Source organism: Caretta caretta, chromosome 7 (genome assembly GCF_965140235.1).
Source record: "Caretta caretta isolate rCarCar2 chromosome 7, rCarCar1.hap1, whole genome shotgun sequence".
Lineage (NCBI taxonomy): Eukaryota > Metazoa > Chordata > Testudines > Cheloniidae > Caretta > Caretta caretta.
In genome coordinates this window covers 32,785,284-33,273,276 of record NC_134212.1, presented here as the reverse complement: position 1 = coordinate 33,273,276, position 487,993 = coordinate 32,785,284, and the positions used below count along the sequence as shown (strand labels likewise).

Below are 487,993 nucleotides of genomic sequence, written 5' to 3'. Positions count from 1 at the left end.
GCTCCCCCAATACAAACAACCCTGCAGTGGGAGAGGAGATTCCTAGTGGCAGGAGGGGAATGGGGTCCTAGTGGGTTAGAGGACTGGGTACCAGGACTCCTGGGTTTTATCCCCAGTTCTCAGGAGGGGGCTTGGTGCCAGGACTCCTGGGTTTCTAGGTTTGTGACATTTTTATGAACCATGAATGTAAAGGATTGTTTTTTTTTTTTTTTTTTAATCACAACTCCAGTAGCATCCTCCCCAGCACTATCCCCTCTTTCCTCTCCCCCCCCCCCCCACGCAGGGGTGAGCAAGCTGCCAGGCACCGACACCCCCCCCCCCTTCAGGCAGCAGGCGCTGCACTTACCATAATTGGTTCCAAGGCTGCTGGGAGCTGCAGTGATTAATTGGCATCTCAGCAGGGCAGTGAGCCCATAGAGATACACCCAGCCAGCCAGCATGTGCACACACACAGAGCTCCTGCACACTCTTGTACTCATGCTTTGCCGGCTCTCACACTCAGCTGGTTCTTGTGCATGTGCACACTCACACCCACTGAGCCAGCGCACACAGAAAAACACACTTGTACACATGCTCTGCCAGCTCAAGCAGCATACTCCAGCAATTCCTGATGCGCACATAAGGGGATGCCAAAGAGCAAGGGAATAACTGTAGCAGCACCCCCCACATGCCCTCTCGCTGCGAGGCTGGGACCCAAAGGGGTTTGGCCCCATTTGCAATGGGGAAACTCAGTGGTCAGCTTGCCCAATGTCTCACTGACATCAGAAAGTAGAACCCAGGAGTCCTGGCTCCCAGCCCCTGCCCCACTCTAACCACTAGACCCCACTCTCTTGCCAGAGCTGGGGATGGAACCCATTGTACGTAGTCCATCTTATCACCCTCCAGTCTCCTCTCCTGTACCGGAGCAAAGCCTGGGTCCCAACAAATGCCCCACTGCACAAATGGGGCTACAACCCCTTAGCAAGCACTGTGGTACTGCTCCCACCCCTTCCAGGGGGGGTGGGGCTCAGGATCTTAGGACAGCCCTGCACACCCAGCAACGCACTGCAGTTGCACCTGCTCTTCTAGGTCAGTGAGCGAGCAAGTTTTGACTCTTGGGGAGACATGTACTCAATCCAGAGGGGGGATGGGAAAGGGGTGGGGGAGGGTGTTCCCTGCCCTAGAGTTTAGGACTGTTTGCCAGCCACAGAAACGTGCATGGCGTTTCTGTTCAACCACAGACCACTTCCCCCCCCACTCAGGCTGCTCCACCCTGTCCGGCATGGTGCCCCAGCGAAGGGGCGGAGACTGTTCTCCATGGTTACTGATGGGCAGCTGGGTGCTAAAATGGGGTTCAGGGGCTGACAATCTGGGCCTGAAGGGGGGAGGGGTGGACGATGCTGCAGCTGGCTGGGCCGGAGGGGGAGAGGGTGACACTGACGCTCCTTGGGCTGGGGGTGGCGTGTGAGGCTGAGACCAGCTCGCCCCATCCCCCACCTGCTCAGCCCAGCACCCACAGCCACTGCCAGGGTCCCCATTCCCCGTCCTGTGGGGCTGGTTGCTATGATAACAGGCTATTGCTGGAGCTGGTTGCAGCGTCGGGCTCCCCCCACCCCATGAGTGGGCGTCAGGGTCTGGACTAACCCAGTGGCCCCTGCCCCCTCCCGGAACTGCCCAGCCTATGGCTGAGTAACATAGGGCCTAGCAACTCCCCCCCCCCCGCTGTTTGCCCGCAGTGCGGGGGATGGGAGAGTTCCAGTCACCCCACCTCCTTTGCTCTATTACCCCCCAATCGCCCCCCATATTAGCTCATGCACGAGAAGCTAGGGGCCCCCAGAGATGCCCCTTCCCAGAGTAACTGGTGCACACGGAACAGGCGGGGGCTGCTCCCCGCTTTGCTCTGAGCCCCCTCCCCAGTGGCGCTGGGTGAGGGCAGCGCCCCCGGCACAGGAGGGGTTAAGAATTCCGCAGTGGCACCTGGGGCTCCCGGGGGGGGGCGCGGGGTAGGACGGGGGGGGGCGAGGGCGAGTGGGGAAGAGGGCCGGGCGAGCAACCGTCGGTGTGAACGAAGGGTGCGTACGCCCCCCCCCTCCCGCGCCCCCTGCCCAGCCCAGCACCCCCCATCGCCTGCTGCGTCCCCCCCCCGGCCCGGGGCGCCCCCCAGCTGCGGGGCAGGCGGCCCGGCCGGGGCGCTCCCTGCGCCGGGCGGAGCAGGCGGCGTTTGGACCCGCACGACCCTCCCGGAGCCGGCAGCAGGAGGAAGTCGGGGCGGGGGGGTGATAAGGAGACACAAGCCGCATTGTGCAGCCCGGCCGCGTTTGAATATCGCCCAGCGCAGGAGCAGAGCGGAGCCGGGTGAGCCGCGCGGGGGGGAGCCGGGGCAGCCCCTCTAGGGGGCGCCGGCCCCGGGGCGGGGGGCTGGCTGTTCGGGGGCCGGGGAGCGGGACAGGGCCTGCCCCTCTAGGGCCCCAGGGAGCGAAAGTCACTCCCACCTGTGAGACGAGTGTACCGGGGCTCAAGCCCCTGTGTCTCTAGCCGGACGGCCCTGGTCACATCGATTCCCCCCCCCATCCCCCTGCCCCATCACACCAACCCTCCTGCCCCCTTCATGCCACCCTTCCTGCCCGCTTCACCCATCACGCTGCCCCCCTCACACCAGCCTTGTCACCCTGCTCCCCCTGCCCCGTCACACCCCCGCCCACTCCCCCAACACACCACCCCCTCTCCTGCCCCTGGTGCCCTGGCTGGTGGGGGAAGGGACTGCACTTCCCTCCCCCCTCACACACGCAAGGGAGGCCCATGGGGGTTCTCTGTGTATGTGTGTGGGGGGCTCTCCCTGCTGCCACACCCACTTTGGGGATGGCTGAGCTGGCAGTGCCCTGGGTTATAACCCCCACTTAACTGGGAGGCTGAATGGGGTTGGAAGGGTGGCGGGTGCACTTGGGGGCATAATGGATGGCTAATGGGGGGGCTCTAAAGGCAGTGATGGGGCAGGGAGCAGGTGCCTCAGAGCCATAGCTTAGTGGTCCTCACCTAAGAGCGGGGCCCGCATCACTGGGGTGGGGTGACCCCCCGCTGTATTGTGGCTAATAAAAGCTCAGAGGCCTGGCTGAGATACGGGAAGACGATAAAAAGGGTCCTTGTCTCCCAGGCAGCTGGGACATGTGTGTGGGTGCCAACAGGCTGTGCAATGATAGGGTTTCATTCTGGGTTCAGCATGGTTGTGTCTGTGCACGCACAGTACACTATAGGCTAGGTGTGTGCACTGCGGTATAGTGCATGCAACATGGCCGTGTGTGTGTCTGTGCACACGCTGCACTATGGTCGAGGTGTGCAGCAGAGCTGTGTCTTGGCAAAGCTTTCTGCCACACACCGTGTGCTACTGTCTGTGCGTGCAGTGCGACTGTGTGTTTATGCTGCATACAGTGCGTGTGGTGGTGCGTGTTCACCCCAGAGGGTGACTGTGAGGCAACTGACATTTGGCAACACTATTTTGATTGATGTTTTGCAACATGGCTGGTGTGTATGTGAGAGACCTGCAGTTAGTAGAAGGTGCTGGGCAAACAAACAGCCAGATGGAAAAGAGGGACCGTCCCCCCAAATGGCTTCCGTTCAGTCCTCCCCACTCAGCTCGCTCACTGGTTGCTTCTATTCGTCTTCTAACTAACCATGAACAAAAAGCCGCCTAAAAATAACACCGCAAGAAATCCCAACCCTCAATTTACAGCGTGGTAAGTTGCACATACAAAAGCTTGTCTTAAAAGATTAATAATAATCTTGTCTTACTACAGAGCAATTACACAAAGGGATCCCTTGCCTGGTGCTGAAATGCAGCCACTTCTGGGGAGGTGCTGTTTATGCAGGGATTTACAACACAGATCTAAACCCATTCCCACTGGATCCCAGATACGGATGCCACCACAGCACCTTGCACACCAGACCCCTGATCCCCCCCCCCACCCCCGATTGCTAATCCATCAGGAGCCATTCCCTAGATTCCAGCTCCGCACACAGTGTGGCTCGAATTCCCGAGATGTGATCCCTTGTCTAAATTAATCTCTCAGCCTGAGTCATTGTGGCCGGATTCCTGGGTCCTTCATCTCTCTCCAAACATTCCTTTGCTCTGGATCTAACCCAATCCCCTGTTGTCATGTTTAACCCTCAGATACCTTTAACAGGGGGGATAGAGCCTGGGAACTTGCTTTCCACCTAGGATCACCCCCTCTTTACAGCCCCCCAACCAAAGAGCAGACAGCCCCGTGCCTCTCCTTACCCTCCAGGCGATGTTACTATGCAAAAGGCCACTTATAAATTCCATCCCGGTCCTTTAACAGCCAAAGGGCTCAGAATAGCTCAGCGGGCCTCAGCTGCGGGGGCTACTCCTTCGGGCTTTGTGCAAGGTCAGAAGGACTTGGGGCTGGGTTCCAGGACACCTGGGTTTTGTCCCCAGCTCTGGGTGGAGAGAAGGGTCCAGTGGGGTAGAGCAGGGGGGGCTGGGGAGCCAGGACTCCTGCTTTCTATTTCCCCACTCTGTGATCATGGGCTAATCTCTCTGCTGCAGGTTTTCCTGCTGGGATGTTGTGAGGTTGCACATGCTGTGTGTTTGTAGCGTCCAAGTGGGAGGCTGTAACTTAGAGGGGGAAGCCCCATGTCTCATTCCCCCCATCTCTGAGCCAGCCAGTCTCCCCACCCCAGAGCCAAATCGTAGTCTGTGCTCCCTAGAGGGGAAAGGCCCCGTGTCCCATACTTCTACACTCCCAGGGGCAAAGCAGGGCCCGTCTCTGACCTGAGCCAAAGGAGGAAGCCAGGATGGAGGAAACATTTTGCAACTTTACCCAAAATTCTCTAGCTGTTTTATTTTGCAACAAACTCTCCCTCCCCCAGCGTTCACAGCGTTAGGGCGAAGGCAACAGAGACACCCTACCCTGGACGGCCTCCCTTGGCTGATCTCTGCAACTACCCCTCTGTGGCAGCGCTGATCCCAGTGAGCCTCAGGCAAGTGATCGCTGTAGAAACAGCTGCCCTGCCCCAGAAGCGGCTGCATCTTGGTAAGAGTTTATAACTCTAGCCCCATCTCCTCTTTCAGTGGCAGGTTCTCAGAAGGGATCCCTGATCTTAGGGGGCCGCTGATACATTGCCCCTGAGCCGGGCAGCACCTGTCTGCGGTGGGACCCCAGGCTGGCAGAGGGGGAGTTGGCCGGCACGGGGGGAGCAGAGATGAGCGAGACGCTGGACCTGGACAAGGGCTGTACGGTTGAGGAGCTGCTACAGGGCTGCATTGAGGCCTTTGGTAATGCAGTGGGGGAAGCTGTTATTTTGGAGCATGTGTGGGGAGAAGGGATTGTTGGTGCAGGTGACTGGTAAGAGGTGAGATGGGGTGTGAACCTGAGGAGGTGGCATATGGAGGGCTGGGGTTGCCCAAGGGGCTGGGGTCAGGCTGTGGCTTTGGGGTTTTCTTCAACCTATACGGTCACTTGTCCTGACCCCTAGAGGGCGCTCTGCTGCAGGGAGTGGGGCAGGGGCTCAGCAGGGGGTGCTCTCCCCTTGTCATCAGTGCTGACCCCAGTGCCCCAGTGAGGGACTAGAGGATGCTGTGCTGCAGGGAGCAGGGTCCGTAGGGGTTGCTGAGCGGGGGGGGGGGGGGGTGTCTCTGTGGCTACGTCCCCATGGTGAGCGCCAGCCATGCAGCAAGTCTTGGAGCCTGGGCAACAGATGCAGAATAGCTGTGTAGACACTATGACCTGGGCTGGAGATCCCCGCCCCCAGGCTTCACAGCCCCAGCCGCGATATCCACACAGTGATGTCTGCCCAGCAAGGTCTGCAAGTCTGCAACCCGGGCTCTGAGCCTCACTGCCAAAGGTTGTGCAGATGTACCCTGAGTGCTTTGCAGGGGTTAACAGGGGGTGCCGAGTGAGCGAGGGAATCACTGGGGTCTCTGGGTTGGGGAGTCAGTAGGGGTCTCTGAGCGAGTTGGGTTGTAGGGGGTCTCTGTGTGGGTGGGGTGAAGGGTTGTGGGGGATCTCTGACTGGGGTGGAAGATCTCTGAGCAGAGTGGGGGATTGTGGGGGTTTCTGAGCAGGGCAGGGTCTCTGAGTGGGGTGGGGAGTCTCTGAGCGGGGGGGTTTGTGGAGGGAGCTTCTGAGCAAGGTAGGGGGTGTCTGAGCAGGCTGAGAGTCTGTAGGGGTCTCTGAACAGGGTGGGGAGCTGTAGGGGGGTGTCTGAGTAGTGTGGGGGGTTCTGAGCGGGGTGGGGGGTTGTGGGAGGTCTCTGAGCGGGATGGGGGGTTGCGGGATCTCTGAGTAGGGTGGGGAGTTGTGGGGGGGTGTCTGAGTAATGGGGTGGGTCTGAGTGGGGTGGGGGGTTGTGTGGGGTCTCTGAGTAGTGGGGGGGTCTGATCAGGGTGGGGGGTTGTGGGAGGTCTCTGAGTGGGGTGGGAAGTTGTGGGGGTATCTGAGGGGATGGGGGGTTGTGGGATCTCTGAGCAGCGTGGGGGTTTGCGGGGGGGTCTGAGTAATGGGGTGGGTCTGAGCGGTGTTGCAGGGGGGTGTCTCTGAGTAGTGGGGGGTCTGAGCAGGGTGGGGCTTTGCAGAATCACTGAGCGGGGTGGGAGGTTATGGGGGGAGGTCTCGGGGGGGGTTGTGGGATCTCTGAGCAGGGCCTACTCTCTCTTGCAGATGATGAGGGGAAGGTGCGGGACCCCCAACTGGTGCGAATGTTCCTGATGATGCATCCTTGGTACATCCCCTCCTCCCACCTGGCCGCCAAGCTGCTGCGCATATATCCTTGTGAGCCCTCTGCCCCCCTTCCTGCAGCTCCTTCCCTCCTGCCCTCATTCACCCCACCAACCTGCCTTGGGGCACCCTACTGCCCCCCTTTCCCTCCTGGGCACCCCCTCCCTTCACAATGCACATATCCCTGGACAGAGCTGGCTTATTCTGCTAGCTGGCTGTCTCCCTGGGCTGGGGCTCACCATGGGACCCCTGCAGCACCAGGGCAGTCCACATACATCTCAGACCAACAGGGCAGAATTGGTTGTGCATGGGAAAGCGGAAGGCAATCTGGGTGAAAGTAACCCTGAAATGACACCATTTCATGACTCTAAGGAAAGGAAGGAGTGGGGGCAGCAGAATCAGGACAATGGGCTTCCGAAAAAACCAGACTTCAACAGATCAGAGAACTGGGAGCTAAGGTCCCGGGGGAAGCAAATCGAAGGAAAAAAGAACTGGAAGTTTCTCAGCTAAACAGTGTTAAAGGCACAACAGCAAACTAGCCAGGTGCGAAGGGAAGACAGGAAAAGGCCGAGGTGGCTCCCTCTGGAGCTCTTTAACAATCTTAAAAGTAAGGAAGAATCCCTTAATAAGTGGAAATGTGGACAGGTTGTCAAGGAGGAGCACAGAAGAATTGCACCAGCAGGTAGGGGCAAAATCCGAGAGGCTAAGGCGCAAAATGAGTTACAGAAAGGCAGTCGGAAGAGGTTCTTTAAATACCTTGGGAGCAAGAGAAAGATGAAGGAAAGTGCAGGTCCGCTACTTCCTGAGGAAGGCAAGCTAATTGATGGCATCAAGAAAGCTGGGGGGATTAATGCCTATTTTGCTTCAGTCTTCACTAAAACGGTTAATGGTGACAGCTACTCAGCACAATGAATATTAACAACAAGGGGGAGGAACACAGGCCAGAGAAGTTAAAGAGTATTTAGAGGAGTTTGACCTATTCAGGTTGGCAGGGACTGGTGCAATTCACCCGCGGATACTTAAGGAAGGAGCTGAAGCAATCTGGGAGCCGTTAGCGATTGTCTTTGAGAAATGGAAGACGGGTGTGGTCCCCGGGGACTGGAAAAGGGCAGCACCTGTCTCTAAACAGGGGAAACTAAGAGGACCCCAGGGATTATAGACCAGGCAGCCTAACTTCCATACCTGCAAGATACAGGAACAAATTATTGAACAATCAGTTTGTAAGTCCCTGGAGGATAATAGGGTTATAAGGAATAACCAGCATGGGTTTGTCAATAGCAAATCCTGCCAAACCAGCCTAATATCCTTCTTTGACAGGGTCACTGGCCTAATGTCTGGGGGGAAGCAGGAGACAGATAGATCTTGATTTTAGTAAAAAGAACTGGAGGACTTGTGGCACCTTAGAGACTAACAAATTTATTTGAGCATAAGCTTTCGTGAGCTACAAACCCGGTCCCCCATTCTCATAAGCAGACTAGGGAAATATTATCAAGATGAAATTGCTATAAGATGGGTGCAGAACTGGTTGAAAGCTGCTCTTTGAGGACAGTCTATCAATGGTTCTCCATCAAAATGGGAGGATGTATCGAGTGGGGTCCCAGAGGGGTTAGTCCTGGGTCTGGGGCTAGTCAATATTTTCATTAATGACTTGGATGATGCAGTGCGCAGAGTAGGCTTATAAAAATGGCGGATGACACTAAGCTGTGGGTGTTGTGAGCACTTTGGAGGACAGGATTAGAATTCAGAATGACCTTGAGAAATTGGAGAATTGGTCTGCACACAACAAGATAAAATTCAGTAAAGACTAGTGCAAAGGACTGCACTGAGGAAGGAGAAATCACAAAACTGGGAAAGACTGGCTAGGTGACAGTCCTCTTGAAAAGGATCTAGGGGTTGGCTCATCAAGGGAATCCGAGCCAACAGTGTGATGATGTTGTGGAAAAGCCTGTTATTGTCTGGGCTGTGTTAACGGGAGAGGCGTATGTAAGACACGGGAGATGTTACTCGGCACTGGGGAAGCCTCATCTGGAGTACAGCATCCAGGTTTGGGTGCCAGGCTTTAGGAGAGCTGTGGAGAAACTGGAGAGCGTCAAGAGGAGAGCAACAAAAATGATAAATGGTCTAAAAACCTGCCCTGGGAGGAAAGGCTAAAAAGCTGGGCATCTTTAGGCTTGAGAAAAGAGGGGGACACCTGCTAAGAGTCTTCCAATATCTTCAGGGCTGTTCTGAAGAGGATGGTGGTCAGCTGTTCTCCGCGTCCACTGGAGGTAGGACCAGATGTCATGGGCTTAATCTGCAGCAAGGGAGAAGTAGGTTAGATTTTAGGAAATGCTTTCTCAGGCTACAGAGTAACGGCTGTGTTAGTCTGTATTCGCAAAAAGAAAAGGAGTACTTGTGGCACCTTAGAGACTAACCAATTTATATGAGCATAAGCTTTCGTGAGCCACAGCTCACTTCATCGGATGCATGCGGTATGCATCCGATGAAGTGAGCTGTGGCTCACGAAAGCTTATGCTCAAATAAATTGGTTAGTCTCTAAGGTGCCACAAGTACTCCTTTTCTTTTTTCTCAGGCTAGTTAAGCTCTGGTTGCGGACTCCCCATCACTGGAGGTGGTAAGAACAGGTGGGACAAACAGCTGTCAGGGATGGTCTGGGTTTGCTTGGTTCTGCCTCTGCGCGGGGGGCTGGACTCAGTGACCTCCAGAGGTCCCTTCCATCCCCGTATTGCTGTGATTCTAGAACGCTGACTCCTCCCAGCCTGGTCCAAGGGCCCCAAATCCATGGCCCAGCTCCTCCCCCTTTCTCCCCACTCCCCCAGTCTCCAGTGCCTGCAATGTGGAATTCGCCTTAACTCTGCCCTTGCACCTACCAAGAGTCTCGTAGCTCAGAAAGCAGCTCCCTGCAGGTGAAAACCTGCCACCTGGTGAGGTGAGTCCGGAGGAGCCCCACATTTCAGGGCAGCATCCTCAAACCTCGGGGCAGAGCTGGCCCCAGTGCAGCATTCAGGGGCACAGTGCTGCAGGGGGCTCAACATAGGACATCCTTCCAGTGGGTGAGGGATCCCTGAGTAAACTGCCTCTGTTCCCCACCCCAGAGGTGGCTGTGTTCCGGGTGTTGGCTGTCGTTACCCCTTCCCCCTCCCCAGGTACTGGATCTCGGCATTCCCGGCAGAGTTTGATTTGAACCCGGAGCTAGCAGAGCAGATCAAGGAGCTAAAGGAGGTTCTGGGCCGTGAGGGGAACCGGCGCCACAGCAACCTCATCGACATTGAGAATGTGTATGTGGTGGGGGCGGAAGCATGGGGGGTGGGGGAGGTGTCCCAGAGCAGCTGTGTGAGAGCAGGGGGCCTGCATGGGCTGAGGAGGACTGAGGAGCGGGTCTGAGCGAGGGCACAAGCGTGAGCACAGGGGTGTCCCAGTGCATGCTTGTGAATGTGTCTGTGAGTGTGCATGGTGCAGGTGTGTGTGGGAGTGCATGGGGTATGTTTGTGTGGGCATGAGCGGGACATGCACATGGGAGTGCCCAGGACGTGTGTGTACACGTGGAGTGTGTGGGAGTGCATGAGGCGCGTGGGGGGGGGGAGTGTACGAGGCATGTGTTTGCACATGGCCTGTGTGTGCGCGCATGGGACGTGTGTGCGTGTGCACGGGGCGTGGGAGCACACAGGAGTCTCTGGGCTGTGCATGTGGGGGCAGGAAGAGTGTGTGCCAGCGGTTTGGTTGCAAAGACTGGCTTGGCTCTGACATCCCCCCCTTGACTGTGCCCCCCCCCCCAGCCCTACTTACAAGTGGAAGCGCCAAGTGACCCAGCGCAACCCGGTGGCCCCGAAGAAACGCAAGATGTCGCTGCTCTTTGACCACCTGGAGTCCTCCGAGTTGGCAGAGCATCTCACCTACCTGGAGTACCGCTCCTTCTGCAAGATCCTGGTGCGGGGCGGAGACCCTGCGGCTGCCATGGGGCTGGGGAGGCTGCTTGGGGGTGGAGGGCTGCTTTGGGAATGACCTTTCCTCCCCCATGGGGCAGGCGCTTCCCCACCCTCTACGTCCATGGGGCAGGCCCTGAACCTCCCATTCCCTCTGTGGGGCAGGCCCTGTCCCACCCCCTATGTCCCCCCTCCCATGGGGCAGGCCCTGACGCTCTGTTTCCATTCCAGTTCCAGGACTATCACAGCTTCGTCATGCACGGCTGCACTGTGGACAACCCCATCCTGGAGCGGTTCATCACCCTTTTCAACAGCGTCTCACAGTGGGTGCAGCTCATGGTGCTGAGCAAGCCGACCGCCCAGCAGCGGGCGCAGGTCATCACCCGCTTCATCCTGGTGGCACAGGTGAGGGGCCCCTCAATCCCGGCCCGCAGCCCCCCTGCTGGCCCATTGTAGTCTGAGCCCCAGCTGGGCTCCAGGTGTGAATGCCCCCCCCCCCCCGGGCCCCACTCCTCCATCCTTGGAACTAATCCGACCTCTCTCTCCCCCATGGATCTCCACTGTCTCTCGGCTGGATCCCCCCTCCGGCCGGACATCCCTGCAGAGGCTCCTGCAGCTGCAGAATTTCAACACGCTGATGGCCGTGGTGGGGGGGCTGAGTCACAGCTCCATCTCCCGCCTCAAAGAGACCCACAGCCACGTCAGCTCCGAGACCACCAAGGTACAGGGCGCAGGGCCGGGGGGAAGTGGGATACTCAAGGGGCTGGGGCAATGCTGGAGGGTGGGATGACAGTCCGGTGGTTGGGGTGGGATTGGGGTCTCGAGGGGCCTGGGGCAGTGGTGGGGGGTTAGGGTGGGCTTGAGGGGTTGAGGTCTGGGGAAGTGTTGAGGGGTTGGGGGAGCTCTGGGGCGAGGTCGGGGTCTGGGGCGGTGTTGGGGGAGCTCTGGGGCGAGGCTGGGGTCTGGGGCGGTGTTGGGAGGTTGGGAGAGCACTGGGGCGAGGCTGGGGGCTTGCTCTGGGCCCAGCCCCTGACCCCTCCCCCCCATCCCTCCCAGCTGTGGGAGTCCATGACGGAGCTGGTGACCTCGTTGGGGAACTACAGCCGCTACCGGCGCCGCCTGGCCGAGTGCGTCGGCTTCCGCTTCCCCATCCTGGGCGTGCACCTCAAGGATCTGGTGGCCGTGCACGTGGCGCTGCCCGACTGGCTGGACCGGGCCCGCACCCGCGTCAACGGCACCAAGATGCAGCAGCTCTTCGGGATCCTCAACGAGCTGGTGCTGGTGCAGAGCATCAAACCACCCTTCGAGGCCAACATGGACCTCATCAACCTGCTCACGGTGAGACCCCGCCCCTGGACCTCTCACTGCACCTCCTTGTACTCCCCCAGCACCCCACCCCTGAACCTCACTGCACCCTGTGGCATCCCAACTCCTGGAGCCCCCCCTGCACCCCTCATTACATCCCAACCCCCACTGCACTCCCACCCCCCCCCCCGTATCTCCCTGCACCCTAGACCATCAAACTGCTCTCTGAGGCCAACGCCAACCTTGTCAGCCAGCTCCTGGTGAACCCCCCACCCCTGCTGTCTGATGGGCTGTGCCCCCCCAGGTGTCGCTGGATCAGTACCAGACGGAGGAGGAGATCTACCAGCTGTCGCTGCAGAGAGAGCCCCGTGGCAAGTCGGCCGTGAGTGCGTGTGTGAGTGCACGATGCTGTGTGACCTGTGCCCCGTCCCCTGCCCCCGGGCCATGACCCCTCTGTTGCCCCCTGTGGGGAATGGGGGGGGGAGCAGCAGGCCATGGCGTCTCTGTCCCATCTGGTCCCAGGAGCTGGTTCTCAGGCGCATTCGCAGCTGCCTTCCGCTCTGCTCCCTGGGGGCTGAGCTTCCTGTCCAGAGAGAGGGGGCTGCTGGGTCCCACACGTTCACTAACACCCCTCCAGCTCCAGCCCCTGAAGCCGCAGCATTGGGCGAGGGATTCTGGTTTGAACAGCCCCTGCACTCCACCCCAGAGGTGGTTGCATCTCAGCGCTGGCCAAGGGATCACTCAGAGGATGTCTCTGTCCATCCAGCCGTCCAGCCCCACCTCCTGTTCCCCCCCAAGCCGACCGGCTGACATAGACGAGTGGGCCTTGGCTGTGAAACCCAAACCGGACCAGACGCTGGTGCGGACACACATTGAGAAGATGGTGGAGGTGAGAGTGGGGGCCTTGGACACCATGGTCTGCGTTTCTGTTGGCGCTCTGAGACTGTGTGTTAGGCCAGGGTACCTTGAGCTGACGCCCTCCTCCAGTCTCTGCTCCCCCCTGCGGTCCACGTGGTTGGAGGGGCCTCTGGGGCTGCATAGGGGGTGGCGTACCCCCAGGGATGACCCTCCCTCCGCTCTCTGCTGCCCCCTGCAGGCCACGTGGGGAAGTGGGGGGGGTTCTGGGGCCAGTGGCACTGGAACATTGTTAACAGTGGGGGCTGGAAGCCAGCCCCCTTACCCCTGTCCACCCGCCCCCGAGCTGAGGCCCGGAGCAAAGCCCCGGGGGCGGAGCAGACAGCCGGGAGACCGGGGGGTGCTAGTAGCCCCCCGTCCCGCCCCCAGTTCCTGTGCCGAGGGCGGCGTATCGCCGAGCTGACGCTCCCGCCGCTCTCTGCTGCCCCCTGCAGTCCGTGTTCCGGAATTTCGACGTGGACGGAGACGGCCACATCTCCCAGGAGGAGTTCAAAATCATCCGCAACAACTTCCCCTACCTGTGCAAATTTGGGGACCTGGATGAGAACCAGTGAGTGCCCAGGAAGGGGGGACCCCGCGGGCCCCGCACACCAGAAGGAGGGGTGAGGTACTGGGGCCAGGCCTCCGCCTAGAAGCCTCATCCCCTGTAATGCTTTCTTCTTTGTTGGAACTTGGGAGTCCTGACTCCCAGCCCCCCAACTCTACCCCCCTGGTCCCCACTCCCCACCCACAGCCTGGCACAGACCCGGGTGCCCTGACTCCCAGCCCTCCAGCTCTACCCCTCTGGCCCCCACTCCCTGCCCACAGCCTAGCACAGACCTGGGTGCCCTGACTCCCAGCCCCCCAGCTCTACCCCTCTGGCCCCCACTCCCCACCCACAGCCTGGCACAGCCCCGGGTGCCCTGACTCCCAACCCCCCAGCTCTACTCCCCTGGCTTCCACTCCCTGCCCAGAGCCTGGCACAGACCCCAGGTGCCCTGAATCCCAGTCCCCAGCTCTACCTCGCTGGCCCCCACTCGCCACCCACAGCCTGGCACAGATCCGGGTGCCCTGACTCCCAACCCCCCGCTTCTACCCCTCTGGCCCCCACTCCCCACCCACAGCCTGGCACAGACCCGGGTGCCCTGACTCCCAACCCCCCGCTTCTACCCCTCTGGCCCCCACTCCCCACCCACAGCCTGGCACAGACCCGGGTGCCCTGACTCCCAACCCCCTACTGTACCCCCCTGGCCCCCACTCCCTGCCCAGAGCCTAGCACAGACCCGGGCGTCCTGACTCCTAACCCCCCACCTCTACCCTTCTGGCCCCCACTCCCTGCCCACAGCCTAGCACAGACCCAGGTGCCCTGACTCCCAACCCCCCAGCTCTACTCCCCTGGCTCTCACTCCCTGCCCAGAGCCTGGCACAGACCCCAGATGCCCTGACTCCCAGTCCCCAGCTCTACCCCGCTGGCCCCCATTCCCCGCCCAGAGCCTAGCACAGACCTGGATGACCTGACACCCAGTCCCCCTGCTCTAACGCCTTGGTCCCCACTCCCCGCCCAGAGCCGGGCGGAGACCTGGGCGCCCTGTCTCCCAGCCTGATACTTTGTGCCCCTAGGGATGGCTGCATCAGCAGAGAGGAGATGATCTCGTACTTCATGAAGTCCAGCGCTGTGGTGGACGGGAAGATGGGCTTCATCCACAGCTTCCAGGAGACCACCTTCCTGCACCCCGTGTCCTGCCGTCACTGCAAGAGCCTGGTGAGCCATTGCTGGCCCCTGGGAGGGTGCAGGAGGCTGGTTGCTCTGGGGGCTGCCCTCTGTGGGCCCCCCTGTGAGAACACAGGACCCACAAACGGCCACCCTCCATAGACTAGGGGGCTTGTTCCACAGGGGTGCCCCCTTTTCCCTTTCCCCCATAATGACTGGGGGTCGATTCCACGAGGGAAAGTCATGCCTCACTTGTGCGGCCACAGAGAGGGCCAAGGGGGGTTAGATCCCTGGGGCAGGGGCAGGGGAGATGACTGAAGAGACGCAGAAGCACACAACAGCTAGCCTAGGCCTAGTTATCCCAGGACAACCCCTTCACCCAGAGAGGGCCCAGTGAGACTGGGGTAAAGGGGCTTCACTCTTCTCAGAGGATGAGTTCTATGGGAGGGAAGGCACCTTTATCCTGGGAAAACTATGCAAGGGATCCTTGTGTAAGCAGTCCCCGTTCCCCCACAGAGGCAGCTGCAACTTAGTGCTGGGTGAGGGGTAGCAGTATAAACTGTCCCCACCCCAGGCCGGCTGCATCTCAGTGCTCATTGAGGGATCCCTGTATAAACAGCCCACACACCCCACCCCAGGACTAGCTGCATCTCAGCACCTGGTGAGGGAATCCCTGTAGACACAGCCGCTGTGTCCCACCCCAAAGGCAGCTGCGACTTAGTGCTGGGTGAGGGATAGCGGTATAAACGGCCCCCACCTCCTACCCCAGAGTCAGCTGCATCACAGCAGGGATAAGTGTCCCAGTGTCAGCTTGTCCCCCTCACCAGCACTGGTCGATTCTCGGATTGTCCGTTCTGTGGGAGATCCTGAGATCCACTTGGAACTGGGACAGAAAGTTGAAATGAAATGTTGTGAAATTAGCTCATTTCAACTGTTGCGATTCGACTGCTGTAGTAAAAAGAAAAGGAGTACTTGTGGCACCTTAGAGACTAACCAATTTATTTGAGCATGAGCTTTCGTGGGCTACAGCTCACTTCATCGGATGCATAAAGTGGAACTGAGCATGCGCCCCCATCCTCCTCTCATCACCTCGCTGACCCCATCCCCTTGCATCTTTTCCCCCAGATACTGGGAATCTACAAACAGGGGTTCAAGTGCCGCTGTGAGTATGTGGGGGGGAGGGGGTTGCCTGGGGAAATGATGAGTGGTTGGGGGGAAGCTGGTGCTGCACTGGGGGAGAGAGGCTGTGGGTGGCTGTATTCTGGAGATAGGGGTGCATTGGAGGTATATAGGGAAGCGTGGGGCCATGGGGGTTGAGCTGTGGGGGAGCTGGGCGTGCTTTGCAGAAGATGGAGGGGTGCATTGGGGTCACTGGGTCATGAACTGGGGAGCTGGGCTGTGGGGGTGCACCAGGGAGCTGGGGGATGAATTGAGAGCTGGGCGTGCACCAGGGGAGCTGGGGGATGAATTGAGAGCTGGGGTGCACCTGGGGAGCTGGGAGTGCAGGGAAAATTGGGGAGCTGGAACCATAGAGGTGTGTGAGGGACCTGGGCTGCATTAGGGGAGGTGTGGGGCCACGGGGGGTTGCACGAAGGGGAGCTGCAGGGCCCACCTCCCCCAACCTCCCTTGTTGCCCCCCAGGCTGCGGCGTGAACTGCCACAGGCAGTGCCGGGAACATCTCTCCCTGGAGTGCCGCAAACGGACCAAGAGTTTCAGCCTGGCCAGCCCTGCCCACATCCCCACCCGCTCCTTCAGCTTCTCACTGCCCCGCTCAGCCTGCAGATCCCCACGCCACACAGGTATGGCCACCGGGGGCAGCCCCACCCCACCTAGCTCAGAGCCGAGGGCCCACCCCAACCCCTCCAGCACTCCCCGACCAGAGCTGGGAGAGAACCCAGGAGACCTGACGCTAGCCCCTCCCCCACTCTCCCCATGGCCCCAGTGTTGTGCCGGAAGCCAGCTTGCAAGCCCGATAACAACACCTCCATGCGATTTCCTGACCCCGCCGAGGAGGCCTCTGTGCTGGCCCATAATACTGCACCATGCTGTTTCCTGTTTGTGTCGCTGCAGATGGTGCGGGATGGTGCTCTGAGCCCTGGCAGCTATTCTGAGACACCCCCATCCTGGGCCCCCGGTAACCAACACATTGTGTTATCCCAGCCTGCTTCCGCACAGGCTTCCTGTCTACACAGCCCCCGCATCCCACCCCAGAGGCAGCTGCATCTCAGCGCTGGGTGAGGGACAGCAGTATAAACAGACCTCACCCCAGGGCCAGCCGCATCTCAGTGCCAGGTCAGGGATCCCTGTATAAACAGCCTCTGTGCCCCACCTCAGAGGCAGCTGCATCTTAATGCTGGATGAGGGACGGCAGTATAAACAGCTCCCGTGCCCCACCCCCACCCCCCAGGGCTGGCCACATCTCAGCGCCAGGGGAGGGATCCCTGTACAAGCAGCCCCCCACCCCCCAGAGGAGGCTGCATCTCAGTGGAGAGGAGGGGTCTGTGCTTGTCAAAGTGCATTGTGAGTACTGGCCATGATGAATCCTAGCTGAGTGGCTCCCCCGTGGGGTGGCAGTGTGGGCTGCTCCGTTGGGGTTTGCAGCTACAAGGAGCTATGTGTGTCTCTGCAGAGATCCGGGAGGAGGAGGTCCAGGATGTGGAGGATGGGGTTTTCGACATCCATTTATAAAGACAAACATGTAAGAGCTGTGGGGAAGGGAAGGGGGCCGAGTGGGTAGAGCAGGGGTGGGGGCAGGGCTTGAGGGTTTTGTTTTGGGCTGTGAGAGGGGAGTGGGCTGTAGTAGTTAGAGCTAGTCTGACCCCTCTACTCTGTGTGTTTTAGGGTCTGCTCTTCCTCACCAGCTGTGGCTCTTCCTCCCACTCCTCCCAAGCTGGGATCTCTGGTCCCCACAAATCTGCCAGCTGACTTCCCGGCTCCCCCACTGTGGGGTGACACAGAGAAGAGGCAAAGGGAGAAAGCATGGGCCAAGGGGGAGAGACAGCCCTTCCAGTGGGTGCAGAAGCTGCTTTGGGGGCAGTTGGATAGATCCTTTACTGGTTGAGGGGACGGGGAGGTGGCTGCATGTCAGGGCTCCTGGGTTCTATTAATGGGGGATGAAGACATGAGTTAACGTGGGGATGGGTTGTGAAATTAGTAAGATCTCGCCTGACATCCCCCAAACACATCCTTATGCGCTCCAGCATCCGGTTCCAGTGTGGGGCCATGGGGAGCGGGCGGGGGGACTTCCCCTACTCTGGTAGGAGCTGCCTGGGGTATCCCGCCTGCCCTGCAGGAAGAGGAGGTTGCCTGGGGGCTGATGCATGTGGCCGATGATGGAGCGGGAGTGCAGGGGGTTGGTGTGGGAGCAGGAGGGTGGGGCGTGGGTCCCAGTCAGGACACCCCCCTTCCCCTGTGATCCCGGCTGTACAGATTCCTTGCTGTGTATATTTGTACCTAACAACAGGATCAGAGATGTAATAAATATAATAAAACCAATGGTCCCAGTTCCTATCTGTCCCCCACTTGGGTCCATCTGTCCATCTCACAGCCCCTCCCCCAGCTCATGCTGGGAGCCCCCTGCTGACCCCAGCCCCATCTTTGCGTCTTTCCCGCCCCCTGCATATCCTGGCCTTCTGGAGCTGAGGGATGGCTAGGAGGGGAATGGGGTCTAGTGGTTAGAGGGTGGGGCTGGGGGTCAGGACTCCTAGGTTCTATTCCCAGTAGCGGGAGGGGAGTGGGGTCTAATGACTAGAGGGTGGGGAGGGCTGGGGTTCAGGACTCCTGGGTTCTATTTCCAGATGTGGGAAGGAGGAACAAGACTGTTTTCCTGTCACTCCCTGCTGGAGGGAAGGAGGCCTGGTCAGTGGAGCTGTGTGTCCCCGCTGCCCCCTGCCAGCGGGGTGAGCCCTGCTGTGTGTAAGTGCGAGAGCGGGAGCATTCTCCCCTCCAGCTCCTGTTCCCAGACGCCTGCCCCTCTACCATGCCTGGTTATTTGTGTCGCAGTGACACGGGAAGAGGAAATCGCTCTGATAAATACGTCAATAACAGCCCGATCATCCTGGCTGAATCCGCCCCGGAGTCAGCCCATTCCACGCCAGCCAGCTAGTGCTTCACCCAAGAGACAGACCTTTCTGTCATGCCCCAGCCCAGCCTCAGAGAAACGGCTAGTGGGGTGCTGAACAAAGGAGATACAGCTGCCTCGGGGGCGGGGGGCTGTTTATATAGGGATTCCCCTCTTGGTGCTGAGATGCAGCTGCCTCTGGGGTGGAGCCCAGGGGCTGTTTATGCAGGGATCCCTCTCCTGGTGCTGAGATGCAGCTGCCTCTGTGGTGGGGCATCTCTTTATACCGAGCCCAGACACCAGAATACAGGTGGGGGGAAGCAAATCTGTTGCATGATTATATATTTTTTTTCCTTAATGTTGCTTGTCAAATCATACGTGAGACAGAATAAATAAATAAACAAACCACTATTGATTTTGCCCAGGTGACAGATTATATTTATCATTCTGTATTGCACATGTCACAGCTGCTGTCATACTGGCCTCAAATTAGGAGCTGGGCTTTAATATGCTGCCACAACCCCCTGCCCCACCCCCCACAACCCAGACATGTTAGACACATTTCCCCCCTCCCTCCTGTCTGACACAGACAAGGTTAATGGAACAATCTGGTCTCTGCAAATAGATTTTTTTTCCCCTTTATCTATATATTTATTTCCAGGGGCGTGTGCCTGGCTTGGGAGCAAATCAGACTGGCATCCCTGGCCCTGACACCTGCCCAGGACTTGAGGGTTCAAACCGCAGCTTTGCAGGGAGCTGGGTGGTTGCCCCAGGAATTGTAATGCCTAGGGCAGGTTAGACCATCAGTTTTAGTTCTCTGCAAAAGCCAGCACCCATTGCCGCACTGCGCCCTCCAGCACCGCGCTGAGGCCCTGGGGTCAGCACGGGCTGCGAGGGGAGAGTGCCCCCAACAGGGGGTCAGCATGGGCTGTGAGGGGAGAGTGCCCTATCAGGGCCCCCACTCTGCTCCCTGCCGCACAGTCCTTGCTGGCACGGCAGGGCATGTCTTTCTGCTGCAGGACTCCTGGGTCCCCAACCTCACTGGGGAGGGGCGTTATGGAAAGCGTTTAATATCCCTGCTATGGCCGAGCTGGGAGGGTGGCAGCTCCCGGTTGGCCAATAGGATCCATTCTCAGGTAGGCCAGATCCATTTAGCAGCAAAGCCATTGGAGTCAGTGGGAGCCCCCTCTGCAAGAGCCACAGGATGCGGGGGAGGCCTGGGTGGGGATAAAAATCACTTTACATCCATAATTGAGATGCTCCAGGGAGCCCTGGCTGTGGGGGGAGCTCCCGGCTACTCCAGCCCCGGCCTCTCCCAGCAGGGGTTGCTTTGGGCAGCAGTGTGTGTGTTAGCTCTGTCTCCTTGTGCTGTTCTTTTCTGGCCCCAGTGGCGTGGGTCCATGCAGGGGTGTGTGTCTTTCCCCGCACTTGCAATGGCAGGGGTGGTGTCCACCACACTCCCCAGCATCTGACATGGTGTCAATTTTTGAACTGTCATGTGAGCTGCCAGTTTGCTGCTTCCCCGCCCCCCCCATGCCTCTTCAAGCCTGGCTCCCATTACAGTCTCCTCACTTGGTACACAGGGGGCACTTCACCTTTGCCACAGGTGTGGGGGGGGCCGAGGTGGCCTCCTGCAGCAAATCATCTGACTGCTAAGCTGACCCTGTGGCAGCTGCCTGTAGAGCTCATCCTCTGCTCGCGGGGGAGAGGCTGCTCCCCAGATGCACTCGCAGCCTCTGCATTGAAACAGGCAAACAGATGCAGGGTGTTGCAGTACCAGACTGCACCACTAGGGGATGCTGCAGTACCTGCCAGAAAGGTACACCAGATGCTGCAGACCCATCCTAGGACACCAGGAGATGCTGCGGTACCTTCCCGTATATACCCAGGGATGGTAGAGTACCAGCCCCCAAATGTAAGGGGACACTGTAATACCAGCTACAAAAATACTGCAGGTCACCAGAGTATCAGCCACAAAAAACCAGGACCTGCTACAGTAGCAGTCAAAGCCACTCAATCCCAAAGCAGAGCCAGCCTAAAAATACTAGTGGCTGATGCTACAGTATCATGTAACTATACTATAGTGTTAGAGGCCCAAGCAAAATGCTAGGTGAGCCAGCAGTACCACCCAGGAATACTAATGAGCGCTTGAGGACCCGCCTAGGAGTTGTGGTGCTGCTACGTTAGCGGGTGCTGTTGCAAGGCCACCAGACATAGGGATGCGAGCGCAGTGCTGGAAAACACGGGGTGGTGCTAGTAAGTAACCCAGAAAAATACTCGAGTACCAGCCTCCATTATTAGGGGATACCGCAGTGCCATTCAAAAATACCAGGCGGTACTAGTGCAGCAACCAAAATACTACCAGCTGAGGGAATACAACGCTCAAGCTGCACCAGCGTCAGCTGAGAAATATGAGGCTACGTTAACGTAGCAACGTAGCGGCCAAGACTCAGTAATGCAATAGCAGGAACTAACAATTCTAGGGGCTGCTACAGTATAATTTGAGATACCAGGGAATGCCAGCATACCAGCCTAAAAATGGGGGGAGGGCCTGCAGTATCAACTAAAAATACTGAGGGAGCCCACGCTTCCCCAGCTGTAAAATGAAAGTAATTCTGCCATTCTCCTGGTCTTTATCTGTGGAGCTGTTGAGCTCTTGGGGACAGCGACTGTCTCTCACTGTGCGTCTGTGCAGCAACAGGGGCCTCACGCTCCATCAGGGTCTGTGCAGAGCCCGGTACAATGCAGTCTTTTGGCACTACCATAATGGCCTCTCCCAGCAGGGGGCGCTGTGGGGAGCAGGGCAGGAGCACTGGCTGGGGGTGGGGGAGTGGGATGGCGGGAGTGCCAGGCTACTCCAGCCCTGGCCTCTCCCAGCAGGGGGCACTGTGGGGAGCAGGGCAGGAGCACTGGCTGTGGGGGCAGGACCTGGCTGCTCCATTTAAGGGTGTGGGGAGGTTAGGAAGGGAGGGGAGTGTTTCCCCAAATCTGGGGCAGCTGAGAAGTTGAATTATGAAAGGCATTGATTGGGAATATGGATCTCAGAGGCAGATAAGTGCTGTTTGGTATTAACCAGGCAGGTAAACACGAGCCACTGCCTCCCCTGTAAGCGGATTAGACACAGATGTGACCTTTAAACTGCACCCTGTCAATGCTGTCACTCAGCTCTGGGTAGGGAGTGGGAGCTGATGGCTGTGCATCAGGACTCCTGGGTTCTCTCCGCGGCCCTGGGCGGTGACGCTGCCCCCGGAAAGCCAAACAGTGCCAGTTGAGACTCCTGCCTCTTTGCTCCCTGATCTCAGTCCTAGACTTGTTTTACAGGGGATAGGACACTTAGTAGCATCACAGGGGAGCCAGATAGGAGTGGTGCCCTCCTTGTGAGGAAAAAGCCCCATATCCCATTCCCGCTCCTCCCCCAACCCAGGCAGCCAGCCCCCCACCCTGGGGCTAGATAAGAGCCAGTGTCCCCTAGAGGGGATAGGCCCCAAGACCCATTCCCTGCCCCCAGCCTCCCCAGTCCTCCTGCCTTGGGGATTGTAGCTGGCGCCCCCTACAGGGGTAAGGCTGAGTTTGTACTGGGAGTCTCAGTTGTGGGTAGATAAATAAAACCCTCTGAACTCTCTCTCTCTAACCCACCTGCTGCCCCCCTCATGCTCTCTTCCTGGGAGACGGACCAGTAGCGATGGAACGAGACAAAGAAATGGCAAGAATGAGCCCGCTCAGCCCTGTAGTGAATCCACCAGGCAATTAACTAGCGGTGGCTCCCATGGCATCGGCTTGGCTGAGCCTGCCACACCCAGGCTGGGGAAGGGCTATTATGGGGTGGCAGGGGTATTGTTATCCTTGTCCCTAGAGACGTGCACAATGGGATCCCCATTCCCCCCCTCTGATTGCTTCCTGCAGTGCCCGGTGGCCAGCTGGCTTGTGGAATGGCTTTGAGGCCCAAAAGGTGCAGGGTCCTGCCATGTTACCAGGATGGGCCTGAGAGAGACGACAGCTACTAGCTGGCCTCATAATTCAGTGTGAATACAAATTAGAAACCAATGAGCATTAATAGCGAACAATAATTCATCCTTAAGTACTGGCCCATATCCCATCCTCCGCCCCCTCAGCCAACCAGCCCCCCCACCCCCCGCATCCTGGGGCCAGATCGGAGCTGGCGCCCTCTAGAAGGAAAGGGTCTATGTCCCATTCCCCACCCCCCTGAGCCAGCCACTCTCACAGCCCTTGGGCCCTGTCCTTGAGTCACTCAATCTGGGTTTAGCACCAAACTCAAATATTATTGTAACCTTGGTAATGGCTGGTAAATTTGGTGCAGAGCCCAGAGTCCAAAGATGGGGGTGGGGGAGTGGTTCATAGACACAGAACTAAAGCCCAACAAGGAAGTATGATTGCAAGGCTGGATATGGGGTTCAGTGGTTTGGGGGTGGGGGGAATGGAAGTCAGGACTCCTGGGTCCTATTCTATGTCTGGGTGGAGAGTGGGTCTAGTGGAAAAGACTGAGGTGGGGAGTGGGAGTCAGGATGCCTAGGTTCTGCCCCCAGCTCTAGGAGGAGAGTAGGGTATAGTGGTTAGAGTAGGGTGGGGCTGGAAATCAGGACTCCTGGGTTCTAGCCCAGCTCTGGGAGGAGAGTGGGGAGGAGACTGGGCTCGGTTACTTTACATTCCTGGTTTGGACTCTTTTGGGATCACACTTTCCAGTTTTCTCTTCATCCCTGCAAGCTAGGACCTGGCTTCTTTGTTTTAAGCTGCACCTGAGACTCTCCTTATCACATGACTCCAGCAGCTGGGAGCTTCACCAGCTGACTCCAGCAGCTGGTAGACTTGGCACCTGTGGGAACCAGTTCCTAGTTCTGGGCCCCAGCTCTAGTGGGTTGGAGCAGGGGAGGGGGCACCTGGGCTCCTGAGCTTCACCCCCAGGGGAGTGCTTAGTGGGCGGAAGAAGCATGGGGAAATTATCAAAATTTGGGAGCCAAAGCTTTAGTAAAACAGCACTTAAAGGGCAACCCAACTTGATTTTTAAATCTTTTATTTTGGAGGGGAGGACAGGTCTGTGACCCTTCCTCCCCCATTAAGCATTGTTTAGTGGGTTACAATAGGGGAATCAGAACTCCTGGGTCCCATTCTCAGCTGGGGGAGGGGAGTTTAGGGGCTTAGAGTGGGGGGTTGGGGGGAGGGGAGAGAGCCAGGAAGGACTCCTAGGCCCTGTTCCTAGGGAGTGAGGTAGATTGGGGAAAGGCCGGACTCCTGGGTTCCATTACCCCTGGGCGGCGAGGTAGTGCGTCTTAGGCCAGGTGTCTGTAGGGAACCCTTCTGGGAATGTCGCTCTGTCTGCCTGGATGGGGTAGCTGGGACTTGCTGGGCACAAGCTCTGCCCAGGGCATTGGTGGCTGCAGATGCCCGGGCACCAGGGGCCTGCTTTGCCATGTTGGTTGTGGGGGTGCGTGGATGTGCTCGTAACCCCCAACTGAGAGCTTTGGACCTGCTGACACAACCCCTGGAGCGGCACCGCGAGGGTGAACCAGGCCAGCGCCAGCTACCACCAGGACTGGCCCAGCCGGGTGGAGTGGGGGCCAGCAAGGTGAGGTGGCGCGGTGCACTGTTGGCTCGTGGCTGGGGAGGCAGAAGGGGGCCATGTGGGTAAGGGATTGGTGGGGGACTCGGGACAATGGGGTTTGGTTTCTGGCTCTGCTGCAGATGCCCTGTGTGACCTGGGGGAAGTCACGTCATTGTTCTGTGCCTCAGTTTCCCTGTCAGTCAGACAGGAAGAAGAATCCTTCCTGCATCTGGCCTGCCAGCCGTTTGGGCAGGCCCTGGCTCTCGCTGTCTGTCGGTGCAGCGCCAGCACCGGGGGCAGCCCTGACCTTGGTCATGGGGGCTGTGCAGCATCTGGTACAGCAAGGCCCCAGATGTTGGCTGGCTGGGGGACTGTGCGCCACCTGGCATGGTGGTGAGCGGCCTGGTCTTAGCCAGGGGTGTGTGCAGTGGGCACAAGAGGGCACCCAAACATGGTTGGGAAGGTCCACAAGGCACCCGGAGTGATGAAGGGTCACAGCGTGGCACAATGAGCGGACTGTGGGGGGGTGTCATAGAGTCACCGGGTGATGCTCTGGAACTACTCCCTATGAAGCCAGTCAGGACTCTGGGGGAGCCTCCTCTCTCTGAGGTGTCTCCAGGGTAAGCAGCTTCCACCTTCCTGGGTCTGACCTTGGAGCATTCAGCATCCCCATCTACACCATGCGCTTCCCACAGCAAGTCCACACAGGCGGGGCTCCTGGGGAAGCCAGAGGGCCCTGCACCCCAATTCCGCAGTCAGACGTGACTCTCAGCCAGCCAGTAAAACAGAAGGTTTATTAGATGACAGAAACATGGTCTAACACAGAGTTTGTAGGTACAGGAAACAGGAACCCTCAGTCAGGTCCGTCTTGGGGGGCAGGGAGGCCAGAGCCCCATCTGGCCTCCCTCCATTTCCCCAGCCAGCTCCAAACTGAAACTCTCCAGCCCCTCCTCTCCTTTGTCTCTTTCCTGGGCCAGGAGGCCACCTGATCTCTTTGTTCTCCAACACCTTCAGTTGGCACCTTTGCAGAGGAGGGGCCCAGGCCATCAGTTGCCGGGAGACAGGGTGTCGGCCATTCTTTGTGCAGACACCATCACACTGGCCCCACAGGGCTCTGCCACAATCACACACCCTTATCCCACCACCTAGATACTTAAGAACTGCATAGGGGAAACTGAGGCACCCACACAGTATTCAGAGAAACATTAAGAACATTCCCACTTTGTCACATCTCTCCTCACTTCGAGACTGAACTGAGCGGGGTCACTTTAGCCGGTGACCTGGAGAAATTCGAACCCACCAACGTTCCCAGGGATGACCCAGCAGCTCTCCTGTTCCTTGGTGGGAGCTACACCAGGCCTTTCCAGTTTCACACCCTCCCTTTGGTCGGGTGTGCTTGATGGCACTCACAGGCCACATGTGGGAAGGTTTATGCAGCCTGTGCCCTTTTGCCACCCCAATACCCTTGGGGCTCAAACTGGGATTAGGATTTCTCCCAGCGCTTCAGTTTGGAGGGCTGTGATTCGGGCTCTTTTGGTTAAGAGCCCCCATCTTGACCTTGGCAAGCTCTGGGATTGGGCAGCTGCTCCCCACCTTGTGGCCCAGGTACGACACTTCTGCCATCCCCACCTTACGCTTTCCAGCTTTTACCTTCTGTCCTGCCTCCTTGAGGCAGCCCAGCACCCTCTTCACCTGTGACATGTGTTCCTCCCAGGCCTGGCTAAAGACACAGATATCCTTAATGTACGCCAGGGCCAAGTTCTCCATCCCCCTCAGTAGCCGATCCACCCGGCGCTGGGAGGTGGCCGACGCCCCCTTGAGGTCGAAAGGCAGGACCAAGAACTCAGAGAGCCCCAAAGAGGTGGTCAAGGCAGATTTCAACCTGGCATCTGGGTCCAAAGGCACCTTCCAGTCGCCCTTGGTGAGATCTATAGTAGAGAGGTAATGAGTCCCCCTCACCCCCCAGCTTGTCTTGAATCTTACCAGGCCTAGGCATGGGTAGGCATCAGACACAGTGATGGCATTAAACTTCCAATAGTCCTCACAGAACCAGATCAACCCATCTTCCTTGGGGACCCACCCCACAGGTGAGGCCCATGGGCTGTTGAGCAGCTGGATCACCTCTAAAGCCAGCATGTCCTTGACCTCTCTCTCCAGATTCTGGGCTGTTTTCCCAGCGACTCTGAACAGGGGACACCTGATGGAAGGATTGGCTCCCACCTCAGGGAAGAGATCCACCAGGGGGTCTTCCCCTTCTCTTCCCAATCCTCCCTTTCCAGGTTCAGGGGTGCCCTCACTCTCCTCCCATACAGCAGCTCGAAAGGGAAGACCCCGGTGGATTCCTGGGGCAGTTCCCTGTACCACAGGTGGGGCAGGTACTTGTCCCAGGCCTGTGAATGCTGATTCATAAAAGTCCTCAGCATCATCCCCAGGGTCCCATAAACTCTCTCCACCAGTCCGTTAGACTGAGGGTGATATGCAGAGGCCCAGGTGGGCCAGACCCCATATTTCTCCCACAAGCCCCGGAACAGGGCTGACATGACATTGGACCCCCGGTTTGTAAGGACCTCACTGGGGACCACCACTCTGCTGAAGATGATCAGCAGTACGTCTGCCTCAGTGGAGGACAGAGCCACTGCCTCTGGGTAGCGGGTGGCGAAATCCATCACCACCAGGACGTATTTCTTCCCCAACCGGGTCGTCTTGCTGAGGGGTCCCACCATGTCCATAGCCACCTTCTGGAAAGGTTCCTCTATTACGGTCAGGGGTCCAAAGGGAGCTTCACTCTTATCCCGGGACTTCCCCACCCTCTGGCAGGGGTCGCAGGACCTGCAGTATGGCCGGGCTGAATCGCAGACTCCGGGCCAGTCAAAGATCTGCCACAGCTGCTGCCTGGGGCACTGGATCCCCTGGTGCCCTGACAGAGGGACCTCATGGGCCAGGTACAACAGTGGCGATTCTTTTGGGGCACCACCAGCTGCCTCCTGATTCCCCACAGTTCTACTTCCCCTTGGGGAGCCCATTCCTGGTACAGAAATCCCTTCTCTCATAGGAATCTTTCCCTGCAGCCTTCCCCAAGAGGGTTTGCAGTACTGTGGCCAGCAAGTTCCCTTTGCTTCTCTAAGGAGGGATCCTTCTGCAGCTAGGTCTGGAATTCAGCGGCTGGGGAAGGGAGTGGGAGCTGTTCCCTCTCACTGGCTGGGTCTGGGGTCACAGCCCCGCTGAGCCTTGTCCCTGGTCGCTCCCTCCCTGCCTTGGGATCACTTGCTCAGCGCTGCCCTTGCTGTCCCAGTGCAGGTAAGCAGTGACCTTGCTGCTTTGCCCACAGCATCAGAGCCAGTGTGAGCCCCCTCTCCAGTGTGCAGGGGGCCGGGGAGCATCTCTCCATCCCACTCAGCCCCAAGGGTCTGGTTACAGGCAGGCAGGTATCCTGAGCCTAGCAGTTCCTCCCCCCTGCCAGCCAGGTCATTTGCATTTTCACTGACCATTTCCGTCTTAGCCAATTGGTTCCCTGGATTCAAATTCAAATCCTCTACATTACAGGAGCAGGGCCTGGATCCTGTCCCAAAGAGACACAGTCACCCCCCAACAGGACTTCACAGCCAGTATTCTGGAGAACCCCAACTACCAGCCCGCCCGATCCCTCCTGTGTCTGCACAGGGATCCGGGCCGTAGGCAGGGCAAGGGGCTTCATCCCTGGGACCATCACCCAGGTCACACAGCCCCTCCATCTGGTGAGGCTGCGCCTCCCGGGGCCTGACAACAGTTCTCTTTGTCCCAGGGTCTTGCCACCCTGGGAATGTCTCCCCATTGACCATCACCTTCCGCTCCCACTGGGGTCTGAGGGGCCTGAGCCCAGGGGACTCCACGCAGACATGTAGGCCAGGGCCAGGAGTGGGAGCTTGTCCACCACCTCATCCGTCTGGCTGACAGCATCTATGGCCTTGGGACCCAGCAAAGGAGCTAGATACCGGGGCTTTTCTGCAGGGTCCCCCTGGTTCAAATCGCCAGTCTGCTCAAAGGCAGTGAGGTGGGCATCCACATCCCCCAGCTCCTTAACCAGGGGCAGCAATTTAGTATCGAGGTTCCTTGCGGAGCTGGCACCCCGGGGTCTATCCCCACTCACCCCTGAGAAGTCCCCTATGCCTCTCTGCTCCACCACCTCCAGTTCATGCTGCTGCTGCTTCTCCTGCAGCTCTTTCTCAGGTTCTCACTGTCTCTCATGGTCCTCTTGCTCCTTGGCACTCAGCTCCAGTCCCATCTGTGTCTGACCCCCGATAGGGACCCCGATCGTGAAGACCCCTGTCTGGTCGGGGACAGGAGTCTTGGGGATGCCTGGCTGCCGCTCCAGCTGCTCCCAGATCCTCTTGTAGCCCCATCTGGGTCAGGAATCCGCTCCTTAGAGCGGTCTTTGTCCTCCAGCTGCACGATTAGCTGTGCTTTGGTGAACTTTCCAATGCGTAACCCTCTCTTTTTGCATAAGTTTACAATGTCCTTCTTAAGGAGATGGTGAAAGGCTGTCACTTTGCTGTTCCCAAGTTGTTGTGGACTCGCAGGCCTGTGTGCTCTCAACTCCCCACGGTTTCCAGGAAGAACCCTTACTGTGCCAGCCCTTCTCCAGGTCACCACCTCTCTCTCAGGGTCAAGCCGCAGACTCCTCCACCCCTGGAACTGCTCGCCACAGTCCCGAGGGGGACCCCGTTACTGAAACAGTCCTTCTCGCTGGTCACACACTCCCAGCGGTTAAGCGTAGCTCCTTCACCCCCTGAAACTGCCCCTCTCTAAACCTTCAGCACTCCTGGTCCTCGTTAATCCCCCTTCGTTTTACTGCTCCCCAGTCACTTACTGCAAGAAGCGCCATTCATGGGGTGCAGTACATCCCACCTTTGCCACCAGTTGTCACGGAGTCACCGGGCAATGCTCTGGAACTACTCCCTATGAAGCCAGTCAGGACTCTGGGGGAGCCTCCTCTCTCTGAGGTGTCTCCAGGGTAAGCAGCTTCCACCTTCCTGAGTCTGAGCTCGGAGCATTCAGCATCCCCATCCACACCATGTGCTTCCCACAGTGAGTCCGCACAGGCGGGGCTCTTGGGTAAGCCAGAGGGCCCTGCACCCCAATTCCGCAGTCAGACGTGACTCTCAGCCAGCCAGTAAAACAGAAGGTTTATTAGATGACAGAAACATGGTCTAAAACAGAGCATGTAGGTACAGGAAACAGGACACCTCAGTCAGGTCTATCTTGGGGGGCAGGGAGGCCAGAGCCCCATCTGGCCTCCCTCCATTTCCCCAGCCAGCTCCAAACTGAAACTCTCCAGCCCCTCCTCTCCTTTGTCTCTTTCCTGGGCCAGGAGGCCACCTGATCTCTTTGTTCTCCAACACCTTCAGTTGGCACCTTTGCAGAGGAGGGGCCCAGGCCATCAGTTGCCGGGAGACAGGGTGTCGGCCATTTTTTGTGCAGACATCATCACACTGGCCCCACAGGGCTCTGCCACAATCACACACCCTTATCCCACCACCTAGATACTTAAGAACTGCATAGGGGAAACTGAGGCACCCACACAGTATTCAGAGAAACATTAAGAACATTCCCACTTCATCACAGGGCATCTGTGTGATGAGAGGGCTAGGAGGGGAGGGGTCTCATCAGCACTCAGTGCAATGAGGGGGCTCTGGGGGTCTGTGCTGTGCCCAGTGTGATGTAGGAGCTGTGTGTGTGTGTGTGTGTGGGGGGGGTGTTAATGTGGCACCCAGTGTGATGTGGATGCTGGGTGTGTGTGCGTGGTGCGATGAGGACCCCACACCCAGAACCATCTGCTGGCACTAGGCTGATACCGACGTGTTCAGGGGACAGATAAAGGCCCCCAGGTTTTTTCTTTTCATTCTGTTGCCCAATGGTGACTGAGGACGCTGGATTTTCCTGTTTTTCCCTTGACTGCTGCCATGTTCCAGCAGTCTGCTGTCCTCGCAGGCCTGAGCAGGGGGCAGTGGTGGGGGATTGGCAGCCTGGCACCGTGTGCCGGCAGAGCCCCCTGCAGGGGGCGCTGATGGGGGCAATAGCCAAGCCCCCTCTGTGTGCCAGACAAGGCTGTTACCAGAGTGTCCCGGGAAGTGTGGGAGATGGGGTGTGGGCTGGAGCCTAGGGGAGGCTCAGATGGGGGTCAGTGCTAAGGGGGGACTATTCCAACTCCTTCTGTGCATGCAGTATTTGAGGGGGGAAATTCAGATTCCCCCCCCGGCCCCGTGTGTGGTAACAGTGCAGGGCTGGGGCTCCCTGCAGGGGGTGCTATGCTCCTGTTTAGGAGGTGGTGCAGAGTCAAGCAATGCCCAGGGGCAGCACGTCCAGGGCATTGGCAGGCGCAGCCCTGGGGCCCAAGGGTGAGGGTTGAGAGCTCTGTTAATATTTAACCAGCAGAGTGGGGGTGGGGAGTGGGGTGGCAGACAGGGAAATGAGGCATTGCAAGGTGAACAAACCAAAGCCTGCCAGCCAAGTCAGCAGCCCACCAACACCCCGAGGAAAGAGACAGGAAAGACCAGAGAACCCTGGGCTGTGGGGTCCGTGTGCCAGCCAGCGGCCGGAGCTGCGTGGGCAAGCGCGCTCGCGTGAGCAGGTGGGAGCGCTATTGGGATGCTGTGTTAGTAGGTGGTTGTGGCACACTACAAGTAAAGACTACTGCTTGCAGCAGTAGGGAGGGGTATTATGGGAGAGCAAGTAGCGTTAACAAGGCTGTTTCTGTCTAGGTGGGGCAATTTACCAGTATTATTGTACTGGTCTATTTATACCAGATTAACTCCTGTGTGGACGCTCTCATTTGGAATAAAATGGCCTGACTCCGGTTTAGCTTTAAGGCTTGTTTACGAATGCATTTATTGCTGATGAAACTCCATAGGTGGATCTCTGTCTCCAGACCTAAAGCATCCACATCAGGAGTGAATCGGGGATGGCCAATCTGCTTTAAATTCGTCACCTCCCTGGCGCCAGATTAATTATCTACCCTTGAAAAAGCACAACTCCGAATTCAAGCCACTTTTATTCCAAATGAGAGCGTCCACACAGGGCCTTAATCTGGGTGAGCTCATCCAATTTATAGTCACCCCTTCAGTTTTTCCAGATTATTTTTCCTTGGAGACAATGCATTGGTGACGTTTGTAGGAAGGGGTGTTAGTAATAGGTAGCGTTGTAAGGCGTATCCTAGTAGGCGGATTAGCAATGAATACTAGTAAATGGAGTAAGCCGTGGGCAGTGTTAGTAAGTGGTATTAGTAGTTAGTGGGTAGTAGTAATTGTAGTATTAGTGAGGAGCATTAGCAGGCGTAGATAGCATTAGTAAGTGATCCCTGTATAAACACCTGTCACATCCCACCCCAGAGGCAGTTGCATCTCAGCACCGGGGGAGGAAGTGCTGGATAAATGCAGGAGGCAGCGTTCACGCTTACAGGATGTGCCACATTCCTGGCGCCGGGCATCGGGTGGGAGAGACGCTGCGTGGAATGAAGCTGTGTGAAGACATCCCCTCTGCCGACTGCTCGGGCTGCCTCCCACGGCCTGGCTTGGCCCAGCTCTGCCTGGCTCTTGTGTCCTCTGGGCCGGTTTCTCCTGTTCTTGTTCATTCATTCTCCTCGTTGCTCTCCTGCATTTCCATCTATTCGCTTATTCATTCGTTCTTCAGCCTTCGCGTTCTGTCTGTCGTTTGCTCATTCTTCAGGCTGCTTTTCTTTTCCCACTCTCTAGCTTTCCAGCTGTCTCTGGCCGTGTTTCTAGCTATCTGTCTTCCATGGTCCTCCATGTGCTTTCATTCCATCCCCCTCATTCCAGCTCCACTCCTCTGTCTTGCTCCCTCCTTCCCCCAAGGCCCACGATAACCACACAGCTGCTTTTCCTCTCACCCTGTAGCCCTGTGCTCCCACCATTCTCGACCAGTAGCTGGCCACCCTCGGCCCTGCAGAAGGCACTAGGTGGCTCTTATCATGCATGCATTTCTCTGAATGTACCAGTCCAAGGAGCAAACCCCCCCCCCCCACACACACACATGGTATGACCTGGTGGGGGGTGAGGTCAGGGCAGGACCCGCTAGACGTGCTGTGGCTTGGATTCCTAACAAGGTCTTGTCTGTAACCCTCTGACCCGCTTGTCATACTGGATCTGAGATCTCAGCTCTGACAAACACACAGACTTTTCTGCTTTCTTTTTTTTTTTTTTTTGGTCTTTTTTTTTTTAATGTTTTCTGCAATTGTATTAATTTACAGGAATCAGCTCAATTTTCTGGACTTCCCGAGTAAATTAGTCATTATTTATACAGGAACCCCTTGTCCTGTACTGAAATGAGGCCGGCTCTGGGATGGGGCACAGGGGCTGTTTACACAAGGTTCCCTGCCTGGCACTAGATGCAGCCACCTCTGGGGTGGGACTCAGGGGCAGTCAATGCAGGGGTCCCTTACCCATGCTGAGATGCTGCTGCCCCTGGGGTGGGGCATAGCGTCTCTTAGGATGTGTAACAATGCCGCTCAGCAGTTTAAGACAGGAAGTATCTTGAAGAGCAGAGAATATTCAGACAGTCAGACTCGCATCCCTGGCACCTGCCCAGGACTCGAGGGTTCAAACCGCAGCTTTGCAGGGAGCTGGGTGGTTGCCCCAGGAATTGTAATGCCTAGGGCAGGTTAGACCATCAGTTTTACTTCTCATCCAAAAGCCAGCACACATTGCAGCACTGTGCCCTCCAGCACCGCGCTGAGGCCTTGGGGTCAGCACGGGCTCTGAGGGGAGAGCGCCCCCACCAGGGTCCCCACCCTGCTCCCTGCCACACAGTCCTTGCTTGCATGGCAGGGCATGTCTTTCTCTTGCAGGACGCCCGGGTCCCCAACCTGATTGCGAGGTAGGGGAGCTCTGCAGCATCCCCACACTTCTCAGTGGAGAGCGGGGGAGGTGGCAGCTCAGGATTGGCACATAGGACGTGTTTCCAGGAGGGACAGATCCATTTAGCAGCAAAGCCATTGGAGTCAGTGGGAGCCCCCTCCATGGGAGCCACAGGATGTGGGGGGGCCTGAGTGGGGATAATAATCACTTTTCACCCATAAGTGAGATGCTCCAGGGAGCGCTGGCTGTTGTGGGGAGAATCCCAGCTACTCCAGCCCCAGCCTTTCCCAGCAGGGGGCACTGTGGGGAGGGAGGCAGGAGATCTGGCTGTGGGGGGAGCTCCCGGCTACTCCAGCCCTGGCCTCTCCCAGCAGGGGGCACTGTGGGGAGCGGGGCAGAAGCGTCATGTAGGACCTGCTGTGCCCCACCCTAGGGGTGTCTGTGTCTCAGGCTGGCAGCAGCCGGGGAGGTGCTGCCCTGGGGCAGTTCATACCAGTCCGAAGAGGGATTCTGCCCAGGGATCACCCTCCACTCTCCCTCCGTCTTCTCTGTGCCTGTCTCATTCCCTCCCTCTGCCCTGGGGGAGGCTCCAAGCTGCAGCCCATGCTCTGTTGTCGAGACACCCGCCCTGGTTCTGCATTCACTGATTTAATTGCTTCTGCCATGCAAGGGCAGGAAAGGTCGCTCAGCGCCCCCCCACCCCCAGCCGTGTGTGCTCCAGGCCTGCTAAGCAACCAGTGGCTGCGCCATGCCCAGCCTAGGGAGGTGGGGGGGTGGGGGCTGGCACCACAAACCATGCTGGGGGGGCTGTAGTGGGGCAGAGGAGGCAGTAGTACAGTGCCCTGGCCTACCTTCTTGCTGGGGAGGATGCAGTGGGGCCTGGAGGGGGTGAGGCGGTGGCACAGCACACCCTGGGGGCTGCAACAGAGCCTGTGGGGGAGCAGCATGGCACCCCCATTCCATTGCTGGGGGGCTGCAACGGGGTCTGGGGGGGAGCAGCCTTCCTGCTCCGAGCCATTGGAGCTAATTGCACAGTTAGCTGGTCCTGGCCACGCAGCCCTAGGCACTACTGGGGATGAGCTACTGGGCATGAGTCAGTCTGGTGAGTAACTGGTTCTCTGGGTGCTCATCTCAAATCCTGCAGATGGGGGGTGGCTTGGGGGGCAGACAAGCCCCCAGCAGCTTGGGGGCTGCCCATCAGCTGCACAGTATCTGCATGCAAGGATTGGACTGTGTGTGCCCTTCCCGGGACTCCTTACTCCTGACCCGCAGCCCCTTGCTATCCCAGCCCTGGTCTCCTCTTCAGTCCTGATCTACAGTCCTGGGCTCCCCCCCAGCATTGCTGGTGTCCACCCAGTCCTGGGCTCCCACCCAGCATAGCTGGTGGCCCTCACTCCTGACCTGCAGTCCCCTGCTACCCAGCCCTGGGCTCCCACCCAGCATTGCTGGTGCCCCTCACTCCTGACCTGCAGTCCCCTGCTACCCAGCTCTGGTCTCCTACTCAGCAGACAGTCTGTTGTTGTGTGTGGTGTGTGATGGTTTTGCAAAGAAGCAGGCTGGAGGCAAAGGGAGGGCATTGGCTCGGGGCTGCCCACGCTCCTCTCCTGCTCTCCGATTCATTGGATTCCAGGCTGGTTACCCCAGGGCTCCCCACGGACCCCTTTTCCCAGCAGATCTGATAGCTAGAAGGTGTACCAGGACAAATGACCCCCATTTGCCCCCAGCCATTAGCTGTGGGGAGCTTCTGACCCCTTAGGCCAATGCTTCTTCTGTGGGGGTGGGGTGACTCCATTTCCAGCCCTTTGGGGTCCTGTGTGTGTAATGAGTATTTTAGGTCTCAGCCTGGCAGCTGGCACAACCCCGCATCATTCGGGCTAGGCGAGGGGTGAAAGGACCCCAGGGAGAGGCCCTTGTGGGCGGGGGGAGGAGCGATGCGGTGGGGGGGATGGGTCAGTGTTGGGGGGAGGGGGTGGGGGAGGTGGAAGCTGTGTTTGTGTGGTGGGGTGGAGGAGTGGGGAGGCTCTGTGGGAGTCTGGGGGGGTGAGGGGGCTGTGTGTGGGGCAGGGAGGTTGGAGGGACCTGTGGAGCCTGCTAAACTGGCACCGTCACCCCTCCCCCCCCCCACATTGAACTCATTGCACTGTACTAGAGGAATAAAGCCTAGAAGCTAACCGAGCAGATAGGGCTGGATTGGAGCCGGCTCTGGCTCATGTCTCCTTCCCTGCCCCAGCCGGATACCCGCCCTGGTGCCGGATCAGAGCCGGCGCCCCTTAGAGTGGAAAGGCCCCATCTGTGTCCCATTCCCTGCCCTTGCCCCCCTGCTCTTCTGTTCTCTCCCTGGCTCACAGGCCTTTCTTTGGTTGGGGGGTGGCTCGGCTGGGCCCAGGTGCTTGTGGTCTTGGGTTCTTATCGGCAAGTGGGGGGTGGCCTGGGCTCACTCTGACCTTCCTAGGTCTGCGGGGCTCCTCTTAGAGCCCTACAGTCAGTGCTTTCCTCACCCCACCGGCCCTGCGCTGCCCCTCAGTCCTGGCCCCAGAGAGCTGTGGGGAGCAGGGCAGGAGCTGGCTGTGGGGGGAGCTCCCGGCTATTCCAGCCCTGGCCTCGCCCAGCAGGGGGCGCTGTGGGGAGCGGGGCAGGTGGTGAAGCAGCGAGTGCAGCAGGGGAGATGATGGCAGGGAGCATCTGAAGTCTCCCAAGGCAGTGGCCAGTCCTGGGGGCCCGGCTGTGGATTCGATGCCTGTAGGGGTAGCGATGGAGTCCCTACTTGGAATCCATCTCCGCAGTGGCTGCTCCTTTAATTTAGTGTGGCTTAAAAGGAATTGCAAATAGAGGCGCAAGTGGTGGTGGGTCTCTTGGAGGCAGGGGAATCCCCTTCTCTCCCCCCCTCTCCCCCCACCTCTGCTTCAAACCAGAGCACCGGGTGGATGACCCTGAGCTTGCAGCTGGCTGCAGTTGTCCTCACTGGGTAGTGTGTGGCATGGGTCTACAGCCAGCAGGAGCTCCCACTTTTAGAGCTGGGCGGTTCCCTGGTTCAGTCCCGGTGCCTGGGCCAAGAGGCCAGCCAAGGCATGTGCAGCGGGGATGGGAGACCTACAGGAAGGTATGTGTGGGGCTTAATGAGGGGTGCTCTCCGCTGACAGTCAGTGCTGACCCCAGTGCTGTGGTGCTAGGGGGCGCTGTGCTGGGGGGAGTTGGGGGGTCAGTAGGGGGCGCTCTCCCCTCACAGTCAGTGCCGGCCCCAGTGTGGTGCCTAGGGGGCTGTGCAGCTGGGGGCTCACATGAGGCATAAAGCCAACTGCTGTAAACACTAGATCCTCATCCCTCCCACCCTTGGGATAGAACCCAGGAGTCCTGACTTCTAGACCTCCCCAAAACTCGATCCTATCCCCACCCCTCACAGAGCTGGGAACCCAGGAGTCTTGACTCCCAGCCCTGCTCTAGTTGCAAGATCCACTCCCCTTTCATGTTAGAGACATGCAAGAAGCCAGCGAGAGCTAGGAGCCAGGATTCCTGGGTACTCTCCTTGGCTCTGGGAGGGGTGTGGGGTCTAGTGGGTTAGAGAAGGGGGGAGGGGGGAGTCAGGACTCCTGGGTTCTATCCCAGATCTCATAGGGTGTCCAGGGGTCCCTAAGGGGGGACATGCAGCTCTCTTTGTGCGTGGAGCAGGGCAGAGGTTTATCTGACTGTACAGATCCTTCGGGGGCTTGTGGTCCCTGAATGGGCTGCGACCCTGCCCCCCCATCTTCCCCCCACTGCCTGCAGTGGGTGAGCGATGGTGTCAGCTCCTGGCCAGGTTCCCGGCCATCAGTAGCACATTAGTGCTGCCTGCTGCTGTAATGCAAGCGACAAGCAGGGGGGTCCATCTGTCTGGGCTGACAGCGGGGGTGCAGAAGGGGATTGAGCAGAGCCGTGTGGTCAAAGCAAGCTCATGCTGAGGGCTGCTGGTGAAGTAGCTGAGGGGTGGGAGAGTGGAACTAGGGGCGCTGTGCTGCGGGGGAGGGAGGGTGACGTGGGGGGCTCAGCACGGGGTGCTGTGCTGCAGGGAGGGATCAGTAGGGGGCACTGTATGCAGAGAGTGGGGACAGGGTCAGTAGGGGGCTCTGTGCTGAGGGGGGGCATGGACTCAGTAGAGGGCGCTATGCTGCAGGGAGTGGGGTGGGGGCTAAGCAGGGGGCGCTGTGGGGCAGGGAGCGGGCTGAGGGCTCAGTAGGGGCACTCTCCCCTCGAGTCCATGCCAGCCCTACCGTAACAGCACTTTATGTTACTCGGTACGTTTTCAAAGGATTGCAGCAGCATCTCACCTGTCGTTTACTGTATCTGTTTGTGCCCTTAAATCCTGTTCCCTCCTGGGGCCCCTGGCTGGTTGATGAACAGAATGGAAGGAAAGTCTGGTAGTTTACTGCCTCTCAGGACACCTGGGTTCTATGCCTGGTTTTGCCACTGACCTTGGGCAAGGCCCTCCCCTCTGGATGGGCCATCCAGCCCAATATCTCCCCCACCCCCTCCCTCCGTCCCTCCCTGTCCTACCTCAGACCAATGAGCCCATCTAGCACGAGTCCCTTCCTCCACTGGTGCCTCAGTTTCCTTTCCCACCCTCTGTCCATTCAACTGTAAGCTTGTTGGGGCAGGGCGGTCACCAATCTGACCTCCCAGAGAACCCAGGAGTCCTGACTCCCAGCCGCCCCCTTCTGTAAGCCCTTGACCCCACTCCCCTTCCCACTTGAGAGGGATGCAGGAAATCTAGATCCCTGTCCCCTAGAGTTTGCAAATGTATCATCCCCATTTTATCATGTGTGTGTTTTGGGGGCGAATTGTTCAAGTGGTGGACAGATGCAGCATTGCAAAACTGAGGTCCTGGCTCCCACCCACTAGGCCAGGCTGCCCTAGCATTACAATAATGGAGTCCTGGCTCCCAACCCCACGCTCCATCCACTAGGCCAGGCTGCCTAGCTCTTCACGTCTCTGTCCCTACCCTGGTGCATGGCGGCCGTGGGAGAAATCTGGCTCCCGGGGTGTGCTGGGAGGGGTTCCCCAGCCTCGGGCTGGATTAGCTCTGTGCATGCCCCCCACCGTGCCGAATTGGCTGCACAACCCCCACCCCACCCCCGCTGGGGAGGGAGGGGCAGCGGGGCGGCGCTGTAGCTGTGGTGCTGATGCTGCCATTCGAATTGGCAGGCGGATTGCGGGAGCAGCATCCAGCAGCATCTCTTGTTGCAAGGGAGCCAGGCAGGGAGGGGGGGCAGAAAGAAGAGGAGGAGGAGGAGGAGGGTCCACCACCTTTCTATTGTCTCCTGCCTTCCTCTGCAGCAGCTGGACGTACAAGGCCCCCCCCCCGGAGCAGGTACTGGGATGCTGCACCCATCACTGCCCTTGGGGGTGGGGGGCGATGGGAGGGGGTGGGGGTGGGGTACCGCTGCATCCATTTGCACTAGCCTCCCCCCCCCACCCTTTGCAGCCGTAGCAACCGTGGGGGTTTCCATAGCGTTGCAAAGCAGCAAGGTGGTGGGGATGGATTGTGGGGGGCATCGCTGCAAGGGGATGGGGTGTGGTGGAGCTACAGCCGATCCATGCACATTGCATGGGGGTGGGGGGCACCCCCTTCTCACCCCGACATCTATTTTAAGCATCTGTGTGTGGGGGCTGGGGGTTGCATCGCTGCTGACACGGAGCTGGCAGAGGTGGCATTGGGGTGTGTGGATTGGGCAGCAGGGGAGTCATTGCTGCATTGGGGTGGGGGTGAGGGGATATTGGGGGGTGTAACGAGGCAAGCTGAGGACATTTTAGCTTTTGCTGCGCTGTCCAGTGGGGGTAGGGACCTGGCGAAATATGTTTTCCCTGGGGCTGTCTTTTATATATTTATTTTACACGGTGTGTGTGTGTGTGTATATGCGTGCGTGTGAACCTTATCTATAAGGTTGAGGTTATCTCTCTGAAGCAAGCAACTGGCATTTGGAGTTGATATCTTTGCATTAGGAGGAACGCTGGCGGATAGATCATCTGAAATGCTGAGTTAAAAAAATACATATTGCCCAGACGGAGGCAGGGAAGGAAGCAGTGTGAATATTAGCCGTATGTTGTTATTATTCTTTAATTCCATCATGGTTTGAAGAACAGCACTACTGCTGTGATTAGACTAGGATTAACATATTCGTAAATAGCAATATTCTGCTTCCAGATGGGTCTGGCTGAAGATTGGTGATTGTTATTAAGGCTTCACGTTATTATTTAATATTAATGGGATGGTTTCATTCAGATTGGAGCAGATTGGGTCTTCCATGAAGTGTGCATCTTGTGTGTGTTTTGTAGCGTTGTTTCTCACACACATACACAACACCCCAAAGCTTATGAAATTACACAGTGTGGGGTGGGGGGGTTGGCAGGGGAGATGACAGCACAATCTGACAAAATGTTGCCGGCATTGGCTCAAAGCTCTGAACCCCTCTGACCAGAGTTAACTGTAGCGTCTGTATCTTGAAATATTTTGACGTGGGATGGGGAGCATTTCTCTTAGCAAAGTGGGGGTGGGAGGCTGTGTTGTGCCCTTTAAGGGGAGTTTGTCTGGAGAAAGAGAGAAGATTAATTATATTGGAAAGGAGCGGAGGGTTCCCAGCAGAAATGAAAGGCATCCTTGGAAACAAGTGGTGGTGTGTGAAGCCCTGTATAAAATAGGATTTTAAAGAAAATTAACCCCCCAACCATGGAAATAAGAGTCAGTTGCTAAGCTCCTGGCTTGCGTTTGCAGTAGGGTCTGTTAGTTAGCGCAGGCTAGCTGTTAGATATCTCCACTGGCATGTTGCAAATATTTATATTATTAATTTTGTGGGTTAGATTACTCCAGCCCAGCACCTTATCGCTTTTCCAACCCTCTGTCAGACACTATCGCAGCGTCAGGGGCAACGTACCGCTGCCTTTGGAAGAGGGAGGAATTTTTCCTAGATAAATCAAACAATAGCATCTTCGTTTCCGCGATTTTGTATGTGGCTGGCGCCCAAGGGCCTTTCTCCCACCAAAATAAATGAATGTTTGATTTCTACCCTGAAAATAAGCCCCTACCAAACAAGAGCACCCTATGGAGGGGGGTATCTACTCTACTCTAATGAATTTTATTAGGAAACCAACGGCAAATCTCCCAGTGTGAATGGCCCAATTCTGTTGTGTCTGCTCAGCCCAGAACTGGTCCGTCAGGGCGAGAGGGAATGATGAATACGGTTCTGAGGGAAATGCGTCTCAGTCTATCCGTCTCATGTAGCCATGTATTTACATCCCACACTTATTATGTCTCAGGTGTTTGGCTTTGATTTACAGACACCTGCCACGGTCTTTCGCCCCAGGGAACAGACTCCAGGATCGGATACAAATATGCAGCGAGTCTATTTTATAGCTGCCTTTTGATTCTGGCCTCAGCCACATGCCCAGCACTCACTTTGTGGGGGTGGAGGGGAATCCAAGCGGAATTTTAGCGTGGCCCTTTGCCCACGTGAGCATTTCTCTCTGTCTGGATGCACAAGCCAGGTGTTGCAGCGGGGTTGTAGGTCAGTAGGTTTGTGCGACCCCCTGCAGCACCCAGGCCCTTTCTCCAGCGTGTCTACTCGCTTGGGGGCTGGTTCTATCCTGCCAAATGATTTTTGGAGACAGGGCACTGGAAATATTAATCTGAAATCAAGTTGGGTGGATCCAGACCCACAGCCTCACCCCTTCTTGCCACACTGGGGTTGGACTGAGGCTCAACAGTCATGCAAAGAACAGGAGGGATGGAACCTGAGCCAGATGGAGCTTCCCCACACACCCCGTCCCACTGTTGGTGTTTTACACCCCAAATGTAGCCTGGGCTAGTGGCTGGAGCCCTGCTGTGGCACTCGGGATGCTAAGTCCTGCCCTGGGCCTGCTGGGTTACCTGGGGCAAGTCACTGCTCTCCCCGTGCCTCAGTTTCTCCACCTGTAGAAGGGAGATGATGACACAGGCCTGCTTTGGAGTGCGCTTGGAGATCTCTGGATGCAAAGAGCTGGGGGTGCTCTCAGTCTGGTGCCTATGGAGCCAAAGATTGGGTGGGCCAAGTGGGGTGGTTTCAATGTCACATGGGGCATATTGGCACTGGCTTAAAACTGGATGAAGCCGGCTGCTGCTGGTCTCGAACCAACGCAATCCTGCCCCCCAACACTGATTTCTCAGGGCCTACGGGAGATTTCCAACCTGGATTCATAGACTGAAAGGCCAGGAGGGACCGTTAGATCTTCTCGTCTGCCCTGCTGCGCAACAGGCCAGAGAACCTGACCCCTGCACTGAGCTCAAGCCCTTGTGTTTATCTAAAGCAGTGGTATTAGCCTTTCCAGACGACTGTTCCGCTTGCAGGAGTCTGATTTGTCTCACGTACCCCCAAGTTTCACCTCACTTAAAAATAACTTGCTCACCAAATCAGACATAAAAATAGAAAAGCGTCACAGCTCACTGTTACTGAGAAACTGCTTCCTTTCGCATTTTGTCTGTATGAAATTTTAGTTTGCACTGACTTCGCTAGTGTTTTTTGTGTAGCCTGTTGTAAAACTAGGCAGCTATCTAGATGAGTTGATGTACCCCTTGGAAGACCTCAGCGTACCCCCAAGGATACACGGACCCCTGGTTGAGAACCACTGGTCTAAAGCATCTTCCAGAAGGGCAGCCATCTAGCCTGGAGATGAGAACCTAACCCTGCCCTTGGGGGTTTGTTCAAGCGGTTAATCCCCCCTCCCTGTTAAAAACTGGAGCCTTGTTTTTAATTAGAACGTGTCTGGCTTTCTGCTTCCAGCCATTCTTGTGCTGCCTTCCTCGGCGTTACCGCCTTTACTTCAGCGTAGCCTAAGCCCATTCCCGACTAGCCTAAACGAAACGGAACTCCGCCTGGACTTCCAGGTGCGAACTGGTGTGCAATTGGGTGCAGACACCGTGCCTGTGAGACAGAGAAAAGAGCCTACTGAAGGGTTGATTTCCCCTCCTCCCCGTCTCACAGTGAATAGTTGAGAAGGGTTCTCCTCGGAATATTTCACTCGAGGAGTTTTATCACTTCAGATAAAACAGCCCCACAAAAGCCCTGGAGAGCATTCTCCTTCTGTTGCTTTTCCTTATCGGCTCGCTACAACGTTCCACCCAGGAGTTCAACTTTCTTTAATTCACTCCAAATTCTGGCGTGTGTGCCTGCATGTTTATAAACCTGCGCGCTTGGCTATTGCTTTTTCCCCTTTTAAATTTCCTTCTGCTGCCCCTTTCCTCCAATTATAAAACAAAAGCTGGGGCTGTGACTAATTGATACATTTGAATGTTGCAACAGAAGGGAAGAAAACCCCTCCTTCCCCCACATCTTGTGCAATCTCTCTCCTTGTAGTTAGGGGGTTTGTCATTTCTTTATAATAATTTTCCTTTCTTTAAAGTGGTGGACGAGATAAATGTGACGGATAATTTCTTTCCCTGCAGCCAAAAGAAAAAGGAGCAAAAAAATAAATCCCACAAACCCTTTCTGGCCTTAATTCAATAGCTCCCCCCACCCCCACCCCCAAAGCACCAGATTGATTTAGAGTAGTTTGTGCAAACATGGATTTGCACCTGATTTTGCAAACTGGCTTAAAAAGTGATCCTTTATTTGTAAAAAAAAAAACAAACCCCAAACCCTCCCAGTTGTATGCAGCCTTGTAATCCAGAGTGATTGCTTTTCTGTGTGTAAGGCTTACTGCCAAAAAAACCCGTGTTATTTATATGAGAGTGGCATGCAGATGCTTTGACCAAGATTGGGGCCCTGTCATGCCAGGTGCTGCACAGACCCATGGTGAGAGACTGTCCCTGTCCCCAGGACCTCACAGTCTATTTAGATAAAGAGCGGGAAGGGAAACAGAGGCATGGAGATGGACTTACCCAACGTCGGTGGCAGAGCCGCGAATAGAACCCAGGAGTCCTGACTCCCAACCTCCCCTGCCCTAACCCATCAGACTCCAATCCCCTCCCAGAGCCAGGGCTTGAACCCCATCTTTGGAGTCCCCTCAGACCACTGACTTCAGGGGGTTCTGCAGAGCTGGGACTGGAGTTAATTTAATGAATTCCAGCTGATGCCCCAGCGAGTGCCTGCCTCTGCCCTCATTCCCTGCAAAGGAGAGGGACCCAGCTCCTTTGATTCCCCAAGACTTTGGCAGAGTCACTTAAGGACCAATCTAGAGCTGTGCGACCATTTTTGCCCATGGGCATGGCACTGGCAGAGTGTGGGACCTGTCTGCTCCCATCCTGGTGGCTGAGGGGGCAGTAGGCATTGTGGGCAGGGCTGGGCAAATCATCCGAGGGTCCATCCTGTAGCTGCACCGATGGGAGAGTGGGGCTTGGGTATCTCGTGCCCTGGGTGTTCCAGACGGCATGGGGGGCTCTTGCAGAGCAGGCTGGCTGGATTGATGGGTGACTGCAGGGAGCTGCATTGGAGGTGCATGGGCTGCACTCTCAGCTCTGGCACCTCGTGGCAGGGATGCGGAGGACAACATGTAGGTAGAACCCGACCCAACACCCAGTGTGGGAAGGGAGAATTGGCAACTGGAAAGGTATGAGGGAGATTTTGTTCCTGGATTTGTCTGACACTGGTGGAGCAATGCAGTGAGGAGGAAGGGCACTGCAAGGGGTGGGGTTATGGCACTGGAATGGCAGCTGACACTGGAAGGGCATTGCAAGGGGCATCATGGTACTGGAATGACACTGCAAGAAGCCGGCTATTTCACTAGTGGAAACATTCATGAGGCTTTGGAACTGTCTCATCTGGAGGAGTATAATCTCCCTGGGATCTCTACTCTTACTGGAATATCACTACAGTGAAGATGCTACATCTGAAGGGGAGGTACCTGGAGTGCTGGAAAGGCATTGCAGTGTGTGTGTGTGTGTGTGTGGTATAATCCCCCATCATTGCAGTGGAACGGAGCTGCAGCGTGTGTGGGATTATAATCCCCTGGCATTGCAGTGGGCACTGGAATGGGGCTGCAGTGTGTGTGTGATTATAATCCCCTGGAGCATAGGAATTTTGTGTCACTTGAAGAGATAGGCCTGTCCCATGGGTGTATGCTGGGGGTGTGTGTGTGCAGTGGGGCAGAACAAAGCAGAAGGGGACTAGCAGAGACCCCAAGAATGGGTGAATACAAAGGATCACAGAGTATCTCCCTCCTCTGTCTGTCAGGGCTGAGCATGGAGAAGCCAACATGGCCCCCTCAGATTCGCCTTGCCCAGCTAATGGGGGCGCAAATGCAGTGGCTCCTGCCCAGACCTGGGGTTAAAAGCGGCTGGTTAACATGGGTTTAAATCCCACCTTTGATCCTCGTGGGGTGGGTCCCTGGAGCTGTGACCCAAGGGGGTCAGAAGTCAGGATTTATTTTAAGTAATTCCCGCAAAAGCAACTTTTTAAGTCCTAGTCTGACCTCTGTAGAACCCAGGACTCCTCTCAGCCCACTCGACCCCACTTCCCTTCCCGAGCTGGGGATAGAACCCAGGCATCCTGACTCCTAGGTCTTTCTGCAATAACCCACTAGACCCCATTTCCCTCCCTGGAAGGTTTGGTGAAAAGGCATTCCCCACCCCCACACACTTTAACTTACTATCCTAGTGCTCAGTTGCGCACCAGGGGGCTGCTGTGGCAAAGTAACGTTACCCTTCCTGGTAAGTGTTAGGGGTCAGGGCCTTAGACTGTGACCTCTTGGGGGCAGTGCATGTCTCTTTACTTCCTATAACATCTGTGTCAATTTACGGTGCTGTGTAAAGCCAGTGTGTTAAACAGCTCTCTGTAGAGGTGGCTGCATTTCAGCCCTGAGCAAGAGGTCCCTGTATAAACAGCCCCCATGCCCCACCACCCCAGACGTGGCTGCATCTCAGCGCTGGGTGGAGGACCCCTGAGTGGACAGGCGCCCTGCTGAACCCCAGAGGCAGCTGCATTTCAGCACCCAAATCCCAGTGTTGTTGGGAGCACGGAAGGCAACTGCAGCGGTGGTGAGACTGGATTGTGTTTGTGTGGAACAGAGGGGGAGGCCGAGTCGGGTGCTGTATCGGGGGCAGTTGTAGGGAGGAGTACAGGGGGGCCGTGTGCGTGTGCGGGGAATCCCCACTAATTCCATCTGCTGCCTGCAAGGGAGCAGTTGCTGGGCTCCGAGTGATTTCAAGGCGGTTAATTACACAAGCTGCGTGGATGGAAGAGCTCCTGCTTGCTGCTCAGACACAGCTGACGCGCTGGCGGTTCTCCAGTAATGATTGCACGGGGCAGCTTGGCGATGGGGTGGGGAGCGGAGACTGGGTACACTCAGTGCCTAGCACGGGCCCACCCTGGGGGGACTAGGCATGCTCAGTGCCCAGGCTCTGTGGCTCCGGTCCTGTCAGGGTCACAGAGGAGGCCCAGCTGGTAAGCGAGCAGTGGTAAAGCATGCCCCTTCGTGTCACCCGCGGGTGCCCTTGCTATGCCCTCTCCGCCTCCCCCCTCAACAAGGGAAATTCACCACTCAAAAACTTGGTGACAGCAGCGAATGCAGAGCACCGCTGGTGCTTTCTCTGCCATCTCCCTGTCCCCACTGGGACCCGAGGGCTGTGTGAAGGGGGCACCCGCACAGAGTGCCCTCGCCCTGACTCACATACTGGTCGGGGGCTGAGCCCGCAGCCTATGCTGCCTCTTTGCGGCTCCAGACCAGGCACTTGGTCTTAAGCTCCGTTCGCTCCTCCTTGCACTGGGACTTCCCTCTGCCCTAATGCCTGCCCCAGGGGCTGCCTTTTCGGGCCCGAAGGGCTCTATTCCCGGCTCAGCCACAGCCTGCTGGGTGACCTGGGACGAGTCACGGCCCCGCCATGTGCCTCAGTTTCCCCCCGGTACAATGGGGATAATGAGGCTGACCTCCTTTGTAAAAACACTTCAAGATCCAGGGATGAAAGGTGCAGAGCTCGGGCTGATGACACCATCGTGGGGCCAGCGCACTGCGGGTGATAACACAGCACTGGGCAATGATGGGCACTGGGGACCAGCCTGGCTGCATCTCCTGCTGACCACTGCTCCGGGTTGGTACAGTGACACGGCCCGAGCTCTAGTACTGTACAGAACTAACAGGCGGTCCCTGGCCCAAAGAGCCTGCAGTCTGAGGCCTGGCCTAGGCTACAAACGTCTGTGGCACAAGCAGGATCTCCGACCGTCAAGTCTGTGCCAGCAAAGGCCCCTAGTGCAGAGGCAGCTAGGCTGGCAGAGCCAGGCTTTTACTGCTCCAGCTTGTTCCATGCAGGGGCTGGGGTACGCCACTGTGTGTTGGGCTAAGCTGGGTCCACGCTGGGAGGACTTTGCTGGTACCATACCAGGGCGGCGCTCCCGGCACGGGGCTTCTGGGGTGGACTTGGCCTAAGTGTAAGCTCAGAGCCAACAGGTGGAGACAGTTGGACAGGGCAGTGTGATGCAAAAGGCCTGGCCAGCACCGACAGGCTGTGATCTCTGCACGCCAGCAGCCTCACTGTGGTCAAGTCTTGTGCAGCCACCGCGGCTCAAGGAGCGGCTTTGTGGATGCCATGGGGAGCTCGGCCCCGGTGGGTGGGGCGGTGTGGCTGGAAGGCCTAGCGCAGGGAGGGGGAGGAGGGCGCAAAGCTGTTTGGGGCTGTGTCTGTACAGCCCCGGTGCAATAGGATCCTGGGCAATATCGCCATCAGGACACACGGAATTGTGCTGGACGAGGGCAAGGTGTGTCCCAGTTTTGCAGGGGCAGAGTTAAGGCTGTTGTGCAGCTTGGGTGGCATAACTCCTAACCCTCCCATAACCCAGGAAGTGGGTCTAGCCGCCCTCCATGCCCAATGGGGACCCTGACCTCTGTCAGGTGTGTGTTTAGCTGTGCAGTGCCCAGAATGACAGGGGTCACAATCTCAGTTGAGGGGGTCTGTGCAGTCCCTGGCATGATGGGGGCCCCGATAGCAGTCACAGGAGCCTGTGTGGTGCCTGGTCTGACAGGGACCCCGATCTTGGTTGGGACTGTGCAGTGCCTGAATCTTGATCAGGGTCTGTGCAGCACCTGGCACAATGGAGGCCCGATCTCGGTTGGAGTCCACGCAGAACTTGGTGGGATGGGCCCCCCAATTCCTGCTGTGGCTTGTAGGCGCTACCATCAAGCGGGAAGCAGTTAAGCCATGCCTTCTTTTTCTCGCCCTGAGGGCTGATCTGGGCTGATCTCATTACCCTGAAGGCCTGCCTGTCTGACCTGCAATTGCTGCGGGAACTCAGGGCTGGATTTTAAGGCCTTTTGTTAAGAATGTTTGTACTCCACCCCGATACCCTCCACTCTGCTCCCATACGTCTGCGCTAACCAGTGATATTTTATTTATTCCTGATCCCAGCAGGACAAGCTAAGCCCTAATCTGAGCTGACTGCTGCTGAATTATTGAGAGAGCATCGTGTGTGTAAATATAAAAACAGGCATCTTGGGAAAGCGTAGGGGACAATTTCCTGGCGCAAGTGCTAGAGGAGCCAACTAGGGGGGGCGCTTTTCTTGACCTGCTGCTCACAAACCGGGTAGAATTAGTGGGGGAAGCAAAAGTGGATGGGAATCTGGGAGGCAGTGACCATGAGTTGGTTGAGTTCAGGATCCTGACGCAGGGAAGAAAGGTAAGCAGCAGGATACGGACCCTGGACTTCAGGAAAGCAGACTTCGACTCCCTCAGGGAACGGATGGCCAGGATCCCCTGGGGGACTAACTTGAAGGGGAAAGGAGTCCAGGAGAGCTGGCTGTATTTCAAGGAATCCCTGTTGAGTTTACAGGGACAAACCATCCCGATGAGTCGAAAGAATAGTAAATATGGCAGGCGACCAGCTTGGCTTAATGGTGAAATCCTAGCGGATCTTAAACATAAAAAAGAAGCTTACAAGAAGTGGAAGGTTGGACATATGACCAGGGAAGAGTATAAAAATATTGCTCGGGCATGTAGGAATGATATCAGGAGGGCCAAATCGCACCTGGAGCTGCAGCTAGCAAGAGATGTCAAGAGTAACAAGAAGGGTTTCTTCAGGTATGTTGGCAACAAGAAGAAAGCCAAGGAAAGTGTGGGCCCCTTAATGAATGAGGGAGGCAACCTAGTGACAGAGGATGTGGAAAAAGCTAATGTACTCAATGCTTTTTTTGCCTCTGTTTTCACTAACAAGGTCAGCTCCCAGACTGCTGCACTGGGCATCACGAAATGGGGAAGAGATGGCCAGCCCTCTGTGGAGATAGAGGTGGTTAGGGACTATTTAGAAAAGCTGGACGTGCACAAGTCCATGGGGCCGGACGAGTTGCATCCGAGAGTGCTGAAGGAATTGGCGGCTGTGATTGCAGAGCCATTGGCCATTATCTTTGAAAACTCGTGGCGAACGGGGGAAGTCCCGGATGACTGGAAAAAGGCTAATGTAGTGCCAATCTTTAAAAAAGGGAAGAAGGAGGATCCAGGGAACTACAGGCCAGTCAGGCTCACCTCAGTCCCTGGAAAAATCATGGAGCAGGTCCTCAAAGAATCAATCCTGAAGCACTTGCATGAGAGGAAAGTGATCAGGAACAGCCAGCATGGATTCACCAAGGGAAGGTCATGCCTGACTAATCTAATTGCCTTTTATGATGAGATTACTGGTTCTGTGGATGAAGGGAAAGCAGTGGATGTATTGTTTCTTGACTTTAGCAAAGCTTTTGACACGGTCTCCCACAATATTCTGGTCAGCAAGTTAAGGAAGTATTGGCTGGATGAATGCACTATAAGGTGGGTAGAAAGCTGGCTAGAGTGTCGGGCTCAACGGGTAGTGATCAATGGCTCCATGTCTAGTTGGCAGCCGGTATCAAGTGGAGTGCCCCAGGGGTCGGTCCTGGGCCCAGTTTTGTTCAATATCTTCATAAATGATCTGGAGGATGGTGTGGATTGCACTCTCAGCAAATTTGCGGATGATACTAAACTGGGAGGAGTGGTAGATACGCTGGAGGGGAGGGATAGGATACAGAAGGACCTAGACAAATTGGAGGATTGGGCCAAAAGAAATCTGATGAGGTTCAATAAGGATAAGTGCAGGGTCCTGCACTTAGGACGGAAGAATCCAATGCACCGCTACAGACTAGGGACCGAATGGCTAGGCTGCAGTTCTGCGGAAAAGGACCTAGGGGTGACAGTGGACGAGAAGCTGGATATGAGTCAGCAGTGTGCCCTTGTTGCCAAGAAGGCCAATGGCATTTTGGGATGTATAAGTAGGGGCATAGTGAGCAGATCGAGGGACGTGATCGTTCCCCTCTATTCGACATTGGTGAGGCCTCATCTGGAGTACTGTGTCCAGTTTTGGGCCCCACACTACAAGAAGGATGTGGATAAATTGGAGAGAGTCCAGCGAAGGGCAACAAAAATGATTAGGGGTCTAGAACACATGACTTATGAGGAGAGGCTGAGGGAGCTGGGATTGTTTAGCCTGCAGAAGAGAAGAATGAGGGGGGATTTGATAGCTGCTTTCAACTACCTGAAAGGGGGTTCCAAAGAGGATGGCTCTAGACTGTTCTCAATGGTAGCAGATGACAGAACGAGGAGTAATGGTCTCAAGTTGCAGTGGGGGAGGTTTAGATTGGATATTAGGAAAAACTTTTTCACTAAGAGGGTGGTGAAACACTGGAATACGTTACCTAGGGAGGTGGTAGAATCTCCTTCCTTAGAGGTTTTTAAGGTCAGGCTTGACAAAGCCCTGGCTGGGATGATTTAACTGGGAATTGGTCCTGCTTCGAGCAGGGGGTTGGACTAGATGACCTTCAGGGGTCCCTTCCAACCCTGATATTCTATGATTCTATGATCTTTCCCCTTCCATGCCCAGGAGCTGGCCGGACAGCGCGGGGTGTGTGTTGGGGGACGCCTTGCTTTGGGCCTTTTATAAGGGCATAAGAGAAGAAGAATTGTTTTAAAGGCAGCATGGCACAGCAGGGTAGGCAGGGGTGTAGGGTGCAGGACTCCTGGGTTCTATTCCTGGCTCAAGTCCTTTCTCCCCCTCCCCAGCTTTGTCCATTCAGACTGGGAGCTCTTGGGGCAGGGACTCTCTCTCACTGTGTGTCTGTGCTGTGCCTCGCATGGTGAAGGTCCCATCTCAGTCATTCGTGGTCCGTGTAGTGCCCAATGGGGGCCCTGATCCTGATTGGTGTGGAGGCCTGTACAGCGTGAGAGAGAGCCCCAGTTTCAGTTGGAGGGTCTGTGGGCACCTGCTTGTGTTACAATCTCAGTCGGGAGGGGTCAGTCTGTATAGTACAAGGGGGCCCCCAGTCTGAGGTAGAGGGGTCAGTATGGCACAAGGGGGATGATCTTGGTTGTGGGGGTCAGGGTCTGTGCGGAGAGGGGCCCGATCTGGGTTTGGGGGGAAAGGGTGTGTGCTGGGATTGGGGGGTGATCTCGGTTGGTAGGGGGAAGGGGTCTGTGCTGGGACTGGGGGGCGATCTAGGTTGGGGGGAAGGGGTCTGTGCTGGGATCGGGGTGGGGAGGCCGATCTCGGTCGGTGGGGGGAAGGAGTCTATGCTGGGGGAGGGCTGATCTTGGTTGGTGGGGCCCTGATCCCTGTCAGTGGGGGGAAGGGGTCTGTGCTGGGATGGCGGAGGGGGGCCCCCTTAGCTCAGTCAGGGGTGGGAAGGGGTCTGTGCTGGGGGAGGGCTGATCTTGGTCGGTCGGGGGAAGAGGTCTGTGCTGGGACCAGGAGGGCTCTGATCTTAGTTGGGGGTGTGTGGGAAGGGGTCTGTGGTGGTCTCAGTTGGTGGGGGGAAGGGGTCTGTGCTGGGGGAGTGTGGCCTTGGTCAGTGGAGGGGAGGAGTCTGTGCCGGGGGAGGGCCAGTCTCAGTCGGTGGGGGGAAGGGGTCTGTGGTGGGGGGGCGGTCTTGGTTCGTGGGGGAAAAGGGGTCTGTGCTGGGATGAGGGGGACGATCTCTCAGATTCTCTAGGTGCTCTTGTCACGCAGCTTGACTTCTGTGTGTGTCCCCGGGGCGGGGGACGACGACAATGGCAGGGAGAGGCCCCCCCGGACGGGGACACACACATGTGCACGCACACACAGCTCCCCCCACGCGGCTGAGTCAGTCCTAAAACCTGGGTCCCCCCAGGGAGGACTGGGAAGCGCCGTCTCTGTGGCTGACTCAGTCCTGCTGCTGAGATCCACAAATAGGAAGGTGGGAGGGCGGGAGGTGGAGTGGGGTGGGGGCGGTGTAACAGGGGGATGGGAGTGCAGGGAGCTGCTGTGATAGGGGACTGGCGGGCCCTGTCCTGCTAGGGACCGACCAGGCTGAGACCAAGCAAACTTGTCTCATGGATGGGGCGAGGGCAGGGAATGGGTCAGGGTCCGTTCTGAGGCCATGGGAGATTGGCTGGGCAAGTCTCTCTTGGTGAACGCAGGGCAGTTGGGAGCAGAGGGCAGAGAGTATGTGTGTGCGTGTGTGCTTGCACGGGAAGGTGGCCCAGCAACACCCCATGTTGGTTCTGGGCCCAGCATGGCCAGGCTGGTGGTAAAGTGATTTTGCAGGGTGGCACAGTTCCTCGTTCCCTGAAATGGGGTCTGGTGCCTCTCAGTTGCATCCAGACCTGACTGCTCCGTGCTTGCCCACCAAATAGGCTGTACCCTGGGGGGGACGGGAGTGTGACTCTCCCCACACCCGCATGCCAGGGCACAGGAATGAGATGGGAGGGTGAGCCAACCCCCCTTACTTCCCCTTTTTTCTTCTGTCTCCCCCCCACCTCACTCTCCCCACGTGGGGGCTGTGCCTGGGAGGGTCTAAAACCATGGATCAACTGGGGTGTGAGTGGAGGGCAGGTGTCAGGGAGGGAGGGAGGGAGCTGGGGGTGGGAGGGCCCATTGCCTGGTTATACATGGGTGCAGGAGGTTGTGAGTCCCAGGCTGGAGGGGCTAAAGTAGGGGGCTATTAATTGGGGGGAGCAGATTGGAAGGTGGGGGAGCACTAGGGAGCGGTGGGCGGTGGGAAATAGCTGAGACGGCGTATTTGATCTGGCAGGGAAATGCTGTATCCTAGGGACCCCGGGCAAGGATGGACTTTTCACAGCCAATCCTTTAATCTCCTGAATTATTGTGACACTTATCAGATTTCCTGGGGTGGAAGGGGAGAGGGCTCTAGTGAGTAAGAGTGGGGTTGGGGGAGGGACTGGGAGGCAGGACTCCTGGGTTCTATTCCAAGGTCTGCCATGTACTCGCAAGAGCCTCCATAAAAGGCAGCCATCTCTGGGGTGTGACTCAGCAGGTTTCTAACAGCCACGTTGTGTGGAGGAATTTTAAGGGCCTGTCAGGGGAGAGTGCCCTGTCCTGAGCCCCTGACACCACTCCCTGCAGCACAGCACCCCCTAATGCCACGCTGGGTCAGCACTGATTGCGAAGGGAGAGCGCTCCCTACTGATGTCCCCTACTCTGCAGCACAGTGCCCCCTAGTGCCGTGCTGGGGCATTGGGGCCAGCACTGACTGCTGGGGAGAACACTAGCTCTTCCCCCTTGCCCTTGGTGCGGTGGCCCGTGCATGCTGCGTAGGCTGGTGTCTTGGGCTGTGATGGGAGCGATGACAGCTGCTGATTGATCGGCCAGGGCTGCTCCCCCCCCCCCCCGCTGTGCCCGCTCCCCCAAGGGACTGCACTGATTAGTATTTATATTTTCTGCCTTTGCTGCAAGCTCTGTCTGTGAGAGTCAAAAGCAGTCACCTCCCTGTTTGGAGACCAGCTCTGGGAAGGGAGTGGGGTCTACTGGTTAGAGCATGGAGGGGTCAGGACTCCTGGATTCTACTCCTGGTGCAGGGCTCTGCCTGCTAGAAGTCACCCCAAGGTTGAAGAGCCGCTGGATCCCCCCTCCCCCAGGTGCCAGTCTGGCACCACATGCCCTGGCTGCGCTGCTAATTCTGGTGCTGCATGGCAGGATCAATTCAAGCTGCCGACCTCAAGCTCCCTGGCTTCCGTTCCCCACCCTGGCTGCGCCATGGGCCTAGGCTTTGCCCAGCACTCTGAGGAGTGGGGTGGGGTACCTCAGTGCCTACCCACACTTGAATAACCATACAGCCCCCCTCTGTGGGCACATACCAGCTCTCAGTTTTGACTCCCCCAAGGGGCAGTGGCTTTGAACCTAGGTGGCTGGGCTCATGGCCAGATGCAACCCACAGGGGTGCCAGACTGTTTAATGCCTTCTCTGCATAGATGGGGTGAAATTCACCCCAAGTACTGGGGCAGCCCAAGGCCCATGCACCCCACCAACATCCCCTAGGACACAGGAGTCCTGACTCTCCGCTCTGCCCCTGCTCTATCCCACTGGATCCCACTCCCCACCCAGAGCCAGCCAGGGATAGAACCTGGGAGTCCTGGCTCCAACCCCACCCCAACCCATCCCATCCCACTTGACCCCACCTGCATCCCAGAGCCAGGGATAGAACCCAGTAGTCCTAGGCCCTAAGTAAAGAACAGAAGTGGGAGCCAGGACTCCTGGGTTCTGTCCCCAGCTCTGGGTGGGAAGTGGGGTCTAGTGGGTTGGAGCCAGGGGGCTGGGAGCCAGGACTCCAGGTGATTATATTTTCATGCATCTCCAGTGTGGGGTGCTTGTGCTGCCAAGTTAAGGATTTGGATTTCGGAGTCACCCAGGCTCAGAGTCTAGTTGGGGGTGAGGCTGAGGGAGGCAATTCTGTTATTAACATAAACATAATTTGAGGTTAGTTAAAATTAACAGCACAAACTCAGTATCTGACGCTGCCCCCTCCACTGCCTCTTCCAGCCCCCCTAATGCTGCATCCTCCAAAGCTGTCTACCCCCCCCCACGCCTGCCCCCCTTTCACAGTGGTCAGTGTCTTTTTTGAGAGAGAAGGTGGTTAAACCCCTCAGCTGGAACTGCGAGGACATGGAATTGATGATGCCCTAGAGGGGAAAGACTCCCTATCTCCCACCCCCTGAGCCAGCCTATCTCCCTGGGGCCAGATCAGAGCTGGCTCCCCCTTGGAGGGAAAGGCCCCGTGTTCCACTCCCGCATTTCTTTCCCAGGCCGCAGGGATCCCCGTGTTGCCGTTAGGTGTCCCACTTGCCTCGTATTCACAGACAGTGGAGCCCGTGCTCCTCTGTTGAGTCAGGGCACGCGGGTGTGAAAGCAACAGCTTGGTGCTTAAATATGAAACAGGCAGCTGGGAACTCCGGCACCCTCGCCCGTTTCTCACCACGGGGCCTGTTACGCACAGAGCAGGCGGATTCAGAAATGCATGTTGTTGTATGGTTGTGCCAAGAGGCCCAGGGCACTGCACTGATTCCCCCCTCTGCCTGCAATGGAGATTAGAGCCCCTATTGGGCTGGGCATTGCCTGGACCCCAAGTGAGATCGTGGCCCTGTCAGGCTGGGTGCTGCACGGACTTTGACTGAGATCGGCCCGGGCGCTGCACAGGCCCTGACCCAGAGCCCGTGGGGCTGGGTGCTGCATGGACCCTGACTGAGATCGCCCTGGGCGCTGCATGGTCTGACATGGAGCAGGGGATACCGGGGCTAGATGGGGCCTTGGCAGAGGCCTCGGGGGTTCTGAGTTCTCCCTGGAGTCGATCTGTCCAACACTCCCCCCACGCGGGTCTCCTCCTCTGCTTGACCTTCAAGGTGCCCTGCAGTGGCAGCTCTGAGCACCGATCGATGCCTGCCCTGGCTGTGCTTGGGATTAGTGAGACACTGCTTGCTGGGGCCGTGGGGCTTTAGCACCCCTAGGTTACGATCCCTCCCTCTTTACTGCCCCCTTGCTCCCACCCAGCATTCCCCTCCCCTCTTCGCTCCCTTCCCACCCTGGGCTCTGGCCTTGTTAGCTGTAGAAAATAAATTAAGAATGTCAGCACTTCTGGAGGGCCCAGAAATTTCACCTTGTGCCGGGAGTCCTGGCTCCCTATCCCCCTTCTCTAAATGGGCTACTCGCTCCCTTCCCAGAGCTGGGGAAAGAACCCAGGAATCCTCTAGTAAAGTGGTCATCATGGGGTTAACTGGGTCATTCCCGACTGCCCTGGTTGGGAGCCAGGCTCCACTCCTCCTATGCTTCCTGTTTAGCTTGTGAGTGTTTCCACCCCATCCTGGTGTTTAGCTGAATAAAGCAACGCCATTATTCCCAGCCTGCAGTGCTGTAAGTCGAGTGCGGGTCTTGCGCACTGAACCATCTCTTCACAAGTCCTGATTCCCAGTCCCCCCAACCCTCTCCCCTCCAAGAGCCAGGAGAGAACCCAGGAGTCCTGACTCCCAGCCCCCTGCTCTAACTACTGTACCCCACTGCCCTCCTAACTGGATTACTTGAGAGCATCTGGACAAAGCAAGACCCAGCAGACCATGTTGTTTGCCCAGTTGTTGAACTAGGAGGGGGAGGCCCTGGAAGCTGGTGTTGGGGACTGACAGTTTGGGATTGAGGTTAGGGCTGGGGACTTGTGTGTGGGTGGGGGAAAGGCCCGAAGGGGGAACTGTGTGTGTGGGGAGGATGGGATGTGGAGGGGGGAGGCCAGACAGAGGACTGGGGTGTGTGATGAGGGGGATGCGGGGCGGGGGGGTTGGAGGGGAGGCCTAGCAGGGGATTGGAGTTGCCGGGGGGGGGATAGGCCCAGCAGTGGATCGGGGTGTCTGAGGGGGGAGACCTGGCAGGGGGTTGGGGTATATATAGAGCGATGGGATTACAGGGAGGCCTGGCAGGGTGCGTGACTGGGGGATGGGATTGGGGGGGAGGTCCGGCAGAGGATCGGGGTGTGTGAAAGGAGGGATGGGGGGAGGTCCAGTGGGGGTAAGAGTGTGTGGGCAAGTGGTGGTGGGAGGTCCGGCAGGGGATGGAGTGTGTATGGGGGAGGAGGAGGAGGTGGGGAGAGGTCCAGTGGGGGTCGGGGTGTGTGCACGAGCGTGTGTGTGTGTGAGAGAGAGAGAGTGGGGGATGGGGTGCTGGGCAGGGTCGGGGGGTTTGGAGGGGATGGGGTGGGAGGAGCCCTGGGTTCTGGCTGGGGGTGCAATGGAAGCAGAGGGATTTGGGGGGGCAGCATGTCCAGGCACGGTGCTCGCCTGGGTCGGGGCAGTGATAGCTCAGTGGTTTGAGCATTGGCCTGCTAAACCCACGGTTGTGAGTGTGTGGCTGGCAGCACTCGGCGATCTGGGGGGAGGGACGCCTCTTCACACTGTCTGAGCAGCCTGCCCGCCTGCCCTAATGCAAGGAGACACCCTTGGGCCAGAGGCAGTAGACTGAAGCGACTCTGTGTGTGTGCGGGGGACAGGGGATGCTGGACTCCTGGGTTCCTGTCTTTCTCCCCCATTGGAGGTGGCTCCCCCCAGGGCCAAGAGCTCCTCCAGAAGCAGGTTCTCTGGATACTGCTCCCTCACCTCTCCTCCCCTGATTGCAGCCCCGCAGGCCTCAGGTGTAGCTATTTTAAAATTATTTATATGCCCTGCACAGGACTCCTGGGTTCCATTCCGAGTTCTGGGAGGGGAGTGGGGGCCAGGGGGTTCGAGCAGAGAATGAGATGCTCTAGGCTAGGGATGGCCCTGTGCTCTGTGCCCCTCAGTGTAGGTTCTTGCCCCTGTTGTGGAAGCCAGTGGAGGTTATGGCATTGGGCTGGCATGACGGCAGCTTTTATTAAGAGCTGCCTGGTAAATGTGTAGTGTGAAGGCCACTCGCTGCGTTGCCTGTTCTCTGTTAACCCCCTTCCAGAAAAGCTAGGAGGGCAGAGTAAATAAATTGGCCCATGTACTAGTAGGCTGGATAGTCCCTGTGTTAGCTACCCCGAAGCACCTATACCATGTTGTTGGGGGTGGGGGGTGGGAGAAAGGGTAACTGAGGCACAGGGAAGGGAAAGGAAGTGGATGAGCCAGGGATAGAACCTAGGAGTCCTGACTCCCAGCCCCCTGCTCTAACCACTAGCCCGCGCCACCCTCCCAGAGCAGAGAATGGGTCCCAGGAGTCCTGATGCTGTTTCCTCCCCCTTCGCACTGGTGTTACCTGTGTGCGTGTGCCATGGATAGCATGGTACATGATGGAGTCTGCCGGTGTGTTCCCTGCTGTGAGGGATTTGTCCCGGTGAGGCACGCGTGTCCTTGGGGGGAGGGGTGTGTGCAACTGGATGTGATGGGGGGGCTGCTGTTTTTGTGCAGTCATGTGCTTGCACAAGGTCCTGGCTGTGTTGCATGTGTCCGTCCTTGCACAGGATGATGGGGCTGCAGGGGGAGGGAGGGGTGGGCTCACATGAGGCTCTGGCCATGTGCACATGCGTGTGAGTGTGTGTCCTTGCATAGGTGATGCGGCTGTGGGAGCATATCTGTGTGTGGAGTCTCAGCAGGCTCATGCGTGAGTGCACATAGCCAGTGTCCTTGCGGGAGGCGATGTGGCTGCATGTGCACGTACCTTTGCATGCTCCCATGGCACTTCTTGAGCCCATGCATGTGTGCTTGCACAAGACTGGCCCTGCTCACAGTTGCTTGTGCTCTGAAGCTGCGTGCCTCCTTGCACACCACGCTGAGTGGCTGGCAGCCCCTGTTGCAGGATGCTGCCCTGCAACCTGGCTGAGGAACAAGGATGGGGGGAGGGTGAGAGATCCCTGCCTATGGGATCCAAAGGACGTTGCGTCCCCTGAACTCCCCGTGCTGGCCTGGCTGCCCAGCACAAAGCCCGGCTGGCAGAGCCTGCAGGGCTGGCAGAGTAGAGCGCATGAGCATGGGGCCCATCGTACTTGTCTGCACATGCTTGGCAACACGCTTAATCTGAAGCGACAACCCAGGGCTGCCGTACCATGCTGGAACTGTGATACTGAGGACGGGAGGCGGGCAGGGACTCATGCCTCTCCGAGCAGATCCATGAGGATGGGAACTGGTGTGGCAGAGTGGCTCAGGGGCCCAATCTTGGACTCCTAGGATCCCTGCAAGGGACAGCACCCACCCCTCTACACTCACTACAGTGCTGCTCACCTGTGGAACTTCCTGCTACATGATTTTGTCACAACCATTCTCGGGATCTTGGCACCTCAAGGTCAAAGCACAGTACACCCAACCTGAAGGATGGATTGCAGGGGATAGTGTGCTGGACTAGGAGCTAGGACTCCTAGGTTCTACCCCTGGCTCTGCCGCTGAGCTTGGGCAAGTCCCTTTGCCTCTTGGAGCCACTGTTTCCCCTCCCCTCTTTTGTCTATTTAGACTGTGAGCTCTTTGGGGTGGGGACTGTTTCTCAATGTCTGTCTTCCCTGGTGCGGCGGGGCCCCAGTCTCAATCGGTGCACCACGTGGCATGTCTGGGCTCTGATCTCAGCTGACTCCAGAGCAAATAATAATATGTCAACTCTTCTTAGCATTTACCTGCCCCAGATTTAAGTGGTGGCTGTTCCTGGCTCAGTGGTGTAATTCTACTTTTTGTGCTGTGCTTAGACACCCAGGTTGCAATGTTCCAGAGAGGAAGAATGAGAATTGTTTGATCATTTTCTTGTAGCAGGGAGTTCCTCAGGTGAACAATGCAGCACTGAGAGCCTGTTAGACCAGGGCTGGTGCGGGTTTCACCCAAAGTTCATTGGATGTTGCTGCTGGCATCAATCTTGTTTTGCATCTGTGTGCATGGTGGGGTGTTTAGGGGAGAGCACCCTTGATTTGATGTGCTTTAAACTTAATCAAGACCAGACTGTTCTTGACCCTGATCTGGGGTCAGGAATATATTCCAATCCAAGCTTCATGGCATGAATCCTAGTTATCAGAGTAGCAGCCGTGTTAGTCTGTATTCGCAAAAAGAAAAGGAGTACTTGTGGCACCTTAGAGACTAACCAATTTATTTAAGCATAAGCTTTCATGAGCTACAGCTCACTTCATTGGATGCAGTCCTAGTTATGTTTCTCACAGTTCCGCAGAAGAGCTGCGTGAAAGGAGGCCTTTGTGGTTAGGGCACTGGGACTCAGGACTCCTGGGTTCAGTTCCCAGATCTGCCACAGATTCCTCCCTGAACCCAAGAGTCCTGACTCCCCCTCCCCAGTTCTAACCCACTGGACCCCACTCCACTCCCAGAGCTGGGAATAGAACCCAGGCATCCTGATTCCCAGCCCTCCTCGCTCTAACCCAGTAAACTCCACTCCCCTCCCAGAGGTGAAGATAGAACTGAGACCTCCTGTCCCTCCCTGCAATTCACAGTGTAAAACCAGCCCCCATGTTCATTCTTCCCCATCTCCTGTTTGTGACTGCATTGCTGCATGGTGAGCCCGCCACCCCCTTTGGCTTCATCCCCTTCCAGCTCCCTGTATCTCCCCCCGCCCCACAGAACATCACCTGTCTGGTGGGAATGTGACCCCATCAGGCAGCAGGAATCAATAGTTAATTAATTTCCTTCTCTAAAAAAGACAAGGGGGTGGGGATGGTAAGGGGGGGTTGGAGGGAGTTGGGAGTAGAGGTGGGTGGGGATAGTAAGGGGGAACAGAGGGCTGGTGGGGGGTGGGGGATTGTAGAGGAGGAGGGGGAGGGAAGGAGGTAAGATGGTAAGGGGGAGGGGGTGCAAGGGTGGGGAAAGATGGGAGTTGAGGGGATGAGTTGGGGGAGTGAGAAGCCCGGGGAGGAGGTTCAAGTCAATCCAACTCTCCGGTACAGTCTCATCCCTTGGTGCAGTCTGCTGGGATTTGGCGGGGGCAGGAAAAGCTACCCCCACACCCGAGCAACCCACAGGGGATGATGGTGCTGAGGAGGGAGAATCGTGGGGCTCAGAGCCCAGCCCCCCAGCACACTGCTCAGGCGTCAATCAGTGCCTCCCCTCGCACAGGTGCAGCATTTAATGTGATTGGCTAATTATGCAGCGCATGCTAATGGCCCCCATTACCCAATGAGGGGCACAGACGAGGCACAGTTATAAATAACCTGCCATACCTCATTTGCATGATGCCATATCCCCGGTGCCGTGTTACTGTGGAAACCGCCCCTTCCCCCACCCCATTTACATTTGTTCTTTTAATAGATTTTTGGGGTGACGGGGTGTTCATGAGGGTTGATTGCCATGGTCGCTGGTAGGGGTAACAGGTTCGACCAATGGGCTCACCCACCCCAGTATCTCCCCTCCCCCTGCCACCTTGCATCAGACCCATGGGCCCATCCAGCCTGGTATTCCCTGCCCCACTCTCAGATCAGACCCATGGGCCCATCCAGTCCCTGCTGCCCCCAATCAGACCTACTCTCTGTTCCCCTCTGCCCCACCCCCTCCTCTTTCTGCTCCCTTTCTGCATGCCCCCCTCTGCCTACAGTATGCCAGTGGTGGGTGGGTTGTAAATAATGCCTGAGTGGCAGTGCAGTGATGAGATGCAGATTGTCGGGGGGGGGGGGGGGGAAGGCCATAAATGGCATATGGCCCAGGGGGAGGGGTGGGGAGTGGTCTGTGCAAATAATGGGGCGGGCTAGGATTGTCCCTGTGCAAATAAGCCAGTGTGTCGGGGAGGGCTGGCGGGAGCCACCCTAGTCCCCTGGAGGTTGGCATTGAGGGCAGCTGCTCTGGTCACCTACCCCTAAAACGACCAGGGCTGGGGCCTTGTGCAAAGAACACAGGGTGTGTGGCTGAGAGAGCAGTCAGCACTGGGCCCTCAGCAGGGTTGCTTGGGGGGCAGATGTCAGGACAAGTCCAAAGGCTCTTTACCCCTCCCTGCTCTGGTGTTGGAGGGAGGGTGGAGGAGCAAGGAGTAGACTGAGGGGAGGAGGGAGCAGCATCTGTCCCTATGACAATGGTATGGCCTGCTCTGCCCCTCCCGCCATCCTCCCTGTGAGAATAATATGACCTGCTCCCTCCTCCTCCCCCCATCCTCATTGTGAGAATGGTACAGCTTGCTCCCGCCTCTCTCTCCCCCCCCCCCCCGTGAGAATGGTATGGCCTGCTCCCACCTTAACTGCTCCCTCCTTCCCACCCAGCCTTGCTGTGAGAATGGTGTGGCCTGCTCCCTGCTCTCCTCCCATTCTCACTGTGAGAATAGTGTGACCTGCTCCCTCCTCTCCCCCATCCTTGCTGTGAGAATGGTACGGGCTGCTCCCACCTCTCCCCTCCTTCACTGTGAGAATGGTATGGCTTGCTCCCTCCTCTCCTCCTCATCCTTGCTGTGAGAATGGTATGGTGTGCTCCTGCCTCTCTCACTCTCCATCCTCATTGTAAAACTGGTATGGCCTGCCCCCTTTTCTCCCCCACTCCTCACTGTAAGAATGGTATGGCCTGCTCCCACCTCTCCACCCTTCTCTCTGTGAGAATGGTACAGCCTGCTCCCACCTCTTCCCCCACCTTGCTGTGAGAATGGTATGGTCTGCTCCCGCCTCTCCCCTCCCTTCACAGAGAGAATGGTATAGCCTGCTCCCACCTTAACTGCTCCCTCCTTCCCACTCAGCCTTGCTGTGAGAATGGTGTGGCCTGCTCCCTGCTCTCCTCCCATTCTCACTGTGAGAATAGTGTGACCTGCTCCCTCCTCTCCCCCATCCTTGCTGTGAGAATGGTACGGGCTGCTCCCACCTCTCCCCTCCTTCACTGTGAGAATGGTATGGCTTGCTCCCTCCTCTCCTCCTCATCCTTGCTGTGAGAATGGTATGGTGTGCTCCTGCCTCTCTCACTCTCCATCCTCATTGTAAAACTGGTATGGCCTGCCCCCTTTTCTCCCCCACTCCTCACTGTAAGAATGGTATGGCCTGCTCCCACCTCTCCACCCTTCTCTCTGTGAGAATGGTACGGCCTGCTCCCACCTCTTCCCCCACCTTGCTGTGAGAATGGTATGGTCTGCTCCCGCCTCTCCCCTCCCTTCACAGTGAGAATGGTATAGCCTGCTCCCGCCTCTTCACCTTCCTCCTCACTGTGAGAAGGGTACAGCCTGCTCCTGTCTCTCTCCCTGCCCGTCCTTGCTGTGAGAACAGTATGACCTGCTCCCTCCTTCCCACCCATTCTTGCTGTGAGAATATGACCTGCTCCCTGCTTTCCCCCATCCTCGCTGTGAGACTGGTATGGCCTGCTTCTGCCTCTCCCCCCCATCCTTGCTGTGAAAATGGTATGGCCTGCTCCGCCTCTTCACCCCCCTCCTCGCTGTGAGAATGGTATGGACTGCTTCCACCTCTCTTTCTCTCCCCCCTCCCCGTCCTTGCTTTGAGAATGGTGTGGTCTGCTCCCGCCTCTCTCTCTCTGTGAGAATGGTAAGGCCTGGTCCCTCCTTTTCACCTGTCTTCCCTGTGAGAATAGTATGACCTGCTCCCCCTCCCTGTGAGAATGGTACAGCCTGCTCCCACGCCCCTCACTGTGAGAATGGTTTGGCCTGCTTCTTTTTCCTTCTCCCCTACCCAAAATCCTGTGGCCTGGGGGGGTGGGGTGCTACTTGGCCTCCTGTAACAGCTCTGATTGGCCACCCTCCCACAGGAGGTGGGGAAAGTGGGGAAGAGCAACCAATCAGAGGAGGTCCTGGGCTGGAACTACTATGAGAAGGGGAATTTCCTGGGAGAGTAGCCAGCCCTAGGGTTGGGGAGGGGTGTTCCCTGAACGCCGGGGTTCAGCCCTTGGCTCTGGGAGGGCAGGGTCTAGTGTGTTAGAACGGGCTGCATTGTATTAACCCTTTGGTGCACATGGCCCGGCCTCACACGTCTCCTCTCTCTCCTCGCAGCTCCGACCTCCTGCGACGCCGGAGCCGGGCCGAGCACCCCCTGTGGGCGCGGCTGGCTCTGCACCCCACTGGAGGAGGATGCTGTAACTTGCTGGAGCCGGACCTGGAGCCTGTGATTGGTGGAGGCTGGGTGGGGGGAGGGGGTTGACTTGGCTGGGGCCTGGATTTGTTCTCTCTGACTTCTGGATATTTGGATCCTGGCGTCCCATCTCCCCTTGTCACTGAGTGGCAGTGAAAGCCCCCCACCCTCCATCTGAGTGGAGTCCCCCTCTCATCTCCACCTGCTCCCCGGCCTCCGAGGAAGCCACCGCACCCCAACCCTGCCTGCCCCTCCCTCCCCCCATCCAGCTGCCCGCCCGCCCCCCCCATGAGGATCTGAGGCTGTGGCAGTGCGGGGGCAGTGCCCAGCATTTGCCTTGGGGGGGGGCAGGGACAGATGAGACTGGGTGCCATGGCCAGACTGCTGCCCTTGGTGCTGCTGATGGGTGCCCTGCTGGGCCCTGGGGCGGGCGGGGCGGCGCTGGAGTTCGGTGGCGCCACAGGGCAGTGGGCCCGCTATGCCCGCTGGGATGCCAGCTCCTTGGGGGAGCTGAGCTTTAGCTTGAAGACAAACGTCTCACGGGCGCTGGTGCTTTACCTGGACGACGGGGGGAACTGTGACTTCCTGGAGCTCATGATTGCCGAGGGGCACCTGCGCCTGCGTTTCACCATCTCCTGTGCCGAGCCTGCCACGCTGCACCTGGAGACGCCCGTGGATGACGACCGCTGGCACATGGTGCTCCTGACCCGCAACTACCGGGAGACCATGCTGGTGGTGGATGGCGAGGCCAAGGTGGCAGAGGTCAAGTCCAAGCGGAGGGACATGGCCGTGGAGAGCGACCTCTTTGTGGGGGGGATCCCGCCTGACGTGCGCCTCTCGGCCCTCACCCTGAGCACCGTCAAGTATGAGGTGCCCTTCAAGGGGCTGGTGGCCAACCTCAAGGTGGGTGACACACCGCCGGCCCTGCTGGGCAGCCAGGGCATCCGCAGCGACACTGAGTACCTGTGCACCAAGCAAAACCCCTGCGCACATGGTGGGCTCTGCAGCGTGCTGAACGGGGAGGTGCAGTGCGACTGCAGTATGACCGGCTTCCAGGGCAAGTTCTGCAGCGAAGGTGAGACCCTAGGGGGCAGGAGGGGAGGGCGAGGGGCTGGAGCAGGAGTGTGTCCCAGATGGCTCACTGTCTCTCCCCAGAGTGAGGGCATTGCCCTAGGGACAGGCTGGGCAGCAGCAGAGAGAGCTCACCCCCCCCCCCATACCCTCACAGCGTGCTCTCCCCTTTCCCCAGAGTGGTGCCGGGAGAGAGGGGCTTGGACTTGTCAGTTCTGTCAGCCCTTGGCCTCTGCTTTGTGCCACCAGGAGCCTGGCTGAGCTGTCACAGCCGTGGTGCCTGACTGGCCAGGGTGGGCTCTCTGCAATCCGGGAGAGTGTTTGCGGTGTCAGCTATCCAGGTTTGAGGTGTTGGCCCCTTGCCCATGCTGTGGGATCTGGACCCAGATTTGGGCCTGGCCCCATCTCTTCTTTGGCAGCTTCTAGCCTGGGATTTGTAGGAGGGGACAGGGATAGACAGGCTGCAGGCTGGAGCCTTTGGGGCTGTCGCTTTGTGGGGATCTTATTTCTTTTATTATTGGGGTGTGTTTGTGGGTGTTGCTGTTGTAAGGCTCGACAGCCAGCACACAAGGTTAGAGCACAGGGCTGGGAGCCAGGACTCCTGGGTTCTATATCAGCTCTGGGAGGGTAGTGGGGTCCAGTGGTTATAGAGGCTGGGTTGCTGGAGTGGGGGAGTCTCTAGCTTAGGCTGGTGGTCGGGAACTGGGTTATACTGGCTTGAGGAGGACGCTTTACCAGCTTAGCCCAATGAAGTTTGGTCCGTGGCCTACTGGGTGTCCTGGGGCAAGTCACTTCCCCCTCTGTGCCGCAGTTCCCTTATCTGTAAAATGCAGGAAATAATCTGACCCTGAGTGTCTGGGCAGTGCCCGGCCTGACGGGGGCCCTGAGCTCAGTTGGGGGAAGGGGATCAGTGCAGTGCCTGATCCGATGTGGCCCCTGAGCTCAGTTGGGGGAGGGGGCGGGGGTCAGTGCAGCGCCTGACCCGACGGGGCCCCTGAGCTCGGTTCGGGGGGTGGGTCAGTGCAGTGCCTGACCCGAAGGGGCCCCTGAGCTCGGTTAGGAGACTTTTAGTGCTATTGTGAGCTCTGGCAGTTTCACGGGTACCAGGCTGGTCTGTGTGTTGTCCATCTTCCTCGAAAGCTGAGTGAGTCAAACAGATCAGGACAAAAAAAATTCATATTTTTGGGGGGGAAATTTTGAAAAAATCCTTTTATTGGCCATGCAATTTCCTGTGACTTCTTGTTAATGAAAACCCACCCATCTTCCCCCCCAAAATCAGTTTTCAAATAAACGTTTTGGTCCCCAACTGATTTTTTCCCACATTATTTTCAGGTTTTCAACCAGAAATCAGAAAATTTTAAAGAGAAGAACATTTTTCCGAGAGGATTTCCCATTCCTTCAGTAAAATGTGTTATTTCAAAAATAAAGTGTCAGTGAACACTTCCTGCCTGAGCCCTAAACTCAAGTCACGGTCGTGCTACCTGGCCAGTGAGTTTGAGTGGGTGGCTACTGTGTTTTTAAGTGGTCCAGCAGGACCCGCCTTGGGACTAGCTTTGTGTCTCCTAGCACCTTGGCCAGCCATTGTCACCAGGGCTCAGTGACTGTGATATGCTCAGCGGTTTTGCACAGGTGTACGGAGGGTGCTCATGCTCAGTGCTGCTCTGCCCTGGACAGTTTGTTTTCTCAGTATATGAAGGAAGGATGATTATCCCCTGTTTTACGGGTGGGGAAACTGAGGCACAGGGTGATGACCGGTAGGAATTGAACCCAGATGTCCCAAGTCCATCCTCCTTCCCTAAGCCCACGTGCCTCTGGAGGTCGCTGTGAATGTGTGAAATGGACCAGCATTCCCAAAGTCAGAATCTGCTTTGGGAATGCAGTGGCCAGTCGCTGTATAGAGAGGGGTGAACCGGTGGTCAACTGGCCCAGCCGGCAGCGCCTTTGGGGCGGGTGCATTCTAGTGGGGGAGCAAACAGGTGACCAAGGTCAAATGGCTGTGTTTGATGGGGACAGCAAATTGTGGCATCAGTGTTAATAGGCTGCTTGGGAACAAACTACCCAACAAGGCTCTGCGCTGTGCTGGTGTGACGAAGTGGGACTGTTCTTAATGTTTCCTCTGAGTACTGTAGGGGTGCCTCAGTTTCCCCTATGCATTTCTTAAGTCTCTAGGTGGTGGGATCAGGGGGTGTAATTGTTGCAGAGCAAAGGGCCAGCGTACATGAATGGCCAACACTCTGCCTCCTGGCAACTGATGGCCTGGGTCCTTCCCCCCTGCAAGGTGATAGATAAAGGGTTGGAGAACAAAGGAATCAGGTGACCTCCAGGCCCAGGGAATGGGACAAAGCCCAGAGGAGGAGGGGCTGGAGGGTGAGTCAATTTGGGGCTGGCTGGGGACATGGAATGAAGTGCAGACATGGTTGTCTGGCTCACTGCCCCCCCAAAATGGACCCTGCTGAGGGGTCCTGTTCTCTGTACCTACAACCTCTGTTTTAGACCATGTTCCTGTTGTCTAATAAACCTCTGTTTTACTGGCTGGCTGAGAGTCACATCTGACTGCAAAGTTGGGGTGCAGGGCCCTCTGGCTTCCCCAAGAGCCCCGCCTGGGCGGACTCGCTGTGGGAAGCGCACGGAGGGGCACAGGATGCTGAATGCTCCGAGGTCAGACCCAGGAAGGTGGAAGCTGTGTGAGCTTCTTGCCCTAAGACAGTCTGCTCACAGAAAGGAGACTTCACCAGAGTCCTGACTGGCTTCGTAGGGAGCAATTTCAGAGCATCGCCCGGGGACTCCGTGACAGCTGGGCATGTTTGTACACGCCTTCTCCCCACGCATGTGTGCTCTCCTTGTACCAGTTGGTAGAGACCCCTTCTCTCTGACCGAGAGTGGGGTCCCTGTCACGCTGTGCAGGCATGCACTGACAGACCACACCCCAAAGAGCTCACAGACGAAATAGACAAAAGGTGGTGATGGGGAAACTGAGGCACCGAGAGGGAAAATACTTGTCCCAGGTCAGGGCAGAGCTGGGGATAGAATCCAGGAGTCCTGACTCCCAGTCCAGTGCCCAGCCACTGCAATCTGCTGTCTCCCCAAAAATGGCAAAATAGGGTTTACGCTGGTGAGAGCAGAGATCATGGAGCTGGGGAGCATTTGGCTGGGGTGGAGTGCTGGAGGGATACAGAGTGAGGATGGGTCAGAGAAGGCAGACAGGAGCTTAGGAACAACCAGATTGGATAAGATCCATAGGCCCACCCAACATCGTCTTCCCCCACCCTCCCTGCCACCCCAAATCAGATCTAGGGCCCGCCCAGCCTGGTATCCCCCCACAACCACCTTCAATCAGACCTCGGGCCTGCCCAGCTTGGTATCACCCCACCTGTCAAGGCTGATTCCCCACTCTAGCACACGGAGGGCAGAAGATGGGGGCCAGCAAGGATTCTAAAAATTAATACTGGCCACTCCAGGCTGGTATTAAACTCCCAAGGTCACAGCTTCTCTCTGACCTGGGATGGGTAGATGCTGCCACCATCCAAGTGCAAAAAACCCCTTTGGACCCAGGAAGGCACACTTGGGAATTCCTCCCCAGGGGTTACCCTCAAGCCCTTTCACCCCTCCTCGGGGAAGAGCAGAGAAAGAAAAACAAAGGAAATCAGCTGTTGCCACCAGCTAATTAAACAACATGCACAAACCCCTTAGGACATGCACAACCCCAATCCTGTTCTTAAAAAAGGTAAATTTTATTAAAAACAAAAAGAAAGAAAATACATCTGGAACTTAGGTTATTGCCAGATTTAAAAAGAGCCAATATAATAATTAACCATCAAGAATGGTTTTCTTGAGGTCCAACTTAATGGTTACAAGCAAAATAAAAGCATTTGGGGTTAGCACAGAGGAGTCCACACGCCAATAAGGAAAAAAAAAAAAAGATAAACCTAATCGTGTCTTCCTAGACATTCCCTGAGCTACTTACATATCTGGGGGTTTCAAATCAATAGTCTGTAGGTATGATCTGATGGTTTTTCAGACCTGGCTTAAAGCTTCCTACAGCATAATTCAGCTCTGTTCCTGCTCTGCATCTCCTCTCCCCGGAGAACGACAGACAGACAGACAAAGGGAAAGTTTTTTCCCAATTTTAAAAAGTTCTAGCCCTCCCATTGACTCTTCTGGTTAGGTGTCCACTCCCTTCCTTTTACCTATGGGCTTTTTTAACCCTTTACAGGTAAAGCGAGTAGAGAACAGCTACTAACAGGGATTTTATAGCTAACTGGCTGGTTGGGTGTCCATAAAAGGGAGCTACCCTACTCTCATTTATCACACCACCCTCCCTGCCATCCCAGATCAGACCTAGGGGCCCGTCCAGCGTGATATTCCCTTTCTCCCCCACTGCCACCCAGGGCCCATCCAACCTGGTCTCTGTCTGCAACAGTGACCAGTCCCAGTTGCTTCAGAGGAAGGAGCCAGAAGCCCCCACCGACAGGATAACCTGTCCCCCAGGAAGGTCTCCCGGCCTCTCACGAGATCAGTTTAAAGCCTGAGGCAGTGCTAGGGTTTGCCCAGGATAACTGTTAGTTATCTGTTTGTTAGTTAGTTAGACCAGGACCAGCTCAGCATGTGCGTATGTATGGATGAGAGTTCCATCAGGAATCCTGGGTTGGAATGGGGCCCCAGTGCCCCTGACACGGTCCAGCAGGACCTGCCTTGGGCCTGGCTTTGTGTCTCCCAGCACCTTGGCCAATGGTTGTCACCAGTGCTCCTGGCGGGGGGGCACAGAGCCCCGGCACGGAGGGAGAATTGGGTACCTGGCATGGGGGGGAATGGGAGACCTGGGATGGGGGGCAGAGAGCCCCTGGCATGGGGGAGAGGGGTAGAGGTACATACAGCCCATGGCATGCGGGGGAGAATGGGGAGCCTGGTACTGGGGGGAAGTAGGGTTACAGAGCCTCTGGCATGGGAGGAGAATGGGGTACCTGGCATGGGGGACACGGAGTACCTGGCTTGAAGGAGGGGGAGTTGCAGGGAGTCCCTGTGATGGAGGGGCTGGGAGGGTGGCCCCAGGGAGCTGTGGTGGGGCTGGGAGGGTGGCCCCAGGGAGCTGTGGTGGGGCTGGAGGGAGGCAAGGAGCTGGGGTGGGCAATGTGCTGGGCCTACAGTCACTGTGAAGCCTGTGCCCCCTAGTGCTCTCTGGCTCCATAGGGTTTCCCTGTTGCCACCCACCAGGCGAGGGAGTTTCCGTGCTGTGTGTCTGAGTATGAGTGGGGGTGGGGAGGGGGGAGGCAGGGCAAAGGTGCAAGGAATCACAGCTCCCTAGGGGGCATCTGGGGATGTTAAACACCTAAAATCCTACAAGTGCCTCTTCATCTGCACAGTGATTCCAACAGTGCCAGAGTGACACTGCGCAGAGAGACACGGGGGCCCAGTGGTTAGAGTAGGGCAGGGAGGCTGGGATTCAGGACTTGTGGGGTCTGTCCCAGCTCGGAGAGGGGAGTGGGGCCTACTGGGTTAGAGAGTCAGGACTTCTGGGTTCCTTCTGTGACTGACCGACTGTGTGACCTTGGCCAAGTTCCTTTTCCCGCTAGGTTAACTGGGGACTTGTGTGGGGTGAGATCAGGCTCTTTTTGGGGAAGCAATCCCATCCCAGCCATGCGGTGTTTGTTTAGCCAAAATGTGTGTGTTCATGGCCATGTCTGCTTGGCTGTGATCCTGGGCTGGGTAAGCTGTGTCTGTGAGTTGCCCCAGCTGGCAGAGGGGGAGCGCTCCCTGGCCAGTCACTAGCGGTCTGTGGTCGGGAGAGAGTGTGTATGTGTATGTATGCAAACACACACATTTACTCATGACACATCACCCCCCCATACACTCTCTCAAAAACACACACAGATAGACAATACCCAGGCAAACTCTCACAGCAAGCGTGTGCACACACAATGACACACTCTCAGTACACACAGGCAGACATGCATGTGAGTGCTATCTGGGTGGGCGTACTGCACAACACATAAAAACAGTCACACAAAACATACATGTGTACAGACACATGGAGAATGACGCAGTCCCACACAGTTCACACAGGCAGGCACCCAGTAACACAAAAACAGTCACGCAGCACAGACACATGCTCACATGCGACACTCATAGATTCTTATATACACACAGAGACACTTTCTTAAACACACAGATAGAAACAGGCACTCTCAAAACACTATATATACACACACACAGACAGTACTTATAGATGCAAAACAAATGTACCAACAAACACACAAGAAACACACCCGCTCACAACATACTCACACACACACCCCCAGACATACAAACACACCTGTACAGACACCATCCCATCTGTCACACAACACACACAAACATGGCAGATGCACACAAGACAGCCAGCCACTTGCTCGCCCACCCACGTATGCACAATGCACTCAACCACACACAGACACACATCTCCCTCACCTTCAGTGCACAGTCCACCCACACACTCTGAATCTTGGGTGACAGTTGTCTAGGATGGTTGCCATGGAGAGAACTGAGACAACTATTGACTGCTTGGTGATTGTGTTTCTTGCCCATTTGCTACGGAGACAACTGGGCCAACCAAATCTTCATTGGCTGTTGTCTATGGCTGCTTGCCAGGGATACGCTTTCACTGGCTAGCTTCTTGGTGGCTGTTGTCTAGGGCTGGTTGCTATGGAGACAGTTGGTTGGGCTGGCTGACTCTTGGCAACTATCCATCATTGTTGCAGAGATTGTGCTGACTGAATTCTTTGGCTGAGGCCAGTTGCTATGGTCAACAGTGTGGTGACGCCTCGGTGACTGTTGCCTAGGCTGGTTGCCCAGGGGACAGTTTTGCTAACTACTCTTCAGTGACTGAGGAGGTTTGGGTGGAAGTAATGGGGGTGTTGCTGGGTACAATGGGATAATGTTGGGGGAAGTCGCTGCGTGCTAGGGTGTGTGGGGTTGCTTGGCTATGTTGCATGTAGGAAGACGAGGTCATGGGGTGTTGTGTACTAGGGTGTTAGGTTGTCTGGGTGAAGGATTATGATGTGTGTGTCTCTGCACAAGGGACATAGGGTGTTGTGCACTAGGATGTATGGGTGAAGGGTAGACCTACTAGTAGTGTAGGGTGTCTGGTTGAAGGATTGTGGTGTTTGGCAGTGTGCAGAAGGTGTTGTATGGGTTAAGGATTATGCTGTGTGAGGGAATAAAAGTATGGATATTGTCTTGTGATGTGTTAGGACCTTGTTGTGTGGCTGTGTGCAGAAGGTATTATGTATGAGTGAAGGATTACACTGTCTGTGTGTGTGTGTTTGAATACAATACTCAGGCTTGACAAAGCCCTGGCTGGGATGATTTAGTCGGGGATCGGTCCTGCTTTGAGCAGGGGGTTGGACTAGATGACCTCCTGAGGTCCCTTCCAACCCTGAATATTCTATGATTCTATGAAGGGTATGGTGCTGGGGTGTTGTGTAGTGGGATGTTTATTGTACGGGTAAAGGATTGTGGTGTGCGGATGTGTGTTTTCAAATAGTTTAGGGTGTTGTGTACTTGGGTGTTAGATTAAATGGTTCTTCCTGTGTATGCTGTTTTTTGTGTGTGTAAATACTATGTGTACAGGAGTGGTGTGTACTAGGGTGTTAGGTTGTAGAGTTGAAGGATTATACTCTTGTATATATGTGTATGTACGCAAGTGGTAGACAGTGAGTTTTGGGATGTTAAGTTGTATGGGAGAATTGTGTGAATACAAGCATTATAGGGTGTAGGGATATGCTGGGGTGTGTATGTATATAAGGAGTATTGAGGTTGTTTGGGAGATTTATGCCATATGTGAATACAACGGACATAGGCTGTAGAGTGTTATGTACAAAGTTGTATGGGTGAAAGTTTACGCTGTATGTATACAAGTATATAGGGTGTTGGTGTGCAGGTGTAGGGTGGGATAGGGTGTCAGTATAAGTGGGATAGGATGTTGGGGTGTTAGGCTGTGGACTTGTAGAATTATGCTCTGTGTGTGTGTGTGTGTGTGTACTGATAGTGTAGGATGTCCGGGCAGCGTGAGGGTGCAGGCATATCAGTCGTGCTGTGTGTGGAGGTGTTGGATGAATGGCACGAGATGGGACTGGTGTGGTGGCAGGGGTTCCTGAATGCTGTGTGTTAGGCATGGGTTAGGGGTACAGCAAGTGCCCTGGTGGGTGTATGGATCAAGGGCCATGCTGTGGCAGGGTTGCTGGCTGGAGGGTGTGTGTGCATGTTTTATATAAGAGGAGCTGTCCCAGCTCAGCACCTGGACCCAGCCACATGGGGAGGTGCCAGCCTGCCTGTCCCTCCCAGCCCCTCCCACAGTGCAAGGTCAGGAGCCCCCAGGGTGACTGGTCTGGACAGGGTCTGGGGGTGTGTGTGAGAGGGGGTGGTGGTAGAGGGCGGATCAGATTCCGGATGGGGGTGGAACGTTTGTCGTCTCTCCCCCTCATTGATCACTGAGCCTGCTCAGGTGCCACTTTATGTCACAGCCAGGAAGGGACAGTGGAGGGGCTGCAGGGCTAGGACAGGGTGCCAAGTCCTTGAGGTATCCCCCTTTCCCTGTCCTCAGTTCATGTTCCTGACCTCCCTGCTCTACCCCACTTCCTCCTCCTGACCCCCCTGCCCAAACCCCTGTTGATTTTTCTTTTTTTTCACTTTACTGTTCATTCTTTTCTTCATTTCTTTCCCTTTCTTTCTCATGACTGAATTCCTTTATTCACTCTTTTCTTCGTTATTTTGTTTCCCTTTCCATCTTTATTTGTTCTTTTCCCCCCTTTTTTCCATTTATTTGTTTTTTATTCTTTCTCATTCTTTCATTCCTTGTTTCTCTCCTTTTTATCCTTTCATTCTTTTGCTCTTTTCCTTTTTCATTCATTCTGTCTTCTTTCCTTTCTTTTCCCATGTTTCTGTTTTCCATTCTTACTCGTTTTTACATCCTTTTATTCGCCTCCTTTTTGCCTTTTTTCTTGTTCTGTCTTTCATTCATTCACATTTTTCATCCTTTCTTTCTCCTCTTCCCCTTTCTGGTGTTTTCCCATTTTTTCATTCTTTTCTTTTGTCTCCCTTGTACTCTCCCCCCACCGGCCCTGATGTCCCCTCCCCGGTGCCCCCCACCTGCTCCTATTAGCCCTGTTCACATGAGGGGAGTGCTGACTGCAGCTGCCGCCTGGCCTGGATCCCCCCAGTGTGTGTGTCTCCGGAGGGTTGGGGGAGGCTCTCCGGGCCCAGCCATCCGCGCTCAGTCTCTGCCTCTGCAAGGACACCCCAAGGTCAGCTGGGGAAGAGCTGCCAGGAGACGGGATGTGGAGAGAGATTGCCCATCCCCGCCTGCATGCCCCCTGGGAGGATGGCTTTTCCGCATGGCTTGTGCTGCCTGAACCCTGTGCTGAACAGCTGGGCACCACCAGGTGGTGCTATGGAGTCCTCCCCCCCACCAGCTGTGCCACTGCCCGTAGCCGGCAGGGAGTGTGAAACTCTCCTAGTGGAGCCAGTGTGGAAAGCAAGGGGTGTCTGTGCAAGGGAGGGGAGCCGCTGGGAAAGCTGGGATCTGCCTTTGCATGTAATTGGGGGGAGGTGGGGGTGGGGTTCACTTGGAATCGAACCCTCCTCCCTCTTTGGGTTGGGTTCAGCACAAAATGCCCATATTTGCCTCCCTGAACAATACAGAATTCCTGAGTCCTCTTATTGCAATAGTGTCTGTCTGCCCCGGCTGAGATCAGGGCCCCTAGCAGGCCAGGTGCTACACTGACCTCCCCTCACCCCCCGCCAAGATCAGGGCCTCCAGAGGGCCAGGTGTTGCACAGACTCCCCACCTGGCTGAGATTGGGGCCCCTAACAGGCCAGGTGCTGCGAAGACCCTACCCCCCGCTGAGATCATGGCCTCCGGAGGGCCAGGTGCTGTACAGACACCCCCCCGGCTGAGATCAGTGCCCCCATCGGGCTGGGTGCCGCACAGAACTCCCCGCCCCAATGGCCAAGATGATGGCCCCCAGGTGGTCTGGGTGCTGCACAGACCCCCCCAACCCTGGCTGAGATCAGGGCCCCCAGCAGGCCGGGCACTGCACGGATCCCGCATGGCTGAAATTGGGGCCCCCGTTGGGCTTTGTACAGACATATAGTGAGAGATGGTCCCTGCCCTGAAGAGCCTACAGTCTGAAGAGACAAAGGGTGGGAGGTGAAACTGAGGCACTGGGGCGGGGGGGAAGGGACTCACCCAAGGTCAGTGGCGAGCTGGGATACAACCCAGCCCAGTGTCTGAACCACAAGCTCCCAACCCATGTTTGGGCTGCATCATCGCTCTAATCATTGGGAGAATTCCCACAGTGTGGGAACACGGGGTGGGGGTGGGGGTGCGGGTGAGGAGCTGTGGTTCATCATTTACTTGAAGCATGTGTAGCCTGGAGTCAGGGTCAGCCCTAAAATGGGTTCTCTTAGGATGGTCTAGATTCAGCCCTAGAGTGGGGGCTCTAGCACAGGTCTTGGACCCAGTGGCGCGGGGTGGATTCAGCCCTGGGGTGGCAGTTTAGAACAGAGCTTGAGCACTCTAGAGTGGGTTGGATTCGGCTCTGGTGTGGGGGCTCTAGAATAGGTCTCGAGCACACTGGATCTTGTGTTTGGCTCTGGTGTGGGGGCTCATGAACATATCTCAGGCGCACTGGAGGGGTTGGATTTGGCCCTCGTGTGGGGGCTCTAGAACAGGGGTGGACAAACTTTTTGGCCCGAGGGCCACATCGGGGTTGCAAAACTGTATGGAGGGCCGGGTAGGGAAGGCTGTGCCCCCCCCAAACAGCCTGGCCCTTACCCCCGACCCATCCAATCCCCCTGCTCCTTGTCCCGTGACTGCCCCCAACCCTAACCGCTCCCCCGGGACCCCACCCCCCATCCAACACCCCTGCTCCCTGACTGCCCCGACCCCTATCCATACCCCTGCCCCCTGACAGGCCCCCCTGGTACTCTCACGCCTAGCCAACCCCTCCACCCCCCCGCTCCCTGTCCTCTCACTGCCCTGACCCCTATCCACACCCCTGCCCCCGCCAGGCCACCTGGGACTCCCATGCTTATCCAACTCCCCGCATTCCCCATCCCCTGACCACCCTCCCCAAACCTCCACCCCATCCAACTGCCCCCGCTCCCTGTCCCCTGACTGCCCCCCAGGCTCCCTTGCCCCTTTTCCAACCCTCCAGCCCCCTTACCATGCTGCTCAGAGCAGCATGTCTGGCAGCTGTGCCACACGGCGGGAGCCAGACACGCTGCTTTGCTGCCCTGCAGGAGCGCGCAGCCCCCCACCCAGAGCACTGCCTGCGCGGCGGCTTGGCTGCGGGGGAGCCTCCCCGGTGAGGAGCTCAAGGGCTGGGAAAGACGGTCCCGCGGGCCGTAGTTTGCCCACCTCTGCCCTAGAACATGTTGAGAGAGCGTTGGGCCAATGTCCGTTGTTGCTCGGTTGGCTCCAGAGGGCTGCCCGGGGAGCAGTGTGCCTCGCTAGGGCACGAATGTTTGGACTGCATGTCTCCCTCTGTATGGGGCGGGCAGTGGGCACGGGCCAATGTGTGCCACTATTTTGCCTGTCTCACCCACTAGTGAACATGCTATGTGCTGTTGTCCTGATGCACCCCCGTGCAGTGCCATGCCATGCTGATGGGCTGCCTGGCAGCTGCTATGTGAGGCGTGTGCCAACCCCATGTTGGGGACATGTTGTCTGGGAGCCCAGAGCCTGGCTACTGCCCAAGCCAGCCGGGGGCTGCACGGCAGCCAGACAGACATGCACGCATTCTGCAGATCAACCAACAGACACACACACACCCCCTGCAGGCCCACAGACAGACCCACGTACATTCCACAGTGCCACCCACACCCGACAAACCGACTCACACACACACGGCATGCACACCCCGCAGACCTGCAGGCAGACAGACAGACCCACGTACATGCTACAAACCGACCCAGTGGCAGATTTAGAGGTAGTGGGGCCCTGTGTGCAGCTTCATTTTCAGGGTCCCCCCCTCAGGACCCAGCCAAAAAAAAGAACATTCTCGCTTACTCCCCCCCCCCCCCCGTTTTTCATTCTTTTTTTCTTCATCCTCCTCCTATATTATAAGTAATGGGAAGTAAATGAAAATAAAGAGAGGTACCTTGATCAGGGCAGGGGGTTGGAGTGCAGGGGGCAGGTTCTGGGAGGAAGTTTAGGTGCTGGGTGCAGGCTCTCGGCTGGGGCAGGGGGTTGGGGTGCCTCGGGGGGGGGCAGTGCTTACCTCGGGCAGCACGGCTCCCAAAGCCACTGGCGCAAACATACTCTTCCGGCAGTGGCTCCTAGGCGGGGTGGACACGGGATCTCCATGCACCGCTGCCCCCACAGCTCCCATTGGCCGCAGTTCCCTGCCAATGGGCACTGTGGAGTCGGTGCTCAGGGCAGGGGCAGCGTGTGGAGACACTACCCCCTCCCCTGCTCCCGGGGCCACAGGAACATGCTGGCCGCTTCCGGGAGCAAAGCAGCGCGGAGGGAGGGAGGCAGAGCGGGCAGGGAGCCACCTTAACCCTGCTGCTGGCACGTCTCTGTGCGCCCCTTGGGGGGAAGGGGGCAGAAGGTCTCCGTGCGCTGCCCGGGGTGGGGGTAGCGCAGGGAGCTGCCTCTCCCCCCCTCCCCCCCCACCAGGGGCGCGCAGAGAAGTGCCCACAGCCGGCCACTTCCAGGAGCGACGTGGGGCCACCGGCCATGGCATGCAGGCAGCCTGCCTGCCTGAGCCCTGCTGCGCCACCGGCCAGGACGCAGGGGCAGACTGTCAGATATTTGTCCTGCATTTTGGGGGCCACCCTGTCATTGGGGGCCCCGTGCCACTGCATGGTTTGTTTCATGGTAAATCTGCTCCTGAACTTACCCATTCACACGTGGCATGCACACCTGTGCAGACCCACAGACAGATATACATGGCCTGCAGACAGATACGTGTAGTTCACACCCCGCCCCCCAGCAGACCCTCAGACAGATACACATGGCCTGCAGACAGATACGTGTAGTTCACACCCCGCCCCCCAGCAGACCCTCAGACAGATACACATGGCCTGTAGACATACGTGTAGTTCACACCCCGCCCCCCAGCAGACCCTCAGACAGATACACATGGCCTGCAGACAGATACGTGTAGTTCACACCCCGCCCCCCAGCAGACCCTCAGACAGATACACATGGCCCGCAGAAAGTGTTGTTTTCACACACACACACCCCCAGCAGACCTACAGGCAGATACGCATAGGCCGCAGACCCACAGACAGATATGTGTCGTCCCCCGTAGCAGACCTACAGGCAGAGGCAGACCCACATGTGCATGCCTAGAGTTGCTGTCTCCTCCTTTCTCCCTTGCCCCAATGTGCCCCATTTCCCCACCCTGGCCTTCCACATTCAATGGCTGTTTCAAGCCCCCAGACTCACTGGCTCATGCCTGCTGCCCTCCCCAGAGATTTCCCCTTGCCCAGCAGGGCGTGGGGTGGGGCAGGGGACAGAGTCTGAGGCTGGCACAGAGCTTGATGTGCAGGGGCCGATCCATTGGAATAGCGAGGCTTCTGGGGCAGGGAGCACTGGTCTCCCAGCAAGGCCTGCTCCCCGCAGTGCTTGGCCCTCATGGCGGGAATGGTCCCTTCCCTCCCCCAGCACAGCCTGCACAACATGGAGAGGGGAAGGGTCTCATCCCAGGTCATGCTGGGACCCAAGTGTCCTAGCTCCCAGGCACCCACTAGACCCCATTCTCTGCCCAGGGCTGGGGATAGAACCCAGGAGTCCGGACTCCCCCCAGGATGACAGGAGAGGAGTAGGTTTGGTTGGGGGCGCCCCCTTTTTCCCAGCCTTCTCCTGCCATGTGTTAGAGCCCATGTCAGCCTGGCCAGCCTTTTGTTTGGGGTTGCCATGGAAACCAGCCCTTGCCACCTGCCCTGCTCATTTTGCTCAATTATCACTAAGGAGGATCCAGAGGGGCCTGGTGTCTTGGCACCCCTCCCCCACCCTGCCGTGCACAGAACTGGGGGTGTGGGGGTATCTGGGGTGCATTGGGGTGTCTGGTAGGGGGTAAATAGGGTGTCTGGTGGGGTATGTGGGGTGCATTGGGGTGTCTGTTGTAGGAGGTATCTGGGGTATGTGGGGTGCATTGGGAGACTCTAACCACTTACTCCACCCCAGCACCCCCTTCACAGTGGGGTCTGGAAGGAGAATGACCCCTCCTCCAATACACTGACCCAGTAGACTTCTTGTCACAACCCCAGCACCTGGCTGTGGGGGAAGAGAGCACAGACCAGTGCATGAGCCTCCCCCTACCTCCCCCGATCATTTGCATACAGTATTAATGATGTTACCTGGGGCAAGGGGTGATCAGTCCCTGGGAACAGCTGGTGGGAGTGCAGCCATTGTAGGGGGCAAAGGCAGGTGTGGGGAGACCTCGGCAGAGCATTCCTGACTGCACCCCATTCTATGGAGAGCTCTGTGTGTGTGTGTGTGTGTGTGTGTGTGTGTTGGGGGATCAGTGTGTTGTGGGTCAGGATTGAGGGGCACCAGCAAAGATATGGGGCGAAGCCCAGAGCTGGGATCACAGGGGGCTGCAGATCAGGATGAGGGGGCTGGCAGGGCTGTGGGGAGGGTGGAGCCTGGGCTTGGGATTGAGGGCTCTGGCGGATGAGTGCTGGGCTGGGATGGCAGGGGCTGTGGGTCGGGATTGAGGGCACCAGTGGAGCTGTGTCGCTTTCCCTTACCTGTTTTGGCTGCTGTCCCTGGTCCTGACAGCTGCGGGGGGGAGGGGGGAGGGGTTTCCATTGGTGTCAGCGAGGAAGGGGGGAGGACTCTGCGGTTAGCCTGTTGGCCCCAGTTATTAGCTGTGAGCTCCTTGCCTTGGTCCGTTGTTATGAATTGCTTCACTTGTTGGTTTGGCTCCATTCTGTGGGAGGGGAAGGGTTGTGCTGAGGGGTGGGAGCCTTGGGCCCTGCACCATGTGTTGTGTCTGCGGGGGACGTGGCTGGTCACACTCTGCTCAGACACAGCCCTCATTCAGCAGCCCCCTGAACTCTAGCCCTCGTGGTCACAAGGTGAGGCCTGCCTGAGTCTGCAGCCCCCTGCTGTCCCAGCCCTGGGCTCCACCCCCAGCCCTGCTGGTGCCCCCCCGTCCTGACCCGCAGACCCCTGCTAACTCAGCCCTGGGCTCCCCCCGTAGCCCTGCCAGTGCCCCCCAGTCCTGACGCACAGCCCCCTACTAATCCAGCCCTGGGCTTCCCCCCAGCCCTGCCAGTGCTCCTCTATGCACACCTGCAGCCCTCCACCGTCCCAGCCCTGGTGCCAGAAGGCTTCATGCTTCCTCACTCAGTGAGTCTGGGAATGGTAGTAAGGGACTAAAGAAATAATAAAGGTTGGTCATAAAACATTTAGTTACAACAGAAAGCGTCTGTCCTGCACTGAGCTCTGTGCAAACCCCCAGGGTCAAACCCAGGCATCCCACAGATCCTGCTTCCAGACCTGGCCCTCCACACTCACCCACTGGATCCTACTCCCTTCCCAAAGCTAGAGAGAGAACCCAGGAATCCTGGCTCAGCCCCACTCCTGCTCTAACCCACTAAACCCTGACTCTTTGCCCCTTGCTCTAACCTCTAGACCCCACTCCCCGAGCTGGGAATAGAACCCAGGAGTCCTGGCCCTTTCCCGTGGAGGGCACCCACGAAGATGAGTGAGCTCCTGGCTCCTGCCTACCATGTAGCCCCACCAAAACAGCTGAGCCACGTGTTTACATCATCAAAGGGCCCTTCTGCACAGGGCTCACATCCCAGCCAAGGAGAGGGGCTCCTCCCACAGATCAAAGGCAGCTTCTGAAACTAGCCCAATCAACCCAGGTCCTTCAAAATAACCCCCCACCCCCACTCCATGGGCTTCCAGGCTGCCATGTGGGGCTGGAGTGCGATCACCAGCAGGGGGTGGGGTTTGCAGCACTGGGAAGGGGAGGGGAGTTGGGATGGTCCATGTTGCAAGAGCTAGGGGTGAGGGGCACTGGCAGAGCTGGGTGTGGAGGCCAGGCTGAGGTGGCCAGGGCTGTGGGTGGGGTGAGGGGCATCGGCCGGGCTGAGGTGGCCAGGGCTGTGGGTGGGGTGAGGGGCATCGGCCGGGCTGAGATGGCCAGGGCTGTGGGTGGGGTGAGGGGCATCGGCCGGGCTGAGGTGGCCAGGGCTGTGGGTGGGGTGAGGGGCATCGGCCGGGCTGAGGTGGCCAGGGCTGTGGGTGGGGTGAGGGGCATCGGCCGGGCTGAGGTGGCCAGGGCTGTGGGTGGGGTGAGGGGCATCGGCCGGGCTGAGGTGGCCAGGGCTGTGGGTGGGGTGAGGGGCATCGGCCGGGCTGAGGTGGCCAGGGCTGTGGGTGGGGTGAGGGGCATCGGCCGGGCTGAGGTGGCCAGGGCTGTGGGTGGGGTGAGGGGCATCGGCCGGGCTGAGATGGCCATGAGGGGCATCGGCCAGGCTGAGATGGCCAGGGCTATGGGGCACCAGTGGGACTGGGTGTGGAGGCCAGGCTGGGATGGCCAGGGATGTGGGTGTGGTGAGGGGCACCTGGGGCATTGGCTTGCACAGATCTTGTCCTGTTATGATTGGTTTGGCCTGTCACCCCTCCCCACCACTAACCCCTCCTGCCAACGTCTCTGGCACTGTGGTGGGGGGAGAGGGATTTAGTGTCTGTAAACTGGGACCCCAGACCCTGCCGACCCCAGACCCTGCCAACCCCAGACTGGGGAGTCTGGGGGGCCAGAGTGAGGGCTCCGCATAGAGAGCCCCACCATGGTCCTTTGGCTCCCATCCTGCCCACTGCCCTGAGGAAGTCCATAGTGGGGAAATTGTGGGGCAGGACTCGGGGATTGGCGAACTCAGCACACTGTGCTCCTCCAGCCTATTTCCCCCTTCCCTAGGGGCAGCATGCCCCCTACCGTCTATCCTCACCCCCCGGGGGCAGCATGGCCCCTACAGTCTGTCCCGCTCAGGGGCAGCGTGGCCCCCTACCGTCTATCCCAGCCCCCCAAGGGCAGCTTGGCCCCTAACATCTATCCCCTCTGCCCTGGGGGCAGCGTGACTCCCTACGGTCTATCCCCCCCATGCGCCGGGGGCAGCGTGGCCCCCTATGGTCTATCCTCACCTCTGGAAGCAGTGTGGCTCCCTACGGTCTATTCCCCTGGGGGGCAGCATTGTCTCCTATGGTCTCTTTACCTAGTTATCTGTAAATGTGTGTCTGTGCTGGTGGCCTGGCCCCCCCCTCACTAACTCCCTCTCTTTCTTTCTCTGTGTGTCTGTCTGGCTGCGTCTGTGGGGGTGTCGGTGGCAGAAGAGCATACGATGGAAGGTGAGTGACCCCTTTGCATTCTCTGTGCTGGCTTTGGATGGTGTGGGTTGGGGCCATGCTACAAGAAGCAAATTCATGTCTTGCCGGGGTGGGGGAGCTGTTTCCTGCTCCCTTGCCCTGTGAGGGTCCATCGAGGAGTGCCTGGACTTGGGGGGCTCCTGGGTGACTGGGTTGGGGTTTCCCTGTGTTCCAGCAGCACCCCAGCTCTGTGCTCCCCCCACATGATGGTGAATTGGATCCCAAGGGGTCACTTCCTGCCAGGGTGTCTGTCTTGGGGTTGCCCCTACAGCCAGGCATCGCCAGTTGTCTTGGGGTCCCCCCAGTCTCCCAGGGTTTACCTTGTCTCGGTGTGGGGGATAAGAGCACAGTAATAGCAGTCTGTCTCTGTGGCTGTTTGCCCCACATGGGAAGGGTCATATACTGCTTTGTTGCTGGGGCGGGGGAAGGGGGGGCTAGTGTCAGATCCTATGCGTGATCCGACACGAGGGGGTTAGGGAAGGACTGGATCAGAACCGAGATATTGGAGTGGAGAGCTTCCCCACAAACACAGCCCATAGAGCCCTGCGCTGCTCTGCTAGATTGGAATAGTCCGTTGGGGGCGATCCTGCCCTGGGGGTGGAATAGACTGCACCCCACAAATTAGAAGGCACCCCCACTTCTGTGGCTTTCCCAGCCCCCATGCTCTCCTTCCTGCCCCCAAGCCCCTCCTCCCTGGGCTCTGGACCGTCCCCTTTCTCATTACTCCTTGAGGGGTTGTCTCGCTTGTGGATGTAGCCTTGGCATTTGTGGGCAGGGTTGTGGCCTCGATTTGATTGTGAGTTTTGTGGAGCTTGTCTAAGAGACCAGGGAGGGGGGTGGTATGGGGAGGGGGTATTGCCCTTGTCTATCCCCCATGCAGTAACGGGGGGATGGGTTGCACAGGGAGTTACAGGGGGCAGGGAATGTGATTTCTATGGAGGGATTGTTCGGTGCAGGTGCTTTGGTGTGTCAGTGTAGTGTGTGTCTGCTGTGTTGTGCGGGCAGTGCATGGAGGTGAGTCCATGGAGGTTGTGTTCAGATGTGAGTGCATGTGGGACGTGTGGGGTGGGTATGTGGGATATATGACTGCATTGTGAATGTGTGTTCAGTGAGCATGCACGAGCACTGTGTGTGTGGGCGCATGTGCACATTCAGAGTGCGTGAGTGGTGTGTGTGTGTGTACACGCTCACAGTGAGTGTGTGTGTGTTTCTGTGTGTGCGTGCGCTGAGTGAGTGAGTGGTATGTGCGTGCTCAGAGTGCAAGTGGCGTGTGTGTCTGTGCAGAGTGTGAGTGGTTGTGCTTGTGTGCAGAGTGTGTGAGTGGGGTGTGTGTGTGAGTGGTGTGTGTGTGTATATGGGGCATGTGTGTGTGTAAGTGCAGTGTGTGTTTGTGTACTCTGTTGAGTGTTGAATGTTGATGTGTGTTGTGGTGCTTGTAAATACAAGTTGTGTCTGTGAGGGGTGTGTGTGTTGTATATTTGATTTCTCAGTTGTGGTCCCATATGGGAAAGGGGCCCAATCCCCATGGGAGAACCTGGCCCCCCAACCCATCTCCCCATCCTGTTGCCCAGTTACCAGGGCCAAGAAGGCATCCCAGAGTATCCAGGGAGGGCAACTCCAAACCCTGCCCCCTCCCCCACAGGATCCCTATATGGACAACTCCTGTGCCAGGGGCTGCATCTCAGTGCTGGGCAAGGGATCCCAGCATAAAGGGCTCTGCAGCCCACCCCACAGGCATCTGCATCTCAGCACTGGGTGAGGGATGCCTGTATAAATATCCCCTGCAGCTCAACCCCACCCCCCCACTGCTCTCCAGCCCCACACACACACACTCTGCCCCTCACTTCTTTTTTCCCCCAGAGCTTGCCAACCAGTCCCTACACACACTAGGACTAGGTCGTAGCAGGTGCCCCCTGCCCAGCATTCCCCGCCCCCCTGAACCGGACAGACCCCGTTCTGTCCCTGGCTCTGCCTGCTGGGTAAATTCATTTTTTTCCATTCATGCTGAACCTCAGCTGGGAGCTCAGGGCAGCAGCCATTTCCCTCTCCAAATCCTATCTCATATTGCATTGGCAGGTGTGTTATTGTAGGGTCTCCTGGGTGTGCTGGGGCTGTGTGGGCTGGTGTTTTACTGTAGGGTCTCCTGAAGCATGGCGGCTGTCCTCCCAGGTCTGTTACTGTAGGGTCTTCCCAAAACACAGGGCAGTGCGGCATGCAGAATGGGTGCTGTGCTGGGCTGGGGTGTGTTTGTGTTTGGGAATGGGAGGGCTCTGGGCTTGGGAGGCTGCCCCCCAGCAGGCTGGTGTGCTCCACGGAGGAGAGTTTGGGGTTGGATGAGTAGGGGTGTAGATAGCACCCGTTTTGCAAGCAGACCCAGGAGTCCCCAAGCAAGGGGGGAATCCAGCCAGTTGCTCCCTGCTCCTTTCCCACAATCCCCCTGGCAGCTGGCTGGCTGAGTGCCGCAGTAAATGATGGGCAACAGAGAGGGGTTGGCAGTTGTGGGGTTCCCAGGGCCTGAGGGGAGCCGTGGGTGCGTGTGTGTGTGTGTGTCTGGGAGCTTTGGGGGTCTCAGGGGACCTGTGAGGGGAAGCCTCTTGCCTGCATTTTCCCTGCCCCCTCCCCCCAACTCGCTGGGTGAGGCTTGTCCCAGAGCAGCCATCTCAAGACACCAGCTCAGAGACTGTGCTCCCCTCTAACGTGCTCTCTATCGCCCCCATTGCAGAGCCCCTGCTCCAGCGCACCCCACATCCACTCACGGAGACCATGCTGCCTACCCCATCACAATCCACCCCCATGGAGACCATGCCTTCCACTCCATTGCAAGAGCAGGCCTAGAGCAGGGAGGGGGCTGGGAGCCAGAACTCCTGGGTTCTAGCCTCAGCTCTGGGAGGGGCGTGGCTGTTGCTAGTTGGTGGAGCAGGTTGTGTTTCAGGGTGGGGACTGGGCACTCTGGGGGCTGCTTCCCTGGAGTGTGATTGTGCCCGTGTCATGAGCAGGGGGATGTGTGGGAGGGGAATGGGGGCTCCACTGGGCCCCCCTCTAGTGGAGCCTGGATGCAGTGTGTGTGTGGGAGGGGAATGGGACTAACTCTTTGGGGGGGGACGGTGTGTGTGTGTCCCTGCTTGTATCTCCCCTTCCCCCGCTTGTATTCTGCTGCTGTGTCGTCACACAGCGCCAGTGTGGAATTTGTGTGTGTGGGCGTTTGTGTGTCAGTCTGCTCTTGTCTCTTGCCACCATTTTGTCCCTTGGTGGCCTAAAGGGGAGAGGGTGACTGGCCGTGTGTGTGTGTGACTGGCTGTCTCCCTGGAGTTGTGTAGGGGCGCAGCTGTGTGTGTGTGTCTTTTGGAGGGGTTACAGGTGGTGTGCGTGAGCTGACGTTGTGTGTTTGTGGGGGTACAGACTCTGTGTGTGTGTGTGTTTGTGTGTGTGTGTGTGTGTTTGTTTGTGAGTGTCCTGGCACCCCCTGATGCTGTGTGCTGCAGTGCGGGGGACGGACAGGCGTCTGTGCTGGGGAGATAAGATTTAGCAGCATGGTGACTTGATGTCATGTCTGCTTAGAACAGGAATCACCGAAGAGAGGGTGGGGACTTGGGTGCTGCAGCCTCCCCCTCCCACTGGGTGAAGAGGCAGGGGGCATCATGGAGGGGGTGAGATACGTTATATGGGAGGCACTTGGTTTCCACAGACAAGAGTATGGGCACAGCAGCCTGGGTATTGTGTGCGCGGTGGACATGGGGGGCTGCACACATATAGTCAGTGCACACAGACACTCGCCTCCCATGCGTTGTGTGGGTATAGAATAGGTGTGCAAATGTGCCATGTGGAATATAGCCCTCCTGCGTGTTTTCTGTGCATTTCCCCATGTTTGTGGGTGAATGTTTTGCATGGAACGTGCCTCTCCCATGTGTTTGGCTTGTGTGGCACATGTCTGCGTGTAAGAATGTTGGATGCATGATGTGCTTCCTGAGTATTGTGTGTGTGTGTATGTGTGAGCATACCATGTGGAACATGAACCTCTGGTGGTTTCTGTGTGTGCAGAGTATGGCTGTGGGTGAAAGTGTTGGAGCACCCCCCTTCCTGTGTTCCCCATGTGTGGGGTGAGAACATGCATACAGTTGTGTTCTGCTTAGCCATACATGGACCCATACAAAGCACATGCCACCTGTGGAGCCTGCATATGTCTGCAGGGGAAACGAGATGCCCATCTCCTCTGCATGTATTGTGTTTGGAGTAGGTGCTGCCCATGAGGGTGTGCATGTCTGTGTGTGTGTGCTTGTATGTTCATGTCTGTGTGAGTGCATGTATGTTGCCTGTCTTTTGAACCCACACCACCTGTGTGCAGAGTCTGTACGATAGGCCCCACCTTTCCCTTGCATGTGCAGAGAAAGCAGTCCTGTGCATCCTTTGGCCCGTACATCATTGGCGTGAAAGATGTGCACATGGTCACATGGGTGTGCAAACACACCTCTGCCTCCTCTGGCTTCTTGCACCTCCCATCCATGCCCCACAACCCCCCACCCCTCCCACACAATGAACTTTCCTTTCCTGGCTCTCCCCATTTGAAGGCTGGGGCAGACAGCTGCAGCCCCCACCCCATTAGTCCATGACTCCCAGTACCCCTGCCCTTATTCCCCCCAGCATCCAAACTCATGAGGGCCAATGGCCTTGTGTTATGCTAATAAAAGGGGCCATTGGAACCAATGGAGTATTGATATGCAAATGAGGGAGATTAGAACCAATGAGCTCATGATATGCAAATACCTGAATTGTGATTTGCATTATTTGGGGCCCTGCACTGTTATTAATCTCCAGGGCAGCAGCTCCATGCCGATTACGGGCCTGTCATTAACTGACATGATCCGAGACAAAGCAGGGCATGTTATCTGGGCGCCCGGGCCAGGCCAGTGGACAGGGCCATTAATCACCCCCCACCCCAGACTGCTCTGGGCAAGCACAGGCTCTCATGTGCATGAGTGAGTGGGCATGTGTAGCGTGCACACATGTGTGAGTGCATGATGTTGTGAAGGATCGGGTCAGGGTGTGAGGGGACCTACCCAAGTGTGTGCATGTGGCATACATATGTGTGTGAATGGGTGTGTAAGGGCACAAGGGAGGATGTAAGGGTGTGAGCGTCACAGGGTTTAAGGCCAGGAGGAACCACCTGATCTGTATAGTACAGGCCAGTACCCATATACCAAACCCAGCACCTGCAATGAAACCAAAGCCCACGGGAGACTAGACTGTGATGTGCCACAGGCAGAGAAGAGGAGGGACCAGAGGGCGCTATGGCCTGAGGCCAATGAAGTGAGAAATACCCAGGTGATCTTGGTGATCGATCAGCGCCCACACACTGCAGAGGAAGGCAACCCTTCTCCCCCCACCCCCAAGGTCCCTGCCAATCTAACTTGGGTAAAATTCCTTCCTGACCCCACATGGGCCACCAGCTAGAGCCTGAGCATGTGAGTATGTGAGCAAGAGCCAGCCAAAACTTGGGCAGAGAATGCTCAGTGCCACCTCAGACTCCTGGCCCTCCCCGCCCAATGTCCCGTCTCCAGCCACGTGCAAGGCTGTGCGGCATACTCAACAGTGCCTGTGTCACGCTGTGACTGCAACGGTAGGCGTGCATGCTACAGATGGTGAATGTCGGGGCAGGTGCAAGCCCATGTAGGAGCATGTTGTACATGTACCAGAATGTCCTGGTGTGCGTGTGTGTGTGTGAGAGAGATATCCCAGTATGTCACCATGTTCTGTTGTATGTGTGTTTGGCATGTGTTGGCATGTTGGAATGTGTGTGTGGCGTGTGCCCATATGTGATTGTGTGTTTGTGTCTATAGGCTAGGCAGGTGCACCTACATGAGAGGTGTGTAGTGTGTGTGTGTCTGCATGGGGCGTGAAGGTAGGAGTGTGCATGCAAGGGAGGGTCTGTGTAAAGTGACTGTGTGAGGGAGGGTCATGTGGCATGTGTGCAGGGGAGGCCTGTGTAAAGTGAGTGTGCATGTGAGGGCCTGTGCGGTGAGTGTCAGGAGGGCACAGGTGCTGGGGGGCTGGCAGCGTTGGCTGTCTGTGCTCACACAGCTGTGAGCAGTTGCCAGTAAGGAGGCTGGGGTGGGACCCCGGCGGACGCTGGGTATGATTTATAGCCTCCCAACTGCCAGAAGCTGCTGCATAATAGAGCTGGGGTCTCCTGGTTAGTGTGGGGGGAGGGTGGCTGGGAGAGCAGGGCTGCAGGTCGGGATTGTGGGGCACCAGCTTCATCCTTCCTTCCGTGGTGCCAGTGGACACTGTCCTCCCCCCATGGCTTTCTCTCCAGAGGGCCCCCATCCTGCCAGGGTATTGGGGGGAGGCTGTAGTGTTGGAACAATATGGCCACCACTGTCATGCCTGAGGGATCCTTGGAGCTGGTCTCCATGGTGACGGGAGGAGAGCAGACAGCATCCTAATGTGCCAGGCCTGGGCCTGTGGAGGGGGGTGTTTGGGCCTGGCCTCAGCCTCCATGCAGTTTCCACCCCCCTCCGTCCTTCCCGTCTCCAGTCCTCCCCCACACTGCAGCCCCTACATCTGCAGGGAAGCCTGCTGCAGCTCCCTGCCTACCTTCCCAAGCTCCCCGCACCTGTGACCATTAACTCTTCACCCACTGTAGCCCTCACAGCCCCAAGATCCTGCTCCACACAGACTTCCCACAGCAGTGTGTCCCCAGTGTGCAATCTCGGGGAGTCAAGACTCTGTGGTTGCTGTCGGCCCACAGTAGCCAGGTGGCCAGTTGGGATGTCACTGAGCAGCACGGCCTACTGGAAATCAGGCTGATACCCAGCAGACTCGTTTCACGTCACCCTGTGGAAGATGGCGAAGGGATAGTGGCTTCATATCACCCCCACTGCCACCCCCAAGCCTACCACCCCTGCCTTGGATTGGAGCTGGCGCTTTCCAGAGGGGCCAGGCCCCATGTCCCATTTCCCACCCCCCTGAGCCAGGGGTTAGGGCATGAGGATTCCTGGGTTCTGTCCCTGGCTCTGGGAGGGGAGCGGGGTGTAGTGGTTAGAGCAGGACTGCGTGAGATGGGAGCCAGGACTCCTGTCTTTGAAGGTCAAACTCTCCTGCCCCTGCAGGGTATAAGCCCTACAGGCTGCAAATGGTGCCTTTGGGCTGGGTAGAGGTGGTGAGGGATAAGGGGAAGCATGCGTCTTGGGGTGGGGCATCTGGGTGTGGGGCAGAGAGGGCTCCATGTCATTTGCATGAAATGGCCTGATGTCTTGGAAGCAGCTGCCTGGCGCGGGGAGAGGAGCGCACATGATGATTAATGACACGGGAGGCACTGGGGCGGGTGGGAGAGAAATATTAATGCCTCCTGCTCCTGCCTGCCCATCTTCATCCTCGCCCTCAGGGGAGGGGTGGGAGAAGAGCAGAAGGAGGGGCTGTTTCGGGAATTAGCTACCCTCTGCTCCTGGCTCCCCACACAGTGGCTCCGCACAGTTCCCTCCATGAGAGACAGAGGGTTGGGATGCTTGGCCTGATGGATCCCCTGTGATCTATCCCCCACACCTCAATCTATCAGGAGGCAGCATGGGGGCTGGTCAGAGTGGATCCCAGCACTTGATCCCAAGAGCTCTACCCCTCACACCCTGATCTCTCAGAAGGGAGCACGGAATCTAGTCTGGGTGAGTCCCAGTGGTTGATCCCAAGGGATCTATCCCCCCAGTCTGTCAGAAGGCAGTGCAGGTCCTAGGCTGGGTGAATCCCAGCAGTTGATCCCCAGAGATCTATCCCCCACACCCTGATCTCTCAGGAGGGAGTGTGGAGGAGGGGGTGGGTGGATCCCAACAGGGGATCCCAGGGGATCTTTATTCCCTCTTTGATCTATTGGAATGGAAGGTACCATAGGGGCTGGACCCAGGGGTCAATCCAAGGTGATCTATCCCCCCAATACAATGTATTGTTAGGTAGGGCAGAGGCTAGGCTTGTTGGATCCTAGCAGCTGATCCCAGGAGATCTGTTAATTGCCACATAATGATCTATCCGGAGGCAGCACATGATCTGGGCTGGGTGGATCCCAGCAGCTGGACCCCAGGGATCTACCCCCATGGTCTGTCAGGAGGTGGTATGAGAGCTGGGCTGGGTGGATCCAGCAGCTGATCCCCACATCCCAGTCTTCTGCACCACTGCAGACTGACATATACAGCATGCAAAGCTGAGTTGCAGTGATCAGGCAGGAACTGGGCTGTAAGCAGGGGAATCTGCCCAAATGCCATGAGCCGTCCCGTTTCCTTTCCAACCCCCAACCTCCATAAGTAGCCAAAATCAGATGGGAAACCAGAGCGGCCATAGCAACGGGCATCTAAACCCTTGTTAGAAGTTAGGGTATGGCCCCCAATTCTGTCATGCAAGAGGGAGGGGAGTGGGGTGTAGTGGGGTAGAGGAGGCAAGGCTTGGAGCCAGGACTCCTGGGTTCAGTTCCTGATTCTGGAGCTGAATAGGGTCTGGTGGTTAGAGGGGCGTGGTGGTTTGGGATTCAGGACTCCTGGGATTCACAGGGTCCCTGTCTACTCTAGCAGCCCCTGCTTCCCCAAGGAGGGACGGGCGATGGCCTGGGTTGGAGGAAACCCATGTGGGGTTGTACCTGGCCTTACCCCTTGTTTGGAGTCTCCCACCCTGCAGGGTAAGCGATGGTTCTGAGGTATTGTAACTGCCCCCCCATGAGGGTCGCATCTCTTCAATCAGTGTTTCCTTTCTCTCTGCGCTGGGGGGTGCCAGGCTGGGGTGGCAAAAATGCCCAGGAGCAGCAGGTGTCGGAGGTACAAGGGTGCTTGGCAGCGAAGCTGTTGGTGTTGGTCTCTGCTGGTGCTGAGACAGCCACCTGTGTTCCTGCGGGGTGAGGCTGATTTGCCCCGGGGTGAGTGCGAGGGGAGCCAGCCCCAGTGAGTGCCGTGGGGTTACTCCGGGTCTAGCCTGTTTGGGCAAGAGGGGAACCGGCACTGGTGGCTGCAGCGGAGTGACGCCTGATTTTCACTGTGTGTGTCGCTCCTCTGGCTTTGGCGGTGTTCCCGTGTCAGACTGGGGGAGGGGAAGAGCAATCAGCACTACTGCCTTCCCTGGAGTGACTCCTGGTTTACACCAAGGTGACCAAAAGGGTAATTCTCTCCACTGACTTCTGTGGAGTGACTCCATCCTGAATGACACCTGTACATAGCTCTTCTCATTGTGATGCAGTTAGCCCTGCTTCCAGCTGGACTGCGGTAGGGGAAAAGTCTCCCTACTGACTGCTGGGGTGTTCGTTCCTCCTGATTTACACCGGGGACAGCTCCTTTTGCCTGACTGGGATCACTCCTGAGTCACTTGGGCGGTGCGAGAGGCCAGCCAGTCCCCAGCTAACCCTGGTGACCTCCCACCACTAACCCCCCTTGCCTCCCAAAGCAGCAGTACGCTCCAGCTCTTCCTGCAGGACCCTCCGGCACCAAAGGCAACATCGTCCCCTACATGCCTTCTCAGGCCTTGGTTTGTGTCTCTTTCTCCATTGTTATTTTTTCTTAATTTTATTGTTTAACCGGAAAAAAAAAGAAGCATTTCCCCGTCTCTCTGCCACAGAGGGGCCCCGAATGCTTTTTTTTTTTAAGAGTCTAATAAAGACCCCTCACAGACTCTCTTCTGTCGTCCTCTTTCAATTTCAGTTCGATCTGTCCGGGCTTTTGAGTTCTCTCTCTCTTTTTCCTTCCCTTTCTTGTTTTTGTTCACTCTGTTTCGGCATCCGAACCCCTTTTCTCTCTCTCTCCCCCCACCCTTTTTCTCTCCCCCTGGGGCCTGGATGTCTGTCACAAGTTAAAAACAGCTTTTAAATTGTGGCAAAAAGATTAAACCCTCCTTTTTTCTGTGCGTTTATATGACTAGTCTTTTTTCTTTCTTTCTTTTTATCTTTTCCTCTCCCCTCAAGGTCCTGCTCATCTGACGTTAAACAGCCAAGGTATGACACTTTACCTTTGTTATTTTCACCCCAACGAACAGAAGTTTTAATTTCCACTCCTCCCTTCTGATCTTCCCACCATCCCTCCTTCATTTCTCTCTTCCGGTTATTTTTCTTCCCTCTCTCCCTCCCTCCCTCCCATCCGCTTGATTCATCTCTCGACTCGCGGTGGTTTCTGCCATGGTCCCAGATGTTTTGCTTGGCCAGCCGTGTTGTACAGCCGGGTGGTAGAGAGTCAAGCATGTGCCAAAGCCAAAAGGATAAAACTAGATTTCCTGCACTGTGAAGCTGGGGCAAACAGCATGTGGCTCAGGGCGATGCTCTGATTGTTAGCAGCCGTGTCTATGGTGATGGCTGTGGGGGGATTTTGAAGGCAGGGGGTAGACCCCTCAGCCAAGAGGAAATCAGCATAGCTGTGTTGAAACCAGCTGAAGTGTGCTGATTTGCACTAGCCTGGGATCTGGGCCTCTGCTTTTTAACTGGTGTTTGCTTAACATTGCTTGTGCGCAGTTAGTGATGATTCACAGGGGCGCCTGTGTGTGGCACATAAGAGAAAATCGACCTTTGCACTGAGACAAGAGGTGTGCGTGTGTGTGTCCCAGCAGTAAAGCCCTTTGCACTCAGACCCAGGGGTGTGCGTGTGTGTCCTGGAGCTATGGAGTCTTGCACTGATACACAAGGGTGTCTGTGAGTGTCCCGGCGGTATGGACCCTCACACTGAGACATGAGCGCATGTATGTGTTGACTGGTGCTATGGATCCTAGCAGTGAGACATGAGGGGATGTGTGCGTGTCCTGGCAGTACAGACTCTTGTAGGGAGGCATGTGTCCTGCGTGTATCCCTGTTGGTACAGACCCTCATGCTGAGACACACGGGGGTGTGTCTGAAGTGGTGGTACGGCCCGTGGCAGTGAAACACAGGGGCGTGCCTGTGTGTCCTGACTGTATAGAGCTTGAAATGACACATGAGGGTGTGTACGTGTTCTCGTGGTACAGACCCTCACACTGACACCCACGGACATGTGTGTGTCCCAGCGGAATGGACTCTTTCATTGAGACTCGAGGATGTGTGCATCTTGCCATGTTACGGACTCTCACATTCAGACAGGGGTGTACACGTGTGTGTCCTGGTGATATGGACCCTCGAGATGCAAGGGTATGAGTATGTGCATCTTGGCGGAACGGAAGCTCACACTGACACACGTAGGGGTGTGTGTGTTCCTGTGTTACAGACCCTTGCACTGAGAAATGAGAGCATGGATATGTACCAGACTGTGGTATGGACCCTCACACTGAGACAGGGAATTGTTTGTGTGTGTTCTGGTTGTATGGACCCTTGAAATAAGGCATTAGTGTGTGTGTGTGTACTGCGGGTATGAACCCTCACACTGAGACACGAGGGTGTGCGTGTGTATCCCAGTGCTTCAGAACCTTGCACTGAGATGCGAGGGTATGCACGTGTGTCCCAGGGCATGAATGCTCCCACTGAGACGGAGGATTTGCGTGTGTGTCTCAGGGGTATGCACCATCCCACTGAGACAGGAGAGTGTGTCTTGGTGGTATGAACTCTCCCACTGAGACAGGAGGGTGTGTGTGTGTGGGGGGGTAGGAACCCTGACACTGAGACAGGAGGTTGTGCACATGTGTCTCGGGGGTATTAACTCTGCCAGTGAAAGTGGAGGGTGTGCTAGGGGGTATGAACCCTCTCACTAAGACAGGAGGGTGTTTGTGTGTGTGTCTATGTGTGTCTCAGGGGTATGACCACTCATACTGAGACAGGAGGGTGTGTGTGTGGGGGGGGGGTATGAATGCTCAAACTGAGACAGGAGGTTGTGCACATGTGTCTTGGGAGTATTAACTCTGCCATTGAGACAGGAGGGTGTGCCTAGGGGGTATGAACCCTCTCAATGAGACAGGATGGTGTGTGTGTGTATGTGTGTGTGTATATATCCTGGGGGTATAAACCCTTACACTGAGACAGGAGGGTGTGTGTGTGTCTTGGGTGTATGAATGCTCACACTGAGACAGGGTGTGCATTTGTGTCTCTGGGGTATGAATTCTGACACTGAAACAGGAGGGTGTGCCTAGGGAGTCTGAACGTTCTCACTGAGACAGGAGGCGTATTGGTGTGTGTCCCAGGGTATGAACCCTGACACTGAGACAGGAGGGCGTGCGTGTGTATGCCTCGAGGGTATAAAAGCTCACACTGAGATAGGAGGGTGTGTGTGTGTCTTGGGGTATGAATTCTCCCACTGAGACAGGATGGTGTGAATGTGTATGTATCTCAGGTGTATGAACGCTCACACAGAGACAGGAGGGTCTGTGTGTGTGTCTTTGAGGTATGAATGCTCACACTGCAAGAGGAGGGTCTTGGGGATATGAACGTTCACATTGAAATAGGGGTGTGTGTGTGTGTCTGTCTTGGGTGTATGCACCCTCCCACTGACACAGGCGGGGGTGCTTATGTGTCTCGGTGATATGAACCCTCTCACTGAGACAGGAGGATTTGTGTGTGTGTCTCTGGGGTATGAACCCTCTGAATGAGACAGGAGGGTGAGGGGGTGTGTCCGTGTCCCCGTGTCCTGGGGTATGAACGCTGACACTGAGACAGGAGGGTGTGCCTAGGGGTTATAAACCTTCTCACTGAGAGAGGATGGCATATGTGTGTGTGTGTGTGTCTCCTGGGGGTATAAACCCTGACACGAGACAGGAGGGGGTGCTTGTGTGCCTTGGAGGTATGAACCCTCTCAATGAGACAGGAGTGTGTGTGTGTGTGTGTGTGTGTGTGTGTGTGTATCCTGGGGGATTAAACCCTGACACTGAGACAGGAGGGTGTGTGTGTGTCTTGGGTGTATGAACGCTCACACTGAGACAGGGTGTGCTTTTGTGTCGCTGGGGTATGAATTCTGATACTGAGACAGGAGTGTGTGCATGTGTGTCTCGGGGGTATGAACCCTCCCACTGAGACAGAAGGGTGTATGTTGGGGGTGTGTGTGTTGGATGTGTGTGTGCATGTGTCTCGGGTGTATGAATGCTCACACTGAGATAGGAGGGTGTGCCTAGGGGGTATGAACCGTCTCACTGAGACAGGAGGGTGTGTGTTGTGTGTCTCGGGGGTATGACCACTCACACTGAGACAGGAGGGTGTGTGCGCGTGTCTTGGGACAATACACCCTCCCACTGAGACAGGAGGGTGTGCCTTGGAGGCATAAGCGTTCTCACTAAGAGAGGATGGCATGTGTGTGTGTGTGTGTCTTGGGGGTATGACACTGAGACAGGAGGGTGTGTGTGTGGGGGGGGTTGTGTCTCGGGGGTATGAACCCTGACACTGAGACAGGAGGGGGTGCTCGTGTGACTTGCTGATATGAACCCTCTCACTGAGAGAGGAGGACATGTGTGTGTGTTTGTCTCGGGGGGAAGAACCCTCTCAATGAGACAGGAGGGTGTATGTGTGTGTGTGTCTGCTGACACTTAGACAGGAGGATGTGCGTTCATGTCGCGGGAGTATGAATTCTGATACTGAGACAGGAGTGTGTGCATGGGTGTCTCGGGGGTATTAACTCTCCCATTGAAAGGGGAGGGTGTGCCTCGGGGGTTTAAGCCTTCTCACTGAAAGAGGATGGCGTGTGTGTGTGTGTGTGTGTCTTGGTGATATGAACCCTCTCACTGAGACAGGAGGGTGTGTGTGTGTCTCTCAGGGGTATGAACACTGACAGTTAGACTGGAGGGTGTGCGTGTCTGTCTCAGGTGTATGAATGCTCACACTGAGACCCAAGGGTGTGCGTTTGTGTTGTGGGGGTATGAATTCTGATACTGAGACAGGAATGTGTGCGTTTGTGTCTCGGGGATATGAACCCTCCCACTGAGACAAGAGGTATGTATGAGTGCCTCAGGCATATTAAACCTCTCACTGAGCCAGGGGTGTGTGTGTGTGTGTTTCTTGGGTGTATGAATACTCCCACTGAGACAGAAGGTTGTGCACATGTTTCTTGGGGGTATTAACTCTGCCACTGAGAGAGGAGGGTGTGCCTAGGGGGTATGAACCCTCTCACTGAGACAGGAGGGGGTGTGTTTGTGTGTGTCTGTGTCTCCAGGGCTATGAACCCTTTCACTGAGACAGGAGGATGTGTGTTTGTCTCGGGGTTATGACTGCTCACACTGAGACAGGAGGGTGTGTCTATGGGTTACGAACCCTCTCAGTGAGACAGGAGGGTGTGTGTGTGTGTCCCGGGACGATGAACCCTCTAACTGAGACAGGAGGGTGTGCCCAGGGGGTATGAACCTTCTCACTGAGACAGGAGGGTGTGTGTGGGTGGGTGGGTGGGTGGGTGTGTGTGTCTCGGGAGCTATGAACCCTTTCACTGATACAGGAGGATGTGTGTTTGTTTTTGTGTCTCAGGGGTATGAACCCTCTCACTGAGACAGGAGGGGGTGTGTTTGTGTGTGTCTGTGTCTCCAGGGCTATGAACCCTTTCACTGAGACAGGAGGATGTGTGTTTGTCTCGGGGATATGACTGCTCACACTGAGACAGGAGGGTGTGTCTATGGGTTACGAACCCTCTCAGTGAGACAGGAGGGTGTGTGTGTGTGTCCCGGGACGATGAACCCTCTAACTGAGACAGGAGGGTGTGCCCAGGGGGTATGAACCTTCTCACTGAGACAGGAGGGTGTGTGTGTGTGTGTCTCGGGAGCTATGAACCCTTTCACTGATACAGGAGGATGTGTGTTTGTTTTTGTGTCTCAGGGGTATGAACCCTCTCACTGAAACAGGAGGTGGTGTGTGTGTGTGAGAGAGAGAGAGAGTGTTTTTCAGGGCTGTGAACCATCTCACTGATATAGGAGAGTGTGTGTTTGTGTCCCCAGGGGTATGAACCCTGACACTGAGACAGGAGGGTGCGTGTGTGTGTCTCGGGAGTATGAACCCGGCAACTGAGACAGAAGTGTGTGGCTAGGGAGTCTGAACTTTCTCACTGAGACAGGAGGGTGTGTGTGTCTCGGGGGTATAAACTCTGACATTGAGACAGGAGGGTGTGTCTGTATGTCTTGGGGTTATGAACACTCACACTGCAAGAGGAGGGTCTTGGGTGTATGAACGCTCACATTGGGACAGGAGGGTGTGTGTGTGTGTCTCTTGGGAGTATGAACCTTCCAACTGAGACAGGAGGGTGTGCCTAGGCGGTATGAACCCTCTCACTGAGATATAAGGGTGTGTGTGTGTGTGTGTCTCGGGGGCTTGGAACCTTGACACTGAGACAGGAAGTTGTGTGTGTGTCTCAGGGGTATGAACCCTCCCACTGAGACAGGAGGGTGTGGGTGTGTGTCTCGAGGGTATGAATGGTCACACAGAGACAGGAAGTTGTGTGTGTGTCTCAGGGGTATGAACCCTCCCACTGAGACAGGAGGGTGTGGGTGTGTGTCTCGAGGGTATGAATGGTCACACAGAGACAGGAATTTGTGTGTGTGTGTCTCGGGGGTATGAACCCCCTCCCCCGAGACAGGAAGGTGTGTCTAGGGGGTCTGAACCTTTTCAGTGAGACAGGAGTGTGTGTGTGTGTGTGTGTGTTGGGGCCATGAACCTTGACACTGAGACAGGAGGGTGTGTGTGTGTGTGTCTTGGGTGTATGAATGGTCACACTGAGACAGGTGTGTGTCTGTCTCGCGGGTATGAACTCTCTCCATGAGACAGGAGGATGTGTGTGTGTCTCTTGGGGGTATGAATGCTCACACTGAGACAGGAGGATGTGGGTTTGTGTCGCAGGGGTGTGAACTCTTACATTGAGACAGGAGGGTCTGTATGTGTGTCTTGGGGGTATGAAGGCTCACGCTGCGACAGAATGGTTTGAGTGTGTGTCTCTGGGGTATAAACCCTCACACTGAGACATCAGGGAATGTGTGCGTGTTCCGGGGGTATGCACCTTCTGTGACATTCCTCTGGTGTTATCTGGACTGGTGATCCGCTAGGTCACTCCAATCCTCGACTCTGGGAGCCAGTCTTACCCAACTCTGCTGTGAGAACACCCACTCCCGGTCATGTAAGCTGTTCCCAGCTATGTGAGTGAGCACTTTTGGCCAGCTCTCTGCTTGGATTGTGAAATTGAATGACACTAGCCAATATCTCTGGTCCCAGACCCAACTCTAGGAACCTCTGTCTTGCAGTGTCCAGTTAAGCCCGCTGAACGCTGCAAGCTTATATGAGTTTGTCAATTTAACAAAGAAATTGATATGTACTAGGCTTGTTATCCCAAGGGAAGTCTCACGCTCCAAACCAAACGCACTGCATCAGGTAGAATAAACAAACACATTTATTAACTGCAGAAGATAGACTTTAAGTGATCATAAGTCAAAAGCACAAGAAGTCAGATTTGGTCAAATGAAATAAATGCAAAATGCATTCTAAGCTGATCTTAACACGTTCAGTTCCCATACAAACTTATATGCTTCTCACCACAGGCTGGCTGGTTGAAACATAGAATATCAGGGTTGGAAGGGACCTCAGGAGGTCATCTAGCCAAGCCCCTGCTCAAAGCAGGACCAATCCCCGATCCCTAAATGGCCACCTCAAGGATTGAATTCACAACCCTGGGTTTAGCAGGCCAATGCTCAAACCACTGAGCTATCCCCTGCCCCCCCACCTTCAGCCAGGCTCTCCCCTTTGATCAGCGCTTCAGTCACTTGGTGGTGGTGTCAGTGAATGGAGGTGGAAGAGAGAGGAAGACCATGGCAAATGTCTCTCCTTTTTATCATGTTCTTTCTTCCCTCTTGGCTTTGCCCTCCCCTTCAGGGTCAGGTGAACATTACCTCATCGCAGTCCCAAACTGACCAAGGGAAGGGAGGTGACTCCTCAAGAGTCCAACCAATCTTTTTTTGCTGCTTAGGCCAGTGTCCTTTGTTCCTGTGAGGCTAGGCTGGGTTTGTCCCATACATGTCCTGATGAGGTGTGAACTGCCCCTCTGGTTCCTGGAGAGTTTAGCCTGGGCTTGTTTTAAGCCATGAGGATACATTTACAGCCTCATAACTATATACATGAAATTAAAACCTATAACATTACTAGAACATTATTGTACCAAGAATGTTCAGTGCATCATGTGCCTTCCGAAGATACCCGACATGACAAACTTTGCATTGGATACCACACAATCGTATTATAAGGATGAACATGGGGGCACAGGGTGTTCCCCCAAGATACAGAGTGTCACACCCTCCCACTGAGACAGGAAGGTGTGTGCATGTGTCTCGGGGGTATGAACGCTCACACTAAGACAGAAGGATGTGCATGTGTGTCTCAGGGTTATGCACCCTCACACTGAGACAGGAGGGTGGGGTGGATATGTCTCAGGGGTCTGAACCCTCACACTGTGGGAGCCTCTGTGCTGCAGTTGGTAGCGTTCTTCCTAGCTTAGATGGACAGATGTGCTAGCTCTGCTTGAGCCAGTGTGCTAAACGTAGCAGCCTTTCAGGCCACCTGCCAGACTACAAACCTGCCCTGGGCAGCTAGCCTGAGCTGCTGTCCCCAGATACACTGTTTTTAGCACGCTTGTTCTAGCAGAGCTACCATGTGTCTGACTACCCACCCTGGGAAGCACCCTCCCAGCTGCTGTGTACATGTACTGAGACGTACGTGTGTGTGTGTGTGTGTGTGAGACAGAGAGAGCAGTGTGAACCCTCATACTGACACACACAGGCATGCGTGTGTGTTCTGCTGGTACCAACCCTTGAAATGAGACACGAGGACATGTGTGAATGTCCCGGGGGCACGGACGCTTGCAGTGCGACACCAGGGCATGTTATGTGTCCCTGGCATAAAGACCTGGGAAATGAGAACTGAGCGGGGTATACATCTGTTCTGGCTGCATGGCTCCTACAGTGAGACAGGAGGGGCTGTATCTGGGAGGTATAGAGCCTCTTACAGAGAAATGAAGTGTGTGTGTGTGTGTGTGTGACATGCACCCTTGCCATGAGCACAAGGGTCTGTACGTTTCCCAGTGGCATGGACCATCGCACTGAGACAGGAAGGGTCCATACTGACGGGACACTCCGAGCATTAAGACCCAAGGGCATACACTTGACTGGATCAACAGGAAACACGCACACACTTCCTGTCTCAGTGAGAGGGTCGTACCACTGGAACACAGTCATAGGCCCTCATGTCTGACTGTGAGTATACACACCACCGGGAGGCACACACACATCCTCATGTATCACTACAATAGCCCATACAGCCAGGATACACACACATGCCCTCATGTCTCAGTGCAAGTGTCCATATCACAGGGACACACATGCGTGCCCTCCTGTCTGAGTGTGAGATTCTCTATCCCCAGGAACGACACGCACATCCTCATATCTCATTCTGAGGGTCTGTACTGCCAGGAGACACATGCACTCCCTTGAGTCTCACTGTGACTGTCCATACAGCCAGGGAGTGTGCAGTGTGCATACACCCTCACGTCAGTGAGATGATCCACATGGCCGGAAGACACATGCATGTCCATGTGTCTTAGTGCCAGGGTCCGTACCACCAGGACACATGTGCACACCCTCGCGTCTCCATGAGAGAGTCTCTGCTGCTGGCACACGTATGTCCTCATGCATCAATGCGATGATCTGGGCAATTAGGACACACATGCACACCGAGTCTGAGTTCAATGGTTCATACTGCCAAGAGGGCGCATGTGTGTTCTGTCAATCGAAACGCTCACCATGAGACTCGAGGGCCAGTGTGTGTGTTCTGAATATGGGGACTGTTGATGTGAGACTTGAGGGCAAGTGTGTGTGTGTTCTGGATATATGAGAGCAAGTGTGTGAGTGTGTTGTGACTATAAGGACTCTCGCTGCATGATACTATCACAAGTGTGTGTTCTGGCTATGGGAATCCTTGCCATGAGACAAGAAGGTGAGTGTGTGTGTGTGTGTGCGCGTGCACACGTGTGCTCAATATATGGACCCTTCATGTATGACAGGAGGGCGAGTGTGTGTGTCTTCTGGCCACAGGGACCTTTACCATGGGATTTGAAGGTGTGTGTGTGCGTGCTGTAAAACATGAGGGCGAATGTGTGTTCTCTATATATGGACCCTTTGTGTGAAACACGAGGGCAAGTGCACTTGTGTGTTCTAGCTATAGGGACCCTCGCCGCAAGAGAAGAGGGCGAGTGTGTGTGTGATTTGGCTATAGACGACTCTTGCCATGAGACATGTTTGTGTGTGTGTCTGTGTGTGTTCTAGCTATAGGGATCCTTGCCATGAGACACGAAGGTGAATGTGTTCTGGCTAGAGGAACCCTTTGTGTGCGACAGAAGGGCGAGTGTGCATGTGTGTTCTGGCTACAGGGACCCATGCTGGAAGAAATGAGGACTTGGGGGTGTGTGTGTGTGTGTGTGTGTGTGTGCATTCATATTCTAGCTATAGAGACCATCACCACAAGAGAGTAGAGCGCGTGTGTATGTGTTCTGGCTATAGGGACCCTTGCCATGAGACTTGAGGGTGCACATTTGTGTCTAAGTGGCATGGACCCTTGCACTGAGATCCGAGGTTGTGTTTGTTCTGGATGTACTGACTCTCTCAGTGAGACATGGGGGTGTTCCTGTGTAACCTGGTCGTACGGACCCTCAGAATGAGATGGAAGGCATGTGTGTGCGTCCTGGCGGTACAGACCCTCACACTCAGGAGGCTGTACATGAGTGACCTGGTGGTATAAGGCCATCATGCACAGGGACAGGGGGTATGTCTGCAGCCTGTGTATCCTGGCTGTATAGACTTTCACAGTGAGACATAAGAACGTATGTGTGTTTCCCAGTAGTATGTACACTCACGGACAGACACAAGGATGTGTGTGTGTGTTTGTGTGTGTCCTGGCAGTATGGCCCCGGCACTGAGACCTGAACACACATACCTGAGCTGTGTATGTTTCCTGTTAGTCCACCACTAACACGGTTGTGATGGCATGCATGTGAATGTCCTGGCAGCCACAAGCGTGTGTGTTTGTGTTCTGGTGGTATAGACCCCGGCACTCAGACTTAAGGACATGCATTTGTGTCCCGGCAATGTGGATCTTCTCACTGACATGAGGGTGTGTGCGTGCACCCTGGCTGTATAGACAGTCACAGTTAGACTCAAGGGAGTGCATGTGTGTCCTGGCAGTATGAGCCCTCAAAATGAGATGTGAGGGGGTGTGTGTCGTTCCTGGGGATAGAGAATCTCACACTCAGACAGGAGGGCACGCATGTGTGTCCATGTGATATGGACACTGACACTGAGACATGAGGGCATGTGTGTGTATCCTGGCTGTATGGGCTATTATAGTGATACATGAGGATGTCTGTGTGCCTCCTGGTGGTGTGTATACTCACAGTCAGACATAGAATCATAGGACTTGAAGGGACCTTGAGAGGTCATCTAGTCCAGTCCCCTGCACTCATGGTAGGACTAAGTATTACCTAGACCATTCCTGACAGGCGTTTGTCAAACCTGCTCTTAAAAATCTCCAATGATGGAGATTCCACAACCTCCCTAGGCAATTTATTCCAGTGCTTAATCACCCTGACAGTTAGGAATTTTTTTCTGATGTCCAACCTAAACCGCCCTTGCTGCAATTTATGCCCATTGCTCCTTGTCCTATCCTCACAGGTTAAGAAAAACAATTTTTCTCCCTCCTCCTTGTAACCTTTTACGTCCTTGAAAACTGTTTATCATGTCCCCTCTCAGTCTTCTCTTCTCCAGACTAGACAAACCCAATTTTTTCAATCTTCCCTCATAGATCATGTTTTTTAGACGTTTGATCATTTTTGTTGCTCTTCTCAGGACTTTCTCCAATTTGTCCACATCTTTCCTGAAATGTGGTGTCCAGAACTGGACACACTATTCCAGTTGAGGCCTAATCAGTGCGGAGTAGAGAGGAAGAATTACTTCTCGTGTCTTGCTTACAACACTCCTGCTAATACATCCCAGAATTATGTTTGCTTTTTTTGCAACAGCGTTATGCTGTTGACTCTTATTTAGCTTGTGGTCCACTATGACCCCCAGATCCTTTCCGCAGTACTCCTTTCTAGGCAGTCATTTCCCATTTTGTATGTGTGCAATGATTGTTCCTTCCTAAGTGGAGTACTTTGCATTTGTCCTTATTGAATTTCATCCTATTTACTTCAGACCATTTCTCCAGTTTGTCCAGATCATTTTGAATTATAATCCTATCCTCCAAAGCACTTGCAACCCCTCCCAGCTTGGAATCGTCCGCAAACTTGAGGGCCTATGCTTGTGTCCCAGTGGTATGAGCCTCTCACTGAGACAAGAGGGGTGTTTGTGTTTCCTGTTGATCCACTCACGTGTATGCCCTTGGGTCTTAAAGCTCAGAGTGTCCAATCAGTATGGACCCTCACGCTGAGATACAAGGATGTGCATATGTGTTCTGGTGGTGTGGTCTCTTGCAGTGAGTTACAAGAGTGTCCGTGAGGCCTGGTGGTATGGACCCTTGCACTCAGGATGGGGTGTGTGTGTGTGTCCTAGCGGTACAGACCTTTACAGCGAAATACGAGGGGATGCATGTGTCTCCTGCTGGTATGGACCCTCGCAATCAGACAGGAAGGTATGTGTGTATGTGTCTAAGCAGTATAGCCCCCCACAGTGAGACTGGAGAGCGTATGTGTATCCTGGCAGTATGTACCTTCATACTCAGACACAAAGGTGTGCATTTGCATCCCAGAAGAATGGACCGTCATGCTGATGCGTGAGGATGTGTGTGTCCCAGCAATATGGACCCTCCAAATGAGATGTGAGGGTGTCTGTGTGTATCCTAGTGTATGGACTCTAGCAGTGATACCCAAGGGTGTGTAAGTATGTCCTGCTGGTAAGGATCATCAGAGTGAGACACAAGGGGGTTTATGTGTGTGTCCGGATAAGATGGATCCTTGCAGTCAGATAACAGGCATGTGTGAGTGGTCAGGCTATTTGGACTTTCGCCCTTGAGGAATGAGGGTGTGTGTGTGTGTTCTGGTTATAGGGACCCTCGCTGCAAGACCACAGAGTGTGTGTGTGTGTGTGTGTGTTCTGGGTATAGAGATCCTCGATGCCAGACAGCAGTGTAAGTGTGTGTATATGTGTGTGTTCTGGCTATAGAGATCCTTGTCTCAAGGCATGTGTATGTGTGTGTTCTAGCTATAAGGATCCTTGCTGTTGGACACAAGGGCAAGTGTATGTGTGTGTTCTGGATATATGGACCCTCACTGACACACATGAGAGCTTGTATATGTTGTGACAGGGTTGGACCAGATGGCTATAGGAGAGTAATAGAAGCAGACATATTAGCCCCAGGCTAAGTAGGTCCCTTTTCCCTGGGTAAGGTAACAGGGAAGGTTCCAGAACAATCAGGAACCTTCTGGAGATAATTAAGACAGGCTGATTAGAACACCTGCAGCCAATCAAGAAGCTGCTAGAATCAATTAAGGCAGGCTAATCAGGGCACCTGGGTTTTAAAAAGGAGCTCAGTTTGTGGTGTGCGTGTGAGGAGCTGGGAGCAAGAGGCACTAGGAGCTGAGAGTGAGAACGCGGACTGTTGGAGGACTGAGGTGTACAAGCATAGTCAGACACCAGGAGGAAGGTCCTATGGTGAGGATAAAGAAGGTGTTGGGAGGAGGCCATGGGGAAGTAGCCCAGGGAGTTATAGCTGTCACACAGCTGTTCCAGGAGGCACTCTAGACAGCTGCATTCCACAGGGCCCTGAGCTGGAACCCGGAGTAGAGGTCAGGCCCGGGTTCCCCGCAAATCCTCCCAACTCCTGGTCAGACACAGGAGGAGTCGACCTGGACTGTGAATTCAGAAAAACGGCCAAGCTGAGGGCTGCCGTGAAGCTCCAAGGCGAGCAAATCCGCCAATAAGTGCAAGACCCACCAAGGTGTAGGAGGAACTTTGTCACAATGTGTATGTTCTGACTATAGGGACCCTCGCAGGATGATACTATGGCGAGTGTGTGTTTCAGCTATAGGACCCTCACTCTGAGACTCGAGGGCGAGTGTGTGTGTGCTCTGGATATATGGACCCCTCAGATAAGACAGGATGGCAAGTGTGCATTCTAGTTATAGGGACCCTCGCCACAAAAAACGAGGGTGACCGTGTGTGGGTTCCTCCTATGGGAATGCTGCTAGCAGACAAGATTGTGTGTTCTGTCTATGGGGACCCTTGCCATGAGGTTCGAAGATGAGTGATTGTGTGTGTGTGTGTGTGTGTGCATGCTGTAAAACATGAAGGCGAGTGTGTGTTCTTTATATATGGACCTTTTGTGTGAAACATCAGGGTGAGTGCATGTGTGTGTTCTAGTTATAGGGACCCTTGCTGCGAGAGAAGAGGGTGATGTGTGTGCGATTTGGCTATAGGCGACTCTTGCCATGAGATGTGTGTGTGTGTGTTCTGGATATATGAACCCTCACCGACACACATGAGAGCAAGTGTTTGTGTGTGTGTTGGCTATAGGGACCCTTGCCATAACACTTGAGGGCGAGCGTGTGTCTGTGTGTGTGCGCACTGTAAAACATGAGGGCAAATATGTGTGTGTGTTCTGTGTATATGGACCCTTCACATGAAACACAAGGGCAAGTACACATGTGTGTTCTGGCTATAGGGGCTCTTGCTGTGAGACTCAAGGGTGAGTGTGTGTGTTTTCCGGCTATAGGAATCCTTGCCATGAGGCACGAGTGAGTGTGAGTGTGTGTGTGTGCCGCGAGACATGAGGATGACTGAGTGTGTGTGTTCTGACTATACAGACTCTCACTGACACACATGAGGGTGAATGACTGTAGGGACCCTGGCCGCAAGATACTACGGCGAGCGTGTGTGTTCTGACTATAGGGACCCTTGCTGTGAGACAAGAGGGTGAGTGTGGGAGTGGGTGTGGTCTGGCTATATGGACCCTTGCCGTGATACACGAGGACTAATGTGTATGTATTTTGGCTTTAGGGACTGTTGCTGTGACAGAAGATGGAGTGTGTGTTTAGGCCATAGGGATCCTTGCTGTGAGACATAAGGGTGAGTGTGTGATTGTTCTGGCTCTAGGGACCCTTGTTGTGAGAGACGAGTGTGTGTGTGTATGTGTTCTGGATACATGGACTCTCGCTGAGAGACATGAAGGCCTGTGTGTGTGTGTATGTATGTTTTGGCTATAGGGACCCTCACCATGGGACATAAGGGTGAGTGAGTGTTCTAGCAATAGGGACCCTTGTCACAAGACATGAGGTTTAAGTGTGTTTGTGTTCTGTTCCGGATATATAGACTCTTACCGACACACACAAGGGCTAGTGTATGTGTATGTTCTGAGTATAGGGACCCTTGCCGTAAGATACTATGTTGAGTGTGTGTTCTGGCTATAAGGACTGTCACCACGATACACAAGGGTGTGCGTGTGTGTTCTGGCTAAATGGATCCTTGCTGCAAGACATGAGGTCGGGTGTGTATCTTCTCAGTATAGGGATCCTTGCTGTGGGACACAAGGGCAGGTGTGTGTGTGTTTTGGCTATTGGGACCCTCAGTGTGGGACACTAGTGTGTGTGTATGTGTGTTCTGGATAGTAGATCCTCACCAAGATACATGAGGGCAAGAGTATGTGTGTGTTATGACTATAGGGACCCTATCCTAGCCGCAAGATACTATGGCGAGTGTGTGTGTGTGTGTGCATGTGTGTATGTTCTGGCTATAGGGACCCTCGCCATGGGACATGAGAGTGTGTATGTTCTGGCTGTAGGAACCCTCATTTTGAGACATAAGGGTGAGTGTGTGTGTGTGTGTGTGTTCTGGCTATAGGGATCCTAATTGTGGGACGTGAGGGTGAGTGTGTGGCTGTTCTGGATATATGGATCCTCACTGGGAAATACGAGGGTCTGTGTGTGTATGTGTATGTATGTGTGTGCGGTCTGGCTTCCGGAACCCTCGCTGTGAGATACGAGGGTCAGTATATGTGTTTCCTGGCTATAGGGGCCCTTGCAGGGAGACATGAGTGTGGGGGAGGGGGGAGTCTGATATATGGACCCTCACCAACACACATGACGGGGGATGTATATGTGTGTTCTGATTGTATGGACCCTCCCTGTGAGACACGAGGGTGAATGTGTTTGTGTGTTCTGGCTGTATGGACCCTTGCTGTGAGAGAAGGCAGTGAGTGTGTGTGTGTTGTGGTTATAGGGATCCTCACCATGGGACAGAAGGACGATAGTGTGTGTCTTGGCTTTACATACTTGGGAGGAGGCAGGGGGGCTAACAGTGGGTCCCCTGCCAGGCAAACTTGGGGGAACTCTCCCTCCCAAAATATTCTCCTTTTGAGTGCTTGCTTATGTCCATTCCATGCTAGGTGTGTACCCGCCGCATGCGCTGTTGCTGGAGATTTTTCCCTTGTGGGTCCCAGCAGCCTACTGCCCCAGGGCAATTTCAAGGCCCACCAGGACCTTCTGAAGTGGATCACTTCAAACCTTGGTTTGGAAATTGAGGAGCTCAAAGATACATCGCCCAGCCTTATTGATATCTTGGCTGCAGCAGCTCCATCCAAGGTTGCCCTGCCCATCCATGAGGCTGTGACGGGGCCAGTCCAGGCCCTATGGCAGACTCCTTCTCTGGCCCCACTTCAAGAGAGCACAGAAGAAGTAGTATGTGCCAGCAAGCAGGTTCAATTACCTGTACTGGTGGGGTCTGTAGCGAACGAAAGGGAGAAGCAAGGCCAGTTGAGTGCTACCCTGCAACAAAAAGATGCTAAGAAACCGGACTCTTTGGAAGAAAGGTTTATTCCATGGGTAGCCTCCAACTGTGTGTTGCCAATCAGCAGGCTCTGCTGGGGAGATGTGATTTTATTCTCTGGGACTCCCTGAATAAATTGAAAGACTTCCTGCTCCAAGAGTCGAGACAGGAGTTCACCGTGCTCTTAGAAGAGGGTAAAAAGTCGGCCAGGATCTTGACAGTGCTGGACGTTGCTGACTTGGCGGCCTGGACAACGGCCTCCGTGGTCACCATGAGGCGCAGTTCCTGGCTCCAATCCTCTGGCCTTCCCCACAGGGTCCAAGAGTCCATCCAGGACCTCCCATTTGAAGGCTCCTCCCTATTCTCAGAGCAGACAGACATGAGACTTGAGGGACTCGAGGGCCACTCTATGACCTTTAGGCCTGTATGCGCCACCTGCCTCCAGAAAGCGCTTCAGGCTCCAGCAGCCTCCTTGGTTCTCGGCAGCTCCAAGAGAGGAGCCCTACAAAAGCAAAGGCAGAGGTTATAAACGATGCCAACCACACCCGTCCACCTCAGCCTACCAGTTGGGGGGTCAGAGATACTCCGGTGAGCCCAAGTAGGCTTTCTGAAGGAGTGCCCGAGGGCACTGTACCAGTCACCGTTTCAGATCCACCCCCCCTTCATTTTTGGACCATCTGTCGCTCTTCAGCCCAGCTTGGGCATCCATAACATCAGACCAATGGGTCCTGAGCACAGTGACAGTCAGATATACCCTTCAGTTTCTTTCCACCCCCCTCTTCCACCCCCATCCCTGTCCCTCTTCAGGGACCCTTCTCATGAGTAGCTCCTTGTCTAGGAGGCACAATCCCTCCTACCTATGGGGGAAGTTCCTCAAGACTTGAGAGGGAAGGGGTTTTATTCCCAGTATTTCCTAATCCAAAAGGGTGGCTCCGGCTCATCCTGGACCTGTCTCACCTCAACAGATATCTCAAGAAACTGAGGTTTCTCATGGTCTCCCTGGCCTCCATCATTCCCTTCCTGGACCCACGAGACTGGTATGCTGCCCTCAATTTAAAGGACACGTACTTTCACATTTCTATCATCTGTGGCCATGGAATATTTCTCAGGTTTGTAGTGGGTCAACGCCATTATCAATTCATTGCCCTCCCTTCGGTCTATCTGCAGCCCTGTGGGCTTTCACAAAGTGTATGGAGTTGTAGCAGCCTTCCTCAGGCGGTGAAGTGTCGAGGTCTACCTGTACCTCGACAACTGGCTGATCAAAGGTCCGTTGCAGGCTCAGGTACAGAACAGCATCAGCATGCTCCGAGCCACCTCCAGAGTGCTGGGTCTGCTGACCAATGAGCAGAAGTCAATTCTTGCCCCGGTTCAGAGAATAGAATTTATTGGAGCAGAGCTCGACTTGACTCAAGCTAGGGTCTTCCTGCCGGAGGCCCGCTTCCAGACCTGATACCAAGGTCATGGACCACCCAATCACAACAGCTCAGGTCTACCTCAAGCTATTGGATCACATGGTGGCTTGCACTTACGTGGTTCAATATGCAAGGCTGCGCCAGACCCCTCCAGATGTGGCTAGCACCAGTATACTCCCCGAGCAGACCCCACTTGGACTCAGTACTTACAGTCCCTTGCCTGGTCCTCACCTCCTGGGCTGGTGGAAGGAGTCAAGATCAGTAATGATGGGGATACCCTTTGTTACCACACAACCATTGGTGTCTTTAATCTCAGATGTGTCAGACCTAGGGTGTGGAGCCCACCTCAGCAACCTCAGGACTCAGGGCCTCTGGTCCCGGGAAAAACTCACCCTGCACATAAGCATCAGGGAGCTCAGGGCAGTACATCTGGCTTGCCATTATTCCTTCCCCATGTCTCAGGCAAGGTGGTTCAAGTCCTGACAGACAATACTGCAGCCATGTTCTATATCAACAAGCAAGGAGAGGCCTGATCCTCTGCCCAGTGTTAGGAGGCCATCGCTCTATGGGGATTTCTGTGCGAGACACTCCATTCATCTCGAGGCGTCTCATCTCCGTACATATTGGCGGGTCACCTCAGAAGATCCTTTTCCTCTCACAACAAGAAGTCTCTTCATCTGGAGGTCATCAGTGTCATCTTCCAAAAGTGGTGGCCTCCCCACATGAACCTATTCACCACCAGGCAGAACAGAAAATGGCATCAGTTCTGTTCACTGCACGGGCACAGTACAGGCTCCCTCTCTGACGCCTTCCTGCTCTTGTGGGCAGGACACCTACTGTACATCTTTACAATGATTGCCTTGGTTCACAAGGTTCTCCTAAAAATCACATGGGACAAGGCAAGAGTTATCCTGATAGCACTGTTGTGGCCGTGCAACATTGGTTCGGTACACTTTTGGACTTCTTGGTGATAGCTCCACCCTGCCCAGACTTGATTTCACAATTTCCACGGCCAATTGCTTCATGTGAACTGAACCTCCCTGCACCTAACTGCATGGATGCTGCATGACTGAACCCTGAAGAACAGGCCTGCTCGGAACAGGTTTGGCAGATCTTGGCTAGGTAGTAGAAAGTCTTCCATCAGGGCTACCTACTTGGCCAAGTGGAAGTGTTTCACTTGTTGGGCCTCCGAACAGGATCTCTCTCCCACCCAGTCTTCTCTTCAGTCTATCTTGGACAGTTTGCTCCACCTTAAGCAGCAAAGTCTGGCCCTCTCATCTATTAGCCATCTTGGCCTTCCATCCCCCCAGTGAATGGCAGAGCCGTGTTCTCCCACGGAATGACCATCCAGTTTCTCAAGAGTTTGGAAAGACTATCCTCAGATTCGTGAACTGGGCCTCCATGGGACTTAAACCTGGTCCTGTCGAGGCTTATGGGTCCCCCCCTTCAAGCCCTTAGCATTGTGCTCCCTGCTACTTCTCCCCTGGAAGGTCGCCTTTCTGCTGGCGATAACCTCAGCCAGAAGGGTCTCTGAGATCAGGGCCCTTACGTCAGAGCCACCTTACACGGTGTTCTTCAAGGACAAGATCCAATTGCGCCACCATCCGGCCTTCCTGCCAAAGCTGGTGTCACAATTCCACTCCAACTAGGTCATTTTTCTACTGTCTTCTTCCCAAAACCTCACAAGACCTCTGAGGAATGTCAGCTTCATATGTTGGATGTTAGGCAGGCCCTCGCCTTTTATGTTGAGAGGACTAAGCCCTTCTGCAAGTCCACATAACTCTTTGTAGCAATAGCAGAAAGAATGGGAGGGCTACCTGTGTCAACCCAGAGAATCTCGTCCTGGATAACTGCCTGTATTTGGGCTTGCTACGAACAGGCCAACATCCTACTGCCAGCCATTGTGACTGCTCATTTCACAAGAGCCCCGGCTTTGTCAGCAGCCTTCCTCACGCAGGTCCCAATCCAGGACATCTGCAGAGCTGTGACCTGGTCGTCGGCCCATACCTTTGCATCCCACTAGGTCATCACCCAACAGGCCTGTGACGATGCCCATTTCAGGAGAGCAGTGTTGCACTCAGCAAGTCCATGAACTCTGAGCCCACCTCATGAGGTACTGCTTGTGGGTCACCTAGCATGGAATGGACATGGGCAAGCACTCGAAGGCAAAACAGTTACCAATCTTTTCTTAACTGTTGTTCTTCGAGATGTGCTGCTCATGTCCATTCCATGACCTGCCCTCCTACCCCTCTGTCCGAGTTACTGGCAAGAAGGAACTGAGAGGCTGTGTGGAGCCAGCAGCACCCCTTATACCAGCGCATATGCACACGGCTCCAAAGGGCGCTAGAGCCAACCCAACAGATACTACTAAGGGAAAAATTTCCGGCCACAGTGCACACGGCATGCACACACCTAGCATGGAATGGACATGAGCAACACTTCTCAAAGAACAACAGTTACAAAAGGTTAGTAACCGTTTTTTCTTCCATGGACTCAGCTACCCCTGAGACTCCTACCTACCTCAAACCTTCAATATGCAGGCTAACTCGCCACTAGGATAACACCCCCTTATGAAGAGCTTGGGGTGGTGGCAGGGTTGCTAATGGCAATGAGGATATGGAGGTAGAAATTACCACATCCAAGGTGGAAGTCAGACTCAAACAGCTTATTGGGACTAAATCGGTGGGGTGGGACGGGAGAAGATAATCTCCATCCAAGAGTATTAAAGGAACTGGGACATGAAATTGCAAGCCCAATAACGAGGATTTTTAATGAATCTAAACTTGGGGTTCATACCCTATGGCTGGACAATTGCTAATATAGTTCCTATTTTTAAGAAAGGGGAAAAAAGTGATCCAGGAAACTACAGGCCTGTTAGTTTGATCGCAATTGTATGCAAGGTCTTGGAACAAATTTTGAAAGAGAAAGTAGTTAAGGACATAGAGATGAATGGTAATTTGAATAAAATACATGGTTTTACAAAAGGTAGAGCGTGCCAGACCATGAGAAGTTATATTGAGAAGATAACTGATTTTTTAGACAAAGGAAAGGCAGTAGATCTAATCTACCTGGATTTCAGTAAGGCATTTGATACAGTTCCACATAGGAAAGTATTAGTTAAATTGGAGAAGATGTGGATTAATGTGAAAATTGAAAGGTGTATAAGGAACTGGTTAAAGGGGAGACTACAATGGGTCATGCTGAAAGGTGAACTGTCAGGCTGGAGGGAGATTACTAGTGGAGTTCCTCAGGGATCGGTCCTGGGACCAATCTTATTTATCAGTTTTGCGGATGACACAAAATTGGGAGGTAATGCCAATTTGGAGGAGGACCAGAATATAGTACAAGAAGATCTGGATGACCTTGTAAACTGGAGTAATAGAAATGGGATGAAATTTACTAGTGCAAAATGCAAGGTCATGCATTTAGGGAATAACCACAAGAATTTTTGCTATAAGTTGGGGACGTATCGGTTGGAAGTGACAGAGGAGGAGAAAGACCTGTGTGTATTGGTTCATTACAGAATGACTATGAGCTGTCAATGTGATGGGGCCGTGAAAAGGGATGCAGTCCTAGGATGCATCAGGTGAGGTATTTCCAGTAGAGACAGGGAAGTGCTATACAAGGCACTAGTGAGACCTCATCTGGACTACTGTGTGCAGTTCTGGTCTCGCATGTTTAAGAAAGATGGATTCAAACTGGAACAGGTGCAGAGAAGGGCTACTAGGATGATCAGATGAATGGAAAACCTACCTTTTGAGAGGAGACTCAAAGAGCTTGGCTTGTTTGACCTAACCAAAAGAAGGCTGAGGGGAGATATGATTGCTCTGTATAAATACATCAGAGGGATAAATACCAGGGAGATAGAGGAGTTATTTAAGTTAAGCACCAATGTGAACACAAGAACAAATGGCTATAAACTGGCCATCGACAAGTTTAGGCTCGAAATCAGTTGAAGGTTTCTAGCCATCAGAAGAGGGAAGTTCTGGAACAGCCTTCCAAGGGGAGCAGTGGGGGCAAAAAAACCTAACTGGCTTCAAGACTGAGTTTGAAAAGTTTATGGAGGAGATGGAATGACAGGACTGCCTACAATGGCGTGTGGCCCATTGGTGACTGCCAGTAGCAAATATCCCCAATGGCCAGAGATGGGACGCTAGATGGGGAGGGCTCTGAGTTACTTCAGAGAATTCGTTCCCAGGTATCTGTTGGTTTGGTGGGTCTTGCCCGCATGCTCAGGGTCTAATTGGTCACCAGATTTGGGTCAGGAACGAATTTTCCTCGAGGTCAGATTGGCAGAGACCCTTGGGGGTTTTCGCCTTCCTCTAGAGCATGGGTCACGGGTCACTTGCAGGTGTAAACTAGTGTCAGTGGTGGATTCTCTGTAATGTGAAGTCCTTAAACCATGATTTGAGGACTCAGTAACTCAGTCAGAGGTTATGGGTCTATTACAGGAGTGGGTGGGAGAGGTTCTGTGACGTGCAATATGCATGAGGCCAGACTGGATGATCAAGATGGTCTATGAGTCTGAGAAAGAGACACCCCTACACCCATCCCCTCTTCTTGGGATAATCCCCCTGCCAGGCACAAACATCCTCTGTCTATCTTCCCGATATTTCCCCCTGCCTCCAGCCAGATGCCTCCCTACACCTATATCCCTGCATGGATGGTTCCTTCCCCCGAAAAAGAAAGCCATTCAGAGACCACTCCAGTAGCTATATCCCTCCTCCATCCACAGATGTGCCCCACAGCCATCTCTCTCCCCCCTGCCAGATAACCTCTCCCCACATCCAGAGAAACCCCCATGGCCATCTTCCCCTCCACTCCCTTTCTATAATACATGCCGCCGCCGCCCCTAACCCCCAACCAGAGAAATCCTCCATGGCCATTTGCCCTCCCCAGCGCAGAGACTGTCCTACCTCCATCCTTAGACACCCCCCACGGCCACCCTCTTTTACCCAGGCATACCCTATGGCCATCTTTCCGTGCCCCTCTGTGATGACCCCACCTTCCAGGGACACCCCCCATGGCCATCTCTCCCCTCCCAGATATCCCCACCCTCACAGCCAGACCCCCCCCCCCCCCGTTACGGATCCACAGGCTGCACCTCTGGCTTTGGAACAGTCTCTTGGATGAAGTGCCAGACCCCAGGGCTCTCACTGTTCCTCCAGGGCAGGCCTGTGGCCTCCCACCTGCTGAGACTGACCCTCTGGGGTCCAGCCCTCCTGCTTTCTCCCCTGAGCTCTGCCCAGCGAGTCCAGCTGAGACAGGCTCCTCGCAGAGCCTTGGCCACCCCTCAGGACTGATGCCCCTCAGCCGGCATTTCCAGTGACCCTCGAGCAGTGTCCCCAGGGCAGCCGGTTTATTAGTCACCTGGCACCAGCAGAGGCAGCCCGTGGCTTAGCACAGAGAGCTGAAGGTTAAAGCACAGTCCATTCGGTTCAGCCCTGAGCCCAGCCCTGGGGTCAGGCTCTGTCTGTCTGTCTGCCCGCCTCAGTCTGTTCCCAGGTGGGAGCTGCCAGCTTCCTCCAGCAGCCAGCGCTTCACCCCCAGCTTCCCCTCCCAGTCCTTTCTTCTCCAGCTGGGGTCTGGGCTCAGCTTCTCTGCTGGGAGTGTGGATCTTTGAGTCACTGGGGCTGGCCTGGTCTCTCTGGCCCCTTGTTGTTCTGGGTCGGTTACAGCTGGTTCCTGGAGGGCTCTGTTCATTCCACCCAGACAGGGAGGTGTCACTTGCCCCTGTGTCTCTTAGTCTTCCCTGAGACAAACTTAATCCCCTTTTCCCCCACTGGGTAACAATGCAACATATAAGGGAAACTGAAGCACACACAGGGGTCACAAAATATTACAGAAAATTCTCACTTTGTCACAACCCCCCATTGCCATCTCCCACTCCTGGATAGCCCATTACCCCGCACATCCAGAGATACCCCCCACAGCCATCTCCCTCCACAGATAACTACCTCCCACCATCATAAGAACAGCCATGCTGGGTTAGACCAATGGTCCATCTAGCCCAGTATCCTGTCTTCTGACAGTGGCTGGTGTCCGATGTTTCAGAGGGAATGAACAGAACAGGGAAATTACAGAGTGATCCACCCCCTGTCGTCCAGTCCGAGCTTCAGGCAGTTGGAGACTTGGGGACACCCCAAGCATGGAGTTGCATCCCTGCCCATCCTGGCTAATAATAGCCATTGATGGAACTATCCTCCATGAATTTATCAAATTATTTTTTGAACCCTGTTCAACTTTTGGCCTTCACAACATCCCCTGACCCCAACGGACTGTGTGTTGTGTGAAGTAGTACTAACTTGTGTTTGTTTTAAACCTGCTGCCCCCAGGTTCCTGTGCTAGGTAGGGGTAGGGTTATGAAAGGGGTAAATAACTTTCTCCACACCAGTCTCTTTAATCTCTCCTCGTACAGAAGCTGTTCCATCCCCCTAATAATTTTTGTTGCCTTTCTCTGTACTTTTCCCAGTTCTAATATCTCTTTTTTGAGATGGGGTGACCAGAAGTGCACACAGTATTCAAGTTGACGGTGTACCAATCCAGAGATAACCCCACTGGCATCTCCCTCACCCCTGGATAACCCCCTGCCCTCATTCAGAGACAGCCCCATGACCATCTGCCCCCTGATAATCTTCATCCAGTGATACCCCCATTGCCATCTCCCCCCATCAGATAGCCCCCTACTCCCCATCCAGAGACACCCCCCCATGGAAGCCCCCTACCTTCCATCCAGAACCAGAGACAACCCCCATGACCATCTTCCCCCTGATAATTCCCCATCAGTTGTCACGGAGTCCCTGGGCGATGCTCTGGAACTGCTCCCCATGAAGCCAGTCAGGACTCTGGGGCAGTCGCCTTTCTGTGAGCAGCCTGTCTGCAGGACACACAGCTCACACAGCTTCCACCTTCCTGGGTCTGACCTCGGAGCATTCAGCATCCTCTGCCCCTCCGTGCGCTTCCCCCAGCGAGTCCGCTCAGGCGGGGCTCCTGGGGAAGCCAGAGGGTCCTGCACCCCAACTCCGCAGTCAGACGTGACTCTCAGCCAGCCAGTAAAACAGAAGGTTTATTAGACGACAGGAACATGGTCTAAAACAGAGCTTGCAGGCGCAGAGAACGGGACCCCTCAGCTGGGTCCATTTTGGGGGGCAGTGAGCCAGACAACCACGTCTGCACTTCACTCCATGTCCCAGCCAGCCCCAAACTGAAAACCCCTCCAGCCCCTCCTCCTCTGGGCTTTGTTCCTTTCCCGGGCCAGGTGGTCACCTGATTCCTTTGTTCTCCAACCCTTCAGCTCTCACCTTGCAGGGGGGGAAGGGCCCAGGCCATCAGTTGCCAGGAAACAGGGTGTCGGCCATTCTCTGTGTCCAGATCCCTGCACACACCTGCCCTCTAGGGCTCTGCAATGATCATACACCCTTACCCCACCACCTAGATACTTAAGAACTGCATAGGGGAAACTGAGGCACCCCCACACTATTCAGAGGAAACATTAAGAACAGGCCCACTTCGTCACATCTCTCCCCCCTTCGAGATCGAACTGAGCGGGGTCACTTTACCCGGTGACCTGGGGAAGTTTGAAGCCACCAATGTTCCCATGGATGCCCCAGCATCTCTCCCGTTCCTTGGTAGGAGTTACACCAGGCCCTTCCAGTTTCACGCCCTCCCTTAGGTCGGGGGTGGTCGATAGCACTAGCAGGCTGCATGTGGGAAGGTTTCTGCAGCCCATGCCCTTTGGCCACCCCAAAACCCCAGGGGGTCAAACTGGGATTGGGTTTTCTCCCAGAGCTCCAGTCTGGAGGGCTGCAATTCGGGCTCTCTTGGTTAAGGGCCCCCATCTTGACCTGGGCCACATACTGTTCACTTACAGAACTAGCATGGAGACATCCCTTTCCCAACAACCTTGTCTCCCCAACAAGCTGGCCAAACACAGCCACTTGGTTATAGGACGGTATACCTTTCTTAATAGCTTTCACTCCATCTGAGACCTTCTCAAAGCTCTCCACACTGGATCTTTCAACAGGAAAGTCAGTGGATCCATTCACAACAGAAAATTTCTGGCTGTTAGGAACTGAAACTTTCTTGATTAAATCACTTTCACACCCTTCAGTGGCAGTAAACTGCTTGCAAAGACTCCATGAGGATTCCTTTCCCGAGGGCTTTTCTATGCAACAATTCACCCCCTCCCAGAAATTCTGCTCTTACCCTCTTTACCTAGGGCTTGCTCTAGGGGAACACTTTCCTGAGCAACTACAGACTCTTTCTGGGTCTCCCTTACATCCAGAATCACCTCTGGCCCATCAGGCGGATTCCTACACAATCCCCTTTCATGCAAACTTACAGACTTCCTAGATAAAAGGTTAGAAGCATTCTCCTTCCCTTTGCCACACACAAGTTCAGGAATCTTTTCCTTCTTGCTACAGGTTTCCACACCCTCAGTAGGTTCCACAATCACATCACCTTCCTGCTCTCCTTGTGCCCTGGCTAGGATCTCACCCTGATTAGACAGAGTTGCTACACCCTTTCCAACAACACACTAGCAACAGGCAAAATACAAGCACCAGAATTGTCTGGTCTCGGGGATTTTACATAGACCCTAACTGGATGCGACCTAGTTACAGGGCCATTCTCCCGAGCAGACAGAAACTTAGGACCCTTCCCTTCCTGGGCTTTAGCTGAATCCAGAACCAGCTCTGAGACAACTGCATGACCCTCAACCATCACAGGCTGAAAGGCCCCTTCTGTCTGCTCCACAGACCAAGAAGAGCCGGACACACTTTCTCCTTTACCAGACACACAGGTTGGGATCTCATTCCCTTTGTCCCAGCACACAAGGCTGGTCACAGACAACTGCTTGGAGATCAGGGTAGCTCCCTCCATAGGCAAGTCAATACCCCTGACAGACAGAGACCCATTTCCTTCACTGTCCCAATTCTCCACCCAGCTAACAGGTAAGGTCCAGGGACTCTCATCTTCCACTCTCCTCGCCTTCCCACCCTGCTGACTGGACACAGCCATCAGCTCACAAGGCTGCCTAGGCTCATCCAAACTTCCCTTACCAAGCACCTTGCCACTCCCCACAGATCCCCTGCCCTGCCTGTGTCTCCCCCCACTCAGCTGGGGTCTCAGCTCCCACTGTGCTCAGCACTGCCCTTGCTGTCCCAGTGGGGGCAGGCCACTGCTTTCCTCACTGCATCAGAGCCAGCGAGAGTCCCCAGTCTGGTGTGCAAGGGGGCAGGGAGCATCTCTCTGTCCCACCGAGTCCCAGGGGTCTGGTTACAGGCAGGCAGGTAGCCTGAGCCTAGCGGCTCCTCCCTGCTGCCAGCCAGGTCATCTGCATTTTCACTGACCATTTCCCTCTCCACCGATTGGTTCCCTGGATTCAAATTCAAACCCTCGGCAGTTACAGGAGCAGGGCCTGGATCCTGTCCCAAAGAGACACAGTCACCCCACAACAGGGTCTCGCAGCTGGTGTCCTGGGGCACCCCAACGGCCAGCCAGCCCCACCCCTCCTGGGTCTGCACAGGGATCTGGGCCATAGGCAGGGCGAGGGGCTTCGTCCCTGGGACCCTCACCCAGCTCACACAGGCCCTCAGCCTCTGAGGCTGCACCACCCAGGGTCTGACACCAGTTCTCTCTGTCCCAGGATCTCGCCACCCCAGGAATGTCTCCCCATTGACCATCCCCTTCCGCTCCCACTGGGGGTCCGAGGGGCCTGACCCCAGGGAACTCCACACAGACATATAGGTTGGGGTCAGGAGTGGGAGCCTGTCCACCTCCCCACCCATCTGGCTGATGGAGTCTGTGGCCTTGGGACCCAGCAAGGGAGCTAGACACCGGGGTTTTCCGCAGGGTCCCCCTGGTTCAGATCTCCAGCCTGCTCAAAGGCAGTGAGGTGGCATCCACACACCCCCCCCTTAACTAGGGGCAGCAATTTAGTCTCGAGGTTCCCTGCGGAACTGGCCCCCCGGGATCTATCCCCACTCACCCCGGGGAGGTCCCCTCGGCCTCTCCGCCCCACCACCGCCAGTTCATCCTGCTGCTGCTTCTGCAGCTCTTTCTCGGGCTCTCGCTGTCTCCCACGGTCCTCTTGCTCTCTCAGACTCCGCTCCAATCCCGTCCGTCTCGATCCCCCGATGGGGAACCCGATCGTGAAGACCCCCGTCTGGTCGGGGACAGGAGTCTTGGCGATGCCTGGCTCCCGCTCCAGCTGCTCCCAGATCCTGCTATAGCCCCAGTTGGGGTCAGGAATCTGTTCCTTAGAGCGATCATCCTCCTCCAGCTGCACGATTAACTCTGCTTTGGTGAACTTTCCAACGCTCAACCCTCTCTTTCTGCACAGGGTTACAATGTCCTTCTTAAGGAGACGGTGACAGGCCATCACTCCGCTCCTCCCAAGTTGTTGTGGACTCACAGGCCCGCTCCCCACGGTTTCCAGGGAGAACCCCTAGTGTGCCAGCCCTTCTCGAGGTCACCACCTCTTTGCCAGGGTCGAGCTGCAGACTCCTCCGCCCCTTGGACTGCTCGCTGCAGTCCCCAGGGGAACCCTGTTACTGCACAATCCTTCTCGCTGGTCACACACTCCCAGGGGTTAACCGCCCCCCGAAACCGCTCCTCTCTGAGCCTTCAGCAGGCCTGGTCCTCGGCAATCCCCCTTCGTGTTACTGCTCCCCAGTCACTTACTGCAGGAAGCACCATCCACGGGGTGCAGTACATCCCACCGCTGCCACCAGTTGTCACGGAGTCCCTGGGCGATGCTCTGGAACTGCTCCCCATGAAGCCAGTCAGGACTCTGGGGCAGTCGCCTTTCTGTGAGCAGCCTGTCTGCAGGACACACAGCTCACACAGCTTCCACCTTCCTGGGTCTGACCTCGGAGCATTCAGCATCCTCTGCCCCTCCGTGCGCTTCCCCCAGCGAGTCCGCTCAGGCGGGGCTCCTGGGGAAGCCAGAGGGTCCTGCACCCCAACTCCGCAGTCAGACGTGACTCTCAGCCAGCCAGTAAAACAGAAGGTTTATTAGACGACAGGAACATGGTCTAAAACAGAGCTTGCAGGCGCAGAGAACGGGACCCCTCAGCTGGGTCCATTTTGGGGGGCAGTGAGCCAGACAACCACGTCTGCACTTCACTCCATGTCCCAGCCAGCCCCAAACTGAAAACCCCTCCAGCCCCTCCTCCTCTGGGCTTTGTTCCTTTCCCGGGCCAGGTGGTCACCTGATTCCTTTGTTCTCCAACCCTTCAGCTCTCACCTTGCAGGGGGGGAAGGGCCCAGGCCATCAGTTGCCAGGAAACAGGGTGTCGGCCATTCTCTGTGTCCAGATCCCTGCACACACCTGCCCTCTAGGGCTCTGCAATGATCATACACCCTTACCCCACCACCTAGATACTTAAGAACTGCATAGGGGAAACTGAGGCACCCCCACACTATTCAGAGGAAACATTAAGAACAGGCCCACTTCGTCACAGAAGCCCCCTACCTTCCATCCAGAACCAGAGACAACCCCCATGACCATCTTCCCCCTGATAATTCCCCATCCAGAGATAGCTCCCATGGGATAGCCTCTTACCCCCATCTCTGCCCTGGACAACCCCCATCCAGACACACCCTCCCAATGCCATCTCCCCCGCTGCATAACTCCCTACCCCTATCTAGAGCACCCCCCCTTCGGCAGTCTCATCCCCAGATAATCTCACCATCCAGGGACATCCCCCCATTGATATTTCCCCACCCCCCAGATAGCTCTCTATCTCAGCATCCACAGGAACCCCTCCCCCCCCGCCATCTTCCCTCATAAAGAGACCCACCCCACGGCCACCTCCCCCCATAGCACCCTCCACTCCTCCAGAGACAATCTCCAAGCTCGTGGTGTGCCCCCTTGTGTTCACACCCAGGTCTGTGTGACCTGGGCCCCCAATGCCCTGAATGTCCCTGTCACCTGCTCCAGGGATCCTGTCTGGGAAGTGGGAGTGGGTGTGGAGCCACCGGGCGTTGCTAGGGGCATCAGGCTGGGTGTTATCGGGGTTGGGGTAGGGAAACACATCAGGTGTTAGAAGAGGAAGACAGTGGAGCCCTGTCGACAGAGAGATGGGGGAACCTTTGGGCGTTACTGCAGTAACAAGGACCCATGGGGGCATGTCCTGTGCTGGGGTATGATTGGGGGAGGGTTATCAGTAGAGGGCTGAGCAGGACCCAAGCAATGGGCCCCTCCCCCGACTCCCACATGATGAAGCAGCCTGAGAAGCACCAAGGATATGAGGGCATGTGCGTGTGTCCCGGTGGTACGGGCCCCTGCAGTGACACACAAAGGCAGTGTGTCCTGGCAGCACAAATTCTCACATTGGTGTGTTGCCTGGCAGGCGGGACATAAGCTCCCAGTCAAACACAAAAGTGTGTGTGTGTCCTGGCACTACAGACCCTTGCACACACACAGGAGGGCGTGTGTGCGTGCAAGCATAAGTGGTACAGACCCTTGCCCTGAGATCGTCTGCATGTGTGTCCTGGCTGTAGGGACATGACAGTGTACGTGTGTGACTTGGTGGTACAGACTGGCGCAGTGAAACATGAGGATTTGCATGTGTGTCCCAGCAAAAGGTACCTCACACTCATACACAAGTTCATGTGTCTGTGATCTGATGGATATGGACCCTTGTTGTTAGATATGAGGGCGTGTGTGTCTCCCAGTGGTCCTGACCCGCACATGCACACACAAAGGCTGGTGTGTCATGGAGCTGTGGACCCTTGATCTGAGACATGAGAGCATGCTTCTCCGTTCCAGCAGTACACTCATAAGAGCAGATGTATGTGTATCGCGGTGGTACACACCCTTGTGCTCCTACATGAGGGCCTACGTGTGTCAACGATATGGACCTTCCCATTCACATGGGGGCTGGCCTCTGCATCCTGGTGGCACGGACTCTGATTCTAACACACAGGGGTGGGGGTGCATTCTGGCTGTACGGACCCTCAGTCAGACATGAGGGCGTGTGTGTCCTGGTCCTGACAGTATGGACACTCAAATTCAGAAGTGATGGTGTCCATGTGTGTCTCAGCAGTACAGGGGGAGGGGGATAGAGTGGATTAGTGCAGTGGTTCTCAAACTTTTGTACTGGTGACCCCTTTCACATAGCAAGCCTCTGAGTGTGACCCCCCCTTATAAATTAAAAACACTTTTAAAATATATTTAACACCATTATAAATGCTGACGGCAAAGCGGGGTTTGAGTTGGAGGCTGACAGCTCAGACCCCTCATGTAATAACCTCGCGACCCCTTGAGGGGTCCCGACCCCCAGTTTGAGAACCCCTGGGTTAGAGCTGCAGTGGGAGCCTGGATCCAGGACTCCTGGGTTTTATCCTGGCTCTGGGACCCTGCCTAACTATGGATAAAACAATAGTCTTTTTTAACGCCTAGTAACCAGCCTGGACAGGGAGGGGGATTGGCTGTCAGATGGGCTAGGCCCAGCCACAGCTCATTAGTCACACAACGTGGTTGGGGCTCTTTGGGACCTGGTTCTAGGAGAGCTGCAGCTCAGAGTGCGGATGGGCTCTCCTGGGGCAGGTGCTTCCTGGTGGGGTCGACAGAGAGGTACCCCCCCCCTTCCCCATGCTGTCTGGGGCACTACGGCAGGACAGCACATTCCTCTGGGGATTCTTGAGATGCCCCATCACAGGAAAAGTGGGGGAAGGGGCCCATTGCTTGGATCCTGCTTAGCCCCCTACTGCTAACGCTCCCCCGATCATACATGTGGTATGGGACACCTCCCCATCACACCCAGTGTGAGCTCATGTTGCCCGCAGTAACGCCCAGGGGTTCCCCCATCCCACTTTCAACAGGGCCCCACCATCTCCCTGTTCTAATATCTGATGTGTGCCCCTACCCAACCCCTGATAACACCCAGCAACGCCCGGTGGCTCCACACCCTCCCCTGCATACTTCCCAGACAGGGTCCCTGGAGCAGGGTGATGAGGGCATTCAGGGCACTGGGTCCCAGGTCCACAGGCCCTCATGTGTCAACACACCTGGGGTGGGGGGACTCTATCGTGGATACGATTTTCCAGGGAGGGGGAGATGGCTGGGGCTGTCTCTGGCTGGGAAGAAATGGGTGTAGGGACAGAGAGGAAATGGCTGTAGGGACGTCTGGCTGTAGGGGCAGGGAGGTATCCTAGGGAGGGGGAGAGATGGCCATTTAGAGTATGTGTGTCTGGACGGGGGTGGTGGTGGAGTAATCCTGGGGGAAGGTGTGGGGGAGTGTCTGTGGCTGGGGCATGGTGTCATTCCTTGGGGAATGGGATCTCTGGTCAGGGGTGGGCATGGGGTGGGGGGGGTCTCCTGCTGGGGCATGGCGTAATCCTCGGGGGAATGGGATCTCTGGCCAGGGGGATGGTGTGGGGGGGACTCTGGCTGAGGGAAGGTGTATTAGGCAGCAGGTTTAAAACAAACACAAGGCAGTACTACTTCACACAATGCACAGTCAGCCTGTGGAACTCGGTGCCAGGGGAAGTTTTAAAGACCAAAACTATAACAGGTTCAAAAAAGAATTCGATACACTCATGGAGGATAGGTCCATCGGTGGCTATTAGCCAAGATGGTCTGGGGTGCAGCCTCATGCTCAGGTTGTCCCTAAGCCTCTGACGGCTAGAACCTGGAGCTGAACGATAGGGGATGGATGGATCACTTGATGATTGCCCAGTTCTGTTCATTCCCTCTGAAACACCTGGTATTAGCCACGGTCGGCAGACAGGACACCGGGGCTAGATGGACCATTGGCCTGACCCAGTTTGGCCGTTCTTATGGATGGTGTGGGGGGCTGTGTTTGGCCAGGGGGATGGGGTAATCCCAGCAGGATGCTGTGGGGGGGGGGTGTCTCTGGTCAAGGGATGGTGTAATCCCAGGGGGATGCTGTAGGGGGGGGTTCTCGCCGTGGGGGGATGGTGTAATCCCAGGTGGATGTTATAGGGGGGTTTCTGGCTGGGGGTGGATGGTGTAATCCTGGGGGATGCTGTACTGGGGTCTCTGGGTGGGAGGGATGGTGTAATCCCAGGCGGATCTTGTAGGGGGGTTTCTTGCTGTGTATGTGGGGGGAGGATGGTGTAATCCTAGGCGGATGCTGTAGGGGGGTCTCTGGGCGGGAGGGATGGTGTAATCCCTGGCGGATCTTATAGGGGGGGTTTCTGGCTGGGGGATGGAGCAATCCCAGGCGGAGGGGGTGGGGGGGGGTGTCTGGCTGAGGGATGGTATAAGGGGTGGTGGGGGGGTAGTTAGCCTGTATCATGAAGGTCTGAGGTATGTAGGAGTCTGTGGGGTGGCTGGGTCCATGGTGTGAATAGTTTTGGGGAAGGAGCATTCCCCCAGCATTTCCAGATGCATGTTCTGTGCTGGGGGGCTATATCCCACAGGGCTGCAACTCACCCAAGCGAGGGGACATCTCCCTGCCCCACTTTCCCCATCTACTCTCCCTCACTGCCCTCAGGATGGGGGGGAGGGGCAGTCAGAGCACCGTCCTGTTTCTTTACCTGTCTGTCTCTAGTCTTCCCTCTTCCTGGGTCTCTAACCCCCCTTCTTCCTGCCCCCCATGCCTGCTTCCCCACTCTGGGGGTTGGGATTGGGGAGTACCCAGGGCCCCAGTGCAGACCCCAGCCTCTCCCAGTCAGTCCTAAGGCCAGATCCCCCCTCACACTGGTTCTGAATTGGGATAACCCAACATGGCTATTCCTGAATTACACCAGGGAATCTGTCACCTCGACTAGGGGGTTAGAGCAGGGGGCTCGGTGTCAGGACTCCTGGGTTCTATCCCCACACCTGAGAGGGGCCTGGGCTCCAGTGTGCTGGAGCAGAGAGACGGGGACTGGGAGGCAGGATTCCTGGGTTCTTCTTCAGTTGTTGCCCTTGGTTGCTCTGGGCCAGTCCCTTCCCCCCTCTACTTCCCCGTTCAGGCCCTGCTGCCAATGGAGTGAGTTGGGCAGGTCTGAACAGATGAGTGAGGGTAAGGAGAGTCTCCTTGCTCCCCATGATCCCAGCAGGGTGAGGAGCCCCCCAAGTCACATTCAAGGGCAGGCAGCACATCATCCCCATTCTTCAGGACTGCGGGGGCAGTCCGACCCCTCGGAGCTACTCAGGTCAGCTTCACTGCCCCCCGATTTCCTCCCCCTACTGCTCTCCCCTTGCTGCATGTGCCTCTGCCATTTGCTCCTTCCTGCCCCAGGGCACCTGCCTGCCCACCCGTCCACAGGCATCTCTGACTTTGGCCTCCCTCTTCTTTCTGATTCATTCATTCTTTCATTCCTTTGTTTTCTTAGGTTCATTCTCACATTCCTTCTTTGTTCTTCGATGCACTCACTCGTTTACTCCTTTCTTCCTCCTTTCTACTGTATCCATTCGGTTTTTGGCTTAGTTCTTTCTTCCTTATTTCTTCATTCCTTCTGCCTTTCTTTCCAATCCTTGATTCATTCGTACATTCTCTCCGGTCTTTCTCATTTTTTCAGTCTTTTTTTTTTTCTGATACTTCCTTTCCTCCACCTCTTTCCTTCCTGCTCGAGCTCTCTGTCTCCCTTGTCCTCCTGAACCCCCCCCCCACACCCGCTGTCTCCTTCATCTCCCTGAACCCCCTACTCGTGACCTCTGTCTCCCATGTCTCCCTGAAACCCCCCCAGCTTGTGCCCTCTGTCTCGTTCCTCTCCCTGAAACCCCCGCCCCTCCGAGCCCTCTGTCTCCCTCGTCTTCCAGTAACTCCCCCCAGCTCGCACTGTCTGTCTCCTTCATCTCCCTGAGCCCCCCTCTCACATCCTCGTCTCCCGGAAACTCCCCCACATTCGCACCCTCTGTCTCCTTCATCTCCCTGAACCCCCACACTCGCACCCTCTGTCTCCTTCATCTCCCTGAACCCCCACACTCGCACCCTCTGTCTCCTTCATCTCCTAGAACACCCTCCCCACCCCCCAGCTTGCGCCCTCTGTCTCCATCATCTTCGTGACCCCTCCGCTTGCACAGTCACACTGACCTTCCCCTGCTTATTCTATCTCACACTGACTCCCTGCTGGCTTTCGCTCTCTCACACTGACCCCCCCTCAGGCTCGCTCTCTATGATACTGAACTCCTCGCTTGTGCTCTATCTCACTGATCCCCCCACTCAGCATTTTTGCCTCTGGCTGCTACTGCTCCCAGTGCCAGATGCCCCACATCCCGGCCTGAAGGGGCAGACACACCTGGGGAATTGGCCAACATGAGCCATGAGGGGGATAGGAAGCAGTGGAGATGCCTGTTCAACTCGGTTAGCCCTCCTCTGGTGCTGAGATGCAGCTGCCTCCGGGGTGGAGCGCGGGGACCATTTATACATGGGTCCCTCACCCAGTGCTGAGATGCAGCCACCTCTGGGGTCGGATATGGGGGCTGTTTATACAGGGATCTCCCACCAGGCATGTGCAGGAGCGTGTGTCCCAACCTTCCCTGAAGGATCAACACTCCCCCTTTTCTGTCTCTGAGCAGGGCTGATGGGGGATGGTTTCGGGATTACACAATATTCCAAAACGATCTGAAGTGTCACTGGGTGTAGCAGGGTGCCCCAAAGCTTGGGTGGGGAGTGGAGGTGAGGGGCCAGTGCCCCCTGGTTCCTGGGCATTGAGACTTGCTGTATCCTGCCCCCAGGGTTGCAGGGAGAGGCGGGGGTGGGACAGAGGTGCAGACTAATCTTCTCCTCCCTCTATTTGTCAAGTGCAGAGGGGCAACCTGAGAGGCCTTGCCCTGCAGTCCCTAGCCGCAGTCCCAGCTTCCCTTCAGCAACCTCCTCCCCCCTGCACTCAGGAAAAGCCCATCACAGGGTGGGTTGGCCCTTTTAGGGAGAGGGGCTTGGCTGATGAGCTGGAGGGAGGCGGCAGGCGGGTTAGCTAAGAGTGAGAGCTGGGGCTGGGAGAGCTGGGCCTGCTGTGGGTGCTGTTCTGCGGGGTCAAAGTGGGGCTGAAATCCTGAGGCTCTTGGGATTGTGGGTAGATACCTGAGCTGGTTTACCAGACTCTACAATAATAAACCAGGGTCCAGTGCTTAGGAGAGACTCTACAATAACAAACCTCCTGCCATTTCCCCAGCCCTGTGGCTGTGTGTGAGTATTCTGTGGTGGCTGGGGAGGGTGTCCCAGCAGCTGCAGTGTGATAATGGGAGTATCTGGTGGGAGGGTTGTTAGTGCCTGCTCCCTAATCCTGTGGTTCTGCTTTTCCAGTAGGGTCCATTCTGTACTCGGAAGGGGGGGAAGGGAGAGGAGCCGGTGAGGTGCAGCACACATCGAAAGGTCAGTGCAACCCACCGCCCACAGAGAGACAGCACCCCACGGGTCCGCCTCATGCTTCTCTGCAGTCAAGTGTTCCACTCTCCTGAGGCTGAGGTGCAGCCGTCTCTGGGGTGGGGTCTGGGCCCTATTTATACAGAGACCCCTCTCCAAATGTAGCTACCTCTGGGATGGGGCGTGGGGACAGTTTATACAGAGATCCCTCTGCCAGTGCTGAGATGCAGCTGCCTCTGGGGTGGGGCATGAGGGCTGTTTATACAGGGACCCCTCCCCAGCGCTGAGATGCAGTTGCCCCTGGGGTGGGGCACGCAGGCTAGTTAAAAACAGCGTTACAGGCTAGTTTAGCACAGGAACTGAATGGGGGAAACTTTGTATCTGATAGAAAGCGCAGGAGGGAATTTTAGGGAGCAGATTTCTCTGGGCTGGGATGTAGCCAGGAAGCTAGGGTTTGCAGCAGGACTCATGGGAAAAGTGCTAGAGGATATTTAATGACCCAGAACAGTCAGGTCCTTGGTTTAAATCTCATGTGAAAGAAAGACCCTTCCAGCAGCACAGTGCCCCCTAGTGCCATGCTGGGGTCAGCACTTACTGCTAGGGGAGAGCACCCCTATTCGGCTACCTTCCCCACTCCCAGCACTACTGCGTGTCCTAGGACTGCCTCCAAGAGCAGAATGCTCCCTAACAATTCTCCCCTTGATGTGAGGATGATAAACACCTGGTGTGCTTCACCCCAGAAGCAGCTGCATCTCAGCTCTGGGTGAGATAACCCTGTTTGCTTGTCTCCTAGCAAAACAATTTATATCTCAATTGTTTAAGAGAAGGTAGAATTATTTAATAGTTAGATTAGTGGTGACTGGGAGCCAGGATTCCTGGTTTCTATATCTGGCTCTGGGAGGGGAGTGGTGCCTAGTGGTTAGAGTGTGTGGGAGGGGGCGGGGGGAATTGGGTTGAGTGTCAGGGCTCCTGGGTTGTATCCCCAGCTCTTCCACTGACTTGATGTGCACTTCCCCCCTCCATGCCCTTGTGCTGTTAACCTCTGCCATATCCAGGCCAGGGGCCTCTACTCCAGGCACCCAGTGTAGTAGAGGCAGTTGTTCATACAGGGATCCCTCACTCAGAGCTAAGGTGCAGCTGGCTCTGGGTTGGGGCTTGGGAGCTGTTTATACAGGGATTTGTTGCCTGGCACTGAGATGCGGCTGGCTCTGGGGTGTGGTGTGAGGGCTGTTTATACAGGGATCCTCCAAGCAGCTGACTCACCCCAACCCCCTGGTGGCTACATGCCAGAGATGAGCATACTCTAGGTATTCTCTCCTTCCCGCTTCTTGCTTCCCTCTGCTCCGTTGCAGGGACATCATCTTAGTCTCGCTCTAGGGAGCATGGAGCACATGCTGATCCGGCTCTGTTCCATCTCCTTGGCCCTGCTGCCCACAGTTACATCTTTCTGGGCTGAGCATTGGAAGCTGTGTGATATAGCCAGAGCCAGGGATAAAATCCAGGAGTCCTGACTCCAAGCCCCTCTGCTCTCACCACTAGACCCCACTCCCCTCCTAGAGCTGGGAATAGAACCCAGGACTCCTGGCTCCCAACCCCACTCCCCTTAAGCCCCACTCCATTGGTTGGCAGGCTCTTTGTCCACCACCTATTTGGACTGGTTTTCAGGGTGGTGTCTCTGTGGTGTAGTGTCTGGGAGGGGGTGTAATTCAGGGGTCATGGTGACGCGGAGCCACAGGCTGAATCCTTCATTGTGGGGGGTAGTTGGGAAAGTTTGTGTGTGTGTGTGTGTATGTGTGTGAGAGAGGCACTGCATGCACATGTCACTGTGACTGTGTATGACTGTCACTATGTGAGTGTGATAGTGTGTGTCACTGAGTGAAACATACATGTGATTGTATCTCAAGTTTGATAAGGTGTGTGTATAAGCACGTGTGACTGTGCATGTGGGAGACTGTTTTCTTGTGTGTGAGAGCGTCATGTAATTGTCTCTAATGTGATAGCGTGTTTGTGTCGCTGCCTGTGGGTGTGATTGAGTGTATGCTTTTATCTCTAGTGTGACTGTATGTGTCTGTGGGTGTGACTGTGTGATTGTGGATATTTGTGGGTGTGACAGTCTGTGACTAGGACTATCTTGATACATGTCTGTGGGATTGTCTCTGTGGGAGATTGTGAGGTTTTGTGTTTGCATTGTTGTGTGATCGTGTGTGCTGTGTGATTGTGCATGTGATAATGTCTATATGACAGTGATTGTGTGTTTGTGGATTCCAGTTGTGTAGCTCTAGGTGGTTGTGATTGTGTGTGGGTTACTGTGATTGTGGTTGCATAGCGGTGGACATACTGCTCGGTGGCACCAGGTGCCAGTCCCTGCATTGCAATCAGTCTCCCCCAGCCTGTTTGGAGAGAGCCAATTCCCAGCCTCAATATTTAATTAGGACGTGAGCAATTAATATGTCCCACCCGGGTGAGGGGAGGGGGGCTCCCAGGGATCGTTAACATTAATGATGCATTCAATACAAACGAGAGGCCATTAATATACAAAAGGCTCTGATTGATTTTAATCAGGAGGTTCTGGAAGGAAAATGGCTATTGTGGGACAGGCAGGGCTGACAGATGACGCTGCCCTGCATGCAGCTGCCTCTGGGGTTGGGTTGGGGGGCTGTTTATATAGGGAACCATGGCCCTGTGCATAGATGCAGCTGCTTCTGGAGCGGGTTGTAGCAGCTCTGTATGCAGAAATTGCTTACCCAGTGTTGAAATTCAGCCACTAATGCAAGAGGGCGCTGCACAGACCCCAACCCAGATCGGGACTCCCATCACTGCTCAGACATACAGTGGGAGCCGGTCCCAGTCTGCTCTGACCGTGGATGTTTTATCCTCTCCCATTTCCAGATGGGAAAACTGAGGCCAGGAGAGGGACAGTGCCGTGTGGTTTCTCAGGTGCTTGCAGTCAGCCCCCCGATTCCCAGTATGGGGTGCACCTTGTGGTCGTTCAGTCCACGTAACACCCCGGTAGCCAGTAATGACGGAAGTAGCGGCTCCTTGGTGTGTTGGGGGAGGAGGTCTGTCTCCCCATCTCTTTCCATTTGTCCTGTTATGTATCATTCCCTGAGCTGTGAGCTGTGCCCCGGCCCTCCTCTGCTGCTGGCTCTCCCCTCTGGGAGGCAGGTTAGGGGTACCCCCAAGGGCGTCCTCCTGTCTGTGTAGATTTGGTGAGTGGCTGGAATCAAACGGCATGGGGGAAAGGGAGGGGGGCATCCTGTGGCAAAGTTATTGATAAGGCGGGTGGCTGGGCAAAATGTGTGGATCTCTGGGTAGGCTCAGAGTGTGTGTGTCTATGCACAGGGACGTGCATGGGGTGTGTCCAAAGAGACTGTGTGTGTGTGTCTATGCACAGGGAAACGTGTGGGGTGTAGCGTGTGTATGCACTGAGGTGAGTATCTGTTGATGGGCTCAGCCCTTCAGGGCTCCAGGGTCGCCATGTGGCCATGACTCCCTGGGCGTCTCAGGCTGGGGGAGGGATTAGTTATTTCCTGGCCATGGCAACAGCTGAGGGTTGGGGGGCATGCAGAGCCCTCCTAACCACACTGCCCAGTCACCCACGTGCCCCCAGGAAACTGCTGCTACAGTGGTGCATGCAAGTGATTGGGCTGTGCCCATACACCTGGAGACTGCCAAGAGCCAACAGCCGCAACCATGCAACCCTAGGTGCTGGAACTAGGCGGGTCCTGCTGCACCCCCTGGCTTGAAGCGGTTTCCATCATATACAGAGTTTACAGTTTGGTTCAATGGCTCTCAGCACCCCCGCTACACAGATTGCAACGGGCTCCTGGAGCTGCACTAACTCGCCCAGGGCATAGCTGGAGCTGCACACGCCTTTCGGATTGCACGACAGCATCCACTCAGGCCTGCGACGGCACAGCTGCACCAGCGCACGCAGCTGCACAACTGGGAGCTGCAACAGCACAGCCGCAGCCAGCCAGCCGTGCTGTTGCAACTGTGCACTGTGCTCACCCCATTGTGTCCTCATGCGGCTGCAGCAACACCCACCCACACGGCTGCAGAGGCAATCACATCTGCAACTGAACGGGCTGGTAGACACAACTATTCCCACACCAGTGTCAGGGCACATGCATGTGTTCAGACACACACATACACACAATGGAACATGCCCAGATGCACAGTGTCTCACTCTTACACACGCACACAGTTTGGGCATATGAAAATGCACAGTCGCTCACACAAACACAGCTCAGCTCACACAAAGGCACAATCCAAGTAATGTGCACCTACCGGAGGCACATAGCAGACGGCACAGCACACACAGGAGCCGGCTGGTCCCCGGGGGAGGGCTGTTGTGCGTGTGTGTAAGATATCTCCTGCAGACACTCACCTCATGGTTTATCTGAATTGCCGCACACTTGAAAACTCCCTCCCATCTGTCTCCTTCCGTGCTGGGGCTGGGGCGATATGGCTGGGAACTGGAGTGCTGGCAGGGAGACACACGGCTCTGGGATTACTAGCTGCTGTGATAGAAATTCTGCATTGCCAAGGAGGTGTGTAAAGAAGGAGCACAGAGCACGTAACTGTACAGCATCACACACAACACATCGCAAACACAACACACTCATACCCTCCACACTACCCTCTCCACCCTACACAAATACACTCATCACATTGCATGCACATACGCCCCCCCCACAACTCAATCCACGTACACGCTCAGCACATCTTGTACAAATACACACTCACTTGGGCTCCCAACAGTACGTACAAAGCACATGCCCCGGTGGTACACACGAACGGCACAGCCTAAAGCACAGGAAATGGTTGCATGCAGAAAACAAGCCCACAGCCCCTCAACCATGCCCACGCCCAGTGATGAACTGCCAGAAGCTGAAGAACTGGTTCCTTCAGTTGCTCCGGGTCTTCAGCGGCACTTCGGTGGCAGGTCCTTCAGTTGCTCCGGGTCTTCAGCGGCACTGAAGGACCCGCACCAAAGTGCTGCTGAAGGCCCAGAGCGAGTGAAGGACCCGCCGCCGAAGTGCTGCTGAAGGCCCGGAGCGAGTGAAGGACTCTCCCCAGCCGAGAGCTCAGGAGGGATGGACAGGATGGTCCTGCGGGCTGCATGTGGGCCGCAGACCGGAGTTTGCCCACAACCGGTTCTAAACCAGCTTCAAAATTTAACAACCAGTTCGCGCGAACTGGTGCGACCTGGCTCCAGCTCACCACTGCCCGCGCCCCACACGCTGTCTAGCCTTGGGATGTCCATATATGCACAGCTTCACCATCAGCCAAAACAGCCCTGCAAAACAGACTCGCTGTTGTGAGTGCAAATAGAACAATGGCACAAGAATACATGAAACCATAGCACGCACACAGCTGCAGTGCCGCTGTTTGCAGCTGTTTACCAACAGGGAGCAGGGCAGGAGCGCTGGCTGTGGGGGGAGCGCCCGGCTGCTCTAGCCCTGACTTCTCCTCATAGGGGGTGCTGTAGGGAGTAGGGCAGGAGCACTGGCTGTGGGGGGAAAGCCGATTTTGCTTGTGGAAGTGGGGTTATTTCCATCCTGTGCTGTTCGTTTTGGGGAGGTTAATGGAGGGTTATGGGCACGTGAGGCAGGAATCTCTGTGGCACGGGGGGAGGGGGACACATGGTGTTTAGAGGTACTGCCCCTCGGTATTTTTCTCTCATGGTGGTGGTCGCTAAGCGATGTTGAGGAGACGATAATATCCCTGGATCAGGCCGCGGGCTGGTTGCCATGCCGACTGGACTCCAGGATGCTGGCGTGCTGGGTCCCTGGGGAGATTTTGGGGGGTGGCGGGGATTAATTGTCCTGGTCTCTTGTATCAAGGAGGTAATGTCTTAAGCTGTCTGTGTGCCAAGGGGGGCAAGGATGGATGTGCCACAATGTGACTGGGGGTGTGAATCCTGCCGCTAGCGTCCTGGGGTGTGGGGTTTTGTGTCTCTAACCAGCTCATGGGTCCAGTGGGGAGGGGGTTGTGGTGAGTCTCATCTTTCTAGCTGGCTCTGGTGGCGCCCAGTGTGTGTGTGGGGAGTCATCTCTCTAGGTCTTTGGTGTGTCTGCTACAAAGTGGCCCTGAAGGCAAAGGTTAGCAGACTGAATTTAGTGCTTGGGGTTGTGGGGGCTTATCTCTGGCTCACGTGATCTGACTCCCTTCCAGTCTGGGGGGGGAGACACTGAGACCACCTGATTTTTAGGCCAGTGTGGCTAGAGGGGCAGATTTTGGAAGGGGGAGGTGCCACGAGGCTGTAGCCCAGCTGCAGGCAGCAGTCCGGGGAGGCTGATCACAGCCGCCATGATTCCTGCACTCTGCCTGTGGCTCTGAGGAGGAGTTGATGCCAGTGCGGGGTTAGCTGGGCACCATGCGGCTCCTGGCAGCGAGCGATTGCCGTGGGACCCGGAGTAGGGAACGGGAACGGCTGGGGTGGCAGTGAAGTGTGCTGCCCACTGGGCAGGGGGCAGTGTGGGCACAGCATTCACACCCACACGCCCTCTCCGTTGTACAGCCAGTGCATGCTGCACGCTAAAGACCCATCCAACTGCAGTTTCAGAGGGGACATCAGTGGGGGTGAGAATGCCAACTCTGTGCACATGTGTTTGAATGCACGCACCAATGAAAGGGCAGATGTGCATGAAGCATGTTTGAGTGTGCATGCACACATGAGGGAGAAAGTTGTGCACAAGTGTGTGAGTGTGCGCACAAGTGTGTGAGTGTGCACACAAATGAGCACACGATCAGGTGTGTGTGTGCATACAAGGGAGTTTGGGCAGGCATGTGTGCAGTGTGTGGATGAATGTGAATGTGCACGAGTGTGCATAGGGCATGTATGTGACACTGCAAAATGAAAAGGCATGTTCCTATAAGTGTGTGAAATCCAGCCCTGTCCCCAGTGCGGTCAGTGGGTGACTCTGGATTGACCCCGGGGAGCAGAGATCAGAATCCGGCCCTGGCCCCGTTGCGGGCAGGGGATGATGTTGATTTTTCTTTCTGTTGTTAAGGGGCTCTTGTTTTCTCTTAGGGTTTTCTCTCCTGGCAATAAGCCCCCTACCCCTAACGAGCGGTGGCAGCTTTGTCACCGGGAGCGCGGCTCCCAGAGATAAAGCGCTGTCTTTACTGGCACTTTTCAGCACTAAAACTTTGGTCGCTCAGGTCAGGTGTGGCCGGAAGACTATCGTGGCAGGGGGTGGGAGGAGAGCAGCGAGAGCTTTAGGGGATCTTTTAAAGCAATTAGACACTCAAATTAAGCCCTGGTGGGTGAACGGGGATGGGCGGTGCCAGCCGGCAGGGCCCTGAGGCATTGTGTAGGGCCCAGATGGCTGGCATGCCCATGGGCATGATACATAGTGTCTACCGCTCCAGATGGACCTGAGTATGTTTGTAGCAGCCCTGAGCATTGCTGGGATGGGGGGCATTCTAGAGGGTCACCCTCTCACCCCTCCTCCTCTCAATAGCTGTGCCAGGCTCCATCACCCTGTTATTGGGGTGACCTGCCAGTCCCAGAATGAGGTCACCCTCCTTTGTCCGTCCTCTGATCTGAATGCAGCAACTTATCCTATTACAGACACCCTGCAGTTTGAAGTGGGAGCAGAGCAGGATTGCAGGCCCCTGCACCCCACTTGAGAGGTGGTTACATGGCAGTGCTGGGCAAGGGATCCCTGTATAAACTGCCCCTTTGTCTCACCCCAGAGGTGGAGGGAAGCCCCAGCATCTCCCAGTGGGGGGCGTTGTAGGGAGCAGGGCAGGAGCACTGGCTGTGAGGGGAGCTCCTGTCTGCTCCAGCCTTGGCCTCTCCCAATGAGGAGTGCTACGTGGAACAGATCTGGAGTCCCAAGCTAGGGTGTTTGTTTGACCCAGATGCTGGGTTCACACCCTATTTCTGTCCCTAGTCGCTGGAGCCCCACTGGGGTAGAACTTGCAGGCACAGAATCAGGAGATGGATGGGAGAGGGGGCAGGGTGGTATCTTCCACTCTTCCAGATTGGGGTAAGAGCTCTGAACATGGGGAAGGTGCTCTGGGCTCTGAAGCCACGTTGGGAGCCAGGTGGGTCCATCCCAGCTCCCCTCCAGCTCTCAGATCCCACAGCCCCTCGTCAATTCCAGCAAGAGAAGACAGAGGGGGAAAAAAACCTGCCGGTGACCAGAGGGGATAAAGGAGGGAATTAATTTCATCCTTGTGCCTCCCCACAAACAGCTGCCACATCAGCTGGGGGAGATGGCGTCCCCCTCCTATGTATATGCCGCTTCCCCTCAAACCCTGGGCCCGGGAAGGAGTTGGGAATGATAGGCAAGAGAGAGAATCCCATCCTGGGTCGCTGGTTACATGCCAGCCCTGGTTGGAAGTATAGGTAATGGATTTCTTGCCCAGTCACAGAGATGCAGCCAGCTCTAAGGTGAGGTGCGGGGGCTGTTTATACAGGGTTCCCTCACTCAGCGCCATGGGCTTTATTAACCACACGACACCATGACTGGGAGCAGGGAGCGAAGGAGAATCCCAAAGTCGACTGCTGGGGCAGAGGTTGGTGGGGAATGGTCCTTGCTGGAATTTGTCTGGGACAGAGCGAGGATTGCAAGGTGCTCTGGCTATATGTGAGGGGTAGGGATGAGGGGAGTATGGGTGGATTCTGGGTGGTAGATGGGAACTGCAGTCGCTGTTGGGATGTTCCAGGGCTGGCCGGAGGAGGCAGGGATGTGGGGAGAGCATAATGGAGTGCGGGAGAGTGTTTGTTTTCCTGCTGCAGGCACTGGGAAAGGAAAGAAAATAGCAAATTTGTTCCATTTAAAATGTTCTGCTCTCCACGCCCGCCTCGAGGTGCGTACGTTTCCCCAGGACTGGAGTCGATTTTCATTCTCTCTGCACAGGCACAAACATATTTGTACGATAAAAATGTCAGGTCGGAGTGGGGGAAATATTCTGGGTTTACTGCAGTCTCGCCCGCCTGCGGGAAGGCCATTCCCAGCTCACTGCCAGCCATGGGGCAGATCTGGTCCCAGGAGAAATCAGGATGAATTGTCTCAATAGCTTGTGGGGCTCATTATTGTGATAGCAACTATAGGAGCCCATCACCGCGCAGGCCGTGCCTGAGATATCGTGGGCCCTGTGCCGACACACAGAGACAATCCCTGCCCTCAAGGGGAAACTGAGGCTTCAAGAGGGGAATGAACTGTCCCAAGGTCCCAGTCTCGTCTTCCCTAAACCACAAATCTCCATTGCCCTCCCAGAGCTGGGACGAGAGCCCAGGAGTCCTGGCTCCCAGTCCAGTTCTCTACCCACTGCACCGTGCTGCCTCTTAGCTTTAAGCTCAGAGCTACTGGCATGTTTTTGCTAAAGTTCCATGTTCACACTGCAATAAGTAGCTGTGTGTGTGTGTTGGAGGGTGGTGTTTGGCTTCTATGCAACATGCTGTGTGCCCCCTGGTGCGTGCTCCCTGCTGCACCCAAGCTCTGAGTGCTGTCAGGACCTGTCAGATGGGGCAGCACCCCTGCTTTGTCTGGGAAACCAAGAGCGGAGCTGTGGGAGAGGAGCCGGCAGGCTGTGCTGCAGAAATGCACACGCAGCCAGCTAGCACTGCACTGGACTGGGAGCTTGGGAGGGTTGAGTGTGTCTGAGTGTGTGTGTGTAGCATTTGCGTTCACATACGTGTGGTCTGTGTGTGCGCTCTGTGTGAGTCTGTGCTTAGTGTGTGTGCAGCGAGGGTATGTGTATGTGCTGTGGGTGTGTGTGCTTAGTGTGTGTAGCATGTACAGTGCACAAGTGTCTGAGTGTGAGTGTATGTGTGCAGCATGAGTGTATTGTTTGTGGTCAATACGTGTCCTGTGTTTGTGTGTCTGTGCTTAATGTGTGTGCAGTGTGTTCAGGTGCGAGTGCATGTGTCTGTAGTGAGTGTGTACATAGGGTGTGTTTCTGTGAGTGTGAGTGTCTCTCCACACCCATCTCTGTGTGTTTGGGGGGGGTACCTCTGGTGCTGAGTTTGACAGGATCGTAGGCCCTCCCAGGCGTGCTTCCAAAGGGGGTGAATGTGGGGCTGTGACAAAGTGGGACTGTTCTTAATGTTTCCTCTGAATAGTGTGGGGCTGCCTCAGTTTCCCCTAGGCAGTTCTTAAGTATCTAGGTGGTGGGGGGTAAGGGTGTATGATCACTGCAGAGCCCTAGAGGGCAGGTGTTTGCAGGAGTCTGGACACAGAGAATGGCCGACACCCTGTTTCCTGGCAACTGATGGCCTAGGCCCTTCCCCCCTGCAAGGTGAGAGCTAAAGGGTTGGAGAACAAAGGAATCAGGTGACCTCCTGGCCCGGGAAAGGGACAAAGCCCAGAGGAAGTGGGGCTGGAGGGAGTTTCAGTTTGGGGCTGGCTGGAGACATGGAGTGAAGGGCAGACGTGGTTGTCTGGCTCACTGCCCCCCAAAATGGACCCAGCTGAGGGGTCCTGTTCTCTGCACCTGCAAGCTTTGTGTTAGACCATGTTCCTGTCGTCTAATAAACCTCTGTTTTACTGGCTGGCTGAGAGTCACGTCTGACTGCGAAGTTGGGGTGCAGGGCCCTCTGGCTTCCCCAGGAGCCCCACCTGAGTGGACTCGCTGTGGGAAGCGCACGGAGGGGCAGAGGATGCTGAATGCTCCGAGGTCAGACCCAGGAAGGTGGAAGCTGTGTGAGCTGTGTGTCCTGAAGACAGGCTGCTCACAGGAAGGCGACTGCCCCAGAGTCCTGACTGGCTTCATGGGGAGCAGTTCCAGAGCATCGCTCAGGGACTCCATGACAGGGGCCCTGCCCATCTCCAAGCAGAGGTCCCAGTGCAGCAGGGTGGGCACCATATCCTCATTGCAGTGCTGAATGACAGCCCTTCCCCTTGCATCCATTCCCCACAGAGCTCTGCACCCCAGCCCATGTGCCTCTAGCGAGGGCTGGGAGCCAGGACTCCTGGGTTCTATCCCAGCTGTGGGAGGGGCATGGAGTCTAGCATGTGTCCCACAGTACCTCACACTCAGACAAGGAGAGCTCCCACATGACTTGCATCTCAAGAAGCCCATGACCCCTTGAACCCTGCTCCCCCTCCTGCCCCCATGTTCTATCCATCGTAGTCTGGCTATCGATCCTGCTGCCCCGAGGCTGGGAGCTCTCGCTGGAGAAAAATAGTCACAATTAAAATCTCTAACGATAATGCGGAGCCAGCACCCCCTCCATTTATCCCCATACAGAGCCTTCGTTGTCTTACAAAGAATAGACTGCAGGGGGCAACCCTGCTCCATGCGGGGGAATAGAATGTAGGAGCAACCCTGCCCCACTTTGGATTGTAGGGGGCGACCCTGGGAAGAGGCTGTAGGAGGTGACCCTGCCCCCTGGCGGGGGGAATAGGCTGGAGGAGGTGATCTGGCCACCCTCCAGGGAATAGACTGCAGTTCCACCCCAGTTAACAACATACAGAGTCTTTCTCCTGTAGGTCACCAGGTCAAATCCAGCCCCAGCTGGCCCTTTCCTCTCTGCCTGAGATGAGTTTGCTGGCTCTCCGGTGGGCTCAGCCCAAGCAAGGGAGACCAAGATGCCCTCTCCACCACTGTGGGGGCATACTGGGGGAAGTGTGTGCTGGGGGAGGGATCGCTCTCCGCTGCTGCCCCTGCTCTGGGAACATTGGGACAATTCTGGCTGCCACTAATTAAGATCCACCCCGCATCCCAGTGCCTGTGGACACCAGCTGCTCTGGGTGAGATGGGTGGACAAGGGTGTGCTAACTGGGGTGTGGGATCCTGGTAGGACAAGGTGCAGGGACAAGCTGGTGCTGGGGAAGGTGTGGAGGGGTTGTGACTGGAGGTTTTAACTGGGGCAGGCTCTCAGGGATGTGTATGTGGCTGGGGCAGGCTGTCTGGGGTACATGTGTGGCTGGGGCAGGCTGTCGGGGGGGAGCTGTGGCTGGGGCAAGCTGTCGGGGGTGTGTGTGGCTGGGGCAGGCTATCGGGGGGGGAGGGGAGTTGTGGGTGGGGCAGGCTGTCGGCGCAGGGTGGGTGCAGGTGTGGCTGGGGCAGGCTCTCGGGGGTGGGGGCAGTTGTGGCCAAGGCTGCTGGGAATGGGCTGAATGCTGACATGACCATGTGACTTGCTTGTGGTTTTGGATGGAGGGAGCTGCCCCAGGTCAGGCCAGACCAGACCAAAAGGATGGGGATGGGGAACTCAGCAGAGGGGGGCTGGGGCTCTCATAGCTCAGCCCCCCACCCCCAGCGCTTTTGCCAGGACATCGTCCAGTTGGGAAGTGGAGGCTGCAGATTCCTGTGGGGTGTTAGAACATGGGATGCAATCGGGGTGTGTGGAGGTGGTGAGAGAGAGAGAGCACAGGGGATGGGGGCTGAGCACAGGCAGGACAGCATCTCACCACCTTCAGGCCCTAGTGGGAATCGCTCTGGCTGCCTGGTTTGCCAGCTGGGTTTATGGGAAAGGAGCGATCGGACAGATAATCGGGGCTGGTGGAAGTCTGGGGCCAGAGCACGAGGCAGAGTAGGGAGTTATGGGAAAGGCTAAAGCAGTGGGGATCACTGAGCCAGGGGAAACACTGTGTGGAATAAAACCTAATAGTCCCTCTCAATACACTCCTGTCTGCCCTGCTCTGCCTCTACCCCATACGCACCCCCATCTAGCTATTTGAATGGGGAAACTGAGGCATGGAGCAGGGTAAGTGACTTCCTCAAGATCACATAGTGAGTGAATGGCCAACCTGGGGATAGGTGCAGGGAGTCCTGACTCCCAGTCCCCCTGCCCCGCTGTAACCCACTAGACCTCATTCCCCCACCAGAGCTGGGGTTAGAACCCAGGAGTCCTGACTCCCTGCTCCCCTGCTCTAACCCACTAGACCCCACTCACAACTTGATTCTTAGCAGAGGAGTGATTGTTTCAGACGTTGTATCAGCCTATTAGCTCAGAGTCTCTGCACATGCAAGCAGGTATTACTGTCTCCCTTGCACTTGGGCTGCTTTCCCCTCTCGCAGCAGTTGGCTCAGGCTCTCTGCACACTCAGGCAGGTGTTGCTGCATTGGTCGGTTACTCTTGTTTCTGTTGTTATTGCAGTGACGAGAAACATTCTGGCTCTGGGGCAGTGGATCTGGGGTCATGGAACTGGCAGGACAGGGGGGAGGAAGTGGCAGTGCTGAAAGAGGTGGGCAAGGGGGATGTTCTTAGCTTTGGCCGACTTCTTTGGAAAGCAGCCTTGCCAGCAGCTGCACGCTTCAGCTTGGAGCAGGGCATGGCCCTGGGCAGAGACCACGACCCCCGGGGTTCTTGATGCCAGTGGGTGGGTGCTGTGCTAGTGGGGAGGGTGCGTGGTGGGGATTGGCAGGCTCTGATGGCTGTTGTCAAATGCAGGCTCCTGTGACTGGTTGGGGGGTGCTCCAGCAGGAGGCGCTGTGCTGCCCAGGCTAATAGGGACTCTAGTCTCAGTGTAAGATCCCTGCTGAGGTTCCCCTGACGCATCCCCGCACAGAGTGTGGGAGCCTGCATGGCCACCTGCTGGGGGGGGGGGGGTAGGAGGGAGCATGTGAGCAGGACACAAGCCCTTGCTCTGCGCTCGGGGCCGCCTTGGCCTGTTCCCTGCCCCTCCCTTCCCCGCCCCATACCCCTGCTGCGGGCCCAGCCAGAACCCCCTCCCCCAGAACCCGCTCGTCTCCACATCACTTCCCCCCATATCCCTGCAGCCAGTGCCCTCCCCCACACATGCCTCTATCTACGAATGCATGCCTCTGCTCTCCCCATACACATTTATCTATTCATCCATCCCTTCAAGTCTGTCTCTTTCTTTCCCTTTCTGTTTCATTCCCCCTTTTCCCCCCTTCCAGGCTGTCCCTTGGGGTCACCCTTTCTGAGCTCCTCTCTCCCAATCACTCCTCTCCCTCGCACCCCAGGTCTGGATCGGAGCCCCCCATGGGCAGCTGCTCCATATGGGGTGCAAGCAGATGGGACTAAGAGGGATGGATCCAGTCCAAGGTCATGGAGCTTCACCAGAGAAAAGTACTTACAGAGGGGCTGAGAGGCGGGCAGGGGGATTGGGTGGGAGCCAGGTAGTGTGGCCCTGGGGTTAGCAAAGAATTAATTGCTCCCCCAGCTTGTCCCTGCTGAGGTGATTTATATCCTGCCAACACAGAGCCCTGAAGAAGCAATTTAGGAGCCTGGCTGCTGTGGGGGAGGCCAAGGGGTTGAATTGACTGGCTACTTAGCACTCCCTGTGCTGCGTGGGAGCAGGCTGGGACAGCAATGCCCCCTAGGGGGTGCTGTGCTGCAGGGAGCAGGCAGGAGCCCAGTAGGGGGCGCTTTCCCCTCTTGGACTATGCTGACCCCAGTGCCCCAGCATGATGCTAGGGGGCACTGTGCTGCGATAAATTCTGGTTTTCCAATGTGACATAGAGCCAACGTGAACCCCTGTGTTCATTAAATCCTCAGGCATTGAACCTGGTGTCTTGGCAAAATCCCAGGTGGGTGAGTCCATTCTGTCTTGCCGCAAAAACTGCTGTTTGAATTTGATACGGCGTTTTCCTTCACTACGTGTCCACAGAAGTCAGGCCATGTTGCTGTGTGGGAGTTAAATAATGCTGCATCCCACCCCAGAAGTGGCTGCATCTCACCGCCAGGCGAGAGATCCCTGTGTAAACAGCCCCCACTCCCCATCCAGAAATGTCCCCCATCCCAACCTTACTGCTCTTCTGAATACACATCTCTCACAGTCACCCTCCCCAGCTGTCAGATTGGCACATGAAAGGTCTAATCCTAGTTCCTGTGGACACAGGTACCAGCAGCCTGCTGGCAGGCTGAGGTGTGATCTGTGGCTGGCTATGGTTTTTAAACCCTTCTTGCAGTGAAAGAATAATTTGTTTCATTTAGATTTTATAACCTTTGCCATAAAGAGAGGGAGAAAACAGAAAAGCCAGGCCGACAGCACAGAGTTCAGGTGCTGTTAGGAACAGATTTATAGAGGTGCTGTGTGTGACGCAGGCCTAGTGGGTCAGGGGACTGTGAGTGCTTGGAGGACATGGTGATGTTAGACTGATCTGAGATGCACCTTCTTCTGGGGTGATGCAGTTGCAAGCAGAGGGAGAGTTTGCTTTGGGCCAAGGGCTGTGTCTGAAATGCAGAGGAGAGGGGTGGGGAGGCAGTATGGCCTAGTGGGCACTGCTCTGGGACTCCACTGACCTCTGCTGGGTTCCATTCCTAGTGCGGCCACTGGCTGATAGATGACCTTGGGCAAATCACATCCCTGCTCTGTGCCTCAGTTTACCCCTCTGTAAAGTGGGGTTAATGATGCTGACCTGCTCAGTAAAGTACTTTGAGATCTACTGATGAAAATCCCTAGATCAGAGCTACGTATTATTGTTGTTTTATACTGAGTTAGGTATATGATGTAAAATCCTAGGGGAGACAAGGCACTGGAGTTGTCTTCATGATATGCAGGGTCAATCCTGGTGTGCGGCAGTCTGTGGAGTGTGGGGCCTCTCTCCCCTTGCAGTCAGTGCTGACCCCAGTGCGGCACTAGGGGGCGCTGTGCTGCAGTCTGTGGAGTGTGGGGCCTCTCTCCCCTTACAGTCAGTGCTGACCCCAGTGCGGCACTAGGGGGCGCTGTGCTGCAGTCTGTGGAGTGGGAGGCTCACTGGGGGGGTGCTGTCCCTAGGTCAACCAGGTTTCAGAGGAACAGCCGTGTTAGTCTGTATTCGCAAAAAGAAAAGGAGTACTTGTGGCACCTTAGAGACTAACCAATTTATTTGTGATACTGGTATAAAAATGCGCCGTGTTTTTGCCCAAGACTCTCTAAGTGGAGTTGCTCCTAAGTGCGACATTACTCCTGGCGAGCCAGGTGTTGGTGCTTGGGCTGAGTGCCTGTCTGTGGGCAGATTTCCTGGGGCAAAAAGCTGGCTCTTTAGGAAATTGTGTTTTCCCGAGCGGGAGATTGTTAGGGAACCAGCCCCCCTAGCCTCCCCCAGCCCCCCCGTGTCCTGACGGGCTCTGATCGCTGCCGCGAACGACTGGCGCTGACACTAACAAGATGATTGCGGGGGCCGGGCACAGGCGAGACAGGCAAATTTGTTTCTTCAGCATCACCAGATGGCAAGATAATTGTCAGGTGCCAGCAGCAGAGGGGCACTCCCCTCACTGGCAGCACTGGGCCGGAGGGTAGGGGTGTCTCTGCTGCCAGGGCAATAGCTGCTCGGGCAACGGGAGATGAGGATTGAGAGCACACTCAGACAGACAGACAGACAGACATGCACACACGTACAGTGACACCACTGCTTGAATACAGACCCTGGGCCCCCTTATTACCTTTAGGAGCCACCTTGCTTCTGTCTGAGGGGCCTCGTACTTCTCACTACTGTTTAAATTCAAGCAGGCCCCTTGACAGGCAGGGCCCCCCTCTTTTCTTCCCCGTACTTTGAGCACTGAAAGAGACACAGACATACACAAAGTGCTTTAGCATAGAGCAGCCTAGGGGTTGGAAAGGGGGCAAGGCCTCCTGGATTCTGTACCTGGCTCTGGGATGGGAGTGGGGTCTAGCACAGGGGAGGGGGGCTGGGAGCCAGGACTCCTGGGTGCCATCCCCAGCTCTGGCAGGGGAGTGAGGGCTGCTGGATTACAGCAGGGGCAGGCTGGGAGTCTATTTTTAGCTATGCCACTGACTTGAGTGAGTCACTTTTCGTCGCTCATTGCCTCAGTTTTCACACCCACCCTTTTGTCTATTTAGACTGTGAGCTCTTTATGATAGGGATTGTGTCTCTCTGTAGGTCTGTGCAGTGCCCAGCAAAAAGGGGACCCCAATTTCAGTTGGGGGGTCTATGCGCCCCCTGGCACGACGGGGCCCCGATTACAGTTGAGTCCTCTGAGCTCTACAAATGAATAATAACATAGACGCAAAATGATATTTACACACCCTTTGTGTACATGCCCCTTTCTCGAATGCTCTCATTCTGCCTTGTGCACACACACTCCTCGTGCACCTGCCCTCTTCTCGCACACTCTCATCCCACCTCCTGCACACACACTCCTCATGCACCTGCCCCCTTCTTGCACGCTCTCATCCCACCTCGTGTACACACACTCCTCATGCACCTGCCGCCTTCTCGCACTCTCTCATCCTGCCTTGTGCACACAGAGTCTGTGTGCTCCTGCCCCCTTCTTACATGTTCTCTAAACCTTGAGTGCACAAACCCGGTGTGTACCTGCCCCCTCTCACTGTGCCACTTTCTCTCTGTGCAGGGAAGGAGGAATACGTGGCGACCTTCAAGGGCAACGAATTCTTCTGCTATGACCTGTCCCACAACCCGATCCAGAGCAGCACTGATGAGATCACGCTGTCCTTCCGTACCCTGCAGCGCAATGGCCTCATGCTGCACACGGGGAAGTCGGCCGACTACGTCAACCTGTCGCTCAAGAGCGGGGCTGTGTGGCTAGTCATCAACCTGGGGTCAGGCGCCTTCGAGGCGCTGGTGGAGCCCGTCAACGGCAAGTTCAATGACAACAACTGGCATGACATCCGGGTGACCCGGAACCTGCGCCAGGTATGCACCAGTGCCAGCTGGTTGGGACAGGGGGGCTTGCACTAGTGATCCTCCCTGGGAAGCATTGTCTGTGGTGCGCCACCACCCCAAGGTATTGCTGGGGGGATGTGCCCCAGTGATGTCCCCCTCCAGGACAGCATTGTCTGTGGTGTGTCCCTGCCCCATGGCATTTCTGGGGGGACATGCCCCAATGATGCCCTCTCTGGGCAGTGTTGCTGGGATGGGAATTTGCAGGGAGCCAGAACACCCTCCCCCAAATATTTCATGGTGCCAAGGGTGGGTGCGGGTGCATGGGCTGTGGTGCCAGTGGGCAGTGGGTAAATGGGCTGGAAGCTGGGCTTGGTTCTTCTTTACTCCCTTGGTCCCCAGCAGTCCAGATGCCAGCAAGAGGATGTGTCTGAAACAAATTCACCTAAGGTCCTCTCAGCCCCATAAATTTCCCCCATCCCTTCCCCAAAAGAGGAGCATTGCCTCCTAAAGTATATCCCCCCTCCCTCCTGGAGACGAGCTAGCCTGGAGCCACAATGAGCTAGTGACACATCCACAAGGTGCCTTAAATTCCATGCACTCAGCTAAGGGCATTGCCCCATTGCCCCCTGGGGGTCCTGGGCCTCCCACAATGAAGACAAGGGGCCGGGTGTTGCAGTTAGCCACCACAGCTAATAGGAAGGCTGTTCTGTGGCTGATTTGGGGAATGGGACATGGGGTCTTTCCCCTCTAGGGGGTGTTGGCTCCAATCCAGCCCCAGGGAGGATGGACTGGCTGGCTTCGGGGGGAGGGCAGGGAATGGTATATGGGCCTCCCCCAGAGCTGGGGAAAGAACCCAGGAGTCCTGATACCAAGTTACCCCCCTCTAAACCACTAGACATCATTCCCCTCCTGGAGCCAGGCAGAGAGCCCAGGAGTCCTGACTCCCAGCCCATGCACAGACGGATATGGGCTGTGCTCTACTGATGGATCCCTCTGTGTGAGGCTGGCCAGGTGTGTCCTGGGTATGGGTACTGTTCCCCCCACCCGTGGGTCAGTTCCCCATTCTGTGGCTGGCGCGGGTGAGAGGAATTGTTGCCTGTGGGCATTGTGGCCCATGCGCTCTGCACAAATCCACCCGTTGCACTGATCAGAGCTGGCAGTTCCCAGCATCTTTGGATATCTGGACCTGCATGATGCTGCAGCGCAGGAGCCAAGGAGAAATGGATGGGAGACCTCCAGTCCCCTGCCCCTCAGGGCTTGGCATGCCCCCCGCCCGAGCCACTCATACCACTGCTAAACACCCACTGATCTCCCAGCAGCCTCATGGAAGGGACTCCTGGGTTCCATCCCAGCTCTGGGATGATAGAGGAGGTTGGGTGGGAGTGAGGGGGAGGTGTGTGGGGTTCGTGTGTATTGTGGGTGGTGGGGGAGGTAGAGGAGGTTGGGTGGGGGTGAGGGGGAGGTGTGTGGGATTGGTGTGTACGGGGGAGGTGGGGAAGGTAGAGGAGGTTGGATGGGGGTGAGGGGGAGGCGGGTGTGGCTGGTGTGTTCTGGGGTAAGTGGGGGAGGTAGAGGAGGTTGGGTGGGGGTATAGCAGAGATGGGGAAGATGGTGGGGGTGTAGGAGAGGTTAGGTGGGTGTCCAGGGAGTGGATGCATGGGGTGCATCTTGCTCACCCCTCCCCCTCCCTGCCTGCAGACTGAGGCTCCCCCTCCATACTGGCTTCTCCTTCTAACCTGGTTTCTGATTCTTTCCCTTTTTTTGGACTAAAGTTAATCAAGAAAAATAATTAACAAAAAGCAGGACAAATTTTTAACAGTATCAGGAACTGGAGTGGGGGAGCTGGTTCCTCTCCCCTCACCAACTTGTCCCCAGCACTCCCCCAATAATACACTCCTCCCCACACAACATACAAGACAAAATCTGGACTCCCCTGGCTGGGGATACAGCTCACTCCCCGACTCTCTGCTGACCCCAGAGCCACTTAGGATCTACTAATCCTGCTAACACAGGCCTTGCTTTTCCTCCTTCCCGCTCCCCACCCTTCACCCCCCCCAACTCCCCACCTCGTTAGAAATTACGTTGACGACTTTTTTGTGTGTGTGTTACTAACACGCTTCTTGAAAGACTCCAGCTCTCAACCAGAGACGCCAGAACTAACCCTCCTTGTCTCATCCAATGGAATGTCGGTCATTTCTTTTCAAGTCTTTAATTTAAATAGTCTCTTTTCCTTTCTTTTATTCTTACTAACCAAGATCTCTCTCTCTATAATACTTTATGGTTGGGAGGGGGAGGAGTTTGTTCGGGGGAGTGGGATGTGCGAGGGGATGGTGGGTGGAGTCTTTTTTTTTTTTAAAAAAACCTGATCGCCCTTCTTGCGATGGGAAAATTGATTTTTTCCCTCTTTTATCTCCCTTGATTTTCACGGTTGGTCATTTTTTTCCTTTTCTTTTCTGTTTTTTTTATTATTCCCCCTTTCCCTCATTTATTTTATTTTTTAATACATATAGCACGCAGGAATTGGACACGCTATGGTAAACAAACTGCATTACCTGGTAGATATCACTCTAATTGTCTAATCGTTTGGTTTGCCGTGGGTTTTATCTTTTCCCCTCCCTCCTTTCTGTTTTTACTTAATTAATTGGGTTTTTAATTATCATTATTTTAATTTCTTAATTTTTTCTTTAAGTACTACACAAAGAAAGTGAAATGTAATTTTCAAAACTTAAAGGTTGCAATAAACTACGCAAACACACATAAAATTAACAAACTAAATAATCAAACTGTGTGATAAGTCTAAAATCAAGAACTGGAAATGAACTGGTCAGCCACCCTGGAGTCAGTGCAGAATCAACCCTGCTGCCAGAGCAGAGTTGGTACAAAATGAAAAGAATCTAATACTCACCGTACAATCAAACTTAGGTGGGTGTAGATTGAAAACCAACCAGTTGACCAAACCAAGGTTGGTATAAAATTGACATGAACCAAAAATCAATGTCAGTATAAAATTGACGATAACCAGTAACCCAGGTTGGTATAAGATTAAAACCAACCTATTAAATGTGGTATTAAAAAAAAACATTGTTTTTGAACTGCTCAAGTTTGTAATTAATATTTTTTAACCAAAAACATTTTTAAGAAGTCTTTTTTTTTCTTTTCCAAAAGCAACATTTTTAATTTATTTATATTTTTATTTATTTTTTGGGGAAAAAACTTTTTTTTTCTTTTCGAAAAGCAAAATTTTTTTAACTTTATTGGATTTTAAAAAAATAAAATAAAAATATAAAAAATATATTATTTCTTTATTATTTCTCTTTTGGTTTTACATTTTTTTTATTCCTTTTACCTCCCCCCCGAAAACAACAACAACAAAAAATCCATGGAAAACACCATCCCATGAAGCAACTTCTGTGCGCGTCACATCTGCTCCATGGCAGCGAACCCGCCAGGGATTGTGGGAAATGGGCTAATGGCAGCCAGTGGGATCAGGACCAGATGTTGATTGGGGGGTGGGAGTAATGGGGGCAATGAAAAAGGGAACATTAATTTAGGGGTGCAAACTGCATTTCCCCCTCACCCCACCCCTCTGCACTATGCATCTGGGGTAGTTCCATGGGGTTATCCGCTCACACCTTCTCCAAAGCTGAGTCTCTCCGTTGCCCTCAGTGGGCTTTGGACCAAGCCTATAGGGGATGTCCCCCCAGTCCCATTGGGAATCCCACCCGATGGGTGTGGCTGGCTTCAGGCTGACCCGTTAACCCCACTGGATGTCCTGGCTGTCATTCCCACTCCTGCCACGGGTGGCGCCACTGGCCCTCCATACCGCATGGCATGCTGGGACTGACTGGGGCATGCTGCTCTTGTGTCCGGTTTTTATTTTGAGAGCGACTCTCTGGGGCTGAACTAACACTGTGTCTGACACCATCCTTCCCACCCTCCTCCCTTCCCCTTCCCTGCTGTCCCCCACCCCACTCCTCCCACAGCTCTGACTGACTGCCAGTGCCTTTCTAACAGGAGCACCGTAGTCTGGGCCAGTTCAGGAAGGATGTGGGGCCAGGGCTTAGGGACCATAGCTCCAGCCTGTGTGCGATTTGGGAGTGTGCATGGGGGGTGGAAGGAAGTGAGCACATGGAGCATGTGCAGTGGGGGTGGTGTGGAGTGTGTAGGGCATGTGCACTGGGGGGCTGTGAGCCTGTAGGATATGTGCACTGGAGCAGGGAACAGTAAGCCATTGAATAAAACAGTAACATCTGTGTACAATGGAAGCCAGGTATTCTGTTGCCAAACGAGGAGGCATGCTGCATCCCCAGCACCCCTTGTTCCAGTGCCCTGCCTGAGGGGAGGGGGGTGCATTGGCAGGGTGAGCCTGTAGGGAATGTGGAAGGAGGCATATGAGTGTGAAGGGTGTGTGCATGGGAGTGCAAGTGTTCAATGATGTGAGCATCAGGGTGAAGGAGTGTAGGGCATGTGCATGGAGGCATATGAGTGCGTGGAGGTGTATGTGTTTCAGGGTTTGTAGGAAATGTGAAGCAAGGGTATGAATATGTGAATGTGTAGATCTGTGCAGCTCTGCCATGCTCTGCCCCAGAGGTGGCTGCATGCAATATCCCTGGGTTCACAGTGTTAAGGTCCCAGGGAACACCATGGAGTGTGTGTGGGGAGGTTCACAATTGACTCTGGTCTGTGACTATTACACATCCCTCCCCACTGGTCTGAGACAGCTACCAGGGTGCATGATTCCCTGGGATGGTGCCAGCCACCTATAACCAGCCCATTCCCCTCCATCAATGCAAGGGTAGCTCTCCCATCTGATCTCACCAGCCAGGAGAGTGTCCTAGGACTCAGTGTGTGAGCAGCAGCCTGCAACAGTCCTTGCCATATGAGTGTCTCGGGGTGGAGAGGGGTTCTGCGACCCCTCCCCATGCATAAGTGGGTGAGGGATGATGGCCATATACTAGTGTGAGAATCAAACACATCACATTGCTGTCAGTGCCCAGGGATGAGTGTGATTGTGCAGCGGACTTGTGGCCTCTCGTGCTTGTGCACACACAGAGGGACAGTTTCACATGGGTCCTCTGGGAGTGGGTGATGGTACAATGAATGTGCTTGTGCATGTGTGTGCAAGTTGATTGTGGACTTAGGTATGATTGTGTACTGACATTGCCCCATTGCCCCATAGCGTGCAACACCGATTGTGGAATATAACACACAGTTCCTTTAGTATGTATACATGTGTGTGCAACCAACACTCTTCTGCTCTGTGTGTCTGTGCAACTCACACATTGCTGCTGAGTGTATGTGTTTTTGTGCATAGGTGTGCAATTGTACAATGAAAACCTTGCTCCTTTCTGCTTTTGTGTGATTGTGCAACATACACACTCCCCCTGGGTGTGCAGGTGTGTAGCAGTGACATCTGACTCCCTTGAATAGGCATTTTGCCCATTACTGAAAAGGCAGCACCCAAAATCTATGCCCAGAGTTTTAGGATTCATATAGGCAATGTGACGGGAAGGGGGAAAGCGCCCTGGTGTGTATATGGGGGGTAATAGCTTTGGGGGGGGTGAAGGTAGAATAGCTCGGGTGTGTGTGGTAATAGCTCTGGTGCCTGTGTGTGTGTGTGTGTAGGTGGAATACCTCAAGTGTGTGTATGCGAGTGTGTGCGGTAATAGCCCTGGTGCCTCTGTGTGTGTGTGTGTGTGTGTGTGTGTGTAGGTGGAATAGCTCATGTGTGTATGTGCAGGTGGAATAGCTCTGGTGCATGTGTGTGCATCTGTGGGGTAATAGCTTTGGTGCATGTGTGTGTGTGGAGCGGGTACATGCTGGTGTGTGTGGGAATAGCTCTGGGGTGTGTGTGTGTGTGTGTATGTGTGGAGTAGATCTGGTGCATGTGGGGGGGCAGTAGCTCTACGTTGCACACATGCATGTATGTGGGACAAAAGCTCTAGACACGTAAACGTTGGGGGGCTATAACTCTTGGGGCAATAGCTCAGGTGTGTGTGTTGGGCAATAGCTGTGGTGCGTGTATGTGGAGAATAGCTCTGGGGTGTGTGTGTGTGTGTGGGGAATAGCTCTGGGTGTGGGGTGGGAATAGCTCTGTGACAGGGACTGGGAGCCAGAGTCAGAATCAGGGCTGGAGCAGACTGGAGCTGGACAGGAACTAGGCAGGAGTGGGTCTGGAGCAAGGGTGGAATGAGGCTGGAGCATGGCTGGAGTAAAGCTGGGAACAATTCATGCACAATCCAGTGACCTGCTGCTGCTGAGCTTAAATGCAGACCTCTTGGCGCTTTTCAGCCAATCAGGTGGGCCGGCCAGTGAGGCCCAGCTCGGCTCATTAACCTGCCTGGAAGCTTTGGCTTAGCCGAGGGAATGTAAGCCCACAGTTCCTGACAGTACCGACCCCTTTCGGGGTGCCTTCTAGGGGCCCTCAGCCCGTGCTACTTGGGATGGGCCTGATGAAAGTCCTGTAGTAACCGTGGTGCATGAACTTTCTCTGCCGGTTCCCATGACTGGTCATCAGGACCGTAGCCCTCCCATTTCACTAAGTAATGAAGCTTGCCCTATACTTGCTTGGGGTCAATAATCAGTTGGACAAGGTATTTTTCTTGCCCAGGGAAGACAATGGCTGGCGACGACAGATGGTATTGACCTGGGAAGGGGTCCACAAGAGGGAGCTATGGAACACAGGATGGGTCTTCATTGACTCTGGATTAGAAACGTGAATATCACTGGGTTGATCTGCTTGAGAATCTTGAATGGGCCTAGCTATTGATGATAGTTGGGTTGATCTGAGATTTCAAGTTGATAGCCAGACTTTGTCCCCAGTGCTAAAGTGAGGTGTTTGCATGGCAGTCCTGATCAGCATAACACTTGTAGGTTTCCTTGGAGGCTTCCAGATGTTCTGTAAGTTCTTGTTGTATGTGATTCAGATGGGTGACTGGTCTGTCGCTGCAGGAACTGGGAGTTTCTGGGCAATGCTGGGTGTAAGCAGAGATCAAAGCCATAATTTGTGTGGAATGAGCTCTATTGGGTTGAGGCATGGACTGAATTCTTGTAGGTGAACTTGGCTTATGACAGGAGGGAGACCCAGTTATCCTGATGATAATATAAGAACCACTGGAGGTATTGCTCTATGATCTGGTTTATCTATTCTGTCTGTCCATTGGCCTGAGGAAAAGAGCTCTCTATGCAGCAGTTTTAAAAGCCTGTGCCAGAAATGGGAAACAAATTGTGAGTCTCTGTCTGACACAATGCCAGTCGGCAGCCGGAAGACATGCTTCAGAAAGAGGCAGGCTGTTTGCAGGGTTGTAGGGAATGTGTGTGAAGGGACAAAGAAGGTCATCTTAGTTAAGAAGTCAACTGCGCCTAGCACCACTGAACAATCATGGGAGCAAGATAATTCTACAATGAAGGCCAGGGACACGGTGGGCAAGGCCTGGAGGAGACCAAGTTGTAGAAATTAACATATTTCATGGTAAACTAGTCCATGCCAGTGCATACCTGGCCACCATGAAGTTCCATAAAACTAAGTTTCTGGTTTTAGTTCCACCAAAGGGACCAGCGAGCAGTGAGTCATGACATGATTTCAGAACTTTGAGCCTAGGCTGACCACCTGGGACATAAATGCATAGTTCCATAGTTAGACCGTCAGGTGATATAATACACCTGACGAACTTGACTGTAATCAAATTCACATTTCTCCAATTTAACAATGAGATAATTCTGGCAAACCCTTTCCAAAACTCAAAATACATGTTGGTCATGAAGGGCTTGATCCTCAGAAAAAACAAGAATATTGTTGAGGTAGAGAGCGATGAATTGGTCCAACAGGTGTCTGAAAGTGTCATGGATAAAATGTTGGAACATTGCAGGAGCATTGCACAGCCTGAAGTCCATTAGTAAGTATTCCAAGTGCCCCTATCAGGTATGGAAGGCAGTCTTCCACTCATCCCCTTCCCAGATATGGACCAGGAGGGTTAATCCCTGTTTCAGATTCTTTTGTAGATACTGTTGGAGCATCCACAACTCAGGAACTGAGAGGGAGTAAATACGTCCAAAAGGGATGTCGGCCCCTGGCTGGAGGCCAATGGGACAGTCATAGTGACCATGAGGCAGGAGGATATCAGCCTTCCTCTTGTCAAAGAATTCTGCAAAGTCACAATATTTCACCAGTATTGTCGAGGCAGGTGATGACGGAGAGTCTACTGGATTCAGCCTTTCTGTTCCAGGGTAACCAAAAGATCAGGGTTTCCTTGGAGTTATACTACAAATTAGCCTCCAACTTAAGACCTGGTTCAGGATGACAAGACTATTGACAGTAGGACAAAAGGAAACGAATCATTCCTGCCCTCCAGAGGATGTGTGGATCATGAGTGTGATAACACCATGGATAGCCAGGAAGTGCAAGAATAAACCAGACCCAACTGAATGGTTTTGCGATGCCGCTGAAGGGTTCTGACTTTTAAGGACACAGTCTCAGAGGTGATGGGACCTGATGAAAGGAGTGATCAGTCAATGGATTCTGTTACACTGGGTAAGTCCTTGTGCTGTGCTGGGATCCTGTGTGCGCAAGTGAAGTCCAAGTCCATAACGCTTCTGGAGGAGCCGGAGTCAATCATTGCTTTCAAGATGACCTCCATCAGAATAGGATGCCGTAGACAGAGTGGAAGCAGAAGGTGCTTTGATGCTGATCGGATGCCACACTAGTGGGGAGGTCCGGGAGCTGTGGCCTGGTGTTTCCCAGTTAAGATACAGAACTAGCCTTTGCAGGACAGGTCAAAGCAAAGTGCCCATATTCCCCACAGTAGAGGCAGAGACCCAATACCTGGCATCAGGCCTTCTCTGCCATGACTACCTACACAAGTTCAGACTGTGTGGCGGGCACTGGATATTGGCTGACCAGTGCTGTTGAGATGGATGTGAATTAAGAAGCTACTCTCCTTTCTTGGCAATCTAAGGATTGTCAGTCTTGATGCATAGGTTGCTAAATGCATCCAGAGCAGTGGGGAGTTCTATCCATGCAAGCTCATCTTTGATTTCATCATTTGGATCAAGCCGGAAGCAATAGTGCTTAGAGGCCTTGTTGCATTCTGTGACCGTCACCCAGGTGTCAAAAATCTGCAGCGTAGTTAGCAACTGGCTGGCATCATTGCCTCAGGACCTGGAGCATGGCTTCTGCCCTGAGCATACAATTTGGGTGGTCAAAGATCACTGTTGTGCCTTGGACAAACTCCTTGAACTGACTCAAGAGGGGACTAGATTTCTCAAGCAGTTGAGAGGCCCATGCCAATGCTTCCCCAGTCAGCAGATTGTTGATGAGTCCCACCCTGGTTCGGTCTGTGGGAAACAACTGCAGGTCCAGCAGGAACAGGAGAAGGCACTGGTTCAAGAACCTGTGGAATTTTGTGTGATCACTGTCAAACTTTTCAGGTATTGAGATCTTTGGTTCTGGAGGGGCCTGAGTCACTGACTATGTGGCTTGCACCTGCAGTGCTACATTATGTGCCTGCAGGGCATCAACCTGGATTTGTAGGGGTCCATCCCTGCAGCCAAATCAGGTCTTCTCTGTTCTTTGGGCAGCTCAAACTATCAGGGGCTGGGATATGGGCCGTCTTACCTAGTGGTTAGAGCCAAGGGTCAGAGCTGAAGTCAGAAACCAGGAGACAAGCCAAGAGTCAGAAGCCAGGCAAGGGACCAGGGCTGGAGCGAGGCTGGAAACAAGGCAAGCACAAAGGAGATTGCAGTTGCACGCATAAGCATTGAGCAACCACGGCCTGCTGAGCTTAAATTCAGACCTGCTGAGTCCTTGCAGCCAATTGAGCGGGCTGGCCAATCAGGTGATTCTGCTGCTGCTCAGCTGGGCTCATTAACCTGCCAGAAGGCTGAATTGGCCAGCTGTAAGCTCAGTTGAAAGGATCTTAAACCCATAGTTCTTGACCTTTGGAGGAGGGAGGAATAGCCCTGCTGTGTATATGTATGAATGTGAGCAATAGCTCTGCTGTGTGTGTATCATGAACTGGGGCAGGAGTGGTAAGGTATAGTAGTCAGAGGCCAGGAACAGAGCCAAGGGTCAGAGCTAGAGTCAGGAACAAGGCAAGGGAGCAGGGCTGGAGCAGGACAAGAACAAGGCAGAAGTAGTTCTGGAGTAAGGCAGGGGACACAGAAGAAATTGCAGCTTCGGGCTTAAGTGTTGAGCGGCCACTAGCCTACTACTGCTGCTGGGCATAAAAACAGTCCTGGTGATGCCTCTCAGCCAATCAGGGAATCTGCAGGTCAGCTAGCTGGTCTCAGGTTCATGATTTCTGACAGTACCCCTCCTCATTGAGGAGCACCTCCTAATGGCTCTAGGGCCAGGCATCTTGGTATAGTTTGGTGGAAGTCCCATAGTTGGTCTGGGACATAGATGTTCTCTATTGGTTCCCAGGACTTGTCGTTTGGACCATAGCCCATTCAGTCCACCAGATACTGGAGTTTTTCCTAACTCATGGGGGGTGGGAGGGGTCAAGAAATCGTTGTACCAAGTATCCTTCCTGCCCTCTAATGGTTATGGGTGGTAGCAGTGTGTTAGACCGGTTCAGGAATGTGTTCTCAGTGTAAGGCTTTAGAAGGGAGACATGAAATATAGGATGGATCTTTAGGGACTTGGGTAGTTGTCACTTGAATGTTACTGGGTTCTCCTGGTCTGAGATTGTGAATGGGGCCAGGTACCACTGATCTAGCTTGGCTGATTGGTGAGCTGATTGAAGATTCTGTGTGGATAACCAAACCAAACCAAACACCATGGCAAGGTTGGGGTGATCTGGCAATCCTGGCCAGCATGGTGCTTGCAAGCTTCTTTAGCAGATCACTACTATTCCTTGAGTTACTGGTGCACTTGATGCAGGTGGGTGGTCAAATCCATGGCAGCAGGTACTAGAAACACATGGATGTGTCTGGATGGTAACGTGGATGAAAGCCGTAGTTACCAAAGAATGGGCTTTGTTGGGTGGAAGCATGGGTTGCATTCTATAGGCAAATTCTGCACAGGAAAGCAGGGAAAACCAGTTATCCTGGTGGTAATTAAAAAAACAGTGGAGATACTGTTCCAGAATCTGGTTGACTCGTTCCGTTTGCCCATAAGTTTGTGGGAGATAGGCAGATGAGGTGAGAGGCTCAATGCCAAGAAGTCTTAGAAACTCCCGCCAAAAATGGGAAATGAATGGGGGACGCCAGTCTGACATGGTGCCAGTTGGTAATCCGTAGTAACAGAAGATGTTCTCTAGGAATAGATCTGCCATTTTCAGGGTGGTAGGGTTGGCGTGGGATGGAACCAAGTGCGCCGTCGTAGTTAGGAGATTGGCCAAGACTAGGATCATTGTGTGCCCATGAGAGCGAAGCCTCTCCCCAATGAAGTCAATAGATACAGTCGACCAAGGCTGGGGTGGAATTGGCAAGGGCTGGAGGAAGCCAAGCTGTCTGGAGGATGGACTCTTGGTTCCAGAGTAGAGGTTTGCAGGACTTTATATGTTTCTTGATGTAAGCGCATAGACCCAGCCACCAGAAAGTTAGCCAAACTGGGCTCCTGGTCTTGGATTGACTAAAGTGACCAGCAAGCAGCATGTCATGTCATAATTTAAAGACCTGAAGTCTAGGCTGGCCCTCTGGAAGACAAATGAGATCCCTGTGATAGAGAACACCATCTTGTAGTCTGAACTCTGAGTCAGGCTGGGCATCTGCACCTCCCAGGGTCTGGCAGATCAGGGTTGCAAACACAGTGGTGGACAGCAGAGAATGAATGCAGGGCATCAGACTGCTGTCTACAGAGCCGTTGACAAAAATTTGGCACTTTAAGAACTATGAAAGGAGGTTCTCCACCAGGTTCAAGATACTCATCCTTGGAAGACAGAGCATTCACCTTTCAATATCCTGTCCCCGGACAATAGGTTACCATGAAGTCAAATCAGGCAACAAGGAAGGATCAGCGGATCTGGCGTTGATTGTGGTGTCTGGCCATTTGGAGAGATTCCAGGTTCTTGTGGTGCATGAGGACCTGGACTTGGAACTGGGCTCCATCTAAAGGATGACACCATTCCTCGAAGGCCACCTTGTCCCAGATATCATAATTTCTTTCCACTGGAGTTAGTTTACAGGAATGAAAGGCACAGGCTTGAAGTTGGCTATGGAGGCCCTCTTGTTTTGATAACACTGCACCTATGGCAAAGTTTGATGCGTCAGCTTCCACCATGAATGGCTTAGTGGGATCTGGATGGATAAGGATGGGTGCTGTGGTGAATGCCTTTTTTAGCGGATCTCAGGCAGGGTGGGCTTCTAAGGACCAGATGAACTTGGATCCTTTTCACAAAAGCATTGTCATTGGAGTGACAAGGCTAGAAAACCCCATTAGCTGTTGGTAAAAGTCGCCCAAGTCCTGAAATCACTGTACCTCTTGTATGTCCTTTGGAGAAACCCAATTGGATATGGCTGCCACTTGCACGGGTCCATAGTTAGTCCCTTTGGGGAAACAATATACCCAAGGAATTTGACTGTGCCTTGGTCAAATTCACACTTCTTAAGGTTGGCATATAGGTTCTGGCAGAGTGTCTTTAGGGGCTTGTCTACACTTACCAGGGGATTGAAGCGCAGCGATTGATGCATCAGCGGACCATAGATCGCTCACCCATTGACTCATGTACTCCACCTGAATGAGAAGCAAAAGGGGAGTCGATGGGAGAGCATCTCCCATCAACATAGCGTAGTGTGGACCCTGCGATAAGGAGATCTAAGTATGTTGACTTCAGCTACGTTATTCACATGTGTAACTTAGATCGATCTCCCCCCGTCGTGTAGATGCAGTGTATATGTTGGTTGTGGAGACCTGGATCTGCAGATGAAGGTCCTCAGAGGATGTCATCGAGGTAAATAATCACAAATTGGCCCAGCATTTCCCTAAAGATGTCATTAATTAAACGCTGGAAAGTCAACGGAGCATTGCACAAGTCAAATGGCATAACCAACTACTCCAAGTGTCCATACTCTGTGCAGAAGGCAGTCTTCTATTCATCTCCTTCTTGAATCTGAACCAAGTTATGAGTTCCACAAAGGTCCAATCTAGTGAAGTCCTTGGCAGAGCAAAGTCTTTCAGAGAGCTTGATGAGGGGGTAAGAGGTACGGTTCCAGATAGTAACGGATGAACCCCTTTTGCAGATTTTCTTGGTGATAGTTCTGGGGAACTTGTAACTCATGTTCTGAGGGAGAATAGATATGCCTGAAAGGTCCCCCTGCTCAACATGGAGGTCGATGGGGCAGCAAGATGTCAGCTTCCTTTTTGTTGAGCACATTGGCTAAGTCTTGATATTTGGTGGGTACTGAGGCTATTGGGAAGGCAGTGGGGATTGCCAAGTTTCCCTTTGGACTAACCCCCTCTGTCTTGGAATACTCCTGGAGGCAGGCAGAGCTGCAGAGGACTTCTGCTCTGTGGTTGGACTTTGGGAGGCAAGATTACCAGCAGTATGGTGAGCTAATATGCCTCATGCCTGTCATCCAGGGGATATGTGGGTCATAGGTGATGGGCCAGGGAATGCGGTGCATGGGTCAACCCGCACTGAAGGATTTCTCTATAACCTTGAAAGGTAGTGACTTCTAAGGGGGCAGGACTGGTGAGTGACTGGGTCCAAAGAAAGGAGTGAACCATCAACAGACTCTACCAAGTCAGGAGTATTTTGCACTGGGTGGGGACATTATGCACTCAGGCAAATTCTAAGACTCTGAAATTACATGAGGAACTGCAGTACACATGCGCTTCCAGGTAAATCTCCCACATTGTGGGTTCCATAGCTGGAGCAGAAGAAGGGGGTGTGTCAGGCACCAATTAGCCAACTGGAGTACTAGCAGAGAAATGTTTGTGCAAGGTACTAGAGTGAGAGGTAGAACCGCAACCTGAGTCTGCAGGTTCTGCAAGATGAGACAGGAAGATGGCCTTAGCAGGATCCACCCCACTAGTGGAAACTGTTCCTTCTCCATTTTTAGGTGGGCTACTCAAACTGGCATGAACGAGGGCATGAGCAGTCACATCTAGCGGTTGGAGCTATGGCGGACAGACCTAGTGATGGCAGTAGGGGTCAGAGCCAGTACCAGGCAAAGAAGCAGGACTGGAGCGGGACAGGAACAAAGCAGGAGTGGGCCTGAAGCAAGGCTGGAGACAAGGCTTAGAACAAGTCAGGCACAGGAGCAATCACAGGAGCAGATGTGTGTTGGTGGGGGTGACAGTTCTGGTGCTTCTGTGTGTGTGTGGGAATAGCTGTGTTATGTGTGTAGGGCGAGTAGCTCTTGTGTGGGAGAGTGTGGTGCGTGTGTGTGAGTGGGTAGAAATTGCTCTGGTGCTTGAGGGGGCAATAGCTCTGGAAGGGGGAGCAAATAACTGGTGTATGTGGGGGGAGAATATCTATGGGGTGTGTGTGTGTGCAGGCAGAATCTCTCTGCTGTGTGGATGTTTGGAGGGATAGCTCGTGTGTACATGTGAATGTGAGAAGTAACTCATTTAGTGGGAAAATGTCTGTGCGTTTGAGTTCTGGTCTGTGGAGGGGGAGAACTCTAGTGACTGTTTGATGGGAAAGCTCTGGTTTGTGTGTGTATGGAACTCTGTTGTGTGTAAGGGGAAGAGCTTTGTGGAGATACTGTGTTGTGACTGGGGGGAGAGCCCTGGTCCATGTGTATTGATGGGAGTTCTGGGGTATGTGCCTGGCAAAGGAGAGCTCTGGGGCGTGTGTGTGGAGGGATAGCTAATGTAGGTGTTGGGGGGGGAGACCTCTGCTGTGGAAGGGGGAGCTAGCTCTGGTGTGTGTGTGTGTGTGTGTGAGAGAGAGAGAGGGAGGGAGGGTTCTGTGGTGTGTGAAGAAGGAGCTCTTGGGGGGAGAGTGTGTGTGTATATGTGTGTTTTAATGGCTCTGGTGTGTGTGGGTGTAGGGAGGGTTTTGGAGTGTGTGCGGAAGGGGGATAGCTCTGGTGTGTGTGTGTGTGTGTGTGTGACAGAGAGAGAGAGGGTTCTGCAGTGTGTGGGGAAGAGGGATATCTCTGGTTTGTGTGGGGAAGGCCGTGTGTGTGTGTGTGTATGTATGTATGTATGTGTGAGCTGTAGGATGTATGTGAGGGAGGGCTTTGGTGTGTGTGGGAGGAGGGTTCTGGGGTTGTAGTACAACCCACACTCTTGTTTACCGATCACACAGGTGCTCCCGTTACAAACCACCTCCCAGCCAGCCCACTCCATCTCCATCATTTTAAGCCCCCCCCCTTCTCCCTCTCTCGTGCATGCCTCAGCTTGCATTTCTCTTTTTCTCTCTCTGCCCCCCATTGGTCCGTGACCCCGCATTGAAACCCCCAAACCTGTCTAACATGCACGGCTCTGGCTATTGCTCATTCTGCCTTTTTGCCCTGCATGGCTTTCCTCTCTCTCTCTGTCCATCCGAGTCTCTTTCTCTTCGCTGATCTCTCTCTCTCTCTCTCTCTCTTTGATGATTAATTAATTAATTAACCAAGAGCCATGATTAATGCCAGCTGATAATTAACTCCTGTGGTACTAATACTGTGCTAATGAAGATTGTCTTACTGTTCCTACTAACTGCCATTTTTCTGTCTGAACTTTTAAGTTTGTCTGAGGAAAACGGATCCCCAAATTCTTTTACTAATCCAAAACATCCCCACTCCCTTCCCCAAAGGAGCGCTCTGTCCTATGCTGGGCCTGTTTGAACTGGGATCCCTCCTTTTAGATTAGCTTTTTAGTGGGGGCAGTTTGTTCGCAGATGAGATTTTTGGTTTTTAACTAACAGATTTCTAGCCTGGCTCTGACAAGAGAATGGTGTCTAGTGGTTAGAGCAATGGGATGGGAGAAAGCTGGGAGGCAGAACTCCTGGGTTCTATGCCCAGCTCTTGCAGGGAAGTGGGGTTGAGTGGGTTAGAGTGTGCAACAGGTGGGGCTGGGAGCCAGGACTTCTGCCTTCTATCCCCAACTCTGGGTAGGGAGTGGGAACAGGGTAGGGTTGGGAGTCAGGACGTCTGGGTTCTATGCCCAGCTCTTGCAAGGAAGTGGGGCCCAGTGCGCTAGAGCTGGGGGGATGGACTAGGAATCGCAGCTCCTGAGTTCTATCATTGGCTCTGGATGGGGAGTGGGATCTGGTGGTTAGAGAAGGGAGGGCTGGGAATCAGGATTCCTGGGTTCTATCTCCAGCTCTGGGAGGAAACTGGGGGTCTAGTGATAAAAGCAGAGGGAGCTGGGAGCTCCTGTTTTATTCCCAGTTCTAGGTTGGGGGTGGGAGGCTGTTGTCTCTGGCAGAGTCTTCCCTGACTCACTCTGTCTGGGAGCTTCCTCTGCTCTTTTCACCCAGCCAGGTCAGGATCCAGGGATGACTTCAGCTGCTGCATATTCTGTTAGCTGGAATGTCATAGGGCATGTCTGAGTGTCGCTCCCATGTGGTGATGTGGGTCTTCATTGGCCTGGTGCTTAGTGGAGCCTCTTCCAACCACAGGTTCAGCCTGTCTAGCAGCTTAAGGGACAGTTCCACCCCAAGGCTGTAGCCTTTGACACAGCAGGACTTGAGGAGGGGCACTGTCTACAAGGAGGGACCCCAGCTTGGATTATACGCCTTCCTGCCCTTCCCTTCCCCTTCCTGTTCTAACTTCTTTTGCATGTCATTGTACTGACCAATACTAATGTGACCCCCCACAGCCTCCCCTCCCCCGCGTCCCCTGCTTTATGGGGAAAAGGAAATGGACCAATTGAAAGGAGTTTAACAAACCACAATTCCCCACCCCCAAATCCCTCACCATAACCTCTCACCCATGCACTCCCACTCGGTATCAAGAAACAGCCCCCCAACATACAGCTCCCCAACAAAGAAAAACGCAACTAGTCCTCCTGGCCCCCTTTCTAATCCCCCAATAAACATAATGGTTCCTCCAGGCCAGAGCCCTCATATGCACAAGATTTGATGGGTTGAAACAAGAATTGGGAGGATGGGGGTACAAAATACAGCCCCATTCTGTCTCCCACAAACCTCATGACAAGGGGTTAACAATTTGTTCTAGGGTTGTTGTGGTACCTATATACCAGGGGAAAATGCTTCCAGCAGAGCCTGACTTACCTCATCCCACTACTTCAGAGATCAAGCCTGGATCAGAACCAGCACGCAAAACAGTGGGGTGGACTTTGGATCTGAACTAGAGTCAACACTGTGATCCGGTTAGCGAGCATTGTGAGGCAAAGCCCCCATCTGTGCTGCAAGGGGTTGCTGTGGCATTGGGGTTCAGGTCCTCCCATTGCAAACATGATGGATGTACGGGGCATCAGGGAGGGCTGGTGTGGTAATAGAGGAGCTATCTGTGTACTGATACACCCTTGGTGTGTGTGTGTACTACCACTGGAATAGGATCAGAACAGCCTATACAGTGAGTGTGTGTGTACTGCCCCCTACTGGACAGGTTCAGAAATGCCTGTGTGTGGTTGTATATGCTGCTTCATAGTGAACAGAGGCAGTTCTGATTTTGTTTTGGTGTGTGTGTGTGAGAGAGAGAGAGGATCAGGGGTGTGTGTGTGTGTGAGTGAGAGAGAACACACTCTCTGTGTATGTACTACCACTACTGGACAGGATCAGAACTGCCTATGTTTACATGTGTACACTGCTCGATTCTAGGATAGAATGAGGACTGCCTCTAGGTTTGGTGGTGTACTGCCCCCTTCTAGACAGGAGCAGAATGGCCTCTGTGTGTGTGTATACTGCTCAATGTATTGTTCAGGACTGTCTGTATGTGTATTTGTGTCCTTCTCAATACTGCATAAACGGAGGACAACCTGTATGTGTGATGCTCCCTACTAGATAGGATCAGAAATGTGTGTGTGAGCATACATGCATATATACTGCTCCCTACTGGAGATGATCATAACTGTGTGTGCAACTGTACTGCACCCCACTGAACAGGATCAGAACTACCTGTGTGTGTGTGTGTATACTGTTCCATACTGTATAGAATCAGAACTCTGTGTGTGTGTGTATGCATGTGTGCGTGCACATATACTGCCCCCTATTGGACAAGATCAGAACTGCCTCTGTGTCTGCATGTGTGTGTACTCCTCCATACTGTATATAATCAGAACTGCCTATGTTTGGGCATGCTTGTAAGTACTGCCCCATACTAGACATGATCAGAACTGTGTGTGTGTGTGTGTGTGTGCGCACGCACATGATGCTCCCTATTAGATAGGATCAGAAGTCCAAGCATGTGTGCAAATGGATGTGTACTACCTCCTACTGGAGATGATCATAATTCTCTGTGTATGTACTGACCCCGCCGAACAGAATCAGAACTGCCTCTGTGTGTGTATGTGTGTGTGTGTGTGTAAAACTATAGAATCAGAACTGCCTATATGTGCGTGCTTATATGTACTGCCCCATCCTGGACATGATCAGAACTGCTGCAGTGTGTGTTTTTGTGCATTGCTCCCTACTAGACAGGTTTGGAACTGTGCGTGTGATCCTGTATGCCTATTGCCCCCTATGGCAGATATTTATCATAACTGCTTGGGTATGTGTATGTATTACCCACTGCTAGATAGGATCAGACCAACCTGTGAGTGTGTGTGTGAGAGAGAGAGAGAGAAAAAAAAAACAAGAACTGTCCCCTACAGGATAGAATGAGAATTTCCTGTGTGTGTGTATGGACTGCTCCTGGATAGCTAGGATCACAGCTCTGTGTGTATGCGTGCGTGCAAGCAAGCAGTGCCCTCTACTGGACAGGATGAGAAATACCTGTCTCTCCACGCGCTGCAGAGAGGCTCAGAACTGCCTTCTCTTACCTCAACCTACCCCAGTCTGAACAACCATTACCCTCAGACTATCTGATACCTTCCCTCCCTGTATCCCCCATGTGGACTGGCTGTTACCCTTTCCACAGCCTCACATTGACCAACTGTTTCTCCTGTCCTACTCCTCTCATGGACCAGCCATTACCCCTACATACACACACGGCCCTGTTACAGCTGCCCCACAGGCCATCTGTTACCTTCCTCTAACCTCTCCTATAATGGCTTTTAACTGCCCCAAGCTTCCCCTAGAACAGCTGTTACCCCAACTTCTGTCCTCTCCACATACCAGTTGTTACTCACTCCCTCCCCACAACCTTATCACAGAACAGCTGTTCCCTTCACCCATACCACAGTGGCCATTGCCCCCATAGCCTCCTCCTGGAACAGCTGTTCCCCTTGTCTCCTCCAAAAGCAACAGTTACCCACTGTCCTGCCCCAGACTGGTTGATACACACCTACCCACAACCTACTCAGGGAACAGCGGTTATCATCCCAACCACCAAATCCTCACTGAACGGCCATTCCCCCTCCAACAGCTCCACAATGAATGGCCATTCCCCCTCCAACAGCCTCCTCACAGAATGGCCATTCAGCCCCCTGACATCCTCCTCACAGAACAGCCATCTCCTCCCCGCCCCCCACAGCCTCCTCACACAACGGCCATCCCCCGCCCCCAGCCTCCTCACACAATGGCCATCCCCTCCCCTCCAGCCTCCTCACACAACAGCCATTCCCCCTCCTTCTCCAGCCTCCTCACTGAATGACCATTTCCCCTTCCAACAGCCTCCTCCCACAATTGCCATTCCCCCACTCCCCCCAGCCTCCTCACACAACAGCCATTCACCCACCCCCACAGCCTCCTCATACAAGGGCCATTCCGCCTCCAACAGCCTCCTCACACAACGGCCATTCCCCCCCCCCCCCAGCCAGCCTCCTCACACAATGGCCATCCCCCGCCCCCAGCCTCCTCACACAACAGCCATTCCCCCTCCTTCCCCAGCCTCCTCACAGAACAGCCATTCTCCCTGCTCCCCAGCCTCCTCACACAATGGCCATTTCCCCCGCCTCTTCACACAACAACCATTTCCCCCCACAGCCTCCTCACACTATGGCTGTTCCCCCCCTCCCCCACAGCCTCCTCACAAAATGGCCATTCCCCCACCTTCCGCAGCCTCCTCAGATAACGGCCATTCTCTCCCCCACCTCCCACCAGCCTCCTCACAGAACTGCCATTCTGTCCCCACAGCCTCCTCACACAACGGCCATTGTCCCCCTCCCCAGCCTCCTCACACAACAGACATTTACCTTCCAACAACCTCCTCACACAACGGCCACCCCCCCCGTCTCCTCACAGAATGGCCACTGTCCCATGCCCGCCCTCCGAGTCTCCTTACAGAACTGCCATTCCCTCCCCTAGCATCCTTCAGAACGGCCATTCCCCCTTCACCAGCCCCCTCACACAAATTGCATTCCCCACAAGAATCCTCACACAATGGCCATTTCCCCTCCCCCCAGCCTCCTCACAGAATGGCCGTTCCCCCTCCAACAGCCTCCTCACAGAACAGCCATCTCCTCCCCTCCAGCCTCCTCACACAACGGTCATTCCAGCCTCCTCACAGAATGGCCGTTCCCCACCTCCACCCCAGCCTCCTTATACAATGGCCATTCCCCCTCCAACAGCATCCTCACACAACAGCCATTTCCCCCCACAACCTCCTCACACTATGGCCATTCCCCCCACAGCCTCCTCACAGAATGGCCATTCCTCCGTCTTCCACAGTCTCCTCACAGAACAGCCATTCTCCCCCCGACCCCCCACCAGCCTCCTCAGAGAACGGCCATTCCCCACACCAGCCTCCTCACACAACGGCCACCACCCCCCCCCCCAGCCTCCTCCCCATCGGCCATTTCTCTCCTCCCCCAGCCTCCTCTCACATTGGCCATTCCTCCTCCAACAGCCTCCTTACACAGTGGCCATTTCCCCTCTTCCCCCAGCCTCCTCACCAAGCATCCATTCCCCCGCCTCCTCCCCCCAGCCTCCTCACTAACAAACATTGCCACCCCTCCCCATAGATGTGCCTGTACCCCTGTCTTTCTTTGGACCTGCCTTTACCCCTAGAGTGGCAGAGGTCCCAACTGCCCAAATTAAGGCAGGGGAGATGTGTCATACACCCTAGGCCAACCAGGGTGGACAGTGGGAGGTCCCGGCTTGGTTTAGGGCAACACTGTCAGCTTTGCACCCCAACCTGGACCTCGGTGAGGAGCTGCAGCTGTGGTGAGTGGGGTGCAGCCTCGGGGGGTGGAGGGCAGATTGGGATGGGATATATGGCACTTATCCATCACCCAACAGGTCTAGCTGTCTATAATATCACTAACCCCCTGGCAGGGCTAATGACAGGCCATCAAAACTGGTGCACCCCTCTTCCCAGCCGCCCACCAAATCTTGTGCAGACCCTCCCCAACAAATCTGCAACAATCCCCTCCCCAGCCCTCTTCCCCCACTAAATCTTGTGAACCACCCTCCCTTGGTCAAATCTTATGTCCCCTCTTTTCCAGCCCCTCCATCAATTTTTGTCCACTCCTCCTTTTCAGCCCATCAAATATTGTGAACAACCCCATTGCAGTCCCCCTCCCACATAAAATTTTGTGCTGCCTCTTTCAATCCCCATTAAATTTTGTTCAACTCCCCCTTTCCCCAAGCCCCAAATACTGGCATTCCTCCAAAGAGACAACCAGACATAAAAATGGCTTAGCCACCTCTCCCCTCATCACCCCCCAGCCCCTCACCAGCCCCAGGCAGTTAATATTCTGTTGTCTGCTTGTTTCCCCCCCGCCCCCCCCGCATCCCTTCCCCTTCCCCTTCCCCGCCACTGTCCCACCCCACCCCTGCAATCATGATGGACAGGTGACCATTTCCGTGGATGGTATCCTGACAACGACGGGCTACACGCAGGAGGATTATACCATGCTGGGCTCAGATGACTTTTTCTACATTGGGGGCAGCCCCAACACAGCTGACCTGCCGGGGTCCCCTGTCAGCAATAACTTCATGGGGTGCCTCAAAGATGTGAGTATGCAATGACATGCAGCTGCCTCTGGGGCTGGGTGATGTCTATGTCTATAGGGATACCTTGACCAGCACTGTGATGCAGCCACCTATGAGGTGGGGTGTAAGGGCTGTTTAACCTCCCATAGCAATGCTGCCCAAAAGTTTAGGGCAGGAAGTGCAGGAGTATCTCTCGTCAGTGGCAATTGAGGACCGTTCCCATATGAATCTTGTTTGGGGGCTGGCAGGGATGGAATTTGATGTGTGATGTAGACAATAGGAACAAGAAGGAGACCCAGGAAACTCATTACACACAGCAGCCATCAGATAGGAACAGCTCTAGATCACTGTTTACTTGAAGCCGGATTGGAGCTGGTTTTTCCCCTAGAGGGAAAAGACCTTGTATTCCACCCCCGAGCTCCCTGCAAGCTAGCCAATCTCTCTACCCGCTGAGCCAGTCAGCAGGTCTCTGCTGGGGGCCAGATCGAAGTTGGCACCCCCTAGAGGACAAAGGCCTCGTATCCCACTGCAGCTCTCCCCACCAGGTCGTGTACAAGAACAATGACTTCAAGCTGGAGCTGTCACGCCTGGCAAAGGAGGGTGACCCCAAGATGAAGATCAATGGGGACTTGGTGTTCCGCTGTGAGAATGTGGCAGCGCTGGATCCAGTCACCTTTGAGTCGCCTGAGGCCTACATCTCCCTGCCCAAGTGGAACACCAAGAAGACTGGCTCCATCTCCTTTGATTTCCGCACCACCGAGCCCAACGGGCTGCTGCTCTTCAGCCATGGGCGCCTGCAGCCCCCGCGGGAGGGCCGGGCTGAGCGCCCACACAAGGCTGACTACTTTGCCATGGAGCTGCTGGACGGCCACCTTTACCTGCTGCTCGACATGGGTTCTGGGGGCATCAAGATGCGGGCCAGCAACAAGAAGGTCAATGATGGCGAGTGGTGCCATGTGGACTTCCAGCGTGATGGGCGTAAAGGTGAGAGGGCTCCTCTGCCCTGCTTGCAACATCCCAGCCTATGGGGAAACCCATGCCCACCTCTGTCCCCTCATCCCCAACCTATCGATGGAGACCCATCTCCCACCTCTGCCTGCTCCCTGTGCCCTGGTTGCCTGGAACTCTGCCCACCCACAGGGAGTGCCATGCCACCTCTGCCCTCCAGACTGTGCCTGCATGTCACCTGCCTACAGGGATCCCCTCTGCCCAGAACAGAGACCCCATGTGCTCACCTCTACCCCCACCCTTGAGGAGCCCCCAGCTGGGGTGTCTGAAGTTGTGCAGCAATGTGGCAAGGTCATGGTGCCACCTGGTGGCTCTGCCGTGCATTGTGGGCTGTAGGGGCTGCAATTGGGCTTTGGATGAGGGCCAGCAGGTGGGGCATGTGTGTTGGGGGGAACCTGCTGAGTCACAGAGCTCAGTGGAGGCACTCAGGCTGAATTGTGCCTTGCACTTTGGGTTAGGGAGCAAATTTGATCCTACTATAGTCCTTCCCAAGGGCCTGCCCAATAGAGAGCCCAGAGCTGTCTCCCCCCCACCCCCTTTTCCCCCCTCGCTGCTGATTGGCATAACAAATTGGCTGCTCATTAGTGGCTCATTAAGAGAGGTGAGAAAATAGGCCCAGGAGTGGCAGGGAACAGAGACAGAAGCATCACCTACAGCTCCCCATAAGTGGGTGGGGTGGAGGGAGGGAGAGAGAGAAAGCTAGATGCAGTGCTGCCCCCTGCTGGTTGAAATATCTCAAAGCCTGTCTAAGTCAATATAAGTTCTCATTTTGGCCATGTGTATATGCACAGTTCCTTACTGATAGGAACATGTCAGCACTGTCCCTATGTGCATATCAGCTCCCTCTGTGTATGTGTTCATGTTCAACCTGTGAAACTCTTTGCCAGAGGATGTTGTGAAGGCCAAGACTATAACAGGCTTCAAAAAAGAACTAGCTAAGTTCATGGAGGATGTGTCCATCAATGGCTATTAGCCAGGATAGGCAGGAATGGTGTCCCTAGCCCCTGTTTGCCAGAAGCTGGGAATGGGTGACAAGGGATGGATCACTTGAAGATTACCTGTTCTAGTTATTCCCTCTGGGGCACCTGGCATTGGCCACTATCGGAAGACAGGATACTGGGCTAGATGGACCTTTGGTCTGACCCAGTATGGCCATTCTTATGTTTATGCATGTGCATGTATGTGTGAGAATCGTGCATGTCTGAGTGAACGTGTGTGAATTAGTGTGTGCATGGGTGTGCATGAATGCATGGGGATGTATGAATCATTGTGTGAGTATGTGTGTGAATTGTGTGTGAGAGCATGTATGTGAATCAGTGCATACGTATGGGTGCATGTATGTATTGTGACCTCGTTTTGACCCGAGCAGTAAACCAAAAATTCAGAGTCTTGAAAAAAGAAAAGGAGTACTTGTGGCACCTTAGAGACTAACCAATTTATTTGAGCATGAGCTTTCGTGAGCTACAGCTCACTTCATCGGATGCATACCGTGGAAACTGCAGCAGACTTTATATACACACAGAGAATATGAAACAATACCTCCTCCCACCCCACTGTCCTGCTGGTAATAGATCTAAAGTGATCATCAGGTTGGGCCATTTCCAGCACAAATCCAGGTTTTCTCACCCTCCACCCCCACACACAAATTCACTCTCCTGCTGGTGATAGCGTGATAGAGAGTGAATTTGTGGGGGGGGGGGTGGAGGGTGAGAAAACCTGGATTTGTGCTGGAAATGGCCCAACCTGATGATCACTTTAGATAAGCTATTACCAGCAGGACAGTGGGGTGGGAGGAGGTATTGTTTCATATTCTCTGTGTGTATATAAAGTCTGCTGCAGTTTCCACGGTATGCATCCGATGAAGTGAGCTGTAGCTCACGAAAGCTCATGCTCAAATAAATTGGTTAGTCTCTAAGGTGCCACAAGTACTCCTTTTCTTTTTGCGAATACAGACTAACACGGCTGTTACTCTGAAAAGAGTCTTGAAAGTTGTTCCAGGAGGAGAAAGTGGTGATGGATGCAAACCTGTTTATTTACAAAGAATGGACAAAGTCCAGTTTCTCTGAACAAGGCAGGAATCAAACAGAGAGTTTCTTTGCTCATAGCTCCAAGCTCCTCTGTAGCCAGCACTAGGCCGAAAAGCTCTCTCTCTTAGCTTTTTCCAAGCACCATGCTCCCAGTGCTTTTGTGACTGCATATGGTGTTTCCTTGCTGCCTTTTCCCTTCCTTCCTCTGGTCTTTCTGCCTCTCTCTCACAAAGACACACACCTCTACAAAGCAACAGCCGGTGAAACTTCTCCATCCATATGTGCCTTGCATGTGCCTTTGTTTTGTAACACCCTGTGTTTTGGTTGGAGGGCCCTATTGTTCCAGCTGCCTGGGTCACTAAAGGATCTATAATGGCTTCTTACAACTACCTTAAATGAAGGGTCGTGTTTCCGCTGAATAGTAACAGCAAGGTTTATCTGGAGCCTGAAAACACCCCTCATCTTATCTTCACCCATCACCTTGATGGAGTCCAAAATGGTGACATCCTGAGCAACCCATCCCAGATAGAAAGAAAAGTAACTATTTAACAAATTACGTATGATGCAAACTTAACTATTTACATATTTACAGTGTCTTTCTGTCTGGATATTTCACGTAACCAACCCCAAACAATTTTACTTCCATCCAAATCTTCATGGAGCTTTTCTTTCCCTGCCCCATTTCCTTTCATCCACAGCCAGGAGTTCCTTTTGAGGGGTGCAGTAATTTCACTCTAGAGAATTTAGACTTTTGCTGTAATAAGCAATCGTGCTCTCAAGTCCTTGATGTTCTTGTGTCAATACTGCCCCCGATCTGTAAGCACTAGTATTTCTGTCAATATAAAAGGTCTTTTGAATCACGGACAGTCCTAGATAGGAGTAGTCACAAGAGCCTGTTTGAACTCTGAAAATGCTCTGCTGACTGCTGAAATGGTTTCCCTTTCTCTCCCAACCTATGCAGCATTTTTTCAATATTGGCAAACCCACAAATAAACCTTTATAATAGGAGCAGAGTCCGACAAAACTCTCCCCATCTGTGAGTGTCTGGGAAGTTTGCCAGTTCTGCACAGCCTCAATTTTCTGTTTGTCAGTGAAAATTCCCTCCTCTCTGATAGTGTGCCCAAGAGAGATTACCTTTTTTTGAAACAGCTCACATTTCTTTGGGTTCTGTTTCAAATTGGCATCCTTCAGCTTACCGCAGACCATTTGTAGATGTATCAGTTCCTGTTCAAAAGTTTTAGCATGCACTAGGATATCATCTAGGTGTAACAGACAGGCTGAGAGAGACATGCCGTGTCACATCCTCTCCATTAGCCTCTCAAATGTGGTTGGTGCACTGCATAAGCTGACAGCCATCCCTTTTAATTGCCACCGGCCTTGTCCTGTGGTGAAATCTGTCTTTTCCCTGTCCTTTAGATCCTCTGCCACTTGCCAATACCCACTTTTAAGATTCAGTGTGGAAAACCAGATTGAACCCACCACACCACCCAGGGTGTCATTTGTTCATGGTAGTGGATAAGAATCCTTTAAAGTGACTTCATTTAGTTTTCTATAGTCCACACACAATCTGATGCTGTCATCTTTTTTCTTAAGCAGCACTGTGAGTGAAACCAAAGGAATGCTTAAAGTCTCAGTTATGTCTTCCACATTTCCTCAGTGTCCTGTAAGGCCTCTCCCTTCTTTGTTACTGGTAGCCAGTGAGATGGCTGTTTAATGGGTCATTTTCCCCCATTTCAATCTTGTGCTGGATTAGTGCAATACAGTCTGTATCTTTGTTGGATGAGGAGAAAAACTCCTGATTCTTAGCCAGAAAGTCTCTCTGACTGTTCTGCTGCTTTTCATTTAAATATATGGCACTGCACTGGAACAATTCTGATAGAAACTCTGGGAGCTCACCTTTCTCCCACCCCCAGTAGTTTCCTTCTATACCAGCAATTACTAGATCCACTGGTTCTTTAAGTGATGGTCCCTATGGAATACAGATTGGGACCACACATCACAAAGAACCTCTGAAAGAAAAGGAGTACTTGTGGCACCTTAGAGACTAACCAATTTATTTGAGCATAAGCTTTTGTGAGCTACAGCTCACTTCATCGGATGCATCTCTAGTTATAGGTAAGTAACCCCCTCTTCATATTTTGCAACTGTGGTTCCCTTTGTTACTATTTACTGCTTGTCAGAAACATGTAACAGAGGAACAGGTATCCATTCCTAATTCAGCTCCACAAGAGCTTTAGCAGCTAAGATTCCCCCGAGATCCTGGGTCTCAAAACAGGTTTTAGCTACTCCCCATCTTTCTTTGCTGGAAAGCTACCACAGCATGTAGCTGTTATAATGGTTTCTCATCCTAGGGGCAGGATGACTTCTTCACTGCAAACTAATTGCCTACAAATCTTCTGTCTCACCTGAGCCAAGTATTTAAAGGGAATTTTCACAGACTGACACTTTGCCTGGCATTTATTACACAGTTATTAGCCATAAAGAAATCCAAACTGATGATTAGCTCATCCTCTATCTTGGCTATCCAGACTTCTTACACAAATTCCAGAAGTCCAACTTTTAAACCTAATTTTCAGACAGGTGCATTTTCAACCCCCCTCATCCTGCAATTTGAGACTAATGAGGTAGGTCAGATTTAGATCTCTTATTCCTAGCCTTTTTAGCATGTCTGATCTAATAACTATTATGTTTGAGCAGGTGTCAGTTACCCCAATGCATTTCACAGCTCCTATTATAGACTTAATAGCCAATTCCTATTGTTGTTTAACTGCCCAGATCTAAACAAAACCTGTGGGGCTGATCCTTGTACCCCCAGGCTTTGCCCCTCCAGTGTGGTGTCTCTCCGTTTACCAAACTGGGTGAGGGACTTTCACTAGGCACTTGTGATGCTTTGTTCTGGCCCATCTTATATTTATAACTGCTTTTTTTAATAGCCAGATTTTTCACAGTGCAAACATTTAACTGAACTGCTTCCCTTAATTTTTATGTTATTGCCAATTTCCCTTGTTTTACAAAATGAATTTACCACTTTTCGTGATGTTTTGGAATGATCAGAAATCAGATAAGAATCTCTTTTTCCACCATATATATTAGGCAGAGCTGTACTTACAGCGCTCCTCGTGATCAGCTTCCATCTTCCTCACTAGGCAAGCAGCTGCTTCCTATTTTGGTGAGCTGCTGCAAGGAAATATTCAAGTTCTGTTGTAAATTCCACAGTCTCTTGGAGTGTCTTTGGCCTCTTTTCACTGATCTTGATCAGCAAGTCCAAGTTCAGCTGAGCATCTGCAAATTGATCTGTTCCCAATTTATCTTGGAAGTCCTTTTCAGTATCTAGATATGCCAGAAACATGAGTCTTTTCAGGTCCTTTGCCAATTGAGATGTGGTATCCTCTTTCCCTCTCCAAGGCTCTGTCTCCACTAGCAAGCTTACAGCAGCACAGCTGTACCAATGCAGCTGCACTGCTGCAAGATCGCTCATGTAGCTGCTCTGTGTCGGAAGGAGAGAGCTCTTCCATCGACATAATAAAACCACCTCAACAAGTAGTGGTATCTGTGTTGGCAGGAGAAGCTCTCCCACCGACATGGCGTTCTGCACACTACCACTTATGCTGGCGAAATTTATGTCGCTCAGGGAGGTGTTTTTTCATACCCCAAGCAACGTAAGTTTTGCTGACATAAGTGTTAATGTAGACATGGCCTAACTCTTGGCTGTGCCTTGGACGTATTGTATTTCAAAAATAAGGGACTGTTTTCTTAGCACTCCACCCCACCTCTCCTCCCAGTATTTTTATCATTAGTATTAATTATTATTATTCATAATAATAATAAGTAGAGGTCACCTACATTCATGGGGGTATTTCTTGCTGCTTTTTGCAGCACTCAGCAACTCCCAATCTTATTGTATAGAGGTGAAAAAATAAGGGACGTCCCTTGTAATAAGGGACTGTTGGCAACCCTACTTGGACATCTCAGAATGATGGCTGGCTTCAGTGGTGGAATCTCCATCCTTAGAGGTTTTTAAGGCCTGGCTTGACAAAGCCCTGCCTGGGATGATTTAGTTGGGGTTGGTCCTGCTTTGAGCAGGGGGTTGGACTAGATGACCTCCTGAGGTCTCTTCCAATCCTAATCTTCTATTATTCTATGATTCAGGCCACATATCAAGGGATTGTTTCAGATCTGGACAACTCAGTTTGTTTTCTGGGGCTAAGTTCTGTAGCACTATCAGAACTGGGCCACTCAGGCTGGCTATTAGCCCCCCCCCCCCGCCCTTTTTGTCCATCTCAGCCATTCGTATGATGTTGAATTGAGCCAAATAAGCCTGGCATTAGGTTTTTCCATCAAAGATAGTAAGTGGGTATCATGGATCCACAGATCTGGTGTTCTGAACAGCTTTGGAACTGTCCCTTCAGTGTGCTAGATCCACTCTTAGGTCTTTTTACAGGGGTAAACCAGTTGGCTTCACTGCCTCCTTCGACCGAATCTCAGAGCCTTCACCACCCCTGCTTCACGCCATGAGCTCCCTTCAGTGAGCCCACCTGAGTTGGACACCTTGGAGAGACTTGTACACCCAAACGGAGCAATGCACCCACACCTTCAGCATCCGCAGTGACTCTTAGGCAGCATTACCACATGTCTGGAACACAGCATAGAAAGTCCTTGGTTAGCATAGAGAAAAGAAAGTTACAGCGTGCTCCATTTGGGTTAGCCCAGGGCCACATCAAGCGGTGTGTTCCCCCCCCTTGGCTCTCACTCTGTCCCCCTTTGTCCAAATTCCTGAGCCAGTCCCACCTACCTCCTCTTCAGTCCGTTGTTGGCCAGCTGATCAAATGTGTCTGGCTTCTTGCGGAGAGTGGACCATCCATGGTTGTTGGTTGGTAGGTAGCAAATGTCCTGGGGGTTGGCTTTGCTGTTGTCTTCATGGACTCTCTAATGACATGGGCCTCAAACTCGAGACCGCTAGACATCAGCCACATCTGTGTGGCAGCCTGCCTGAGAGTAAACAGCCCTTTTTCACCCCCTTGGTGACAGTGCAGCCTGTGGGGAAACTGAGGCACACATAGTATTCATACAAAATATTTACAGAAAATTCCCACTTCATCACTGCGGGGTTTTGCATTATTGAGCTGAGACAATCCAATCTCTTCTCTCTGGGGGTTACAAACAAGGTAGAATGTCTGGTCTTACCCAAGTCTTCTGACTAGCCCCGTTCCAAATCCAGGCCTCTGATTTCCACTGTGGCCCATGCCCTTTTGATTTCCTTCTCAAGGTGATTTCTCAGCTCCCTAAGTTCTTGCTGCAGCTCATTCTGTTAGCACGTTCCAAGTTGTCTAAAGCTTCCCTGGCCTCATCTATTTTATGGAAAACTTTCTGGTCTGTGGCAGTCAAGTTGCTGGTCACCTTATTGATCCATCTGGCCTGGCCATTCCAGTCTGGGAGTGTTACAGCTGGGCTTCCCAGTCTGGCCGGCACTTTGTAACTGTTGCTTCAACAAAGATTTGCTCTTCGCCTACAAGTCGTCTCTCAGCCCTTTCTGGGAAACCTCCAGATGCTGCTTTAATTCTTTTTGTGATGCCTATGATCTTTGTGATCTTTGTTTTAAATTCTTTTGGCCACCTTTGAATTCTGTGAGCACCTCCATCATTTGTTCCATCTTGGTTAAAAAGAAAGACCAGCTCACAGTTTCTCTTCTTGGAAACTGGATCCTGCTCCTGATACCAGTTACCCCTTTTTGACCTGAGAATTAACTAAAAATTCAGTACACACCTCGTTGTTCCAGTTAGTAGGAGAAATTGGTGGTGGAGTCAGGTATCTATCATGTAATCCTGTTTATTTTCAAGGAATGTACAAAGTCCTGTTTCTCTGTGCAAGGCAGGAATCCAACAACAGGAGACAGTTTCTTTGCTCGCAGCTCCAAGCCCCTGTCTAGCCAGCACTTGGCGCAAAAGTTCTCTGTCTTGGCTTCTTCTCAGGTCCCATTTGCAGTGCTTCCATGGTTTGTCTGGTGCTTCCTTGCTGCCTTCTCTCCACTCCTCTGGTTTTTCTGCTTCCACACACACACACCTCCACAAAGCAACAGCCAGTGAAACCCTTCCACCTGCGTGTGCTTTGCATTTGTCTTTGTTTTGGGCAGTGACTCTGCCTGTGTTTGGGATGAAGATCACTTGTTTCAGCTGCTTGTTCCTTAGAGTTTAAAGCCAGAAGAGACCATTAGAACAATCAGTCTGACCTCTTGATAGCTCCGGCTATTAAATTCCGTTAAATACCCCTCTGTTGAGCCCCATGACTTCAGTTAAACCAAAGCATTTCAGTCCTCAGGATGCTAATCTGTTGTGAGCCCCAGACAGAGAACAAGAGAGACTGAGAGGACATCAATGCCTGAAGTCCCAGCAGTGGTAGGGAATTGACCAGTTGAGATGCTCAGCAGGTGACCCATGACCCATGCTGTAGAGGAGGGTAAAATCCCCAAAAGTTCCTGCGAATTTGACCTGGGGAAAATTCCTTCCTGACCCCACATCTGGTGATCAGTTAGTCTCTGAGCATGTCAGCAAGACCCACCAGCCAGGCAACTAAAACAGAGGATTGTCTACACCACCTGAGAGCACGGGCCCACCTCAGGGGACCATCTCCAACTCTGGCTGATGCTTCAGAGAAAGGGGAAAAAAAGCCACACATTACAACGTGTGTGTTAGGGGAAAAAAATCTTTCCTGACCCTTTCAGGCAGCCAGCTGAAGCATGAGATTAGGTACTAGTCATTCTCATAGTTCATACATAATATACATAATCCCTAATGCCTGCTGCCATAAAGGAGCTTAATGGCTTTTTACAACTACCTTAAATGAAGGGCAGCAACTACATCCAAACCAGAACAACAAGGTTTAACCTGACCCCTGTTAGTATTGTGTGCATGTGTGTGGGGATCTCTCTGTGAGCACCACCTTCCGCTCCCCACTGGGCTTTGCTGGTGTGGTGTCTGCTGCCCAGGCAGCCCAGTAATGGCCTGTGGTGCCGGGCTCCCCACCACAGGCTCCATCTCAGTGAATAGCCGCAGCATACCATTCCTGGCCAGTGGGGAGAGCGAGATCCTGGACCTGGACAGTGAGATGTACCTGGGGGGCCTTCCCGAGAACCGGCTGGACTTGATCCTACCCCCTGAGGTGTGGACTGCCTTCCTCAACTACGGCTATGTGGGATGCGTGCGAGACCTCTTCATTGACGGCAAGAGCCGGGATGTGCGGCGCCTGGCCGAGGTGCAGAGTGTGCCTGGCGTCTCCAGCTTCTGCTCCCGGGAGACCCTCAAGCAGTGCAGCAGTGCACCCTGCCGCAATGGGGGGGTCTGCCGTGAGGGCTGGAACCGCTTCGTCTGTGACTGCCTTGGCACTGGCTACCTGGGCAGAGTGTGCGAGAGAGGTGAGGGGGTCCTGGGGGCACTGGGTACCTGGCCAGGGTGTGTGAATGAAGAAGGGATATGGGGGGCACTGGGTACCTGGGCAGCATGTGGGAGTGATGAAGGGATATGGGGGGCACTGGGTACCTGGGCAGAGTGTGTGAGTGATGAGGGAGCATGGGGAGCACTGGGTACCTGAGCAGCGTGTGAGAGTGATGAGGGGACTATGGGGGGCATGGGGTACCAGGGCAGGGTGTGGGAATGGTGAAGAGGCTATGGGGGGCACTGGGTACCTGGGCAGGGTGTGGAAATGGTGAGGAGGCTATGGGGGCACTGGGTACCTGGGGAGGGTGTGGGACTGGTGAGGAGGCTATGGGGGGCACTGGGTACCTGGGCAGCGTGTGGGAATGGTGAGGAGGCTGTGGGGGGCACTGGGTACCTGGTCAGGGTGTGGGAGAGGTTAGCAGGGCATGGGGGACACTGGGTACCAGGGCAAGGTGTGGGAATGGTGAGGAGGTTGTGAGGGGAACGGGGTACCTGGGCAGGGTGTGGGAATGGTGAGGAGGCTATGGGGGGCACTAGGTACATTGGCAGGGTGTGGGAATAGTGAAGAGGCTATGGGGGGCACTAGGTACCCGGACAGGGTGTGGGAGAGGTTAGCAGGGCATGGGGGGCACTGGGTACCAGGGCAGGGTGTGGGAATGGTGAGGAGGCTGTGGGGGGAATGGGAAACCTAAGCAGGATGTGGGAATGGTGAGGAGGCTCTGGGGGGAACGGGGTACCTGGGCAGGGTGTGGGAATGGTGAGGAGGCTATGGGGGGCACTGGGTACCCAGGCAGGGTGTGGGACAGGTTAGAGGAACATGGGGGGCACTGGGTACCTGGGCAGGGTGTGGGAGAGGTTAGCGGGCATGGAACAGGTGAGGAAGGAATCCAGGAGGCTACCTTCCCCAACTGCAGGTGGGATCTCTGTGTTAGGATCAGTCATGGGAAACATGGTGCCACCAGTGCCTCTTAGTGAGACAGATGGGCCCTGGCATCAGGACAGAGCTGGTGAAAAGCTGATTCCTCAGCTCACTGGCAGCTCTGAAAAATCAGGGAAAGAAGTGAGTTTGGGTCAAAGGGAATTGGAACTTTCCTGGAATTTGCAACCACTCCAAAAGTCAACAATAAGTCTGTCTGGGGTGAACGCAATGGGCTGTTTGGTGACATCTTTAAAGGGCTGGACGCCTAAAACAGCTGAAGGAGGAGTATGGAGGGGTGCCTCCCCTATAACTTTTAGCCCCATGGTCAGCACACTCACCCGGAATGAGAGAGCCCTGGGTTCCAGTCCTTGCTCCAACGAATGCACTATTTATACAAAGTGGCACAGCTCCAACAGGCCAGATGGGGAGAAACCCACCCCAGAATAGCCTGTAGCTAGGTATTGGGGCATTCACCTGGAGTGGGAAGACCTGCGGTTAGGTCGCTCATCCAGAGGGGCTTCCCCCAACCCAGGTGAGTGCTCTAACCACTGGGCTAGAAGTCATCACCTCTGCCTCCAGCTGCAGTTTTGTGAATAGTACCAAAGTCCCACTATGAGCCTAGCCCCTACATTTGTTTTCTCTTAAACTATTCGGTGAAATTTGCAAAGAGTTTGGGGTTGACCAAAGCTGTGTTTTGGGGTTAATAAACTATTTGCCTTAAAACCTTTGCCCAGCTCTAATCAGGACTCCTGGGTTCCATGCCTAGCTGTGGGAGGGGAGGGGAGTGAAGTGTAGTGGTTAGAGCAGGGAGGCTGGGAGTCAGGACTCCTGGGTTCTGCATGGAGGGCTGGAGGGGGTTGGGACTGGGAGGAGGGGCTTTCTGGGTATTGGGTGTAAGGCAAAACCTAACACATGTTCTCTCTCTCCCCCCCCCCATTCCTGTTCTTTTTTCACCATCTCTCTCCTACCCCCATTCCCCTGCACCGCCACCCCTCATTGCCCTCTACCCCTCAGAGGCCACAGTGCTGAGTTATGATGGCAGCATGTACATGAAGATCATGCTGCCAGGGGTGATGCACACGGAGGCTGAGGATGTGTCTCTGCGGTTCATGTCCCAGCGGGCCTATGGCTTCATGCTGGCCACCACCTCCAAGGAGTCGGCCGACACCCTGCGCCTCGAGCTTGACGGCGGGCAGATGAAGCTCACTGTCAACCTAGGTAACCACCCCCCGACCTGGGGATGCCCCAGTGCTGAGGGGGCTAACCAGCTCCCTAGGGGTCATCCCCTCCCTCTTGGCAGCTGGTTCCAGGTGTCCCCTGGGAAGAGGTGACCCTAAGGTGCACCTGTGCTGAGGGGTCATCCCCCGCTTTGGAGCTCTCTTGCGCCCATCTGGTCTTTAGAAAGACACCCCCTTTTCCAAGGGGGATTCACCTTCGCATCCAGTTTGGCCTTGGTGCCAGAGGGCGGCTCCCTGTCCAGCATGGGACCCGCTATCTCCACTGCGCCTGGCCAATGGGGCGAGAGGGGCCCTTCAACTCACTGGCACCCCATTGGCTGGCAGGAGTTGGTGGGCCTGAGCAGGAAGAGCTCCCCACCTTTCTAAAGGCCTGGAAGGGTTCAGAGTGATTTCCAGCTCGCTGTTTTCAACCCTTCATCGGCGCAGACTCTGCCAGCCCAGCAAGCAGCAGCCGGGACCAAACCCCGCAACCTTTACCCCACCCTCTCATTCCCCCACTTCCTCCCAAACTCTGCCCATCCACAACCCCCCCAAACCCTATCTCCACATCCTTCACCGCATCCCCAACCCCCCAAACCTCTGCAGACCCACAGACCGTCACCCTATCTTCACAATCCCTCAAATCCCATCCACATATCCCCAGGCTCCCAAACCTCTGCAGACCCCCAGGCCCCCACCCCATCTCCACAACCCCCTTACTCCACCCCAAAATCCTGAAGATCCACAGCGCCCCCCTCAACAAAACCTACAGCTGTCCCACATCCCTCCAACCTCAGCACAACTCCCTGTGGACATACTGCACTTCCAAACACCACACCTCCTTCCCCCTGCCCCACCTGCCCTCATCTTTCCATCCCCCATGAGATTACCTCCCTTTTCCCCATGAGGTTACCCCCTTTCCCTCCCTCCTCCATTCCTCTCCCCCCATGGAGTTACTTCCTTCCACTCATTTCTCACCCCCTTGGGCTCCCCCATTGGCTCTTTGGTCCCGTGCCTGTTTGCGCCCCACTGTTCTGTTGTGGTTGACGACGTGCATCAGACCCAGCCGTGTAGCCTGTGGGAATGGGGCCCCCTCTCCTTTCTTCCCAGGGAACCCAGAACCTCCTGTCCACAGCAGAGATCAGGGAATGGCAAGAGCTCCCCCCAACCTTCTAGGTAACGGAGGGCAGATCTGGGGTGGCACAGTGTACCCCACCACTCCCTTAACTTCTTCCCTTCTGGCTATCTTGGGGTGTGGGACACCTCTATAGTGGGACACTGATGTCATCCGTATGGACCCAAGAGATGCCCCTGTGCTGTACAGCACCCCCAGCTTCACATAATGCCCCTCCTGCAGATTTGCGGGCATTGTTGGCACCCCAGAATCTGTATATGACCCCCGCATCCATGGGGTCATGATTGACACCCCAGAATCTCTGGGCCCTGCCACCACATCACCTATTCATGGGGTGCAATCAACACGCTAGAATCCCCATGGTCCTCCCCATGCCCCTTTAATTTGTTCCCCCAGTTCCAGAGGAGCTATGAAATCGGGTCTGCCAGATAATGTGGAGGATACCATAATGTGCCTGCCACCATAAGGAACAGTCTCCTGGGGGCCAGAGTGGGGCACTGGGGAACCCCAGAAAGAGGGGTAAGAGTCCACCCTGAGCTGCATTTGCTCAGTAACCCCCCAAATTCCAGCCACCCTCCATAGACCCCCCAGCACCCTTATTCCCTTCACCACCCCAAATTTTTCAGTGCTGGCCCCTCTCCGAATGCATTGGTGCTGGGTCTAATGTTCCCTGATCTCTGCACGGTTCCAGGGCTGCCCAAGGAAGATGGAGGTGGTAGCAAGCTTGGCCCCCTAATCCATGCTGGGTGCAGGGGGACCCTGGTTGGGGGAGTGAAGGGGAGAGGAGGTGCCCCCCATGCATCTGAGCATGGGGCTGCTCAGCAGGGGTTAACCCCCCTTGTTTTTATCTTCCTTGTGGCACTGTTTGGGGTGCCAGGGTCGGGGAGGAAGAAGGGGGGGTGCATCCCCCACATTGCCTGCTGCACGGCTGGTGTTTGCAAGGTGGCCATTTGTCAGAGGGGTGGGGATTATCCCAACAAAGTGCGGAGAGGAGAATGAGCCCCATGAGGTGGCGGGAATTGACTGTGAACCCGTTAAAGGTTATAAACCTTTCCTCTCCCGCAAAAAAGAGAAATCTCAGCTTAGCCCATACCTGTCACAGATGTGGCCAATCCACTTTCTAAACTGGTTCCAAGTTAGTCCACTTTCTAAAGTGATTCTGGGCTAATCCACTGTCCGAACCAGTTCCTACTAAACTGGTTTAAACATGTCAGTCCTTGTAGATGGGATTCAGACTGATCTGAGGAATTAGGTCCCAGTCCAGGTCCTGGCTCAGTTTCCCAAGCCTAGCTGGGCCAACATCCTACCTTGAGCTGGGACTGTAAAGCTTCATCCAAATCCAGTTTGACAAACCCAGTTAGAAACCCAGTAAACCGGGACCTTTCTGTGCCCCTGTTTCTGGTCAGCTTCCTCATCAGACTCCTCATTGCCGGTCCTCCCCTCCCCCAAACAGCGTCAATCTGCTTTCTAAACTGGTTTAGGCCAGTTTCCTTTATAAACCAGCTCAGGCCAATTCCCTTTAACAAACTAAGGGTATGTCTACACTACGGAATAAGGTCGAATTTATAGAAGTCGGTTTTTTAGAAATCGGTTTTATAAATTCGAGTGTGTGTGTCCCCACAGAAAATGCTCTAAGTGCATTAAGTGCATTAACTCGGCGGAGCGCTTCCACAGTACCGAGGCAAGCGTCGACTTCCGGAGCGTTGCACTGTGGGTAGCTATCCCACAGTTCCCGCAGTCTCCGCTGCCCATTGGAATTCTGGGTTGAGATCCCAATGCCTGATGGGGCTAAAACATTGTCGCGGGTGGTTCTGGGTACATATCGTCAGCCTCCCGTTCCCTCCCTCCCCCCGTGAAAGCAAGGGCAGACAATCATTTCGCGCCTTTTTTCCTGAGTTACCTGTGCAGACGCCATACCATGGCAAGCATGGAGCCCGCTCAGGTAACCGTCACCCTATGTCTCCTGGGTGCTGGCAGACGCGGTACGGCATTGCTACACAGTAGCAGCAACCCCTTGCCTTGTGGCAGCAGACGGTACAGTACGACTGGTAGCCGTCATCGTCATGTCTGAGGTGCTCCTGGTCGCCTCTGTGAGGTCGATCAGGAGCGCCTGGGCAGACATGGGCACAGGGACTAAATTTGGAGTGACTTGACCAGGTCATTCTCTTTAGTCCTGCAGTCAGTCCTATTGAACCGTCTTATGGTGAGCGGGCAGGCGATACGGACTGCTAGCAGTCGTGCTGTACCATCTTCTGCCGAGCAGTCATGAGATGTGGATGGCATGCAGTCCGTCTGCTGCCAGCCAAAGATGTAAAAGATAGATGGAGTGGGTCAAAACAAGAAATAGACCAGATTTGTTTTGTACTCATTTGCTTCCCCCCCCTCCCCTGTCTAGGGGACTCATTCTTCTAGATCACACTGCAGTCAAGATGCAGCGAGGTAAATCTAGCCATGTATCAATCAGAGGCCAGGCTAACCTTCTTGCTCCAATAAGGACAATAACTTAGGTGCACCATTTCTTATTGGAACCCTCTGTGAAGTCCTGCCTGAAATACTCCTTGATGTAAAGCCACCCCCTTTGTTGATTTTAGCTCCCTGAAGCCAACCCTGTAAGCGCCCCTCCCAGCGTCAGAGCAATGGCAAACAATCGGGCATCTGAGAGTGCTGTCCAGAGCAGTCACAATGGAGCGCTCTGATGGGGCTAAAACATTGTCGCGGGTGGTTCTGGGTACGTGTCATCAGGCCCCCGTTCCCTCCCTCCCTCCGTGAAAGCAAGGGCAGACAATCATTTCGCGCCTTTTTTCCTGAGTTACCTGTGCAGACGCCATACCACAGCAAGCATGGAGCCCGCTCAGGTAACCGTCACCCTATGTCTCCTGGGTGCTGGCAGACGCGGTACGGCTTTGCTGCACAGTAGCAGCAACCCCTTGCCTTCTGGCAGCAGACGGTGCAATACGATTGGTAGTCGTCCTCATCGTGTCCGAGGTGCTCCTGGCCGCGTCGGCTGGGAGCGCCTGGGCAGACATGGGCGCAGGGACTAAATTTGGAGTGACTTGACCAGGTCATTCTCTTTAGTCCTGCAGTCAGTCCTATTGAACCGTCTTATGGTGAGCAGGCAGGCGATACGGACTGCTAGCAGTCGTACTGTACCATCTTCTGCCAGGCAGGCAAGAGATGAGGATTGCTAGCAGTCGTATTGCACCATCTTCTGCCAGGCAGGCAAGAGATGGGGATGGCTAGCAGGCGTACTGTACCATCTTCTGCCAAGCAGCCATGAGATGTGGATGGCATGCAGTCCTTCTGCACCGTCTGCTGCCAGCCAAAGATGTAAAAGATAGATGGAGTGGGTCAAAACAAGAAATAGACCAGATTTGTTTTGTACTCATTTGCCTCCTCCCCTGTCTAGGGGACTCATTCCTCTAGGTCACACTGCAGTCACTCACAGAGAAGGTGCAGCGAGGTAAATCTAGCCATGTATCAATCAGAGGCCAGGCTAACCTCCTTGTTCCAATAACAACGATAACTTAGGTGCACCATTTCTTATTGGAACCCTCCGTGCAGTCCTGCCTGAAATACTCCTTGATGTACAGGCACCCCCTTTGTTGATTTTAGCTCCCTGAAGCCAACCCTGTAAGCCGTGTCGTCAGTCGCCCCTCCCTCCGTCAGAGCAACGGCAGACAATCGTTCCGCGCCTTTTTTCTGTGCGGACGCCATACCACGGCAAGCATGGAGCCCGCTCAGCTCACTTTGGCAATTAGGAGCACATTAACCACCACACGCATTATTCAGCAGTATATGCAGCACCAGAACATGGCAACGCGATACCGGGCGAGGAGGCGACGTCAGCGCGGTCCCGTGAGTGATCAGGACATGGACACAGATTTCTCTGAAAGCATGGGCCCTGACAATGCATGCATCATGGTGCTAATGGGGCAGGTTCATGCTGTGGAACGCCGATTCTGGGCTCGGGAAACAAGCACAGACTGGTGGGACCGCATAGTGTTGCAGGTCTGGGACGATTCCCAGTGGCTACGAAACTTTCGCATGCGTAAGGGCACTTTCATGGAACTTTGTGACTTGCTTTCCCCTGTCCTGAAGCGCATGAATACCAAGATGAGAGCAGCCCTCACAGTTGAGAAGCGAGTGGCGATAGCCCTGTGGAAGCTTGCAACGCCAGACAGCTACCGGTCAGTTGGGAATCAATTTGGAGTGGGCAAATCTACTGTGGGGGCTGCTGTGATGCAAGTAGCCCACGCAATCAAAGATCTGCTGATATCAAGGGTAGTGACCCTGGGAAATGTGCAGGTCATAGTGGATGGCTTTGCTGCAATGGGATTCCCTAACTGTGGTGGGGCTATAGATGGAACCCATATCCCTATCTTGGCACCGGAGCACCAAGCCGCCGAGTACATAAACCGCAAGGGGTACTTTTCAATAGTGCTGCAAGCTCTGGTGGATCACAAGGGACGTTTCACCAACATCAACGTGGGATGGCCGGGAAAGGTGCATGATGCTCGCATCTTCAGGAACTCTGGTCTGTTTCAAAAGCTGCAGGAAGGGACTTTATTCCCAGACCAGAAAATAACTGTTGGGGATGTTGAAATGCCTATATGTATCCTTGGGGACCCAGCCTACCCCTTAATGCCATGGCTCATGAAGCCGTACACAGGCAGCCTGGACAGTGGTCAGGAGCTGTTCAACTACAGGCTGAGCAAGTGCAGAATGGTGGTAGAATGTGCATTTGGACGTTTAAAGGCGCGCTGGCGCAGTTTATTGACTCGCTTAGACCTCAGCGAAACCAATATTCCCACTGTTATTACTGCTTGCTGTGTGCTCCACAATATCTGTGAGAGTAAGGGGGAGACGTTTATGGCGGGGTGGGAGGTTGAGGCAAATCGCCTGGCTGCTGGTTACGCGCAGCCAGACACCAGGGCGGTTAGAAGAGCACAGGAGGGCGCGGTACGCATCAGAGAAGCTTTGAAAAACAGTTTCATGACTGGCCAGGCTACGGTGTAAAAGTTCTGTTTGTTTCTCCTTGATGAACCCCCCCGCCCCTTGGTTCACTCTACTTCCCTGTAAGCTAACCACCCTCCCCTCCTCCCTTTAATCATTGCTTGCAGAGCCAATAAAGTCATTGCTGCTTCACAGTCATGCATTCGTTATTCATTCATCACACAAATAGGGGGATGACTACCAAGGTATCCCAGGAGGGGTGGTGGAGGAGGGAAGGAAAATGCCACACAGCACTTTAAGCACAGCACTTTAAAAGTTTACAACTTTAAAATTTATTGAATGACAGCCTTCTTTTTTTTGGGCAATCCTCTGTGGGGGAGTGGCTGGTTGGCCGGAGGCCTCCCCACCGTGTTCTTGGGCGTCTGGGTGTGGAGGCTATGGAACTTGGGGAGGAGGGCGGTTGGTTACAGAGGGGCTGCAGTGGCAGTCTGTGCTCCAGCTGCCTTTGCTGCAGCTCAACCATACACTGGAGCATACTGGTTTGGTCCTGCAGCAGCCTCAGCATTGAATCCTGCCTCCTCTCATCACGCTGCCGCCACCTTTGAGCTTCAGCCCTGTCTTCAGCCCGCCACTTACTCTCTTCAGCCCGCCACTTACTCTCTTCAGCCCTCCACCTCTCCTCCCGGTCATTTTGTGCTTTCCTGCACTCTGACATTATTTGCCTCCACGCATTCGTCTGTGCTCTGTCAGTGTGGGAGGACAGCATGAGCTCGGAGAACATTTCATCGCGAGTGCGTTTTTTTTTCTTTCTAAGCTTCACTAGCCTCTGGGAAGGAGAAGATCCTGTGATCATTGAAACACATGCAGCTGGTGGAGAAAAAAAAAGGGACAGCGGTATTTAAAAAGACACATTTTATAAAACAGTGGCTACACTCTTTCAGGGTAAACCTTGAAAGTTAACATTACATACATAGCACATGTGCTTTCGTTACAAGGTCGCATTTTGCCTCCTCCCACCGCGTGAACGGATTTTGGTTGAATGCCAGCAAACATACACTGCAATGCTTTGTTCTACAGTGATTCCCCAGTACGTGTTGCTGGCCTGGAGTGGTAAAGTGTCCTACCATGAAGGACGAAATAAGGCTGCCCTCCCCAGAAACCTTTTGCAAAGGCAGAACCGCAAATGCCAGGGCAAAGTAATCCTTTCACATGCTTGCTTTTAAACCATGTATAGCATTTTAAAAGGTACACTCACCAGAGGTCCCTTCTCCGCCTGCTGAGTCCAGGAGGCAGCCTTGGGTGGGTTCGGGGGGTACTGGCTCCAGGTCTAGGGTGAGAAACAGTTCCTGGCTGTCGGGAAAACCGGTTTCTCCGCTTGCTTGCTGTGAGCTATCTACAACCTCCTCCTCATCATCTTCTTCGTCCCCAAAACCTACTTCTGTATTGCCTCCATCTCCATTGAAGGAGTCAAACAACACGGCTGGGGTAGTGGTGGCTGAACCCCCTAAAATGGCATGCAGCTCATCATAGAAGCGGCATGTTTGGGGCTCTGACCCAGAGCGGCCGTTCGCCTCTCTGGTTTTCTGGTAGGCTTGCCTCAGCTCCTTCAGTTTCACGCGGCACTGCTTCGGGTCCCTGTTATGGCCTCTGTCCTTCATGCCCTGGGAGATTTTCAGAAAGGTTTTGGCATTTCGAAAACTGGAACGGAGTTCTGATAGCACAGATTCCTCTCCCCAAACAGCAATCAGATCCCGTACCTCCCGTTCAGTCCATGCTGGAGCTCTTTTGCGATTCTGGGACTCCATCATGGTCACCTCTGCTGATGAGCTCTGCATGGTCACCTGCAGCTTGCCACGCTGGCCAAACAGGAAATGAGATTCAAAAGTTCGCGGTTCTTTTCCTGTCTACCTGGCCAGTGCATCTGAGTTGAGAGCGCTGTCCAGAGCGGTCAGAATGGAGCACTCTGGGATAGCTCCCGGAGGCCAATACCATCGAATTGTGTCCACAGTACCCCAAATTCGAGCCGGCAACGTCGATTTAAGCGCTAATCCACTTGTCAGGGGTGGAGTAAGGAAATCGATTTTAAGAGCCCTTTAAGTCGAAATAAAGGGCTTCATTGTGTGGACGGGTGCAGGTTTAAATCGATTTAACGCTGCTAAATTCGATCTAAAGTCCTAGTGTAGACCAGGGCTAATTCAGGTCTACAATCTCCGCAAGTGGGGATGCAGTTATACCAGGATAAAGGTGCCTTAGGACCTGTCCACATGGGGAAATTTCCTGGCATAGCTACAGCAGAATGGTTATTGTTAATTATTAACTCCCCGTATGGACACTCTGTTCTGGAATAAAAGTGATTTTATTCTGGGATAATTACTCCGCTTGCCAAGCTCTGCCGGGGAATTTCCCCATGCGGACAAACTCGTATCAGAAAAGCTTGTTCCGTGCCTCTACAGGAATAGCTATGCACATTTATACTGGTACAACCACATCCACATTAGGCAACACTGTTCCGCTTTAGGCTGGGGAAGCTAAAGCAAGACAACTTGTTTGTGTAGCCAAGGCTGGAGATTGGAAGCTCTTTGGGAGTAGAGACTGGCTTTTTGTTCGATGTCTGTCCAGCACGTGGCACAATGCAGCCCTGCTGCATCATTATTAGAATGACTGTTTATGACTTGCATTGCAGAAGTGCCTGTGAGCCCCCATCTTGGTTGCACCAGGTGCTGTACAGACACAGTCCAGTTATCATATGCAACAAGAAATGATGCAGCCCCACTGGTGGCCAGGAAGGTAGTTTGGGGCTGTAGGTGGGATACCTTTAAGGGACCAGTTCCTACCAAATTTGGGGTTCTCTTCCTCAGTGTGAGAGGCTTCCGTTCCCCTGGGCTCCAAATGGCCGCCTTGACCCACGTCTGTCCCCGGATGGTGGGCTGTGAATTGGATGGTTGTTTGCAGAAGTAACTTTGAAGGATGTAAAACTGTTGCGTTCTCTTCTCTCTTCCCCTACTCCCCCATCACCCTGGCCCCCGTCTCAGACTGTGTCAGGATAGGCTGTAACCCCAGTAAGTCACTTCTTTACCTTTGGGGTTTTTATTTCATGTTCTCTCTCTTCTGCTCGTTAAATGAACCGGGTGAATTTTGGGGGTCAATCCTAATGGAAAGGTGACAGGCGTATGTCTGTTGCTGATTGCTATGACGCTGCACAGAAGAGGTGGAGGAGCTGGGACTCCTGGGTACTATTCCTGGCTCTGGGAGGACAATGGTGCCTAGCAGTTAGCGTGTGTGGGCTGGGAGGTAGAACTGGGTACTGTTTTCAGCTCTGAGAAGGGCGTGAGTATAGGGGTTAGTGCAGAAGGGCTGAGTCAGAACTTCTGAGTTCTACCCTTGTTCAGGGAGACACATGAGGTCTGGTGGCTAGAGCAGCGGACTGGGAGTCAGGACTCCTAGGTTTTATCCCCAGTGCTGCCCATTTTAGCGTGTCACCTTAAAATGAGTCACTTCACTGCTCCTTGCCTCAGTTTCCCCTTGCCTCAGACTGACTGCACCTGCCCTGTAGGTGCATGTCTGAGCTTTATACTCCTAATGCATGCTTGATGCTTACAGAGCCTCATATAGGGTGGGAGGGTTGGCTAGGTATTGCCCTGCACCCCATCCCCAGATGGGCCTGGAACACCCCAAGACAGGACCTGCTATTTCCCCCCACTCCATGGCTTGGCCCCTCGGGCACTGTTGACACACTGCCCTCCTCCCTGCAGCCTATGTGCACCACTGCCCCTACAGGTTGGATTTGGAAACACACTATGGGGTGTTATAAGCCCCCCTACTGAAAGCAACTGAGGGGGAGTCTCTAGTTCATGGTTCTCGCCCTGCCCAGCACGGAGCTGCTCAGCAGATCTGGGGGTAAGGGCAAATTAAACACACATACCTGTGTCCCCACAGACGAGTGGCAAAGCCCTGGTGGTAAGTGACTGGCACCTTGCTTTGGGATGATAGGTGCAGGGCAGCACAGCACCTTGGTCCTTCTTTCTGTGCCCTCAACACACACCACATGCACAAGCAACACATGGTTACATAGACTCACCCAGCCACAACACCACACAGCCACACCACAGTCTGCCCTAGACACACACAATCAGCTACACACACAAATACACAAACTTTCACACTTATCACACATAAACAAAGAGATTCACAAAAGCACAATTGCACCAAACCACCACTCCCCCATGCAGCAGGTCTCATTCACTCACGTAGATGGCAACACACACACACACTGAGGAGAGTAGATCTTACTCCTTCCAGCAGGGGGACACTGGTATGCACACTGGCCAAATACATATATGCATGCCAGCTCGGGGAACATTATACCACATAAAGACTGTCATGGGAGGTACCCAGTACACATACATGTGTGCCAGCTGTGGTGTGTGTCACACCATTACATGAATGTTCCAGCCAGGGATGTACACCATTACATATACATGTGCATTGACTGAGGGGCACACAATTACATGTGTGTATGCACTGGCTGGGGGGCACATGGTTACATGCGTGTATGCACTGGCTGGGGGGCACATGGTTACACGCATGTGTGCACTGGCGGGGGGCACACGGTTACACATGTGTGCGCTGTCTGGGGGGCAGCCATGGTTACACTCACGTGTGTTCAGGGCTGCACTCGTGCAAGCAGTGACATGCAGCCCCCAGGTGTGATGCATCTCCTGACAGCGAGGAGCTCCACCCCTTGGACTCAGGTGCGTAGATGGGCCAATGGCATTTCATTGGCTAGAAAGGGGTGGGGCCCCATAGTGGGGATAAGCCCCAGCTCTTGTGCATGTGGGTTCCTAATGTGGTGGGAGGATAACACCTAATCACAACTCACCCTGGTGCCAGGCAGGTGAAGAATTTACTACCAGGTCATGGAAGGGGAAGCTGAGACATAAGGAGGGGAAGAAGTGACCAATCCCCAAGATCACAGAGACAGAGCTGGGGAGAGAACCCAGGAGTCTGGGCTCCCAGCCCCAACACAGATTTCCATGTCTCCCATACAGTCCCTGATCTAAACTACTGTATTGCTCCCCTCCCTGGGTCTGGGAAACCCAGCCAGGATTCACCCTGACAAAGAGTTCCAGGTGTTTGGTGGGTGGGTTCCAGCTCCAAATGAGCCCTAGAAGCCATATCTGAGATGGGAATTGGGAGGAGAGCCAGGGGTGGGGGAGGATGATGGAGGTCCCTACACCATGGGCAGAGACTTAGTGCAGAAAGGTGTGTGGGTGAGGGTTGGGAGTGAGTATGAGAAGGGAGGGTAGGGATGATATGTGGAAAGCGGATAGGGGGGATGGGGAATGAGGTGGGGATGGCATGGCTCTGGGGATGGGGGGACACAGAGGCGAGGACTGCAATATGTAGAAAGGGGCTGGGGATCAGAGGGGCAGTGATTAGAGGTGAGGGGACCCAGTGAGGAAATACACTCCTTCACCCCACCCCTAATCACTGCCTCTCCAACCCCCATCCCCAGATGTGGGGCCTGGGGGGATCCCTATCCCCAGGTGTGTTGTAGCCCCCAGGGTAGGGAAGGAGAGATCTCTGTGCTGGAGTGGGGAAAATACAACCAGGCCCCCCTCCCCCAGCTCTGGTGAGGAGGTGGCTCTTTCGCTTTGGGAACCTGTGCGAGGTCAGGATCCCTTGAACACCCGCTCCCCACCATCACTCCCTGATCCCCAGAGTCCTTTATTCCAACCAGCAAAAGGGTGCCTCCATTGCTGGATGAGGAGCTGCAGTGTCCGGGTTTCCTCACCAGGTGGCAGAACCCACCTGTGCAAGCTTCATTTACCTGGGGTAATGGCAATTGGGGTGGCATCAGCCCGCTAACCCAGTGGCTGCTGCTGCACTGTGCCCAGCACTGCGGGAGTGTGTGGAGAGGAATATTTCCCATTGTCATCCACCTGCCTCCTCAGAAATGAATAATCTGGGTACTACCACACTTCAGACTATAAACAATAACATTTAGCCATACTCGCTATAAACCTGGGCTGATTAGCCTCCATGCAATTAACATAGGTCCTTCTGCAATACAAATACATAATAATTAGCCCATCTCTCTATCCAGCTGGGGATATCAATCCCTGTGCAATTAATAACATGCAAAATAATAATAAATGAACCACTTTCTTAGAGAACTTGGATTGCTAGAACCATACAATTATTAATACACATAGCTGCTGATTATTTAGCCCCTCCTCTCCCTATAGATCAAGAGTTGTTAGAGTCCCTGCAATTAATAACGTAGGCCAGGGCTGCACTACTGGTGGCCATAGGGCTGTAGCCGGCCTGCCAAGCAGGAGACTGCTCCATGACACCTGCTGGAGGAAGGGCCAGAGGCAGCTGCCCCTGGTTACAGTCGGCTCGCTCTGGGAAGGCCTGGTGGCCAGTGTTTTCTAATAGGAAGACGTGTCCCTGGGCAGGGGCACAAGCTCATCTGCCTTCCCACAGATCGTGGAGCTGAGCAATGGCAGGCAGGCGTGTGTGAGGTGATGCCATGCAGCATGGGGATGTCACTGCAGGACTCACTGCTCTGACACATGTTCTCGCAACAGCAGGGGTCACTTCTTCCTGGACCATGCCAGCCTGCCAGAGGGGCTGTTGGGGTCTCTGCTACCTTAAGTTGCCCATCTCTGCATTAGGCCCAAGTAGAAATACCATAATTAATTAGCCCCTCCCCTATGTACCTGGGGATTATTAGCCCCCATGCAATTAATGTATGCAAAATACTAATGAACCATTCTCCCAGAGACCTGGGGTTGTTGGTGCCTTGCAATTAATGTTGGTCCTGCTGCAATACAAATAATTAGCCCTTTCCTTCTCTGTATACCTGGGATTGACACCCCATGCAACTAATATGCCCATTGATTGATTATCTACTACCACATGCAATTATTATGAATACTAATTAAGGTCCTCCCTAGATAGCTGAGTTTATTAGCCCCCATACAATTAATAATAATTAATGAACCATTCCCATAGAGACCTGGGGTAGTTAGAAAGCAAATAATGTAGGCCCTACTGCAATACAAATGAGTCCCTCCTGTCACCACATCCACCTGGGTCTGTTAAACTCCCATGCAATTATTTATAGGCATGGTAAAATCTATTAAATAGCCACATCCTCCCATGCAAAGTGACCTGGCATGAACCCTCCCATGCAATGAATTAGTTGCATATGGTAATGATTCATTAGCCACTTACAAGCTCTCAGCTCTGCCTCCACCCTGCTTTAAGGAACTATGGATTCAGGAGAGGGGGGGGTCTCTTGGGTCACCCCTACCAGCTGGGGGTGAATGAGAAATTGAGGTGCTAATGGGGGGGAGGGATAGTGGGTTAGGATTAGCTATGGGTATTACTTTTTTCCTAGCCTGTGGTTTGAGGGGTCCCCAGCTCCACATTTCTGACTGGGGGGCTTCCCTGGAGCTGCAGGGATGGATTTCAAGATGATCTGTCATTTCTTCACTTGTTCTCTTGCTCACCAGCAGGTGGTGATACACACACACACATTCTCCAGTAGCAATCAATCCTCATTGTTATGTCTTCGGTCTGTGTGTGTGTGTGTGTGAGAGAGAGAGAGACTAGCAAGGTGGAGAGCTGAATAAAGCAGTGTAGGTGTGCTCTGCGTTTATAGGCCGTGTGTGCAATTGCATCTAGCAGTAGTGTACATTGGGGTGTAGGTGTACTCAGGGCTGTGTGTGTGCAGTTATACCCAGTCGGGTATGTGTGCAGTGGGGTGTAAATGTGGTTATACATTCAGCAGGGGGTATAGTGGGGTGTGCATGTGCTCAGGGCTCTCTATGTATATGGTACACCCGGCAGGGGATTGTATTGGGTTGTAGGTATGCTCAGGGCTGTGTGCAGTTACACCCATTGGGGTGTGAAGTGGGGTATAGTTGTGCTCAGGGCTGTGTGTGTATGGTTACACCGAGCAGGGGATGGTAGTGGGGAGTGGGTGTGCTCAGGGCTGTGAGTGTGTATGGTTACACCCAGCAGGGGGTTGTAGTGGGGTGTGGGTGTGCTCAGGGCTGTGCATGCAGTTGCAGGCTGTAAGGTTTGGGCCTGAATTTCCTGGGGAGCTGTCTTTTCCTAGCCCTGAACCAGAGTTTCCCCCCAGCAGCTGTCACAGCCTCTCCAGATCACGGGCACCATCCCAGCGTAGCAACTGCAGAGCAGGAGTGCAGTGTGGTGAGGAATGGAGGGAGTGATGAACTACCCCATCCCTCACCCATCCCCCTATACACGCTCTTTGCCATCAGGGAGTGTATGGGCTGTAGGGGGGTGGGGGGGTATATTGGGGGTCTGTATAGTCCCAGCCTGTTGTCAGCTGGGGCAGTCTGGCGGGGGTGGGGGGCGGTGTCTGCGTGTGTTCAGTGTGTATCTGGGGAGGGGGAGATGCTACCTAAGTTGTTATGGGGAGGTTGGTGGGGGGAGTTGGGTGGGTGCTGCCAGCTGGGTGAGTACTGGGGGTTGTGTGTGTTCAGGATGTGTCCAGCCAGGCAGGGGAGGGGCTGGCACCTGGGGGCTGTCTAGGCCTTGTGCCCATTCCCCCGACCCTACTGGAGCACTAACCCCCTGTCCTGCCCCTGTCCCCAATTCAGGTAAAGGCCCTGAGACCCTCTTTGCTGGCCACAAACTCAACGACAATGAGTGGCACACAGTGCGGGTTGTGCGGCGTGGGAAGAGCTTGCAGCTCTCGGTGGATAACGTCACCGTGGAAGGTACGTGAGGACCCCAGACTGGGATAGCAGGGGGGCTGAGGGGCACCGGCAGAGCTGGGGTGGGGGAGACCAGGGCTGGGATAATGGGGCTGCCAGTTGGGATGGAGGGGCACCAGCGGGGTGGGGTGAGAGCACAGGTCTGGTGACTGCCCCCATCCCACCCTGGTGTGTAACAGTGTCCTGCCCTGCTCCCGCTCCAAGCAGGGCAGATGGCCGGCGCGCACACCCGCCTGGAGTTCCACAACATCGAGACCGGCATCATGACGGAGCGCCGCTTCATCTCCGTGGTGCCCTCGAACTTCATCGGGCACCTGAGCAGCCTGGTGTTCAATGGGCTGCCCTACATGGACCTGTGCAAGAATGGCGACATCAGCTACTGCGAGCTCAATGCCCGCTTCGGCCTGCGCAGCATCATTGCCGACCCCGTCACCTTCAAGAGCCGTGCCAGCTACCTGGCGCTGGCCACGCTGCAGGCCTATGCATCCATGCACCTCTTCTTCCAGTTCAAAACCACCGCCACTGACGGCCTCATCCTCTTCAACAGTGGCAACGGCAACGACTTCATCGTGGTGGAGCTGGTCAAGGGGTGAGATGCAGCCCCTGCCCCCTACTTCCCCCTGGCCCCGGACTCCTCGCCCTGCCCGCTGGGCAATGGGCCCAGCCCCAGGGAGCAGGCCTCGTGCCCAACCTCTGATCCATGAGGTATGGCCTCTGGGCCCACTGCTGCATCCTCAGGCACAATACTCCACCCCCTTGGCTCTTCTGCCCTGCCCAGCCCGCTAGGGTCTTCTCTCCACCCCCGCTCCCTGCTCCGCCCACTGCCCTGCCTCCTGCCTCTCTCACTGCCCCTCATGGGGAGCCCTGCCCTGCCCTGCCCTCACTGACCCCAGCTCTGCCTCGAGTGCTGCCCACAGGGCGCTGAGCCTCATGCAGGGGCCAAGGTCTCCTGTCCATTGCCCTGCCCTCTGGGCACACGCTCCTCCCGCTGCCCTGCCAACCAGACCATCTGCCCACCCACTCGCGGCACCACCTCACGCTCCACTGCTCCCTCCATACAGATACATCCACTATGTCTTCGACCTGGGCAATGGGCCATCGCTGATGAAGGGGAACTCTGACAAGCCGGTTAACGACAATCAATGGCACAACGTAATCGTGTCACGTGACACCAGTAACATCCACACGCTCAAGATCGACTCCCGCACTGTCACCCAGCACTCCAACGGTGCCCGCAACCTGGACCTCAAAGGTGAGCTGTGCCAGCCAGCGCTGTGCCAAGAGGACACTGGGGGCACACACCCCTCACAGGCAGTGCTGGCCCCAGTGTAGAGCTAAGAGGGGCTATGCTGCAGGGTGTGGGGGTTGGTAGGGGGGGCTGCGCTGCAGGGGTGTTGGTGTGGGGGGACTGTTGCAGATTGCAGTGAGGGATCAGTATGGGGGGGCTGCGTTGCAAGGAAGCAGGAGGGCAGAGTGGGGGGGGGGGCTGGGCAGCAGGGGCCAGTGGGGGTGTGGTGGTGGGATGGTGGTGTGGGGCGATCTCTCCATGCAGCCAGCACTGTCTGTATCTCAGATTGGATTGTTTTGCTGAATCTCCCCAGCTGTGTCCATTCAGTTTGGAATTCTGCCTCACTTTCTGTCCTAAACTGCTGTGGGGTTTTGAAAAGCCCCGCGCCCCACCCCAGAGGTGGCTGTATCTCAACATTGGCCGGTGCAGGGGAGTCCCTGACTTAGACTGAGCCAAGCACTGGGGTCAGTATTCCTGCAAGCGAAAGGACCCAGAGGTTCTGGTCCATTCCTTGCTCCTGTGTGCATGGATCACTCAATCGGCCGGGAGCAGGCCGGTGCTAGGGAGCTGTCATGTATCCACAGGCTTTGGGCTGTGCTCCCAGCTTTGTGGAGGAATCCCTTCGTTGTGCCAGACCCCAGGGCTCTCACTCTTCCTCCAGGGCAGGCCACGTGGCCTCCCGCCTGCTGAGACTGACCCTATGTCTGTCTGCCCGCCTCCCTTGTTCCCATGTGGGAGCTGCCAGCTTCCTCCAGCAGCCAGCGCTTCACCCCCAGCTCCCTCTCCCAGTCCTTTCTTCTCCAGCTGGGGTCTGGGCTCAGCTTCCCTGCTGGGAGTGTGGGTCCCTGAGTCACTGGGGCTGGCCTGGTCTCTCTGGCCCCTTGCTGTTCTGGGTCGGTTACAGCTGGTTCCTGGAGGGCTCTGTTCATTCCACCCAGACAGGGAGGTGACTCTCGCCCCTGTGTCTCTTTGGACTTGTCTTCACTAGAAAATTAGGTCGGTTTACCTATATTGCTCAGGGGTGTGAAAAATCTACAACCCCTGAGCACCGTAGCTAAGCCAACCTAAGCCCTGGGCTACACTACAAAATCACTTTGGTATTACTACATCACTCAGGGTGTGAATAATCCACACCCCTGCGCAACATAGTTCTATAGACCTAAGTGCCGCTGTGTCCACAGGAGGGCTACTCCCCTCCACAGAGCTACTGCCTCTCGCAGAGGTGGAGTAACTACGCCCCCAGGAGAAGTTCTCTCCTTGGTGTAGGAGCATCTTCTCTTAAGTGTGACAGCTGTGCATCTTCACTAGTGCAGTGTTTTAAGTGTAGACCTGCCCTTAGTCTTTCCCCCCCACTGAGTAACAATGCAGCATATAGGGGAAACCGAGGCACACACAAGGCCATGTCTGCACTGCCACTTATGTCGCTGAGGGGTATGAAAAAAACACCTCCCTGAGCGACGAACATTTCGCCAGCATAAGTGGCAGTGAGCACAGCGTAATGTCAGCAGGAGAAGATACCACCACTCATTGAGGTGGCTTTATTATGTCGATGGGAGAGCTCTCTCCTTCCAACACAGAGCAGCTACCTGAGTGCTTTTACAGCAGTGCAGCTGCATCGGTACAGCTCATGGCCTATGACTCCCAAGAACAGTACCCAAAATTCCCGCTTTGTCACAGCCTGCACCCCAGAGGACCTCCAGCACTGCCCCCATCCCAAAAAACACTCAGCAGCACCCCATTGTGGTGCTCGGGTTCATTGGGGGAGGGCAGGCCTGGGCTGATGAGAGTTGATTGGGGCACAGGGGGGGGTTCATGGGGTGGGAGCAGTGCTGGGCTGTTGGGGGGAGAAGGGGAGTTGATTGGGGTGCTGGGGGCTCATGGGGTGGGAGCAGCGCTGGGCTGATGGAGGGGGGAGAAGGGGAGTTGATTGGGATGCCGTGAATTTGGTAGGGCCCTACTCATGGGGTGGGGGCAGTGCTGGGGTGACAGGGGAAGGGGAGTTGATTGGGGTGCTGGGGGGATTGGGGGTGGGGGCAGCGCTGGGGGGAGATGGGGAGTTGATTGAGGTGCTGGTGTTCCTGGCAGGTACTGTTGGGTGCCGGGGTATTGAATGTTCATGGGGGCTGGGATTTATTGGGGGATCCCCAGGGGGAGGGGGAAAGAGAAGTGAATCCTGTTGCCCCCCCATGCCAGAGTGTGGTGGAAGGGCTGATTTATGGGAAGGGGGTGGGGGGGCAGAGGGGCCTTCCTCCCCACCCCAGGGCTATGTCTGACACCCCATAAATCACTGGCTCAGCAGAGTAAGAGCTTCCCACAGTGCCCCGGGGTGGGGTGGGGGTGGGGATCAGAGAGGTTGGCCTTCAAGAACGAATCACTTCAACCCCCCTCCACCAGCCCCACGGTCCCTGTTCATGGGGCTGGATTCCTTTGCTCCCCCATCCCCAGGGCACAGGTTGTGGGGACAGCTGGGGCACGTGGACTGATGGGGGGGCTTTAGGTCCTCCCTTGGCTGGGTCTGTTTGGTGGAAGGGAAGGTGTGGGGGGGGCTAAAGGACTCTTTGCCCACTGACGTGTCTCGTGCCCTCCCCAGGAGAGCTGTACATCGGGGGGCTGAGCAAGAACATGTTCAACAACCTGCCTAAGCTGGTGGCCTCGCGGGATGGCTTCCAAGGCTGCCTGGCCTCCGTGGACCTCAACGGCCGCCTGCCCGACCTCATCGCTGACGCCCTGCACCGGATCGGGCAAGTCGAGAGGGGCTGCGACGGTAAGAGTCTCACCGCTGCCAGAGCCCACCCTCCTCCAGCCTGGCCTCACCCAGCAGGGGGCGCTGTAGGCTCAGACAATCCAGGTCTCCCCATTCCTAGTGCCCCCGACTCCTCTCCTGCTGATAATGGGGATTGCGCCTCTGAAGCCAGCCTGCTTCCAGCCCAGCCCCTTTCTCCCCCGCCTCCCGTGGGGGACTCTGGCCCTGTGGTGGGGGCTAGTGGGAGGACCAGAGAGATGCAGGCACCTTCATTAGCTGCCAGCTCCCAGCCATGAGCATTATGTCTCTCATCAGATGCTGCCTTGTGTCAGCCTTGGGATGGTGGGGGGGCTGCCAGGGACTCTCCCCTACGGGCTCCGGTTCCTCACCTGCCATTCCTGCCTCCTTCCCCAGCCCCTGGTGTAACATGCCCAGGCACCTGGATGCTACCCAGCTCTGGGAGGGGAATGGGGTCTGTGGGTTGGAGCGGGGGGTCTATCCCCAGCTCTGCCTCTGACTGAGCAGGTCCCCTCCTCTCTCTCACCTGCTTTTTTCCACTCTGCCCATGGGGGTTTATGACCCCAAGCCCTGTCCCGAAGGGCTGGGGGAGCCAGGCCAATAACACCCATCCCTGCCCCTTGCCCCCAGGGCCCAGCACCACATGCACTGAGGACTCTTGCGCCAACCAGGGCGTCTGCCTGCAGCAGTGGGACGGCTACACGTGTGACTGCACCATGACCTCGTACGGTGGCCCCGTGTGCAACGACCGTGAGTGTTGTGGCATGGGAGAGGTGCATGCCTGCTGGTTGGGGGATGGGGAAGGATCCCGCAGGGGGAGCTGCATGCCAGGATGGGAGGAGGGAGAAGGATTGTGCTGGGGGGCTCTGTGTGTTGGGATGGAAGGAGGGGGAAGGATTGTGCTGGGGGATTGCAGGGAGAAGGGTGGGGCACTCACACTGTGGTTCTGCGAGTCTGGAGGATCAGGGGGAGGGTGCTAGGACTGGGGGTGCCATGTGCCCAGCTAGGGGTTGGGCAGGAGGAGGATGATCATACTGGGGATGTCGTGAGCTGGGAGCATTAGGAGCCCAGAGGAGCACTCACATGGGGCAGTGGCTTTGGCCTGGCTGGGGATTGTGGTTTGACTGGTCTCTGGGGACGCCACTGAACTAATAAAATTTGGGGGTGCCCTGGGCTGGGTCTTTGGGTCTGGTTCATGGGCCCACATTGAGCCCATTGGCTGGGGTCCAGAAACTGGAAAGATACCGGGGGTGGGTCTCTGTGCCAGGGCTGCTGCACAAGTTGTATCAGAGCTGTGGGCCATGTTGGTGTCAGGGGCTTGTTGGCACTGTAGGACAGGTGGGTACTGTGTGCTCTGCCCATGGGCCTGGGTACTGGGTCTGGTTCAGCTCTGTGGGGTGGGTCCATGGGCTGAATCTGTGGGTTAGTTAAGCCCTGTGGGGTGGATCGGCTGGGGTGGGTCCATGGGACTGGATCATGGTCTGGTTCAGCTCTGTGGGGTGAGTCTGTGGGGCAGAGTCCATGGTCTGGTTCAGCTCTGTGGGGCTGGATCCGTATGTTGGCTCAGGGCTGTGGGGCAGATCTATGGAGTGTGTGAGTTGGACAGTGCATTGAGTCCACGTCTCAGAGATGCCTCCTGTGACGGCTTCTCAGCATTGCCTAGCAACTGGGCCCAGGGGACTGATCCATTCCCCACAGGCACCCCCTCCCCCCTAAGCAGATCCTGGCGTGGGGCATGGGGCTGGGATCCCAGCTATGGAGAGGGACACCCAGCTTTGTTGGTGGTGTGGGGAGCTCTGCCCACTGGTAATGGGGGTGGGGCATGTGTGAGTGATTCTCATTGCACTGCATAGTGGGCACTGGAGTGTGGAGTGTCCTAGCTCTGCTCTTGGCCCAAGCCCATCACCAGGGCATCTGATGAGCCCCCAGGAATTCCTGTCCTCTGCGTTGTCCTCTCCCTCTGTAATTCCCTCCTCCCCCGACGCCCTCTACACTGGGCTTTGCACATCTATGTGAGAGGGGAAATATGTTCCGGGAGGGAAGGAGGGAGTGTAAAGGGGAGCCATGGAGGAGGAGTATGAGGGAGTGGGAGGTGGAGGGGGGCAGTATGAGGCATGGATGGAGATGGAGGTGGATCGAGGAGGAGTATGAAGGAGTTGGGGGAGGCAGCATGGGGCATGGATGGAGAGGGTGAAAGGGGATGGGGGTGGATAGAGGAGGAATATGTGGGAGTGGGAGGTGCAGAGGGGGCAGTATGGGGCATGGATGGAGGAGCAGGATAGAGGAGTGGTGGAGGGTGTGTTTGGGATGGATGGATGGGTAGAGGAGTGGTGTGTGAGGACATGCTGCAGAGCTGAGTCCCAGATCTGAATCCCCCGATGTCCCAGTGCTATTGGGGGCCCTTTCTCATCCTGGCACCCATTTGTCCTCCCTCTGGCCACTCTGTGGTGCTGACCCCCACCTGGGGGCCCCAGTGAGGGCTGAGGTTCCACCCTGCACTGCGATGGATGGGGTGGCAGGCCTGATGTGATGACCGCACTAGTGCTGGGCACGGGGCGTGGGGGGACAGGCTCCCTCAGCGCTGCCAGCTGGATTAATGGGTCTACAGCGCAGGAGCTGCCCTGGGCATCGCTCACACATCGCATGAGCTGAAGGCTCATTTATCTCTCCCCCACCCCACCCCATTTTTAAATGGTCATTGTCTGGGCTTTGCTTTGGGGACGTTTCATCTCTGCACTGACAGCCTCCAGCGCCACCTGCTGGAAGAGGCTGGGACTGGAGTAGCTGGGAGCTCCCGCCAGCCAGCACTCCACCCCATTCCCTATGGTGCCCCGTGCTGGGAGAGGCTGGGGCTGGAGTAGCTGGGAGCTCCCCCCAGCCAGCGCTCCACCCCACTCCCTGTGGCGCCCCATGCTGGGGGAGGCTGGGGTTGGAGTAGCTGGGAGCTTGCCGCGCACTCCTTAGGAGGTGCTCTCCCTTCACAGTCAGTGCTGACCCCAGTTCCCCAGTACAGCGGGCTGCTGCACTGCTGAAGTTTCCAACTTTGGCTGTAAAAACAACCTGCCCACTTTTGATCATTAAAGAACCACTGAGTAATTAAACTCTCTGCCCCATCCCAGAGGTGGCTGCACCCAGTGCCAGGTGAGGGATTCCTGTATAGACAGCCCCCCATGCCCCTCCCCAGAGGTGGGTGCATCTCCACACTGGGCAAGGGATCCCTCTCATAAGAACCTTTGAGATGCTGTAGAGCAGTTAGTGGCTTGTTGGTTGTTTCAGGCACCTGTGTGACCCTGGGGCTGTGTGTTTGAGGGTTAGGTGCTTTGCCCCACCTGCCCCAATCTCCCTCTCACCTTCTCCTCTCTCTGGGCTCTGATCCCTAGGCTGAAGGAGAAGCTCTGCCCCCTACCTCGAGCTGGCAGGCTCTGATGGAACTGTGTGTGTATTGGGGCTGACAGCCCCATCCATTTCAATGAGCCACTGACTGCCTATGGTACCCAAGGATTTGTTAAGGAGTCTCTTGGCTGGAGCCAGGCCAGCTTCGCTCTCTGTTCCCTGCACCGAAGGGGTTCCACAGATTCCTTTGCCCCCTCCCTCTCCTCCTCTGTTACAGTGGCATAAACAGCCTGCTCCTCCTTGTCCCATTCTGGTGCCTCTTTGCCAGGGGGTGACCGGATCAAATCCAGCTCAGGAAGTTAGCTGCCTAGTGCCAGATGGGGGCACCAGCTCATGGGCTGGCTCAGAGCTGCAAGAAAACATCCCAGGCAGCCAGGGGAGCAGTGGGAGATGAGCTTCTCTGTTGACCTGAGAAAGGATGGAGGGTTATGGGGGAGGGTGTGCTGCCAATGCCCGAGTAGAAGCAGTGGCGGGGGGGGGGGGGGAGATGAAGGGCACTGGGTAAGAGAATCAGGGCCCAAACCATCAACTGCGGACCAAGGTAGTGTTGGATCTTTCTCTATTTAACTCATTGTAAATCCGGAACAAGTCCCTGCATTGGATCAGAATCTAGCCCTGGCCCCAGTGTAGCTCAGTGGTTTGAGCATTGGCCTGCTAAACCCAGGATTGTGAGTTCAATCCTTGAAGGGGGCCATTTAGGGATCTGGAACAAAAGTGGGAGATTGGTCCTGCTTTGAGCAGGGGGTTGGACTAGATGATCTCCTGAGGTCCCTTCCAACCCTGATATTCTATGATTCTATGATCAGTGGGTGACTCTGGATTGACCCTGGGAAGCTGAGGTCAGAATCTGGCCCTGGTCCTGGCCCCATTTCAGTCAGTGGGTGACTCTGGATTGACCCCAGGGAGCTGGGTGTAGAATCTGGCCCTGATCACACTTACTGCCCTCATAAGAAATCCCTCCAACTGCCAATGGATCTCTGCTCTCCCATGGGGCTGTGCTAGGAAACCAGCTGGTAAGGGGGCAGCAGGTAGGAGAGAGCCATTAGTGAGCTCCCTGTCACTGCAAGCATTGGCCTCCCTACTCCAGCAGCCCTGGCTCTGCAAATACATCTCAGGTGACCTGTGCTTGCAGGCTCCTGCTGCTGCCTTGGAGCATATCAGCAGCTGCAGGGACCATCCGTGCAGGGATTGCTCCCCCATGCCAAGATGCAGACCCTATGGGGCGGGGCACGGGGCTGTTAAACAGCAGCAGGGTAATATGAGAAGGGGTATGGAACTGCTGTCAGTGGGGCTTGGCCAGAGCAGGAAGGGTTAACGCCCCAACTCCATGGAGGGAAACAGGCCAGGGGACGCTTTAACCTCAGTTACACCTCTTCTTACTTCACATAGCCTTGGTAACTCAGCGCCCGCTAGCACCGTACTGGAGTCAGCACTGACTGCCTGGGAAGAGCCCCCCCCTGCAGCACAGCACCCCTACCACGCAGGGGGCCATTGGGGCCAGCACTGACTGCCTGGGGAGAGCCCCCCCTGCAGCACAGCACCCCTACCACGCAGGGGGCCATTGGGGCCAGCACTGACTGCCTGGGGAGAGCCCCCCCCTGCAGCACATTACCCCTACCACGCAGGGGGCCATTGGGGCCAGCACTGACTGCCTGGGGAGAGCCCCCCCTGCAGCACAGCACCCCTACCATCCACGGGGCCACTGGGGCCAGCACTGACTGCAGGGGGAGAGTGTCCCGGTGAGCCTTCAGCCTGCTTCCTGTAGCACGGTGCTCTTAGCACCACATGAGGACATGGGGGGCCAGCACTTACTGCAAGGGTAGAGCGCCTATCACTGAGCTCTTGCCCAACCCCATGGGTTTGGTCTTCCATACAAGCACTGGTGAGATGGGATCAGCCCCAAACGTAACTATTTCCATGGCTCTGGCGTCACCCACAGCACCCTCACTAAATCCCTGTGGCGCTGGAGTCATGTCATTGAGGTCACCTCTATCCTTGAGTCCTGGACAGTATGAATACCTCCCCCAGACGCACTGGGATGACACATCCTACCCTTGGGCCTAGGTGAACCCTAACCCAGCACACACACAAACACTGAGGAGGCCTCGTCCCCTCCAGCAGGGGGCAGCAGGCGCATGCATGGGCACACACGCCCACACTCTCTCTCTGAGCAGGGCTCATTCCCTCCACCAGGGGGCAGCACACAGCCACTCCTGCAGCCTTCAGCCTCCCAGCTGCTTGTCATGCCTGGTTGAGGTGCTGGAGTCCTATCACCTGTTTCCCCGTGCTCTGTTCCTTCCGGGGCGGCAGGCGAGCAGACAGGGGTAGTTGCAGTTGTCCCCAGTGGCAAGATCCCCCTCCCTTGCATGTCTCCCTCTTGTAGAGATCAACCCCCATGCTGATAAATCTTCTCCTGGGATCATGGCATGGCTCATTGGGAGCTGATGGTGAGTCAGGACTCTGGGGTTCTGTTCCCTGCTCGGAGAGGGGAAGGGAGTCTAGTGGTTAGAGCAGGGGGGGCTGGGAGTTCCTTTCGGTGTCTGTGTGCGAGGGGAGGTTGGTTGTGGGGGAGTCCCTTGATTCCTTGTTGCTTTGAGATCCTCTGATGTCGGGTTTTGTGTGTCTGTCCATCCCTGCCCAGCTCTCCCATGCACTGTTCTCTTTCTCTCCCCCGCCTCCCCCTGCCCTGGCAGTGAGCACAGGCCAGGGCCCTGAGCCATGTCCCTTGTGCTGTAAACAGGGCCATTTCCCAGCTGGGCTGTATTTCTCAACCTGCTCTGTAAATCTGGGGCCAGCCATTAACGCTCTCCTGCTTGATTTACAGCCATTCCCTCTGCCTCGCTCGCTGCACTGCGCGCCTGGAGACCTGCTGGCTTCCGGGGAGGAGGAGGAGGTGGGGGCCTACTGGGTAGAGCAGGGGGCTGGGAGCCCTGCTCCTGGGTTCTGTCCCTGGCTCTGGGAGGGGAGTGGTGCCTAGTGGGTAGAGCAGGGGGCTGGGAACCTGGGTTGTATGGGGTGATTCTGAGCTGGTCTGTGTTCTAGGAGAATGGATGAAGGGCTGCTGTCTGCCTCTCCCCTCCGTGTGTCTGGCCCTGTCCTGGGCAATGGAGTGATTTGCAGGGGCAGGTCAATGGTGGACCCTGGCCGTGTCAGGATGTGAGCACCCTAACCCTGGGCAAACCCCAAGCTGCCAGCTGGGAGCCCAGGGTCAGCAGCCTGGCTGTGTGTCCCAGCCCTCATGGCTTACTCACTGCAGGCTGGCCGTGGTCTTGGCTTGCTGCCCCCGCCCTGCCTGCAGCTGTGCTTGCTCTACCAAGAGCAGAACTGCTGATGTGCCAGGAAAGCAGAGAGGGGGTTGCAGGCACAGTGGGACATGGCACCTGCAGAGGTATGTGGCAAGGGGGAGCTCCCAGCTACTGCAGTCCCGGCCTTCGCAAGCAGCGGATGCTGTAAGGAGTGGGGCAGGGTGGTTTCTGTGGCCCTGTGGGTTTGGGAATGCTGGGGGGTTGAGTTCTGTGGGGCTGGGTGGGGACATGGTGGGTTCTGTGGGGCTGGGGCTTGGGCTCGGGGATGCTTCAGGAAGCCAATTAGCCCGACTCTACATCCTCCCCTTTAATCTCTGTATTCATGCCCCTGTGAGCACCGGGGGCTCTGGCAGGAGTGAATGGCCAGTTGCTCTGGCTAAGCAGAAGCGACAAACTCATGGGAGGCTTCTTTAGGGGCATCTGGGACCAGGGGGGCTCTCCCCACAGGAGGTGGGATCACGGGGCTTGGGTGGACACCAAGGATGGGGCAGAGGGGCAGCTCCCCCCAAGCTGGTTCAGTGCCTTGTGGCTGCAGGGCCTGCGTCTGATCTGCCCCTCGACCAAAGAGGATCAGGCAAAGTCAGTGCTTGGCTGGGAGATCTCCAAGGGCCGGTGGAGTCTCTCTGCTGGGTTGGTGTGACACTGGCGGGTGCTGTGCTGCAGCAAGTGGGGCAGGGAACCAGTTGGGGGCTCAGTAGGGACGCTGTGGGCCTAGGAGCTGGGGGCTTAGGAGACCTGACTCCCAGCTTCCTCTGCTTGCACCCCACGCCCCAACCTTCCCAGAGCTGGGGATAGAAACCAGGAGTTCTGACTCCCAGCCTCCCGCTCTAACCACTAGACTCCATTCTCCTCCCTGAGCTGGGATAGAACCTACCAGTGTGAGGGTCAGAGACAGAGAGTAGCGCTCTTTCACTGGAGAGAGATGCCTGGGCCTGTGGGGGAGCATGTGTTAGGTGGCACCCCCCCTCCCCCCGCAACATCCAGAGCATGAGATGAGGTTGTGCAGGCCTCAGCACTGTCCCTTGCGTGGTGGGCATCCCCTATCACCAGCAGGGAGTCTGGTAATGAGGCCAAGGAGATCTCTTCCCCCGCCCTACTGTCTCTGTCCTGGGGCACACAGAGCTGACTGGCTGCCCTGGCACACAGGGCTGCAAGCTGGCACCCAGCACCGCTAATGGCAGTTGTGTGTGAGGGAGGCCTGGTCTCTGGCCACCTCTGTTTGGCCCCTGTTGCTGTGCCATTCATCAACAGCCCATCAGTTGCTAATGGGGGTCGGGGGCATGGACCTTCCCCAGTAATTACTGCCCCCTCGCTCTGCCAGGAGCCATGATGCCAGCACTGCCTTTCATTATTCACCTGGAAGGAGAGAGGCAGGAGCCGCTTCCTGTTACACCTGCAGGGACACAGCTGCCCTGCAGCGCCCCCTGCTGGGACTGGGGTAACCAGGAGTTCCCCTGAAGCCAGGCACTCCTCCCCCACTGCCCATGGCGCTACAGTTAGCACTCCTGCCTCACTTCCCATGGCGCCCCATGCTGGGAGAGGCCAGGGCTGGAGTAGCCGGGAGCTCCCCCCACAGCCAGCTCCTGCCCTGCTCCCCACAGCACCCCCTGCTGGCAGAAGTGGGAGCTGTGGGGCTGCCCATGCTATATATTCCTCACCCCATTACAGAGCAGGGCTCTGTGCTGATCACCCCCATGCTAGGTTACACAGAAGGGCTGCCTTGGGGGCCAGTATCTTCTGCGCCTTAGATTTCTGCACAGTCACTTAGTTCCTGCCTTGCCAGGCCAGGGCGGAGCAGGGTGTCGGGCTCCCTGTCATACCCCCAGCTGGAGACAAGCAGCTCTGATGCCCTGGCAACAGAGCGGGCATGGGCCATGCCAACATCTGGCAGGAAACAGCTGGACTCTGCTAATTGTTTTTCCTCTTTGCCTCAAAAAGTGGTTATATGGGTTCAGCAGTGGGAGCCTCACCTGCTGTGGGGGAAAAGAGGGTACAAGCAGGGGCTGCTGAACCCTCCACCGCCAGGCAGTCAGGCAGGAATAGAACCCTAGCATCCTGGCTCCTGGGCTGTTCCCCTCCACTGCAAGGGGGCAGATCACCTCCTACAATCCATTTCTCCCTCCTATCTGCTAAGATCCCTGTGTGCCCATCCCCTTGGTATCTGATGCTCCCATCATTGCCTGATTCATGTCACACTTCGGGTGTGCTGTTGCTCACACTCCTCTCTGCGAGGGGGAGTTGATGGCAGCACAAGGCACCCAGGGCGGCTGCGGGTGCAAATTGTGCACTGTGATGAGGCGCTGATGCTAGAGTTACTAGGAAAGTGGGGTAGAGAGGTACTTGGGAGAAGGGTGGGGAGAACCTGCGTCAGTCTGTGGGGGGTGCAATAGACCCAGCCCCTCCCAGAGCAAGGGGTAGAACCCAGGAGTCCTGGCTCCCAGCCCCCCTGGTCTAACACAGATCCCACCCCCTCCCAGTCCAGTGCCTTAACCACAAGAGCATCCTTGCTGGTTGGTTGGCCTCAGGGTTGGGGGACTGGGTGGCTCAGGGCGGCAGGGAATGGGATCTTTCTCCTTTAGGGGGCGCTGGCTCCAATCCAACCCCATTGTGGAGGGCTGGATGGGGAATGGGACATGGGGTCTTTCCCCTCTGGGGGCGCTGGCTTCAATCCAACCCCATTGTGGAGGGATGGATGGGGAATTGGGCCTTTCCCTTCTGGCCTTTGGCTCTAAGCCTGCCCAACAGCAGGACACTGATTGGCTCAGAGGATGGGGAATGGGTTACGGGGGCTTTCCCCTGTAGGGGGCACCAGTCCCAATCCAGTGTTGGTATGTAGCCCATTCATGTAGTGAGTTTGGTAGCTCTCAGCACAGTTCCCAGCAGGGCAGGCACCCGGGGGCCTGAGACCACCAGTGACGGGCAACGTGAGCTGAGGCTGGAAGCTGAGGCTGCCCTGGACGGCAGTGCTGCTAGTCAGACGGACAGGGACAGGTGCCCAGACGAATGCCCGGGTGGGAGCGCACCTGCTCGCCCTGTTGCTCATTTCCACATGCCTCCTTTCCCTGCATTCCCTCCTTCCTTTGTCTGCTGCTCTCTGTCCCACCCACCCCCATCCCTCTCAGCTCTCTCTGATTATCTCCCTGCGCCAGCCCCTCAGTGTCAGCCAAGGTTGGGGGAGATTAGCAAACCATTTGGGGATATTAACATTTCATTTCTCAGTTGATACAGGCTGGAGGAGAGTGGGGAGCACTGGGCAAGGGAGGAGTGCTGCGGGTGGGCGAGTGCTGGCCGAGGGGTAATGGGACGTCGGGAGGGGAGCTCACTGCCATGCGGGTTCCTCATGGTGTTTGGTATTCTAATGGAGTGTCACTCTGTGTAATTGTGTATGTCCCCGTGTCAGTGCAGGGGACACAATGGCAGGAGCAAAGAGCTTTCGTGAGGGTAATAAACTGGAACAATTTGTATGTGAGCCGTGTGGGGGATTAGTCACAGAGAGAGGAGACAGGGAAAGAGAGCTGGGGATAGAACCCAGGAGTTCTGGCTCCCAGCCCCAGTTAAGCAGGGGGGAAGGCTGGGAGCTAGAACACCTGGGTTCTATCCTCAGCACTGGGAGGGAAGTGTGATCTAGGGGGTGAGAGCAAGGGCGTCTGGGAGCCAGGACTCCTGGGTTCTAGCCCCAGCACTGGGTAGGGAGTGGGGTCTAGGGGTTAGAGCAGGAGGAGCTGGATTGTGTTCCTGGCTCTTCCTGTGTGACTTCTTGCAAGTCATTTTCCTTCTGTGTCTATACCAGAGAAGACTTGAGCGGAGCTACATTTTTCAGTGCGAGCTAAAATGTGTGTGCAGAGGCAGATTGCCTTGGAAATTGGTGTCCCACTTCTGGGGCAGGGCTAGAGTGAATGGGGCTGATTTGGGGCTATTTGGTCCAGGAATTTCCAAGAGAGGCCCCGCTCTCTCAGCACCAGAGCAGTGCATTATATTTGTGCTGAGCTGGGCATCACTTAGACTGTAAGTCTGTGGGGCAGGGACCGTCTGTGCCATGGGGCATGTCTGCATTGGAGGTGTGCAGTGATAGACAAAGGCCCCCAGGCATTTCACAGCCCGGGGAGTATTGAGACTAAATCACCAGGAACTGGAGGAAGAATGGGCATGTGGTAGTAGCACAAGAGTGGAAGGTAGAACCTAGGAGTCTGGGGCTGTTATCCCAGCGCCCCCTCCCTGACAGTGCCCCCTGCAGGCTGGGTAGAAGATTCTCCCCTGCTTGGAGTGGGGTTGAGCTCAGGCCTCCCTTGTGAAGCCCGTGCACGTTGCGTGGCTGCTAACGCTTTCCTTCCAGCAAAAGTGAGACCCACGTTCACCCAAAGGGGGACCCTGCCCCACAAGCGTGGGCTGGGATTCCCTGGGAGATGCCTTTTCCCAGCCCCAGGCACACCATAAGAGCACGTCTCAGGGTTAGGGCTAGGAATGGGGGGACGGACGGAGGGAGCTGAGGAACTACCTAGCCCCAGCCAGCCAGCCAGCCATCCCTATAACCCTCTCTAGCTCTGTCTATCTAATTACCTAACGAGATCCTCGCCTGCCCTTCCCCCACTGGGATCTCAGCCCCAGACACCCGCTGTGCCCACTCAGCCTGGGGCACAGAGTGGTCGAGAGCAGTGCTGGAGCCCGAGAAGGCCCAGATGTCTTCAGAGCTAATGTGATCATCCAGTGCTAGGTCTGGGAGGGCTAAAGTAGCCAGTGGGTGAGGGAAGATAAACCTCATGCTCCAGCACTTAGCCAGACGTCTCTCTGCTGGGATCAGGAGGGAGCTGCCCCAGGGCAGGGGCTGGGTTCTTATTGCTGCAGTGTTCCTGGCACTGGCCTCTGAAGCGGTTGGCACTTGGATACCTGGGCTGGATGGGCTCCTGGTCTGATCTGGGGTGGCAGTTCCTGTCCCCTCGGTCTGTGGCAGTGCCCCGCTATCGTGGCGTTGTCAGGCTATTCGCTTTGCAGCCTCCCCTGCATTACTGACACCCCCAGGGGAAACTGCAGCTTCTGTATCAGCTCTGCTTAGCTTTGGGTTCTCAGGTGTTGACTGAATAACGGCAGACCGGAAGAAGGTTACATGAGGCAGGGCCTAAGGGGGCACTGTCTTGGCACCAGAGTGGGAGTCAGGACTCCTGGGGTCTGTCCCCAGCTCGGGGAGGGGAGTTGGGTCTAGTGAATTTGAGCGGGGTTGGGCGGTTCAGAGATCTCAGGTTGGGACTCTGTTGTACCAGGCTCTGCGCACGCATAGGGGGAGACACTCCCTGCCCCAAAGAGCTCATAGGATGAATAAACGATGGTCGGGAGTGGAAATGATTCACCCAGACCATACAGCACCTCAGTGGCAGAGAAGGAAGTAGATCCCAGGAGTCCTGACTCCCAGTCCCCACACTCTAGTCACTAGACCTCCCTCCGCCCCCCAGAGCAGGAAACAGAACTCAGGAGTCCTGGTCGCTCTCCTCTAGCACCTGCAGCCCCATGTCCTGCCCAAGTCACGCTGGTGACTGGCATCTCTCAAAACTTCCCCCCAGGGCCAAGTGTTGGAATTCGCCTCGTAGATTGTGACTGCAGTGCGAGTTCAGTTGTCTCTGGTGCTCACTTTGAGCTGAATTCCACTTTGGTTCCTGCCCGCCCCCGGATGGACGCCCACCCCGTCTGTCATTCTATCCATCTCCTCGTATTTATAGCTCGCAAACAGCTCGTGCTGGCTGCGAGAGCTTGGTGTGTGGCAAACATGCAGCGTGGGGGGGACACAACATGTGACTCCTCCAACCCCTGCCAGGGGCTTCTGACCCCTTGCCTTTACCAGAGCTGGGAGTGGAACCTGGGAGTCCCCTGCCCCCCGCGAACCCACTAAACTCCCCTTCCCTCTGAAAGCTGGGAATGGAACCCAGGAGTCCCAGCTCCCAGCCCCCACATCCCACCCCAGAAATAACTCAGTAGGCCCCACTCCCATCCTAGAGCTGGAGACAGAGCCTAGGAATCTGGACACGCCCGCCCACCCACGCACCCTCCCTGCGCAAACCCTCCTCAGGGAGGCTCCATTGTGTTACCAACACCCATTTGGGGGCAGGAGGGGGAGCATGGAGTGGTGCATGTCCATAGGTTTGTATAGTATCAGGATTACATGTGTGGAGGCAAGGGCAGTTGCATAGCTTGGATCCCAGATGTGTGTGCCAGGATTGTGTGTGTTGTGGGGTTGTGTGGCAGGATTGTGTTTATGGAAGGGTTGTGTAGCAGGGAATGGGGTTGTGTGTGTATCTGTTGGGGTTGTATAGTGAGAATGTGTGTTGGTATGGAGTTGTGTAGTGTGTGAGTGTTGGGGTTATGTAGAGGGAACAGGCTGTGTTAGGGTTGTGTAGTGTATCAGGATTGTATAGAGGGAGTGGGGTGTAGCGTAGTGTGTCGGGGTTGTGCAGAGGAAGCAGGGTGTGTTGGGGTTGTGTAGTGTATCGGTGTTGTGTAGAATAGGGTGACCAACTGTCCCGATTTTATAGGGACAGTCCTGATATTTGGGGCTTTGTCTTATATGGGCGCCTACTGCGGGGCATCTCGGGGTCGTGTAGAGGTAACATGGTGCGTCGGGGCCGGGGGCCAGGAAGGGGGAGCGGGATGTGTTGGGGCCGGGAAGGGGGAGTGGGGTGTCTTGGGGTCGTGTAGAGGTAACACGGTGCGTCGGGGCTGGGAAGGGGCAGCGGGGCCCATTAGGGTCAGGAAAAGATAACACAGCGTGTCAGGGCCAGGAAAGGAGAATGGGGTGCACCAGAGTCGTGTAGCAGGAATGAGGCATGTCGGGGCCATGGAGGGGGAGCGGGGCGTGTCAGGTTCATGTAGAGAACGGGGTGTGTCGGGGTCATGTAGCTTTTCAGGATTGTATAGAGTGGGGTCCTGGTGTGAGGTAGCGGGGGGACCCCTGGGGGCTCGTTGTAGTACTTTATGGGGTCAGGAGCCCTGAGTGCTGTGTTGGTGGACCCAGCGCTAGCTGCAAGGGGAGAGCGCCCCCTGCTGAGGCCCAGCCCTGCTTCCTGCAGTGCCATGGGTCAGAGTCCTCTCCATGGCCGTGTCCAACTCCAGCACTAGCTCGCCCTGGCCCTGCTCAGCCCGCCGTGGGAGCAGTGACTGTGAGGACAGCCGTGCACTCGGGGTGCAGGGCGACGGCTGCATCGGGTGGAAACGGCCAGCTGGGAAATATTCCTTGTTGGTTTAGCTGTGCTGCCCATGAGCAGCAGGGCTGACTGCCCCCTCCCAGCCCTGGGGTGCCGGGGGGGGGTGCTAATGCGCTGGGGCCATGGGCTTTGACCTCCTGGCCTCGGACAGACATGGAATGAGTTTGAGAAGCCTCAGCCAGCTGGTTCTTGTCACAGAACTGCAGCGCGGTCTGTCTTGGTGCTCTGGGGGGAGAGGGACCTTGGGCAGGGTGTGGAGTCCAGGGCTGGGCTAGCTGGGGGCTGCGTGTCGGGATTGAGGCGTGTGGAATCCGGGACTGGGCTAGCCGGGGGCCAGGTTGGGATTGAGGGGCACCAGCAGAACAGGGCTAGGGATGTTGGCCCCCTTGGGCACACCTGTTACACCTATCCTGCCATTGCCCCTTGCCCAGTACCCCCATGTACAGTGGTCTCCAAACTTTTCAGAGTCACACACCCCCCTTACTGCTGTCCATGCCCCCGCTCCTCCTGGAGCTGGGGCTGGGAGTGGGGCTGCAGCTCCCCGGCAGGGGGACGGGACATGGACACGGGTTAGGGGACCGAGGCTGGGGCCAGAGCTGGGGGCGGGGCCAGAGCAGGGCTGGGTGGTCCTCCCTTACCGCCCCCTGTGGGGGCTGGCCTGGGCCCCACCAGGCCTCCCCGAATGTTTCTCCGCACAGTTTGGGGACCTCTGCCCTAGTACCTTACATCCACCTGCCTGTCCCTCTGCTTCTCCACCCCCTCCCCATCTGCCACCTTTGCTGATAAATCCCCACCCCCTTAGCCCACCCTCCCCTGTCTCCCCTGAGCGCTGGTGCCCCTCCCCCCTCCTGGCCCAGCTGAGTGGGGGGGTGACATCATGTCAGGATGAGCTCATCGCTGGTGATTTACCACCACCAGGCTGGTGAGCTCAGTTGTCTTCATTAGGGAGAGGTAGTGAGCAGATGGTAGGCCAGCCATCCCTCTCCCCCCCAGCCAACCTGGACCCTGCACATACTCTGACATGGCACCACAGGGAGTGAAGGACAGAGTCCCAGCTGGGGGCACTGCCATAGGGATGTTCACAGCACTGAAGTCCGAGGTGGGAACTGAAAGAACCCTCCTTCCTGGGCGTTTCATCTGACATTTCCATTGGCCAGCAGGGGGCGCTGGCTTGGGGGGAAGCTCCCGGGGAGGGCTGGCAGCAGGGAGGGCTAGCAAATAGAAAACAGCTCCCACCTCCAGCTTTGGGGGGGCCGCTGGCGGACAAGGGTGTGTTGGATGGGAGGGAGAGGGGGGATAATCCAACCACTCCAGGTCTTGGCTATTCTGCAGAAAGCTTGTTCCCCTGCCTCAGCCACTGCTCCCCCCACCCCCAAGAAGAGCCTTGATCCCCCCGTGCCCCCCAACCGTGAGACCCAGCCCTTCCTGCAATGCTGAGTCCCCCAGTGTGCCACATATTTTTCACCCCTCCCTTGCTGCCAAGTGCCCCGTACGCCAATCCTCCTTCCATATGCACATTCCCCTTCCCAAAGCGTGGAGGGATTACACTCGCAGTGAGGGGGCTGTGTGTGTGGTGGAGAGGGTACATTGTTGGGGGGCTGTGTGCACTAAGGGGTATATTGGCAGTGGGGGGGGCTGCGTGAGGTGGTCAAGACGGGAGTACATTGGTGGGAGGCTGTGTGTCCTAAGGGGGGTACATTGGTGGTGGGGGGTGCACTGGCAGGGGGCTAAGTGTACTAAGAGGGTTACATTGGCAGTGGGGATGCACTGGCGGAGGGCTGTGTGTACTAAGGGGGGTACATTGGTGGGGGGCTGTGTGTACTGATGGGGGTACATTGGCGGTGGGGGGTATACTGGCGTGGGCTGTGTGTACTAAGGGGGGTACATTGGTGGGGGGCTGTGTGTACTGATGGGGGTACATTGGTGGTGGGGGGTATACTGCTGGGGGGCTGTGTGTACTAAAGGGGGTGTCACGGAGTCCCTGGGCGATGCTCTGGAACTGCTCCCCTTGAAGCCAGTCAGGACTCTGGGGCAGTCGCCTTCCTGTGAGCAGCCTGTCTTCAGGACACACAGCTCACACAGCTTCCACCTTCCTGGGTCTGACCTCGGAGCATTCAGCATCCTCTGCCCCTCCGTGCTCTTCCCACAGCAAGTCCACTCAGGCGGGGCTCCTGGGGAAGCCAGAGGGTCCTGCACCCCAACTTCGCAGTCAGACTTGACTCTCAGCCAGCCAGTAAAACAGAGGTTTATTAGACGACAGGAACATGGTCTAAAACAGAGCTTGTAGGTGCAGAGAACAGGACCCCTCAGCTGGGTCCATTTTGGGGGGCAGTGAGCCAGACAACCACGTCTGCCCTTCACTCCATGTCTCCAGCCAGCCCCAAACTGAAACTCCCTCCAGCCCCCCCTCCCCTGGGCTTTGTCCCTTTCCCGGGCCAGGAGGTCACCTGATTCCTTTGTTCTCCAACCCTTTCGCTCTCACCTTGCAGGGGGGAAGGGCCCAGGCCATCAGTGGCCAGGAAACAGGGTGTCGGCCATTGTCTGTGTCCAAACCCCTGCACACACCTGCCCTCTAGGGCTCTGCAGTGATCATACAACCTTACCCCACTCCTCGATACTTAAGAACTGCCTAGGGGAAACTGAGGCAGCCCCACACTATTCAGAGGAAACATTAAGAACAGTCCCACTTCGTCACAGGGGGTACATTGGCAGTGGGGGTGCATTGGTGGGGGGCTGTGTGTATTGAGGGGGCTGTGTGTGAGTGGGGTTCACTCTCCTGCCTGCTCCCCCTACCCCGCTCTGGAGACACAGAAGTACCGGCTCTGATCGCCATCGATCCAGCGCTAAATAAATCCTGGGCTCAGCACCCTGCCTCCACATGCAGCCCGTCCAGCCCCCGTCTCTGAGGTCAGTGAGTCTGATCCTTGTCCCCCAGCCCCTCCATTGGGCCCCTATGTCTGGCTTTGTCAGCCCAGCCTGCCCCAGCCCCTGCTGCCCGAGGCCTCTGCCTCCTGGGTGTTTACACAGCGTCCCCCACAAACACGTCAGGAGGCTGGTGACCTTTGGCAAAGATGGATCAGCAAAGCCAGGGCTGCACTGGAATCCCAGCCCTGCACTGCCTGGCCTTTCCCACAGGGGGTGTTGTGGGGAGAGCTCCCAGCTACTCCGGTCCCAGCAGGGGGAGCTGTGGGACACAGCACAGGAGCAGTGTGTGTGTGTGTGTGTGTGTGGCTGATCCTGGCCTCTCCAGTGGACAAATTCCCTGGGCAGGGGGGTTGGCTGGAGAGCTAAGCCATCACGCTTGCCCCTGCCTCCACTGGGCCTGTGCTCAGCCCTCCCCCCACTCATCCTCTGGTCCTACAGCCGCCTGTATTTTTATCTCCGTCAGATTTTTCATTAGCCTTGGGCTACGGGGAGAAAAACAGCCTCCCCCCCCTTCCCCGGCCACCAACCCCAGTGTACAGTATTTAATTATTTGTCAGTGATACCCCGCAATCTCTAGCTGGGGAAAAAAAGCAAACTGCTCTAGAGAAAACATTGTGCTTGTGTTTGCACGCCTGTGTGTGTGTGCACACCTCTATGTGTGTGCGCATGCGTGTGTATGTGTGTGCATGCACCTGTGTGTGTGTGTGTGTGTGTGTTTGCGCATGCCTCTGTTTGTGTGTGTGTGTACCTTTGTGTCTCTGTATGTGTGGGGTTTGGGGTGGGGTGCAGAAGCTCAGAGCTGGGGAGCAAGGTGTTTGGGGGGAAGATATGATCACTTTGAATGGGGGAAGGGCAGTATGCAGCAGAGGACCCCCATGGGGGGGGGTCTCTCTCCCCTACAGAGGGGAGGGAAGATCTTAGTTTGGAGGGGCGAGTGGGTAAGTAATCAGGCATTGGGGGTATATTGTGCCTGGTAGGTTGCATCCCAACCTTGCCCAAAAGGCAAAGGGGTGGGGATCCAGAATGGGAAGCAACGAAGATACAGGGGGTCGGTTCTGGTCTCAGGGAGGGGGTGAAGGTCTAGGGGGTGGACTCCAGCCCACGGCTGCTGCTGCTGCTAGGGGTCGGGGGAAGAATTGAAGATGGAGGAGAGCTAGGGAGCGAGAAAGAGATCAGGGAGGAGAGAGGTGCATCTGTAAAGAGATCTCACAAGCTCTCCCTCCCTTTGAAAGCAAGGAGGGCTGGGGGGCGGGGGCGCCTCAGTAATTCAGGAGCCTTGGGGGGGGTGCCAGGTGCAATGAATTAAGGAGCTTGGAAACGCTGTCATTAGATTTCAGAGCGATTCGGTGCTCTGGTCCTCCCCCCATCCCCTCCCTCCCTCCCTCCGCCGACCCCCCTTCTTCGCTCCCTCCTTCTAGCCGTCCCTCTCCTCTGCAGCACACTCCAGCGAGCGCTGTGCCATTCCACTCGGCTCCCCCCTCTCGCTCTCTCTCTCGGTGCACTGCCTTCGCCTTCATCCTTTTCATTCTTCTCCTTCGCCAGCCCCCCTCCATCTGCAATTCTTACCCCCATCTCTCCTTCGCCGGTCCCCTCCATCGGCAATCCTTCGCCCCAGCCATCGCTTGCCCTGACGCCTCCTCGGCTCCATGTCCCTGCCCTGAATTCAAAGGCTTTTTTCCTCTTCACATCCTTCCCTTGCCTTTTTTCATTTGTTTATTTTCTTCTCTTCCTTCTCCTATCTGTCTCCATCCCTCCATCCTGCCCCCCTTGAAGGATGATGCACGACTCTAATTGAAACCCATCCTTTCCTCATTTATTCAATTTTTTTTTTTTGCACTAGTCCTCTGGCTTTTTTCTCTCATTCCTCTTTTCCCTGGATGTTGGGGACCCTTTGATGCTTCCCCACCCGCCTCGTCCCACTCCCGTCCTCCCCTCCCAGGGGAAGCTGGATGTACAGTGCTGCCGCCGGATACTGAAGGATGGGGACTTCTCTGTGAATCAAGGAGTGTGGAAGTGGAGGTGGGGGAGGAGAGGAGAGGAGTCCTGAGCCGTCTGCCATCCATCTGTGGATCTGACCCCGGAGTTTATTTTTTTACCACTTTGGATTTTTTTTTTGACGGGGGGGTTAACAATTTTTCATTTCCCCCCCCTACACACACTTTTCGGTGTTTTTTGCCAGGTGGATTTTTGGTGATTTGGGAGGTGTTTTTCTCCCATCGGTGAGCAAACCCGCGGTATGGACGGCGTCGTGCCTGGGATCTGACACTGTGACTCCCCTGGGGGCCACCCGCCCCTCCCTGGCGCCCTGCGCCATGAGGAGGAGGAGCAGGGGTGGGGGCGCAGGGCAGGGGGCACCATGGGCTGTGCTCGTGGCTGTGGCTCTGGCGGCTCTGGCTGGGCCAGCTGGGGCAGCACGAGTGTCCTCCAGCCTCAGCACCACACACCACGTGCACCACTTCCACAACAAGCACGGCACGGTGCCCATCGCCATCAACCGCACACCCTTCCTCACCCGTGGCGGCCATGGTAAGTGGGGACCTTCCCCAGCTATCCCCTCTTCCCTTCCAATATCGCCTCTCTCTCCCTAGTATCCCCAACTCCCTCCCCAGTATCTCCTACTGTCCCCCATATCCACCAAGTATCCCCGCCTCCCTCCCTCCTCATCCCTTCCCAGGTATTCCCTTCTCCCCCAATATCCACCAGGTATCTCCTCCTCCTTTCCCTCCTCCTCTGGTATCCCCTACTCCCCCAAGTATTCCTGCCGCCCTCCTCCATCCTCCTCCCCTGGTATACCGTAGTCCCCCAATATCCACCAGGTATCTCTGCCTCTCTCTCCCCTCCTCCTCCCCTGGTATCCCCTACTCCCCCAATATCCACCAGGTATCCCCGCCTCCCTCCTCCGTCCTCCTCCCCTGGTATACCATAGTCCCCCAATAACCACCTCTCTCCCCCCTCCTCCTCTCCTGGTATCCCCTACTCCCTCAATATCCAGATATCCCTGCCTCCCTCCCCTCTTCCTTCCTCAGTAGCCCCTCCTTCCCAGTATCCCTTTCTTCCTCCCCTGGTATCCCCTACTCCTCCCCATGTCCACCAGGTACCTCTCATCCCTCTCCTCCTTCCTCCCAGTATCCCCTACTCCTTTACCTAGTCCTTCCTCGATATTCTCTATTCTCCCGCTCATGTGCACCTGATGTGCCCTTCTCCCTCCCCTACTCTTCCCCAGGTATCCCCCCCCCGATATTCCATTCTGTCCCCCATATTCTCCAGGTATTGCCTTCTCCCTCCCCTGATCCTTCCTCAGTATCCCCTCCTCCCTCCACAGTATGCCCTCTTCTCCCCATATCCACCAGGTATCCCTCCTCCCTCCCCTGCTCTTCCCCTGGTTATCTACTCTTTCCTTGGTATTCTTTATCCTCTCCCCATAGCCACCTTGTGTGCCCTTCTCCCTCCCCTGTTTCTTCCCCAGTATCTCCTCCTTTCCTGTATCCCCTACTCCCTCCCCCCATACCCACCAGATATCCTTTCCTCTCTCTCCTACTCTTCCCCTGGTATGTCTTCTTCCCTCCCCTGTATTCCCTCTTCTTTCCTCAGTATCCAAGAGTATCCCTTGTTTCCCCAATATCCCCATCTCCCTGTTTTCCTCCTCCTCCTCCATCCCTAGTTTTCCTTCCTCTCTCCCCAGTATCCATATTTCCCCCAATATTCCCTCCTCCCTCCCTGGTATCCTCTCCTTCCCAGATTTCTCATGGTGCCCATTGCTGTCAGTCACATCCCCTTCCTCACTCATAGTGGTCACAGTAAGTAGGGACCCTTCTCTTCTTCTGGTATCTCCTCCACCCTCCCCTCTGATATCCCTCCTTCCCCTGGTATCCCCCAGTATAACCTTCTCCCTCCTCACCATACCATCCTTCCTCCCTTGATATCCCCCAGTATCTCCTCCTTCCGAGCACCTACACAGTGCCCATCGCCGTCAACCACAGGCCCTTCCTCTCCTATGGTGGCCACAGTAAGGGGGAGTTTTCCTTTCTTCCGTTATCCCCTCCTTCCTCCTCACTGATGTCCTCTTCTTCCCCCTGTATGCTCTTCTGCCTCCTCCACATACCATCCAACCCCCTGCACAGTGCCCATTGCCATCAACTGCACACCTTTCCTCACCCATGGTATCCATGGCAGAGACTCTTCCTTCCTCTGGTATCCCCTCCTTTTTCCCCTGCACCCCATAACCTTCCCTGGTATTCTCTCTGGTATTTCCCTCCTTCTTCCCCCCCACCATACCCTTCCCTGGTATCCCTTCCTGTATCCCTTCCTCCTTTCCCCCCATAATCTTCCCTGGTATCCTCTCCGGTATCCCCTCCGTCCCCACCCCTCCATAACCTTCTTTGGTATCCCCTCCTTTCTATCTCCTGCACATTGCCCATAACCCTCGGACACATACCCTTCTTCACCCATGGCAGCCATGGTAGGTAAGGACCCCTCCTCCCTGGTATCCCCTCTGCTATCCACTTCCTCCGCCCTTGTTGGTATCCCCTCCTCCCCCACACAGCATCCTCTGCCATCCACCACACACCTTTCCTCACCTGCAGTGGGCATGGTAATTGAGCAGCTCCCTTCCTCCATGGTATCCCACCTTTCCTTCCCCCGGTATCCCCTCCTTCCTCCTCCCACACATAGTGCCTCTTGCCATTTACCACACTCCCTTCCTTACCTGCAGCACACAAAGTAGGTGAGGCCCCCTCACCTACTGGTATCCCTCCCTCCTTCCCCATATGGTATGCAATCCTGCTCCTCATGGTCTCTCTCCTCAGTATCCCCACCTCCCCTCTTCCCTCCTTGTGTCCCCTCTCTCCCTCTTCCCCTCACAGTGCATTCCTCTTCCTAGTATCCCCTCCCATCTTGGTATCCCCTTCCTCCCCTCCCCTCCCTCCACTCAAGATACCTCCCTCCCTCTGCCCCCATCGGATCTCCTCTTCCTCACCCTCCCCTCACAGTGCATCCCCCAGTATCCGACCCTCTTTCCCCTCCCAGTATCTCCTCCTCCCTTCTCCCCAGTGGCTCCCTCTCCCCATGTATCTCTCCAGTCCTTCCTGTCATTGATGAATCCTGCTCCCCTTCCCTAGTGTTCCTTCCCTCTTCTGATCTCACCCTTCTCCTCCACTCCTGGAATTCCACACCCCATATCCCTCCTCCTTCCCATCCCTGTTCCCAACCCCCCACTGGTTTCAGGAAGGGCAGGGGAGGGACCCCAGCCAGGCATTGCTGGTCATCTGGAGTGTCATGAAGAGAGCTTCTTGTACCTGGTCAACTTTTCAGCTCATCCCTGCCCTGCTGGCATTGCCAGCTGAGCCCTAGCAAACTTGTATCACAGGTTAGGTGTGGGTCTTGGGGTCAATGCATCCCCTCTGGTCTGTATAGCTGAGTCCTGGCAAACCTGTCTCAGATTTTGAGGGTGGAGAGCTGTATTGTGGGTTCCTTGGCACTTTTGCTGAGCCCTGAAAAAGGTGTGTTATGGGTGAGGGGGTGGGAATGGCGGGGAGGGTCCTGTTGTCAATGCATCCCCTTTGGTCTGTTCCATACCTGAGCCCCGGCAAACTCGTGTTGTGGGTAGGGGGAGGAAAGCGGGGAGGGCCCTGCCATCAATGCGTCATCTGTACTGGGTGCCCTAGCTGAGCCTGGCACACTCATCTCAGATCTCAAACGGGTGGGGGCACTGATGGCTGCTGCACTGACCCTGAACAAACTCCGCTCATGTGTCCAGGGGTCTCTATGCCCCACATGGTGCTAGTTGCCTGCCTGAACCCTCATGCACTTGGAATGTGGATTGGGGTTGGGGGAACCCCCTGCTCTTCCTGGCCAGTATCCCTCCCACACATTAGCATCCATTTCAGCCCCACTCACCATCAGCTGAGCTGTTGCAAACTCCTCTCATTCCCCTCTGCCCCCAAAGCATCCATCCCCCAGGGCAATTGTTCCTTCCCCTGAGCACGATTCCGCCCATTCCCAGGGCAGTGCCCCCAAACCTTCGCACTCTCTGAGCAAGTGAGCTGAAGCATGGGTTTGTGGGGGGTTGTGCCAGCTGTGCCCAGCCCCACTCTGGCTGTGGGGAGAGGGGGAGTGTGTGGGCAGAGGGGGTAAGTGCTGGGGTCAGGTGTGGGGATGGGGGGCATGTGAGGGGAGCACTGGGCAGGGGGGAATGGGGGGAGCGCTGGAGTCAGGTGTGGGGATGGGGTTGAGGGAAGCACTGGAGGGGGTGTGTGGGGAGTGCTGGAGTCACGTGTGGGGTTGGGGGTGAGGGGAGCACTGGGGGGGAGTATGGGGGAGCGCTGGAGTCAGGTGTGGGGATGGGGGGTGAGTGTTAGGGGAGCATGGGGGAGGGAGGAGTGTGGGGGAGCGCTGGGGGAGTGAAATGAGTCTTGGGGGTGGAAGCACTAGCTACCTTTTACAAACACAATCCCCCCAATCATGCAACACCCTGTCAGCTATCTAGCCCCTGCCCCACATGTGTGGGGATGGGATGGTCCCAGGTGACAGAGTGAGACATTGATGCTTGGAGGGCAGCATTACACTCAGGGCGAATTCCCCCCCCCCCCCCATCACTCCTTCCTGCTTTGGGGATCAGAGAGGGCTCCGAAGAGCTAACTCACACCCACCGGCGGGGGGATAGGTATCAGTAACTCCATTGTACAGAGGAAGAAACTGAGGCACAGAGAGTGGAAGGGACTTGCCCTACTAGATCCAGGGATAGAACCCAGTCCCGCCTCCTCTGACCCACCTGATCTCACCCCCCTCCCAGAGCTGGGGATAGAACCCAGGAGTCCTGGCTCCCATCCCCACCACTAAAACACTTCCTGTTGGTTGCTGGACCCCCCCATCCTTGACCCCCTGGATCCCTAGAAGCTGGTGTGTGCTCACAGCTGATGGGGGGTGGGTACTGGTGAGGGGGGGCTGTGCCATTGGGGGAAGGGGTAGGTTCCCCTAGTCTCTGGGAATGGATTATGTGGTCTCTTTAGTGCTTGGCTTTACATCCTGTTGAAGATGGCGGGGTGGGGGGCACGGAGATGAAGGAAGGGATGAAAAAGAGACCAGCTTGGGAGGGGGGGCTGCCTGTCGTGGTAAGTAGGTAGCTCTCCCCGCCTTGCACAATATGTAACACCTGGGCTGCCCAGCTGGCTAATTGGTGCTTGGTGGCTGCTGGGAGCACTGAACCCCTGCCCCTGCCCACAGATAGCCTGTGGAGAGTGGGGCATCGGGTTAGGACCACCCACATAGGGGTGTCCTGCCAGCATCCCCCCAGATCCCCACACACCTGGCCTTCTCCATCATGTCCAGAGGGCCCCACTTCCTGCCTCTCTGATTACTGCAGTCAGTTCCCCCTGTCCAGGCGGCAGGATTATCTCCTATGTGAGGAGGGGAAAGGAGTGGGGTCGGGTGGACTGGAGTGGGGCTAGGGGGGCCAAGACTCCTGGGTTCTGTCGCTAGCTCAGGGAGGGTGGGAGATCTAGTGGTTAGAGTGGGGGCATTGGGAGTCAGGACTCCTGGGTTCTATCCCTTGTTCCTGGCCGTTTCAGTGTTGCTATTATTCCAGTCTCTGTCCATCTTGAGCCAGGCCCCTACCCCTGTTAGCTAATGAGCCAGGCCTGGGCCTAGGCCTAGTGATGAGCTCAACTTGGATTAGCCAGGTCAGCAGGGTGTGTGTGCTCAGGACCCAGACAGCCCCACCATGACCTGACTGTACAAGGGGTCCTCCCGTCCCCCCTGGGCATGGGCTCGATGTGAGCAGTGGGTAACTGCTCTGACCTAGTGTGAAAGGAGGTGCTCTTGTGGGGGGCTTCCAGCCTGCCCATGGTGGCTCTTCCTCTAGCATCTCTTTGGAGCAAACAGCTCCCACTCTTAGCTGCCCCTGACAGTGTGGGTGCCCCCATGCTGCCAGCATCTCTGCCTGGCTGGGAGTGAAAGGCCTGGGCAGGTCTCTGCAGAGCCAAGGGGGATTCAGTTACTCAGGAAGACAGTGCTTGGCAGTGGATTTTGCCTGCAGCTTTGCTTGCCCCCTTAGCCCCCCTCCCCCTCCACAGCTGCAGTTGTGGCCAAGTGAAGCAGGGGGGCTCTGAGCATGGGGATCTGCAGCCGAGGTCTGCTCTCTCTCCCTTGGCTGCCAGCGGTGCTGGAGCTGCTGGCCCTGGTGCTGAAAGGGCCTGAGAGCCTGACCAGGTGGGAGTCTGTGCTAAGCAGCCTGGGGCCTTGTTCGGGGCTTGGATGGGAGACACCCCCCCCCCCCAGCACTCTCCCAGGTGGGTCAGTGCTGAGGTGAAGGGAGGGAGGGATGGAGGGGGTGCTGTCCGCTCAGAGTCAGTTCTGACCCCAGTGCCCTAGCGTGGCACTAGGGGGTGAGGCAGCTCACTAGGGGGAAGTCTCCTCTAGGCCAGTGCTGGCCCCAGCATGGGGGGGCGCTGTGCTGCAAGGAGGTGTGTCTAACCTGTCGGGTTTGTGCTCGCTTCCTTGGCTCATCCAGGCCGTGGGAGGTGAGTGTGGGATTAAGATCATCTCCCCCCAATATAGCCTTCAGACCCATGACACCTTGCCAGCTGTGCATGATTAATGGCATGGAGCAACCCCTCCCCTCACCTTATGGGGGCCTTGTGGGGTGTGCAGGACAGGTGCTGCCCCTCTTCCCATTCCACTATCTCTGCAAGGATTTCTCTCCCTCCTTTCTCTTTTTCCCTTCCCTCTCTCTGTCACTCCTTTGTCTCCATCTCTCTCTTCCCCTTTTCTTCTGCCCTTTTCTCTTACCTCACTTTCACATTCTTCTTTCTTCGCTGCCTCCCTTTCTCTGCCATTTTCCTTCCCCTCCCCCAGTCCCTCTTCTCCTTCCCACCTTGGCTTCCTTCTTTGTCTCCTTCTCCTCTTGTTCTCCTTCTTCCTTTCATTCCCTCCCCTTCTCTCCCTTCCCCTCCCCCCACCTTGCCTCCTCTCCTCCATTTCCACCTCCCCGCTCTCTCCAGTCCTCTCACTCTTTCATTCCTCATCTACCTTCCCCATAATGCAGATGTGGGATCCCCAGACCCCTCTTGCCCCAAGATGGAGACAGAGGGAGGCGAGGATCTCCTTGGCCATGCCAACGTGCCCCTCTCCCTTGTCTGCTCTTCTGTCATTAAGCTCTGGCAGAGCAGCCCCTCGAATTCCCCCAGCGAGCAGGCAGATGCTGAGCCTGCAGTATCCAACAGGGAGAGCAGGGGGAGGCAGGGTTTGCAGGCACACATCAAAGCAAGGACAGATTCCTCCCCGGTGGGGGACAGGGAACTTTGGTTTGTCCGTCCTGGCTCACTGGACACGCACAGAATCCAAGGGACAGAGGCCCTGACAGCTGGCTGGGGACACAATCCTGGAAAGCATGACCCTGCTGCCTTGGGGTATGGTGGGGGTATGACACAGGAGGGAATAGGGGAAAGTACTGCAAATCTGTGGGGTGTGTGGGGGGACACAGGAGGGAATGAGGGAATGTACTGCAAGTCTAGGAGATGGAGGATCTGAGAGTCAGGACTCCTGGTTCTGTCCCTGGCTCTACGAGGGGAGTGGGGACTAGTGGGAGCCAGGATTCCTGGGTTCTATTCCAATTCTGGGAGGGGTCTCTAGTGGTTACAGCAGGAGACCAGGCTCATTAGTGGGTAGGATCTGGGTGTCTGCTCCATCCTTGGCAGGACAGTTGCCCTGCTTTCCATCCCTCTGGCAAACAGTTGGTGGCCTCCCTGAATTCCCAGCCAGCAGGCGATTTATGGCATTAAACCGCTCGTTAATTATTACTCAAGCATGCAGTTTAATATGCTAATCAACACAGCCCCGGCTCGGGCCCATGGTTATGGCACCGTGACACTATTTACGGTATGTCCTGCTCCAGGTTACAGCAGCCCAACGATTTATGGGCCTCACGCACAGATGGCTTTATTAATTAATTGCTGCTCCCCACGTGGCTCGCTGTGGCTCACGGAGGCCAGGGTCACTGTCCAGAGCCCCAGCTAACCTGAGACCCTCACAGGCCCTGCATCCCACAGAGCTAGTGAACGTGCAGCTCCATGGGGCCCAATATGCCATGGGCTTTGTACTTCTCTATCGACCTCCATCATCTACCTGCTATCTATCTCCAGCCAAAGGCCAGCTTCTGTTCTACTTCTGAGATGCCCATCACTGTGGAGCTGAGCCCAGCTCCAGTCTTGGTAACCATTGAAGAGTCTATAAGCCCCTGGGAAGGAAGTTGTAGCTACAGAGCTGTGAAAAGAGCCTCTGAGTCCTGGGCCCCAGCTCTAGGCACTAAACCCACTGCCCTCCCACAGCTGGGGCTAGAACCCAGGAGTCCTGACTCCCAGCTCTAGATACTAGACCCACTGCCCTTCCACAGCAGGGGATAGACTCATGACTCCCAGCACAGCCTCTGCTAGCTGGCCTGGCTTAGTGAGATGCCAGGTGTTGGCACTGGTGTAATTGAATCCAGGCTTCAGGGCACTGGGGGATCATCTCCAGCACTCAGAAAGGAGCCTTGCCCCCTCCCGTGTGGTGTTTCCCAGGGATCCGAAAATTAAGCATTCTTTCTCAGAAGCACCCATATTGACGTCTGCTGACAGGGAGGATGCCAGGCTGGATGGGCCTCTGGGGCTGACCTGGGGAGGTGGGGGCAGGGGATACCAGGCTGGATGGGCCCCTGGGGCTGACCTGGGGATGCAAGGGCAGAGGATACCACGCTGGATCGGCCCCTGAGGCTGATCTGGGGAGGCAGGGGAAGGGGATACCAGGCTGGATGGGCCCCTGGGGCTGATGCGTTGGGGCATTGGGAGATGCCATGAGATGTTGCCCTAAAGTCAGTAATTTCGTAGCTGCAACTGCAATCCCAGAGTAGCACTGGGGGGGAGGGGGGGAAGGGGCAGAGGGAGGGTGGATCTGTGCACCGAATCTCTCTGGCGTGAAGGGAGAGCACTCTGTAATTCATGAAGTATGACATGGGGAGCGCGTGCGTTTCCGATAGACACAGCGCAATTGAATTCTGGGGCCGAGCGAAAGTGATTTCCCTGGGAATTGGGGCGGGGGGGAGATGAACAGAGAGAGCGAGCGTCAGCTTCGTCCGACTGGCTGCAATACACGGGAGGGGAATTTATTAGGCTGCTCTTCCCAGCCTTATGAGGCGTAAATACAGTTTGTTGTAAAGAGCTGTTTGTTTGAGAGCTGAACTCTCTTGGGTGAGAGAATCCATAAGGGGGTGCACGCGTGTGTGTGCACGTGTGTGTGTGTGCATGTGCAACAGGCCCGGGCTTGTGACAGAGGGCATTCTACAGAGAAGGGCACAGGGGCCTCTGGGACCCACCCCCAAGGCAGGGGACTGGCTGGCTCAGGGGGTGGGGGACAGGAGCTGGGGCTTTTGGCCCCTAGTCCAGCCTCAAGGGACTGGGTGCGAGGTGCAGTGTTTCACCCCAATGGCTGGAGGTGGCATTGGAACAGTTTGTATAGCGGGGGCACTGAGCCATTAAACAAAACTGCAAACCCTGGATATAATGGAACCCACTTCAAACCAGGGGGTGCGGCAGCCCCCTCAGCACCCCTAGTTCCAGCACCTCTGGGAAGCGGTGTCTGTGTTTGTGTGCTCCATGTTTCTGGTTCCCCTGCAGCCACTCTGACCAGCACAGGGGTTACTGGGCAGGGACATGGGAGCTGGGGTCAGGAAGAAAGGCCTGCCTCCAGCCAGGGATTGTCCTGTGCTGGGGGGTGGGAGGGTGTTCCGTCTCCAGGCTATGTTAGCACTGAGCGGAGAGGGGATCCCAGGCTGGATGGCTGAGCTGGAGGGGTGGTGGGGAAGAGGGTGGCCAGGCTGGATGGGCCCATAGGTCTGAGCTGGGGAGGGGGGGGGGAGGAGGGCAGAAGGGATCCCGGCTGGATGGGCCCATTGGCTGCATTGCGTCTGTAATACGGGTAGCAGGAGGGTGAGTGTTGAACACCCCCTCCTGTGCAGCCCCTGCAGCCATTGTCCCTCAGGTGGGAAGCTGCAGCATGCAAGGGGTTAAACCCCCCTTCTCATCTGGAGGGCAGGCATCCGGCTGGTGGAGGGAGGGCACTGGGTATTAGGGTTGCCATGGAAACGGCAGAGATTCAGGAGTACTGCAGTGATGGGAGCTCTGGGGCTCATTAGTGGCCTCCCTCCCCTCTCGCTCAGAAGGGCAGAGAGAGAGACATGGCTGCGGGGGCCCAGAGACAGGTGGTCCTGGTGGCCGGAGAATCCGGGGGGCTACGGAGAGCAGCGATCTCAGGGGTGGGAGGCTCTGGGAGCCTGTGGGGAGGGGAGATCTTGGTGGCTCAGGGAGCCTGGGGAGGCGGGAGCCCCAGTGTTTGTGGGGCCCAAGTAAGGAGCAGTGAGGAGGAGCCCAGTGGTTTGGGGATGGCTCGTAGGGGGGGCAGTGGCTGAGTGTCCATCGTGGGCCTAGGTTCTGGGACGGTGGGGAGCTTGGTGGCTGCAGGTGCCTGTGAGGTATGGGGATTGCAGTAGGGGGGTCCATGGGGACCCAATGAGGGAGCAGGAGGGGACCCAGTGGCTGGGGGGAATCGTGGGGAGGGAGCAGTGTGTGGGGAGTCCATGGAGAGCCTGGAAGTTGAGGGGGCAGAGTCTGGGGGCTGGTAGTGGGGACTGTGGGGGGGCAGTGACTGAGGGGGCTGGGGTGGGAGCAGTGGCTGGGGAGGCCTGGGGGGACAGTGATGGGGGGGCTGGTAGCTGGGGCTGTGGGGACAGTGGCTGGGGAGGCCTGGGGGCACAGTGATGGAGAGGCTGGTAGCTGGGGTTGTAGGGGGCAGTGGCTGGGGAGGCCTGGGAGCAGAGGCTGGGGGGGCTGGTAGCTGGGGCTGGGGACAGACAGCAGAGTTGTGGGTTTGAGAGCAGAGACCCAATTATTGTGCTCCAAGTGCACAGGCTGGTTTTCAGGGCGGGAGGGGGCGTGGGCTGAAAAGCGGGAGAGAGGAAGGGTTGGGCGGCAGAGGCTATGTGGGACATTTGTTCCCAGGAGATGACCCCCTGCAGACTGGGATGCTGGGAGGGCAGGTGGAGATGCCCCCCAACATGGGGCTAGAGAGAGGTGCAGTCTCTGCCCCCCTCCACATATGGCGGCAGCAGTTATTCTGAGCAGGACTAGACTAATGAGACCTAATGTCCTTGTGCTGCCTCTAATGGGTCATTTCCCAGACAATTAGCTGCAGTGGAGGCTGGAGCTGGCCTGGAATCCCTGGGCATGTGGGTCCCCCCCACCTCGCCTTGGCTGCTGGCCTCCCCTTGGAGAGCCCACAAATGGATCGCAGCCCCCCACAGCTCGCTCCAACCGCAGCCCTGCTGGGGCCGTATGGCATCTGTTTATCTCTCCATCCAGCCCCAGCCACACACCCTGTAGCCAATCACCCCAGGCCGAACCTGCCCCAGCCCCTCAGGCCAGATTCTAGGCTGCATTTTCCAGATCCTGTCCCCCAGTGTACATTAAATGGATGTGATGTCGCCTGTAGACAAAGTATTATGGGAACCTCCTGGCTAGCAACTGGGGAGCCCCCCTCAAACACAAGGTGTCTTTTTCACAGTGTTTGCAGGGCAGCAGATAACTGCAGTGCCAGGTACTCAGGGTCAGGTCCCTGCAAGGACTGTCATGGGGCTTTGGTATGTGTGAGCTTATCATGGGTGTGCATGTGTGTGCTATACCATGAGTGTCTGGGATAGTCCACGCATGTGTGCACTATAGCCTGTGTGTGTGGGATAGTTCCTATGTGTGTTACACCCTGTGTCTGTGATGTGTGTGTTACTCTGTGTACGTGTGATAGTGCGTGTGTGTGCTACACCAGGTGTGTGCGTGCCTGGAGGGGCTAGTACTTTGTGTGTGCATTGTTATGCACGTGTGGGGGTTGGCCTGGTGCATGTGTGTGTGTCTGCCTTTCTCTTTCACACGTGCACTAGCTTCCCTGGCCATTTGCACACCCACCCTGTCCACATGCTGCCCTGCCTTGCTCTCAGCATATGGATCCTGCACTAGCTCTTCCTCCCTTTCACACAGAGAGTGAATGGATGGGGGGTGGGATTAGGGGCTGACCAGCTGGCCCCACCGGGGAGAGATATGAGCCCCGAGTGCCTGCCACTTCTATTGACATTTCCAGCACAAACGCCTCTCTAAGCCAGGTAATTACAGGAGGGATATTAGGTGCTTTTGCTTAGGCCTGTGATTTGCAAGGGAAATGAGACGCGCTGCAGGCTTTGCCCAAGCAGCTGTGCTCCGCAGGGATCAAAGGTGGGCTGGGGGCAGGGCTGAGCTGTTCCAGGGAGGGGGAAGCTGTGCAGCTGGGGGAGCTGCAGCCAGCTGGGGGTGTCTCATGGCCCCAGCACAGCCGCCTGTCTGCACAAGGGGATGAAATGGAGTGCGGGTCTAGAGTCTTCCAAGGCTTTGGCTTCGCACAGTGAAACAACTGGAGCAGAAAGGATTGGTTGGCTGGCTGCACCGCTTCCCTGGAGCCAAGGAGCCACGAGCTCCCTGTACTGAACTCAGCCCTTGCGAGAGCCCTGATCCTGCCTGGGGGACACAACTACGTCCCCCACTGTAGACCTGGCGCAGAGGCAACGGCATTCTCCTGCTATAGACCTACTCGTGGGTGGGAGACAACCGCCTGTCCCCGTCTCCCTGCAAGAGACCTGCTCGTGGTGTGGGGAGAAAACCGCCTGTCCCCCCCCCCACTATAGACCTGCTCGTGGTGTGGGGAGACAAGCTCCTGTCCTCCCACCCCTGCTATATACCTGCTCGTGGTGTGGGAAGACAACCACCGGTCCGCCCTCCCCCCCCCCCGCTATAGACCTGCTCGCGTGGTGTGGGGAGACCACACCTGTCGCCCTCCCCCGGCTATAGACCTGCTCTTTGCGTGGGGAGACAACTGCCTGTCCCCCGCTGCTATAGGCCTGTTTGTGGTGTGGGGAGACAGCCGCCTGTCTCCCCCCCCGCTATAGACCTGCTCGCGCTGTGGGGAGACAGCTGCCGGTCCCCCCTTTCTATAGACCTGCTCGTGGTATGGGGAGACAAGCGCCTGTGCCCCACCGCTATAGACCTGCTCGTGGTGTCGGGATACAGCTGCCTGTCCGTCCCCCCCGTTATAGACCTGCTCTTTGTGTGGGGAGGCAACCGCCGGTCCCCCGCCGCTATAGACCTGCTTGTGGTGTGGGGAGACATCCGCCGGTCCCCCCAGCACCAGCTATAGACCTGCTCGTGGTGTGGGGAGACAGCGACCGGTCCTCCTCCCCCCACTATAGACCTGCTCATAGTGTGGGAAGACAGCCGCCGGTCCCCCCCTGTCCACTATAGACCTGCTCGTGGTGTGGGGTTACAGCCACCAGTCCTCATCCTCCGCCTCCCTCCCCCCCCGCCGCTATAGACCTGCTCGTGGTGTGGAGAGACAACCACCGGTCGGCCCTCACTATAGACCTGTTTGTAGTGTGGGGAGACAACCACCTGTCACGCCCCCCGCTATAGACCTGCTCTTGGTGTGGGGAGACAACCGCCTGTCTCCCCCACCCGTTATAGACCTGCTCGTCATGTGAGGAGACAACCGCCGGTTGCCCCTAGCTATAGACCTGCTCGTGGTGTGGGGAGACAGCCACCTGTCCCCGCCGCTATAGACCTGCTCGTGGTGTGGGGAGACAAGCGCCTGTCCCCTCACCCCTGCTATATATCTGCTCATGGTGTGGGGAGACAGCCGCCAGTCCTCGTCCTCCCCCCCCCCCGCCCACTATAGACCTGCTCGTGGTGTGGGGAGACAGCCGCCTGTTCCCCCCCAGCTATAGACCTGCTCGTGCTGTGGGGAGACAACCGCCGGTCCCCCCTTGCTATAGACCTGCTTATGGTGTGGGGAGACAGCCGCCTGTCCCCCGCCGCTATAGACCAGGTCGTGGTGTGGGGAGACAACCGCCTGTCCCCCACCGCTATGGACCTGCTTGTGGTGTGGGGAGACAACCGTCGGTCCCCCCGCCCCACTATAGACCTACTCATGGTGTGGGGAGACAGCCGCCGGTCCTCATCCTCCCCCCTCCCACCCACTATAGACCTGCTCGTGGTGTGGGGAGACAACCGCCTGTCCCCCCCGCTATAGATCTGCTCGTGCTGTGGGGAGACAACCGCCAGTCCCCCCTTGCTATAGACCTGCTTATGGTGTGGGGAGACAACCACCTGTCCCCCGCTGCTATAGACCTGCTCGTGGTGTGGGGAGACAACCGCCAGTCCCCCCACCCGCCCATTATAGACCTGTTTGTGGTGTGGGTAGACAAGCCTCTGTCCCCCACTCCTATAGACCTGCTCGTGGTGTGGAGAGACAACCCTCTGTCCCCCTCAGCTATAGACCTGCTCGTGCTGTGGGGAGACAGCCACCGGTCCCTCCTTGCTATAGACCTGCTTATGGTGTGGGGAGACAAGCGCCTGTCCTTCCACCACTGCTATATACCTGCTCGTGGTGTGGGGAGACAACCGCCGGTGTCCCCCCCGCTATAGACCTGCTCGTGGTGTGGGGAGGCAACCACCTGTCGCCCCTCTCCACCCCCCGGCTATAGACCTGCTTGTTGTGTGGGGAGACAGCCGCTTGTCCCCCCTCGCTATAGACCTGCTTGTGGTGTGGGGAGACAACCGCCTGTCTCCCCTGCTATAGACCTGCTCTTTGTGTGGGGAGACAACCGCCTGTCTCCTGCTGCTATAGACCTGTTTGTGGTGTGGGGAGACAACCGCCTGTCCCCCCCCCCCGGCTATAGACCTGCTTGTGGTGTGGGGAGACAGCCGCCTGTCCCCCTCCCCGCTATAGACCTGCTCGTGGTGTGGGGAGACAACCGCTGGTCCCCCCACCCGCCCGTTATAGGACTGCTCGTGGTGTGGGTAGACAACCCCCGTCTCCCGCTCCTATAGACCTGCTCGTGGTGTGGGGAGACAACCCCCTGTCCCCCAGCTATAGACCTGCTTGTGCTGTGGGGAGACAGCCGCCTGTCCCGTCCCCCCCACTATAGACCTGCTTGTGCTGTGGGGAGACAGCTGCCGGTCCCCCCACCCGCCCGTTATAGACCTGCTCGTGGTGTGGGTAGACAACCCCCTGTCCCCTGCTGCTATAGACCTGCTCGTGGTGTGGGGTGACAGCCACATCCCATCCCCTGCTATAGACCTGATCCCGGCTCGGGGACACAACCATGTCCCCCAGAGCCAGAGACATGATGGTGGCACAGGAACATACGCACACTGTAGCCCTGATCCTGGCACAGGACTACCATCATATCCCCCTGCTATAGATCTGACCCCTGAGCCAACCTTTCCGTTGTGTCTCTCCATTCTCCAGCCCTCCTCCTGCCCACATCTCCCCTGGCGCTCTCGGCACTGCGCAGGCTGGGCCCTGGTTCTGATTCGTGCCCCCTAAGCCATCTCTGGCGGCTTTGACCAGTGATTCCTGCGCCGGGCGGGGTGCGGGGAGCAGGACTTTTCACTGCCAAGGACACCTCACTAGGCCCTTCCTCTCTAGACTCCCAAGGATCCTTCAAAGAATGGACACAGATGGGCATCCTGCCCCAGCGCTGCCATGAGGGACCTGCCCCACCCTTCCTGTCACTGGGGAGGCAGGGAGGAGATGCCCCAAAAAGAACTAGCTGAATGGGGGGCTGGGCGGCGGCACTCCTGGGTTCTGTCCCCAGCTCCGTGAGGGCCATGGGGTCTAGTAATTAGAGCAGGGGGAGCTGGAGTCTGAGAGAAGGGCTGGGAGCTTCAGCACAGAACCCTGGGGCATATACTGTAGGGGGTGATCCTGCCCCCTCCTTTCCTGCAAACAAACCCTCCCCTGTTGGCTCCCCCCAGCACATGGATACACACACTCTTGCTCTCGCATATACAGATAGAGACACGTGTTCAAATTCCCATGGATAGACATACACACTCACTTTCTCACACACAAATACACACACACACTTTCTCACAGATACACACATATACATTCTCTCACATGCACAGATGGTGATGCACACTCTCATACACACAGATACACACACACAGAGATACACACGCTCTCATACACACAGAGATACATATGCTAGCTCACATAGAGATGCACACGTGCACTCACAGAGATGCCTGCATGCACACTCACACAGAGAGAAACACACACGCAGACACACACAGAGAGGTACACAGACATGCATACTCACACGCACATGGAGATATAGCCACATGGAGATACATGGAGATATAGCCACAGGGAGGTGCACGGAGATGCACACACACGCAGAGATACAAACGTGCTCTCACACATACACAGAGATACATGCACTCGCACACACTGACATTTTCTCTTCCACACACTCAAGGAGATACATGCTCATGGATATGCACTCTTTCTCCCTGTCTCTCACACACATCCCCATGCGCCCTCACACACACGCTGGAAGGCTCCCTCTGGTCGGCTGGCTGAGCCCAGAGCCATGCAGCAGGTGGGAGGCTGGCGTTGGCATGCGCTGATTTCTGAGGGGCTGGGATTCACAGTGACCTAGATTGTGTTTGGTGCACGGACAGAGACACCGGCACAGAGAGCCTTTGGTGCTGTCTGCGCTGCCCTGCCTGGGACTGGCTTTACACACAGCCAAGGAGCTGCTCCTCATCAGCCACATCCCTTCCTCACAGCCCTGGGGATCAACTCCCCTGTGTGCGGCACAGCATAGCCCAATACTTAGGGCATTGGAGTGGGAGCCAGGACTTCTGGGCTCTATTCTCTGCCCTGGGAGTGGAATCTAGTGGGTGAGATGGGGGTGGGGGGCAGGACTCCTGGGTTCTATTCCCCAGCCCTGGGAGGGGGCTGGGAGCCAGGACTCCTGGATGGTATCTCAGCTCTGGGAGGGGAGTGGTTTCTAAACTAAACAGTGATGCCCTGTCTCCCCCATGCATTCATACAGAATCTCCCGATCCTTACTCAAAGTGTGCCTGTAGACCCAAAACTCACGTGTCCAGTGGTTGCTGAGGCCACCCTCCCCCCACTCCTTTGTTGGGTGCCTTACCCAGCAGGGCTGTCCTACCCCATGGCTCTGCTCTCACCCCCACCCGATTGTGCTGCAGGAGCAGGTTACAGCCCAAACTTCCTTGCCCCATCACGTTGGGGTTGGGGGTGGCTTGCTGAAGCTGAAATCCTCCCTAGGAGATGCTCAGCCCACACCCTAGGTCCCCTCTGACCTGGCACAAAGACTCGGCAGCAGGCAGCTCAGCCTGTTCCCTCAAGCTGACATGGCAGCCAGTCATGGTTTTGCCCAGGCTACATGCCCACCTAGTGTGAAAGGAGCAACGTTGCGCCAACTCCAGATGACAGGGCGTCCCTGAGAGCAATTGCTTTGGCTGGCTGCGAAAGCGTGCCTAATCCCGTTAAACTTCCCCTCGTTAGTGCCCATGGCTCAGTGTCTGGGGACTGGCTGGCTGGCTGCAGTGCACAGCTACCACTCTGTCTTATCCTCTCAGTGCTGTGCCAAGTCCCCTGCTGGCCCAGGCGCCGTGGCAGGCTGGGGGACCCATTGGCTCTGCTTTCTTCCTCTTCCTCTTATCGCGTGTCACCCCCAGTCCAGCCATGGCGAGGAGTGACAGCCCGGGAAGAATTATGGGGCACATGCCCTGACTGTAACAGGAAGGGAGTAGGGTCTAGTGGTTACAGTAGCAGGACTGGGAAAGAACTCCTGGGCTCTATCCCGAGTTCTGGGAGGGGAGGGACGTGCCCCCCCAGGCTGTAACCACTCAACACCACTTCCCTCCTAGAGCTGAAGATAAAACCCAAGAACCCAGCAGAGACCACTCCTCTTCCAGAGCCAGGGATAGAGTCCAGGAGTCCTGGCTCCCAATCCCCCTATTCTGATCCCTGGACCCCACTCCCCGCCCAGAAGTCCTGGCTCCCAGTCCCCCTGCTGTAACCCACCAGACCTCATTCCCTTCCCAAAGCTTGGGATACAACCCAGGAATGTTGGCTCCCAGCCCCTTGCTCTAAACCACAATTAGCACTTCCAGGTGCTGCACAGAGACTGACTGTGTCTATTTATTTGTTGTTGGAATTAAAAATTGCAGGAAGAGCAAATACAGGAAAAATAGTCACATTTGCTGGAAAACAAAAGCAAGGAACTGCAGAAGCAGGGCCCGTGCTGAGGCTTGGGGTTTGGGAGAGCCCAGCCCTTGGGGAGTCTCAGCACTTTGTCAGGAGGAATTGTGCTCACTGGGTTCGACACTCTCTTGGCCGGCTCTGTAGTTTGTATTTTCTCCCCGTAGTTCCCGGTGCCCTCTAAGACACCTTGGAAATGCAATTTCTTTCCCCTGCCTGGTTGTGTTTCCCCTCTCCTCATCCTCTGCCCGTGAGCAGGTCCCTGATTGCAGCTAACCCCCGAAAGGCCGTGCAGCTGGCTGGATGGTTTGCTCACGTCTAGCCCCATTGGCTCCGCCGCCGGGTACACCGGGCCTGAGGCATCGACACCCAGCAGAAAGGGGCTTGCTGAGCAGTGCTGTTCCCAGGGCAATTATGCCACCTTTTGTGTCTCCTAGTGTTACTCTTCCACACACACACACACACCCTGAATGCTGCCCCTGCCTCCTCCCCCCCCCCCCCCCGCACCCATTGCTTTAGTTCCTGGTTGGTGGCTCTAGTGCAGGTCCCTCCAGGCTAGGGGGAGGGTAGCTGGGAGTGTGTGAATAGGGAGCTGTGTGTGTTGTCGAGGTGGCTGTGTGTGTGGAAGGGGGCTGCTGTGTGTGTGCTGGAGCCTAGCGGGGGGGCTGTGTGTGTGGAGGGGGGCTGCTGTGTGCATGTGTTGGGGGCTAGCTGTGGGGAGGCTATGTGGAAGGGGACTAGCTGTTGGGCTGTGTTTATGTGTGTGGAAGGGGCTGTGTGGGTGTGGAAGGGGCTGTGTGGAATTGGATGTGGAGGGGGCTGTGTGTGTGTTGGGCGATGTGGGGGGGACTGCGTGGAAGGAGCTAGCTGCGGGTGTTGGGGGATGCATATGGAGGGGGCTGTGTGTTTGGAGAGAGCTCTGTGTGTGTGTGTGTAGGGGGCTGTGTGCGTGTTGGGAGTTGTGTGTGTGTGTTGGGGGTTGTGTGGGGGCTGTGTGTGTGTGTTGGGGGCTGTGTGTATGTGGAGGAGGTTGTGTGTGGAGGAGGCTGTGTGCAGAGGGGGTTGTATGGCAGCTGTGTGTGTTTGTGGCTGTGTGTGTGTTGGGGCTGTCTGTGTGGACAGGGTTATGAGGGGGCTGTGTGTGTGTGGAGGAGATTGTATGTGTGTGTAGGGGATTGTGGGGGGGCTGTGTGTATGTGGAGGGGGTTGTGTGGGGGCTGTGTGTGTTCGGGGCTGTTTATATGGACGGGGTTGTGTGGGGGCTGTTTGTGTGTTCAGGGCTGTGTGTTGGGGGCTGTGTGTGTGCGGAGGAGGTTGTGGGGGGGCTGTGTGTGTGTGGAGGGGGTTCTATGGGGACTGTGTGTGTGTTCAGGACTGCATCTTGGGGGCTGTGTGTGTGTGGAGGAGGTTGTGGGGGGGCTGTGTGTGTGTTGGGGGTTGTATGGGGGCTGTGTGTGTGTGGAGGAGGTTGTGGGGGGGCTGTGTGTGTGTTGGGGGTTGTGGGGGGGCTGTGTGTCTGTTCAGGGCTGTGTGTTGGGGGCTGTGAATGTGTGGAGGGGGTTGTGGGGGGGCTATGTGTGTGGTGGGGGCTGTGTGTGTGTGTGGAGGGGTAGTGGGGGGGCTGTGTGTGTGGAGGGGGTAGTGGAGGGGCTGTGCGTGTGTGGAGGGGGTTGTGTGGGGACTCTGTGTGTTCAGGGCTGTGTTTTGGGGGCTGTGAGTGTGTGGAGAGGGTTGTGGGGGGGCTCTGTGTGTGTGTTGGGGGTTGTGGGGGGGCTGTATGTGTGGAGGAGGTTGTGGGGGGGCTATGTGTGTGTCTGGAGGGGGTTGTGGGGGGGCTGTGTGTGTGCAGAGGAGGTTGTGGGGTGTGTGTGTGTGTGTTCAGGGCTGTCTGTGTGGAGGGGGTTGTGTAGGGGCTGTGTTTGTGTGTGTGTGTTGGGGGTTGTGGGCGGGCTGTGTGTGTGTTTGGGGCTGTCTGTGTGGAGGGGCTGTGTGTGTGTGTTGAGAGTAGTGTGGGGGCTGTGCGTGTCTTGGGGGTTGTGGGGGGTTGTGTGTGTGGAGGAGGATGTGGGGGGGCTGTGTGTGTGTTCAGGGCTGTATGTTTGTGTTCGGGGTTGTGGGGGGCTGTGTGTGTGTGTGTGGAGGAGGTTGGGGGGCTGTGTGTGTGTTCGGGGCTGTGTGTGTTGGGAGTTGTGGGGGGGCTGTGTGCGTGTTGGAGGTTGTGGGGGGGCTGTGTGCGTGTTGGAGGTTGTGTGGGGGCTGTGCGTGTGTGGAGGGGGTTGTGGGGGGACTGTGTGTGTGTTGGGGGCTGTGTGTGTGTGGAGGGGGTGCTGTCCATGCTGTAGCCCTCCCCGTCACCCCTCCCCCTCCCCCACGCCTGAGGCTGTGTCCCAGGCACAGCAGGGCCTGCACCATGTCCCTCTGGGAGGGCTGCTGTTTAGGGTCAGGCCCCTCTGAGAACAATACCAGGCTCCTTGGCCAGATTAAGGGATTTGCTGGATTCTCCCCTCTACTAAGAGCAATTGTGCTGGAAATCCTCCCTCTTTCTCTTCTTTTAAAGGGACTGGCCGCTCCCGGCTCCCAGTTGCGGGAGGGATGGAGAACCCCCTGTCCAGACCCTCCACCTTTCTAAACCGCCCTGATCTCCAGAGCCCCTGTCTGGGCACCAGTCCCCCAGGGTGGTGAGTTTGTCCACACATAGCCCGGCCAGGATTCAATTTCAAACAAGTTCTGTTGAACCCGGGGCGGTAGGGACACGGTTCTTCCAGCTCAGCCAGGCTGGCATCACTGCTTAACCTGACTTGGAATGGGATTATGCCAGACCCAGCCCAGTCTGCTTCTTCCTCACACCGGAACATCCACACGGAGTGTAGTGTCAGTTCCACTAACCCAGTCTAGTTCCTTGCCGCAGGGGGTGTTCTTCCCAGGGGAGTTTGGACACAAGTTAGCCTAGGCTGCAGGTCACTCGAGTTATAACTCGTGGGCCCCTAGCATGAGTCCAGCACAAACCCCTCCTGCCTGTCTGTGGGGCTGGCCTGGCCAGAGACAGGCGACACAGGAGTGAGCCCAGCTCCTGCGCAGCCCACTGCTCTGCAGCGTGGATGCAGGCTAGCTCCATGGGAGTGCCTCTGGTTCTCCAGTGCCTTCCCACAATTCCCCTGCCTGCCCCGCAAGGACAGACAAGTTCTGCCACAGGTCCCCTCAGCCCCCCCTTCACATATACAGTTCCTCTTAACACAGCCCCATTAACATCCCTGGTACACACACAGACACAGGGCCTCCCTGAACACAGCATCTCTATCCACACACAGCCCCCATACACACACACAGCCCTCTTAACACAGCTCCCCTTCTCACACACACAACACAGCCCTCTTAACACAACTTCACTCCCCACACAAATACAGCCCCCATAGATTCACATCACTGCAGTGCCAAGACCCATGGATTGTGCCCCAGAAGTCCTAGCACTCGCTATGCAGCAGCCTGCATGTTCCAGTGCCATGTGGCTGCTCTCACTGGAGCTGGGCTGACCTGAGTGCAGATCCCTGAGTAACTGTGCTGTGCAGACCCACCCGGAGCCCGTGGCGCTAGGATGGTCCCTTGTGGGCCCTCGCACCAGTGAACGCCCCTTTTCTCCTAGTGAAGACAAGGCCCCCAATGCCTTGTCCACCCCCGAGAGCCAGACCAGTTTAACATGGGCCTGATCTGCCTGCAGAGGGGGAAAACCAGCACAGCAGTGCGTGCAGTCGAACCTCAGTGTCAGATGGCGCAGGGACATTTGCAGGTGGGAGCCAGCCCCATCGTTAAACCAGGAAGATGCCAGCAGAAGGATCCTCAGGGGCAGGCCAAGCTGCCCCAGTTGAAGGACACCAGTGGAGCGTTCCCGGAGAGACGGCTTCCCCCTGGACTGGCTGCATGTGCGTTTGGTTGTGGCTGTGGTTGTGAGACTAGCTTGGGGGACAGAGGCTTTCCGTTCGGTTCGGATGTGGTTTGGTTCATGGAGCTTGAGTCACTTAGGCATGGAGTTCAGGCAATCAGCCACACTCACACTGAGAGCTCCCACGCAAGGGGCTAAAGAGGTTTAACTGAACGGAGGTCAGGGCATGTGTGGCTGGAAGGATAGGCTAGTGCGCTGCCTGGGCACTCAGCAAAGCAGGGTTCAAGTCCCTGCTCTGCCACAGCCTTCCTACGTGCCCTGGGGCTAGTCACCTAGACCCTCAGCTTCCCCTGCTGTAAAATGGGACTAATGGTATCCCCTGGTGAAAGGCTGCACTGTAACTCCTGCCATGGGGCTGGGATAGAACTCAGGAGTCCTGATTCCCAGCCCCCGCCCCCTGACTGACTAGAGCCCTCCTCCTTGAACTGGAAATAGAACAGAATAAGGGGCGAGGAGAGAGAATATCCAGCATCTGGGGGTTCCCCAGTATGTGTTGGGCAGGGAGGGTCTGGTGGGAAGACAATGCATTCCCCAGCATTCCAGTGGGGGAGGAGAGATCAGTGTGACTCTCTGGGGGTATGTTCCCTGTCATCCCAGTGGGGGGGGGACTAGGGGAATTGGTGTGAGTCTCTGGGGATATGTTTCCCAGCATCCCAGTTGGGGGATCAGTGTGACTCCCTGGGGAAGGCAGTAACTGCCCCATGCACACCCCCAGTCAGAGCACAGGCAGCCCTGGTTGGTGGCAGCTCTAAGCACCCTAAAGAGAATCATTAGCACAGACAGGGCTCTGGCTATTACTATTTAATTACTCTCATTATAAATGTAATATGCCCTAAAGCTGCTGGAATAGGCTGGGCTCCATGGCAGTCACGTGGGGGAGGGGTGAAAAGAAGGTGTGTGGGGTTGGGCAGGAGGAGGTATGATTGCTGGGTCTTTGGCTGGGGTCTTTGGCTGGGGGGCAATGCAAATCCGGGGGCACAGGCTGCGAATATGGGGTCTGATATTAACCACCTAGGCTTGGCTGGCTGCTTGGGGGGTTGGGGGAGACATCAGCTGGGCCTCTGGGAGTTCTGAGCATGGGGCTGGACTAGCCGGGGGCTGGGCAGAGATAGAGACGTTTGCACAGTCTGCCTGTCTCTGTCCCCTACACACCCTCTATCTCTCCCTGTCTATCCCCACACACTTTTCTGTCTCTCTAGCCCCATATTATTTCTCTTTGTCTATCCCCATACTCACGCTCTCTCTCTAGACCCATATCCTCTATCTCTTTGTTCATCTAGCCCATATGCACCCTTGAGCTCTACCTCAGACACTCAGTCACTATCTATCTAATCTCCATCCATCCATCCCCATATTCATGCATTGTGTCTAGATAGACAGGCATTGGTCTATCTGTCTATCTAGGCATGTTACATGAATAAACCCATACCCCAGTGTATATGGCTGGGGCATAGGCCTGTACGTGCGAACATGTGTGTGTATTTACAGTGACTTCTGTGTATCTAGCTCTAGCTGCACAAGCAGCCCAAAGCACTTGACTGCGCTACACTCACGCGCCCTGCACTGAAAGTGGGCTTTCGGAGGTGGCTACATCTCAATGCTGGGGGAGGGAGCACTGTATAATCAGCCCTTGTGCCCCACTCCAGAGGTGGCAGCTTTCTGAGTTTCCACCCAGTCTTGCTGCATTCTGGGCTTTGGGTGAGGTAGAGAGGATTAAACCACATCTTAATTAAACCTTCCCAAGGGATTTGGAAGGATTCCCTTCATTTCACGTCCATTTGTCCTCGTTCCCGTTCATCTCTCTAATAAATCCCATTTGTGGTTTCACTGCCGGTCTCGGTTCATATTCCCAGGCTTCCAAGCTCCCAAGTGGAGGTCTGAAACCCAGTCATGTGGAATTGTTGAATGAGCAGCCCCTATATAAACGGCCCCCACACCTGCCCCAGAAATGGCCACATCTCAGCTCTGGGTGAGGGATCCGGGTATAAACAGCCCCTATGTCCTTCCCTGGGGATGGCCACATCTCAGTATCAGGTGAGGGATCCCTATATAAACTGCCTTTGCGCCGCACCCCAGAAGCAGCTGCATCTTGACACTGGGCAGGGATCCCTGTATACACGCAGCCTTGCTCATGTTCACACTCATGTCCCGGCTCACCTCGCATGTACCCCACCCCTGTCCACTCACTCCTGAATGCCTTGCACGCTATGTTCAAACATGCCTCTTCCGTGAAAATCTCCCCCTCTGGTCAGGTCTGCACAGCTGCCCTTTACACAACAGTCCTTTGCCCTCTATGCCCTCCCCCTTCTCACTGTCCCTCCCCAGGCCCTTTTGCTTAAGCCAAACAAGCTAATCAAGGCTCTGACAAACTATTCTCTTGCAGCCCCAACCCTGGGCTCCAGCTGTGTGTGAATTGGCCGCTCACTCAGCAGATGGCAGAGGCTTGCACTTGCTAATTTGCAGACATGCCCGCCCGGCCTGCTGCTGGGGGTGGGTAGGGGGCGCCATCCAGAGGGGAGGCTGGGCAGAGCCGGGAGGGGATCGGCAGAGCTTCTCCTGCCAAGCTAATTAACTCTCTCCTAAAGGAGATGATTGAGGCCGACAGCGTGGAGAGTCATCTCCGCTGTGTAGTGGCATTGGGAGCATTGCGGGGCGTGCGCGTGGGGGAGCAAGATAGTGATCTCCCTGCCTGTCCCCTTCGCCCCTCATGCAACCCTTGAGCAGGATCCATCTACAGGGAACCAAGGCCACGTTGCACCCAAATGAGTGTGTGCAGGCAGGATTCAGCACGCATCAGCATCACCTTGAGTGGACTTGTCTGAACCTGAGTGTTCCCAGGCCTTCTTGCCAACAGTCTGTGCAGCATGCAGCCCGACGGGGGCTCCAGTCTCAGTCAGGGGGGGTCTGTGCAGCACCTGGCACAATAGGGAACTCTGATCTCAGTTGAGGGGGTCTGAGCATCACCGGACCTGATGGGGGCTCTGATCTCAGGAGGAGGTGTGTGAGCAGCACCCAGCTCAACAGGGGCCCCCAGTTTTGATCAGGGTCTGTGCAGTACCTGGAATGATGGGGCCACTGATCTTGGCTGGGGTGTGAGCACGGATGAGTCCTCAGTCGGAAGCAGATTTGTTGGCTGTATGGGGGTTGTCGTGACAGCGCAATTCCCCCCCCCCCCCACTCAGGTGTGTGCATCTCTGTTAATGAACGAAGAGATGCTATTCTCATCTCATTAATTCACCGCCTTTTTAAAATAAATATTGATACCAGTGCTGGCGCGCCCTGAATGGGGCTGTTATGGCATGAATAATGGCAACTAATCGGGGGTTATTTTTAAACCATGGAAACTGACAAAGATCATTAGAAACTTAATAGAAATTCCTTCATTAGCATAAGTGTCGGAGATTAAAGGAAGAGATCTCTCTATTTCCTACCATCTACCCCCACCCCGCTCCGCTTTTGACAGAGCGAGAGGTAAAAGAACAGTCTTCTATAGAGAACATTCGCCCACATGCCTGGCATGCAGCCCCATGCTGGAAGGGGTGTGTGTACTCGGGGAGATCAGCTGGGGAAGGGGGTTATTAAGGAATTGGCTGGGTGGGGGTATTGGAGAATCAGCTGTGCAGGAGGGTGTGTATTGGGGGATCCTTTGGACTGGGAATGTTTGAGGGAGGATCAATTGGGCAGCGGGGGGATGTTCATATTGTGGGTATTGGTTGGGCAGGGATATATTGAAGGGTTGGCTGGTCTGGAGGGTGTATTTGTAGGGGGATGCATGGAGGGGAGATGTATGGGGAATTGTTTGGACTGGGGGATCAGTTAGGTCAGGAGGTGTATTGGGGAGATTGGCTGGGCGGGAGTGAATGGGTATATTGGGGGAATTAGCAGGGTAGGGAGTGTGCTGGGGTGTCAGCTGGATGGGGGTGCATTGGGGAATCAACAGGGTGGGGATGTACTGCAGGAATCGGCTGGGTGGGGGTTATTGGGGGATCAGCTGGGCAGGAGGTGTATTGGGAGGATCGATTGGGTGAGGGGTATATTGGAGTATGGGGGGGATCAGCTGGCAGGGAGTTATATTGGGACTGTTGGCTGGGTGGGGGGTGTACTGGGGGGTTTGGCTAGCTGAGGGGATCGGCTGGGTGGGGGAGCATATGGGGGCATCAGCTGGGCGGAGGGTTGTATTGAGGGATTGGCTGGGCGGGGGCTGTACGGAAGGATCAGCTGGGCAGAGGGGGCATACGGGGGGATCCGCTGGACAAAGGGCTGTATTGGGGAATCGGCTGGGCAGGAGGGCATACTGGGAGATAGGCTGGGAAATGGGCTGTACTGGGGAATCAGCTGGGTGGTGGGCATATGGGGGGATCAGGCAGGAGGTGTATGGGGGATTGGCCAGGTAGGGGCTGTATTGGGAAATTGGCTGGCTGGGGAGGGTGTGCGGGAGGAGCGGTTGGGCGGGGGGTTTACAGGGGGAGCGGCTGGGCAGGGGAGGAGGGGAGTGGATACAAACGCGGCACTGTGGAATGTTGTAGTGTCACGAGGATGGGAGAACAGGAGTCAGGTCACTTGGGCTCTCTCGGCAGCAGGTTTGGTGGGTCCAGCGGGGCGTGGGATTGGGAGCCAGGACTCTGGTTCTATTCCTGGCTTCGGCTCTCATGAGTTAAAGCTGGGGTTGGGAGCCAGGACTCCAGGGTTCTATGGCTGTGGGAGGGGCACATGGGCCATTGGTTCCTGCACACACTGCTTCCCAGGGTGACTGACCCGCTCTCCTCCCCAGCCTTGGGCCTCCTTTCCCCATCTGTACAGCAGTGGACGATGTGACGTCCAGCCTCCCCAGGAGCATGGCGAGAGTTAACGAGTGCCCGTACAGTGCTGTGAGCCTGCAAAGCCCCAAGGGATGTGCTACTCAACGCTGGCTGGGTTGTACCTGCCCATGTCATCCCCAGCATGGCCCCAAGGGACAGCAGCCAGCTGGGTGGGGTGGGGGGCTCAGAGATGTTCCCAGGTGAACAGGGAGGAGGCTCTGGAGCCTCCAGTGGGGAGGAGTCCCTGAAAGCCCAGGCAGGAGGGAGACCTCATGCCCCTGCCAGAACTGAGAATGGAACCCAGGAGTCCTGGCACCCAGCCCCCTGAGCTAACCACTAGACCCCACTCCTCTCCTAGAGCTGGGAAGCAAGAGTAATATGTGACTCCACTACCACGGACTTGGCACTGGCATGGTGCTGGGGGCCCCCTGCCACAGGGAGCAGAGTGGGAGCTCAGTAGGGGGCTCTCTCCCCTGGCAGTCAGCACTGACTCCAATGTCCCAGTGCAGCACTAGGGGGCACTGCGCTGCAGGGAGAAGCATGTGGGGGGGTCCTCAGGGGTCCCAGATTCTGTATGGGTAACATGAGGCATCTCCCTGAAGTGGGGGTGGGGTGGAGGAGGGTTATGCTGACTGGTAGCTTAGCACACGCTGTATACAGCAGCGTGTATGTGTGTGCACATGTGGGGCGAGGTGCATTGGAAGGTGTGTGTTTGTGGCTGTCAGACAGCTCTCTGTTTGCTGACGGTTATAACCTTGTAACGGGGAAGCTCGTAGGCAAGAGCAGTCTTGTACCTGGTGCTGTTCGTTGTTCATCCATCCCACGCGCTCGAAGGCCTGGAGGTGGGGCCATCAGGGCTGCGCTTTCCCTGAGCAGATGGAGCCAGATCAGAGGCTATGTCTACACCACAAATTACTTCGGTGTAACTATGTCGCTCAGGGGTGTGAATAATCCACCTGTGTGTGTATGGATGGTGTGTGTTTGTGTGTGGACAGGATGCACACGTGTGTGTGTGTGTGTGAATGGATGGTGCAGTGTGTGTGTGTGCGCGCTTGGATGGGATGTGCACGTGTGTGTATGAATGGACGGGATGTGCAGGGTCTGTGTGTGTGTGTGTGAATAGACAGGATGTGTGTGAACGGATGGGATGTGCACATGTGTGTGTGAATGGACGGGATGTGCACGTGCGTATGTGAACGGATGGGATGTGCAGGTATGTGTGTGCATATGTGTGTGTGAATGGACGGGATGTGCGTGTGTGTGTGTGGGTGAACGGATGGGATGTGCAGGTGTATGAATGGACGGGATGTGTAGGTGTGTGGGTGAACGGATGGGATGTGCAGGTGTATGAATGGACGGGATGTGTAGGTGTGTGTGCATGTGTGGGTGAACGGATGGGATGTGCGGTTGTGTATGTGAACGGATGGGATATGTGTATCCATGCAGCAGTTTTCCCATTTGCACGGTGTGTATGACACCTTTTGCCTGTAGCTGCCTTGGCCTCCCCCCAGTTTGCCTGCCACTCTATTTCACACCCCTCCGTGTGTGCCCTCCCCAGGCCCCAGTCTCCCCTGCCTGTGTGCCCAGCTGGCTCCTGTTAGCCAGCCCTGTGCTGCTGCCTGGCAGCCCAGCCCCTAACTGCCTGTCTGGCTCGGTGCCAATGGCCTTTTTGGGGAGGCAGAGATCCAGCGAGGGCGGCGCAGCATTATCTGCCTGTCAGTGCCTAGCAACCTCTGCCCGCTCCCTTCACACACCCGCCTCTCCCGAGCCATTAGCCGTGGGGAAGTGGCTGTGCTGACCCTGCAGAGGCCCCAATTACCCACCTGTCAGGTCAAGCTGCCTCTAGCTGCTGGCAAGGCCCGGCCCGGGAGGGGAGATGGGCACCGCCTGGCTTAGCACCGGGGAAGGGAATATGGGCCCCACGTGGTGTAGCTCCGGGGAAGGGGAGACGGGCCCCATGTGGCATAGTGCCGGGAAAGGGGAGACGGGGCCCACGCAGCGTAGCGCCGGGAAAGGGGAGACGGGGCCCACGCAGCGTAGCGCCGGGAAAGGGGAGACGGGCCCCACGCACATAGCTCCGGGGAAGGGGAGACGGGCCCCACGCGGTGTAGCACCGGGGAAGGGGAAGCGGGCCCCATGCGGCATAGCGCCGGGGAAGGCCTGTGGTAGGGGTATCTGGGTCCTGTCACAGAACTGGAAGCACCAGGGCACAGTTCACATGCACACACACAGGTAGCATCACACACACACAGACAACCCCCACACAATACACGCACACCCAGAGTCACCACACACCCACGCCCAAACACCCCCCTCAGTCACCCACATACCCCCATGTGTCTACACACACACGTACCCAGACATCCACACACACATACTCCCTGTACTCACACGGACACCCACACACACATCCATGCAAACATGCAGGAAGTCACACACACACACAGCAGCACACACAGACACACTTAACTGCTTACCCCCTATACCACACATGTACATTTATACACACACCCATGCTTACCCACATACACACAGCCAGCTCCCCCCACAGCTCTGTGTACCCTCCCCACACACAGCCCTACACGCGTACATGCACACACATCCCAACACACCCACCCCCCTCCCCCGCAGCCCTGAGTGTGCACAATAAACACACACAGCTCTCTCCCTACCCCCCACAACCTGCCCCACCTATGAGATGTAGGAGCGTTCGGGCAGCTTGGTCCAGATTTCCACCTCTGGCTACTGCCAGAGAAACCCTTCAGCACCACCAGCCCCTCCCCCACCCATGCAGAGATGCCCCCCAGCAGAACAATGCCCTCTCTGGTCCAGTAACAGGCAAGGACACTGCCCATGGTTTGCCTTCCACATGCACCATCCTAGATACCTTAACCAAGCAGCAGGGCTGCAGCTGCTCCCCATTCCTGGGGGACCAGATTCCCCCCCCCCCCCCCCGCCCAAAACCTCCCAGTCTATAGGGGGATGCAGGACTGATTGCCAGGACAGCTCCCAAGGAGAGAGCTGCTGAGAGAGGACGACCATTCACCGCCCACAGACAGCCTGGACCCTGTGCCCTGCAGCTCGTTAAACCTCTCCAGCACTTTCGCTAATAGCCGGGGCGTGAACCCCAGCGACTGGGCTGCTAATTGCGTCCCAGCTTCCCTTCAATTGCCTCTGCAGCGCACACAAAGGGAGCCTTCCCATTGCCTGGTGTTATGTGGGGATGTTAAATGGCCCCCGGCTCCCCACCCCAGAGATAGCTGCATCTCAGCCACGGGTGAGGGATCCCTGTATAAACAGCCCCTGCGCCCCACCCCAGAGGTGGCTGCTCTCCCCTCTCCTCCCTCCCAACCCTCCTATAGTCTCTTTCTCTGTCTCCTTTTCAGCTCATCCCCCTTTCCAGCTCCTAATGGGGACATGAATTATTTAGCACCATGGCCCCTTCTCCAGAGAAAGTGCCAGAGCTGGCGCCTTCCCACCTCAGTGACCTACATTCCCCTGCCAGCCCCAGCCCCAGCCCTCTCCCCCATCACTGGCACCTCTCCCCACCGGGGGAAGGACAGAGATGGAGTGCCTGTCCCCCTCTTGCTAGCCAGCGCCCCCTCCTGCCCACCCATTCCCTTAAAGCCAAAGCACCAGGACCTCAGCTTGAGAGCAGCACCTGCCTTGGGATGTGAATTGGGGCTTCAAGGGGGCACAGAAGGACCCCCCAGGACCAGGGACAATGCAGGAGAGTGTTAGACTTGGAAGGGGCCTAATTCTGCCCCCCCTGATTTCCACTGAGACACAGTAGGGTCTATTGGGTTAGAGCCAGAGGGGGCTGAAAGTCAGGACACCTGGCTTCTTAGTCCGGCTCTGTGAAGGGTGTGGGGTCTAGTGGTTAGAGCAGGGGCACTGGTTTAGTCTCTGCCTCTGTGTCCCTGGGTTGTTTATCAGCTCTGCTCCCTTCCCCCACGATCCAGGCAGTGCATTGGCCAGAGCCAGTAGTGCAGCTACTGAAGGAATCAATAACCTGGCCCAGGGTGGGGGGAGGATTTGCGGGGGCTGTGGGAGCAGGGGAGGGGGGAGCCCAGGGGAGGAAGGGTGCCGTGGGAGTGGCAGGTAGGAGGGTGTGGGAACAAAGGGCATCACGGGGGGCTGGCATCTGGCTGTAGAGCGGGATGGATATTAAACACAAATTAGCTCCTGTGCTGCAGGAATCGCCACCTGCTGCCGCTGCTTTCCGTCAGCTCAGCTACTGTGACTCCACTGCCAGGAAGCCATGTGAATGCAGAGGCGGCTGAGTGCTAAAGGGGTGGGGCTGGGAGGCAGAGTCAGAACGCCCGGGGTTCTAGCCCCAGCTCTGGGAGGCAGGTCTGCTTTGTTATTTCAGGGTCACACATTAGCACTGGAGTGCATACATGGCTTTATTATTGTAGGGTCTTTGAGAGTGCTGGGGCTCCAAGGGCTGGTGTGTTACTGAGGGGTCTCTCTGCAGGGCTGGGGCTGTGCAAGCCGATGTGTTATTGTAGGGGTCTGTCTAGTGCTGGGGCTGCACTGGCTGGTGTGTTATTTTAGGACGCTCTAATGTTAGGGCTGTGCAGGGTGGTGTGTTATTGTAGGGTCTCTCATGCACTGGGGCTGTGTGGGCCGGTTTGTTATTCTAGGGTCTCCCCTGGACTGTGAGCCAGAAATGCCATCCAGGCAGGAGCCATGCCCTGTCCTTGTCCCCAGCCCTGCAGCCCTCCTTCCCGTGGTTCCTGGCTGCCATCTCTCCCTCTGCCTGGCACCATTACATTCTCTCGCTCTGCAGCAGGGCATTTATGGCCCTGGGACTGATCGTTTTCAAGGTAATCAGTGCAGTGACAGTGATGGATGGAGGGCAAACCACAGAGCAGGGCCGCTTCTTCCCCCCCACTTCCCCAGCACTGCCCCTCCCTCCTCCTCTCACCGCAGAGAGACAATCAGCTCCCCCACTCCCCGACACCCGCGCACCCCAACCCTGCCCCAGGGCAGTGTTAGCCAGTGCTGTCCCCTCACTGCCAGTGCCAGCCCAAAGCCCTAGTGGGGCACTGCTGCAGAAAGCAGGGTGGGGGCCAGTAGGGGATGCTCTGCCCTCCCCATCAATGTTAACCCCAAAGCCCCAGAGTGACACTAGGGGTTCCTGCACTGCAGGAGGGGGGCTGTCCCGGATCCACAGGCTCAGGGCTGTGCCCCCGGCTTTGGAACAGTCTCTTGGAGGAACCCCTTCGCTGTGCCAGACTCCAGGACTCTCTTCCTCCAGGGCAGGTCACGTGGCCTCCCGCCTGCTGAGACTGACCCTCTGGGGTCCAGCCCTCCTGCCTTCCCCTGAGCTCTGCCCAGCGAGTCCAGCTGAGACAGGCTCCTGGCAGAGCCTTGGCCACCCCTCAGGACTGATGCCCCTCAGCCGGCATTTCCAGTGACCCTCGAGCAGTGTCCCCAGGGCAGCCGGTTTATTAGTCACCTGGCGCCAGCAGAGGCAGCCTGTGGCTTAGCACAGGGAGCTGAAGGTTAAAGCACAGTCCATTCGGCTCAGCCCTGAGCCCAGCCCCGGGGTCAGGCTCTGTCTGCCCGCCTCGGTCTGTTCCCAGGTGGGAGCTGCCAGCTTCCTCCAGCAGCCAGCGCTTCACCCCCAGTTCCCCCTCCCAGTCCTTTCTTCTCCAGCTGGGGTCTGGGCTCAGCTTCCCTGCTGGGAGTGTGGGTCCCTGAGTCACTGGGGCTGGCCTGGTCTCTCTGGCCCCTTGTTGTTCTGGGTCGGTTACAGCTGGTTCCTGGAGGGCTCTGTTCATTCCACCCAGACAGGGAGGTGACTCTCGCTCCTGTGTCCCCGAGGGCTGGTCTACACTCGCCCCTGGGCTGCTGCAGCACTTCTGAGACACTACCTGCCTGGATGGGAGGGGTGTTCCCGGTGTAGGTAATGCATCTCCCTGAGAGAGGGACCTAGCACTGCCTACACCAGGGGTTAGGTTGGCTTAACTGTGTCTCTCAGGGGGGTGGGTTTTTCACACTCCTGAGTAATGTAGCTGGGTCAACGTAACTTTTTGTGTGACAGCAAGCATAGTCCTTTCCCCACCTGCTCTGGGTAGCCATGCAACATATAGGGGGAACTGAGGCACACATAGGCATCATAAACAATATTATGAAAATTCCCACTTCCTCCCAGGGGCTCAGTAGGAGGCGCACTCCCATGCTGTCATTACTGACCCAGTGTGGTGCTATACTGCAGGGAGTGGATGGGGGCTCCTTGTACGCTCCCCAGGAGCACTCAGGAGTGAAAGGCACCTCACCACCTCCTGCCCTTTGCATGAAGCAGGCCTGCTATAGCTCAGCTCCCTGAACCCACCAGCCTCTGGCACAGCCAAGCCCTGATTTCCAGGTCTCCACAGACCTCGCCTCACGTGAGCCAGCTAGTGACAGACACACACCAGCCCCCGAGCCCCTCTGCCAGCAGCCCCCTCTGCAGCACCCAGCCCGTCACTGGACACTCACCAAAATAACCAGGTACGCTGTCTCCAGAGAGACTGTGTGTGCACAGCCTGACTGGCACAGCTCAGGAGCGGGATAGCCCAGCGCTGGAATTGACCGGCCGGGAAAGCGAGTGTACCTTTATTTACAATGGTTAAGATCTGAGAGCTAGTGAGCAAAGACGGTAAGACCAACAGGTGATGTGGGAAACGGGGGATAACACGCTTCCTGGAGCCTGAACATGAACCTGAACATGCTCAAATCCTTGTCTGAGCCATTTCGCACTTACGGCAACCTCCCGGCGTCACAAGCCGCTGCAGCCAGCAGCCGACTTTCAGAAACGCACAAAGCCTCCTCCTGTTCACTCACCCAGAGGTAGATGAGAAAGGGGCTGCCTTCTTTCCTTGTCTAGTCCAGCACACCTTGGCTGGACCTCTTTGGCAGCGCACCCCAGAGAAAACTCTTCTTCCCCCTTGCTTGCTGTCTGGTGCACCCCCCCCCCCCCGGTGGTTTCATGTCCCCCCGGCCTGTTTTTCTGGTTGCCTTCATGAGCAAAGGGGGCTTCCATTGTGTTGACGTCACAGGGCTGCACTTACCTCAGAGACAGGCCAAGGAGAACTGACATGTGCCTGTCTGCGAGAAGAGCCGTTTGTCCGCTCTGCCTGGTTACCCACTTCCCAGCGTCAATTCAGTACCTGTGCACAGCTCCCTGGGCAGTGTCGGTAAGAGCATTTCCCACCGATAGCGATGACCTGCGTAGCTTCGGCTTTCACTTGATACCTTACAAAACACCATCTGGATCAATATTGTGACAGCAGTGTGTTGGGTGTAGTGAGTTTGTCAGGCCTGATAGGAGTTGCTGACACAGTAGTAAATCCTTAGCCAGCTGACACCAATGTTCTCTGTGTCACAGCTCCCTCCGGCAGTGTCAGCTGGATCCTGGATTCTGCTTCACTTCTTGCTCCAGACAGATGTGCAGCATTCTGTGTGACTCTGTAAAGAGGTGCTGTGCCCCACCCCAGAGTTGGCTGCATCTCAGCAACAGGCAAAAGATCCCTGTATATGCAACCCCTGAGCCCTACCCCAGAGGCGGCTGCATCTCAGCACCAGCCAAAAGATTCCTGTATATACAATCCCTGAGCCCTACCCCAGAGGTGGCTGCATCTTAGCACCAGGCAAAAGATCCCTGTATATACAACCCCTGATCCCTACCCCAGAGGCGGCTGCATCTCAGCACTGAGCACCACGTGGCATATCTTGTGCCACTAGTGCTGGAGTTGGTGGGTGGTATAATCTCGTGCAGCTCCTAACCTTACTTCCCTCCCTTCACAATCCCACCTCTGGGTCACTGCCATTGTGTATGTACCACAAGCCAGTGCAGCACAGGCCCAGCCCAGAGGGGTGCCAAGAGGCCCCGTGGGGCAGAGGGCTCTGTCCACCATGGGCAGCAGTCAGTGGAGCTGTGCTGGAGGGCACTGGGGGTAGGTGGCCAGGCTTGGCTCTGGGAGGGCCGTGGAGCCGTCAGACAGCTCAGCCCCACAGTTTCTCACCCTGACCCCGATTCCCAGCTGATCTCTCTCTGCCTCGCAGTTAGAGGGGGCTTGTGGGGGCTATGACTGGTGAGCCTGAGGCGCCACAGACATGGCAGCAGAAATGGCAGAGGGGTGGGAACCAGTGCGATATCCTGATTGGAGGGTAGGCAGGGAGTCCAGAGTCCTTGGTTCTAGCCCACGTCTGGGAGGGGAGTTGAGCAGGGACGGGAGCCAGGACTCCTGGGTTCTAGTCCTGGCTCTGGAAGAGCATGGGATCTGGTGGGTTAGAGCAGGGGGGCTGGGAGTCAGGACTCCTGGGTTCTCTCCCCAGCTCTGGGAAGGAAGTGGGGTCTGGCGATTAGGGACTGTCAGGATCCCTCCCCTCTCAAAGCAAAGAACCCAGGAGTCCTGACTCCCCCTGTCTGCGATTGTCCTCTCCAGAATCTTGCCTCAGCACTGCTGGTGACACCCCCCATGCACCTAGCCATGTTCCTTTGCAGGCCCAGCAGAACGCTCCACCACGAATCTGCTGTCAATGCTGGACTTGATGGATGGGCCCTGATCACTGGGGACAGGAACAGCTGTGCAGGGGGCAGCAAATGGGGCGGTGCAGGGGGCCAGGTTATTGTGGCGAGAGCTGGAGGAGCTTTTAGGAGGTAGTGCAGGAAACGCTGCCGATTTCATGTCAGAGTCGATTCCTGTCAGTGAGATTAGTGGGGGGGAAGGTGTCTGGGAACTTGCTGCTGAGAGATGGGGGTCTGACAGTGCCAATACGGCTCTCGGGGCAATTGGAGGATGGGGAGCAATTGTGTGTGTGTGTCCTGGCATTGGTGTGTTTGTGCGAGTGTGTTTGCATTGGAATCAGTGTGTGGGTGTATTGCATTGGTGAGTATGTGTGCAGTTGTGATTTTGCATTAGAATGTATGGGGGGAGTTGTGTTTGTGTTGGGGAGCATGTGTGCCATTTGTGCATGTGTGCATTGGTGCCTTTGTGGGTGTGGATGTTTGCATTAGCCTGTGATTCTGTGTTTGCATCTGTATGTGTACAGGTGTGTTTGTGTGTTTGCATTTGTCTGGTTGCGTGTGCGTGTGCAGAAAAATCAGGTGCCCCAGAGGGGATGGACGGAACAGGAAATCATTGACTGATCCATTCCCTTTCGCTCACTCCCAGCTTCTGGCAAACCCCAGATCAAACCCCACCGAGGATAACATCATCCCTCCTCAGTACTTCCCACTGGATTCAGGATTCTCCTGCACTTCGTGTCCCAGACTAATGCAGCATTGTTGTGTGCTGTTAAACAGACACTGCCCTAACCTAGGAGGTGTTCTCAGCTCAGGGCGAGGGATCCCTCTTTTAGCAGCCCCAGGGCTTCCCTCAAGGCAGCGAGCAAAGGGCCATCGATGTGTACAGGGTGAGTGTCGCATGGTGCTCTGGGCCTCTTTGCAGGGAAAGGCACTAGTGCGGTACAGGATGAGAACACCACGTCTCTAGCAGCCTCTGGACTCCTGGCCCTCTAGTATGGCAGGGCATGGCCAGTGCTCCCAGCCGCTCTGTGGTACATGCTACTAATTGCACCTGAGCTGGGGTTTGTATTTTGCAAACTATTTTTCACAACCACTTGGAGGGAATTTCAGCCCGGCCCATCTTCCGAGCTGGGCCAGGGATGGACACATGCATGCCAGCTGCCTTCCACTATCATGAGTGCTTGCGGTGTTTGTTAATTGCTAAGTGGCACCAGTTAAATCCCACCCACAAACCAACTTTGGTTAATAGCATGTAAGCAGTGGCTGAGGGGGCTGGAGTTGAGGCTGTTTGCACTGGCTCTGAGGTGGAGAGGGGTGTTGGTGCTGGGTGGCGTCCAAGTTGACTAGGCCCAAGCTGGCTGGCTGGTGCTGTGCTAGCTGTCTATGGGGGCAGGCTCAGGCTCTGGGGTGTCCATGCTGTGTCTCCCGTCTCGCTCAGGGGAGGTAGAGAGGAATGGGAGGCCTGTTTGACCCCTGACTTCCCTGCTGGGGGAGGATTTATATCGAGGGTACCTTGGGGCTGGGCTGAGCTGAGCTGAGACCCAGCAATCCTCTCTTACTAACAGGCCACTTTCTGTGTTTAGGCTGAGTTGGCGGGTGGGCGCTCTTTGGGCTGATTACTCTTTGAGTGAAGGAGACATGGCTGCTGCTCTGGGCAGAGCAGCTGTGGCAGAGCTGTGGGGGTGGGAGGGGGAGTCCTGGACTGAAATTGCAGGGTGGAAGGGCATGGTTGAAGTGCATTAGCCATATCTTCAGCTGTTCCTGGGGTCTATCCCCAGCTTTCAGAGGGGAGTGGGGCGGGGCCTGGTGGGTCAGAGTGGGAGAGGGTTGGGAGTCAGGACTCCTGGGTTCTATCCCCAGCTCGGCGGAGGGGTGGGACCTGGTGGGTTAGAGCAGAGGGTGTGGTTGGGAGTCAGGACTCCCAGGTTCTATCCCCAGCTCTGGGAGGGGAGTGGGGCGGGGCCTGGTGGGTTAGAGTAGGGGAGGGTTGAGAGTCAGGACTCCTGGGATCCACTAAGTAGCCTTGTCTGAGTTGTTTTCTAGGATCCCCTCTCACTAACCTTGTCTTTCTCTCCCCCTCCCACCCCCAGCTGGCACCACGTACATCTTTGGGAAGGGCGGGGCGCTTATCACCTACACCTGGCCACCCAACGACCGGCCCAGCACACGAGCGGACCGGCTGGCCGTGGGCTTCAGCACACACCAGAAGAATGCCATCCTGGTGCGGGTGGACAGCGCCTCTGGGCTAGGGGACTATCTGCAGCTGCACATAGTAAGGAGAACCTGCACTTGGGGGGTCTGCGGTGGCAGGTAGAGCTCTGCACCCTGTAACTGGAACCCATCCCCCCAAAACCCTGACCCTAGTCCTTTCCCCAGAGGCTTGGACCTCTGCTGCTGCCCCCCAACAGTTTGGACTGAGCCCCTCCTTTAACTCCCCAGGGCTGCAGTCTGATCCCCGACTTGGAGCCAGCTGGATCCCCAAAGTTTGTCCCCCAAATGGTCAAACTCAGCTCAACCCAACCCCGAAACCTCTGTTCCCAGAGGCTCGGACCCAGCCCAGGCTCTGATAGCAAGTTGGGTGGGGGGGCAGTTTGTGCTGTCTCTGGAGGAGAATGTTGGAGTTGGGGGTCCTGTGGGGGAGGTCTGGCAGGGTGGGGGGTTCAGCTCCCCCCCCCCAAAGCGTAACACTGGCTCCGAATATGGCTGCATCCCTTGCTGCGCACGGCCCCTCTGTGCAGCTGCCCTGGGACACAGCTGCCTGGGTGCACGTTGTGCCCGAAGCATCAGGCACCTGCTTGGCTCTGCCAGTGCCTGTCTGGGGCCTTGTCTGCATCAGGCTGGGGCAGTCGCCCCCCCATCCCCTGCTCATGGCTGGGCTCTCAGTGCCCCCATTTTACTTCCTTACGCTCATGCCAATGCCCTGACGATCGCTGCCAGTGGCAGGGCCCAAGGCGGCTGGTGCTAGTGCAACGATGTGCCATCTGGGCCGTCCTTCACCCTGGCATCGGGCGCCTCCGACACATCAGGGTGGCAAAGCGAAGCCTCCGCTGGAGGCGGGGATTGCTGGGAGTTCCATGCTGCTTCTGTGTGGACAGCTGTCCCTAGGGCAGCACTCAGGGGCTGGAGCCCTCCCCTTGGCACCGTCCCCAGATCCCCCACGCCTCTGGCCAAGGCTGTGTTGCTCGTGGGAGAGTGTGGTCTAGAGGGGAGCATGGGGAGGGAGATAGGCCCATGAGTGTAATCCTGAGAATGGGGGGTAAGGGCAATACCGGGCAGGATGGCCCCAGGGGTCTGATCTGGGGCAGCAGGGACTGGGGGGTACTGGGCTGGATGGGCCCAGGGGTCTGATCTGGGGCAGCAGGGACCGGGGGGTACCGGGCTGGATGGGCCCTGGGGACTGATCTGGAGGGGGCATGTATACTGGGCTGAATGGGCCCAGGAAGCCCAATTCTATGTATTTGATGAAATACATAGCGCCCTCTGTTGACTCAATCTGTGTATTGCACCATCAACAGATGAGTTTGTTTCAGGACAGATGTTGAGCAGCAGCACACACACCTCATTCTGTACCACTGCTCCCCCCACGTGCTCTGCAGCCGAACACACGCACGCTCTCCTGCGCTGCGCACACGCCCCTGCATGCATGCACACCGCTCTGGAGTAAGCAGGAGCTCCCCTCACAGCCAGTGTTTCTGCCCCGCTCTCTGCAGTACCCCTTTCAGGGAGAGGCCAGACTTGCAGCCAGTTGTTTACGCTGCCCCGGGGCAGCTGTCTCCCATTACCAATGGTGTGTGTCATGTAGGCTGCAGGCAGCTCATCGGTCGCTTTCATTCTTGTTAATATTTATGTGTTAACAGCTGTGGGTGGAAGAAGGCGCTCGGTACTTACTAAAATCTGGGATGCTGGGCGGGAGATGATTCTCTACCAACATCTGTGTGTGTCAAAAGGGACTGCTGTGGGGATAGACTGCACGTGTTAGGGACAGGGGCATGGGCCTTTCCCCTCTATGGGGCAGCGGTTCCGATTAGCCCCAAGGCAGGGCAGGCTGGTTCAGGGGTCATGGGGTTGTCTGTGCCAGAGGCTGCGCATTGCTAGGTGTGTTTACAGTAGCGGCAACAGGCCCTGACTGAAGGAGCAGCCCCATTGTGCTGGGCTCTGCACAGATTCCCAGTGAGAGACCGTCCGAGCCGCAGAACACCTGGGTTCTATCCCCAGCTCTGGGAGGGGGGCGGGGTCTAGTGGTTACGGGGGCACAGGACACCTGTTCCCTCCTCTGCTGACTGCAGCTGCCTGGTAGGGGAAGGAGTGGGGACCTGGTTGTCAGTGTTGGCACTGTAACAAGGGCACCCTTGTCTCTGCGATTGCCCCATGGCATGCGTTGGGCCTGGGCACGTCAGCTAATGCTGTGTGGCAGTGGGGAGCAGCTATGCTGGCTGAGGGAGTGCCCAGCGTGTCAGGAACGACTGCTTGGCCCCTGCGGGGGCTCCAGCACACTCTCCTCCCGTCAGCCTCCTCGTCACAACCCCGCCAGGCTAACATGGGCCGACAGCTAACCTGGTGGCATGGAGCTGCCTGTCTCATCTCACACGGATCCTGGAGAGCTCCCTGCAACCAGGCACATGGCACTGCTGATGGAAGGAGGGAGCCAGGACACCTGGGCTCTAGCCCCAGCTCTGGGAGGGGAGTGGGGTCTAGTGGGTTGGGGGAGGCTGTGAGTCAGGACACCTGGCTTCTAGCCCCAGCTCTGGGAGGGGTCAGGTGTTTAGAGCAGGCCCTGGGGTTTTATCAGGACCAGTGCCCCCTGGAGATGAAAGGCCCATTGAGGAGCTGCTCCCTCATGCTTCACGCCTGACCTTGGCACTGTCTCCCTCAGGGGCTGTGCCCTTGCTCCCCCGACCTGGACATCTGCCACGTGGCTGAGAACATGAGCTGAGCAGGTGCAGCTGGATCGACCCTCAGGGCAGCATCAAGCCAGGCTGGGGGGAGGGGCACCACCCAACTGCCTGGCATCCAGCCGCCCAGGCTGGCGAGGGAGCATGTTAGCGTCTCATCTTCGGTCCCCTCCAACTCACAATGGGTTAGCCCTGGCCCCATCTCCTGTACCGCAGTCCCACTGCCACTGTGTGCTGAGCAGGAGCCCCGCCCTGCTCCTCTCCCAGCCCACCTGGCTGCTCACATTAGCTGCACTGGCCTGCAGGAGGATGGATGGACAGAGATGGGCCCTTCCCTTCCAGGGGGCGCTGGCTTCACTCTGGCTCCGAGGTGTCTGCCTGGCTGGCTCAGGGTGGTGGGGGATGAACATGGGACTATTCCCCACTAGGGGGCATCTGCTCCCATCCCTGGGCCGGGAGCTTGGCTGGCTCATGGGAGTCATGCCCTCCAGGCCCCAGGTGCCCCAGCCTAGTTGTTCACCCTGCTCCCTGCTGCACTCTAGTGGGCGGGTGTGGGGTGTACCCTGTTACTAGCCTGACCCAATCCTGCTTAGCCACGAGATGAGTTAGCGTCTCAGCCCAGCTGGCTCCTTAGCTCAGAGGTGGCGAGGGGTACAGCATTCTGAGCGGGCGCTGCACGTGCCAGTAGTCTGCAGGCCCCGGGCGTCATGTAGGGGTGTGTGAAGGCAGGTCAGTGATCGGGCTGATGGGGATGTCATTTGCACAGCTGCCCCCCTCATGCTGCCCTTACGCCTGAGCGGGCTTCCAGGATCTGCAGAGGATGGGGGGGCTGCATGGGGGCACCCACACCTACCCTCCTAGATACACCAGCCCAAACACACCCCTCCACACATAGTTGTGCTTTACATGTGTCAGCCTGTGACCCCAGCTGTGCGAGCAGCCCTGAGCACAAGAATGTGTGCATGCCAGTGGGGCAAGACATCTGGATGTCTCCTTGCACACCTTTGCACCAGGGTTGTGTGTGCCCTTGGCACACCTGGACACAAGGCATATACAGGACTGTGTGCTAGCAAGCATGCCCACTAGTGCGCTTCCACACTCAGATGCATGCCCGTGCACCCGGGCTGCTGGGCCCTGTCCTTCCCAGTGCCCCGCAATTGAGCCGGAATCCTTAATGAAGAGAAAAGTATCTGCAAAAAGCCTGGAGTCACTTTCTAATTAATGAGAAAATCTCCCGATGAACCAGTTTCACGTTTTCAGCTGCAGCAGGGGAATCTGAGGTCTTTGATTGGAGAGTCCTGCTGGGAATGGGGGAGAGGCAGGGGCCTGCGGGAATGATGAATGGATAGAAGGAGTGGATAGAGGGCTGGAGGGGAATGGACAGAATGGGGTGAGAGTATGGGGGAGGGATGGGTGGATCGATGGTGGAGGAGTTCGGGAGGGTGGGGGGGGGGATGATGGAGGAGGGGTGGGGCATGTGGAAGAAGATGGGTGAAATGAGCACTAGGTCCTCCTAGTAATGCTGCAGAAAGGCCAACAGGCCCTGATCCTGAACCCATCTCCACAGACCCCTCCCTGCCCCAGTAGTGCGGGCTGGGTTCATGGATCTCTTCCACCCTACCACCCCAGTGGCATTGCACAGCCTCACCACCTTGGCACAAGGGTACTGGCTTCTCTCCAGCCCCCATAGCCTGATGCTGGGTTGGGTCGGGAGGTAGGCGCACTTTGCCTCACCCAGACAGTAGGGGTCACTGGAGACCAGCTGTGGGGCTGATCTAGGGCCTGGAGGGTCATGGTAGCTGGTGTGCACATGTGCATAATACAGTAGGTTTGGTGTGCACTTCTGGATGTGGGGCTGCATGTGCATAATACACAAGGGGGGTGTAGTTTGCTGTGTGTATAACAATCTGATAGATTGTATAAAAATGTGTGTGTACAGGTCTGTGCATGTGTGTACTATGTGTGTAGCTGTGTGTGTAAACTGTGCATATAGCTGTGGGAGGTCTGTCTCTGAATGTGTGTGTGTAAATACCCTGTGGATTTCATTCACACAAACTTTCTCAGCCTTGTTTTTGTGTGCCAGGGTGGAGGGCAGTGGCAGGTGGCATTACCCCAGCATGCAGGCCCCCCCGCCCCCCCCACCGGGAGGGAGCAGAGGGAGACTTGACCTCTGAGGTCCATTCAGCTGCTGACGGAGGCTGTCGACCAAGCAGATGTTTGCCTTGGAATTCTGTGTGGTGGGGGCTGGAGTCCTGGTAGGAGCTGGTCTGAGACCTGGCAAACTCATCTCACAAAGGGGCCCCAATCAACAATGAAACTCATTCCCATACTATCTCCTGGAGCTCATACTGAGTCAGTGTCTCCTGGAAGGGAAAGGTCCCTGGTCCCAGTCCTTCCACCCTGGGGCTGGATCAGAGCTGGTGTCCCCTAGAGGGGAACAAACCCATTGCCTTCTCCCCCTGCCAGTGGCTGTATCTCTGTGGGTCCCTGCAGCTGGACGAGGTCAGGAGCTGGCTCCTGGCGCTCCATGATCGTGGTGATTAGAGCTGTCTCTGCATTATGCCGAGCGTGCCGGTGCAGCCGGAGCCCTGATTGCGCCCACTCGTCAGCCTTCCATGCTTAATTATACCCCTTAGGCTTCCGTTTGGCGGCAGCCCTCCGCCTCCGCTGCCGGAGTGATGCCAGCAACGCCTCTCCCACCAGGGCGGAGCCCAGCCCCTCGCCGTTAGGGCCATGCTCCTCAGTCTCTGCACATGGAGCCTCGCTGACCGAAATTTGGGCCCTGTTATGGCATCTGCTTTATTAGTAGCATGAGAGACCCATTGTGGTGCCACAAGTACTCCTTTTCTTTTTGCCCATTGTGGTATGTGCTTTATTAGTAGCATTACGGTTGTGCCTAGACGCCACATTATGGTGTGAACTTTATTCACAGCACTACAGTAGCACCTAGGCCAGGGGTCGGCAACCTTTCGGAAGTGGTGTGCCGAATCTTCATTTATTCACTCTAATTGAAGGTTTCACGTGCCAGGAATACATTTTAACGTTTTTAGAAGATCTCTTTCTATAAGTCTTTAATATATAACTAAACTGTTGTTGTATGTAAAGTAAATAAGGTTTTAAAAATGTTTAAGAAGCTTCATTTAAAATTAAATTGAAATGCCAAGCCCCCCAGACCGGTGGCCAGGACCCGGGCAGTGTGAGTGCCACTGGAAATCAGCACGCGTGCCATAGGTTGCCTGCTGACCTAGAGGCTCCATTATGGCATGTGCTTTGTTAGTAGCATTACGGTAGCATTTAACAGGGCGGCTCCCCCATCTCAGCTGGGGCCTGCCCGCTAGAGTGTGTGTGGTAGCAACAGGAGACCCAGGGTTCCCAGCTGCTAATGGGCACACCATACTGGGACCCCAGTATTAGCAGCATTTTGGTAGCACCAAGGTTTCCTGTCTGAAACTGGGGTCCCATAACGTGTCCATGGCTGTGCGTGCAGGGGAGGGGAGAGTCGGGTGGGGGGGAATGTGCAGAGCTGGGCGGGGTGGGGGTGTGAGCATGCAGGGCTGGGACACATGAGCTGGGAGTTGAGTGCACAGGGCTGTGTGCGGAGGGCACTGGTGGGAGTCCGAGGGAAGCAGATCCTGTAGAGCTGTGCAGGGGGTGGGGGGATAGAAGCTGGGGGGGAGCGTCTGTAGGGCTGGGGGGAGGGAGGCGAGAGTAGCCAGAAGGTGCCTGTAGGGCTGTGCGAGGGGGGGTCAAGAGGAGCGAGGGGGCACCTGTAGTGCTGTGGGGGGAGGGGTGATAGGAGCCAGGGGGGCGCCTGTAGGGCTGTGTGTGGGCGGGGGGGTGATAGGAGCCAGGGGGGCGCCTGTAGGGCTGTGTGTGGGCGGGGGGGTGATAGGAGCCAGGGGGGCGCCTGTAGGGTTGTGCGTGGGCGGGGGGGGTGTGATAGGAGCCAGAGGGGCGCCTGTAGGGCTGTGCGTGGGGGGGGGGGGTGATAGGAGCCAGGGGGGCACCTGTAGGGCTGTGCAAGGTGGGGAAGCACAGCTGTGCGTGGTGGTGAGCTGTGCTGTGTTGTACTGTTCCCCCATTCCTCCAGACACCCCCTAGAATGCTGTATCTCTCACAGCTCCAGTTACCACATCAGCTTCAGCTCTGGGCTGGGAGACCCTGGGCAGGGGAGCACAGGTGGGGGGAGGACGGGCACTATGTGGTGCAGAGATCAACAGCTCCCGCTCCTCCTCCCCCTCCTCCTGCATCAACTTCCACGCTTCCCCTTTCCCCCCCATAATGGCCTTGCAGTGAAGTGCTGGGGCGGGATCGATGTGCAGGGGAGGGGGTCACTTCGCTGTCAATTTCACTCTAGCACAGAGGTAGGCAAACTATGCCCCGTGGGCCACATCCGGCTCACGGGACCGTCCTGCCCGGCCCCTGGGCTCCCGGCCAGGGAGGCTAGCCCCCGGCCCCTCCCCCACTGTTCCCCCTCCCCCGCAGCCTCAACACGCCATCAGCAGGTAGCGTGACTTGCTCCGGCCAGGCGGTGGGGCTGCAAACTCCTGCCGCTCTGAGCGGCATGGTAAGGGGGCGGGCTACGGGTGCGGGTTGGATAAGGGGCAGGGGGTTCCGGGGGGCAGTCAGGGGACGGGGAAAAGGGTGGGTTGGATAGGCGTGGGAGCCCGGGGGGCCTGTCAGGTGTCGGGGATGTAGATAGGGGTTGGGGCAGTCAGGGGACAGGGAGAAGGGGCGGTGGGGTTAGGAGCAGGGGGTCCCGGGAGGGGGCGGTCAGGGGACAAGGAGCAGGGGGGGTCAGGGGTTCTGAGGGGGACAGTCAGGGGGCGGGAAGTGGGAGGGGGCGGATAGGGGGCGGGGGCCAGGCCATTTTGGGGAGGCACAGCCTTCCCTACCTGGCCCTCCATAGAGTTTCACAATGCCGATGTGGCCCTCGGGCCAAAAAGTTGGCCCACCCCTGCTCTAGCAAACAGGACTCAGGGCCTGGCTTGGGCCTGTTAATACATGAATATCTCCCAGCCCGCCCCCCTCCCCCCAGCGCCAGGGGCCAGCTCTGGAGAACCCCAGGGCCACTAACTTTACCAGGTGGGGGCAGCTCATCCCCACGCTGGGCATGGAATATTAAAGGAATTGGCACGTGAAATTGCAAGCCCATTAGCAAGAATTTTTAATGAATCTGTAAACTCAGGGATTGGACGGTATGATTGGAGAATTGCTAACATAGTTCCTATTTTTAAGAAAGGGAAAAAAAGTGATCCGGGTAACTATAGGCCTGTTAGTTTGACATCTGTAGTAAGCAAGGTCTTGGAAAAAATTTTGAAGGAGAAGGTAGTTAAGGACATTGAAGTCAATGGTAAATGGGACAAAATACAACATGGTTTTACAAAAGGTAGATGGTGCCAAACCAACCTGATCTCCTTCTTTGAGAAAGTAACAGATTTTTTTTAGACAAAGGAAATGCAGTGGATCTAATTTACCTAGATTTCAGTAAGGCATTTGATACCGTGCCACATGGGGAATTATTAGTTAAATTGGAAAAGATGGGGACCAATATGAAAATTGAAAGGTGGATAAGGAATTGGTTAAAGGGGAGGCTACAACGCGTCCTACTGAAAGGTGAACTGTCAGGCTGGAGGGAGGTTACCAGTGGAGTTCCTCAAGGATCGGTTTTGGGACCAATCTTATTTAATCTTTTTATTACTGACCTTGGCACAAAAAGTGGGAGTGTGCTAATAAAGTTTGCGGATGATACAAAGCTGGGAGGTATTGCCAATTTAGAGAGAGACCGGGATATCATACAGGAGGATCTGGATGACCTTGTAAACTGGAGTAATAGTAATAGGATGAAATTTAATAGTGAGAAGTGTAAGGTTATGCATTTAGGGATTAATAACAAGAATTTTAGTTATAAGCTGGGTACGTATCAATTAGAAGTGACGGAGGAGGAGAAGGACCTTGGAATATTGGTTGATCATAGGATGACTATGAGCCGCCAATGTGATATGGCTGTGAAAAAAGCTAATGCGGTCTTGGGATGCATCAGGAGAGGTATTTCCAGTAGAGATAAGGAGGTTTTAGTACCGTTATACAAGGCACTGGTGAGACCTCACCTGGAATACTGTGTGCAGTTCTGGTCTCCCGTGTTTAAGAAGGATGAATTCAAACTGGAACAGGTACAGAGAAGGGCTACTAGGATGATCCGAGGAATGGAAAACTTGTCTTATGAAAGGAGACTCAAGAAGCTTGGCTTGTTTAGCCTAACTAAAAGAAGGCTGAGGGAAGATATGATTGCTCTCTCTAAATATATCCGAGGGATAAATACTGGAGAGGGAGAGGAATTATTTAAGCTCAGTACCAATGTGGACACAAGAACAAATGGATATAAACTGGTCATTGGGAAGTTTAGACTTGAAATTAGACGAAGGTTTCTAACCATCAGAGGACTGAAGTTTTGGAATAGTCTTCCAAGGGAAGCAGTGGGGGCAAAAGATCTATCTGGCTTTAAGATTAAACTCGATCAGTTTATGGAGGAGATGGTATGATGGGATAACATGGTTTTGGTAATTAAATATTCATGGTAAATAGGCCTAATGGCCTGTGATGGGATGTTAGATGGTGTGGGATCTGAGTTACTCAGGAAAGAATTTTCTGTAGTATCTGGCTGGTGAATCTTGCCCATATGCTCAGGATTTAGCTGAATGCCATATTTGGGGTCAGGAAGGAATTTTCCTCCAGGGCAGATTGGAAGAGGCCCTGGAGGTTTTTCGCCTTCCTCTGTAGCATGGGGCACGGGTCACTTGCTGCAGGATTCTCTGCTTCTTGAAGTCTTTAAACCACGATTTGAGGACTTCAATAGCTCAGACATAGGTGAGAGGTTTTTCGCGGGAGTGGGTGGGTGAAATTCAGTGGCCTGCTTTGTGCAGGAGGTCGGACTAGATGAACATAATGGTCCCTTCTGACCTTACTATCTATGAAACTCTCTGGCCAGAGAGATCCCAGGGGGCTGCAGGGAGCAAGGCTTGGGGCAAGGGGGCCTTCAGAGTCAGTGCTGACCCTGGTATTATACCCACTTCATGCCCTGCATCTCAGCACTGGGTGAGGGATCCGTGTATAAGCAGCCCCTGTGTCTGACCCCAGAGGCAGCTGCATCTCAGCACTGGGTGACAGATCCTTGTACAAACAGCCCCTGTGCCCCACCCCAGAGGCGGCTGCATTTCAGCACCAAAGAGCCCCTTGGCACTTGGGGTGGATGATAACTCCATCACTTTCCTAATGAAGCGCAACATTTAGCACAAGCTCTTGCATTCCCATAACTCTGTTAACCCCATCAGCTCCCTGCGCCCATCACCGTGGCTCCCAGCAGGCCCCACACCCCCCTTCATTCTGCCCCTTTGTGCTGCAGAAGATGATGGACATTGTGACCCTGGGAAGCTTAGCAGTAAATTGCAGGAATGGAAGGGTGTTGAGATTGTCGGTGGTGCAGGTGGGCACTTCATCACCTGCTGTGGAACCGGTTTTCAAGGCCTGCCTGCCTCATTCCTATCCCTGCTCCACCCCCAGGGGTGGGATGTTATTGGCTGGTCCTCTGCCCCCAGGCTGGGCTCAGGACCCCTTGCATGCAGCTGTGACCAAAGGAGTATACATTGAATAAAATGGCTCTGGTTAGAAGCAGTGGGGTCTAGTGGATAAGCTGCAAAGCTGGGGCTCAGGATACCTGGGTTCTATTCCTAGCGCTGGAACTGGGGAGCTCTCATCGTGGTTGGAGGAGGGACTTGGGAGTCAGGACTCCTGGGTTCTTGAGAAGCCACCAGGATGGCGGGGGAAGAAAGCCACGAACCAGTGTGGAAAGACACGAATACTGTGACAAAAGGGATCTGGATTGAAGTATCAAAACTGCTCACTCCTGGAACAAAGGCAGAGAGTGAAGATTTCAAACCCCAGCTCTGCTTTCCCCCTACCTGTTCCCTGCAACAATAGAGAGACTGTCAGCTGGTTGTAAGTTATTAATTTCTAATGCTACAATTACTTCATTATATGGCAGGGCGATGAATAGCTGGGGGTTTTGCACAGGCAAATAATTATTTGAGTCAAAATTAATTTACTAAGTGGAGCAATTCTTCACGGGAAATGTCAGGGGGTTTTGTCTCTTCTTTTTTTTTTTTTTACTCCCAATCCTACATAATAAAGTCATTGTGGGAAACACTGCTACCATGTGTCATAAATCCCGTATGGGATTTTAAACAGAGGCCACCTTCAAGGAAGAGGTGAGGGGTTTCATTCCCCCGCCTCAGAGCCACAGCTGGAGAAAATGGGGTGTGCGGGGATGGAGCTAGAGAGGGAATACATAGTGGGGTGGAAATGGAGATAGGGGTAGCCGGGGATAGGACCCTGCAGTCCTGACTCCAATTAGCCCCCCCTGCTGTAACCACTTAGTCCCCCATGCCCCTCTTAGAGCTGGGGATAGAACCCAGATGTCCCGTCTCCCTTTTGTGCACTCAGGCCATTAGTGCCCATGTGCCAGGCTCTGGGTGGGCCAGTGCTCCCTATGCCACTATTTCCCCTCCCCACAACTAGTAGTCCAGCCCAGCTGATGACTTGGGCTCCAGGCCCCATGGGTGACACTGATTCAGGAGACCCCTTAGTGTATGGAATGAGACTGGGCACAGCAGTGTTTTTTGGTGGGGCATGTTCATACAGGCATGGGAGAAGGGGGCTAGGTGGCAGGGATGGGAAAGAGGGGGAAGATAGTACTGTGGGGGAGGGACAGGAGGGGTATATTACATATTCAAGTTGGAAGGAGCCTGGGGATCAGGGAGTAAGGTCCCCCCAACCCCATCCAGTTCATGGGGCAAAATCCCAATCCCTGCCTCTGAATACATCAACTGGGACTCCAAGAAGGGCAATGGGCTGTGGGGTCTAGGGGGTTAAATTGGAGGGGCAGGGAGTCAGGACTCCTGGGTTCTGTCTCCAGCTTTCCTGCTGTCACCTGGTGGGGAGGGACTGGTCCCTCCCTTCTCCATGCCTTGGTTTCCCCCTGCATGAAATGGGGACTGCCCTTCCCCTTCAGGCTGAATTCCCACCTGCAAAGTGCTGGGAGATCCGTGGGAGGCGGGTGTTGTGTTATAGTGGGTGTCAGGAGGGGCAAGTGGCCGGAGGGGGCAGATGCCGTGAGGGGGAGGATGTTACAATGGAGGGCTGTAAGGGTCATTGCAGGGAGCACCCCAAATCTCTGGATCTTTGGAGGAATCCATGGCAGGCTCCCCACATTACTGGCTCCCTGTAATGAGTGTGTCTTCCTACCCCGGCAGAGCCGAACTGGCCCAATCCTGCTGTGCCCCCTAATCCTTTTAGCACTATGGACAAAATGTGATGCCCCTGTAATTTTCTCAGCCCCTCTGTCCCTGGGGGCAGATTCCCCCCATCGGCAACAGAGGAATGAGGAAGGCAGCCGAGCAGTGAACAAAAGCCACCGCCAAGCTGCGTGGGCCCCATGGCAGGTCAGTGGGGCGCTCTGGGATTTGGCTAGCAGCCCCTACCCCTTAATCCAAACTGCCGGCACCTTCACTCGGTGTAATGAGAGCTGGGGAGGGGGCGGTGCCAGGCTGGATGTGTCCATCACAACAGGGACCCGATCACGGTTGGGGCTGTACAATGCCTGACGTAAAGGGGACCCAGATCACAGTTGGCACTCCCGTAATACAGCCCCCTTATTGCTAATCCAGTCCCTTAGTCCTGTCCCCTGATCTGGGCCCAGAATCAAGCTCAAGTTCAAAGCCCAGCTCCCACCACATGGAACTGACCAGTTAAACCAGGTTCGTCTCCCAGGGGCCTCCTGTGTCCCAGTCGGCATGGGAGCTCTCATCTTTGGGCCTGAACGCTTTGGGGAGGAGTGACAGCCTGATCTCCCCCCACGCCCACACGACCAGATGAAAAGGCTCAGCGTGATGGGCCTGAATTATGCAATGATTGCCGCTTCCTTTGGGTCCGGCTACAGCGGGGGTGGGAATCCAGACACCTGCATCCCAGCTGGAGGGTGGGGGGATCAGGCCATGGGGACCTGATCTCTGATGGGATTGGGTGGAGGTTGAGCATGTGGAAGAGACACGAGGTTGGGAGGGGGAAGAGAGGTGGGATGTAGATGAATGTGGAGTCGCTGCTCTAACCCCGTAGAGCCCATTCCCTCCCCGCCCAGGAGCTACAGATAGGATCTGGGAGTCCTGGCTCCCAGGCCCCCTGCTCTAACCAGTTGATCCCATTTCCCTGTCAGAGCTGGGGATAGAATGCAGAAGTCCAGACCCCACCTCCATCTAACCCACTAGAGCCCCCAGGATCCAGCAACAGAACCCAGGAGTCCTGGCTCCCAGCCCCTCTGTTCTAACCCACTAGACCATGCACCCAGAACCAGCTGTAGAACGCAGGTCACCGACTCAGCTGCATCGCTGCTGTCTAATGCATGTCTACCCGCACCCCCACTATATGGCACCCCAGAGGCAGCTACATCTGAGCCCTGGTGAGAGATCACTGTACAAATGGCCCCATCACCCCCCAGAGGCGGCCGCATCTGAGCGATCTCTGTGTCTGGTTTGCATATTGCTTGTGGAGTGCTTTGGAAGCAGAGAGGGTGGAAGGTGCTAGAGAAATCCACGTCTTGGTCTGATGAAGATATATAGAGGCAGCCAGGCCCTGTGTTTCTCTCTGCATCTCTTGCTGTGCCTGCGCTGTGTGCATGTGAAAACCCAGCGCTGCTGATTGCTGGCTCTTTTTCCATCTAGCTCACCCGACATGCAGGGAATGTAAAGGGACGCTCGCAAGACAAACCCCCTGGGTTTCAGGGGGAGAAATCGCTCCTTTCTTCCCCTTCCCCTCAGGCTGCCCCAGCCAAAAGACCCCTTTAAATAGTGAATTTGGCTCCTGGCTGGGCCCTGCTTGTTCCATTTGGCTGGGAGGGTTTGAGTGGGTTTTGCTTGCAGCTCCTAGCGTTGGGGATTGTTAAGGCAGGGCAGGCTGTTCTGAGTGCCTGGCCTGAGCTGTGTAACCCAGCCTGGGGTTCCCCCCAGGGATCCCTGCATCCATCCTGAGGTAGATTGAGATAGAGCAGACCTCTTAGACAGACGTGCGTCTTAGTTTGCCTATCCAGCTGGTATCCACCCTGTTCTGGGGTGGGGTCTGCACGTGCCCGGTGCCTCCCTGCTCCCAGGTCAGTGCTGGATGGGGTGGGGAACTCAGTGTGGGATCAGTGGCTTGTTACTAAATTCCCCACCCCCTAATAGGGCTGTAAGTTGTTGCTGGGATTCCAATATTGATGCTCACTGGTCCAGAGTCAGCTACTGAGAGAACTTCTCAGCCTGGGGAGAACACTGGACTCCTGGGTTCCCTCCCCAGGCTTGGGGTTAGAGCAGGGGAAGGGGGAAGAGAGGTGGGATGTAGAGGCAGAACTCCTGGGTTCTAGCCCTTGCTTTGCTCCCCCTGGCGTGGCTGACACTGGTGGGAGAGCTCTGTCTCCACTCAGTGCCTGTTTCCCTGGAACGTTGCTTCTTCTCACAGCGGAGACCATGACCGATTTCATGGCCTGAAGGCCTGTTAGGAGCGTCCTGCGGACCCTGGGTTGGAGTCTCTCCCCCCGGATCCAGCCCAAGCCCAGGGCTCGAAATCAGGCCTGTCCTCCAAGGAAAGACAAGGGTGAATTGTGTGCTTGGGGCTCAGCCCGCAGTGCATGGGGGCGGCTGTCACCCCACGGCAGCTGTGTCATCGCTCACCCCCACCCCACACTCCCTCCGTGCCACGCCTGCCGCTCAAAGAAGAGGCAGAGAGGAGCTTGATGAGGCCTCTGTGAGCTGCATGTTAACCAGCTCCCTGCACTCGCCTCATGCAGGGCCCTCTGCATAGAGCCTGGAGCACAGCCGTGTGCGCTGTATCGGGGGCGGGGGATCTGTGTGTGTATGTGTACCGGGGGGCAGGGGTGAGAGAGAGAACCTGGGGAGGGGGTCATGCGTGTGTGTATACTCGGGGAGGGGTGTGTGTACTTGGGGAGGGGTGTGTGCGTGCGTGTGCATTAGCTCTCCCTGCTGAATTGCTGCTGCCATCCTGAACGTTAGCAACCCTTTTCAAGACAAACATTAACAATTTCTGGTTGAAGAGGATGGGGGTTTGGCTTATCCCTCTCCCCCAGTTGCTTGCTCCCCCGGGCTAAGTGAGGCCAGGCCCAGCAGTGCTGGGGTGCGAGATGGCCAAGGCAAGGACCACGACCCACAGCACTGCCGGAAGCAGGGCAGGGACGCTCTCACCTCACAGTCAGTGCTGGACCCAGTGCACCAGGGTAGCACTAGGGGGCACTGTAGAGCAGAGCAGGGATGCTCTCTCCTCACAGTCAGCGCTGGGCCCAGTGCCCCAGCGTAGCACTAGGGGGTGCTGTAGTGCAGGGAGCAGGGCAGGGGCTCAATAGGGGCGCTCTCCTCTGGCAGTCAGTCTTGAGCCCCAGACCTCAGTGCCTCTTTCTGGCTGACCTGCTCCTATTCGTTCTCTAACCTTTGTTTGTGTGCACAGCACTGCCTCCTACTGGCCGGGGTCAGACCTGCCTAGTTGCTGATGGTTTATGGGGGTAACTGTAAACAGGGCTGCTGCGATCGGGTGGCGTGAGGATTTGATAGGGCTTACCACAGTTCACACGAGTGGCCCAATTACACGAGTTGTCCCCAAGGAAGCCTAATAAACCCTTCACACTGCAGCGGGGACACTATTTTTATGATGCACACTGTACAGAAATAAACCCCATGTGCCTGCCTGTCTGTCTGTCTGTCTCTGGTGTGACCTGCATCACCGCAGAACTTAAGCCCTTGAGCCCACCTGCCGCTGGGCAGGCAGGGGTGTGGACAGGGGAACTCCCATGCCGCTTTGACTGCCAGCTGTGCCCCTCATCCTAGCCTCCGGTGTCAGTTCACGTGGTGCCGCTTAGCGAATTGGCGTGCCGAGAGCTAACTCGTGTGCCTAACCAAGTGGTAAATGTAATTCAGTCATCCTTGCAACAGACGGCCCAGGGATGTGACGCTGCCAGGTACGATTACATCCCACTTTCAAGAGAAAGCGTGGGGATGTGAATGGAAAGAAAACCTATCCCGAGTCTCGGGAGCCCTCTTGAGTTGCGAGCACTGATAAAAGGTGAGCCCTGTAATTGTGTGGACCATGGAGGCCTGACTCCATGCTCGGTGCAACTGACAGTCAGGAGTGCCAGCTAGCCAGCCCTCTGCGCCAGCCGGTATATTTTTAGATTGCTAACGGAAGAGGAGGAGAGGAAATCTCCATTCTTGCTTTATTATCATTATAAAGGTTTTATTGGCAGCCACGAGAGATTTCTGGGTTATCATCTTGCCACGCGCCTCAGCTTTTTGGAAGGGTTGTTAAATTGGAATAATAATTAAGGGGGAGGGACCCTAACTGAGATTAGGGGTTCCGTTGTGCCGGGAGCTGCACAGACACCCCCCAACTCAGATTGGGGACCCTGTTGGGCTGGGTGCTGCATAACTCCCCTCCTCCTAGCAGAGATCAGAGCCCTTGTTGTGCCAGGCACCGCACAGACCCTGAGTGAAATCAGGCCCTGTGGTGCTGGGCACTACACAGACACCGCCCCCTCCGTCTCCAAGCCCCCCCCCGCCCCCCGAGATCCATGGAATCTGTGGGATAAAGCTCTCCAGGGCTGGCTTTCTCAGCACGGATTCAACCTGGGTAAAAACACTGCTTCAGGGGGAAAAGAAACATGGATTTTTCTCGTTTCATTAGAAGATGGAGGAAAAAGAAATATAACGATGAGGCTTTTGTTAGTAAATGGGAAGGGGGTGTGGTGTAATGAGGGAGAGCCTATTCTCAGCTCTGGGAGGAAAGTGGGGTCTAGTAATTAGAACAGGGGAGGCCTGGGGGTCAGGACTCCTGGGTTCTATACCAGTTCTGGGACAGATGTGGGGTCTAGTGGTTAGAACAGGGGAGGCCTGGGGGGTCAGGACTCCTGGGTTCTATCTCCAGCCAGGGTCGCCCAAAGAGGGAGAGATTTTCCCCAGACCCCCCAGTTGAGAAGGCCCCCAAAATGAGTGGCACACAGGTTCGCAGTGCTGCTCAGGTCTGGTCTGCCACCTCTCTGCCATGAGAGAGGGGTGGATGGGTGCCTGAGGAGGCCATCCCTGAGATGCGCTGCAACCCTATGTGCCACGGTTCAGAGTGGGGAGCAGAGCCCACCAGCCCCATAGGACAGGAGCTGCCAATGTGCGGTGAATGCAGGGTGGGCTCACCCTCTAACCCCTCTCCTCTCCCTGGGCCCCCGTCAGTGGTAATTTTGTTGGAAGAGTTGTGGGGCCTCAGTTTCAGATTGTGCCCCAGGGCCCCAAAAACCTCTCTGCAGCCCTGTCTCCAGCTTGGGAGGCGGGGGGGGCGTTGGGAGTCAGGACTCCTGGGCTCTATCCCCAGCTGTGAGAGCGGAGTGGGGGTCTAGTGGTTAGAGTGGGAGGATGGACGTTAGGACTCCTGGGTTCTATCCTTGGTTTGCCAGGCGCCCTCAGCACAGGTCTGCATATCTCCATGGTCTGTGCCCTCTTGTAAGATTCTGAGCTGGGTCCCAGGGATGGCGCCGGGTTGTGGCTGAATGTCTGAGAAGCAGCTCTGCTCCCAGGGCACCACATAGGCAGGAGCCATCTCCGCCCATCACTTATTAATAACCTGCTGCCAGAGGGGAACCTGCCTGTGTGGGAGCCAGGACAGATCTGCCTCTGTCCTGGGCCCATCATTGCTGGGGCTGGGCACTGGCAAGTGGTAGGGGCGTGGGGCAAGGAGAGTGGACAAGATGCGGGGTTGGAGGGAGAGAGATTTCCACACCTGGTGGGGAAGGAAAGCAAGAGGAGGGGCAGGACAAGAGATTTCTCCTGGGAGGGAGGGGTGGTCGGTCCCACTGTGAATCAGGGGGGTGGGGTCAATGTGCCATGGCCTGTCCCCATTCTGCTCCTGTCCCCTCTGCCCAGCAGCCCTGGAAGCCTTCAGCGTGGGTGCAGTAATTACAGCTGCACCAACGAGCCTGGAGCCACCTGGCACCCGATCAGAATCATTAGCTTCTAATTAACAGTTTTCCTTTATTGCCCTTTAACAGGGAATGGGGCATGTGGCCCAAGCCAGAGCAGCATCCGCAGCCTCCCCGGACTCTTGTGTCCATCCATGCCATTACTCCCCTGCCCAGCCGAGCTCCCTAAGGATCCTGAAGGTCCTGGTGCCTGGCTAGGAGTGCCTCAGCTCCAAAGGTGACATCATTTAGGGCAACCCCTGCTGGGATGGGTGGTGCCAAAGGGCTGGTGCTCTTGGCCAAAGGCCTATGGTGCCCAGGACTGCCGCCCTAGCACAAGGCTGCCCCAATCCCCACCCGCCCTGATGCAGGCAGCGCTCAGCCCTCCAAGACAACTCTATTACAGGTGTGCCCACAGGGTGAGCAATGAGCTGCTGATGCAGCCTGACAGTTGGATGGAGCGAGATTGATCTCTCTCAGCCGCCCGGCAGGCGACCCAGCTAAAGCCAAGAGATTGATGGAGCAAAATAGCTTCCTACCAACAAACTGCCCCAATCCTGGGTCCCGTGCAGGGTGTGGGCTGTGCGTACTGGGTTTCTGACTGTACTATGATCACCCTACTCCCCACCCAAGAGGCAGCGGCATCTCAGCACCAGGCAAGGGAACCCTGTATGAACAGCCCCACATCCCTCCCGAGAGATGAGATTTTAATTAGGGGGATGTATGAATTTCAGTTATTAGTTTGTATTATTAGTATTTGTTTCTACATATTTTATCCCAAACTCAGATTAGTATTAATACATGTATTTGGGTAACCCCTAGAGACCATAACCGAGATTGGGGGCCCCATTGTACCTGGTGCTGCACAGATCCCTCCCCCTCCCCCCAGAATTGTGGGGCCCTCCCTCTGTGCCAAGCTGCACAGTGTGAGGAATGGGGGACAGAGAAATGACTATAGAGACCTGTTCAGTTATGGTTTGGAATGAGGTGAAGAGGTGGGGGAGTTGGCAGAGCAGGCTGCTCTTACATCCATGGGTGGGGGAGGCTGCAGTTCTCAGTTGGGATGATATGAAGAAGGGGTTCAAAAAAAAGGGAGTTTGAAGGGGACCCCAAACCCAACTGGGTGTATGGGGGGCCCAGGAGTTAATGTCTGGGGGTGGCGATGAGGGGCTGGCAAGCTGGACAGGCAGTAGTACTGGTAGCATAGACAGAGCTGACATCATCCCGGGCATGGGGGCCAAAAAATGCCCCTGACTGTTGTTATCGCGTGGGCAGCGTCCCAGCAATCCCAGAATGTGAGCTGGAGGTGTCATTTAAGGGGGAAAGGGCTGCCCCAGCATCAGCGGCTGCCTGCGTTCTTCTGCACCCCTCTAGCACAGTGCCCACTAGGGCCATGCTGGGGCATTGGGGCCAGAACTGACTGCAAGGGGAAAGAGCCCCCGCTCCTTGCAGCACAACACCCCCTAGTGCCGCTCTGGGGCCAGTGCTGCCTGCGAGGTCCAGTGTGGCCGTCCCCTGCAGAGCGCTGTCCTGACTCCTCCACGTCTACCTGAAACAGCCCTATGTCCCAGGCCCGAGGCAGTAAAGCAGAAAACCACTTTGCTATTGATTTGTCCATGAGGTTAAGTGGCTGTTGGCAGCCCCAGCACACTGAGATTGGGCTATAAAGGGCTAGTAGATGGCACCACAAGTCTTGCAAACAAATGGCACGCCCACACAAAGCATCGCACGGCTGGCCGGGCACGTCAGGCCAGTGCACAATGGATCATTCTCAGGCTCGTCAAATATGGGCCACCCCAGAACACCAGACTGGAGGGGCCCATTGTTCTGATCAGGGGCAGCAGGGAGGGGTGGGATGCCAGACTGGATGGGCCCATGGGTCTGATCCACAGTGGCACTGAGTGATACGGGGCTAGAGGGCCCTTTGGTCTGATCCAGGGCCCAGGGGGATGCAATGGGCTGGAGGAGCGATGATCGGACTGCCTGGCAGTATGGGGAGCTGAGGGAATGTTGGGAAGCATCTCTCTCCTCATAAATGTCTCTGAACAAAGCAACTGGTCTTGGCTTGGGGGCCCATTCAGGAAATGATGGGGTCACACCTCCTGCTCCAATACACTGCTCATCACAAGCAAGTAGTCTGTCAGTCATTCCTGACCGGCAAGGAAGCAGCGGCCCAACCATAATCTTGCAGGGAATTCAGGAGGATCCCCTTGATGGGGTTACCTCATGAGTGTGGGGAACCCAACAGGAATTAGGCCCCAGTGTGGTTCACACTGTCCTTAGCCTTTTTGTCATTGAGAAGCACTGGGAAAGAAAACCTTCCTTCCCTGTCTGTTGGAAAGCAGCCAATTCAGGGACAGGTGGGTTCGTTTGGAGGTGGCATAGATGGTGGCAGCCATTTTGTTGGCGCGGCTGTTGGCAACCATCTTGGGATCACACTCCCAGTTGAGAATGTCTTAATATTTCCAGTGCCCCCTTGCAGTAGACAGACAAGGCTAGTGGGCAGCTGTCTGTTGGAGGTCACTAAGGCAGTGTCTTTTATCTTGCTTGATGTGACTGGCAGCAGCCATCTTGGGATCATGCATCTTGTCAGGACAATCCTTATCTTAATACTCCCAGTGCCTTGTTGAAAGACAGACAGAAGAAAAGGTGAGTGGCTGCTGGATGTCCAAATTCCCTGAAGCGACAGTCATTTTGTTGGCCTGGGTGATGGCAGCCATCTTGGGATCATATGCCTGGTTGGGAAGGTCAAAGTCTTAATATTTCTAGTATCTTTTTGAGACACAGAGCTAGACAGACAAGATTAGTGGACAGTTCACTAAGGCAGTGGCCATTTTGGTTGGTGTGAGCAGCAGCCGCCATCTTGTGGTTGTATGCACAACTGGGAAGGGCCCAGTCCTCATATTTCCAGTGTCTTCCTGAGACAGATAAAGAGACAAAATTAGATGTCAAAGTTCAGTGAAGCGGTGGCCACTTTGGTATCTTGCTTGTCAGTAGCCATCTTGAGAGACATACAGTTTGTTGGGAGGATCAAAATATTAACATTTCCAATGGCTTCTTGACAGATAGATGGCCAGGAATAGCAGACAGTCTGCTGCCTGAGCTTGACTGAGGAGGCGGACATTTTGTTATCTTGCATAGCTTGGGTGATGGTACACCTCCCACTCTTTGAAGAGCCAACTCCTTGTTGGAAAGATCATAGGGTTATGTTTCTGGTGTCTTCTTGAGAGAAGGAAAGATGGACAGCCAAGACTAGCGGGCAGCCAGACATCACAGTTCACAGAGGCAAGGTCAGCCATTTTGTTGCCTTGCTTGGTGTGGGTGGCAGCAGCCAACTTGGAGATCATACTTCTTGCGGGGAAGATTGTAATATGACCATTTCTGGTGTTTTCTTGACAGAAAGACAGGCAGGAGTAGCCAGCAGATATCAGAGTTAATTGAAATGGCAGCCATTTTCTTGTCTTGCTCGCATAGGTGACGGCAGCTATTTTTGGAGCACACTCCTTCCTGGGTAGATCTCAGCATTTCCAGTGCTTTCTTGAGATAGACAGAGGGACAAGATTAATGGGCAACCAGGTCTCAGAATCTACCTGGTGGCAGCCATTTTGTTGCTTCACATGGCATTGCAGCCATCTTGGGGATCACACTTCTCATTGGGAAGATGGTAATCTTAACAGACAGACAAACGGACATAACTGGTGGGCAAGCAGACATCAGGCTGGCAGCCATTTTGTTGCCTGGCATGGCACAGCAGCCATCTTGGTGATCATACTGTTTGTTGGGAAGATCGTTATATTAATAGATAGGACCAGACTGGTGGGAAGCAGCCATTGGGGAAGTGGCCGTTTTGTTGCCTGGAGTGGCCTGGTGTACATTTTGGGGATCATGCTACTTGCTGGGAAAAGCCTAATCTTAACAGATAGACAAAACTAGTGGGCAAACAGAAATGAGAGGTGGTGGCCATTTTGTTGTCTTGTACAGTGGTGGCCATCTTGGTGTGGCTAGAATGGCTCTTGCTGGCCTTGTGAAATGTCTTGGGTAGATGGCTATGGACAGCTGGCATGCCAGAGCAGTTGTGTCCAGGCAGCGAGTGTTTTGCTCTGTCCCAGGGATTTATTTGGTGTTCTTGCCACTCAGCTTTGTCAATCTGTTCACTCCCTGTGTCCTCTTTGAACTGCCGATGCTGGGGAACAGCTTAAATCTCCCCCAAGGTGACCCTCAGCCCCAGCTGAGTAGTGATGCCACCAGGACTGTGGCTGCGCAGATACCGGGCTGTTGCAGAGCTAATCAGATCTCATGCTCCTAGTCCCTGGCTAATCGCCATGGGAAGAGGAGAGTGGTCAGGAGGAAATTCCCCACCCCCATCCCTCACCACCAGGGCAGTACAGCTGATCCATTACTGCATGGGCCATGGCTCATCTGAAGTATGAGTTACATTAGCCAGGATGCAGGAATCCATGCAAGACAACCCGAGGGGGGAGGGAAGGAGATTGTTGGGGCCCATTGGTCTGATCTGGGACGGAAGGGAGAGGGGGAGATGGGGCTGGATGGGCCCATTGGCTTGATCCGGGGTGGAAGGGAGAGCGGGAGACCGAGCTGTCTGTGGCCTTGGGAGCAGAGTAGGGTTAATGGGATAGATGGGCCTGATCCAGAGCAGTTAGATGATACCAGATGGGAAGGTCCCCAGTTCCTCTCCCCTTCAGTCTCCTTCCCCCAGCCCTGTGTCCCACTGCTCCTCCCAGCTCCACCCCCTCTGCTGCCAGTGACCAGCTTAGCAAAGGCTGAGCTGCAGGGTGGGGCATGGGCAGCTGGGGGCTCTCCAGAGTGCTCTGCCCCAGGGAAGTGCTGTCCCCTCCCCCTTGGCAGTCTGTGTCACAGCTGGGGGCCAATGCAGGGGATGCCTTCCCACTGACTCCAGGGCCCTATTTGCTGACATGCCCATCTCCCCACAGACTCCTGTAGCACCCAGGAGGTGGGATTCCCCTTTCCGAGGGGCACCCCCAGAACCCCCAAACCCAGCTTTGCAGGTCCAACATGCACCCCTGCGCAGCTGAGATATAGCATGTTCCTCTGCCACTTGTGTTAAAGGGGCCAGACCCTGACCCTCTTGCGCCACCCCACATGCAGCTGCAACCCAGCCCAGCCACTAGTGTGTGGCGTTGAACGAGTTCCATGGGCAAAATCCTCCCCACCCCGCCCCACTCTAGGGCAGACCTGAGGCCCATTAGGACCCCCAGGAGCAGGCCCAGCAGGGAGCCAGACTGATCTCTGCTTCCGGGGGGGTGGGGTGGTTCTCCTCCTCCCCTGGGGTGCTGCGATGCTGGTACCAGTTAACTAGGTGCTGTGACAGGGCCATTGCTCAGAGCTTGGGGATGATGGTGCCCTGCTGGCCGGTGAGGAGGGGCAGACGGGCACTGTTTGGGGCAGGACTGGGAGAGGAAACAGGCTGTGGCGCGCTGACAATCGGAGCAGGCACGGCCAGCCTGCAGTGAGCCATCTCTGCAGCAGTGCCAGCCGCTCTGCTCCTGCAGAGCTTAGGGGTGCTCACCGGGCCGGGTACCCAAGGGCACCCCTCACCATACTATTTGTGCTCCCTCACCACTCTACCCCAGTAGCTATGGCAGGACACCAGTCACTGCAAAGGGGCACAGAGTGGATGCTGATGTAGGAGCACAGAGTGCATGCGTTGCCCCCGTGGTCCATATACCATGCGTTACTTTCGTGTTACATTATTGTGTGCCTTGCTCTAGCAGGGCATACCGCGTATGCTAGTCCAGTGGGTCTGTACTGTATATACTGGCCCAGTGGTCCATATTGTGTATACTGCCCTGGCTTCACATTATTGCATACATTGCCTCTGCATTGGCATACTGCATACTGCACCAGCAGGCCATGTTACATATACTGACCCCGTGTTGCATGTGATGCCCTACATGCGTCATCCCATTGATGCAATACTCCATGCGTTTTTCTGGTGGTCAATATTTCAAGTAATACCCTGCCACTGCATGTTCCATGCATTGCCCCAGTGGTCCATATTGTGCATAACACCCTGTAATTGTGTATTTCATGCATTGTCCCAGCTGTGCATTATTCCTTGCATCTCTCTGTCTGTCCCTAGTACATGTATCTCCCTGTCAAATGCATTGCATTGGTGGTGCAATAATTCATGCATCGTTCTGGGGGTTCACATTACGTATAACGCCCTGCTGCTGCATATTGCATGTATTGTCTTGACAGTGCAGTATGGCAAGCCCCACCCCCACAGGTGCAGCCATACCAACGCTTCTACTCTAATCCTACTAGCAATGCTCTGTACGTGCCCAGCAGTTGTCCCCCAGGTGCACTGCCCTGTCCCGCGCTGCTCGTGCAAACCGAACAGCAGGCAGGGCATTACTTTCACTCCCTTGTGCTGTAATGACCCCCGTGTAATGCAGTAATTACATCCTCAGCTCTAATAAGCAGCATGAGGCGCCATAATAGCTGGGACGCAGCAGCCCATCCTGCCATGTGCTGTTAAGCGCCGGTTAGCACTGTAACCCTTAAGCGCTGCACCAGCCCCCGACTGCAAGGGCCACAGAGGCTGCACATATGTATTTGGTGGCTCAGCTTTCTGAGGTGGCCCAGGGTTGGGAGGCAGGCGTCTCTGCAGGGGACTGCTTCCAGGGTGTGACAGGACAGAGGGATCCAAATTTCAGAACCACATGGGCCAAGAAATAAGCATTTGGTGGGAGAGAAAAAATAATCCCACACCAGATTGGGTTAAAACCATCTGGGATCCAACATGGTAGGATGGCTCCATGGGCCCGAGCTAAGCTCCTGCAGGAAGTTAGTGGCAGAGCTGGGCATAGAACCCAGGAGTCCTCACTCCCAGCCCCCCTGCTCTAGCCACTAGACACCACTCCCTCCCCAGAGCTGGAATAGAATGTCTTGGGGCCGGGGCTCACTGGCAGAGATGCGCATTTTACAGTGGCTAGTCAGGGATTCATTCAGTTTGAGCCCTTCCCACCTAGCCCCTGGTGCTCTGGGCCAGTGAGCAGTCCCTGCCTGGTGTGCTGGCTGTGTGCCCCAGCTGGTGTCAAGGGTGGTGCCCAGAATCCCATCCCATTTGAATCTGGGACCTTACATGCACAGGGATCTCTATCATTTATTTCAAGATCTTTATTACCCCATAGCAGGTCCAGTCCACAGGGAACAGCCAGCTGTGACTGATTGACTACTGAAAACACACAATGTAGGCAGACAGAGATAACTGAAATATACACACAGTCCCAGACACACACGCACACACCCAGAGATAACAGAAACACACACTGTCCCAGACACGCCTGCACGCAGAGGTAGAAACACACACAGTCACAGACAAGCACAGACACCCAGAGATGATCAGACACACACTCCCGGACAAACACCAACAGATGCTAGCACAGAGAAACATACACGTGCACATGACAAGAGTGGAAGAGCCAGACCCCCCCACCCCATACCCTAAGGCTGAGGTACTGGGTGGAAGCCAGTGGCTCCCAGCCCATGCGCAGTGCCATGCCTGGCTCCAGAGCTGGATCCATTCCCACTCTGCCGCAGACGGGCCCTGATCATTAGCGTATTGACGACGCAAACGAGCTTAGGGCTGAAATTTCAATCGATGGCTCCCGGAACTGGATTAAGGGGCTTTGATTACTCTGCAGCCCAAGTGAATTAGCCAGAGAGGGGCCGGCGCCATCAGGGAATTAGAGAATCAGGGCTGGGGAGAAAAACAGGACTCCTGGGTTCTATCTCCAGCTCTAGGGGGGGACGGGGGGGTCTAGTGATTAGAGCAGAAGGATTGGGTGTCAGGTTCTATGCCTGTCTTGGGGAGAACTTTCTCCTCTCGCTTTAGCCTGGCGTAAGGGACCAAGGACTCTAGTCCCAGGTCTGAGCCGCGGGGGTGGTTGTGTCTGGCACAGGCTGCTGGGAATGGATCTCCCAAGCAGCTGGCTAACAAATCCCTTTCCTCCCAGCAAGGCTTGGAGTCACAGCAGATGCTTCCTGGAGGCTGTCCTCACGCAGCCATCTCACATGCATCTCTAACCTCGCTAACAGGGACAGACCCACAAAGGGCTTGGAGGGGAGACCTTGAAGGAAACAGCCATGGTTGTGGGGGGCTCAGCCAGGGTTGCTCTCTCCTCAGACTCACTGCTGACTACTACAGCCACTGTGCTGCAGGGAGGTAGTAGCGCTCTCCCCACACAGTCATTGCTAACCCCAGTGCAGCGCTAGGGGGCGCTGTGCTGCATGGCCTGGGCCAGGAATACAGTAGTGGGCATGGTGCTGTAGGAGCAGGGCAGAGCTTCAGTAGTGGAGGGAGTGGGGCTGTAGGGGGCACTGTGCTGGGGGGAGTGAGGTAAGCCTCAGTAGGGGGCACTGTGCTGTATGGAGCTGCTGGAGGTCATTAACAGGTGCTGTGCTGCAGGGAAGGGGGGGCTCGAGTGGTACTGTGGGGCTGGAACATAAGAATGGCCCTACTGGGTCAGCCAAAGGTCCATCTAGCCCAGTATCCTGTCTTCCGACAGTGGCCAATGCCAGGTGCCCCAGAGGGAATGACCAGAACAGGTAATCATCAAGTGATCCATCCCCTGTTGCTCATTCCCAGCTTCTGGCAAACAGGGGCTAGGGACACCATCCCTGCCCATCCTGGCTAATAGCCATTGAGGGACCTATCCTCCATGAATTTATCTAGTTCTTTTTTGAACCCTGTTATAGTCTTGGCCTTCACAACATCCTCAGGCAAAGAGTTCCACAGACTGACTGTGCGTTGTGTGAAGAAATACTTCCTTTTGTTTGGTTTAAACCTGCTGCTTATTAATTTAATTTGGTGGCCCCTAGTTCTTGTGTTATGCGAAGGAGTAGATAACACTTCCTTATTTACTTTCTCCACAGCAGTCATGATTTTAGAGACCTCTATCATACCCCCCTTAGTCGTCTCTTTTCCAAGCTGAAAACTCCCAATCTTATTAATCTCTCCCCATATGGCAGCCGTTCCATACCCTTCATCATTTTTGTTGCCCTGTTATGAACCTTTCCTGGAGGGGCGCTGTGCTGCAAGGAGTGGGGTAGAGGACTAGAGGGGCCCTGTGGGGTGGGGAGCTGGAGGAGTGCTGTGGGGCTGGCGGGATGCTGTGCTGCAGGGAGTGGGGCCAGGGGGCTGGAGGGCGTTGTGCTGCTGGGAGTGGGCCGGGGGGTGGAGGGGTGCTGTGGGGCTGGGAGTGGGGCAGGGGGCTGGAGGGGCAATGTGCTGCTGGGAGTAGGCTGAGGGGTGGAGGGGTGGAATGGGGCAGGGGGCTGGCGGGGCACTGTGGGGCTGGCGGGGCACCGTGCTGCTGGGAGTGAGGCCGGGGGCTGGAGTGGCGCTGTGGGACTGGGTGTGGGATGCAGTTTAATGGGGGCGCTGTCATGGTGGTGGTCCATCTTTCCAATGAAATATCAAGCCAAGCTCTTTCAAACTTGTGCTCAGAGAAGGTACCTTGGTCCTACCCCCAAACCAGGGGATGTTAATTCTGGTCCCTGGCCGAATTCCCCCTCACATGATTCCATTTGGCCTCCCCACAATCAGCCAGGAGATTCTCCCTCACTTCCTGTCTCAGACTCTGCAGAATTGCTGGGTGACGTTTGAACAGCCCTGGTGCCTCACCCCAGACGCAGCTGCTTCTCAGCCCTGCGTGGGCCTCATTCTGGCCTTGAAAAACCATGCCTGAGAAATGATACGGGCTGCCATGTGGGAGGGAGAATCATTGCAGGGTGCACAGGTGCCAACTTTGTGATTTGCGAGAAGGTGCTCAACCCCCCCACTCCACCCCTTCCCACCCCTGCTCCATCCCTGCCCCTTCCCATTCTGTTCCACCCCCTTCCCCAGAGCACACCTGCCCCGGTTCCCCCGGTACCTCCTGCACACTATTGAACAGCTGATCACTGGTGGGCAGGAAGCACTGGAGGGGTAGGGAGGAGGAGCTGATCAGCAGGGCTGCCGGTGGGTGCTGAGCACCCACTATTTTTTTTTCCATGGGTGCTCCAGCCCCAGAGCACCCATGGAGTCAGCACCTATGGCAGGAGGTGGGGGAGAGGAGGGTAGTGAGCTGTAGCTCACGAAAGCTTATGCTCAAATAAATTGGTTAGTCTCTAAGGTGCCACAAGTACTCCTTTTCTTTTTGCGAATACAGACTAATACGGCTGTTACTCTGAAACCTGCTCAAAGCACTAGATCTCATGGATAGAACGCAGGAGTCCTGACTCCCTTCCCCCCAACTCTAGCCCCCACTCCCTTCCCAGAGCTGAGGATGGAACCCAGGAGTCCTGGCTCTCAACTCCCGCCCTCACCCCCTTCTCTGATGTCTCTCCTCCCCCTCCAGGATCAAGGCACAATTGGGGTCATCTTCAACGTGGGCACGGATGACATCACCATCGAGGAAACCAATGCCATGGTGAACGACGGCAAGTACCACGTGGTGCGCTTCACCCGGAGCGGGGGCAATGCCACGCTGCAGGTGGACAACTGGCCCATCAATGAGCGCTACCCAGCAGGTAAGGCTGGGCGCCGGCCCTGCCGCCCACCCCGCCCCAACACCCGGCCTGTGTGCACCGTCAGCGGTGGAGGTCGCAACCGGCCCTCATCCCTGCCCGGCCCTGCAAAGGATTCTGGGTAACGCTGCCACCCATCGGAATCAGCCCTGATTGGTGCCCATCCCCCCTGCAAAGGATCCTGGGTAAAGTCACCACTCACCATGGAACTAGAGAGAGACTCTTGGGCATTATAGGGCATCCAGCGTTCAGTGGTGGGAAAAGCAGGTACACCAGGGGAGTGGTTTCCTAGCAGGGGCAGACTGAGTGGGACAGTCTGTAGCTGGGTGTCTGTGCAATCTGGGGAGGTGCCCAGAAAACAGGGGGCAGTTCCTAGTAGGGGGGAGCTGAGGTGCCAGTGGCTTGGGGGTTTCTAGTGGGGGAGAGAATCAGAGGTGCCTGGGGGGGAATCTGAGGTGCCTGTAGGGGAGCAGGAGGCAGTTCCTCGCCGGGAACAGGTAGAAGGTGCCCATTGCAGGGGAGGCAGTAGATCTGAAATTCCCTTTCTCAAGGCCCTGGAGGCAGTGGCATCAGCCCTGCTTCCCTGCCCTGGGAGAATCCCTCCCAGCCCTTAGCAGTATAGGCCCTAAGACACACACTCTAGGCTCTGCCTTCTGGTTCTGCTCCAGCTGGCTGCAGAGTTGGGGAATCAGGGAAAGATCAGGGGTTACAAGTTGGTTCCGGCCTCTACCGAGTTCCCTCAGCCCCTGGGAATGTTGGGGATGGGGAGATGATGCCACATTTGTATTTGAAACCCCCATAGGTTTTCTCTGTCCTGAGTGGGCAGATTCCTGCCACTCCCCATCATCTCTGGCTGCATCACACACAAACCACCACCCCAAGAGCCAGCCAGGCAAGCTTAACGGGTCAGGCTCCTGGGAAGGAGTGGGGGTTACGCTCCCCTCGGACCTGGGCTGCCAAGCTGCCAATTGTTCCCTGGGTCAGCTGGCATCTCCACCTGGCCTGGAGAATCTGAGCTAGTTTCCAAGGACAGATCATCATGAGGGGGATGAGGTGGGGAGCCAGTCCTGGCCACCACTGCCCACAAATCCATTCAGGGCTGGAGATGAATGTACATGCACACCCATGCTCTCTCGCACATGCACGTGAGCATGCACACACATACACACACGCGCGCGCAAAGCCAGAAATGTGAATGCACATCTGTACACCCACACACAGGTATGCAAAAACACACACATGCAAACGCACCCAAGCGTGCACACAAGTTCGCGCACAAACACAGGAATGTGAAGACAGATGTACACAAACACCACAGGTCTCCAAACACACTCATGTGTACACATAGGCAGGTGGCCAGAGCCATCCCCACAACACACAGCAGCAGAGAACTGCACGTGGAATAGGCCCAGCACTGGGACAGATGTCTCACACACACTGACACTCGTCGTACACACTCGTGCACAGAGGTATCTTCCTCAACCACACACCAGCGTGTGCTCCTTCTGCCTGCTGGAGCGGGGATGCCACCCTGGACTAGCCACTCTGCAGCGCCCATCGGGCCATGCTTGGCAGGCAGAATTGTGGGTAATCATCAGGGCCATGGCGTAGATAATCATAAGGGGCGCATCATGCACATGCTAGATCGTCCCTGACACACTAGCAATTTCTAGCAGCAGGAGGCTGGCGCTGATGCACAGTGAGACACCCCCTGGCTGCCACGATCATGGCCCCTTCCCTGATCTCTCCCCACCTCCACCCCCACCCCTGGCTGCCTCTTCCCAGCCAGTTCCATGCCAAGCCCCTCCCAGGAGAGCAGCCAGGTAGCGCACACCAGGAACTTGCACATTCAGGCACACCCCCTGCACACTGGTGTCTCCCACACTTTTATGTGTGCACATGGAGACACCTTGCACACTCCCCTCACATGCTGTGCAAACTCCACACACGCACTCATAAGATACCACCCCACCCGTCTCCCACACTTTTATGTGCGCACATGGAGACACCTTGCATACTCCCCTCACATGCTGTGCAAACTCCACACACGCACTCATAAGATACCACCCCACCCAACTGTTCAATCTCCTTCCCCCATCTCACTGTGCTCTCTCGCTGTCCTTACATCCATCCCCCTCCACAGTCCTGCATCCATCCCCATCCACACCATCTTCTCCTCCATCTATCCCCATCCACACCCCTCCATCCGTCCCCATCCAATCATCCCCATCCACAACATCTTCTCCCTCACGTGCCCCTCCATCCATCCCCATCCACGCCATCTTCTCCCTCACGTACCCCTCCATCCATCCCCATTCACTGCCCTCCATCTATCCACATCCACCATCTTCTCCTCCATCCGTCCCCATCCGTCCCCATCCAATCATCCCCATCCACACCATCTTTTCCCCCACATACCCCTCTATCCATCCATCCCTATCCACACCGTCTTCTCCTCCATCCATCCCCATCCACACCATGTCTTCTCCCCCACATAGCCCTCCATCCATCCATCCCTAACCACACCGTCTTCTCCCCCAAGTGCCCCTCCATCCATCCCCATTCACTGCCCTCCATCCATCCCCATCCACACAATCTTCTCCCCCACATACCCCTCCCTCCATTCCCATCCACAACTCTCCATCTATCCCCATCCATGCCATCTTCTCCCCCACATACCCCTCCATCCATCCCCATCCACGCCATCTTCTCCCCTAAATACCCCTCCATCCATCCCCATCCACGCCATCTTCTCCCCTAAATACCCCTCCATCCATCCCCATCCACGCCATCTTCTCCGCCACGTATCCATCCCCATCCACACCATCTTCTCCCCCACGTACGCCTCCATCCATTCCCATTCACTGCCCTCCATCCATCTCCATCCACACCATCTTCTACTCCATTCATCCCCCTCCACACCCCTCCATCCGTCTCCATCAACACCATCTTCTCCCCTACATAGCCCTCCATCCATCCATCCATCCCTATCCACACCATCTTCTCCTCCATCCATCCCCACCCACACCATCTTCTCTCCCATATCCTCCTCCATTCATCCCCATTCACTGCCCTCCATCCATCCCCATCCACACCATCTTCTCCCCCACGTATGCCTCCATCCATTTCCATTCACTGCCCTCCATCCCCATCCACACCATCCATCCCCATCCACAGCCCTCCATCCATCCCCATCCACACCATCTTCTCCCCCATGTACGCCTCCATCCATTCCTATCCACACCCCTCCATCCAGTCCCATTCACTGTTCTCCATCCATCCCCATCCACACCATCTTCTACTCCATCCATCCCTCTCCACACCCCTCCATCCGTCCCCATCTACACCATCTTCTCCCCCACGTGGCCCTCCATCCATCCCCATTCACTGCCCTCCATCTGTCCCCATCCACGCCATCTTCTCCCCCATGTACGCCTCCATCCATCCCCATCCACACCCCTCCATCCAGTCCCATTCATTGCCCACCATCCATCCCCATCCACACCATCTTCTACTCCATCCATCCCCCTCCACACCCCTCAATCCGTCCCCATCCACACCATCTTCTACTCCATCCATCCCCCTCCATCCATCCCCATTCACTGCCCTCCATCCGTCCCCATCCACATCATCTTCTTCTCCCCCATGTACGCCTCCATCCATCCCTATCCACAGCCCTCCATCCGTCCCCATCCACACCATCTTCTTCTCCATCCATCCCCATATACACCCCTCCATCCATCCCCATTCACAGCTCTCCGTCCATCCCCATCTGCACCATCTTCTCCCCCACATACCCCTCCCTCCATTCATCCATCCATCTCCATCCACACCCCTCCATCCATCCCCATTCACTGCCCTCCATTTGTCCCCATCCACACCATCTTCTTCTCCATCCATCCATCCCCATCTCTCCATCCATCCCCATGTGCACCATCTTCTCCCACACGTACCCCTCCATCCATCCATCTGTCCCCATCCACACCATCTTCTCCTCCATCTTTCCCCATGCACACCCCTCCATCCGTCCCCATCCACTCCATTTTCTCCCCCACGTACCCTTCCATCCATCCATTCCCATCCACACCCCTCCCTCCTCACCATCTTCTCCCCCACGTAGCCCTCTATCCATCTCCATTCACTGCCCTCCATCCATCCCCAGCCGCACTGTCTTCTCCCCACATAAATGCGTCCATCCAGCCATCCATTTCCATTTGCCCTCTCCATTCATCCCAATACACAGCCCTCCATCCATCCCCTTCCATCCATATGTGGGTTCTTACATGGCACCCATCACCATAGCATCTGGATGTCTCTTCCTGATAGTGCCTTCTCTTCCCTCCCTCCTTCCCTCCCCCACCCCACCGCCCACCCAAGCCACCAGTCACGGGATGTCTGTAGCCCCAAGGCCTCTTTAGGGGGAAAATGTCAGTGGACACCAAGCTTTTCTGCCTGGCTGTGCTGTGCCGCGCCACTCAGCTGGGTGCCCTGCGGTGGCGGGGGGGCTGGTTTCAGAGCCCCCGGACCTATGTGGCCCAAACAGAAAGTTGCACCCAGGGGCGTGTGTGACGTAATGACCCAGAACTGCTAGCTAGAGAACAGCCCAGAAAATGGTAAAGGCTGTTGGGGGTTGGGTTCAGGAATCCGGGCTCCCCCCAGCTCCAGCACCTGGAGCTCAGCAGCATTGCAACGCACATATGTGTAGTTTGTATGTACACCAACACCCACATGATTACACCAGCCCCAGGCATGTCCTGATATGTAGAGAGTGACGCACACACACATGTAGTTTGTATGTACACAAGCATGATGTGATATATAGACAGGACATGTGATGCACACACCTGCAATTCCCATGTACACCAGCACTCTCCCATTTAGCAAGCCCACATGCATGTAGCTCCTATGGCAATCCCCCCAGCCTGCTTGAGTGCTGGCTGCTGATTAGCGACCCAGGTCACTTCCCAGGGATGGTGTGGTTTTAATTAAAGATGTTAATCGCCTCGTTAATATAGGCGCTAATGAGAGCATAAAAAGTCCCTGATCACTCCTAATTAGCGGACCAAATGGCATCCTGAATAGAGAGGTGAGGGTGGGGAGACCTCAGAGGAGATTGCTTGCAGGAGGGGTTTCTGCATCCCTTCCCCTCGCAGAGAGGAACCCAGCTTCACAGGGATCTTCATTGCCTTCAGAGAACCCACCCCCTGCTCCAGTCACTAGACTCCACCACCCTCCTAGAGCTGGAGAGAGAACCCAGGAGTCCTTGCTCCCACCGATTCCTACAGGCTCCCCACTTTAGCACCTCCCCCACATCCTCCAGTGTCTCTAACAGCCTGTTACTTCCTCCCCACTCCAACCCACCACCCAGTACAGCCAGTGCACAACAGGAGCCCAGCGGGGCTGCTCCACCCAACCTAACCCCACACCCCCCAGCTGCCTCCTCATTACTAAGGGCTTGTTACCTCTGTGCACAGTCATGGTGGTGGGGTTCACTGTGACCTCCATGTCTCTGTCAGATAATTAGTTTCCAGTCAGTGCTGCCTCTTCTCCTCCCCCAAACATAGAGGAACAGCCCGAGCATCTCTGCCATTTCACTCGCACCAGGAAAGGTGCCTTTGGGGGTACGGTGCTGGGACTCAGGACACCTGGGTTCCACTCCACCACAGATCCCCTGTGTGATCTTGAGTAAGTCGAACAAGACCAGATTTCCCAGAGAGCTCAGGACTCCTGCGTTCTTTCCATTCCAGCCTCCACCACAGACTCCCTGTGTGATCTGGGGCAAATCACTGAGGCCCTTACTTGCCATGAACACCTGGGGCCAGATTTCATAGCTGCTTCTGCTATGGCACTTAATGGCCTGATTTCCCCAAGGGATCAGCTCCCAGCATGCCAAGTTCTTTGGAGGTCTGGGGCCTGCTCAGTGCCGACACCAGAGATCAAACCAGCTGCAATATCTACAGATTGAGCTAAAAACCCAGGGCTCCCTTGCTGGGCTGTAACAGACTCGCAGTCTCTGTAAATCAGGCACAGACCAGTGGCTTACACTGAGCTCTTCGGAAAATCTGCTCCATAATCGCTCTATGCTTCAGTTTCCCCACCTGTACAATTATTTGATTGCATCCCAGTAGTACCTAGACACCCCGACTGAGACTGGGCAGGCACTGCACAGACCCCCTGTTGTGCCAGGCACTGCACAGACCCTGACCATCACCACAGATTCTCTCTTGCAAAGGCACCTACTCCTGCCAGCCGAGCCAACAGGGATCGCAGTCAGCAGCAAAGGGCAGGTGTGTTACCCATGCTGAGCAATCCTGTCCCTTGGCCTCATCTATGACAGTAAGACAGCGGCTTCCTTTACTCCTAACCTGTAGTTTGTGTGTGATGCCAGTTCCAGAGCCCAGTCACCCTGGGAATTCGCTAACCAACTCATTTGTAAAGCATAGAGGATGAGACACAAGGAGCATTTCTATTCCAGTCAAAGACTTGGCTGAGGTCAGGGGCCCCGTTATTCTGGGCACTGTATGAACACTGAGCTTCCCCTCTGGTAGCACCTAACTGGCATTTGGGATCAAGGGCCCAATTGCGCTGGGTGCAGATACTGCAAAAACACCCTCCCTGCTAATGCAGGCCTGAGAGAGATCCCCTCTCTTCTTCCCTGAAACAAACCAGGAAGACTTGGCCAGCTTCTAATGCCTTTTAGAAACATTCTTTGATTTTGCTAGCTGGGTTTTCAGAAACAAATGGGATGGGATGGGGGGTGAGTGTGACCTTGTTTGTGTGCCTTTTGCTGCGGGGGGGAGGGCACGGGTGGAATCAGGCAGAGAAGCTTGGCAAAGGAAGCTAGAAAGGGAAACGGGTGCACAGGAAACGTGTCTTTTCTCCAAGGTGGCAACGGGCCGTGTGTCGCTGTGTTTTCGGGATTTGATTTGATTTGGTAGGGACTAAAGGTTGATAAAAGTCAGTTTTAAACCCCAAACTGCACCGGAGCTTTCTCCTCCTAAATGCTGCATAAATCCGTTTAACATCCACCGCGCACCTAACACCTAAACTCTACTAAACTGTGTAAATAGCTCTCTGTGCTAAATCGACTAAACCATCAACCAAACCCCCCCCCAAGCCAGTTAATTTTGATCCAACGCTTAACCGCTATTTGACCTCTCTAAACATGCTAACCTCTGACCTTTGACCTTCCAGATGGTGTTATATGTCTCTCTCTGTCTCTTATTTGATTTTATCTTTTTATTTTTTTTTCTTTTAACCGTGTACAAATCTCTTCTCTAAACTCTTTAAAGGGAACAGTGATAATGAGCGGCTGGCGATTGCTAGGCAGAGAATTCCGTATCGGCTCGGTCGAGTAGTAGATGAGTGGCTACTCGACAAAGGTAATTAACGATAATTAATTGCAATTAATTAATAAAAAAGATTTAAAGGTGCAGAGCTCTCCTGCTGCCGTCCCAACCCTCTCCTCCACCTCCTCTTTAGAAGCATCTTGTCCTGGGAGCTTAGTTAAAAATTGGTGGTGGGATTTGGATGGTAAAGGAGGGTGGATGCATGATTTCATTGGTCACCGAGAACTTTATATAGCTCGGTCAGTTATGACAGATGCAGCCCATCCTTTCCCCAGCTCTAGGTATCTTGGGTTTGGGTTACAGACTTATGTAACATTATTAGTTTTCTATAGATGAAGGGAGACTGGGGTTAGCCTGATTCACAGCTCCTGCAGAAGTCAGTAGAGTTAACCTGTGGGACTCACCGCTCCTGGAGGAGGTCGGCGGGGTTAGCCTGTGGGACTCATTGATACAGATTATTTTAAGCAAACATAACTCTTTAGGATTCCAGGCAGTTGTGAGTTGCAGAAGAATAAATACAGCAGATCAGCAAACAGATGGAGCCTGACTCAGAGAGACACAGGGAGGGGTGCTGAAAGGGTGACAGAGAGGGTTTGCTATTTCTCCCACAGAATGGTGGGGGGTGCGATACAGGGAGGTTCTCACACCTACAATGCAGGGGTCGGGAATGACAGATATTATTGAGAGTTGTTATTTTTCACTGGCTCCTGGAGAGCCTGACTGAGATCAGGGCCCCATTGTGCCAGGTGCTGCAGGACGCATGCTCTCCTACAGTCTAAGTAGGCTAATGAGAATCAGAGGCTCAGAGACTTGCCCACAGTCAGCGACAGAGCCAGGAATAGAACCCAGGAGTCCTAGGTCCCACTCTTGTGCCCTACCCACTAGACTACACCATCTGTCTTGGTTAGGGAGACAGTGAAGGGCATTTTGCTGTTGACTTTAATGGAGCCACCCATTTCACCCTGTATCTTCAAATAGCCAGAATCCCTAACCCTTCCTAGAACTCTGGGTATTTTTTCACCAGCTTTGTAACTGACTCGACTTTTCATAGCACAGGGTCACACCCTGTTCTGTCTCCGGGCTGAGCTCTGTACCTTTAATGCTTAAACTCAGTTGGGGAAAAAGCAAAACAAAAAAAGTAATTTTAAATCTTCTTTTAACCAGCTAATAATATGCTTTTAACACAAACGAACGCTAAACCAGTCTTGTAATGGATTTTAAACCGATAAATTCAAAATGTATTTTAATAACCAATTCTTAGCACGTTTTTCTAACTGGGATAAGCATCTAAATGTATCTTTTAATGTCTGTAACTTGATTGTTTAAACAACCAACAACCAAAAAAAATCAGTTAAAGGGACTTTAACAAGCTAATTTATTTAAAACAAAAACCGAGAGATTTATATATCTGTATTTATATACACCTGGATGAACCAAAAAATAACAAAACAAGATTTAACCCTTTGAGTAATATGGGCTTTTATGTGTTGATTTTCCACTTTGGATGCTAAATTTCTTACCTTCATCTGGATTATATTTGGAATTTTAAACTGATTTTAAAAAAATCTCTCTCTTACCTTGTCCCCCCACCACACACAAACACAGACACTTGCAACACATTAACATGAGATGAACACCCCACCCCACCACAAGAGATCTGAGTCTGGAAGAATTTATCCAGTTTTAAACTCTGATCCTCAGCTGATGTAAATGGAGTTACGGCAATTTACACCAGCTGAGGTACCAGTCCAAGTGGAATGGAAACTTCTGCCAATTAGAGTTGCTTTGTGAGCAAAATTCACCCTGGTGCAGAAATCCAGCATAAGACTTCTGCTCCACTCAATTGGATTTAAGTGATGCATAAGCAAGGGTGAATTTCACCCTTTAGGATTAAACCACACTTTTTTATTATTATTATTTTAAAAGTCTTTGGGATGGATTGTTTTTAAAAAGAAATAAGGCAAGAGGGGGTTCATCAGATCTGTGCTTAAATGGACACTGTAGCATCTAAAGAAAGATTAAATCTCCCACTTCTGCAGAGCATTTTTAACTGTTGCCAGGGAGGAGGGGGGAGCTATATTTCTTATATCTGATTTCATCATTGATGCCTTAGGGTTAACTTTTTTTTTTTACTTGGCACTTCAATCAATGAAAAGAGACTGGTCAGTTTCAAGCCTAGATCAAACACACAGCCAAGAGACAGTCCCTGCCTCATAGAGCTCCCAATCTGAGTCCAATATTCTCAGTTCTTTTCAAAATACGGCTGCTTATTGCAGTGCCAAAATGCAGTATTGCCAGCTCGGAGGGGGGTCAGAAATCATGAGATTGGCTTAGAAATCATCACATTTTTTAAAAGGAGAAATTTGGGATTCTTGTTTGTTTGCCTTCTGCGTTTTAAGTTTCTAGGACTCACATTTTCCAGCTTTCCCCCCACCCCCCGATCCTCAACAAGGAAGCGTGTCCTACTGGGCAGAGTACTGGACTGGGACTCAGAGCGTCTGGGTTCTCCTCCAGGCTCTGCCGCTGGCCTGCTGTGCCTGAGTTTCCCCTTCTGTAAAATGGGGATAAAACCCTTCTTTGTAAAACACTTTGAGATCTGTGGAGGAAAACTAGGAAATAAATAAAACAGGAAGTGTTAAAACTTTTTTTTTTTTAAAGAGAACAGAAATTCTCACCTAATCCCATGATTCCTGGAGCTGGGGCTTTCAGGAAAAACACCAGATATGATAATATTCCGAGAGTTGTCACAGCTGAGATCTTAGTCCTCTTTTATACTAGTGTAGGCGAAAGACAAATTGAGCCCACTGTTTGCAGTGGAATCCTTCAAAAATAATAATTATCCCATAAATACTCCAGCAAGGTTTTTTTTTTTAGCTTGGGTTTATTTTTAACACCAATGCTGAGTGTTGCAGAGATGCCCGAGAGTGTCGAGACATCCAGATTCCCCTCTAAAAGAATGGAAATCAAGAGTCTCAATAGCCTTGGCTGAAAACACCACAGCTGAGAGCTGTGTCTCAGGAGGTGATCTGACCAGCACTGTCTCTTTAGCCCTTTGATGACTGAGCATAAGATATTTGCCTTTAGGGGTGACGTGTGCTGGAGACGGGGTGAATTTGAAAAGGCCATCTCACAAACACAAAGGCCCCAACCTTCTAAAGCTGCCACAGGAGTTCGGGTGCCTCCTGAATTTGCAGATGGTCGCTGCAGCAGGAGATTTCATGGGCTCTTTAAGCAATGAACAGCCTTGTGATGGAAACTGGGATTTCCAAGGGATCGGCACCCACAGATCAGAGCAGGATTCTTCCAAAGCTCAGATCCCCTTTAGATCTGAAATAAAGATTTTCCCTGCTCCCCCAACGGGCTTTGAGCTCTTTTGGAGAAGCCCCTTGAGTCAAGCTCCCAACATTCGAGACCCTGGCTGTCACTCTGGGGCCAGTGAGGGGTGGCCATGAAGGAGGTCGTCACCTGCCATGCTGTCGCAGTGTCCCACCATGCCTACTTGTAAGACTCAGCACCAGTGCTCAAAGGGTTAAAGCTCTAATGGGCTGTAGTGGAGGGGCCAGGGATTTAAAGGTCAGTCAGGTGGGGGCTAGCAGTCACCTGGTGTCACTGTGAGCGTGGGGTGGGTGTGAGGAAAAGGAGTTTGCCCTAGATTGGCACACTGGCCACACCCCCTCAGAACAACAGGGGCAGCAGCATCTTTCAGGGTTGGGCTCCTAATGTGGAAAATTTCCTCTGGATCAGGGCTGATCCCCTGCTCCCTGGAGCCGCTCAGCCAAACGCCATTTCATCAACCAGCTTGTTGAGTGCCATTGTAAGCAACTTTGAGGGTATCTCATTCAGGGAAAAGTTGGAAATTTTGGCTTTTTGGTCTGATAGGGGATGGCAAAAATAGTCAAAATCTCACATTGTTTTGCAGGATGGAAAATCCTGCTGTTTTTAAATATTGTCCCTTCGGTTCGGTGCTGGATCTGGAAGGGTTAGAGTAACATGCTCTGATCCCCCCGCAAAAAATCACTGAGCGCCCAAACACTCTGTTCCTCTCCAGTCAGCTGTTTGATCCTCTAACCTGCCAGCCGACAGATGACACATGAACCCTGGGGCAGCTAGGAATCCCATTAACCAAGTGTCTTCTTGGGCTCCCACCCCAGCTGTGGCCTGATGGAGAGTGCAGAGCTGGTGCTTAGGACACCTGGGTTCTATTCCTGGCTCTGCTGCCAGGCGACTTTGGGCGAGTCTGCCTTTCCGTGCCTCAGTTTCCCCATCTGTAAAATGTAAGGCACTTTGAAAGTGCTGAAGTAGAGCTTGGCAGTCCTATGGAAGGAGAGCACACCCGCGGTCCTTGAGTGGGCCCTCGCTCAGCCACATCAAAGCAGCAACCCTCTTCCTCCCGGCACCCCACTTAGAACAACTTCAATCACTCGGCAATGTGAACAATGCAGTGGGTACTTGAGCGCCACCTACTGGCACATTACCTAGCTGCATAAGTACAGGCATCTCTCAGGGCACTCACATAACAGGGTCCCAAGCTGCTCACCCCTTGGGAAGAGCCCAGCCTGTTATAATGCAGTCAGACAACTCTCATTTGGAGAGGCGATGTGCCTCCTTCCCTGCCAGTTCCTCCTTTTAAGATTAGCATGGGTCCATTTGTACAGCTGTGGCCAAGGGCAGAGCCGACCAGCCCAGCTCAGGTCAGAAGTGGCCCCAAACCTCATCCCCGAAAGCTCCAAACAGTCCAGGCTTGAGATCTGCACGTTGTCCGCGCCCTTCTCGTCCTGTTTCAGCCCAAGAGCTCACAGGAGGCTGCTTCTGTGCAAATTCACTGCTGAACATCGAGGTGGGGCAGGGAGCTTTGAGGGAGCTTCCCCTGCCAGGCTATGAGGTGCTGGCAACTCCTCCTGCCATGCATGCAACACCTGCAGTGGTGTTTTCTATCTCCAGCTGTCCAGCCCCACACACCCCCTTCCTTTCTTCCATCCCCACACCCCCATATCCATCCATCCATCCGTCCCCCACACCTCCTTCCTTCTTTCCATCCCCACACACCCCCATCCATCCGTCCACCCCCCAAACCGCCTTCCATCCCTACACACCCCCTTCCATCTATCCATGCCCCAAACCCCCTTCCTTCCTTCCATCTGTTCCCCCCACCCCCATCTATCCATCCCCCACACCCTCTTCCTTCCATCCATCCTCACACACCCTCATCCATCCATCCCCCGCACCCCCATCCTTCCTTCCTTCCATCCCCACACACCCCCATCCATCCATCCATGCCCCAGTCCTTCCATCCATCCCCACACCCACATCCTTCCATTCATCCCCCACATCCCCTTCCTTCCTTCCATCCGCACACACCCCCATCCATCCATCCACCCAACCCCATCCTTCCTTCCTTCCATCCCCACACACCCCCATCCATCCATTTGTCTGACACCCTCTTCCTTCCATCCCTACACACCCCCAACCATCCATCTGTCTCCCACACCTCCTTCCTTCCATCCCTACACACCCCATCCATCCATCCCCAGCACCCCCTTCCTTCCATCCCCACACACCCCCATCCATCTGTCCCACACACCCTCTTCCTTCCTTCCATCCCCACAAACCCCCATCTATCTATCCATCCCCTATGCCCCCTTCCTTCCATCCCCATACCCACATCCTTCCATCCTCACACACCCCCATCCATCCATTCATCCCCCACACCCCCTTCCTTCCATCCCCACAAACCGCCATCCATCCATCCGTTCCCTGCACCCCCTTCCTTCCTTCCATCCCCCCACACCCCCATCCATCCATCCATCCCTGACACCCTCTTTCTTCCATCCTCACACATCCCATCCATCTATCCCCACACTCCATCCATCCATACCAACAGATCCCCATCCATCCATCCCTAGACACCCCCAAACATCCATCCCCACACACACCCATCCATCTGTCCATCCCCACACACCGCCATCCATCCATCCATCCCCCACACCCACTTCCTTCCTTCCATCCTCACACACCCCCATCCATTCAGCCGTCCCCTGCACTCCCTCCCATCTATCCGCACACACCCCCATCCATCCATCCTCACACACACCCTTCCTTCCATCCTCACACCTGCATCCATCAGTCCCCTCACACCCCCTTCCTTCCTTCTGTCCCCCACACCCCCTTCCATCCCTCCATCCTCACATACACCCTTCCATCTGTCTGGTTCCACACACTTCCTTCCTTTCATCCGTCCACACGCCTGCCCTCCAATCCATCCATCACCCCCACGCCCCCATCCATCCGTCTGTCCCCACACACGCCCTTCCTTCCTTCTGTCCCCCCATACCCTTCCATCCATCTGTCCTCACATGCAACCATCCATACCCACACAGACTCCATCCATCCCCCATACACACCTCTCTGTTTATTATCGCATTCACTAATCAATTCATCTGACTGACCCATCTCTCCCCACACACACCCCTAGGCAACAGCTCAGCCATCCCTTCAGCACCAAGCCATCCCAGCCTGGTGCCTGCTGCACTCACAGTAGGCTTGGCCTTTCAACTCGCCGCACTAACCAGGGCCCAGGCTGGCAGTGCAAACCCTGGGGTGGGCTTTGGTCTCAGCGCTACAGAGAGAAAGGCACTGGGAAGAAACCAGCCCTCTCCCCTCGGAGCAGTACTCCATGCCCCCCTGCCTGTCGGTTTGTGGGGAGACGCCTTTGTGGGCAGCCTAGATCCCCCAGGCCACCCCTTTGTGGGACTAAATCGGATAGCACTACCTTCCCTGCTCTTGGTTTCTGGCCTGGGCCCTGGGCGGCTCTGCTGCTGCAGCCTGAACCTCGCTGTGCTGCCCCAACCCGCACTCAAACCAGGTGCCCAGAGACTGGGAGAAATGCCCCAGCTTGTGGTGGCTGGTTCCAAGCAGGGATCCACCATTGTTCAGCTTCATGGCTTGCCACTTGAACTTCTGCCATCAGCCCTGACTGAGCGGGAAGGGCCCTCTCTAGTGAGCCCCTGCCCTACTTCCTCAGAGGCCTGACTTTCGGCACTGCTGATCTTTGGGTGATCAGGCTGGCTCGCTGGGCACAGGGGCTCTGCCCGTGTGGGATAAGGAGCAAGCATCCCGGGACAGATAGTCTGTACCAGCGTCCCTGAGGGATCAAACGGAGGAAGAGATGAAGGATAGCAGAGAAGCAAGCAGGTTTGCCTCAGAATAATGCTTCCTTGGAGGCTTTTCAGCCAGTGTGGTAGCACCAGGTGCTCCATTAGACTGGCTGGCTCGTTCCCCTGAGACACACCCACACCCACACCAACAAACCCTTTTCCTGCTGGCAAGTCAGCTGGATTTAAACTAAGCCCCAACAAATGTGCATTTGCCACCACAAGATCCTTGTGTCTCACAGATGAGCTGATGCTTCCCCTTTTCACAAGCATCCCGAGATTGGTGATCATCTGCGTTCACAAATATGACAAGTTTGGTGAGGCTCTGTTTGCAAGTGGCATGAGTTTGTTAACCCTCGGCCTTCACAAGCCTCACAACGTTGCCAGGCCTCACACCTCCCACAAGAGCAATCAGAGGGGGTTGGGGTGGGGGGAAGGAATCCAAGACAAATTTAACACAGGGCAGTATTGTGTGTGTGCACAGCCATCCGGGTGTAGGCCCTTAAAAAAATCCAGGTGGTAAATAAACCACATAACAAATAAGCTCTTTAAATAAGCAACAAACAAACCAAAAAATCCATCTAACGAGAGTGAAAACTAATTAACGCGCTAAACTCCCCCAAACTCAGGGAAAAACAAATGAATGGGAGGAGTCTGGGCAGTTGGGTGCCGATTTCTTAACCCCGAGCAAAAGAAAATTAAAACAAAAATAATCCTGTTTTCTAAAAAAACCCAAGAAGCTGAAACTCAGAGGGTTAAAAACCTGCCGATTTCCAGAGTATTCATCCAAAGCAGAAGCTGTGGTAAAGTCAGAGCGTTAACCAGCTGATAACGGTTCAGTAGGAGCCATCTGGAGTCGGTTTTGCTCACAACAGAAGGTCCCTTTAACAATCCTCCTCTCTTCTCTTTTTTTAAAAGGCGCCTTTGAAGGCGGGAGGGAGCGAGGAGAGAGAGTGATGGCGGGTGGGGCGGGGGAGTTGGCCAGGATTTCCTTTTCTAAACTGCTCTGCGCCACCTGGATGGCAGCTGGGATGTGGCCAATGGCGGGGGGGCGGGGGGGCCAGGGACAGGTTGGAAGGCAGATCAGTTTGATGGCACAGCTTCAGTCCCCACATGCGGCCCCCAGATTTAGATCAGCTGTTGGTGCTCACCATCACCCCAGCCCCCAAAACACATCCCAGCTAGCACCTGCCTGTGCCAGCCCAGTGTGGGCAACTAGGCCAGGATCCCACTTACACTCATGGGTCCCCCTTGCTCCTCCAGCCAGCTGTGCACCCCCACACCCCAAGGGCCCAGCCCTTCCCCACAAACACTTCCTCAGCTCTCCCCTCTGATAGACATATACCCCCTCACCAGCTCCTCCCCCCCACACTTCTCCAGCCCTTCCCCCCCATAGACACATACCCCTCTCCAGCCCTTCCCCACACACACCTCACCAGCCTCTATCCCATAGACACCTTCCCCTCTCCAGTTCCTTCCTATGAACACTTCCCCAGCCCTTCCCCCTCAGAGACACATACCCCCTCCAGCCCCTCCCCACGCACACCTCCCCAGGCCCTCTCCCCATAGACAGGTACCCCTCTCCAGCCCTTCCCCACGCATACCTCCGCAGCCCCTCCCCACATAGACATATACCCATTGCCAGCCCCTCCCCACACACACCTCCCCAGCTCCTCCCACCGTATGTACACATACCCCTCTCCAGCTCCTCCCCACACACACCTCCTGTGACGTTCCCCTCTGGTGTTATCTGGACTGGTGATCTGCTAGGCCTCTCCAATCCTTGACTCTGGGAGCCAGCCTTACCCTGCTCTGCTGTGAGAACCCCCTCTCCTGGGCTGTTCACGCACAGCCTCTGGCATGTCAGCTGCTCCCAGCTATTTGCAAGCAAATGACACTAGCCAATATCTCCAGTCCCAGACACAACCCTAGGAACCTCCGTATTGCAGTGTCCTCCCCAGCCCACCCCCCATAGACATGTACCCTTCGCCAGCCCCTCCCCACACACCTCCCCTGTCCCTCCCACATACACACATACCTTTCCCCATCCCCTCCCCACACACACCTCCCCAGCCCCTCCCCCCATGGACACGTACCTCTCCTCAGACACACCTCCCAGACCCTCCCTCCATGGACACATACCCCTCTCGAGCCCCTCCCCACACACACCTCCCCAGCCCCTCCACCATAGACACGTACCTCTCCCCAGCCCCTCCCCACACACACCTCCCCAGCCCCTCCTCCCATGGACAGTACCCCTCACCAGCCCTTCTCCACATACCCCTCCCTAGCCTCTCAACCATAGACATACCCCCTCTAGCCGCTCCTCACACACACCTCCCCAGCCCCTCCCCCCATAGACACCTAACCCCTTCCCATACCCTCTCCAAACACACCTGCCCAGACCCTCCTCCATAGACATGTACCACTCTCCAGCCCCTCCCCTCACACACCTGCCTACAGTCTCTTAGGTGGGCAGGTACATTTGGCTCCTTCCCCCTCAGCCCCCGGCAGCTGCACTGCAGCCTTGTGTCTGATATGGGGGGGGGGGGCTGCACAGCTCTGAACTCCTGGGCCAACCAGCTCATGCCCCAACCTGCCCCTTCACCGCACACACTCCTTCCCCATTCGCTGGCCAGACCAGAGCCAGCACCCTGAGAGGGGAAGGGCCTTGTGTCCCATTCACCACCCCCATGAGCCAGTCATTCTCCTCTTCCATCTCCTGCAGTGGGGCCAGATTGGGGCTGGCGCCCCCTAGAGAGGAAGGCCCTATATCCCATTATCAGCCAAAGGGGATCTAACAATTCAAATGTCTGTGTTGTGTTCAGCGCCTCTGTGCCTGCACGTCTCTCGCTCCTCCTCCGCTCACTGTCTCTGTTCCATGCAGGGTCTGTGAATGCAGAAATGGGTCCCAAGGGTCTGGGAGGGAAAGGGGGGCAGTTTGGGAGGGAAGGTAGATAGATAGATAGAGGAGTGAGTATGGGGATGAATGGGTGGAGCAGGGGTAGGGATGGAGGCGGTGGAGGGATGGGGGCAGATAGATGTAGGGGTATGGAGAGATAGATGGAGGGGAGTTCAGGGACGTTGGATGGGTGGAGGTGTGGGAGATGGAGGGATGTGGGGGCAGATGGAGGGGCGGGGAGCTGTTAATGGAGAGGTGGGCGATTGGGTTGGAGGATGGAAGGATGTGTGTGGAGACAGATACATGGAGTGTGTAGAGGGATAATGTTTGGAGGAATGTGGGAGAGGATGGGGGGTGGTTGGGGGATGGAGGGAGGAGGTGGTGATTGGGGGGTGGATAGATGGAGTGGGTGGATAGATGGAAGAGGTAGCTGGGCAGATGGAGGGGGGATGGAAGGAGGGGATGAATGGATGGAGGGAGGAAATGGAAGAAGGGGTGTGTGGTGGGGTGGAGGGATGGAGGGGGTTGGATGGAGCGATGGATGGAAGGGAGTGGAGGGAGCGGGTGGAGAGGTTGGAGAGCATGGAAGAAGTGGGTTTGGTTGGGTATGGAGGGAAGGAGGAGGTTGGATGGAAGGGGGTGGCGGTGATGGAAGAAGGAGATGTGTTTGGGGATGGAGGGAGTTGGATGGAGGGGACAGAAGAAGATGGGTGGTTGGGGGTAGAGGGAGGGAGGGGTATGTGACAGCCCGAAGCCATATGCAGCTGCGTTAGGAGCCAGTGCAGGGGTGGGTGGCTGGCAGGGAGTGAAGTGGGAGGAGGAAGTGAGAACGTGGTGGAGGGGCGTCGCTGTGGCCCCCAGTCAGGGCAGTGGCTGGGGGCTGTCATAGGGATCCCTGCCTTCTGCAGCCGCTGGCTGGCTGAGCTCTGCCTCTCTCCTGGCCCGCCATTCACTCACGATCTTTCTTTCTCTGTTTATTCTTCCCTTCCCTGCGACCCCCACCCTGCAACTCCATCCCTCCTTCCCTCCATGGGCCTCATCCCTCCCCTTTCTCCCTTCCCCACCCTGACTCCCCCTCACGCCTCTTGGCAGGTCGACAGCTGACAATATTTAACAGCCAGGCCGCCATCAAGATCGGGGGCCGGGATCAGGGCCGCCCTTTCCAGGGCCAGATCTCAGGGCTCTACTACAACGGGCTCAAGGTGCTGTCCCTGGCGGCCGAGAGTGACCCCAACGTGTGGGTGGAGGGGAACCTCCGGTTGGTGGGTGAGGTGCCCTCCGTCATGACCACCGAGACCACTGCCACCACCCTGCTGGCCGACATGTCCACCACCATCATGGAGACCACCACCACCATGGCCACCACCACCACGCGGCGCGGCCGCTCTCCCACCATGCGTGACAGCATCACCCAGGTGAGTGGGGGGAGGGGAGAGAGGAAGGTGGGGGGGTCTAGTACTCGGGGGAAGGGAGATGGGAAGGTGGCAGGGGTCTGGTACCCGGGGGGGTGGGTGGGAAGGTGGGGGGCTCTGGTACTCAGGAGAAGGGAGATGGGAAGGTGCGGGGCTGGTCTGGTACCCAGGGGAGGGGAGATGGGAAGGTGGAGGGAGTCTGGTACTCAGGGAAGGGATCTGGGAAGGTGGGGGGGGTCTGGTACCCAGGGGAGGGGAGATGGGAAAGTGGGAGGAGTCTGGTACTTGGGGAAGGAAGCTGGGAAGGTGGCGGGGGGGCGGTCTTGTACCCAGGGGAGGGGAGATGGAAAGGTGGTGGGAGTCTGGTACCCAGGGGAGTTGAGATGGGAAGATGGGGCGGGTCTGGTACCTGGGAAAGGGAGATGGGAAGGGTGGGAGGGGGCTCTGGTACTCAGGGGAGGGGAGATGGGAAGGTGGGGGGAGTCTGGTACCTGGGGGAGTTGAGATGGGAAGGTGAGGGGGGCAGTCTGGTACCGGGGAAGTTGAGATGGGAAGGTGGGGCGGGTCTGGTACCTGGGAAAGGGAGATGGGAAGGTGTTGGTGGGCCTCTGGTACTCGGGGGAGGGTATATGGGAAGGTAGGGGGAGGCCTGGTAACCAGGGGGGCTGAATGGGGAGTTTGGGAGGTAGGCAAAATGCGAGGGGTCTCTTTCTCCTATCCTGTATCTCCATCCCCTGGGCTCCCCCAGGGTTGGCAACTCCCAGGTAAGGCAGGGGACCGGTGAGGTGCCAGGGGATGCCTGCGGGGTCCAGTCTCCTGTCCTGACATAGTTGCAGGGTTCACTGCCCTGCTGTTCCCCTGCCAGGTCTCTAAGTGGCCCCCTTGTCACAGATCCACAGGCTCGGGGCTGTGCCCTTGGCTTTGGAACAGTCTCTTGGAGGAAGTGCCAGACCCCAGGGCTCTCACTCTTCCTCCAGGGCAGGTCACGTGGCCTCCCGCCTGCTGTGACTCACCCTCTGGGGTCCAGCCCTCCTGCTTCCCCCTGAGCTCTGCCCAGCAAGTCCAGCTGTGTCAGATTCCTGGCAGAGCCTTGGCCACCCCTCAGGACTGATGCCCCTCAGCCGGCATTTCCAGTGACCCTCGAGCAGCGTCCCCAGGGCAGCCGGTTTATTAGTCACCTGGCACCAGCAGAGGCAGCCCGTGGCTTAGCACAGAGAGCTGAAGGTTAAAGCACAGTCCATTCGGCTCAGCCCAGAGCCCAGCCCCGCGGTCAGGCTCTGTCTGTCTGCCTGCCCGCCTCGGTCTGTTCCCAGGTGGGAGCTGCCAGCTTCCTCCAGCAGCCAGCGCTTCACCCCCCAGCTTCCCCTCCCAGTCCTTTCTTCTCCAGCTGGGGTCTGGGCTCAGCTTCCCTGCTGAGAGGTGGGGAAATCCATCTCCCTCTGGGTCCTTGGCTGCTCTAGGTGGCATTGGCCTGGTGATCAGGTTTGCCATTCTCTTCTTGGATTTGCCATTGATTTGCGGTTGTGACTCATTCAGTCTCAGACAGCAAGGTGACGTTCATACCTATGTCTACCAGCCTGCCCTGAGAGCAGACAGTCCTTTCTTTCCCATTGGGGAGCCATGCAAAATACTGGGGAAACACATAGGCTTCATAAAACTGTTACAGAAAATGGCCACTTTGTCACTCGCCCTCATGGGCCAGGCCTCCTCCAGACCTTTACCGCTCCTGGGGAGATGGCAGCACACTGCAGATGAACTATGGTCCCCCACAGGTGCTTCCTTGGGAGCCTGTGACCAGAGATACACAACACCCAGATAGCATTCTGAATCCAAAGTGGTGTGCAGCTAGCAAGAGGTTCAATGCATCGGAGGCAAGGGAAGTTTACAGTCTGTACGTGTCTATCTGGAGCTTGTCTACACAGGAACGCTAAACTGGATTGGGGGAGTGGGTGAATTGAAAGCAGACTAGCTATTCCTCATTAATTCTGTGTGGGGAGGGGACACCGATTCCAGATTAAGAGCATCCACAGATTCAAACCCTTACCAGCCCCTCCTCCCCCAGAGGGCAAACTAGGCAGGGCTAGCTTCTCCAGACACACTTGATTTGGTCCCCCTTTAAGCCCTGCTGGGATCTTTTGTTCTCCCGAGTATGCTCTCCTCAAACCAGGCTGGCGGAAGGCTGGAGCCGGAATCCTCAATGCTAACAGACCTGGCGTGTTGTCCCTTAGCAAGCTGGGAGCACTTGGAGAGAGGTGGCTTGGTGGAACCATTCTCTGGCCAACCCGCTAGTGACTCAAACCAATCTGGGCAGTCAGGCCGGGCAGGAAACGATTTTCTGTCCCATGGGGCTTTTGACGATCTCGTTCGTTTGTCCCCGGAGGAGAAGTCAAAATGTGGACAGTGCATAGTTGAGGGGAAACCTGTCAGTTGGGGAAATGGAAATCATTCAGCAGAGGAGGGAGGTTCTGGAGCAGCCCTGTGGCAGCGCGTGGCTCTCCAATTTGAAGATGGAACTGGTTCTGTTTCTGACCCAGATTCTCTGATGGAGGTGCCTGCGATAGCAGGGTCTGGACTCGGTGACCCGGGGTCCCTCCCAGCCCCATGGCCCTGTGGTTTTGATTGGTTTTCCTTCTCTTTTGTAACCTTTGGTCTGAATTAAGTTAATTTGGAAAGGGAAATTCATTTTGAGCCAACCCTCCAAATCTTTCCAGTTCAAAAGAATCAGCCATTTGGAAGCTTGTTTCTGACATTTTTTTCAAGCCAGGGAATTTGTCAGAGCCTCCCCGACCCCAGGGACACGTTGAGCTTTGACGAATGGGCCCTTTTGGCAATGAAACATTTCATCAAAGTGTTCCTGACCAGCTGGAACAGTCAGCCAGGCAAAGGTTCATTTGGCAAAGCCGGATTCATAAAGTCCGAGGCCAGAAGGGACCATTGTGATCATCTAGTCTGACCTCCTGAAAAACCTCCTGCATAGGCCTTTGCTGAATTCACTGCTGGGTGAACTAGAGCAGATCTGTTAGAAAAACATCCCAGCTGTATACCCACAGCTCTTGGTAAGCCAGTGCCATCCCCCTGCCAGACCACTGTACAATAGCCATACATCACAGCCCTGGAGCCCTGCTCCCTGAGCTGGCATCTCCTGAGAATAGGGCTGAGTCAGCCAGAGCTGGCCCCCAAGTAAGGAAACAGCAGGGGGCAGGTGACTGCAGTCCTTTGGGAGGGGGTGAGGGCAGTCCCTGCAATCACAATGGAGCGATCGGGGATGGGGGCAGAGGGGGAACGAGATTTAAAACCCCCAAATTAATTTCTGGGAGAGGGATCACATCAATGTCACACAAACAACTGCGGGGAGAGGCGGAATGGGCAGGGCGGGGAGCAGGATGGAGGGGAGGTAGGCAGGGCCTAGTGCTTGTGGGGGTTGAGGGGTGGGCAGGGCCTGGAGCTGGGAGGTAGGCAGGGGGGTGGAGGAGGATGGAGGCGGTGAGGGCAGGGACTGGGCAAGGATGGATGGCGTGGGCAGGAGCTGCAGTTGGAGAAGGGGAGTGAAGGGGATGGGGAGGATGGATGAGTGGGCTTGGCCTGGTGGTCAGGGATGGAGGGCAGGGGCTGGAGCAAGATGGAAGGGTGCAGTACCTGGGAGAAGGGAGGCAAGGGGAGCATGGGTGGGTGGGCAGAGTCCAGAGAAGGATGGAGGGGGCAGGCCAGGGGCTGGTGCTGTGCTGCCCAGATCAGGGTGTAGGACGATGTTATTCACCTCTGGGGTCACCCTCCCCAGGAGCTGCTGCTGCAGCAGCCACAGGATTTTTCTTCTTCCTCATGCCCATGTGTATGAAAAATAAAAATCGCTGACAAAGTCATCTTCCTGTTGCCATGGCATCCAGAGCAGTAATTAGACCAGCCTGATTTCCCATCCTTGAGAGAGAGGCTGGGGGGGTAGGTTTTGGGGGGGGGGGAGAGGGGGAATGACTCAGAGATGCAATGCAGGGAGTTTAAAGCGGATTCTATTTGCGGTGGGTTTTTCTATGCTCTGGCACCCAGGCGCCCCTCCAGAGAGCGTTCTCTGCCCGGGGGGCCTGGGGGGGCCACGAGGAAGGGACAGTGGCTTAGCCCACCACAAACAAGACGTGAGCTGGGCAGAGAGGAGAATAGAACCTGGAAACCTGGCTCCCAGCCCCCCACCCAACCCACTGGACCCCACTCCCCTCCAAGCGCTGGGGATAGAACCCCGGAGTCCTTTGCTCAGTCCACTAGAAAGTGCTGGATACAAACAGCTCCTTGTCCCAGGTCCCCAGCAGTTCATCCGTCCTGGGTGCTCACCCACTGCCTCCTGTTTAGGCATGGGGAGGCTCAGAGCTGAGTGTGGGATCCTTACTTTGGGGGGCTCCCCAGGCTGGACCTAGGGGGACGAGCCCCTCCATGCTCCATGTATAGAACATATTTGCAGTAACCTCTTGATGTGGTGCTGGTTTGCAGTTGGACTACATGCATCCATGGCTCCTCTATGTGGCAGGGGGACAGCCCGGCCATGGGGCTCAGGGGGCAGTGGTGGGCAGGGGCTGTGCACAGTTGCATGGCAGGGACAGTGAGTCTCATTAGTCGGTTGGGGCCAAGCCAGGATACTGATGGGATTAATGCACTGGCTGTACCCATTAGGGAGGGATTTATGGCTGTAATGAGGGGCCAGCATGGGGCACAGGAGTGCTGGCACCGAGCCATGAGGAGACCAGAGATCCATCACACAGGACTGCCTTGGGGGGGGGGGGGGGGGTTGCTATGTGACAGCCACATCACAGACCCCTCCCCCAACCGAGATCTGGTCCCCATCAGGCTGGGCACTGCACAGACCCTCCCCAACAGAGATCAGGGTTTGTGTCACGCCACAGGCTGCACAGACCACCTGACACTCAGGCATCCTGTCGCACTGGACAGCACACAGGCCCCCCCGCCACAGAGAGCGGGATCCCCATCATGCCAGGCATTGCACAGAACCACTACTGAGATCAGGGTCCCTGTCGCACCTGGCATTGCAAAGACCCAGCAACTGAGATTGGGGTCCCCTTGGGCCAGGCACTGCACAGGCCTCCACCCCCAACCAAGTTCATGGCTCCATGGGCCAGCTCTGCACAGACACCTAGTGAGAGACCATCTCTGCCCCCAAAGAGCTTACAAGCTGGAGGCACAGAGAGCAATGGAGACTGGGAGTCAAGACCTCGGGGTTCCATCCCAGCAGTGGGAGGGCTGGTGGTTAGAGCAGGGGGCTGGGAGTCAGGACTCCAGGGCTCTAGTCCCCGTTGCATCTGGAGGGCACATGCTGTTGAAGGTCTGGCAGAATGGCAGCTTTCCCCTTGGGCAAGGACTCTGTCCTATTGGGAGCAGGGGGTGCTTTGGTAGCACAGCTCATCCTTTCTGCACTTAAGAAGCAGCCTGGTCTCCAGGCCTCCTGTCAGGCTCTGCCCCAGAGCCCTGCTTTTCAAGGCAGCTCCGTTGATCTCTGACACGTGCTGGCAGGAGCAGGGCACACTTCCCCTGCTGCTGTTCACTGGTATGCCCAGACCCTCTCGGCATGGCTCACATGGGCACCGACCGCAGCCCGTTCCCCAGGGGCAGCACAGCACTGCTAAAGCAGTCGGCGCTTTCCACCGACAGCTTGTGCTGCACTGAGTGCAAGGGGCGAGCGCCCCGTGGAGCCCTGCAGCCCATGCCCCCAGCACTGCCTGCGACAGAACGCCTCTCCTGAGCCCCTACCCTGAGCCTTACAGCACCCTGCCCCTGCCTGCCAGCACTCTCTGCTGGCCTCCCACCCCACTCCCTGCAGCACAGCACCTCCTAGTGCAGCCCAGGCTCAAGGGAGAGCACCCCCTACTGATCCCCCCAGCACCTGCTAGGTCCCCCTACTAGCCAGGCCCAGCAGTGCTTAGCTGGGGAATTGCCTCATGATTCCACTTGCCCTAAGTCCTTCGCCACCTCAGTCGCTATTTCAAGGGGCTAGTGGCCCACGGGGAAGCGGCTCAAGAGCCCTGGAGGACCTGATTGAGAGTACTCACCCCAGGAGGACCTGATTGAGAGCCCTCAAGGTGGAGAGCCCTTGGAGGTGTGAGTGTGCTGTGGAGGAGAGGCCTTGGGTTGGGAGGGAGCCTGCTACATCACCCATTAACTCCAAAGGAAGCCAGATTGGGAAAGTTAATGAACAGCCAGGGGGAGGGGGAATCCCCCATGGGCCTGCATATGCCCCACCCCTTCTGTGTCCTCACCCGACCTGCCCTTCCTAGTCACACCCTGTAAAGGGGAGACCAGTACCAGCCCCCTAAAATCCTCTCCGGATTTGCCTTCAAGCTATGGCTTTTGGGGCTAGGGGCTCCTGGATGTCCCCTGCTATTCAGAGCAGGCTTCTGCCTTTCTGAAGGCAGGAAGGGAGGGGCGGTGGCTCATGGGGTGCAGGGAGGGGAGGGGGTATTTGGGATTAAATGCAGGAAAAGGGGGGGATCAGATACAGATGGGTGGGGGTAAACCAGAACAGCTGGCTGCAGAAGAGGCAAGGATTAGACACAGCTGGGGGCGGGGGGTGAGAAATGATCAGTCACAGCTGGTTGTTTGGGGGAGGAGGGGCAATTAGACACAGTGGGGTGTGTGGGGGGGCATCAAACAGCTGGTTGGCTGTGCAGGGGGAGGGGTGATCAGACACAGCTGGCTGTGTGCTGTGTGGGGAAGGGGGAGAAATAGACCCAGCTGGCTGATGATCAGCTAGCTGACTTACAACAGGGTGAGGATTAGGCACATCTGGCTGCGGGTGGAGGGATCTGTTTTAGCTGGCTGAATGCAGGAGGGAGGGGTGACAATCAGACACACCTGGGTGTGGGGGATTTGTCACAGCTGGCTGTGTGCAGGGGGGAGGGGTGGCGACCAGACACAGCTGGTTGCAGCGGGTGTGGGGGTGATTTGTCACAGTTGGCTGTGTGCAGGGGGGAGGGGCGATGACCAGACACAGCTGACTGCGGGCAGGGGAGGTGAGAAATAGACCCAGTGGCTGAGGGGGGATGATCAGACTGCTGACTGCAGGGTAAGGATTAGACATAGCTGGATGCGGGGAAGGGGATTAGACATAGCTGGCTGCAGGAGAGGGGCTGATCAGACATAGCTGGCTGCAGAAGAGGGGAGGCATTAGATACAGCTGGCTCCATGTGAGCGGGGCTAGCTGTGTGAATGCAGCGGGGTATTGCCCCCCTTCACACACACTCTGCAGTGCTTCCACATTGCCATTCCTGCTGCTGTGCCAGGGCCCTGATTGATTCCCTGCCCCCGGGGTCCCTGTCCAAGTCTTTGTTATGTTAATTCCGACACGCTGAGCATGATCCCCGCAGCCAGCTCTGGAATACTGATTGCTGGGGAGCAGGCCCCTCCCTTCACATACCACATGGCACCCTCGCTGGATGGGGAACAGGGAGATGGATAGGTGGGAGCCAGACCGAGCCAGCCCAGTATCCCCCTGGCCCAGCTCAGAGGAATGGGCTAGCAGCCCGGTGTCCCCACCTCGCTTCCATCCTAGATTAGACCAATGGGCCCAGCTGGCCCGGCATAGATGAGATTTGGGACCCCCTTGTGTTTGGTGCTACACAGACACAGACAGGCCCTGTCCCAAAGACACAGGGTGGGAGAGGAAGTGGGGGTGGGGGAAGGAGTCACTTAAAGTCAGTGGCAGAGGCAGAAATAGAACTTACGAATCCTGACTCCCAGCTCCCCCAACAATTAGGCCCCCTTCCGCTCCCAGAGCCAGGGCTAGAACTCCAGAGTCCCAGGCCAGTGTCTATCCACAGGGCTCCCAGACCCGACCACGGCTGTTCGCCAGCCAAGCTGTGTGTCTGACCCAGTGGGACCGCACAGTACGGTCTCCCCCTTGCTTTGCGCTGCACTGGGATGTGGGAGACACAGGCCAAGGGTACTGGCCTGGCTTAGCAACCTGTGCTGGCCTAGCCCTGTGGCATATTGGCGGCCTGCACTGCCAGAAGAGGTTTTTGCTGTCAGTGTAGGTACACCGCCTCTCCGAGCCATTCTTCCCGCTGCCTAGCTGCATCTGCACCGGGGGCTAGGGCAGTGTAGCTATGGGGGCTGGGGAGGGGTTCACACCCCTGCACACCGTGACTGTGTGGACCTAAATTTGAATTGGTGCCCAGGCCTCAGAGACCTGACTTTGAGGCACGAGGTCCTACCATAGGTGATGGGGACCAAAACATGAGAGTGTGTGAGGAGCGCCCAGGCCTGGCAGGCTCAGGGTGCGAGGAATGGTCCATGAACTCCTCCCCCTCCAGGGGGCACTAGCTCCAGGCTGGCCCTAGGCTGGGGGCTGTGTGCGGGGAGGGCACGCCCTGCACCACCTCACTGAGCTGTGCTCTCCTCTCTCCCCAGAACACAGATGACCTGTTGGTGGCGTCAGCTGAGTGCCCCAGTGATGATGAGGACCTGGAGGAGTGTGAGCCCAGCACAGGTGGGTCCTTCTCTCTGCTGCTGGCATGTGTGGGTAGGGGGCTTCTACAGGGTGTACTGGACACACACCCTGACACACTGTCCCCTCTACACACACACACCCTGGCAAAGACACACATCCCATACACACCCTGACACACTGTCCCCCCTATATCTCCTACACATGCACACAGCCACACCCATACACCCTACACAGACCCTGACACACTGTTCTGCTTACACACACACTGACACACTAACCGCACTCACCCCTACACACACATTAACCTACACACACTGACACACACATCCCTTTACACACACACACACTCCTGCACTCATTGAGGCACACACACACTTAGGTGCACTCACACGCATGCACCAAATTTACACACACATCCGCATATCCCTGTGTGTGCACACAGAAACACACATGCAGAGGCACAAACCTCTGTGCACACACTGACACACAAACTTCTGTTCATGAATGCACAAACCTACACAATCCCTGTGCTCATGCGTGCACACAGACACCCCTTTGAACTCACACACAAACACCTGTTGGTGACCTGACACATTGCTACATGCACACACTCACACAAAGACACATCCCTGTGAACTCATAAAGCTACACACTTGTGTACACTCACACACATAAGACACAGCCTTATGAACTCACATAGTGCTACACACACGCAAGCACACCCCTATGGATACCTGCACAGAGAGACACAATCCTATGAACTCACCCAACACTACCCTCTTACCCCTATGCACACACAAATAGAGAGAGAAACCTGTGAACTCACACATCTGCACCCTCATGCACACACACCCTGATTCCCCCATAAACTCCCCACCCCCAGTTCTATGCTGTATTACGCTAACCCACTGCCCCTCCCCACTGATCAGGTCTTCAGTATCAAACCTGTATTTAGCAGGCACCCTCCCCACACCCTTAGACACCTCAGGGTCTGGCTGACCCAACACATTCAGCCCCTGGCCTCCCTTACCATCCTGTCTGCCTTTCTCCAGACAGGCGGAGGGTGCAATGGCTCCCCTACACCCCACCTCTCTCCCAGCACCTGCTCCAGGATTTACAAGACCAAAGAGTTAGCTGGAGCCACCCATCCCCCATCACACAAATCCAAGCCCAACTGGGAAAAGTGGGAATAGAACCCAGGAGTCCTCGCTCCCAGCCCTCAACCCCCTGCTCTAACCATTAGACCCCACTCCCCTCACAGAGCCAGGGATAGAACCCGGGAGTCCTGGCTTCAACACACTCCTCCACCCCTCTCTAATCACAAGATCCCACTCCCCTCACGGAGCCAGGGATAGAACCCAGGAGTCCTGGCTTCCAGCCCCCACTGTTCAAAGCACTGGATCCCACTCCCCTCCCAGCATACAGATTCAGGCCCAGCTTGTGAAGCATCCCTTTATTACCTCCTTTCCCATTTGCTGACAGAATGAAAGGGCCTTTAGTGGTTCAGGAATCATTGCTGTAGCAGACTGATAAGCAGCTGCTGCACCCCACCCTAGAGGTGGCTGCATCTCAGCACTAGGCAGGGGAAACTGCCCCCATTCCCTACACCAGAGGTGGCTGCATCTCCACACTGGGTGACAGATCCCTGTGTAAACAGACAGCATTACCCACTCCAGAGGTGGATGCATCTCCACACTGAGTGCTAAACCAGGGCTAGGGAAACCTAAGAGGTGGACACTCCCTGCTTGAGCAGGGAGGTTTTTCAGAAGGAAGAAGAGGTTTACCTCTGGCTTGCTGGGATCTGGCTGTGCTCCTTTGTGCCATGTTGTCATTTATGCTGCAATTGGGGAATCCCTCAGGGAGAAGTACCCTGCGGGGGGTGGGGAGGCTGGTGTCCAGGGCCTCTAAATCCCTCTCCACTCCTCACAAAGAGCAGAGGAGGCAGAGGGAGGCAATGATTAATGGGATCTAGGGGGACTTTGGGAGCTTTGATTGGCTCCAGCTCATGTTGCCAGGCTGAGAGGATAGAAAGTGTCAGGTTCCCAGATGATCTCCAGAAATGCTCCCCTCCACCATGTCATTAGCCAGTGGAACTCACTGCCACAGGATCTCCCCAGGAGTGAGAGCTTAGCCACATTCCAACAAGGGCTCAGGACTTTAGACAGATACCAGACTGTGCAGTGGTAGAATTCAGCATAATAACCAGGGGCTATGGAAGGAACTGAATTCCTCTGGGTGGGACCAGCTGGGGGCAGGGGGACCCACCACTGCAGGGTTCTTTGAACCTGCTTCTGAAGCGGCTGGCGCTGGCCACTGTCAAAGATGAGGTACTGGGTTAGTGGGCCTGTTGGGCTGATCCTGTATGGTGGGCAGGTGGGTTATGGACTGATCTGGAGTGACAAGGGACATTGGGTGATACCAGGCAAGAGCGGCTCATTGGTCTGATCCAATGGGGAGTGCGGAAGATACTGGGCTGGATGTGCCCGTTGGTCTGATCTGGAATGGTGAGGGGGAGAGGAAGGACGGTTCAGTCGCTCAGGTGACTAGGGAGACCTGGCTTCAATTCCAGATCCAGCCCCCTATTGAGCCCTCCACTGCACACTGGGGTCTGCACTGACTGCAGGGTGAGCTTCCCAGCCCCTTGGGTTTGTTCTGTTGCTCTCCCTACCAGCGCAACGACCCAACTTAGCCAGGGGGAGCCGCTGTCTCACGCAGGTTTGTTCTTTTGCGCTAGTCCCCTCTGTGGCCAAGTGCTAAGATCTGACAAGATCACAGCCAGAGTTGTTATGGCCAGAGGCATAGAACGAGAGTGTAGGGGGGAGAGGGGAGGGGAGTAGTGAGGAAAGAGACATAAATCCAGGCAGAGAGTGAGCAGAGCAGAGAGCCACATCCATGGGAGACACTGCATTGGCTGCAGGCAGAACCCCGCTGTCCCTGCAGAAACACACCCAGCCACAGATTGATGTGGCTTTGTGTCCTCTCTAAATGGAATGGAAATTGCAGCGTGGGCTGGTGGGGGTAGATCCCACGCTCTCATTGACCACCCTCCCTCCACCCGCCCAACATCCACACCGGTTATTGCTCTTAACCCACTCCGCTCCACCGCACTCCCTGTTCCACATCACCCAGGCCCTGGTAGGGCATGAAATTTTCCTCCCTGATGGGAAGCAAGGGGAGATTTATGAGCCTGGCAGTGCAGGGAGCGCCTGGTGCTGCACTGGGCCTGGTTCATTAGCTCCATTCTTTATTGTCTTGGGAGCGCCAGGACCCTTCGGTGCGTGTTTATCTCCTGTGCCAGGGATGAGTCGACCTCCCCGTTGTGTGTGAGATTTCCCAGAGCCAGGGCAGCAGCAGGGGGATCTGCCCCCTGCACCCACCCACAGAGGGCCCCACCCCAGCCAGCATGCCTCCCCCTGCCCGTCCCCCATTCCGTCTCTCTGCCAGCCAGGGGGCCAGTTAGATGGCATTCAGAGCTGCACCAGGCAGGCATTACATGGGCATTGGGTGGGAGATGTTGGTTGCACACGGGCATCTAGCCCTCTCTGGCCAGAGGCTGTAGGGAGTTCAGCAGGGGATGCTTTCACGTTGGAGTCAGATCTGATCCCAGCCTGATTATAGGGGGTGTGGTGCTGAAGGGAGCAGAGTGGGGACTCAGCAGGGGGCGCTCTCCCCTCTTAGTCAGTGCTGACCCCAGCATGACACTAGATGGGCCGTGCAGCAGGGTGCACTCACTGGAGTTAGTGTAGCTACTGACTTACCCCAGCTAAGGTTCTGGCCCATGGCCTAGTTTTCAGAAGCACGGCTCACCTTCAATCCCCACTACAGTCGCTGGAGACTCAGGCCCCTGTAACAATATCCCAGTGCTGCCAATTTTCAATGCATCATTTCGCACAGCCGGAAGGGCATGAAACCCAGCTGCATTCCTCTGTGCATTTACAGTGCACCCCCATACAGCTGGAGCTGCAGAAGGCACATCTGTACCCTTCAATCCTGCTGCTGTGCTCATGCATGGCTGTAACCAGGGCTTGTGTACATCACAGCAGCAGCGAGAGGCTCTGACCATGGAGGTCCCCATTGTGCCAGGAGCAGGACACACCCCCGTGAGAGAGAGTCTCTGCATGAAGAGCTCACAGGCTGAATAGATGAAGGGAGGGAGAAGAAGCAGAGGCACCAAGGAGAAGGGACCGCCACAAGGGCAATGGCAGAGGGGGAATAGAACCCAGGAATCCTGCCTCCCAGCCAGTGCTCTACTCACTAGGCGCTGCTGCTGCTGCTCTATAGCAGTCAAGTAACAAACACTGAGGGGATATTTCTGTGATAAAACTCGTTTCCTTTCACTCTTTGCCCAGCTCCCTCTGTATTTCAGCTGTCAGTGCCCTCCTCCCTGATTGCAAATGGTACCATACCCAGCTGTATAACTGGCTTGCAGTTACGTGTCTATGCAATGGGCTTCTGCAGATCTACATTGCCTGGTGTCTACCTGCAAGCCACTGATATGCTGCACACTCCTCTGTGGGATTAGCGCCCCTCTGGGTTCCCCCTCTAGTCTTGCCTCCAGGTTCACACAGATCTGTAATTTGGCTAGCACACATCTGTGCTGTTAGGGTACCAAGTTTAGTGTGCATGTGCACATGCCGTGCCTACACTGCTCACAAGTGTGAGTCCATACATGGATCCCTGTAGGAGGGCCCCTTTTTAGCAGGAGCTGTAGGGGGTGCTCACCCTCTTAGGTTTTGTGACTGGAGGCATGAGATGGACAAACCTCCCAAGGACCCGCTACCAGGGAACTTCAGGAGCAGAGCCCCAGATGGTGCAAATCAGCATCTTCTTAATTATGCAGTAGTGCCTAGAGATTACAACTGAGATCAGGTCCTCATCAGGCCAGGTGCTGCACAGGCTCAAAGGGAGAGACAGTCCGTGCCCCCAGGAGCTCAATGTGACTAGACAAGGGTGGGAGGGGAAACAGAGGCATCAAGAGGGGAAGGAATGTGCCCCAGATCAGTAGCAGAGCTGGGAATAGGAAGGAACCCAGGATTCCCAGCCCCCGCTCTAACCCACTAGACCTCACTCCCCTTCCAGAGCTGGGATATAACCCAGGCAGGAGTCCTGGTTCCTAGTCCAACATTAGTCCTAGTCCTGGTTCCTAGTCCAACTACAGCACAGGAAAGACCTAGCGCTAATTTCAGTGTGGACACCCAGGCTACTACTGCTCAGCTCTCCAATAAAACAAGGGACTAATTAGCTGCTCCCCCCTATATGGTGGCCCTCCCTTGTGAGTTGAGTAATTGCTGGTGCATCCTTTCTTCTCCTCTCATACCGACGGCGCCACGGTTATGTTATTTCTCTCTTCTTCTCCGTGATCAAAGGTAGCACGGCTCCTTTGTGCAGCGCTTGCCAAATGTTTCCAAAAGCATCACAATAAAAACCAGAGGAGAAGAGACAGGAGAAAATGAAAGGCCCAACGGAGGGGCTCAGCAAGCAGATAGAGGCTGCTCATTAAAAACATACACACACCTTCTTGCAGGCTTTTAATTAATATCGGGAAGGCAGTAAGAGGACTGGGTTTTGGTCAGCTGCAGTCCCTGTCCCCCTGTGGCTTTGGGGTGTGTGCTCCCCTCCCCTTCCCTGCTCCCAAGGCCATGACACAGCATGACAGAGACACCAGTGGGACCCAGAGTTCTGAGCAGTTAGAGCAGGGGGGCAGGATCAGACCAATGTGCCCATCCACCCAGGAATCCCTACCCACTTCTGGGTGGGGGAGAACCACTAATCAGGACTGCAGCAGGAGACAGGCTGAGCTCTTCTCCCCCTACCCTCAGCAGAGGAGGGGGAGGTAGAGAGAGCCTAGCAGCTTGACAGGTTTCAGAGTAGCAGCCGTGTTAGTCTGTATCTGTAAAAAGAAAAGGAGTACTTGTGGCACCTTAGAGACGAACAAATTTATTTGAGCATCAGCTTTCGTGGGCTACAGCTCACTTCATCGGATGCATTCAGTGGAAAATATAGCGGGGAGATTTTATATACACAGAGAACATGAAACAATGGGTGTTACCATACACACTGTAACGAGAGTGATCAGGTAAGGTGAGCTATCACCAGCAGGAGAACGGGGGCAGGGGGACCTTTGCTCCCTCTTCCTTTCCTTTCCTTTCTTCCCCCTTCTCTCCTGTAGACAATGGGCTGCCTTGCTCCCTTTCCCTCCTCCTCTCCCCCAGACAATGGGCTGGCCCACTCCCTCTTCCCCCTCCTCACCTGCAAACGATGTAGATGTACTGACTTGCCCCTGCTCGTTCCCTCATCCTCTCCTTCAAACAATGGGCTGGCCTGCCCCTTCCTTGTCTTTCTGTCCCCCCTACTGGTCCTGGCTTGGGTGAGGGCAGGTGAAGAGCCCCTGAGCCTGGAGCTGCAGGAGAGCACAGGTGCAATGGGGGCAGGGCAGAGCAGAGGGAGCGGGGACCCTGCATCAGCAAATGCAATGTCGGGGTACAGGGAGGAGCCAGGAGCTGCAGCCCATGCGCTTCTGCAGCAGGGGCCAGTGTTGTCATGCAGTGACTGTGCCCCAGGGCGGGCTGGGGCTCTGGAATCAAAAGAAAGACCACCAAACAGGAGAGAACCTTGAAAAACTCTCCTGGTGTTCTGGGCCCAACTGATGGCTCCTGAACCCCTGGTGATGGCTCTCAGGGAGCTGATGGAGTACTCTGTGAGGGAAGGGGTTGGCTGCTGCCCCCAGCCCCCAACTCTGCAGCCCCAGCTACTGGGCCAGGCTTTGCCGTGTCAGCCTGGAATCCTTTGCACTCAGCCACCAGCACAAACTAGCCCATCCCCAGCCAAGGCAACTCAGCACATGGACTGGTACCCCGGGACTGGGTGATACAGTATCCCCTGTCTCCCTGCCACCCCGGGCCAGACCATAGCCCCCGCTAGCCCAGTATCCCCCCCTCCCCTTGTCACCCTGGCTCAGACCCATGGGACCAGGCAGCCCAGTATCCCCCCGCCAGCCCACGTCAGACCCATGGGCCCAGCCAGCCCAGTATCCTCTGCCTCCCTGCCCCAGGTCAGACCGATGGGCTCAGCCAGCCCAGTATCTTCTGCCTCCCTGCCCCAGGTCAGACTGATGGGCCCAGCCAGCCCAGAATACCATTACAACCTATCATACCAACAATCGAGCAAGGCTTGTAATAAAGGGTCTGGCCAGATCTTTCCAGCCCAGTGACAGGGCTACGGTCGCTCCCCAAAGCGCGTGGGCCTAGGGAGTGGGGTGGCAGTTTCCATTTCTGATCTGTCCAGGAGGGGGGGTGGAGTCTCTGTCAACCACTGGAGACTTCGGCATTGGCGTGTGCAATTGTAGGGAGAAGCTTTTCCTTCCCTGTTATTTACTGCTGCCTTTCAAACCACTATGAAGCCCTGACTCTGTTTTCTTCAGCTGACAATGAATGCTTTTAATGATAATTTTGAGCTAATGTATGCGACTCTGAGCTAGATGAGCTATAGGGATCCCTCAGCCAGTGTGGCGATGCAGCTGCCTCTGGGGTGGGGTAATGAGGGCCCATTTATACAGGGATCCACCCAGTGCTGAGATGCAGCTGACTATCCCTATGGCTAACGTGCACCACTGCTTGAAGCACAGCACCCCCTAGTGCTACATTAGGGTTAGTACTGACCTTGGGGAGAGAGCGCCTCCTACTGAGTCCCCACCTCACTCCCAGCAGCACAGTATCCTCTAGCAGTTCACTTGTAACCTCTGCTCAGTGCACAGCAGCACTCAACCAGTGCAGAATAGGCCAGGAGTCTGTGTGCAGAAGCAGAGAGAATGTTATACAGCATAATAGTCTCGTGCCATTGTGTAAATCTATGAGATGGCCCCAGCTTGACAGAAATCACAGGGCAATGAAAACAATTCAATACTTGGAAGCAGAGGAGGCTGGCAAGATCAGGGTGTTTAGCTCAGCAAGGAGATGAAGGAGAGGGGGATATGCTAGAGGGGTCTAAAAGGATGGGCTGGATCTAGACAGGCAGCTGGGATCTGCTATTCACCTTCACTCACCATTCAGGAACTCCCAGTGAAATTCCAGGCCACACATGTCAAGTGACTCCATTTGTACACTCCATCGTTAGCCTGCGGAACTCCCTGACACTTGATAGTTATGGACTCCACTCCCTGCCTCTGGAGCTGTCCTTTCCATCAGTGTGTTTTCCACCAGCCAAGATTGGAACCTACAGTCTATTCTATCCACCACCAGTGGCCAGGATTGTCTCCTACAGTTTATCCCCCTCCAAGTTTTATCCTTTGCTCCTGTTCATCCCGTAGCCGCTAATTTCCCTCCAAGCCATTCTCCCCCCACCCAGTGTCTTTTGCACCTATTGCGTACCTGGAGCCAGATCTCATGCCACCCTGCAGCTTGACTAAGCTGATCTCTTGTGAGCTTCCTTCATAAACTCACTCAGTCGCCAACATCCTCTTCCCCTTGAGACCCCGTGTCAGGTCACAGCTCTGAGTCCCAGGCTTGACTGAGGGCTGTGGCTAAGCAGTGATTTGCTTACACTGTCTCTCCCCCCCGCAGGAGGGGGCACTGAGAACACACACATCGTTTAAATACCTACTGCAGCCTTGTAAAGGAGGGTCACCCTCATATTCCACACCACCTGGCACATGAGCTGTGGGAGCTCAAAGCACTGCACGTAGCTAATTCCACCCCATACGCTCCTTTGCGGAGTGGTCTTGTTTGATCTCTGATATTGCAAATGATGGGGCGGCTGAGTGAAGTGACTCGCTGGTAAAGCAACAGAGAAACAGGCCGTAGCCCTCAGGGCTCCTGACACCTACCTACCCCTGATCTAACCACTACCCTCCCAAGCCAGGGCTAGAACCCAGGAGTCCTGGCTCCCAGCCCCCCTGCTCTAACCACCAGACTCAACTTCCCATCCAGATCCAGGAAAAGAACGCAGGAGTCCTGACTCCCAGAGCACTAAACCACTTGCTTCAAGCTGTTGTATAACTCTTTTCCCTTCCACGTTGGCTCCTGCCCTGTAAGCGGAGCCGGAGCAGAGATTTTGGTCTGTAAACCATGGAGGGTAGTGACTCTGTTGCGTGCATTCTCATGCACTCCCCACCCCATCACAGCTCCCACTGGTGGTGTGACCACATATGCAGGTTTATGAGCTCACTGCCTAAGTTCCCTGTAAGCAGCCGCGCGATGCTCAGCCCCAGCCCAGTCCCAGACCTGCCGTGGTGGGAAGAGGCACCCCTCCCACATCACCGACCCAGCCCAGCCCCAGACTTGCTACGGCCAGGGGGAGGCCCCAACCCAGACCTCCCACGGCGGGGAGAGGCACCCCTTTTTTGGACCCGACTCAATCCCAACCCAGACCTGCCATGGCCTGGGAGAGGCTCCCAGCTGCAACCCAGCCCCGGACCTGCCACGGCTGGGGGGAGGCACCCCTTGCCTGACCCAACCCAGCCCCGGCTGGACCTGCCTTGGCCTGTGAGAGACACCTCTCTCCCCCAGCCCAGGTGTTGCTGTGGGAAGAGAGAGCTGGGGGAAGTCCTCTCTCCCTGTTGTAGCCCAGGGGCAGCCTGCATCCCAAACCCCTCATCCCTGGCCCCACCCCAGAGCCCACACCCCCAGCTGGAGTTCTCAGCCCCCCGCACTCCAACCCTCTGCCCCTGCCCTGAGCCCCCTCCCACACTCTGAACCCCTCAGCCCCTCCCCACCACATTAATTTTGTTATGTGCACCAATATGAAGGTGATGTGCACATAATAAAATTCATTCCACATGTGTGGGAAAAATTAGAGGGAACACTGCCCACTGCATAGGTACTAATAGCCTCACCCCTTGGGACAGCCTGTAGAGCCTTGGCCTTGGGATCCCCGGTGCCCCTGGATTCTATCTTGGGAGGCAGCCCCCATCGTTGTACAGACACAGCACTGCTACTAGAGGCTGGGCTGTAATGAAGTGGCAGGGAAGAGGGTGCCACTGCCCTCTCCTGGGAGGAATCAGAGTCACAGCTCTGTGTGACGGAGCCCCGCACAGTTAACAGCAAGTCTTGTTTGGCTCCGGTTGGTGGGCAGCTTAGGGGCAGCAGAGTTGAGAGTTCTAACCCTGTTACTGCCGGGAAGATTGGTGTAGCTAGGGAGCCCATGGCTTTGGCACTGTCCATTGAGAAGCTGGTGAGGAAACTGGGAACCGGCTGATGGGAATGGCACATACTGGGAATGGTCTGCCAAACTCCTGGGGTCCTCATCCTCAGCTGGTGCAATGGGGTGTAACTGCATAGGAGTCAGGAGTGCTGGGTTTTATCCCCAGCTCTGGGAGGAGAGTGGGGTCTAACAGGTAAAGCAGATGGAACTGGCAGTCAGAATTCCTGGGTTCTATTCCTGTTGATGTCAGTGGGGCTAGGCATCTGTCCCTCTATCTGCTTTCTTTCCAGTTCTAATAGGCAAGAGCCCATAGATCTGTCAAAACAGCTACTGAAAATATAGTTACGTATGTTTTTTAAACGTGTATTTTCCCAACACACACCCGCCAAATTTACAGTCAAAGGACCAAAATAATGTGTGCAGTGTCCTTGTCATTTCAACATCAACTTTGATTGCCAGATGTAAAAAAAAAATGGGGGGGAGGGAGAGGTGGGAGGTGGGAATGGAAAATGCAGACAGACAGAGTTGAAAAGTGTGTCTGGGTGGGGGGGAGGGAAAGATTTTAAAATATGCAGAAAAAGAAAGAAAAATGAATCTAGATAGGTAGACAGAAAGAGAAATTAATTTAGAAAGAAAGAATGAAAGTAAGAAGGAAAATGCATCTAGATGGAAAGACCATAGATTAATGAATCTAGAAAGAAAATTAATAAAGAAAAAGGTAGATAAATTAATATAGAAAGAAACAGAAATGAATCTATATAGGTGAAAAAAAGGAAATGGATGTAGAAAGAAAAATTAATCTAGATAGAATGAAAGTAAAAAAGTAAATATGTCTAGAGAGAAAAACTATAGATGAATCTAGAAGGAAAGAGACATTAATCCAGCTAGACAGAAAAAAGAATATAGACAGACACGGGAATTAATGTAGAAATAGTATAGATAGAAACAGAAATGAATCTAGATAAAAAGAAAGAAGATAGATAAAAGAATACAGAGAGAGAGAGAGAGAGAGAGAGGAAAGAAAATGTATCTAAACAGAAAGACTATAGATAACTTAATCTAGAAAAAGGAACAAATCTAGTTAGAAAGAAAGATCAAAGAATATAGACACAAATGAATCTAGAAAGAAAGAGTATAGATAGAAAGAGAAATACATCTAGATGGAAAGAGAGAAAGAAAGAAACATAGAATTGACTCTAGAGAGATAATTGAAAGGGCAAGTGGTAGAGAAAAGAGATGTTTTAAAAAAAAAAAGAAAGAAAAAAAAGTTGTTTTTCTCCAAAAAAACATTCTTACCTAGTTTTCTTTTTTGTAATTTTTTTTCTTCATGCTAAAATCACATGGCCAATTTGTTGATGTAAGTTGATTGAATTCTGTGGTTTGCTCTCTTATTTTTAAAACGAAAAGAAAAGGGAAAAAATGAAATGAAAGAGAAAAAGAGGGGAATAAAAAGAAATGTGAAAAGCAGTTTGCAATTAGGTTTTTTCTTTTATTATTACTTAATTCTGCTGTTTGAAAATCTGTTTAATTTTTTTGCATTAAATGACTAATTTCTTTTTTTTTAATTCTTTTTCTTTAAATTTATGATTTCTCTAGATTTTGTTGTAAAAAGCTACAGTTTAAAACGAAAAACAGTCGTAAAGATTCGTTTAAAAAGCAGCCAGAGATTGGGGAACGAGTCTAGTTTTAAATTCAGTTAATCAGTTTGATTCAGTTTCTTGTGTCCAAATGTGGCAGTTTTTCCTCCGGTTCGTATTAACCCATCTCTCCTTTTCTGTTTCTCTTCCCCCTTTATTTCTCTCTGTTCTAGGAGGTGAATTAGTATTGCCCATAATTACCGAAGATTCCTTAGACACCCCACCAATTGCCACCCGGTCTCCATTCATACCCCCGCCTCCTACCTTTGGCCCCTTCCTAACCGTAATAGAGACCACCAGAGACACCCTAGCCCCTTCCGCCAATCAAAAACCCCCATGCTTAGCCGACCAAGAGGACAGCGATTGCGAAGAGGGCATTGAGGCTTCCGGTTACGCCTCGGGCGAGGTCTTCGACTCCAGCCTGCCCCCTACTGATGACGAAGATTTTTACACCACATTCCCCTTGGTCACAGATAGGACCCTGCTGGCCAGGCCAGATGGAGCATCTAAAAAGTCCCAAGGCTTCAGGCCCAACATTAGGACAGGAGTGCCGGCTTCATCCTCAATCCCTGAGCTCCTGACCTCCACTGCCTCTCCCGATCTGGTCCGTAACATCCCCGCCGGCAAAATGAACAATCGCGAGGCCCCCAAGTCCCACCCAGACCAGTACCCCCCTCTGCCCACCTCTTTTGAACTCGACAACCGTAACAGGCATAAGTACCCCGGTATAACGTCTTCCCCCAATTTCCACAATCTACCCACAGCTAACCCCACCGGCTCGGGGGAGAGGGGTCCCCCAGGGGCTGTCGAGGTGATCCGCGAATCTAGCAGCACCACGGGGATGGTGGTCGGCATTGTGGCGGCGGCCGCCCTGTGCATCCTCATCCTCCTCTATGCCATGTACAAGTACCGAAACCGGGACGAAGGCTCTTACCAGGTGGATCAGAGCCGGAACTACATCAGCAACTCGGCACAGAGCAACGGCACGGTGGTGAAGGAGAAACCCACCTCTGCCACCAAAACCCCCAGCAAGAGCAAGAAAAACAAGGACAAAGAGTATTATGTGTGAGTCTCCGCCCCCCCCAGCCACGTCTCCCTCCTGTCCCTCTGGTGGCGAGCGCGCGAGAGAGACGATTGCAGGGTGAGACCGCTCAAATCATGCCAACCTTTGGATACAAGAGACCAACAAAACCTCCCAGCTTTCCTTTCTCCTCCTTCTGCATCACAGAGGCAACCAGTGGATCCTGCCCCCCACCCCCACCCTGCACTGGTTTCAGTTTGTTCATGTCCCCCTTTTTTAATTGTTCAGTTCACCCTCAAAAATTAATAACAACCACCCCAAAATCAAAATCATGCTCGCTTCCCCTCCTCCCCCACCCCGGATTCCTTCAGATCTTGGGGGTTTGTTTAATTTGTTTTCCTTTTAGCAAACGAAGTGGGGGAAAGAACACAGCAGGGGGCGATCAAATCACACACACCATGGTTAGAGGTTGGCACCGGAAATAAGCGACCACTCGGAGAGCGAACAGAAAACGAAGATCTGGGGGTGGGGTAGATGGATTGATGAAGGCTTCGGAGCTCCCTAGATAAAGCTGAGCCAGGATTTTGCCTTTATATATATATATATATATATATATATATATATATATATATATAGGTGACAGCTGATTCCCCCCTTTGTTATTCCAGAAAGTTAGATGCCTCCTCATCCAGATGAAACTTTGGGGTACATCTCCCCACCCCTTTTAGACCCCTCTCCCATGCCCTGTTTGGAAACAGACTAATCCAATTGGGATACAAAAGATTTGATTTTTCTCTCATAACTATCGACAAAATTCCAATGCGGAGCAGGATACAGCTGGATCCAGAAAACTTGGCTGGGCAAAGATTTTGGGGACGAAAAATCGGTCTCTCTCGGAATTATTATTAAAACAATAAAAGGGGGGGGGGGTTCTTTAATTATAACTGATTTTTCTCTCTCTCTTTGTTAATGTGTCAGAGTCTTGGAAATGTGTGGAGTAAACTGAACCGAAACAAACAAAGTCACGAACTCTCGGGAAAATAAAAATGAATCCATTAATAATGATGGTGGTAAATAAAGCAGTTAACATGGATCTTGTCCAACTATGGAACTGATCGGCTATTCGGCTCTCTGCTCTGTAGTAACAAAAGGGGGTGCTACTCTCAAAAGGGTTAGAGTTGGGATGGTGTTGGTTTTTGTGAAACAACAGCGACGGGAGCTGACACTGGTTTGGGCGTACCCGCTCGGGATATGTGGGGGTGGGGGAGATGGGAAAATATACGATGTTTCTGTTCTGTTTTCTAGGGGATTGATGGCATAATTCCTTTTCCCCCGTGCTCCTCCACTCCCATCCCGTTTTCTCCATGCCAAGGTGCTATTGTGATCATCCTTTAAGTGTCTTCTCAGAGCATGTCCTTAAATTGTATTGTTCTTTCAAGGTATCCAGAACAGGGGGGTAAGCAGCTGTTGATAGGAATTTGCAAATGAAGTGGGGGGTGGAGGCGTTGGACTATTTCCTTCACCCGCACCTTCTCCCCTCACTGGAAGAATTGGAAAGGCTTTTCAAATGACTATATATAAAGAGAGCTCTATATATATATAAAATATATATATATAAAAATATATATATTATATAAGGTATATGTGTGGACAGTTTAACACAGAAGAATCAAAGAGGGTTTGGAAGGATGTTTGAAAAGGAGCTAGAGACAAAAAATTTCTCCCCGCCGAGGTGTGTGGCACGTTACAGGTAGGATCCCTCGATGATCTCTGGGCACGGCCGCTGGAGACCAACTCCCATCTTTGATCATGTTTCTGCAAGACTCCAGCCCATCCTTCTGCGTGCAAATTGTCCAACAGGACCGGCCCTCTGTTTCCAGACAGGTCAGTGCTATGGGGCCTTGCTCTGTCAGGTGCTTTCCAGCTGGTTCCGATGCAGCAATGCACTTCAGCACCTGCCTAGCTCAAAGCACGGGGGTCATCCGGTCAAAGCCAGTAGGGAAAGAGTCACAGATTGGAAGGGAGACATGGCAGAATTTTGCCCAGAGGTTCCTGCACCCAGCCCATGACTTGCATGCCAATTAAACCATATCTATTGGATGATAGAAAGCCCTCAAGGGATGAAGAATCCTCTGCATCCCTCAGGGAACAGCTCTAAAATTTCATTCCTCATCTTCCCCGTTAAAAACATGCATCTTATTGGCGCCAACTCCTAGCCATCAGATCTCACTGTCCATCTGCTAGATCTAGCAGTAAACCCCTTTTCTCTGGGGCCGTATTATGAATAAAGCAAGGGAGCTGTGCTGGATTGGGGTTGGAGAACTCCAGCCCTACCAGGATCAAGCCCATCGCTGGGAAGGGTGTCAGGAGGCGAGGGATTTGGATCGGAATTCTTTCTTTCAGAGTGATAGGATGCAAGTGAAATAGGCACTTCAATTTCTCAAGCCTGGGAAAGTTATTGCAAACTTCCCTCGCCTTCAAAGCTAAAATGCCAAAAGGGAATAGCAGCGAGATGGAGAGAGCGTGATATATCTGCCATTGTAAGCTGTGAACTGAAATCATTTCATATTACTTTTCAGGCTTTGAGGTGTTTTTTTAAGAAAAGGCATCACATTTTGCAAAGTTTCCAGGGTATTTAGGCTCCTACACTTTTGGAAAATGAAATTTATGCTCCTAAATCCCTTAGATGCTTTGGAGAATGTTAGCCAATATGAAATTTGGTGGGCATCTCTCAGCATCTTGGATGATTACATGAGCTCAAGTTCTGTATTTTTCTCTTACCAAAAAAACAACATTTTTTTTTTAAAGATGCAGATTATTATTGGAGTTTCCTTCATTCCAAACGTTGCCACTTAATGGAACTGTCTGCAGGGTGAAGGAGGGGGATTTCTGGCCGTTTCTCTAGGAGTGTAATGAACATTATCAACTGTAAATTAATTTGTACATTATTAATATTTTATTTTTGTTTGGGGGAGGGGCTCGGGCGGAGAAATGAAGATTGCAAACTCTATTTTAAAAATATGACACTAATGAATATCCTCTTTTTAAAATATTGAGAGAGAGATTGGTTTATTTTAACAAGAGAATTCCCAATCTTTTTCCTTTACAGCATTCCAGGTGGGGAGGAAATAAATTTTTAATTCATTCTTTTTGTATCAGTTCTGGTTTGGTTTTTTTAATGAACAGAAACCCCTTCCTGATTGTTTTGGGGGAAATACTCTGTGGTTCTGCATATTTACCCTGTAAACTTCCTGTACTCTTCAATGTTACTGTAAAGTGTTACCAATTATGATGAAGTCAAAAAAAAAACCTTTCAACCCATGTACATTACCGCAAAGGGGAATACAGTTGATTCTATACTTCGTACAACTCTGTAGTTTTAGTCCTCATTTTGTGTGGGCAGACCGGGCCAAGAGATGGTTAAGGGATTGACTGAGGGCCTGTTTCTCCATTGCTTTGTACTTTGTCTATTATGGGTTATATTGCAGTAGCACCAACAAAGAGTGGGGCCCTGTCAGGCTTGGTGTTGGGCCGAGATCAGGGCTCCTGTCACACAGGTGCAGCACTGACTCCAACCAAGATCAGGGCCCTAGTCATGCCAGGCACTGCACAACACCCCCACTACTGAGGAAGATCAGGGGCCCACTTGTGCCAGGTGCTGCACAGACTCCAATCAAGATCAGGGACCCCATTGCGCCAGGCACTGCACAGATCCCCCAACCATGAGCAGCCGTGTTCCCATTGTGCTGGGCGCTGCACAAACCTCCCAGACTGAAATGAAGGCCCTACTCTGCCACGTAGGTACTGAGACTAGGTCCCCACGGTGCTGGGCCGTGCCCCAAGGAGCTCAGTCTAATGAGACAAAGGATGGGAGGGAAACAGGCATGAAGAGTTGGAGGGCCGTGTGTACAGTAAGTGACAGAGCCTAGAGTGGATCCAGGAATGCTGAATGCTAAGCTAGGGCCCACCCACTAGAATACACCGTTGTGTTCCGCCTGCCAAGCACCAGCTCCCAGCCAGCCCTGAGATGAGCAGCTAGCAGCCCCAGGAGAGCTACTGTTGGGCCGGGCGCTGAGCGTGAAGTGCAGTAACTTATGGTCAACCATGGGGCTTGATCTCCGGGGTGTGATCTCAGCACATTAGCCTTCGGGTGCTAAGCATCTTGTGGAATGGGCAGAAAGCCCTTGGAGGAACGCTGTGCCTGGCCGTGGGCCTGCGTGATGCAGCAGGAGCCCCCGATGGACAGGATGACAAGATTCCATTCTTCTCTCCGCCCAGGTAAAGGGGAGAGGAGGCGGCGGGGGGATCTGGCCAGGGCAGGTTTGACCAAGGGCCCAACTGATATCAAGGAGCAGAGAGGGTTGCATCGCTGTCCCCTAACCTGGAATGATGCAGCCTCTTAGCTCTGCCCATGTTGGACCAGATCCCCAGCTGGAGCCAATCAGCTGTAGCTCCGGCTGAGCCAATGGGGCCAGATCCCCAGCTGGAGCCAATCAGCATCGCTCCTTTGGAGGCAACCCAGCCCCCAAAATTGAGCCTGGGGCTCTGGCCCCCGTTCCCGGGGCTTGTGCACAGAGGAGGGCAGAGACTGTAGCATTGTCCCTGTCCCAACAGAGGCCAGAAGCAGAACTCACAGACACTGCAGTGTGGGGGAAGCAGGACCTGGCTAAACCCTCAGCACCTTAGCCCAGGTCCTTCCAGGTTGGAGGAGCTCTGCTGGCAGGAGCGTGTCCGGGAGACAAGGCTTCACCCCTGCGAGCAGCACACGGTGTAGCCCCCACCCCAAGCAGGGCTGGAGCGGTGCCTGGGTGGGAACGTCCCTGGTACAGGGCCCTGTGCTGCAGCGGTGCTGGGGTGTCCATGGAGCAGAGCTATGGGAGGAGGGTCCCATGGCTGAGGGCTGTCCCAGAGCTGAATGGCCATTAAGGGGCAGGGCTGGCTTTAGTGGCCAGGGTTCCATTGCCGTGGCTCACATGGTGCCCTCTCGCCCAAGTGTTGCCTGGAGGGCAAATTTGCCACTTGGCCCAGCAGAAATGGAGAACAGCGCCTCCCACCAGGGGCTGGCGCTTGAAGGATGCGAGGAGGACGTGGATCGGGCAGGATGAGGAGCAGGATCCTGCACGTGCCCCAGGCCGCTCACCCCCAGGAGAGGGAAGAACGTCCGTGCAGAGGAGAGAAGCCCATGTGTGGAGGGGAACGCAGACCGGACTGAGACAGGGAGTCCTCGGCATGCCGTGTGAAGATGACTGCGTGGGGATGGAGCCCCAGAAAGGGATCACCAAGCCTGTTCATGGATGGGGGAGACTGGGATGAATGGAAATGGGGACGTGTCCTGGAGCCTCGGGAGAGGCATTTCCAGTCTGAATGGGTGCCTGGAGGAGACTGAGACCAACTGGCCATGGGCTGTCTCCAAGTCGGTTGGTGTAGAGAAGAGGCTGGAGTGGATGGGACATGGGGCCCTCTAGCCTCAGGAGAGGTGTCTCCCTGTGCTGGTGCATAGAGAAGACCTTGATGGAATGGGCCCAGAGATGTCTCCTCTTACTAGGGGAGGGCACCTGGGATCAAAGGGCCACTGAGATGGGAGCTCCATCGGAGACGAGTGTGAAGTTTGTGGCTATGTCTCCAGAGCAGAGTGTGCCTCTGTCTGGGTTCCCATGCATGCACCCTGGGCTAGCCAAGCCAGCCACCCCGCAGAGCCGCCCACACCCAGACCAAGGTCATGCTGCACTGTCACAGGCTCAGTGCTAGGATCTCTGGGGCGTATCCCACGGTTCTTAGCTCACATGAGTGGAGCCACTTTAGGGCTTGGTTTGCACAGGTTTGTGGACGAACTTGTCTGTCCCTGAGCCCCCATGTGGAAGGGTCCCCAGCCCAGCAACGCATCCGACCGAGGCACACCCAGGTCTAAAAAATACCAAGGAGTACTTGTGGCACCTTAGAGACTAACAAATTTATTTAGGCATAAGCTTTTGTGGGCTAAAACCCACTTCATCGGATGCATGCAGTGGAAAATACAGTATGAAGGTATATATACACAGAGAACATGAAAGAATGGGTGTTGCCATACCAACTGTAAAGGAGACCAATCAATTAAGGTGGGCTATTATCAGCAGGAGAAAAAAAAACTTTTGTAGTCATAATCAGGATGGCCTATTTCAAACAGTTGACAAGAAGGTGTGAGTAACAGTAGGGGGAAAATTAGCATGGGGAAATAGTTTTACTTTGTGTAATGACCCATCCACTCCCAGTCTTTATTCAAGCCTGATTTAATGGTGTCCAGTTTGCAAATTAATTTCAATTCTGCAGTTTCTCGTTGGAGTCTGTTTTTGAAGTTTTTTTTATTGGAGAATTGCGACTTTTAGGTCTGCAATCAAGTGACCAGGGAGGTTGAAGTGTTCTCCGACTGGTTTTTAATGTTATAATTCTTTTGATGTCTGATTTGTGTCCATTTATTCTTTTTCATAGAGATTGTCCGGTTTGGCCAAGCCATGTACATTGGCCAAACCGGACAATCTCTATGCAAAAGAACAAATGGACCGTCAGGGAACAGGGGGGGTTGGATGGGGCAGGAGTCCTGGGGGGGCCATCAGGGGGTGAGAAGCGGGGGGGTCGGATAGGGGCCAGGGGCCGGGCCATGCACAGCTTCCCCTAACTGGCTCTCCATACAATTTCAGAAACCCAATGTGGCCCTCAGGCCAAAATGTTTGCCCGCCCCTGCTCTAAGGTGCCATAAGTACTCCTCGGTTTTTTTTGCTGATACAGACTAACACAGCTGCCACTCTGAGACCTGACACCCAGGTCTGTCGCTCCTCGTGCCTGGCCACTCCAGTGGGTGCCAAGCCCTGGCTCCTGCCTGTTCTTTCCCAGGCCAGCTGGACACAGACAGTGGCCCCAGGAGCTGGGAGTGGAGATTTCAGAGACAGCATCTATCCTCCAGCAGGTGGGGACTCTCCAAGGAGGGCTGAGACCTGCCACTGGCGAGGCCCCTGATCTTGCTGGCACAGTTCAGAGACGATGCCCGGTGGGCAGCAGCAGGGACGCACGATTGGCAGCACAAGGTACAGCGCTGCCCCCTGGCCACAAGAGTTTGGCCCTGCCTGACCCTCCAGTGTGACGGGGTTGGGGGGCAAACATGAGTGAGGTGTTGGGACTGGTGCAGAAAGGGATCAAGGGCAAAGGGCCAAGCCTGAGTGGGCAAACTTGGCAGAGGGGAGGCCAGCGCTGCTGCTTCTTACCGCTGCCATTGGGCCGGCGCCTGCGCCAGGGCTCCCCCCAGGGGTCTGCCCAGCCTCGCCCCGCTTCCAGCAGCCCGTGACCCCTGTCAGGGCTGGCGAGAAGACCCAGGGTGGGCCTGGCTGGAAGGGGGCTGATGGTTCGACGGGCGAGGCGCTGGGGCCGGTGGCTGCAGCGGGGATGGCTGCACAGGGACGGATGGCGTGGACCCTGGGAAACAGAGCGATTGCCCAGGCCCCCTCAGCCAGGGAGTTTCCGTCCCAGGCGCAGCTGGTGCTCCAGCTCCGTTCTGTTCTGCCGACAAGTGCACCAGCCTCCATATTCATTCAATTCATTAACAAATTTCCTGTAATTATTTGTGTGCGCCACAGAAAATTGCACTGGCGGCTTATTAGATCCCGGCTGATTATGGAGAGCGGCGTTCCCAGCGCCAGACCCACCCCCCCGCCAGCGCCGGGAGGGATGCCCACCTCTGTCTCATTGCACGGGGGCATCAGGGAGGGGCTCCCAAGCCCCTCTTCATTGTGTTGTGTCGTGTGTCCCCCCCACACCTGGCGGCGGGCGATGGGTCGGCGGGACAGTACACAGCTGGGAGCTCACGTGTTGGGGTGGGGGGCCTCAGGGATCACTCGTGGCTATGGCATAGGGCAGTCTCCCAAGGTCACGCAACAGGGACGAGCTGGGAATGGGACCCAGGAGTTCTGACTCCCAGCCCCACCCCTGCTCTAACCCACTGGACCCCCTTCCCCTGCCAGAGAAAGGCATAGGAGCCAGGGAGCAGTGCTGGGAAAGGTAGGGAACCCAGCAGGCAGGCGGCATGGGGGGCACAGACCGGAGAGGGGATCAGGGAAGGATCCTGCCCATGCAGGAGGCCGGTGAGGTGAGGAGCGCAGGCTGGGGGTGCTGGGGGTCAGAGAGGAATCCCAGCATTGGAGAGGCAGGGGCATGAGGACACAGTGTGGGGATGGGGGTGTGTGGAGAGGGGAAGTCAGGGGTGCTGCCATGCAGCCTTGACCCTTGCCTCGCCCCATCCACAATCCCTCCCTGAGCACCCCCCTTCTTTGGATGTGGCCAAACCCGCCCCTCCAGCCTGATCACATAGTCGCCTTTCCCCGCTTTTCAGTTTAACATATAAAACAATTGACAAGAATTCCCACTTCAAAGGCACTGGGATAAAGGCGGCTCCAGGAGCCGAAATTGCAGAGATTGGGCTTTTCAACACCCCCTACCCCAGCTTTTCATTATTAGTTCTTCCCTTTCTACCTTGAGGGGCCTTTATGTTTTCGTCTCTTCTATTTTATTCCTAATGGGACTCATCTGATTGTTTTGAATAGCATTAATTTCCCCCCTCCTCTTCCTGAAGAGGAATTTAAATAACTGCAAACATCTGACACATTAATGAAGTGATTATGTGGCTTGGAGCCAATTCCCAGCCCCTCAGCAGAGGAGGGTTTTACTTATTGCCCGACTTATTTATTTATTTACTTAGCCCCTTCTGCCCCCACTCACCCCCTTTAATTTATATCAGCAGAGAATTTTACTCAGGCAGCTAAAGTCCAGGCCTATGGAGCAGGGGGAGCCAGCTCTGGTCTGGCCCCAGCGCAGGGGGGACTGGCTGGCTCTTGGGGGCAAGGAATGGGACATAGGGTCCTTCCCCTCTAGGGGGCACTGGCTCTGATTTGGCCCCTGGTTTGGGGGTACTGCATAGGGCCAGAACATCTCAGTTGTATGTCCTGAGACCTGTACTGCTCACAACTAATGGGGCTCCTCCAGCAGGTGCTTGTACTGTCCCAGTTCTGGGAGGGGAGTGGGGTCCAATGGTTAGATCAAGGGAGGCTGGGAGTCAGGACACCTGGGTTCTCTCCCAGCTCCACCCCAACCTTGGCCAAGTCCTGTCCCCTGGCTCTGCCTCAGTTGCCCCTCCCACCTTTTGTCTATTCATGCTGGCAGCTCTTCAGAGCAGGGACTGGCTCTTGCACAGCCTGGTCTGATGGGGGCCTGGTCCCAGCTGGGGTCTGTGCAGTGTCCGGCATGACAGGCCCTGATCTCGGGCTAGGACCAGCCCTCCCTGTGCTGAGGTTAATAGGTGGTGGTGAGCGTAAGCCCTGCTCCCACCCTGGGCCTGGGTTGCCCCCTAGTGGCTACATCATATGAGTAAGCACCACAAGTTGCTCTTTAGCCCTGGCCCTTAGCTCACGAGGTCCTGGGTTTGAGTCCTGCTGGTGATAACTGACTGCCCGGTGACTGGGATGGGATAAAGTCAGTGTAGTTTGGGAATGGAGCATCCACATGGGGAGTTCAATAGGCATTGCTATGGCCCAGCCCCCTTGCTAGCAGCCTGGCTGGGTGGGTCTTGCTAATTGCCAGATCGGGGGTCTGGGCAGGAATTTCCTCCAGGTCTGATCGGCAGGGCCCTTCCACCTTCCTCTACAGCACGGCGCGTGGGCTGCCTGCGGGGGTTGTCTTGGCACGGCTTGCCCACCTCAGCAAATCCCTGCCAGCACAGGGGCCTCGGTCTCTGCCTGGGGCTCCCCACAGGCAGGTCTCTGAGGACGGCTATGCTTTGGGCTAACGGAAGGAGCTGGGCTGGGCTGGGCTGGAATGGCCTGGCTGGTGTTAATGCAGGATTGAAGGGTCCCTGGACCTGGCTTTAACTCTATGAAACTCTGACGTGTGACATCCTGTAGCGCTGTCAGCCAGTTTCCTCTGCAGGCCGGGCCTTAGCCAGGCTGGGTAGAGGTGTTAAATCCAGCTGGGGGAGAGGTGGGGACTGTTAATTGGTGATCATGTGATCACTTAAGCCAGGGGAGGGGAGTTTAGCGCTAAAGAAAAGCCATGGTTCTTCTCTGGCATGGCTAGTGGTAGTGTTTGGGACTCTACTGGACCAGGTGCTGCACAAACCCAGAAGAAAGAGGTTTGTGTTTTATTGTGAGATTGTTACGTGCTATGCCTGTCGCCAAAGTTCCTTCTAGTGCCAGGCCCTGCCCAGACCCTGCCTGACTGGGGAGGGGATCTGGGGGGTGGGCTGGGGAGCTAAGGTCGGGGGGAGGAAATAGGGCATGTACCCCAGCAGTGGGGGAGGAGGGTGGTGTGGGGAGTGCAGGCCGAGGGGGAGAAGATCGCCCAGGATCCCAGCACTGGAAGGGGGGGGAATAGGAGCACAGGCTGGGAGCAGCTACAGGAAATACATGTGCATTGAGCCAAACCACCGACTGCCATGGGGCAATAAAGAGCTAAAACTATTAAAAAAACCCGAGTTAATAAAGAAGAAAACACAAATCTGGGATTGGCTTGAAGAACAAATGCAACAAACCTTCTTGAAAAGCATCTCTCTGGAACCAGCTGTGACTGTGAAATCGAAGGGGAGTGTTTGCCAGAATTCTAATGGTCCGTTGGAGGGTTTTGTTCCCTCATTTTCATTTGGGTCTCAGTTTATTTCAGCCCCTCAGCAATATGGGGGGGTCAGCATCCTGGCATTCGCCCAGCCATGCAGGGGCCTGCTCAGTGTGTGAGCGGAACGCCTCACAATCAGAGGTGGCGGGGTTAGCAGTGTATTGGGTGGAGCACTGACCTGAGACTCTGGAGACCTGGCCTCTATTCCCAGCTCTGGCACCGTGGGTGGGTTCTACCCATCTCTGTGCCTCAGTTTCCACATCTGTAACATGGGGCTAGTGATACTGTCGCCGTACAGCACACTGAGCGCTGTGGGGTGAGGTGCTGCGTAGAAGCTGAGCGGTGGTGCTGGAAGGCAGGATCCCAAGCAGAGGACATTAGTCAAACTGGCCAAGGCAAAAAGAGAAGGAGGACTTGTGGCACCTTAGAGACTAACAAACTTATTTGAGCATAAGCTTTCGTGGGCTACAGCTCACTTCATTGGATGCATTCAGTGGAAAACACAGTGGGGAGATTTATATACACAGAGAACATGAAACAACGGGTGTTACCATACACACTGTAACCAGAGTGATCACTTAAGGTAAGCTATTAGCAGCAGGAGAGTGGGGGGGGGGGGGGTGGACCTTTTGTAGTGACAATCAAGGTGGTCCATTTCCAGCAGTTGACAAGAATGTCTGAGGAATGGGGGGCGGGGGGCAGAATAAACATGGGGGAAATAGTTTTACTTTGTGTAATGACCCATCCACCCCCAGTCTTTATTCAAGCCTAAGTTAATTGTATCCAGTTTGCAAATTAATTCCAATTCAGCAGTCTCTTGTTGGAGTCTGTTTTTGAAGTTTTTTTGTTGAAGAATTGCCACTTTTAGGTCTGTAATCGAGTGACCAAAGAAATTGAAGTGTTCTCCGACTGGTTTTTGAATGTTATAATTCTTGACGTCTGATTTGTGTCCATTTATTCTTTTGCGTAGAGACTGTCCAGTTTGACCAATGTACATGGCAGAGGGGCATTGCTGGCACATGATGGCATAAATCACATTGGTAGATGTGCAGGTGAACGAGCCTCTGACAGTGTGGCTGATGTTATTAGGCCCTATGATGGTGTCCCCTGAATAGATATGTGGACACAGTTGGCAACGGGCTTTGTTGCAAGGATAGGTTCCTGGGTTAGTGGTTCTGTTGTGTGGTGGCTGGTGAGTATTTGCTTCAGGTTGGGGGCCTGTCTGTAAGCAAGGACTGGCCTGCCACGTTACCTTAGGGGTGAGTTGGTTTCTCTCTCCAGTGACTGTTGCTGTGTGGCCAGAAGAGCCCATTAGAATTAGAGCATCAGCTCTGCGCTCTGGTACAGACGTTACCCAGTCACTGCTGCACTGAGTCAAATCGCTTGGGACTGCCTGGAGCGTCTCCCGGAGAGGCAGCCAGCCTGGAGATGGAGACTCCAACCCTGCCTGGGTGCGTTTGTGTCAATGGTTATTTGCCTTCCCTGGGACAGATTTGGAGTCTTGTTTGTGACTTGAACGTGTCCTGCTTTAACTCCAACCCTTGGTTCTTCTTCTGCCTTTGCGGCGAGGCTAGACAGCTCTTCAGTACCAGGATCTGCTCCCAGGATTGCAATCAAGTCACCTCTCAGTGTGCTTTGTGAGAAGCTAAACAGCTTCCCCCTGGCAAGTGTTTTCTCCAGCCCTTGGGGCATTTGTGCGGCTCTTCTCTGCACCCTCTCTGGTTTCAAATGTCCCTTGTAAAATGTGTCAGTATTTTGTTAGAGCCCAGGATTGTTAGCCACCCTCCCTGTGGTGTGGTGTCTGTAGCCCTACCAGAAACGCTCACACAAAGCAGTCTGGGCAGGGAAAGCCTTTCTGTTGTGTCACACGCTGCTGGGCAGCAGCTAAGGAGTTAACAATGGTGGCATTGTCAGCCCCATTTTGCTTCTGAATTAGCACCCTGAAAGGGGCAGTGCAGCACTCCAGAGCGATCGGCTCAGGCTCTCTGCAAACTCAGGAATGTGTCACTTTGTCAGTTACACGTGGGGTGGGTCCCCCGTCATGGAACAATTAGGACCGGCTCTCTGCAGACTCAGACAGGTGTCCCTGACTCAGGTCATGTTTTCAAGGTTTTCTTCACAACCAAAAGTGCATGTCTCTCTTTTTTTTTTTTTTTTTTTTAAATGAAAACAGAAACTTTGCAGAGCGTTTACAAGGTCAGGAACCGGGGACCCTCCAATGTTGCAGAGCATTGCTTTACAGAGCATTTACAAGGTCACCTGACCTGCCAGGGACCCTCCAATGTTGGTCGGGGGATGCATGTGACATTTCCATAATACGCCAGCTAAATTGTTCTGTCTCACACCCTTTGGAATGGGGATGTGACATATCTGGCTGCTGTGATCCAAGTGTATGTGGGAGGCTGTATCACCCTGTCCCTCTGCCCCCAGTGTGTGTGAACACAGCTAACTTAGAAACTAAGTATCTGCCATCTGCCAACCATGGTGTTGATGGATATTGTCAAACTGTCACTGTTTCCTGCTATCTCACAGGATAAATCGGGTCTGAGTTTTGCCCCCACCCAGCCTCGGGGGAACAGCTGGTGAAAGTTGGATGTTTTGCCTAAAATAGGTCGTGTGATCTAGTGGTTAGAGCAGGTTGGAGCTGGAAACCAGGACTCCTGGGTTCTCTTCCCTGCTCAGGGAGGGGAGTGGGGTCTAATGGGGCAGGACTGTGGGGCAGGATCCTCAGTTCCCTTCCTGAACCATTGCATTTCTCCACCTCTGCTCCGTAGGTGTGCAGGGAGCCCATAGTTAGATATGGGCTATATTGAGCCAAGCACCATGTGTCTGCAGAGACCCGGGGCTCCTGGTACAATTCCTTCACCACGGTCCTTTAGATCCCTCCTTTCAAGCCCCAGCACTTCCCCACCCTTTGAAGCTGTATTGAGGACGCCATTTGAATCTGACCTGCTTTCGCTCGGTGGGTGGGGAATAACTTGGGGGGGAGGAGGAGGGAAATGAAACAAAATCAGAGAATTTTTCGTTCGTTCTTTTTTTTTCTTACAGAGAGAGAATTGAACTCAGCCTGTCAAAATATGTTCATCTCGTGGGGCCTCCTGGGATGGGGGGGGGGGAGTTGTAGCGGGATTTATTATGCAGACGAATTTTATATTTATTCAGGTGCTTTGCATATAATTCTCCAGGCATTAGGTATTCACGGGGAGGAGCGTGCTCCAGCAGGTTTTCCTCTTAATGATACCGGGACGGGGAGAGAGCAGAGAACCATCCATCTTGAGGGTGGGCGTGAGTGCATGTGTTGTGCACCTCTTCCCCACTGAGAATGGATGGACACACGCCTGTGCTCACGCGCGCGCACACAATGCAGACCTCTGTAAAGCAGCCTCCCTGCTGGCACCCAGTGTGCGCCCATGGAAGGATGGGTAGGAAATCATTAAAATGCAAATACCCGCGCTGTGATTAGTTGGTTTCTCCCCTCTCCTCTGTGTGTGCTGAGCATATGGAGCAGAGCAGGAGAGAGGTGGGACCCATCCGTAGAGCTGCCTGGACAGCAGGCATCGAGAGGGGCAGGACACGGTGGGAGGGAAAGGAGAGGTCTGGGGGGCATGCAGAGGGGGGTGTCCACCCCAATCTCTCTGTGCGGGCCTGGGGGGGAGCATCCTCACCTACCTTTCTGTAGCAGGATGGGTGTCCCCTTCTATGCAGGGAGTCTGTGCATGGGGGTGGGAGTCATATCACCCCATGTGTCTGGCTGTATGTCCCTGTTAGCATCCTTGGCCCTTCTTCCTGTAGGGTCTTGTGCTACTGGGAGCGTGATGGGAGGCTCCGTAGGGGATGCTGTCCCCTTGCAGACAGTGCTGGTGCCCTGATGTGGTGCTAGGGGGCGCTGTGTGGCAGGGAGCAGGATGCGGGGGGCTCTCCCCTTGTAGCCAGCACTGACCCCAATGTCCTGATTCTGAATAGGTACCAAGTCCTCCTGTCCTAGTTCTCTAAGAAGCAGCATTCCTCAGCTTTACGCCCTGGAACTCCGTGGATATGCGGCATTAGCAAGGCTAGAACCACAGTCTGACTGCTCTGAAGATCCTGGGCCTTTGTTAAAATGAATCCCCACCAGCTGTTAGCAGTATAGGGTAAATGAGACACATTGGCACAGTTCTGATCCCCTCCAGCAGGAGGCAGTGGTGTGGAGATGGTCTCTCACCAGCTCCCTGCACTGAGAAGTTTGCATCATTCTCTTTGCCTCCTCTCCACAGGACTTGAGAGCCACTGACTCAAATTTCGAAGAGTGACTAGTTTATGTTGGATGCATCCATTTACTTCCCTTAAGGGGGGCACGTGGCTTTTCAGAAAAAGCTGAGCACTGGGGAAGATAATCAGCCCCCTTTAAGGCTGCAAAAACTGCTCCTCCCTCGCCCCCAGAACCACTCACCATGGCTGGAAATTCTAAATATGACACAGAATGGATCGAGGGGGAAACTGAGGCAGAGGGAAAGGGTGGGCAGGACTTGCCCATCTTGCACTGGCGAGGTGAGGACTGGAGTCCAGGTGTCCTGGGTCCCTTCAGCAAGAGGGGGATCGTTGCTTGGGCTGGCACACAGCTGGTAGGGGGCACACAAACCGCGCCTGACATGCTGCATGGGAGAGTAACTAGCATGACAGGCTGGTGTTGGGTTTGGCTGCAGTGCCCCAGCTCACCAAGCCACTCTTGGAAAGTGGCACAAACTGGCACGATACTTCATGCCCCAGGCCACCAAAGCTGGGCTCCAGCTCGGTCTCCAGCTAAGCAGGGTGGGGGCAGGTCAGTGTGTGGGGAGAGCAGACGCCCTCCGAACACCAAGGGTGCTCTCCCAGGAGAGTTACTGGAGTTAATCCCAGTGTGGTGCTAGGGGGCCCTGAGCCGCAGGAAGCGGGGTGGAGGCTCAGTGGGGGGTGTAGGAGGTGCCGTCTTTTGGATGCAGTGCAAAACCAATGTCCTGCCTGCTTGTAGTGATGAAAAATTCCCTGGGGGAGGGATCCCTGTATTAAGGGATCCCACCCAGCCTCCATGCCCCACCCCAGAGGTGGCTGCATCCCAGTGTCAAGCAAGAGATCGCTGTATAAAAGCACCTGCCCCAGCCCAGAGGCAGAGTGTAAAAACTTGCAAGCGTTTTTCTAAGCATCAGTGTCTCTCAGATCTGCTGCGCCTGGATTTTTCTTCCTTTCCAAGGTCTTTATTTAGTGGGTGGCAACTTTATTCATCTTTATCGCCAGGGAGATGGTTACAAATGGGGCCAGTTGTTCGTCCCCAGAGATTTATCCGTCCCTCCCAGGAAGGCGGGGGGGGGGAGAGGAGAAAAGGGAAATTCATAAAACACATGAAATGGCTCATTATTTCCTGAAACAGATGGAGACGCAGTAGCCAAGTCACCCCTCACTCTGACAGCGCTGGGGCCGCGCAGGGGGCGGGGAGGAGAGACAAATGGGAGAGCAGCTCTGTGTGTGTCAGGCCTGGCGGAGAGTTTGGGATGCCGTTTCTTTGCCCCAAAATGGGAGGCCAAGTGGAGGCTTTGGCTAAAGAGAGCAGAGTTTGGCTTCCACCCGGAAAGCAAAGCGCCGCTGTGTTTGGCAACGAAGCTAGGTTTGTTCAGCAACAGACCCAAGGGGAAAACCAGCCAGAAACGACCCCCCCGAATCCGTTTGGGGTCAAATGAAAGATTTTGTTTGACGCTTTTATTTTTGGTTTTTCCTCTCAGCTGTGTGTGTACGCACATGCATGTGCGTGCCTACGGGCATGGGGCACGTGCTTGGGGCTCTTCAGCAACACACACACCCCCCCCGGCCCCCGAGCAATCAGGGAGTAGTTGCTGCACTTTGCCTTTGGGCACAAGTTGGGGAGTGAAGATGGGGTGGCCCATAGGGAGGATCAGGCAGGTTTCAGGTGTGACTGCATGTGGGGAGGGGGAAATCCGGCAAGACTGGGAGGGGTGCATGTGCAGGGGGAGGAGAGGAGAGATCTGGCCCTTTTGGGTCACTGTTTAGGCAGCCCCCCTCCACCCCCGAATAATATCTTCTCATTTCCATCCCCAGTATCTCAAAGGCTTTTACAGACAGGAATGAGCCCTGTTTAACCCCACTGTCTGGGGGAGGGAGGAAGGAAACTGAGACATGAAAAAGGTATGGGACTTTCTCCCTCCCCAAAGATCCACAGGCCAGCAGCACAGAATCCCGGAGTCCTGACTCCCAGCTCCCCCTGCTCTTACCCACTAGATCCCCCTCCCGGAGCTGGGGCTAGAATCCAGGAGTCCAGGTGCCTAGTCTATAGATTGCATAGACTTGGGGTAAAAATTGAGTAGTCAAAAAGTCTGTGGTCAATGCTTGGATGGGTGACCGCTAAGGAAAACAGTCAGTGCTGGGCCCACTCAGGCATTAGGGGGCACTGCGCTGCACAGGGGAGTGGGTGTGGCTCGGTAGGGGGCGCTCTCCCCTTGCAGTCTGTGCTGCCCCAGTGCACCACTAGGAGGTGCTGAGCTGCAGGGACCAGCAGGGTGGCGAGGGATCAGGCTCAGATGGCCAGGTGTCCCTGGCTTGACAGCCAAATTAGCACCAATAGATGAACGTAGCATCCCCTGTGTGAGGATGTTCTCAAGCTTCCAAAAATAGCCCTCCCCCGGGGCTGACAAAGCCGGCGTCTCCATCCAGAGCCCCTTGCCGGATCACTGTTGTGACCCTAGAGCAGCCGTCTCCCGCGGGGGCCAAAGTATCAATTCCACAAACTCTCCCCATCCTGGGCCAAAACCATGTATTACAGAACAACTTTGCTTCTTTTGCTCTCTGGGTGGGAAGTGGGGTCTAGTGGTTGGAGCCAGGGCTCCATTCCCAGCTCTGGGAGGGAAGTGATGGTTAGAGCTGGGGGGGCTGGGAGTCAGGACTCCTGGGCTCCATTCCCAGCTCTGGGAGGGGAGTGGGGGCTAGTGGTTAGAGCTGGGGTGGGGTGGGGGGCAGGGGCAGGCCTATGCCCTGGGCAGCAGCAATGTACCTAGGATGTGGCCTGGCATGGCAGGTGGATGGATGGGTAGCCTTGCATCATGCCCCCAGTTCTCTTAGAAGCCAGACTGACAGGAGCTGAACATGGGGGCGTAGCGGCTGCGGGGGCAGGGCTGGTGCTGCAGAGATTAGGGATGGTGAGCCAGTGACGTTGTCAAGATTTATCAGCCCCAAACTTGACCTACTTTTTGCCTCTTTGGTTCTGCCTTTGAAAAACATGTTTTCTTTTTCCTGAGTCAGGGGAGAAGCAGCATGAGTGAGACCTGGAGCCTGGAGCTGTGAGCCCTGCTTTGGGAGGGGAGTGGGGTCTAGTGGTTAGAGCAGGCAGGGCTGGGAGCCAGGACTCCTGGGTCCCAGGTCTGGTGGGGAACCGAGTGATCGGGATGGGGGCCAGGATGTGTTTCAAGACTATGTGCCTCAGTTTCTCCACTCCAGGGGGCCCACCCGCTAACAACGTTGGAAGCCAGGGCTTGCTCCGCTGCCTCCCCAGCAGGACAGAATGTCCCCAACCAACAGCAAGGGAGACCAGGCGGCCCCCTCCCCTCTCGCTGGGGCTCTGACCTGCCACAGATGTTAATTCCACTGGCTGGGTAGAGGATGCCATACTGTGCTTGCTAGCTTCAGGAGCCTGCTGCCACCTGGTGGGAGACATGTGAATGGCAGCCCTGGAACCCAAGGAAGGGGGGCGCTAGTGGGTTTGCACTAGTGCAAATCTTTGAGTAGTTCGAGTGCATTTCACCAGGTAGGCTGTTGCTGCGTTGGTGGTGGGGGCCAGTTCCAAACCACCCCCCGGCTTAAATTCCTGCCCCAGCATGTCCGTAATGCATGGTTTGCTCCAGGCCCTGGCAATTAGAGAATCATAGACTATCAGGGTTGGAAGGGACCTCAGGAGGTCATCTAGTCCAACCCCCTGCTCAAAGCAGGATCGATCCCGAACTAAATCATCCCAGCCAGGGCTTTTTCAAGCCTGACCTTAAAAACCTCTAAGGAAGGAGATTCCACCACCTCCCTAGGTAACGCATTCCAGTGCTTCACCACCCTCCTAGTGAAAAAGCTTTTCCTAATATCCAACCTAAACCTTCCCCACTGCAACTTGAGACCATTACTCCTTGTTCTGTCATCTACCACCACTGAGAACAGTCTAGAGCCATCCTCTTTGGAACCCCCTTTCAGGTAGTTGAAAGCAGCTGTCAAATCCCCCCTCATTCTTCTCTTCCGTAGACTAAACATCCCCAGTTCCCTCAGCCTCTCCTCATAACTCATGTGTTCCAGTCCCCTAATCATTTTTGTTGCCCGTCGCTGGACGCTTTCCAATTTTTCCACATCCTTCTTGTAGTGTGGGGCCCAAAATTGGACACAGTACTCCAGATGAGGCCTCACCAATGTCGAATAGAGGGGAACGATCACGTCCCTCGATCTGCTGGCAATGCCCCTACTTATACATCCCAAAATGCCATTGGCCTTCTTGGCAACAAGGGCACACTGTTGACTCATATCCAGCTTCTCGTCCACTGTCACCCCTAGGTCCTTTTCTGCAGAACTGCTGCTGAGCCATTTGGTCCCTAGTCTGTAGCGGTGCATGGGATTCTTCCGTCCTAAGTGCAGGACTCTGCACTTGTCCTTGTTGAACCTCATCAGATTTCTTTTGGCCCAATCCTCGAATTTGTCTAGGTCCCTCTGTATCCTATCCCTACCCTCCAGCATATCTACCTCTCCTCCCAGTTTAGTGTCATCTGCAAACTTGCTGAGGGTGCAATCCACACCATCCTCCTGATCATTAATGAAGATATTGAACAAAACCGGCCCCAGGTCTCACCCTTGGGGCACTCCGCTTGATACCGGCTGCCAACTAGACATGGAGCCACTGATCACTACCCGTTGAGCCAGACGATCTAGCCAGCTTACTATCCACCTTGCAGTCCATTCATCCAGCCCATATTTCTTTAACTTGCTGGCAAGAATACTATGGGAGACTGTGTCAAAAGCTTTGCTAAAGTCAAAGAATAACACGTCCAGTGCTTTCCCTTCATCCACAGAGCCAGTTATCTCGTCATAGAAGGCAATTAGATTAGTCAGGCATGACTTGCCCTTGGTGAATCCATGCTGACTGTTTCTGATCACTTTCCTCTCCTGTAAGTGCTTCAGAATTGATTCCTCGAGGACCTGCTCCATGATTTTTCCAGGGACTGAGGTGAGGCTGACTGGCCTGTAGTTCCCCGGATCCTCCTTCTTCCCTTTTTCAAAGATGGGCACTACATTAGCCTTTTTCCTGTCGTCCAGGACCTTCCCCGATCGCCATGAGTTTTCAAAGATAATGGCCAATGGCTCTGCAATCACATCCACCAACTCCTTTACCACCCTCAGATACAGTGCATCTGGGCCCATGGACTTGTGCTCGTCCAGCTTTCCTAAATAGTCCCGAACCACTTCTTTCTCCACAGAGGGCTGGTCACCTCCTCCCCACGCTGTGCTGCACAGTGCAGTAGTCTGGGGGCTGACCTTGTTCGTGAAGACAGAGGCAAAAAAAGCATTGAGTTCATTAGCTTTTTCCACATCCTCTGTCACTAGGTTGCCTCCTGCATTCAGTAAGGGGCCCACACTTTCCTTGGCTTTCTTCTTGTTGCTAACATACCTGAAGAAACCCTTCTTGTTACTCTTAACATCTCTTGCTAGCTGCAACTCCAAGTGTGATTTGGCCTTCCTGATTTCACTCCTGCATGCCCGAGCAATATTTTTATACTCTTCCCTGGTCACTTGTTCAATCTTCCACTTCTTGTAAGCTTCTTTTTTGTGTTTAAGATCAGCAGGGATTTCACTGTTAAGCCAAGCTGGTCGCCTACCATATTTACTATTCTTTCTACACATCAGGATGGTTTGTCCCTGTAACCTCAGTAAGGATTCTTTAAAATACAGCCAGCTCTCCTGGACTCCCCCCTGTATTTTCCACTGAATGCATCCGATGAAGTGAGCTGTAGCTCACGAAAGCTCATGCTCAAATAAATTTGTTAGTCTCTAAGGTGCCACAAGTACTCCTTTTCTTTCCCCCTCATGTTATTCTCCCAGGGGATCCTGCCCCTCAGTTCCATCAGGGAGTCAAAGTCTGCATTTCTGAAGTCCAGGGTCCGTATTCTGCTGCTTTCCTTTCTTCCCTGTGTCAGGATCCTGAACTCGACAATCTCATGGTCACTGCCTCCCAGGTTCCCATCCACTTTTTCTTCCCCTACTAATTCTTCCCAGTTTGTGAGCAGCGGGTCAAGAAGAGCTCTGCCCCTAGTTGGTTCCTCCAGCACTTGCACCAGGAAATTGTCCCCTACACTTTCCAAAAACTTCCTGGATTGTCTGTGCACCGCTGTATTGCTCTCCCAGCGGATATCAGGGTGATTGAAGTCTCACATGAGGACCAGGGCCTGCGGTCTAGTAACTTCCATTAGTTGCCAGAAGAAAGCCTCGTCCACCTCATCCCCCTGGTCTGGTGGTCTATAGCAGACTCCCACCAGGACATCACTCTTGTTGCTCACACTTCTAAACTTAATCCAGAGACTCTCAGGTTTTTCTGCAGTTTCATACTTGAGCTCTGAGCAGTCATACTGCTCCCTTACATACAGTGCAACTCCCTCACCTTTTTCTGCCCTGCCTGTCCTTCCTGAACAGTTTATATCCATCCATGACAGTACTCCAGTCATGTGAGTTATCCCACCAAGTCTCTGTTGTTCCAATCACATCATAATTCCTTGACTTTGCCAGGACCTCCAGTTCTCCCTGCTTGTTTCCCAGGCTTCGTGCATTTGTGTATAGGCACTTGAGATAACCTGCTGATCGCCCCTCTTTCTCAGTATGAGGCAGGAGCCCTCCCCTCTCATGCCCTCCTGCTCACGCTTCCTCCCGGTATCCCACGTCCCCACTTACCTCAGGACTTTGGTCTCCTTCCCCCGGTGAACCTAGTTTAAATCCCTCCTCACTAGGTTAGCCAGCCTGCTTGCGAAGATGCTCTTCCCTCTCTTGGTTAGGTGGAGCCCGTCGCTGCCTAGCACTCCTCCTTCTTGGAACACCATTCCATGGTCAAAGAATCCAAAGCCTTCTCTCCAACACCACCTGCGTAGCCATTTGTTGACTTCCACGATTCGACGGTCTCTACCTGGGCCTTTTCCTTCCACGGGGAGGATGGACGAGAACATCACTTGCGCCTCAAACTCCTTTTTCCTTCTTCCCAGGGCCTCAAAGGTCCTTGCAAACGTTCATTGAGCTCAGTGCCCCAAAGGTCACATTTTACAGCTGGGGAAACTGAGGCATAGAAAGGGGATGAGATGAACACATCCCCTCTTTCCCCTCCCCCACCTCACAAATGACAGTCCTGGGATATATGGGACAGAGAAGCCAGGAGTTCTGACATCCCCCTCCCCCAAATGCTTAGGGAGGGGAATGAATTTTGATGGAGGGAGTCAGGACTCCACTCTCCTCCCAATGCCAGGACCAGAACCCTGAAGTCAAGTGGTTAGGGCAGAGAAGGGGCGGGATTGCCCATTTAAGATTATTTTTCTGTGTGTTAAGGCAGATTGAGGCTTTTTAAAAAAAACTCTGCAGTCACCCGATTTCCCTCGTTATTCACAGCCAAATTGGTCTTGTCTTAATGAATTCACCATTAAGTGTGTGTGTGCCCTGCCAGAGCTGAACAACGTGCTGGAATTGACACCGCCATTAGCGTCAATAACTTTATTTGAGGTTATTAACTCAAGTGATAAAATAATATTCGGTTATTAGGGTTATGTTCTCTAGGGAGCTGATTACCTGAGTGAGCTGGGTTGTTAGTAATTAATAGCAATGGTGGGAGTGGATATTTCCACAGCACTTTTCTTTGCTAAAGGAGTCCAAAGTGGTTTATAGAAAAGCCTTGCCTGGCGCTGAGATGCAGACACCTCTGGGGTGCAATGTGGGGGGCTGTTTATACAGCTAGCCCTTGCTTTGCACTGAGATGCAGCTGCCTCTGGGGTGGAGTTCAGCTGCTTTCTAACAGCTGCACTTGACACACACCTTTAGAATGGAGAATTAAGGATGCTCTTGTGTCCAGCTGAAATATGCAGGGGGATTGAGGGAGACCAAACAGAATAATCTGAGCTGGAATTTGGCCAGGATAGTGTGTGAATCTCTGTATCTTGCTGCCCTGGTATCATTAACAAGAGGTGGGCAGAGCCTGTCTTCACAGCGGAGAAATTATGCCCCAGTGCTGTACTGGGGAATTGGGGTCAGCACAGGCAGCAAGGAGAGAACACCCCCCAACTCTGCCTCCCATGCTGCAGCACAGCATCCCCTAGTGCCACATGTGGGTGTTGAGATCAGCATTAACTGTGAGAGGAGAGCGCCCCCTACAGAACAAGTTGTGATCAGACACTCATTTCTCATCTGTGAAATTATTCCTGGTCTCTATGTCAATCTCTACTCTCTTTCTGGAATCTTGCTAAGCTCTTGGCCCCTGTGACTTCCTGTAGCAGAGAGTTCCACAGGTTAATGCCTTGTGGTGTGAGTGTTTCCTTTGACTGTGAATTTCCCCCCTTTTAATTTCATCGAACGGCCCCTTGTTCTTATGGTACGAGACAAGGAGAACAGAAGCTCTGATCTCCCTTCTCTAGACCAGTCAGTATTTTAGAGACTTTGATCATGTCCCCTCTCATTTGTCTTATTGAAACCCTTCCAAGTCTTTTCAGAGAGTGTTTCCAGGCCTCTGACCCCCCCCCCCCCCCGCTCATTCTGCAATACCGTTTTGGAGATGGGGTGACCAGCAGTGCACACAGAACCTAGCTCAGGTACCTGTCTGCACCCCATTACTCTAGTCACTGAGCATCTCACTGGCCTTAATGCATTTTTCCTCTCCATGTCCCAGTGAGGCAGGGCAGTACTATTATCCTCATTGTATAGATGGGGAAAGTGAGGCACATAGAGAGTAAGGGACTTGCCCAAGGCCAGACAGAAAATCTGTGGCAGAGCAGAGAATTGAACCTGGGTCTCCCAAGTTGCTCTAATCACTGGGTCCTCCTTCCTTTGCTAGCTAGTATTGCAGATGTGGCTGCACCATTGACATATAGAACAGCACTAGAATATGTTCCCTATTATTCTCCACCCTGCAGCCTTTGTTGCCCCATCCCCCACATTTCATCTTCCACGCGATCCAAGTTCCGAGACTCCTCAACTACCATCCGTGCGAAGGGAAGGCTGTGGCTTGAAAGGCCGGGGAAGTGAGTGGCAGCACTGAGGGCAATAATGCAGTAAGAGGGCACATACGGTGGGGAATGTGCATGCACCCCAGCACCCCCTGCTGGATAGAAGCAGAACTGCTCAACCATGTGTCCTAGATCCAGTATTGCCAAAGGGCAATGAGGATTTCCCTTTGGGCATGGTGGGGGAAGGGGATCACGGCCTGTATCCCTGCTTGTAACCAACCGATGGTCACTATTCCTAGGGCCCAATTCTGCACTTGATGTCCAGAGGTGGCCCCACCATGGACTGAGAGAACGGCATTTCGATAGAACTTATTGATGGTATTTTTATTTGCATTCACGTAGATTCTCTGAGAAAGAAAACATGGGAGATGACACAGAGGGGTGAGGAAAAGGATGCCTTCCCCCACCCCCGAAAAAACCTTCATGTTATTTGTTACCGGGTTTTTCTGTTAACTGTAGCTGTTTCTCACTGCTGGCTCCGAATTCGAGAGGCTGGGATTTTCAGGGGATATTCAGGACATTCAGCGCCTAAATGGAATCCTGTTCTCTGGCCCACTTGAAACCAGCACCCCCTAGAGGGGAAAGAGCCATATCCCATTCACCCTTCCATCCCATATCACTCAGTCCCTCCACCTTGGAGCCAGATGGGAGCTGGTGCCCTTCCAGAGGAAAGGCCCCACATCCCATCTCTCTGAGCAAGCCAGTCCTGCACCCTGGGGCTGGATGGGAACCAGCACTCCCTGGGGGGAAAGGCTTTCTAATCCCTAACTCTCCGACATCCCTGAATATCCCAGCCTTGTGTACCAATATCCAGGTTCCATTTGATGACTGTGCTGGTCATGGGGCTTCAGGACAATGTTAAATTGATCTGGGCTTGGAATAGATCCTGTCTTCTAGGCCCCCCTCCAAATCCAAGCAGCATTAAAACCCTTGGTGCCTGGTGAGTGTAAGCTACATCGAACATGCTTGCTCTTTTGTCCACCTGTTCATTTTTTTCCCCTTCATTTGATTCACCTTACAAGAAAACCACAGCGGGATTCTAAAAAAACCCACCTTTCCTAGCATTGCCCTGGTTTCATGATATTTGTTGCTTTCTTGTTAAAGCCCCTGCTCCTGGAGTCCTGGTATTATGAGAGACTTTCATGTAAGACCAGTGTATGCTCAGATTTTGTCCCTGGTAAAACTATGTCAGTTACAGATGTGATTGTTTGGCTTGTTTTAACTGCTCTATTCATACCTGTACAAGCCCTAGTGTGGAGGCAGTTAAAGGTATAATGGTGACTTACCCCAGTGTATTTATCCCCTTCCCATACAGGAATAGCTGTAGCAGGATAAACATACCTAACTCTCACACAGCACTTGTCATTAGATCTGCTGCAGCACCAGGCGTGGGCCGCCTGCTGGGATCATCCAGGCATGTCTCACCTCATCAATCCCTGCCTCACAGAGGCCTCGGGGACCCTCCGTCTCTCCTGCTCTCTGCCTGGGACTCAACAGTGGAGTTAAAACACAGTCCTCAGGAGACTAAAGTCATTGGACTCAATACAGGGGTATTTGGATGGAATTGAATGGCCTGCATTTCTAGAGGAGGTCAGACTAGATGATCTAATGGTCCCAGCTGGCTTTAGACTCTCTATGAAACTAACTCAAAGCACTTTACAAAGGAGTTGGTATCACTGGCTACATTTTACAGATGGGGAAACTGAGGCCTGGAGCTCTAAAGTGACTTGCCCAAGGTCACCCAGCAGGCCAGTGGCAGAGACAGGAATAGAATCCAGATCCTTGTCCAGTACTCTATCCACTAAGCCACAACTCTTCTGTATAGACATGGGCTTGATTAAACTAATGCAACTCAGTGGGGACACGCTTGTATTGCAGTTCTACACCCAGTTTGAAGCTTAGCTTGCGTCAGTAAATTTGCAGGTGCTGGCTAAACCAGCTGGAAACCAAAAACCAGTTTAAGTGAAACCAATGCTGTGTGTGTGTGTGTGGCAATTTTAATATTTCCAGCGCTGTGGGTGTAGGGAGAAGCTTGGAAACAACTGAAAACCCAGACAGTAGATTCAGGGGTGACAAGTGTGTGTTTCAACAAAAAAACAATTTGTTTAAGGCAACAGCATGATGATTTTTCAGCTGGCTCATGATTTTGGAACTCCTAAGGGCGGTGAGACTGCTTTCCAGCCACTTGAGCCAATCCAAAACATTGGCTGTATCCCTGGGAATTGTGTAGCTGCGAAGCAGCCAAGCGAATTGGAATGGTGGGATCACATACCCATGTGGTACTGATGGCAAGTAAGAACATAAGAACTGCCCTACTGGGTCAGACCAAAGGTCCATCCAGCCCAGTATCCTGTCTACCGACAGTGGCCAATGCCAGGTGCCCCAGAAGGAGTGAACCTAACAGGTAATGATCTAGTGATCTCTCTTCTGCCATCCATTTCCACCCTCTGACAAACAGAGGCTAGGGACACCATTCTTTACCCATCCTGGCTAATAGCTATTAATGGACTTAACCTCCATGAATTTATCCAGTTCTCTTTTAAACCCTGTTATATTCCTAGCCTTCACAGTTATAGTCCTAGCCTTCACAAGATTCCTAGATTTCTGAGACTAGAGGGGCCCATTGTGATCATCTGGTCTGACCTCCTGTATAGCACAGGTCACTACTCAATTAATTCCTATTCGAACTGGAGCAGATCTGTCAGACCAACATCCAGTCTTGATTTAAAAAGTGCCAGTGTTGGAGAATCCACCACAGCCCTTCATCAATTGTTCCTTGGAACTTATTTGTCTGGCTTCAACGTCCAGCTGCTGGGTCATGTTAGGCCTTTGCTGGATAGACTGAAGAGCCCTCTATTATCAAATTTCTCTTCCCCACACAGGTACTTGGAGACTGTGACTGCAGGAAACCCAGGCTATCCATGGAAAGTTGGGGTTTTGATTTAAAGAAAATATTTTGCAGAAAGCACCTGCTTCCCCTGGGAAATGTCTGCGCATTTTTTGTATTGGTTTGGTGTGGTGTGTTTTGTTTTGTCAAAAATCAAATATTTCAATGTGGAGATGCTGCTGCAATGCTTCATGAGAGTTTTAGTTCGGGTGCCCCCTGTCCTTGTTTTTCCTCTATGGGCTGGTCTTTTCCAGACAGACTACGTTTTCAGTGAAGCACCCTTCCAAGAGGGAGGACAGCGGTGCATCATGGGAGATGTAGTCTGACTAGGGAGCCTGGCCTATAAAGGAGAATGGGAGCATGAGGTAACTGAAACACAACTCCCATGAAACACGGCGGCAGCAGTATCAACATGGTTTTTTGGGACAAAGTTTGGGTTTTGGCAGAAGTCTTTCAACCTTTGCTGAAAAAATCAAAATGATTTTTATTCATTTCTGTCAAAATTTTGCAAGGCAAACCCCCCCCTTTGGTTTACGGTGTTTGCTTTCCTGCAGTGACAACCATGGTGGAAATTTTGGAGAGGACGAGTCCAAACCTAGTGTATCTTAGGTATTGAAGGAGTTGTATGTGAATTCAGGGAGACCCTGGCCCTGCAGTCAGCTCTTAGTGGGGTGAACCCCTGAAGTAAACGGGGCTCTCTGAACATGTGTGCTGGAACAATCTGTATAGTGGGGGTGCTGAGCCATTAAACCAAACTGCAGATCCTGTATATAATGGAAACCAGTTCAAGCCAGGGGGTGCACCAGCACCCCCCTAGTTCCAGCACCTATGGCTCTGGAACCACGGCCCCAGACCTACTAACGGCCTCCTCTGCAAAGGGTGGTCTTTTTGCTGGAACTGACTGCAGCTCAGAGCCAACAGCACAGATACCCTCATTTCAGGGGAGAGCCTGAAACGTTGGTCATTGAACTGGATTGAAGTTTGCAATCTCGCACTTCTCCCAGCGCAGGAGGGCACATGAGATGATATTCCATGGCCCTTGCAGTCTATTAACAAGGTTTTGTTGTTCTTCCTGTAGAAGGACCCTGATCTTGCAAACTACTCAGGTATGTGAGTAAATTATTTATGGTCTGAGAGTGCCTGGCATTTCTGTCTAAGACTGGGGAGCCTCCCCCGCCCCCTTGGGCCAGGTGCTGCACAGACGCAGGGTGACACAGTCCCTGCAAGAGCTGAGAGCCTGAATAGACGGAGGGAAGGAGAGGAAAAAGAGGCACAGAATGGCAAATTGAACTGCTCCAGTCAGTGACAGGGCCAGAAACAGAACCCAGGAGTCCTGACACCTAGCCCACCCTGTTCTAACTCAGTAGATTCAGCTCCCTGCCCAGACCTGGGGATAGAACCCAGGAGTCCTGACTCCCACTGCTTTCCCATAAAGCTATCCTGGTATTTCCAGGTAACCGAGGACAAAGCAAAAACACCTCCCCAATCCTGGGGCTGTCATCTTTCTGCAGCAGAACAAACTGGGCATGTTTAACTCTCCCGACAGTGAGTTAAGTTTCCATTGGAAAAATAGGACCATCGGCCATTGTCTGTGCGGCATTCTGTCTGTGGGTCCAGCTCCCTGTGGCAGTACCATTTCCATAGGAAATATTGTACCATTTTACAGTGTGTGTTTCTTTAAAGGTGACTTGAAAAGAAGGTGGGGGAGGGGGAATTAATAAAATGAGGCATCTGCTCCTCTTTATGGCCTGTAAGTCTGGTTTGGTTATCTTGCTTTTTAAAGGTATTTTCTCGTTTATTAGGAGCATTACGGTAGCACTTAAAACCCCCATTATGCTGGGCCCTCTACACTTGGTGAGAGATGGTTCCTGCCTCCAAAGAGCTGAATCTAAATAGACGAAGGGTGGGAGAGGAAACTGAGGCACAGAGGATTTGGGACTTGCTCCAGGTCAGGGGCAGAGCCGGGAATAGAGCCCAGAAGAAGTCAGGACTCCCAGGGCCTGTCTACACTGAAATGTCAATCCAGGGTTAGTGGAACTGTAGGTCATAGATCCTGGGTTTGCTAACCTAGGGCTTGAGTGTCTACACTCCTTTGTAACCCCAGATTAGGAATTGTTGAACCCTGGGTCCCACCCTAGGGCTGCTGCATGATGCAGGCCCGAGTCCAACTACTGTGTCCCACACTTCTTTGCACCCTCCCAAAATGTGGCTGCTCTAGCCCTTTGGTCGTGGTGCAGGGTGGGAAACCTTGCCTGTCCAGAGGACAAAGAAAGTTGACCCATGGAATTGTGGGAGACCGTTGGCAGACTCCCAGGGCTTGAGTCCAATGGGCCTCTACCCTGCAAAGCAACAGGGCTTGAACCCTGGGTCCCAGCTTAACTCAGGCTTGGACCCTCTACTCCTGTGGGGTCCTCTGGCCCTGGGTTAGTGCATTTGTGTGTAGATGGCAGGGGGCTTAGGCCTGAGTTCAAACTCTGGGCTTACATTGCAGTGTAGACACCACGCCCCACTCAGAGCTGGGGATAGAACCCAGGGAATCCTGAGTCCCAGCCTCCTCTGCTCTGACCACTAGACACCACTCCCCTCCCAGAGCTAGGAATAGGACCCAGGAGTCCTGACTTCCAGACCAGTGCCCTACCTCCTGACCCCCACTTCTGTTCACCTCTGCAGCCGTGGAAGTTAAATCTTCCCATCCAAAGATCAGAGGCTGCTGGCTCTGGGGTGGTGTAGTACCTCATATTAGAACATCACTTCTCTTCCTCCCTTTCCTTGGATCCCTGGGAAGCTGAAGGATAATAAGGTGCCTAGAAAGGAAATCCATTTAATCCAGGGGCTGTTCTCCCCAATCGGGCTGGTTTTGCTATTGCTTTCGGGGGGTTGGCTTTGTTTTTGTTGAATGCCTAGAGCTCAAACAATTGGGAGAAAAACTGTCAAAATTCAACTTCCCCCTTTCTTTCTTCCTTGGATTTATTTCATGCAGAAGTGCAGTTCTGTGGGCAAAAGTTTCCAAGCCTGAGTCGGGAGTGGGGGAGTGTTGCGGTAATTGTGATTTCATTAAGACGACACAAACCTGACTCAAGCCTGAGTTCTAAAGAGGCCTGGCCCCTTTTGGGGTGGTGACTAGCAGGACACCCTTGAAATGGGGGCACCCCAGAATTGCCAGTGGAAAATATTTGGCTGAGGATCCTGCTGAGGGTGGTGGTAACAGCAATAACTAGTAATGTGGGCTCTTTCAGATCTTTATATGCCCATAAAGGTGCGCCCAGAAGAAAGAAAAGGGCCGGTCTCCAATTCCTCTCCCCCAGAACCAGCTCTCAGAGGCCATGGCAGAGAATGTGGACATGAATCCAGTCCCTCGTGCCCCCCAGTGGGGGATGACTCCAGCCCCCTAGCGCTCGGGCACTGCACGATTGGGCTGGAATCCCCCTCTCCAAGCACTGAGTCGGTGCGGTACAGGGTCACCAGCCCCTCCATGCTCCAGTGTTGGGAGGCCGCCGGAGGCAGTGTGGGGAGTTGGGCGCTCACTGGCAGCACAGCCGCTCCACCTCCTCCTCGCAGCTGTAGAACTGCCGGAAGACCCCCTCGGCCGAGCCGTTGCACTCGAACCAGCGCCGCAGGGTCCCCAGGGCCTTCAGGGCATCGGCCTTGGTGGGCAGGCTGCCAAAAAGGTCCTCCCCCTCCCGCTCCTCCTCTTCCTCCTCCTTGTAGGCCCTGGCTGGGGGCAGGGCTGGGGCACAGGCCAGCTCTGTCTCCATGTCAACGAAGCGCCGGAATTCTTCCGGGCTCATCCCCCTGGGGGGGTCATGGCTGGAGGGTCCCAGGGACCCCTTCCCCGTGGAGCAGCCAGCCTCCCCAAAGCACCGTTCCACCAGGGAGGGCTGGACTTTGTCCCAAGCGGCCGCCACCATGTGAAGGGCGTCCAGCACGGTGATGGAGGCGGCGATGGAGGCGGGGGAGCTGTCGGTCTCGTTGCCGATGGAGGACACTTTGCCCAGAAGCCTGCGCTTGTAGCGGGATTTGAAATCCCGGACGATGTCAGGGTGGAGCGGGCATGGCGAGGGGCCGTCGCTGTGGCGAGGCCGCGGGGGCATGAAGACCAGGCGGATGTTGGCAGGCTCCGGCTCGGGGCAGCGCCGCTCGGAGTCCAGCACCAACGCCACACTGCGGTGCTGCCGGCCCATCTCCCGGTCAAAGTCTGTCAGCCACTCGGAGAAGAGCTCTGCTGTCAGCTGCCCGTCGGTGCTGCTGCGGTAAAGCACCGGCAAAGTTTCCGTGTTGACCCCAAAGAAACAGCGCGGAGCCAGCCGCCTGCCGACCACCACGGGCTTCCGCTTCTCCGTGCCGCTCCCGTTCACGCATAGCGCCACGCACAGCCACTCCCTGCCCTCCCGCTCCCTGCCAGGCATGGCCTTATACAGGAGCACCACTTCCCCGCAGCCAAAAACGTTCTCCGGGGCAAAATCCTTCAGCAGCTGGGGCAGGCTGAGGGAAGCCGGCGCCGGCCCCTTGGTGCACAGGGGCTCCGGGGCGTGGACAGCTCGTGCCGGGTGTCGCTGGCCAAAGCAGACGTTGTTACGGCGCTTCCACCGCACCAGCCAGCCGATGCTAGGCACAAACTCCTGGCCCATGATGTCCGCAAGCTCCTTGGCTTTCTGGAGCAGCATGGGCCCCGTGACATCCCACATCTTGGTGCGGGCGATGTGGAACCAGCACAGCAGGGCCTCATCGATGCTGCTGTATTTGGACTCCCGCTTGCGCTTCCGCTCCCGGTTGGCTGTCCCGCTGCACCAGTCAGCCAACAGCTTCTCCTTGTTCTTGCAGATGCGGGAGATCTGGGGCTGGGAGACTTGGAAGCGACGGGCCACCTCTGACTGGGACATCTTGGATTCGTCCAGCATCTCCAGCACCTGGATCTTCTCTGCCAAGGAAAGAGCATGAAGTTTCTTCTTCCCGTTCAGCTCCATGATGGCCCTGGAGTGGGAGGTGAAGGGATGTGCCAGGCACTGGGGGCTGGAATATCTAGAGGAGAAACAGGAGACCCTCCCACCCAACCCCCCCAGAAAACCCTGATCAGCCATTGGTAAGACAGGGAGACAGAATCCAAGGGAAACTTAATAACGCTGGGGATAGAACCCAAGTGTCCTGACTCCCAGCTCCTGCCCCCCATCTCACTAGGTTCCATTCCCCTCCCAGAGCTGGGACTAGAGCCCTGGAGTCTTGGCTCCCAGAACCATATTCAGTTCACTCAGCCATAACCACCTAAATGTAATTTTAATAAATATGGGAGAGATTTCTGGGGAGACTGTCTCAGCTAGTTAAATGCCTAATTTGAAGGGAGCCACCCAGCTCAAAACTGCCCCCAAATTTAGGTTGCTTAAAAATTCAGCTTGTCCAAAAGATGATGGATCGTACGCTTTTAGGGGCAGGGATTGTCTTATTTCATGCAGCTCCTGGCACAACAGATGTCTCTGATCTCGGTCGAGCGGGGTCTGGTGCAGAACCATGGGGCCCCATTCTCAGCTGGGGGTCTGTGTAGTGCTTGACACAAGAGGGGCCCTGATCTCAGCCAGGGAGGAAAGAGGGGGCCAGTATCCTGCACAATGGGGCCCTGATTTCAGCTGGGTGTCCTAATAGAAAACTTGTGCTGCTGTTAGTGACATTTTATTGTAATGTCCCCTTTCTCCTACAGTGGGCACAGCCCAAACATTGTCTCCTTGGGGCAACTGCCATGTAAGGGGGAAACCAGGCTCGGCATTCCTCACCTGTAGATGGTTTTTAATAATAGGAGCCGCCCTGCTAGATAAAAGCCATGGGCTGAATGGAACAGCCACCAGCACCCGCCGCTTCACAGGAAAGTACCGGGACCCCTGCAGCTGCGGGATGACTTGCCATATAGGGGGAGGGGTAAGATTTTGCTCCTGACCCCAGTAGCTAGAGGTTGGCTTCGTGTCCCTTCCAGCTATTAGGAATCCGAAGTGTGGGGGAAAGATGCCCCGCAGACAGGCTTCATGTCAACGCCGCCCACCCCCCCACCCCCCAACACACACTCACACACACACACCCCGTAGCACGATGCCCCCCGGGGGGGGGCGAACCCGCAGCGGGCGCGGGGAGGGGAGGGTGGCTAAATCTGGCATAAGCTGCCGGGCAGGGCTGTGTGGGGGTGAGGACAGGACCGCAGATCGGCAGGCCTCGCGCACCGCCCCAGCTCCGGGGGGGAAATCCCCGGGCAAGCGGCCTTCGCTCTGTACGTACCTAGTCGGGAGACTGGTCCCCCGGCTCGTCAGGGGCCGTCCATCGGGGCCATTCCCGGCCTGGGGCGCTCCCGGATCCTCGACCCCCCCCGTCCCCCCCGAATCTGTAGTTTTCAGGCGGCGGCGGCGGCGGCAAAAGCTCGGGGTAAAGCCCGGCAGCCGGATCGCGGCGCTTCAGGCGCTCGGGAAACCCGCCCGGCGGCTGGTTCGGCTCGGCCGCCCAGGGTTCGGCGAGCCGGGTTTACACGCTCCTACCCTGGAGCTCGCCCCTTGTCTGGGTCCGGAAAGGAATGTAAATGGGGAAGCAAAGAGGGGGATTATGGGTCATTGCCTCGCCCCTTGCAAGGGCGGAAAGTCTGGGGGCTGTAGCGGGAGCCTAGCGGGCTTTCACTTAGCCGCTGGCGCGGCTGAAGGGTGGGTGGTTCTGCTCCCCGTAGGGAAGGGGGTGAATTTCCCCGGCTGGCAGGACCTTGGGTGTGAAAATCCTACAACCAACAAGAGCAGGAGTTTTGTGTCAGATGGTTTGTTATCCCGTAAGGGGGCCTGGGCAGAGACTGCTGGCGAATGGCCCAGGCCTGAGCATGGTTTTACTGGAAGGAGACATGCTGGAGAGACTTTTGATTGTTGAGAGCCATGTATTTTTGGGTGCATATTTATCCTCCAGTCGTGGAACGGCAGTGTGTTGTCTGGCAGAATCAGGACTCCTGGCTTCTCTTCCAGACTCCCAGGCCCCCTGCGCCAGCCCACTGGACCTCCCTCCCATGCACTGAAGCTTGGAACAGAACCCAGGAGTCCTGGCGGCCAGCCACCCCCATTCCCCAGCTCCAACCTGGGAGTTCCCCCTAGGGTGCAATGGGGGCCATATAGGTTAATCAACCAGCAAAGACTGTGAAAGAGGGAGACCACTAAAAACTGCCTTTAAAATGCTTCTAAACCAGCTGGCTGCTAACCCAGTCCTGGCTGCACAGACATCCCAGATGCTCTCTAGAGAGGAGCAGCAGGGTGCTGTAGTAAAGACTGGAGCATTGTTTTCATGTCATAAGCAACCTGTTGTTTCCTGTCCATCTTAGCACATCTCAGACTCTGTATTGGCTTTACATCCCTCTGAATAAATACAGATGGGGGACAGACCCTCAGTATCTCCATGTCTGTATCTACACTGCAGAAACCATGTCGGCCTAGCCCTGGTGTGTAGACACAGCCTATGCCAACAGAAGGCGGTTTTCCTGCCAGTACGGGAACACTGCGTCCCCAAAGGAAATTAGCAACGTTGATGGAAGCCCTCTTCCATTGGCATAGTAGCATCTGCACTGGGGATTTGGTCGGCATCTCTGTCAGTCGGGCATGGTTATGTCAATATCACTTTTCATTGTCGGCCAGGTTGCACTACAAATTTCTCCTGGTATAATGATGCTGGATGAAGTGGGGGATATTTTTGTGACATTTTTATACTGGCATAAAAGTCTATAGCTTATTTTGCTCAGGGAAATGGTATAAGCTATACCAGCAAAAGGACTCTTTTTTTGTATAAAGTATTACATCACCTCTAGGCTGGGAGTGGCATCCCACTGAAAGACTTAGAACTATTTAGCCTCACAAAGAGAACTGGGAAGAGGTTGTGGACTATAGCACTGTACTTACATGGGGGGAAAAGAAAAGGAGTACAAGTGGAACCTTAGAGACTAACCAATTTATTTGAGCATAAGCTTTCGTGAGCTACATACGATGAAGTGAGCTGTAGCTCACGAAAGCTTATGCTCAAATAAATTGGTTAGTCTCTAAGGTGCCACAAGTACTCCTTTTCTTTTTGCGAATACAGACTAACACGGCTGCTACTCTGAAACCTTACATGGAGGAGCGGCTCTCAGAGCAGAGAGCTCTGTAATGTAGCAGACAAAGGCAGGAGATCTGCTGGCTGGGGGCAGAAGTGAGAGAAATTCAGTCCCAAATTTTTAACAGTTAACCATTGGAACATTTGACCTAGGGATGGGGTGGATTCACTATTGCTTGGTGTCTGTAAATCAAGATCCAGAGTCTCTGTTTAAAATGCACACACTTGCTCCATTGCAGGTTATGGGCCTGAGGCAGGAATCAGTGGGTGATTTTTTTATTATTGTTATTTTAGAATAAAAACTAAATTTTTGTGGATTTTCACAAATTTTGTTATGGGCCTGAGGCAGGAATCAGTGGGTGATTTTTTTATTATTGTTATTTTAGAATAAAAACTAAATTTTTGTGGATTTTCACAAATTTTTTTCTCTCCAGTTTTCAGTGGCTTTTAGCTGAAATTTGTTCAAGGTTTTGTTTTCGTTTTGATTTTCCCCCAGAAAACTTGCTTTGATTTTTTTTCTGATGGGGAAAAAATTGTGTTTTTCCCAACCCACAAAAGTGATTTTCAGTATATTTCAGGAAATTTTACAGTTTAAGGCAGCTCTTGGCTGAAAAATTTTACTTTTTAAATTTTTTTTTGCCAAAATATGTATTTTTCTGCCAAAAACTATTTGGGAGGTTTAATGTTATGGTTTTTGGCAGAACATTTTATGTGTTTTGGTGGGTTTCATAGAAAATTTGGGGTTTTTTTTGACATTTTTTTTCCATTGTTCGCAGTGGTGTTGTAGCCATGTTGGTCCGAAAATATTAAAGAGACAAGGTGGGTAAGGTAATCTCTTTTATTGGACCAACTTCTGTTGGTGAAAGAGCCATGCTTTCAGCTCTGTGTAAGCTGGAAGATTGTCTCTTTCACCAACAGAGGTTGGTCCAATAAAAGAGATTACCTCACCCACCTTCTTTCTCTCAAATTTTCCACTGACATTTTTGACAAAACAAACAATACTTTGTTTTTGTCATCATTTAAACTTTCCTGGGGGATGCGGGGGGTGAATTTTCAACGAGCTCTGATGGCATCTTTTCCCCTTGCTGAGCTCTACACCAACGCCTTCTAGCAAAACCCACATAGCCGCTCTGGCTGTCACAGGGTGGAGAGAAGCTGTGGGGAGTGAGGCATGGGAAGTGGAGTGTGTAGTTAGAGCAGCACTGGGGCTGCTCTCATTCTGTTCTGTGTGGATTCATCACAGTGGTATCTGGGCACCTTCCAGTGGGCCACTGAGCAGCATGACTCCACAGATGTCCTATAGGGTTTCTTCTTCCCTCCTCTCCCAGGGGGAGAACCACGAGCAGTGGAATGTCTTGTTTTGGTAGGGTGTTTTAATATAGCTGTTGCTCTCTATTTGTATTAGAGAAGGCAGGGCAAGGAGAGGCACCTTGCACTTGGAGTAGAAGGCGGTGAGGTTTGGGATGGGTCTTAGCTCCTCAGGGAGCTCATTCTACAACACCCCCCTCCCCGAAAGATGTGTCGCCTCGCACAGATGAGCTTTACCCTTAGTGTAAGGAGTGCCACTGGGCCAGAGGAGCAGAGTGGGGGTCTCCATCCTGGAATTACAGGCGGTCTTCTTGGTACCTTAGGTGCAAGTCATGGAGCCTGCAGGACCCAGACCTTGACCTTGATTCACCATTGTATGGGAAGCCAGGGCAAAGCACAGAGGACAGGGCTGATATGTTAACAGTAGCCGGCACTGCTGAGGAGATACGCCGCAGCTGCCCACGTCAGCTGGAGTTTCCTAAGGGCTGAAGACATCACATCCAGGTCACTGCAGTGCTGTGGTCGAGCTGAGCAATGACCAGGGCTGAATAACTGAGGCCAGGTCATGGTTGGCCAGGCTGGGGCAACATCTCCGAGCCAGCCGGAGATGGTTGAAAGTGTTACTCACGGAGTGGGCACTGGTGCAGGGCGGGGCCTGACTCTGGCAAGTGCCAGGTGATTTAAAAACATCTGGGGGTTGAGCGTTAAACCAGACCAGCAGCCATGTAGCTTTGCTTTCTCTGCCTGTGATCAGCAGAGTTCAGGACAGCTGTATCTTTGAGCCCCTCATTGATTTGTTTGACTAAAGCATTTTCCAGAAAGGCAGCCAGTCTGGATCTGATGGAGAATCCACCCCTGTCCTTGGCAGGTTGTTCCAATTGTTAATCACCCTCCCTTTGAAAAAAATGTGTCCTGTATTGGAATGTGTCTGGCTTTCACTTCCAGCCTTTGGTTCTTAGTCTGCCTTTCTCCACAAGGTTAAAGAGCCCTTTAGGACCTGGGATTTTCTCTGTGGGAAGGTGCTTACATACATGATCAACTCACTGCTTAATCTTCTTTGTGATTAAACTAAACAGATCAAGTTCCTTAAGTCTCTTGCTGTCAGGGCTTTTTTCCACCCTTCTCAGTGGCTCTTTTCTGCACACTCTCCAATTTAACCAACATCTTTCCTAAAATGTGGACCCCAGAACTGGACGCACTATTCCAGTACCAGTCTCACCAGTGTCCTATACAGAGGTCAAATAACCTCCCTCCTCCTGCTCACTACTCCCCTCTTTATGCATTTGTGACTGGATATACCAGACCCTCTGAAGCACCCTGCTGGAGGCCTTGTGGCCCTGCCACACCCTGTCCCAAAACAGGGCAATGGAGAGGGTCCTCCAAGCTGCCTAGAGTGACTGTGTGAGACACAGCCAATCAGGGCCCAGGGGTCTATTATAAGATGAACTGCAGGGCCAGAGGGAATTCAGTTCCTTGCTGGAGCTGTAGGGGGTGAGTCTGGAGGGCTGATGGAGTTGCAGAACCCTGAACAGGGCAGCACTGCCAGAACCTAGGGAGAGCAAGAAGGCACCTTGAGCTGGTTACTGGGACTCCATTAGGACAGGGCCCTGAGGTAAAGGTGCAGACGCTGCAGGGAAGTGACTCGGGGAATTAGAGAAACTGTGTGACATAGTTAAAGGGACACAGCAGACAGCTGTGATCTACAGGGTCCCTGGGCTGGGAGCTGGAGTAGTGGGCAGGCCTGGGTCCCCCACCCTGCTAGCCACTGGGGGGAAATGGCCTGAACATTGAGGCACCCCAGAAGGAGAACTGAACTTTAGTGGCCCAACTGGAGAGCTGTAGCCAGGAAGCCCCAAGAGGATGAAGACATTATCGCTGCTCTGGGATAGAGCAGTGTCCCAGGGCTCCCTGCCTGGAGACAATCTGAGAGCTAGTGTTCAGGTGTGCTCAGAGTGCACCCTGTTACAGCATCCCAGGACTGGATCAGCCTGTGGTGGGGCATCCACCTCACACTGGCCAGTAAGGGGTAAATAAAGCCCTAGGGCGGCTGAGCGAAAAGCAGACAATAGGAGAGGGGCTGTGAGGAGTGGCCAATCAGGGCCGAGCAGACTCATATAAGAAGAGTTGCAGGATGGACAGAGGAGAGCAGGGTGAGTAGCTGCCTGGAGCTGGAGTAGGCAGCTTTGTATATGGAGTAGGCAGCATTGTATCTGGAGTAGGCTGCAATGTTGTAGCACCTTGGACAGAGCAGTGCAGGCAGGACCCCAGGGAGAGGGGAAGGAGCTCCAGATGAGCTGCTGAGACTGAGGCAGTTGCTGTAGCCCCGGGGAAGTGATCCAGGGAAATGCAAACAAACACAGTGACTGTGGATCAGAGGGTCCCTGGGCTCAGATCTGGAATAGTGGACAGGCCTGGGTCTCCCCATTGTGGAAGTAGGAGGACAGTTTTTTCTGCAGTCACCTCTGGGGAAGTGGCTGGACTACTGAGGAGCTAAACCTCTCCCAGAAGGGGGACATGGACAGTGCCACGGCCAGAGGGTTGAGCCATAAAGAGGACGCTGCAGTTCCTGAGGCAGCGAGAGGGGCTGCAGGCAGACGGCAGAGATCGAGTGGCAGTGTGCAGACTGTCTACCTTGAGCTCAGCCCCAGAGCGACCTGGGGGAGGCACCAGTCCGTTGGTGAGTAACACACCATGAGACAGCCCTTTGGGCCACTGTATTGCACTGGCAGCTCATATCGAGCTGCTTGTCCACTATGACCCCCCCACCCCCTATATCCTTTACAGTCACTGCTTTCCAAGATAAAACCTTCAAAATGAAAGCCCATGTTTGCTTGGCATGGAAAACAGACCCACCTTGACATCCGTGCCCTTTCATTTAGTGAAAGGGTTTCCCATGGCATCTTTGGCTGTAACTTTTCTTCCCATCCATGTCCAGCTGCACTCCAGAAATGGCTGCATATCCATGGGGCTTGCTATAAGACATTGTGTCGCAGTTATGGGGGAAAGACCTTACACTATATCTAAGGATAGGTGGTATGAAGGCAGAGAAGTAGGAGTCAAGACTCCTGGGTTCTTTTCCTAGCTCTGGGAGAAGTGTGGTCTAAGGGATTAGACCAGGGGAGCAGGAGGGCTGGGAGTTAGGACTTGTGGGTTCCAGTTCCAGGAGGGGAGTTGGGGGAGAGGGGGGCTGGGAGTCAAGACTTCTGGGTTCTATTCCTAGTTTGGCTGTATTATGCATAAAATATTTGACGGTAGTTAACCTCCTTCTGGAGGATCTAATTAATGAGTCCACACCAGCCAGAAATGGGTTGCAAAGGACCCATGTGTGGGAAAACAAGATACAGCGTGATATTGTTTTGCACTGATGCATCTATTCATCTTGGAGTAGGAATGGCTTCCCAGAGGTACAGTGGCTTTGCACACACACACGCGCTCAAGGCTGTGTTAGCTACAGGAAAGATGTACAAGCTCAAACTATCAGCCATCTTATCCTGGGTCTGATTACACCCACCAGCACTTACAGTGAACATCCTGGGGGCTTGGATGTGTGCCAATGAAGCATTACTAACCCCAAGACTGGGATAGCTGCTCTCTCTCATCTCTCACACATATCCAAGGCCTGGAGAAGCCTATTCCTTCACACAGTGAAGTCTCACGTCTCCAGAAGCCCACTATGTATTCACCGCCAGTCTGGGTATTGCTTTAATATACCAGGCCTTTAATCTCGTTCGCCACCGCTTCGGTTCTGACCTCCTTTCTAAGAGCAGCTCTCTCCAGGTTTGACAGAGCTTGTGAGACAGGCTTTCAAACAAGATTGTTGGGATCTCTTAGGGTTAAGTATAACAATAAGTTGCTAATGTGCTGACATGGTATTAGGGGACAAAGGCAGATGTAGGCAATATTTTTGGGTCTAAATACATAAGTTACAGATTATTCTGTCTAATACATAAGTTGCAAATTCTTCAGTATTTCTTTGTCTAAAATATAAGTTGCCAGATTCTTTCCTTCTCTGTTGCTCATAAAGATTGATAAGGATGCAGCTGCAAGAGAAATGCCCTTTGTGTAAAAGAAGGTAAAAGGAATGTTAACTTCCCCTCCCTCCCTTTCCCAGCTACATAAACCAGCCCTGGCTTAGGACCTCTTCTCCCCTGAGAACTGTTCATGGCCCCTTCCTCCCTCCCCTGAGAACTGCTAATGAGGAAGATTTATGGCAACAAATTGTTGCCAAGAAATGTATCTTCAAGGTAAAAGTAATGTGCAATGCTATGAGTAATAGACAGAGATGGCTTTACTAATAGTGGGTGTTTCTGTTTATTAATAAAGGGGTTTTGGGGTGTTGTAACAAATGTAGGCATGAACATACTAATCTAAACAAAAAGAGTGTTGTAATCAATTTGGTGTTTACTGGACAATTGGGTCCAGGGGAACAAGTACCGCAATAAAGAAGCCTGTACTCAAATCCACCTCTCGCAATGTTCCTTCTAATTTTTGACAGGCTGTGTGCGCAAAAAATTTCTTCTGTGCAAATTTTTGTGCGTGTGGTGTTTTGCCGTGTGCTTGGGGTTTAGGATCTGTTCCCACACAGCTTAGAGGGAACAGTGCCTCTGGGTCAACCTGCTTCTTTTTTCCTCTAACAGAGATCACAATACATTTCAATCCTTGTGCTGGGTGCTGCACAGACCCCGCTCCGTGACTCTGATGGGGCAGCAGGGGAAGCATAATTTCAGGAGCACCACAGATCAGGACCAAGATTGGGGCCCTTTGTGCTGGGCCTTGCACAGACCATGACTGAGATCAGGGGCCCTGTTTTGCCAGGTGTTGCACAAACTTCCCCCCCCCCCCCGGCCCCTTGATAGGGGGCCATCATGCCAGGTGCTGCACAGACCCTGACCGAGTTCAGGACTCCTGTGGGCTGTGCACTGCCCAGCTGGTCCCTGCCACAATGACCTTCCGGTCTAAGTGGACAAAAAGGAATAATTATCCCTATTTTACAGGTGTGCAAGTGGAGGCAGAATGAGATGAACAAATGATATGGCTAGATTCTCACTGGAACGTATGAAGGGAGACTATGCTAGGCTGGGGAAGACACTTAAGGAAATCGAGGCTCAGGTGATCTTTAGTGGGATTCTGCCTGTTCCTAGAGAAGGGCAACAAAGGTGTGACAAGATTATGACTATCAACAGATGGCTTAGGCAGGGGGCCTATAAGGAGGGCTTTGGGATGTATGGCCACTGGGAGGCATTCATGGACAGAGGACAGTTCTCTCGGGATGGACTTCATCTGAGTAGGGAAAGGAAATAGACTTCTAGGATGGAGGCTGGCACAACTGATTAAGAGAGCTTTAAACTAGGAATTTGAGGGAGATGGTTGGGAGATGTCCAGGTAATCTCCACACGGGATTTTAGCATTGAGAGGGAAGAAAACGAAGTAAGAAAGGATACAGCCGTGGGTAGGAGAATGTATATAAGGAGGAAGGGCAGTGTGGATACCAGTCTAATAGGTTATACTGGCTGTAGAATGACCATACCTAATCGGGTAAAGAATGTGAGCAAGGCCAAACAGCAAAAATTAAGATGTTTGTACACCAATGCGAGGAGCCTAGATAACAAAATGGAGGAACTAGAGCTATTGGTGCAGGAAGTGAAACCAGATATTTTCGGGATAACAGAAACATGGTGGAATAGTAGTCATGACTGGACTACGGGTATTGAAGTGTATGTGCTAGTCAGGAAAGACAGAAGTAAAGGTGGTGGAGTAGCATTGTAGATCAATGATGAGGTAGAATGTAAAGAAATAAGAAGCGATGGAATGGATAAGAGTCTGTCTGGGAAAAAATTACATTAGGGAAGAAAACTACTAGAGCCCTCTTTAATGTTTTTAATGAAGTAAATACTAAGGGAAACTGTGTGATCATGGGAGACTTTAACTTCCCAGATATAGACTGGAGGACAAGTGCTAGTAAGAAGGCTCAGATTTTCCTAGATGCGATAGCTGATGGATTCCTTCATCAAGCAGTTACTGAACCAACTAGAGGGGATGCCATTTTAGATTTGGTTTTGGTGACCTCCTAGAAGAAATGGTTGTAGGGGATAATCTTGGTTCAAGTGATCATGAGCTAATTCAGTTCAAACTGAATAGAAGGATTAACAAAAATAAATCTGCAACTAGGGGTTTTGATTTCAAAAGGGCTGACTTTCAAAAATTAAGGAAATCAGTTAGGGAAGTGGATTGGACTGAAGAACTTATGGATCTAAAGGCAGAGGCGGCCTGGGATTACTTTAAATCAAAGCTGCAGAAGCTATCAGAAGCCTGCATCCCAAGAAAGGGGAAAAATTTCATAGGCAGGAGTTGTAGACCAAGTTGGATGAGCAAGCATCTCGGAGAGGTGATTAAGAGAAAGCATACAGGGAGTGGAAGATGGGAGGGATCAGCAAGGAAAGCTACCTTATTGAGGTCAGAACATGTAGGGATAAAGTGAGACAGGCTAAAAGTCAAGTAGAGTTGGACCTTGCAAAGGGAATTAAAACCAATAGTAAAAGTTCTATAGCCATATAAATAAGAAGAAAACAAAGAAAGAAGAGGGACCGCTAAACACTGAGGATGGAGTGGAGGTCAAGGATAATCTAGGCATGGCCCAATATCTAAACAAATACTTTGCCTCGGTCTTTTATAAGGCTAACGAGGATCTTAGGAATAATGGTAGCATAACAAATGGGAATGAGGATATGGAGGTAGATATTACCATATCTGAGGTAGAAGCAAAACTCTAACATCTTAATGGGACTAAATCAGGGACCCCAGATAATCTTCATCCAAGAATATTAAAGGAATTGGCACATGAAATTGCAAGCCCATTAGCAAGAATTTTTAATGAATCTGTAAACGCAGGAGTTGTACTGAATGATTGGAGAATTGCTAACATAGTTCCTATTTTTAAGAAAGGGAAAAAAAAGTGATCCGGGTAACTACAGGCCTGTTTGACATCTGTAGTAAGCAAGGTCTTGGAAAAAATTTTGAAGGAGAAGGTAGTTAGGGACATTGAGGTCAATGGTAAATGGGACAAAATACAACATGGTTTTACAAAAGGTAGATTGTGCCGTGCCAAACCAACCTGATCTCCTTTGAGAAAGTAACTTTTTTTTTTTTTTTTTTTTTTTTAGACAAAGGAAATGCAGTGGATCTAATTTACCTAGATTTCAGTAAGGCGTTTGATACCGTGCCACATGGGGGAATTATTAGTTAAACTGGAAAAGATGGGGATCAATATGAAAATTGAAAGGTGGATAAGGAATTGATTAACAGGGAGACTACAGCGGGTCCTACTGAAAGGTGAACTGTCAGGCTGGAGGGAGGTTACTAGTGGAGTTCCTCAGGGATCAGTTTTGGGACCAATCTTATTTAATTTTTATTACTGACCTTGGCACAAAAAGTGCGAGTGTGCTAATAAAGTTTGCAGATGATACAAAGCTGGGAGGTATTGCCAATTTAGAGAGAGACCGGGATATCATACAGGAGGATCTGGATGACCTTGTAAACTGGAGTAATAGTAATAGGATGAAATTTAATAGTGAGAAGTGTAAGGCTATGCATTTAGGGATTAACAACAAGAATTTTAGTTATAAGCTGGGGACACATCAATTAGAAGTAATGGAGGAGGAGAAGGACCTTGGAGTATTGGTTGATCATAGGATGACTATGAGCCGCCAATGTGATATGGCTGTGAAAAAAACTAATGCGGTCTTGGGATGCATCAGGAGAGGTATTTCCAGTAGAGATAAGGAGGTTTTAGTACCGTTATACAAGGCACTGGTGAGACCTCACCTGGAATACTGTGTGCAGTTCTGGTCTCCCGTGTTTAAGAAGGATGAATTCAAACTGGAACAGGTACAGAGAAGGGCTACTAGGATGATCGAGGAATGGAAAACATGTCTTATGAAAGGAGACTCAAGGAGCTTGGCTTGTTTAGCCTAACTAAAAGAAGGCTGAGGGGAGATATGATTGCTCTCTATAAATATATCCGAGGGATAAATACTGGAGAGGGAGAGGAATTATTTAAGCTCAGTACCAATGTGGACACAAGAACAAATGGATATAAACTGGTCATTGGGAAGTTTAGACTTGAAATTAGACGAAGGTTTCTAACCATCAGAAGAGTGAAGTTTTGGAATAGTCTTCTAAGGGAAGCAGTGGGGGCAAAAGACCTATCTGGCTTTAAGATTAGACTCGATAAGTTTATGGAGGAGATGGTATGATGGGATAACAACATGATTTTGGCAATTAATTGATCTTATTAAATATTCATGGTAAATAGGCCCAATGGCCTGTGATGAGACGTTAGATGGGGTGGGATCTGAGTTACTACAGAAAATTCTTTCCTGGGTATCTGGCTGGTGAATCTTGCCCATATGCTCAGGGTTTAGCTGATCACCTTATTTGGGGTCAGGAAGGAATTTTCCTCCAGGGCAGATTGGAAGAGGCCCTGGAGGTGTTTTGCCTTCCTCTGTAGTGTGGGGCACGGGTCACTTGCTGGAGGATTCTCTGCTCCTTGAAGTCTTTAAACCACGATTTGAGGACTTCAACAGCTCAGACCTAGATGAGAGGTTTTTCACAGGAGTGGGTGGGTGAGATTCAGTGGCCTGCGTTGTACAGGAGGTCAGACTAGATGATCATAATGGTCCCTTCTGACCTTAATATCTGTGAACATTCAAGTGGAAGGCAGGGACTGAGAGTTGGAACTTGTGAGTTCTATTCCTGGCTCTCAGAGCACAGTGAAATCTAATGGGTTAGAACAGGGGGTGCTGGGCTTCAGCACCCCTGGACTGTATTCCTGGTGCTGAGCACAGTGGCAGGGTTTAGTGGGTTAAAGCAGGGGGGCTGGGAGTCAGGATTCCTGAGTGCTATCCTGGTTCTAGGAGCAGAGTGAGCTCTCATGGATAGAGACAGGGAAGCAGGATCCAGAACTCCTGGGCTCTATTCCAGACTCGCTCTGTGAACTTTTTTATTTGAGCATAAGCTTTCGTGAGCTACAGCTCACTTCATCAGATGCATACCGTGGAAAATACAGAAGATGTTCTTGTACATACAAACCATGAAAAAATGGGTGTTTACCACTACAAAAGGTTTTCTCTCCCCCCACCCCACTCTCCTGCTGGTAATAGCTTATCTAAAGTGATCACTCTCCTTACAATGTGTATGATAATCAAGTCGGGCCATTTCCAGCACAAATCCAGGTTTTCTCCCCACCCCCCCCACAAACCCACTCTCCTGTTGGTAATAGCTTATCTAAAGTGATCACTCTCCTTACAATGCATATGATGATCAAGGTGGGCCATTTCCAGGGTTTAACAAGAATGTCTGGGGGGGGGGGTAGGAAAAAACAAGGGGAAATAGGTTACCTTGCATAATGACTTAGCCACTCCCAGTCCCTATTCAAGCGTGAGTTAATTGTATCCAATTTGCAAATGAATTCCAATTCAACAGTCTCTCGCTGGAGTCTGGTTTTGAAGTTTGTGCTGGAAATGGCCCACCTTGATTATCATATGCATTGTAAGGAGAGAGATCACTTTTTAGATAAGCTATTACCAACAGGAGAGTGGGGTAGGGGGAGAGAGAACCTTTTGTAGTGGTAAACACCCATTTTTTCATGGTTTGTATGTACAAGAACATCTTCTGTATTTTCCACAGTATGCATCTGATGAAGTGAGCTGTAGCTCATGAAAGCTTATGCTCAAATAAATTGGTTAGTCTCTAAGGTGCCACAAGTACTCCTTTTCTTTTTGCGAATACAGACTAACACGGCTGTTACTCTGAAATCTGTGAACTTTGGGGCATGTCCCTTTCCTGCTTTGCACCTTAGGCTCTAACCATGAAACTCCAACAGAGTTAGGAACGGGATGTCCAATCCTGGCCTGGCTTTCCCTCCCGTGCAGTGCAGTGAGCTGTGCCATTCAGGGAGGATTGTCCCTCCTGTGCAGCAGCGAAGGAATCCGTTGCCACGTTGCTGGCTTGCATTTCCTGAGATGTACCCTAGGAGGATGGGAGCAGCCAGAGGGGCCACAGGGAGCTGGCAAGGACAGGGACCTGCCTCTCCGATTTTCCCCCCCTCCCACGGCAGTAAATGAGCTGGGAAGCCTCTACTGTTCCATCACATCTATGGCAAAGACCCAGCCCTCCAGGTATTGTGGCAAAGAGCTTGTATTAGGGATCTTCTGAGCGCTTGGTAGAGAGTGGGGTCTAGTGGGCTTGGAGGGGCTTGTCTAGTGGGTTACAGCTAAAAATCACAGAGCAGGGAGTTAGGCCACCTGGGGGTTTTCTGCCAGCTCTAGGAGGGGAGTGGGGTGTGGTGGGTTAGAGCAGGGGTGACAGGACTCCTAGCTTCAATTCCTGACTCTGGGGCTATTGTCTAATAGGTTTAGCTTGCCTCCCTTGGTCCCTGCACATTGCAGCCTGCTCCAGGGTGGCGGTGGCAGGGTCTCTATGCCTGTCAGACTGGGTCAACAGCAGAGAGTTTGCTGACTGAGTATTAAGTAGAATTTTGGTTGCTAGGGAAATGCTGCTATAGCTGGATAAGGAGAAATCCTCCTACTCCTAGAACTCCTTCCCCCACACTGCTCTGCCTATGGCCCCTCCTTTCCCCCACATGCACCACTGGGCCCCACTCCCCTCCCAGAGCTGGGAAAAGAACCCAGCAGAACTGACTCCCCCTCTAGTCCTAGATCTGGCATAGAACCCAGGAGGCCTCACTGGTGACTGTGTTTTTTAGCAGCATGACCATTCCCCCCGCTCTCGCGCGCACACTCACTCACTCTCTCTCCTCTTCCCCTACCCCCTAGACGAGCTCCTCAGTTCTCATTCCCTCTCTTTCATCCCCAGCTCCCAAGTCACTAACCCTCCCCACCACTGCCAGGCAGTTCCTCTCCCCGAGGTGCTAAGATGCATGGAAAGTGGGGAGAACAAACGTCACTCAGGACATTTGAATCTAGGACACAGCCTAACCTTGGGGGATAGACTGTAGGAGGGGTGATCCTGCCTTGCTCTTGCAGTCGGTGCTGACCTCCATGCCCCAGCACAACGCCGGGGGCACTCTGCTGCGGGGCTCAGTAAGGGGTGCTCTCCCCTGGCAGTCAGTGCTGGCTCCCAGTGTGGTGATGGAGGGGAATGATGCTGCAGGGAGCAGGGTGGGGCTCAGCGGATGAGTTTCAGGATGTTCTCGTAGCTCAAGAAGGTCACCGCGTTGACAGGGAAGGCACGGATGCTGTTCAGGGCAAGGCCCTTTAGGAAAACCCAGGGTCCCTCGTGCCGAACGCTGATGCGGATGCAATCCAAGACCCCGTGGTAGGACAGTCCCTTCACCCCGTCCATCTGGAGCCGGGCCTTGATCACATCCATGGGCGTGGCTAAGGCCCAGGAGACTGTGCCAGCACAGCCCCCAGCTATGAAAACTGTCATCGGGCCTGGGAGCAAAGGGAAGAGAGTTAGGGCTTAACTACAGGAGAGGCAGGGCTTGGCAGGGGCCATTACCGCTCAGTCAGTGCTGTCCCCAGGGCAGGGGTTGGGGTTGGTTGGTCAACACCTGTCAGTTTCCACCCAAGCAGTGGCTGCATTATAGCACTGTGTGCAAAGATCTGTCTTAATTGTCTTTGGCCCATCAAAGTACACACATTACACAACAGGAATCCCAGTTCCCTACAGTCTCTTCCCCCGGCAAGATGGATAGCCCCCTCCAGTCCACTTCCCCTCTCACCCGGTTCTCTCCCCGGCTCTGTCACAGCCCGGCACAGGCTGACGTAGGTGAGGAAGTAGACGGGCATAGTGGGTGTATCTCGCAGCACCAGGGCCCAGGTGCCCCGGAACAGGCCCAGTACCCCCTCCTCACGGAATATGCAGGCACCACAGTGCACCGGGCCCCGGTACTGGGCTCCAGGGCCCCCCACTGGACTCCTCAGCCCATAGGAGTGAGTCTGGTTCTGCAGCCGAACTTTGATCAGGTCAACAGGAGCCAGGACCACGGCCTGAAATTGGGGTGCGGGGGAGGGAATGGGGGAAAAAATGAGTCCCCTGGTTAGTTCCTTAAGGGAAAATACTGACATGCAATAGAGAACCCCAAGTGTCCTAGCTCCCAGCCCTGCTTGCTTTAACCCACTTCGACCCCACTGCCCTTCCCTGAGCTGGGATAGAACCCAGGAGTCTTGACTCCCAGCTCCCCCCTGCTCTAACCACTGGACCCAACTCCCTTCCCCTACCAGAGGTAGGGCTAGAAGCCAGGAGTTCTGCTCTCTTCCCCCCCATGAGCTGCCTGGTCCCTCACCTGCATCAGGCCGGAGAAGCTGCCAGCAGTGAGGACATGGGCGTAGCTGGGGGAGTTGGCACGGTGTTCGTGGTGGTGGGTGGCACTCAGGTACAGCAGGGCATTGCTGTAGGCCCCAAACATCACTGAGTTGACCAGGGCCACGCTCAGCAGTGGGAAACTCATCCCCTTAAAGAAGCCTAGGACCTGCAAGGCAAAGGGCGCCATGGTGGGATCAATGCCAGCCCTAGGCGTATGTGGCTCACGGCTCGGTGTGAGCCATGGTGAGAGTGTGATTGGGGGACCCCTCCCCAAAAGCTGACACCCATGCGTACACGCACACGCTGCTCCCCGTAGCATATGGTATGGGGGGGAGGGGCTGATCTCTGTCAGGGGCAGATGTGCAGCCCCCAGCACGAGGGGGGCCTCTGAGCTTGGGCCGGGGTCTCTTGGCATTGCCCTAATACAAATAATAAACGTGCTGCCGCAAACCGTTTCATTGCAGTATGTTTTGATCACGCAGTCCAGGATCCCCCGATAGCCAGACTGCGTCTGCAGCCGCACCTGGAATGAGACACCATCTTTAAGCGAAGAATTTGCAGAGAAACATTAACAGCAGCAGTTTATGCAAAGGCCAAAGTCCTCCTCAGAGGCATTTGGAGGTAGCATTTTCTAGCAGATGGGACTGTGGCCTGGGACTTAGGACGCCTGGCTTCTGCTCACAGCTTTGGCAGGAGAGTGGGGTCTCGCGAATTAAAGCTGTGGGGGTTGGTGCTGGGGGTCAAGACTCCTGGGTTCTATTCCTGGTTCTGCCATTGAGTTGGGCAAGTCCTTCTCTGTGCCTCTATTTCCCCTCCCAGCTTGTCTACTCAGACTGTGGACTCTTGTGGGGAGGGATTCTCACTGTGGGTCTGTGCAGTGCCTCTCCTGATGGGTGGAGGGGACCTGATCTCATGGGAGGAGGAGGGTCTGTGTAGTGCCTGGCCTGATAGGGGGGCCTGAATTCCGGCAGGGAGGGTCTGTGGAAACAAAGGCCCCGATGTTGGTTAGGTCTACCATAATAAGAAATAAATGAGTTAAAATAGCTATTGCTTGCCCTTTGAGGTGCTGGACACTGCTCTGAGCTAGCCAGTTCCCCAGCAGGGACGTATCTCCTCATCCTATCTATAGGAGAGAAGTTTTCCCTGTCCCTTCCCACCCCCTATCCCCCTACAGCAGTACCAGCTTCATATTCACCTTCACTGTGTCCACTGGGTGCCCCAAGGCCAGACCCACAGCTCCTGTGTCCAAAGAAAAAACAAGTCGGTTGGAAATTAGAACCCGCCACTGTCCTGGTAATGAGAATGGAACCCAGGAGTCCTGACTTCCCAGGCCTGCTGCTGTAACTCAGTAGGCCCACCCCCTACGGGCTAGGAATAGGACCCAGGGCTCTTTTTCTTGGGGATCCTAATGCTGCCGGCAAATGTTAAAATGGTTGAAAAGAACACAGACCCCCAGTGCGAGACAGGGCTTGATTATTTTTAACTCCCTTGTTAATGAGCAACTGGGAACTGTCACATCTTTTTCAGCAAAAATAACCTGAATTTGGCATTTAAATTCCACTCTTTAAATTGAGGAGGGCAGCCAGCCTTGTCATTATGAAGCTAGACTGGGATTCAGGGAACCTGGTTTCATTCCCTGCTCTGCTACTGCCTCCCTGGGTGATCTTGGGCAAGTCACTTCCCTGCTCTGCCTCAGTTTTCCCCTCTATAAAGGGGGCAGAATAATCTTTCCTTTGTCTATTAATTTAGATTATAAATTCTTTGGGGGCAAAAACTGTCTCATTAGGTGTTTGTGCAGTGCCCGGCACAATAGGGGCCCTAGTCTCAGTTGGCAGGGTCTGTGCAGCACTTCGCCTGGCGAGAGGGGGTCCTCAGTCTCATCTGGGCTCTGTGCAGCCCCTGGCATGACAGGGTCCTGACTCTGAGCGGCAGGGACGCGTGTCTGCGCAGCGCCCAGGAGGGTGGGAACTGGATCCTTCTCATTCTTACCTGAAATCCAGCCAGCCACAAACTCCTCCACGGGCATGGTGAGTAGAGCGCAGGGACTGTACAGGGTTCTGGGTAAGGAGAAAGATCTGGTCAAAGTTAATCCATTTAATCCCTAACTCATCCTCCTAAGTGCTTCAATCTTTAACTTGATTCTCCCCAGCGCTATGAATTGCCCTTTTCCCAACAGCAGTGCCCAGGGGCACGTGGGAAAATGGAAAAGTAGGAAATTAAGCAGGAGTTACCATGCAGAGTTAGGGTAACTGGGGGAACTCAACTGGTGCAGTATCTCACTGAGGTTAAGGGTTGGATCCACCAGCTGGTCTGGCTGCTCTCCCCCTGGGGCCTGTCCTCCACCAAAGGGACTAGAGCTCCAGGGGCCCCCTCTCAGGGCTGGATTTTCTAAAGCCCTCCACACACTTAGATGCTGAATTGAATTCAAGCTGTGCCGTTTTGGAAAACAACTCTCTCCTCGGGAAGACTCCCAGACCGAGAGAGAAGTGCAACGCCTGCTTTCTAGGATGGCTGCAGTCGTAAGCGGCTAATGACGGGTTAGTAAATGACCGTGGCCTGTGCTGAGCATGTTCTGGGATGGGACTTTCTAAAGGCTGGATTCTGCCAAGGCCTGTTCGGGCACTTACTGGGAGGCATTTGGACTCAGATCCTCACAACAATGGAGGCACCCAACTCGTGGAGGCACAGTTGCAATCAGGAACACGGGGTGGGGGGGGGGGGCGTTTTGGCTTTCCTCTGACACATTGGAGATCACCTACAGCTGGAGCAGGGATAACAGGTAATGGGGCCTGTGCTCTGAGGTTTCTCTTTGTTGTAGATGGCTGGAGGGTGGGTCTTGTTCAGGGTCCAGCTGATCACCTGATTTGACAATGGGCAGGAATTCCCCTCCTGCCTGGGTCACAGTGGCAGGGACCTTTTGCCTTCCTCTGCAGCATGAGGCATGGGGCAGCTGTTGCGCTCATCAAGGTCTTACCTAATCAATCCCCGCATAACACCAGAGACGCTGGTTCTCGCCTGTTCTCTGCTTGGGGCTCACAACCCCTTCAGTCAGGGCTGGGCAAACTTTTTGGCCCGAGGGTCACATCTGGGAATAGAAATTGTATGGCGGGCCATGAATGGTCATGAAATTGGGGTTGGGGTGTGGAAGGGGGTGAGGGCTCCGGGGTGGGGCCAGAAATGAGGAGTTCAGGGTCTGGGAGGGAGCTCTGGGCTGGGGCGGGGGTGAGGGCTCTGGCTGGGGGTGTGAGCTCTGGGATGGGGCTGAGGATGAGGAGTTTGGGGTGTAGGAAGGTGATCTGGACTGGGACCGAGGGATTCAGAGGTTGGGAGGGGGATCAGGGCTGTGGCGGGGGTTGGGGTGCAGGAAGGGTGCAGGCTCTGGCTGGGGGTGTGGGCTCTGAGGTGGGGCTGGGGATGAGGGGCTTGGGGTGCAGGAGGGTGCTCCGGGCTGGGATCGAGGGGTTCGGAGGGCAGGAGGGGGATCAGGGCTGGGGTAGGGGGTTGGGGAGAAGCTTAGCAGTGCAGGCTCCTGGTTGTACTTACCTCAAGCAGCTCCCAGAAGCAGCGGCATGTCCCTTCTCCAGCTCCTATGCAGAGGCGTGGTCAGGTGGCACTGCACACTGCCCCATCCGCAGGCACCTCCCCTGCAGCTCCCATTGGACTGCTGGAGGGGGCCATTGGAGCGGGATCCTTGGTGTGCGTAGGAGCCAGAGGGGGGCCATGCCACAGCTTCCGGGAGCTGCGTGGAGTGGCCCCCGACCCTTCACCCGAGCTGGAGTGGGTCAAGTCCCAGTCCCTGCTCCCCAGCAGGAGCTTGAGGGCTAGCTTAAAATGGCTGGTGGGTGGTAGTTTGCCCACTTCTGCCTTAAGCTCTTGAGGGTGGAAATACTAAAGTCATTGGGCTCAACCTACAACTGTCTGGGTGAAGTTTAATGTCCTGGGATATTCAGAAGGTCAGACAAAATGATCTAATGATGCCATCTGCCCTTAACCTCTGAGACCCTAGACATCACTCCCCTCCCAGAGCTGGGGATGAAACCCAGGAGTCCTGACTCCCAGCCCCCCTGCTTTAACCACTGTACCCCCTCCTCTCCCACAGTCAGAGACAGAAAGCTTGCCTCCTCTCCCCCCCCCCCCCCGACAAAGGATGGTGTGGGGTTAAAGAGCCAGCACCGTTTTTCCTAGCCAGGATGAAAGCAGCTTCCACAATCCCAGGCCATGCCTCCCTCCCAGCACCAGCCGGCTGTCTTTGCAAACCTTTCCTCTCCCCCTAAGCCAGGGCCCTGAACAAGTTTGCAGCACACGCACGCGGAGTATGCACTGGGGCCCTAACAGCGAGCTGTATGCATAGACCGCCCTAACACCTGGTGCAGTGGCCCTTAGCAGCTAACCCTCCTCTCTGCACCCCACGGGCAGATTTACCCCACGGGGCTGGGGGGGCACAGCTCAGCCAGAAACCAAATCTCAGTGACAGCAACCCGGATTATAGTTGATTATAGACATGCGCAGAAAAAGAACGAAAAGTAACTATCATATCAAAGGTTTCAGAGTAGGAGCCCTGTTGGTCTGTATCCGCAAAAAGAACAGGAGGACTTGGGGCACCTTAGAAACGAACACATTTATTTGAGCATCAGCTTTCGTGAGCTACCGCTCACACCAATGAAGTGAGCTGTAGCCCACGAAAGCTTATGCTCAAATAAATGTGTTCGTTTCTAAGGTGCCACCAGTACTCCTGTTCTTTTTTCGTCATGTCAAACTACCACTAGAGGGAAGCAGACACCTACTTAACTGCACTCGTTGTTTAGGGTAGGCTCTGAAGGTCCTAACTGAGATCCGAGTCCCCATTACGCCCCGTTAATCTTGACTGAGAGCAGGGTATGGCCCATGCTGTGCTAGGCGCTGCATGGACCCTGACTCAGGGGCCCCACTTGGCCAGGTGCCATGCAGACCCGCAGTGAGAGCAGGGCGGTGCAGCTCAGACCCTGACGGAGCTCGTGGCCCACGTCCGCTCGGGTGCGGCACAAACCCTGACCCAGATCAGGGCCGCGGCGAGCTACACCCACACGGTGAGAGGCCGTCCCTGTCCCAAACTGCTCACAGCCTGACAAACGAAGGGTGGGAGGGGACACAGAGGCTCAGCCGCGGGCCAAGCGGGGAGTACTCACCCCTGTGCCTGCGTGTGATCCTTGCCCTGTGAGCCAACGCCTTCGGCGGGGCGACTGGGTGCAACTGGCTGCCCCCCAGCGCGGTGGATCGCCTGCTGCAGCCCCTGCCGCAGCGCCGGCCCGTGTACCTGCCCCCTCCCCGCGTTGGCAGCGCTGGCTCTGACGGGTTAAAAATTCAGTGTTGGGCTTGGGGGGCCAGCTTAGAACCTCGGCCCCATAAACCTGCCCGGGACCAGGGTAACCTTTACACGGAGCCATAAACCTCCCCGGCCGCTCGCTAGAATTCCGGTGCGGGCGCCGCCGACAACCGTCGGGCTCGGCGAGGCGAGTCTCCGTGACGTCACGCAGCCAGCGGCGGGCGGGGATTGGGCGGGACATCCCTTCCTCCAGCTTCCGGGGCCCGCGGCCCGCGGTGCTTCCAGCTGCACAGACCCCAGCAGGGAGCGGGAGAGATTCGGGCGGGCGGCGAGTGACGGCGCCATGGAGGTAAGAGGGGGCTTAAGAGGAGGTCCCCTGGGGCTTTCCAGGGGTCTGGGCTGCCCTCCACACAAGGGATTCCCTAGGCTTCCTGCTCTGGGACCCCGCACCCCCTCCCACCCCAGGGACCCTGCACCCCTCCCCGCCACGGACCCTCTGCCCCTCCCTCCCAGTGCCCCGCACTCCCTCCAACCCAAGAGACCCTATGTCCTTCCCCCGCACCGCTCTCACACTCGAGACCCTCTGCCCCCCCTGCTGTGGGGACCTGCACCCCTCCTCCTTGATCCAGCTCCCCCTCTGGCCCTGCATCCCCTCTTCAGAGGGCCATGTGGACCCCCTCACACACACCTATCTAGAGGGCTCCCAGCCTGGGGCTCTGCATGCCCCGCAAGGATCTTTCCCGACCCCCCGGCCCTGGGATATCCCTGGGTTCCCCCCAAGGGGACTCCCTGCCTCCCCCCTCATCCACTGTCCCCCCCCCAAAAGGGTCTCCCAGTGTTGCTAAGATACCCAACTAGTGGGCCCTTACACTTCTAGCTGGAGGCTCCTATCCCCCTACTTGGGTCCAGGAACCCCCCTCCCCCACACCAGCCCAGGTTCCCCAGTGCTTGGCTCCCATCTATGCTCTCCTCGAAGCCCCTGGAGCTGCCTGCTCTCACCACTGGGATGTTTATCCCAGTGTGTGTCTTCCCCCCCCCCTCCAAAAAAACCCCACCTCTGTCTGGGGGTGTCTCTCTTGGTAACACCCCCCATCATGGTCTGAAACCCGCCCCCCCATGTTTGTGTGTCTGCAGATGGAAAGAGCAGATGGGGCTGCTGTCCCCCCGAGCTCGGCAGATCGCTCCCACCGAAGCAGCATCTCCTCCATGTGTGCCCGATGTAGGTGACGTTTGGAAGGCGGGTGGTGTCTCTTAGAGGAGAGTGGGGGTCTGGTGGATTCAGGGCAGGGATTGGGAGCTAGGACCCCTGGGTTCTTTTCCCAGCTCTGGGAATGGCTCTAGACTGGGGGGTGTTGGGGCAGAGAGGCAAGACTCTTGGGTTCTGTCCCAAACTTTGGGATTGGATTTACTAGAGTGTCTCTCACTTCGTAATTTGTGTAGGCTGAACTTATTATGCACCCTGGGCTCCTTGTGTCCCTCCATTTCCACATCTCCTGTTCTCCCCAGCTCCCTGTATGCAATGCCCACATCCCCCTCTATTTCAGGGACTCCCTGCAACCCCATTTCCTTTTTCTCCCATGCCGGGGGCCGTATATGGCCTCCCATTTCTCCCTTTCCCGTTTTTGTGACTTTTTTTCACCAAGTTCTATAGGGATCTGCCAAGAATATTACTGGAAATTTTGGAGCGACTCAGATGTAGCGTTCAAAAGCTACCATGTTACAGATAGAGAAATGCCCTGGAGTTGAACATAAAGGTTGATGTAAGCCAACTCTTGGGCCTCTGTTGAGTCAGCTGTGTCATGGCTACAGCAGGTCAGGACTTTTTCCATGCACTGTTTGTCACCCAAAGATGCAACTTTGTCAAAACCAAAACTGTTCATGAAACAGGGTTGGTTTTGACAAATCTCTGAGCTGAAAAACTTTTGGAAAAATAAAGAGTTTTGCGGTTAAGTAACAGGCTGTGTCGTCTTTTTTGAACTAGAGAGTTCTGGGGATTTGAGTCAAAATGATGTGGTGTTTGGAAATTTTAGCAAATATAGATTTAAAAAGATCAAAATTGAAATACATCAAAACTGATCTGGACTGAAAATTTTTTCAACTCTTTGGTTTGTGAAAATTTTCATGTTTTTGACTTTTCATCTTAGTTTGGGAAGGAAAATGTTTTGAGGTATCAAAAACTTTTATGAAACAGGAAAACTATGACCCTCTGCTCTCCTCTTAGCACTGGATGTCCTGGTATATCTGATCGATGACACTGCGGTGCAGCTGAGTGTGGACAATCTAATGTCTGTCACTGTGCATGAGCTACATCGCATCGTCCGGGACGCCCTGCAGCTTCCTGAGTGTGCCATGGAAGTCTTCTCCCTGTGGCTCATCTCTCCCTTGCTTGGTAAGGTGCTTGGTTCATTGTCATGATCTCTTATGCTACACCCCCTCCTATCTCCCAGGGAGGCCTGTGCACAGCCTCCTGTACTGTTGCATTGCCCAAGACTTTGCAAGGCTCATCACCCCCTTTTACAGGTGAAACTTAGGCACAGAGAGGGGAAGGGACTGGTCTGTGGTCATGTGTAGAGCCATTGGTGGAGCTGGCAATGGAACCCAGGGGTCCTGACTCCCAGTCCCCTCTCAGAGCAGGGAATGGAACCCAGAAATCTGGTTCCCAGCTCTGATCACTAAGCCACAGTCCCCTCCCATTGCTAGGGATAGAACCCAGGAGTCCTGACTCTCGGCCCAGTGCTCTAACTGCTGGACCTACTGTCCTCCCAGAGCTGGGCATAGAACCCAGGAGTCCTGACTCCTGGTCCTGTGCTGAAATCATTAGCCTGCCCTGTCTTTCCACTGACAAAGTATTTATCTGCTTCTCACTTCGCATTGTCTATTTCGGATGTAGTAAATGGTTGCTGTTTGATTTTGGATAGGTTGGCTGTTGTGTGACTCAGCCATTGTTTGTTAAAATAAATAAAGAATGAGGAAACTTCCTGTATCCATCCACCTGTGTTCCTAAATAGAGGTTCTGAAATGCTTTCTGTTCTGAACAGCCTCAGCTGTTAGAGGTGGTCGCATCTCTGTGGTGAGCGAGGGAACCCTGTATAAACATCACCCCAGAGGTGGCTGCATTTCAACTGTCATTAAAGCAACTGCTATGTTTGTAATAAAGTGCTTTTGGAATGCGGCTGTTGTTTATACAGAGGTCCCTCGGTGGGTTCTGAGGTACGGCTGCTCCTAGAGTGGGGTGCAGGGACTGTTTATACAGGAGTTCCTCACTGAGCATGTGATGTTACATTGATTTACTGTGATGAACACTAGTAACATTCCCTCTCTTGCACACTTATCGGACAATCTTCCGCTTTAAGTGCAACCAGTAACTCTGTGTAAAAGTCCTTCAATTGGCTCTGCCTTGTGGGGCCTGAGCCCCCAGCCGGAGGGGTGTTATCAGGAAGTGTTGAATGGCAGGCATTGGGTCAACCTGGGGCTGTTGATCCTGAGTCTTCCCAGCTGGGAGCATGTTGGGAGCAGAACGGAAACTTCCAAGGAGCATCCAGGCAAAATGAATCATTTCATGGCACTGTTCCAGCTAGCTTAGCTGTTGTTTTTGTCTCCTGGCTTACATCTGTTCCCTTATCTCCAATCAGCTTCCCCTCCCTAACACATCCCTGCTGTAACCTGTCAGATGTTCCTTGCTTACCCTCTCAGACGTCCCCCAGCCTGCTGGTTTTCATTAACCCTCTCCCGGTAATAGTCCCAGCAATGTCTGACTGTCTTCAAAACTTAGCATCTCAGGCTTTCTAGCAGATGCAATCAGTATTGCTGGGTTTGATGCCCTCCAATGTGAAGGGAGACTGGGAGTCAGGGCTCCTGGGTTCTTTCCCCAGCTCTGGGAGGGGCGTGGGGTCTAGTGGGTTAGAGCACGGAGCCTGGAAGCCAGCATTACTATTAGTACAAGCTGTTGCATCTGTCATTGGGGCTCAGTCTCTGTCTGGGTGCCTAGATGCTGTAACTAAGGCTAAGTTTTAGTCACGGGTATTTTTAGTAAAAGTCATGGACAGGTCACGGGCAGTAAACAAAAATTCACGGGGGGAGGAACGGGCCATGGGTGCTTGGTGTGGGGGGGAAAGAGCCGCGGTGCATGGCCCGGGACCCCCGCTGGGGGGGAGGGGTGGCAGCACACAGCCCAGGAGTGGACCCCCGCTGGTGCTGGGGGGCGTTCGGTGGCTGGCAGGCTCCTTACCCGGTTCCGCGCAGCTCCACGGAAGCAGCCGGCATGTCCCTGCAGCTCCTAAGGGGAGGGAAGGCCAAGGGGTCTCCACGCTGAGTCTGCAGCTCCCATTGGCCAGGAATCGCAGCCAATGGAAGTTGTGGGGGTGGTGCCTGCAGGCAGGGGCAGCACACAGAGTCCCCTGGCCCCTCTGCCTAGGCACTGCAGGGACCTGCTGGCTGCTTCTGGGGAGTCCCCCTGAGGTAAGCACTGCACCCCAACTCCCTGCCCCAGCACTGAGCCCCCCTCCCACAGCCTGACTGACACACAGCCTTAGCTATGCTGACTGGTGCACTATGAAGAACTGCAGTTCAGGAAGTTGGATATGCTTCAGATCAATGAGGTTTTGGGGTGTGGTTTTCCATCTGCCAGTCTCTGTTGCCACCTGTGCGTCTGCTGCCCTTGGTTAGCAGCACCGTCTCCCCCTGTGGCATCCCAGCCTGCTGTGTGGATGGCCTGCTTGGGACTCCAGTGGTCAGGAGCGCAGCTGTTACCCCTCCTCTGCCCCCTCTCCCAGGTCTGTGGGGACAGAGGGAGCATTCACAAGGTGGTGGGGGGCGTGTTTGAGTTCTCCCATCCCACACTGCATGCTGACTATCCCTGGACCCTGGCAGTGATGAATTTAGCAGGTGCTTGGAGGGCTGGTCTTTTATTTCTATGATGGTAGTGCCGAGAGGACCCAGGTGACAACAGGGCCTCTTTAGGGGGTGTACGTTATTGGTAGTATGACAGTAGTTCCTAGAGGTCTCAGCCAAGATTGGGGTCCCATTCTGGGGTGTGCATTATTCATAGTACTGTGATTCTGTCCTGATGGCTGGGAGGAGAGCGGAGTGCAGTAGGTTAGAGCAGTGGCGGCTGGGAGCCAGGACTCCTGGGTTCCACAGTAATATTAATACCAACTTTGGGCTGTAGCTGATGCTCTGTTAGAGACTCTCTCTCTTTCTGTCTTAGAGGTGCAGCTGAAGCCGAAGCACCAGCCATACAAGGTGTGCCGCCAGTGGCAGGAGCTGCTCTTGCGTTTCACTGATTGCCGGGAGGATGAGATCATGCAGGGTGCGTGTGTGAAGCTTCCTCGCTCCTTCCTGGCCTGCTGACACCCCCGCCTCGACCTTGGAATGCCCTCCTCCAATTGCTGAGCTCATACTGTCTGGCTTAGTTGTACAGAGGGGGTGTAAGCCAATGGCTAGAGCTGGGTGTGTGTGAAAAGAGCCAGGACTCCTAGGGGGATGTGGTCAAGTGGGTGAAAGCTTTGGGAGTTAGGAGTCATAGGTTCTAGTCCCAGCTGGGGGAGGGGGGGCATCTAGTGGGTTAGAGCAGGGAGTGGGAGTCTATCCCCAGTTGGGGGAGGGAGTCTAGTAGGATTGGTAGCTGGGATTCTGGGGTTCTCTTCCCAGATCTGGCCTGGCTGGCTCCCCAGTTTCCAGGAGGCAATGGTAAAGCAGATTCTTTTGGACCACATACATGTCTTTACTGGAGTCTCTTTCGTCTCCCAGATGAGCCTTCCCTGCAGTTCAGAAGGAATGTGTTTTTCTCGAAGAGACGGGAGCTGCAGGTGAGCACGTGGGCTCCTGTCTGAGTCTCCTCTGCTGGTGTCATTCACCTCTATGACTGTGTGGCAAGGCCTTTTGCATATTCATCAACTTCTTATTATTTAACCTCTGATTATCTGGGGAGTGAAGAGCCTAAACCCACAAGAGATGGGGTCCTCGGGAAATTCCAGCCTTGTCATTCGCAATTTCTGTTGCAGTAGCTATGCACGGGTGTCCCCTCCCTGGCAGCCCAGATCATGGCCCCTGTTGTGCCAGGCACCACACAGACCATCCCCCAGGCCACATCATGTGGGGCACTGCATGGGTAGATTTTGAGAGACAGTCCGAGAGATGGGGGATTATTTTTGCTGTTATACAAATGGGGAAACGGAAGCACAGAGAGGGAAGTGACTTGCCCAAGGTCACACAAACGAGTCGGTGGTAGAGCCAGGAACAGAACTCAGGTGTCCTGCGTCCCAATGCCGGGCCCTAAGACCATTCCTCCTACAAAAACATCGACTGTCTCTAGTCTTTTGTAAAATCTTGCTACGACCAACCTGGTGTTCTGGACTTTGTGTCGAACTGTGAAATCAGTCCCTCTGCCTCCTGCTCTGGTTCCTTAGGCCTCATCTACAGGGGAAAGTCACATTGGTTAACCACAGATTTAAGTTATAGCTGGTTTCAACTCCTGTGGAGATGCTGTAAATTCGGTTTAATTTAACTCTGTTCCCAGTGCCATGCACCGAAGCAGCTCAGTCTGTTCATTTTATTACGAAGCAGATTGAGAGAGGATCAGTTAGTGCGGGATATCTTCGTGGGGAGAAAAGCCCACGTGCCAAAAGGACAGAACTGGTCGGGAATTCGTCAATATGATTTTTGTTTGGAAAATGCCGGATTGTGGAAACCAAAACTCTGCAGAAACCCCTTTTGACACATGTAGCACAGGAAACTTCTCCAGATCCGGGAGGGCCACCAAGAGAGGCAGGCCGGTAGGGCACTTTCCTGGGATGTGAGAAACCCAGGTTCAAGTCCTTGCTCTGTCAGATTTAAATTGGGAGCAGGGTATTGAACGTGGGTCCCCCACATTCCGGGTGAGTGCTTCCTGGTGGGGGGAGAGCATAAGAAATTTTGTAGGGTTTAGGTTTCATTCTCCCATCAGAACAAAAACAAATGTTGAAACTTAACAATTTTCCATGCAATGGAATTGCTTGCCAGCCAGCTCTGCTACAGGGCTCTGAACCTAGCAGAGAAAGGCAGAAGAGGAACCAATGGGTGGAAGTTGAAGCCAGACACGTTCCAACTAGAAATAAGGCACCGGTTTTTAACAGTGCAGGTGATTAACCACTGCAACGAACTCTCAAGGGGAGTGGCAGTCTCAATCTTTTGAAGCCATCCCATCAAGGCTGGAAGAGATCGATCGGAGACTGGGCTCAATGCAGGGGTAGGTGGGTGAAATGTAATGGCCTGTGTCAGATGGGAGATCGGACTAGAGGATCAGCTAAGCCCTTTTGGCCTGGAAATTAACCTCCTAGACAGCCCAGCTTGAACCAGAGGTGGAACTGGAGCCACTCTCTGGCCTTTGCTTTGATCACACCCTTTGGCCCGCAGATCGAAAACGAGGCCGTCCTGCGGCTGCTCTACGAAGAGGCCAAGTTCAACATTCTGGAGGGACGTTATCCATGTGACGTCGAGGATTGTGAGCAGCTGGGGGCCCTGGTCTGCAGGCTGCAGCTGGGTCCCTATGACCAGGACCAGCATACGGCCTGTGCCTTGAAGTAAGGGGGGGGGGCGGGCGTTGCAGGGGAAGAAGGGGGGGCATGGTCTAGAGCAGGGGTATCGGTCATCTGGAGGATCAGGCTTTTAACTGTGGGCCGGGGTATAAGCTCAGGCCTATGTACTCCCCCTTGGATGCCCAGTAGATCGCTCACTGGCCTTGGTGTGGGACTGGCCCTGGAAGCAAGGGGAGAGCAATCTTTATGCAGTTGCTAGGGGGCTGTACGCTTGGTAGCTTGCGTAGGCCAAGTGCATTGCACAAGGGCTCTGTACATCCCTCCACTGTTCCCTATGTGCCACCTTCCATCTCAGGGACTCCCCGCAAACCCTGTCCCCAATCTCCCCCATGCCAGGGGTTCTGTATGCCACGCATTCCCTCTACCCCCATATCAGGGTTCCCCATTCTCCTCTCTGTGCCAGGGGTTGTGTGCACGCTCCCATTCCCCCCCCCCTATCCCCCCATTTTTCTGTTCGTCTGGGCAATCAGTCATTCGGGGCGTCAATGTGTTACTCTTGGGAGGATGAGCAGGGAGAAGCGGGGGTGATGTTATGCTGGAGGCGTTAATAGCGCCATCGACTACTTGTTTGATTTATACACAATTGCACAAGTGCTTGACTCTGGCTGTGTGAATCAAATGGCAGAGGCTTCATGTGTCCTCCATATTTCCCCCCCCAAAATCCATTGGGTTCTGGCCATTGATGCCTAGAACATTCCCTGAAAATTCAGGGAATGTTCAGATGCAACAGTCAACAACTATCGTTACGTCTATACAGAGAAATGCCATAGAGCTTGCAAAGCCTGTACACTCAACTCCACCAGCTACTCTTCTGTTCCTGCGTTCAGTATCAGTCCAGGAGCAAAGCTGTGGTCTGATTGTTGTTTTCCCACTTTGGGTCTTCATTCTCCCACCTTCCTTTCTCTTTCTCTCCACTCTCCCTTCCCTACGACAGTTGCTCCCCACCCCCCTCCCTTTCCATCTGCTAAAATGATCAGCTGTGGAATAATCTGACACTTGTCCTCTGAGAGCTTGACTGCCAGTGAGAATAGTTTGTGTCATGGGGAGTGGACCCCTTAAAGTATCATTAGAGACTCAGGTGTGTCAGTTACATTCAGGGCAGTTTTCCCTCCCCCACCCAAAGCAATTAGTTCAGGCTCTCTGCCGACTCAGGCAGGCCTCACTGTGTTGCTTGCACTCAGGGCATTCCCCCCACTCCATCTCTGAGCTATTGTGTCAAGCTCTTGGCAGACTCCGCAAATGCGGTGACTATTAGTCACACGCCGATGACATTGGGAAGCTTCAGATTTTGTACCACTTGAATGTTATGCAAGCGACAAATACATCATACAGGCCACACTTGGTCTGCAGGCTGTATGTTTGACATCCTTAATCTAGTTGTGTACTTCCCTCCCAGAACTGGGAATGGAACCCAGGAATCCTGGCTCCCAGCCCCCTGTTCCTCTAACTCCTTTCCTGGAGCTGGGAATAGAACTGGGGAGCACCAGCTCCCAGGCCCACTGCTGAATGTGCTTTCCCATGCTTGGAGTCATGCTGGGAAATGAAGATGGGGCGGGTTTCCCCCACACTCTCTGCAGCTGGACGCTCCTGGCGGGGGGTATGCTGATCCCAGAATGCGAGTTTGGCTGGGATCCTGAGCCAGGATAATAGCTCATTGTCCCACCCCGCAATGCTCTGTCCATGGGGCAGCTTAACTGGGCTTGCTTGTGAACAATGGTGCTATTCATTGTAGCAGTGCAACACCCACCTCTCCTGGTGCGTGTAGTCGCAGCTGTTTCAAGTGTGCCCCCGCCAGCCTGTATGTGTGCAGAACGGGGAAAGCCTCCCTACGTGGGTTGGCAAGAAAGGAGATGATGCCAGGGATGTACTCGTAAATGCTCTGTAAGCTGTGATGCTTCTGAATCCTGACGGTGGCAGAGCTCGAAATAGCACCCAGGAGTACTGGCTCCCAGCCCCCGCTAAGCACCAGACCGGTGGTCCCACACAAGTTACAATCTCTGGGGGAGCTGGAGAGGAAGGGGGCTGCCATAGCCTGGAGGGGGATGGTTAACTGGATCAGGCGGCTCCCATAATGGGGGAGGGTGGAATCTCAGTGAAGAGGGTTGCAGGGGGGAGGGAGGAGTCATAGCCCGGGAGTGGGGGGTGTTGAAGCGGGGGGAGCTGTCCTAGCCCCATGGGGGGCTGCTGCCCCCCCTGTTCTGAGAGCTGTGCTGTCCCTGCAGGGAGAATCTGGAGGCCTTCCTGCCTGCTCACCTGTGCCGACGGGGGCACAGCCTGCTGACGGCACTGTGGAAGCGGGGGGCCAAGCAGCCAGCCTACGAGCAGGGGCTGCTCCAGGCCTACCAAGCAGTGCGGGAGGAGGCAGCCTGTGAAGAGCCTGAGGCTCTGTGCCAGCACTACCGGGCCTATCTGCAGAGGTGCCACCAGCTGCCGTACTATGGGTGAGTCTGGGCACTTGGCTGCTGAATAACCTGGTAACTCCTGCACCTGTCAGTGGCGTGGGCTGGAGGGATTTGGTAATCCCAGCCCAGCAGTCCCATTAATTCCACCGTCTCCCCTGTTCGTGGTCTGCCCAGGCCCCTCAGGGGGTGACCTAGTTGTGCAAGAACCATTTCCTGGCCGGAGTGTGACAAGATCTCGCAATAGCGCCTGTATCTTTGCTATCTGTGGGTCAGGGGACATGGGGGAGGAATATGGTGCCCAGGGGGACAAACCCCAAAGCCTTTCCAGTTCTGTTAGTGAGCACTTGTGCAATCCGAGCACTTCCCCGTGCAAGGCCTATCTGCCGTGGTGCAACGGATGTGTCTTTCTCTCTCCAGCTGTGCTTTCTTCTATGGGGAGATTGACAAGCCAGCCCAGGGCTTCCTGCACCGGGGAGGGCGCAAGGCTGTGTCGGTCGCCATCAGCTTGGAGGGTGTGTACGTCATGGACAGCAAGGAGAAGGTAATGCTGCTCAGGGGATCCAGTGGCGGGGGGGTGCATGAGAGCTGTGCACGGGGACATATATTGCTCTTTTGGGGTCATGGCTGGGGGCTGCCTCTGGATCCCCTTATTCCCTACAGTGCCTTCTAGTGCTGCCCAGATCCTTCCTGTACCGCCCAGAGCCCCCTGTGCTGCTCCCCACACACTCTAGTGCCTCCTAATACTGCCCACATGTATGCTCTGTTTTCCATAATGCTGAGCCAGTCAGTCCCCCTGCTATGGGGCCGGATCACAGACAGTGCCCCCTAGAAGGGAAAGACCCCATGTCCCATTCCCTACCCCGCAAGCCAGCCAGCCAGCCAGCCAGTACCCTCCCCTGCCCTGGGGCTGGATTGTAGCTGGCACTCCCTGGGAGAGAAAGGTCCCATGCTCCATCCCTCTTTCTATGGCAGCATGTCTTGCTGGGCCTGCGGTTCCAGGAGCTCTCGTGGGACCACACGTACCCCGATGAGGAGGAGGAGCACATTCTCTGGCTGGAGTTCGATGGGGAAAACGAAGGGACCCTGGTCAACAAGCTGCTGAAGATTTACTCCAAGCAGGTGACTGGGATCTCTGGGGTGTTTTTGGTCTCTGGGCCCCATCCAGCATCTGGCCGCCTCACCGAGGCAGCCAGCAAGCGGCAGGGGGTATAGTCCGTGCTCAGAGCAATGCTCCCATCACAGCACTGGCCGTCTTCCCCTACTGGAGCCTGGATTTGTTTCAAAGGCCAACAAACAGCCACCAGACTGGGAACAGGCTCTTCCTGGGGCTGGGTTAGAAGGGAAAGTCCCCAGGCCCCATTCCCTGAGCCAGCCAGTCTCCCCTGCATGGGGCCGGATCAGACCTGGAGCCCCCTCTAGAGGAACGGCCTCCTGTCCCATTCCCCACTTCCCTGAGCCAGCCAGTCCCCGCTGCGCCCTGGTGGGGAAGGCCCAGCTGACCGACAGCCTCTGCTCCCTGCAGGCAGAGCTGATGAGCGGCCTTATCGAGTACTGCCTGGAGCTGAGCACAGCGGCGGAGCTGTCGGCCCCGGAGAACAGCAGCCTCCAGAGCCCCATGCTGCCTCCTCTGGCCAGCAAGCAGCGCCCCAAGCTGCGGCGGCAGAGCAGCGTGGTCTGCAGCCGCATCCAGCACCTCGCCACCATAGACTACGTTGAGGATGGTAAGCGGGGAGGGGCAGGGGGGTTGTCCCTTGTTGCGGCACCCAGCTTGGAGCCACCACTGGGGCTTCCCTGCCCTCTGCCAGTCCGCTGGAACCTCCTGTATCTCTCTCCCACTCTAGAGCAGGGGCGGGCAAGCTTTTTGGCCTGAGGGCCAGATCAGGTGTCTGAAATTGTATGGAGGGCCGGTTAGGGGAGGCTTTGCCTCCCGAAACAGCCAGGCATGGCCTGACACTTCCCCCCACCCCGCTTCTCACCCCAGATGGTCCCCCCAGGACTCCTGCCACATCCAACCCCCCGGTTCCCTGACGGCCCCCCGGGGACCCTTGCCCCATCCACCCCCCCCAGCTCTCAGTCCCCTGACCGGACCCTCCGCCCCTAACTGCCCCCCACCACCCCATCCAACCCCCCTCCCCTTCCTGACTGCCCCCCGACCCCTGCCCCATCCACCCACTCCCTCGCTCCCTGTCCCCTGACCACCTTCTGCTGCCCAATCCAACCCCTCCTCTCCTTCCTGACTGCCCCCCTGGGACCTCTGACCCCATTCAATCTCCCTGTTCCCCGCCCTCTGACCACCCCAACCCCTATCCATGCCCCTGACCACCCCACCAACTCCCCTGCCCTCTATCCTGCCCCCTGACCGCGCTGCCTGGAGCACCGCTGGCTGGCGGCGCAGCTGCACCAGGACAGGCAGCTGCGCCGTGCAGCACAGAGCACTGGGTCAGGCCGGGCTCTGCAGCTGCGCTGCCCCAGGAGCTCACAGCCCCGGCGCCCGGAGCACTGCGCCAGCGGCATGGCGAGGTGAGGCTGTCGGGGAGGGGAGCAGTGGGGGAGAGTCCAGGGACTAGCTTCCTGGGCCAGGAGCTCAGGGGCTGGGCAGGACGGTCCCGTGGGCCACATGTAGTTTGTCCACCTCTGCTCTAGAGTCACCCCCAGTGGAGTCTCATAGCTCCACTATCACCCCATTACCGGGGGCACCAATCAGGTGGGTGAGTAAGTGGCAGAGCCTGAGAGAGAACCCAGGGGTCCTGGCTCCCAGCCCCTGCTACTGTAACCCACTAGACTCCACTCCCCTCCAGAGCCAGGGAGAGAACCCAGGCATCCTGGCTCCCAGCTCCCCCATCCCCAGAGTTGAGGATAGAACCCCCATATCCTGCCTTAAACTCTGCTGTGACTCTCAGGAGCTGTGTCTCAGGGGAAGCAGTCATTTTGTTAGCCATTTTCAGCTCCCACCATTAAGCTGTGGCCCCGTGGAGTCCAGTGGGTGAATCCAGGGCTGACTTGTGCCCGTATCTCTCCTCCCCACCTTCTTACCCTGCTCCCTGGGCTCCAGGTAAAGAGATCAAGCGTGTGAAACCCAAGCGGACGGCCTCCTTCTTCACCCGCCAGTTCTCGCACGGCCCTACCTCCTACTCCGCTGTGCAGGCACCAGTGGAGAGCCTGGAGCAGGGCTGAGTGCCGTCTTCGCCGGTGCACAGGGAGCAATGGACCGATCCATCTAGGGGCATGCCCTGTGCCCAGCACGCTGGCTCTCCTCTGGGCTAGGAGCCTCTCTAAGTTATTCTGTGTTAATTTATACCAGTGGGATCCCAGCTTGCTGCATCAGAAGTCCTGTCTAGTCCCTCTTCTGCAGCCATTCCAGCCTAGGCCCTTCGGTGCTGGGGCTCCTCTGGTTACGTTGCTTTGTGTGTTCTTTGTGGGCACTGACACCCCCTCCTCCCCCCGGGTGGCGGAAGCCTCCCAGTGTGGTTCTGCTGTACCTGTGCGGGCACGACACCATTGGTTTCAGTTGGCACTGATGTAAATGAGGGGAAGAGCAGCCATGCCACCTCGCCGAGCCAGTGTTGCTCTGAGGTCATCTTGCCCACCCCTCCGCGCTCCTAGGCCTCTGAGAGCTGTCCTGATGGCGAGCGTGCTCTGCAGCGTTCCTGCCCCAGAGCTCTGTCTCTTTCCCCCGGGGTGAAGCGTCCCGTCGGGCCAGGCTTCACGGAGTGCAGGGCCAGAACCTGCCTGCATGTGCCCATCAGTGCAGCACATCAGGGTCCCGCAGCACCTCGCTAGTCCTGAGTGGGGAAACTCTCCTGTCTCTGAATGTCGCCTCCCCTTGAGGAGAGGGATTCGTCCGGTCTCCCGCGCAGGGCGGGAAGGGCTGCGCGGCGTTGGTCCATTCCCCATTCGATAGACTATTGAAGTGTCTTGGCTATATCCGCTGGTGGGTCGTTCCATTTTCAAACCTGTGCAGGAGTAGGGCAGGGAAGGGGTCTAGCGATTCCGACATAACCCCACCTGCGTTTCTGGGTGAACTGAGTGTGTAGCAGCTTTAAGACCTTTTGCAATTCAGCTGGGTGAGTCTGATTTCAAAACTGGCCTCACCTCTGGTCCATAGCTAATTCAGTCCAGGAGAGGTAGGCATGAGGTGTTCAGTGAAGCGAAGCTGGGAAGATTGCTTTGCTGCCGACACTTCACTAAGAAAGAAGCCTCCTGTCTGGGCCTATCGGCTCAGGACATCTCACCGGGCCTAAAAATCCCTTCCTGCCCCAGGAACTTGGCCCGCTTTTTGGAGGGGTTTGTACGTTAGGTTTGTAAGTATCACCCTTTCTGTTGATGGGATATTTTTCTTGATGGCTGGACAAGTGAGTTGCTGGTGCAGGAAATGGGTGACTTCCCCCACAAGAATCTTTGTTCAGCTGTGAAGAAGGCACGCTGGGGTATTAATACAAAGGATCAGTAATTGACTGCAGCAGGTTTCCTCACTGGCTGTGCCTCTGTTGGAGGGAACAAGCTCCTTGCCTTTCTGAGGCTGATGGTTGGTCTATTTCAAGTTGTGTGTGGTGACATGCCAGGAGTCCAAACTGCTTTGCCTTATCCATTCAGTACAGATAGGCTGTTTTGAACGACTCAGCCTGTGTCTTGGTTTGGACTTGAGCCAAAGGGGTTTAGATACACCAGCCCTGTTAACTTTAACTAAGAGCGGGACATCTAAATCTCTTGCTTCATTTTTGAAAATCTTAGCCTTAAAACCCCAGCACTGCACACTTTCCTGTAAGTGCTTTATTTCCCTAGTGGGGAAGAGCTCTAGTGGGTGATTGTTAAAGGACAGTGTCGCTTGTTAATCCCCAACCCCCTTTTAAATCTGCTCTGTTCAATCTAGCGTGGGTGGAGACACCCTTTCAGTGTGGGAAAAAAACCTTTCAGGGTGGGGTGTTTAAAGGGACAGTGTGAATTTAGTCTCTGAACTCCTGTTGAATTTCACTGGGAATTGGGTGCTGACTGGAAACTGTAGCCTTGCTTACCGCAGTGCTGTTTGGAGAGCGGGAAGCAAGCTGAGAGTGTGAAAGTGGAATAAGTCAGTTTCCCCATCTAGACAAACCCTTGGTGGCTGGCAGTGGCTTTGTGTGCTTGGGAAATCTGGGGGAGGAGGGACATCACCCAGGAGTATTGAGAATCTTAAGCTATACAGACCTGCCAGCCACACACCTCAGCTGCACAAGCATAGCACGTGCTCCTGGGCTCCCCAGTCTCCATCATGCATGTGCCCTTGGAAATCTCTCTCCTATGGCAGCGAGGGTTTTCCGGGGATTGTACCACGACCATTTGCTTGTCTCCTTCTCAACCCCCCCCCTCCCCCCCCCAGGGAACCAGGTGTTCCTGCTCGTGGATTGACCCTGGATGGTAGTTCATTCCCCTGCACTGCCTAGACAGGGTAAACGGCCATAAGCTATAGATCTAAACTGCTTAGCCAGTGTTACCAGCACTGGTGCCAAAAAAACTTTGCATTCTTCCCCCGGGGGTTGGCAGCTGAGCCCATGGTGCGGTTGGGGTGAGGCTGGCATTTTGATCTTCGTGTCTTTAATTTCCAAAAGGTTTCAGGCGCCCAGATCCCATTGAATTTCAATTGGATTCCCCTGCGCTCCTTTGGGGAAAAAGCACTAGTCCCCGTCTGTTGGTTTTGAGCACTTGTCAATGCCAGTCCGGTTTCCAAACTGATCAGCAATCAGACTGCTTGGAGGGTGAGACTGTCAGTGCCTAAGGGGTCAAAGTGTTCATCTCCGGTTTCCCTTGGGGATTTCCAGGTGGGCTTGTCCTCCGTTCCTTCGGGCCCTCCTGGCATTGCAGTGTTGTTAAGCGTGGATGTTGCTGATCCAGTGGCAGCAGGAGGGGAGGCGTAGGCAGACTTTCCTGTGGGGCAGAGTTTGTTCACGGATGGTAAGGTAGAAAGATAGAGTTTATTTCCGTGTGTTACCAAGTGGCTTGGCTGGTTTCAGAACCTGTTTGGCAGCAACAGTGTGAGGTGGGGGAGATTCGGTTTGGGGACGGGAAAAAAAATAGGCTCCAATTATTTTTAGGCTTGGCTGGGAAAGCTGCAGCACTTAGTGGAAGCAGGCCGGCCGCTTTGCCAGGGCTGGCTGCGTTTGCACCCAAATGGCATGCAAAGCTTTGGCTCTTGTCAGGGACAGCCTGCATGTTGGGAGGGCTGGATCGGTGGTGACGAAGACGCTGATACAGCAGACTTTTAGATATGGCAGGGGTGGAAGCACCAGTGGGTTAGCTAGGCCCAACTGACAACTTGTCTAACTTTCCTCTGGCTTGTAGCATGTGCAGTCCCACGATTCGCGTATTTCTGGAGCGTGTGCCGCTGCCTTAGGGCTTGGCTACACTGACCTCTTATAGCGCTCTAACTTGCTGGCTCAGGGGGGTGAAACCCCCCCCCCCGAGTGCAGCAAGTCTGAGCACTTTAAAGCGCTAGTGTAGACAGGCTCTGAGCACTGGGAGCCAAACCCTCGTGGAGGTGGATTACCAGGAGCGCGCAACCACGCTCGCACTTCAAAGCGCTGCTGCGGGAGCACTTCGAGGTTTCCAGTGTAGCCATGCCCTTAGGGCTAGGTCGGTCAGTGACTCTAGGAGTTCTCCAGCTGGGGCTTGGAGCCAAGTGTTGGGCTCTGTCCTCATCTCAGTGTTGGAAGGGGGTCTGCTACAGGGACTTCATAAATGCTTTCGCTCCATCTGGGTCCTGGTCTGATTTCTAGCTCTGCCAGCCGGTGTCCTGGCTCCAGCCATTCTCCCAGTGCGATGGCACTGCCCTTTCTGCTTCCAAGCCACATCTGTGGTCAGCTCTGCTCTTTCCCAGTGCCGTTCTGACCCAGTTAGCCTCTTGTACCACTTTGCACTAACAGGAGCCACAGCACAAAGGCGCAGGACAGCGGTGAATCTGGCTCCAAGCGCTGAATGGAGCGGAGGTGGGGGTTGCTAGTGATTTGAGAAAACGCAAAAAATACAGGGCATGATCCTGTTTCAAACCAGGAGGCTTTAGAACCTTCCCTGGGGTGCCTGTCCGTTTCTCACTCTACTGCAGAGTCACCATGTTAATGTGAGCATTGAAATGATACCCCACCGAAAGCATCCCAGTCTCGTCAGGGGTAAAAGAAAAGCACATCGGTTAAAGGTGACAGCCACGTTTTCTGGGCAGGAGAACTCTGATATCCCATATGCAAAGGCTGGGCTCTTCTTGTGCCATGGGACTGAAGCACAAGGCTTTGTGAGACAGATGTGGATTCTTGCAGATTTGGAGTGGAGCACGGGGTGGGGGGATAGTTTTTCTCCTGCGGTGTCTGAGGTCTGGGAAGTGAATGCAGGAAGGAGCTGGGTGTGCGGAAGGGACGTGGAGGAGCTGCTGCAGCTGGGAATGAGCCACAGGTCAGCTAAACCCGAGGGCCCTGGGTTTCAGTAGTGATTCTGGGGGGAGCCCAGCCTGAGACTCCTCCAATGTGACTGGATTTTCAAAGGGCAGGTGCTCAGCAATTCCTGGAAATCAGGCCCCTTTTAAGGGTACCCAAAAGTTGAAGCACCCAAAATCCTGAGTCACTGTTGAAAACTCTTGGCTACAGATCATTCATGTTAAACCTGAGACACCCAGTGTCTGAACCCTGAATACTCTGGGTTATGTCATGTCAGTAGAAGATTCCTTGAAGCAGCTTGTCTCTTTAATGCTGCAAAATCCTTCAGAGCAGACCAAAGGCCTACATTTTGCATCTGGTGTGAGGTTCGAGGTTCACTGCAGTAACAAGTGGGTGTGAAATACCGCTGGGTCCGTGCTTGCACTGGGATAAAATTGCTACATGACGCTGATGGAACCAGGCCCAAAGCATTCAAGGTTCCAATCCCCCTCTGTGCAATTAGATTCAGGCTGAGTTGGCGCTTTGGTCAGTGCCTGTTGTGTGCTCGGTTTTGGGGACTGCCATGGGGGCTGTTAAAAATGCTGAGCTCGGCCTTCATTCTGCACTTCCTGTTCAGCTTGCAGTTAGCAGTGTGGGAGGGGCCGGGGGAGAAAATAGTTTGCCTCTTAGCCATTTGCAACTGCTAGTGCTTGCATAACCGGACTCCTCCTTTTCCTAGGTCAAATGTCACAAGAAACTGCTCTAGCACAATTGCTGCAATGTTTTGGGTTTGGACGATTTTTTTTTTTTTTTTTAACCATATAAACACTGCTGTTGGTTTGAGGTTTGGCTAAAAACACAGGAGGGGAGTTTTTTAATTACACTTGGGCAACATTTGGACCCGCTTCCTCTCATTTTTGGAAGGCAAAGGGCTACTGTTTTGGTTTCACAGGTCTAAATAATGCCCCCCCTAGTACTTTACAAATGATCACTTGGTGTGTCTTCCTCCTCCTCTGGTATATTTCACAACAGTTGCAAGAAGACAGCTTTGTACTCTGACGCACTTGTCCAGGTCTTCACTGAAGCTGTGCTATTTACAGCACCTGGGATCACTGTTGTGTTGATTTAGACCAGCTGATGTTCTGGCCCATTATCAACATAAAACTCCATATTATTAACATAGGTTTTGAAAAACCTACAACACTAACTAGTTGCCATGTGGAGAATTTTTCACCATTGGTCCTGTGTCTCATTTTTTGCATTTACCATTAAAGTTAAGTGGTCGGTTTCCCTTTTGGACATCAGTTAGCTTTCTCCTCCTGATGCTGTTGTATTGTATTTGGGTCTCTGAATGGCATTTAAATCCAAATAACTTTGTCACTGGCTTATTTTATTTAAAAATTCCAAAAAAAGTCTCTTCACAGCAGGCTTTGTAAACCTTCCCCTTTGTTTTGTGTAGAGTGAATTTTGGGTTCTGTGCATAAGTGTTCCTTTCATTCCAGCCTTCTTCTATGTTTAATTCTAGAAGTCTGCGGAGTGAGATCCATATTTTTCACTCTTGGCAAGGTTGCATGTCTTGTTTGTCTGGTGCCATGATGCCTTTCGGGATAAAATTGCCAACATGTGTCTTAAACCACGATCCATACAGCTGGATCTAAGATCAGTTTATGCCAAGCACTTTGTAAATGTGCCTTTAAACGCAGTGCCATGGAAGGAAATGGACTGAAATGTATTCCCTCTGGTAGCCAGTAAGCAAATCATTCTAATGTTACCTGGAGGAATTGTGCTTTTCCAGGCTGGATTCTGACCTCAAAGAGACCTGAGTTTGTAATGGAGAATCAAGCCAATAATTTTGCACGTCTGTCTGAACTGCATCATTCTGTCTTGTGCTCATTGTATCTTGTATCTGGAAGTGTTGATTCTTTTGTGTGATGTGTGTGTTTGAATTCCCCTGATCTGGAAATGTCATACCTGTCAACAATATGCAACACAAAAAATGGCCTTCTCTTTTTACTGATTTCTGTGTGGATTTCATTTTTAGAAGGAAAAAAAATTGTGTACATACTAATATTTTTCTTTTGTATGCTACAGATCACTCTTATAATAAAGAGGCTGTTTTCAACAAATAAGGTACTAATTTGAGATCTGTTTATAAACGGTACTGTCTGAGAAACCAGATGTTAAGGTGGGCAATGTTAATTACAGCATGTGATTGAGGAAGGGAGGAGAGAACTTGTTTTCAAAGCTACCCCATTTCACATGTTGTGTCTCAGTTTATCTATGATCATTATAAAATCACTTCTGTCTTAAATACTTTTCTGGCCCCCATCCCTATAGCATCTGAACACTTCACAATCTATAATGTACTCATCTTCACACCACCTCTGGGAGGTAGGGCAGTGCTATTATCCACATATAATAAATGGGGAAACTGAGGCACACACTAAGTGACTTGCTGAAAGTCACACAGGTCAGCGTTAGAGCAGGGAACCAAACGCCAGTCCCTCAAGTCCTACTCTAGCATCCTACCTGTTTGAGGGCTTTCCTTCCACCCTCCCACTTCCCTGGTTCTTGTCATGCAGACAGCAAGCAGCAAAAGACCAGAAGTCCAAAGTGCAGACAATGCAATGTTTATTGGGGGTTAATTTCCGGCAAGTATGATTCCCATTTCCCTACCTACTGCTTGTTTGACCCCCGTTTATATAGTAATATTCTCAGCTATACCTTAACCAGTCATTTTACTGAAATCTATCTAAACCAATCCTAACATATTGTAACATAGTTCTCTAACCAACTATATCCCACTACCCTAATTAACTTACACCTCGCAAAATTAATTATACAGCAGACAGAAACAATTAGAGAACCAGACAGATTAACAATAGAAAAGTGGGGGCCATAAAAATAATACAGAAATGAGGGTGTCACAATTATCGATAAGTGATTTCTTGCAGGATACGATGTTATCAATCTAAGCTGTTTTTTTTTAACCATCTTAACATCTGTTTCTTTATCTGGTGGTGATAGGCGCTATCGGGACAAGATCATAACAGCACAATACCACCTTATTTCAGTGTGACTGGTTTGGAATGTGAGGATGTGACAGTATACTTCCCAGCTTTTGGCTGCCCCTGCTGCTTAGCCAAAGGCCTTAGCCTAAGAACAAGGCCTCAGACTATCCTAGTGAGAGAAGGCCCATACACAGAAGGACTTGTGATTTGGATTCTTTTTTTTATACCTCTATAACTAGCTAAATGATAAAAATACACTTAAGTTCTTAAAGTATAGGCCTTTACAGGCAGGCCTGCATAGCTATATTTTAACACTACCCGCTGGGCCAGCCTTCCTATTCCTCAAAGTTCATTTATGCTGTGAAACCCCACTTATGAAATCACTCCATAGTCTTAGTCACTCCAGATCAACTTGTCTCTTTTTGAGTCAAGAGGTGGTCATTCTAACGCTAGCAATTCAGAGGAGGAATGTAGAGCAGAGATGTGAGGAGGAGGAATGTGGGAAGATGGTGGTTGCTAGACTGCATCAAAGCACTGATGCATTTATTTCAGTACCCACATGCTAAGAGTGGCCTGTGCCAGCTGGGTCAGCGGAAAGTGCAAGAATCCAGGTGGTATGTATTTATGGGATAACTTCCCCCTTCCTGACCACTAGTTTAGGTAGTGGCTGGTTTATGTCCTGAAGAATGAAGGTTTATGTCCCTTCCAAAATATATATGTGTGTGTGTGTGTATTCTTATTCTGGATGTTCTTATCCATAGAAATGTTCAGTCCTTGGCTTGTCACCTCAGTACCATGGATGAAGGTGAACAAAGGGTTAAGAGGAGTTGGTCATTTAGCTCACCTGGTTGCACCTGTCCTGGAGGGTGTGTTAGGCCTAATTAATGAGGAAACTCAGCTTGGGAGGGGATGGGTGGTGGCATATACAGGAATTTTAGAGCAGAAGGGGCCTGGAAGGAGAAACTACAGTCACTGTCTGTAGGAGGGAGTGAAGAGACCTGTAGGGAACAGGAAGGATCTTGCAGGTCAAGGAGAAAGTCCAGGGAAAGGCTTGGTAGGAAGAAGACCAGGGAGGTGGCAGCAAGGGGTCTAATGAGGTGACCCTGGACTGCCTGTGTAAGGGGACTGTTGGCCCCTTACTGAAACTTAGTGGACTTTTTGGCTGGCCCTCTCCAAGTACCAAAAGAAAGAGGAAGGGCTGATGGGAAATCAAGATTCTGAGACCACGCTCCAGGTCAGCCTGACTGAGAGGCAGGCAGGCCAATGAGAGAGTCAGGAGTGTGGGGTCCCCGTACTCCCTGTGAGCTGGAGCTGCCTGGTCAGAGGGGCCGAGCTAAGGAGAGAGCAGGAGCCGGAGCAGCCCAGGGAGCAGATCCATGCTGGGAGCAGAGCTGCAGCGGGAAGAGCCAGAACCAGGGGCCACAGGAGCAGCCGAGGGAGAGCAGCCGTGGAGCTGGGACGGGAGCAGTCTGGACCCAAGTGTAGTGAGCAGCTGGGGAGAGCGAGGGGGACCCTGGGCAGGGAGACTCCCCTAGCCAGGAGGTCTTGCAGGCCAGACTAGGAGGGGGGATTGATGGGGGAAGAAGGGCCCTGCCACCTAGCACCTGAGGCCACTGCCAGAGCGAGTGTCTGACTCACTGCACCCTGCAGCACAGCCAGGGCCTGGGACAGGTGAGGAACAGACTGTGAATGACCCTTACATTCCAGAGATGCTGTTTGTGGTGTCCCCATGACACAGAGCGGGGGGATGGATTTTCCTTTCCCATTTTTTCCCTATTTTTTTTTAAACTGGTTGCTGTTTACTAAATTGTATTGGCTTTAAACGGTATGTAATGATCAGTGGGTCAGGGAAGTGTCCAGTGGGGGGAGAGCACCCCGGAGTGGGGACAGCCTGTACCCTGCCCTAAGTGACCACAACAAGGTTGGGGGTTGAGCCCCCAGGAATCCTGGGCCAGCCTTGTTGGGGTTACAAGGACTCTGCCACACAGGAGTGTGGAAGGGGAGCCCTTGAGGTGAGACAGACCTCTGGGGAAGGGAGTGGGAGCAAGGACTCAGATCCTTTTGCTAGCTAATTCCACCAGGGTAGTGTATAAGCCAGGAAAGTTCCCCACAATAGCAGGACAAATCCTCCACTTCCCCTGTCCTAGGTCCCTGGCACTGGACTGGAACCTAGTTTAGAGGGTCCACCAGACACTGATAAGGTGGTGTGAAGGCCCTGAAACACGGATCTGGATAGCTGGAAGCCCTGATAAAAAGGTGCATAGACCACTGGGCCCAGGCTCGAGGGCAGCAAACAAGACTGAGGCACTGGAAGGAGAACTAGGAAGGCTGGCCCAGTACGTAGGAAGCTATTACTCTGGAAGGGTTGGGACTAAAGCCCAGCTGAGCCATGTGAAGGAGACAGACCATGGTAGGGCCAGATCAGCTGTCGGCAGGGAGTGTTAGATGAAGTGAGCCCACTATGCCACACCCAGCCATCGGGGGTGTCCCAGCAGTGAGTAAACTCTTCCACAATCACCTTGTTGCTCAGGCTAAGTACATAGGATGGGGAGAATAGCTGCTCAGAGTTAAGTGCTAGTTTTCCCTAGCTGTATGGGGAGTTTTGTTTGTTCTTCAAGTGCTTGCTCATATCAATTCCAGTTAGGTGTGTGCGCACGCCAACACACTTTTCCCTAGCAGCTACCCGTCGGGCCGGCTGTGGAGCCCCCTGGAGTGGCACCGGTATGGCGCTCTATATACCACCCTGCCGACCCAACCCCTTTTCAGTTCCTTCTTACCGCCATTGTTGGAACAGTGGTCTCTTGCGTGCAAGTGTCCCACTAATCCCTAGCTCTTCTGTTAATCTCTGTATATAGTTACCCATTGTTAGTTAATAGTTCTTCGTTAGTTGTTTCTCGCTACTTAGCAGGTTGTGGGGGACTCCCCCTCCAACACGCGCCCCACAGGGCCTCGAGGCATGCCGTCTCAGGGCTTCAAACCCTGTAGTCCCCGCGCTAAACCGATGCCTATGGGCGACCCCCATGGCTCCTGCCTCTGGTGTCTGAGAGAAGCCCATCAATCGGACAAGTGCAAGATCTGCAACTTTCAAACCTAGCACCAGGAAGGAGAGGGACATACGCTTAAAGCAACTCCTCATGGAGTCAGTCCTCCTTTTGCAGCAGGACCCAGCCCCAAGCGCCTCGGTGCAGACCAATCCTCCTGTGGAACTGTCTGCGGTGCCGAGAAAGGACTCTGCACGCCAGCCCAGGAGCCGCAGGTCCCCCGGGCCCCAGAAACGTTCTCCCTGGCACCACTCTCATTCCCCAGCTGCCCTCAAGAAACAGACCAAGGGGAAATCCCCCCAGCAGGTTGCTACAGCTACTGCACCCATGGAAGGGGACGGACAGGGGACTGGCCTATGGCTGGCAGACCCTCGGGCCGCGCAGAGCCATCGCAGGTCCCTGTCTCTCCTGGAAGCCCTGCTCTCCTGGACTCACCACGGCTGCATGTGGGGGAAGTTATGATGCCTTCCACCCTGGACACTTTTGAAGCCACTAGGGGGCTCATCGAAATGACGGCACGTAAGCCTCCCATATGAGGGATAAGCCTCCACTCCTTGGGAGCATGGCATGGTCTAGAGGCAAGCCTGCCATGTTGGGTCCGTCTGCCCCCTGACCTGGATTGCCGCGCCGCTCTGAGTCCCAGCACCGTGCCTATGCCCCGCGCCAGTCTGACTCGCGGCACCAATCCGACTGGCGGCACTGGTCCCATAGTCCCGACCCTTGGAGCCGCTCCCGTTCAAGGTAGTCGTTGGCAGATAAGTCATGGTCCCGCTCGAGGTCCAGGTCCCGCTCTGTGACCTCACAGCACTGTTCTAAGCACCAACCTCAGCGTGCATGCCATTCAAAAGGCAAGGGAGCCTAAGGCAAGACATTTTGGTGCCCCAATGGCAGTTCTGGACTCCTTGGGCATACCATCAGGCCCAGGGCACCCCACCAGGTATTCCACTGCACCCCCCCCCCCGGTCCTCCTGTTCGGGATCTCACCTCCCAGAGGCAACTCTCAGCTGCCCACCCAAGTATCCTCCGCAAAACCTGGACCCAGCACCATGTTGGCTTGCCAAGGCTACACCCAGTGCCCGTGACGACCCGGTCCCTACAGATCAAGGGGCCACCACAGAACTGGTCCTACCAGTTAGTTCCTCCTCACCATCCCCTGATGAGGCAGTGGCAGGCACCTCAGCATCTGGGCCACCTCCCATGGATTACAGGGCCCTGCAGGAACTCCTCCGACAAGTAGCCCTGAATATGAATCTTCAGGTGAAGGAAGAGGTAGAACGGGAGGACCCAATGGTGGACACCTTGGCACCAGAGGGCCACTCTAGGGTAGCCTTACCCATTAGAAAAACTATCCGATCCAATGCCAAAACCATTTGGCAAACACCTGCCTCCATCCCCCCAACGGCCAAGGGGGCCGAACGTAAATACTTTGTTCCCACTAAGGGTTACGAGTATCTCTTCACCCATCCTCTCCCATGCTCTCTCGTGGTGGAGGCGGTGAATGAAAAAGAGAGGCAAGGTCAGCAGGCTCCCGCACCCAAATCAAGGGAGGCTAAACGGCTTGACTTGTTTGGAAGGAAAATTTATTCCACAGGGGGTCTCTCTCTCTCTCAGGATCACATACCAGCTTGTGGTCCTGAGTAGATACAACTACAACTCATGGTCCTCGATCCTAAAATTGAAGGAGCGCCTCCCCTCTGAGTCGCAAGCGGAGTTGGGGACCATTGCGGAAGAGGGTAAAGCTGTTGCCCGGACTTCTCTCCAGGGCTCCCTCGATGCCGCAGACTCTATGGCACGTACTCTGGCGTCCGGGATTGCGATGAGGCGCAGTGCTTGGCTCCAGTCCTCTGGTCTTCCCCCGGAGGTCCAGCAGACCCTGCAGGACCTTCCCTTTGATGGCCAGGGCCTATTTGCCGAGCGAACGAACTCCAGGCTGCATAGCCTAAAGGACTCCCGGAACACAATAAAGTCCCTCGGCATGCAAGCTCCGGCGACCCAAAGGAAGCCCTTTGAACCACAAGCCGCTCAGCAGCGGTCTTTTCCTCCTAGGATCAGACAGGACTTCTCTCGTAGGAAAAGTAGATACAATGATGCAAGCCATCATGTCCTCCATCTGAGCAGGGCCAAGAGCAATCCAAACCCCCTTCGGGCCCTAAGCACCCCTTTTGAAGGTGCGCACCTTCAGGCTATTAAGTGAACACGTTGCCATGTAGCCAAGACTTCACAGTACCACAAGATGCTGCAATCCAGATCAGGTCCCTGTGGTTGGAGTGCTTGCTGCTATAAGAGTGCTGTACCAGGACACGGCCTTCCTCAAACACTGCACTGCTGTCCACAACCTGGTTGCCTCCCCTCCTTTCCTGAACTGTCTATCCCGCTTCTACCGTGCATGGTCTCTTTCTTTATTACATCAGACCGATGGGTGCTCCGCACGGAAGAGGCAGGATAGTCTATTCAATTCTGCTCTTCCCCACCCTCCCATCCCCCTTGCCCATCCCTCTTTAGGGACCCTTCTCACGAACAACGTCTCATCCAGGAGCTCCAGGTTCTTCTCGCCCTAGGAGCGGTGGAGAAGGTCCCTCAGGAACTCAAAAGCAAAGATTTCTACTCCCGATACTTCCTCGTCCCCAAAGTGAAGCAGGGCCTCAGGCCCATTCTGGACCTGCGGGAATGCAACAAGTTCATACTCAGCGTGAAGTTCTACATGGTCTCCCTAAGCACAATCATCCCTTCCCTGGACCCGAGAGACTGGTACGCCGCCCATGATATGAAGGACACTTATTTTCACATATCTGTCACCCTGACTCACAGACAGTTCCTCCATTTCATGGTGAACAATGTGCATTACCAGTTCACGGCCCTCCCGTCTGGGCTTTGCACAGCACCTCATGTCTTCACCAAGTGCATGGCGGTTGTAGCAGCCTTTCGCCGCCACGACCGCATGCATATTTACCCTTACCTGGACGACTGGCTACTCCGGGGCCGCTCCCGTCAGCAGGTGGAATCGCAGGTGCAGCTAGTCAGAGACACATTCAACTGATTAGATATCATACTCAATGTCAGCAAATCAGTGCTCACCCCAGCTCAAAGGATAGAGTTCATTGGAGCCATTCTGGATGTGACTCAAGTGAGAGCATTCCTGCCAGAGACCTGTCACCTAGCCCTCTCGCAGATAATCAGCAACCTTTGCAGCTTTCCTACCACCACGGCAAGGCAATGTCTCAGGCTGATAGGTCATATGGCATCCTGCACATACGTGGTTCAACACGCCAGGCTGTGACTCAGACCCTTGGAACCACGGCTCACATCTGTGTATCGCCCGCGTCACGACAGTCTGGACGCAGTGCTGACCATCCCTCGGAACACCCTCGATTCCCTATGGCGGTGGCTGAATCCCCACGCGGTAAGCGCCTGGGTTCCTTTTCGCTCACCCCAGCCCATCTTGACCTTAGTCACAAACGCGTCTGCGCTGGGCTGTGGAGCACATCTGGGAAGCCGGACAACTCCGGGCCCGTGGCAAGTAGTGCAGCTGGTTTTACATATCAATGTCCAAGAACTCCGGGCGTCCAAGATCCACCTCGCCTGCTCAGCTTTTCTGACGCACTTGCAGGGCCACTACGTAGAGGTGTTGACGGACAACACAACAGCTGTGTTTTTATATAAACAAGCAAGGCGGAGCCCGCTCATCTCTTCTCTGTCAGGAAGCCCTCCTACTATGGGACTCTTGCTTAGCCCACTCATCCTTCTCCAGGCTTCATACCTGCTGGGCATTCAGAATGTGCTGGCAGACAGTCTGAGTAGACGTTTCCACACACACGAGTGGTCGACTTGCCCGGACATCATCCACTCCATCTTCTGCAGTTGGGGGTTTCCCCACATAGAACTGTTCGCCACACGGGCCAACAGAAAGTGCCCAAGCTTTTGCTCCTTCAGGAGCCACAGCCCGTGCTTGGTTGCAGATGCGTTCAGGATTCCATGATCTGGGCGGCTGCTATACGCCTTCCCACTGATCCACAAAGTGCTTCTCAAAGTCCGCAGGGACAAGGCAGATGTCATTTTCATGGCCCCAGCCTGGCCTCGCCAGTGCTGGTACCCCACACTTGTCGGTCCAGCCACTGATATGGCTACCTCTCATTCCCGACCTCATTACACACGACCACGGTCACCTCCTTCACCCAGACCTTCAGTCTCTCCACCTCATGGCCTGGAGAATCCGTGGCTGAATCAGGCAGAGCTCGCCTATTCGGATCCGGTGAGGCAGGTACTTCTGGAAAGCTGCAAGCCGTGTACTAGGGCCACATACAGGGCGAAATGGAAGAGGTTCTCCAGCTGGTGCGCCCAAAGGCAGGTGCTCCTGCTCCAGGCTCCCATTCTTTGTATCCTGGACTATCTCTTCTGTACCTAAAGGACCAGCATCTGGCGTTTGGTTCCCTCAAGCTCCACGTCATGGCTATCTCAGCCTTTCACCCAAGCGATTTTGAGCGTTCGGTGTTTGCTTACCCCATCGTGGCACATTTCCTGAAAGGCCTGGAGAAGATACATCCCCTGATGAAGCCACTCATCCCGGCCTGGGACCTTAACCTAGTCCTCTCCCAGCTCATGAGCCTTTAGCTTCTTGTTCACTCCTCTACCTCTCTTGGAAAGTAGCTTTTCTGGTGGCTATCACCTCAGCATGACGAGTGTCTGAGCTGTGGCCCCTCACCTCTGAGCTCCCATACACAATTTTTCATAAAGACAAGGTACAACTTAGGCCTCATCCAGCTTTCCTTACCAAGGTGGTGTCCTGCTTCCATATTAGCCAGGACATCTTCCTGCCAGTTTTTTATCCAAAGCCACACAACAGCCCTCAAGAACAACAGTTGCATTTGCTGGATGTTAGGCGAGCGCTCGCTTTCTATATCGAGTGCACAAAGCTGTTCTGAAAGACGACCCAGTTGTTTGTTGCTATAGCAGATCCGATGAAAGGATTGCCAGTCTCTTCCCAGTGGATCTCCTCCTGGATCACAGCTTGTTTCCGCACCTGTTATGACTTGGTGAAGGTTCCTCCGCCTGCCATCACAGCTCAGTCCACGAGGGCACAGGCCTCGTCAGCAGCCTTTCTAGCCCAAGTACCTCTCCAGGAAATCTGCAGGGCTGCAACGTAGTCTTCTGTGCACACCTTCACGTTGCATTACGCCATCGTCCACCATTCTAGGAATGATGCGGCCTTCAGCAGAACAGTACACCTCTACCCCGATATAACGTGGTCCTCGGGAGCCAAAAATCTTACCGCATTATAGGTGAAACCACGTTATATCGAACTTGCTTTGGCCTCGAGCATTTCCGCTATTAATAGTCACTTCCCGCCCCCTAACTGACCCCTCAGAACCCCTGACCCATTCAACCCCCCCGCTCCTTGTCCCCTGACTTACCCCCTCCACAGATCCCCCACCCCTAACCACCCCTCCCAAGACCCCACCCTCTATCTAAGCCCCCTGCTCCTGGTCCCCTGACTGCCCCCTCCAGAGACCTCCCCATCCCTAATCACCCCCAGGACTCCACCCCTGCCCCCTGACAGGCCCCCCGGGACTCCCACGCCCTATCCAACGCCCCTGTTCCCCGTCCCCTGACCGCCCCGCCCCCAGAACCTCCGAACCATCCAACCCCCGGGCCCGGCACCCTTAACACGCCGCTCAGTGTTGGAGCCAGACACGCTGGCGCACTGATCCGCTGGTATGCACAGCCCCGCCCCCCAGAGCGCTGCTTTACCGCGTTATATCCGAATTCGTGTTATATCAGGTTGCGTTATATCAGGGTAGAGGTGTACTTCAGTTGGCAATACCTTGACTCCAACCTCACCTCCTAGGTAAGGCTTGGAAGTCACCTAACTGGAGTTGATATGAGCAAGCACTTGAAGAAAAACCGGTTAGTCACCTTTTGTAACAGTTGTTCTTTGAGATGAGTTGCTCAGATCTATTCCATCCCCCCCGCCTTCTCCTCTGTCGGAGTAGCCAGCAAGAAGGAACTGAAAGGGAGGTCGGGCTGGCAGGGTGGTATATAGAGCACTGGATCGCGCCACTCCAGGGGGTTCCACAGCCGGTCCGACGGGCAGCTGCTCGGGAAACGTTTCCGCACACGGCGCGTGTGCACACCTAACTGGAATAGACATGAGCAGCACATCTCGAAGCACAACAGCTACAGAAGGTGAGTATCTGATTTTTGTTGCTGTCAGAACAGCTCTTCACGGTGTGGCACCTGGCATCACGGGGGGAGGCCCAGGCTCAGTTACGGTGGGGTCTGTGCAGCGCCCAGTGCGACAGGGACCCTAATCTTGGTTGGAGTCCATGCAGTATCACTGGGCCCCCCCACCCAGACCCAAGTGGGGCCTCTGTACTGCCATAAGCTAGAAAATTTTTAATAACTCAGGCCGAGACTTTTTTTAAAAAATGACTTAATGATTTGGGGACTTCAACCTGACACATTTTAAAAGGGGCTGGTTTTTAGTGGGTGGGTGGCCCATTTTTTGCTGCCTCAATTCGGGTGCCCAGTCAATACAGATATTGAAAATCTTGTCTGCAAGTAAAATCTCTTGCTGGAAATCCAAGCCAGACAACACAAACGAGAAATAAGGCATACATTTAACAGTGCAGGTGACTGACCATTGGAATGAACAGCCAAAGGAAGTGGAGGATTCTCCAGCTCATTTCAAGACTTGGATGCCTTTCCAGAAGTTATTCTAGTCAGTTACAAGTTATTGGGCTCAACACACCAGTAATGGGGTGAAATTCTCAGGTCTGTGTTATACAGGAGGTCAGGCTGGATAATCCAACACTCTTCTGGCCTTGACCTCGATGAAGAATTCTTCGCTGCATTGAAAATCTAAGCTCAGAGACTTGAGGCAGGAAGGGTCCATTGGGCTTTTAGTCGAGCAACCTAGTTCTCTGCTTGTGAAACTTCTCTGCAGAATGAAGGAACTGAAAAAACACCTTGCAGAGACAAATCCTGCCACGAGGTGGTGCAAATGGACCGTGTCCCATGCCTGTTTGTTTTTCCACCCATAGGGCTGTTTCTGTTCCTTTGTTCAGAAGCAAAGCTTGCTAGGCCCCCGATGCCTTGAAGGCCCATGGGGACAGTGCTGCTTCTGTCGGTTGTGCTGTAACATTTTCAGAGCACTCAAAATGTGTCATTAAAAAAATTGGGCTGGACAGCAGCAGCCAGTGCTAAGGCCCCATGGAAAGGGGCAGAAACAGCTGGATACAACAAAAACTGCTGTCTGGAACGCACACGTAGTTCTGCCTTTGCCTTGTGCAAACTAAAGGGGGTCTAGGGTGGAGGATGTCTTCCTAGGGTCCTGTCCCAGGCCTTGGATGCAGTATCTTGTGGCATTTAAATGCTTGTCAGCTGGTATTTGTATCTACGCCATCTGTCTGTGGCTCTTACATCCCCCGCCGCAACCCCACCTCCACCACAGATCTGAGTGCCTCACACTCTGTCGATAGAACAGGAGGACTTGTGGCACCTTAGAGACTAACAAATTTATTAGAGCATAAACTTTCGTGGGCTACAGCCCACTTCATCGGATGCATAGAATGGAACATATAGTAAGATGGTAGACAGATAGATACAGATATATACAGAGAATCATGAAAAGGTGGGAGTTGCCATACAAACTCTAAGAGGCTAATTAATTAAGATGAGCTATTATCAGCAGGAGAAAAAAACTTTTGTAGTGATAATCAAGATGGCCCATTTAGACAGTTGACAAGAAGGTGTGAGGATTCTTAACATGGGGAAATAGATTCAATATGTGTAATGACCCAGGCACTCCCAGTCTCTATTCAAACCCAAGTTAATGGTATCTAGTTTGCATATTAATTCAAGCTTAGCAGTTTCTCGTTGGAGTCTGTTTTTGAAGCTTTTCTGTTGCAAAATTGTCACCTTTAAGTCTGTTACTGAGCGGCCAGAGAGATTGAAGTGTTCTACCGGTTTTTGAATGTTATGATTCCTGATGTCAGATTTGTGTCCATTTATTCTTTTGCGAAGAGACTGTCCGGGTTGGCCAATGCACATGGCAGAGGGACATTGCTGGCACATATCACATTGGTAGATGTGCAGGTGAACGAGCCCCTGATGGCGTGGCTAATGTGATTAGGTCCTATGATTGTGTCACTTGAATAAATATGTGGCCAGAGTTGGCATCAGGCTTTGTTGCAAGGATAGGTTCCTGGGTTAGTGTTTTTTTTGTGTGGTGTGTTCCTCTGAAACCTGTTTTTGTGTGGTGTGTGGTTGCTGGAGAATATTTGCTTCAGGTTGGGGGGCTGTCTGAAAGCGAGGATTGGTCTGTCTCCCAAGATCTGTGAGAGTGAGGGATCATTTTTCAAGATAGGTTGTAGATCTCTGATGATGTGCTGGAGAGGTTTTAGTTGGGGGCTGAACGTGACGGCTAGTGGCGTTCTGTTGTTTTCTTTGTTGGGCCTGTCCTGTAGTAGGTGACTTCTGGGTACTCTTCTGGCTCTGTCAATCTGTTTTTTCACTTCAGCAGGTGGGTATTGTAGTTTTAAGAATGCTTGATAGATATCTTGTAGGTGTTTGTCTCTGTCTGAGGGATTGGAGCAAATGCGGTTGTATCTTAGAGCTTGGCTGTAGACAATGGATCGTGTGGTGTGTCCTGGATGGAAGCTGGAGGCATGTAGGTAAGTATAGCGGTCAGTAGGTTTCCTCCTGTGAGGGAGGGCAGTGCTGTTACACTGTGACACAGAGAAGCTTTGTCTACATTGGAACTGGAAGGTGTAAAGTCCAGCTGAAGGAGACCTGCTACCACTGGCTAAGTGGGGTGAGCTGCAGGAGGGGCCAGTGTCTCAGGTGGGTACATACTTGAGATGGCCAGCTCCTGGCACTGCAGCTATACCCTGTTTTAGCCTGCTAGCTAGATGAGAGCAAGTATGGGTATGTCTCCTTGAACTGTAGACATGTCCTTGGTGACTTTCCCAAGGTCATGCAGGAAGTCTGATGGTGTTGGGACTTGAACCTAGGTCTCCCAAGTCCACAACTAGTGCCCCGTCGCTGGGCCAGTGCTACTCCAGTATGACTTCCCTGTGGGGGACCCATTGACTTGGAATAAAAGTGGCTTCTTTGATTTAGCTAAAACCCCGTCCCAAATGCCATAAATGAAACCAAAAAAAGACCTCTTCTACTGGAACAACAATGTCCACCTGGGAGAAGAAGTTGTGCCTGTTTAAATAGATGGGCTTAAATTTACACCTCAGGCTATTAAGTGAAAACGTTGCATGTAGACAAGACTTCACGGTAGTAAAAGATGCTGCAGTCAGGGTCAGGTCCCTGTGGTTGGGGTGCTTGCTGCTGTAAGAGTGTTGTATCAGGACACGGCCTTCCTCAAACACTGCAGTACTGCTGAATCCATAGTGCAGAGAACATGGCATCTAGGCATTGCTTGTTGCGGAGCATTTACTGAGCCACTTTGCTCTTTGTGAGAGCTCCTAGGACCCACTCCTTTCCAGAGCCACAGTTCTGTGCCTTGATCATAGCTCTTTCTACCTCATATATATCTATAGCCTTGTAAAGCTCAGCAAATCTATTTCAGTTTCTCTCTCATGAAATGGACACTGCTGTCCCAGGAAGTGTGCCCATAAAACCCCTCTCTAAATAGTGTGGCCAGGCCCAAGCATTCCAAAATCATGAGACTGGCTTAAAAAAAAAAATCACGAGGCTTTTTTAATTAGCAGTGTTGGGTCTAGTCACTTTGCCTGCTGGGTTTGGAGGCCTTAGGGGTCACATCTCCAAGCTAACGAAGGCTGCTAAGCAAAACCCAAATCCAAATGGAGGTGGGGAGCGCTGGCTCAGCTGCTGCAAGGGGCTGGTCTTGTTCTGATGATGCAGTTGCAAGCTGTGCCCGGATTTTAGCAGTGTAAACGTTTGTATTTTTCCACACGATCTCCCTTGCCTGTTTTGCAGCTCTGTGCTGGTCACAAGACAGGCTTCAGATAGACTCACCCCATGCTCTCCTAAGCTCTTTAGGGACAGGGACCATTGTTGTTTGTACAGCACTTAGCACAGCGGGGTCCTTGGCTGGGGCTCAAAGGTGCTACCAGCCAATAATAGTATCTCCATTATTCTCTTAGCTGTGAAGTTAAACAGGACGTGAACCATATCCAGTCCTCGGAGACTACTAGCATGAGCTGGGTGAAGCCTTGTTGTGGTTGAGTTAAAACCTCACTGAGATTGATTGGTCTGCAGTCACCCTTCATGTAACATGCTGAAGGATAAGCCCCCGCCTAAGACAAAAAGAGTTGGTGAACATGCCAAGGAGCTTTTGCTGATTACTGTTTAGGGTGGGGGGTGGCAGAATAGGCAAAAAACCTGGGAGAGACTAAGAGTCAGGGACTGTGGCTGATCCTGGAAGAAACCCCACCATTATGGAGAGGTTTGGGGGTCAGGGGAGTAGGCTGAAAAGCGGGCTCTTGGTGCAATGAGCAAAGGGAGCTGTTTCCTGCTATATGATCGAATTGGCCCTGCCAACACTGGTTCTCCACTTGTGGGGTAACTCCCTTCCCTTCATGTGTTGTTATATAATGTCTGCATTTGTAATTTTCACTCCATACATCTGAAGAAGTGGGGTTTTTTTTACCCACGAAAGCTTATGCCCAAATAAATCTGTTAGTCTTTAAGGTGCCACCAGACTCCTTGTTGCTTCCCTATTCCAGGACTCAGGCCTTTGTCTGTTCTTAGCAAACAAAACAGCAAAGACCATACAGATCACCACATTTCTGCTCCCATCTGGAATGCCCCCGGGGCCCTGAAATTTGACTAGCTATTCAGGTTGAAAAGAGGCAACACTATTCAGAAACTGAGACCCGTGTGCTAACAATAGCATTTGTCTATTCTGCAGCTGCCCAAAGAAGCATTAAGTCATTCCTAGCATGCATTTTGTCTCTAGCTGAGCAATGAATGTCAGGGCAGCAGTGGAAAATTCCTTCCGCTTGTTCCTGCCTTTGCTGGAAAGAGCCAGATTTGGGTGTTGCCTCTGCTGTTGCAGAACTCAGGCACTGTAGAAAAAATGCTTTGGGAACTGAGATTGCTGTGCTTTGGGAAGTGGTGGGGGAGCCCACAGGGTGGTTCTGTGTGTGGAGGAAGTAGGGTGACTGGACGTTCTGTTATTGTTTGGACCATCCTGATATTAGGGGCTTTGTCTTACATAGCCAACTATACGCCTCTCTGCCCCCGAAAAAACGTGTCCCAATTTTTCAGACTTGCTATCTGGTCACCCTAGGAGGGAGGCTGGGGGGGAAGGTGTGTTTGTTTGGGGCGGGGGGGGGGAGTGCCTTGCGGTGGGGGGGTTGCAAAGAGAGTGAAGTGGAGAAGAGTTTTGGGGGGGATGGGTGGAGTGCATTGGCTCCAAGAGGGCAGATGGGTTTTGTGTGTGTAGATGGGGTCATTGTGGTATGCAGTCTGATGCATCAGGAGTTTACAGAGGGTGCTGTGTATGAGGTGGCAAGATGTGGTGTGTTGTGATGGGGGCTGTGTGAGAGGTGGCGGGGTTGTTGCAGGGTGTTATGCACAGAGAGACTTGTGCTGTGTGTGAGGCGGTGGGGTTGTTGTGGTTCCTAGTTTACGGAGGTTGTGCTATGTGAGGTTGCAGGGTTCTTGTGGCATGTTGTGTACAGGGGTGTTCTATGTGAGCAGCAGGGTTGTTGTGTGTGAGGCGGCGCGGCAGGATCATTGTGTGCAGGGGGGTTGTGCTGCGTGTAAGGCAACAGGCTCTTGTGGTGCATTGTATACAGAGTAGTTTGTACCATGTGAGGCGCCAGAGGCATTGTGGTGTGTTGCGGAGGAGGTGTCATTCTGTGTGAGGCGGCAGGGGCATTGTTTTATGTTCGGGCATCACTGTGTGTGAGGCAGCAAAGTTGTTGTGGTGCATTGTGTACAGGCGCCGTGCTGTGTCAGGCAGGGGTGGTTGTGGTGTGTTGTGTACAGTGGCTGTGCTGTGTGGCGGGGGTGGTTGTGGTGCGTTGTGTTCGGGGGTTGGTTGCCCAAGGCTGGCTCCCACCCACCTATCCTAACCACAGACTGTGACTGCACTCAGCTCTCGGTCCCTTCCCCTCCCCCAGTCACGTCCTGCACGGGTGGCTCCCTCCTCCTCTGCAGTGATGCGACTTCATGCGCAGATATCCCTCCGCCCCGGCCCTGCCCCCCCTCCCCGCTGTAAACACAAACCATTAAAGGTTAAACACCAACATGCACCTCGCCCTCCCCATCAAGGGCTGGGTGCTCCCCTTGCCCTGCCAGAGCCTGGGATGGTACCTGGCCCCAAAACCAAAATTACCCCCCCACATACATTCCTGGCTGGGGCAATATTTACCAACACCCCCTCTCACTCTGCCAGGGGCTGGGATAATATTCCCCCCCACACACACACACACACCCCAATTACCTCCCCTGCCCCCAGTCCTGGGAGGGATTTGTCTTTACCTCCCCTGCGGGAAGTAGGGCGCGGGGTGGGGGGAGGCTGGGACAAATATCCCGCCCCCCGTCTCTCTCATGATAGGGTTTATTTTGTATCCCCTAATTAGGGCAACTGGGACAACAGATGTGGGGATGAAGCTCCGTTTGCCCACCACGGCCCCAGCCAGGCTGGCCCCACGCCAGCTGAGACCCGCCCTGCTCCTCCACAGACTCCTTGTGATCCTAGGTGAGTCAGTTAGCCCAGTTGTTCTCAATCAGGGGTCCAGGGGCCTTGAACATGTTTCAGGGGGCCCCCCAAGCAGGGCCAGTGTTAGACTCACTGGGGCCCAGGGCAGAAAGCTGAAGCCCCACCACCTGGGGCTGAAGCCAAAGCCTGAGCACCTTAGTTGCATGGGGCCCCAGGCAATTGCCCTGCTTTCTACCCCTTAACACCGGCCGTAGCTTTTATAAGCAGAAAACCAGTTGTGGCACAGGTGGGCTGTGGGGGTTTTATAGCGTGTTTGGGGGGCCTCAGAAAGAAAAAAGTTGAGAACCCCTGACTTAGCCATGCTGTGCCTCAGTTTCCCCATCCAGACAGAGGGAGTGAGGGCATTGCCCTGCACCACAGGGAGGCTGTGAGGCTAAATACATTGTAGTATCCGGGCACTTCACACACTAGTGAGGGCTGCCATATAAGTATCTAAAATAGACCCCAAAGGGACAGCCTTGTTTTTCTCTCCTATTCCTCCCCCACACCTCTGGGGGACATCCTGGCTCCCCATCCCAACCCCTTCCCCTCCCCTCCCCCCAATGTGCTTCATCCCCTGTTCCTTTGGCTGGATAATATTTAGTGCTTATTTCGGACAGTATTTACGCTCCCACATCGCCATCCCCCCTCCTCCCCCCCCCCCCCGCATGAGGGAACTTTCCAGAACCTTCTCTGCAAACCGTGTTCAAAAGGGACATGAAATCTGATTTATCCACAAGCAGCTTCTACCCGTCTCTGCCTTGATTCACCGCCTGCTTCCCGTAGAGTGGGGGGAATGTATTGTTTTTGGGGGGGATCATGCTTATGGGGAGATAAAAGAGAGAGGGACTATTTTTGTTCCCTCTGGCTGGCGGAGGAATTGTTCCGATTCGGTTCCCTTTTGGGAGGTGCTGCGGCCACAGCTGGGGTTATATAAGGAGAGCGAGGAGAGGTGTTGTGGGGCAGGCTGCTGAGAGAGGAAGGAGAGAGCCAGAGAGGAGGGAAGGAGGGAGGGCTGGGGGTGGAAAGAGGCTAGAGGCAGCTGCAAGGGACAGAGGAGAGACAGTGAGCAGAGCCAGCATGGGGAGGGGAGAGAAGCACAGAAGAGAGGAGTGAGAAAAGGAGGTAGAGGAAAAGTGAAAGAAGAGGGTGAGGGAGCAATAGAGGGAGTTTGAAAGAAAGCGAGATGGACAGAGTGAGACAAGGGCAGGGAAGGAGTGAGACGAAGAGGAAGAAGACCGTTTTCTCCCATAGGTGACAGCTGCGTGGGACTTCCCCCCCCCTTGCCCTTGGTATAACGTGCGTATGGATGCCCCCCACAATCCAGGCTGCGAGTGGCGGGTGGCTGAACCACAGAGGCAGGGAGCCTGGGTTTGGGCAGGGGGTGTATGGAGAGCAGAGGCCAGTGGGGTAAGTGTTTTGGTCTCTGGTTGGTGGGAGGAATAGCCCAGAAGTGCCACAAGAATTGCTGAGCAGAAAGGCTCTTCATTCCTGTTTTAGGCTATTGGTATGAAAGTCTTAATCCATGGCTAGGGAGGGCCTGGCAGCTCAGGGGAACACCCCTGATTCGCCTTGGATCAGTAGAAGATGGTTATACCAGGAGATGGGGCGTTGCCCCTTCTTAATAAGGGATAAACAGGCACCTACATGATAGCAAATTGAACAGCTGGTATCGTAAACAATTGGTCACATTGCTTACTGCAGCTTGGTGACGAGTGTGGTGTAAGAACCTACAAAGAAAAGAATAAGCGATGTGTACTAGTGATGCTGCTTGAACCTGTGGGACTCTTGGAGGGAGGGGTGGTGTGTGCAAACCCTTGTGCAGTTTTCTTTTCCAGGTGGCAGTATTTCTGTCCCTCTGTCCCCCACAACTCTCCTTCTGGAGTCTGGCTCTGGACTTGGAATTAGTCTCTTCAGGTCACTTCACCCTGCCCTCCCCTTCCCTCCCTATTAAAATTCAAGAGCCTCAGAGTTGGTAATATAACTTTTTTTTAAAATAATTTCTCTCCGGCTACCGGTAACATAGAGGTGTAAAGGGGATAAGAGCAGCATGGGGATGGCGGCATAAACCGCTGAGCTGGGAAAGAGGGAAAATCCCTTTTATCCATAATACAGCCTGATCGCTGATCCTAGCATTCTTGAGTAACATATTCTTCGGTCTGGGTGGGGATTGGCCTGGGATTTAAAGTAACTTAAGCAACATGTGCCTGGTGGCTTTGGCGGAGGGGTGGGGTGGGTTCATAAAACCAGCTATTTTTAGCCTTTTTTCCAGATGTGCTTCCCTATAAAGTAAAGTAAAAAGGCTTCTTGGTGCATGATCCGTTATACCTAGTGTGCTTCGTGGTGATCAGATGAGACAGTAAAGAAATGGAAACCGTTTGCCAGTGTGATGCCAAAAAAGCAGTGCAGGAAAAAGAGAGCTTGTTCTTCTGCCTTGAGCGGTCTTTGCATCACCTGCCATAAATCGATGCCTGCAGTTTAAAGTTTCCAGAGCCTTTTAAAAAGGAAGCCAGAGTTAAATGCTGTGTGCCCTCCTTGCCAGTCTAAAAGCATTCAGATGATCGGTGTATCCCTAGAAGTGCTGTTCTGAATATCCACAGTTGGCTGGAATGATCATGCGGGCCTGCTGAGCAGAAATGTGCCTGTGGGGGGCTTTCTTTGATGTCAGTTTGCCCTACAAAATGGGGTCCTCCTTTGTGTAGATGTATTGATTCAGTTCTGCACCATGGACTTTTTCCTTCAAATGAAGACATTTAAGTTAAACGAGTATTTAAACAAAACAACCCATTAACATTGACATCATAAACTTTCTTGCCAGTGCTATTTGGTAAATAGAAGAGCTATTGATGGACCCATTTTTAACAGACTTAACAAAAAAGTCCTTGTATTGATATACAGGGTTTGAATATGCGTTTAAAAGAAGGAGCTGAATTTCTAATGCTAAGCAAAAGATAACTGGGAACTTTTGACCTCTATTTATCTGATGGTTCATCAAATGTCTAATTGTGTGCTTGCTAAGAAATGTCGTTAGTTGCAGAATGTGGTATTAATTGGGTTTGGGTTAAACTATGCACCATGCATTAGATTTCTTAAAGATTGGCTATGTATTATTATGAGTTTATGAATACATGACCACTGCAAATGAAAAGTTCTCAAATTGTATTGATAGAAAAGGATTTGAACCATTTATTATTGGCAGGCGCAAAATTCATAGATGTCATGAAGGCCAGTTAATGGGATCAGGCTAAGGTAACAAGCCTAATTATAATGCCCTAAACAGCTACAGTTGTTAACAAGTTGGTATCGTTTGGTTGGTACTTTTTAAGAGTGTACCATACCATGCAGAGGATCATTTCTCTTGGGGACCTGAGGGGTGTGCCATAAGACTTTACAATCTATCCTAGCCTGCCTGATTGCAAACATGGTTAAACATGGGTTTTGCACTGCAGCTTCACTCCATTCTGGGGGGTTTATCATACACTTCAAAGTTATTGCATTCTTCAGTACCAGCTTCACCTATCTTAACTTCACTTAAAGGGACATTGTCAAGATATTTCATATATTTAAGAGGTGTGTGTGTATATTTATAAATACAGTGTATATATATTTATTGGACCTAAGACTTAAGATGAACCCACTACAACAGTTAAACAGTGTGAAGTTATATTAATGCTGTTTTACTTTACAGTGAAACTAGACTAGAAAGCACCTCTTTGATTTTTCTCTTACAGCTGTGTACTGGTTTCCACTTTCTAACACAGCTGGCATCTAATGACATTTTTTTTTAATGAAAATCATCAAGCCAAAATATTTCACTCATCTGTTTTTGCAGAACTCCATAAATACAACAACTGGAGCATTCCCATTCAGGTTTTGCAACCCCTTTTATCAAAGCAAAACATATATTGCAAGCCCCCTGAAATACTTGACAGTGTCCCTTTAATATACTCAGCCTTGTGGTGTGGGAGAAGGCTTATATGGAGCTAAGGGAGGTATGTATTGTCATGAAGAGTGTTCACAGCTTAATCTGTGCATGTTAAGACTGGCACTAACAGGAATCAGGTTCATAGAGTGGGAATATCTTTTGTTTCTCTCTCTTGAAATCACTTAAAAGTTTTAATACAACTAAAAGTGGTTGTCACTGTGCATTGAATTAAATGGTACCTCACGGTGGTTTGGATTGGCCCATGAGCAATGGTGCTTGTGTACACAACGGTAGCAGTGATCTGAAATATCTTACACCATGAATCTATAAATTGGCTAACATGGGTAAAAGGAGATTTTTTAACCAACTCTCTGATCAGTGAAATTTGAACAGTAAATCAAATCATGAATTGGGGCAGTGGAGATAGGTCATGAGAAGCCAAATTGTAGCTAAAAGTTGCTGATTTTTTTTAATACAGCAGCTGTCTGGGTTTAGGCAGCGGGAGCATGCATAGATCTCGTCTGTAACATTTTTTCTCATCTAGAACCAGGACTGACCAGTTTTTATTGGCTGCAAATTTCACCATTTCTTGGTTGTTGGGTAAACGATGGTATGACAAAGGGTTTAAAAAGAGTTCCACGAGTGGAGGTGATGGTAAAATGACCTGTCCTCGTGTTAACTTTTCTGTTCATGCAAATTTGACCGTAGCTTTTAAAGCAGTGTTCACTGTTCATATGACTGCTTAAAAAAAAATCTTGGAAGCTTCTTTCCCCATGGTGAGAGAGTAAAGTTAACCTGTTTGGACCATGTCCCACTCCTGCAAAGGATCATGCATTTCACAGGAATCCTATTTTAACCCCAGTTTAAACACTGTCCCTCAGGCTAAAAAAAAAAATTTTAAAAGAAATCACTGGTTCACTTAGGCTACATAGCCAAGGTTGGTATTTTATCTTCAGTGATTATCTGACATTAGCTTTCTCTAAAGACCTAGTCAATTTACATATCTGAGGTTGATGATGGCTCAGATTATTTCCTTTTGGCCCTGCTATTCATTAGAGCAGTTTTATAAGTCCTCTTTCTTGCTGGATAGGATAACCTGGAATTGGTTTTATCCATACTAATTTTTAATCAATGTAATTATTATTCCGAGGGTGAACCATTTTTTTTAGTTCATTTAGTTAATGGGATTAATGGCCTGATGCAAACGTAACTAAACGAAACTCCAGTGTTCAATATTGTGGTCATAAAGAGTTCAATGAATGTGGGACAAAGGATCAACAGTAAGTAATGATCAGGATGTTGTTTTAAATAAGTGTAATATATCATTAAGTGTGGTGGTTTTATGTGAATATATGTATCTTAACCTTTTTTTTTTACAGCAGTAATCACCATGTGTGTATTAACTTTATATTTGAAGGTATTGTCTTTTCATGTTACAGCAGTCGGTTTTCTTTTTAACTGTCCTATTTTCTTCCAAATAAAGATTTATTTTTTTAAATAACCTACTTCACTTTTAATAATAAAAAATACATATGAAACTTTGTAATGGTGGTTGACTAAACTAATTTACTGTCAAAATGGGGGATTATTTCCTGAAATAACTGGGCCATTGTGGAATCAGTACTAAGAAATCCGGTCAAAATTTGGACAGATAGAATGCTGTCTAAAATATGACAGTTGGGCAGAATCTATTAACCTGTTAAACATGATCTGAGTATGTTTGTTTCCACATTAATGAAACTGCGGTGTATTTAATACTATGTGGTTCAGGATTTTCACATATTAACTTGGTTGCTAAAATTTGAGGAGCGTGATTTGATATACAGATATCTTCAAATGGTTACTTAAAATTTAGTCATCCCAAAGGTATAGAAATCAATATATATTCAATCTCAGTTTTGATGTAATTTTCCGTGCAACAAAGGGTTGTTTTGAAAAACTATAAACTAGTCACTGAAAACTGTGTAGGCAGTTTCTCTAATGGGTGGTGGCCAAGCTGTATGACTCCAGAGTTTTATCCTGACCTAATAAATTGGTTAAACTCCTAACTAGGAGATGCGTCCTGTAGTTCCAGATAAAGCCTAAAAGGCTAATATTCTCTTGAGTTGAATTTCTTTGCGTACCAACAACTGTATCAAAGTATCCAAGTTCTTCTCTTCCTGTGCCTTCCACATTATCAAGTAGTGATGCTGCATCTAAATGTGGTTCAAATCTATTTTTCACACCAAAGATGTGTGTTCCCAGAGTTAAAGAAGGGGAAAGAAAACAGGTGGTAGAACTGACTGTCTCAAAAACATAGCTATAAAAAGAAATGTCTCTGGTGTTTTGGAACACCAAAAATGGGTACCTTGCTTAACAACTTACTGGGGTTAAAGCACTTCAGATCTATCATCAAACGGTGTCTGAGCTATGTAAGTTAATACTGGTGGATTTCACAAAAGTGAATTGGTAGTTCTGTGTTACTCCTACCTAACCCTGTACTGAAGACTTACAAAACTACTCTGGCTGCTTTTTCAAATCTGGCAATATCTAGAACTGACATTAAAAGAAATGGTGCTCCCTTTCCTATGAACCATGCAGACTTAGACCAAGAAGTACAAAGTCTTTCGAGTTTTGTTTTATACTATACTTGTCATTTAAACATTCATCTCTCTGAAGCAATAGATCCATTCTGCTTGGGTATGAAATGGTTCTATAGAACAGTCAAATGATTGGATATAATACAAAAACAAAAAGCAAAGTAGTATAAATGGCTTCCCAAAGGCCTCTTGAGTATTTTGATGTTTAGTGCAGATGGGGAAGCTTAACCTGATTTAAGGTGCTGACGGTAAAGAGGGAGAAATGTTACATCTTGCAAAACAAAACCAAGACAACTGTCTAGTCATACACAGGACTAGGCTCCATGGGTTGCTTTCTTCCAAACACGTCAATTTCATGAATGAGTCTTGGTCCCAATACAGTATCTGTATCCATTGTGGAGTCCATATGCTAAAGTACACTTAAAGGTTTTCCTCAAGGTTTCATTCTGTAATCTCATATTACCAATAAACTGATGCTACAAAATATTTAAGAACTTGTGCAACTTATGCAATGGTGAATTCTGGTCAATGGAACTGGTTTTTAATGATTCATTAAAATGTATTTATGGTGCCCAGAAAAAAGAGTTCATGTGAAAATGGGAAACTTCTATTCTGTTTAGCAGTAACCGAAGGGTAGTTTGGTTTAATGTGTGTATTTATGCTTTTTTTTTTTTTAAACCCCCTAAAAGGATAGAAGCCTGAATACTGGGTAAAATTTTTCTTTGTGAGATAAACAAAATGTTTATTTGATTTTTCTTAATATTTAATACTCTTTAGTGTTTATATTAAAAATATGTAATGAATAATTTATTTAGAAAACAAGTCCCATTGACTTGTGCTCCTAACTACTGTAGTAAGGGATAGATTCTGATGGCCACTGTCACCTTTAGAAGCCTTTTACTCAATAAGTAGTCCCGTTGACTTTAATTGGTCCTACCTATGGCTTAAAGTATTATTCAGTCTGAGTTCCGATATCTGAATCTGACCCAAAATGATTATGCTGAAGGGATATCATTCATTATTTCAGTAGGGAGATCATTCACCTAAAAAGAAAGTTAATTAGTTACAGGAATAAAGAAAATCAAAGGTTCAATTTGAAGTACTTTTAAAAAATGAAAATGTTCATAAATATCTGTCCAGCCAATAAGAATAAGGAAGAAATAACATCAAAGTTAGACTAGTTTATTTGTTACTGTCTTGACATCGGGCAATGTTTTCTATGATAGTTCTACTCTTATTACTGAAGTCAACTTGATATATAAAAATATATTCGCTGATGTGACTTCTTCATGCTATGCAATCGTTTTTAAGCAGAAATCTTCATTGAGGTATATGGGGATTTTGACTTGAAAATTAATGCTAAATCTGGCCCACTGAGCACTCTCTCAGGTCAAATTAACCCTTCTAAAGGATGCAAAATTAAAATCTAGAAACATGGGCTCACAAGATTCTTCTGGAAAAATTTGTGTTTCAAGAAAGTGATAAAGTCTAATCAAGTAGTAAACACATAAAGGGTTTAAAGCTTAATACAAGTTGTTGGGGTCAACACAGGGGTAACTGGGTGAAATTTAATGGGCTGTGATAGACTAATGGTCCCTTCCAGCCTTAAACTCTCGGAATCTGTGAGGCTAAGTCTTTTACATGTCAAACTTAGTATTATATTTTGCATATTGATGAGTGATCTTGACTAAAATAATGCTTTATAGATTGTTTTACTTAATGGTGTCTAAAGTAGATCTTGGAAAAAATCAGGTGAAAACAAATGGAAATGTATAGATTTGATAAAGTATTGTGACAGATTCTTTTTAAAAGCAAAATAGACAAAATTTGTAATATTGTGTAACAAAAAAAGAAGATTTAATCGGAGATTTAAAAGAATGTTGGTGGAATGGGGGAACTGCCAGGGGTAATATGAAGATTTCCCAAGTGTTTTTACATGTCAGTGGGTTGACGTTTTGGGTGAAATTTCCTCTTTGCAGTATAAATTTTTGATTCAAACAGATTTTTGTTTTCTAAAAACCATTATTGATATTGGAAATCTAGTAAATAAACAATGAAAATTTGGTTATGAATAATGAACTTGGTATAGGTGATTGTCACAATCACTGATTTGAGTTCTGCCTAATTAAGCAGAATATAGAGATGCTGCCAGTTGAATTTGAAATGAAGATCATAGGATATCCTGATGTTTTGTGAACCAATATAATTATAGGTGTGTTGTTTTTTTATAATCTGTTAAATACTGTAACTCAAGGTTATATGAAATAGGATAATTGACTCAAAGGTTTCTATCCTTTATAATTGTTCAAAGTACTCTATCTGAAAGCGGAATCTTACATTTAATAGGTATTCACACAGAAAAGTCCTCTTATAAAGTGGAAATAATTGGTGGTGTTTCTAATAATCAAAAGATTTCTTAACTTCAGAACAACAACCTTCCAATTATCAGTTTTCAATGACTCTTTGAACTGGATCTCCGATGTCAGGGATTTCTGCTTAGAGCAAATAGCACAAGTTAACAAGCTTTGATGTTTATATTCTGAGGTTTATTAAGGAATCTGTTCTTTTCAGCTCTGATCCTGCAAACACTGCAACATGTACATATATATGTAAGTAATCAGACTGACTCAGTGGCAAAACTCCTGTTGATTTCAGTGGGTTCAGGATTTTCACCCTTTACACATGTGAGCACTGTGATGTGATCACAGGATCAGGGTAACATTTTCAATTGAGGCCCAAGTCCCATTTTCAAAAATGACTCCGGCAGTTAACTGTCTTTCCAAGTAAATGGGACTTAAACACTTGAGTGACTTGGGACTTGGGCTCCTAAGTCTTAAAAATTTTAACCAGTGGCTTTCATTAGTGAAGTGCTATATAGAAGTCCTGATTCAGTAGGGACAGAATTAATCTATAACAAATATTCATTGAAGGAACAAGGAAAATACAAGAGCTATTTTGGTTCAATTGAAACACTCATTTTAAAAGGATTATTGGAAGCTTGTTTTATAAAGATCTCTGTTCAGTCACTAAGGATCCAAATGTATTATATGGAGGTTGTGTGGCTACTCTGTTGTTGTTTTAACAAGGACTGTTCACGTCTAATCTTACGTAACTATGGTAATATAGATTGTTCCTACAAGCACTCTGAAAAAATTCTGCCTCAAAAATGATCAAATCGCCTACTCAGCTGGCAGCATGTGAAAATGCTTAAAAATAACCTTGATGGGTCTTCATTGTTTTTAAAGCTTGATAGTACATTTCAGTTGAACATTAATGTGGATGGTTCTGATTAAATATTAACATTTTGTGCTGATTCATACTAATGAAGCTTCTTAGATAACGTGAACGCCTATAGAAAAGTTACACGCTTGACTGGAGGTTGAGGGGTAAGGCAAATATAGGCTTTGAATAAAGGCTTATCATTGGGTCTGTTTATACATTTTTACTCTAATAGCATTGCTTCTTGCGGGCTGGACGCAGCAGTAGTTACTCATGTTGAATTGAATTTAGCAGTAGTTACTCATGTTGAATTGAATTTACTCATGTTTACGGACCAGCTATGAATGGGTAAAGTGCTACTTGGTATCAGTAAAATTTGCAGATTCATGCCCAGTCTCAGGTAAAGGGAAGATTTTTTTTTTATTTCCCCTCTTCCCCCCTCCCCCCAAAATGCACAAACAGCAATTAGGCCACAATACCTTTCAGTGGTAGACTGGCACAAGCTGCCATTTGTGCCTTTTTAAAATCTCATTTAAGGCTATGTCTAAGCTTAAAATGCACCAGCGGCACAGACACCTTCAGTGTGGACACTACTCGCGCTGTAGATAATCCACCTCCCTAAGAGGTGGTAGCCTGGTCGACAGAAGAATTCTTCCATCGACCTAGCGCTGTCTGTAACGGGGGTTAGATTGATTTAACTATGTCTCTAGGCTTGTGGATTTTTCATTCTACTGAGCGATGTAGCTGTGCCAATGTAACTTAACTTTTTCTGGGTAGACCAGGTCTAAGTCATCAGCAAAGAACTGCTAACTTGTCCAGTGGTTATTTCCAATGGGATCTGGTCATCTTAAATAAGGGTTGATTGGTTTAACTCTATTAATGGTACATAAAGGAAGTATTTATAAAGCTCAAATGAAGACTAGGGGAAATAAGTCTGTTCTAATTCAGAAAAGTTGATGTATATCTTTGCAAATTCTTAAAAATAAATTTATTATAATCCAAAAGGGACAAAATGGTGAATGTGAGAAACTGTGATTTGACATAACTGGGTAATGAAGAGTACAAAGGATGTTGCAAGTTTATGCAATTAAAATAAATGGGGCATACCTTTTGGGATGAAAGTTTGGTTGATAAATTATGTGGAAGGGAAGTACTTTAAATTATTTTTAAAATGTGATCATTACTGTTTGAAGTCTATTTTTAAAAAAATGAACAGTGAAGGTTTTGTTTGGATAACATTTTAAAAAGCATGTCACATTTTAAAAAGTGACTGAGTCACATAGGGCCAAGATTTTTAAAGGTCTTAAATGTTGCTCTGCAGAGCTGTCTGAGTTGCTTCGGCCTTGCAACCCTAAGTCCCATCTTCAAAAGTGTTAGTCTCTTAAAGACCAGCTTCTCAAAGGCATTTAGGAGCCGAACTCCCTTTGGGGAGCCTAAATACCTTTTGAGGAGCTGTGCCTTAAGAGCCTAAACCTCACTGAACATCAATGAGGCTGCTAAGTGCTAATTTCTCTTTTTGAAAATGGAATTCAGGCTCCTAAATCATGTAGATGCTTATGTAAATTTCTTATACAAGGAAGTTCTTATAACAAAAAAAGGTCTGAATCCAGAAGTTAGCAGTTTGGGTTTTTCTATATTCAGTAGAATATTGAGACGGTATGAGTTGAACTTGAAGTCAAGATTATAGGGTATCTGTTCTGCTAAAAGAGAAAATATAAATGATTGGTGCTTTCTAATCTTGTATTTGATTAAAAAAATTAAAATGGTACGGTGTGTTAAAATAGATGAGATAATACACTTAAGACATTAACATTGGTGGTTGACTTTCATATGCTGGTTTTGAATTGAGACACTACAGTAAAAAATAATTAATTCAATTTGATCAGATGTTGAAGTTTGTCTTTTATGCAAAAATTTCAGAGTACTAATAAAAACACTGAATCTGCTGATACAATGTTGGATTGAATGGATATTAATACAGAAAGGGTCTTCTTAAAAAGTGCAGATAATTTGATGGTATATCTAAATATCAAGTTGTTCTAAAAAAAAAGTTTTCTTTTCCCCTGAGAATTGTATACATTAAAAGTAAATTCTTAATTGTAGAAACGTCAACTTTCAATGGGTCCTTCGAACTAGTCCTCAAATTTAAGCATTTTTCTTTGGAGCACACTGCTGAGTTTTAGTGGTGGTTGTAATCTGAATTTGTGGAATATACATTACTAACTACAGAAATATTATACAGATTTTAGCTAAAAACGTGAGTTGCAGGAATAAATAAATGGTTTAGTTTGATTAAATTCAAAACATTATTTACTTTTTAGTCAAGCTACTTTATACATACAATTTTGCTAGCCAATAATAGGGATCAAAATTAGTTAACACAGACGGGTGTATTACTGTCTCAACAAAAAATATTTATATCAAGTCTGGGTTTCTTATAACTAAGGTCTTTCTCTGACTAGATAAACAGTCAAATCCTTCTGATCTCTGGTTAACTAAAACATGAAAGAATGCAACAATTAATTTATATATTTATGGTCTGAAGGTTGGTTTGCAAAACACTTCTCAAAAATTGTCATGGAGAAAAGTGACAAAGTATCCTAACTGGTAATGCATTTAGTAGAGTTAGTTAAGTGATGTGGGAAGGGTGTGTGTAATTTTAATTTCATCAGTTCCAAAACTAAAATATTTGAACCAGCACTAAAGTCTTTCATTTGAGTCCTGTGTATTGAGGTGTTCTTTATCTTGACAGGGATGGCACCGTCCAGCAACCCTAAATTAAAGCCAGTGACCTTATTGATGATTGCGATATAGAACTCTTTTGTGCTGATTCACTAATGCAATTTCTGACGTGTAATTTTTGTGAAAGGCCTTTTGCATCCTCTTGTATAGGGCAGAAAAAAATCAGACATTCTCTGTTGGGAAAAGTGGTGGGTTTTCTTATGGCTCTAGACTATGATGGATGGGATTTTCAAGAGTCAGAATTGGGGGCAATTAGACACATACTGCATTCTTAGGTGCCTGTCTGTGTAATCTCACCCCACCCAGTGTCTAACTGTTTGTCATTGACAGTCAGTGATAGGGGTGAACAGATGTCCCCATTTTATAGGGACAGTCTCGATTTTTGGCTCTTTTTCTTATATAGGTTCCTATTACCCCCCACCCCCCATCCCGATTTTTCACAGTTGCTGTCTGGTCACCCTAGTCAGTGAGTCCATCCGTACTAGGAAGAAAGGAGTGTGCGTGTGTGTTCTTCCTGGGTCCTAACTAAATTCCTATTTTACTTCACCCACCTTGTCTCTAGCGCAGGTCAGGCAGTTTATAGCTTTCACATGTGACTGCAGGCCGAGGTCATTACTAGGGGCTGCCTCATGTTCGCTCGACCTGTAGCTTGTGTGAAAACTACAAACTTGTCCTCACTAGGATAGGATTACACCTCTTGGAAGAGGTGTGTTCTCAACACTCATAACTAATTAGTGATGCCCCGGCACTGAAATCCTTGAGGTCTCTCTGAAAACCATAGCTCATATGGGCGAGGGTGACCAGATGTCCTGTTTTTATAGGGACAGTCCCGTTTTGGGGGACTTATATAGGTGCCTATTCCCCCCCCCCCCAACCCTTGTCCCGCTTTTTCACGGTTGCTATCTGGTCACCCTAATATGGGCAAATACTAATTGCAAAATGACTGAGCATACTGTACAACTGGCTGCTTAGAACTGTACAAGCCAGCTGGGGAAACCTGGTGTGTGTTTGTTTGTTTGTTTCATTGATGTCAGTGGCCTTTGGCTCAGGTAGCACTGTTAAAATCAGGTAGTTTGAAACTGACTAATTTTATACATGGGCTACTTCAAGAAAAATCTGATCAACTTAAATTCAGATTTGCTGTAATGGAAATAAATTAATAGTTCATTTAATTCTATTAATAGTGTCTAGAACATATTGTGGAGATGGAAAACAACTGGAAACAAATGTGAATTCCAATTAATAATTTGAGGTATATTCTGGCAAATTACTAAAGAGTAAAAATAAACTTTTCAAAAATTTAAAGCATTGAAGTATTTAAAAACTCTTGTTTTATTTGAAAAAGTGACAAATAGGGATGGGAAATGACTAATGATAAAAACATTGTTCCAAAGTATCATAAAATGCTGTTGCAATAAAACTGATGGTAAATATTCTTGGAGTGATTGTTCAGATCCATGGTATTACAGTCTAAAATCACATTTATTTTTTTAAATGTTTTTAAAACAGGATTAGGGTAGAAATTTAGTTTTTGTTGATAGTGTCTTACTTTTTACATGGCAATCTTGTTCTCACAAAAACTGGGCTGAGTACAGAAATATATGATCTGAGGTAGCAAAACTGGGAATGGCACCAGTTTGAAACTAAGATTTATGGTATTTGGCACACTATAGGTGATGGAACTATATTGGTGTTCTATAATCCTCTACTCAATACAGAAATGGAAGGTGTTATATGAAATGGATGGGGTAACTCACCCCAGAAGCACATTAACATTGCAAAGTGATTTTTAATGTATCAGTACTGAAAAATATATTGAAAATAACTCAAAGATTTTGACCTTTTATCAAATGGTGTGTTACTCAATGTTCAAAGGGTTAAACTGAATTTGCTGGTACAATATTGTGTTTGAGATTTCAATATAGAAAGGTGGGCATATGGAGTGAGCATAACTGCTAGTATTTGAATCGTTGGGTTATTCTACAATATTTCCTCTCCAAAACAATGTTTTAAAAATATCCATCTAAAAGGAAACTTGGCTGTCTTTAAGAGTGAGGGAAAACAAATGCAGGATTATTTTTTGTTTAATTAAAACAGGAATGAAACCCTTTTTTTTCCGACCGAAATTTTTGTTTATTGCTGAACTATATCATGACCAGGTCAACAGAAATAATCCCTAGTTCTTACTTAGCATGCTTCTTCTGTAGATTTCAAAGCACTTTACAAAGGAGGTCAGTACTACCATCTCCCATACATATGGGGAAACTGAGGCACAGAGAGGCATGTGACTTGTTCAGAGTCACCCGGTAGGTCAGTGGCCTAGAGCAGAATAGAATCCAAGTATTCTGCATCCCCAATCAGTATTCTGTTGAGTAGACCGTACTCCCTCCTTGGATTCACTTACGATCAAAATGTCTTAGTAATCAGTGAACCACTCATTTTCTGTCTTAACAAGAGAAGTTGCTTATAATAAGCGTATTCTTCAGTTTTTGGCTTTATTTATTCACTCTGGTTTTCCACTGCTTGAATCAAGGTTTAAGGACAGCACAATTTAAATAGATAAAGTAAGATTATTTTAAGAGAAAGGCACTGCTGGAAAAACTATGCTTGGAGGAAAAGTAAAATGACTGAATGAAGGCCTTTCAGTCAAATCTGTATAAAGTTAATGAAACTGGCTGTCATTTTTGGTTAAATGAGGAGGCACGTCCCAATTTATAAGGCATCTTGAATTCAAACAAAACAATCTGGTGTTGATGCAATGGCAAACTCCTTTTTTTTTCAGTTTTCCACTGAATGCATCCGACGAAGTGAGCTGTAGCTCACGAAAGCTTACGCTCAAATAAATTGGTTCGTCTCTAAGGTGCCACAAGTCCTCCTTTTCTTTTTACAGATACAGACTGACACAGCTGCTACTCTGAAACCTGTCAAAATCTTTGTGTTAGGCAAAGGTCTTTGCATTCAGGATTATGGTCCATGATTATTCAAAATAAGATGATCAGTTGAAGTAAGGATTTGATTGGAATGTTTACCTTTTCTACAATAATATTACTACTATGGAGTAGACGCTGAAATCCTTACTCATGATGATCGGTACTTGATCTACTAAGTAACTCCATTAGAGTAAATGATACTAGTCACATCAAAGAGTACATCCTAGAGTAGGATTTTCAAAGGAGACTAAAGGAGGTTATTCTGGAATAAGGTGTGAATTTCAAGTGCAATAACTATTCTGGAATAGCTTAATCCAGAAAAAGTTACTCTCATTAAGAGTTGGTCATAAATTTTCCAACAACATTTTTTGTTGGCCAGTGTATATTTGACAAACTGAAAAAGCATTGGGTTCAACAAAACACCTACCTGGAAAAAAATTGGTAAAGAAAGTGATGGTCAAACAAGAGAGTTTTGAGTTTCTCAAGTCGAAATGACTTCATTGTAAAATTGTGATTAAATTTTCACTAAAAAAAAGAGTAATAAAAAAAGGTTAAATCAAAACTAAATGCTTTGAAATTAGTAAAACAAAATGGTTTTTATTGACCAACACCAAAACAGTTTCAGGTTTTTGGTTCACAAAAAATGTGGACAATATCCTGATTTGGGGTACAAAATGTCAAAATTTCTCGCAGGACAGACAAACCATTTCCCATCAGCCCTACTGCTCTTCATGGGGATTTATTCCAGAAGAACCGTTGTAGAATTGTTATTCTGGTTAATTTTCCTGTATAGACAAGGCCTAAGGGAATTAGATCCTGAAATCCCTGGGCACCTAAATTCCTTAGACTGGTTCAAAAATCTCACCGCTCAGTGTAAATGTTAAGGGGAGTATGGAAAAAACTACTCTTGACAGTACAGAGGAATGTCAATTCTATTAAATGGATTAAGTAATTTAACAATTATATCTAGCTGAAAAGGTCATCAATAGCACTATCCCCATTTTACAGATGGGGAAACTGAGGCACAGAGAGGGGTCCTGTCTTACCCAAGATCCCTAAGCAGGCCAGTGGCCAATCCAGGAGTAGAACCCAGCATTCCTGAGTCCCAGTCCAGTGTTTTAGCTACTAAGTCGCACTGCTAGAACTTTAGGCATTTTGGCAAATTATCTTAAAAATCCACATCTCAAAAGGACACAGCTTAGAATGTCAAGGGGGGGAAATGTTATAATGAATGAGAATTTTGAAAAAACACATGGTGAATTGCTAAGCATAAAAGGGGTCTGAGGTGTAACACGTTTTTGGTAAAATGTTGAGTTTCTAAACAGTTTGGTGATTACTTAACTAAATATATATTTGTTACAACTGCAACCTAGCTGCCTTCGAAATTGGTCATTTTCAGTGCTCAGTTTAATGCATGCACTGATTTAAGCAAGGCCCAATGACAGGAAATGGAGGTTTTAATATTTGAATATGCTATGGTATCTGATATTTTGTCAATACAGGTATATCTAGCACTTTGTAACCATTGAGCCACTATAGGAAATGAGGGTAAAATATGAAGAGGTTGGGCTAATTGTTAATCTGAACACACTGTAAAGGGTGTTTGAAATCTTCTTCTGTTTAAACAAAAAATCACGATGATGCCGACAATGATGACTCTATTAATGTTTTAACAAGAAAATTGTTTGGTACAAGCTTTGTGTTATAACAAAAGTCAGTTTTAAGACCAGTATTCTCTAAATGAGTATATTATTTGGCTTATTTTTCTGGTCAATTTTTAAAGGCTGCGAAACATAAATTAGTCTAAATATTTCTTACAAGGATATTGACAAATTTTGGTCTTGGAAAGGAAAATAATAGTTGTTATGTTGCTGCAAGTTACCTAAACAGATCAGTATTACATGTATTACATTACATTAGATAGGTGGATCAGATTTTGATCTGGTGCAAATGATCATAGTCCCATTGACTTCAGCAGAGCTATGACAATTGAATACCCGCTGAGAATCTACTCCACTGTGTTAGAAATCCCCTGTGAAGGTGGTAGTGTCAAATCTCTATTGCATTTTCAAACTTGGCCTCTTGCAGTCGCTCAGTTCTTATTATCTGGGATCAGCTGATTACTAGATATATTTCAAAACTTCATAGAATCCTGCACAACGCAGGCCACAGAATCTCACCCACCCACTCCTGCGACAAACCTCTCCCCTAGGTCTGAGCTATTGAAGTCCTCAAATCGTGGTTGAAAGACTTCGAGGTGCAGAGAATCCTCCAGCAAGTGACCCGTGCCCCACGCTGCAGAGGAAGGCGAAAAACCCCCAGGGCCTCTGCCAATCTGCCCTGGAGGAAAATTCCTTCCCGACTCCAAATATGGCGATCAGCTAAACCCTGAGTATGTGGGCAAGACTCACCAGCCAGACACCCGGGAAAGAATTCTCTGTAGTAACTCAGATCCCACCCCATCTAACATCCCATCACAGGCCATTGGGCATATCTACTGCTAATAGTTAAAGATCAATTTAATTGCCAGAATTAGGCTATCCCATCATATCATCCCTTCCATAAACTTATCAAGCTTAGTCTTGAAGCCAGATATGTCTTTTGCCCCTAACTGCTTCCTTTGGAAGGCTGTTTGAGAACTTCACTCCTCTGATGGTTAGAAACCTTCATCTAATTTCAAGTCTAAACTTCATGTTGGCCAGTTTATAGCCATTTGTTCTCGTGTCTTGAGTTCTTTGTCTGTTGAAAACACCTTAAAGTGTAGTACATGGAAAGGGCTCTAGACTCAATCACACACATTAAAAATACAAAGCAGAAGGTATCCCAGTTCACAAAAAAATGTATGGACTTAAAAGTCACTAACAAAAAACTTAAAGAAGGAGTTCTGGTTGCTTAGCAGTGCCTTATACCCATTCAGTGGTTGGCAAATATTCTTTGTAAGTAATACTGAGCACCTACTAGATAATCATATGATGGACTATTTAGAAATTAGTTTTTACTGAGCCTTTTCTATTGTTGTTAGAAAAATTTCCTGGCTTCTCCAGAACTATTAAAAACATGCCATAGGTGGCTGCTGCTATTGTATGTTAGCTTGTTTGTGCCCAGATCTAACTCCAGTTGATGGAAAGACTTCAGTGGACTTTGATTCAGGCCCCTAACAAAATTGGAGACACTAATGAGTGGAATAAAAACTCTTGTATGTATCTCTGGTATTTATATATATATATATATTCCCTGTTGACCACGGGGTACAAGCACCTCATAATCTTTAATGTATCACCTTCTAAATATCCTTCGATAGGGGAGGAAGAGTGTTTTCCCCATTTTACAGATGGGGAACTGAGGCAATGAGGTCCAAAGTGCCACAGGAAGTCTGTGGCAGAGCAGGGACTTTAATCCAGGTCTCCCACATCTTAAGATCATCCTTCCTTTCCCAAAGCAGTCTGTCTGCATTCATGGTTTATTCTTAGTCTGTGACCTTTTCCTTTGGTGTCCCACAGGGCTCCGTACTGCGTGAAATCCAAGCCTAACAGAGTATTTTGCCATTAGATTTCAATAGGGCCAGGATTTTTACCTCTTGGCTTTACTTTGATGATGATTCTTATGGGCCAGATTCTGCAATGCTGACTAGCGCTATCTCAAGCAAATGGTGTTAGTGGAGTGAATGGGGCTACTCAGCATGTGTGAGAGACACAGATTTAGACCCTGTATTAGTAAAATCAAATTATTTCCCAATGCACATGACGCTTAGACAGTGGTCACTTCAACACAGTGTTTGGTCCGCTGGAATGAAGGCATATTGATATAAACATGTGAATGGTGCCTAAAGGAGGAGCATATTGTTCAGTGGATAATGAGAAAAGGTATCTCAGTTGTAGTTAATAGTAAAAATGGATGTCAGCAAACTCTTACATTATTTTTTATATATATATATATATATATAAACACAAGGGGACAAAGCTTTGAATATCAGAAATGCTGATTTGAATAGAAAACTCAAATGTCTGAAATGCCTTAAGATTAAAAAAAGGTTCTAAGATATCATGAAATGTTGATAAAATAAATGATAAATATCTTTGGGGGTCACAGTTCAGGTGATAACCCCACTTCAGAGTGTAAATCAGTTTTTTTAAAACTGTCACTTTGTTTGCATGATGGTGTTTGCGAGAAAAGTTTGTAAGGATCTTATAATAAATCTGTCTGAATCCATAAATTAGTTTAATGTATTTTTTCTTAATTAAACAGAAAATCAAGATGGTGCAAACTTAATGAGACATGGAATAATAAGGGATCTTGTCGCTCAGTTAACAGCAATGATATAATTATTGATGCTTTGAATCCTGCTAAGTACAAGAATCTAAAAGTTTTATATGAAATGGATGAGATCATTTGAAACTAGAACCCCAAAAATATTGATACATGACTGTAATATACCAGATTCAAATTGAGACACTTCAGAAAATACTTCAGAGGGTTCTACTCTGTGATCTAATGGTAGATTTGGTGCTTTGCTCAAGTTGTTCCAAGTAATATTGAATGTGGGGGAGGATTTGATTTGATAGGTATTAATACAAAACAAGCCTTAATATGAAGTGGCAATGACTGATATTTCTGATCATCAGGATATTAAAACAATATGGGATTTCTTCTCAAAATAAATTACTTAAAAGAGAACAAGTGTCAATTTTCTAGGATTTTTGATTAAAACATAGCTCAAGTTATTGAACTTTCATAGTGTTACTATGTTACTATGAATTATGTCTCTTTTGGTTACTAAAGGATTATGCAGTAGTCTTGATTTAACAAAGGCTTAATTTATCCCCCCAAAAATGGACTACAGGAAAACTCAAGGAATATTCTGATTCAGAGGAAAAATGAATTCAACTTTTTAAACTGAAGGCTTTTCATTAATAAACAATGGAGGTTGAGTGGTTAATCTGTTAATGTACTAAGAAAAAGCTTGTTTAAAAGAACAAGATCCGCTGTTTTACCTGAGATTTAAAGTCACTGAGTGTTTAAATGGTCAAATGCAAGTGTTAGAGGCTGCAACATTTAAATATTGTATCAGAAGCACCTGAAAAACTTTGCCTTAGAGGAAAGTGCTAAAATGGCCTTTTTTCAAGTAATGTGTGAAGGGGTTTGGGTCAAATTGGTATTCTCAAAATGAGCCTTAATTTCTTTGGCTTAGGGTGATGCATCCCAGTGGCGAAGGATCATAAAAGGTAAAAGGACAGTTGTTACTGCCTGGATGCGGCAGGTGTTGAAATCCTTTGATTCATTGTGTATACACTTAGAAGAAATTTATGCAAAGGCCTTTAGCATCAGCAATTACGTATTGTATATTTCTTCAGTCAAAAGTTAGCTCCATTTATGACGACTTGTTAGGTATGTGTGTGACTAACACTTGTTGATATTTAACGAAACTACTTCGCAGAGGCCTGATTCAGGAACTCTTCTTCATGCTGGCTGGAACATACTCAGATGAGTGGTGCTTTTGAAGTGAGTGATGCTTGCTGTTCCTTGCTCCGTATTAATAAAATCAGGTTATTTTGCATGTAGACTGTTTAGCTTGTACAATGGTCACTTCACAGCAGTATAGGGTCAGGTGGAATGAAAAGTTACCAATTTATACATTTTATGAACAGTGTCTAATGTGGACTACGAGAAAGCTTGTTAGGAAGACAATCATGCAAAATGTCTGTTCAGATTAAAATAGTTGATTGGTGCACCCCAAAACTCTGAATATCAAACGGTCCCTGATATCAATAGAAAGAATTAGAACAAATGACTGGGCAACTGCTTGTGTGTGTGTGTGTGTTTGTTTTTAACTGATGTCAAAACACAGATGAAAATAAAGGCAAATATTTTGGTTTGGGTTGATTCAAATATTTCCTCCTTAGAGTGCACATAAGCATTTCTTTGTTTGAAATTCCCCCAGCGCGTGTGCGCGCGAGCGCGCTCTCTCTCTCTCTCACATGCGTACACACACGCTCCCCAACACTAGTTCTCGCTTTCTCTCTCACCCACTCACACCCTCCCAACACTTGTTCTCTCATGCGTACACACACACTCCCCCCTCACTATGGTTCTCACTTTCTCTCTCTCTCTCTCACACTCACTCTCTCTCTCACACTCACACACACTCCCCCAACACTCATTCTCGCTTTCTTTCTCCCCCCCACACTCCCCCAACACTCATTCTCGCTTTCTCTCTCTCCCCCCTCCACACACCAACACTTGTGTTCTCTCGCGTTCTCTCTCTCCCACGCACACACCCAACACTCGTTCTTGGTTTCATACACACACACACACATCCCCAACACACACTCACACTCGTGTGTTTTACTTTAGAGTACCTCACACATGTAAACGATCCTGAGATTAAGAACATAGTATACACGAGGCACTTCGGTTTCACCATTGAGCGCAACTGGGCAAGATCAGCCTAATACCCACATCTGTCATTGACCTTGCCAATGTTCACCATGTAATATAATGCATGTGCCTTGTTTTCACTTAGGGATAGCTCACACATCTTAGTTATCTTGAGGGAAAAACTCACTTTTTTTTTTTTAGCAGTGAAGACAAAGCCTTACTGAAATTATCCAATGTACTGCCAGGCACAAATATTTATGGAAATGTTGGGTTTAAGAGGCATTAATACAGAATGGTCCTTTTAGGAAATAGGAATAATTATTTCTAATCATTGGGTTACTCTAACATAAGGTTTTCCTTTCAAAGTAATTCAAGAAAATAATGTAAGAAAGAAAGCAGTTTTAGCTGTACTAATATTTTTCAATAATTCAAGGAACTAGATTGTTGATTTCTGAATAGATCAAACTACTCAGTTATTTCTACATTTTTGGGCTTACTAAGGAATATGTGTTTTAGTTTTGGCTTTAAAAGGATATATTATCTATTCCTACAAGGAAAATTCACTGGGTAATTTGCTTTTTTGAAACATAAATTCAACCTTTAATGAAGGGTTTTTACTAATAACATCATTATAAGAATAAAAATGAACTCTATGCAGATTACTGTTGTCGTCTTATCAAGAAAGATTGTTAGCAAGAACTGTCTTTTATTACCAAAGGCCGCTTAATACCCGATATATTCGTATCATTGTGCTTTTCCCTGGTCAAAATCAAATTAAGGGATACAAAAGTTAAATATATAAACTGTCGACTAAAGATTTTACAAGCACTTCATGAAACAAAAACAAACAAATTTAGTGGCAAAAATTATCTAAGTAACTGATAATATATGAAAATCTTTCATAGAATGATCAGAAGGGGTCTAGAGATTTTTGACTGTGGTGGCATAATCTAGTTATTAAAGCATTTTTAAAGTAAAAGCAATTTGTCATGATTAAACCACATATTAAATCCTTGCTAATATGCAAATCTTGCCCTAGGTCATCATTGAAATGTTGCTAGTAATTGCCGAAAAGGTCTTTAGATAGAATAGTTGACAGAGGCAAATGATACCCCTGTTCATAAAGTCTTGCTTACTCGGTCCTCACCACCACCCATTAATGATTTTCCTTCTCATGTTCTGACCTTGCAACCCTTTTTTATGTTGAGTAGCTTGGGGTCACATTTTCAAAGGTAGGTGCCTGGTGGGTTTTTCAAAAGCACCTAAGTACCTAGACAACTTTGAAAGTCTGGCCCCCTTATGCCCTTGCTCCAGCAAAGCATTTATGTGCATGTTAGACTTTAAGGACGCAAATACTCCTGCTGACAACAATGAAATTACCCATATGCTTAAAATTAAGCACATGCTTAAGTGCTTTTCGGGTTTGGGGCATTACTCTGCAAGTAGTCTCACTAGATTAAGGTACTACTCCTTGTGGGCGTGATTTTCAAATTTGGCCCAATATGTTCAAAATGAGGATATTTGGAGGTGACTGTGTAACTCAAAATACTGGTTGCTTCCAAACAGAGCCAGGTTACTATTGATTTAATATATTGCAATGGTGTCTACAGTAGAATATGGAGAAAACCAGTATAGGTGAAAATAAATGGAGATACTATTTTTAAGAATAGAGGATGAGTATCTAAATGGACACAACTTTGAACGTCAGGAAAAATCCCTCAGTTAGAAGGATTAAAATACTGATGGGAAATTACTGAGGATAAAAACAAGGTTTCAATATAGCAACAGTTTTTGCGTGTTAGTTTGTTTTTTAATCCTAGATGGTAAGTATCTTTGGAACAATGCTTTAGGTGATATTTCTTCTTTGGTGTAAATAGGAATTTTGTTTAAATTTTTGGCTGAAAAACCTATTTGTTAAATCCGCTAACCGTGCATTTTGCGTAATTAGAGGTTTTTATTTAAAAAAAAACAAAAATAACTGGTTGAACCCAGGAATTAGTAACATGAATTTCACCTGATTTAGTAAAATCAGTGAGATAGTACTAGCTGAATTTGAAATCCAGATTAGTCTCAACAAAAAATGTTCATTATTGGTATTTTTTATAATCACCTACTTAACACAGGAATTAAAATAATTATATGAAATAGAATATGTGATTAATATTCACAACATAAGAATACTGGTGGGTGACCTGAAAATGGCAGGTCTGAATTGTGATACTTCAGAAAGTAATTAAAAGGTTTCTGCTCTTTGTAATCTAACAGTGAAGCTGGTATTTTACTCTTATTGTTCAAAGTACTAATATGGTACTGAATACGCTGGGGCAATATTGGATCAATGCAAAAAAGTCCTCTTTGTAAACAGGAATAACAGATACTGTTTATAATTGTCAGGTTAGTCAAAAAGAAGTTCTTTGGGTTTTGTTTTTTCTTCTCAAAATGTATTTAAAAGATAATTTTTGAAATATCAACTCCTTTTGAAGTTCATTTCAAATTTCGGGAATTTGATTAGAACAATTAGCTCAAGTTTTTGAGTTCAGCTGATCATACAAGTCTGAGGTTTACTAATGCACATTTCTTCTAATAAAGGATTATATAGGAAATCTTGGTTTAACAGGGTTATGCATTTATCTTAAAACAAACAAAAACACTGCCTTATAGAAATAAGGAAAATACAAAGGCTCAGTTGGTTTAACTGAAACATTAAATATTTTTATTAAGATTTTCTTATTAACAAATATTTCTGTCCGATAAGTATCAAAATGAATTATATGGAGATTGGAATGGTTACTCTGTTACTGTCTGAGCAAAACCCGTTGTTAATAACCAAGACGAGAATCATTACTAAGGTCAACTTCATTTAGTTGAGATATTTGGCAAAATTGTTGGGTTTTTTTCCTATTCAAATTAAATGTGAAAGGTTGCAAAAATATTTAAATTATAGATTAAATTTGCTTTACAAGACACAGCTGAAATATCCCCTTAAAGAACTGTTAAAATGGCTTTATGAATTAATATCTTTTGACGAGAACTCGTAATTGATTAAAAAGGGTCTTCATTTCTTTTTTCAAATGGGATGGCACATCCCAGTTGTTAAGTAATCTTGAAAGTTAAAAATTGGTGCTAATGGACTATTGCATCGATTTAAGAAGTTTTGAAAGGCAAGTAAAATATGCAAAGATGTTCAGTTTCAACAATTACCTATTGATTTAAGGAGTGATGGCAAAAGGTAGCCATGGTTATACAGGCTTAGGATTGAATTCCTTATCAAAAAAATTAATAAAATGTTACTCATTGTAAGATTTTGCAGATTTGGCTCCAGGATTAGTAAAATTAGGTTATTTGTGGGTGATTGTAATTTACCCAGTGGCTGTGTCTGAAGATCAGGTCAACTGAAATAATGTGAACATTTTAACAGTGTCTTCAGTGGAATACAGAGGAAGCAGTTTAGACAATAACTGGAAATAAACCTCAACACAAAGTCCCAAAGGACGAAACATTGAGTATCAAAACCTCCTGACTTAATAAGGAAAGAGCGAGAGGCATTTGCAAAGATGTTGGCGTTTTATGGAACTTATTCCAAGATTCACTAAACGCCAGTGGGGAAAATCATGCCTCCATTGGATTCAGTGGAAGTTTTGCCACTGCTTTCAGTGGTCAGGCATTCAGCCTGAATCCGCTGGTGCAGCAAAGTGAGGGTCACAGCTGCTGCTATATAGCACCACAGTGTAGAAACTGGCTGCCCCGACATAAGGGGTTCTGCTGTCACTCTAGTTAATCTGCCTCCCAGAGAGGCGGTAGTCAGGTCAATGGAAAAATTCCTCCATCGACTTAACCCCCGCAGGGTAGACAGTGCTAGGTCTGCTTAACTACATCACACCGGGCTGGGGGGGTGTCCATGTTTCACACCCCTGAGCGACCTAGCTGGGTGGACCTAACTTTTTAGTGTAAACCTGACCTTAGGCAGTGTCTCCACTACAGACATTATCCCAGCAGAGCTACATCAGTGGAGCTATCCTGGCATAACCCTGTAGTGTAGATGCAGCCTACGTGGATGGTAGGAGGTTTCCATTGGTGTAGGAACACCATCTCCCAAAATGACAGTAGCTGTATTGATGGAAGCATTCTTCTGTTGGTACAGCTGCATCTATAGCATAGCTACATCCCTGGTGGGCAGGGAGGAGGGGTGTCTGTGATTTTTTTCTACATTCCTGGCCAATGTATCCGTCAACCAACCAAGCCTTTAACGGGGTTAACACACAAGTCCTCTTATGAAGAGAGAACAACAGATGTTTCTAATCCATCAGGTATCGTCAAATGAATTTTCAAAGAGGAGATTAAAAATCTATTGTAAAAATATCCTGGTAGTAGCAATTTTCCATAGAAAGAATCCTCCTCCAAAGACCAACTTCATTATTTTAATGAAAAAAGTGCAAATAAAGAATAACTTGTTCTATTGCAATGTAAATCCAACCTGCTTTTACAGAGCTCTTTGTTCTTTAAAAAAATATATGAAATAGGAATAAAAGTGAATCAAACAGAGGTTCAAAGTGGCTTACCTAGTTGAATTTTAACAAGAGGTTTTTAGAACAAGTTCTGTCTTACAATAAAGTTATTTATATTTGCTCTGTATCTTCAACAAATCAGAAAGCTGTGTTCAGTTTTTTAGTGATTTAAATTAAATTTTAATCTGATTTCTTAAGGACCTAACTCTACCCTGTTCACACTAAGTGAATACACCTGCTTGAAGTAAATGGAACTAGTCAGATGAGTAAATACTCCTCTCAATATGAAGGAGATAACCTGATTTTAATCAGATGATGCCCAAATTGGCATATTGGCAAAGAATTTTTCAACTTATACAGTGGCCAGTTCAAAACACTATCAACTTTCAAGTGAAGAAGGGTCTGATTTCAATTTAATAATGTCTAAAGGGTACTATGAGCAAACAGTTCAGATGACAATAAGGAAAATATACATTAGTTGTATTGCATTATCCCCAGCAGTATTTGGGCAAATTCTTAAATCAACAACTGAAAACTAAAATGGCTAAAAATTTCAATAGCAGGAGGAAAAGCTGAAGGAGAAATAGAGAACTGAGAAAAAATAAAAAGAGGGTTCTAAATTTGTCATTATGTTTTGATAAACAAAAAATGGCTGGTACAGAAAAATCTTGTTTTGAGTGTCTGCTCCTTTTTACATCATAATGAATAAGCCTGAGAATTTGAAAAACTCTTAACATATCTTCTAATAATGCTCAATTAACTAACATTGTAAGATTAATTGGGAAACAAATTTGATAGTGCTGGAGCTAAAGCCCAGCTGAATCCTGAAATTAATGATTTTTGGATCCAATGAATAACATTATTTTTAAGAAAGGATCAAGTTAGGAGCATAAGGTTGTCTGCCTTAAATAGGCTATTGAGATGGTACAAGCGGAAGAGAAATTTTAGTGATATTCTGAGTTTTTATTAAGGTAAAGTGAAATACACATTCAAAAAGGGCCAAAATTCTGAATACCAAATGGAGGGGAAAAGACAAAAGAAATAGGAAACACTGATGTGAAATTTCTAAGTTTTTAAAAGGTAGTTTCAAGGTATCTTCATAGATTCAAAATTGATTTAACTAATCAGGGTTTTTTGGACACAATATCTTGAAATTGTCATTGCAATTAAAACCTCATTGAATCCTGAAATCGGTCATTTTGAGTTGTTTAACTTAATGAATGTATTGGTTAAGAAAGGCCTACATTGCAAGGTGTGGAGGTGTGAGCTATCTAGGTATCACTTGAATGTGAAATTGAGAATTTGTGGAGTTTAATAAGTCTCAAAAGGACAAAACTGAATATAAGATAAAAGACTGAATAGAAAGAGAATATAAAACACTGCTGTGATATTTCCAAGGACCAAAAAAGTTACAAGAGGTCATAAAATGTTGATAAAACAAAAACGGATATCAGTTGAATGTGGACTAACTCAGATTGTGTGGTATTTTGTGACCTGGTCTAGACTAAATGATGATGGGTGTTTTTAATCATTTACGTAAGGAATTGGCAGTCAGTGTATACAGTAAAATGTTAATACTGATTTTAACAGCTTTAAATATAACATACACAGGAGTTAATTGGAAAAAGGTTTTCTGAGCAACTTTAAAGATGGATTTAATCAGAATTTATTAGAAAGTTCTACCTTTTATGTTGTCTTTTGTGGATTATTTCAGATTTTCAAAGTAACATTAGAGAAATGAAATCTGGTCTCATTGCATTGAAGAAGAGAGTTCTCCTACATACTGAAAATTCAGACAGTATTTCTAATCAAGTTAGTCTGCCATGAAGTCTATCTTTTCAGAATAATTGTATTTTTTTTTAAATCTATTTCATGTGTTAGAAATAACTCTTCAATAACTAAATCCCATTCTAAAGCCAAAATGGAGGCACCGTAGGCCTGCTTAAAATGCTCTTTCTCCACCCTACTAGTATCCTGGCAAACTGCCATCAGTAGGATGGAACAAAACCTGTGAAGTTTAAGCAAAATTGTGTCCCTGGCCCATACCTCCATGGTCAAAAGTTCTGTTAGAAGGAAAGATACACAGCCAAGAGCAGCATATTCATTGACAACATCCAGTATTGGGTAGCAGAGTTTTGGTAGATGATCTGATTCGATCTCTCAGGCTAGGGACTCCAATTATTTAAGGTTTTTCTTTTCCTGGGAGAACAGGCTGTTGTCTCAGGTTTTGCTTTTCTCCTTTACTATGTTAGCACACGCAAAAAAGCAAAAGATGCTGGTGGTTGGCGCTCCTGGTTTCCAGGATGGGGTTCAAATCCCTGCGGTGTCTTTGCTTTAATACCATAGCTCCTTTGGCCTGAGTGGTTCACCAACATTCGGGGCCTTGATGGGCTGTTTCTGACAGGAGGGGAAATTGATGAGAAGAACATCCATGTGGTCCTGTATCACTGACTGCAATAGGAACAAACAAGCATTTTCATTGCTCACAATTTCCAAGCCTGCCTCTCCAGTCAGTTCTATGCCCCAAGGAGCTCTGTCCCACTTCTGCCTCCCAGGGCCACACTCATCCATGCTTCTCTCCCGGTCTAAAGCTTTTTCTTTGGTTGCTGCTGTGTGTGTCTGAGCAAAAAGCAATCAATGGCTCCATCACAATTGTTAGCGCCAACGTAGTACGGGGAAAAAGTGCCTTCTTGCAGTATTGTCAACCCCACATGTTTCAAAATCATGAGTCAGGATCCAACACTCATGAGCTTGGTTTTAAAATCTTCAGATGTTTAATAATAGTTCAGTTTTTACCTTCCGATGTTTTGAACGTTTAGGGTTCACGACTTCAAGCTTTTTTCTGCAATGACAAAGGCTCCACTTCTCAACCATCCATTTAATTAACTTACTTCTACGCATTATGGCATCATCACCCTCGGTGCCTGAGCTGTGGAGCCTGGCAGCTGTGGTTTGGATTTGCTCTGAGCTCTGCTGCAGGAGCGGATTTACCATGAAACAAACCGTGTGGTGGCACGGGGCCCCCAATGACAGGGGCCCCCAAAATGCAGGACAAATATTTGACAACCAGCTCCCGAGTCCTGGCTGGTGGCGTACCAGGGCTCAGACCGGCTGCCTGCATGCCGTGACCGGTGGCCCCACACTGCTCCCAGAAGCGGCCGGCTACTGGCATGTCTCTGTGTGCCCCTGGCAGGGGGAAGGTGGCTCCACGCGCTGCCCCCGCCCTGGGCAGTGCATGGACACCCACTGCTCCCCACATCCCTGCCCCAGCCCAGAGCCAGCACCCAAACTTCCTCCAAGAGCCTGTCCCCCACACCCCGTCCTGCACCCCAACGCTCTGCCCCAATCAAGGTACCTCACTTTATTTTCATTTGCTTCCCATTACTTATAATATAGGAGGAGGATGAAGGAAAAAAGAATGAAAAACAGGGAGATAAGGGAGAATGTTCTTTTTCTTGGCTGGGTCCCGAGGTGGGCCCACCGAAAATGAAGTTGCACACAGGGCCCCACTACCTCTAAATCTGCCACTGCTCTGCTGCCTTCTATTTGCATCTAGCACTGCCAAACCCTGCTGCTGCTTCAGCAGCACAAGCCCTTGGCCAGTTTCGCCTCCCTACATCCTGTTTTCTGCATTGAGTCCTGTTTGTACAGAACCTTTTCCACCAGGTCACGTGGTGTAATTGCCTTTATAATCAGGCCAGCTCCATTTTTCTTGCTGTTATAATTCAGGCGTACAAAAGGTGAAATCCAACAGACCTAGGTTTTATTCCTGGCTTGGCCACTGGCCTGCTTTTTATTTACTGTTATCCTTGGCCATCCGAAAGGCCTGTTTTTAAACAGTGTTCTCAGGATGTGCTAGATTCAGTAACAGCAAAGCAGATTGTAGGGGAGGAGTTGTTAGTTCTTACACTGATAGATGTAAACAGCACTTCAGAAAATAAGACCCTGATTCTCCAGGCCCCAGGCCCTCATGATTGCAGAGAAAAGGTTGGAAATATGACGAGTGTAATCTAAAGGCTCACAAACTGGAAAGCAAATACAAATCACCTAAACGTCCATGTTTTTCAGGACAAAAAGCTCATTATTTTTAAGCCAATCTCATGATTGCTTGCAAGTCTGACTCATGCATTTTTAGCACTTAGAGATGGTAATAATACTTGTGCTGAGTAGGCCTGTTCGTCTTCCATTTTCTTCTGAAGACTCTGGTTTCAGACATCCTACCCAGATGCTGAGAGATTACTGAAATCTCCCAGATCTTAGAGTCAAACTGGCAAATGCGAGCCGATTCCTAGGATGTATCCAATAAGTGCCTCTTATCCAGTCACAATAGGAAAGCATTAGGGCCATTGGACAAAGCACTGATAAGACCTCTTCTGCAATACTGTGTGCAGCTCTGGTCACCCATGTTCAAGAAAGATTAATTCAAACAGGCCCGGTTGCAGAGAAGGGCTCCTAGGCTGTCAGGGGAATGGAGAGCCAATCTAACAAGAACAGGAGTACTTGTGGCACCTTAGAGACTAACAAATTTATTTGAGCATAAGCTTTCGTGAGCTACAGCTCATTTCATTGGATGCATAGACTGGAACATATAGTAAGAAGATATACATACATACAGAGAACATGAAAAGGTGGCAGTGGCCATACCAACTGTAAGAGGCTAATTAATTAAGATGAGCTATTATCAGCAGGGGAGAAAAAAACTTTTGTAGTGATAATGAAGATGGCCCATTTAGACAGTTGACAAGAAGGTGTGAGGATATTTAACATGGGGAAATAGATTCAATATGTGTAATGACCCAGCCACTCCCAGTCTCTATTCAAACCCAAGTTAATGGTATCTAGTTTGCAAATTAATTAAAGTTCAGCAGTTTCTCCTTGGAGTCTGTTTTTGAAGCTTTTCTGTTGCAAAATTGCCACCTTTAAGTCTGTTACTGAGTGGCCAGAGAGGTTGAAGTGTTCTACCGGTTTTTGAATGTTATGATTCCTGATGTGAGATTTGTGTCCATTTATTCTTTTGCATAGAGACTGTCTGGTTTGGCCAATGTACATGGCAGAGGGGCATTGCTGGCACATGATGGCATATATCACATTGGAAGATGTGCAGGTGAACGAGCCCCTGATGGCGTGGCTAATGTGATTAGGTCCTACGATGGTGTCACTTGAATAAATATGTGGCCAGAGTTGGCATCAGGCTTTGTTGCAAGGATAGATTCCTGGGTTAGTGTTTTTGTTGTGTGGTGTGTGGTTGCTGGAGAGTATTTGCTTCAGGCTGATGGGCTGTCTGTAAGTGAGAACTGGTCTGTCTCCCAAGATCTGTGACAGTGAGAGATCATTTTTCAGGATAGGTTGTAGATCTTTGATGATGCGTTGGAGAGGTTTTAGTTGGGGGCTGAAGGTGATGGCTAGTGGCATTCTGTTGTTTTCTTTGTTGGGCCTGTCCTGTAGTAGGTGACTTTTGGGTATTCTTCTGGCTCTGTCAATCGTTTTTTCACTTCAGCAGGTCGGTATTGTAGTTCTAAGAATGCTTGATAGAGATCTTGTAGGTGTTTGTCTCTGTCTGAGGGGTTGGAGCAAATGCGGTTGTATAATAGAGCTTGGCTGTAGACAATGGATCGTGTGGTGTGTCCTGGATGGAAGCTGGAGGCATGTAGGTAAGTTATAGCGGTCAGTAGGTTTCTGGTATAGGGTGGTGTTTATGTGACCATCGCTTATTAGCACAGTAGTGTCTAGGAAATGGACCACTTGTGTGGATTGGTCTAGGCTAAGGTTGATTGTGGGATGGAAATTGTTGAAATCATGGTGGAATTCCTCAAAGGCTTCTTTTCCATGGTTCCAGATGATGAAGATGTCATCAATGTAGCGCAAGCAGAGTAGAGGCATTAGGGGACGAGAGCTAAGGAACCTGGATTTGTGCTGGAAATGGCCCACCTGTTGATCACTTTAGATAAGCTATTACCAGCAGGACAGTGGGGTGGGAGGAGGTATTGTTTCATATTCTCTGTGTGTATATAAAGTCTGCTGCAGTTTCCACGGTACACATCTGATGAAGTGAGCTGTGGCTCACGAAAGCTCATGCTCAAATAAATTGGTTAGTCTCTAAGGTGCCACAAGTACTCCTTTTCTTTTAGCTAAGGAAGCGTAATTCTAAGTCAGCCATAAAAATGTTGGCATACTGTGGGGCCATGCAGGTACCCATAGCAGTGCCGCTGATTTGAAGGTATATATTGTCCCCAAATGTGAAATAGTTGTGGGTGAGGACAAAGTCACAAAGGTCAGCCACCAGGTTTGTCGTGACATTATCAGGGATACTGTTCCTGATAGCCTATAGTCCATCTTTGTTGGTGTAGAGGGCTTCTGCATCCATAGTGGCCAGGATGGTGTTTTCTGGAAGATCACCGATGGATTGTAGTTTCCTCAGGAAGTCAGTGGTGTCATAGAATCATAGAATATCAGGGTTGGAAGGGACCTCAGGAGGTTATCTAGTCCAACCCCCTGCTCAAAGCAGGACCAATCTCCAACTAAATCATCCCAGCCAGGGCTTTGCCAAGCCTGACCTTAAAAATATCTAAGGAAGGAGATTCACCACCTCCCTAGGTAACTCATTCCAGTGTTTCACCGCCCACCTAGTGAAAAAGTTTTTCCTAATATCCAACCTAAACCTCCCCCACTGCAACTTGAGACCATTACTCCTTGTTCTGTCATCTGCTACCACTGAGAACAGTCAAAATCCATCCTCTTGGAACCCCCTTTCAGGTAGTTGAAAGCAGCTATCAAATCCCCCCTCATTCTTCTCTTCTGCAGACTAAACAATCCCAGTTTCTTCAGCCTCTCCTCATAAGTTGTGTTCCAGCACCCTAATCATTTTTGTTGTCCTCCGCTGGACTCTTTCCAATTTTTCCACATCCTTCTTGTAGTGTGGGGCCCAAAACTGGACACAGTACTCCAGATGAGGCCTCACCAATGTCAAATAGAGGGGAACGATCACGTCCCTCGATCTGCTGGCAATGCCCCTACGTATACATCCCAAAATGCCATTGGTCTTCTTGGCAACAAGGGCACACTGTTGACTCATATCCAGCATCTCGTCCACTGTAACCCCTAGGTCCTTTTCTGCAGAACGGCTGCCGAGCCATTTGGTCCCTAGTCTGCAGCGGTGCATGGGATTCTTCCGTCCTAAGTGCAGGACTCTGCACTTGTCCTTGTTGAACCTTATCAGATTTCTTTTGGCCCAATCCTCTAATTTGTCTAGGTCCCTCTGTATCCTATCCCTACCCTCCAGCGTATCTACCTCTCCTCCCCATTTAGTGTCATCTGCAAACTTGCTGAGGGTGCAATCCACACCATCCTCCAGATCATTTATGAAGATATTGAACAAAACCGGCCCGAGGACCAACCCTTGGGGCACTCCACTTGATACCGGCTGCCAACTAGACATGGAGCCATTGATCACTACCCGTTGAGCCCGACAATCTAGCCAACTTTCTATCCACCTTATAGTCCATTCATCCAGCCCATACTTCTTTAACTTGCTGGCAAGAATACTGTGTCTCGAAGATAACTGGGAGTGCTGGAAGCGTAGGGCCTGAGGAGAGAGTCCACGTGGCCAGACAATCGTGCTGTTAGGATGCCAATGCCTGAGATGATGGGGCGTCCAGGATTTCCAGGTTTATGGACCTTGGGTAGCAAATAGAATACCCCTGGTTGGGGTGTGTCTGTGCGGATTTGTTCTTGTGCTTTTTCAGGGAGTTTCTTGAGCAGATGGTGTAGTTTCTTTTGGTAATCCTCAGTGGGATCAGAGGATAATGGCCTGTAGAATGTGGAGTTAGAGAGCTGTCTAGCAGCCTCTTGTTCATATTCCAACTTATTCATGATGAAGACCGCACCTCCTTTGTCAGCCTTTTTGATTATGATGTCAGAGTTGTTCCTGAGACTGTGGATGGCATTGTGTTCAGCATGGCTGAGGTTATGGGGCAAATGATGCTGCTTTTCTTACAAGAGGGGACTGAAAGAGCTGGGCTTGTTTAGCCTGGCAAAATGAAGACTGAGAGGGGTTGTAACTGTTCTCTCTAAATACAGCCAGGCAGGGACGGAGGGAGGGGTAGTACTAGGGAGAGAGAGAGGCTATTGAAGGCAAAGAACAGTGGTACAAGAACAAATGGGGATAAACTGACCAGTAATCAACTGAGGAAATGAGAAGGTTCCTACCCACCAGAGAAGGGAGGTTCTGGAGCAACCTCCCCATAGGAGGAGTGAGGGTGCGGGGGAGTGCGGGGAAGGGGGAACCAGCCCAACTAGTTTTCAGATGGAATTTGATCAGTTTATGACTGTGATGCTACGATCTGATTGCCTGCGATAGCAGGGACAGGACTCAGTGACCCAGGAGGTCCCACCCAGTCCTATGTCCCTATGAGTGGCAGCCACAGCTTGCAGCTGCCATAGAGATTACAGTAGCTGCCTAAAGCACCACTGCTCACTCATGCTCCCGAGGTGGACCACTGGCTAGTGTGCTGCCAAGTCTGAGTATTGCCAAGCCCAGGCTTTTCAGAAATCATTAGTCACCCTCACAAGATTAGCTTAAAAATCATGAGATTTTTTTAAAAATGCATTTTTGAAATTTGCCTTCTGATTTCTGAGCCTTTAAATGCACCAAGGTAGAGCTGGTCAGAAATTTTCCAGTGAAATTGTTTTGTTCTTCTTCGAGTGCTTGTTCATGTCAGTTCCAATCAGGTGTGTGCGTCCATCGCGAGCACGATAACTGGAAGATTTTTCCCCTAGCAGTATCCATAGGGTCGGCCTGGGCGCTCCCTGGAGTCACGCCTTCATGGGGCCCAATATAGGGCCCTGCAAACCTGACCCCCCCTCAGTTCCTTCTTACTGCCTGTGACAGCTAGCTGAAACTCCCTACCGCTCTTGCCTCGGCAAGCACATGCTTTGCAGTATAGCTCTTCATGTGCATAGGCAGATTTAGCAGCAGAGTAGTTCACGTAGATAGCTTTTCTTATAAATTTCCTGTGCAGGGTCTTTTCTCCCCGACGTCTTTTCCCTTGGAACCGGGTATGCCTCAGTCCCCGGGCTTCGAACCATGCTCAGACTGTGGCAGGTTTATGCCAAGAAGTGACCCGCCCTCGTCATGCCTTAAGTGTGTTGGCGAGGGGCATCTGAGAGACGCTGTAAAATCTGTCAGGGTTTTCGCCCCAAGACCCTTAAGGATAGAGAGCAGTGCCTCCGAGCCCTACCTATGGAGACAGCACTTTGGCCCCAGTCGGAGCCCGCTGCGCTGGACCTGGCCTCAAGCACTTCATCCGTGGTGCGCAGCACACCAGCACTGAGGAAGGACTCAGTTAGAGACCCTCAGCACTGCCATGGCTCTGCCCACAGGCAGGCATCGGTGAGGCACCGCTCTCACTCCCCAGTGCCCCATAAAAAGAAAAAGGTGGACAGAGGGTCCTCCCCAGCTAGATCTAAGGACCATTTAACCAGCAAGCCCCATTGGGCACTCAGCTGGCTGGGACCCTGTCGACTCCTGCCCCAGGAGGGGGGGCAGTAAAGTCCAGACCCGAGCCACTCACTGGGCTGCTGCCACGAGGACATACAGCTCCCCTCCATGCTGGAGGCATTCGAGGTGGCAGGGGACCTGTTGGCATTCACGGTGCCACCTGCCCCTACTAGGAGGGAGAGGTCACTGGCACCGATCCCAGATCTGGTTCATTCTGTGGGCAAACCAGCGGTGATGTCTGCCATGAGGCCATCTCCGTTGCATCGGCCTGCAACACCAGGAGTTTCTGCGGGGGAACTGCTCAGGTCCCCATGTGACAGATTTATGTTACTAATTTGTCTGGGACATTAGGTGGTTAGGCTGAGACCACAGGATTTTTAGGGGAGGAGATGAAGGAGCACACCAAATAACTCAGTTTTAAAGCTTTATTAATAAAATAACAGCGGTGAGTGTGGGTGCTTTTTACATTATTTAGGGGAAGAAAGAAACCGTTAGTACCCGCGCCCTAACTCACTTTTATACTTACACCCCGGCTTGGCCAGCCTTGGGTTGTATGTGTGTAACGTAAGAAAGAGAGGGGGAAGGTTGGACAAGAGTTTTGTTTTGTGCACAGGCCGTTTAGGGTCCACTGTTGATCTCCGATTTGCTTTTGCTTTTAGGAGAGTTTTAAGTTTGGAGTTTTTGGGGGGGCGTCTTGTTCAGGGACCTCTGTCTTCCGTGCTCTTTGTACCAGTCCAAACCGGCCTTCCGTGGCTTTTTCAGCTTTTCCAAAACATGTTGGCTTCAGGGACGCGAAAATGGTTGTTTTCCCCCTTGCTGGCCTTCACTGTCTCACTAGCTTTTGCAGCCCCTGCAGTTCTGTTCAGCTGAATCCTCCTTTCTCACAGCTGGTCAGGGTTGGAATCCAGGCCCCCTTCTTTCTTGGCAGGCAGCCAAGAGTCAGTTGTGTGCTGTGGCCTTGGACTGGAGTCAGCGTCTTATCTTCGGACCTAGCTGGAGCATCGAGTTAACCCACTCCTTTCTCCCGCCCCTTTCGGCCTCTTGCAACCTGCAAAGGAATCTTTCACTTCACACTCACACCTTTATCCCTTCCCAAAATGCCTTGCAACAGCGTTAGCAACATACAATGCTGATCTGCCTCCCCAGGGGATTCCCTGAGGGAGGGGGCCATTGGGTAGTGACATTCCCCGCCTTGACCCCGAATTAACATTTTGTTGTGAGGGGTCACCACTTAGGCTTTTACCCTTCCTTCGACACGGTGGCTAGGGTTACTGTTGTTTTTTTTACATAAACAGCAATATAGCACAAACAAAATTGTTAGGGCAGCAGCAAGTGCAAACACAAGCCAGTCGTGGCTTCTGGCTTTATTAGTAACATAGCATAACGCATTTTTTTGGTTGACATAAATGCCCCATCCAGATGCCTGTCACAAAGGCAGCTTTTTTTTATATTAAATGTGTGCTGCAACACTCTGAAGGAGGCGGCATTTGTTTAGAATACGGTTAGTTGTTTTCGGGTGTGCATTAAGGGCAGAAAAACATTGGGTATAATTTATGAAAAATTAAACACAACATAGTTAGAGCTATTAACCATACTTCGCATAACTGCGGGCCAATGCACCAAACATTTTTGTGCCTGAGAGTATAACAGCAAATTAAGGGGCACCCTGGGGTAGGTGGTTCTTTAAACACACAAGGAGGTATTGGTAAACACATGGGCCTTAGTGGGGGCGTATTTCGATGCCTCCCCTTCCCAGCAGATGTGCTGACCCACCTTATAAAAGCAGCCTGGCATTGCCTTTTTTTTACGCATTATTTGAGGGGGCTTTATAGGCCACAGCTGTTGCCCTTTGCAATCCATATGTGCTGATAGAAGATGTAGTTAGCACATACTGCTTAGCTGTGTTACTGGGGGGCACCATCTGCCACATGTTGCGATGGACCACCCAGTTCCAGAGGCAGCCTTCCCAAAGGCCTGGTTGGATTTTTATAGCAGGGGCCCACACTCCTTTCATGGGACCAAAGGCCGGGAAGGAGCAGGCTATGCCTGTGCACTTTTAACTAGTGAGTCTTTAGAAATAGTGAAAAGGCCATTGCTCCTAGGGAATCCCTGAGTGGGAATGGATTTCCCCAGGCTAGGCTTTACGGAGCCCATTTTGTTGGATTAAATATTGTTGGAGCTGGGAGCACACAGAATTTTATGCTAGTTGGTCCCTGGCCTTAATTATGGTTTTCATTAGTTCCTGCAAGGTTTTTTGCATGTGGAGGGCCAATTTGGCAGTATGTTTGAGGGCGGAGGTGGCCACTGTAAGGTGGGTGAGATCTGCACTTGTGACCAGTTTTATGGCCTTTTTAAATTGTTTTAACCCAGGGGTTGGCAACCTATGGCACGTGTGCCAAGGACGGCACGCGAGCCGATTTTTAATGGCAAACTGCTGCCTGCTGGGTCCCAGCCACCGGCCCCCCCTCAGAGCCCGCTGCCGAATCCAGGCTGGGACCCCGGCAGGCAGCAGCGTGCCATTAAATCCTGCCCGCCCCAGCCCGCTCAAAGCTTGGTCCTGCCGGCTGCTGCTGCAGGGCAGGCATGGTTCCGCCCCTCCCACACCATGATGGGTTCCTGCCCCTCCTCCTCTCCCTCCCTGGCGCCCATCAGCTGATGGCCCTTGCTGGGGAGGGGGAGAAGTGGAGCAGCAGTGTGCTTGCTGGTCTGGTGGGGCGGGGGGGTGGAATCAGGGAATATCCCCTCCAGACCCCTGCCATGAGCCACTCTGGGCAGGGGGCTGGGAGCACCCCCACGACCCCAGTCCACACCCCCAGCCCTCTGCCCTGACCCCTACACACTCCAGCCCCCTTCCCTGACCCCTACACCCCCCCACACCCCAGCCTTCTGCCCTGACCCCTACACCTCCCCACACTCCCTCCCAGCCCTCTGGCCTGACCCCTGACCCCTGCACCCCCCCCACACCCTCCCAGCCCTCTGCCCTGACCCTTGCAGCTGCCCCACGACCCCAGCCCCCTGTCCTGACCCCTGCACCCCCCCACACACACCCCAGCCCCCTGCCCTGACCCCTGCACCCCCGCACACACCCCAGCCCCCTGCCCTCACCCCTGCACCCCAGCCTCCTGTCTTGACCCCTGCACCTCCCCATGACCCCAGCCCTGACTCCAGCACCCCCCACACATGCCCCCAGCCCTTTGCCCTGACTCTTGCACCCTCCTCACACACTCACACACCCCATGCCCTGGCGCTTTCACCCCCCACATTCCCACCCCCACCCTGAACACCAAACGGGAGCTCCTGCACCCCTCCCCACATTCCCACCTGCACCCCTCGCACCAAATGGGAGCTGCCCAGGTAAGCACTCCACACCCAAACCTCCTGACCCAACCCTGAGCCCCCGCCCTCATTCTAGCTCCTGGCCAGACCCTACTCCCCAAACCCCCAGCCTCCTCCTTCACCTCCAGCCCTGCCTGTGCTCAGTGCACTCCCACCCTCAGCTCAGTGCAGAGAGAGAGGAAGAGAATGGGCTAGAACCAGGGAGAAGGTAGGTACCCACTCTGTGTGGGCAGGGCCGGGAGCCCAGACCGGCAGCGGGCTGAGCGGGGCCGGCAGCCGGGACCCTGGCTGGCAGGAGCCAGTGGACGGAACCCCAAACTGGCAGTGGGCTGAGTGGCAGCGGGCTGAGCCGCTCAGCGCACTGCTGGTCTGGGGTCCCGGCCGCTGGCCCTGCTCAGCCCACTGCCGGTCTGGGGTTCTGGTTTCCGGCCTCTTGCCAGCCGGGGTCCCAGCCACAGGCCCTGCTCAGCCTGGTGCCGGCCTCGGTGAACGGAATCCCAGGCTGGCAGCGGGCTGAGCGGACTGGCAGCGTAAGATCAGCATTTTAATTTAATTTTAAATGAAGCTTCTTAAACATTTTGAAAACCTTGTTTACTTTACATACGACAATAGTTTAGTTATATTATATAGAGACTTATAGAGAGAGACCTTCTAAAACATTAAAATGCATTACGGGCATGCAAAACCTTAAATTAAAGTAAATAAATGAAGACTTGGCACACCACTTCTGAAAGGTTGCCGACCCCTGTTTTAACCGTTTGTTTGTTATGGCCCCTTGCTGAATGTTTTACACACTAGCTGCTGTATTGGCCCCATTCCACAAGGAGCTTACTAAGGTCTGCCTTTTTGGGGGGGACAAGGACAACGTTTGCCTAAGGAGGGCAAGTTGGAGGGTGGCCCCCTTCCAGGTATAATTGGGAAGGAAGGCTGGGAACTGAAAGCATGTTAGGGGCAGGTAAATGTTTAAAGCTTTTAAGGTGGCATTAAGGAGGATTTAGCGTTGAGTGACCGCCTCTCATTTGATTGCTGATAAACATCTGCCACCATACATACATTGTACTACAATGAAGGATTTTGCAGGCCTGAAGCAGCAAAAGCCGTTTTACCACTTTTGTTTAGGGTGTTCCTGGGCTTTTGCTATTACCACCTTGTTTTCTTAACAAAGCAAAAGGGAAAAGAAACAAAAGCAACGTAAATGCATTTATTTGGGGAAACTGAGGCACATATAAAAACTTTTAAAATTATTAGTTGTTTTGTTACAGCCCTTTTTGGCTTTTGTTATGGATGTTGTTTGCCTGGTTTAGGAGGTTACAACAACAATATTGCGTTCAGGGATTAGGGACTGCTATTGCTTGCCAAAGGGCCTTTCATTCAGTTTCAAGTCACCACATGAGGAACAGGGTTTGTTTTTTGGGGATTTAAGGGGGGTTTGGGGCCACCCACCAGGTATTTTACTGTGGCCCTATGGTGTTTATTTGGACTATACGCTGTCTTTAAGGCACCTCCCCTCCAACCTTCCACCATACTGTGGCTTGGGCCCCATCAGCAGCTCGAACCATGGAGAGCTTTTGGAGGGTTTTTTTTATAGTTATAATTATTTTAAATAATTTCATGGACAGATGGAGACCCAGATGGTCCAGGCAGGTGGCTGGTCCACAACTGAGGCCCACGATGCCATGACCAGAAATTTAGGGAGAAACGTATGTTTTGAGCTGATGGGCATGCGCCCATTTTAGTTTACTGGGTAGCTGCCTGGTTTACTACCGGGGAGATGCGATTTACAGTGGAGTACAGACCCACCCACTTGGCATTTAGAGTGTGGGTTGCCTTCCCCAGCTTTTGCAACATTATCTTGTTTTTAATTTGCCATTTCTGGATGTCTTTAATGACAATTCCCTTATGCTTGGCCTTTTTTTTATTTAAAGCAGCCTTTATGGCTTTTCAGGTTTTTACATAGCTCCTCTCTTCACTGGGCAAAGCTGAGACTTTTTTGCTTGTGGCAAACAGTAAATGTGATTATTGGTAAAGATAGTATTTACATTACATATACATTTGTTTACTAGTGGGTTGCTAACACTTAGATTTTTTTAAAACATTTCTTCCCAGGAATTAACACATACACATTGCCCATTATACAGTACTTTGGTTGTATTATTTAATTTATTTTACATACAGGATTTTAGTGAAATGTCTTTACTACAGGGCTTTGGAGCAACAGCCAAGGACAAGCACAACCACTTTTGAGGAGTCTACTTGGTACAACCTTTGTTGTTCAATAGCTTCCCTCCCTCCCCTTCCCACTGGGTCGAGGTTTGGGGTAGCCAGAAGGATTTTATGTGCCATATGAGGAGTGGGCTAACTTTTTATATTTTTTTCTTTTAGAGCTTTTTGGTGTGCGTTTTTAACAAGATTTTTTTCAATTAAAAGGTCTGGCCTTATTATGCTAGAAACATATTGCATTTATGTGTATTGATAAGTATTAAACAGTGATTTTTTGCTTTGCTTTGGCAAATGTATCAAAACCTTAGTGTTTTTTGATATTACCCAAAACATTTTGGGTTTCAAGGTAGACAAAGCAAGTATTTGCATTTTAGTACATTTTATAGCTGTATGGTTTTTTGTTTTTGTATTAGGCTGTTCTGTAGCTGGAACAGAGAGCTTAATTTATTTTTAATTAATTGTAAATTCAGGTTTACAGTATTTATATAATTTCTGCTTTAAAACTAATTATTTTTTTTAATGTGGTGTTTGCTACCTGTGGATTTTTTTTTGCAATATTTAATACACAACAGTGCTAGTAACAAGACAAACAACCCAAGACAAAACAAAACACAGAACACTATTTTTATTGTGACAGTAGATTTATGGAATTTTGGGTTGCTTTTTAGCTGGTATCAGCTTTTTTTTATTTTTTGAAAGACAAAAATAATATGTTTTTACAGAGGAGGTAGTGGAGGAAGCTGACCCAATGGTCAATATTCTCTCCCCTCCCGGGCCATACCGTATCGCACTGCCGCTAATCAAAACGATTAGTGATGCCACCAAGACTCTGTGGCAGATCCCGTCCTCGCTGCTGCTGACCACCAAAAGATACAAGTGGAGGTACTTTGTTCCCTTATGTGGGTATGAACATTTGTACACCTACCCTCAGCTGGACTGCCTCGTGGTTGATGCTGCTAACCAGCGTGAGAGACAAGGCCAGCAGAGGCCCTCTCCCAAGAACCGCGAGGCCAAGAAACTGGACCTTTTTGGGAGGAAAATATTACTAGACTGGGGGGTTGCAGCTCCATATCGTTAACCATCAGGCGGTGGCTAGCAGACACAATTAGAACACCTGTGGGGCTATGCAAAAGTTCACTGAACTTCTGCCTTCTAACTCTCGTGTGGAGTTCTCCGCACTAGTAGAGGAGGGCAAATTGATCTCCCGTGCATCCCTGCAGGCGGCCTTGGACGCAGCAGACGTGGCCTCCCACATGATGGCTACCAATGGGGCCATGAGAAGGAGTTCCTGGCTGCAGGTCTCGGGCCTACCATACGCGGTGGAGCAGATGACTCAGGATCTCCCCTTTGAAGGTCAATTGCTATTTTCAGAAAAGACTGACTTGCGTTTGCACAGCCTCAAGGATTCTTGGGCCACCTTGAAGTCTTTGGGCATCCACATGCCTGCAATGCAGAGGAGGCACTTCAGGCCTCTTCCCCCTGCCCCCTCAAGCAACTATCAGCCTGAGGGCAGACACGAAGGGTCACATAGGAGGAACAGGAACTCGAGAAAGAGACCTCATCCCTCCTCCAGCCAGGCTCTGGCCAGCCTAAACCTTCTTCAGGCCAGAAGCAGGCCTTTTGAAAGTGCAATTGGGGGCGATGCACCAATGCAGAGACTGGATCCATCCCAGCGTACCTTTTTGTCCCATCTATCCCCTTTCTAACCTATGTAGGCCCGCATTACATTAGACTGTTGCGTGCTCCACACGGTAGAAAGGGAATATTCATTCCAATTCTCGGCCCTACCACCCTTCCACCCCCTTTTCCCATCCCTCTTCAGGGAGCCTTCTCATGAGCAACTCCTTATTCAGGAGGTGCACTCGCTCCTCTCACTAGGAGCAGTGGAAGAGGTGCCTCAGGACTACAGGGGCAGGGTTTTTTATTCCTGGTATTTCCTAATACCGAAAGCCAAAAGCGAGCTAAAACCTATTCTAGACCTGCACGAACTCAACAAGTTCACGAAGAAAGTCAAGTTCCTCACAGTCTCTTTGGCCTCCATCATCCCTTCCTTGGATCCAGGGGACTGGTATGCTGCCCTCCACTTGAAGGATGTGTTCTTTCATATAGCGATAAGTCCGTCCAACAGAAGGTACCGCAGGTTTGTGGTGAGCAACAACCACCACCAGTTCACTGTCCTTCCATTCGGTCTGTCAGCGGTGCATTAAGTGCATGGCAGTTGTGGCCGCGTTCCTGCGCAGGTGGCAGGTACAGGTATTCCTGTACCTAAACGACTGGCTGATCAAGGGACGTTCCAGAGCTCTAATGGAGGGACAAGTCAAATTCATCATCGCAACGTTTGATGCATTGGGCCTTCTTCTGAACATGGGGACATTGACTCTTTCCCCTGTTCAGTGGATAGAAATTATAGGGGCAGTTCTTGACTCGACCCAGGACAGAAAGTACCTGCTGGAGACGAGATTCCGGGCCATAGGTGACATCATTCGGAGTCTCAGGCAGTTTCCCACCACCACAGCACAAAATTGCCTAAGACTCCTGGGACACATGGCCGCGTGTACCTATGTGGTGCAACATGCCAGGCTCATACTTCACCCCTCCAATCATGGCTAGCCTCGGTGTATTGGCTGGTTCGGGACAGTTTGGACACGGTTGTGACTCTGCTTCGCCTTGTCCTCAACTCCCTTCTGTGGTGGCTCGACCTATAGGTGGAGTGTGCTGGGGTTCCCTTCACCAGCCCCCAGCCAACTCTCTCGTTGGTGATGGACGCATCAGACTTGGGCTGGGGAGCACCTCTGGGAGACTTCAGGACACAAGGCCTCTGGTCGCTGGCGGAACCTGCTCTCCACATCAATGTCAGAGAGCTGAGAGCGGTGTGCCCGGCATGCCTGACTTTCAGAGCCCACCTAACAGGGAGATGTGTATCAGTTATGACAGACAACACCACGGTGATGTTTTAGATCAACAAACGGGGGTGCACGTTCCTCTCCCCTATACCAGGAAGCCCTCATGCTGTGGGACTTCTGTGTAGAGAATTCGATACACCTGCAAGCTTTGTACCTCCCCGGGGTGCAGAATGAGTTGGTGGACCATCTCAGCAGGTCATTTCATGGACACGAGTGGTCCCTATGCCCAGATGTCGTGAATTCCATCTTCCAACAGTGGGGATTTCCCCAGGTAGAGCTCTTTGCCACATGACTCAACAGGAAGTGTCATCAGTTCTGCTCCTTCCGGAACCACAGTCTGGGCTCCATAGCGGATGCGTTCCTCTTACCGTGGGGAGACCATCTCCTATAAGTTTTCCCACCCATTCCGCCCATTCCCAAGGTGCTCCTGAAAATACAGCGGGAACCAGCTTTGGTGATATTGATAACTCCAGCCTGGCCCTGCCAACACTGGTAGACATCACTCCTGAAAATGTCACTTTACCGCTCTTCCCAGACTTAATAACTCAGGACCACAGCTGCCTTCACCACCCGAACCTTGAGTCATTGCACCTCACGGCGTGGAAGCTCCATGGCTGAACCCAATGGACCTTGCTTGCTCACACTGAGCTCATTGGCAGTAGGAAACCCTCCACCAGGCTACCGACCTTGCCAAGTGGAAGAGATTTTCAATCTGGATGGCACAGCATCATTCATCCCAGACACTCAACACTATGCCACTTATATTGGACTACCTCCTCCATCTCAAACAGCAGGGGCTGTCCATGTTGTCAATAAGGGTTCACCTGGCCACCATTTCAGCCTTTCATCCAAGTGCAGAGGGATGGTCAGTCTTCGCCAACCCTATGGTCAGTCATTTTCTGAAAGGTCTCGACAGGCTATATCATAGAATCATAGAATATCAGGGTTGGAAGGGACCTCAGGAGGTCATCTAGTCCAAGCCCCTGCTCAAAGCAGGACCGATCCCCAATTTTTGCCCCACATCCCTAAATGGCCCCCTCAAGGATTGAACTCACAACCCTGGGTTTAGCAGGCCAGTGCTCAAACCACTGAGCTATCCCTCCTACCTTTATCCACAGGTCAGGCAGCTGATCCTGCCTTGGGACCTTAACTTGCTCCTTTCCAAACTGATGGGTCCACCCTTTGAACCACTGGCAATGTGCTCCCTGCTCTATCTCTCATACAAGGTGGCATTTCTGGTTGTGATAACCGCAGCCAGGAGGGCGTCTGAGCTCAAGATCTTAACATCAGAGCCTCCTTATGCTGTGTTATATAAGGACAAGGTTCAGCTCAGGCCTCACCCGGATTTCCTCCCAAAGGTTGTCTCCCATTTTCACATCAACCAGGACATCTTCCTCCCAGTGTTCTATCCTAAGCTTCACCCAAGCGGCAGGGACCAGAGGCTTTGCTCATTGGATGTCTGCAGAGTGCTAGCCTTTTACATCGAGCAGACAAAGCTGTTCCGGAAGTCCATCCAACTGTTCGTGGCTGTGGCAGACAGAATGAAAGATCTTCCTGTCTCTTCTTAGCGGATTTCATCATGGATCATGTCCTGCATACGTGAGTGCTATAACCTGGTAGGAGTTGCTGCTCCTCCGATTACTGCGCACTCCACGAGGGTGCAGGCCTCTTCAATGGCATTCCTGGCAGAGATTCCTACTGTGACATTGCACTCCATATGATTTTATGAAAATATGCTAATGAGTGTGAATATAATGAAACTAGAATATGCTTCATACAAAAGGTCTCATGTAAGGTATCATTACAAAGCTTATAATCTACTGAGTGTAGTTATCCTATTTGTATAAATGTATCATTCTTGTGTCTGAAACTAAAAATACGAAATATAACTCTGAAGTCCTACTGTAATTATGCAAAGTTTGGGTCATTAATGGTGGTTTGGAATCTTGATGGCTCCCACCAACTAGGACAATTGGTTGTAAATGGCTCTGTTTACTTGCAAGCCTTCCTGTGAGTCAGGCCAGGAAGAAGTCAGAAGGCTTGGGGGCCTCAAAAACTCCACAATGTTTCTTTCTAGTAATGTCACCTGGTACTGTCAGCTGTTACTGGAGTCCATCTTAAACCTGGTGCTTTTCCATTTAGAAGGAGGGGTGCGGACCCAGAGAGACAAAAGATTCCCACCTTGTGCCAAAGCTATATAAGGGGGTGGAACAGAACAAAGGAGGGTCCAGTCATGAGAAATCCCCAAGTTACCACCTGAGCTGGAGCTAACAAGAACTGTACCAGGAAAAAGGATTGGGCCCAGACTAGGAAGGAGTCCAGTCTGGGAAAGAAGTTTATTGGAACATCTCTGAGGGTGAGATTTTATCTGTAATCAGTTTCCTACTGTATTAGGCTTAGACTTGCATGTTTTGCTTTATTTTGCTTGTTAACTTACTTTGTTGAGTCAGTTATTACTTGGAACCACTTAAATCCTACTTTTTATATTTAATAAAATCACTTTTGCTTATTAATTCACCCGGAGCAAGTAATTAATACCTGGAGGAGCAAACAGCTGTGCATATCTCTCTATCAGTGTTATAGAGGGCAGACAATGTATGAGTTTACCCTGTATAAGCTTTATACAGAGTAAAACGGAATTATTTGGGGTTTGGATCCTATTAGGAGCTGGGTGTCTGCGTGCTAGAGACAGGGGCACTTGCTAAGCCATTTTCAGTTAAGTCTGCAGCTTTGGGGGTGTGGGTCGGACCCTAGGTCTGTGTTGCAGCAGATTAGCGTATCTGGCTCAACAAGACAGGGTTCTGGAGGACCAAACTGGCAGCGAAAATGGGCTCAGACATAGTCTCAGCACATCAGGTGACAGTCCCAAGCGGGTCTCTGTGATCAAACCCATCACACCTATCCAGGAAATTTGCAGAGCAGCAACGTGGTCCTCCATACACACTTTCACATGCACTACACAATCACCCAGCAGGCCCAAGACGATGTGGCCTTTGGTAAAATGGTGCTCCAATCAGTGGACAACTCCGACCACACATCTGGAACTTAGGCTTGTGAGTCACCTGATTGGAATTGACTTGAACCGGCACTCGAAGAAGAAAAAACGGTTACTCACCTTCTCATAACTGTTGTTCTTCGAGATACATTGTTCATGTCCATTCCAATACCCTCCCTCCTACCCCCCCTGTCGGAGTAGCCAGCAAGAAGGAACTGAGGGGATGTTGGGTCAGCAGGGCCCTATATTGATCGCCATGAGGGCACGACTCCAGGGGGCGCCCAGGCCAACCCTATGGATACTGCTAGGGGGAAATCTTCTGGCTGTTGTGCATGCGGTGTGCGCACACCTGATTAGAATCGACATGAACAACACATCTCGAAGAACAACAGTTACAAGAAAGTGAGTAACCATTTTTTCTTTTACTCGGAAAACCCTGATGCGTCAAAATTGAAACTTTCTGTGGAAAAAGGACCATTTCAACCAATTTTTCAACTGGAAAATTTGTTGAAGAGTTTAAACAGGAACATGCCATCCATGTATCCAGCACATGCATTGCCTGCCCCAGAGTTAAAACATGGTCCAACTGGTGGCCCGCAGGCCGGAATTCCATCTGGTCCCTGACCATGCATGTTCTATTGAATGGTTTCCCCTGCACAGTGTGATCTCACATGCACCGTACATGCAAGGTTACACTCTCTGGAGGATGCCATTTTTTTGGAGCATCATAAAAAGTCTTTCAAGTGTAGAACTGAATACACAGGGTTTTAACAGGGACGTCCCATTACATAAGTAAAGAAGAGGACATCTCTCTTTGCACGACTCGGTGATTCAATATTTATTAATGAGCCATCATGCCTTTGTATATTTCTGGCAGATGATTAGATTAAGTACACTAAAGCTCTTTGAGGTTTGCATTCTGACACCATGCAGCTAGTAAAACTTCACACATGCACATAAAATCAATTAGATTATAGCTAGAGAGAGACATTCTGGAGTTTTTGAGGTGAGTTAATCTAGTGCAGTTCTGCATGGAGGACTAAAAACGCATGCAAGTGTAGAACTGAATCATCCATGATAGAACTGAGGTATCTTTTTATTAGTCATCTAAAAAGTTGTTGCATACCTTACAAAAAATGTATCCACACACCACAAAACTGTTGAATGTGGCGGTTCAATGACAAGACAGCACAGAGCTTTTAGCAAGCAAGCGGCTGGTCTGCTAACAGGCTTCTGCCTGTCAGCTTTCCACCTTCCCCTTTATTCTTTCTCTCCCCCCGCACATTACATTTTCCAACAGATAAAAGGAATACACTGGCTTTGTTTAACATTCTTATTTACCAGTTTCTATCTACCGCATTCCTTGCTCTCGGGCCTTGAGCCCAGTCCTGGGAGGCTTCCCACGGTTCATGTCATCTGGGCAAGATTCCAAGGTTGATGCCCTTGAAAGGAGCTGTGTGTGCACAGGTCCAGCACAACACTCCGGGTGTGCCCTGAATGTTGCCAAGCGCATAAACCTTGTATGAATCCTACAGTTGAAAATAAAGATTTTGATGTTTTTAAAATGAAAAATTCCAGTTTTTTGGTTTGAAACAACTTTTCATATAGAAACTTAAGCTACCTGTAGAAACATATTTTAAAAATGGTCAAAATCAAAAATGAAATGTTTCAAATGATCCAAAGCACAAACAAAATTTGGATTTTCAGTTCATGAAAATTGTTGAGATTTTGACTTCTCATCCTGATTCAGGACAGGAACACTTATTCCTCCCAGCTCTTACAATCAGGTCACATTTTCAAGCTTTGATTTGAAACCATGAGTCCTAGAAACTTTTTTTTTTTTAAACCAATTAAAGTTAAGAATTTTGCTTATTCACATGACTCCGAGAGCTGGAACCATACCAAAGATTGAGACATTAAAAGTGTTAGAGCTGGCAATGCTGAGGTCAAGTGATGCACAGGGGAACAAAGCGGGGCTGGGGGGGAGGAATGCAAAACAGCCAGGGGACAAGGTGGCTTCTAGTTCCAGTAACATAAGAAACATAAGAATAGCCATACTGGGTCAGACAAAAGGTCAGTTTAGCCCAATATCCTGTCTTCTGACAGTGGCCAATGCCACATGCCCCAGAGGGAATGAACAGAACAGGTAATCATCAAGTGATCAGGAGTCACCCATTCCCAGCTTCTGGCACATGCTTAGGAATATGGGCAGTGGACAACCATACAAGGGACTCCTGGGCCACCTAATCTGCCACCCATAGCTAAAGAGCTCCATGACACTAGCCACGAGACTAGCCTTCAATGCACCTCTATGCACAGAGGAGGGGAGTACTGCGGGGGTTCCAGGAGAAAGGTGCCCACCTGTGGTGGCCACAGAAGACTTAACTGCGGAGACCAGATTCAAGGTCCTGGAGACATGAGAGGCCAGGATATTTGGGAGAGGGCAGGGGGTGTGTGTGTGCCTCTCAAGGTGTTGTGCTGGAACCCACTGGTTGCTTTTCCTCAAAGAGAGACTGGCCTCCAGTCAGACAGATTCAGCTGACAAATGGTGGAGAGGGAGCAGAGGAAGAGAGAGAAGCAGACCCACATCTTATTGGATGACAGCAGTCCCTAACAGAGGTCTGCCCTCATATCAAGTCTTCTGGGTCCTGGGCCATGAGGGGCACATATGATGTCACAGAATAACCACAATTTGGTAGCTCTGCCCATAAGAGGCTCAGGTCTGGGACAGCAAGGGGCTCTGGGATGGGATTGATGATCATTAGCAGAGCTGGGAGGAGGAGCCCAGGACTGGAGTAACAGCATTCTGAGTTGGGACTGAAGGGCACCATCAGAGCTGTAGAGGAGAGTAGTGCTGCAATAACAGGGGGCTGCAGGTCAGGACTGACTGAGCCTACTGAGGGGCACTATTACAGCTGTAGGGGGAAGCCACGGACAGAAAGCAGGGGAGCAGTGGGTCAGGATGGAGACAGAGCTGTGTGTGGGAGGAACCCAGGGCTGGAATAGCAGTGGAAGCTGTGGGTTAGCATGAGGGCATCACAGGGCTGTGGGTTAGGAGCCCAAATGTGAGTGGGAGAGGCTGTGGGTCACCAGCAGGACTGTATATGGGAAGTCCCTCTCACTGTTTGAAGGCTGTTACCTTTAGCACCAGAGCACAGAACTCTACTGCTTGAACTCAAAGGATAAAAGGTGAGTTAGAGGGTTAATGCAAGTGGGATACAACTAGGGTGACCAGATGTCCAGATTTTATAGGGAGAGTCCCGATATTTGGTGCTTTTGCTTATATAGGCACCTATTACCCCCCCACAGCCTGTCCCTATTTTTCACATTTGCCATATGGCCACCCTAGATACAACAAGGTGCAGCTGCCCCAGCTGTTCTCAGGGGTCAATGAGCTGCTAAGCTTTCTCAGGTGTCTTTAAGGAGCTCGTTGGGCAAAGTTATAAAGTCCAGGAAATGCAGAGGTTAGGCCTCAAACCACCACGAGGGTCACATGAGGACTGGTACATTGGCCTGAGGGCCGCACCACTGAAACCTTTTCATACAACAATACAAAAGTATAGTAAAAATGAAAAAACTGAAGAGTAATATAGTATGCCATTAAAAGTCAATGTATTAACTTTTTAAAAACTAATGTGAAGAGGGTTTTTAACAAAATCTAAACACTCAGTAATGCACCTTGCTCAGCTGCCGGTGGAATTGGTGCCTATGGCAGGCCACAGGAAATAACACTGCGGGCTGCATGTGGCCCATGGGCGACATGTTTGAGACTCCTGGGTTAAGCTAAGAAAGCAGGCAGCTTCCTTTGCAGACAGTGGAATAAACACACCCCAGGGATAAAAACTTCTGTTCACCAATGGCAGGTGTTGGGGTTTTGTTTAGAGGAGAAAGCAACAAGTAAATGGCCTGAAAATTGCACCCTGCCATTGGAGAGAGCTCTCAAAGGCTATTTGTGCTTTGACATTAGCTGGCTGGTCCCATCTCTTTGCTGAGAGTGCTGGAAAGACCTCTGGGGGGAAGAAGGCAAAATTACAGCAGCTCTTCAGGGTGCTGCTGAACCCAGAAGAGAGGCCTGTTAAGATTTATCTGACTAGTGTGTATGTTTGGGGGGGGTCACATGGCTTCCGGGACTAAAACAGCAGAACTGACAAGTTTACAATCTTGGAGCATGTAAACGGAGGCTTGGATGTAATAAAGAGTAGGTTGCCATTTCACACCTGCCTTCACAGCCTGGGATTTTTGTTCATTTGTTCCCCTCATTTTCTATGAAGAATGGGTTGACTTTTATTATTCATAGCATTTAAAGCTAGAAGAGACTATTAGATCCTCTAATCTCACCTCCTGTATAATGCAGACCTTTGAATTTCACCAGTTGTCCTTGAATTGAGCCCTAAATTAGGTAGATAGTGCCTTAGCCACAAGGACATTGTTCCTCTCTAGGTAACACCTAAATACCCTTAATATGTCGCTTCCATTTTAATTACTGGGGCACTGTGTGAAATGGGATGAATCTGTTTCTTTGAGGAGAGAAATGAGGCAACTGCGCTAGTGACTGGCGGAAAGCAAAGGAGTCTGGGTATAAGGGTCCTGGAACTGTGGGACGGGTAGTAGGAAGGAGCTGGCTAATGAGTTGGGGGTTGGCTGGGAGGGGTGAGGTATTTGATACCGCAGTGATGGGCACAGTGTAAAGTTCTAACTAGGATAGGTACACAATGCCAATGCCTACTGAATTGGGCCTAGAAAGCATAAAATGACTGCCACCACATCAATACCAGTGCCCATGGAAGTGTGCCTAGCCAACTTAACATGGCTTCCTGCTACCATATGACGATGGCCATTTTAGAGTTTGTTCAGGAACGGGCTTGTCTTTGAAATGCACTTTCCCAAACTGCCTGTGCGGCTGGAATGTTTGTGCGTAGAAGGGGAAAACACTGAATTAAGCCACCCTGGGTGGTTTGTCTATTAACTGATCAGTTTCCTCTAGGGCCATCTCAAGATACAGCTTCTTACCTACCCGGATTGCTGTGCTATATTAGACAGGCTTGGAGACTTTAGCTGTATTTACTTGAGACCAGATTTCATTTCACATGGTTTCTTTTTTTAATTACTGTATATGATTTTCATGACTGTCTTTTTCTCTTTGTTGCTGTTTGTAACTAGGTGGTTGTCTCCTTAAGGGCTAGAGGACTGGGCCAGTCTTCGTTGCTAATTTAGCCATGATTTCCTCACATAATTATGTGAATGTCTCCTTTTTATTCACATTTTGGCCACGAGATGGCTCTAACTATTGGTGATTTGAAATGGCTTTAGCCTAAGCCAGTAAGGTGGTGAGTATATCTACAATCTCCATTTTATTTTCGTGGAAGTTAGACTTGCTGTTTTGTTTCTGTGATCCTTTCAATTGCAAGCAGCAAATGGCAAGTAAGACGTACACATTCAGATCTTGTGTCCAAGGCACTTTTTTGGCCCGGTTTGTGCATACACATATTTCAAGACCAAAAGGGACCACCATTAGATTGTCTAGTCTGACCTCCTGCATAAGCAGGCCAAACTCTAGTATGGTCTGAATACAGTTTTTGTGCTGATACAACTGTCAGTTAGGGGTGTTGTGTGTTTTCTGTGTTTTTTTTTAAACCAATATAGTTACACAGGAACAAACTGTAGTGTGGGTGCAGTTAAACTGGGGCATTAGACCAGTATAACTTATTCCCTTTCCTGTATAAACCAATATAATTTATTCCCATAAAGAGACAAGGTGGGTGAGGTAATATCTTTATTGGACCAACTTCTGTTGGTGAGACAGACAAGCTTACTGTCTCTCTCAGATCCTGGGACCAACACGGCTACAACAACACTGCAAATATATTCCCATAAACACGTTTATACCTGTATACACCACGCTGATGGCAGTGGTAAAGCCAAGTGGTTAGTGCACTGGACTAGGACCTGGGTTCTATTCTAGTTCTGCTCCTGGCCTGCTGGGTGACCTTGGGCAAGACACTTCCCGCCCCATGCCTCAGTTTCCCCATCTGTAAAACACAGCTAATGAAACTGACCTCCTTTGTAACCTCCACCAGTTGCACACAGCCCAAGGAGTTGAAGGACAGGTGGATTTTTGGCTGCATGGTAAATTGTCCTGCTTGGCATATTTCATAAAAGATCACAAAACTACAGTGATAGCACACCAATGTGAAAACTCCGCTCAGTATGGAGAAGCATGTGGCCATCACCACATGGACGCTCCTCCTAATTGTTATTGGTCAATATCAAGGCAATTTGGTGTGGGTAGATTGACTGCAAGAATGATTGTCACAAAGGTTTAGATCTTAAAGTGCTCTACAAAGACTGTCCTTATCCCCCCTTGTACAGAAAAGAAAACTGAGGCACAGAAAGATGAAGTAACTTGGACTGTGAGCTCTTTGGTGCAGGGACTATCTCTTTGTACAGTGTCTAAAGCAATGGGGTTCTGGTCTATGAGTTAGAGGCTTCATGGCCAAGTCATTGGCAAAGCCAGGAGTCCTGACACCCTTTCTGTTACTTTATCCACTGGGAACACACTGCCCTCTTTACGCCCCCTTTACAGATCAGAGTCCAGAACATTGGAATTAAGTGCATCATGGAGTTCCTGGAGAGAGAGTGACAAGGTGACAGAGCAAACCTGTTGCAACAATCCAAGGCCACAGTTGGCACAGTCATTAATATTGGAGAGTCACTGCTGGCCTCAGCATGGTAAACATAGCAGGAGGAGTATGCTGTCTCTGTGCTGATACTGCTCTTTTATAGATAGCTTGCCCTCTGTATGCCCTACTGCAAGCCACATTTGTAGGTGATGTGAGCAAGGAAATGTAAGCTAGTGTAACTTATTTCCTGTCCTTCAGCATGTCAGTGACACCAGGCTTAGTTAGTAGCCTGCCTTAGACCAGTATTGATGGCTACAACACTGCAAACACACCATTATTGATGTGCCTTTACACCCTTGCACATGCACCACCAGCTCTTAATCTGGATCAGCATCTGCACATAGGTCAGGAAGGCACCTTCCTGTCTCTTTACCATGCAGCACGACTGGTGCTTTGACAGTTATTTGGTGTATTAATAGCCATTGGTCTTGGAAATAAATAGGCTATAGTGGGAGGCTGGATACCAGAACTAGAGAGACTGTTGACCTGTTCTGATGGGTCAGTTCCCATGAAATAGAGATTGGCTCTGGAATCAAAGAGGCCCCTAGCACAGGTATACAGCAGCTTCAGCACAAAATACCAAGGGAAGATGCAACAGAGAGATAATGGCTAGAGGTGTGCAAATAATGGATATTTCAGTTGTCTGAGAACTCTGAAAAACTGGGGGAAAAAATGTTTTGGGTCGAATCATATCAAAATTGTTGGTGAACTGAGAAGTCAAGAAAAACCTGGTTTGGGTCAAACTAAATGTACTTTTTGTTTCACCTGAAACAAAATGTTTCATTCATATTTTGAGCATTTTTTAACACTTTCAAATGAAATTTCTAAGTAAAGTCATTTTGAATATAAAAAATCATGGTTAGAAAATGTCAAAACTAAATGTTTTGATTTTAGTCTGAATTTGAGGGATTTTTAACCAAAACAATTAGGCAAAATGACATAAATCTGTGAAACGTTTGTGTCACCAAATCTGCACTTTTTTTTTTTTTTTAACAAAAACAAGTTTTGGTTGAAAAACTTTACCCAGCTCTGGCAATGAGACTTTTTGTGCACCTGCTGTTCTGGTATAACTGTGGCAGCGTAATATTTGGAGGATGGGGCATTTGGACTTGGGACTTGTGTTGGAAACTTTTGGGGGCAGGGACTGTTTTTATTTATCTGTGTTTGTACAGCACCTAGCATAATGGGGTCCTGGTCCATGACTGGCAGCCTAGGTCCTACTGGAATACAAATAATACTTGTGGCACCTTAGAGACTAACAAATTTATTTGAGCATAAGCTTTCGTGAGCATCCGATGAAGTGAGCTGTAGCTCATGAAAGCTTATGCTCAAATAAATTTGTTAGTCTCTAAGGTGCCACAAGTACTCCTTTTCTTTTTGCGGATACAGACTAACACGGCTGCTACTCTGAAACAAATAATACTGTATTCCCAGCTCTGGAAGGAGAGTGTAGGCTAGTGGTTAGAGCAGTGGGACTGGGAGGCAGGATTCATGGGGTTTATTTCCAGTTCTGGGAGAGGAGTGAAGATTACCAGGTTTGACGTAATAATTTTATCATCCAAAGTCCCAAATTTTGCAGATTTCCTATTTCAAAATGCAGAGGGACTTGCTCTGTTAGGTGCAGGCAAAACCCTAATAAATAGACAGTTTCTGGACATTATCTGCTGTGTTTGGGGTTTTAGCCTGATCCTTGCAGATCACATTTTCATCCAACAAATTTCCATTGCTATTTTTAACTTTTAGTCCATTGTCTATTTAATCATTAACAATACATGGTATGTTACATGGTATATTTACATGGTAAATCACAGTCTATCTGCCTATGTCACTTAGTCCCAAGCAGCACAGGGGAACAAAGATCAGTATCTGAGCTTGTTGGAAATTTTCTGATTGAATGATTTTCTGTCAGAAAATACTATTTTGCTGCAAATTTCTGTGGGAACATATTAATTTCAATTACATTTTAATTTTTTTAATTGGAAACAAAGTGTTTCAATAAGGTCTAAATGTTCCATTTTGACATTTTGACTGGGGTTCTGAGGTGCAGCTGCCATACAAATAATTTTTTGTTGTAAGATAGCGACCTAATAACCTAATAAGACCTAATTAGACCTAATAAGGGCCTAATAACATCAGCCACACTATCAGAGGCTCGTTCACCTGCACATCCACCAATGTGATATATGCCATCATGTGCCAGCAATGCCCCTCTGCCATGTAAGTGGTCAAACTGGACAATCTCTACGTAAAAGAATAAATGGACACAAATAATATGTCAAGAATTATAACATTCATAAACCAGTCGGAGAACACTTCAATCTCTCTGGTCACGCAATCACAGACATGAAGGTCGCTATCTTACAACAAAAAAACTTCAAATCCAGACTCCAGCAAGAAACTGCTGAATTGGAATTCATTTGCAAATTGGATACTATTAATTTAGGCTTAAATAGAGACTGGGAGTGGCTAAGTCATTATGCAAGGTAGCCTATTTCCCCTTGTTTTTTTCTACCCCCCCCCCCCCCCGACGTTCTGGTTAAACTTGGATTTATGCTGGAAATGGCCCATCCTTATTATCATGCACATTGTAAGCAGAGTGGTCAGTTTGGATGAGCTATTGCCAGAAGGAGCGTGAGTTTGTGGGGTGTGTGTGTGTGAGAAAACCTGGATTTGTGCTGGAAATGGCCCACCTTGATTATCATGCACATTGTAGGGAGAGTGGTCGCTTTGGATGAGCTATTACCAGCAGGAGAGTGAGTTTGTGTGTGTGGTTTTTGGAGGGGGGTGGGGGGGGTGAGAAAACCTGGATTTGTGCTGGAAATGGCCCAACTTGATTATCATACACATTTTAAAGAGAGTGGTCACTTTGGATGGGCTATTACCAGCAGGAGAGTGAGTTTGGGGGGGGGGGGGCGGAGGGTGAGAAAACCTGGATTTGTGTTGGAAATGGCCCAACTTGATGATCACTTTAGATAAGCTATTACCAGCAGGAGAGTGGGGTGGTAGGAGGTATTTTTTCATGGTCTCTGTATATATAATGTCTTCTGCAGTTTCACAGTATGCATCCGATGAAGTGAGCTGTAGCTCACGAAAGCTCATGCTCAAATAAATTGGTTAGTCTCTAAGGTGCCACAAGTACTCCTTTTCTTTTTGCGAATACAGACTAACACGGCTGTTACTCTGAAACCATACAAATAATAATTTCAGAATAGAGCATTGCAATGTTTTGTTTAAATGACTTTTTGTTTAAATATTTATTTCATAGTTTTAAAAAAATAAACAGTTGAAATCAAAATGATTCAGACTGAAAATTATTTTGGAAACTGTGGCATTTCTCACAAAATGGAAACTCCAGTTCCTGCACAACTCTAATCATTATCCCCATTTTAGAGGGGAGGAAACTGAGGAACAGAGATGGAAGGAGAATTGCTCAGGATCTCACAGTGGGTTGATGGCAGAGCGGAGACTAAAAGCCTGGATAATGTGACTCCTGGCCCAGTGCCTGACTGAAATCATGCTTCCTCATCAGAATAAATGAACTGTTGACATTAGAACATGCAATTATGATGCACTGTTTAATGACACTTTTGCAGAAAGAAATGCTTCTTAACTCAGTTTAGACTCCCTGGATACTCCTGGGGACGGCATGTATATGGTGCTGTGACGAATCAGTTATGTGACAGAAATCTAGGCTCTGATTCCTCTAAGGACTCTATTCTCACAAGTGCACCACATTTCACAGTGGGCATGTTTTCACATGATGTTCTCCCCCCCTTACTAATTACATATAAGGTTTGGAATTTAGGTTTCTGACCTGAAACATGTCATGTTTTGGTATGGGTTGAGGATTAGGAATGGGCTGCAGTCTTTCATCACCTGTTCTAATTGTAATCCAGACTTGTCTGGTGATAGGGTTGCCAGGCATTGAAAAGGGACTCTGGCAGCTCTGGTCGGCACTACTGACTGGGCCATTAAAAGTCCAGTCGGCAGCGCAGTGGGGGCCCGGGGCTAAGGCAGGCTCCCTGTCTGCTCTAGCTCCGCGCAGCTCCTGGAAGTGGCCACCAGGTCCTTGTGGCCCCGAGGCACATGGGCAGCCAGCGAGGCTCAGAACGTTTCCCCGATCCCTAGTGCCGGCTCTGCAGGTCCCATTGGTTGGGAACTGTGACCAATGGGAGCTGCGGGGGTGGTGCCTGCGGGCACGAGGGCAGAGTGTGGAGCCTGGCGATAAGCGCTGTCGGGACCCCGCACCCTGAATCCCCTCCTGCACCCCAACCATCTACCCCAGCCCAGATTCCCCTCCCGAATCCAAACTCTTTCCTGGAGCCCGCACCCCCCACTTTCCCCAACACCCTGCCCCAGCCCTGAGCCACCTCCTTCACCCTGAGTCCACACCCCCAGCCCAAAGCCCATACCCCCCTGCACCCCAAACCCCTGCCCCAGCCCAGAGCCCACCAGTTAAGTAACTTGCATATGATTTGCCAAACGAGATCAGATCCCAAGTATATCTAGCACAATATCCTCTGTCTGACAATGGCCAAAACCAGGAGTTTCAGAGGAAGGTGTAAAAATCTAGCAGTAGGCAGATGTAGGATAATCTGTTCTCACGTAGATCTTATTCTGTTTTCTACAGGTATGTCTTCACTGCACAGTTTACCTGGATCCAGGAACCTGAGAGTACAAGCTTCCACACTGCTAAGCCACACTTGGGTTATACCTGTGTAGTCACATCCACACACACATGGGTGGCATGTATCGTAAGATGGGGAAGGCTATGCCACCCCAAACAGCCCCACATGGCCCTGCCCATGTTCCGCCCTTGAGGCCCCCTCCTGCTTGCTGCTAGTTAGCCCCAGCCCAGGCAGGCTGCTCCTCTTCCGGGAAGCCAGCTGAGGCTAGGGCAGCCAGGACTTGGTGGGGCTGGGGCTGCCTGGCACTGGGGCCATGCTGCCCAGCACTCCATGGTTGGGGCCATGCCCCTCAGCACTCTGGGGCTGAGGAAGGTGAGGGGGGCTCTGGGCTTTGGTAGGGGAAGAGGGGTGGGAGCGGCAGGGACTCAGGTGGAAGAGGCGGGCTGGGCTGGGGGTTAGCCTGGTTCACCTATCACCCATGCATGCAGGTGCTTCGCTAACCCTGACTAGGCGCAAAGATCTCAGGGCAGCATATCCCCTGGTTCTTAGTGCTGTACTAATATAGAAATTGGTAGGTGACTTCAGTTGCAGAAAAAGGGAGTAGGTAGAAGGGCAGGGAAATACGGGCCCTGGGGAATTTTGGAAGGCATTGGACGGAGGACTATCGGCATCTCACTTCTAAATCCCAGGTTACTGGCCTGTGTCCACATTACCAAGTGTGTGAGTTAGAGACCAGGTTAAAGTGAACCAGGGCTGTAACTTGTACTCCTAGTCAACTAAGTGGGCCAGGGTTTGAAGCACAAATAAACTTGAGTAAAAGAGTTTTGCGTGTGGATGGGAGGAGGATTAGGACTAAAACCTGGATAAAAGTCTGGGTTACTGCTTCAGTGAAGACATAACTTTATAATAGTTAGAGATTGTTTTAAGCCCCAAAACACAAGGTTTAATATCCCTTCCAAAATATTGTTAATTATAACTGGATATTTTATATCCATATAAATAATAATAATCCCCATCTTGTCTACAATAAACCAGAGTGGTTTACAAAAGAGGTTACTATCATTACCCCCATTTTACAGATGGAGAAACTGAGGCACAGAGGGGTGAAGGGACTTGCCTAAGGTCATCCAGCAGTAGAGCCAGGAATGGAACCCAGGTGTCCTGAGTCACAGTCCACTGGTCCGTCAGCTAAACAGCACCACTCCCCAGTGTTCAATCCCATTTGGAAACTTGTTAAATTGTTGGCTTTAATGACTTCCTGTGTTCCATAGGCCTTAAACATACTTGTAAACTGGTCAGCTCTGTGCCTCAATTACTTCATGTGGTAATGAGTTCCACAGGTTTTAATCACACTTTGTAAACTGACCTGCTTTGTTCCTCAGTTTTCCTCTCTGTAAAATGGGGATGACCATACTGACCTCCCTTCGTAAATCACTTTGAGATCTATTGATGAAAAGCTCTAGATAAGAGCTAGAGATTATCATCATCTCCAAAGACTGGAGAAGCTTGGCCTTGTGTGGTTTTTTTAATCAACCAAATCATCTGCCTGTTGCTTATGAGAGAGGAAGTGGTGGCAGGCCTATGGCTGTATCCCTCCTTCCTTGCTCTGGTAAAGCATGCCATTTGCCTGAGTAACAACAACAGCAAGAGATGACCCGTATTAGCTCACCAGCCCATCACCTTTCTTCCTGTCCCTCTGGATCCATCTTCCCACAGGCCACCTTGGTGTATGGTTTATGAACAGGACTCTGAGCCATTCTCTCTGCGGCATTGGTAGGAGAAGGAGCTGGCATGAGGCATCAGCAGCAGACTCTGCTTCGTGACCAGGAGCCAATTTAGGCTCTGTGACTCATTCTGCACCCAGCCTCCAGTGCTGAAGCAGCTCTGAAATCAGAATCTTTACATAAAACAATGAGCTGCTGCTCTTTCTTCCTTCATGTCCCCATCCCCTCCTCTTGCAGCTCAGCCTGTTTATTGCTGTGTTGACATCTGGCCCCGAGAATGAAACAGCAAGGCTAACAATGATCAACATAACTGTGCTATTATCATCCCTGTCCGTCAAGCTGGTTTGGAAGGGTGTCCTCTGCAAAAGCTGCAGTGCCAAAGATGTTATTTTTGGTGGGGTGGGAGAATATAGTATCCAGCTGACTGCAACCAACTCCTGATTTAGATTCTTTTGCTTAGTAACTAATCCAGGGATATGGCATGTGTCAAAACTACCACCAACCTATCCCTGGTAGACTGTAGTTCTATTATCTGGTTAGGGTTAGGGCAATAGCCTGCGATTCACAAGACCCAGGTTCAATTCCCTGTTCTGACATGGACTTCCTGTGTGACCTTGTCAGGTCACTTTGGCGCTCCTTGCCTCAGTTTCCCCATGTGTCAAATGTGGCTCTTAGCACTGCCCTACTTCACAGGGTGTGGTGAGGATGAATACGTTAAAGATTGTGAGGTGCTCAGATTCTATGGTAATAGGGGCCATATATGTACTTAAAATAGTTTGTCTGAATCTTCTCCACTGATGAAGAAAAACGTAGGCCAATCAAGATGGAGCCCATGCTCTGATTCCTGGGAGCCAGGTTGCAGGCGAAGTGAAGGGAAGCCCCCAGTGATCATGCAGCTGATATGGGTTGTACCAATATTTAGATTATAAAGTCTTTGGGTCAGGGACTGTTATTTTGTTCTGTGTTTGTACAGTATATGGCACAATGGGGGCCTGGCCCATGACTAGGGCTCCTAGATGCTATGGGCATCCAAATAGTAAGTTAATGTGGGTCAGGAAAAGTGATGGGGGGGGGAGGGGACGACAAATATATGGTAATGCTGGTGGGATGTCCTAATGTGGGCCAGGCACTGAGGCATGGGAGAGACACAGTGCAGGGACAGCAGGACTGGCATGGACTGGGTCAAGTGCAGCAAGATGGATATGGGGGCAGAGACCACAGGCCTTGCACAGCACATAGGAGAAACAGTAATATTAAAAGGCCTTTACTGGAAAAGCATAAAGATCTGCAAAGGCATCAGGCATGTCAGTTCTAGGCAGATCACTATGGCAGTCAATGCCATGGTGACATACCGCTCCAGGGGAGGGGAGCGAAATCCAGGCTTCAGCCTAGCAACAGTGAGCAGACCAATCCTGTTGCCTGCACGTTGTCATAACAGTCAGAAGGCTGGTCCAATGAAAAGGATGGTGTGGGTTGAGATTAAGGAGAACAAAGGGACTGTAACAGTAATGTGGCTGGTGCGGTCCAGGCATGTTTAAGGGCTCTGGGAAATTCCAGGGAGTTCTGGCGATAAACAAGATCCGGCACATCTCTCCCTCCCTCTTCCACCTCCCTCCCTGCAGCTAGAAACCAAGGGTGCTCTCCTGCTTCCTACTGAAACTATTGGGAGTTTGGCCATTGATTCCAGTGGTACAGCAGGACTGGGTCCAAGACATCATGTGGCCCATCACCCTGAATTAGCCTATGTAACGTTATGGAATGACTTTATTAAAAACAACTGCACAGCACAGATATCACTAGCCCCCTTCTCCTCCCCACGTTACTGCAGCATTCAGGATGGCAGGACCTGAAATAATTTAACAGAATAATCTCATTTACTTTTCACTGTGTGGTTTGTTAAAATCTAATCTTCCTCCTAACAAATACCAGTAGTAATCAGTCAATGTAGCATCTAGGTGCTAAAATAGGACAATAAAAGTAGATGTTTCATTTTTAGACATTCATGTCACTTTTATTTTCCGGCATTAGCTCAGTGCTGCAATGAGCTGAGTTGCTCTATTACTTGTTTTAAATCAATTTGTTTCCTGGTAATGTGATTTTTTTTTTTAAATTTCAATTAACTGGGATTAAAAAAATAAAACACAACTTTTTATTCTTGGATTTAAGTGACTACATTTTAGGCTGGACTTGACATGACTATTACTTTAGAGTTTTCAATCCCTGTAGAGTGTTAGTTGGGGGCGGGGTGTTTGTGTGCTTTCCCTATCTCTCACAGATGTCCTTGCCCCCTTCTGTGCAGTAGAGCACACCAAAAGGAGGTTGAGTCTTTTAGTTTCCTCATTTCTAAAATTGATGAGTCGGGAGGGTTACCCACTCACAGTACAAGGGAGTTCAGACGCTTAACTTTCTATAAAGTGCTTTTAAATCCTCAGATTAAGGAAAAAGTTCTATCCCTTGCCTGATATCTAGACACTGTTGGTCTGTAGAGCATTTTGGTCCCTGGAGCAGCTCATAATAAAGCCACCTTTACATCCTTCCTCCCCCTGGGTTGTGCCTTCTCTGCTGCAGCACAGAATCTCAACTAAAAGATGTAAGATTGGGGGGGGAAATATTATTATACTGCCTCAATCCTGCAAGAAAAACATAAGCCTGTTCCAGAGAAATGAGTATGATGTAACAAATTCAGCACTGTCAGGAGGAAAACTGGGTGGAAAGAGGGATGAGTACAAGTATCTTTGAAGACCAGAAAGAATGTTGCCCACAGTTTAAAGTGGGGACAGAAGAGTCACAAGTTCAGAGTTTGATTTCCAGCCGTACCAATGATTCATGCATAAATCTCAACCTCTGTAAAATGTGACATGTTTCACGTGAGATTTTGTTAGATTTCGTTTTTGCAAAGATGGGAGTTTTCCTACCCACGTGAAAGGTGGGAATCTATTTAATTTATCATTTCCTATAGTAACCAGCACTTTAATAGAAGCACTAATGTCCAATAAACTAGCTTCAGGATCCTAACCAAACCAGCTGAAGCAGTGGAAGATGGCTCTTGATTTCTGTGTTCTTGACTTTGCTTAAGGAAGGGTGGGAGAAAACAGGAAATGAAAATTTGCCTCATACACTCTGAATAAGACTCTGGATTAGTGAGTTGTTAGGCAAACATTGGAGGTGGTTGTTAGCAAAGCTCAAATGTGGAGAGACAAGACTAAACAAGCAGGAATGCAGAGGGAGAGGGCGGGCCTCTCCCATGTTTATGATTTTGTAATCATTCTTGAGATCTGAAATTCTTTCATTGGCTGTTACCACAGCAGCCCTTGCAGGGAAAAGGTCAAAGGTCGATGAATGTTGGCAGGTAAATGACCCTGAGTGATGGATAATCTTGTGTCTATGCTGTAAACAACATCTGAGTTATGCCTACTTTCCTGTGTGGGGGAGGGACTGTGTTTAGCTTCACAGCACTGTGTATGACTCACATGGTGGAACGCAGAGAAGAGGGCCTTATTTAGAGCAGGAGTTCTCAACCTTTTTCATTCTGAGGCACCCCCAACATGCTATAAAAACTCCAACGCCCACCTGTGCCGCAGTAACTGGTTTTCTGCGTATAAAAGCCAGGGTGGCATTAGGGGATAGCAAGCAGGGCAATTGTCTGGGGCCCCATGCCACAGGGGCCTCCATGAAGCTACATTGCTCAGGTTTCAGCTTCAACTCTGGGTGGCGGGCTCAGGGACCTGGGCTTCAGCCCCATGCAGTGGGACTTTGGCTTTCTGCCCTGGGCCCAGCAAGTCCAATGCTGGCCCGCCTTGGAGACCTCCCTGAAACCTGCTTGAGGCCCCCTTGGGGGCCCTGGACCCCAGGTTGAGAACTACTGATTTAGAGCATTTAACCTTCAAAATGCCTTACAGTCCTTAACTAACACAGTATTATCTCCATTTAATAGATGGACCTCCCCAATTAAATGACCTGTCCAGAGGTATAGAGCTGCCATTCTCTTGCCCAGACTGCACCTCTCTCTTGGGAAGAAACTTAATTTTGGGATTAAAGCAACTATACTAGTCACAAGTCTGTTTGCTCCCAGCTCTGCCACTGACTCACTGTGTGACTTTAGACAAATTCCTTGGCCACTCTGCACCTTCGTTTTCCCATCTGGAAAATGAGTCAGATGGGGTTGGGGGTAATGACAGAATAGTGTGGTGCTTTAAGAGAATTCTGATTTATGGCAACCATCTATCTCAAAAGATGATGGTGTAAGTGATAAACAGTTCAGATATCGATTAAATTGCTAGAGAACAGCGAAGTGTCATTTTCATTATAGCAATTAGTGATGAGTATTGGGTATTATCTAGACTTTAGCTGGAAGTTAAAGCCAGACAAATACCAATTAGAAATAAGGCACACATTTTTAACTGTGAAGGTGATTAACCACTGGGGAAAAAACTACCCACGGAAGTGGATTCTCTCTCTTGTTGTCTTCAACTCATTTCTAGAAGATGTTTTAGTCCAGGGTGGCCAACCTGAGCCTGAGAAGGAGCCAGAACGTACCAATGCAAATTGCCAAAGAGCCACAGTAATACGTTAGCAACCACCATGAGCTCCCCCTGCTCCCAGCGCCTCCCACCCACCGGCAGCCCCACAGATCAGTGCCTCCCCCTCCCTCCCCACACCTCCTGATCAGCAGTTTCGTGGTGTGCAGGAGGCTCGGGGGGGGGGCAGGGAAGGAGTGAGCGCATGGCAGGCTCAGGGGAGGGTGCAGGGCCTGTGGCAGAGCCAGGGGTTGAGCAGTGAGCACCCCCCCCCGCCCCAGCACATTGGAAAATTGGCGCCTGTAGCTCCAGCCCCGGAGTCGGTGCCTATACAAGGAGGCGCATATTAACAACTGAAGAGCCACAGGTTGGCCACCCCTGTTTTACTTAAACACAAGTATGACATCCTCAGGGCTATGCAGGTAGTATATATATTGTGTGGATTTCAGAGTAACAGCCGTGTTAGTCTGTATTCGCAAAAAGAAAAGGAGTACTTATGGCACCTTAGAGACTAACCAATTTATCTGAGCATAAGCTTTCGTGAGCTACAGCTCACTTCATCGGATGCATACTGTGGAAAGTGTAGAAGATCTTTTTATATACACACAAAGCATGAAAAAAATACCTCCTCCCAGAGTGGGGTGGGAGGAGGTATTTTTTTCATGCTTTGTGTGTATATAAAAAGATCTTCTACACTTTCCACAGTATGCATCCGATGAAGTGAGCTGTAGCTCACGAAAGCTTATGCTCAGATAAATTGGTTAGTCTCTAAGGTGCCACAAGTACTCCTTTTCATATTGTGTGGATGTGGCCCACATAACACACAGAGAACTGCATATGCAGCCCACAAGGGCAAATAGGTTGAGAACCACTGAGCTATATCTTTTGCTTCGGTGTGAGAAAAGGGCCAGTGGGAAGAGTTCTGATTTTGAGTACTCTGGGGAAGCTTGTGATGGGATACGTACAAAGTCTCCTGGTCTTTTGTTTGTATACAAACACAGTTTTGTTCCAGGCTAACTGCCAGTAGTACTTTGGCTGCTGACATCGGGAAGTAGCATGAAGGTCAGATGTAGGTGTGTCTGAACCACCTCTAGAGGTTATTATTAGAGAACTGACCCAAACAACAAAGTTGAGATGTGGGCTCAAATTTTCCGCAAAGTTCAGATCTGTTTTGATCCATGGATTTTATATGTGTCCATCTCTAGTTATTATGGGGGTTGGGAGATCAAACCGCTGAAGGAATATAAGCACTTACATAATGTTGTGATAAGACTCTCATTTAGTTAAAAAAGAAACGAAGTACTTGTGGCACCTTAGAGTGAGCTGTAGATCATGAAAGCTTATGCTCAGATAAATTTGTTAGTCTCTAAGGTGCCACAAGTACTCCTGTTCTTTTTGCAGATACAGACTAACACAGCTGCTACTCTGAAACCTGTCATTTAGTTCAGTGGACTTTGGATCAAGTGCCATGTGCGTCATTAGGGATAGGTGGTTTTAACGCAGTTGTTCCAATCCTAAGAGACACCAGTTGAAAAATTTAAAATCAGAGTAGGCTTTTTTTAGAGGTTCCTTTAAACAGCAAGAGCTGCAGGCTGATTAGCTCACCCAACTACTCTCACTGCATTGCAGCACAAGGAGGGGGAAGGGAGGTATGCTGCAATGTTACAGAAACTGTCCTTAACTTAGATGAGACTCTAGCGCGCTCCCTTCCTCCCAGGGATAACTCATCCCATCTCTGTCACTTCTTCATCCTCAATTAAGTTAATTTGTCTGAGTTCTAATGAGGGTGTTGTTTTATGATGATGTATTTAAACTGTGGCTTTATTATATTAGACAGTACCTTGTCTGGAAGTATGCTCTATAAATAAAACTATTATACTGTGGGAACTATCTATCCATCCAAGTCCAATTCATATCTGTACAATCCTATTTGTACAGGAACAAAGTTTCAAAAGGGTTCAAGCGCTCAGTTTCCACAGTTGGGCTCAGATTTCTTCCAAATAATTCTGCCTCCCATTTAGGCACTGCAATAAGGGCCCAGCTTTTCAAAAACACTCAATATCCTTCTACTCCTGCTGTGACACGTGTGGATGGATTTATTCTAAAGAGCTCATCTCCCAGTGTGCTGATCCATTTGGGAAATCTGGCTATGATTATGGTTGCTGAGCCTGGCTCAAAATTTGGCCTACAGAGCCAATCACTGTGCTGTCTAGGTCCTGCAGCTCTTGCTCACCGGAGTAGTCCCAACTCACACTTCCATACAAATGAGTTGTAATACAATTAAGGCAAACCGTTCATGTACGGTGTCCCCCCCCCCCCCCAGCTACTTGGTGTTAGTGGGAGGGAAAGTCCACCGCACAGGAAGTTCTGCAGAGATGCTGCACCAGCTCTTGTAGCTCCCACTCCAATCCCACCTCTGCTCCAACTTCCACCACCACACTTACTCCCACCTACTTTATTCTGTATAGGTTCTTATATGGCACTCATCACAGTAGTATCTGAGTCCCTTCCAGTAGTGCATTATGCAATGTGACTCACATCTGTCACATGGAGTTTGTTCTCTAATCCTCTCCCCAGGGAGAGAAACATGTGCAGTGGAATGTCTTGGCAGGTTTTATTTGTTTGCTTATTTATTTAAATACATTGTTGTATATTTATGTTAGAGAAATGCACTTGCACATGGAGCAGAAGACAGTAAAGCTTGAGATGGTCCTTAATTCCTGGGGGAATTAATTCCACAGTCTTGGTTGGACCACTCCCCGAGAATGTTCTGTCTCCAGAACAGACGAGCTTTATCCTTATTGTGGAGAGATCCATCTGATCAGAAGAGTGGAGTTGTCAACAACATTCTTCAGGTGTTTTTTTATATATTGTGGGCACAGGCCTTCGTCTGTTTCAAAGATAAAGCCTTATCCACATAGTTATACAATAGGCTGATGTCCACATATACACACCCTAACAGGAGATATGGTGGACAGAGTGTCAAAAGCAGTGAGCTGCTACCAATATTTTAGTGAGGGCCTTTCACAAAAATACCCCCCACCCCCATCCTTAGCCTGCAAGAAGCCCAATTTCTTGAGGGTGCTTGTGCTGACAGGTTGAGGGATAGGGGATCCTAGTAATTTATTTCTCTATTTAATGCTTTCTTAGGACCCACCTACCCAAGGAAAAGGCAGTGCCCACTTCCTGAGCCCCTCCATATACTGAGCACATTAATGAACCCTGGGTTGTGTCATCCTGTGCAATCTGAAGTGGGAGTGAAGGTCTTGTAGAGTAGACCAGGAATCCTACTCCAGGAAATTGGTATGGAAATACTTTGCCTGTGGTGCATTGCAGGAATTTTTCTTTCCCCAAACTGAGCCGCAGAGGCACCAGCTGTCAGGGGCTGACCCCATCAGAGGTGGGGAAATCACCCCAACTTTCCCTTCAGTTTTCAATGGAATTTTAATGAGTTCCCTTCTTCCTACAAACCACCTCCAGCACAGAGCTGGTTAAGAGGTCTTGCTGTGTAGTTTAGTACACAGCTCATGCAGTGCCTCATGGTCTCAGACACCATCCGATGGTCCAGGGACATCTACATTGAACACGTCACCGGCCACTGACAGTACCAGGAGGCGTGAGCCGGAGCGACGTGCATCGACTACGAGAAAGGGACCGAGAGACTTTGTCCGTTGGACCATATGAATTGGAACAATAAACTCAGTGAATGTTAAATGTCAATCCATCCCCATCATCGTATCCACTCATTATACCCCACACCTGAACATAGACATTATTTGAACAACATAACCTCATATCTCAATGTCTGTACTTTCACCTGTTAACCTTTTATCGCCAATCAGGGATATTGCAGATTATGTATTCCTTACGCCATCTGATCTTAAACCAAATTTTGCACCCCTTGATAATCTGTACGTTATTCCCTGATAACCAGAAATTTCTATGCTTAAACTCTGTACCGTTCACTTTTTTAAAAAAACATCTTCTTAATAAAATTTTGAGCAGCACCTCTAATTCCCAATTCAGTTACTGAGTCAGAAAGTGAGTTGAGACAAGGACCATTCAACGGTGAGAAGTGGCGGATAACTGATCCAATTTACAATTTAAGGTCAAAAGAACCTATCATAATAATCCCTACTTTTCAGGAGTTACTACTGCTGCAGAAGAGGGAATGAGGGTTTTCTATAGTACCTTTCATGCTCCAGTTGCTTCTGCAATGCAGTGAAAATGGCTTAGCCAGACATAAAAGGAAAATGCTTGATAAAGTTGATTCTTTCCCCTGTCTCCCTCATTTAATAAACTTTTATATGCACTAGAGCTGGGGTGGGGGAAACTGAACATCTGAGGCATGACTGTTAGAGATGAGGCACCCAGAGGTATGGCGTGGAGTTTGCTCACAACTTTGCATTCTGTTTTCATCTAGTGCTGCCAAGGATTGATATGCCCAGGTGGAGAGAGAGCTGAATGGGGGATGGGGAATCTGCAGACTGGGTTTCTGGAGCCTTCCTGATTGACAAAGGGTTATTGATTCAGCAGCAGAGCTCTCTGCCAGTTCTCTCCTCCCCCTCTCCCACACACGCATCCTGTTTCCTGTCAAACTGCTCTTTGTCTTGCCAGGTCACTCAGTGTAATTGCATTTATAATCATGGCAGCTCCATTTTCCCTGCTACTAAATAATTCATGTGCAAAAAAGATGAGGTCTTTCTGATCATTCTAGAGGCCTGCTTAAAATGATGTCTTTTTTCAGGGGCTATAGAATATTTCCACCAGCTTTTCAACAGATTACAATTTTGACAGCATTATTAATTCTAATTAGGTTTTTTTGCTTCCTACAAAACAGGTTTTAGGAAGGGCTGTTATTCCTTATAGATGATAAGGTCAGAAAAAGACATAAAGATTGTTGTGACAAAAAGGAACAGTTTAGTCTAAGCAGTTTTTGTACCAATTTAACTATTGCAGTTAAGAGTGTGATTATGTAATTGAAAGAGTTAAATTGCTAAATCCTTACACTAGCAGTTACACTAGTATAAAGGTACCAAAGAGCCATCTTCATGGGAAATTTACCAGTTATAGTTATGCAGGCATAATTCTGTTGGTATAACCCATGTGTGGAAACCAGTATTTCTCGTGTGAGAGTGGCTTTTTTCACTTTAGCTTAAATCTTTCCCCAAGTTATATAAGCAAAATCAAAAAAAGATTCTCTTATACCAAAATGAGAGCATCCATATAGGAGGTTATAGCGATAGAACAATATTGGTTTTAAATTCATGTCTTAGGTTAAACCTTTCCCCTTCAGATAAGGTCTAAATTGTCCTCAACTGTAATCTACTCTCATGCTTCAGGGTTTCAGCTAGTCACCTGCTAGGAAGGGTTTTTTTTTTCCCCCTCTGATGTGCAATTGTAATCTGGGTTGTTTGTTTTGTTTTCATCTGCCTTCTCAAGCATCCGCAATCAGATCTGCCACAGCTAGAGACAGGTTACTAGTAGAGATGGACCAGTGCTCTCAGGTGGTACAGAAAATCTTCTGTCTTGGATGCCTGGCTGTGGGTCTTGCTCACATGTTGAGAGTCTAACTGATCTCTGAATTTGGAGTGGTGAAGGAATTTTCCCCAGGTCAGACTGGCAAGGTTCGGGTGGGAGGGGGGAGTCCTCTGCAGATGAGGTGTGGATTGTCTGCTGTGATCATCTGCGAATGCCTCACCTAATCCATTCTATGCTATCACAGCAGCCATGGCCATTTGTGGTCTACTTGTGGTACACAACAGTTTAGTCTCTTAAGGACTAATACTTTATAAGTGAAGTCATTTGTCTTGGTAGGGGTAAAATTTAATGGCCTGCGTTTAGGCAGGAGCTCAGACAAGATGATTTAATGGTCTCTTCTGGACTTAAACTCTGTGAAACTAAAGTTATGAGATAAGATATACCAGTATAAACACCATTTATACTGGTGTAACTAGATCCATACTAGGGGTTTGTACCACTTAAATATACTATACTGGTATACTCAGAACAACTTTTATGAGTCCATAATGTCTTATCTATATTCCACATAAATATGATGTCCTCTAATTATTTTATTGGTGAAAAATACTTTTCACCAGACAGGAAGAATCTGAGAAATGAGGCTATAAAAAGAGGTTTCAGAGTAGCAGCCATGTTAGTCTGTATCCGCAAAAAGGAGTACTTGTGGCACCTCAGAGACCAACAAATTTATTTGAGCATAAGCTTTCGTGAGCTACAGCTCACTTCATCGGATGTATTCAGTGGAAAATACAGTGGGGAGATTTATATACACAGAGAACATGAAACAATGGGTGTTACCATACACACTGTAACGAGAGTGATCAGGTAAGGTGAGCTATTACCAGCAGGAGAACGGGGGGAGGGGGGGGGGAACCTTTTGTAGTGAAGAGTTGCACTATAGGAATGAATCCAACTTCATTTCAGCTTTCCCTGCATGGATAATTTGTGTGCCCCACATTTACGCTGTTGCAAGTTGAGAAGTATGGCCCAAAAGTTACAGCCCAGACACACTTCCACATTAACTCAAAGTCCCCAAAAAGAAAAGGAGTACTTGTGGCACCTCAGAGACTAACCAATTTATTTGAGCATAAGCTTTGGTGAGCAACAGCTCACTTTATCGGATGTCACTTCCTGGACTCTGCCTTGCTTACTCTGTCGCCCTGAAGAAAAGGAGTACTTGTGGCACCTTAGAGACTAACCAATTTATTTATGCTCAAATAAATTGGTTAGTCTCTAAGGTGCCACAAGTACTCCTTTTCTTTTTGCGAATACAGACTAACACAGCTGCTACTCTGAAATCTGTCACCCTGAAGACCACTGCCCAGACCCAGTACTGCATTCTCTGTTATGTTAATTTTTTTCCTATTACTCCTTTACGATTAGTAAATTGTGCCAGGAATCTTATAGGGTTTACAGAGAGCTGGTGTATGTGAATATTTTAGAGATGTTTTGCTCTAACACTGAGTAGAGAACAGGTAGGTGTATATCTAGTAACTGCACAAGTAGCTGGGATTCAGTCCATTCTCTAAAAAAAGAAAAGGAGTACTTGTGGCACCTTAGAGACTAACAAATTTATTTGAGCATAAGCTTTCATGAGCTACAGCTCACTTCATCAGATGCATATGCTCATGAAAGCTTATGCTCAAATAAATTTGTTCGTCTCTAAGGTGCCACAAGTCCTTTTCTTTTTGCGGATACAGACTAACACGGCTGCTACTCTGAAACCAGTCCATTCTCTGTCTCCATTTTAAAAAGATCAGACCAAAACCATAGTGAAGACTGGAAGCCTTTCCAGCATGCAAGTTACAAGGGGCTAAAGGATCAAGTATTTATTAAAATAGAAACCAGTTTGGAAAAGCTGAGCAGATTAAAGCAGAGGGGAAAATGGATGACTGAGGTCTGAAATGATTAGCAACAAAATCCTATTGAACATCAGCAATACCAGGAGGGATAAGCTGGAGTGCCGATGAAAAGCGCAGTAAGGAAAGTAACTGAAATACTTCCGAGATAGCTTGTATTTTCCAAATGGACAGCCTAACCTAATTCTCAATTACTGAGGGACAATCTTCACTCATTGATATATTTTGCTTTCCACAACCAAATCTCTGTACAACTTTTCATGAGTGATGTACCTGAATACTTGCATGCTATTATCTAAACTGTATTCTTAAATTTATTCACCTAAATTTGGGTTTTTGCTGATTATGATATGTATCATATGACTTTTAAAAACAAACTTTGTATTTGTGGATAATCTAAGCACTATACTCAGATGTACAGACAGTCTTTTGAGAGAGAGAGATACATTTTTACTAATATGTGTGAACAAATATTCTCTGTGTGTATATAAAGTCTGCTGCAGTTTCCACGGTATACATCTGATGAAGTGAGCTGTAGCTCACGAAAGCTCATGCTCAAATAAATTGGTTAGTCTCTAAGGTGCCACAAGTACTCCTTTGCTTTTTGCGAATACAGACTAACACGGCTGTTCCTCTGAAAAGACAGACATTGTAAATGTTGCTTTTGCCTAAACCAAATGGGTTTGTTAGTATAATGGAAACAGATAAGAGCAGTTAAAGTGTTACTGAGCATGGTAGGAATGTAATATATGAGTGCACACTTGAAGACTGCCTCAACTCCTTATCTCAAAGCAAGGTCAAGCAACTAGTCAGGAGGGGCAAGGGGGAATTTTAAATCTGTGAAACTGAATCTGAGTGAAAATATTTGCAGTCAATAACAAAATGCCTGGAATTTAAATCTCCTGTGGCAGCTAATATTTGCAAGTTGACAGAGATGCAAGTCTTTTGCTGGAAGCTGGGGAGTTCAGGAACAAAGTTTTGCAGGTAGAAGTTGAAAGATTCTCATGTTTGTTCCCCCTAGAGTCAGTAAAAATGGAATATATCATTATCCTCCTGACCTGGTGTGTAGCAGCAGTTGTTACCAAAAGGCTAAAATTGCAGTTCTTAATATTACATGGTAAAAGCTGTGACTTAATTAAATACCCATTCTTTCAATGGCAAAATTGGAATCTAATGCTAGTGTGCTTTACTGCATCGTAACTAAAAGACTCTGATCTACCCTACCTGATTTTTCAATCATGCTTTTTCCTCATCCTCAAAATATGCCTTTAGCTCCCGCTGTTCCTTTCAGAATCCAGTTCAACGTTATTCTCTGGGGTTTTTAAAACCATCCTTTGGTCCAGCCTGGCAGGGACTCTGCTCTGGTCTTCTCTAGATTCATGTTGTTATGAGAAAAAATAAGGATTTTCTTTTTTAAACAGGTTTCTAGCCCTCATGGTTGCAGTGAAAAGCTTGAAAATTACAAATATACCCTAAAGGCTCAGAAACCAAAAGGCAAATAAAAAGAACCCAAAATGCGGGTTTTTTTTTTAGTCTAGTGAGGTGGTTTTAGGCCTGATTTGTGAGGCTTTTGTATGTTTGGGGTTGGCAATACTGTGAGTAGCCAGCATGGGATTGCTTGCCTCCTATTCCAGAATTAGAAGGAGAGCTTGTATGGCTACAATGTATCACTCTACACCCCAACTGGAAAAAATTGTTACCTGGAATTATTGGGGGCCGGGTGGGGAAGGGAGAATGTGTGCATTGAGACAGTTTGAGATGCAATATGGCCTAGTAGGTGGAGCATTCGACTGAGACTCAGGAGACCTGGCTTCTAGTCCTGACTCAGCCACTGGCTTGCTGGGTAATTGAGGCACGGAGTAGGGAAGCAGTTTCCCTATTTGTAAAATAGAGATAATGATACTGACCTCCTTTGTAAAGCATTAAGAGATTAAAAGTTCTGTATAGGAACTAGTGTCTACGATTTATTGTATTTGGCAATATGTTTTTGCTTGGGAAAAATTATTTTTCTTCAGGATTTTGTGGGAGGAAATGCATATATTTGGGGGAATGTACTTTTTCTTGAAATGCTCTTCTGGGGCAATTTGACGTTGGGAAATACTTTTACTTCGGGAGGGCGCTTTCATTTGGGCAAATGACTTTTCTTGAGGGGGATAATGCTATCTTCAGCATATTGTGGGACTGAGGAGGAAATGTGTTTACTTGGAGGTCTGGGAACCATTTGCATTTGGGGCAAATGCTCTTTCTTAAAGGCATCTTTGAGCAAAAGGCTTTTACTTGCACCATTCGGGGGGGACATTTTCAGGGAAATGCAATTGTTTTAAGTGGCATTTTTTAAATTAAACACTTATTTTCTACTGGGGGGGGATGCTTATTGTGTTTTATGGGCAAGCACTTGGACCCCACACTCTGATTTCAGCAGGGAGAGAGGAGCGAGCTTAACTTCCTTCCCTCGTCCCACCCCCTCACGCTTCCTTTCCTCCCCCTTTCCTGAGTCATGCAGAAAGGTAGGAGAGGAGCGCACATGCGCACTGCTCCACTGCACCACTACAGCCGTTGTTTTAGCCGGCCAGGAGCAGGCTGGGACCGGTTTGAGCCGGATAGAACCAGCTATACAACTCCCCCCTCCCATCGTCTGAAATAGCTACTGCGCCACAAGCAACCCGTGCTCCCTCCTGCTAGATATCCCTCCGCCACTCAGTCTCCCTCCCCCCATGCCATTAGAGCGAGACTGAGTGTAAACACAGCACACAGATCCTAATCCCGAACTAAATGCCCACATTTCTGCGGCGGGGCGCTCAGGTCCAGGTCCCCATCAGATTTATATTAGGAATAGGCTCAGTATTAGAGCGGGGGCAGGGTGTACTACCTCAGAAAAGACTCCTAAATCTCTCGTTGTTTGGTTCATTTTGAACTGATATAATTTTGTTGTGAAGGGGATTGAATTAAGTTTAAGGGGCCTGGGCATTTAAAAATGGCAAGTATCTTTATGGAAACCATGGAGTAAATTTTACCTCAAAACTAACTCTAAAACTCTAATTTTTCGTTTATTTTTTTGTGGGTGAGACTTTGGCTTATTGTCAGACATTTAAAAAAGTTTGAGGAAAATTAACTCCTTAATTACTCAAAACCTCTGATTTTGGGGAGGTTTATTTTTGGCTGATGGAAGTTTTTTTGTGTGAAAGATTTTACAGAAAACAAATGTTTGCAGAGGGGAAAATGCTTTTACTTAATGGGAATCAAGAATTTGATGAACCTTGTCTTTTTTTTTAAGTGACAAATGAGATTCAAATTGGAGATTTTTCCTCAGAAATAAGTCTGAAACCATCAAATTTTGGAGTTGATTTTGAGGATTTTTGTGAGAGTTTTATTAAATTGCTGTCTTAGGTGCCCTTGAATGTTGAAATGATCACCCACAAGCAACTGGAAAAGAATATTTTGCCCCAGCAATGATTTTAAAACAATCCCATAAAGCCCCCGGATTTATTTTGTGATAATTACAAACAACTTATCTAGAAATATATGCAAAAAGAAAAGGAGTAGCTCACGAAAGCTCATGCTCAAATAAATTGGTTAGTCTCTAAGGTGCCACAAGTACTCCTTTTCTTTTTGCGAATACAGACTAACACAGCTGTTACTCTGAACCTAGAAATATATATATCTATTAGGGTCATTTCACTAATTTGTAAGTGCTTGAAAAAGATGCACAAACAGGATTCAAACCAGAGAGAGAATTCACACACACACAAAATTTGCTTTTTGCTCAGAGGAAATCAGCATCAGACATAAGGGTTTACGAACCTTTATACAAATGTTGAGTTTTCCATACCATATTGTTTTCCAGCTATTATAATGCTGATCAGCCTTAATTTAAATGTAATACATTTTCCAGAAAAATTTAAAAAAGAATTCCGAATTTGAATGAATAGACCACACCTCATCCCTTTGAAAGTCTGACCAGAATTTAAAACAACTGGAA

General features: G+C 52.8%; 5 protein-coding genes and 1 long non-coding RNA gene across 49 annotated transcripts; 3 read left to right on the top strand and 3 right to left on the bottom strand.

Annotated features, from left to right (window-relative positions):
- Positions 1 to 2,220: 2,220 nt before the first annotated feature.
- RASGRP2 (RAS guanyl releasing protein 2) lies at positions 2,221 to 18,039 on the top strand. Of its 5 annotated transcripts, none has more exons than XM_075130444.1 (19): positions 2,238 to 2,334; positions 3,522 to 3,710; positions 4,864 to 4,974; positions 5,066 to 5,269; positions 6,654 to 6,756; positions 9,577 to 9,639; positions 9,857 to 9,988; positions 10,487 to 10,637; positions 10,865 to 11,038; positions 11,238 to 11,354; positions 11,690 to 11,971; positions 12,243 to 12,332; positions 12,705 to 12,827; positions 13,288 to 13,403; positions 14,453 to 14,594; positions 15,669 to 15,705; positions 16,185 to 16,343; positions 17,174 to 17,242; positions 17,386 to 18,039. In XM_075130444.1, exons 4-18 carry the CDS (start codon positions 5,197 to 5,199, stop codon positions 17,230 to 17,232), a joined length of 1,821 nt encoding a protein of 606 aa, XP_074986545.1. In that variant the 5' UTR covers positions 2,238 to 2,334; positions 3,522 to 3,710; positions 4,864 to 4,974; positions 5,066 to 5,196; the 3' UTR covers positions 17,233 to 17,242; positions 17,386 to 18,039. The 5 variants fall into 5 exon arrangements, with proteins under 5 accessions (XP_074986547.1, XP_074986545.1, XP_074986546.1 ...); XM_075130445.1 differs by having other exon boundaries at positions 2,247 to 2,334; positions 3,661 to 3,710; XM_075130446.1 differs by lacking the exon at positions 3,522 to 3,710 and having other exon boundaries at positions 2,221 to 2,334.
- Positions 18,040 to 38,179: 20,140 nt separating this feature from the next.
- NRXN2 (neurexin 2) lies at positions 38,180 to 325,374 on the top strand. 29 transcript variants are annotated; one of them, XM_048858540.2, is made up of 23 exons: positions 38,180 to 38,351; positions 62,563 to 63,716; positions 81,045 to 81,062; positions 91,003 to 91,032; positions 126,355 to 126,423; positions 143,645 to 143,946; positions 146,427 to 146,450; positions 165,648 to 165,809; positions 166,334 to 166,772; positions 175,848 to 176,231; positions 178,187 to 178,390; positions 187,510 to 187,536; positions 193,117 to 193,236; positions 193,441 to 193,822; positions 194,295 to 194,485; positions 197,112 to 197,285; positions 197,913 to 198,032; positions 253,564 to 253,745; positions 281,785 to 281,956; positions 289,246 to 289,335; positions 300,448 to 300,770; positions 309,171 to 309,249; positions 321,749 to 325,374. In XM_048858540.2, exons 2-23 carry the CDS (start codon positions 62,999 to 63,001, stop codon positions 322,051 to 322,053), a joined length of 4,515 nt encoding a protein of 1,504 aa, XP_048714497.1. In that variant the 5' UTR covers positions 38,180 to 38,351; positions 62,563 to 62,998; the 3' UTR covers positions 322,054 to 325,374. The 29 variants fall into 29 exon arrangements, with proteins under 29 accessions (XP_048714497.1, XP_048714475.1, XP_048714494.1 ...); XM_048858518.2 differs by having other exon boundaries at positions 321,158 to 325,374; XM_048858537.2 differs by having other exon boundaries at positions 193,438 to 193,822.
- LOC125640236 (uncharacterized) lies at positions 106,765 to 130,783 on the bottom strand. The gene is made up of 2 exons (XR_007357748.2): positions 130,705 to 130,783; positions 106,765 to 107,238 (listed from the first exon to the last, which is right to left on the bottom strand). It is a non-coding gene; the product is annotated as an uncharacterized LOC125640236 (long non-coding RNA).
- Positions 325,375 to 351,557: 26,183 nt separating the features above from the next.
- Positions 351,558 to 355,501, bottom strand: TIGD3 (tigger transposable element derived 3). Of its 2 annotated transcripts, none has more exons than XM_048858416.2 (2): positions 355,009 to 355,501; positions 351,558 to 353,724 (listed from the first exon to the last, which is right to left on the bottom strand). In XM_048858416.2, the coding sequence occupies exon 2, from the start codon at positions 353,715 to 353,717 to the stop codon at positions 352,275 to 352,277; it is 1,443 nt and encodes a 480-aa protein (XP_048714373.2). In that variant the 5' UTR covers positions 353,718 to 353,724; positions 355,009 to 355,501; the 3' UTR covers positions 351,558 to 352,274. The 2 variants fall into 2 exon arrangements, with proteins under 2 accessions (XP_048714373.2, XP_048714371.2); XM_048858414.2 differs by having other exon boundaries at positions 351,558 to 353,772; positions 355,009 to 355,494.
- Positions 355,502 to 360,345: 4,844 nt separating this feature from the next.
- FRMD8 (FERM domain containing 8) lies at positions 360,346 to 411,857 on the top strand. Of its 5 annotated transcripts, none has more exons than XM_075130438.1 (11): positions 360,346 to 360,823; positions 376,910 to 376,994; positions 377,997 to 378,164; positions 380,982 to 381,083; positions 381,524 to 381,582; positions 383,168 to 383,334; positions 385,572 to 385,790; positions 386,169 to 386,292; positions 386,724 to 386,870; positions 387,274 to 387,472; positions 388,804 to 395,253. In XM_075130438.1, exons 2-11 carry the CDS (start codon positions 376,910 to 376,912, stop codon positions 388,923 to 388,925), a joined length of 1,392 nt encoding a protein of 463 aa, XP_074986539.1. In that variant the 5' UTR covers positions 360,346 to 360,823; the 3' UTR covers positions 388,926 to 395,253. The 5 variants fall into 5 exon arrangements, with proteins under 5 accessions (XP_074986539.1, XP_074986540.1, XP_048714362.2 ...); XM_075130439.1 differs by lacking the exon at positions 360,346 to 360,823 and adding an exon at positions 372,352 to 373,010; XM_048858405.2 differs by lacking the exons at positions 360,346 to 360,823; positions 388,804 to 395,253 and adding exons at positions 375,967 to 376,124; positions 411,740 to 411,857.
- Positions 367,831 to 375,928, bottom strand: SLC25A45 (solute carrier family 25 member 45). 7 transcript variants are annotated; one of them, XM_048858406.2, is made up of 8 exons: positions 375,639 to 375,923; positions 373,448 to 373,558; positions 372,463 to 372,530; positions 371,669 to 371,712; positions 370,925 to 370,996; positions 370,454 to 370,639; positions 369,890 to 370,157; positions 367,831 to 369,599 (listed from the first exon to the last, which is right to left on the bottom strand). In XM_048858406.2, the coding sequence occupies exons 2-8, from the start codon at positions 373,462 to 373,464 to the stop codon at positions 369,331 to 369,333; spliced, it is 924 nt and encodes a 307-aa protein (XP_048714363.2). In that variant the 5' UTR covers positions 373,465 to 373,558; positions 375,639 to 375,923; the 3' UTR covers positions 367,831 to 369,330. The 7 variants fall into 7 exon arrangements, with proteins under 7 accessions (XP_048714363.2, XP_048714367.2, XP_048714364.2 ...); XM_048858410.2 differs by having other exon boundaries at positions 373,489 to 373,558; XM_048858407.2 differs by lacking the exon at positions 375,639 to 375,923 and adding an exon at positions 374,017 to 374,110.
- Positions 411,858 to 487,993: the final 76,136 nt, after the last annotated feature.

What these genes read in the sequence shown, in the direction of transcription:
- RASGRP2 (XM_075130446.1), top strand. Translation starts at nt 5,197, where the DNA reads ATGAGCGAGACGCTGGACCTGGACAAGGGCTGTACGGTTGAGGAGCTG. An exon ending in GCTCCTTCTGCAAGATCCTG is followed by an intron (nt 10,638 to 10,864) that starts GTGCGGGGCGGA and finishes TTTCCATTCCAG; the next exon opens with TTCCAGGACTATCACAGCTT. An exon ending in CAGATCCCCACGCCACACAG is followed by an intron (nt 16,344 to 17,173) that starts GTATGGCCACCG and finishes GTGTCTCTGCAG; the next exon opens with AGATCCGGGAGGAGGAGGTC.
- NRXN2 (XM_048858513.2), top strand. Translation starts at nt 62,999, where the DNA reads ATGAGACTGGGTGCCATGGCCAGACTGCTGCCCTTGGTGCTGCTGATG. An exon ending in ACTATCTGCAGCTGCACATA is followed by an intron (nt 253,746 to 281,784) that starts GTAAGGAGAACC and finishes CTCCCCCTCCAG; the next exon opens with GATCAAGGCACAATTGGGGT. An exon ending in TGCGTGACAGCATCACCCAG is followed by an intron (nt 300,771 to 309,170) that starts GTGAGTGGGGGG and finishes CTCTCTCCCCAG; the next exon opens with AACACAGATGACCTGTTGGT.
- TIGD3 (XM_048858416.2), bottom strand. Translation starts at nt 353,717, where the DNA reads ATGGAGCTGAACGGGAAGAAGAAACTTCATGCTCTTTCCTTGGCAGAG.
- SLC25A45 (XM_048858406.2), bottom strand. An exon ending in TGTGGCTGGCTGGATTTCAG is followed by an intron (nt 371,713 to 372,462) that starts GTAAGAATGAGA and finishes CTTTGGACACAG; the next exon opens with GAGCTGTGGGTCTGGCCTTG. An exon ending in ACCCAGTGGACACAGTGAAG is followed by an intron (nt 370,997 to 371,668) that starts GTGAATATGAAG and finishes GTCTCATTCCAG; the next exon opens with GTGCGGCTGCAGACGCAGTC.
- FRMD8 (XM_048858403.2), top strand. Translation starts at nt 376,892, where the DNA reads ATGTTTGTGTGTCTGCAGATGGAAAGAGCAGATGGGGCTGCTGTCCCC. An exon ending in CGAAGAGACGGGAGCTGCAG is followed by an intron (nt 381,583 to 383,167) that starts GTGAGCACGTGG and finishes TTTGGCCCGCAG; the next exon opens with ATCGAAAACGAGGCCGTCCT. An exon ending in CATACGGCCTGTGCCTTGAA is followed by an intron (nt 383,335 to 385,571) that starts GTAAGGGGGGGG and finishes CTGTCCCTGCAG; the next exon opens with GGAGAATCTGGAGGCCTTCC.